At 41.2% G+C, this 518,234-nt stretch overlaps 37 protein-coding genes and 4 long non-coding RNA genes across 78 annotated transcripts; 23 read left to right on the top strand and 18 right to left on the bottom strand.

The window, feature by feature from the left end:
* Nucleotides 1-2,412: 2,412 nt before the first annotated feature.
* Nucleotides 2,413-6,210, bottom strand: uts2r3 (urotensin-2 receptor 3). The gene is made up of 2 exons (XM_080896361.1): nt 5,973-6,210; nt 2,413-4,516 (listed from the first exon to the last, which is right to left on the bottom strand). Exon 2 carries the CDS (start codon nt 4,416-4,418, stop codon nt 3,279-3,281), a length of 1,140 nt encoding a protein of 379 aa, XP_080752487.1. The 5' UTR covers nt 4,419-4,516; nt 5,973-6,210; the 3' UTR covers nt 2,413-3,278.
* Nucleotides 6,211-13,644: 7,434 nt separating this feature from the next.
* Nucleotides 13,645-30,018, top strand: kcnj14 (potassium inwardly rectifying channel subfamily J member 14). Its single transcript, XM_080897634.1, has 6 exons — nt 13,645-13,790; nt 21,950-22,058; nt 22,207-22,697; nt 22,981-25,423; nt 26,353-26,670; nt 27,720-30,018. Exons 4-6 carry the CDS (start codon nt 24,362-24,364, stop codon nt 27,948-27,950), a joined length of 1,611 nt encoding a protein of 536 aa, XP_080753760.1. The 5' UTR covers nt 13,645-13,790; nt 21,950-22,058; nt 22,207-22,697; nt 22,981-24,361; the 3' UTR covers nt 27,951-30,018.
* Nucleotides 30,019-31,812: 1,794 nt separating this feature from the next.
* On the top strand, nt 31,813-64,419 carry myh14 (myosin, heavy chain 14, non-muscle). 7 transcript variants are annotated; one of them, XM_080895907.1, is made up of 45 exons: nt 31,814-32,028; nt 35,756-35,936; nt 37,861-38,067; nt 39,045-39,201; nt 40,145-40,172; nt 41,053-41,167; nt 42,063-42,110; nt 43,515-43,607; nt 43,707-43,770; nt 43,974-44,072; nt 44,164-44,307; nt 44,403-44,617; nt 44,710-44,862; nt 45,164-45,337; nt 45,583-45,756; nt 45,878-45,992; nt 46,283-46,351; nt 47,452-47,657; nt 47,742-47,863; nt 48,016-48,085; nt 48,175-48,335; nt 51,771-51,879; nt 52,026-52,157; nt 52,273-52,479; nt 52,582-52,719; nt 52,979-53,102; nt 54,142-54,313; nt 54,399-54,611; nt 54,693-54,837; nt 54,923-55,129; nt 55,242-55,346; nt 55,551-55,703; nt 55,886-56,134; nt 56,222-56,335; nt 56,419-56,517; nt 56,605-56,817; nt 56,914-57,075; nt 57,158-57,286; nt 57,396-57,484; nt 57,575-57,698; nt 57,773-57,981; nt 59,199-59,307; nt 59,828-60,000; nt 60,180-60,203; nt 60,585-64,419. In XM_080895907.1, the coding sequence occupies exons 2-45, from the start codon at nt 35,769-35,771 to the stop codon at nt 60,772-60,774; spliced, it is 6,171 nt and encodes a 2,056-aa protein (XP_080752033.1). In that variant the 5' UTR covers nt 31,814-32,028; nt 35,756-35,768; the 3' UTR covers nt 60,775-64,419. The 7 variants fall into 7 exon arrangements, with proteins under 7 accessions (XP_080752034.1, XP_080752033.1, XP_080752035.1 ...); XM_080895909.1 differs by lacking the exon at nt 42,063-42,110 and adding an exon at nt 42,438-42,449; XM_080895908.1 differs by lacking the exon at nt 60,180-60,203 and having other exon boundaries at nt 31,813-32,028.
* An 18,337-nt stretch (nt 64,420-82,756) lies between these two features.
* LOC308405953 (mpv17-like protein) lies at nt 82,757-88,993 on the top strand. Of its 2 annotated transcripts, none has more exons than XM_080896767.1 (6): nt 82,757-82,829; nt 83,722-83,909; nt 84,061-84,404; nt 86,141-86,211; nt 86,309-86,338; nt 86,440-88,993. In XM_080896767.1, exons 3-6 carry the CDS (start codon nt 84,071-84,073, stop codon nt 86,563-86,565), a joined length of 561 nt encoding a protein of 186 aa, XP_080752893.1. In that variant the 5' UTR covers nt 82,757-82,829; nt 83,722-83,909; nt 84,061-84,070; the 3' UTR covers nt 86,566-88,993. The 2 variants fall into 2 exon arrangements, with proteins under 2 accessions (XP_080752893.1, XP_080752892.1); XM_080896766.1 differs by lacking the exon at nt 82,757-82,829 and adding an exon at nt 83,470-83,516.
* Nucleotides 88,994-92,860: 3,867 nt separating this feature from the next.
* Nucleotides 92,861-99,175, top strand: rpl18 (ribosomal protein L18). The gene is made up of 7 exons (XM_080895334.1): nt 92,861-92,925; nt 93,522-93,608; nt 93,720-93,827; nt 94,928-95,026; nt 95,176-95,299; nt 97,141-97,210; nt 99,051-99,175. The coding sequence occupies exons 1-7, from the start codon at nt 92,923-92,925 to the stop codon at nt 99,124-99,126; spliced, it is 567 nt and encodes a 188-aa protein (XP_080751460.1). The 5' UTR covers nt 92,861-92,922; the 3' UTR covers nt 99,127-99,175.
* A 137-nt stretch (nt 99,176-99,312) lies between these two features.
* sphk2 (sphingosine kinase 2) lies at nt 99,313-113,003 on the top strand. The gene is made up of 8 exons (XM_080895333.1): nt 99,313-99,557; nt 103,478-105,062; nt 106,894-107,043; nt 107,129-107,223; nt 107,334-107,449; nt 108,403-108,606; nt 108,739-110,353; nt 110,649-113,003. Exons 2-8 carry the CDS (start codon nt 104,606-104,608, stop codon nt 110,709-110,711), a joined length of 2,700 nt encoding a protein of 899 aa, XP_080751459.1. The 5' UTR covers nt 99,313-99,557; nt 103,478-104,605; the 3' UTR covers nt 110,712-113,003.
* A 571-nt stretch (nt 113,004-113,574) lies between these two features.
* On the top strand, nt 113,575-128,038 carry cyth2 (cytohesin 2). The gene is made up of 12 exons (XM_080897612.1): nt 113,575-113,758; nt 117,660-117,810; nt 118,919-118,985; nt 119,071-119,189; nt 119,272-119,352; nt 119,581-119,693; nt 121,493-121,641; nt 121,729-121,840; nt 122,852-122,928; nt 125,082-125,153; nt 125,245-125,399; nt 125,553-128,038. Exons 1-12 carry the CDS (start codon nt 113,692-113,694, stop codon nt 125,638-125,640), a joined length of 1,251 nt encoding a protein of 416 aa, XP_080753738.1. The 5' UTR covers nt 113,575-113,691; the 3' UTR covers nt 125,641-128,038.
* Nucleotides 128,039-130,437: 2,399 nt separating this feature from the next.
* Nucleotides 130,438-138,213, bottom strand: LOC308406125 (neuronal pentraxin-2). Its single transcript, XM_080896994.1, has 6 exons — nt 137,781-138,213; nt 134,905-135,819; nt 133,683-134,142; nt 133,340-133,593; nt 131,802-131,981; nt 130,438-131,492 (listed from the first exon to the last, which is right to left on the bottom strand). Exons 2-6 carry the CDS (start codon nt 135,583-135,585, stop codon nt 131,283-131,285), a joined length of 1,785 nt encoding a protein of 594 aa, XP_080753120.1. The 5' UTR covers nt 135,586-135,819; nt 137,781-138,213; the 3' UTR covers nt 130,438-131,282.
* LOC308406126 lies at nt 131,499-133,349 on the top strand. Of its 2 annotated transcripts, XR_013973448.1 has the most exons (5): nt 131,499-131,660; nt 131,817-131,891; nt 132,280-132,397; nt 132,662-132,736; nt 133,275-133,349. It is a non-coding gene; the product is annotated as an uncharacterized lncRNA (long non-coding RNA). The 2 variants fall into 2 exon arrangements; XR_013973447.1 differs by having other exon boundaries at nt 132,280-132,736.
* On the top strand, nt 134,043-135,047 carry LOC308406127. Its single transcript, XR_013973449.1, has 3 exons — nt 134,043-134,168; nt 134,365-134,667; nt 134,911-135,047. It is a non-coding gene; the product is annotated as an uncharacterized lncRNA (long non-coding RNA).
* Nucleotides 138,214-145,093: 6,880 nt separating the features above from the next.
* Nucleotides 145,094-158,924, top strand: LOC308405891 (BAR/IMD domain-containing adapter protein 2). Its single transcript, XM_080896675.1, has 15 exons — nt 145,094-145,592; nt 148,074-148,220; nt 148,331-148,406; nt 148,493-148,579; nt 149,149-149,210; nt 150,785-150,856; nt 151,137-151,274; nt 151,815-151,967; nt 152,375-152,551; nt 153,450-154,098; nt 154,189-154,396; nt 156,016-156,078; nt 156,454-156,622; nt 156,767-156,807; nt 157,241-158,924. The coding sequence occupies exons 2-15, from the start codon at nt 148,173-148,175 to the stop codon at nt 157,311-157,313; spliced, it is 2,016 nt and encodes a 671-aa protein (XP_080752801.1). The 5' UTR covers nt 145,094-145,592; nt 148,074-148,172; the 3' UTR covers nt 157,314-158,924.
* Nucleotides 158,925-160,668: 1,744 nt separating this feature from the next.
* ndufa3 (NADH:ubiquinone oxidoreductase subunit A3) lies at nt 160,669-163,775 on the bottom strand. The gene is made up of 4 exons (XM_080896677.1): nt 163,701-163,775; nt 163,372-163,446; nt 160,941-161,018; nt 160,669-160,843 (listed from the first exon to the last, which is right to left on the bottom strand). The coding sequence occupies exons 1-4, from the start codon at nt 163,741-163,743 to the stop codon at nt 160,752-160,754; spliced, it is 288 nt and encodes a 95-aa protein (XP_080752803.1). The 5' UTR covers nt 163,744-163,775; the 3' UTR covers nt 160,669-160,751.
* A 63-nt stretch (nt 163,776-163,838) lies between these two features.
* Nucleotides 163,839-169,925, top strand: tfpt (TCF3 (E2A) fusion partner). The gene is made up of 7 exons (XM_080896676.1): nt 163,839-163,992; nt 164,544-164,645; nt 165,386-165,508; nt 166,589-166,659; nt 166,755-166,824; nt 168,562-168,720; nt 168,820-169,925. The coding sequence occupies exons 2-7, from the start codon at nt 164,544-164,546 to the stop codon at nt 168,892-168,894; spliced, it is 600 nt and encodes a 199-aa protein (XP_080752802.1). The 5' UTR covers nt 163,839-163,992; the 3' UTR covers nt 168,895-169,925.
* A 1,645-nt stretch (nt 169,926-171,570) lies between these two features.
* On the top strand, nt 171,571-182,443 carry cnot3a (CCR4-NOT transcription complex, subunit 3a). 2 transcript variants are annotated; one of them, XM_080895679.1, is made up of 18 exons: nt 171,571-171,723; nt 172,337-172,407; nt 172,565-172,632; nt 172,725-172,799; nt 172,883-172,972; nt 173,098-173,226; nt 173,416-173,511; nt 173,642-173,861; nt 174,504-174,637; nt 174,863-174,919; nt 175,210-176,137; nt 176,228-176,333; nt 176,430-176,571; nt 178,263-178,371; nt 179,370-179,568; nt 180,840-180,972; nt 181,404-181,529; nt 181,615-182,443. In XM_080895679.1, exons 2-18 carry the CDS (start codon nt 172,383-172,385, stop codon nt 181,711-181,713), a joined length of 2,736 nt encoding a protein of 911 aa, XP_080751805.1. In that variant the 5' UTR covers nt 171,571-171,723; nt 172,337-172,382; the 3' UTR covers nt 181,714-182,443. The 2 variants fall into 2 exon arrangements, with proteins under 2 accessions (XP_080751805.1, XP_080751806.1); XM_080895680.1 differs by lacking the exon at nt 174,863-174,919.
* Nucleotides 182,444-183,179: 736 nt separating this feature from the next.
* Nucleotides 183,180-191,822, bottom strand: prpf31 (PRP31 pre-mRNA processing factor 31 homolog (yeast)). The gene is made up of 14 exons (XM_080895682.1): nt 191,667-191,822; nt 190,777-190,989; nt 190,622-190,682; nt 189,728-189,811; nt 189,526-189,623; nt 189,134-189,240; nt 187,646-187,815; nt 187,392-187,549; nt 187,223-187,312; nt 186,557-186,684; nt 186,171-186,243; nt 184,719-184,847; nt 184,549-184,647; nt 183,180-184,446 (listed from the first exon to the last, which is right to left on the bottom strand). Exons 2-14 carry the CDS (start codon nt 190,987-190,989, stop codon nt 184,333-184,335), a joined length of 1,524 nt encoding a protein of 507 aa, XP_080751808.1. The 5' UTR covers nt 191,667-191,822; the 3' UTR covers nt 183,180-184,332.
* Nucleotides 191,823-192,853: 1,031 nt separating this feature from the next.
* lmtk3 (lemur tyrosine kinase 3) lies at nt 192,854-214,043 on the bottom strand. Of its 2 annotated transcripts, none has more exons than XM_080896283.1 (16): nt 213,740-214,043; nt 211,367-211,500; nt 210,819-210,966; nt 209,381-209,454; nt 209,089-209,207; nt 207,433-207,520; nt 206,470-206,618; nt 206,298-206,382; nt 206,089-206,210; nt 205,017-205,166; nt 198,679-204,922; nt 198,425-198,588; nt 198,029-198,162; nt 197,283-197,617; nt 197,119-197,203; nt 192,854-194,252 (listed from the first exon to the last, which is right to left on the bottom strand). In XM_080896283.1, exons 1-16 carry the CDS (start codon nt 213,828-213,830, stop codon nt 194,125-194,127), a joined length of 8,250 nt encoding a protein of 2,749 aa, XP_080752409.1. In that variant the 5' UTR covers nt 213,831-214,043; the 3' UTR covers nt 192,854-194,124. The 2 variants fall into 2 exon arrangements, with proteins under 2 accessions (XP_080752409.1, XP_080752408.1); XM_080896282.1 differs by having other exon boundaries at nt 211,352-211,500.
* Nucleotides 214,044-214,988: 945 nt separating this feature from the next.
* On the bottom strand, nt 214,989-221,341 carry leng1 (leukocyte receptor cluster (LRC) member 1). 3 transcript variants are annotated; one of them, XM_080897501.1, is made up of 5 exons: nt 221,177-221,341; nt 220,787-220,959; nt 218,560-218,748; nt 216,181-216,470; nt 214,989-216,045 (listed from the first exon to the last, which is right to left on the bottom strand). In XM_080897501.1, the coding sequence occupies exons 2-5, from the start codon at nt 220,916-220,918 to the stop codon at nt 215,826-215,828; spliced, it is 831 nt and encodes a 276-aa protein (XP_080753627.1). In that variant the 5' UTR covers nt 220,919-220,959; nt 221,177-221,341; the 3' UTR covers nt 214,989-215,825. The 3 variants fall into 3 exon arrangements, with proteins under 3 accessions (XP_080753627.1, XP_080753626.1, XP_080753628.1); XM_080897500.1 differs by having other exon boundaries at nt 220,787-221,014; XM_080897502.1 differs by having other exon boundaries at nt 221,281-221,334.
* Nucleotides 221,342-221,401: 60 nt separating this feature from the next.
* tmc4 (transmembrane channel-like 4) lies at nt 221,402-232,007 on the bottom strand. Of its 2 annotated transcripts, none has more exons than XM_080896367.1 (16): nt 231,922-232,007; nt 231,613-231,799; nt 228,072-228,214; nt 227,768-227,968; nt 227,157-227,230; nt 226,490-226,635; nt 226,127-226,277; nt 225,826-225,984; nt 225,590-225,747; nt 224,597-224,723; nt 223,999-224,096; nt 223,723-223,906; nt 223,501-223,631; nt 223,180-223,335; nt 222,995-223,073; nt 221,402-221,786 (listed from the first exon to the last, which is right to left on the bottom strand). In XM_080896367.1, the coding sequence occupies exons 1-16, from the start codon at nt 231,926-231,928 to the stop codon at nt 221,694-221,696; spliced, it is 2,094 nt and encodes a 697-aa protein (XP_080752493.1). In that variant the 5' UTR covers nt 231,929-232,007; the 3' UTR covers nt 221,402-221,693. The 2 variants fall into 2 exon arrangements, with proteins under 2 accessions (XP_080752493.1, XP_080752492.1); XM_080896366.1 differs by having other exon boundaries at nt 231,877-231,997.
* A 299-nt stretch (nt 232,008-232,306) lies between these two features.
* mboat7 (membrane bound O-acyltransferase domain containing 7) lies at nt 232,307-242,661 on the bottom strand. 2 transcript variants are annotated; one of them, XM_080896029.1, is made up of 9 exons: nt 242,452-242,661; nt 241,192-241,274; nt 240,022-240,151; nt 239,650-239,776; nt 239,396-239,552; nt 238,784-238,979; nt 237,595-237,747; nt 237,291-237,467; nt 232,307-235,135 (listed from the first exon to the last, which is right to left on the bottom strand). In XM_080896029.1, the coding sequence occupies exons 2-9, from the start codon at nt 241,265-241,267 to the stop codon at nt 234,724-234,726; spliced, it is 1,428 nt and encodes a 475-aa protein (XP_080752155.1). In that variant the 5' UTR covers nt 241,268-241,274; nt 242,452-242,661; the 3' UTR covers nt 232,307-234,723. The 2 variants fall into 2 exon arrangements, with proteins under 2 accessions (XP_080752155.1, XP_080752156.1); XM_080896030.1 differs by having other exon boundaries at nt 241,192-241,271; nt 242,452-242,660.
* Nucleotides 242,662-246,852: 4,191 nt separating this feature from the next.
* LOC308405215 lies at nt 246,853-274,383 on the top strand. Of its 2 annotated transcripts, XR_013973292.1 has the most exons (4): nt 246,853-246,977; nt 248,097-248,169; nt 248,735-248,855; nt 272,759-274,383. It is a non-coding gene; the product is annotated as an uncharacterized lncRNA (long non-coding RNA). The 2 variants fall into 2 exon arrangements; XR_013973293.1 differs by lacking the exon at nt 248,735-248,855.
* LOC308405496 (uncharacterized protein) lies at nt 249,177-252,330 on the bottom strand (the record flags this gene model as incomplete). Its single annotated transcript, XM_080896171.1, has 6 exons — nt 249,177-250,678; nt 250,954-251,131; nt 251,295-251,467; nt 251,578-251,666; nt 251,982-252,144; nt 252,261-252,330. 6 exons carry the CDS (start codon nt 252,328-252,330, stop codon nt 250,542-250,544), a joined length of 810 nt encoding a protein of 269 aa, XP_080752297.1. The 3' UTR covers nt 249,177-250,541.
* LOC308405214 lies at nt 254,122-256,173 on the bottom strand. Of its 2 annotated transcripts, none has more exons than XR_013973290.1 (3): nt 255,620-256,173; nt 254,651-254,818; nt 254,122-254,342 (listed from the first exon to the last, which is right to left on the bottom strand). It is a non-coding gene; the product is annotated as an uncharacterized lncRNA (long non-coding RNA). The 2 variants fall into 2 exon arrangements; XR_013973291.1 differs by having other exon boundaries at nt 254,651-254,795; nt 255,620-256,169.
* On the bottom strand, nt 263,161-272,741 carry LOC308405213 (ubiquitin carboxyl-terminal hydrolase 17-like protein 6). 2 transcript variants are annotated; one of them, XM_080895686.1, is made up of 8 exons: nt 272,668-272,741; nt 264,719-265,620; nt 264,549-264,598; nt 264,375-264,457; nt 263,959-264,099; nt 263,620-263,720; nt 263,334-263,413; nt 263,161-263,172 (listed from the first exon to the last, which is right to left on the bottom strand). In XM_080895686.1, exons 4-7 carry the CDS (start codon nt 264,381-264,383, stop codon nt 263,386-263,388), a joined length of 279 nt encoding a protein of 92 aa, XP_080751812.1. In that variant the 5' UTR covers nt 264,384-264,457; nt 264,549-264,598; nt 264,719-265,620; nt 272,668-272,741; the 3' UTR covers nt 263,161-263,172; nt 263,334-263,385. The 2 variants fall into 2 exon arrangements, with proteins under 2 accessions (XP_080751812.1, XP_080751813.1); XM_080895687.1 differs by lacking the exon at nt 264,549-264,598 and having other exon boundaries at nt 264,375-264,435.
* Nucleotides 274,384-274,926: 543 nt separating the features above from the next.
* On the bottom strand, nt 274,927-277,217 carry rps9 (ribosomal protein S9). Of its 2 annotated transcripts, none has more exons than XM_080897401.1 (5): nt 277,174-277,215; nt 276,334-276,446; nt 276,110-276,232; nt 275,736-275,922; nt 274,927-275,189 (listed from the first exon to the last, which is right to left on the bottom strand). In XM_080897401.1, exons 2-5 carry the CDS (start codon nt 276,428-276,430, stop codon nt 275,012-275,014), a joined length of 585 nt encoding a protein of 194 aa, XP_080753527.1. In that variant the 5' UTR covers nt 276,431-276,446; nt 277,174-277,215; the 3' UTR covers nt 274,927-275,011. The 2 variants fall into 2 exon arrangements, with proteins under 2 accessions (XP_080753527.1, XP_080753528.1); XM_080897402.1 differs by having other exon boundaries at nt 275,130-275,630; nt 277,174-277,217.
* Nucleotides 277,218-277,639: 422 nt separating this feature from the next.
* rbfox1l (RNA binding fox-1 homolog 1, like) lies at nt 277,640-290,206 on the top strand. Of its 2 annotated transcripts, none has more exons than XM_080897400.1 (12): nt 277,640-278,052; nt 282,595-282,831; nt 287,128-287,307; nt 287,413-287,466; nt 287,552-287,644; nt 287,883-287,952; nt 288,030-288,089; nt 288,195-288,330; nt 288,408-288,447; nt 288,538-288,605; nt 289,513-289,585; nt 289,674-290,206. In XM_080897400.1, exons 1-12 carry the CDS (start codon nt 277,966-277,968, stop codon nt 289,716-289,718), a joined length of 1,143 nt encoding a protein of 380 aa, XP_080753526.1. In that variant the 5' UTR covers nt 277,640-277,965; the 3' UTR covers nt 289,719-290,206. The 2 variants fall into 2 exon arrangements, with proteins under 2 accessions (XP_080753526.1, XP_080753525.1); XM_080897399.1 differs by lacking the exon at nt 277,640-278,052 and adding an exon at nt 281,437-281,584.
* On the bottom strand, nt 290,117-302,656 carry leng8 (leukocyte receptor cluster (LRC) member 8). Its single transcript, XM_080897398.1, has 15 exons — nt 302,305-302,656; nt 301,525-301,657; nt 299,523-299,657; nt 299,326-299,403; nt 298,630-299,065; nt 298,135-298,300; nt 297,884-298,054; nt 297,526-297,774; nt 297,275-297,436; nt 296,877-297,165; nt 296,479-296,580; nt 296,309-296,377; nt 296,074-296,203; nt 295,720-295,927; nt 290,117-295,624 (listed from the first exon to the last, which is right to left on the bottom strand). Exons 1-15 carry the CDS (start codon nt 302,343-302,345, stop codon nt 295,462-295,464), a joined length of 2,532 nt encoding a protein of 843 aa, XP_080753524.1. The 5' UTR covers nt 302,346-302,656; the 3' UTR covers nt 290,117-295,461.
* A 3,784-nt stretch (nt 302,657-306,440) lies between these two features.
* cdc42ep5 (CDC42 effector protein (Rho GTPase binding) 5) lies at nt 306,441-308,991 on the top strand. Its single transcript, XM_080895358.1, has 2 exons — nt 306,441-306,700; nt 307,511-308,991. Exon 2 carries the CDS (start codon nt 307,513-307,515, stop codon nt 308,398-308,400), a length of 888 nt encoding a protein of 295 aa, XP_080751484.1. The 5' UTR covers nt 306,441-306,700; nt 307,511-307,512; the 3' UTR covers nt 308,401-308,991.
* Nucleotides 308,992-309,705: 714 nt separating this feature from the next.
* grwd1 (glutamate-rich WD repeat containing 1) lies at nt 309,706-316,326 on the bottom strand. The gene is made up of 7 exons (XM_080895357.1): nt 316,060-316,326; nt 315,852-315,969; nt 312,704-312,866; nt 312,396-312,606; nt 311,709-311,854; nt 310,867-311,058; nt 309,706-310,261 (listed from the first exon to the last, which is right to left on the bottom strand). The coding sequence occupies exons 1-7, from the start codon at nt 316,274-316,276 to the stop codon at nt 309,953-309,955; spliced, it is 1,356 nt and encodes a 451-aa protein (XP_080751483.1). The 5' UTR covers nt 316,277-316,326; the 3' UTR covers nt 309,706-309,952.
* A 1,120-nt stretch (nt 316,327-317,446) lies between these two features.
* Nucleotides 317,447-320,248, bottom strand: LOC308406145 (uncharacterized protein). Its single transcript, XM_080897014.1, has 5 exons — nt 319,719-320,248; nt 319,228-319,334; nt 319,040-319,111; nt 318,597-318,743; nt 317,447-318,466 (listed from the first exon to the last, which is right to left on the bottom strand). The coding sequence occupies exons 1-5, from the start codon at nt 319,729-319,731 to the stop codon at nt 318,131-318,133; spliced, it is 675 nt and encodes a 224-aa protein (XP_080753140.1). The 5' UTR covers nt 319,732-320,248; the 3' UTR covers nt 317,447-318,130.
* Nucleotides 320,249-321,715: 1,467 nt separating this feature from the next.
* flcn (folliculin) lies at nt 321,716-329,922 on the bottom strand. 2 transcript variants are annotated; one of them, XM_080895838.1, is made up of 12 exons: nt 329,783-329,922; nt 329,425-329,628; nt 329,162-329,308; nt 328,844-329,065; nt 328,598-328,764; nt 328,421-328,512; nt 325,470-325,633; nt 325,156-325,269; nt 324,616-324,739; nt 324,377-324,502; nt 322,762-322,864; nt 321,716-322,349 (listed from the first exon to the last, which is right to left on the bottom strand). In XM_080895838.1, exons 2-12 carry the CDS (start codon nt 329,626-329,628, stop codon nt 322,142-322,144), a joined length of 1,671 nt encoding a protein of 556 aa, XP_080751964.1. In that variant the 5' UTR covers nt 329,783-329,922; the 3' UTR covers nt 321,716-322,141. The 2 variants fall into 2 exon arrangements, with proteins under 2 accessions (XP_080751964.1, XP_080751963.1); XM_080895837.1 differs by having other exon boundaries at nt 328,844-329,308.
* Nucleotides 329,923-330,198: 276 nt separating this feature from the next.
* Nucleotides 330,199-337,008, top strand: leng9 (leukocyte receptor cluster (LRC) member 9). Of its 3 annotated transcripts, XM_080895839.1 has the most exons (8): nt 330,199-330,337; nt 330,560-330,682; nt 332,954-333,047; nt 333,398-333,525; nt 333,636-333,965; nt 334,052-334,235; nt 334,993-335,116; nt 335,197-337,004. In XM_080895839.1, the coding sequence occupies exons 2-8, from the start codon at nt 330,568-330,570 to the stop codon at nt 335,857-335,859; spliced, it is 1,638 nt and encodes a 545-aa protein (XP_080751965.1). In that variant the 5' UTR covers nt 330,199-330,337; nt 330,560-330,567; the 3' UTR covers nt 335,860-337,004. The 3 variants fall into 3 exon arrangements, with proteins under 3 accessions (XP_080751965.1, XP_080751967.1, XP_080751966.1); XM_080895841.1 differs by lacking the exon at nt 330,199-330,337 and having other exon boundaries at nt 330,359-330,682; nt 334,055-334,235; nt 335,197-337,008; XM_080895840.1 differs by lacking the exon at nt 330,199-330,337 and having other exon boundaries at nt 330,361-330,682; nt 333,639-333,965; nt 335,197-337,006.
* A 408-nt stretch (nt 337,009-337,416) lies between these two features.
* ttyh1 (tweety family member 1) lies at nt 337,417-359,623 on the top strand. Of its 2 annotated transcripts, none has more exons than XM_080895835.1 (15): nt 337,417-338,583; nt 342,574-342,738; nt 344,075-344,304; nt 347,004-347,115; nt 349,108-349,445; nt 351,050-351,145; nt 351,255-351,327; nt 352,669-352,744; nt 352,938-352,993; nt 353,286-353,378; nt 353,478-353,570; nt 353,658-353,797; nt 354,962-355,129; nt 356,952-357,030; nt 358,563-359,623. In XM_080895835.1, exons 2-15 carry the CDS (start codon nt 342,604-342,606, stop codon nt 358,644-358,646), a joined length of 1,773 nt encoding a protein of 590 aa, XP_080751961.1. In that variant the 5' UTR covers nt 337,417-338,583; nt 342,574-342,603; the 3' UTR covers nt 358,647-359,623. The 2 variants fall into 2 exon arrangements, with proteins under 2 accessions (XP_080751961.1, XP_080751962.1); XM_080895836.1 differs by having other exon boundaries at nt 354,962-355,022.
* Nucleotides 359,624-359,696: 73 nt separating this feature from the next.
* josd2 (Josephin domain containing 2) lies at nt 359,697-368,337 on the bottom strand. Its single transcript, XM_080896324.1, has 5 exons — nt 368,061-368,337; nt 367,723-367,851; nt 366,795-366,920; nt 365,608-365,802; nt 359,697-365,344 (listed from the first exon to the last, which is right to left on the bottom strand). Exons 2-5 carry the CDS (start codon nt 367,842-367,844, stop codon nt 365,236-365,238), a joined length of 552 nt encoding a protein of 183 aa, XP_080752450.1. The 5' UTR covers nt 367,845-367,851; nt 368,061-368,337; the 3' UTR covers nt 359,697-365,235.
* A 6,072-nt stretch (nt 368,338-374,409) lies between these two features.
* On the top strand, nt 374,410-380,186 carry ube2s (ubiquitin-conjugating enzyme E2S). Its single transcript, XM_080896117.1, has 4 exons — nt 374,410-374,604; nt 376,220-376,367; nt 378,308-378,498; nt 378,585-380,186. The coding sequence occupies exons 1-4, from the start codon at nt 374,602-374,604 to the stop codon at nt 378,942-378,944; spliced, it is 702 nt and encodes a 233-aa protein (XP_080752243.1). The 5' UTR covers nt 374,410-374,601; the 3' UTR covers nt 378,945-380,186.
* Nucleotides 380,187-382,546: 2,360 nt separating this feature from the next.
* Nucleotides 382,547-394,492, top strand: shisa7a (shisa family member 7a). The gene is made up of 7 exons (XM_080896514.1): nt 382,547-382,791; nt 384,884-386,884; nt 387,038-387,345; nt 388,915-389,069; nt 389,546-389,611; nt 389,900-390,085; nt 390,291-394,492. The coding sequence occupies exons 2-7, from the start codon at nt 386,594-386,596 to the stop codon at nt 391,241-391,243; spliced, it is 1,959 nt and encodes a 652-aa protein (XP_080752640.1). The 5' UTR covers nt 382,547-382,791; nt 384,884-386,593; the 3' UTR covers nt 391,244-394,492.
* Nucleotides 394,493-399,185: 4,693 nt separating this feature from the next.
* LOC308405300 (uncharacterized protein) lies at nt 399,186-409,958 on the top strand. Of its 9 annotated transcripts, XM_080895831.1 has the most exons (5): nt 399,186-399,568; nt 400,008-400,122; nt 400,412-400,490; nt 402,802-402,841; nt 403,280-409,958. In XM_080895831.1, exon 5 carries the CDS (start codon nt 403,728-403,730, stop codon nt 408,417-408,419), a length of 4,692 nt encoding a protein of 1,563 aa, XP_080751957.1. In that variant the 5' UTR covers nt 399,186-399,568; nt 400,008-400,122; nt 400,412-400,490; nt 402,802-402,841; nt 403,280-403,727; the 3' UTR covers nt 408,420-409,958. The 9 variants fall into 9 exon arrangements, with proteins under 9 accessions (XP_080751957.1, XP_080751956.1, XP_080751952.1 ...); XM_080895830.1 differs by having other exon boundaries at nt 400,008-400,490; XM_080895826.1 differs by having other exon boundaries at nt 402,802-409,958.
* Nucleotides 409,959-410,383: 425 nt separating this feature from the next.
* On the top strand, nt 410,384-420,531 carry dbpb (D site albumin promoter binding protein b). 2 transcript variants are annotated; one of them, XM_080896504.1, is made up of 5 exons: nt 410,384-412,127; nt 412,284-412,576; nt 413,279-413,734; nt 416,940-417,199; nt 418,175-420,531. In XM_080896504.1, exons 2-5 carry the CDS (start codon nt 412,387-412,389, stop codon nt 418,388-418,390), a joined length of 1,122 nt encoding a protein of 373 aa, XP_080752630.1. In that variant the 5' UTR covers nt 410,384-412,127; nt 412,284-412,386; the 3' UTR covers nt 418,391-420,531. The 2 variants fall into 2 exon arrangements, with proteins under 2 accessions (XP_080752630.1, XP_080752631.1); XM_080896505.1 differs by having other exon boundaries at nt 412,318-412,576.
* A 736-nt stretch (nt 420,532-421,267) lies between these two features.
* Nucleotides 421,268-431,724, top strand: ntd5 (ntl-dependent gene 5). The gene is made up of 8 exons (XM_080896538.1): nt 421,268-421,423; nt 422,418-422,552; nt 422,926-423,117; nt 429,180-429,297; nt 429,753-429,829; nt 430,438-430,620; nt 430,807-431,004; nt 431,109-431,724. The coding sequence occupies exons 1-8, from the start codon at nt 421,357-421,359 to the stop codon at nt 431,189-431,191; spliced, it is 1,053 nt and encodes a 350-aa protein (XP_080752664.1). The 5' UTR covers nt 421,268-421,356; the 3' UTR covers nt 431,192-431,724.
* A 225-nt stretch (nt 431,725-431,949) lies between these two features.
* On the top strand, nt 431,950-438,339 carry LOC308405607 (uncharacterized protein). Of its 4 annotated transcripts, XM_080896292.1 has the most exons (4): nt 432,013-432,253; nt 432,850-432,887; nt 432,983-435,409; nt 437,660-438,339. In XM_080896292.1, the coding sequence occupies exons 3-4, from the start codon at nt 433,007-433,009 to the stop codon at nt 438,011-438,013; spliced, it is 2,757 nt and encodes a 918-aa protein (XP_080752418.1). In that variant the 5' UTR covers nt 432,013-432,253; nt 432,850-432,887; nt 432,983-433,006; the 3' UTR covers nt 438,014-438,339. The 4 variants fall into 4 exon arrangements, with proteins under 4 accessions (XP_080752416.1, XP_080752418.1, XP_080752419.1 ...); XM_080896290.1 differs by lacking the exons at nt 432,013-432,253; nt 432,850-432,887 and adding an exon at nt 431,950-432,006; XM_080896293.1 differs by lacking the exon at nt 432,850-432,887 and having other exon boundaries at nt 432,013-432,257.
* Nucleotides 438,340-445,578: 7,239 nt separating this feature from the next.
* LOC308406359 (myocardin) lies at nt 445,579-459,775 on the top strand. 3 transcript variants are annotated; one of them, XM_080897326.1, is made up of 16 exons: nt 445,579-445,854; nt 446,809-446,980; nt 449,099-449,152; nt 451,072-451,127; nt 451,489-451,555; nt 452,316-452,441; nt 452,536-452,726; nt 452,906-453,046; nt 454,758-454,923; nt 455,031-455,190; nt 455,290-455,431; nt 455,576-456,181; nt 456,281-456,379; nt 456,539-456,676; nt 456,764-456,818; nt 456,908-459,775. In XM_080897326.1, exons 2-16 carry the CDS (start codon nt 446,926-446,928, stop codon nt 457,324-457,326), a joined length of 2,475 nt encoding a protein of 824 aa, XP_080753452.1. In that variant the 5' UTR covers nt 445,579-445,854; nt 446,809-446,925; the 3' UTR covers nt 457,327-459,775. The 3 variants fall into 3 exon arrangements, with proteins under 3 accessions (XP_080753452.1, XP_080753453.1, XP_080753454.1); XM_080897327.1 differs by having other exon boundaries at nt 456,281-456,364; XM_080897328.1 differs by having other exon boundaries at nt 456,281-456,420; nt 456,908-457,046.
* Nucleotides 459,776-479,543: 19,768 nt separating this feature from the next.
* pitpnc1b (phosphatidylinositol transfer protein cytoplasmic 1b) lies at nt 479,544-499,724 on the bottom strand. The gene is made up of 9 exons (XM_080895571.1): nt 499,038-499,724; nt 493,791-493,939; nt 490,407-490,515; nt 489,962-490,033; nt 486,418-486,510; nt 484,163-484,318; nt 482,547-482,610; nt 482,272-482,358; nt 479,544-480,914 (listed from the first exon to the last, which is right to left on the bottom strand). The coding sequence occupies exons 1-9, from the start codon at nt 499,083-499,085 to the stop codon at nt 480,763-480,765; spliced, it is 930 nt and encodes a 309-aa protein (XP_080751697.1). The 5' UTR covers nt 499,086-499,724; the 3' UTR covers nt 479,544-480,762.
* Between the last annotated feature and the right edge of the window lie 18,510 nt (nt 499,725-518,234).

A 518,234-nucleotide genomic window follows, 5' to 3' on the forward strand; every position in this document is an offset into this window, starting at 1 on the left:
ATTTTAGAGGAGGCGGAGTGCAAAGGGAATCTTTCTTGTGTATGTCTGGAGAGAAAGGGAGCCTCTTATACACTTCACAGTGTGAATTTGGCCCGGGGCTGTGGCCTCGTCTCGTCTACACAGCGGGTTGCTTTCCTGAGCGGGCTGCCCAGGGGAGGGGCACCTGCATCAGCCTCAGACAGTGGTCAAGAAGAGAGCCTGATGGGAGGGGGTGAGGGGTGCTGAAATGGAAAGATGCTCGATGGTTCCAGGAAAGTGACATGTGCTGGATTTATGAAATCTTCAGGTAGAACAGAGCGATGCCCTCTGACGAAAATATTTGTCCCCCTTTTTTTCCCCAGTGGTCTCGAGACAATGACACCCTCTGTGGTCTCAGGATGAAATCTAAAGCTTCTGTTGCACGACAGGATAAAAGTTATGATTGGCACAAATCCGCCTCTGCAGCTACCAACACAAAGTTTAAAGATTGGCCGGCCTGCCATCTGAGACAATATTTTCCATCTTATTTCATTGGGTTGACCAAACACAGTGTATTTGAAGTTTATCAAACACTCAGTCATCCCTGCAGATCTGTGGCAGGACTTAATCACCTGATATATGGAGGTTAGAATACATCGACACCTCAAACCTGCCCGCTATGCAGAGTCAGAAAATTGAACAACAAGCCCTGCGTGCTTTAATATCCACACTCCTGTTGAGTGTCTTTTTTGGATACCTTTCATCTTTACACAAGCTACACCCTCCATCTTCTGTCATTTTGGTATGACCCCGGGGGTCCCAAAATCACTGAGTCTCATATTAAGACGCCTTATTTTAAATGTATACTGAGCTGGCGCTTCCTCTGAAAGAAATTCCATTTCAGTGGATAAATGTGGTACTCGGGTCTCAGTTGTCTGTGAACGGTGGATGGATATTGCATTAGCTTTGCAACAGAAGCGCCCCCGTGGTGTGACTGCACAGGGCTCTGAATAATAACTGCAGTGGGAACGTTATGCTGAGAAGTAGCCGTGCCAGGTAAATAGAAACACATGGCAGGCGGCATGAATTACTGGAGAGCTCTACAGCCTGCAGAAATAATGGCATCGCAACGCAGAGACACACACAAGCTCCCTTTGACAAACGCTTTTGGTATGTGTCTCTTCAACCTGTTACTGCTCAAGCAGTAATGAGACACATGACTTCAGAGCTTCTTGTGCAGTCCGGAGGTATTTCTTGAATATATCTACTTCATGTGCAGATAAATAAACCTAAAATTTAAGTTTAGGTTTCATTTTAAACTGCATTATAGCATTAAATCAAATTATCCATTGCCTGCACGCTCCCATTATTAAATCTTCCTCCTTTTTCAGCGGATCGCTTTAGGGATCACTACTGTGAATCATCTGCTTATTAAATGGCAAGAAAAAAATGTTGAGTTGCTAGATATTATAATTTGTATATTATAATAATATTATAATTTGTGAGTTTTACTACTTTGGTCTCCTGAAGTATTTGGTTATTTTTCTAAAATGTTGTCTCAGATTCTCCATGAGCATTAAAATGAAAATGTTTATAACTTATTTCTTGAATTATTTTTATGAGGAGGTATGTCCTCTTAAAGGAAAAGTTAACCACCATCAGCACAGACGCAGACATACTGTAAACTTTAGAAAATAAGTGGAAACACAGTAAAAAAATAAGATTTTATGGCACGTTTTATTTTTGAACTTGTTGTATCAGTTACGCTGAGCCAGTGCTGTTCTGAGTTTCTGTGAGCTTTGATTGATTCGTTTTCAAAACACTCAAATCTACCCTGATATCTGATCTTGTGGCTCGTGTCTGTGTTTTGGCTTCCTCGAGCCTCCCGGTGTTTTCTGAACCCACTGCACAGGCAGAAAATAAGTGGAGAAAGATTGGAGATGGCATGTGTCAATAGCCTCAAGCCAGACTTGAATCAGGGACCATATAATCACATAGTAACTTAAACCCCTTGACCTCAAAGTTCACACCTAACCAGAAAGCTCTGTGTTTCTGACCAGTTACACTCTGCCCCTTTTGTCCTGTTATCCCTTCCCCAACGTTACTCCTGTCTGTCAAACGGCAATATTTGCTCATGTGCGTCAAAGAGCAGCAGGGTCTGCGACACAGTACAGAGCAGCCTTTGAGTCAGACAGACAGAGACAGACCTTTGCAAACGAGAAAGACCTTCAGGACTGGCTGTCATGCTGACACAGACACAAACAAAAGTACGAGTGGAACTCAAGGACTTCTTGACCGTATTGTGCCTTTTCCTTAGCGATCCACATATTTTATACCTGAACTTTCCTGTTGTCTTGACATTTGTTGTTGTTTTTTATATTTTTAGATTTCTGGTGGTGTTGATTACCATTAGTAAAAAGATCCAGTGACACAGTGAATTAAAGAAAGCGTACTCTTTATTCAAGACTATATATTATAACCTATATAAACATCAGTTATAGTCAACACCAGTAGAGAACATGCAAAGCATCACATGGTTCATAATAAGCCAACACATTTTCAAACCCAACATGCAGGTCAAGATATAATTTTAAAAACAAATTCTCAAAAAAAAAAAGAAGAAATGTCAGAGATTGGGGGGAAAAAACAAAAAGACTTCTGACCCACTAATACATAATTCATTATGTCCACAAACAATAACTCAGAAAAATGTCCCAGCGAGGTCCCGCGCAGACACAACCTATTGTTAAAAAACAAGCGTTTCCTTTGATTGTTCTGAAAATAAGGAGAAGAGCTTCAGGGCTTTACTGGAAATGCTTGTGCATATGCAGCATGTGGTATAAACCCAGGCTCCTAATGATTACTGCACTCTGTTTACTAAATAAAGCTGACGGTTTTGTTCTGGGGTTAAACAAGATGACGCGTGTACACATGTTGCTGTAGTATCATTAGTGACACTGCATACATTTCCCAAAGTTAAAAGAACATTTTAAAAACCAAATTAAATTATGATAATAATAATAATAATTCATTATCAAAGTGACAGTGGAATATTTTGCAGTTACAACTTTAGGTGACACATCTTAAAGACTCAAAGACTCAAAGAAAGAAAGTTAATCTCCTAATAGGAAACATTGTCCTTTTTACAAAGCATTTTTGCAAAGTGCTATCATTTGGGTAATGTTTTTCTACTTCCCTGGGTTGCAGGCTAAGATGAAGTGAATGATCTTTGGTGTCTATTATAAAGCATCCATATACAGTACTTGTATGTGCACATATACATGCACACACTCACATTATGGTCTAATATTATAGTGACACTACTCCAGAGAGCTGCTTTTGCGGCACAGCTGATTTGCTGATGTCAGCAGCTGTCGGTTGCATTTTCGTTTTCCAGTCAACAGTGTGTAAAAGAATGGATTCACACAAGAGTTTCCGTAAGTCAGACCTGTGAGGATACGATTCACTGTCACCTGTGTGCCCACTGGGACTGTCCGCAGCATGTCAGGCTTGTAGAGAGGCAGCAGCTGCCAGATCCAGAAGGGAAGAAAGCAGGCCCAAAAGGCCAGGACAATCCCCAGGATGAGGAGCAGGACTTTGGGTTTGGGAGCACGAGGAGGACAAGCATTGTTGTTGTCAGTGGCCCAGGCTGGTCGTGTCTGTGACACCCAGTAAAGGCGACCCAGTGTTGCATAAAGTGCTCCAATGGCCAGCCCGGGACCGAGAATGCTAGTGCAGAAAAGCACACTCAGATAGGCTTTGGAGCTCTCCTCATCCCATGCTGGGACGCACAGCTGGCCCTCCTGGTCATCCCCATCTTCCAGGTGCAGTGTGATCATCATGGGCAGGCTGAGAGCCACCGCTAGCCCCCAGGCGAGGCCTACACGCAGCAACTTGGAGGAGTTGGAGGATGAAGTGTGTAGTGGGTCAGCAACAGCCCTGTAACGGTCCAAACTCATGGCGGTGAGAGTAAAGATGGAGGCGTGCATGGTGAGGAGATCCAGGCTCAGCAGGAGGCGGCATCCAAGCTCGCCAAAGGCCCAGCCAGATGCCAGGCTGTCATACACGATGAAAGGTGCGGTGAAAAGGTACAACAGGTCAGCTAGAGCAAGACTCAGCACCTGGAGGTGAAGAGAGGAGGAGGAGGTAGAGGAGGTAGAGGAGGTAGGAGAGCTGGAGTTGGCAAGGCATGATGGTAAAAGGAGTCTTGTCAGGCAGCAGGCTGGTAATGCTCCACATCTTCTCCTGCTTCTTCTCCTGCGCCTCAGAAGGAGGACCAAAGTGTAGAGGTTTCCTGTGATGCCCAGCAAGGAGAGGAGAGAGAGGAAGGAGCAGAAGAGAACTGTGGATGCCAAACTGGGTGATGGAGAGATGGAAGGAGAGGAGGAAGGCACAGAGAAATTGGAGATAAAAGGGGAGGTGTAGGTAGAGGGTGGTGGCAAAGAGCCTGAAAGGTCCATAGTGTGATGTTTTTTGTTTTGTTTTGTTTTTTAAAAAGGAGAAAAAAGCTTTAGAAGGAATAAAGTCAGTGAAATATCAGCTGAGTAAAAACGCAGTTCTAGCAGAGGCAGAAGGGGAATGGATGGGGTCAGGGAAAAAGAAACAGGTGGAGAGGAGAGCAAAACAGTATCTGTTAGATTTTTCAGTATATTATATATATATCCTCTTATTTTTACTCTCTGGTCACTCTCTGGTTTTAGGAGATTTTATTTTCTCTATGTGTGTTAAGAAAAACATAGCTTGTATTTGGATTTTTGAGGGTGCCTCAGTTTGATTTATGCATATTTAAATCATAACAACCAATAAATAAAGTCATATAAACATGCAGAAATGAAAGTGTCAGCTAAAGCAGAACCCTCTCTGGTTGGCACTGATTTTATAGTTTTATACACTGTTAGAAAAAACATCTTAAAAAAAACAGTAATATTCCAGCAGCTGGGGCGCCAAAATAATACCGTAAAATAACAGAAAATAACTTACTCATAAAAATACGGTTATTTCCAGTAATGAAAATGCAGTTTTACAATTCCCCTCTGGCCATCAACAGTAGGTGAAGTGTCTTGCCCAAGGACACAATGACCAAGAGTGTCCGAGCCGGGGCTTGAACCGGCAACCTTCTGATTACAAGGCGAACTGCCAACTCTTGAGCCACAATCGCCCTAAGCTGAGTGATACTGTTGTGGTTTTAGTAAAATAATTGGATTTTCAGAGCAGGAGGTCTCCAAATGAAGACAATGAATCTAGACTGAAACCTCTCGTTCTTTCTCAAGGTCAGCAGTTGGTCAATAATTTAGAGACGGCTTAAATCAGCAGACTCAGCTCTAAATGATTGCATCTTTTCTTTAAATTGTGTGTTATGAATATGGAATACGTACTAGTTTTATTTTCAAGGACAGAAATACATTATCAGACAATTCAAAACTATGAGCTGGTTTGACTGGCGATTTTCTGGAGCAACGTAATCAGCAGTGACATCAAAGCAGACGTGGGGAGCCTGACAGAAACGGGCTGCGTGATTCGCGGTGACCCGGGCGGCACCGGGGTTAAGAGCTACTGTTGAACTCTGGAGGAGCGGCTGAACCCCTGCGGTGCTGCGTGGCTCCACAGGTTACTTGCTCCCTTTAAATAACAGCGATATTAATGACAGGGCCTCACAGATCAGGAAATTTTCCAAAATTTTAAATGCTTTAATTCTCAATTTACCCACAAATTTACCCACAAACAAAATAATTCAAACAATGTGGTTTCAGTGTGTTTAAAGACTGCACTGTCAGCATTTAATTTATGGCACTTAAAATATTTAATCAAGGCCTCAAAGAAAACTTTGAGGAGCCCCGAATTTGGGGAAAACATCATGTAGTAACTCTTTTTTAAAAATAAATAAATAAGGCTACTGTATGTCATTTCTCTAAAGAAAAAACTTTTTGGTTTCTGAAATGCTTTTGAAAGCAGAGAAGCTGCCATCAGTATAGTATTAATCAGAATAATTACTGAGATTTCTTTTAGAAACTTACTTTAGATCAGTTTAGTCCCAGACACTGTAAAATAATATTCCTTTACTTGGTGAAAAAACTCAGTTCCCATTTTGAAAGCTCCCTCTTCTCATGTGTTGTCTTGAAATCCCCTCTGACCTCTTCAGCCATAAATTGAGGTTTTCGGCTGATTAAATGCAGTTATGTGGTGATAATCTTCATCCAAAGCCTGTGAGCTGATCTCCGCTGCCTGTCTCGCTGTCTGTCCACAGCTCAGCCACTGATGTGTCTGACCCAACTGAGTGTGTGTGAGTGGAAAAAAGGGGTGGGATGGGACGCTAAGTGAAGGGAGGGGGTTACCCTACATACTGAATATTAATACAGAATTGTCCTGGTCCAGGGAGACCCCGCAGACTGAATTAGAAGTTTAATTTTTCCCTCATTAGAAGCATAACAATAAAAAAATAGAGCAGTGATTTATTTTAATCACTCAGTAGTTAACAGTAAATAGTAATGCTTTCAAAAGCTCTGAATCATGACTGACGGTATCCTGTATCCTGAGTGTGCCTCCACTCAGCAGTGCTGAGTAAGGATGTAAGAATTTAAAACAAAGGTATTATTAGTGTCTATATTTTATAGCTGGGTTTGGGGGGGGGGGGGGGGGGGGGGGGGGGGGGTTACCGTAAATTTCATGACTCTCTAATAGTTTCAATACCTTTGAACCAAGCAAATCTCACTGTGAACTCACTGAAAGGTCTTTCCATGAGAGTTAAGAGTCTGACCATAAATGGTGTCCTAACATCATATTTTGGGAAATAATCACATGGTCTGTAATTCACAGTTATAACAGCTGCTGCATAAAATTTAAAAACCTAACCTACCACTAAAGAGCCATGAAACCTGAATATTTAATATCATAAAGAAGCAGGTTTCTTTATGTTCAGGAAAACACTTTAGTAAGGACATTTATATAAAAAGGCAAAAAAAATGTAGGGAAAAAGCAAAACTGTAAAACGGATGCTAGTGTAAATGTTATTCCTGTTATTACTTCATTGGCCAACGTCTTTTCTGTATTTGTTTTATAAACCCTCGATAAAGAAAGTAATGTCAGGGGCACTCAAATCAAAATGCTTTCCTGTCCAGACATACACACAAAAAATGGACTCAACAAGCACCTAACACGACCTGCACTATTTTATAGGCCAAATGGTCTTCAACGTGGCTCGCTTTGTGAATAAATCTTGACTTCTGCTTCATACGTGGAAAATGTAATCATATATATAAAAAAGACCCTTAAAATTGAGTTAAAATTCTCTGTGGGAATTGCAGCGAGACAGACTGACACAGCAGTGGTATTTGTTGTCATTTTGTGACACACTGCAATAACTAATGCACTTCAACTTACACCCAAAGTCAATACCATACAGCTCGTGTTCCAACGTCTCACACCCCCACGAGGGATTTTTATGATGATTTGGTGTTTAAATTATAGAGGAAATTAATTACCCACTATACTTGCCCGTATCAACATTTTTCCATGTCAGAGCAAAGTTGAACTGGTGCAGACTCACTGAATAAACGGGTCTTTCAGAACTTATAGTTGCATGTTATCCACTGAGTTGTTTTTGGCTTGGCAGTTGTCGAGCCTACAGCTGTGGTTTGCCAGCTTCAAGAGGTTAAGCAGCTTGGTAGTGATTTAGTTGAGGCTGCCCAGTAAAATGTGTATGCTGTGTGGCTCGTGCTGGTGGAGGGGACTCCATGTTGGCTGCTTCATACATGTGAGGACATACATAAGATAGACAGAGACAGGCAGTAAAGACGAAAGGGGGAAGGGGGGGACATACCTATCCCCACGGGGTGTGAGGAATTTGAACAAATACCTGGCACAGACATGCCAAAATAGGGGATTGGGGGGAGAGGGCCATAGAGGCATGTGAAGACCAGGCTCCCTCATACAAGGAGATGGACAGGTATATAAGTTGAGTGGATAGAAATGAGTGCCAAAGTGGCAAGAAAGTTTTATTAAAGGGGCATCAGGTGGCCTGCTCGTATCAGATGTACAGCAGTGTAGAAAGTTGAGTTGAGTTGTCAGATGAGTATGAACAGTGAAACCAGGCGTTTGGGTGCAGATGTTACTCATATTTAACATGGAGCAGGGAGAAGCAGACTGAGAGAGTCTGAGTGCTGCGCTGTTTATTTGTCTTTGTCAGAACACATGTCTGCCCAGACACATTATATAATTTCTAATTAAATTTACCTGAGTGTGTTTTTTCCTATACTTTGACCTAAAGATCTTGTATTTAGTCTCTTTAATATCGAGTATGCAGATAAGATCTAAAGCCCAGAGCTAACCTAACCCCTTTTTTTGTAACTAAAGCTGTATACAATGGGCAGAGCTATGCTGGTTTTGTATTGTGTAATTGTAGAAACATTTTCTTTTATATGTTAAAGAGTTAAATAATGACTGTTATTTTTTAAATCTGACTCTATAACTATAGATTAATTTATAAAGTGACTTTTTTCATTTAAATAAATTATATTTATCTGTTTGACAAGATCACATACAGTCTTTTGTTTGTTTTTGTCAATTAATCACCATATATAACATTAGCTTGTTTGATTGACAGTATTTGGTAAACTGTGATGGGAATGTTTTGACTAAAATGCTAAATCACTTGTAAAAGCTTGATGAAAATTATTTCTCTGCTCATACATTAATGTATTAAATGATTTAGCTCAATGTGATAACACTATCTTAATAAATAAAGTAATTTAATAACTGTCTTATAGATGGATAAAAAAAACTTTAGGGCAGGTACAGATCATAGCTGACAGTGAATGGATTGCATATGGGAGTCTATCCGCTGCACTTGCCTGACATAGTTCATTAAACTAATTGTGTGGCTGTCAAAGAGAAACATTCGCCACCACCTATAACACTCCCAGGTTTCTGGAGGGCTGAGATATCATTAGAGCACACAGTCCCTGGGGTGTTGTTGACTGCAGGATTTTTAAAACAAAAGAAATCTTGATTTACTTTTTTATTAGTCAGTATTATTCTTTATCTTTACAGTACGCCCAATTGTAAGTGTTGCAACCCTATCCAATCAGGACCTAGTCACAAAATGACAAATACCCTCCACGTAAACACAAACAGCTCCCTAACCTTTTCCTGGCTGTCCTTGCTTTCCTCAGTCATTTCATTAATTAGCCAAACCATTTCTGAGCAAACTGACTAACAAATTGCCTGCCGGTGAGAGTCCTCACGTCGTAGCCTTGATTAAATGGGCGGACATTTGCGTTCATGACAAATGGTTGTTGGACTGGACTGATTCACAACTTGTGATGAGTTATTGATCCCCACTACGCCCCCCCCCCCCCCCCCCCCCCCTCCAAAGCCTGTCTGCTTTGCAGTTACACATCAAATTTCTCCTGTTCCCTCAATACAAACCTCTGTGAGAGCACAGAGCTCAGATAGATACGCTTTTTAACGTACAATTCCCTACTCATCTACTTTTATTAATTAAATACATAAATAAATACATCAGATTTTGTAGATTATGCAGGGCTACTCTTTGTATTAATGACTTCATTTTGTAAAATTACAGAATAACTTCAGCATTTGTCAAGTAGAATTTGAAGAGTTTAATTAACATGTCAGTTTCAAATTTATATTTTTACTTGACGTATACTTAATGTTTTAAATTTCCTAACCTCCTGAGACCCAAACTCTTTCATGGCATGCATTTGTAATTTCTCTTTGCTATTTGGGCTGATTGGGACCTGATGAATGTAAAAACAAAGAATTTGATTTTTTTTTACCGGATTTTTGTTTCTGAGAAAAATGAGATCCACATATGAGGACACTGGTTTTAAGTTTCGACAGAACAGTGGCAGTATAACGTCCTCGTAAGCGGATATCAGGCCCTTGTAGAGAAAAATTTAGTATTTTGGTCTAGACAACCCAAAATGTGATGTCCACATATGTGGACGGCAGGTCCTAGGAGGCTAAAATAGCATTCAATGCAAACATCATTAAGCTTCTTAATTAATTCCATTATTACATCTGTCTGTCATTGTTTTAATACTATTCTTAAAGCACTTATTCATGTTGGCACGTTCATGTCTTCATCCTATTGCACTCATGGTGTCGCAGCTTAAAAATAAAACACAAACACTTTTATTTACCCTTAAAGTGGAAAAATTACATTTGCAGATGTTTTATTTGTGGCCTTCAACAGTCCCAGTTTCTCCCCCGTCTTAATGAACTGATTGAACAAATTCAAAATAAATCTACTAGAGAATTTTCTAGACAGTCCTTTTTCAGAAGCAGTGCTTTTGTGCATTTGGTCCTATTGAGTATTATACCTGGAACACTATACCCTCACAATTAAGGAGCACAAAATCTCTTAACTCCTTCCCCAGACCTATACAGCAGCAAACTGGATACTCGTGATCTGAGGTGATGTCACCCTAACTCTATTTTTACTGTCTGTTCTTAGTTAAAAATTATGTTAATGTCTTTTTGTGTGAGTTTTCATAAATGTTCTTCAGTGTTTGATGTTTAATATTTAGTTTATATTTAGTGTTCTGGATCTCATATGTGCTTAGATGCCTGCAGATGAAATTATTTCCAAATCAGGCACATTTACATGCTGGATTTTGGTGCTCATAATTTAATGTGAATCATATATTTATTGTTAAAGAAAAAATAAAATTAAACAAACTAATTCAAACTAGATGTTTTTTAACCTTACATACAGGGTATGTAAGATTCCTACACTTACTTTCAGTCACATTTCTTTTGTTCTGTGCCCACAAGAAGATTTAACCTCTCCCGAACTCTTTCATGGCATGCATTTTTAATTTTTCTTTGCTATTTGGGTTGATTGGGACCTGATGAATGTAAAAACAAAGAATTACCAGATTTTTCTTTTTTTTTTTTTTACCTAAATTTCGTTTTTTTTAAAAAAGGAGATCCACATGTGAGGACATTCGTTTTAAATTTTGATAGAACAGTGGCAGCATAACGTCCTCGTAAGTAGATATCAGGCGCTTGTAGAACAAAATTAAGTATTTTGGTCTAGACAACCCAAAATGTGATGTCCACATATGTGGACGGCAGGTCCTAGGAGGTTAAGCAACACCGCACACTGAATAAGTATTCGCCTAACCCTGGAGTCACAGAGCATTAGATTTGGACATTTTGCAACCATAACAAAATCTGGAACTTGTTGTTACATGACACTGAGCCGGAGTTTGCTCCTCCATCTGCAGAAATCAGATCAGCCTTTCACAGGCACATGTGGAACGTTATCATAGCAGCCAGCCGGGAATTGGACTGTTGCTTTGCAAGCGGGATTGTTTAGTAATGCCATCATATGAGATGTTGTAGGTGTTACAGAGAAAACTCTCAATAACAATCCACATGTTACAGACAATAGCACGTAACTTTAAAAGCATTTCTGTGAAAACAAAAGTGTAAGTAGGGATATTTTCTGTCTGTCTAGCTTCTTTCAAGTCATAAAACACCTAAGGTGTGAAGCTTTTCTCTTTTAGTGTCTGCACAGCTGCTCATTTGAAATCTTCCCCTGTAATTACACTCTCAGAAACCAGGTGTGTGTTGCCCCTGGTCAATTAGCAGCCCTGTAGTCTGATTAGCTAAAAACCAGTTTAGGGTATAAAGCTTTTAAGTCATTTAAAGTGCAGGTTGGTTGATGGATGCAAAAATTGTTTTAATCTGCCCACTGGTGGCTTAGATTCAGTACTGCAACGCCATGCATCCATCCAATAATAATATAACAGGCTAATTATGCAACCCTTCAGTGGGAACAAACCAGCATGCTAAAGCAGTATTTGCCTGAGCCTCAGATATGTGGTCGCTCTCCTTCTCACACTGCAAGCCTGCTGCAGACATTTCCCTCCAAACTGTAAAAACCAAAGTCAAGCAAGCACCCCATCACCTTTCCAAATCACTGTTGTACAATAAATATCAGTGTCTGAAGCTAAGCCATATTTGAAGCTAAACAGTGGAAATGTTGGCTCACTGTTTAGCAGTCAGAAATGAGCACTGCTGGTGGTTTAATGCACCATTACTTGCCAAACAAGTAAAAGGCAAAGTTTTGTTCCAGATGTACATATTTCTCCTCGCTGTTTGCTTTAAGCCACAACAGCTGCAACAATTTACCAGCATCATAACACAACACAAAAAGATCCAGAAGACCGTTTGACATGTATTTATCTATTTTCAGGCTTTTAAAAATATTGTTTATATGGAAAGAGGACAGAGCAGAGAGAAGGGCGAGATGGTTATGATGTCATTTTAACACCCATAACCATCAAAGATTATTTGAATTAGCAGATGTCTGTGGCTTTTAAACACAAAGGCCAAAAGGGCAAGCCCAGGAACCACATTAAAAAGGCACCAAATTGCAAAGAAATGTCTTTAAATTAATTTTGAAACCAATGTTCTGTTGTCTTAATAAAAACCTGGAGTTTCTTTCTAAAACTCGTGTTTTTCTGATAGTTTGCAAAGCCTGACATCACCATGCCGTCCCACGTCACCCTCTTTCTGCGTGACTCTTCCCCCCTCCTCCCGGAGAGTTTTCCATGGGTCAATTACAGTTACAACAGTGTTTTTACACCAGCGCTTATCCTATTTTTAAAAAGACACACTCTGTAGACACACTTTGTACATACAACATGTATAATACATTGACTAAACATTTTCACTTGTCAGGACATTTTGATTTTCCACTGCATATACTTGTCGAGACAGCTTCAGCAGTGGCCGTGTGAGGCAGATAAATGAACACCATTAGGTTTAAAACATCCAAAGGTGTATGGGCTCACGTTGGTTGGATGCAGTTGATTGTTCTGGCTGTTGCCCCAAAATCTGATCCCCGTTTCCATAGAATGACTGAGCTTATGACATGGGTCACTTCTTGGCCTCCTTAACTGAGATTAAATCAGATTAGTAAAGGCAAACGCACAAACACACACTCACACACATGCACGGACGCACACAAACTAGTTAACTCAATACTCCGGTTACATAGTCACTGTCTGATGCTCTCTGTCTGTCCCTACAATTTACTTTCAGATATTTATTTTTGATTTTTTTTTGTAATGTTTAAAATTAAAGACAGAAGACACTTTTAATGCAAGCCAAAATGTAAAAAATATATATAACATAAAAATAATCAGTATAACCATAAAAAATAATACTTTGTTCTTTGTAATAATCTAATAATGATCACATTTTCTACTTAAATTATTGTAAATTTAACTTAAAATACAAGTCTCCTACACACAAAAAGCCAAAAAGAGGGATTACAAATAGATTGTTTTATTTTTAGTTTATTTTATCAGGATCCCATCGGCTACAGCAGAGCAGCAACTTATGGCATGGATCACTTCTTGGCCTCCTTATAAGGTTAAATGAGCTGAGTTTATTATTTAAAAAAAAAAAGAATAATAACTTCCTTGTTTAACTAGCTATTCGTGTAATAATAAAAACACTAAAAATAACTTGAATGTAAAAAATAATCGGTGTTTGGGTTCTATATGTTGGGATATTACCCATATAAACTGTAATTCTGAGGCTGGTGTGACAAGGTCACTCCGGCATTCCGGCGAGGCGCGTGCTCGTGTCTAGTTGGGAGCGCACAGCACGGCAGGGTGGACGCGCACAACAGCGACCCGAGGGCTCGCGGACAGAGCGCCAGCACGGGTCAGCTCGCGCAGCGGCTATTAATCATTAAAAAAAATAACCAAACAGCGGCTGGTTTAATAAGGAAACAACCCGAAGCACCAAACTGACGTGGCGCTGGTTTCATGGGAGGACGCTGTCAGCAGAGGGTAAGTGCTGATTGAATTTTGCTTTTCCTTAAATTTTGCTGATTGAAGGAAGTTCGCAGACACTAATTATGATTACAAACAGCCTGTAATTTTAGTTGTCGATATTTATATTATTTCGTACTGTAATACTCTGAAAACCCTCACATTTCTGCACCTTTAAATATCTGTGTCAGGTTTAAACCACTGTGTGATGTTTTATAGTCAAATCTCGAATTTAAATTTATTTTCACCTTAATTCACAATGTGCAGAACTGGAGGATTACTGGAGGAATAAATAAAGAAGCCAATGTTTTGTTTTGTTTTTTAAGAAAAACGAACAATGTCAGAGAGATAAGTTTGCCTTGAGCACCCAAACTTTAATCCTTTTCTGCCTTTGTGAGTCATAACCTGATAGGAAACACATCTGTATTTTTTTAAGGCTTTGAAATGAGGCAATACTTAACAACAAACGAGTACAAATGTGAAACACATGCAGCCTCCATCATTTCCAACCAGGTTTATTTTCTGGCAGCACTGGTAGGTACAGCAACGTTAAAGTGACATGGCATGGATCAGGATTTTTGAGGGTGGCACGTGGTCGGACCGCAGGTTGGACCAAAGTAAGGGATTATGAGATAACATTTTCTTCACCAGCCGATTAAATTTTTAAACAGCATTAAAGACCTTTAGGTGACTGTAAAGGAAACTAAGACAACTGATCAGTGCATAAATAGCACTGAAAGTTGGCATTTTGTTTCTTATAGTGAAAAGATATTGACGGATAGATACGTCAGCAACATCCATAAAGTTGGGAGAAATGAAAGTTACAGGGGAGAGAAAAAGGAAACAATCAGATGTTAATGTGGCTCAGTATTTCTCCCCATCATGGGTCAAGCTCCAACCCTGTGCTCACCTCACACAATGCAGCTTGACGGTATATTTAGGTAGAACCTCCTTGTTGGTAATTTCACACACACACACACACACACACACACACACACACACACACACACACACACACACACACACACACACACACACACACACCTGTTTACAGATGTTACGTTTTGATTCCTTTTGTAGATTACAGCATATCACCAGTTATCAAAAATAAGAATTAATTAATTAATGTCAGCAGGATGATTCACTAAAAATATTAAAATATGTATTTGATGCTATTTCTGACATTTTTGATAAAGCTTCTCTTCCTGTTTTCTGCATTTATGTCACAATATTATCGTTGTTTGTTGCCTTATCTAAAAGTATCCTGTAATTTTACTCTCCTGTTCTTAATCGTTGTATTAGTCTTAGAGGTTCTTGAAATTGAACTAGCACTGGCATGTTGCTGGGGTGCATGTTATGATTGTCGGTTGGAGGAGATGGAGGTAGGAGATGGTGTTGCACATTATCCGATAGCTGAAGAGGATTATTTTTAGTTTATAAGAATAAACAATAACGATTTTAAGCTGCAGTTTGACTCTTCATTCATATAATGTATGTATCCTACACGTTGACTGTAGTACAGGGAGTGTAGAATTATTAGGCAAATGAGTATTTTGTCCACATCATCCTCTTCATGCATGTTGTCTTACTCCAAGCTGTATAGGCTCGAAAGCCTACTACCAATTAAGCATATTAGGTGATGTGCATCTCTGTAATGAGAAGGGGTGTGGTCTAATGACATCAACACCCTATATCAGGTGTGCATAATTATTAGGCAACGTCCTTTCCTTTGGCAAAATGGGTCAAAAGAAGGACTTGACAGGCTCAGAAAAGTCAAAAATAGTGAGATATCTTGCAGAGGGATGCAGCAGTCTCAAAATTGCAAAGCTTCTGAAGCGTGATCATCGAACAATCAAGAGTTTCATTCAAAATAGTCAACAGGGTCGCAAGAAGCGTGTGGAAAAACCAAGGCGCAAAATAACTGCCCATGAACTGAGAAAAGTCAAGCGTGCAGCTGCCAAGATGCCACTTGCCACCAGTTTGGCCATATTTCAGAGCTGCAACATCACTGGAGTGCCCAAAAGCACAAGGTGTGCAATACTCAGAGACATGGCCAAGGTAAGAAAGGCTGAAAGACGACCACCACTGAACAAGACACACAAGCTGAAACGTCAAGACTGGGCCAAGAAATATCTCAAGACTGGTTTTTCTAAGGTTTTATGGACTGATGAAATGAGAGTGAGTCTTGATGGGCCAGATGGATGGGCCCGTGGCTGGATTGGTAAAGGGCAGAGAGCTCCAGTCCGACTCAGACGCCAGCAAGGTGGAGGTGGAGTACTGGTTTGGGCTGGTATCATCAAAGATGAGCTTGTGGGGCCTTTTCGGGTTGAGGATGGAGTCAAGCTCAACTCCCAGTCCTACTGCCAGTTTCTGGAAGACACCTTCTTCAAGCAGTGGTACAGGAAGAAGTCTGCATCCTTCAAGAAAAACATGATTTTCATGCAGGACAATGCTCCATCACACACTAAAACTAAAAACAAACTAAAAACTACTTCCAACAACATTCAGCTTTGATATTAATGAGTTTTTTGGGTTCATTGAGAACATGGTTGTTGTTCAATAATAAAATTATTCCTCAAAAATACAACTTGCCTGATAATTCTGCACTCCCTGTATAGTGTCGCCTTTACTGCATATGGCCTCACTGAATCGTTGTTTGTGCTTTGAACAGATCAGTTAAAGCTCTGCATATTCATTGGATGCCGGGGTATGTCTGCACGTGTGGGGTCATGTGTATTAGCGGTGGCAGGGTACAACACCATTTTTAGATTTCTCTCCAGTATGGGGCAGTCATTTTTTTGTTTTAATATAATATGTATAAGATAAAATGGGGGATTAGAAGCAGTGTGAACATACTGATGTTGGTTCTAACATTATCGGTCCTGTCTGCATGCTTTTCAGCCTTCTGAGTATTTTCTTAATTAGAAAAGTGCTGTGTTGCGTTTTAACCACCACATTGCTTTATGCGCTGTCTTAACTCCGAGATTAACATTTGGTTGTCATCACACAATGACCTCTGTCACAGCGAACAGCTGAGCGAGGACCGGAAGCAGTAAATTTTCAATTAGATGGAATAAGGCTGAATGCCAGGATGATCACATGCTTGTGCTTATGATCAGATGCTGCTGTAGCAGGGTGTGTGCACATTGGCTGGCAGAAAATTGGTAACTACTTCACCCTAGCTGTGCACAGTAAAACATCTCTTTTACTGGAAAACAATGTTCCAAATTTTAAGGGTCTTTTTCTCCTGACATACATTTAAAAATTCATTAGCTCCAGCTGAAATGTTAGCAGTCTGGCTGCACTGCAGGTAAGGTAGGATCCAGGAAAAAGTATGAACTCCTATGTCCCCTGTTAAAACTGTTTACTATGAGTCAAGCAGTGATCTTACTTAAAGGTTAATATGGGCTGGGGTCCCATAGTGTATATTCAGAGCACGGTTACTCTTGGGGATCATTAGGAAATGTTCAGCCTCACGTCTTTCTCCATCAGTGTAAACATGAATCAGACAACACAGTAACACCACCTGTCCAATGTTCTCTATGCTCCCCTTATTCTGCTGAAATGCATTTGATCCATTTGTTTTTAAGGAGATGTTTACTTGAAAAAGCTCAAGTTAAAACTGAACTGTGGAGCAAGCTTATTTAATTTCAGTTTAATATCATAATAAATTCATGGCTAGTTAATGCAAAGTTATAGCATCGTGTATTAAAGCCATGTTAACTATTTCATATATTTTGCTTCTCTCTTTCTCTTGCATCTTTGGCACAAATATATACTAACAGACTTGTCCTATGAGTAGCTGTTTGTTTTGCACGCACACATTCAAAGCAGACAGTTATATTTTATATACAGTCTGTCAAATCATTTTTACTAAAAATCTCCCCATAGATGACCTTTTTTATTCCAAAATAGCATTTCTGTAGGGGTTTTTTTTCTGCAGAGAAGGAATTTCCATTCTCTCAAAGAAGTTTTTGTCATAGAAATAACTGCATTTAAATAACACAAATAACAAGAAACTGCAAAGATATCTGTATGAATAATTCTTGTACATGCTGAATTTTCCCTTTCCTGTTGCTGATGACCACTTATGACCACAGGGCACCCCCTCATTATAAATCCAGGTTTAATCCCAGTTCTTTCTCAATTATAATATTACTTAATATTCTGATGTAACTGTTACTGTTTGGTAATGTGAACACCTGCCAGCTGTAGCTATTGTAACATAAATTATTGATTAGATCTGGAAAAAAGGTCACAGCAGTGTTGTGCATTTACGTACTTATATTTTCAGGCTTTGCTTATAGATTTTCTGGAGAAATTTCTTTGTGCATATAGAACATGATTAAAATCTGCCTTGCATTGTGAGGTTTCATATATAAATTAAGCCTAAATAAAAGACATGGAGAGAAAATGGCTTGACAATGAGCCAAGGGATGTTGCGAGAGAGGGACAAAGACCCAATCCGTGTCCTGGTTTCTGACCTCCATTGATCAATATGACTTATTGATGTCCCTCTATATTACTGTGGCTTCACAATGTAGAGGCTCACTAGGTTCTGTGTTGTATGCTGTATTCACAATGGTGATAAAACCTAAATACCTTAAAGACCAAAAATGGGATGCGAAAATTTCTGGCTCATTGTTTTCTTGAAGAAAAAAGGAAATAGGGCGGCTCAGCCGTGTACCAGAAGAGGCAAAAATACTTATGGTACTGCAACGTGAAGTTTATTCAATACATCTTTCAATGACAGTCGAATCATATCCTTTGCAAATCTAATCTGGCCACATAACACTTTAATATGCCAAGATAATCTGGATAGAACGGGGACAGGGGAGGTGCCAGAGACCGGCAAAATAAATCATGAGAGACCTGGTGTGAAAGAAAGCACAGAAAAGTAGGTGGTGAGAGTGGATTAGTGTGGTCCTGCACAGGAACGATAAATGCAATCATTAAAGCACCTGTTCTGTCAAGTCAGTGGGTTAATGTTGAGATCAAAGCTATTCCAAGCACTAACAACCTGTGGATATGCTCAAAATGTCATTATTAACAGTCTAACACTCCCTAGATTATAAAGGACATTATTACGAAAGTTGTTGGGTTATCATTTTGATGCTACAGTTACATATGCTGGTATTTCTGTAAGGTTTCTCTTTGTTTGCTTAATTAAAAAAGTTAATATCACAGGAGAATTTAAAAAAATATATCTATATTGTATTTATTGTTACAACAAATGGCTCAGCACAACACAACACCTGGTCTGTATGAATCAAACCAAGCAGTGACAGATGTGATCAGCAGTGACCTTGTTGTAAACAGGCACCAAAGGTTTGCAGTCGCTGATGAGATTTCAAACCACCGAAATGACTCAAGAGTTAGCAAAGCAAAAACTTTTCCCTTGAATGCAACAAGCAAGTCAAATATACCAGCGGAAAGACTTTCCAAGACATAAAAATGTTTTTCTTTACAGTATATGGAAGGACATCATAACACCCATTCGAGCAGGCTTTAACAATTTTTGATATCCTGGAAGTAGAGATGAAGGGTCCATTTTCAAAGACATTCCCAGTTTTCTTTCCATACTCCATGTCTATCCAATAGGATAACAGTTTTGTACAGTTACACAGTTTTTTATTTTTTATGTTCTTCTTCACTGATGTCTACTCCGAATGGCTTTTTGGATTTGTTTGGTCAAAGGACTGACAGAGATGATTAGTCTGATCACGTTGCCCAGCTGCAGGGCTGCAGATGAGATGCTTCTCTGGAAGCAACAACTTCACACATGTAATTTTCCCACATAGCCCTCCATGAATGCTCTTGTATGAGGAATCATTTGAGATATTTGGCACCTCAACACGATAAGGTTAGGCAACACAACGATACATACACTCTCATATCAGCCACATGCACGCCTCTCTCATCGCCTACTCCAGTGGCTGTTGCGAGTCATCAAATGACAAGTCAGCCCAGAGATAGCCGATGTGAGAACTTGTTCTTTGGTTGGCACGAGTTACAGTAGAAGTATGAAGGTCAGGACTGCCTACTGGGTTATTTCTTTATTAAGTAAACACTGGGCAGCATAAGCATGTAAATCGTAAATCACATTATCATAATGTTAGTGTGCAGTTTGGTGTAAAATTTGACCATAAAAGACTTTAGGGTTCATTTTGATTTCAGTCTGGCGTTCGAACAATTTCCACAGTGTTGCAGTCACATGTTATATATCAGTTTCTACATGAGGATGTGCCAGGAGCATAAAGACGCATTTGGATGCAGCTCTCAAAGCAGGATGATACTCATACTGACACATACTGTCATATTAGTATATTTGGTGTCCCTCTGTTGTTCCTTTGTACTTTCAGTGGAAGTTTTCTGTATTGCACCAGATTATTACCTTTTAACATAAATGCTAATGTGCATTTATAATTGTTGTTGTAGCTGGCATCGTGTTGGAAATGAGGTGAATATTTCTCAGTGGGGATGATTGTGCTGCAGGAGTGATTACTTCTCCTGCATTAATTCTGAAAGTGGACTACATGTAGCTTGTAGTGAGTTTTTCAAGGCTGCAGATAGATGTCTAACAATTGCAGTAAACTAGCTATGTGAACTTTGTCTTGTCTATTTGATCTGTATTTTCATCTTCAGGTGCTGTTACCAGTAGGTTACAAAAACAATAATATCATTGCTGAACATTGATGAATTAAGTGTTATTATGAACTTAATGACTTCTTTCTTTATTCCTGCTTTTTTAAATAAATGTCACATTCTGCAGTATAGCTCACCCTATTAAACTGGAGCCACTGCTCTTTATATTCAAGCATCACAAGAGTAAATCATGGTATCAGAGCTCCATCAATGGTACTGACTTATTTTTAATTGCTTATGCACAGCTTTTTGCATACTAATATAGACTCATCTGCCACTTCATTAGTTACACCTTGCTAATTCTGAGTTGGATCCCTTTTGCCTTCAGATCTGCTTTAATTCTTCGTGGCATAAATTCAACAAGATGCTAGAAACATTATTAGAGATTTAGCTTCATATGGACATGTCAGCATCACACAGTTGCTGCAGATTTGATGGCCGCTTATTAATGATGTGAATAAGAAGATGGTTACACTGTTTCAATAAAGTGATGCTTATGATCAGCAACCAGACTAATCTAGACTGTGGCAATTAAATGGTTCTCATTTGGTTCCAAGTGTGCCAGGAAAATATCCCTCACACCATTTACATCACCAAGCAACCTGAGTTGCTGACATAAGGCAAGATAGATGCATGGTTCATGTTGTTTATGCTAACTTGTGACCCTACCATCTGAATATCGCAGCAGAAATTAAGACTCACCAGAGCAGGCAGCATTTTTCCAATCTTGCAAATGGAAGTTGCCTGATTTTGGTGAGGGTATATGAACCGTAGCCTCAGTTTCCTGTTCTTTGCTGACAGCATCCAGTTTGGTCCTCTGCCACTATACCCAATCTGCTTCAAGATTTGACGTGCTGTGCATGCTCTTCTGCATACTGTGGTCATAACAAGTGGTTATTTAGTTATTTTAAGTCTGGCTATTCTTCTCTGACCTTGGGTATTAACAGTGAATTTTCACCCAGAGAAATGCTGCTCGCTGGTTAGTTTCTCTTTTTCTGGACATTTTCTGTAAATCTTTGAGATGACTGGAAAATTCCAGCAAATCAGCAGTTTCTGAAATGCTCACCAGCCGATCTGACACCAACAACCATGTCACATTCAAAGTCACTTAAATCACCTTTCTTCCCCATTCTGATACTCGGTTTGAACATCAGCAGCTCATCTCAATCCTGTCCACAAGCCTAAAAGCATTCAGTTACTACCATGTGATTGGCTAATTAGAAAACTCAAGTCATAGTTTAAAGTTAGGCTGAGAATTTCCAGTGGGTTGACATTTGTTAGATGCAATTACTTAGTATATTCTACCATTTCTTTCTATAACACAAGTAGCTATTTGCAAGACTTCAGATGATTAGCAGATAGGCCTCTCAGTTGCCTCTGTAAGTATAAATAAGTGAGCTACTTCTTGTGTTGTGTTTTTTACATTTTTTAATGGTGGATACATTTTAATGGTCGCTGCAAATATTGCTGCATAACATGCGGATATAAACATGCATTTTTCTCTTTGTTTCTCTTCTCTTTTTCTCTGATAGGTACATCTGGGTCAAGCTACAAGAAGGTCTGATTTTTCATCTTAACACTATCCACAAAAAAGCAACCAATGAACTGCATTTGATAAACCAGAGGGATACACTAACAAAGGTAAGTGTCTGATTGACAAACAAGATTTTAGCAGTTTAGCTTCTCATTGCCTTTTGACTTGGCAACATGATAATTTAAACTAGTGCTGATACTTCCTTCACATTTATATTCTCCTTTCTGTTTGTTTCTTAAAAATTTCTTTTTTAAGTCTGCAGTGGGTTAGGCGTGATGATCCAAACATAAAGGGATACAGAACAGTCACCGAAACCTCAATAAGGGAAACGGAATAAGAAGCAGACTCTTTCATTTCCTTCTTCTGTGACTCTTCCCTTCCCTCAGATCAACAAAGCTCAGTGCTCTCACTGAACATGTGTCAAAAAAGGAGGCCAACACTCAAGCAAAGATGAACCCCTATGTTACTTCTCACTTCAGGAGGGATCTCTTCCCCCATTTTCATTTGTTGTAGACTTTTTGTTTACCCTGCTTTTACTGGTTGGATGCAATGACTTGCTCTGTATTTGGAAAGTTATAGCAACAGCTCTTGCTTCTTGCTTTGCTGTTCTCTCTGTACCTTCAGCAGTGCACGGTTATGGTTGAGTAACTGATTTTGTTCACTGGTTACTAAATGATTATGGGTTGCATGATCTTTACACTCTGTCAGGATTCAGTTGTAAGGGTCTCTGGGAATGATTGGGCAAGGTAAATGATAATATTACAAGCACATCCTTTTCATTATCAGATGTATTTGCATGTTTTTCTTGCTTAACTTAAGCCTTTAGTAATCATTTCGATATATTGATGATTTTGTATACTTTTGCATGCTCATTAGTTGATAACTTGTGGTTCACTTTAAAGATTCTCTAGCATGCTGATGTTTTTTGTTTTTGTTTTTTTTTTTCCTTTTTTTTAATATCTGCAAATAACTTTTTATTTGAGGAACCTCTTTGATGCTCAAATAGCCTTCGTGATCTGGTTCAAACAGGGATGCCAAGTAAGAGTCTACAAGGCACAAAAACTGTTACAGCCTCCTGCTTAGACATACACCTGACCTGTGAACTCTGGAGCTTGACCTCTGCAGAAAACAGATCAAATCAGGTGATTGCTGTTCTCAACTTTTGACTCTTTATAAATCTTCCACGTAAAGCTAAGTAAGTTTAGAGATAGTCAAAATAATCATCCTCTGTTGTTTTCTTCATTTTTTCTAATCTGTTGTCAGGCGTAGGTGATTTCTCAGCCCTAACGCTGAGCTGTGTTGAGGTATATCTTTGTTGTGGCTGTAAATGTAGTTATTGGCCAATATTATCCAGGAGGCAGTGCACAAAATACTTCTTTGAGAATCTGACAATGGCCATTAAACAGTTTTGCAGACACTTAAAAAGAACATGTGAAATTGTAAAGGCAGTGACATGATTGGAAAAGAAATGGCAAACAAATCATGTTTTTTTTTTCAGTTGGGTCCCTGGTGTTGGGAACAAAAGTTGTATTTCCTTTATCTGTGAAAAAAAAGTGATGAGAATAGCTTAAGCCAGCCGAATCAAGATATCTTGGCAATGAATTATGAATGATAAATAATAACAGTAGAGATTTGATGGTTTTGTATTGTCTTTTTCCTCATGCCCTTCTCAAGTGGTTGTGAAAGTGGAGAGAAGTTTGATCGTAAGAATTGGCATGTTTCTTTCTTGTTTCAACTGCATGTTGGAAGTTATCATACTGTTTGACCTGAATTTGGCTTTGTGTTCTCTGCGTACGTTGTATATCATCACATTTCTATCCCATTGTCTTGCTCCATTGCATTATCAGCTTATATTTTTTGAAGTGTTTATCAAATGAGTCCTGCTCAAGCAAAAAACCTCAAGACTATCCTTTTAGTGTTTTCAACTATATAGAACCAATCCTGCATGTTTTTCTGATGTATGTCAAAGTTAGCCCAGCTCTACCACTCCTTGTCAAATGAAATTTTGCAGATCACAGAGTTGGACTCTTTGGGCTGCTATTGAAGTCATTCTTTTCAGCTCACCTCCTTTCACTAAAGTGACTGTGATTTAAGGTCATTGGTTGTTACTGAACTCACACTACAAGAAAGCCCATTAGCTTGCTGGGAATCCATTACTGAAAGGACTGACTGTACGGAGTAACAGAATAAAAAGTTGTGGAAGAGACACTGAAGAAAGTGATTGACCAATGGCCTTGGAGGGTGTTATCCTCTGGTTACCATTGGGCGCCATGGACCTACAATTATCTCTGTATTAAAAGAGACTGACTGTGACATTAACACCACACATAATTTCACTGACGGTATCGAGGTGCTTATTCATTACATCGATAAACAAGGCACACTTATAAATACAGAGAACTCATAGCAGATGATGGGGGCAGCACGTGTAAAACGACGCTTCAGTGCTGTGGTGGATGGGCCAGTGGAGGAGGAGGAGGTCATGAGGCTAGCACAGAGTGCTGCAGATACATCTGGCGGAGGGGGGAGCCCAGCGGGGTCAGGGACCCCAACCAGCCCCTCTCCGACCCATGCCCTCAATGGCAAAGCTCTGCCTCTTCAAAGCAACACCAACAATGCCCGGAGGCATGGTGCCATTGGAGAGTCAGCTGGAGGAGATGCAGAAGGAGAAGGTGGGTTGAGAGGAGGAAGAATGTGTTCAGGGCCCAAGAGTGGAAGAGGCAGTAGTGTAGGAGGGAGAGGGGAAGGCCGTTCTTCATCAGATCAGGATTCACTCTCTTCCCCCTCCACTACCAGCCGCCGGCGCAATAGGCGCTCAACCCGCCGGCCCCGACAACGCTTTGTGGGCAAGGACGGACGCTGCAACGTCACCTTTGTCAACATGAGCGAGAGGGGCCAGCGGTACCTCAGTGACCTCTTTACCACTTGCGTGGACATCCGCTGGCGATGGATGCTGGTCATCTTCACTCTCTCCTTCGTTCTCTCCTGGCTGCTCTTTGGATTTGCCTTCTGGCTCATTGCCTCCGCACATGGAGACCTCTCCATTCGGCTTACCTCCAGCTCAAGTTCATCTCCGGGATCAGGAGATGCTGGCTCTGGAGGAGAGTCTGATAGAGAGGCAGTGGTTGAGGAGCCATGCTTCTTCCAGGTGAACAGCTTCATGGCAGCCTTTCTGTTCTCCTTGGAGACGCAGACATCCATCGGTTATGGCTTCAGAAGTGTGACCGAAGAATGTCCCCTGGCGGTGGTGGCGGTCGTTTTGCAGTGCATTGTGGGCTGCATAATTGACGCCTTCATCATCGGGGCAGTCATGGCAAAGATTGCCAAGCCCAAGAAGCGCAACGAGACCCTGGTGTTCTCCAACACTGCTGTTGTGGCGTTGAGAGATGGAAAACTCTGTATGATGTGGAGGGTCGGAAACCTACGCAAAAGCCACCTGGTAGAAGCACACGTCAGAGCACAACTACTAAAGGTAAGTGGAAAAAATACAAATAATCATACTGATGAAAAAAGAGGCCAGAAAACAACCCTGACATGAAAAAGGTCAAAGAAGTTATCTGGTGATTGTAACGGAGTCAAAGTCAGGAATGCACCAAATAATAGAGGTTGCTACTGTGATAGAGCAGTGGAGGGAAAAAAAGAGAAAGATAGAGGGCTGAGACCATCTGGCCCGTATTCTGTGGACCGTAGTTAATGAGAGCTTGTTTTATTTTCCCTCAGGGGTTAGGAAGATTTACCATGGATTAACTTGCCCACAATTCTTTAACTAAGGACCATTGTCCTTCGTCATCTCATTTCCTCTTGTATACTGTATCACTGTGGGTTCTGTGATTGTTTTCTATGACTACTGAAGTTTACCCTAATGTTTGTCCTTATATCTGTAGTTTGCATGTGTGTTCCCTCAGGATTTTCTGTAGGATCAAAATCTGTAGCACATTTTGGCTGCAGTGTGGAGAATTTGATCTCTTTTAATAGCATGACCATATCAAAGTTTAGGCAGGGCAGATGGGATTAAGTTTGAGGATGAAGGGAATACAATTGTGAGTGCTAAAACTGGATATTGTTCAAAAGCAAGGTTGGGTGAGTGATAAGCCTATGGCTTGGCAAGGTGACTAGAGAAGTGCATAGTGAGATTCAGCTGAATATAATAACCAAATGCTAGACAATTCGGTCAGGGTAAGATTATTAATTTACAATGCTTTCATCAGATTACCTTTAGAAAATGTCAAGTGTTACCTTCAAGGTGATATCACGATGTAATTAATTAACCTTTGTTCCAATAATAAAAATCTTTCTGTTTTCTTTTTAATATTTCCTCAAAAGCCTTAATGAACTGAAATATCTAATGTGGGATGTGATATGGACCAAATAATGACTTTTACATTTCAAACCTGCTCCCAGTCAAGGGTGACACCAGAGGGAGAGTACCTCCCACTGGACAACGTGGACATCAACGTGGGGTTTGACACCGGCACTGACCGCATCTTCTTGGTCTCGCCTGTAACAATTGTCCATGAAATCAATGAAGAGTCGCCTTTCTTTGAGATGGACCAAAAAACGCTGGAGAACGACTCTGACCTGGAGGTGGTGGTCATACTTGAAGGCATGGTGGAGGCCACAGCCATGACCACGCAGTGCCGCAGCTCCTATCTGGCTACTGAAATCCTCTGGGGACACCGCTTTGAACCAGTGCTCTTTGAGAGGAAAGATGGCTACCAGGTGAAAACAGAAGTACAGACAGAAAACTCTTTTTTCCATTTAATCCTGACACAGCTTCCAGTCTTTAAATCTAAGACCATTTTACGTCATCACTGATGCATAGCCTTGACGTCATATATATTTTACCAGGTTTTTTGATAAAATAGGAGTGAAGCTGAGCAAACTAAATATAATTCAGTGTGTTTCTCCATTTATCATTTAGTAGCAAAGCCTCAGTGGTGCCAAAAAAAGAGTGGAGTTGATGTTTAAAACTTTGATAGTCTTTGATAATCAACTTAATCCTGTCTGAGCTGCTGATTGGGTAATAGTTAGTCAATCTGCAACATTTTGTGTTACCATTAATTGAAAAGACTATGAGTCATTCTCTTCCCTCAATTCTGCTGTTAAATCTCAGATTGCATACTTTCGTGTTTACACTTGCTACTTTCAGCATGTTTACATTAACAAGCATAGCTACATGCAGGGAAATACCACCACCATGGTAATGTGTTCATAACAGTCAAGAAGTTATGTTTTCACTCTCAATAGTTGGCATGTGTTGACGTGTTGTTTGGTGTTAACGTGTGTATCCTTGCTGTCTGCAAAGTAGAAGCTAGATATTTGGCCAAAGGCTTGACAACCTATGTGACAAAGCACGTGAAAATGCAGACCGAGAATCCCGACTGTGCACAGAAACAACCAAGAGATGATGCAATCCAGAACAGCCAGACTTCATCAGCCAGAAAGCATCAGAAATTTAGCATTACACAGATTTTAAAATTAAGCATCAGCAAAAGTAAAACTCTATCAGCCCTAATTGTACATTACATAACATATGTATTGTTTTGCTCCTGGGAGAGAACAAAAGTCACTTTAAGATTGGATCTTGAAAGGCATCAGCATACAAAAATATGCCAAATCAAACATGCAGGTGAATAAGGAAGCACTCAGAAGTAGCGTCTTCTATTCAGCAATAAACATTCTTCAACTAAACATCAGCAGGGTTGTATTGTCATTTTGAGCCTTTTGAGCATTTAATTAAAAGTCACTGCTCTATGCTTTTTTTCCAGGTGGATTACTCATTTTTCCATCGGACCTATGAAATCCCGAACACACCTTCCTGCAGTGCTAAAGATCTGGCCGAGCAGAAATACATTCAGAGTTCACGGTCATCATTCTGTTATGAGAACGAAGTAGCTCTGCAGCTTGCCTCCCCCGACGGTGAGCTGGGTCAAAACCTTGAGTTTGCCTCCCCACCGACCCGGAGGCAATCCATGGCAGAACATCTCCACTACAACTGAACGGAAGGCAAAAAGACAGGAAACCGACTTCAGAGGATGAACTGATATGATGATGGGAGACAGAATAGTAGAGAGAGCCTTGAATAAACCAGTGTACAATAAAGGATAGGAAGAAACGCTATTTACAGAAGAGGAAGAAATATTTAGTGCGAACATTAGCAAGTTTGGTGTTACTCTTTTGGTGAGTTGGGTTTAGTACACTGACCTAGTTGTCTAATTGGTCCTGGCAATCTTTCAAAATCATTGAAAACTGCTAAGTCTCACATCTGGCCCATCACTACCACAGCACACAGTCTGACTCTAATACCTGACTGACAAGGGTATGCAACAGCGCCCCATGGTGGCTACCACATGTAATTGACCCTCAATTTTTATGACGGGAAGATTTTGACCTCTGTTGGAGGTAATGTTTTAGCTTCTGAGGAATGTATTCCACTAAGATGCTCACTTATCACTTTTGTTCTTTTGTTCTTTTATTTTCTTATGGTAAGTATGGATTATGCACTTTTTGACATCACGGACTTAGAATGTATTTGAGATAAGCCAAAGCAGAGCAACAGTAACATGGAGAAACAGCTTTAAACTAGCAGCGGTTTTGAGATGTTTGTTCCATGTAGATGTATTTTCTCTGTGTTGTTTGTTTTTTGGCTTTTTTCCATGTGTGATGCAAAGAAAAAGATGTTCACTGATTGTAAACTTTTCTTGATTTTAACATTTTGTGTTGAGTGGAATAGCATGATTGTAGGGTCTCAGACCACACAGGTGATCCAGATGTGATGATCGCCATGCATTGTTTTATGGCGCTACTATCAAAGTATGCTGTTATCTCTTATGTCTGTAAAAGCAGCCTCGCTATTGTTTTGGTGTGCTATTTTTGCATTATTGTACACTTTAACTGAGCTATAATACTGTAATCTTTTAAGTGTTGGTGGTGCAGACTGAATAGTGAATATAAGGCAATAGCATTGGAGACCTACACTCACTTTCCATTTCTACAATTCTGCAAGAAGTGACTGAAGATCCAACTGGAAACTACATCAGACTCCCAAAAAATTAAATCTGGGTTGTTGGGAGTTTTTTGGCTCATAAAATCATGTAATTTCCTTAGGTGGTAGGTGGTGCCTTCATAACAGAGCAGACATTTTGCAAATGTCCCTTCATCTGCATGATGTTGAAAATGTCCTTGAATTGTATTTTTTTATCATGTGCATTTGCAAGATGACCACTTTTAGTGTGCAGTATGTGCTAAGATGAAAAAAACTGAGAAATCCCCATATAAACATGCCGTGATGAATGAATCTTTTACCCGTAATATAATGTAAGCTATGTAATAGTTGCACTTTCTAGATATATTACAAAGCACCTGAGATATTTCTGTTTATTTTAACATTAATAATTAAGAGTAAATAATGCCACCTCAGTATGTAAGTGTTTGATTGCAGCATGTGTTGGCAAAGTGTGGGGGCCGCAATGCCGTGTTGAGTGTTGACCAGTAATCAGCCTGTCCGACGCACAACCTGGAAACTTGTTGTTTGCACTTTGCACTAATTATGGAGACTAATATCACTGATGAAACTTTATAAAAGCACAGTAGTGTTGCAGGAACAGCACAGGCTAACTTCAGTGCATCGATCGCAGTGTTCTGACTGATAACATATTATCTCTTATAAATAGTGTTAATGCTGTTCCATGTCTGTCTTCCCTTTCACTTCTCTATTATGGCTACCATTTTCTATTTATAGGCTGCACAGGAGGTCATGTCATTTTCTCCCTGCATCCACTTCCATGAAATGTAACTTGAACTTACAGCACCATCACTTTACTATGATGGGACTTTTTAAACACAGCAGAAAGAAATAGATGGATTGATTTGGATTCACTTTTCACAGTACAGTACATTTTATACATAGTGTAAAGCACAGAGTAGTATAATGTAATACCTCTTTTTTAAATAAATTAAGTGATATGAAATCGACAAAAGCTACTGTTCTAGGATTTGGGGGGATTTTCTGAGGAGAAATTTTTCTTTTCTTTTTTTTTGCTCCAGCAGACACTAGATATATAATTTCAGAGCTGCCTCAGGCACAAAGCACTTCCAGAAAAAAGAGAACAGTGTTATAGAAGAAATAAAACATGGGGATTCAATTGTGATTATTGGGTGTGTCCTTATTTATACTCCTTGCACTCTCTGTACTTCACCCAGTTAGCCTATGTTTTAAAAGGACATTCCACTGCAGCAATTTTACATGAATATCTTCCTTGTGTTGTACTTTCAGTGATTATTTCAGCCAATTACAGAAAATGTGACTAAACAGTTACTGAGTTATTTATAAAGGGGGGAAAAAACTTTATGATGTAAGTGAAACTGTAGTAATCAAGTGTAATTTGATTAATATGTTTACCCCTTATTTTCTTATCAAAATTCAAATATTAAATGAAAATTATATCACTGCTGATGAATCAGACGTAGAAACACAGCCCGCGAAAAGAATTGTGTTCTGACTAAAAGGACACAGAGCAGGTGTGGCACGGGTGATAAATGTAACCAAGTCAACCAAATATGATTTTTTTTTAGGGAATATAAACAAGGGTTTGATGCAAATCATTAATTCACTGCTGTTCAGCTTGTTTCCTTTTTTTTTTTCTTTTATTGAGCAAGCAGCACGGTGGGACAGTGGTTAGCGCTTTTGCCTCACAGCAAGAAGGTCCTGAGTTTGACTTCAATATTTAGCTGCTGACTTTCCGTGTGTCTCTGGGTGCTTTGGCTTCCCCCCACAGTCCATAGACATACAATTAGTGGAACTGAATTAACCGGTGATTCTAAATCACCCATAGGTGTAAACCTACCCCACCCAATGAACAAATGGGTGGGGTAAAAAAACAACAAAAAAAAACATGCCAAGTTGAACAGAAAAAGAAAGTTTTCCTGCTTATGCTATGGTAATTCCTCGTGGGGCATTCTCTAAAGGTTCTCAGGAATTTTGTGACATGTAGGTCTGTATTAGAGAATAGAATAGAATAGAATAGAATAATCTTTTAATTATACCACACGGGGAAATTTGGTTGTATCAGCAGCCAAAACACACTTATACGAACAGAACAGGACACAGAATAGAAGCACAATTTTTACATATTTACATCATGGACAGTAGTTACCAAAGCAGAGTACTGTACAGTACAGTATTATTGTTACAGTCACAAATACAAGGACTAGACTCTCTATTATTTTAATTTATTTTATTTTATTGACAAATTTAATATTATTTAATATATGCGTTACGTTTTGCGTGCAAACAAATATATAATTTTAAAGCAGAAGTTGAGATTTCATAGTTTCTCGCTATTACTCTGATATGATTGGTGTAAATATTTACTTATTTACTAACCGTGCTACTCTTGGAAATTTGGGGTGATCTGAATCAGGCACCTTGAATCAGATCTTTCCAAGAAACCCTGTATTGAGCTTGAAGGTGAAGTCAAACGATTCCGATCCCAGATCAGCGTCTGCAGACACTCGCTGCCAGTCAGTGGTAAACAAAGAGCGCGCAAATCCCCCTACTGTAGCGCGAGAGCGCCGCACGGCACCTGCTCCAGCGCTCCGATTTGCTGTTTGCCATGTCATTCAGAAGAAGCCCCGCCTCACGGCAGTTAGCATTGGTTAAAGGCGGAGACGTCTGCGCCGCTGTTGTCTCGATTCGTCAGCGCGAGCGCTTTATGACCGTTTTAGGGCGGAAAGCTCCCGTCGTATTCAAGAGGCGGGTCTACGGCTCGGTTCTAGATTTTGATTGGACTCGTTTCTCTATAGACCTGTCTAAAACCCGTCTGCTCGTACTTGGTTGGTCCGCTAGCAGGAAGTCCTTCTCCGAGGCTGAAGCCGCCGAGTTGCCCTCAGTGCTCTCTGTCTATTTTATTCTCACCGAGGAGTGTGTGTTGCTCCACTGTGAGAGCAATGCAATGATAAAAGCCGCATATGCGGTACGCTACACACCTATCAGGCAGGAAAATAACCCAAGAAACAGCCTCATCCCGGTTCCCCTCACACCGCAGCCTTATCCACACCTCAAAGCGGAACCTGAAGGTAAGACATTTAATTGCCTTTACTCTAATCCAACTCGTAAATAGCCAGTGTAATATCCTCAACGTATCATTTTTTTAGTGGAGCTGGCTAACCTCGTATGGTTAGTCTAAATGCGGTGGCTTAACGCCTAAATGTGAAACAGCAGAGGGGCTGGGGGCATTTAATTTAGGATTGGTCTTTGTGCTAAAAAAGCCTTTCATCGAAATGACCTGAAGTCTGGCCAAGAAAAGCAATTATTCGACCTTATTTTTAACATTCCGACCCATATTACCAAAATCTGTTGGTCCATTGTGATTTTTGTGTGATAGTAATAATGGTAATGATGGTGGTATTAATATTATTATTGTTATAAATAATAATGATGATAGGAAAAAAGGCTGTTTTTGTGGCTGCCACATGCATGCCGTTCACAGTCATTTAAAGGCTGGGGCCCATATGGTTTTTCATGTCTTACGTTCAAGGTGTGGTTGTCTTCGTCAGGTTTTTTTTCCATTTGAGCTGAAGCTACGGTTTGAAAATGCAGGTTAGTTCACAGAGCTCCAGCTTCGCAGCTGGACTGCTCCTGCAGGCGCCGCACTGCAATTATTACAGCCTGTGGGTTTTTTTTTTTTTAAATAATAATGTCACCTTTTCCTCAACGTGTCCGCTTTAAGTGCGCAGATGCCACGGTATCGTCCCCGATGCTGTGTGCCACTTGGCATCAAAGCTGAAGAAAAGGCGTTTCCAGCTCCCCCACCCGTCACGCGCAAGCACCCACACAGTAATTACACGCGCACACACATACAGAGAAAAGAGGACCCCCGCAGTGAATGACCTCAGTTCAAACTCACAAGGTATTGTCTAAGGGCTGCTGCTCAGTGTTCAGGGTGTTGCTATGGAGGAGAGCAGTCAAGGTTTGGCAACTTCAGCTGCTGCAGGACGAGTTTGCTGCTTTAGTCCACGATGTACTGCGACATCCTGGGATACGACCGCCTGTGCAAGGAGTTTGCTCCAAGTTAATCGGTGGCATCGATGAGGCTCAGCAGCATCGTGCACTACAGTTACAGAGCTGACAATGCAAAGACCTGACTGATGATAGGGCTGATTGAAGAATAGCCTGTGGAAACAGGTTACATCTCATGCATTTTCTCTTCGTAGAGACATAATTCATATGTCAGATTGTTATTTCTAAGCCCAAAACGAACAATACACTCTGACTGCTAATAAGTTTTACCCCAACCCCGATAGAGCACATTTCTTTGTGGCCTTTAGAGGTATTAAATGCATATTAGTCAGCCACATGATTCACTCACATGACATGTTTGTACATTACTTCATCAATGCTGGCTGCAGTAAACCCATGTTTCTCTTCTCCTGGAAATAGTCTGTATATAGTCCCAGGCAAATAAAGTGTTTGTTGTTATATTTATTTAAAACTACATTACCCAGAAATATGAGAAAGTAGTAAGAAATAGACTTGGGGCTGAGTGGCACATGTGGGAAGTTTGAACTTAATAACAGTTGCACAGCTGTTTTATGTCACCCTGGGATCACATATTTTCCATACTGACTGTCTGGGTGGTGGCGACTCTTTTGTCAGCATGTTTACTCCACACCCACAGTTGTATTAAGGTTACAGGTATGGTAATCACAGGGCTGGGGACAGACGGGCCAAAAAAAGTGAGATGAATAGCAAGAATCAAGCTCGATGACATACCTGTTAAAGCATGGCGGATAGGCCTAAAGCTAACACACTCACCCTATACGACGGCACAAAAGCCTGTCTGGTCAGACTTGACTTGTTCAAAGGTAATCCCTTGTGCTTGTTTCAGAGGAACGTGTATTAGCTCATTCCTTCATAAAACTGAATTCTGTTAATTTCAATGACCTCACACAAAAAAAAAATCACCTGCATACTCACCATTTAGACCACCACAGATTTATATTAACATGACACTAATAGCTGAAGCTGGGATGCTAGAAAGATTAATCAAAAGGTTAATGTTATTTTAGGGAATCTAATTATCTGTTAACTAACAGATAATAAAACCATCTTGCTATCAGTGGTACAGTAAGTAGGTCCCAGGTTCAAACCCTGGCCCTTCTTGTCCAGTTAACAGGTTTTTCCCTTTGCTTACAATGATTTTCTCTGGGAAATCCAGTTTCTCCCATTATCAAAAAACCTGCTTAGTTAATGCTTCCTGTCTCAACCCAGATTAAGATTCTCTTTTGCAAGAAGGTCTTAATCTCAAGAGTTTCGCTTCCTGGTTCAATAGAAGATATGGAAAGTCTTAAAACACCTCTTGGCCTTTATTTGGGTAGATTAAAAAAAACATTATCTAAACCAACTTAAATATCAGTATCATGAGGACAAAAATGAAATGTGTGCATAGAATCACCAGGCAAATCTGCAAAAAAGTATAATTTTTTTTTAGCTGTTATAACAAATTTGCTTTACACATGAAACATCTGCAGTTTAAGACCAGGAGGAGACTGAAACCCAGTCCTGAGGGATACAAGCTCCTGCATTCCCAGTTCTATTCCCAGGCCTAGATAAATGGGAGGGTTGTATCAGGAAGGATATCCAGCATAACATCTGCGCTAAATCAAAAAGCCTGGATAACCATCTGCTGTGGTGACCCCTTGGCATTAGGGGAGCCACCTAAAGCACCTATACCTTACTCCACTCCGAGCATCTCTGCTGTTGACATAGATTTCAGTTCAGCATACTCTGAGCGCATTTTTGACATTTCAGTTTTTTTTCTAGATAAATTTTTTTTGTTCTGTTAAAAGTCAGAAAGTATCATAATGTAATAATTTATAATAATGTACATTATCACGTCAGCAGCTCACAATATCAACTCAAAATGTCCTCACTTTACTTTCAGAGATTCAAAGAGATTAAAATAGCATCAAATATTCATTTTTGTTTTACTGATTGTTTCTCATTAAGTGATGAATAAAATAAATAAAGCAGTGGTAACAGCTGCCACACCTGCAACCGGGCTTTTCTGGTTGGCTTTATTGCCCCTCCTAGTATATTTCTTAGTTGTCTGAGTAGCTGAATCATTATGTTGTAGTACTGCAGTGATCCTGGCTATAGTTTGCCTTCATGTGTTAGATTAGCTGCCACTTTTAGACTGTCACCTCGTCTTCCACAGGACCCCAGCCCCTAAGGCGAATCAGCATTTTGGCACCACTGTGTCCAAGTCCTCAGTGAGAGGGCCTCTACAGTTTTATCTCTGCTGAGTCCAGTGGGCTCTAGTGCCTTATCTATTTCAAGTTAACAATAGATCCAGTCCATTTTGATCTCCTCTTCTTACTGCTTTCCCACCCTTTTCCCTTCCCATCCTTCCCCCTCTTCACTGTCATGTCAGTTTACTCAGTGGATTGATGTATCTCGCTGTTCCTCCACCCCTCCAGCTCTCCACCCAGCCATCTCTCTGTCTTTCTTTCATTCCTGTTTTCTCCTTGATTTGCTGTGTCTTTCAATTAGGCCATCGCTGGCCAAAACTCGGCTGGATATGGCTTGCGTGCTACTATTGCTCTTCCTATATATGTGGGTGCGTGGTTGGTTGCACATCAAGTGTGAGATGTCTTGGCACAGAATCACATTAGTATCACAGTACGACAGTCCTTTATATCCTCTGCAGAGCTCCAGTTTGTAGGCCTGTGGCAAGAAGTGGCTCAACAGGGAATGACTTTTTGTTGCGCCCTTTTTTTCATGTCTAATTCTCTCCTTACCTAGTGCCAGAAGTACCATGTCCAGGCCAACGGGGGGCGGTGCCAACGATGTCACCCGCTTCCTGTCATCGGGCACAGCGCCAGGGTCTCCCAACTCCAACAACTCTATGTTCTCTGCTGCCAGCCAGGCTGACTGGGCAGCTAAGAGGCTGGTGTGGGTGCCCTCAGAGAAACAAGGCTTCGAGGTGAGCTGCCATGACATGCGGTGCACGAGCACAAACATTTCAAATGCAGGATGTTAACACAATAGACAAGTTTCACTTGTTTTCTCATTCCTTCCTTCCACTGTCTGAGTTTGTTAATCCCCTGGTGAATTATTGGCCCTGAGTGTGTGCCCTTAGTTAAAGGTGTGTCAGACAGGTCAGGCACAGACATGGGCTGTGTGTGTGTGTGTGTGTGTGTGTGTCACATTTTTTATGTTTGAGGAGGTTTTTGTTACTATAGCAGTGCTCTATTTTTTCATCTTGTTGGATTATTTACTTTTGATTTGTGATGGTTACTTACATATGTAACTATGTAAGGTCTAAGTCATCAGCAGCGATTACCTCTACCTCTATTACCTCTAAGCATGCACGTCAGCTTGATAAGACCTCAGAGGGTTAAGTGTAGTTAGTATCACAGGCACAGTCTTACAATTTAATATTTTTGATTACGTTATTTACTTTTGTCATTTAAATTGTTTTACTTCCACTTAGTTTCCAGTTGTGATTTGCTCATTTCAGTTTGGCCTTTAGTCTTTAAAAATATTTAGTTTCATTTTCTTTACAATTTAAATGTGGGTGTATCCATCATGGACAAGTTTTCACAAGCTCAGAAAAGATATTACAGTAAAAAGAAAAAAACTTGATGTCATTTAGACATTCCAGTAAAAAGAACAAACAAAAGCGTCACCATGCTTGTTGTGCTGAAACATTTAACCACATTGATCCGTACTAAAACTAAGCACATGTCTCAGTTCAGAATTTATCTTTATTTCATTTATCTAAAATGTTTTTCACACCTTATTTGGTTAACTGTAACAGCCTTGATCATGAGGCCCTCATGTTATTTGTCTCACTTCACCTTGCTACTTGTCTAATGCTCATGACAAGTTTGCAGTGTGCATGTTGAAGGAAGTGACATAAGAATTTGAAGATTTGTCTCACAGCCTCTCTCTGTCTCTGCTGGACTCGTTTCATAAAAAAGCTCTATGAATAGAACAATACGCTCCTTCAGCCTCCCAATGTTAAAGAGGCCTTTGCAGAGACACTGACTTCATTTTACAATCATGATCAAGCACACACACACACACACACACACACACACACACACACACACACACACACACACACACACACACACACACAGAAAGGCATGCACACTGTCATCTAGTTTCATATTCTTAGCTGGTAGTTCAGTGTGACTAACATTCACCCACATGAATGCAAACACGCACAAACACACACACATTTTGCGTGTTGTGCATATCAAGTAGTGGAGAGAATAAAATGCAGCAGAGCAGGGTCCTGCAACATGGTCAGAGCTTGAGATCAGTACTTCCTGTCCAACAAGCACGAGATCAGCAGCGTGACAAAGGAGGTCGTCTCTGTCCTCATCTGTCACCGTCTATTCTCGTCATGCTGTCAAATGTAATGACACTCATGCTCCAAACCACACTTGGTCCCATTCTGACAAACATTTCTTTTTAAATATAGTTACAATGTTTGCTGTATTTTAAATGTGGGTAGGAGTTTTTTCTTCTTCTGAGGTGTAGTAAATGTGTGCATTCATTTTGGCAGTTTTCTTTAGCAAACTTCAAGTTATGTGAATGAAGTTCGACCTGATGTGCAGGCTTTCTGTTCTCCTCTAAGCTGAATAGAACTATACAGCTTAATATGCTTGATACAGGAAACTGTTTAACAGTTCGTTTGTTTTTTAAGTCAAAGATACATTTATTATAAGTGTCATCTGTTTGGAAAGCTGTTCTGAGTGATTTTGAGTCTGCCAAGTAGCATCTTCATAGCATCGTTGTGATCCAACAGTCTGCCCAAAAATCCTTTTATTAAACAAGTTTCATTTTGTTCTCAGTTACGAGGTGAAAACTCCTCAATGTTTTTCTATTAAATCCAGTCTGCCAGCATCCGAGAGGAGCGCGGTGATGAGGTGGAGGTGGAGCTGACAGACAGCCAGCGGCGGGTGACCTTGTCCAGGGAGGAGGTGCAGCGTATGAACCCTCCGCGCTTCAGCAAAGTGGAGGACATGGCCGACCTCACCTGCCTCAATGAAGCGTCGGTGCTGCACAACCTGAGAGAGAGATACTACTCTGGCCTGATCTATGTGAGTGCACCAACCACAGCTCACACTGTACACACATGCATGAGCAAGAGGAAGCAGTCGCTGGACACGTGAAGTCCTGGATGTTGTGTACATGTGAAGTGCGGTGGGATCTCTTGTGTAAGCTGATATGCATCGGTAAGAGATGCATTTCAGCTTGTGTGGAGTCAGTTTACGAAGTTGTTGTGTGGGTGTGGGGCAGCTATGGGGGCATCTTCAGTTTCTGCTGGAAAAAAAAGGGGGGGGGGGGTGCAGATGTAAGATATCAGTGAAGTGGCATTTAAAGTGAAATAACATAAAGAAAATTGACTCGATTAAATGCAGAGCTTCCTGTTAATGATGTGTAAATAATGGAGGATGCTAAATAAGAGGTGGAAAGTCAGGAACGCAGAGAGATTGTTGGAATAGCTTTGAAGGGTGTATCATACTATTGGATAAGATAGGTGTGGGGGGCTTTCATGACTTTCATTTATGCAGCAATCATCATGGGAGCTTTATTGGTGTTGACACACTGTGTGTCATCACTGACTGTGTTTACAAGAGGTGCAATTTTTCTTTGAATTTTTAAAATCAATCCTTCTGTGCACAATCCTGTGCATTAATATGTAACCCGGGATGCTCTATACAATCTTGGCAGCACTGTTGCCTCCCTTCTGTGCTTTCTGCTAAAGCAACAGTTTAATGAGATCGTGATACTGCAGATTTTACACAGGCCGCCCACAGAACATGTAATTTTTGTCAGTCTACTGCAGTCTGGCCTAAATTACTTGTATTAAGTGTGTCAGAGGTCAGAAAAGTTGCAGATTTTGAAAAACAGTCATTAAACTCACTATCTTCTTCATAAAGTTGTATTTTTGAATTATAGAGTATAAAGAATAGGACTATGAGAGGTAAGACAGTTATATTCTGCTGGGATTGACATCCCCCACGCAAAATTAGGTCAGTGTGAATCTCTCTCTCCTGTGTGTGTTTTCTTCTAGACATATTCAGGGCTTTTCTGTGTGGTTGTGAACCCATACAAGAACCTGCCAATCTACACAGAATCCATTGTGGAAATGTACCGAGGCAAGAAACGCCACGAGATGCCCCCTCACATCTACGCCATATCAGAGGCTGCTTATCGCAGCATGCTGCAAGGTACTTAGTACTGTCTGTGACCTCTAACCCTTAGTTAACTCTGACCCTGTACATGTTCCGTGATCTTTGATCACTAAGCCACATTGTGAATACTGTTTCAAGGTGTGGTATATTCCTGGCTTTTATCAAAAGCCTGAAAAGTTAAAACAAATATACGGGATGGTATTTTTACAACTGAGATTTCCAAGAGTGGCACTCCTTTTAACGAACAGTCAATCCAGTGATATAACTGTGTATTCGTTGTGGTTAACCGCATAACTTTACATGTAATAGCAATTACTGACAGATACTTTTCATGCCCTCCCCGCCTTTCATGTAGAGTTTATTAAATGAGACAGAAAGGGTCGGTTGAGCAATGTCTCTGCCTTTGAGTGACTACCTGAGATAACAGAACAGGGCAGATGAGACTCTTTAGTCGAAATTACTACCTCACACCTCTTTAAGGGTAGGTGTGTTACCGAGGTGATTCAACCTGTATGACCAGTATGAATTCCTCCAGGCTGAGCGCGTGGGAATCTTAAAAGCAAATGCAAGCAATGTTGCAAACAGTGTCCACCCATTGACTACCAGTGTTGAGTGGTTTGGCAGCCTGGAGAGACCAGTTCAGCTGGTGACCAGCTTTGCTTTACAGCTCTTATTGAAAAGAAGTGACTGACATGCAGAGAAAAAGGGCTCAAATACACAGAATAGTTATTTATTTGGCTGCATGGATTTCCACAGCACTTCATGCCCAGTTTGTGAGGGTGGAGGTTTAATATAACATGAGCCAGCTAATGCCTTAGAAAGCCTCTTCACTCCCATGGAGCAATCTACAGTGTGTTATTTCAAGGAATCATATGTCATTTATGTAATTCATTTTTATTCATTTTAGCCAAACTTGTTGTTGAACGGTTGGCGTTTTATGTCGCCCCCATGACCTTGTGACGTGTTTTCTCTCCCACAGACAGAGAAGATCAGTCAATCCTCTGCACGTGAGTAGCCTGCAGCAAGCCATCAGTGTGTCTCTGTGTACATGCTTTGTCATTTGGGAGGAGAATTTTCTAGTGTTTGCTGGAGTCCTTCTGCATTTGTATATTCGGTGTGCATTTCCTTTAATTAGTATGCATTGAGGCCTGCATGCACTCATGTGTTTATATTTGTAACTAAATGTGGTGCAAATCAAAACACTCTGGTCCTTTTATATAGATCAGAAGAGGAAAATGTGATAATTTCAGATTTTATCTGGGATTTTATATTTTTTCCAAGAAAAAAACAAAAATCTCAGCTGAGTAAATTTACATCTTAGTAATTCTTCCATGTAGCTACGTACACAGTTTCTATAATTGAGCGAAAAATAACACAGAAAATCGACTAAGACTTCAGTACCATATTGTGAATATAGCCAGCCTCCTGTCTGTGTGCACCCTACCTGCTTGCTTGCCTCTGATCCTACCATCCTGCTCTTCTTCCTGCCAGACTCTTCCTGTCATTGTCAAGGCTCCCAAATCAGGCTCATCTCGAGTCAGTCTCAAAGTGTGTGTGTGGAACAATTCGGCTGATTCTTTCAGATCTTTTACAGCTGCTATTTTTGTTCCTTTCTCCTCCATTATTTTCCAAAAGCAACAACACTAGCATAGCCTATATCCTTCACACCTGCCTTCTGTTTAGACCTGTGGTCTTTGAATGCACTGCATGGGCTCTAATGTTTATTATTGTGACTAGTGTGCGTTTGGCCACTTGTTCATGTGGATTCTCTCTCTGTAAAAATTATATATACCAATTCATGATTGAGACCATATGTTGAAGACCAAACATTTAGGCCAACAGGGGAATTAGCTGTGTTCCTTACATAGTTTTGTGTTTGTATTTCAGAGGAGAGTCCGGAGCTGGGAAAACGGAGAACACTAAGAAAGTCATCCAGTATCTGGCTCATGTTGCCTCCTCCCATAAAGGTGGCACTCTGGGTAGAAAAAAGGAAGCTGTGCAGGTATGTTACAGCAGAGGTGCAACAGAACAGAAGAAGAGCAGCTTGGAGAACACATCACATACAGAAAGGCTTTATAGAAACTTGGGAATAAAACAGGAGGGGAATGACAGGAAGGATAGAATGGGTGAAGAAATAACTAAGGATTGATGTGAGAAACCAATAACTGCAGTCTGCACTCTAAATACTGTACAGTTTAAATAAACCCAGTTACAACTATTTCAGGTTGACATTGCTGTTTACGTATTAGGCAGTCTTCGACCACTAAATCACCAATCTAGGAAGAGTATTGCATGTTTTAAGCGTGAAATGCTGCCCAGCTGGTGTATATGTAAAGAAAGACTGACGCTACTCTTGATGTCTTACAGTTAACTTTGGGTCTAAAAACAGGGGCTGTTAGTGTAGAAAGACTAAAAACTAATTTGAAACAGCTTGAAAAGCTTGTCTTACTTTCTGTGACTCATGTACTGCAGTGTTTTTAAGTGATTATTAAAGGGAGGCTGTGGAGCTTAGCTGTAAATTAAACTGTTGTGTTTATATTGAGTGTTACTCTCCAAAATGCATTGTGTGTCTAACAATCATGTCGAGTCAGCTTCCTTCCTTATAAAACCATATGTTAGCTCCTGCATTGTTGACATCCAACTTCATGAGCTAGCACTCCTTTTCTTCTCCTTCTTCTTTTCTTTTTTTTCTTTCTTTATCTTCTTCTTCCCTGTTAATTGATATGATAAGACATACCAGGTTTTCTGTAGGTGCAGTTAAGTTTATTGTATCTTAGCTCGGAGTGGGCTTCCTCTTTGAATCATTCTGAGCATTATTTCTTACCTTCCTTCCTGCACTGGTTTTTCCTTCATTTTCTTTCGTCTGCACTGTCCTTCTCTCTTGCCTGCATGTTCAGATGGACGGCTCTAGGTCCTTAACAAGAGGCAGCACTATAGTGAACAGGGTGAGTTAACTCTGTCTTGCTGCCCTGCCCTTACTTTTGCTTTTCTCCTGCCCTGATTTCTGCCTAATGAACTCCAACTAACTCAAAGCAGAGTAACCTTAAACCATTGAACTGTCATGCTGATATTGTTGCTCATTAACAGTGAAGCCCTAGACAGTATATTCGATTTAGACTGTTTCTGTTCTTTTGTTTGTTGTTATGATTGTTGTCTTATTTGTCTTATTTGTCTTTTTATTGTTTGTTTGTTTATCCAATCCACATGTTTGTCCATCCACCCAATCTCCTCCCCCTTAAAACTTCATTTTTTTTCCACACACAATTCACCAGAGTATGCAATATGTGAGTATGAAATATTTAGAAAACTTGGGTTTTTATTTATGGGGAGTCCTTTTTTAAAAGTGAAACTCTTCCTGTAGAATATTTACAGGACCTGATATGATTGTCTTGCTTCATAGTGAGAATCATATCTTCCTTCTTTCTGACTTTCATCTGAATAACCCGTGGTCTTGTGGGTCTTTAGTTCTGGTAGTTAGTTCAGTCTCTACTGTTATACTCAGCGGGCAGGTGGTTGCAAAGTGTTTCTGCTGTAGATGTGGTTTTAATAACACAAACTGAACATGATGCAATTGAATGATGTGGGAGCGGGTGTGTTGTTGCAGCTGTTTGTGTGTACAGCGTTTGAAGTGTACATACTCAACTATATGGCTTTGTTAATGTGTGCAGTGCACACATTGTTTGCTCTGTGTTTTGTCGCTATCAAAGGGCTGGCCTCTTGCTCTCTCTGTGTGCGTCTGCCTTTTGTGTTGACTGACTGGCATTCTTTGATAGTTTTTGCCATAAAACCATCTCCTGTAACTACCTCCTTTGATGCTCATTGCTGGCTGCTGCTGCATCGTCAGCTGCTGCATCGGCAGTGCGACAACTGCAATAATGCATTGCAGCGAGCTTGAATCAGCCAATATGTAGCTTCACATCTCGCTGTGTAACAGTGCTTCTCAACCAAGTCGATAGTAGCCCTTTATTGATTTTAAAAATCAATAAAAAGGTTTCAAAAAGGAAGTTATTAAACATATGAAAAGCAAATGTGCAACATAATTGATCCCCTTATCACGGATTGCTAATGAGAGACAAGTATTTAAATTATGTTGAGAATCATTTGTTCTTGTGACGGGGAATGGGGAGTGTGTTGGATGCTATATTGGGCCCTAAAATGCATCAGTATGTGTCACTGCTCTTCAAGACTGAGTCATGTATTTTTTTGTATTTTACATAACAGATCGTTAGTTCCTCTCAGCAGAGCAGTGTTAACGTGTGCATTTTAGTCTAGAGGCCACCATAGAAGTCTTTCTGTGAAGCTGTCATGTCTGTAGTTTTGTCTGATCAGACGTCTCCTCTGTTTCACAGGGTGAGCTGGAGAGACAGCTGCTGCAGGCCAACCCTATACTGGAGGCCTTCGGCAACGCAAAGACTGTCAAGAACGATAACTCCTCTAGATTTGTAAGAGTTGACTAGATTCATTAATCGGATAGATAAAGTTCTGCCGTCAGTATAAAAAGAAATGAACTGAAACATGAGCCACCTCTCCTGCTTTTTCAGGGTAAATTCATTCGTATCAATTTTGACGTGGCGGGATACATTGTTGGTGCCAACATTGAAACCTGTATCTTTCTGCTTACTTTGTGAAACTGCACTTCCTCCTGCCTTTACAGCAAAGGGGAGTGAGAAGGCAGACGGTCTTTCTGAATTTTTACTTGAATGCTTGCTTGTCCGTGTTCATTTGGAAAGCATTTAAGGGTTTACCTGTGTACCATACTAGAAACAACTTTAAAATGGTTGCACATATCCATAACTATATAAATTCAGACCTCCTTGAAAAGTCTCGGGCCACCCGTCAGGCCAAGGATGAGAGGACTTTCCACATCTTTTACCAGTTGTTATGTGGAGCGTCAGAGGAAACTCGAGGTGAATACAAGTGTCATTATAAAACATATATGCTATTTTTGCAAAACCGACTAGTAAACTGTCTAAAACTTGCTGTATTTTATGTCTCTAGCGGACTTGCTCTTAGGAACTGCTGATCAGTATCGCTTTCTCAGTGGAGGCTCGATACCTGTTCCTGGTCAGAGCGATTCAGAGAATTTCACCCAGACTATGGACTCCATGGCTATTATGGGCTTCAACCCCGAGGAGTCGATGTGTAAGAGAACAGAGGCGGGGAAAAAAATTGGGTATTTTGTGTCTTCAATCCTTGCTATGAATCACCTTCCTCTTCCCTGTCTTACTTCTCTGCAGCCATGCTGAAGGTGATCTCTGCTGTGCTCCAGTTCGGGAATATATCCTTCATGAAGGAGAAGAACCATGACCAGGCGTCCATGCCTGATAACACAGCTGCTCAGAAACTCTGCCATCTGCTGGGCATCAATGTGCTGGAGTTCACTCGGGCCATCCTCACCCCAAGGATCAAAGTAGGCCGAGAGTATGTGCAGAAAGCCCAGACTAAAGAACAAGTAAGATCTTATATGCAAAAAAGGCACACATGCTCATACATAAACAAACATTTGTCCCTGTGGAGTGTGACTATACATACATTTTCTCCTAGGCTGACTTTGCTGTGGAGGCCCTGGCAAAGGCAACATACGAGCGTCTGTTCAGATGGCTGGTCCACAGGATCAACAGAGCTCTGGATCGCAGACAGAGACAGGGAGCCTCCTTCATAGGCATCCTTGATATCGCTGGATTTGAGATCTTCCAGGTGTGTTCATGTGATGATGCAGTATAGTGAGAAGTTTAACCCAATCTAGCACAGAGGATGACTTTGTTCTCAAAATATAATAAATTGTCTGTAATTAAGTGAAACATGTAACATTAAGGGATATTTCTAGCATTATATTTGTATTTTTTGTGGAGAATAAAACAGCATTACAGATGTGCAGTGGTGTGAATTATATACAGTTTTATGTCTTTACAAATCCAACAATGTACCTGTACTTTTTCAGTGTACATAACATGAATTTTTCTATCTTTGTTTGCTTTTCTAAACCGATCCTATGCAGCTCAACTCCTTTGAGCAGCTGTGCATCAACTACACCAACGAGAAGCTGCAGCAGCTCTTCAACCACACCATGTTCATCCTGGAGCAGGAGGAGTACCAGCGAGAGGGCATCGAGTGGAACTTTATTGACTTTGGCCTGGACTTACAGCCCTGCATTGACCTCATCGAGAGACCAGTACATGCATACTAAAACACATTTTTACTTTTCATGAGATGAGACTAGATGCTGATAACTGATATGTGTTTTCCATACAGATGGGACAACGGATTGTTTATTTATAGTTAAATAAAGTGCATATTGTGAACGAGCCCACTGATTAACTAATACAAGCAAACAGCATCAAATAATTCTTTAATATTTTGTCATTTTGAATGAGGAAATCCACATTTTGCTAATAATTTCCCCTCTATTCATGTCAGGCCAACGCACCTGGTGTTCTGGCTCTTCTTGATGAAGAGTGCTGGTTCCCTCGGGCCACAGATCGCTCATTTGTGGAGAAGCTGTCTGCTGAGCAAGGCAGCCATCCAAAATTCTTCAAATCAAAGCAGCCACGTGGGGAAGCTGACTTCTCCATTATTCACTACGCTGGAAAGGTATCCCTTGACTTTTGTTTTTCTTTAATCTATCCTTTCAAATTTAGGCAACCCACGTTTTGACTTTCAGTGATGATCTGTCTCAGCTTTGATTTCTACCATGTGACCTCTCCTTCCACAGGTGGACTACAAGGCAAATGATTGGTTAGTGAAGAACATGGATCCCCTGAACGACAATGTGGCGTCTCTTCTCCACCAGTCGTCTGATCATTTTGTCTCAGAGCTTTGGAAAGAGGGTGAGACTTTCTGTTTCACACACTTTCTAAATGCTGCCTTTACAGATTTTGTATTGAAAACTTCAGCATTTTTTGCAACTGTGCCAGTTATAAATATTTAAGCTATTCTGGTGCAAAAATGTATTAACGTTACTACATTTCTCTCCTCTCTTACATGCCGTTTCTTTCTCGCTTTCTTCTGTTCTGTCTCCTTCTTGTCTTCTCCTCTTTTGCCTGCTCTTTATCCCTTTTGGGCTCCTTTCCTTTCCTATGATCTTGCTCCCTGTGGTCTCCTGATGCTTCCCGATCAGACATTCAAACTCTTCCTCGTGTGTACTTCTTTGACTCCTATGCCACACTGCAGACTAATGGCGCAGACAGTAGGTTTTTGTACCTCCTTACAATCCTCCCTCCGGCCACTGTTGTTTGCTGGCTGCCCAGTTTTTGTTGTCTTTATTGCTTTTTCTGCCATTTCCCCTCTTTTTAGTTGATGTTTTTGTGGTAGTGTTGTGTTGTATCATGTTGTCTCTGTGCTGTTGTGTTGCTCTCTAATTTCTCTTTCACCACGTTTTTGGCCTTCAGTACAAGTGCCGTAACTCTGTGGTGACACATTTCTTCACTGATAGTAATTCTCGTAGTGATTCTTGTCTGTAGAAGTTTCACTTCATTTGTCACAAAAGCCACATTCAGGATCACCTTAGAGTGTCTGCCTGTAACTAGAAGAGCTCTATTGAATTCAATTCAATAATTTAAAATGAGTAATTGGTTGGCCCGGACACATTTATAGTCATGTTAATTAACGTGCATGGTCTCTAAACAAAAAAAATGAAAGCGTACTTGCGTGCAGAAATGTGATCCTGAATCAGCTTTAGAGACGCAACATGTTGCTTTAGAGTATTGACATGTAAATAGCGTAGCATGGTTTAACCAGTGTAGACCTTTAGCTTTAGTCATCAGTGATCAGTGTGTTTTTTTAGTTTAGATCACATCTGATGAACTGGAGCATATTGATCTGAGTGGTGATACTGGCCTCTCTGTTCTTTCTACTTTTTACTCCTGTGTATGAAATTAGCTTCATACACTTAACAAAATAAACCATCAGTCTTTTCAGGCAGATCTGCAGCTTTGCCTGTGCAGACATGTCCAAAGTTGACAGGTTGAGCTTGAAAAACATTACCTGTGAAACTCATGCACTGTATTAAGTGTGTGTGTGCGTGTGTGTGTGTGTACTGGCTGTGGAAATAGATGCTATGGTTCTAGTTTTAAAAACTAATGATGGCCGAAATCCATCTCATATATTATTTCTGTCCAGAGCTTGATGGGAGATATGAAACCAGGTGTTGTTGCTATTGTGTAATAGCATTAACCTGTTCACTCACTCATGAAATGCCAAATCATGCTTTTTTATTTATTTATTTTTAACTTCAGCTAATTGATCATTTCTGCCAAAAGTGAGACCCTGTGCTCTGTTTCCTTCTAGTGGACAGGATTGTGGGTCTGGACCAGGTGTCGTCAGGAGAGAGCAGCGCGCCGGTCACATTTGGAGCAGCAGGACTGAAGACGAAGAAAGGAATGTTTAGGACTGTTGGGCAGCTTTACAAGGAGTCTCTTACCAAGCTGATGGCCACACTGAGGAACACCAACCCTAACTTCCTCCGCTGCATTATCCCCAACCACGAGAAGAGGGTGAGGCAGGCGGTCAGGATGAACTAGTGAGAAGAGATAATAGCCTTCTTTCTGCTGACTCTTTACCCATTTACTTTTCTTCAGGCCGGTAAGCTTTCCCCTCACCTGGTTTTAGACCAGCTGAGATGTAATGGTGTTTTGGAGGGCATCCGTATATGCAGACAAGGATTCCCTAACCGCATCCCGTTCCAGGAGTTCAGACAGAGGTGCGTATTTGTGATGGTCTTTTTGATTCGTGAAGTGTGAACTACACGCACACACTTCATGCCACTTTAAGAATCTTTTATGGCACCTGCCAGTAGACCTTTCTGCTCATCGTATCATTCACTCAATCGCACATTTATCATTTGTCTTCCAGATATGAGATCCTAACCCCTAATGCCATTCCTCGCACCTTCATGGATGGCAAACAGGCATCAGAACTCATGGTATGTAACTTTCAAGCAGCTAAAACTTCACAGCATTACATACAGTTGTTCAGATAGAAGCTTGACCAACTCCCCTGCTGCTCTTCTAGATCAGTGCTTTAGAGCTGGATAAAAACCTGTTCAGGGTGGGTCAGAGTAAAGTCTTCTTCAGAGCTGGAGTCCTAGCTCACCTGGAAGAAGAAAGAGACCTAAAGATAACTGATACCATCATACGCTTCCAGAGCGCTGCCAGAGGCTTTCTCTCACGCAAGTAAGACTAATTACTAATAGAGAACTATTATAGGCATCTCATTAGTTTTTAATGTCTTTTATATATAAATTCAATATAAAATATAAATGGAAGGACGGCTACAAGGCACAATCCCGCCCCCCGTTTGGCAAATCTGATCACGCCGCCATCTTCCTCATGCCAAAATACAAACAAAGGCTGAAACAGGAAGTTCCGGTTCAGAGGAAGGTCGCGCGCTGGACGGATCAATCGGTGGCCGCGTTACAGGACGCACTCGATGACGCAGACTGGGGCATGTTCAGAAACAGCTCCGACGATGACGTCAACGTGTTTACGGAAGCGGTTGTGGGATTCATCGGGAAACTAGCGGATGATACCGTGGAGACAAAGACTATCACAACGTTTCCCAACCAGAAGCCGTGGGTGGATAAAACCATCCGCGACGCTCTGAGATCCCGCACCGCTGCCTACAACACGGGACTCATGACGGGGGACATGGACCCGTACAAAGCCGCGTCATATAACGTGCGGAGGGCGGTGAAAGAGGCGAAGCAGCGCTACGGGAGGAAACTAGAGTCACAACTCCAACAGAGTGACTCTAGGAGCCTGTGGCGGGGACTAAGGACAATAACGGACTATAAAACACCAACAACTGGTATGACGAACGCGGCCGTGACTTTGGCAGACGAGCTGAACACTTTCTATGCTCGCTTCGAGGCTGCAGCTAAGGTCTCCAACAATGCTAGTGTTAGCGGCGCTAACGGCTGCAGACAGGAAGATACTGCCAGTACCGGAAACGTGCTCGTCATCTCCGAGCATGAAGTAAGGAGAGCCTTCAAGAGAGTGAACACCAGGAAAGCAGCAGGACCAGACGGCATCCCAGGTCGTATCCTAAGAGACTGCGCATACCAGCTAGCTCCTGTGTTCACTGAGATATTAAACATCTCTTTATCTCAGTCGGTGATCCCCACATGCTTCAAAGAGTCCATCATTGTTCCTGTCCCGAAGAAACCCCACCCTGCTTCTCTCAATGACTATCGCCCTGTAGCCCTCACCTCAGTAGTGATGAAGTGCTTTGAACGCCTGGTCAGAGACTTCATCATTTCTTCACTACCAGACACACTGGACCCACTACAGTTCGCTTACCGTCCAAATCGTTCCACAGACGATGCCATCTCTCATCTCCTCCACACATCACTCACTCACTTGGACACTAGAAGGGGGAATTATGTTAAAATGCTCTTCATAGACTACAGCTCTGCATTTAACACCATAATTCCCTCCACACTCACCACCAAGCTGGAGCATCTGGGACTCAGCTCATCTATGTGTCAGTGGATCTCCAACTTCCTAACTGGCAGACCACAGGCAGTAAGGATGGGCGGACATGTCTCAGCCTCCACCACTCTCAGCACTGGAGCCCCCCAGGGGTGTGTTCTGAGCCCCCTGCTGTACTCTTTGTACACATATGACTGTGTGGCCACTACCAGCTCCACCACCATCATCAAGTTTGCTGACGACACCGTCGTGGTGGGCCTGATCTCTGATAACAACGAGACGGCCTACGTGAAGGAGATTAGGAATCTGGAGAACTGGTGCCAGAGGAACAACCTCCTTCTAAACGTCAGTAAGACAAAGGAGCTGATAGTGGACTTCAGCACTAAGCAGGAGAGGAACTACCAGACCCCCGTCATCAACGAGTGCCCAGTGGAGAGAGTGGACAGCTTCAAATACCTCGGAGTTCACATCACGCAGGACCTGTCATGGTCCTGTCACATCAACACCGTGGTGAAAAAGGCCCGACAGCGTCTCTACCACCTCAGACGCTTGAGAGACTTCCAACTGCCCTCCAAGGTGCTCAGGAACTTTTACTCGTGCACCATAGAGAGCATCCTGGCGGGAAACATCTTAACCTGGTTCGGGAACAGCACCATGCAGGACAGACGAGCTCTACAGAGGGTTGTGCGGTCAGCTGAGCGCACCATCCGCTCCGAGCTCCCTGACCTGCACTCAATCTACAGCAGGCGGTGCCGGACCAAGGCCAGGAAGATCGTGAAGGACCTCAGCCATCCCAACAACAGACTGTTCTCTCTGTTGAGGTCAGGAAAGCGATTCCGCTCCCTGAAGACCAACACAGAGAGACTGAGGAGGAGCTTCTTCCCGCAGGCGATACGGTCTCTCAATCACACCACCACACAGTACTGACCCACACATATGGTTCTTACACACACACTGGACTTTCTGGACTTTGTTTTTGCACAACACTGGTCACTATATTCTTCATTTCCAGTTAATACTTGTACAGCTGCTGTTATTGTGTATATATTTATTTAGATTTAGATTTCTTCATACATTCTTATATAGTTCTATATTGTGTATTGTGTATTTTGTTGTACAGTTATTTTATTTTCAACTTTAATTTATATATTTTACCTTATTCTTCCCAGTTAAATTTACCCTTCATTCTAATTTGTGTTGTACAGTTATTTCATTTTTAACCTTAATTTATATTTTATTCCTTCCTAGTTAAATTTACCCTTTTTAATTTTTCATATTTATTTCCTATCTTATTCATAGCCTTTCCTTTTTTGTTTTCTTTAGGTCACGAGCAGTTGTCCAAGCATTTCACTACATATCGTACTGTGTATGACTGTGTACGTGACAAATAAAATTTGAATTTGAATAAGATGAAATTCATGTTACTTTAGTTATTGGTCAGTTTAACAGCCTTTTTTGCTACCTGAGGTAAAAGAGATGGAGGACGATAAACATGTAGTACGGGTGAGGTTTCTCTGCAGCGCTAGTATCTGTGCAGTTGGCAGTTTTGTATTTCACTCTTAAAGGAGCATTAATATTTAACAATTTGTCAGCCCCTATCAGTGACTCAGGTGTTGCAACAGTTTTGAAAGGTATTTGGCAAAGCCTGAATTACATAATTCATTATGGTTATATGTTTACACTGGTGACTAAATGGAAAAAAGTCTATTCATTGTTATACGTCATTTGATTAATCTGGTGTCAGGTACATTTCTGTCATACATTTAAGACAAAAAATAAGTTTCAGTTGTTTTACATAATCTATTGTTTAAAGATTTATTAAAGAATAACAAGGCTTAATTTTTAGTCTAAAAGTTTCCATGTCCCGAAAAAGTCTCCCCAATAATGACGTTTATTAATAAACTTCACGATGTTAGTGATATCCTAAAACAGCAAAGTAAATATGTGGAAGGTGTGTTGGAGAACAGGGTAAAACATAGTTATATGGACCAAAACTCATTACCAATAATTTGAAAGTTGTTTGTTAACCCTGTCAAACACCTGCTGATATTACTCAATATTGCAGCACCTTTTCAGGTGAATACAGCACGTGTTAATACCTCTAATTCTAGACACTGTGCAATATTAAATAAAAATGTGATTCTCATTGATGCATTTTGTTTGTTTTATTGCTTTCAGAGCCTTTTTGAAGAAGCAACAGCAGCTTAGTGCTCTGAGGGTGATGCAGCGGAACTGTGCTGCTTACCTCAAACTCAGGAACTGGCAGTGGTGGCGACTATTTACTAAGGTGCTGTGCAAACTTCTCAACATAGACATGAAATGCAACCCACATTAAACATAATATACAACTAAAGGCAAGGCAGTGTGAGAGTAGAAAACCTTGTAACATTGGGAATATTCTTTATATTTACCCCTTTCATCTCACCCAAACAGGTGAAGCCCTTGCTGCAGGTGACACGACAGGATGAGGAGATCCAAACCCGGGAAGCAGCGCTACAAAAAGCCAAAGAACAACTCACCCGAGCGGAGCAGGACTACACAGAGCTGGACAGGAAGCACGTTCAGGTAAACAAACCTCATCCTCATTGTGCTTCCTATCCACCACAGTTTTGTCTTTGCCTGTCTTACTGTCAGTCGGGGCCTCACTCATCACCACTCCTCCGTTTCTGTCACATTGTAGCTGATAGAGGAAAAGGCAGTGCTGGCTGACCAGCTGCAAGCAGAGGCAGAGCTGTTTGCAGAGGCGGAGGAGATGAGGGCCAGGTTAGCCAGTCGGAAACAGGAGCTGGAGGAGGTTCTGGGCGAGCTGGAGACTCGACTGGAGGAAGAGGAGGAGAGGGGTGTGCAACTGGCCAATGAGAAGAAGAAAATGCAGCAGAATATACAGGTTATAAAGTTGCTGTCTTTTTATGTCAAAACTTTGTAAGAATGATTGTAAATTGACATTAAAACAAGCTTACCTTGACATTGCTTTCTCTGGTTTTGTCAGGACCTAGAAGAGCAGTTAGAGGAGGAGGAAAGCGCCAGACAACGCCTCCTGCTGGAGAAGGTTACCCTGGAGACCAAAGTAAAGAGTCTGGAGACGGACCTGGTCACTGCAGTAGAGCAAAGAGACCGACTCGGCAAGGTGAGCGTCACATTAAATTTTGTCAAGCAATGAAAAAAAGGTTGTTTCACAACCTTAATAGCAAACCCAAGCATTACAGCAATACAATTACAGTTGCACACTTACATTTTTCTTCATTATGTTGGCTTCATTCAACATGATGAGACTGGGATTGCAATGAGGTAAAATGGGTCAGGAAGGGTTGCTACTTGAAAGCAATTATTCCTGCACAGTTACTAATAAAAAAATGTTTCACGCATCATCGTTTCTCTCTGAGCAGGAAAAGAAACAGCTGGAGGAGCGTCTGAATGAGGTCACCGACCAGCTCACTGAAGAAGAGGAAAAGACAAAAAGTTTGAACAAGCTCAAGAACAAACAGGAAGCTGTCATTGCTGACTTGGAGGGTAACTATGCTAAACGAATTTTGACCTTCACACAAATTTGTTTCCACACAAGTAATCACACTAAGGTTGACATTTATGTATTCAAGAAGCAGGTGTCCCAGCAGGAATGGATGCTGGAGTCCCGTCACATGCCCATAGATAGACAGACAGACAGACAGACAGAGATCATATGTCGCTGCATGAAGCTTTAAAATCAAGAGCTCCATTTGTACTTAGATCGAAAACAACATGCGGAAGACTTATTTGAAAGTAAATATGTCCAGAGCTTTTACACCTGCAAGAATCTTTCAGGCAGGTAAAAAAAATTCCTGTTTGATCTCAAAGATTTGACGAATTAGTCTACTCGTCTGTCAAGAGCTGCAGTTACACGTGTCAGGTCTGCTGAAGGTGCAGCCTGCTTCCCAGTTACAGGAATGCAACACCATCCCAGATGGTAGTGCGGAGGGGTTTTTGTATTTATTAGTGCTGTACAGTGTAACTGATGTGCAACAATCAGAAAGTAATGATTTATTTCTGTCACTCACTGGTTTGTTTTGACAAACATACCTCCCTCTGTTCAGGCACCTTATAGATGCACTATCCTTTTCTCTCTTAAGCCCAAATTCAGCTACTTGACAGTAAAATAACTCCAACAGAATGGTTTAAATCACAGTCTGAAGTTTAACTGTCTAATCCAGAATTCTATAAAAATATCTGAACATTTAACAAAATAGTCAAAACTCTGATTTTTGTGCACCCTTACTGAATGGAGGAGTCTGTTTTTTGCAGTGTCAGGGTTTCTGCAGTCAAAGCAAGGAGCATGACTCAAACTTAGGGTGAACAAGGCAGCCAAGAACTGTTTTAAGGTAGTTTACTGTTGGAGAACAGATATAAGTACAGGTACTAATGAAGAAAGTGGAAACAAGTTGAGGTAGGTGTGGCATGACAGGAGTTTAGTGACATCTGGTGGGTGGATGGGGAAATGCAGGCTTATTTACAACTGTAATAACTTTACTGTTTAAATTCTGTGATTTGTAACTTACGCCATTGCTATTTGCAGAGCGCCTAAAGCGTGAAGAGCAGGGTCGCTTAGAACAGGAGAAGTTTAAAAGGAGGATGGAGAGTGAAGCTATGGAGGCCCAGGAGCAGCTGTCAGACCTGGGAATGCTGTCCTCTGAGCTGAGAGGCAGTCTGGCTCAAAAGGAAAAAGAAATCACCTCCCTGCAGGGCCGGTGAGACACAGAAAAGTATCAGAGACGCAGTAACTAAAATATAAGCCTGTAATGGATTTTTGAAGTTTTTTTGTGAATCTCTCAGGTTGGAGGAAGAAGGTGCACGCCGTGCTGAAGCTCAGAGGTCTCTAAGGGAGGCCTTGTCCCAAGTGTCAGAGCTGAAGGAGGAAGTAGAGAATGAACGAGGGATGCGGGAAAGAGCAGAGAAACAACGGCGAGACCTGAGTGAGGAGCTGGAGGCTTTGAGAACTGAGCTAGAGGACACTCTGGACAGCACAGCTGCACAACAGGAGCTCAGGTAGATGATGAGGACAAAACAAAGTTTACATTTAGTGATTTTGTTATCAGACCAGAACTCACACTTCTTATAACTCCACAGGTCTCGACGGGAAGCAGAGTTAAGTGAGCTCCAACGATGTGTTGAAGAGGAGACTCGCCGGCACGAGATCCAGCTTTCAGAAGTCAGAGTCAAACACAGTGCTGCCTTAGACAGCCTGCAGGAGCAGCTGGACAACAGCAAGAGAGTACGAGAAACACAGAAAAATTCAAATGCACATGCATGGAGACATGCGCAGTCTCTCACCGTGTCTCACCCATGCTCTGCTTCAGGCACGACAGTCCCTTGATAAAGCCAAGGCAGCGCTGGAGGAGGAGAGGCAGAATTTGACCTCTGAGCTCAAAAGCCTCCAAGCGAGTCGCTCAGAGAGCGAGAGGGGTCGTAAGAGGGCGGATAACCAGCTACAGGAACTGAGCGCCCGTCTGGCTCAGGCTGACAGAGAGAGGGAGGACAGGGAGGAGCGAATCCACAAGCTGCAGGTACAAATGAATAGGTACCAGTTTACTGGTTTGTGGTTTTAAGGTGTGTCAGTAAAGAAGTATTCTGTTTCTGTTCTGTTGAATGAATTTAACCTAAATGTGTCTCTTTTAGTGTGAGATTGAGTCCCTCTCCGGCAATCTGTCCTCCTCTGACTCCAAGTCTCTTCGGCTCGCTAAAGAAATGAGCAGCCTGGAGAGCCAGCTGCATGATGCAAGGGTAACAAATGCACACAGACACCAAGGCTGCATTTGATTTGGACATTAGCCTTTGACTGTTACAGACTCCTCATGTTTAAAAAAGAAAAAGTAACTATTTCTTTAAAGTCCAGAAGAAAATCCTCTGACTGTAGGAAATTAAAAGAACTTGATCCACTGATGACTCAAAAACAACCTCATATGCACCATTGCTCTTCTCTTTTAGGAACTGCTACAGGACGAAAGTCGCCAGAAGATGGCCCTTGCCTCAAGGGTGCGAGCACTGGAGGAGGAGAAGAATGGACTGATGGAACGACTGGAGGAGGAGGAGGAAAGAGGCAAAGAGCTGAGCCGACAGATCCAAACTCACAGCCAGCAGGTAAGTCTGAGGGCCGCAGTGACTTTATTTACCTCTTAAACTGCTGCTTTAGAAAGATATCAGTTAACATTTTTCATAAAATCACAGAAGTGCTTTCCTTCAGACAGTCAGTATTAAATGTAAAGTTTTCTGTCTATATCTATGACTTATGTATGCACCCTGTGTCTGTTTTACTTCTACAGCTGACAGAGCTACGTAAGCAGTCAGAGGAGGTGAACAGTGCCGTGGAAGCTGGCGATGAGATACGCAGGAAGCTCCAGAGAGAGCTGGACAGTGCCATTCAAAGAGAGCGACAGAAGGAGGAGGAGAAAGAAAGAGTGGAGAGGCAGAGGGAGCGACTGAGGGAGGAAATAGAGGACATGACCATTGCTCTGCAGAGAGAGAGGCAGAACTGCACGGCCCTCGAAAAAAGGCAAAAGAAATTTGACCAGGTTAGAAACATACCACTGCTTCTCACATACGCACAAAGGCTGCAAATGTCTTTATGCGCAGTAACATTACCTCCTTGACCCCCCCAGTGCCTGGCAGAGGAGAAGGCGGTGAGTGCTCGGCTTGCAGAAGAGAGGGACAGAGCAGAAGCAGACAGCAGAGAGAAGGAAACAAGATGTCTAGCACTGTCCCGAGCCCTGCAGGTAAATTATTTGATAGACGGCACATAAATGTTTTTCATACATCTGTGTTTGTGATGGTAAATCGTCTGTCTTTCTGTGTGTAGGAGGCTCAGGACCAAAAAGAAGAGCTAGAGAGAGCCAACAAGCAGCTCCGTCTAGAAATGGAGCAGCTGGTGAACCAGCAGGACGATGTGGGCAAAAATGTAAGACTGTACACCTTGGGACTCTTTTTTTATTATTTCTGTCTCAGTCCTCTGTGAGTCACCATTTCTTAAATGCTTGTGCGTCAGGTCCATGAGCTGGAGCGCACACGGAGGACCTTGGAAACAGAAGCACAGAACCTGCGCATTCAGACGCAGGAGCTGGAGGAGGAGCTGTCAGAGGCAGAGAACTCAAGACTGAGGCTGGAGGTCACCCTGCAGGCGCTTAAGGCTCAGTTTGAAAGGGAGATCAGCAGCAACGAGGAAAAGGGAGAGGAGAAGAGAAGGGCCCTGAGCAAACAGGTAGGATGGAGAATGAAAAAGGAAAGTGCTGGTGTTTCTGGTATGTACTTTTTGTCCAAGTTAATCAGATTGTTTATGTTCTTCTTTTGATCCCAGGCAAGGGAGTTAGAGATCCAGTTGGAGGAGGAGAGGAGTCAGCGGTCTCAGTCTGTGTCATCCAAGAAGCAGCTGGAAGCAGAACTGCAGGAAGCTGAGGCCCAGGTGGAGACAGCCAACCGTGGCAAAGAGGAGGCGATGAAGCAGCTTCGAAGGCTGCAGGTAAAACAGGGTACCCACACCTATTTAAAAAGTCAGTTTCCTGTAAATGTCAGTGTACTTAATTTAAAAATATCCTTATCAGGGTCAAATGAAGGAGGTTCTGCGCGAGCTAGATGAGGCAAAGGTGACTCGAGATGACGTCATCTCCCAATCAAAAGACAGTGAAAAGAAAATCCAAACACTGGAAGCAGAGGTCCTGCATCTTACAGAGGTATGTATGTCTATGTCTGTGCAAAAAAACCCCATCCAATATAAATATTAAGATATCTTGCATTTATTTTTAACCAATCTTTTCTGTCTGCATGAACGTCTCTGTGCAGGAGCTGGCTGTATCAGAGAGGCAGAAGCGACAGGCCCAGCAGGAGAGAGACGAGATAGCAGACGAGATGGTCAGCAGCAGTTCTGGAAAGTGAGTTTAACTTTACCTCTGATGCATTTTGTTGATTTGAGGGGGGGTTTGTGCACCAGTGGTGTTGTTACTGAGATTGCCTTTGTCCAGGAATGTGCTGAGCGAAGAGAAGCGGAGGTTGGACGCACGAGTCAATCAGCTGGAAGAAGAGCTGGAAGAAGAGCAGACTAACAGTGAACTGTTGACAGAGAGACTACGGAAGACAGCCCTACAGGTATGTTCACTCTACAAGTGTCTCGGTCACACACTTTGAAGCACACACTCATCACAGCTACATTTCAACTGCAGGTGGAGACTCTGACTGTGCAGCTGCAGGGAGAGAGGACTCTGGCCCAGAAAGCAGAGGCGGCTCGAGAGCAGCTGGAGAAGCAGAACAAGGAGCTGAAGGCCCGGCTTGGGGAGATGGAGGGGGCAGTAAGGGGCAAACATAGGATGAGTGTCGCTGCCCTGGAGGCAAAAATTGAGACGATGGAGGAGCAGCTGGAACAAGAGAGACAGTACGAGAAACAGACACATGCATCAGTACAAAAATCTTCCAGTTTACAAAGCTGTAACCTGCTAAAAAGAATTCAGGAATTAAATTGTTTTATAACACAAACTGTACATAAAAATAGACAAGGACTCTTTGGAATCACCCATTGGTTTGCAGCTACCATTTGAAGTCCACAATTTAGTATTTTGTCCTTTACTTTATTTTTTTAATTTTTGTTTGGACTAGAGGTAGTTGTCAGCTAATGCTAGCCCCCACTAGCTAACAAGGAGCGTCTATAATTTATAGTGAACTGGATTCTAACTTTGGTTGGTGAAAAATCTACTTACAAGAAAACAGACTTACTGGAGACACTGAACAGTCATCTCTTTATGGGCTCTTTTAGAAAAACCAAATGCTGAAAGAAGCTTTGTATTAAATCATGAATAGGTTCAGGCCTTAGTTTAATTTTTCAGTGGTGTAGGCCGCTTCTTGTTTCATACATAAAACTAAGAGTTTCTTTATCAGTTTAAAGTAAATTTGTTAGTTACATTGAATATTAATAATAATAATAATGTACACTTTATTGATCCCCATGGGGAAATTACTCTCTCTGCATTTGACCCATTCACTCAGTGAAGCAGTGGGCAGCCACTAAGCAGGCGCACCAGGGAGCAGTGTGCTGCTCCTTTGCTTAGGGGTAGCCGTTCAGTGGATTCAAATCCCCCGACCTTCCAATCATGGGGCGACCACTCTACCTACTGAGCTATGCCTGCCCCAATTGGGCCCTTTATAAATGTGTTAATTAGAGAATAATGATCTCAAAAAACCTATTTGAGATTACTTGAATCAAATTATGAATGTGAATGTGAAAGTATCCAGTTGTCGTGCTGGAAGCAGGCATCAAGAGATTGGTACACTTAAATCACCTTTCTTCCCCATTCTAAATTTCAGTTTGGTCTTTAGCAGTTGCTGCCATGTGATTGGCTGAGTAGGTGTATGTCTAAAGGAGCAGTTCAATAATTGTACCTAATAAAGTGGCCTATGATAATAGGTTACATTTACAACATTTATTAACAAAACGACACATGTGAACTGTGCCGTGATTGTAAATACATGGCATGGGGCGTATGAGGGTTTTCAGTGTTATAGGCCAAGCAATTACTGCCGGACAGATTTAGAATCACTAAACATCCGAGGGAAAAAAAGTCATCATTGATTGTAACAACCCTGTTTGTCCCTCAGGGAGCGAGCAATTGCCAACAAACTGATGCGGAAGACGGAAAAGAAACTGAAGGAGGTGATGATGCAGGCAGAAGATGAGAGGAGGCATGCAGACCAGTACAGAGAGCAGGTGAGAAAATTAAGATTACCCTGACTGCACCGTGCAGGTCAGTCACATTTATCTAAGTATGCTCAGAATAGCATTGTCAACAACAGGGCATTAAATAATCATTTAATGGGTATCAGGTCAGCTAAGCTTGCTGCTTTAATTGTGTCCGAGGGCAGTGTGTTGAAAAATCATCCTAAAATGAGTGATTTATCCAGCTCAGTCCAGACTAATCCTAATCCTGCATTGGCATCTGTGTGTTCATCGTGAAGTTAGAACATGTTCCACCACAAAATATAAATCCCTCAGTCACAGCAGAGACACTGACTCTCCTCCCAAAGCATCATCTGCAATAATCTGCCAGGTTTAATCTGACTCCTGATCCCCATTGGTCCTCCTGTCCTCACACTAATCTCTCCATTTAAATATCTGTCCCTGCTCCTTCTTCTTGGTCTCTCTTTTCCTGCAATCTCTTGTCAACTCGACCTCTCTGCTGCGCTCTGTCCTTTCCCTCCTCTTCCTCCTCCCTGCTCTTCTCCTGCAGCTGGATAAGTCGATGGTCCGACTGAAGCAGCTGAAGAGGCAGCTGGAGGAGGTGGAGGAGGAGAACTCTCGCTCCAGTGCCCAGAAGAGGAAGCTGCAGAGGGAGCTGGAGGAACTCACTGACAGCAGCCAGACCATGAACCGCGAGATATCCTCCCTCCGCAACCAGCTCAGGTAAGTGTGTGTGTGTGAGTGTGTTGGTTCATGTATTTATCTGTGGCTTCACTTACTGTTGATTTTGTTAACACCCCATTAATTTCTCATCGTTTTTTTTTTTTTTGCTTTGCTCTTTTGTTGCGTCCATTTTTGTCCACGTAACACTGACACATTACCCATCTGTCTGCGACACTCAGCTTCCCCGAATGGAGACCAGATATGTAGGTCATTGTTTTTTTTATTATTATTATTTCTTGTTCTCATTTGTTTGTCTGTTGTCTTGTATGTTTGTCTTTGTGTTTGTGTATGAAAAGCCTGCAGCTTTCCATACACAAACACAAAGTTGAGTAGTTTGCTTATATTTTTGTCTCTAGCATATTTACACAGTTCTCTGTTTAGGGGGGAAAATAGCTTTCTTGGTGAAATTTGGATGGAAAGTTTGAATATTCTTAGTCATTTTTTAGAAAGAGTGGAAACAGTTAACCTGAAAATGTTAAACGTTAATTCTGAGCCCTGTTTTTTGGAATCTCATAAACTAAACAGTTAAGTAACTGAATAATAATAAAAACACATTTTTTAACTCCCGCTTCCTTTTTGTCCAGACGTGCTGCGCTGCCTCTGTCGATGCGTGGACGCAGAGCATTGGTTGATGACCTTTCATTAGAGAACTCCGATTCAGAAGAGCCTCCTGCCTCACCCACCCCCTCCTCTGGGGTCCCAGGGACCCCGACTCCGTCCTCAGAACACAGCCTGGACCCTCCGCCGCCCTACAGTGTCAACAACGCAGAGTGACAGGCACACATCTGCTTAGCTACACAAACAACGCACACGCACACACAAGCATCAGCCTCAGAGCCTCGACTGCTCGCGGTGATGCAGAGGCAGGCACACAGCACATAGCTACACTAGTTTTAAATTAAATGCCATGTAGGATAAATATCAGGCAGTTAGTTGTAAAGCATCCTCCCTGATATAGCGATGCTCTTTAAGATTTTGCCTCATTTTTTTCTCAACAAGTACAGAAAATGTGTTTTAAAAAAAAAAGAAATTTTACAAAGCGTCAACTGGAATTGATTTTATTTTATAAAACAACAAAGACTTGAAGTTTCTACATTACCACCTCTGTAATGCACTTCTCATAAACTAAACTACATCTGCTCACTAAGCAGTAAAAAACTTTTACATTTGGATTTATTTACAAACATTTGATGTGGATTGAATACACAGATCAGGGCTGCTGGAAGATGACAATCTGTATTAATGTTACACGAGCAGTCAAGTACACACATGGAGCGGAGAATTCGCCTTCGATATGAGTGTGAGTTAACTTTTTAAACTTGGAAGAATTTGGCAAAAAGAAAGAAAATTGTCATCTAAACACAGTGCTGCACATTTTCTAAGTTGGCCTAACAGATAATAATAAGAAACCGGGATGCATTACATCGTTTTCATATCACCTGTCACAATTACAGTGACACAAAGAGCTGAAAGCAGCCGACATGCAGACAGACTCGCTGCTTTAGACGATAAACTCTTTTCTATAGATTAGAAACAGTACGTTGTTAGACCACGCAGTAGATAGTATTAGATAGTTTCTTTATCTTAAAGTCTTAACATATTGCATCAGAAATTTTGAATTTGTATAATTTATATCAAATACCAACTTAAGTTATTGATCACTGCTTGTTTTCTGTCTTGTGTGTGTGTGTGTGGGGGGGGGGGCATGTTAGTCTGAAAATTCCTCTTCATGCTGGCTCTGATGTCAGGCTGAACCGGGTTACTTTAAAGGACAGCTAAGACTTGTTTCTGTCAGCATCTCAGCATCGGGTTGCAGATGTGAATTTGCATGGAAGACCTCTCTGGTTAACATTATTGCTGGTTTTAAAAAGAAAAAGGAAAAGGGGAAAGAAGAAGAAGTACACGTTTATGGATTCTCTTCAATGGCAACATAACTGGAAATGACTTGTGGAGGACTGTATTCATTCATATTTTTATCCAAAGCAGAACAAATGGTCAGAATGGGTCTTATTTTCTTGTTTTAGAACGATAAAGGCGTTACATTTTATTTTGACAAGCATCTTGTACACTGTAAGGTTGATTTTACTGGTTTACTGTGTAAATTATTAATCAAACAAAGCTTTTCTGTTTAACCAAACGGTGGGCGTACGGATGAGAAAAGGGACTTAAATTTGTAGTTACCGTAGAGTAGCTGTAGAATAGAGTAGATGACGGGAGTAGAGGCTGGTTGGGTTTTCTAACATGTCTTGAGTAGAATAAACTCTGCCTCTGCTCGCGGGTCCTGTGTAGAAGATTAGAATATAACTGAGCGTTAGGCTCAAAGCATTTTCATGGACTAGTAGTGTTAGATTTTAAAAAAAAAGGGAAAAAAAAGACAGTGGAAACAATGAGGAGTGAACTTTTATGGAGTAAATGGCAAATGGCAAAAAGTTGCTTTTCTTTTTTTTACCCTGTCAACTCAAGATGACATTATCTTACACCTGCTCTGATAACCCTGCTGTGAAGCCCACTTTTAAAGTTTTTTCTTCAGACCGTCTCCATTGTCATATCTTCTATTTTTAAAAGATGGCCTTTTTTATAGCTTTTATATAGTTTAGTTTATGACCTTCTGCTGCACTGGGGGGGTCTTAACAAATTGGCAGATGCTGTCTAAAGAAGCAGTTCAACCTTTTGGGAAATTTTCTTTCTTGCTTAATGTTAGTATCAGTCTCTTTTTTACCTGCATTTTAAAGCTGCAGCCAGTTAACTTAGCAAATAGGAACTGGGGAACATATAGTCTGGCCTCACTGTGAAGCCTGACATTCATATCTGCAGAAGAAGCTAAGCTACAAAAAGAAAAAAGTGGCAATTTCACCTGCAGGTTATGTGTACAACTATTTTTTAATTATTAAATTACCAAATTTGGTTGAGTCTAATTTTAGAATTAAAATTAAAAGAGGGCTGTCTTTTTACCTGGCTAGGTTCGAGATCAGTTCTTTGGAAGGAGAGTTAAATGAGACATAAAACACCTCTGACTTGGGCTTTAGCTTTTGTCAAGTCAGCTAAAGCCTCAGTCACACATACTAGAAATCAGATGGCAACCTCCAGTTGCTAGGGAAAAATCTGTATAACCCCACTCAACTGGCAAGTGGTTGCTGGAGGTTGCTGGCTGTCATCAGGCGAGTGCTGCAGCAAAAACCTTGTTGTGATTTCTTTGGTGGCTAGCAGGTTGCACTTCCATGCCAGCTATGGTCATGGTCAGTTTGTATGGAAGACTCTTAGTGCTGCTTAGCAAGTAAATTGGGAATGTTGAAAACAAGTCTGCGCCTTCCATGTAAGCTACTGACGACTGCCGGTCACTATGCCTGTGTGACGGGGGCCTAACGTAAAGAAAGCCTGCCTATGTTGAACTCTCCTCCAGTAATCCAGTAATGTAGTAATATAATTCTTTAATTTTCCACCTAACAAACTGGATATTACTCAATAATCTACAAACCTTATGTGCTGATAGGATAGGTGAATTCAGTTGTTTTTAGGGTTTCTGCCTTTATGCTAAGCTAACTAGCTGCTGGGTGTAGTTTTGCATTAAATGTACAGACCTGTGAAAGCCACAGATCATCTAATGAAAGCCAATTTCCCAAATGGCACAAATACAACAAATGTCACTGATGCTTTAACTGGAAAATTTGAACTAATGAAAGCTTCGGATCATGTAGCTGAAACCATAAATGTTGCTCTGAATGTCAGAATCAGAATCTCGTTTGTTGGCCATGTATATGCACAGACACATACAAGGAATTTGGTTCTGGTAGATGATGGCTCTCAAGCACAGCCATGTAAATCACAACAACATGTAAAAAACACAATACACACACACACACACACACACACACGTGTATATATATACATGTACACATGCATACACATACATACACGAACATACACAAAGCTGTGTAAACCAACCATAAATAACCAATCTAAATGTTATATACATAAAATACAGGATGAGAGAAATGAAGTGAAGTGAAATGAATACCACAGAATGTACATAAGGTACAGGTAAGGTTCTGATTCTGAATGTGTTTATTATTCTAAATCAGCGGTCCCCAACCTTTTTTGAACCACGGACTGGTTAATGTCCGACAATATTTTCACGGACCGGCCATTAAGGTGTTGCGCAGATAAATACAACAAAATAAAATAATATGACCAAGTCAAAAAGTGTGGTATTTTTTAAATATACGTAATAATAAACACGAATTCACTGTGTAATTGTGTTTCCTCCTGAACAACATTGAGAGTAACATCCACCTCTCTGATGCTTAATGCCCTCTGGTCGCTATGGTAACACGTAAATATTTCTTTCAAAATAAGACACACAACTACAACACAGGAAAAGACCCAGGGAAACCGAGTTAACGACAAAAACCCTGAAAACCATACATGTCATACCCGGGCCTCAACTCGCGGCCTGGTATTAAACGACTCATGGACCAGTACCGGTCCGGGGATTGGGGACCACTGTTCTAAATAGTCCTATATTATCTACACTATACGGAAAAGAATCAATAATCCTGGTGGAGTTTATCATTGATTACACACGTGACCACTACAGTAGTTTTCGGTAATCAGGGTTGTCATCACTGTTTAAGTTAACATGCCTCTGATGAACTGATAAAAACAATTTTATTAATCTGCAGTCATCCTACATGCATCCATATTTTTTGCCATGCCATGATTCACAGTTAGTGACAGAAAAAATATGTGACTCAAGAAAGACTACTGACGACATATATTTAACACCCAACTAAAGGGTTTTAATTTTTATTTTCTGTATGTGTTACTCTTTTGTTTTAGTAATATCCAAAGGGTTTTGATTGAACTTTTATGTTTCTTTTAGTTTTTTTGTGTAAATGCTGCACTTTATAGTGTAAAACAACCAGACACTGTCAGTACGTTCTGTCTGCTTTGTCACGCGGTTTGTCACAAAAAAAGGCCGACATAGCATCAAGCCAAATGAGCTGACGTGGTGTTGTCTCTCTGAACTACTCAATAACTCTTATTAAACAATGTGTATCAAATAGACCAAAATCTGAAGACAAACGGATTGAACCGCTGGATCGAGGGCAAAAGAGCTCTGTTTACCTGTAGCAAGAGACAAGGCCGGTGCTTCTCAAAAGTGTTATTTTACTTTTCTCTGTCTGTGTTTGTTTATGGCGACTGTGGAACCATTTTGAAAATGTGTTTTATTGTTTTAGCCTCTTTTTTAAATTATGCTGTAATAATAAAACATCTGACCGGGGTTAACTTTAATATATGTCGTTGGTTATTATTATTACTTTGTGTCCATTTTATTTGGATAATGGGTAACATTTCATACTCCTCACTGTAATCAGTGCACAGACTGACACTCTTACATGTTAAACATAACCCATACTGTAAAAAAAAAGAATTCCATAGAAAAACGGAAAATGTCCTGGTAATTTTCTGCCAGTACATTTTCTGGGGTTTTTTTTTTTTTTTTTACAGAAGTTGAAGAACCTTTCCATAAATGATGGAAAATTCAGTAGATTTACAGTATACTCTCTGTAGTATTTATGGACATTTGCTTCAGTTATAAAATGGAAAATAATATTACCATTTACAGACACCTCTTTTCACTGTAACTCATGAAATGTAGTTCTTTATATCCTTAACCATACATTTCTATACAATTACAAACTAATATACCATTTGCTCAAAAATTCATAAATTAAAACTTTTTAAATTAATCTGTGCTTAGTACACAAAAACATTGGTAAAATTAATGTTAAACAATTGTTTATTCTCCTCAAAATATAATGACAGCATCCAATCTCATCATAAAACAACTAAACAGCTAATACATACACAAAATAATGCACAAACTTTCAAATTTGAGCATTTTTATTTCCTTGAAATCAGTTTGCTGTCATGTAAATTTGTATATACATTCAGTCAAGTGGCTCCAAGTGTTTTCTTTAAACAGGACACCTGACAAATAAAAAATGTAATGATTAACGATATGTTCACATTTAATAATATCCAGAGTACGTTTAAGTTAGAATCACAGCCTTGTGGATGTTTTTGCCTCAGCCAAACAGTTAAGGTGTGGTTTACATCCATGTCTGTCCTCTTATGATACAGTATACACATGTACTCCAGGAACAAAAAGACATTTTAAAAAGTTTCTTTTTTGTTGCTGTTGTTTATGTCTAAGTTTTAAAAAAAATGAATAAAAATACAAAGGATTAGGGCTGTGTAATATGACCAAAATATCATATCCGGAAATAAGACATTTCTCATTCTGATAATCATATATATCACAGAATAGTGCATTGTCTTTACACTCTGGGTGTTGTGTACCTGGAGTCGAGTGTTTTGACCGATGTATGAAACTATATATTTTTTAGACATAAGTTGTAGTTGCCTCATCTTCACTGGCCATGCTGGTATTTTCTGTGCCTGTATCCATATGGTGACCATCCAAACAATGAACAAATATTGCGGTGAACACTGTATTTTGTGACACCACGAAACAAATGATATATGATAAATGATAAGGATAAATTATGAAACGATGGTTGTTTTCATTTCATCATCCTATATCTATCGTCATATCGAGCAGCCCAACTAAGGATTATAATACATGTAGAGTTGCATACACATAACAGCATTCTGTTGCAACATAAGCAGTTTATAATGAAATTAACATACATACCTTGAAAAAACGAAATCAACCACTACATTAAACTCACCTTGACCAGGCTTTTTCTTCATTTTCTGACACCAGCTGCTCTGGATCATCACCACCTTGCGTCTTCATCTTTTTTTCACTCGGTGAAGTCTTTCCTTTTCTTGGCTCTGAACTGAAAAACCAAAGTGTGTGATCTAGGGCTGCCACGATTAGTCGACTAGTCACGATTATGTCGACTATCAAAATGGTCAACAACTAATTTAATAGTCGACGTGTCGTTTGAAGCTTTGTAAGATCTCAAAAGACGCAGGAATAAGTAGTAGGATTTAAGAGTGTAATAACGGACTGAAACAGAAGATGGTAGCACTGCATGTACAAGGATGCCAGCTGCCGTTAAACCCCGAAGAAGAAGAAGCGGTGTCCGGTAACGTAGCTGTGTCCAAATTCAGGAACGGCTTCCTCCTGTGCCCGCATTTGTATGCCAATTACGTTACAGCAACACGACGAAGACTGTCCAAATTCGAAGACTCCGACAAATGCGCCCTTCATTTCCCCAGATTTGAAGGATGGGTCGGGTGTATAATTCGTGGCCAAACCTATCCCAGAATTCATAGTGCGGCCCTGCTCAGTTTCCAACAATGGCAGCGCTAGTTAGTTTTAATATTACTCTTATTATTCTTTCTAGGTCACAAAATAAACGTTTAACATATTTTCAGGCGAGAATGTAGCTGTGTAAACCTCAAATATCTGCTCAGTTTATCAAGACACCACATATTTTCAAAAGCGCTCCGATGTTTTCGGAGACGTCAGTTACCCACCAGCTCGATAGCTAGCTGGGGTTCAAGGCTCACTAGAGCTGATGAGAACACCGTTTTCAAACCCACTGCCGTCGTTCGCTACTCAGGTTAAACATGATATATAAGTCACTTAGATAACTTAAAAATGTTATTGTTTGGCTTTTTTCAGTATTTTATTTGTTCCTGAGTAAATCAGTTTGGCTGAGATTAAAGTTATATTTTTTACACAGCTGAATAAACGTCAAGCAGACAACTGATTATCAGAAGTGTGAGATGCTCGAGAATATACTCCGGTGTCCTGTTATATTTTAAATAGACAGGAGGGTAGCAACTCCATCGAAACAATCTGCAAATGTCATTAAAATTTAATAAACTATCATCTCGTCTTTATTTTTAGTTAGCACCAGCGTTGGCCAAGTTACTTGAAAAAAGTAATCAGTAACTAATTACTGATTACTTCCCCAAAAAAGTAATCCCGTTACTTTACTGATTACTTATTTTCAAAAGTAATTAATTACTTAGTTACTTAGTTAATTTTTAAAAACACAATTTACAACCTGAATAGGTGATAAAGCGATAGATCTTTCAACCCAATTCTACTTTTTCAAGTTCAAGTTCAAATTTTATTCGCCACATGCAGTGACAGGTTGCCCTGCAGTGGAATGAACCCGCCCCCCGACCATGCACAACACAGACATCACATGGGAATACAAGTCAGAGAACGGTTGCATTACAGAAAAAACACTGAAATGTACACTACAATGGGAAAGTACAAGAGGAAAAAAAAAGACCTCTACTCATGCTGGGCTATAGAGGACAGCATGAGAACAGGAAACAAAAAAAACTCCTCTGCACAGAAAGCACATAAATGTCCACAATACAGCATTATAGAGCACGTGACCAGCAACAGGGTTGGGTAGGGGATAAGGAGTAAACCCAGGCAACACAGCAGCCATCCTGCCACTGCGCCGACTCTCCAGCGCGGGCCTAGACCCGCCTCGTGTTCCCAGGAGGCAACAAGCATCGAAGGCATTGGAAGGGGAGGGGGGATGTGTGAGTGCTTATCAGTGTAAATGTATGTGTGTGCGTGTCCATAGTTCAGCTGAGACAGTGTCCTTCGCCCTACCAGGCTAAGTAAACAGTCTACCAGCCAACCCAGGTGGCCTTGCATAGAGTGGGAAGAACAGTCAACACACAGTCGTTATCAGGGAGTTTTTGTTCGGCTCCAGCCTTGAGCCCACAGCTGGCACCGAGGGGGTATCCGCATTGATGTTGATGTTGTTGATTTTTCTTTTATGCGAGCAGCTCATGAGAATTTCAAAGCTGTTCTTTAACACTCCGACACTGGTCTCTCAATCTCCCGTTGGAGAACCGTGAGCTTCTCCACGATGTTATCAAACTTATGATTTGTGGTCTTCTCATTCTTGTATGATTCATAATCCATCATACAAAATGTAATCAAATGGAAAAGTCTCTTTTTTTTTTACTTGTTTTATCAGTTTTAATCTTTTAACTTTATGCATCAAGCAAAAATTAAATTATATGCAACATTCTCTGACTTGAAGAAATTAGTTTAACATTTAAACCTACTTTCTGCACATTCCAGCACATAAAATAAAATATTTTTTGTGTTTACACTCAGTCTTTCAAATAGATGCAAGTAAAACACAGCAGAAAATAAATAAAGTCAAAGACTAGCGGTCCTTTTGCTCTATTTTCACCTGTAAAGCAGGAGTGGGGTAGGCGGAGGTTTGCCCTGGTGCAGGTGTGCCGCAGCGGTCAGTTGAAGAATCTGCGAGTTTCTCTGTGATTTTCCCATTACGTCGTTGCGCACTCAGTGCTTGTTTAGGGTTTTGTTCGCTGTAAAAAGAAGTTTTCTTCCCACGCACGATGGACACTAATGTTTTTGTCACTTTTTATGGAATCAAACTCAAAGTAAGGTCAGTACTTCCACGCTTTAAACGCTGCATGCTCATACTCTCTTCCGTACTCGATATATTATCCATTGTTGATCTGCACACAGCTGTTGTCACGAACTTGCTTACGTCACTGTCATGAGACATTCCCGCAAAAAAAATCCCGGTTTTAGTAACGCAGCAACGCAGCGTTCCTACGGGAAAGTAACGGTGATCTAATTACCATTTTTGCGATAGTAATCCCTTACTTTACTCGTTACTTGAAAAAAGTAATCAGATTACAGTAACTGCCCATCTCTGATTAGCACATACCTTAAACACTTAAAGCTGTAAGCTAATGATAGTTATATAAGAGCAGATGCATGCTGGTGCAATAAGCTGCACTTTTACATCCACTGGATGCATGATCTGATTAGTTGACTAATCGCAAAAATAATCGGTGACTCGTCGACTATCAAAATAATGGTTTGTGGCAGCCCTAGTGTGATCACATTTGAAATAAGTTATATTTTTCCTCTGCAGTGTTGAAGAGTTGAAGAGCTATCATTGATTGAAGAGTGCTTCAATTAATGATAGCTGTTGATCTATTTCTCAAATAATCTCTAAGGATCTGAATTTTTTAAGAAAGAGACAAAATATCTGCTTATTAGGCTAAAAGCTTGATATAGATATTACGATTTATAATATGTCAGCATCCCCCACAAGGCATGTAAAACCCCTGCACACCAGCACTGCGCTTATACTTCAATCAAGATAAAGTTATTATTCATTCATTTATTTATTTATTTCTTTATTTCTTTATTTATTTATGTATTTATTATTTATTTAGTTATAAGTATTATTATTTAATCACATTAGAACAACAGGGTCACAAAAATATACTCTGCTGTGAAGAAAAAACCATCATGAATACTAATTGAACTGTGATTTCACCTACTTGTTGTGAATAGTAGTATACTACTGATCATTTTGATTTATTTAAGTGTACATACTAAAAATGCTGCTCAGCATTTCATAAATTATATTTTCAATAAATATTGAAGGAAAAACACAGTTACAGCGGGAATGTGTCTGTCTGCCAATATTTCACTAAACATTTCTATGTGCTATAAAATGGACATAATTATAAATGTGCTGAGATGAAACTAAACTTTCAATAGTATTACCACTATAGTCTGTTAACCACCAAGTTAATCTATGTTGGTCAGCTAGGGTAAAAGTCTTTACTTTAGCAGCCTAAATCAGAGGCTAACATTAGCATTTATTAGCATCAGCTATGAGGCTTAAACTCGTGTAAGTGTAACTTTGCCTGAAAACCTTCAGTTCTTTCTAAATAAAAAGTTAAAAAACATGATTACGAACAAGCATCAGTCAGTAAAGGTCACGGGAAAAAATTAAACAACACTACACATGTTGATTAAAAATAAATCATGCTGAGCGGTTTCTTGTTGCTGCCACTGATTGAGGTAAAAATAAAACAAGCAACACTTAAAACATTTCTAAAAAAAAAAAAAAAGTGAAAATATTTTTTTTTATGTGGAATTTGAAAATGTTTTTTCAAAAATGGGGGGGAAAAGGGGATTTAACAATACAGGAGAGGGGGTCAAGACCCTCACCCCAATCACCTTTCACACCCCATCTTGCCCCAACCGCACCCCACCTACCCCTTACTCACCCCCATGACACCCACCAAAATGTTTTGATCAAAGAGGGAGGGGGTCAAGCTGGAGGAAATGGGATTTAAGGACATGGAAATATGGAAAATTCCTTCACATTTATACAGTACATTATACTGTCTTGTTACTGGGAAAAATGTATTCACAAATGCAGACATTTCTAAGAAAAAAATGTGAAAAAAAATTTTTTAATGTGGAATTTGAAAATGTGTTTTTTATGCCAAAATGCCAAATTGATTTTAGCTAGTGTTAGCTGTGATTGTTAAACAGTTAACATGGTCAACCAAGAGCAGTTTGTCGGTTGACAGTGTTGGGGAGTAACGGAATACATGTACCGCCGTTACGTATTTAAAATACAAAATATGAGTAACTGTATTCCGTTACAGTTACCGTTTAAAAAGGTGGTATTCAGAATACAGTTACTTTGTTGAAATAAATGGATTACACTGCGGTACTTTCCTGTTTCATTCTGTCGCGGGTCAGGACTGTTTGGGTTTTGTTTGACAGCTACGTTCTGTTGTTCCAGGCGGCAGCGTTATGGTTGCCATGGTTACAGGGCGACGCTCTCTCTCTCTCTGCCACTGTGTGTTTCCTGGGTGAGAGAGCGCCTTTTCGTTGTTGTTGTTGTTGTGCTAAGCTAACAGGCAGAATGCTACAAGCATAGCTCTAAAGAATGTAGCATCATGGGCAGTGTAGTCCGTGTTGCAGGGAGAATGGACTGCCATACACGTTATGGGTCTGTGAGCGCGAGGAGGGAGAAAAAGGGGAGTGGAAAGGTACGAGTTGTCATCGAGGAAAAACGGGAGCTGGAAGCATGTAAATATAATAATAACCACTGCAGCCAAGAAGAGTGCCTGACGAGCCCAGTTGTAAGTAAGCTATTAAGACTCGACTGTACACCGTGTTCGTGTTTTCCTCCGAAAATAATAAGTTCCGTTGGAGCAGTCTTTCTTTTTTTATTTTTTATTTTTTTTTGTGTCCCGTTTGGATCTTTAGCCATCAGAATTGTTGTCTAAAGGCCAAGTAAGATGCCAAGCGGATTTATTTTACCAAGTGGATCATCATGGCCTTGCCATATTGGTCCATTTGATTGACCTTTATTATAATTATGAATTTATTTTATTTTCAGTTGCTACAAACGGGACAGACATGACTGGGGGATAGGACAGGGAGAAAGAATGAAAGAAAGAGAGGGAGAGAAAGAAGACCAAAGGGGAGAAGAGACGGTGAGAAGGGGGAGAAGAAAGAAAGAAAAACAAACAAAAAAAACAAAACACCTGGGTCACCTGTATGGAGAAAAAAAACAGAAGAGAAAGCAAACAACAAAGAGCAACATAATAAAAAAAACAGCACCATCACAATAAACTAGCTAGCAGTAGATATCAGTAGATACTAAATAATAAACGATGTTGTGCAGCACGCAAGATAGACAGCGCACAATGTGCTTTGAGGCAGCAGCCAAGAAAGCTGTAGTCCGCGTCTGTGAATACCCGTGTGTACACCTGTGTGCATACCTGTGTGGATCAGCATGCTTGCATTCCAAAGGTTTCTCCATGTAACGATCTGCTAGGGAGTGTGGGGAGCCACAGCCCCGTCCTCCAGGGTATGAAGCAGGTATGGAGGAGATCAAAACTCCAGACATCCAGAGGCCCACAGAACACAAGAGACCAAGGAAGACCAACAGAGGGGCAGCCGCGCCACTGTCCCAGTAAGAGCTGAGGAGAGTCCCAGATGAGGGTTCACTCAGCAGCCGCGGAGCAGAAGCCAGGGGGAGTTGCAGTGACGCGCCCGTGAGCTCCGCCGGCAGCCAGCTGTGCCTGAGTGACCGAGCCCCAGGCCGAGAGGCCGGGGGCACCCCACCTCCGAAGTGGCCCGAGCGAGCCCCAGGCTCCAGGCCCCGATAAGCGGCCGCCAAGGAGTGAGCCGGTGTGTACCCGGACGCCCACCCCCAGACACAAAGAACCACCGACGCACCAACACCTGAGGGAGTCCGCCACTGGCAGGGGAAGTGGTGGTGGGCGGAGATAGGCCTCCAAACCTTGGAGGGCCTGAGATGTCCCCAGAGAGGTGGCGTCTGATACCCAACCTGACATATAGACACAGACATACAGGCACACACAGACACAAACATCCATTCCCACCCTCATGCTCTCATATGTACTTCACACTCAACCGACGTGGAGACAGACATAAAGGGACGCTGTATACACGATCACACTCCCCAAGCGTACTCTAGGTCTAGGTACCCTTGTCCCTGGAGGGGGGAACTGCACCCAGACCCAGGTGGTGTTACCCTTTTCCCTGCGGTGGGGAGAGGCAGACCGCCCCGACTCCGCAGCAGTTGGAGCAGTCTTTCAACGCCTCTCTCTGTCTCTCGCAAGAAAAGTTGACCCACACAACAAAGTAAAGCTATTTTTCGGCTACAAGCCGACAGGGACCCCGCTGTATTAGTCAGAGGTCCCTTTACTACAGTTCGGAGTCGCGGACCTTCAGTAATAGTAATAAATCACACAGCAATAGTACATTCACGTTGTTGTAAAAAGCATGATAATATATTAAGTAATCCAAAGTATTCAGAATACGTTACTGTCATTGAGTAACGTAACGGAATACGTTACAGAATACATTTTGGGGCATGTGTTCTGTATTCTGTAATGGAATACATTTTAAAAGTAACCTTCCCAACACTGTCGGTTGACCCAATAAAGTATAAAGTTTACCTTACATAGTACTTACAGACTTATGTTTACTGTTTAATCTGTGTAATGTCACTTGGGTTTGCTGTTGCCATGCTCTGCGTTAGCTCTTTGTGTTAGCCTGCTGGAGCAGGCGCTGGGCTGTGTTTTGTCTGGCATGGATCTGCGGTTCACCCCTGCATTCAGGTCATTTTATGCTCTTGAATTTTTTTCATGATCTGTTTTTTCATTATCTGGTCCTGGTGGCCTCCTGGTCCAGCTGGACCCCTCCCTCCTTGATCAACACTTTAGTTCAACCTGCCCAGTCTTTTGATGCGCTGTGAGAGCCCAGGGTAGCTGTAGCTCAGGTGGCAGAGCAGGCCACTAATCAAAAGGTTGGTGGTTCGATCCCAGGCTGCCTCCTGGCTGCATGCCAAATATCCTTGGGCAAGACACTAACCCCATGTTTCCCTACTGGTGGTGGTCAGAGGGCCCGGTGGCGCCAGTGTCCGGCAGTGGCCTCGCTTCTGTCAGTGCACCCCAGGGCAGCTGTGGCTACAATGTAGCTTGCCATCACCAGTGTGTGAATGTGTGTGTGTGAATGGGTAGATGACTGAATGTAGTGTAAAGCGCTTTGGGGTCTTCAAATGCAGGCCATTTACCAGGCCATTTAGTCCCCATTAAGCAGCGATTTTTCAGATCAGCTTGTTGTCCTCTTTATCCTTCATATCTGGGAATTTGTAGATTTGTTTTTTATGAATGAAGTATAGACAGCAGTGTACTATTGTCTGACATGGATCTGCGCTTTGCTCTTGACTCAGGTGATAGATGATTTTATGTATTTTATGCTCTTGAATGTCTTTCATTATCTGGACCCACACATATATACACATATGTATATATACACACACACACACATATATATATAAATTACATATATATGTATATATATATGCATTCCCAAACAACCCGACTCTGAGAAGACCGAACCCCGGCGCGATAGGGGCCGCCTCCGGCCTCACACCTTCCGTGGGGTGGGGCCTCGATCAGAAGGACTTGGGCCCCCGATCGGCAATGGCCGAAGCGGTCTTCCATACACCACATTTCCCACGCCCACCTGTCAGACGGGGATTCGGCGATGTGGTTCCCAGGCAGGCACCACACGTCGCACCGGGCACCCCGGGCAGTCTGCGCTTGGGGCGACGAAGGCAGTGCCCGAAGGCCACCTGTGACTGCCCCAGCTGCGGAGACTCAGACGGATGCAGAAATAATAATAAATAAATAATGTGTGCAGTTATAACATAAAACACTAAGGTTGACAAAGCGATGTACATATTTTTTAATGTTAATCCAGCAGGTTATTTTTTTCAGTGTAGACAGTACAAATGCCTAATCTGTCAAAAAATGTGGCAACATTTTCTAAATAACTATATATTTTTTTTCATCCAGTGTGAAGTCCTGGCCTACAATCTTGATTATTCAAGAAAACGTTAAATCTGATCATGGTTGCTTGGTAATTAATAATTAATTAAGGTGGTATAAAAAAAATTGTAGATCATCTGTATGTCACATTATGGCAAATGCACAAACTCCTTTTCAAAAAGAACTTGTGATGCCAGCATGCTTTTTAACAAAACACCTCATAACGACTCATAAACATTTTGGACATAAAAATTCACAAAGCTAATCAAGCATGTTTAAACTTTGGTATACAAGGAAGAACCTAGACTAGTTATTTACAGTATCTATATAAATACTGCAAAACAGTTCTTGAACAGATTGATTTGGACTGACCTCTCAGGTAAGCACTGTTTAATTACAAAATAAAGAATAGAATAGAATAAATAGTTCAGATCTTTGTTGTAAGCTAATAAATGCTAAAAATAAATAAATAATGAGGTAATATGAACAGCACCTACAGATGTTTTTGATCTAAAAGCTGGTGCATTCACAAATTAGAAGTATCAAACTTAGAACTTGGTAAGGACACCGTCTGAAAGATGTTTTCAAAAGTTAAAAAAAAAACATCTTGAACGTATTTATAAATGTAAGATTTCTTAACAGTGTAATTGACAGAAGAATTGAAGTACACAGCTCTATATTAGTTTTTTACTCTAGCTGTCACAAATACTGTTTCTTCATTCCTCATAATTCCCAGTTTTTAAGGATAAATTTACATACATAATAATATAAATAAATTCTCAGATTTATATCAGACCAGCTTTGATTGGAGTTTGTCCGCTGTTATGCAATCCATCAGATTAGGTTTCCATGTCATGATGAATGAGATCTGAAGGTAAAAGTGATCCAACCCTATACCTGATAAAGTGGCCATTGACTGTACATTCACGGAGTGAATTTCTTTAGTTTTACTCTGGACCTGTTTGGTTTGATTGCATAATTCCCAGAACTTCTGTATTTGTAGTTAGCTGGCAATTGTTCTGTAAAGGCAAAACATCAAAAAACAAAAAGGACAGCATTATAAATGTGTTCCCCAAAAATTTGTAATGTCTTTAAACAAAAGTAAAAACAAGAAGTCATTGAGAATTTGTCTTCTCAAGTATGAGACCGGTTGAGTCTGATTCTCTTTAAGAACATGAGGCATGTGTTCCTAGTAACTAGGTGACTTTCTGTCCTTCAGGATATCAGTAAACAGCCAGTTGTCTTCCTGAGGTGGTGTTGGTATGGGGCGGAGCTCAGCGTTGTTAAGTGGAACAGTGAAGGACTGAGCAACTCCTTCAAATGGTGTAAACTGTAGGTTATTTTCCCAGTTAACTTGCATACAGGTGCTCTCCTCCTGAGAACACTGGTACGCCTGAAGCTGTGCGATGTTGTAGTGGTGGTAGCTGACTGAGGAGGGGATCTGCTTCTGGTTGATGTCTGTGCTTTGACAGAGTTTAAAGGTGTTAAATTGTTCCTCTTCTGTGTATGCACTTTGTCTCAGGGTCACTGAGCTCCTGTGGTTACCCTGGAAGTGGTCTGAGGTCACTCCCTGGTCTGCATATGCATATTCATACCTACACTCACCTTCACAGTGGAGATCATCCACTTCGGTAAAGTTATGTGACTGGTCTCCAAATATATCATCATCATCACCATGGCATGCACAAATGCTTTCAAAATATGCCTCTATGTCAGTGCAATCCCCTAAGTCATTATTGTCAATGGAAAATGGCTCCATTATGTCAGTCAGCTGACCCTCAGAGAAGTCGAAGTAGCTCTTCTGAGCCTGCGCGCAGCCCGCGAGGTCTGTGAACACTTGAACGGAGAAATCACAAGAGTCAAGAGACAATGGAGATAACTCTGGGGAGGAGGGGGAGATGTCCACATTTTGGCCAAGCTGAATGAAGTCATTTGTAGTTGACTCTGTGTCTTCTTGGTGGTTGTCGGCTGGCTTCGACTGACTCTCGTTGTTAAAATAAAATAGCTCCGCCCCGTGGAACAAGTCAGAACTTCTTGGGGAGCTAATAGGTTTAATTTCCACCGGTTTATGACCTCTGCTTCCCTTTTCCTGCCTCCTCTTGCTGTGTTTGTTCGCTGCAGCTCTGCAGGTGGAGGACTGCGATATGGAGTGATGTTTCCAAAGATGCCCTGATTCAGTCTGCTTCCTTTTTGTATTTACTTGACTTGAGGAAACACTGATAGACTTTGAGGCACCATCTACACCTGTTTGAAGGCTGTTTTTATCGGCATCCTGTGGACCACCACTTTGAGATGGATTACCTGACTGGTCAGGTGAATCTGGCTTGTGTGATGACAGAGAGGACATGCCTTTGTCCTCATCCTTAAAATAAAGAGCATATGCCAACCGCTGGTTTGCTGCTTCAATATCTGCAAATTTTCTGTTGATAAGAAAAAAAGTGAATGAAACAATGAATTGGGACAACAGTGGAAAACTATTTCATGCTATTTTGGCTCTGCTAAACAATTTGCCAGTGGATTTTTTTAAATTCTTCTTTAAAGGGTTAAAATCCAAAATACTGTCATTAATATTTCATATTTATAATTCAGGCTGAAGTAATTTTAAAAGACTGTGTCATGTAAAGTAGAAAGAAAATATTACTATATAATAGTTTTTGGGAAGGTGGCATATTTTGTTGTTAGGACCTCAAAAAAAAATCTGACACTGTAGAAAAAATAGAAATGCATGAAAATGAATGTCGCTGCTAATCGTTGGCCCATCTCAGGGCCTATTAAAAACAATGATGAAAGATACTAACCCCATGTTTGCCTACTGGTGGTGGTCAGAGGGCCCGGTGGCGCCAGTGTCTGGCAGCCTCGCCTCTGTCAGTGCAGCTGTGGCTACAATGTAGCTTGCCATCACCAGTGTGTGAATGTGTGTGTGAATGGGTGAATGACTGAATGTAGTGTAAAGCACTTTGGGGTCCTTAGGGACCAAGTAAAGCGCTATACAAATACAGGCCATTTGCCATTTTACTAAAAATCAATGGAGTTATGTAAACATACTGGCCTTCAAAAGCATAAAATCCCCAATCTATAATTAATATTCAATATTTACAGCTCAGGCTGAAGTATTTTTAAAAGAATAAGTGATTTAAAGTGGAAAAAAATATTATTACATAGTATTTTTACAGCAGTTTTGGGAAAGCTGCCATTTTTTGTTCTTAGGTTAAAAAGACTTTTTAAGTTAAGGATCCTCTAAGGCACAGGTGTCAAACTTAAAGGCCGGTGTCTTGAAATTTTTCTATGTATCCCTGCTGCAACACACCTGGACAAAATTGTAGATCATTATCAAAACTCTATGGAACGTAACTGCATGCTCAGGTGGCAATTCAGCTATTTTATTCATGTTACAGCTGTAAATGACCTCATTAATATTTTGTCAATATGGAGAGCAGACTTTATCACAGTAGATAATAATGTGTATGTGTTAGTCCCCATAGGGAAATTACTCCTCTGCATTTAACCCATTCACCCATTGAAGCAGTGGGCAGCCACCAATGCAGCGCCCGGGGAGCAGTGTGTAGGGATGGTACCTTGCTCAGGGGTACCTCAGGGTAGCTGTTCAGTGGAGTCGAACCCCCGACCCTCCGATCATGGGGCAACCACTCTACCTACTGAGCTATCCCTGCCCTTTTTTTTAAAAATAATAATGTAATTAATTAATTAATAATTAATAATGTAATGTAATGTAATGTAATAATGTAAATGTCTTTCTGAAAGCGCTGTAACTAAGTTTAAGAATATAATCCACCCACTGTTATCATCTTCAATGCCGTGTACCAACATAGAGCATTAACTGCTGTATAATGCCCTCCGCTATCTTACTTTAATTGGTCACATGACTAAAATGTGTCATCGTTTTCGAAAAGGCTCCAGGTTTGCTGTCCACACTGCGATGCAAAAACTGCATTTTCATATGTATCTGCCTTGGAGAGCGTTTTCAAAACGCTGCATTTTCCTTGACTGAAAACACCGTCACAGCGTGGATGGAAGGCCAAAACCGAGAGAAAAAGATGTGTTTTCAAACAAAAACATATTAGTATGGACATGGCCTTACATGGGCAGCATGTTGGTGCAGCAGTCAGGATTGTTGCCTACTGGTTCAAACCCACCGGCCAGGTGGGGCCTTTCTATGTTCTCCCTGTCCAGGTTTTCACCAAATTCCTCCCACAGTCCAAAGAAATGCAAGTTAGGTTAATTTGTGATCCTAAATTGAGTGTGAAGTGTTAGCTTCATGATAGACAGGCGACCTGTCCAGTTGTGTTTGCGCTGCGACAGCTGGAATAGGCTCTAGTCTCCCCACAATGCCTGAACTAAGGATGAAGTTGGATGGATGATACTCTTGAGTAACGCCATCAACAGCTCAGAATCATGCAGGCCAATCTTTCTACCGTTTCAAACAAATTATTCTCTAATCTCAGGCCTCAATAAAATCTATAAACATTTCTAGGATATTAAACTGAGAATGGTTTTTCACTGTTAGCATGTATGTGTAAGTTAAACTATGAATCTTATCCGGTTTGAAATGATAAAAATCCTTCAAATGTTTTCTTAAAAACATTTTTAGAAAGAAGTCAACTTTTGCCAGTGTTGTGAGAACCTTCCCTGCCAGCTTGTTTTTTGAAGTCACATATGTTAGATTTTTATCAAATTACTCTCCTAACCTTCAGTGTGTATTTTCAAAATACTATTCCTTTAAAAATGAAATGTTATCTACCCTCCATCCTTGTTTTTTTTTTATCATTTTAGGGGATTTAAGGAGTAATAAGTACACATTCATGTGAAAACCACGCAACACACTGAATGCTACATAGCAATGTTTTTTGTATTTTTCCCCCTCTCATCATCTGGGAGCTCGCATTTTCTTACGCTCAGTTTCACTGGCAGGAAAAGGCTGTTCTACATTTTACTGCAAGTGTTTCACTGATGGTCAAACACACCTCTGAATCACGTTGTGCAGGAAGCGACGGTGGTTGACCTGCCGCTTGGATGGTCGGTTCTTCTTGGGTTTCTGCAGGGTCCTCATCATGTGACCTGCTGCTGAAGTTACAAAGGTGTACAGGTCACGACCCCAGGGGACCCCTCGCTCCAACCCAGGCTCAAGACTCGCAGAGATAGACGGTCGCATGCCTGAGAAACATACATTTAGTGGAGATTTAGGAGAGTCAGGAGTCACTGACTTAAAGTGGAATAAACGTCCATTTATATAACATAAATGCTCCAGCAGAGTCTTCTTGAGTTTAAAGGATGGAGAGCAGAACAGATCCTGATCAGAGGAGCTCAGACAGGTGCTAACCATAAAGGTGCTGTATACCCGTAAGGCAGGCAGAGCTCTGAAAGTAATCAGAGTAATCTTGAACTGAATCCTGCATTTCCTGACAGACGAGAAACAATGACAGAAGGAGTAAATTTCTCTTGTACTTAAATAAAATATAATCTGCCTTCACTATATCTAAAAGTATTTATTCTGCACAGGAAAAAAATTATCTTATTATTTCTCAAAATTAATATTACTGTTCTGAGGAACTGTGACATGAGGAGTAAATGGTCTGGTACTTGCACCTTTCTACTCAATTTTAGGATTTTTTTATTAAGATTATATGACTTATCCATTATAGTCTTATTTACCCAACTAACACATACACACACATTCGTACAGCACTTTTATCTCTGCCTTTGTGTTTTCTAACATTTACACTCAGCGTCTTGCTCAAGGATACTTTGACATGTACACTGGAATAGCTGGGGATCGTTAAACCGACTTTCTGATTGGTAGACAACACACCCTACTGCCTGAGCCATGCCTTAAAAAGTCAAAAGTCTAAAAGCCTGGCTGCCACAAATTTTAACCCCAACTATAACGCAAAAAACAAAGAAATGTGCCGTCAGACTAATTGCAGTGCATCTGTAAAGCAATAGAAGGGGAGTTAAAAGTTCAACACTTCGCTGTGAATTTATGTTTAGTACAAGTAAAGTACCCAAAAGTGTACATAGTCAATTTCCACTAACTAGGAAATCACTATAAAGAAATCAAGCCCCAATTCTCATAAGATGAACATATAGGAAGTGATCAGGATGAATGATTATTAAAAAAATTAAATGATTAAATGATGAGAAAAGACAAACTGCAGGCAAAAATCACCGATTAAGCAATAAGTGTTTATATAAACCTGTTTGTAAAGGCTGTAACTCGTATTTATTATAACATAACAACAAAATGTCAAAAACGCTGTTACAGCTAATGTGTTGTACTGTGGAAACAGCAGATCTACATAACTTATAATTATATAAAAATATATAAAAATAACTGCAAAAGCCTGCTTACCGTTTTGTCTCCAGGTTTCTGTGTATCTCTCTACAAACTGCACTGAAGGCTGAGGAGGCGTGCTGCAGTAATTCAGCTGTTAATGCATGTGTGTGCATGTATTGTGGACCGATGTGTGCACAAATTAAGCTGAGTGACATCAGCGGTCAATGCAAATGCATTTTTCCCAGGCAGTCTTAAAGGAATCTGCTTTGACAAATTGATAACGGGAGAGGAAGTGAGACATGATGAGAGGGTCTGAAAAGAAAAGGGCAATTATCTGAGAAGTCAACCACTTGTAGAAGTGTGGGCACACGCCTCCATTGTGTGGCTTTCTGAAAGCAGCTTGTTAAATACTGCGAGACACTAACGCTTGAGTTCAGGGTTAACAAGCACTTAATTGACCAGTTTAAACTCTGGCCCTAATTATCACATTCTCAGTGGGAAGATCTAGGATGGTTGCTAGCTGCTTTTAATTGACCTTTACGATTCAAAAGGACACCTTCCAAGTTCAACATTTTGCATATCTATGGCAGCAGGTGTGTGGCTAGGCTTTATTTTATTTATTTATTTTACACAGATGTGAAAATACATTTAACTTTACAAAGTGATTTTAAGGTTACGATTATTAACTTTTCTCTTCTTTGCAGCTCACGTTATTGTTAATTTTCTAGATGTGAGCGCAACATGCAAATCCAACACAACACACAACAAAAATTCAAATAAGGAGTAGGAATTTGTCTGTCTACATTTGACATAGACAGTCAAGTTACTTTTTGGTATCTTTTACCTAAAAGTAACTTGGTAAAAAGTTGTCAACTTATTTCCCTTCCAGCCAAAAAACTGCCACATTCATTCTCAGAAATGAATTTCTTTTTTAGAGTCAGAATTGGTGTAAAGAACACGAAAGCATGGCTCCATCAAGCCTTTTATCAACAGTTTAGGATGGTCGTGATTGGGTTAAGGTGTGAGGAACTTCTTCAGCACACTATAGGCCTGTTAGTACCAATTAAGCATAATTTAAGCACCACATCTTACTTGAGCATTGTTGCTGGCGTGTCCATCTCTTTATAACCACAATGTGCCAATCTTCTGATAGACAACACACCATGTCACAAATTTCAAATCATCTCAAGCTGTTTTTTTTTTTCATAAATAGTTCACTGTACTCCAATGGCCTCCACAGTCACCAGAATTCAATCCAGTTGCAGTTCCTCACATTTGGAGTGAGGCAGAATGGGAGACCCTGCAGCAGCTGTGTGATGCTGTTGTGTCAATATGGACCAAAAGTTTTGAGTGTGAGGTTTGTTCCCAGCACCTTGTTGAATCTCTGACATAAAAAAATGAAGCAATTCTGATAGTAAAAGGCGTCCAACCTGCTTTTCCTGAGGTGTACCTAACAAATTACTTTTACTTTATATTACTCAAGTGAAATATCCACCCAGCTTCTTAATCTGTACTGACAAGTTTGCAGATCTTTTGGCTTTTCACTAAATAAACCAAGAAAATGTGTTTAAGCATGTTAAACAAAACACATTTTAACCAATGACCTTCAGAGCTAAACGAGCAAAAACATTCAATATATACTAATACAGCACAAGTAAAAGCAAAAATCACCCAATGCAGGTGAGATCCTGATATGCAGAGGCAAAATTTAGGAAAAATTAATGCAATGGAATCGTCTCATTTATGCTTTCATTTGGCTGTTGGGACACAGAGTAACTACTCGGAAGATGTCAGTGATTTTGTGAGAATGTTCACAGTAAAAACAAAACACATAAGTGAGAGGTGCAAATTCATTCACTTACTTCAAAAGAAGCCATAAAATCTTGAAAATTGCTTCTATCCGATTTCGGCGCCTTTTCAAAGCCAAGCGGTTAACTCAGAGAAGGGAATCGCTGCTGCAGGAGTGGCATCTATTTATAGTGACACTACATGTGCTTCGGGCCCAAGGGTGCACAGCTCTGGTGTGGTTACAAGGAATAGCGTGGTAAGTCATAGTGTGTTAGAGATTAGAGATTTTCTTACCAGGATTTGCTTACATAGTGACATTACACGATGAGTGCAATGAGTACATTCAACCGTCGTTATCAAATCTGCATGCACATACATTCAGCTGTTTAAGCTTTACAGCATGAGTTTGTTAGTGTGTGTTCAGTCAAGTCTCACGCTTCACATGTTGTGCTTTCTCACAGTCCTCTCCAGGGGGATGATAAGGCTTTATCACACATGCCCTGCAACAGGAGCAGAACTTTGACCCTGTGAGATCTCGTCACGTGTAGATTTGCCTCTGCTGATGATCGTCTTTGTCCAGAGAAATGTAGTTTGTGTCTTTTTGGCTTTGGGGAGACTCAGAAGAGTGTGAGAGGAGCAACTCTGAAAGGTAAGTCTGGATATTTTAGGGGATCACTAATCATAGCCTGGCCCTTATGCTGCTGAATTTCCTCACCCACTGTTTTTCAACCTTCAGTGAACGGCTTTCCTAACTAAGGCAAATGTCGAATGACTTCAGCTTTAATGCTCTCTCTTATCAGATTCCTCACTATGAAGTGGGTCTGGGCTGTGTTCAAAGCTCACCCGTACATCAGTAACATCCTGGGATACACAGCCCTGTTCGCCTCTGCTGACCTCGTACAGCAGAGCGTGCTGGGTGAGAAACCAGCAACAGGATCCACATCGGAGGATTTAGTAGGAGTCGACTGGCATCAGATGGCTCGAGTGGCGACCGTCGGTTTTTGTTTCCACGCCAACTTCAACTATCACTGGCTCAGAGGGCTGGAGAAGATGCTGCCAGGAGGCGGAGTAAAGGCAGTAACTGGGAAGGTGGTGGTGGACCAGCTGATTGCGGCTCCTCTCACCATCAGTGCCTTTTACATTGGTATGTGATTCTAGTTTTGACTTTTACAGCTATTTGTGAACCTCCAGCAGGAGCCTGTGATCAATACCTGATGGCTGTGCATCATACAAGTTTGACATCTAAAGATGGCAGAGCTTTTGGAAGACTGGTTCCTAGACTCTGAGTTTTTAAAAAGCAACTAAAAATGTATATTTTCTTTATGTCTTTATGTTTTTACCCCATTGGATGTGTCACAATTTGTAATATTTATCTTGAAAGGTACTATATATATATATATATATATATATATATATATATATATATATATATATATATATATATATATATATATATATATATATATATATATATTTTTTTTTTTATAAGTTTTTTGTGTAAAGAAAATCCCCATAATCTAAGACAGAGTTCAACCAGTCAGGCTTCAGATAGACATCTACATTGTTTTACTGTTTTATTGGATGTTTTTCACAGTCAGTATGAATCTGCTGACCATGCAACTGCACCATACCACTCTGAATTAATGGCAGCTATGTTCACTAGTCAACTTATTGGGTACAGGTCAGTAGTGAGTTGGGGTATCTATTGTCATAGTGTCAATTCAACAAGGTGCTGGAAACATTTCTCAGACATTTTGGTCCATATTGATACGATACCATCACACATGCTGCAAATTTTTCAGCTGCTCATCCATAATGAATCTCCCATTCCACTGCATCCCAAAGGTGTTTTATTGGAAGTCTGAGATCGCCATTTGAGTAATCTGTCATGGCCAAGAAATCAGTTTGAGATGATATGAGATTTGTGATATGTGTTATCCAGGAAGCAGCGATCAGAAGATGTGTACACTGTGGTTTTAAAAGAGTGGACAACACTCAGGCAGGCTGTGGTGTTTAAATGATGCTCAGTTGGTACTAACAGGCCCAAAATGTGCCAAGAAAGAATCCCATTGTTACATCACCACTACCCTGAACCGTTTACACAATCCTTTCCAAGATTTCATGTTGCTTATGCCAAATTCTGACCCAACTAACCAAATGTCTCAGCAGAACTCAAGACTCATTAGACCAGGCACTGATTTTCTAATCTTGTATTGTCTAATTTTAGTGGCCCATGTGAACTGTAGCCTCAGCTTTCTGTTGTTAGCTGGCAGGAATGACACCTAGTGTGCTCTTCTACTGCTGCTGCTTCAGAGATGCTTTAAGTCACTATGCCCTTCCTGCAGTTTGTCCATCCTTCCAAGACCACTGATATCAACAAGGCATTTTCACTCTGTGAACTGGATATTTTCCCTTTTCAAGACCATAGTCAGCAGGTGTTACTGTTAGCATGCTAATTGGACTCTTTGGTCTACTCGGGTTTTCATAACAGCCTTCACCTATGAAAAAAACACCTATTAGATCACTGTATATTGTATATAAACTTAATTCATCTAAAGAAGCCTCCTAATTCTAAGAATACTAATATAACCGTACTGATGGCATCAATTTTTTATTACTAAACATGACTACTTCTGCTCATTACTGTTGTATTATTACAAGCTTTGTCCTCAGTTATGGATTACATGTGGACAAATCTCAAATGTTCGCATACTCTACTGATCTGCACAAACATTTTAGGTTACATCAATACATCTGAATTAATCAAACGATTTACCTTATAGTTATTACCAAGTAACACAAATCTACCCATGAATAATTGGGTAAAGAAAAGTGAGTTTTTAATGACCGATTGAAAAACAAAATCTGTCTACATTGTAGGTTTGAGTTTACTTGAACACAAAGATGACCCACTTGAAGACTGGAGGCAGAAATTTTGGACATCTTACAAGGTACGTATAAAGTCATTGTCTGTCTTTATTAAACTTCATGATGGCGATATGTTCCCAGATCTCCTGTAATAATCTCTCTCTCTCTCCCACTCTGTAGACTGGGGTAGTATTTTGGTCAACAATGCAGGTTTGCTCAACTCTTCTCTGCACACACAGACTGAGAGAACTACACTGATGACAGGCTTTCACAATCATGATATCCATTTTTCTTCTTTCCCATCACCTCAGGCAGTGAACTTTGCATTCGTCCCCCCTGTGGCTCGGACGGTGTTTCTGGGTGGTGTCGCCCTGGTTTTCACAATCTTCCTGTGTCACCTCAGACAGCAGCGACACCATGAACAGGAAAGAACCTGAGACTCTCCTCGTCACATCGAAGGCTTTAGTAAACTAACTAAAAACACAATTCCAAAAAAGCTGGGACACTGTGAGTAAAATCTGAATGCAGTGATTTATATACATCAGAAACCCATAAACCCCAGCAGCTGGTCTGTTCCCAGATGTTTACAGGCTGCTGTTAAACAAAGACGCGATGCTACATTGTAGTAAATATGGACTTATCCCAACTTTTTTGAGATGTGTTTCTGCCATCAGATTCAAAATGAGCTAATATTTTTCTTTAAACGTCACATGATACATTGTTTCAGTTTTTGACATGTTTTGTTCTATTGTGAATCAGAATCAGAATACTTTATTCATCCCGAGGGAAATTAGGGGTTACAGCAGGCAGCACGCTAATGGCGCATGCGCACTCACAAAGGAACCTTCTGACCAACTTTACACAAACATCACATTGGGCAGACATGTCAGAAGGTAGGCTGATAGGAAAAAACAACGAAAATACACTACATGAGGTAAGAGGAGGAGAAAAAAAACTCCACTCAGACTGAGCTCCTAGTGGGAGAACAGTTTGATAAAAGAAAAAACACCTCAGCACAAAAGCACATGACTATCAATACACCATAGAAACACGAGACAAGCAACAGGGCGGGTAAAGGGTAAGAGAGAGCCGGCGTAGACAGCGCATCTGGTCCTGCAGCATCTGTGCTGGTCCAGTTGACTGCTATCATCCCCGGTAGGGCACAAGCATCGAAGGCGTTGGAAAGGGAGGGGGATGAGTGAGTGCTTATCAGTGTAAGTGTGTGTGTGTGCGTGTCCATAGTTTAGCTGAGACAGTGTCCTTCGGCCTATCAGGCTAAGTAAACAGTCCTCCAGCCAATCCAGGTGTCCTTCATGGGGCGGGAAGAATAGTCATCACACAGTCGTTATCAGGGAGTTGTTTTGGTGGGCTCCAGCCTTGGGCCTGCAGCTGGGGCCGTGGTGTCCAAATGTTGAATATTGTTGATTTCTCCTTTGTGAGCAGCTCGAATTCTAGCACTCCGAGGCTGGTCTCTCGATCTCCCGAATAAAAGGTTAAGAGGATCTGGTGAAATCATTTGATTTAAACAGACTAAGAGAATACTGCAACCAAATGCGAGGAAAAAAAATAAAATAATAGCTAAATAATAATAATAATAGCTAAAGCTACACTTTAGCTAGCAATGGCTCAGGGTCACTGTAGCCATTAATTTTACCTGAATCCTTTGCAAAAAATCTTTATAGATTTTGCATCATGGTACTGATCCAGAGTACTTCCCTTATTATTTATTCCTAGTGCTATAACAATAAAGTAATTAAAATAAAAAAAATAAAGCAAAAAATATAAAATAATGTACTTATGGGGATTCAATTTGTTTGACTATCCAGTCTATGCAGGCAGAAAGTTTGTTAAATGTTTAAACTCATTTTGCTGCTGTAAAATCAGCACTTTGTCATATTTGAAATATAAATCCATATTTTTTAAAGTGTTTTTTCAGAATATCATAATTATAATAATTCATAATTATGTAGATATGCATATATTTCACAAAAAAATATCTAATAAGTTCTCCAGAAAGGCAGGAAAAGCCCTTGAACTTACTTTAAAACTAAATATGTTCCCTAAACGGTGGACAGACTTAGATCCCTGACATCCTTACCCAGCCAGCTAGCAGCTGTGACCAGCATTACTTGTGCAGTTAATAAAAGGACAGCTAATATTAGTTGCGCTGGTGCACACACGGCACGCCCATTTGTTTCAATTCGACACCTCGCTCTGCAGTCAAGGGCGATCATTGGTTAATAGTAGTCATGTGACTGATGCAAGTCAGATCCTTTTATTTAGCAAAACTGTGATTAATAGTTAAATATTATTGTTGAGGGGCGCAGGCAAGACCCCACACGCACACACACATAAAATAAATAAACAAAGATTTAAAAATTGCCTCAAAAAAAAAAAGGGCAATTAGGGCACCAATCAGGAAAGGGGCAGGTGCTTTAAACTTCCTCCGTTTCATCCTCACTTCTCTCTTGGCTTTAGTTAGAAAAACCTGAGCAAACGCTCAGTCTTTAAAGAACTAGTTGTAGCAAAGCTGACAAGATGAAAAACAGGCACATTTCAGTCAATCGCATATTTTCCTTTCTCTCCCTCTCTGTCCTCCTCTCTCAGGTTCAAGGTTCTTTATTTGTCACATGCATAGCTATACAAGTATAACACACAGTGACATGTAGCCTGACACGCTCCTCGACATGTGCAAAAAAAATTGCACATATATATATATATATATATATATATATATATATATATATATATATATACATTGGGTGAATGTGCAGTAGTAGCAGCAAGCAGGTGAATTATGTACATTAATATGAATAGACATCTGACTATTTTACAGGATAGACAATATAAACATATTTAAAATTAAAGGAATTGAAATGTACATTGTGCCTTGGTTTAGTGTCTGGAAGAGTCCTGTCTCAGTCCTGTATCTTATACAAACCTTAAATGTTGTAGTGAATAAAAAAATAAATCAATTGAATACAGGCTGCTGTTGTGATTTGCTGTCATTGTAATCTGGAGCTTCACTGTTACAAACACTGAAGACAAATTCAAGCAGAAGATGAATAGAATTTTTAACAAACTAAAATAATTAAGTAGATCAGCTCCTTGGCCGCAACTCCCGATATACCAGCAGAGTGATTCAGAAAGTTAAAATGAACCGATTAAATCGTTAGATTTAAGCTACAATAACTAAGTTTTTTGTTTAAGATAATCGACTATGTGTACGTTAGCATATGCTACTTCCGGTGCGGAAACTCTTGTGAGAAGCTTTGTTTCCGGTCCAAAACAAGTTAAGCAAATGAATGAATCAAGCGGCGATTTACATTTCTACAGATGTCTTGGGCATTTACCCAATATATCTGTAAATGATGTTCATCGACTTGTCGATGTTTTTCCCCCGCCTCAGGGCAAAAGAGAAAAGGGATTCAAATGTTATATTTCTCAGCTGTCCCTCCTTTATCGCGGGTGTTAGGTTCTAAAAATAACCAGCGATAGGTGAAATCAAGTGGCCAATTTTATTTTTTGACAGTGCAAAACGTTTCGTGGACATCGTGGACATACAGTACTGCACTTCAGAGTCACACTGCTATCAATCGATGCAGCGATTCTGTACTGTACAGGAGAGACGTCCCGGAGGAGATCGTCTGCAGCGATCAGGACGCAGGACACAATGTGACGTAAAAAAAAAATAAGCATGCAAACTTGCACTAAAAAATCAGCGAAACAGCGAGGTGAAAGGTGAACCGCGTTATTAGCGAGGGACCACTGTAATTTTTAAGGTAAGTCACAACATACACTTCGTAAATACTAATGTATAGAAACCGTTACCAGCAATCATTCATTTTTTGTGTGGCTTTTTTTCAGGGTTTGTTAACGTGCTGTGTAGGTGTGTACTTGACTAACTGATCTCGACATTATGGGGGAAACATCTGGCTTGACTATTCTTCACCTGCAGTTTGAATGCTGAACATTTGTCTGGTTAAATCATAAGACCAGTCACTATACAGAGATGTGCTTCTGAATGTGGACGATGTGTCTTCTGCTGCAGTAATGCAGTTCTGCTTGTGTTGAGTGATGTAAACAACTGATCGATCTAAACTCTTTAATTTTTTATGACACAACAGTTGTGAGTGTTCCCACCTTCTCCTCTTTGTAACTTAACGCGAACTTTCCGTTTTCGAGTTTTGGACATGATTTTGGAGTATATCTTCGCAGTAGCGATTGACCGCAAGGTAAAGCTACCGGAAATGTACAACCCCACATCCGGTCTCAAACCAGGAAGTTAGCATTTTCTCGTGCACAGGGTCTATCGAATATATTTGGGGAAAGGGAAAGTGGAACGAAATTTTAAATACAAAACTGTGTGCTGTGTGTCGTTATTTATTTGTTTTTGAAGAGCAAAATAACTTGAGCCCTGTCAAAGGTCGTTGCCATGGACACGCGGTGGCAAACAGCTGAAAGCCTCGTTTAAACCTCCTTTGCTTGTCTCGTCAGTGTGTTTTCTTCCGTCAAAACCTAACAAGCTCTTCAACTGCAAACAGCAAGAGACTTTATTGAACGTTAAATTTCGTGTCTAGAAAGGATTTCTTTTGTTTAAGGTAAAGAAAAAAGTTAGTTTTTTTTTACAATGACCCAAAGGTTCAACTACCAAAGAAATCCACTAAACATTGGCGCTCCTCGCTGGGGTGGTCCGCTTTACAATGAGCTCAACGCCCTCCGAAGAGCAAACCAAGACCTCAGCGAGAGCGCATACATGCTGAGGAGACGTCTAAATGGTCTCTTGGAAGAAAGGCAACGCTACATCCACTGGGATCTTTTTGTAAAGTATAAAAACGAAACAGAGCAGAAATACAAGGAACTTGAAGAACGTTACAAAAAACTGGAAGCAGAAATGAAAACAGCGGAGGAGCAGAAGCAAGAAATGGAAAATCCAAAAGATGCAAGTGTAAAAGTGAAGCCAGACAAAGAGGCCCAGAGTCAGAAAGGTGTGGAGGAAATGCTGGAACACCAGCAGGAGTGTAAACACATGAAAGAGGAGCCTAAAGATGAGGAGGAACAATTGGAGCAACTTAAGAATAACTACAAAGTACTTCTGCAGAATTATACAAACTTGATGGAGTTGCATGGGCAGAGAAAATGTTGTGAGCAAGAGACAGACACTACAAAAGACCAGAAAAAGCAAGAGAAGCAAGAACAAATGGAAGTCGAAGAGAAAGAGAAGCAAGAAAAGAAGGAAAGAGGTAAATGGAGATTGTTTAGGAAGTTTTTTGCTGAAAGGGGCATTGAGGAGGCTGCTGAACTTCAAGATAGATACGAGACCTTCTGACCTCCTTTCACCACCTTCCTCTGTTACGACCCTCACCTGCAGACCCCATACATCCTTCTCCACACCCTCAACCTTCCTGCTTTCATCTCTTCACCTCCACTCACCCAGCCCCTCTCCTCCACCTGCAGGGAGGTATCCCGTGTTAATGTAATTAAAAGCATCATATAGAATTCTGCTCAGCATGTCTGTTTCTCTGTGTAAGTTACTTTGGTTGATTAACGTGAGTTTTTAGTTTGTCACATTAAAGAACAAAGTGGGAAAATACATTGTACAGATACACAAACAGTTTGGTTTAACTGTGTTTCTGTGTATAAAATGATCTCATCATGTTAATGTCTATTAATTTAATAACATTATATGTTCTACTTCACTTCCAACTTCACCAAAATATGAAATACTAAAGTTTATTTTCCGCTATTGAATCAAAACAAACGAAATTTTCACCATCAATAAATTTGGCTTATCTCAAATTTGCAGCTTACTAACTCAAACATCTGGGAATGTGTTTGAGATCATAACCTGTTGACTTCTGGGTGTTGTTGTTTTTTTTCTTTTTAAACATAGTATTTGAATGAATACTTAGTGTACACCACCACTTCCTTCGGTGCTCCCTGGGCATACACTGTGCGATTTTTTTTTTTTTTTTTGGCCCATTTTGAGCCGATTTTTCAGTCGTGCGACCGTTTTGGGCTGTTAATCCTCCAATATGCATAGATCAAACATCATTATCACAACAAGAACCACTTGAGAGATCAGCATAGAAAAGCGGGGTAGTAATAAAACGGCACTGTAAATGTCAAAACCCCCAGGCAGAGATCTGAGAGGAATAAAGAGGTCAGGGAGCAATAAAACATTAAAATTCAAATATGATGTCGCCTTTTTTACATTTTGGCGACACCCTGTGGCCTCAGCTTCATTTGCAGAATGCATGGTGTAGCGATGTAGCATGGAAAACGCAAGACACATTACCGGGTATGAATGCCTGGTAAAAACGAAGGCTATTATAATTTTAATAATGAGGTCACGTAAAATTTTCCACTTAACTAACCAAAACAATTTGTTCATATGCTAAATATAAATCATGCTCCTGTTGCTAAACCATTTCTGATACAAAATGTAATCTAAACAATTCATTTTTAAAGCTCTGTGATATAAAACTACTTTTTGGGTGAAATTCCGTGTTTATTTTCAAAATGCCTGATAAAAAAAATAATCCTTCTAGTATTTTACTCAATGTACTAATTTGCTTAAATACTTATAACTAAATTAAACCAAAAAGATGCGAAAAGGTGAACTCGAGAAATGCTCATTTTCTGTTTCTACCACTGGGGGCGCCATCCCATATCATCCGAGCTGTTGGGGCAGGAAACGCATGCTCTCTAACCAATCAGGCGCCTGAGATCTAAGCGCACAGCTTATCGCGAGACCTCGGGTCTTCCTTTTCCCTTTTCGCTCTGAGTCCAAGATGGTAGGTCCTGCTAACAGAATTTCTAAAACACGATAGTCAGACTATCCGCGGTCATCCTCTGAATTAAACCACCTGATGTTTTAGATGAAAACATTTACACGTTATAAACATACTTTATGTCCGAGTCGTGCTAAGATTTCGTGTGATTTGACTTTATAATTCACATTAGCCTATATTCTTGGGAGCCGACACCGGTGGTAGCTTTACGCCTTCAAGTTGAGAATAAGTCAGATTTACAATGGGTTAAAGATGCTATATATTATCACAGGTCACTGTTTATTTTTGTCCCAAATTTAACGTATGTGTCGTAAGATCAGAAGTTTCCTTATTTGACGCTATATGCATGTTTGCTATGCCGTTCAGAGTTAGCGGTTAGCTGCAGAGTGTCAACGTGTGTATCGGCCGCTGTTATGTGGATGAGTATGAGCTATGTAGTGTGTAATATCCCTCTTAAATGTATTCTATTTTGTTTTCGGTGTTATATATTTAATTTTAAAGATAAACAGTTGAGGGTTAGATGTATGAGGTGTTCTTGGTCAAGATTATGTTTTTCTTACCTGATTAATATATGAATCTGCTTCTAATCAATTTTCCAGGGAGTCGACATCAGGCACAACAAGGACCGTAAGGTGCACAGGAAGGAGCCAAAGAGCCAGGATATCTATCTGAGGCTCCTGGTCAAGGTAAGATTAATTTCTAGGTGTGTGAAGTTTGAAATGGTAGCTTGTGCATTTTAACTATTGAACAGTCTGAAACCCGTAATCCTGACATTCCTGGTGTTTTGCCTTTAACAGTTGTACAGGTTCTTGGCCCGCCGCTCCAATGCTCCCTTCAACAGGGTCGTCCTGAGGAGGCTGTTCATGAGCAGAACCAACAGGCCTCCCATTGCTGTCTCCCGCCTGGTAGGTCTTTCTTCCTCTCACTTTGATTTTCACACATGTATCCTCCTGTTTGCTTTTACTATGGTGTCCAGGTTAATTGGTTAGTCTTCAGCATCCCTGGCCTAATGTACCGAACTGTGCAGTGAACCTAAAATAAAGCTGGAAGAGGGCTATCAGGGCTTCTCTAAGGTTTCTTCTTATGAGAGATGCACTAATTGCAGTTTACTGATTCAGATTTCCAATTTTTTGAGTGTATTTCCTTTCTAAGGACTACAATTGACAGCATATACTAACAAAATGAATTCTTTAAGGAAGAAGTTACTCTTATAATAAAAGAGGCTCACTTTACAGTTTCGCCCAAGCTGCAGAAAGTTACAGGATCTCTCGTTTAAACAAATGAAACAATGGATGGAAAGAGGTAGAAAAATTTAATGGAAAATGAGTTGCTGTATGCCTACTGTTACCTGACAGATTTGATCACATCAATCAAAGCAGGTTCAGCAGATTTGTGTAAGAAGACAAATGCCGGATACTGGAATAATAATGTTGCTCATTGCCATAATTTTCCTCTTAACTGCTTTGACCCTTTTGCGCATACTGAAGCTGCTGACTGGTGGCTGTCTCTGAGCTTTGGATTGCTTTAGTTCTAGATGCTTTACGTTTGAGTTTCTTTAAAATGTCTGTGTTTAGGTTTTGATTAGATTTGGTTTTCCTGGTATGAACATTCCTGACATAAGTGGACAACTTGTTGTTTTCGCTCAGTGTGAAACCCACACTCGCAGTATGTCCGGTATAGCTGTGAGTGTGTGAGTGCAACTTCTTTTCTGCAGCACCGTGCATGTGTTGCGCATTCATGAAATGGTAAGCTTCGTGGTAATGGTAAATCGGTCATGTAGGAGGCTGGTTGTTGGAACCAGAATGTTGGAAAGTTGGCTGATTGTGCGCCCTGGATCGGTGCATCTCTGCTACTCTTTCAATTTAGTTTTTAATGCGTCTTTAGAGATTCTGTAAAACAAATGACTGGATTTTTATTTTAGTACTCCCTGTTATCAGTTCTATAATCACACATTGATTTGCCTCAATTTCTTCTTCTTTTTTGTTTGTTTATTTTTTTCCCCTAGATCCGTAAGATGAAGCTTCCCGGCCGTGAGAACAAAATCGCTGTCGTCGTGGGAACAGTCACTGATGATGTCAGGATTCAGGATATCCCCAAGCTCAAGGTAGGTCTTACATTTAAGAAAAAACAGTTCAACTTCACTCCCACCCCCACCAGAAAATACATTTACTAACTGCTTCTTCAACATTGTAAAGGTGGCTTAAAAAAAAAAAATCTCAAATCAGACCTCACCTCTTGCTTGCTGTCCCACAGATTTGTGCTCTGAGGGTGACTGATGGTGCCCGCCGTAGGATCCTGAAGGCAGGAGGTCAGGTGATGACCTTCGACCAGCTGGCTTTGGCTTCTCCCAAAGGACAAGGCACGGTGCTGCTGTCAGGTAACTGAACATATTGAGTTGGAGATCCTATTTTTGAAACGAGCTGTTTCCACCAGATGCCCTAGAAACTGGCCAATAAGGAAGATGTACCAGATAACAGCTTAAGTGTGCAGTTTGCTGAAGCTGTAGTGGTTGAGCTTCATTGGCTATTTGGAGGCTAAGAACACACTGCAATAGATGAGGATTGTACATCAAACAACTATGTATTTTTCTGCTTTCAATGGCAGTCAATATCTTACTTCTGCACAAGAGAACACTGTCTTAGCCTATCTGAAACCACATAAGATTTTTTCACCTGACTTTTTTTTGAGGGAATGTTCAGTCATTATTGTCATTAGAGATAACCAAGCATTAAAATATACTCATTTAAATATTGGTACAACCAAAAAATTGGCAAATAACACCAATAATCACATGCAATAAGAACTGATGACTGGGTTGAAGTTCAGTATTTTTCCAGAGCAGATTGCTTGTTTCTAATTTTTTATTTTTTTTTTAATTGTTTGAGAATGTTAAGTTTTTATTAGTTTCTGTGTTAGCTTTATACTTGATTATTAGGTGGATATTGTATGCTCAAGGTACAATATTTAGAATAATCATTAACAGGTTTTAAGTAGTAGAATTGAAACTGGTAGAATCACAGTCTTGAAGACATCCAAAGTCTCGTTAGGCAAGCTGTGATTACACAGTTCACCAAACCAACGAATACTAAAACTAAGGACGTGTCCTCTTGTTATTTTATTACAGTTTTCTAACTTCAAACAATCACGTTAGTTCAGTTCACATGTAAATATTTAGTTTAGCTTAGGTAATTACATACTATAATGTTGCAGCATTGTGTTAAACATTTGTCATCTGCTTTTTTTTCTTCCTCAAATAGCCTCGATAATTACATTAAATAAGTGCAAATATTAGATTTTAGGGTCTGTTACACTCTTAAGGCTTTCACGGTCTTCTTGTTCCTTCAGGTGTTTAGTATATTTGGTAAGGATCTATCAGTGTGATATTTGACTCCTGATTCAAACAGCTTTATCTCGTATTGGCGGATCGATTCATTTGTGATTAATTTGTCACACCTCAGCACTGTTTGGTGCAGGTGGAGATAGCATAGCATGTAGGAAGCAAACAGCAGTTAGGACATCATATTCAGCATCAGCAGACATCTGAGGTCGGAGCATTATAACTTCAAAAAACTTGCAGTGGTGCTTCCCTAATATTTACAAATCTGGTCCGTACTAAAATGTGATTCTTGCACTTAAATGGTAAATGGACTGCATTTGTATAGAAGCTTTACTAGTCCCTAAGGACCCCAAAACGCTTTACACATTCAGTCACCCACCCATTCACACACTGGTGATGGGGCGCATTGACAGAGGCGAGGCTGCCGGACACTGGCGCCACTGGGCCCTCTGACCACCACCAGTAGGCAACGGGTGAAGTGTCTTTCCCAAGGACACAACGACCGAGACTGTCGGATCCAGGGCTCGAACCGGCAACCTTCCAATTACAAGACGAACTGCCAATTCTTGAGCCATATCGCCCCTCAGCCACGATCGTGATTCTTGCACTTAATTTAATATCTGACATAAGGAAAAGGAAACAAATTATATACTTATTATTATTATTATTATTATACAAATTATATATATTTTTTAAAAGAATACTTGAACTAAATCCGAGTTGGAGTGATGTTTGATTGGAACTGGGTCCGGGTCTCCCATCAGTTATGACTTGTGTGTGTGTGTGTGTGTGTGTGTGTGTGTGTGTGTGTGTGTGTGTGTGTGTGTGTGTGTGTGTGTGTGTGTGTATATTTTAACCTTTAATATCGTCTTTTCCTCCAGGACCTCGTAAAGCCAGAGAGGTTTACAGGCACTTTGGAAAGGCTCCTGGAACCCCTCACAGCCACACCAAGTAAGTGTACATCTGATGTGAAGTTGCTGTTGTAAAAAAACTACTTAGCCTTAGGGCTGTTCGATATAACAATATATATCGGATGACGATATAAAAACATCTATCGTTTCATTTTACGCTGTCATTTGTTTCGTGGTATCGCAAAATAAACTGTTTACTGCAATATTTTTTTCATCGTTTTGATGGTCACTGTAGTGGCTATATTAATTTCTTAAAGTTCTCTCTTATATAACCACACTACAGACGGACGAGCGCCTCTTTTTAGTTGTCGTTAGCAACAACGACCATCGCGTATCCGCTTGTTTATTTTCCACATAAACCTTTCACAATAAAGCTCAAGATCCTGTTGAGACTCTTCAAAATAAACTGAATCACGTGAAAGAGTATGCAGTGTTTACGGATGAGAAGCAAAAAATAGCCGTCAGGTGCTAAAAAATAAACCTTAGACTCAAACGTTAGAACAGGCTTTTCCCTGCAGCACGCCGTGTAATAAATACTCACAAAGAAAACGGCGGCCGTTACAACTTATGACTGAAAATGTGTAGTTTCATGCATCGGTTAAAACAATGGACTCCAGGTACATGGCGCCCAGCTGGAAACACTTCACGAGTCGAGCTGCCAGAGATTCACAGAATTTACAGAAAATGTTAAAATTTTGTGATTTATATCGTTATCGGATGATAGATGTTTTATATCAGGATATGAGATTTTGGTCATATCGCACAGCCCTACTTAGCCTTTAACTAAAGCTGGTTATGTGCATGTACTCAGGACTGCGTTGAGAGAATCAGGGAGACCATTGTCCACACTTGCCTTAACTTGCCCTTTCTTGTCTGTAGCACACATAAGGAGATTATAAGCCTCATAGTTCTCTAAGCACTAATCAATGTTTAGTTTTAGCAGGAAGTGACATATTCAGAATGTCTGGACACAGTTTTGTGCTCTTGTGGTTAAGTTTTTGATGGTCATCATACTCACACAGCTGTGAGAAGCGCTTCCAATGCATGTTTGAAAACTGCTCAAGGGATTCTCAGTAGTCCACTGTTGCTTCATGCTTTAAATGCCCAGGAGTCCACAAAGGCCAGAATTAAATGATTTCCTTATTCTGGCATGCTTTTTTTTTTTTTTTTTTTTTTTTTTTTTTAAAGGGTTTACATTCAGACTTAGTAAATACACGTCCAGCTGTTTCTTGGGCTCGTCTCCTAGGACGAGATTACAAAAGTGAATTAGAAATCTCCACCCTATTAAAAGCATGATTGAAGTGGTAACCACTTCAGTCATAATTAGTAAATAAATCTTACAGGTGGTAGACATGGTACATATCTCTTGATTTAATCAGTGTTTGATGTTTTTAAATACAATAGTTTTAAGGTTTGAGGAGTTCAGAGGTGGTGTTGGTTGTCAGTGTAGAACAATGTCTTTCACACATGTTAATAATGATGTTATAAAAAGACTCTTGAGCTAAATCAGAAGACACTTCTAAAGTACTTTACATGTTGATGAAACCTACCTTTAACAAGTAAAGACATGTGAGGCTGATGTAAGGTAATGATGAATTGATGGAAATGTGTTCCCAAACAAAATAAATTCCAGCACTTTGTCCCAAACAAATGAAGCTCTTAGGATGATGTATGATCCATCAACATAGCTGGATTGTGACTCACAGGATGATGTAAAGGCCCAGCCATGAAAGGCTTCATTCAAATACCTGCTTCGGTCTTTTCCCACTGGAAAAATAAGAGATTGATTTTTACCACTGACATTGAGTTCAAGGGACAAATGGAACTTAATCTTATGTGTTAGATATGCTAAATTTAAACCCTTTTGTGTCTTTCTCCAGGCCCTACGTCCGCTCCAAGGGCAGGAAGTTCGAGAGAGCCCGTGGTCGCAGAGCCAGCTGCGGCTACAAGAACTAATGCGTTTTTGTTTTCACTCTGCTACCAATAAAAGGCTGGTTGTACAAAATGTCTTCTGTGTTTTTGTTTGCCTGCTTGCTCTTCGCAAAATACACCCTTCATTGTTAATATGGTGGAGCTCGTGTTAAAGCACCAGCCATGCTGGAAGACAAGAATGGCATGTGGCTAATAAACTGAGGTCCCCACGTAAATGTTACAGGACACGTCTTTTAATTGGCATTTATCAGCCGGCCTGATAACAAGTGAGTTGGCCAGGAAGTGCTGGTCTGTCAATGATTGGAGAATGTCGGTGGGTGGGTGTTCTGTTTTCCTTATCGTCATTGGATTTCCTCTCCGCCGCTCAGAGCTGCTGCTCCTGCGTCTCCACATACTTCCTGCACCGAGCCACAGCATTCAGAGGCTATCTGTCGAAAGAGGGGAGCCAAGATGAGGTAGTTGGGGCTTTTTCTTTTCTTCTTTAAAAAACCATGAAATGATATTAAACATGGGTTATACAGATATGCTTCTGGCGACATGCAAAGCTCGAAAACAACTTTTCCTGTTGCTCATTTTGATAGGGTCTTAATAACTGCTAGCTAAAACCATGTATCCTATGCGCTAATTTAAGTATTTAATTAAACAAAAGGGGCATTTTATTTCGATTTGTCCATAGTGTTCCTCACTAATCTTTAGTGGAGTTATATTTGAATATATTTGTCGGGTTGAACTGGGACTATATGTCAGTTAGAAAGCCCCTAGTTAGCCCCTGTGCAGCGTGTCAGCCGTTTACATTAGCTAATGTTAGTGACGCTCGATTCACAACTATTGCTTAGCAGCTCTGTTTACCGTACACAAAGACCCGCTTCCTGCAGTTCATATTTCACCTTCTCATTTCTGGCACTACAAGCTAGAATTATCGGCTCTAGCTCGCCTGTGCTGTAACTGTCAAAATACAGCTAAACATGAACAGGTTAGCAGGCTAACAGCCTGTCAAATCCATGTAGCATTAAAGTTTAACCACATAGACGTAGCTCTTACTACCAGACAAGCTGCTAATAAATGTTTAATAACGCCTTTACTACAAGAGCGACCTCGAATTCAAAAGTGTAACCTTATCGAAAATTGGCTTTGTACTTTGAAGTCACTCAAAGACAACCTCATTGTGTGGGAGACCAAAATTAGTCGGAGCATAGTATTATTATTATTATTATTATTATTGGGTGTCCCCGCCCTGCGATTCAAGGACAGGGTAAGGTGCAACAATGGGCATCGGTAGGGTCTTTTTCTGTGTGTGTGCTTTATCAGGACGGGACATCAGCCAAGTATTGATTTTGTCTACACCACAGCTTGCATAATGTTTCCTGACTGCTATAAAAGTTGAAAGATGTGAACAGTTTATTAATTTAGGGTAAACCGAAGTCCCAGGTGAGACTGCAGCAATTGTACATTATGAGCTAAAGTCTAATGATCTGTCTCCTGCTGACTTGGTAATTTATCATTGCTATAACCTCACGTGTAATGTAATTTGAAAATAATACATGTGTTTCGGTGTATTTTGATTATATATCCAGGGTTTTTCTAGGGTCAACATGAGTATTTTATGCAGAAGTCTGTGCGTTTTCCTATTATATGGGGACATGTTGTAAAACAAAGTTATGTTTAAGCTTGACTGAATGAAATCCCACTTTCAAAAATCATACCTCTGTTTGTTTTATTTTGGTAGAAGTTTAAAACCTTTTTGGAGGGAAATAAAAGATTTACCATACAGGGAAAATCCTGATATGGCTCTTTGATAAGAGGTGATACCAGACCACCTTGTTTGGTACAAATATGAGACTGTACTAATGCTTATTGCAAAGTCTGTAAAATATAATACAATTATTTAGGTTAGGTTATTTAAACCGTGAAAGAGACACTGTGTCCCTAAATCCTGTTATGCAGAAGTTACCCTGAATTAGAAAAAAAACACATGAATTGTCATGCAACCTTTCCTCTACAAAAAATAGTGTCTCAGCAAGCCAGTTGAGGATGTGTGACTCTTGAGTCATTACGTGGTTTATCACAGACGCACCTCAGGTCAAAGGGCATAACGAATCTTATATTGCTTCACCCTGTACCCATAATCAGTTTTCTTATCATCAATGTCCTCCTCTGTACTTGACTGAAGTATTGTTTTTGTGCAGTACAATCAATCTAAAGTTTTATTCATTTCATGTAATTTACTGTTGTGCTTCTTAAATTTTGATTTCTTAAATATTTGCAAAATCATGTCATGGTTATCACCACAGCGTTGTGGTGTGGTCATAGTGCTGAGGCTTGTACTGGCAAGCAAGATTCTGCTCTTACTGAGGTAACATCAGCTATAACACTGGATTATCAGTGTTACAAAGGGTGATTCGCTTTTTACCAGAGTAAATGATCTATTCTGACCCATGGACCTAATGGTACAGCTATTTTGAGGGGGTGAAGTTTTTGTCTGAGAAATTTTGAAAAATGAGAAACAATGGATTCTTAGTGCCATCCATCCATCTACCACTATCATGGTTTGAATGTGTACCAGTCTTACCAGAGTGACACCCCCCCCCCCCCCCCATTGCCTCCCCTAGTACTTCCAGGAAGACGCCAAGGTATTCACAGTCTTTCTGGGAGATATAATCTCTCCAGCACCTCTTTGGTGTACCCCAGAGCATCCTCACGATAGGACATGACCAAAACAGTTCACCTTGGAGGCACCCAGGGAGCATCCCACTCCTTTTGATGTGTAGGGGAATGACTCTACTTTGAGCCCTTCCAAAACGACCAAGCTTCTCACCCTATCTCTAATCTGCTGATTGTGTTGATGATGTCAGTATTTCAGTTCACTACCCAGAGCTTGGGTCCACAGGTGAGGGTAGGAATGTAGATCAACAGGTAAACCATCAAGTTTAGCTCTCTCTTCACCGCAATAAACCGGTTTATCGTCCACATCATTGCTGATGCTGTGCCAATCAGCCTTTCAAACTCGCATCACTCATGAATCAGACCCAGAAATAGTTAAACTCCTTCACTTCGGCCAGCAACTCCTCTCTAACCTTGAGTGGGCAATCACCCCTTTTCTGACTGAGAACCTTGTGTCTTAGGCTACGTTCACACTGCACACTGTCTTAATGCTCAATTCCGATTTTTTGATCAGATCCGATTTTTTTGTCTGCTTGTTCACACTACAAATAAAATGTGACAGCAAAAGCGCTCTAGTGTGAACCCTCAAAGTGGCCCGCATGCACAAAAGAAGACATCACACACAACGCGCTCTGTTTAGACCCAGAGCAAACAGTATTGTTTGACTGATAGCCCTTAATATAAAGACTTGTTTCAGTCTTTACGTTTCCCAATTTTTCTTTAAGTTATAAAGTTATTTTGTTATTTACATATGGCCTAATAATTATCCTTATTGCAGTTTTAGAGAGGAGCTGTGCTTCAAAGGATAGTTGCAGGTTTCTGTCAGAATCTGCAGATTATACAGTACAAATAAAATGTTCACGTTTCTCCAACGTTGTCTTCCCAACAGTTTAGGGTAGGGTCAAAAAAGTCGGATTTGATGCGCTTTTGCTTGCAGTGCGAACATAGCCTTAGATTCGCTAATTCTTATCCCACTTCACACTAAGCTACCAACCACCTCGGTGCTGGAGGCCACTTCCTGGTGAGGCAAAAAAAATAAATAAAAATTGCATGATTCCACAAAAAAGCAAAGAGATTATCCATGGCCTCCAAAACAGAAACCTTCCACAATCTTACTGCACTTAGAAATTCTGTCTACAAAAGCTGCAAATAGAACTGGTGACAAAGGGCAGCCCTGATAGAGTCCAACTTCCACCGGGAGCGGGTCTGACTCTTACTGCTGGCAATGTGAACTAAGCTTTCACTGGCTGTACAGGAACAGGCTTTTTTCTGTTTGCTGCTAGCAAGTTTAAAGTAGTTTTAGTGTTCTGTACGCCTTTAGTAGCATGATCTTAAAACAGGACACCTGTGCCTTGTTCTTACAAACTTTATACAAAGTTTGTGAATAGACAGGAAAACCATATTTTTCTTTATTTTTTACATGTTCTCACACAGTTTAACCTCACTGGCACTGAATTTAAAATGTTTTACATACACGTATGTCAGATCCTCCTGTGTCTTAATGACACATCAAGCGAACGCACTTGCAGGTAGTTTGGAAAACACTGGGTTAAGTTATTGAGCTGATCAGTGCATGTTAGAGTAACTGAAACCAGATAAGGAAAAAATATTCAGGGTATGCTGAACTTGCTTCTTAGTCAGGCCCCTGCTTTTGTTTCTTTTTCCTACTGTTGTTTTTTTCCACTAACTGCTGTTCTCCTTTGTCCTCAAACAGGAACAGAGATATTTGGGAGGGAACGTGAGGCTTGACTCAAGGACTTTAAGATGACATAAACTAAGGACCCAACTGGAACTGTCTCCTTGTTTGTCTTTTGTTTTGTTTCTGTTTTTGTTTTTGATTTCTGTTGTCATTTTTGTTTTTTCACCTGTCTTTGTGTTGCTCTTCCTATTGGGGGGTAGTACTTGATTGAGTGAATGTTATCACACTACTGTCTGGAGAACTGGCTTAGTCACTCCTTTTGTCTGCCTCCTTTATGTCACTTAGAACAAGATAGCAATAGAAGTGTCAAAGGTCTTGAAAAGTCTGCACTAATCTATCTTTGTGGCATTAATTACTTTTTGGGCAACACTTAAAATGCAACTTACTTTACAAAAATCTTGTGCTTTAATTTAATTGTTGTAGCCTCCTTGTCTAAACAAGGTGTGTTTGTGTTTTGTCTTGATCATACTTAATGATCATTTTTAATGCAACTAAGAGTTTCATTTTTGTCCATATGTGTAATTATTTAAGGCGAATTGTCATTGTTAAGTAGCTGCTGAGCTGCCCTGTATTGCTATCACAATAGGCAGCTTTTACATTGTAATGTAAACTTATTTTTATACTTTGTGAAGAACACTTTTTTTTTTTTTGCTTAAATGACTGATTCTACATTTTATAAAAATCCTGTTTGTTGTGACTATGTTGATGTATTTTCTGTCCACTTTCCAATTCGGAGCCAACTGTATGAGCTGACAGCTCCACAGATCACACCTTGATGGGAGGTTTCTAACTGTGACACAAAGACTGGTCTTAAGCAGTTCCCATCTTCACTGGATCAATAAAAAATACTCTAATTTGAAGAAGGATTAAACTGGGAAACGTTATTTGTATTCTTTTCAAATGAAGACATATATCTGAACTGGAACGACAGGAAGATCATTTTTTGTGACTTTTACCCCTTAAACTGAAGCACTGACAAAAAGAATGATTTCGAAGAGATTTTAAGGAGAAAGTTCTCGACAGACATAGTCTTTCAATTTGTGCTGCAAAACATGAACAGCTGGTAGATTGCCCAGCTCTTCAAGCATCTGAGTTCAGAAGCCCTTGTTTTTTTTTTAGACTGATTAACTTTGAGCAAAGAAAATGCGATCCCCAGAACCTTCCTCACCTTCTCCAGCAGAAGCTCTCCTTCATGGTCAGTTTGCCAGCTGGGGAACAAACAGCAACAATAACAGTAGTCCCAACAGCCCCGGTGGTTCAGGAGGGCTGTCCCCAGCTGCTCCTCCAACTCCAGCTCCGGCATCCAACTACGCCCTGACCCTCACCCACACCCACATACATATACAACGCCTGTCCCCCCGGCCTGGAAAAGAAGCTCGTCTCCTGCTACCCTTATTAGAGTTGGTGGGGTGCAGCTGCCCCCGGTCCCCTGCTCCCCCTCTGCTGGTGCTGTACTGGTACCCACCAGGAAAACGAAGGAAAGGAGTGTCCCGGCGCAGGCAGGTGAGGGCCTATCTGGCAGAAAGCAGAGCTGAAGCTGAGAGGTGGTCGGCTGCTGTACAGTGTCTACTTAGAGGTGTGATGGTCACTGCTAACACAGGTGAGTGTATGTTTTACCTGTGGTTTGTTTGTGCAGCTTGGATCTTGTTTCTAAATGAACATACAAAAGACTGTAGCAGTAGCTACACATTTTGCGTATTTATATACTGTAGAGTGTGATTTTTTTGTTTTTGTTTTATTGCATGAATTTTATTATGTTGTCTTAAATGTAAGTATGTCATAATGATAAACTTTTATTATAAATGACCATGGGCAGTAGAAGCAAAGCTTTTGAACATTTTCCAGGAGTAATTCAGACAGTTTTTATTTTATTTTATTTTATCACAATTTAATAATAATAATTTAATAATAAAAAAAGCAAATTAGTGAACAATAAGGCAAAAAATTCATTAAGGCAAAATTCAGTTTTCCGATGTCTTATATACAACTACATCTGCTCTATTATATTATATAAGACTAGGCTGAAATCGATTTGATAGTGGCAGCAACTGTAAACCACAGTTCGCCCTGATCGTTGGTACTGTACACTGAGCTGATGGCCTAATTAAAAGAGTAACACTAATAGCTTATCACAGTGTTTATGGAGCTTTAGCCTTTGTATTTGTCTCCTTGATAAAGTCTTGAATTTCAGATGCTTACAGTAGAAAACCTACACAATGTAGCATCAATCCACTTTGCTCCATGCCCTCTTTGTAAACTTCTACTAAGCCTAGCGTAATGTCACAGGGAACCAAGACTTTAATGTATTACATTTCCTCACTGAGGGCACAAATGGTAACAAGACTAGTTTAACATTTTGGGGCATTATATAAAAGACAAATGAGGATTAACACTAATGCACCCTAAGAGGCTGTGAGATTTAGCATCGAGAGCTTTTGGATTTTGTGTGTTTCACATAACAGGATCATTTTCTTTATTTTTTTTGTGGGGTTTTTTCCATCTAAACCTATACGTCCTTCCTCTTATCTTTCCTGCACATGTGGTCTGTATCTTTCAGTGTCTAATGCAGAGACAGAGGGCGGGGAGTCACCATCCTCAGTTATCTGACAGCTCAGCATGAACTTTGTGTTTGTGTTTACTTTTTTTGTCTCCATTGTCTGTGTGGCACAGAGTTAATCGGCATCTCCCATCTTCTGTTTTTCTTTTCCTCGTCTGTAGGCTCACTCTTTAATCCTTAAGTCTCTTAAATCTCCTCGTCTTCTGAGATCTTTAGTGCATACCCTTCACTCGCAGTGATGCAGCTGTCATTCTTTTTTAAATTTCTGCTTGTGTAACATTCATAATCACACTTCTGAATCACTCAGTGGCCCAATACTGAGAATGTTTATGCTGACGGGCATTATAGGTGTGGTCAGATGGGTTTTCCGCACAATAGCGTGAAGTGTGGTTTATTGCATAATCAAGGATTATGTGACAGCACAGCCACATAATATCCTCTCATGCACCAGTGGTTTCATCTATAACATACTACAGTTTATATTGAATTTTATCCTTAGATATTTACTTTCCCCACAGGTTTTATAGAACAGGACTAGAGTAATTTCATTGCCTTCGTATGCCACTGTTTAGTTTTGACCAACTATAATACCTATAATTTGAAGTCTAAATGTGCCCTTTATCATATATCTGACTTTAAATGATTGACAAACTCACTCTTGAAGGACAGTGTGATATGTATTCTGTCAGGAGAACTTTAGGAGGCTTCAAATGGATAAATGCATTCAAAGTCCAAGGTTGGGCAACACTGTAATACCAGCTTAGCTTATGTCCCAGTTGGCTGGTTTTGAAAATGTGCTGAACCACTTTCTTTGTCCTGGACCAGAGCTGTGCAGGTTTTAATTAATCCATCCTGTTCTGTCTTTCTTGTGAAGAATTTTCAAGAAGTCTGCTACCTCGTCCCAGGCGACTACTGTTATTGGTCAATCCCTTCAGTGGAAGAGGCCAGGCAATGCAGTGGTGTCAGACCCACATCCTGCCAATGATTAGAGAGTCCAACATCAGCTACAACCTTATACAGACAGGTAACACCCTGAGGTCTAAAACATCCCAATGAGTCAGAATGTATGCATTTATATGGCAGGCATTAACGTAATTACCCTCCCTCAGAACGCCAGAACCATGCCAGAGAGCTCATCAGAGAGATATCACTCCCAGAGTGGGATGGCATCATCATTGTTTCTGGGGATGGTCTACTGCATGAGGTAAGGTGTTTTTGGCCTGAGAGGACAACCAGGCTGAAATTGTGGCACGTAAATGTATGTCTATGTCTAACACTGTGATTATTTAAATCTTCTGTCTTGTTTTCCTGCAGGTAATTAATGGGCTGATGGAGCGCTCAGACTGGGAACAAGCAATAAAAACACCTGTCGGGATTCTACCCTGCGGCTCTGGGAATGCACTGGCTGGCTCCATCAATCACCACGCAGGGTGAGCACATCTGTTTAGGTTGAAGCTTTTCTTCCAGCTGCCTGTACAGTGTGGAATTAGGTGGAACATTAAGTCTTCATATCTCCCTCAGTGTTTGCATAGTGGATGATTTAAAGTAATGCTGACAGTCTAGATTGTGTTTGCTGATAACGGGTGCAGTCAAGTTAATTCTTTAAACTTTATGACCTCTGAATGAGCCAATCATATTACAGATTGCATATGCAGACTCTTTCACAGCAAAACTTAACCAGTTTAATATTTTTGACAGAGAGTAACAGAAACAAGCTGTGATACCCTGAAAGAATTATCTGTTTTCTGATACGTTTCTGGAGAAACTTAAAAAAGTGCACTTTCTGTAAACCCTCAGCCAGCTATCTCATCCTGTGAGATAGCTGGCTGGTCAAAACAACTTTTAGCCAATGAAATGGCTCATTTTTAATCTACATTTTGATACCAGGTTCATTTTCTAGCCATGAATCCTTCTGTCTAGAAATAATTTTCTATGATTTAAACCTCCTTGGATCTGCATCACAGAGGGTCTCAGAGTCAATGGATGCTCTCTTTGCTAGTGCTGAATTTTCTTATTATATTCATACATTCATATGATGGCATGTCTCTTTTGCTTTACTGAACTTCCGAGAAGAATATCCAGTTGTCGTGACATTTATGTTCAATGTAACGTCCTTATCTGCTGGCTTGTACAGGGAGGTTTAGATGATCCTGAGACCCTCTGATGTAGTCAGATGATTTTAGTTTATTTTTATGAAAACTGACCTTACAAAAAAGCCCATGGATACCCAGATTATTCTGTTAAAATAAACTACATAAAAAACAATGTTTTTTTCCTAAACAAAAGACCGTAGAATTATGTATATTTGTTTTGTTTAATCTAGTCTTTGAATAGCTGTTGTACAGATCTGTCTTTATTTTTACTTTTTTTTAAATTTCCTCAGGTATGACATGTGCCTTCGAGAGCCCCTCCTTTTGAACTGCTGCTTTTTGCTCTGTCGAGGCGGAGTCCGACCCATGGACCTGGTCTCTGTGACAACAAGCCCCGCCCCTTCCAACAGCAACCGTGCTGCAGGACCCAGGAGACTGTTTTCCTTTCTTTCTGTTGCCTGGGGCTTTGTGTCCGATGTGGACATTGAGAGTGAGAGGTGGGTGTTTCAAGTTTTCAGAATCTTAATCTAATGTTGTTTTCTTCATAAAAGCCTGGCTTTTAATTTATTCTGGATTATGTGACGTCAATTTCAAAATGTAGCTTCACTTGCAGTCTTGTCTTCTTCCAGGTATCGTGGTCTTGGCTCAGCTCGCTTCACCCTGGGCACATTAGTGCGCATAGCTTCTCTACGATCCTACAAGGGTCGTCTCTCCTTCCTACCACCCTCTGTTGTCACCACATCACCAGATGCCACACCTCCACCAAGGAGACCGCTCTCCCGCAGTATCACAGAAGGCCTGGAGGGCTTCTGCCGCACGCCTATCCATCGCACCTGCTCTGACATGGGCATCAGTGAACAGAGGAGCTTGCGCAGGGGTGAGGGAGAGAGGGAAAAAGAAGAGAGGCAAAAGGAAAGGGAGAGAAGAAGGGAGAGGGCCAGGGGAGGAGGAACTGGTGTGGTGAGGGCAAGCAGTCTGGCAGAAGACAGAGAGAGGGAGGGACAGATGGAGATGGAAGCAGAGGAGGAGAGGTCAGGGACTTGTTCAGAGAGATCAGGGACAAGTTCAGAATCAAATGAAAGGGATGAATGCAGTATGGGAAGGGAAGAAAGGCTGGAGAGGATCAAGGATGAAAGGGAAGATGATGGAACAGCAGAGCAATACTCAGAGGAGATTGAGGAAGACGATAGAGGTAAGGACGGGGAAGGGAGCAGTGGTTCTGTAGAAGGAGAGGGAGTGTTGCATGCGAGAGAGCTGGGTGAGAGCTATGGGGTTGTCATGGGGCGAGAGGCAGATGAAGAGCCAGAGGATGGCGTCACCCACCAGGATTGCCTTCATGAGACCAGGCAGGCAGTGAGAAAGAATTCAGCCCCTTCAAGCCAGATAGCCGAAGCTCTCTGCAACCAGCCTCTCAGTCAGGAGGCTGATGCAGATTCAGGCACTTCAAATGGCGTCGATGATATGGATCTGAATGGATCTTACTACCGGAAAGATTCATACACACTGGATGTCGCTCGTGAGCGAGCTTTGACGATCTCCTCTCCCTTTCGTCATTCTCCCTTCTCTTACAAGGCCAAAACCCTGGACAAAAACCAAAACGCCTCCCGGCCAAGGCCCCTCTCCCTCCTTCAGCACTCCCAGACAAATTCCCTCCCACCTAAACTCAACTCTCTCTCCCTGTCTCTTTCTCCCACACCCCCCTCGTCTCCTTCTTGTGCCTCCCCACACTCATCATCCTACCTCGCTCCTCGTCCTAACACCCCAAATTCCACATCACCCTCGCCCTCTTTACGCACGCCATCCTCTTCTTTTAACTTTGACATTGCTGAACCAGCAGGACCCTTCAAGAACCGTCCATCATTCTCGCTGCCTTTAAATCTAGCAAGGGATGACTTGTTACCCCCTCTTGACCAGCCCCTTCCCACTCGAGACTGGATCACCATTGAAGGGGACTTTGTCCTGGTCCTGGCCCTTTATCAGACCCACCTTGGGGCTGACCTTTTTGCTGCACCCCAGGCCAGGTTTGACGATGGGCTGATCCATCTGACTTTTGTGCAAGCAGGGATCTCTAGAGCAACTCTACTGAGACTTTTCTTTGCCATGGAAAGAGGAACCCACCACTCTGTCAGCTCTCCCTATGTGAGCCACGTTACCTGTAAAGCATTCAGGCTGCAGCCTCTGTCGGCACGAGGAACACTCACTGTGGACGGAGAGCTTGTGCCCTACGGGCCGCTTCAAGCACAGGTCAGAAAGAAAAACAAGATTTAGCATAAATAATACTTGTTGAGTAAAACCACAGTGCTAAATTCCTAGGTCTTTTCATTTGTCTCAGTCTGAATTTAGTTTGTAATAACTACATGTTCTGTACTTTTAAAGCTTTTAATTAATCATCTGATTATTCATTCACATTGCCAACAGCAACTTACGTACTGTATGTTTCTACTCTCAACACTTAAGTACTGTGTGTTCTGTGCTGCTTTTTTTTGCTAACACTTGTGATTAGTAATATTCATTTTCCTGATCTCTTAATGTTTTATAGATCCATCCTTCCATGGCCCGTCTCATTGTTGGAGACTCTGGAGAGAGGATTACCAGATTCTAATCAGGGATTGGTTGATTTGATTGACATATCAGCACTCTACTGAATTATATAATCTCTGTTGCCATCCATAGTCTGAGAGGACAGGAGTAGCTGAGAGACTTCAAATAGCCCGAATTGCAGAAACTGCTTTTCTACGGATTAATGAAAGGGATAACCAACCAAGCCACGCATCACTGAAGCATCTCTGCAGGGATTAATAGTGAATTTGAAAATGGATGAAAAATGCACCTCATTACACAGCTGTTGGATTACGCACAGTGTACCCTGAGAAGCATGAAAACAGCACGGCCTGGGATGATGAGAGGGAAAAACAATTGAATGTTTATGGGTTTTTGTGCAGATAGTGCATGTGTTGGATGTATACATAACAGTATGCATGCAAAGAAGCACTACCTGTTTTATTTTTGTTTTTGCCTTACGCTGAGATGAAGAGAAATCAGATTAAATTCAAAGAATATCATTTGTACACATGAAAAGCTATAAAAATGTATTGAGATTCTCTTAGGCCAAGAGCCAGTGAAATTATTGCCACGTCTCTATCATCAAACAGCCTCATCTTACATCAACATCCAGATGTTTGAGTATAAAAACTTTAGTCCCTGAAAGGAATGCCTTATCTGATACTGTACAGTACAGCTGTACTTTTATCCTTTCCTTCTTATGTATGAAACTTTAATCTTCTTGATTTCCGTTCACCTATCAAAGTCCTTTGACTACATTTAAAAAACATAAAGTCTGAGCGCATGTGACTCGGCCACTTTTGTGTATCAGTGGAGAAAAAAAGTGACTACAAGTAATCATTTTTCTCATGCAAGTAAATCCACATAGAGCAGCAGGATCAAGCTTTTCAGGGTCACCACATTAGTAGGAGCAGTGGATCCGTTAAAGGGTATCCATCACCAACGTTTGCATAATCTGCCTTTTTTTCTTAACCAGTGGAGGCAAAGTGATAGTGATGTTTAACAGACGTTGCATGCCTCAGTTAAGAAGTAAATTTCACATGTATTCTTCCCAAACACACTGAAGATCACAACACTAGAACAATTCAAACTATAGGGTAACACTATTCTGTCTGATGCAGTGTTTTGTTTCAGAAAGTAGATCCACTAGCATTAGCGTCACCTGACATGAATTAACTGTTGCACTTTGAAGACTCTTAGCTTTTGAGGATGTGACTGACCGTTAACAAAGTCATGTTGAAACTCTAAAATCCTGCTGTAGAGTCAGCACTAATCCCCAGCGTTGTCAGATCAGGTGGTAAATCAGATAGAAGAACAGCTTGCACTTTGAGAAATTTGCCAGCAGCAGAGGCAGTTTGTTCAAGTAGGCAACAGACTGATGTTTAAAACTGAAATATATATTTTGAGACTACAAGTATTTCCAAATGTTGATGAGTTGAATCAAACTACAGAGGTTGAAGCCCTTTGAGGATTTTTTTTTTTTTTATTCAAATCTGCTGATACTTGGACGAAGAATAAATCATTAGCATGTGCAGTTCATCAATCAGGAAGTTTGTGTGCCAACTGCTTGGTTCATCATCAACTTACTGTATGTCTCGGTCATACCTGGACAAATCAATGCCTTTGTATAATAAGCCTGTAAATTCTGGCTGTTGATCATGAACTGTTTAAACCTGACTGCAGAAAATGGAGTAAAACTCTTTTGCTTACCAGGATGTTATTTTTTTGCTTTTGTTTTTATTTTGTGTTCCTTTGAGCGCACAATGCAGCTATTCTACCACAGCTTCACTGTGCTTACACAGCTACAGAATGTGAGTACAACATTTTGGGTCTAGGCTTGTAATATTACCAAATAGATGAGTCTCTATACACTTTGAATGGAGTTTTTGCCAAAATGTTTACCCTTGATGTTTAAGAGACTAGTTATGACCATTTACCTTCCTAAACATTTTGTTGTCTATGGCCATAGCTGGGACAATGGTGTTAAAGACCAATTCCTATATGACCACGATGGGGTATTACCCTTCAGTTGCTAATGCCATAAAGATGTCTGTAGTGGGCTGCCTGTAATGAAATTGTAATTACTACTAAAACAATGAAAATATATACGTTGTACAGTTAATAGTTATATATGGTTTTCAATAAATGTAACTTCATATGTTTGTTTGGAGCAAATTAATGCCTTATTTTGTCTTTAGTCACTAAAATGCCACCACATTTTTATAATAGAATTAAACCGTTTGATGTGGAAAACAGGAAGCTTTTTTCACGTATCTAAATGACTTTTTTATCTTTTACCCTTCCAGCAACGCATTCATAATAAAATTGATCTGTAACTGTCGATCCTTTTTTCCCTCTGAAAAGTGTTATATATACACTCACCAGCCACTTATTAGGTATGCCATGCTTGTACTGAGTTGGACCCCCTTTTACTTTAGGATTGATTAAATTCTGCATGGCACAGATGGAGCAAGGTGCAGGGAACATTTCTGAACGATTTTGGTTCATATTGAGTTAGAGAAGCAAAGCTGAGATGGCTTGGATATTAGTAGAGGAGAGACAGTGGATATATTGGACAAAGGATTTTGAATTTGGAGCTGCCAGGCAGGAGGAAAAGAGGAAGACTAGAGAGATTCATTAATGTAGTGAAGAAGGATGCAGAGGGTTGGAGTGACAGAGGAGGATGCTAGAGGTAGGTGAAGAGAAAGAAAGCAGCTGAAAGAAGCAGAAGACTTATTCTAGAAATAAATCGGTGAAATTATTTGTAGGTCAGCTTCCAACCAGTAGGGTTTGTTGTGCTTTAATGCCAATTTAATCATTTAAAAATAGCTTTAAATGCGAGGCATCTTATTTTGAAAAACAGCTGACCGGAAGATTACCACTTTAAATGTCAGACACTACTTCCGGTGTCGCCACCTCCTTTGTCTCCGGCCCAAAATTTCGACACCAGTGGTTCTTTTTTTTTCTCCCGTTTAGTTTTGAGGATATATTTATATATATCCCTATTTTTTTGACATTGAATGACATTCGATTCTGAACTATTTATGCCTAAAAGTAAAGCGCCAAAAATGGATGACCTGGACTACAGTAAGTAGCTATTCGCACAGGGTATCTATCGCTAGCCAACTGTGGCTAACAGTCTAGCTTTAGTTTATTAGCGCAGGTGAGAACTCAAGAACTCATATAGCATTTAAATGGAAATAAAATACCACGGAAAAAGGGTGAGAATATTTTGTAGAGGTATGGGTGTACATCTTTACAATATTACAGTTTAAACTAGCTTAGGAAATGTATTATCTTTGCATGTGGCCATTTAAATTGGTCGTTTCGGTGAGTGATAAAAGCTAACTTTTTAGCTAACCACGGTGGATTGATTTATAAAACCCTAACTAGCTTTTAGGCTACACAAAGGCTCTAAATAATGATGTACTTCGTTGAAAACACCAACTTCTTTAGGTAGTTAGTGTAGTGGATGCTGTTGTGTGGATCACGGCTTTGATCCAGGCTGTGGGCGTGGTGGTGGTGCACAGCAGCTGCTTGCTTTGCAGAGTAAACACTGCTGCTTTGACCTCTAGGTCAACGTTTTCTGCAGTAAACCCTGCTCAGATAAATGCTGTTGTCCTAATAATATTATTTTTAATGGAGTTTACAGAGGTATTGATTTAGTCCGAGGCTGTAGATTGTGGTACTGCGTTTATGTTTATGTCATATAGCAGGTGATTAAATTGATGTTTTCACTTTAATATAATGTCTAGCACAGTGATAAAATACAGTTAAGAAAACCTCAGACATTATCCCTCTAAAAGTCATACATTTAAGTGACTTCATCTCTAAAATATGCATATATGCAACATACATGTACGTATGTTTAATAGCACTATCTGTTTCATTAGCACTGACTTTAATTTGAATATCTACAGTGTTGTGAAAAAGTCACAAGAACCCCTTAATTTTTTTTAAAGCCACTTAACCCTGATACATAAATCTTTCAAGCATAAAAGTCATCTAACATAAGGCATGAACTAGTGTTACCTACACATAACATAACAAATTACTAAGAAAATAGCCAATTTTAATTTAGCAAAAACACATTATTATTTAATTTCTTTAGTTCAATTAGTTGATCCATCTACTGTTCACTCAAGCCCGGTCTGAGTGGAAGGATGGCTGTCAAGAAGCCATTCATAAGCAAGGGAAATGGACAGAAAAGGCTGAGGCATAAGAATAGTTATTCTTCCAGTATAGGAAGAATATTTATAGCATACATATATACAAGAACTGGACTAAAAATAAATGACAACATGTCTTATGGAGTAATGAATCCAAATTAGAAATTTTTGAATTAAATCATTAATATGTACAGAGGTAGTCAGGAGAAACAGTGAGTGTCTACAGCTGTACATCTGTAAAACCAGATGGAGGCTTTGTTATGGTTTGTCGCTGCATTTCAGCAGGTAGTGTTGGGGATCTTGTCAAAACTGATGAAATTGTGATTGTGGAAAAGTATCAGATTTTGATCCATCGTACAATAATATCTGGAAAATTACCAGTACCATCTGGCAACAGCTTGATTGTTCGACATTACAATAATCCCGAACACGCTGTCAGTGTCCTTCAAGAAGGCTGGAGAATTACTCCCGAAGACCACTTAAAGAAATGAAAAGAAAGCTGCCTAACAGTTCAGGCTGGTTTGAAGAATAAAGGTGGTTGTAACAAATAACCACTTTCAAGCCCGTGAGAATTGTACAAACACCCTTTGACGTGCATACTTTATTTCAATTTATGTTTTTACATGTTTCAGTAAATCTATTTCTCAATCTACTGACAAAATGAAGGGTGACTCAAGGCTTTTTACACAGTACTTTATGTCTGAACTGGGTGCAAAAAGACTGCTTATCGGAAGGTTATCATGTTCAGTTTTATGTGAAACTGTTTTATCACTATCATGTCTTAACTTTATTTTCATTTTGGTGCCTGTAATTTGTTGTGCCGTTAAGTTGTAATCATTTTATGGAGGTTTATAAAATATTTAACACTGCCTATGAAAACAGCTTCAGCAAACACTGAAGATTATTGGCTTCATAACATTTAAATTTATTGCAGGAATGTTGTTATTTAGTTGGCCCTTATTGAAATGAGTTAGTTGTATAAACAGACTTATAGTTTAACGTAACCGTGGCATTCGGAAACTAGACCTGCATTATTAGTAAGTCACTTTTTGTCCATGTTTTTGTCCAGCCATTGAAAGATTATGGTTTTGGCAAATGGTTTTAAACCTTGAAGACAACAACTGGGCACTTGTGCTCACTATTGAGGTTTTCGGCTGTCACCAGGATTGGGAATTAAATATTTATACAAATATATATATATGTTATTTTTTAAATGCCAGACAGGCAGGACAGCAAAATGCACAGACTTCGGTTATGTCAAACAACACGGACTTATTGCCACGAGTATAAGCGAGCCAGTCATATTTCCTGGGAAGTTGTGCCTCAGTGGGAAATCTACACTGTAATCTATGGCGTAACCGTGAACCCCTCTGAACGCTGCATTATAACCCAACTTGCACCTCCCTAGAAATGTATCTACATGTCGGGTCAGCGCAGCCTGGAGTGCTCGCTATTGGCCTGGTTTGCGCTGTGGATTTGTCATGTGCATTTCCACATACTTTTTTGCGGCGGTTATTGATTTAATCAGTGAGAGAATAACCATCATCGCCTCAATATATGAAGAGTAATAATGGCATCAATATAAGGACTCACAAATGTCAGCAAATTTCTTAATGGGCAAGAGAAGAGGTGAGTTAAAATAGAGGGGTAGATATGATTGCCTCTGGGGAAAAAAACTGACCACAACAATAAGCAGAGACCCAAAAAACTCCCAGCATTTTAATTGTTTCTATCGGCTTACGTTGCATGTAAAACACTGGAACATGATCACATGGTAATTAATGCATAGGTACCACAGACAAGGATGCTGGCAATAATATCAACCGCTTACATAGGTCACTTTGTCGGCTTTGCAAAGATTCCCCGCAGAAGTCTAAGTCAGGCCGTATGTGCTAATGTAGTTTAAGTCCGTATATTATCCAGGTGTTAATATTTAACACATTTTATATGCATTGGAAATATATTATACTTCTTCATAATGCAGAAGTCAAGTCTTGATTCCTGGTCTAGCTTTAGAGGTTTGATTCTGGCCACATCCTGAATTTTTAAAGTGAGTATTAAAGCGAGATGATCATTCAGTGTGATGCTTACTTCTTGTGGATTTATACAGTTTTTATTTCACTCAAATAAAAAATGGCACTTCTCGCATAGGGTTTTGCTTTTTTTAAGTAGCCATTTTTAAAAACTGCAGAGAAACGTACTTCAGCTAAAAATAAATCTTTTTGTTTAAAAAATGGCCACAATAACAGGAAAATGCATGAACTTCTAAGTTTGTCTAAATTATAGGCAGTGCAGTGGTGCTTATGTTTGTAGTTGCCCCTAATGGAAAACCTTGTTTGTATATCACAGTGTATTGCTATGAACCGAGTATAGATAGGAGTACTACTGAAAATAATTTAAAGTGACCACACCAAATGTACAAAAGTACATTCACTTTTTAGTGGCAGCCAAAATCTCAGATGAGTCAGTTCATCACCCTGAAAATTGTGTAATTACATAGGTTGATGCTCCAATTAATATCCAAGACTATTTTTTTTTAATTTTTCTCTTTAATTAACCAAGCTTTTAACTAATCAGTGCTTTACCAGGGACAGGCTTGGAGCAGTTTCTCTGTCATAGTTGTAAGAAGCATTTAGAGATTTAATTCTAATTTAATCTGCTTTATTTTAGGAGTCAGTCAACGGAGCAGTGTTAATGCTGTCGTACATCATATTTATGCCACTGTTGGAGACAGCGTTTGATTGGGATTGTTCGGGCACAGTTACCACCTTCTATATATGGAGCAGTAGCTGACTCATTCTTCTTCTTTTCCCTTACAGTCCCAGTAGACCTGAGCCCAGAGGAGCGTTCTGAGCTGGAGGACATCCGTAGGAGGAAGGGCGTCCTGCTGCAGGAGATCCAGAGGCTCAGAGAGGAGTTACGAGAGGCAATTTTAGAGGTAGAGGGACTGGAGACAAGCACAGAGGGCAGGTAATAAGAAAACCCACATCAGTTACTCTAAAAAACAAAACAAAGAGGAAGTGATATAAAATAATAATACAATAGAAAATGCTTTTGGAGTAACAAATCACTTCTGTTGTATATATGCTTAAATGAGAAATTTCATTTTCTGTGATGCATACTGTTAAAACCGTGGAAGCTTATATTAAACATGGCCTAAATTTCTGACTATGAACAAAGCAGTTCCACTCACCTGCTGTCAAACCAGATGGTGGAGGAGCTAAAAGGTTGCACCATGTCCCAGTTTAACCCCTAACTCCAACCTTAAACTGAATATGTGTCTTTTGTCCTGTCTCCCTCCTCTCACCCACAACTGGTTGTAGCTGATGGCTGCTCCTTTCTAGTCCTGGTTCTGCCAGAGGAGTTTTCCTGTTAAAAGGGAGTTTTCCTTCCCCCTGTTGACAAGTGCTTGCTCACAGGGGTTGTTGTGACTGATGAGGTTTTCTCATTATAGAGTTTTTACCTTACCTTAAGTTAGCCTTAAACAGCTTAAGGATAATGTTGTTTTGGTTTGGACTCTATAAATGAAAATGATTTTAGCTTATTTATGCTGTTGGGATATGTGATTATTGCCCTTTGAAAACGATTCTACCAATTCTTGGCAAATGAAGAACAAAAAAGGCATTTTTACTTACACATGAAGAAGATGTTAGTCTTTTTATAAAACAAAATATCTCAGATTCACGGGGTTAAGATAATTATGCATTGTTTTGAACTGTGACTCCTGCAAAGCTACTCGTGTAGAATCTAAGAATAAAAACAGGGAGCTGAAAATGTGTATGTGTCCACTCTGCCTGGGGTAATATTCTTTAATAGTAATTCTGTTTTAGTGAATAAATGGAGTAATTGTTTGCCTTTTAATTTTCTACACATAGCTTTTCTAGGTGAATGTCAAGATTTTGCATTGATGTAAACCTCATGTTCTTGGTGTATTGAAGAAGAATGTTGGTGTTTATAAGTTGACAGTCTTGGTACTTGGTGATAGCTTTCATGGAGGTTTGTCAGGATTCATTTTTATCAGAACCTTTGATTTGATCACAGAAGTTAATTATTGCCAACACGTTTATCTTCTCTGCAGTAAAACTCTACAGAAAAGTAGGCATGTGGCAATGGGAAGGAAGAAATTCAACATGGATCCTAAAAAGGTAATACCTCAAATATTCAAACAGGTGCTGAATGTGTCTCCTCTAGATTCCTTGGATTGTGACTGACTCGTTCTTCTCTCTGCAGGGCATTGCATTTCTGGTGGAGAATGAGCTGCTCAGACACACTCCAGAGGACATTGCTCAGTTCTTATACAAAGGAGAGGGCCTCAACAAGACGGCTATAGGAGATTACCTCGGAGAAAGGTGCAAGGCGTTGACATTTCTTCTGTCCCTTATCTCTTGTTTTTTTAATCAGCCATGTATAACTGACCTCTATGATTTGCAGAGATGACTTCAACATCAAAGTCTTGCAGGCTTTCGTTGACCTCCATGAGTTTACTGATCTCAACCTCGTCCAGGCCCTCAGGTAATCTCTGTCTACTGTGGATTTTTTTGTGTGTTGTTGAAAAAATAGCTTCAATTGTATCAGGCATCCTCTGGTGAGCAGCCTAGTCAACAGTGGAAAATCCCACTCTCGCTCTTACCTGAGGATGCAGATGGAAAAAGGTTATGAAACAGAGCGGCAGCGACTATTTAGCACAGGGGGTTTTTTTTTCCCTCTGATTTGACCTAAACCTTGACCTGTTTTCTGCAGACAGTTCCTGTGGAGTTTCCGTTTGCCTGGTGAAGCTCAGAAGATCGACAGAATGATGGAAGCCTTTGCTCAGAGATACTGCCACTGCAACCCCGGTGTCTTCCAGAGCACTGGTAAAATAAACACACAGTCGCACTGCAGTTCAAGTAGAATAGGTGATACTGAAAGCTTGTCTTAAATCAATTGTTCAGTTACGGTGTGAGTGAACAATTGTTGTTTTTGAGTTCTTTGAATTCCTGTCAGTGCAGTCGAAACGGAAAGTAGTGGCCTTCCAGAATATGTGCACTCATGCAAACAGTTTCTGTCTTACGAGAAATGACCTGATATGCCAGCCCACAGTCTTCACTGCTCATTCAGGCCACTTCACGCCTGACAGTAGCGCTGAAGAGTTAGCAAAACATTTAAACCCAAATTAGCTGACGAGTTCAAACCTAAATACGCTATATGTATTTTTTGCAGTTACAAAGTGCTTTACATAAAATAATATAAGACTAGGGATGGGTATCGTTTAGGTTTTATCCGATACCGGTGCCAAATCGGTACTTTTGAAACGGTGCCGGTGCTCAAACGGTGCTCAAACCGGTGCTTAAAGAATGGAGAACACAAAATTGGTCCGAAAACCTCTCATGCTCAACTGTTTTTTTTTTTGTAAAAAGATATCAATGTTAGCCTTTTCTGCAGCTATGGGGCCTATATGGTATCACTCTTGGTTGGAAGCAGTGCTTAAACAATGGAAAAAACACAAACTTTGTCCAAAAACCTCTCATGTTAAAACTGTTTTCCACTTTTTCTTTGGTTATTTTAGCCTTTTTGGCCAGGGTGAAGGGAGTATCTGCCATCAAACAAGAAGACAGCCGCATGTAGCTATGATGATGTTTGCTAGTTCACCTTACATGCATTAATGTAATAACGTGGTTAGCCTACTCAACGTAAATTACACACGAACAACATTAAGCTACTCAGGCAGAGAAGAACGGCTGCTGCTGCCATCATCATCGTCATCATTTCTGCTACACTGACAGGACTAGGGGCCAGGACTCTCCTCTTCGGGTTCTTGGGGGATGTTGCTAACTCCGGGTCCGATAACAGGCACCACACCCGCAGTAGATGTGCTCGGTGTGAGGTCTCGCAGCAAGTTATCAAATACGGCGCATTTTTCGGCTTTTAAAAAAACCGCTATGCGTCGCCAGGTGTTTCATCGATTTGAGGTGTTACTTCCTTTGACAGTATCACAGTATCAGCTTGAAGCACTTGTTGCTGCTGAGTTTGCATCTTTTGCTGTGAAGTACAGCCAGACTTTTAAACGCTTCGCCTTGGGCATTTTTAATCTGTAGCTCTGCTCTAAAAGAACGTACGTAGCTGGACCCGCCTACTATCCTCGGAAATGTAAAATGATTGGCGAGAATTCAAAGTGTATGACATCTCAGGAAAAAAAAGCACCGAAATGTGCGCTGCTTTTCGGTCTGGTTATTACCGTTTATGTCAGAACCGGTGCCATCATGGCACCGGACACCGGTACCCATCCCTATATAAGACAATAAAAATACAGAAAAATGTAACTTATGAAAAACTGAATAATACGTAAAACATGCCAAACTATTTACCGATGGAAACCCTTGGAGCAACCCTTTATGCTTTTTCCTGAAATGAGTGCTTTCTGTCCTATTTCTGCCCCGCTTAAAGAACAGTGACTCGGTTTGCATCAGAAGTAAATGAGGCTGGTCGCCACCTATGCAATCACCCTTGGAAAAACCCAGGAACTATTTAAAATGTTGTCAAACCTCATCTTTACTGATATACACCGAGGTGTCAAAACTTGGTATTAAGGGGCTAATAGTTAAGAGCAATGGAGTAAGAAAAAACCTACTCTGTAGATACCTTGAATGTAAACATATGTCTCTCCTGTTCACAGACACATGTTACGTGCTTTCTTTTGCCATAATTATGCTGAACACGAGCCTCCACAATCCTAACGTGAGAGACAAACCTGGAGTGGACCGCTTCATCTCGATGAACCGAGGGATCAATGAGGGGGGAGACCTACCAGAGGAGCTGCTCAGAGTACGATCAACCCAGCACTGCTTTTCTTTGTAGATGCAGACAGATGTTTATTCTCTGTTCTTATGTTTCTCTTATTTGTTTCTTCAGAATCTCTATGAAAGCATTAAGAACGAGCCCTTCAAGATCCCGGAAGATGACGGCAATGACCTGACACACACCTTCTTCAACCCTGACAGAGAGGGCTGGCTTCTTAAGCTCGGTACGGTGTTTATGCTGTGATGGGGAGCACTGCTCTTCATCACTGTCTCTGTGTGTGTGTGTGTGTGCTTTTAAAATGTCAGGAGAAGGGTCATTATAGTTAACCAAAAACTAAAACTAGATGTAAATAAAATAAAAAATAAAACTGAGAAGAAGAAAAATGAAAACTATTTTGTGAACTTGCATATCTGAGTTATAGCTAACTCAGGAAATATCCTGAGTTATAGTATTTGCTAATTTTCCTGATGAGACCTTGATGGGCATGTTTATTAGATGTCTACAAGACTGTAAGTTAACTGCTTTTAAAAAGTTCTATTTTATTGTAATACCTGTACTTATGTTCCTAAATCTTACCTCTGGCATACAATATCCATCCTATAATACTTAAAAAGACTAAAACTAACACTGAAACTAATAAAGACTAAACTGGAAACTCAACAGAATTAAAAACAAAAACTAAACAAAATAAAATGAAAACTAATTACAAAAGAATAAACTACAGTGACTCTGGTCAGGAGTGTTATTAATACTGTACGCTACTGTACTCTCTGCTAAGGCTTTGTGCTGTGATAAACTTTTCTCTTTGCCTCCAATAATCAGTTCAGTGTTGTGGCATAAAAAAAATTGCCATAGCATGATGGTGAAAAAGAAGACTCACTTTCTTGTGTTATGGCAGCCTTAAAATCTGATTGTTTTCTTTTGCATGGCGGGGCTTGTCATCTGTGTGTCACTAATATGATCTCCTTTTCTTCCTCCTCCTCTGTCTCTGTTTTGTCTTATGTCTTCCTCCAAATCCTCCCTTTCCTTTTTTTCCCCTCTCCTTCTTCACTGCGATTTCCATCCTCTACTGCCGCTGCTTGTTTTCTCAGGAGGTATGTACTGACAGAGTTATTCAAAAAGTTGTAGACATCGATTAGCCACGTAGATTTCTGTAGATTGTAGAAGTAATACACACAGAGCTAGTTTTCCTCTCTTGCCATTCATCATCATCATCAATGTTTTTGTGTTTCAGGGGGAAGGGTGAAAACCTGGAAACGTCGATGGTTCATTCTCACAGATAACTGCCTTTATTACTTTGAATATACCACAGTAAGTCTCTCTGTCTTCATTCAGCGTCTCAGTGGAGGTAAACTCTGCAAACACGTCTGGGTTTCCGGTGTTTATTATAGTCTGGGTAGTATTGACCGGTCATGCTGGAACCATAGATAATATAAAAGATGGATCTATCCTCCATGACATCACTCAGTGGTTTTTAAATTCTGATTCAGTCTCCAGCTGGACTTTTTTGACCTTACCATCTTGGTCTGTTTGGATATAACTGTTCAATGGCTAACGAGCGATTACCCAGCAATCCTCGGAAAAATCCTCCTGCCTTTGGGTGTTTTCACCTTTACTGTTTAGTCCATTAAAATTGTTCACTGCTTTACTGTGTCTGAACCAAAACAGCTGCACCCTTTAGAGGAGCTAATCTTTGTCCAGTTCTAAACAAGCTCATGATTTGTGCTCGATCTGATCCAACTGTGAGGTGTATGCAAGCTTGAGCTAAACATATTCCTCTAGCCAGGTATGCTTTGCATTCTGGGCATTACAGACGTGCAGAGTAAATGAAACTGTGACGACTAGAACTCAACACCTACTACTTATGTTTACTTTTGTTGCTCCTACTCCAGTTACATTTGGTTTGTAGTGACACGTTTTGATTTGTTTTCTGTTTGAGGCTACGTCCACATCGTTTTCTCTCCATTTTGGCCTCCCGTCCACACTGAGACGGCGTTTTTGCTGATGGAAAACACAACATTTTGAAAACACTGTCGAAAACGCATACGTTTCAAAACGGTGCTTTCGCGTTGCAGTGTGGACAGCGAAAACGGAGACTTTCTAAAATGATGATACATGTTAGTCATATGATGCAGTCATGTGACCAATTAAACAGAGATAGCGGAGGGCATTCTCAATTTTGACAGCCCTATTAAAGATTAATATCAGTCTGTACATGCTCCAGATAGCTTTTCTTCAAATTCTTTAACTCTCACTCGCTTTTGCAACTTTGTACTTTTGTGTTACTCGCAGCAACAACTCCACCTCATTGTTAGTCCATTTAAAAAGCTCTGTGCTTTTCTTCGAATGTTTCAAAGAGCCGGAAGGTAAATAAGCGGCTGACAGAAATAAGGCAGGTCGAATCTTCTTGCGTTTCACGCATGCGCAGTACTGGAACATAAGCGTTTTCAGGCGTTTCAATGTGGATGCGCAACTCTGTGAAAACCACTGAAAACGCTAGCATGGACGCAGAGCGTTTTCAGACAAAAACACAGTTTTCAAATCTATCCGAGCTAGTGTGGACGTAGCCGGAGATGAAAGCAAACCCCTGGTAGATTAAAGTCAGAGGTTACAAATCAGCTGGTCAGTTGAGAGTAAACAAACTAAAAGTGTGAAAACATCCTTAGAATGAACAAAATTTACAAAATGTACTTGAGGTTTTATTCATTATGACCCTAAATAAGTGACTAAGCCCATAAAGTCACTTGGAAGGTTTTTGGTGAAGTCACAGAGCAATGAAGTTCTTTCCTAAGGTTTCTCATCATATGTCATGCACACATTGCTCATGTGCTGTCTCTGATATTAGACATGACAGTGGCTGGCAGTGATTCCCGGAGGTTGCTGGGTTTCGCTGGGTGAAATCCGTTGCGTTACTTGAACTCTTGCAATCAATTTTCCAGTGACTGCAATCGACTTCCAACAACCGATCGGAAAACAGTCAATTTTTTTCCTCACGACCGGTGAGGGCCATGGATCCTTTTCTAGGCCTGTGTGATTGTTTAAAATAAAATGAGAGGTAGATGTAACCGGTTGTCTTGACTTGGATTTCCATTCGCTACCCCAGAAACTCAAATAATAATAATCACTGTGAGAAGCTAACTTCTCAGACTAATGGCTTCGAGATTGCAGTGAATGTGACACACTTGTTTTAGTGAGGCAAAAAGGATTTTGTGATCAGTTGATTTTTGAAAACTGCAAAACTTAAAATGTATTTGTGAGTGAAGGAAGAGCGTGTTGCTTTGCTTGAAGCTTGCTGAGCCACAAAGTTAAAAAGTAGTACAGAAATAAAGATGTACGAAGGCTACTCTAAGAAAAAAAAGACACGAGTCATTTTAAAGGTTTTTTTTGTCATATTGATTCAAATCATCATAAAACACAAAATAATACCCACAAATATTTATTAACTCATGTTTTTTTATTTACAGGATAAAGAGCCACGAGGTATCATTCCCTTGGAAAACCTTAGCATTCGAGAAGTAGAAGACCCAAGGAAACCTGTAAGTGGCTGTTTTTGCTAAACAGTGTGATGAGCAGTATTTTGCTTGAAACTTTCAAAACATTTTTATCTCCTTTTTTTTTTTCTAACAGAACTGCTTTGAGCTGTACATCCCCAACAACCGTGGTCAGCTGATTAAGGCGTGTAAGACGGAGGCTGATGGGCGAGTAGTGGAAGGAAACCACATGGTGTACCGCATCTCTGCTCCCACACCTGAGGAGAAGGACGAGTGGATCCACAGCATCAAGTATGTAAATGAAAAATGTCAAAGAAAACACGGTTAGTGATGGAACAGCAGGAAATTCTGACCAAAAACTTCATATTCTCCTGTTTGGGAGAATTTATTTCCTTTTTAGTACTTTCTGTTGGGTAAAAGTTAAAGTATTTTTCATCTCCTCAGATCTGCCGTTAGTGTGGATCCCTTCTACGAGATGCTTGCTGCCAGGAAGAAACGTATATCACTTAAGAAGAAAGAGGAGCAGCCATAGATCACGCCCTTCGCTCTCTCCCTGTCTTCCTCAGCTCCTTCATCCCTGCTCCTTACAACTCGTTCATAAGTTTTGATAACCCCTCCTTCCTTATCCCTAATAGCCGTCTCTTCCTTTTCTGAGGACTCTTCCTTGCTGCCCTATCTGCCAGACTTTTGAAAAGCCACATTCAGAGTGAGAAACTCACCCTGTGTGGCTGCCTCTTATCTTGGTTCTTACACTACTGCTGTTACACACTACAGGCGTGTGTTAGACCATATTCACACCAGTGCTGATCATCTCTAAAACAACTTTTTTGGCCTTTAAGCCACACTCATTATACTTGGTAATGAGGGACCTGGAAAAGCTAAGATTAGATAAGTCTGCACCTCACAGGAACTAAAAGGTTCCTTTATGCTGCTGGTTGTCTGCGTTACTAAACATCTGCGAACATTTGGGACGTTTGATGTTTTCATTGGAACTACTCACACAAAGTCTTGGAATCCGGCACTTTTCTCATGTGAATTTGAGCTTTAGGGTTTAAATTCAGTAAGTAACAAATAATGACTCACTGCTTTGTGACTGGCTTGAACTTTCAGACAGTAAGGCCGAATTTAGACTTCTGCAGGGAATCTAGGTAGAGCCTACGGCATAACCCACGTAAGCAGCTGACATTGTTAGCGGCATTTACGCTTCCGTAACATGTGGCTGTGTCCCAGTGTTTTATATGCTGCTGGGTCCCCACTCTTTGCTGCCATCAGTCTTTTTGTTTTTATTAGGGGTAAACATATTTGTCCTTGTAGCTTTTCCACTTCAATGTACATTCCCTCATGCCCATGTCGATAGTTTCAGTAATTTCTTATTACTGCATCGACCCAATGTGTAGTTACATTTGTAGGGAGGTCCACGTCAGGTTACGCTGTAGGGTTACACATGGGTTTGCAGTAAGGGCGTAGCTACAGCGCAGATTTCCCACTGAAGCATAAGTCCCCAGTATCACCACCAGTATCATTAAGCAAAGATCTTTTTGGGGGAGGGGGGTATAATAATGCTCGCGCGACTTGATTTAGGCCTTCTCTCTCTGCTGATCTTGTCCATTTTTGTGAGTCTTGCAGTTGCATTTCATCACATAGACCCCCTACAAATAGCAGCGAGTTGTTCAGCATAAACACTCTAGGCTGACTTGAGCCCCTGCCTATGCCTGTTGGAAATTTTTCTTTTTTGGCACATGTAGTGGATTTTTGGGAGGTGATATGAAGACGCAGGTGTGGATCCAAAACCAATGAAACAAACATCTGTCAGAGATTCGTCTGCATTAGTGTGAATGTGGTCTTTTTCAGGTTAGAAGTCCTCTGAACCTAAACGAGACATTGCCTTTCTTGATTGTGCATACCCTACACCAGGTGTGGGCAACGCCAGGCCGCGAGGGCCGGTGTCCCTGCAGGTTTTAGATGTGTCCTTGAACCAACACAGCTGATTTAAATGGCTAAATTAGCTCCTCAACATGTCCTGAAGTTCTCCAGAGGCCTGGTAACGAACTAATCATGTGATTCAGGTGTGTTGACCCATAGTGAGATCTAAAACCTGCAGGACACCGGCCCTCAAGGCCTGGAATTGCCCACCCCTGCCCTAGACAAAATGTGAATTCATGACACAAACACTAATACGTCTAACGTTGAGTTAGTGGAGTGAGGATGGAAACGAGTGATTTCAGATGACTAACTTGTTCTCATTGCTTCCTGTAGTACTTGTAACAGTTTTACATTACTACTCGACCACATTTGGGTACTGTAGACACGTCATTACTGTACATTAGCACAATATTTATATTTCCAGGTTACTGTTGATCATGAAGTACGGTCGAGTTGAGACGAACATAAGCAGACAGCTGCGCGGTTAAGCTCACTTAGACAATATATAAATGTTCTTTAGCATGTTTCTCTAACATGTTTGAGCAATAGCAGAGTAGAAAATCATAGTACCAGTTTGGAGGCTTGTTAACAAATCCTTTATACCACTGACACTGAGCAATTAGCATCATGTTCTCGCAGATGTAACGTTAATAGCATGCCACACATCATTTTCAACACTACAAGACAAACATGTCTGACGTCAAACTGTTAGAGTCGGGTCTGTCCGCTATAGTGAGTTTTAAGGAATCACAAAGGCAGCTCATTACAATGTACACTTTTTGTAAATAGATGTTAGCATATTTGTTTACTATGCGCATAGAAATGATTTAATTTATTCTTTTGTTTTGTTTTTTTGTATGAGCTACTGTTTTACTGCATGTCGATAAACTGAGGCGTCGGTCGTAGGTCTGATGCGTCACTGATCATGCTAGTGCACTGGTTTGAGAAGTGTTAGTGTTTCCTGTTGACTTGGAGAAGATTTAAAATGGAAGATTGTTAATGCAAAAGTTTCTGACCCCATTCAGTTGTACCTTCTTTTGAGAGAATGAAGTTTTGTAGTCTGATTTAACTGTAACCACACACTACATTATTTTATTTATTGCTGAGTAAATCAGACCCAGTAAAGCACAAGCAGAGATTCGGTCTTAGGCTTTGGTTGTTACACGATCGAGTCCAGATGAAGTGTGAAGGAGCCGTTTGCAAACCGAAGCTACCGAAGACTACAGCGATTTAAAATGAAGAGAAACGAGACGAGAAACACTTCGAAATATCACATAGAAACATTTATATATAAAGAATAAGACTTTTAGATTTGTTTCCCGTCGTCGATCTTAATCTAGTAGTTTAAAGAATTGGCGCTTTAGATGGCAGAGAATATGTTTGTTAACTGCACTTTATCGATGTTAGCATTTTGGAAAACAGTACTCTAAAGCAGGGGTGTCAAACTCCAGTCCTCCAGATGTTTTGAAACTTTTACATGTATCCCTGTTGCAACACATCTGGAAAAAAATTAGTAGGTCATTAGCAAGACTATAACTTGACTGCATGCTGAGGTGGCAACCCCTAACCCTTCCTCAAGTAAATTTAAATAAATGTTAAGTGTTTGGGAAAAATGTACTTCTAGAAGTACTTTTATTGTACCATGTTCATTCACTCATGAGCTGCTGTAACATGAATCACAAGGCTGAACTGCCACCTTAGCATGCAGTCAACTTCTATAGTCTTGCTAATGACCTACTAATTTTATTCAGGTATGTTGCAGCAGGGATGCATGCAAACGTTTCAGGACACCGGCCCTCGAGGACTGGAGTTTGACACCCCTGCTCTAAAGGAGTGTCTGCACAGGAAGCAATTCAGAGATTATAGAAAGTGAACGACATTCAGCGATTTCAAGGGTGTTTAAAAACAAACAAACAACAAAAATAAAATAAAAACAGGTGAAGCAAAGCAGATCCAGAGGAAAAACCTTTCTTTCCTGAACTGAACTGAAGCTGCCAGTGAGAGCGCAGGATACCGGTGATTGACATAGAGGGTTACTCAGGATTGGGGCCACATTTCCAGTGATGTGAATGCTGTACCGGTCTGCTGTGGAGAGAGGGCTGATTGTAAAGTGAAGGTGTCTCAGGATACGCTGGGGAGTTATCTCTTTACGCTAGCTGAGGAACGCCTCGGTGTTCTCCTCGATCAGCTGAAGGTGGTGACTGGGGAGAGGGAGGGATGTTTGGGTGTCTCTGCTACAACGTCTGAAACTTGGACCTGAGATAAATGATGGATTGATCGGTGGTTGGGTTACTCAGGCAACCAAATCCCAGATGTTCACTGGTCGGCTTCAAAGAGGTGCGACAAGCATATCGTTCCCTGTTTTTACTGCGAGGTTGAATGTTAGTCACCGCTATCCTGCAGCGTGGAAAGACTCATCTGGGATCCGCCCACTTTGCATCATCAGCGTGTTTGCTTATTTTTTATTTTTCCCTGGCCATAGTCGGGTGAAGTCGTTGAATGTCACTAACTTTCTGTGGTTTATGATCGTCACATCGCTGCGAATCGCTTCCTGCATAGACGCAGCTTAATAGGCTGAAGTGTGTCAATACATCACCTCATCAGTTCCAGCTGTAGCAGCAAATGTTGATCATGTTGCTTTAAGCTGAACGGGGTCTTCCCTTTTATGATTCACCCTCCAGGGTGTCACTTTATCTTTCATGTTTGTGCTTCTTGTTCATCACAGAGACTCTCTGTAGGCCTTCACTTTCTGGGTATTCTTGAAATGCAAAGTTGCCAAAAAATAATATTTTCATTCATATTGCAAGAATGAACACTAAAGTGAACTGAATGAAGCTGGACCACTGTTTCTGATTCCTTTCACCCCGGAGCCGCCACCTTCAAAAAACGTGTTTATTTTGTATTTATTTATTTTTGTTTACTGTGAGGTGAAGATGGATAGATCATCTGTAAATGTAGCAAAAAGGAAAACCGTGATACATTGGTGCCAGTAAACTACTGTGTAACAATAAAAGGTAAATGGAGATGAGCGGTTGTTGTGCTTTTTGTTTTTCTGAGATATTGATTGAGATTTAAATTTGTTTTAAAAGATATCTGCGCTAAATTTCATTTGAATTTTATTCATTTTTCTCTGATTTAACCTGGAAAAAGGACTACGGAACAATTTAATCTGAAATGATCACACAACAAAGTAGCAAAACAAAAACATACATTTATACAAATATAAAATCATCACTGTTATTGCAAGTCAAACAGCGATAACGTGAGGTCTGCCAGACTTAGTGTTTCACATATCTTGGAAAAATGACAGTGATGGAGCGTGAACACTGATCAGGGCTATGCAAACTGCTGAGTACCATTTGTAGTCGCTGCATTAACAAATGAAAAATGAGACACTTAAACTGTCACACTTTTATTTAAACACTTTTTCAATGACAAACACAATGGGAAAATTCTAACATTGCTAAAAAAAAACAAATTACTGTACAAAGATAAATATACAATCAAGGCCAGATTCACAAATTCACAGTGCAGCCGACATCAAAAGTTACAAACTAATTCAGTGAGGAATGGGATTTGCAATGAGAAGATATAAAAGTTTGGGTGAAACGGTATAATCAGCATTTTCAAAGAAGCCCTTTTATGGTACAAAACTGAGGCAAGAGTCCATGTATTAACTGTAAAACACTTCCTGTCTCACAGGATCTTCAGCATTTCTCTCAAAATCAAACATGGACCTATCTATGATACACAGATTCATAAAATTAGAAAAGATCAACACAAAGTTTAACCTGAAGTCTACATTTCTTTGGTGAAGTAGCTGTATGTTTCATGGAAACCTTTAAAAAGAGAATCCAGAGCAGGAAAAAAATTCTATGACTTTCATTCAAACTAACAACTTACAATTTGTCACCACAGCAGACCCCGTGTAAGGCCTGCAAAGATTAGCACACACCAACTTTATTTTGTCTTATTAACAATATGGCAATATGTCACATACAGCACTTGTCCGTTTAAATAAAATACTAACTCGTGGGTACAACAAATAATGGCCTACAGCCACAGAGTCCCTACACGTTACCTGTGAATAAAGATTTATCACCATGTTTCCTTTCATTGTTCATTTATTTATAGAAAATTTACTGATTGAGTTCAAAGGGAAGGCATTGGCTCTGAGTGGTTATCTTAATCCTCCTTCAGTCCCCGTAGCTTCTCTTCATAAATGTTCTCAGACCATCAGGGTAACGACCTTCAGTGACAGGGGTCAAAGGGGTATCTGGCGACGCCTCCGTGAAGCTCCACCTCCGTGTCGGACCAGGCGATGATGTCACCTCTGAGGTGGCTGCCACATGAGGCCAGGCTGTAGATGTCGCTGGCGCTCAGGACGTGTGACCACATGTGCAGGTCCGACATCTCGCCCACAAATGACTGAGTGGCATCAAAGCGCCCTCCGAGAGTGTCCTGAAGAGGAGACGCACGACAACGATCAATACCTGATTATTATCATCTTCATCGATCAGAGACACGTGATGAACATCTGATGTTTCTCACTAACATATAGAAGATTATGTGAAATCTCCTGTGTATAATATAACAGAGTCACTGATGAGGTCAGATGTTTTTATGAAGGTAAGTCTGCAGTATATTGGAGCCTCAACATGAGCACACATACAGGCATTTAATACTGGGAAGAGTCCTAAATGGCTTGGATATTAACTCTGGACATAATATTTGCCTCTATCTCTGGAGTAAAGCTCGCGTTGACTTTACCTGCTCCTGTCCCAGGATGAAGACCCCTCCAGCTTTAATGGGGTGCCAAGCTGAGAGATTCGCCCCAGACCCCCGCTTCACCCCGTCCTGGTAGGCCTCCCACTGTCCGTCCCGTGTGGTCCAAGTCACACACACATGGTGCCACTTCCCATCACTCAGAGACAGGGGCAGAGTGGCTGCCTGTGGAGGGGATGTGGAAAACGAATGTAAACATGTTCTAAGGATATATGATTTCAATTCAGAAACACTTTGTTAACAGATAGTAACAATTACTTTTAACTTCCTCCACACCAGGGTAAAAAAAAAAAGAGCATGTCACTGCCCCCTTGTGGTTAGGTTTGGTCATAAGCGTGTTGTGTCAACAGGAGAGTTCAGCAGACTGGGTGTGCCATTTTTAATTTTCATTAACATTTTAAATTCAGTTAAAAAAGTTTTCAATCTCCTCTGGTTTCTTTGTTTGTTTTTCTCTAATGCCCAGTGCATGCAGAGCCACTGCTGAAGACCGAAGAGCAAAATCCAGGCCTGAAAAATGAAGCCAGCAGTGAAGTGCCAAAAACTGCAGTTCTTCTGGTGGCCACTAGAGGCTGTCTTCAAAAGCAAGTCGAACTAAAAACAATGTTCACAGCCTAAAACTATCTTTTTATTGTGTGTGTGAGCCAGCTGTGCAGTGGGTGATTGTATAAAACTCCTGGAGTTTTAGAGCTATGTATATATAGGTTCTTTGATTGACAGATTTGCAAACCAGGCAGCTTTAGCAGGTTCCTGCTTCGTGTTTGCTAAATGGAGTCACTGAACTGAAAAATACTGTTGACTTCTGTGTGGTACAATATGTCCAGCTTGTTTGTTTGTTGTTTTTTCAGTAAAACTCTGGTATTTCATTATCCCCGGATCCCCCAGTCTACATGTCAAGTTACCTCCAATGCATCCGTCCCAGTGTGAGTGAATGTTAGGTGAAGTGCTTAGGCTTAGAAAAAAGTACCAATGGCTGAATAGGGCTTGTATTAAGAAATTACTCAAATTAAGTAAAAAAAAACACTACACGAGTACCTTATATGTATAAAGAAGTATAAATCAAGCATTAGTAGTTAATAAAAGTACATTTTTACAAATAACTTGACTTTGATCACCAAAGTTAATCTGATGTATTTGGGTGACTTGTTCAGGTTTGATTGACAATGACTAAAAAACCCAGCAAAGATATCAGATCAGGCAGATTTTGATTCAAATGCTGATAAACTAACAATATTTCAGTTATGAATGCTTTCAATTCATTTTGATTAGTCTTTTTAAATATTACATTTGAAATATTTTAATTTTTAAGTATGTATTAGTATATTATTTTAAATTTTAGATTTTCATTATTTATAATAGAATTCATTTATTACATTTCATAATATTTTAGATTAACTGCTTTGATTTTTGGCATAGACTTTAACTATCCTAATAGCGGCCTTGTTTATTGTATTGTTCAAGTTGAAGTTCTCTTAAACTGACAACGATCCAGACACAGAGGGGAGCTCGTGGTTCTTCTCGCTCACCTTATCATCGATCAGCAGCTCTATGGGATTGTTCCCCCACTCGATGAGCACCAGCTCATTGGCCTGTCCAGGTGCAGAGTAAGAAAAAGGTGTCCCCAGTCCGGGTCCCACTCCTGCCTTTATCCAAAGACACAAAGTCAGAGCGAAGATCTCCTGCAGCAGTGTCCTCTTCACCCGCCCGTACATGTAGTTGGTCCTCATAGGGAAGCTGATCTGGAACGCATCAGGACTTTTTGATTTCTTCCTGCTGGAACCTGCTTAAAGAAACATAACAACATTCACCAGCTGACCAAACAATCAGACCTGAGCGTGGTTTAAAAAGCAGTTTTGCTGAACAGCGTACCGGAGAGGTGCAGCTGATTGAGCATCGTTTCCAGCTTATTTGAGTGGAAACCGGTCCGCGGCCCTGGTGCTCTGTATCCCGTGTGTGGAAGGTAACTGTGATTGTCTGCTTCATTGTCGTGGTGATCACCACCGTCATCATCATCATGGTCCCCGTCTGCATCATGATGGTCATCATTATGGCCGTCATCATGGTGTTCCGTGTGGCCGCCATCGCTGTCAATGTGACCGTTTCGATGTCCATCGTCATGGCGGTCGTCTTTGTGGTCACCGGGGTTTCCGTCATCGTGGTGGTCATCGGCGTGATGCTCTCTGTCGTCTCCGTGGCTGCTGTCATCATCGTGGTGGTCCGGGCCACCGTGGCCGTCAGTGTGATGGTGCAGTTGCTGCTCTAGTGCGTCGATCTTCCTCTGCAGCAACTCCTTCAGAGAGCTGGAGTATGTGATGGATGTGTTCCTCTTCTGCAGAGAGAGGTGGAAACACGCAGGTGAAGCGCATTATTAAGGCACAATGTAACACCTCTGCTTTTTGTGTCTCGCTCAATCTTTTTAAAAGACTGGTGTCTATTTATTTATTTCTTCTGCAGATATTTGTGTAATGTCAAACAAAGCAGCCAGTTGTGCTGCTGATCGGTCCCCCTCACATTCATTGTGCTACTCTGTGTCTGTTTCCCTTCCTCTCAGGTAATCTGGGCTTTAGTTGTGGTGCGTGCCCTGATCATGAGTCTGTCAAGAGAGATCACGATAATTACTGCCAATCTTAGACCCCCTCGCAAATGCGCCACAGCTCCTGACACCTGTCTGTGATCACAACAGATGGAAAACACAGCACATAAGGGCAGGTACCCAAACAGACTTCAAAACACTCAAATATCCTCGAGGTCTTTAAATGTGCCCGGTCAATCCACTGCCTCGCTGACGTCCACCCCTGAGCTTGTTGCTGGTCCTTGGAGCCCACTGAAGGACATTAGAGTGGCTCTCTTGAGTGTGAGTGGCTTTATGCGATTAAGTTGCTCCTTTATCTAAAGTACTTAGTGGGTGTACCGCTTTAAGGCTTCCAGTGATGCAACCAATGTCCAAACAAAGGAAAATCACATGTGGGAACGTCACAAGCTTCCCTCTACCTCATCAGCTGAGTTATATCTACTTAAACGGCTTAGATACAGGCTTTCTTCCTTTCAACAGTTTAAAAAGTTTTAAAAGTTCTGTCTCCCTCATGCTCACCTGCAGGTTGTCCAGCCTCTCCTTCAGCGCCTGTAGCATCCTCTCCATCTGCTCTGGCGACGATGCGACGTCCCCTGGTGTCACATGTTTATCCTTCCCGTGGTTGTTGCCACTGTGCCCTCCGTCAAATCGTTGCCCTCCCACCGAGGGGTAGTGTGGCGAGTCTGGTATGAGGTTGCTGTTTCCATGGTGACCCTGCTGGTTGCTATAGTGCCCATTGTCAGCATATGAGTGATGGCTGGCCGCCCCAGCGTGATGCAGGTGTGAAGAGTCGTGGGGTGAAGCATCCCGTCCGAAGCCTTCGCACAGAGTGAGCTTGGCCGTGAGCTCCCGAATCGTCTCTCTTTGGTCCAGGATGATCTCCTTCTGCTGGACAAGGCTCTCCCTAAGGTGGAGGATGGTGGCTTTGGCCTCTTCGCTCGCGCCCCACCAGCCAGCAGGAGGTGCACTTTGATGGCCTGGTCCGCTGGGCCCCGCTGCACCTACGCTTGGACCTGATGTAGGGAAGCAGGAAGGGTCTGCGTCCACGGGAACAGGGGTGCACACAAAGCGTGGGTGGGCTCCAAAGTCATAGTCAGACCCTGAGCTGGCACATGCCGGCCAGAGGAGGAATGAAAGTAAAGAAAAGACAAAGGGAGCAAGGAACAGCTGCACAGATGGCGAGTTCCTCATCATCTCCATTCAGAGTTTGTACAGACAAAGAAGCTTGGCTTTGCTTCAAAATGTGTGATGCCACCTGAAGTAAAGGTTGTGCTGACTTCTTTGCTGATGTGAAGGATGCATCAGGGAGCAAAACAACAAATCTCCATCCCCAAAATATCAACTCAGCTGTGAGGAACTCAGTCGCATGTGAGTGTGAGTTTGTTTTCTTGTGGATTGTGGTCTCTCTTCTCCTCACTGAAGAATAGAAGAAACCTGCAAAACAAAACAAAGGATTTTAGTTAACGCTCTTTTAATAGAATCCATTGATTCTTTTATTGTAAAATGAAGCTAAAAGGTCCAGAAGAATCCTTATATATTAGTAATTGAGTTTTAGGATATTGTCAGATTTAGATAAAAGTGTCTCTTTTTAGCTTTTTGTTCTTCTTGTGTCAGCTTCCTTTAACAAACAAAGGGACAGTGAGTTTACACAAAGGTTCTTCAGTTCTCACCAGGATGTGAAGGTTAAACACCTCAGCCTGACATTTGTGCCCCCACTTAGCTTTAGTGTGTCTGGGCAGCAACCTTCATGGCAGAGGCATGTGCCAAAACTACCAGAACCTGTCCAAACAAGGATTAGTTCAAGCCAGAGTTGCAGCATGACCACGCTGAGGCCTGACCCCTCCCACCAGTGCTAATACGGATGTTTTTAGATGAATTTGGATGGAGCTACAGAGGACCAGCGGTGAAGCAGGAGCACATTTTTAATATTAATCTAAATCTATGTGGCTGCATTTTTTCCCCTTCATGATCTGTATCATAAAGGGAAGCTGACCTCTCTGTAGCTCTAATGTGTCCTTCATTATACGGGGTCGGCATTTTGAAATGGCACACACGTGACGTGACAGCTAAACCTCTATGACCACCTGTTGCTCGCAGTGACCAGCCTCTCCAATGACTGTGCGCTGATGGTTCGCTGTATTTTATCAATAATGAAACAAAGTGAGTGTGTGTCTGATGGAGTCTGAGGTGATTAAATCTTCATTTTTAAATGGTTTTAACGTGGGTGTTTTCCAGCCTATAACCTTTCCACCTGACATCTTCTGCCTCTGTTTTTCCTGCTGCGATTTACATGGCTTAGAGGAGGGACAGATGGTCGAAGCGCAGAACCGTGTCACACCCAATCGCCGCCGTTTAGAGGTTATTACCACCCACAGGTCCCTCAATTAATCTAATTGAAAACAGTTGTTGTGCTAACTTAACCCGAGATAAGTGAGCTTGCACACCGGGGTCGTGCACCAACCAGCAACATATGGTTAAGTTGGATATTTAAGTCGTGTGATTAATCTCCAAAACTGACAACTGCTGTTTGACCTGTAATTAAAGAACAGCTCATTCTGCAAAATGAGCCGGTCTCAGTTTATACACACGTTTTTTGTAGAAGCACATTAAATTATAATTATCCCAGTGAATTAAAAGATCAATGTCAGCATCAACATCGCTGCCGTTGAGCTCTTATTTAATTTGTTAAGAGGTTTTAACCCTGATACATAGAGTGCACACTTTGGCCACAAAATATGCAAAATATCCCCATTAAAAAGCAAGATTAAGCAATAATTATCCAAACTATTTATTAAGTGCCAGTTACAGAGAAATTTAATGTCAATTTTGATGCTTAAATTAACTATTATATGCTGAACAACTCGGATTGTTGCCAAAAACCTCAATAATTTTAATTATTCTGGTTCTTTGTTTGTGAATTATTCAGTTAAATGCACAAAAAAATAAAGGAAATCTGTTTGGTTCACTTAACAGCGTGACATCACTGTTGTTTCTGAACAATTATTCTTTTTTTTTTCTCACAGCTCACGAAAAAGCATCTTAGACCTTCCCCAGCAGGTCCAACAATTGACTTATTACCCAGACAATACTGTGCAATACTCTAATAAACAAAAATATTCATATTGCTTCTGACGGTTAAGTTTAGCGAAGCAGAGGTATAAGAAACTGAAAACAATAACAAACTAAAGTTGTGTACCCATCGTAGTGTTTTATCTTTTTAATCCAGATGATTCAAAGCCAGCACTCATTTTCATCTCTCTTGTATTAAATATAAATGCAGCTGCATCTATCACACTGCACTGAAATGCCTGACACATAAACAGCAAACATATATAATTCAAATATGTCCAATGGCACATACATGGCATTAGTTAAATGAACACAGGCGTTCTTACCTTAAAGCTTGTGCGTCCACGCTGTGAGTTAGTTAGTTCCTTCCTCACACACTGATCAGATTGAGGGGATTTACTCCAGAGTAGTGCTCAAGTCTTTCTATCCCTCCTTTATTGTCTCTACCTCCCTTTCCTCTCCTCCTCTCCTCCCCTTCTTCCTCTTTGTTGTATTTTTCTTGGAAGGACACGCCTCTTTTCCTGTCAGTCTTTTTGGCATCTTTCTTTCTCCGCATTTCTTATCTTTAACCTCTGACTGATGCACATGATGAGACCGTAAAAAAGAAAGAAAGAAAATTACTGATCTCACATACACATCATACAAAGAATTAAAAAACAAAACAAAAAAAATCCAACCAGTGTATAAATTCTACCCGCCGGTACACAAACATTGGCCTCACCTCCTCCAGCACACGTCACGCAGCTCACCTAGATCTCAGCATGGGAGTAATTGGCTTGATTAATTCCTCGTCTGACTAAGAGGCAGAGAGGCAGAGGCAGGAGGACAGATGGCTGCTTTAAGGTCAAAGGCAGACAATGAAACCAGAGTGCTGATTACAGGACAGACACCTACAGTAAACTTACACAAACAGGTTCAGACACCGAAGCATGTGTCGAGTTTGTGTTTAGTATCAAACACAAACACAAGCAAAAATAAAACAACCATAAGAGCTTAGTTTTTATCTAAAATACTAGGGAGGGATAACAATATCTATCTATCTATCTATCTATCTATCTATCTATCTATCTATCTATCTATCTATCTATCTATCTATCTATCTATCTATCTATCTATCTATCTATCTATCTATCTATCTATCTATCTATCTATCGTTGATGATAGCTTCATGGAGAAGCATTAAACCAAAACAAACCATACCCACATGTTCATCCAGTTTAGAATCCCCAACAAACCTGTTATTACAGACTTTATATTACATACACACACTGGATATTTATTAGGTACACCCCATTCAAATGCTTCTGTTCATTTGAATGTTGCGTTGACGCTGGGAGAAACATTTTGTCACTGATTCAACTTCTTTGGTCTCAGCTGACTGCAGTTTCACCAACCTTATGAAAAGCTTGCTAATTTCAGTCATTATGCAGTCTGTTACTCAATTATGAGTCTTAGAGATGGAGTAAGGAACTTGATTATTTCAGGAGGGCCTAGGAGTGAAGTGGGCCTCCACATTGACAGAAGGCGGTTAAGGAGGTTCAAGCATGTGACCAGGATGCCTCCTGGATGCACTTTGGAATACCTATGCGAGGTGGAAGACACATTGAGAAGAGGTTGTCTAGCTGCTGGCTTGGGAGCACCCTGGTGTCTCCCCATATGAGCTGAAGGAGGTCACTGGGGCGAGGGAGGTCAGCACAGCTAAGCAGGGATGGATGGATGTTTTTGAAGTATGTAGACTGTCTGTTTGCATGGAGCGTTCCTCTGTTTCATGCTCACTCCCCCCTCTCGTTCCTCATGTCTGGGTTAAAAACATCAAGATGGTGACAGCCAAGATGCTCAACTGAAAAATAAAGGCATTGGACCATGTGTCCTTGGGGAGTAGAAAGCTGTAGACTCTCGCTCACGCTTGCCTGGGAAAAAGTAGATAAGAGTGGACCACCTCTAGTGGAAAGTTACTGAGACACTGTTGTTTAGACTAGAATGAGAGAGCTTCTGTAATAAAACTGTTAGGGGCACACCACCATTTTCAGATCCATGGCAAAGTGTCATGCAGGACGCATCTCCCTTCTAGAAGTAATGTGAAAGAGAAATAAAGTATTAAATGGTCTACTGAGCAGTGTTTTGTCTTCCATTGGATGCCTCTGAGGAATCAAAAGAACTCGGTGAAGTGTTGATATATATTAGAGATGGACCGATCCGATATTAATTAATTATTAATTGGTACCGGTCCGATACTGACGTAAATTACTGGATCAGATATCGGAGAGAAATAAAAAATGCAATCGATCCATTAAATATCAAGCACCTCACAACCGTAGCACGTTGGAGCAGTGTGTGTCACGTGATAGAGCAGCTGTGTGTATTTGTAGCCTCACTACCAAACCAGCATTTCATCTCTGAGGAAGTTATCCCAGAGAGAAGTAAAGCAAGTGTGCGAGAAGTAAAGCAAGTGTGCAAGTTCATCTCTGAATGTTAGTAAAGCATTCCCACGTTAAGCTTAACAACCGATATATGGAGCAAGTGCCTCTTCTCTCTCCCTCCCTCTCCTGCTGCTACTTCAATCGTGAAACTGATTAATGATCAGCTGATCGGCTTTTCTGTCGCGACTCCGTCTCTCTTCTTTATTTTTGGCCCACTTTGCACCAGAAAGAGGAAACCAGCAGCTGAACAACAGCAGCACGTTTAAGCTTGATAAGCTGTTGTTAGAATTTATTTAATATTACTTTCTACACCAGGATCTTTTTCTACGTAGCTGACGGCTGGTAACTGTGCAGGGGCGGATCTAGCAAAGTTTAGCCAGGGGGGCCGATAGGGCATGAACAGGGAAAAGGGGGCACAAAGGCATACTTTTCTTTCTTATTCTCATTTAAAATGTCGAGCTTTTATTAAATTATTATCTGAATCTTACACCCAAAGTTTTAATCTTATGTAAAATATATAGAAGTCCATTACTGTATATAGTAACTATTAAGTGTAATATACCCTAGTAAGCTAGTACTTTTTCCTTTAGGAAGATACCATCTGTGCAGTCTGCAAATCTGTAGAAGAAAGATGTTGAATATATTTAATTATTCTTGAAAAATAATTTATTTCTGTGCATTTTTTTTTTCCACACTGCATCAAATTAAAGTTGATTACATCGATTAAGCATCATGAGGTGGAGGGTGGGGGGGGGGGGGGGGTTCCCTTTTTTTTTTCTGGGAGTTTGCAACCCTATTAGTTAGGTTGCTTAATATTTCTGCTAAGTACTCTTTAAAATACCAGAACAGGAAGGATTGAGTAGGTTTACGTTTATTAGATTGATCAGTATTGCTGAACTATGAAATATTTTGGGTGCAGTGCATTTTTTACATAGAGGTACAACAGAATAGCTTTAGTGCTGCTGTTTATTTAAACTTGAGTATGAACTTATACAAAATGCAGCAAGATATTTAAAAAACAGTTTTATTGATTAAAAAACACTATATCGGATTCATATCGGTATCGGCCGATATCCAAATTTATGATATCGGTATCGGTATTGGACATAAAAAAGTGGTATCGTGCCATCTCTAATATATATATTTAAAAAGTTTAGACATTGAGTCTCAAGTTATTCTGTATCACATTATTTTATCCAGAGACATCATACTTTACCAAACTTGTTTTAATCCTTCCTTAAATCATCTCAAAATGCTAAAATCCTTCTTCATTTTGATTTTACCTTTATCCTCATTTTGAACTTTAATGATGTCTCTTTCAAATGGCTTCATGGCATCAGTTTCCTTGTGGAAAAGTTTGTGTCTCAAGTGTTATGTTTGTGAAAGAATTTAATTGCCCTGAAAGTACAGTTTTATCCCTGAATATGTGATTACAAGCCCAGAACAATGAACAGCTCGCCCGCCTGTCCTGACGATGTGTTTTAATGAAGCTCTGTGTGACGGCATGAATTTAAATGGGAGCGCTGTGTGTGACTCATCTTTATTGTTTAATAGGTCAGTACGAGTCTGTCAATCTCCTTAGCGTGTGTGAATTAGGCTCCGAGGAAGTGAGCAAACACAAACAGCTTTAAGGCTCAGGTCCAAGGACACAAGACCACAAACGCTCCAGTGTTTTCCCTCGACCTCAGCCATGTGACCCAGAACAGCACAGAGCATGCTCCTCTGCTGTGAGTAAAGAACTGAAGGTTCCTCTGATGAGGGCAAGAGGTGATGTCTGGTGTTCTGAGCAGAGATGCTCTGAGGCAGCGCGCTACAGAGTAAAGATGTAGAGTGCTGTGAAAAAGTATTTGCCCTTCCTGATTAGTTTGTTCATTGTTTCTGTTTTGTTTTGTCATATTAGACAAGGCTAACCTGAGTAAATTTAAAATACAGTTTTTGAATGATGATTTCATATATTTGGGCGGGATGGGGTTGTACATTACCAAAATGACTCTGAGAGGGCATCAACGACTCATCCAGGAGGTGACAAAATAACCCAGCATCCAAAGAACTGCCCTTTGCCTTTTTTCGCCTTAATAAATAACATCATCGTTTAAAAACTGGATGGAAAACTTGCTTTGATTCGGTTTATCTTTAGTATTTAAAATTAGTAAGTGTGACACATATGCAAGAATAAAACAAAAGATTTATTCTTTTTTTTAACTAGGAAGAGGACAGATACGGTGGTGCAACACACACACACACACACACACACACACACACACACACACACACACACACACACACACACACACACACACACACACACACACACAGCCGGGTTTGACTTTGATTGTATCTGTTTGATTGTGTGCCTGTTTCAGATGCAGCTAGAGCCGAGCTGTAGGTCTGGTCAGTGAAAACAGCAGAAAAGATTTGTTGACTATTGAACATGCCGAATTATGGCTTCATTCAACACTGACTGAATTATATTGCTAAAGAAAATCTTTAGAAATCTACTAAACTAAACAGATGTATAAACGGGTGTTTTTGACTTCCTACCTGCCTGCTAAAGTCTGTTTTTCCATCATAGTGAGTATACCTGTGTGCAGCGTGCACTGCCTGCATGCATGCAGAGGAGGCATCGCCACCTCCCGGGGAAATCCTGCAACTGCAACTCAAGATGCTTTACATTAGACACTCGAACTTCCTTTATATTTAATTTCTTTATATCAGTTAAAAACAAAACACCGTATGTGTTATGTTGAAGGGGTTTTAAGTGAACTTTAAAGAAAGTAAAGAAGTCTCACTGCTTCAGGTGACATAAACAGTGTTTTTCATACTAAACAGCCAAGAGCAGAATGTGTATTTTACCTACACTCATCAACATGGCTGGTTGCCAGCTGGAGATGTAAGTGCTGTACTTTGCTTAAATGTTAACTGTTTAGCTCATTGATAGCTACATGTCAGGAGCTCGTCTGCCCTCTTGTGGTCAACAGGAATTAAAGCAGCTTAGGCATGAACGTATGCATGAACTGCTTCTGAAACTTTTTGTGAACTGGGCCTGGAAACTGAAGCCAAGGTGAAACACCTGCATTCTTTCTAATGGCCAGCAGGGTTCGACTTTTCTGGTAATAAAGAAAAGTCAGAATATAAAGAAATTTTGGAAAGAAATGACCTCAGTAAACACTTTCCCGGTGAGAGTATGGTCTCAGTCGTTAATTTCAGGAATTACTAAATAAGATGTTTATTTTGTAAATTAGGGACCTGATTAGAATTAGAAGAACAATAAATAGATCACTCCTTTTTGATTGACAAGTGTCTGCTCCATGAGCATGAAGTGTTGCTCGTTTCTTGGGGCTTAATTATACTCATGAACATGAAAAGCTCCAGCTTTTCAAAAGACAAGCAGCTTATTGCATGAAGAAACATTTTCAGTGGTTTCAGAAAAATGTGTATAAAATTTAAAGCATAATCAAAAAGTGATTAAAACTGATGTGGATTAACATTCATTACACTCTGTCTGATACTTCCATATAAAAGGGAAATGGTTCAGTGCAAACTGATCTGGGGTAGGTATCATTTTCATCTTTACACCAGCACGACTTTATAAAACATTCACAGCTTAACTCAAGAAAAAACGTTCAAACAGTTAATAAAAGTTTATTTAATCAAAAGTGAGAGTACTTAAGTTAATTTCATACTTTTTTGTACATCATTTAATGGCTGGCAAAACCATTAATCTGGCAGTATGAGAGTAGAGAGGCGGATAGTTTGCAACCATAAATGGAAACAAAAAGAAAAATCACATGGAATTATCATATGTGTGTTTCTTTTTTAAACATCACAATTATCGTTGTGCTGACACTTGTCAGTAAGTATAATGTTATCTCAACACCTATCAGATAAACAGGAGTGCTACAATATTTTCATTTGATGTCAAAGTGTGGAACTAAAGCATGTTTTTCATGTCTTTGTTATTTAGGCAAATTTATCAGATGGTGAGTTTGGAGGTTTGGGAATCAAATTACACAGTTTGATTCAATTTGTTGTGTGTTTTAAAAGCTGTTCCAGTATTGGCCGCCTAAATTTTATATGCTGCTCAAAAAAAATTAAGGGAATATTTGATCATAGGTATATAACACAAAGTTTGTCAGACTTCAGGGAATCAATCTGCCCAGTTAGGTTAAGCCTAGAGTCCCTGTGCTATCTGTCGCATGTGCTCAGTATGAACCTGCTTTCTCTGTTTAGAGAGCACAGTGTGAGTTCCTGCCAGTTCTGGTGTTTTCTGGCAAATGCCAATCAAGCTTTGAGTGGGCTGTGAGCACAGGTCCCGTCATGGAGTCTGTTTTTAACAGAACCCTGTGAAAGTATGTAGCTGGAGGTCACTTTGTAGGGCTCTGTTCCTCCACTCACTCCTGCTGCTGGTTTAACGCCCTTCTACGGCCATGTCCAGCTCTACTCAAGCAACATCTTCTTGTATCTCATCCTTATTCTTGAGAGTGTGCAGAGGGACACGGGAAAACTTACGGATGCGCAATGCTGCAGGAGCTGGCTTACCTGTCCAACCTGAACAGTCTGCAGGTACTGACTCACCCTACCAGCAGTGACATGGACACCAGCGACAGTTTTTGTTGTCTTGTTGTCGCTTCTCCAGTTCGACTGTTATCAGTTGGATTTGAACCAAAGCAGGTGAAACGGATTCACCATAGTTTCTGATTTTGTGTTCCCTTTGTTTATTTGAACAGCGTATTAATTTATCACAATTATGTCAGAAAATAACATTTACACTAAGTAAATTAAATGAGAAGAATTTGTAAAAAATGCATGAAAAGCATTACATTACAAACACGTCAGATTTCTTTTAGCAGTGTCTGATGGGTTTTATTGGGGCCCATTATTTTTAAAGTCCTCTGTAAGTGCTGTACTGTAAGATTTTACTTCTCTGCAGAAGTCACTCACCTTAAACTCTCTTACACCATTTTTTAAATGCTATGCAGCACTTTCACTTCTTATATTAACCCTTAAGCTTTTGTTCAGTTTGTTGCAGTAAATGAAAGGCCTGCTGTGTCCATGCCGGGCCTCCTCCTCCTCTTCTCTTCCTCCCTCTGAGAATGGGGAGCAGGAATGTGTGATGGGCCGGGTGCATGCAGGCCGGTGATAGGGCCTGCCTGTGCTGCTCTGTCTTTGGCTCAAAAAGTTCAAGTCATTATTCTCCTCCTGCTGCTATTCAGCCGAGGTCCCGTTAGCTCATTGTTATTCTTCCCCAGTGAGAGAGTGAGACAGAGAGAGGCTGATACAGAATGGGAGGCTGACTCTGGTTTCCAACGGCAGGGAGCTGGGTGTACTGGCGGTGGGTTTCTGGACGGTTTTTGCGTGCGTGAAGGCATGTCTGTAATCGGCTCAGTAATGAGGAAAGGTACTGAACGGCACTGAATATCTGACCCTGATTCCTGGGAGTAAAGGGAGGCAGAGAGGGGAGAGTGGGAAACTGTGTGTGTGTGTGTGTGAGAGAGAGAGAGAGAGAGAGAGACAGGGAGGCAACAAGAGAGAGGGGCATGTGAAAAGGGGTGGAGGGGAGCTGAGATTTAGTGCTCTGCTGGATGAAACAACCCCCCACTAACTAACGGAGAGGGAAAGTAGCCTAATAGGAAGAAAAGAGGGGGTGTAAAACTGTTCATTAAACACTCAAAGACGCGGAGGAAGCCTTTATCGTTTCCAACAATGAGCCCAGAAAAGGTATGTAACTTTTTTTTAATTTAAGTAGCTGAATTATTTGTTACTGTTACACAGATGAAGCTGAGAGATCAACAGGTAGCTGTTACTGTTACTGGTACTGGCAACAAAGTGCTTTTGTTAAACTCTGGGAGGGGGGGGGGGGGGGGGGAACTCCACTGTGCAACCGATTTGTTCAAATTTGTAGTTTAAACACAGTTTGTATAAATTTCTCTTTGCAATTATGGGAATCTGCCTGTGCTTTACTGATTCAAAAGGCTCCTGCCTTTGATGTGGCTGTTGAAATGAGAGGAGATGGTGTGGAAGAAAAAGGTTAATGTGGCACTGGAGTATGGAGTGCCGCTTAAGCTGCGGCATTAACTGCTGTTAAGAGAAATCTCAGGGCATAAATGCATGACCGTCTTCCAGCGTTTCACCCTAAAAACAAACTAAACTGAGTTCATTCCTGAAGTTTTGGTGATGACATGAGGTTTGTAACTATAAAATGTTATAAAATACCAATCAAAACTTCTTAATGCTCAATTTTGTCCTAAACCCACCAAATTTTAAAATAAGTTGTTTTTTTCCTTTTATTAATGACTTCAGGGAAACTGATGGTGATTGACTACACCGCTTTATTTATTTATTTGCTGCTTTAAGTGTTTGCGTCCAAAGGAATTTAAAGAGGCTAAACCACATGAATGCACCTTCTGTATCAGTTCCCCAACCACCTGCAGACTTTTCCTGTTGCATCCTGAGACAAACAGCACTTTATTTGTTGGAACTAAAACTCACCATGCTACAACATGCACATGAAATGCTTCTGAAGAAGAATGTGCAAACTAAATTAGAAAAGGCAAAAGAAAGCAAGTTCCCATCTCTCTGTCTTTCTCCTGCACAACAACACACTATCACCACCACCCCCCAACTAGCCTGTGAAATTACAGACTACACCCGGGTGGCCCTAATGAGCAAGAGCCTGGATATGTTTTCTTTGTGTCATACACTATTAGTTGATCTGGGTCAACGTTTTCTCTGTAATCACATCGTGAAAACAAAGAGGGGCTGCATAGGAAAAAAGAAGTGGAGTGAGTCTTTTGCCACCAAATCCAGACTGGAAATCTTTTGAGCCCCCTGAGAAATCCCCCCTCCGTTAGTGCTCCTCTCTGCCAAGGAAACACTGTTGTCGCGTGTTTGTTCAGAGCTCTGACACCTGTGACTCAGACTGGAGGAGCCCATTGTTCTTATCTGAACTGCTGTAACTGGTCCTGAGTGCAAATCTAGGAGAAATATTTGGGCTGTAATGCTGTGAAGCGATAATGTAGAAACTGGCAGCTGGAGCACAGGCGGGACCCATGTGGAAATAACACCGCTTCCCTCAGACGAAACCCAAGATGATCCTCCACGCTTGTTGCCGTGGTACAGTGGCCTTAAAAGTCTGCTTGCTCACTTAAATCACACACTTTTAGTCCAAATAGCACCAAACGCTTAAATACAAGACTTCCCTTTACTGTGAAGTTTTGGGATTTTATGCTTCATGTTCTGGAGCTTCTCCAAATCTCGTATAATAACACTTATTGGCTTCAGTGAGTTCACCATTTAATTCGATGGGTATCGGCTTATATCAGCTTTTTAGAATACAATCAGCCTATCTGGAAATAAGTTGACCTTTACTGATGTCAGTGGCTGAAGTTTATCTTTTGTGTCACATCAATTTTGCACTGGCCAGATGCTCTAATTTAGTGTGATGAAGAACTTAAAGACTTAAAAAGTTACTGCTGTATTCTTTGTCTGTTAAATGTAGGTACAGGCCAAACATCGGTACAGGTCCATCTCTGAGTGGTTTGCCTATAAAGTCGGGCTGCTCAGTTATGAAAAAGCCTGAATATTCTAGTAAACATGGGGAACACAATGTGGATGTGTTGTTGTTCATTTTCAAGCCTTTTTAAAAGTAAAAGTTCTTTAACTTTATGTCTTTTAACTGAAAAATCAGAATGAAGAATGTGAGCTTAACTAAACATGACACAGGAATTCAAGATTTTATGGAGGCATTAAAATCTGTGTAAGGAAAACGAGCTGACCTGGATTTGCACTTCAGGCCTGAACTTTTATGGTCTTTAACCTGCCAGACTTTAACTGCAAAGAGGGTCTGAACAGCAGGAGTGCAGCGTCCTGCACCCTCACAGGCTGCTCATCCACCAAAAACCAGGCACTGTGTTTCCAGTAGTGTGAATGCATCTGAAGCTAACCACTGATTTCTATGTGAAAATAAGCTAGTGTGGAGTCTTTAAATTAACATTTTTCTCTAATTATCAGCCCCCAAACCCAAATATCTTAAGCTTAGTATCAATTAGGACAAAGAAAAGAAGTAAATACTGGTTTGGCATAATCAGACAAAAGTCTTTAACGTCTCCCCTTTGCAGGTAAAGGTAAAAGCTCCTGGTTTTGTTTGCGATTGTGATGAAATATAAGTGTATTTATCTTTATCTGCTTTTTTTTTTTTAGGATATCGGGATCTTGTGTGAAGCTTAGAGGCGTGAGCAGCGGGTCAAAATCACACCACGATCACACACGGCGAAAGCGGACACACAAGAGAAGAAAAAGATGTCTCGAACCGAAGAGGTCAACAAGATGACTGAAAATGTCTACAAGGTAAAAATCCCATGTCTGTCCAGCTCATCCTAATAGTGACTCCACACACACTGTGTGATAATCAGAAATGTGGAAGCACTTTATGAATTTACATGCACTGTTGCCAACAGGGGATTCTGGACCATTTCAACCCCAGTCTGAAGAACTTTGTGACCATGGGGAAACACTATGAGAAAGCTCTGACAGGTTGGTGAGGACACAGTGACTCAGGTCCTGCTGAACTTTGATTTATCCTCGCAGCTCCATATGTAATCATTTTTTCACTTCCTCAGGAGTGACCATAGCTGCCAAAGGATACTTCGATGCTCTTGTGAAACTCGGAGAGCTGGCGAGCGACAGCCAAGGCTCCAAGGAACTCGGTGAGTGGGCGTAGAGTGGCAGAGAGGCAAGGGTTTGAATTGAATTGGCTTTAGAGCTAATAGAATTCATAGAGTTAATGTGGCAGCTGGTGAGAAGTGGGAAATAGTCTGTGAGTCGACCACATGTGCTGGTCAGAGAGGAGATGAAGACAAGAGGGGATGAGGAAATGTAAAGAGAGAGAAAGGCAGAGAACAGAGGGACGGGGAGAGAGTAGAGCCATTGTTGGGAGATTAACAACACCACATGATCTCATTGTAATGCTGAAAGCAGCGGGGGAGGCAGGCAGGAGTGTCGGAGGGCGAGATGCCAGCCACCACATATTACAGCACTGTGTGACCGACGGAAGCACTCACAGCTGACCGCCACTGTGAATCAGAAGCAGCGACTTTCAGCACATTTCTCTGCTTTGTTGGGGTTGTTGTGCATATTTATACATGTTTATACTGTGAGGGGCTATTATAAGCGCATGGATACTGCTGCAGAGGGTAAAGGTGACACAAATAAATCCAGCAAAGTGTTTTTCTGTTTAAGTAACATGTTGCTTTCACTGCTGTGCTGCTCCTCACAGGAGACACCCTGTTTCAGATGGCCGAGGTCCACAGACAGATTCAGGTGCAGCTGGAAGATGTGGTAAGAGGCCATCAGCATGCTCAAATAATGATGCCTTGATAGGCAAGTGTTTCATTTATAACAAGCTTTTAAAAATTGTGTGTTTGAAGTGAATCAAACATAAATAAGGGTCCAGAAAGTGAAAAAAACAGCTTGTCTAAAATCTCATTCTTGGCAGGCTTTGCTTTAATAAATCTGCTGCCAGGTTTGTCCGTATGAACAGAATCATATCTGAGAAAGATCCTCTGAGAATCAGCTGATTTTTTAATGTAAAAGAACTTTATTATACTTAATGAAGCCATGCAAGAGCCATATGTGATCCAGGCCCTGGTGTGTGCAGTAAGCTTATAAACAGATAAAGCTAATATTAAGCTTGAGTTCAGCTAATTGGTGCAGCCCTCCACAACAGTCAAATTTCCTCATGTGGCCCCTGGGGAAAATTAATTGCCCACCCCTGGTCCAAGGTATCACGTGAACAACGGTTTTGTTTCTCCATGTCAAAGGTGTGAGCTATTGGAAAATATTAAATCATGACTATATTACTAAATATGTACACAGACAAAAAAAAGACGAGCCTGGTATTAAAATGTAGGTAAATAAATGTGTTTTTTGACCAGTCACCTCACTCATATTTTATATGACCCATGAAACCTTTCTATAGTAAAAGATCTAAAAAAAAAAGTATTTTTTTTTTAAAAAGCAGATGAAAACATCCAGGGCATGAGTGCTTGTTGCTGTACACAGGGGTGTCAAACATAAGGTCCGGGGAACAAAGTCAGCCCGGCAAAGACTCCAACGGCTTTGGACAGCTTTGAAAGATCAGAAGGATCAGACACAGATTTTAGACTTTTAATTGTATTTTGTTACAGCTTTTCGTACTGATAAAGACCTCCCTCATGGCCATTCATGCTACCCAGAAGAAAATAAGTAGTAAATAAACATTTAAGTAACAGAAAAGTCAGCAGTTTAAAAAAAAAAAGTGCACATTGTATTCTGCACATTTTGCTCTTAAAGAGTCATGCTGACCTTTTTTTGTTACTACAGCAGCATTTCTTTATCATATAGAAATGAATCTTAGACTCTCTGTTGAAATCGTACTTTTTTTCTTAGCTTAATGTATTTCAGGGATTAAGTGTGTAATCAAACTTCTTTTACACTGACAGAAAGGGGAGTTGCACTGGTCCGGCCCACAATATTAAAGGCGTTTGGGATACCTGCTCTACAGGAAACTAGGATAAGTTAGATATAAAAGATATAAAAACTCAATGTCTAAAACCAAGATTTTGGCTTTTGTCATGGGTGTTGGTGGTTTTTCAAAAGTGTCCCTTTCATGAACATATGGAGTTATAAGGGATGAAAAATGCAGGTAAAAATAACATGAATAAAAAAATTAGAAACCCATATACTTTGAGGGTCTGTAATTTAATGATGAAGATTAAACTTGTTCTGTGGCTTTATTAAATATATTAAAGTTGCTCTCTGATTCAGAGGGTATCAGTCGCGAGCTCTCCACTGCAGGGAAATGTGACAGACATTCTGATATATCAGTGAACTTTAAATGTTTGACAAGACTCATTTACTTATGTCACTAACAGTTAAAGCTGTTTCACTCCGAGCTGCTCGCCCAGTTGGAGCAGAAGCTGGAGCTGGACATCAAATACCTCACGGTAAGTCCACACGCCGACTACAGTATACATTATATTACTATTAAAAGTGACTAACTTAGGTAATTAACTAAAGTGCATTTATTCTACTTTTAAGATATGTGTGATTTTATTCTTTATTTGCCTTTGATTGACATAGAAAGTAAAGAAAGAAAACGTTACATGTTGCAACAAAGATGCCAGAAATCTTGATAAAATAAAGTAAAATGAATGAATGGGTTTTGTTAAATCTCTACTTAAATATAAAATGCAATTTTGATCAAATCCTTGACTTTCCTCTCAGGCCACCCTCAAAAAGTATCAGAGCGAGCGACGGTCGAAAACCGAGTCAATCGAGCGCTGTCAGTCCCAGCTGAAGAAACTCCGCAGGAAGAGCCAAGGCAGCCGTCACCCCAACAAATACGGTGACAGAGAGATGCAGGTAACAGAGGTTTAACATCTCATCATCTTCAGTAATGTTAAAAAAAGAGCACGAAAAACACTTTGGCCTCTTTCATTTCAGAAATCCTTCCTCTAAACATCTCAGTCAGCATTACAGCAGATTAAAAAGGAGAGCTGTGTGTGCATTTGTGTGACAACTAGGCCAGCGTGAATAAGATTAAAGAACAATCTGGTTCAGCTGATTTGTCAGAAAAACAAGCAGGAAGGAAAGAAAATATCAGTGATATAAGAGGGTCAGCAGATTTGGAGAATTACGAAAATGAAAGACCAAAAATACATGAGAAGGAAAGGTCACTGAGCCAAGGAGGCTGTTTTATCACTTGCATTTTGTTATCACTGGGCAACAGACAGGATGTGATGTAAGGTACTCCTTCGGGCTCTTTGTTATTCTCATCTTTACACAGTGTATTAAAGGTCACATTATCTTTGAGCGCCGTGTGAGCAACGATAAATGCAGGTGTGCGCGTGCATTAACGAATGTTCAGCTTTGCAGGTTTGAAATTTTGGGCTTTTCCTTCAGTTCGTGGAGCTGATGAGCCGTCGCCAAGGCGAGCTGGACACGCTGGTGGCCTCAGGTTACAAGTCCGCTCTCACCGAGGAGAGGAGACGCTACTGCTTCCTGGTGGACAGACAGTGCTGTGTCACCAAACTGCTCATTAACTACCACTCCAAGGTGATAAGCTCGCACGTGTTAAGTTTGTGAATGTTTCCTTTCATCGAATCCAGTGAAAACTAACAATTTACTCCTGACAGCCGTGTGTGTGTTTGATCAGTGTGATAGAGCTTCTTTCTCGCTGCTATACATCTTAAGTCAGCAGATAATTTCTGTCATTGAAATAAACAACAAATCATGCTGCAAATATTCACCAGATCCAAGAACATGTACTGGTGCTCAGTCTTGTTAACTGAGCAGGCGCGTTGTTCCAGAAATGATTTGATGATGAAACTGTATATCTCGTTTCTGAAGAAGCTGAAAGGCAAGAGTTGATAAAGAGATTAGTTTGCAGTAAAAATAAATGCAGTAAGATTAGTGTTATAAATGTCTTATCCTTTGTTTTTCTGCTGTTGAATGTAATCCAGGTGAGAGAGCTTTTATCCCAGAAACTGTCATCTTGGCAGCAGTCGTGCTCTCAGCCAACAAAGCTCCCGGAGCGTGCTCTGAACCTGCTGCGCCACACTGCGCCTCAAAGCCCAGCGGCTGCTGGGATAGCTGAGGTCCTTCGTCACACCAAGCTTGGCACCGCTCAGCCCGAGCAGGTCAGATCATGTTTTAGTACAAGTGTGTGTTAAATCCAAAGTCACGCCCAACAACCCAGTTTATGCAGACCTTACTGTGGCTAAAAATCATCCTCTGCCCTTATAATATTAGACATGTAAGGTTTTGTTGTGAGGATCTTCTTTGTTAGCTCATTACACTTAGGTCTGTAAGTTTCTGGACAATAGGAAAAAGCCTTTTACAACTTTAGCTAAGTCAATAACACTCTCAAGGAGATGGGCCCGTCATTGTCAGCAATCGAGCCTTCACAAATGGAAGTCCAGAGGGTTTATAACACGCTGCAAACCACTGGTTACACTGTTAAACTGTGTCACTGGTGTTTGTGATGATGTGACTACTGATGATGGGACGATGGACTCATTCTGCTTCTGAACACCCAGAAGGTTTTTAGAGTTGCCTCAGACATCATCAAACAGCAGCGGTATCAGCTACAGAGAAACTGTTATCAGCACCTCTGCGTATGTAGAGGCTTCTGTCCTCATCCTTTTTTTCTCTGAACATTACAAAGAGCAGATTTAACTCTTCCTTTTGGACCCAGAAGAATCCAGTTTTTCACTTGTAATGGAAAAAGTTTCTCTGTGAATCTGTGGGGGTCTGCACGACAATCATGTGATCATTCCTCTCAACTTAACTCAAGGGATTTTGGTGCTAACATTTTTTAAGCTAATTTTGAAAAAGACAAATTAAAAGAAGTCACTGTGAGGGATTGAAACATCCTGCATGGTGCTGCATCGGGTTTTGTTTGTCATCACTTACAAACTAAGTTGAAGAGCTTAGGATATTTGGCAGCTCACAGTTTAATAAGTCATTCAGGACATCAGAATTTTAACAATGGCCTGTATTGTCTGGTAGTTACTGTGATCTGTTCTTGATTTTCAGAGGCTCTCTGTTCAAGAAGTCCCTCCTCTGTTAAACGGAGACTCTAGTCGCTCCCAGCAACAGCGCTCGCTCCCCTCCTCCACCCAGAGTGACACCTGTCCTCCTAAGGGCTCTACCCAGACATTCCTCTCTGCTCCCTCCACCAGAGGAGCTGCTGGAGGTTCATCGCAGGGAGCATCTCCTCAGCACAGCAGCACACCTGTCAGTGCTTCAGCCAGCCCGCTCCCTGACAGCAGCACCAGTGGCAGCGCCAGCCCGGCTCCATCTACTCCCACCACCACATCCAGTAGCTCAGCCCAGCAGACCTCGCTTCTCCTCGCCGCAAACACATCTAACCTGTCCCCGAGCCTCATCCCCTCCACCGTGATGTCGCTCAGCCAGATCTCCCCGGCCAGTAGCTCCTCGCAGGGCATGACCCTCCCCATCCCCCACAGTGCACCTCACAGCCCTCCTCTGCCCCACAGCGCTCCACTCTCTAGGGCCATGACTCCAGTGCAGCTGCTGCACCAGCAGGTGGAACCAGGAGGGAGCAGCACTTTATCTACGTCACATAATCCGTGGCTGCTGAAGACCTCAGAGATGAGCGCCACTGCAACACTTCCACTGCCAAGGAGACCTGTCAGTGAAATGAGGCTGGGAGGCTTTCAGGGTGAGATATGATCTGGCTCACCTGCTGTTTTTTTGGATGTCTTCTTCCCCGACACTTACTCCTCATTTCTTATTTTATTCCTCCACCTAGGCTCGAGTCTTCCCAGGATGATGCCTTTATCTGGACCTACACGTGTGGAAGCCATGTTTTCTCACACACCTGGAACATCAGATGGCAGTGGAGGAACCACAGTGGGAGGAGCATGCTTACTGCACTTCCTGCCTGGTGACAATATCGCTCTGCTCATCTCTGAGCCCAGAGATGGGTGGCACTACGGTCAAAATGAACGAACGGGACGGTATGGTTTATCCATATTTTCATCCTGATTCATATTTTGAGGGGGCCTTAAAACATTTAATGTCACTATTGTGCTCAAAATAAAAAATAAGACTGCATTAAATAAGGTCAGACAAGGATTTATAAACTGTCTCCAGCTGGTAGCTTGTGTTTCTGTAAATAAAACAAAGCAAGCACACCATGTTTACTTTGTTCATTTAGTCTCCCAATCAGAATTAGAGCTGCTAAATTTGGAAATGACCAAACCTTTCGGTGGTTGAAAAAAACTAAATGGGTTAATTAAGCAACCAATGACCACACAGGCTCTGCCAGCCCTAGTGCCCATCGTTGCATGCAAGTGCTGGCACCATTGGATTCTTTGATGTTAAAAATGTATATTTAGCATTTAAAACAAAGAATCAATTTCATGTAGAACGAGAAATATAATGAACAGAGTTTTACGGTAGCAATAAAATCAAAGAGGAAAGTGTTATAGGTTAGCTGGCTTGACAAAACCTAATTTACCAGATGTAGATAACAGGTGGTTATCAGTCTTTTATCTTGAGTTAGGCCTTCTGCTTCAGGCTCTGAGTGTGCTCACATTCTCACAAAATGATCCCTATGAGCGCCCCCTACTCCAGTCGGTATCAGCTGATGATGATAAAATGGTGATATAATCTATAAAAAAACGAAAAAATATAAGAGTTTAATGCAACACTGTTGCAAATAGGACAAGAAATTAATGCTGCAAAAAAATGTTAATCCTGGGATTTATTGCACAGTCGGTAAAATAAACATTTTAATTCGAGTTAATTATTTTACTACACAGTGCGGTCTCATTGCTGTTGTTCATTTCTAACATGAGTTAACACCTTAAAATGGATACGTTTATACTAATTAAAAGTTGAAAAAGAGGTTTTTGATCTCTGACAAACTAAAGCGATTTACATGTCTCCTTTATGTAATGGTAACTTATGATATATATAAACCTTTACTTAGCCAGGAAGATCCCAATGAGATTAAAGTGCAAATAATTTAAATGGGTGTCCTTACTTTGGGTTCTGTGTTCTAGTAGGTGCAATTCTAGCAGTATAAAGGAGACTTGGCAGTAGATTAGAATAAAGTACAGCAACATTTCTGCATCACCAAATGAATGCATGCATGCTCCCATTTGCACTGCTATAACTTTACTGTAGAAATAAGTTACCATGGTGATTTCATCAGGTGAAATGAGAGCCCCTTTGAAGACACAGAAAACTCTCACTTTACGCTCAACATAGCTCACGAAAATGTTAATCTCGCTTTGTTGTTAACTTGAATAAAAAGGCAAATGAAAACAACGTTGCTTTTTTCTTATAGAATACTTATACAGTAATATTTTTACACATGCCTACATTGTAAATGTGACTAAAAGGACATTCAATAACGGAGCAAATGAACAGTCCTGTCTTCTGTGGCCTTTTCTACAACATCGCTCCCAGTAACGTCGTGCTCCTTTTTCGATACTACATTAAAGAAAACTTCTCTCTGGTACCAAATTATGCCCTTACTTTACTAAGTTTTCTTCACACAGTCTCTGACATTTCTTGCGTCTTTAAATGTCAACTTTATTGATTCAACCGGTGAAATGTTTTTTCACAGGAAAGGCTGGTTTCCTTTCTCTTACACTCAGCCACATCATACCAAGATGGATCTTCTCGAGAGGTAAGTGAACAAATAACAACTGCTGAAATCTGTTGGTCTGAAGGCTAACAGCTCTGACATTAGTGATGATGCTTCCATAGTTTTTTTTGGGTGATTCACACTTGATGGAGTCATTTTCAGGCTGAATCCTTTATGACTCTCTCCACTTTCCCATCCATGTATTCTCAGTCACTAAATACACATTTCATGCCATCATAATCATCCTGTCTGCCTTCAGTATCCCCACCACCCTCTCTCAACTTACTCTTTTTTCCAACAGCAACAAAGTTGTTGATAGATTCACACAAAAACCAACATTTGCCTACTCTCATTGTGTCTCCTTTATCTTTTTTCCACTGTGTATTCCTTCCTCTCTGTCTGTGACCTTCCCTGTAGCTCGCTCTTCTTATCTAGAGCTAACAGCACCAGTACCGGGCAACTTGACAAACTAGGGTCTCCAGGTCTCCCAGCCCTCACCCCTGAGTCGGAGGAGGAACGCTCCCTTCCTCCCCAGAGGGTCAGCACCTTCCGCCCGCGCCCCTACAGCATGGCCGACAGCAACAAGGTCAGAAACACGAAACCTGTGGGAGGAGCTCAAGGGTTAGAGTGAGGGCGTCCTCACAGTTGACCCTGACTATTAAAGTAGCAGATACTTCTGCTTTCTAATAATTCAGTACAAATACCGACGCGCATCTCTACTGACTTACAGATCACCTCAGAGTTGGCCTCCCCACCTCCCTCACCGACCAGGTAACTTACAGGTGCTAATCAAAGGAAATTGAGCATTTTTACTTGTCATCGCCCATTCACTGAAAATACTACACAGTCTATAAACTACCTCTGAATAAATTCCGACTTGTGCACCTAATTCTGGTTGTTTATGTTTGGTTGGCACATCAAATTTTTTTCATATTGTGTTTGTTTTTGCACTTGCATCAGTGCAAGACTGTGACGAGTCCAATCTGATGGTGGACACATAAAAAATAGTATCAGCTGCCCAAAACATAATAATAACCATAGCAGGCATGAACAAGTCAGAAGTGAGCACTGAGTCCTGCAGTGTCAATGTCTCTGTAGAGCTGCTATCACAGCATGTCTAACTTAGAAAAGTATAATCCTAAATTCTTCACATGCCCATGTAATCACCAGTTTAAGTTACGTATTTATCGCTTCCTTCTTTCAGGCCCAATCCATTTTCACATGTCCGACTCCGAAAGACCGTCACCAACGATCGCTCAGCTCCCATCATCGAGTGAGCTTTTTATTCCCACCGCAGCAGCAGCAGCAGCAGCAGCAGTGTATCTCTGTGGTTCATCAGTACATCGCACCTCAGGTTGATTCCTGGAAAGAAGCACACTGGCTAATGTTAATGTTCTACTTTTAAATGTAATATTCTGTGTGTTTCAAGTATAAAGGCTGTTATAAATATGAGTACAGCCGACTGGATTTGTAGGTTGCTGGGGGAGAAGAGACAATTGTAACATGTGAGAAACTGCTTTAGTGAAGTGTTGGCTTTAATATAAAAACTAGATGTTTAGATGTTTAGCTTCATGTTTGTCACACTGTGTCCGGCTTGTCCTGAATAACTAACATGCTTTAGTTTGAATTATGACAGATACAGTTGTTTCTTTTACTGTTTTAAAAAGGTTTTTTTCTTCCTTTTTGGTTATTTTTGTGCATATTCAGAGATGTTTTCTGTGTTCAGCTGATTTAGGGACTGGATCCTAATAGCAGGTTGTGCACATTGACTATGATGAAGTGTTATGGGAAGAGGACAGGCTCCTTCTCTATTACAGTATTATATTTTTTAGAAAAGCTGCCAGATCTGGTGCATTTTCTTGGTGCTGGTGAAGGTGAGCATTTAAAAGTATTAAAAGTGTGTGTGTGTGTGTTTTTTGTTTTTTTTTCATTTTATTTTAACACAGTGATTGTCTGGATAAGCTACTTGACATTAATGAAACTGGCACAATGACTTATGTTTATGTCATGTTTTAGTTTCTGAACATGAGCGATGTTGTTTGAAGGCACAAGTCTGTCAGATACATCCTGTTGTGCCACTTAACACCATTCATTCTGCTGCTGTAAAGTTACATGTTAGCAGTTGCGAGTAGATGACTTAAAAAATTGCTTTCTGCTTGAAATTTGATTATCTAGAGTTGATCCATCCACTCGCTGAGTGAAATCATCAAAATTGTCCTCTTTTTAAATACAGAGCATCGCTGACAACACAAAGAAAACTCGTAAACTTCACAGACACAAACTGTAAAAGTTGGTAGTTGAATGTTTGGATAGTGGTATCACCGAAAGAAGTGTTTTGTTTGAAAGTAGGATGTCGTGGAGGGTTCAAAGTCTTAAGAGTGAGAGATTTGCATGCTTAGTCTTTGGATTTGATGTCTTCTTGATTTCTTTTCAGTCCCAAAGCTATTCACGAGCTAGGCTGCTTAATTGTAGTTGTACGTCCATCAGTCAGACTAAGCAGAATCTTAAAGTGATGTATGGATGCTAAGACAGATGATGATTAGGTTTTTACTGAGAAACTGTATCCGTGAAAGTGATGAAGAAAGTATACAGGAAGTTGACCAACGTCTGAGCAAGTGTTCATGGTAATCTACAGACATCCAAAGTAATTTTTTTGTAGCTCTGTCCTCTTTGTTGCCTCTAACAAAGTGAAATCTGTGCAAACTGAAGCAGTTCATGTTCCTGGTTTAACTGCCTCAAGTTACTTTGATGTTTTAGCACCTTTTAGATTCATAATATCACCTGAAAAGCTTGTAGAAAAAAATATCTATCAGCATATATTGTACTCACTTTGTGTAGTGTTGCTTCATTAATAAAGATGACAGCAAAATGCTTTTAATGCATGTAAATAGTGCCAGAAATTGTGTGAATTTATGATTTCTTTGTAAAAATTTCACTTTGGTAGAACATTTGGGCTTTGTGGTAATACAGAGCAAACATCTGGAAAGTGCACAGCCGCTGGTAGAGAAATTCAGTCTTCAGCTCAGAGTGACTTACACAGAATGAGATACAATTGGTACAGAGTTTGGATACACAATGTCACTAATTCAAGTTGAATTTAACCTTTAAAAAGCAAATTATTTAGTCACAAATACATTTAAAGCAAGGAGGAGAGTTCTGAAATAATTGCATGTGAGATTAAACTCATTAAAAAATGTAAATAATGTAAAATGAACAGATAACGTTATTTAAGTTTCAAACCTACACTCATTGCCACTTATGGTACACCTGTTCAGGTGCTTGTTAGTGCAAATATCTCATCAGCCAATCACATGTCAGCAACTAAATACATTTAGGAACGCAGACATGATCAAAAGGACCTCCTGAAGTTCAAACCGAACATCCGAATGGGGAAAAAAGATGATTTAAGGGACTTTGAATGTGGCATGACTGTGAAAATGGCCAGACTCCTTTAAGCTGATAGTCAGGCAACAATAACTCAAATAACCACTACAACTGAGGTATGTAGAAGAGCATCTCTGTATCCACAAGACATCAAACCTAGAAGCTACGGCAGCAGAAGACCACACTGGGTGCCACTCCTGTGAGGAAAATAAGGTTACAGTATGCACAGGCCCACCACAAGTTAGACAATATGGTATTTGAAGAATATTATCTGGCCATGATAGAAACTGTGAGGTTTTCTGAGGAATATTTCCAGCAACTTGTTGAAACTGTGCCACAAAAGCTCTGAAAGAAAGCAAAAGGGGATCCAACCAAGCACAGTGTACCTAATGAAGTGGTTAGTAGTTCCCCTGCACTTTAAATCAAAGCTGAACAACGTAGGCGAGAGCTGTCCCGTCACAACTCAAACACAAGTTCAGAACACTTCTGTTAGAATTGAAATGTTGTTCGACATTAGACACATTTATTTATACACTTTATCTGCAGAAAACAATGCATCTATTCAGACACTACTGAATATAACACTACTATGAATATTTCAGAGGAACAGACTTTATCTGGACTACTAATGCTTACATGTGAAATAAAAGGTCGATGAAACAAGCTTTTGCATGATTTGAAAAACTGAGATTTCTGCAGAGAACACACAGTTATATTGTTATTTAGTATATTCAAACTTTGTACAGGTGAGAAGAAATAAGAGATATTGAAAGATATTTTACAACCTACTTCATGTTTTCACTAAAAAAAAAACAAAAAAACAAAAAACAGGGGGTATCCATCCATGAGGGGTGCGAGCAGAATTAAAGCTGGTATGAAAATAATTTTTTATACCAGCCTTAATCTGATTACAGCTTCTTATTTTTAAACTAAGCCACCTCTGAAGGATCAGAACTGTGTTGAAGCTTAGTTTCAAAACAAAAATCTTAACCCTGAGTAACTTTTAACTGAGAAAAAAACTGTTTCACATGTATGTATGTTTGAGAGGTAAAGGTGTAGATCAAACTTAAAGCAACTTAAACTGTGACTGATCAACTCTGCTTCGATTTCACAGCAAAATACTTATTAATGCTGTTACTGATTACAGGCTTTGTTATTAATTAATTCAACAGAACCAATTAGACACTGTTGCTATAGTTTGCACATCATTAACCTAAATGCACTGAAATAATACAGATGAAACAAAAGTAGAATTAAATAGAATCTTTATTGTTGGACACAGACATTGGAGGCAACTATTTAGACAGATATTAACATGAGAAAATCTGAAGTTATAGATTTTTGATCCAATCCAAGTTTCTTCCTTTTGGTTCACGTGGATGAGCTGGAATGTCGGGCATGTTTCCATCATCTCGCACGGGAACTGTGAAGAGAAAATAAGGTAGGAGTTTTAGGATGCTGAAACGTCAGCTTTCAATTACACTCGAACCTGCTGTGACATAAAGATCGCCAGTGTTTACCTGGGTAGTTGTACGGCACAGCTGCGTTCAACATTGCTGTATATTTTGTAAGTGGGCTGATGAACGGAAGAATGGCACCTGAGAAAAGACATTTGAACACATATGGCATTACACTCACAGTTCACTGTGCCTCTATAGGTCAATTGAGAATAATTGAATCATTGCACAAGGTGCACAGTCATACAGAAACATAATAAACACAGATAGCAACGACTCTGACTGGCATGGCTTTAAGTGTCAATATAAAGTTACTCATTTAAAATGCTGATTTATGAAAATTCAGACCAAAAGATTTTGGAGCCCTCTGACCAAAAACCGTTTGATGTTAACTTGTCCGGCATTTTGGACAAGTTTCATTAAGAAACTGTATACACACTCCTCCCTCATTGAATTGCTTTGTTTAGATTCTTTAGCTTACTAATTTTCTCCAGTTTGAAACGAAATAATAATGCAGAAGAAGTGATTTCATGTTAGTTTTCACAACAAATTCCTCCATGACTCAAACATCCACATATCTACTACTGTGGAATCAGCAAAGACGCCTCAAATCGCTGGTCGTTGAATAACACGAGTAACCAAAGCCAACTGTCTGCAGTACATGAAGCAGAGTAACATAACAGGCGGGCAGATGGTGATGCCAAGTTAGCCGAGATTTTAGAGTCAAGCTGCCAAATAATTTCTTAAATACACTGCTGGAAAGTTCATGGGCAATGACATTGTTATTTTCTGATTATAACCTAATTTGATATTGGCCACAAAAATTCAGTAAATTCTGTATTGTGTTGTTAAATAATGTATTTATATCGAACTTTTCTACACCTACTTACCACACAAAGCACTTCAATCTACAAGTTACATGTTATCCAAATAGCACTGTATTCCATAAACTTTAAGCATATAGCTGCTAGAGGTGGGAATCACCATACAACTCACGATACGATATTATCACAATACTTAACGCACGATACGATATTATTGCAATTTTTTAAAAATATTTTGCGATATTCATATTCTGTACATAAAGGTAAACTTTATCAATATTCATTTTATCTAATATCAAAGTCTCGCACTCAGTCTTTCTCTCATTTCAGTTTTATTGTTGACAAACTGAACGGTTTGTATTACAGTCTAGTCCAAATTAACTGAGTGCAACCATCTGGTACAATTATAGCTATTCTGAACTATGCAATTTATGAAAACTATGCAGCCCATTCAGCAACTGACAGATTTGAAAGTAAATGAAAACAAAATATAATTTTACATTAAATAAAAAAGTTTTAAACTTAATTAAAATAAAACATGTCTTAAATTAAAATAAGTAAACTGTCATGTTTATTGCTGCCAAAAAAAAGTTAAACACATTTGGACAGTGAAGGAATGTCAGGATTCTTGCTCAGAAAAAGGATCAACATGCTCTGAAGTCAGAGCACAAAAACCTTTTTATCGATTTCTGCTGTCCCTGTATCGATACATTATTAGCAAACAAAATATCACGATACTACACAGTATCGATTTTTCCCCCCACCCCTAATAGCTGCCCCACATCCACAGCCAGTTTCAAACCACCAACATGCATAAAAGTTTCAACTGTGAGAGGACGCTGGAACACAGCAAGGCTCGCTGGTGAAGTACACCATCGTGCCACCTCTATACAAGCAATGTAGGATCGCTCGATGCCACTCTCTCTCTCGTTTGCAGGTGGTTCAAAATGCAGCCGCTCGACTCTTAACTTGTACAAAGAAAAGGCAGAATATCAGTCCTGTTTTAATCCATAGATTACCTCCACAATATATTACAGATCTTTTAACTCCAGGTCACTGAGGTCATCATCACAACAACTTCTTTCATAAAAATTAAAAGTGATTGGGTTTTTGCTGTGTTTGCCCCCCCCTGGCTCTGGAATAGTCTGCTACCCCACATAAGAAGCTGTTCGACAATAAACTGTTTTAAATCAGCTCTAAAAGATCGAAGCTCTATCTACTTTAAATTGCCTTTTGTCAAGTGTGAGGTGACTCGTGGATTTTAATTGGGTTCTTGAGACCTGGATTACAAATGACTGTGCCTTTAAAGCACTTTGGTCAACTACTGTTGTTTTAACACGTGCAATATAAATAAAAGGACTTGACACACAAAGACTATAACGTGCTTATTTGTTTTCTTTATTCGGTCTTTCCATGCTGGACATATAAATCGTATACTCAGTTAAATTAAACTGAACACAAGACAGCTACGCTGATGTAAGTCTACGAAAGCGGATTATTGTGAGACGTATAGCTAGCAATCTTCTGATTAATATTTCATGTTGCCACACTGTCATTCATCGGCGTTGCAGAACTGCCATTGTATGTTATTTAAAGCTATGCTCTCTCTCTCTCTCTCTTTCTCTCTCGCTGCACCACTCTCACAGATTTCTAACAGGTTGGCGACTTACCAACCAGTCCAATTCCACAAGAAGCCATGATAACCGGCTCCTTGTTCCACGCATTCCTCAGGAAAGCTCCGATTCCTGCAGACAGAAACCCACGGGCAGGTTAAAAACCGCACCGAGTGACAGGCTACGTACGGTTAACCAATGCTAGTTAATGTTAGCAACACATCCAAGGTCACATTTTTCGAACGAATACATCAGAACTAAAGTATTTCTAAGATCCGGTTAGAGTAATTTTAAATATATAAGGTGTTTATCTGTACTATCCGAGGGTCCAAGTAAACCGAATTTCACTGATTAGAAGTCAAAAAGATGACAAAATATACACATACCCGCCATATTGTCTGGTGTAGTTTCCACCGAGCGAGTTCTCATGGGAAATGTAGTGACTGCTAAAAATGACGTATAATTCCTGCGCCCGCCGCACGAAAACAGAGAGGGAAACAGAGGATCCCTGGAAGCTTCGGGATTGATTTAAGTCAGCTATCATGCTATTAAACGGCCTTAGCTAAAGCTAAACAGAGAAAACGACACTGCACGCAGCTTGTGCTCAGGTTGATGATGACACTGGTCGAAGTGTCGCTTTAAACACACGTTAAAAACATCGTTTCGAGACTAACAAATGTAAGTACTATTAGACTAATGGATTGTTTTAGTACTAAACAATAATCAGGCGTGGTGACATCAGAAGTCTAAAACATGGGAAATTCTTGTTTTGAACTTTTCAGCCGTTTTTACTCCACTGGGAACCCCGACCACTATATCAGGCTTTTACTGACTCACAAACAGCTGTTGAGTTACTGTAATTACTATCCAGATCTCAGCATCGCGCAGTAAAATAGTAGATTTAAATTTTGTGTTATAAGTTTATATCGGCAAATAATGTGCAACTAAATCTTTAAGATAAGTGTAGCGGAGTAAATCCTGAGCACCTCCTTTGCTGCAGGTATTTCCGCTATAAAGTCAGAGGACAGCTGCTGTCCACGTGGGTCAATTTCAGTCACTTTGCTTCACATACAAACTGAGTGGTTGGTTAAAACACCATTGCTGGCGCTAGGCAGTGAGGCCGTTGAATCCTATTTGCCCAGTGTATTTGCTAGTATTTCTTCTTGATGAATGACTCATAACCGCTGCACAGGCTGTTTACATTAACAGAGAAACTTCTTTCCCTCCAGATGATGGAGGATTTTTCTGGCTTGGCTCTGCCTCCTTTATTTGGAGGTCACATCCTGGAAGCAGAACTGGAGCCTGGTGGTGTGGAGCTGGGACCGGGAGAGGTAATTTTATTGATCTTTATAAAGGTGCTTGTCATGTTAGCACACATGGTAACACTTAGTTAGTTTGCCAATTAATACAAATTCACAGCTCATTTAACCAAGTCTCCAATGTTGCCAGCAGATATGAATCAGTACACTGATGCAGAATTTATATAATATAATAGTAATGCTGGTCTTAAAAACCTTTAAATGAAGAAACACCAGTCATTATATTTGTTTAAACAAGACACTCATCCTTCACAGACATTTACTCCATTTTTTTCTGTCTTCTTTTTTGGTTCAGGAGTTTAGCTTTTTTAGTTTTCTCCATCTTTTCCCTTAGAAATGAGACTACATTAGTACTCAGAGAGCTGACCTTCTCCCTATGAACTTCGATCCTCTGTGACACAGATCTCATGCATGAAAATGTCACTGAATAGCTGCTACTTTACACATCATTGCCCCCTCTCCTTTCCCATTAGAATTTTTAGAATATGGGGAGTTTGGCTCAAAGCACATGGTTACACTCCCATGTGCTACCCACATTTACATGTATTGGAGATTAATCTTTCTAATTCATTATACACTGCATAGCAGTTTTTATTTCCTAGCTCTTGCTGAATAATGTGGCTATAATAAGATGACTTTCTGCTTGACTTGGGTTTTGCTTTGAAACATTGAACAGGTAAAAGTGTTTTCTTGTGAGAACAAACAATGTGATGCCAGACACAAAACAGAATCCTGCTTTTGTATTTGTTTAGGTGGAGCTGGGTCCAGGAGGCACCGAGCTGCTTGAGAGCACAACACAAGAAGATGAAGAAAAAAGAGCTCTTGACAAAAGGAAATATGTGGCTCTGAGCAGGAAATGTAAAGAAATTGAACAGGTGTGTGTTATGGTAAAAAAAAAAATGATACGTGAATAATAAAAATGACCAGATCAACACCACTGAAACAAAGCTTCACACAGCAGTGCTGCAAACACACGCAGGTACACAGCCCTCCCCTCACTAGCAGCTAAACAACACTTTGAGGTGTCAGTAGAACTCCAGTTTCAACAACACTGAAGTATTAAAATGTTATGATAAACATTAACCTGGCTGGTACATTACTGTTATATTATTATCTAATAGCCACATTATCTATCTATCTGTTAAGTTATTATTAAGGTAGTGACTATGGCTAATAATAAAACTTTGTTAGGGCTAGGCAGCAAACCGTACCAGTCCTGCCCATAACATGTGATGTTAATGGAGGGTGTTCATTTAAAAGTAACACATTACTTTTATCTAAAAAGTGTTACATTGTGTTGTTAAGTGCCAGATTGAGTCAGAGGGAAGTAAGATAAGATAAGATAAGATAGAACTTTATTAATCCCTCGGGTGGGTTCCTCTGGGAAATTCGACTTCCAAAAAAAGCACAGCAACGACCAAAGTTACAGTTACAGAACTGTTATATATATATATATATATATATATATATATATATATATATAACAGTGTATCGGCAGCTAGACCAAAACGGCTGACAGAAACATTAATGAATCTATTTGATCAGCAGTGAAAGTCATGAGAAGCACAGCAGTGACTCACACAACCTAAAATATTGTTTGTTTGGTTTTTTTATATAATATAAAAAAAACTGCTCTCATTGATGTTATTGTTTTTTTTATTGTTTTAATCTTCAGAAATAATGCCTTCTTTTTTTTTTTTTTAATTATTTCTTCTTTTTTTTACTAGTAATAGTAGTAGCTTCGAACATAGTATTGAGTATTCAGTGTTTTCCTGAGTATCTGTATCAAGTTTAAATTCTAGTATCTAGTAAATGGTTTGTGCGACCTTACATCGCACAGGCCTGACTTCTGATTCAACTACAATTATTTCAATAAGGTTTCTGAATATTCTCCTGCTGCTTTAATATTCTGATATATCAGTTCATCATTGATCCAACACATGCACTTTGTTCAGGTAAATCAGAAGATCCTGGGTCGACTTCACCAAGTGCAAAGAATTACTCGACGTCTGAAGAAAGAAAGGAGGTATAAACTGTCATTATAATAACTGAAGATTTTGTATGTTTTCTGAGAAGTTGCTCACTTTATGGCTCATCTGTGGGTTGTGTTAACTCTCACAGATTCCTCATGAAGACCTTAGATGCTCACGGGGATGACTACAGAAACGCTCAGCTCACTATACTGCTTGAGGTAAGGATTACCAAACATGGGTGGATATCAAAGACAATATAAAAGATGGAAGTAGCTTCTGCGTATGAAAAGTGAAGCCAACGCATTAGTGCAGGGTTAGGGAACTCCAGGCCTCGAGAGCCGGTGTCCTGCAAGTTTTAGATGTGTCCTTGATCCAACACAGCTGATTTAAATGGCTAAATTACCTCCTCAAAATATCCTGAAGGCTGTATCCCAATTCAGGGTCTGCAGTCTTAAAGTACGCAGCCTTAACGGTCCACAAGGGCCGCATACTCAAAGACCGCTAAGGCCGAAGTGACAGGCTTGTGAAATGGGACGGTCTAGCCTCCGTCGTGCTGCCCAGGTTGCCTAGCAACCATGACACTAACAGCTGTAAACATTTCATACAGCATTATTTGACAGAAATGAAGGAGAAAAGGTTTTGTTCATTTGTTTGTTTCTACATGAGCTTTGATTTGATAAGTATCTGAGGCTGACTGTGAAATCATGATTATTGGGCTTCACTTCTGTACTGAACAGTCATTTAAGATTAGCTAGTAAATAACAATTAGCTCATGTTGTTCATGAGACTAAAGTCATCTCACTTTGGTAATGTAAATATAATATGGCCAATATTAAAGTTATAATTTCAATCATTATTAGTTATTACAGCAGTGAATGAACTCTGTTTCAAATACTGAGCTTCAGTAAAGATTCAAGCTGCATTTATTTATATTATTTATATTTCCTGTCACCTTAAATCTTCACTCAAAGACAGGTTTCTTTGACACTGTATATATAACTGTGTTATATATATGAGAGACACATATTGTTCTTTTAATATGTTGGCATTACTAAATTTGTCTCAGTGCTTAATTTAAATATCCATAAAATCATCACATTCTCTATAAGATTAAGGTCAGCTATTGAACGGCATATATTAAGTAAAGGCTTTAAAACCAAGTTAGTACAAATGTCACTAATGTCACATAACTTTGCCGACATGTGGCCAACAGTAATGTTTTAATGTTCTTCGTTATTAAACATTTGCACATAAATAAGTGACATCATATTCAGTACTTACTTTTAAAAGTTTACTCTCCGGCCGCTCCTCTTCTGCCGTTTTTTTTTTTGTTTTTTTTTTCCAGCAAAATTATCCACACCCACCGCCGCGCTATGCATTCTGGGATATTTTGGGCCACGAAGTCTACACCACCACATCCTTAAAATTCAGTGAAATGAAGGACGCATTTGAGGGACGCATTTTGAGCAGCCTTTGAATTGGAACAGTCTTCGTCGCATCGCTGTGACGCAATTGGCCTTAAAATGCGGCCTTTAAGGCTGCAGACCCTGAATTGGGATACAACCGAAGTTCTCCACAGGCCTGGTACTAATCATTTGATTCAGGTGTGTTGACCCAGGGTGAGATCTAAAACCTGCAGGACACTGACTCCCGAGGCCTGGAGTTCCCTACCCCTGCGTTAGTGCCTTAAACCTTCTTTTTAATGGATACCAAAGCGCAACTTCTCTGGGTCCAAAAAGACTTACTGTATAGAAGTGTATGGGAAAATAACCTGTGGCTCCCTCATTCTGTGAAACCTTTCCTGATGTTGGTAGTTTCAGGCCAGGGCAGTAGGCAGGGTTTTCCTTCAGCTTTCTGTTTGTATTAGTTCTTCTGCTTTTGCTTGCTAAACTTTGAAAGGTCCTACAGAGATAGTTATGAATACTATTTTGTTTTTCCCCTTGCCTTTGTTTCAGGATGAATCTGGAGCCCATTTGGAGCCGGCTGCTGCAGCGGAGGATGAAAAGCTCAACGGTGTTTCCGGTTCCACTCCATCTGCAGCATCACATCATGTGGCTGGGACAAAGAAAAAGAGGCATCGAATTCCTCGTCAAGAAAAGGATAAAGAGCCACAGGTGAGTAAAGCTCTTTCCTGATCAGATGCTGCCTGTGGACGTTTAACTGTGGGTATGTTAAAATGCCGGTAGTCCAAATCACGGACCTTCTTTTCTCAGATCGACCCGGAGATGTCGGCGTTGGCAGAGTCACAGTTTGGAGAAATGTCCAGCCCGACCTCACTGTCTCATTGATCAAACCGCTGTCCTGGATATCACGATGATGGTGACTAGGATAAGAGCACCCAGTTTCCAGGACTGTTTAAAACACTGCCTTACTTGAGTCAATCTTTGTAATGTTGTGGTTTCACTTGAATATTGTGAACAGATTGAGTTCATGTAACACGAGATGTTATTCACCTTATATATGTGTATATTTGTTTTGTATATACGAGGTTATGTTTTTACAGTTGACAGTTGATGGCAACATATTTATGACAAGCACGTGATGCTGAAAACATGATTTGATAAATATTTGACGTATTAGATGAATATGACAGGGTATTACTATCATTACTTGAGTTAGGATTTTATCCGAGTAAGCAGATGGACTCGTCGTCATATTAAACTTTTACACTGTGCTGTTTGGGTTTACTTTTCTGTGATTTTGTTTTTTCCCTCTTTTGTATTCACTCATCTGCCTTCACATGCTCATGGACTTAATGTGGCATCTCATTCTTAATCGATAGGGTTTGACATGATTTCACCCCACCTTGTGAAGCTATAACTGCTTCCGCTATTCTGGGAAGGCTTTCCACAAGGTTTAGGAACGTGTTTATCCAAATTTTTGGCCGTTTTTCCTGAAGCACATTTGCGAAGTCGGACACTGATGTTGGACGAGAAGGCCTGGCTCGCAGTCTCTGCTCTGATTCATCCCAAAGATGAATGCCATGAGGTCAGTCAGGCCAGTCAAGTTCTTCCACACCAAGCTCGCTCATCCATGTCTTTATGGACCTCGCTTTGTGCACTGGTGCACAGTCATGTTGGAATAGCAAGGGACCATCCTTAAATTGTTCCCACAAAGTTTAGAGCATGAAACTGTCCAAAATGTCTTGGTATGCTGAAGTATTAAGAGTTCCCTTCACTGGAACTAAGGAGCCAAGGCCAGTTCCTGAAAATCAACCCCATCACCTATATGGAAAGCTTTTACACAAATATTATGCCTGAATAACAAGTTTCAGTTACAGTTTGTTTCTGTGTTAAAATAAAAAATAAAAAAAAATGCTAGAGCAGTCAATTTGACATTTATTCATCTTTTTAATACTGTTAACCCCCCCCCCCCCCCCCCCAAAAAAAAAAAAAAGATATAGGTATGAGAGTGAGAGAGATGTTAAATATGACATAAAAAAAACGTACATTTAAAATAAACATTACACAATACACTTACCTACCCCTTCATTTGGCACACAGTGCTTTCCTTTAGATCTGTCTTAATTCTTTGTGGCATAGATTCAGCAAGGCGCTAAGAACATTCTTCACAGATTCTGGTCTTTGTTGACAAGATGGCATCACACAGTTGCTGCAAATTTGTAGGCTGCGCATCCATGATGCAAATCTCTGCGGAGGACATTTGAATACAGTGAACATTGTCATGTTCAAGAAACTAGTTTCAGATGATCTGAGCTATGTGACATGGTGCACTATCCTGCTGGAAGCAGTCATCAGAAGATGGGTACACTGTGGGCATAAAGGGATGGACGTGGTCAGCAACAATCCTCAGGTAGGCTGTGGCGTTTAAATGATGGCCCAAAATGTGCCACGAAAACATCTTCCACACCTTTACACCAGCAGCAGCCTGAACCACTGATAAAAGCCTGGGTGGATTTGTGTTTTGATGTTGTTTATGCCAAATTCTGATTCTATGATCCAAATATTGAAACATCAAACCGGATAGTGTTTTTCCAATTGTCTGTAATCCATTTTTGGTTAACCTGGTGTTCTGTTGCTGTAGCCCATCTGCTTCAATGTTTGACATTCTTTGTATTTATATATGCTCTTCTGCATATATAAGGGTGGCCTGATGTCAGTCTTTAAAAGGAACTGCACAACATTGTTATTCCTTGTCCCCGTCCCCTATCCTGAGACTAAGTCCAACACTGTGACTTGCTCTGCAGGACATGCACTTTTCTAAAGTCTGGCTTTTGCCCAATGCATGTGAATTGTAGTCAAAGAAAGACTAGCCTGTCTAATTCTATACTAATTAGTAAAAGATACCCAGACATCACGAGCATATCAGATTTTGGAGAAAACTGCCACAAAGAAAATGAAGTGGCACTATATTTTCAGAGATAGAAATGTTGTCTTTATTGTTATTATTATTATTATTATTACTTTATACTAGTTATTTTTCTGTTTCATACAGGAGAAAATATGTTATGGAGTGACACAGTATATGTGTGTCATAATTGGCTAACATTTGTTAATATTTTTAGGTGTGGCTAAATAACGGCACGCCAATCTATGGATTTGATTTTGTGACAAATATCAACATGATATTTGTCACAAAACATTTAGCATATTTCTGTTTTATTTCAGCATATCTTTTAAGTTTTGGTTGTTTGTTTATATTAAATCCTTCACATTGCAACATTCTAACTAGTGTTAAGAAATTAAATTAAAAATACATTTTCAAATAACGAAACGAGGTATACAATTTCCACACAATGAAGTTATAAGTTCGTAAAAAAAAACAAAAAAACAATTTAAATGTAGAAATTTGCATTTTTGTGAACCTCGGGTGGTTTTGTGTCGATCATCGATCGTCACTTCGCTGAGCCAATGGCTGGTTCTCGTTCCAGCGGATGTTTCGCAATGACAGGCGTGAGATATATCCAATCAGAGTTTATAGATTGGATTTAGGGCGGGATCCCAGCAAGGAGGTGGGATTTTAGCTACCGTCCATCTTCAGCTACATTACAGTGAGCGAGCTTGTCGAAAAGAAAACACAATTTGGAAGTAAAGAAGACTTTCTGGAATTAGTTTTGGCTCTATTTGAAAAAAGACAAACGAAATCCCATACCCTAGGTAAATGTCGTGCACAAGTATAAATCTAGATTGTCGGCTTGACCCAGTATCCCTTTTTCCTAAATCTGACTAGCTGGCAAGCTAAGCTGCTAACTAGCATTTTATGCATTAGCTAGCATGTTAGAGATTGGAACGGATTCTGTTATTATTGTGCCTTTCACAACGCAAAACCACAATATAAAGACTGTGCTGGACCCCAAATTAATAATGCATGAATATGAAGTTGTTCTGTCAGCATGCACCGGGGCAGTTCCAGGAAACGGGTCGGTTAGGAACCGAGCGAGGTGGAGAGGCTAAGCTACTGGCTAGTATTAACGTTAGCTGAGTAGCGTTAGCGTGCTAGGTGGCTAAATTTAGCTGACAACCATGTCACTTGTGTTGGAAATATTAGCAAGGTGATATATGACAATACTAGGATGGAGAAGTGGCCATAGAAAACTTTATTTTCATTGAGCGTGCTTAAATTCTGAAGCTGTGGTGTTATTTAGCTGCTAACGTCAGCCGGGTAGCTAGATGGAGTTAATGTCAGGTTCACTGTGGAAAGCGATGTAACGATTCCTCTTTTGGAGGGATTTTTGTTTGTATTGACACACGCTTCGATTTCTTCACCCAGATAACTTCGTGACAGACGGAATGTGGACATTGTCGTAGTCAGAGCCATGGCTGACAAGAGAAAACTTCAAGGTAAAAGAAACTGTCTTCAGTTATGTTGCACAATATGAATCACGTTGTAGGGTCTGCTGGTGTACAGGAAACTTTATTTCCTCTTGCATGCTCTTACTGTTTTGAAAGAGTTTATAAGGTCTTTTGGTAATGCATCATATTTTTTGAATTTGTGCAGGTGAAATCGATAGATGTTTGAAAAAAGTAGCTGAAGGTGTAGAACAGTTTGAAGATATCTGGCAGAAGGTAAGAGATTCTTCCATTCTGTATTTATTTGTCTATTTAGTAACTAATGAGGAAAAGACACACAGTATCTAAATGATTTGTTTACATTTTAGCTCCACAATGCAGCCAATGCAAATCAGAAGGAAAAATATGAGGCTGACCTCAAGAAAGAGATTAAAAAACTTCAGGTAAGAAAGCTTAACAATGACCATGTAAGTATTCAAAATTAGCTATGTGATTTTTAAAATGCTCACCATCTGTGCTCTTTCAGCGATTGAGAGATCAAATAAAAACATGGGTGGCCTCAAACGAGATCAAGGACAAAAGGCAGCTAGTTGAGAACCGCAAACTTATAGAAACGGTATGGATCTTCACAAGTGTACTTTAAAAAAAAAAGTGTTGCATTTATATTATGTATAACTAAAGTGCATTGTTACATCAGACCTGAAGTAATTAACAGCTAATTGGATCTTTTTTTTTCTTTAGCAAATGGAGCGGTTCAAGGTGGTGGAACGTGAAACAAAAACAAAAGCCTACTCTAAAGAAGGCTTGGGGCTTGCTCAGAAAGTGGATCCAGCTCAGAGGGAAAAGGAGGAAACAGGACAGTGGCTAACAGTAAATACATTTATGTTTTACCTATGCTTCTGTGCGTGATTTTTTTTTTTAAACATTTCTTTGGAAAAGGCATAGACAAAAAACTTAACAACGTAACAATTGTATCAAATCAACCACAGATATTCCCAAAACATGGTTAAATTAATAAGATCTGAAAAAATTAACACTCTTTTTTTTTCTCATCTGCAGAATACAATAGACACTCTAAATATGCAGGTGGATCAGTTTGAAAGTGAAGTGGAATCTCTTTCAGTTCAAACAAGAAAGAAGAAGGGTGATAAAGAGGTGAGTCATCCCATGTCACTCTCTGAAAGGATGTCTGTTTCTAAACTGTCTGGTTAAATTTTAACTGTCTGTTAAATTTTTGGTTAATATATCCTAACATACATACACACTTGTTTTTTTTGTCTTGTAGAAGCAAGATCGTATTGATGAGCTCAAGCGGTTGATTGAGAGACATCGATTCCACATTCGAATGTTGGAGACCATTTTACGAATGCTGGACAATGACTCCGTGCCAGTGGATGCAATCCAAAAGATCAAGGATGATGTTGAATATTACATTGACTCCTCTCAAGATCCAGACTTTGAGGAAAATGAGTTCCTGTACGATGACTTAGATCTGGAAGACATCCGTAAGTAGAGCACTGTCTAGTGTGCGAGTGTTCGGTTAAGTTTTGCTGCTCTTGCTTTACGATACCAGAAATTCTCACTTCATTAATGTAAACCAGCAGTTACCTGTTGGTTCAAAGATGTTATGATGCCACCTGCCACTTACCTGGGGTGCAGCTCTGGTAGATTAGCCCCTCTCTCTCTGCACTGGGAAGTTTTGTACAAAGTAAGATAGATGAACCAGCACAGCTCCATTGTAATTGAATGTAGAAAGTGATTATATGTTAGCTGTGTCAGAGTAAACTGATACACTCTGACTCAAATGAAGTGATGAGAAAATGGACGTTAACCTGCTGGTAATACTTGGTTGGTCCCACTCAGCAAACTAATCTGCATGCGTGCATGTTGTACACAACACAAAGTGCCACACAGTTCAGTGGCATTTAAACCACGTTTTGATTAGTAAACAGTGTCACATAGCACAGCCATGGTTTCACCAAATCCATCAGTTCCTGCAGTGTTTTGAATGTTTTCATATTGTTTCCTTCCTTTTGGGCAACTAGTCTGTTCTTTCTTCTTGTTTCAATGACTTAGTAAAATAGTTGTCATGTTGATGTCATGACGATATCTGATGCTTATCTTTATGTCCTACTCTTCTGTTGTAGCTGCAGCATTAGTTGCAACTTCACCATCGGGCCAGGGCAACGTGGAAGATGAGGTGTATCTCCACTCTAGTAGCACTCCCACTTCCACCACCTCTTCTTCACCCATCCCTCCATCCCCAGCCACTTGCACTGCTGTGAGTTTGTGTCTTTTTTTTTATCATTAAAGTTTTGGTCCTGGTGTTAAAGGGATGTTGGATAGTTAAAGAACATTCTGACACAATTGTGCATATATGCCTGTCTCTTTAAGTTTGCACTTGGTTAACCCACCCACATTCCCCATTGTATTATAATCCACTGGCTAGTATGTTGAATCTACATTTCAAAAGTGGATTGTCATATCAAAGTATCTCCTCCTATAGGAGAATTCAGAGGACGATAAGAAAAGGGGACGGTCGACAGACAGTGAAGTTAGTCAGGTGAGAGGTTCGCATCTGTGCTGTGTCAGTAGATGAACAGTTTAGTGCAGTGCTCTTCATCCTTGGTCCTGGTGAGCCATGGTGGCTGAAGGGTTTTGGCCTCTCAGGCACTAAAATGGAGTTTCTCTGTGGGACCATGGTTGGAGACTTCTGATTTAGTTTTTTCCATTTCCTTCATATATGGGCCTCCATAGATCACAGTAAACTTTGCTCCTTATGCATTTTAGATCTCTGTTCATGCCCTCTGGTCAGTTTTACTTGAGATGCCTTCCTCTGATGTTTATTTCCAGTCACCTGTGAAGAACGGCACCCCATCCTTGTTATCCTCTTTCTCTTCTTCCACCACCTCTGGGTCCTCCTCATCCTCCTCCCTTGTGTCCATGGCGAGTGTTGTCGGAGGGATTCCTGCAGTGCCCACTAGCAGCAGTCTTATAGGAAGCTTCAGCAGTGCGGTGCAGCAACATCAGCATCAACCTGCACAACAGCAGCAGCAGAATTCTCAGCTGCCAAACCAGTCGCAGCAGCAGCAGCCACCTCAGACGAAACCCTCAGTCCCTTCAAACAACACCCCCAGCCCACCCAGCAACCCACTTCTCCCAACGTCTACTGCCCCCTCTCTTCCTACACCCAACACATCCACTTCATCAGCTCCCAATCCTCAGTCACAGTCCACATCTGGACCCACATCGGCATCCAGTTTGGGACTTGGGCTGGGCCTGGGATTGAGCAAAGTTGGCATGACTGGGACAAGCAGTGCCAATCAAATGCCAGGGCTAGGGATGGGTGGCCACCCCACTCCTTTAAACACAATGGCAGGGCTCATTTCGGGTTCAACACCTGCCCCCTATGCTCAGGCAGCAGCATCCGGAGGCTTGGGTTTGAGCAGCACCACTCAGTCAAGCATTTCAGCAGAGAGCAGCACTTCCATACCCACCTCTGGCTCCAGTGGAGTCACCACCAACGGGGCAGGAACAGGGCTTGGTTTGCTGGGTTCCAGTCCAGCCCACAACTCTCTGAGTGGGAATATTTTGGGTCTGGTTCCTGGGCAAAGTGTGGCCCCTGGTACCTCTCAGGTTCCCCCAAGTTCTGTCAGCTCTACTCCAGGAGTAGTTGGCATGATGGGAGGCAACGGAGGAAACGTTGGTGTGGTTGGAGGAGTAGGAGTGAATTCTGCTCCTGCTAGACCACCAAGTGGACTGAAGCAAAATGGAAGCACAAGTAGGTGGAAGTTTTGCGGTCCTTGAGTTCATTGTGAGATTTCTATAAAAGTTTTTTTTTTGCTCTAACGTGTCCTTCGCCTGCCTGCAGGTTACAGTGCTGTGGTGGCGGAGAGTTCCACAGAATCGGCTCTAAGCACACCGAACCAATCACAAAGCAGCCAACCCTCATCTCTCAGTTCCTCAACCAGTCAGCCGTAAGTTATTTCTCCTGAAACTTGACACGTTTCTTCTTGTTCTTGTCATGCTGGTTCTTAACTTTCTCGCCATTGTTCCCACCCCACCTTCTGCAGGATGGACAATGGTCCCAGTTTAATCAGCTCCATCACCCTGCCTCCCAGTTCTCCGTCCCCCTCGTTCTCAGACAGCACACCGGGTGGAGGGAGTCTTCTCAACGGGCCCCACTCCTTTTCACAGGCCTCTGAGGGGCTAAAGGTGAGCCATACCAACGAGGTTAAGTTTGAGCATGTAACATTGGCATCTTTAGCTTGGAGCATGGATGAACTTGCAGACTTGAATCAGCTAAAACAGGCTCCATTTGTGGAAGAAAAAACTTCAGAGGCTAAAATTAGTGACTGGGGTCATGCACACAATATATTTTATACAGGAATACCTTATTTAATGGCTCTGCTTTTGTTTACCATACATAAATGATTTCCTTTGTCTGTGAGATATTTTAAACTGTGTTAATGTAAATAGTTATCAGGTCTGATAAGTTGTCTTTTCTTTCTTTCTTTCTTTCTTTCTTTCTTTCTTTCTTTCTTTCTTTTTTTTTTTTTAAATGAACCCAACTTATCTGTTAGTTAAGTTGTTTTCATTGTCACTTTGAGCTTCAAGGGTTGTGCAGCAGTAAGCAGTATAATGGGTCAGTTATTGATGTTTACTCTGAAACATTTCAGTGATTATAAGTGAAAAGTTATAGTAAAATATTGAAAAACAAAAAAAATATATTTGTTTTTGGGAATAAAAATGACCCACACACTGTTGAATCAGCCGTATCACACCAAGAATAATAGGCCATAGTGTCAGCAGGAGCATTACTAGGAGCACTTCCATCAATATTTTCTGATCAGGTCTGTCAGTTCAGCTCAACAGTGACCGCCCACTTTTTAAAGGCTCTGTTTCTGGAAGTGAATTTCCAGAAAAATCTTATATGAAAAAACGTTTAATCTGTGAACCAATCCAATCAGCTACGAGGTGAATTGTTATCATGTTAACACACAGTTGATTTCAAACAGATTTGTTGTTTGTATAGGAGCACACAGCAAGTCTGCTTTGGACGATTACAACATAGTGGCTCATAATCAAAATCAGAAATGGAGAATATGAATGATATGATTGATGTAGGAGCTCCTGAGGTCAGAAGATAACCAGCTAACTGAATTGTTTTTGAATTGAGACATTCCTGTCTGTGCTGGAATCCATAGTTTTTGCTGCTGAGTATAAAATTATTAAATTATCCCTGAGTGCCCACAAACCTCTGCTGATCACATTTATAACAAACACACACTTACTGTGTACTTACTCATGTTACTGCCAGAAAACACGCAGATCCTGACTTTTGTCTGTTTGGAGCCTTTCTGCTACAGGTAATAACCCCTATAAGCCTGATATGTGAAATAATTGCCAGAAAATTAAATTCCAAGCATTTTTTAAAATGGAGAGTTTATTGAACAATCTGACAAATTTGTTTAAAAATGTATTCGATTTTACGTTTTTAAATTTGTTTCTTAAATTTTTAAAAAAAATTTATTCTCCAATTTAATCTTTTTTTCAGGTGTAAAAAAAAAAAAAACACACCGATGCTCTAAAGTCTCAAAAACTCACAAAAAACTGTGTGTATTAAATATGATAGACTAGGTGTTAAGGGGATGAATGCATACATTTAGACAGGCGCTCCTGTCTTTGAGCAGTGCAGCTGACAGAAAAACATCTTGTTCTTAAAAGTTTTATTAGTAGCTGATCTTTATTTAATATGTTGTTTGCTCTTCTAGTATTACTTTCTTCTAATGCTCCCATTCATCGTGCTTCTACTTTTAAGCTCCAGTAACTGTAGGCTGTTCCCAGTTTAATGTGACTTTTAGCCTCTGTGTGTTCACATTAATGGGGCCTTGTTCCCTCCTCAGGCACCTGAGCCTCTCAGCTCTCTGAAGGCGATGGCGGAGAGAGCAGCGCTGGGATCAGGCCTGGATGGCGAGATTTCCAACCTGCATATAACGGATAGAGGTCGAAACGGTCAGACCTTTTTTACCTTTTTTCAGCTCTTTATGATGAATAAGCAGATCACGCTTTTATGCTGCTTGCTGTTTTGTTTTTTTTAAATAATTGTACAGTAAAACATTCTTACACACTGCTCATGGTAACGTAAAGAGTTAAGCCTAAAGTGTAAAAAACTGATTTTTTATTTATTTATTTTTTTTACAAACTAAGTTATTATTTGTCTTTTATGAAGATAACAAACATTAGCTTGTTGCTGCCAGCTGTTTTTGTGAGGCAGGAGGTTTTTATGTGTGACATATTTAAGACATTTCCCTTTGTTCTGGTAACATTTAGTTTTCCTTTTAATGCCAGATTGTTACTGCTTCGTGAACATAATTATGAGTTTTGCTGCCAAAGTGTAGGAAGGAAAGTTCCTGTTTTGCTTCTTTCCAGCTTGGCATTTTTATGCTTCGATTCACAGAGGAGGCAGCCAGAAGTAGAAAAAAATCAGAGAGTTTAGAGCAGTCTGGAGCCTGAGTTATTGGCACATAGGGATTGCTTATCTTAAAACACACACACACATTTTCGTTCATTTGTTATCCTGTTTAGAGTGTCGGGGGTGGAGCCTATCCCCAGGGTCAACTGACCAACATTCATGCTCACACTCACAGTCATGGCCAATCAAAAATCACCCGCTAACATAACATGCAAGTCTGTGGACTGTGGGAAGAAGCCAGAGTACCTGGAAAGAGAGTGTAGAAAGGTCCAAACTTCAGGTCAAGGCCTTTTTTGATTCAAGCTACAACCATGAGGCTAGATTATGTCTGTAATTAGTTTACTGTTGGAATGTTCTTACTCTTATAAAAACAGAGTTGGTACAACTAAAGGAATAACCTTAAAACTTTACCTTCAGTTGCTCGCCCTGTCGTTAAGAGTCACATCTAACCATACCCCACACAGATGATGGGAAGTGAGGCATTGCTATGGCTTCTTGTGTAATTGAAGATAGCCGTTGCTTTTTCTGCATCCTGCAGATATCTTCTCTGGTTCATCTGCAGCACCTGGCACACCTGCCGCGCCTCAGCCGTCCGTGACAGAGGTCAACATCCCCCCATCGCTCGGTGTTTGTCCGCTGGGTCCAACCCCTCTCCCCAAAGACCAGCTCTACCAGCAGGCGATGCAGGAGTCGGCATGGACGCACATGCCCCACCCCTCTGACTCTGAGAGGATCAGGTGAGCCCATCACTTTTTTTTCCACAGTAATTTTGCAAATTTACTTTGATTAAATGAAAAATTTGCATTGTGTATGCATACTGCTCTGCTAAAAAAATATGTAGGATAGTTTAAAATTTGTCATAAAACCTGATTTTTTTTTTTCTTTTTTTAAAGCAAATTTGTTCTTAATCACTAGTTTTATTAAATTAAGAAATAATATAGTCCCCATTAGTCTCCAGAAGGGCAATAAATAAGTTTGTGCTTTAGGGCAAGCATACCTTATGTTTAAGTCAATATCATATAAATGTGCAGTGTTCTGCAGTTTCAAAAAATACTGTGCAAAGGTTTTAGGCAGGTGAGAAAACATGCTGTAAACAACGAATGCTTTCAAAAATGGAAGTGTTACTCATTTATTTTCATCAATTAACAAAATGCAGTGAATGAACAAAAGAGAAATCAAATCAATATTTGGTGTGACCACCCTTTGACTTCAAAACAGAATCGATTCTTGTAGGTTTTTTTGAAGGAACTTGGCTTGCACGTTGTTCCAAACATCTTGGAGAACTTGATATAGGCTTCCTCACATCCTTCTGTCTTTTCATGTAATCCCAGACGCATTCGATAATGTTGAGATCAGGGCTCTGTGGGGGCCATACCATCACTCCCAGTACTTCTTGTTCTTCTTTACACTGAAGATAGTTCTTAATGACTTTGGCTGTATGTTGGGGTCATCCTGCTGCAGAATACATTTGGGGCCAATAAACAATCATTTATATTTCTGAAAGCATTTTTTCACACCTGCCTAAAACTTTGGTACAGTACTGTATATCCGTGGTTGCACAAATTTTGGGGAAAAGAGCCCTTTGCGTTGCTCTGTGGCTTAAAAGTAAACGCTTTTCTGGTGACTTCATGGGCTCAGTTGCTAGTTTTCAGTTGTAATGAATAATTTATGAAGTTCATTTTTAAAATTTTTACTATTATTAGAGTCAGAAAGGAGAATTTATCCAGGGCATGCTCATTCGGTAATGAAGGGTCATACACCTGCTCGGCATGACCAGTTTCGGGGAGCAACTGGAGGCTTCGCAACGGAACCTCAATAAGCAAAAAGATGAACCTGTTGTACCTTAAAGTGTTTGTGACATCTGTTGACACTAATAGAAAGTTCTGAATATTCACGTGTGGTTTTGGGTAGTGTGGATGGAGTACTTTGTTAGAGCAGAAATGAGCACAGCTGAAGTATGCTTTGATCAGTGGCATTCATTAAAGAGTTTTCTGTTTCTGTCTTAAAGGCAATACCTGATGAGGAATCCATGTCCCACCTTGCCCTTCCATCATCAGGTCCCACCTCATCACTCTGACTCCATAGAGTTCTACCAGAGACTGTCCACAGAAACTCTCTTCTTCATCTTCTATTACCTGGAGGTAAACGCTCTCCATGTAAACTCACACGAATCGGTTTGATTGTTTGAGTTTGTAAACTTGGAGCTTTTTTCTATGATTTGGTTCCTTTTCACACAAAAAAACTCAAAGAAACCTCAGCGCGAACCAAAATGCATCGCGACAAACCATGTGAAAACTTTTAGTCAGCTTATTGGTTAGATGTGGGACGGGAGCAGAATGATTTGCTATATAAGGTGGAAAATTTACAATAATTTTACAGCTATAGTTTTGTTGCCCGTACTGACCGTTTTTGTGATCTGGACATCTATGGTGCACTGCCGCATCGCACAAAAAGTGCACGTGGATAATGAGAAGGACAGAGTTGAATTAAACGGACTAAACACCCTGAATGTCTTTTTTCTGTGATCTGTTAAAGTTTGTGAGCATAATGGTTTTATTGACTTCTCTCTCAGGGTACCAAGGCTCAGTATCTGTCTGCAAAGGCTCTGAAGAAACAGTCCTGGAGGTTTCACACCAAGTACATGATGTGGTTCCAGAGGCACGAGGAGCCCAAGACCATCACCGATGAGTTTGAACAGGTGTGGGTTCATCTCCGCACACCGATTTATGGTCATTGTGGTGTTGATTAAGGTTTTTATTCTTACCACTCTGCTGTTCCCTTAGGGCACTTACATTTACTTTGACTACGAGAAATGGGGCCAGAGAAAGAAGGAGGGGTTCACCTTCGAGTACAGGTACCTGGAAGACAGAGACCTGCAGTGACGGACGGACGGACGGACACAAAAGGACAGAAAAGACAAAATGTGCTGCTGTTGACATTCCGAGACTGAACTCCAAACTGTGGATAGAGATTGTGATGTGTAGTAGAAACCCTCTCCTGAGATTGGAGACTGGTGTCTGTATAGGCTGCATCTCAAATGTGAAGCCCTTGCTCCTCATGTAGTGCTTTGCTTTTGACCAAAGAAAATGCCCCGTGGGTCTGATCAAATGCATCGCGCTGCACAAGCTGGGAGGGTTCTCGTTGGAGATCTGCGTTTGTGCCTGTCTGTGTGCACACTCAGTATGTGGCATTAGGAAAGCCTACCCCATGCATGTTTCTCATGTTTAGTTGTCTTTTTTTTTTTTTCCCCCGTTTCAACACGATTCTCTGTACCACCTACCCGACATCAGCCTGGAAGCCTTTTGACTTGACACAAAACAGACTTTTGGATTTGATTAAGTAAACTGCCCATCTCGTATTTACTGTAATTTGGTGGTTTAGAATGGGGACGTACAGTGGACATTTAGTCATGGTGTGTAGGAATGGCTTCTTTTAAGATCCTACAATGCCTGTTAAATATGGTCACTATTGAAGATAGTGAGCGGTTATCAATAGTTTTATTGATATTGTCTTGGTCGATTTAAAACGCTGATTGAGAGTGACCACAGGGCCTCTCCCTGTGACAGGGAAAGAGTCCTTATTGGACATGGATTAAATTGCTATGCAATTGAACTGGTCTCTGACTCCCTCTCTTTACAAATAAAATGTTTTTAAGTTAACGTGTCAAGGAAAATGCATTATTATTGCGCCTTCATGTTTGTGACAAATTAATAAACTTGTAAACAACTCTTAAAGATAGGATTTGAGACATTAATCTACTTGATGTTTAATTTTCCCTCAGTGTGAAAAGGCCATGTTGAGCAGAGGGAAATGTACCTACACCCAGGTCACCTCTCATTTCCTCAAAAGTACACACAGCATTAGATAATAAATCTGGGTTTGGTTGGGTCAACTTCCCAGCTTTAGCCAAGGTTTTATTCTGTTGTTACTTTATCCCAGACTTCACTGAGTTCAGTTTACCACCTGATATTTCAGTGAAAGCCCTATACAGTGAATGTGCACTGACTAAACTGTTTACATGTAGAGTTGAAACAGAAATCCTAAAATTCAGGTGGTAAATTTAACTCGTGGGTTGAGTAGAAAGTGTCTCGTCTGCCGTGGTTGTTCCATTGTGTTAGCCCGAAGAACAGTAAGATTTAATCTGGGATGGGACGCATCCTACCTTTTCCTGGCAGTTTGAATGAGGGAGAGTGTTAAAACCGAATCAGTTTTCCATTTAAGCAACCATGAAGAGTTCTGTACCACAGGTTATGTTGTGTGTGATTCGTTTTCAGGCTTTTTTTTGTGGGAGGGAAAAGAGGGGGATGAGCATGTGGGAGGGGAAAAAAACAAGGAAAATGCAGCACCGTTCTGAGAGATTTGCCTTTTATAGATTCTATTTTTTGGGCTTTTAAGGTTTACAGAAAGGTCAGTGAAACTGCTAAAATGTGAATTTCAACACATATTTACAATTTTTCTCATCACAGTTCTGCATGGGAGATGTCATAAATGGGGTTATAACAGGATTGTAAAATTTCAATAAATACTTTTAAGAAATTATCCATCAGTGTGTGGCGTAAAGTCCTGTCATTCCTAGATGGAATATGGATCCACATATTTTCCATCACCTTTAATTTGTTTTGTTTTTTGGTGTCCCAAGAAATACCAGATGACATAAGGAAAATAATATTAAGATCTGCTGCGTTTAGCTTCACTTACAGTAAGCACACCTGACATGCACCTGCCCATCAAAGTAACTACACATTACCTGCAGATTTAAATAACTGTCATAGTGCTGTTTGGTAGCTACACAAAGAAAAAACCTAAATTAACCTGTAAAATGATGCAACCTTGTTGCATCTGCTTTCCTCACAAAGCAAAGTCTGTTCTGTTGCTGACCGTGTCCCTTTATGACACAGCGATGGGTACACTGTGGTCATGGCATGTTAACCTGCTTCCAGTAGGTTACGGACATTTGACAAAGCTCAGACGATCATCATAGTCACCTTTGAAATGTGGTGAAACATGAGATTTAGATCATTAGCTGATAACTACAGCACCTGTGTGATCGTTTCCATCACCTTGTTGAATCAGATCCATAAAAATGTAAACTAGTTCTGATGACAAAAGAGTCCAACCCAGTACTAGCAAGTTCCTAATAAAGTGACCGTGGGGATTTTATCTTATTCGTAGCAGCTTTACTTTCAGTAAAAATAAACTCTGTATTAACTCAAAATTCAACATAATTAGTTCAGTTTCACTCAAAATCGAAGATCAAAACAAGCAGGTATAAATTCAAATGTCACAGAGGAGGCTCCTGTTTCTTGTTTTTAGAAAGAACACATACCTACAAAGTGAACTCTATATTTTATTTAGATGGGGAAAAAAAACAAAAAAACCCCCTTAAGTCGAAACAAGTTTAAAAAAAAAAAAAATTAAAAAAAATAACACGAGGTGAGCCAAATTTTAAAATATACTTTCACAACTGTGCAACTGTCCATGTGCAGGGCGTCCGTATGTCTTCACATCTTAGCTTCCTTCTTGACTTTGAGGAACTCTGCCATGTTAGAGAAATATTTCTGGTTAGCTTCTGCCACCTTCTTCTCTGCAGCCTGCGGGTTCACGATCTCCAGCCCCTGCAGAAGGAAACAATAACAGATTTAAAAACAAACAAAAAAACAAAACAAAACCCCAAACTCTCTGGCAGGTCTTTAGTTAATGAGTCCGCTTCTTTTTACCTGGAGAGGTGTGAATGCTACGCTGGAGCTGGTTCCTGAAGAACGATCTCTGACTGTGGACTTTCCTCCATATGTCATGCTCTGCTTCTGCAACGTCCTCTGTGGACAAAAGCCAAAATGTTAGAGATGATGTAGATACAAACACCAGCAGGAGAGAAGAGCGCATTTACCTGCAGGGATTTGGAGATCCTGGCTTTGGTGGCCTCGTTGACCTGAGCCTGCCTGACTCTGCCGCTGCCGCTCTTCCCCAGCTGACCCAGACTGAAGCCCAGATCCTCCTGATACGCATCATCTTCAATCTGCAACACAACACAGGAGAAACTATTAACTGGAGCAGGATTACCTTGTAATATAATTAACCATCGAAATATCAATGAAGTCCATGCCTGGATTACAGAACACTCCCCAACAGGGGTTAATATAACAATGAACCAATTTAATTTGCTTTACTGTAAGAGTTCTCTCAAATTTATATCCATTATGAATCAAAGGACTTTACTTTCTTTATTAGCAAAATATTCAATACGTTTTAGACTTTTTCAAATGTGAAGTTCTTTTTAAAGGACTGGATTTCATACTTGTTAGGACCGTTTTTAAACAGTGGTTTAAGGTAACGAAGACACATTCATAACAGCCAAGTCTCCATCCACAGAGAGCAATAAGCAGCTCAGAAACTGCACATTTATTAACAGACCAGAGTAGAAACTGTTTGTACTGCAGTAAAATCATCTTGCTGAAGCTCCTTCAGAGTGTTGGGGGAAGTCTCGGTGAGTACAAAATAAAATAAAAATAGCTTGTCTTGTTGGGTGCTTGAAAAGAAAGGAACTGGACCTCCTTAAGTTTGTGAAGATGTTCTCAACCAAGAGACTTCTTCAGCTCTAAAACAGAACAGCTGTCTCAGGTTTTTATGGTGGCTTCTATTTGAGTTGGAATTTTCAACTAGAATAACCCCTTCTCGTCGGACTTCCAACTCAGAAATTCAGAGCAGCCCCATCAGTCACAACTGCACAATCCAAGATGGCAGCAGTGAATGTAAACAGTCATAAAACATGTAACCTGTACAGCCACTGTTGTGTACATCATGTCATCTGTTTGTTGTTTGGTTTCTCCTATGAAGTACAGCGACCTTCTTTTCAGGGACTACCATGACCTGGATAACTGAGAACCTACGCAAACCCATCATCCTGTTACATTGGCTCTGCTGCACAAAGCTGGTGCGAGCCAAAAGTGAGGCTGCTTTGAGTCGTCATTCATCCCAGGTCTGAAATTACTAAAAGCTTTCAGTTGCTTTCTTATTCATTAGGGATCGCCCATAGCAGCAGTCTCCTCTTTTGCTTATTAGGCAAATGTGTAAACCCCTACATTACTACTAACCAGAGGAATAGAAGAGATTCCTCCTGCATGTCTTCATATTTAGTAACATGTCTATATTACTATATTATTATTTTTTGTGTTAACTATTTGTACGGTTTTCCTTCTGTCTTCATTAAAAGCATCTTTGAATAAAAGAAAAGAATGCTAAATGAATTATGGATCATAGTCAGACATCAATAATGAAACATGAAATATCACTGGATTAAAAACAAATCTTAAAAACAGGAGCGGAGAAAATATGTACTGACCTCTGCAAAGGTCATCCTGTTGGCATGTTTTCTGATCTCAGTCAGCCCGAGACGCTCTTTCATCTTTCGGTACCTGCAGGAAAAGAGCAGCGGAGCTTGGTTATGCCATTCACTGGATATTTATAGTCGTTGGTGGTAGTCTAAACTTGGCTATGAAAGTTACGTAAGCTTCTTGCAGGTTTCCAGGATGCTGATCTGTGTCATGCCTTGTTCTGTTTCTGCTGAATTTTTAAACTTTTTTCAAATAAATGTTAGATCAGTTTAATCTCAGTAACCTTCTCCCTCTTAAAAGATTCCAATAATAATCAATTTCCATCTCCAGACTGCAATCCTCTTTAGCAGTCTATTCTGGCAGGCCCGTTTCAGGTAGCTGACAGATTGTTTACCTCCTTCCTCCTCTCTTCTTCCTCTGTCCATCCAGCGGGGCTGGCAGTGGTTTGACTTGCTTCACGGGTGGAGGCTCCTGCCATTTATCAAACTTCCTTTCTATTTCTTCTTTTAGATCATAGCCAACCTGCAAACAGTGACAAATATTTTTAAGCCAAATGAAACAAAAATCAACTTGATTATTTCCTCAGTTGCAAATAATTTTGCATGTAAATATGAAAAATCCAACCAAATATACATCAACAGACAAGAGAAATCATAATCTCTGTATCTGCTGGTACATTTATTCTTGCTCTAAATGGTAAATGGCCTGTATTTGTATAGCGCTTTACTAGTCCCTAAGGACCCCAAAGCGCTTTACATATCCAGTCATCCACCCATTCACACACAGGTGATGGCAAGCTACATTGTAGCCACAGCCACCCTGGGGCGCACTGACAGAGGCGAGGCTGCCGGACACTGGCGCCACCGGGCCCTCTGACCACCACCAGTAGGCAACGGGTGAAGTGTCTTGCCCAAGGACACAACGACCAAGACTGTCCAAGCCGGGGCTCGAACCGGCAACCTTCCGATTACAAGGCGAACTCCCAACTCTTGAGCCACGATCGCCCTGCTCTAATACACAAGGCATTTATAAAACTTAGGTGTTCCTTTAAGAGACTCACCTTGCCATCTGAACTCTCGTGGAAACTGTCCACTCTTGCGGCCAGAGTGCATTTTGAAGCCACCAGACGAGCTGCCTTCCTCCTGAGATCCTGAAGGAGGAAAGGACACTGTTAACCGTCACGCTGAACAGAATGCATTCATGCAGTTTATGCTCATATATTCACTGACAGGTGGCAATGACTGCACAACATCGCAGTGATAGATGAAGCCGGTGTGAGGGAGCAGAGAGGTGCTGCTGAAGCCAGAGAGGGTTCTCCTCTGCGCTCCCAGCAGCATCAGGTTACAGGCTGGCATCTTTGACAGGTTAGTGAGGCCTCCGGCGATACCTGCATCCACAGGAGAGACCGGACAGTCACCGAAACAATCCTCAGTGAAGATGATGTACATTTGTAAACACTGTGCAGTCAGTAGATTTCTCTCACCCATGATCTTTGCTGCTGTTGATGCTCCAACAATGATGGACAGGTTTGGAGCAATGAAGGACATTCTGGATTCTACATATTCATAAATCCTGTGTTTAGACTGGTTCAGCTCCAGGGCCATGTCGCACGCCTCCTCCAGCTGCTTCAGTTCATCCTCACTCAGCAACGACCTGAAGGCACAAGTGGCACAGTCGCCGTTCAGTTACAGTAATAACCAAAAATACATAACAACACAAACTCTTTCCTCCTTGAAGCTCTACTATCGATAACCCTTGTTTCTCTTGTCAACTTCGGCAAGACAAGGTGTGCATCAGAAATCAGTGAGGGTGATCTCTGCCTATACAGCTTACTCGGGCTACTCTTTGTATGAGCAATCACACAAATTCATTATTCTTATAGCTTGAAACACTGAAATTTACAGACCTAATGAAATTCAAAAGAGCAGAAATGTAGTTTTCAAAGGAAAGGTCACTTTGAAAACAGGAAGTATTCAAAGTAACTTTTTTAAGACTGAAGGAAGTTTTAATTTTGCAACTGTTCAAATATAAATCACTTCAAAATGAGGTATAAAAGTTATGGCATTTATGAGACTCAAAGAAGAAGACTGTGTTTAGTTTGTGTTTCAGACCTATTCAGATTTTACAATTAATATTCCAAAATTGGAAGTACATGGCTTTTATCCAATTGTAAAAATAAGATATGATGATAATAATTTTAATTTTATGTAGCATATATATTCTGTTTTTAGAAATGTGTATTCTTATTACTGAGGTTTATATCAATAGGGAAGCTGGATAAATATAAACTGATAACTTATGGAGAAGGGGTATGATTGTGCACTTCTTCTCGATATGTAATAGTAAGAATGATACTGAGTGCATTTAGTTATTATTTAAAAATAACCTGTTAATGATTTTTATTCTAATAGAAAAAAAATATGAACGTCTTATTGATGCTTTGTAACTTAACTTAGTTTCCCCATCCCTTTCCTATGAGCTAGTGTCACTGATTATTATAAAATAACTGCTTAACACTTCAGTTTTGAGATGCACTGATTACAATTTCCTTGACCTATTCCAGTTTTCTTTAAGTGAAGAAACCTGGAATAAAACTGCAATCAACACAGCAAGAAGGTTCTGGGTCTTTCATGCTGTCTTGGTCTGTGTGGGTTCTCTTTAGGCTTCCCCCCACAGTCCAAAAACATGCATTCATGGTTGTGATTTTAAATTGACCATAGGTAGGAATATGAGTGTGAACATGACCAGGAATGTGAACAGTTGCCCATCTGTGTGTTAGCCCTGTGACCTGTGCTCGGTGTACCCTGCCTCTCCCCATTAAGCTGGGATAGGCTCCAGCCCCCCAGCGTTAGCAACCCCCTAGTTTTTCATTTCCAGTAAGTGATTTAAGGTGATTCTAGCAGGAAGTGTTCACAGTGAACTACATGAAACTCTTCTGGTGAGACGGGGCCTTTAAATCTTATAAACTTACCCCTGTGTGGTTGAGGCTGTGACACTGACAACCATAATGGTGGCGTTGGTAAGGATTTGCTGCAGCGTCTCATTGTTTTTGCATTTCTCCAGATTGTTTCCCAGCTCCTAGACACAAACCACAAAAAAGAAGAAAAATTAGGGGAGAAAACATCATGGTCAAACAAACTACAAGAAACAATTTTTTTAACACGTTTGCTTGCAGTTAAACAGAGAAATTTGAAAACCGAAATTGGAAAATTTTAACTGCAACATAATTTTCAATCTGTGCAGTTTTAAACTCTTTAATCACGTCAGTTTTGTTAAAAATAGAAATCCTAAATCTAACTAAAAAACAGAAACAGTCAACTCGGAGCTTCTTCTTTTTTTGAATGAATACATAGTTTAGCTCACCTTGACAGTACGGATGTAATCCAAAGAATCCGGCACCAGAGACTCCAGCTCTGGAAACCTCTTGGAGTATTTGTCCCTGGTAAACTTGTGGATGATATCTGGAAACAGATCAGAAACACAGAGGACATCTCAGGTTATAAGGAAGAGAGCGAAATCTTAAAACATAGCATTATGGATCACCAGAGAGAAGAAGCCAACTCACTGAGCTCGTTGTCGATCTCCACTGTGAGGTTATTAGCTGCGACTATCAGTCTGTACTCTGGGTCGGCCTCGACTGGGCCTGAGACTGAAAGCAAACACACAAAAAATAATAACAACTCCATGACGACTGTGGGTTACCATAAAGTTCAAATGAAATGTGTTTACTAGGGGTGGGGGGGAAAATCGATACTGTGTAGTATCGTGATATTTTGTTTGCTAATAATGTATCGATACAGGGACAGCAGAAATCGATATTTTGTTACAAAAAAGGTTTTTGTGGACTGGAACATGCTCTGACTTCAGAGCATGTTGATCAGCTCCTTTTTCTGAGCAAGAATCCTGACATTCCTTCACTGTCCAAATGTATTTAGCTTTTTTAGCAATAAACATGACAGTTTACTTATTTTAATTTAAGACATGTTTTATTCTAATTAAGTTTAAAACCTTTTTATTTAATGTAAAATTATATTTTGTTTTAATTTACTTTCAAATTCTTCAGTTGCTGAAGGGGCTGCATAGTTTTCATAAATTGCATAGTTCAGAATAGCTATAATTGTACCAGATGGTTGCATTCAGTTAAGTTGGGCTAGACTGTAATACAAACCGTTCAGGTTTGTCAACAATAAAACTGACTGAAATGAGAGAAAGACTGAGTGCGAGACTTTGTTATTAGATAAAATGAATATTGATAAAGTTTACCTTTATGTACAGAATCTGAATATCGCAAAATATTTTTAAAAAATTGCAATAATATCGTATCGTGCGTTAAGTATTGTGATAATATCGTATCGTGGGATGTATGGTGATTCCCACCTCTAGTGTTTACAGAGTAAAACAGAGAAATGAATGGAAACTGATAGTGAGAAGAGCCTTAAATAATAATAACAACACTCACCCTCTGAGTTCTTACGCTGCTTCCCAATATATTCAGAAATTTTGTCCATTATCTCTGAAAACTATAAAACACACAAGAGTCACTCTGGGAAGAACAGAGCAGACATTTTACTGCTAATCTCAACATGTGTAAAGCTCTTGTATGTTACAACTCACCTGTTTGCTATTGCGAAGCTTTGCAATAGACGCAACGCTCTCAGCTTTACTGTAGTCCACCTCCATCTCCTCTGGGATGTCTTCCAGCCCTCCGTCTGCACTTCCCTGGTTCGGCTCTCCATCGCTGTCCCTCTCTTCTTCTGGGTACAGTCCATCCTCTCCCTCATCTCCGGCCTCCTCCAGATCAGCCAGGAGCTCATCTGCCAGAGACATCTGCAATCGATGGAAAAACTGTGAGGACAGGCAAAGCCAACTAGGATCAGTTTGCCACAGGGTACATGAGGTTGTCACTGAGTTTGGTGGGGTATATGTTCTTTATTTGCTGCTGTTGATGTAACTCTGAATTTATTTTTTATTAATGATCTGGTTACATAACTTGAGGATCCCATTTTGACTGTTTTCTAAGGGCTTATAAAGCAATCACTGCAGACGCACGACCAGCAACTAAAACAATATTCTTATTCTTAAATTCTTATAAAAAAAGCACGTCTCTAATATCCCCTTACTTAATAATATTATTTGAGCACTAGATACTTAACACTAGTTTTACTCATTTATCAAACAATACAAATACAAATCAAATACAAAAAGCGTGTCAACACAAAAACTTATGGACCTCACTGCGTTATCAAGCCTGAAAGAAATCCATCTGTAGACATATTTTTGTGTTTCTGACAAAGAAGCTCTTCTCAGACTCGTTTGAGATACAATCGTGGCCGTGTTCAGTTGCTCACACGCTATCACCGCCTCATAAAAACTGCGAAGTATTAAGTCTGCTTCCATCTTTGGGTTTTCGCTGGCTGTGTTTGGAGTTAACCAATGTTAGCTAGCTAGCATTATCGAACGTTGGTCCGACGTTACTGAGCGATTTCTCAGTAACTTTGACATACCTCAGAGTTTTAGAGTCCTACTGGTTTAAGAAAAAATTAAAGACGTCCAATGCAGGTTTCAGTCGCTTTGAATAGAAATACAAAATGATTTGTCCCTCTGTTTTCTTGAGTGTTTGCAATCCGGTTGTGCGGCGCAGATGTACCGCTGGTCGCAGATTAAATACGTACATTCGCAAAGCTTTCTGGGAAACTGTGTCAGTACACTTCACAATCACAGAGGGTGTTTTTTTGTTTTGCCTTTTGCCACAGGTTTGATTATCTATCTATCTATCTATCTATCTATCTATCTATCTATCTATCTATCTGTGAAATATATACAATACACACATAAACTCGGTGTACAGTACAGTGAAAATATGGATTAAGATCTGTTTGAATGCTAAATACGATGGTCTAAGTTGATCTGAATGTGTAATTAGCAAATATAGGTACTGGTGAATACTAATGATGAGTTTTATTTATTTATTACAATATGCTTTTGGGTGTAACTGCAAATGTAAAATTAACCACTTAAAGTAGTTTTTGTCATGTTTTTCATAAGTATAATTTTAATTAACGTATCCTCACACACACCTACCTCCGCTTTTACAACCTAGGGATAATTTAGTGGAAGCTAGGAAAAAAATGTTAGCATATTGAGTTAGTCTCACAACAACACTAACCTTAATGTGGAGTTACTAAGTCAAAATTTCAAGATACCTAACCCAAAATGCTGATTTAAGGACATCAAAAATATACATAAATAAAATAATAATAATAATGATAATAAGTAGCAGAAAAAAAACTTCCATGTTTCCCAGCTTCACCTTTGCTGAGAGGTGACATTTTTATATTGTATCTACCTAGATTATGGAGTTGGGGTCATGGCTGTGCTGGCTGACATGTTTTCCCAGCACAGACAGCTGGAGCAATCCATCTAATTTTCACTAACTGTATCTGTGATGTCAGTGCCTTCTGAAGCATTGTTAATTGATTTACAATATAGAACTTGCTCTTACGGCCCATACGTGTCTAAGAAAAATTTCTAGTATTTCAATAGTTTGTAACTTAGCCCTCATTGACAGGCATGTATCTGGATATGAGTGCAACTTTTTTTGGTCATGAATGAAATAAAAGCAACAATCGAGCTTATTTATACGACACAGTTCAAATGAGAGGTTCACATTTCATAGTTTTTATTTCCCCCTTGTTTATACATTGCCCCCTGAAAACCATTCTTTAAACAATACAAGTTTAAACCAACATTTAAACAGACTAAACAAATTGACTAGTTGGATCTCGACTGCATGATGGACTGTTATTAGTAGAAAATGGAATAAATTAACAGATACACAAACAAATGGGAGTTATTTACTAATGAAAGGCTTCAATTTTTCATGCTAAGCTACATTAACTGTCATTAATTAAGATAAAAGAATGACGAGACAGCTAAAAATTCATAGACATCGGAAAATAATGAAACATTACAGGACGTTGTTCCATACATATTGGCATATATTAACAAGTAAAATTATACAAAATACTTTTTTTTGTTTAGCAATTAAGACGTTTGGGAAAATATTTTGATTTATTTGTTATGAAGATCTTGGAGAAGTTATAGATCTAGATGCATTTCTGTCCCAAACAAATTATAGTTAAGTTCATATATGCAATTGCACCAACGCAAATAAATACATAACTTAATAGATTAAATAAATAATTAAGATATTGCATGGAAACTGACTTTACATAAATAAGTAAAATAACATAGAAATAAATATAGAAATTAAAGCTTTTCAGAAATAAAAGTAAAAATAAACTGCTTGTTTCATTTTTCGTGCAGTCTAAGAATACATCTAAAAGTAAACAGCTCTAAAATGATACTGTATACACTTGTATTATGATGTTTGTACAAATGCTGAGGAGTATTGTCAAATACAGGAGTCAAGCAATTTCTGTTTCAAACTGCTGCTTACAAGAACAACTGACTGACTGCAATGAAAAATGTCCTTAATAAAGAGAGGACCGGGATCCAAGCGTTTACATAGACAGACGAATGACTAAAGAAAGTGCATTCCCCGCACTCCCAGGGCAAAACAAAACAAAGCAGAAAAAGAGAAGGTAAGCTGGTACACAGCAAGACTCCCACTGCATAGCTGTCGAATCTGTTTCAGATTTTACAAAGCTCCCGGCTCCTCTTCGCCTAGCATATGCTGCCTTTTCCAAAGATTTCTGCAGCCAAAGGCTATGTATAATCTCTGTAAACAGTGGCAGGCCGGAGCTCAGCAACCCCCAGTCGTACAAAATCCCGTCACTAGTAAAACCTGGAATGTTTCCAGCTTTTAGAATCGAAGTCTCTTCTTTCAGTTGCCTCTTCAATAAAAAAATATCCTCTGGGCGAATGGCTGGTTGTTGGGTTAATTCACGGGCCAGTCCGAGAGGGTTGAGCTCTAAAGTGTTTCCAGGATGATGTGCAACATCACACCAGGTGTGGGTCGTCAGCCGGGCTGACAGTGAAGCGCGATGAAGTCACTGAATTTACCCCGACAGGCGACCTTGGTTTGACTGATAAATCCTCTTTCCTTTTCGATTCTTTGCTTTTTGGCCCTAAAAGAGACAAAAAACAACATTAGCATCACGACTGTGCTGGTATTAAAACCAGAACAAGTGCACCAGGCATATGTATGGAAGCCCAAAAGGGACAGGATGTTCCCAGACAATAAGCATGTGTTTGACTGTAAGGGAAAGTTAAAGGAAAGTCTTTTTATTGGAATTAAACCAAAACATTAACCCGGTTCACAATCACAACTGAAACAATTACTGATCGTTTGTTAGCTCCATTGCACAACAAATCAGAATCCACTAAGAAGTCAAAGAAGTTTGCAAACTGTCAAACTTGGAGGACTAGAACTACCTAATTCTGCCATAAAAAGCAATGAAAATATTGCTTTTTATGGCAGATTCGGAAGGACCACAGGACCACTCCCTCCATCATCACAACTAATAAGATCCTCATTATCATCATCATCTAACAGGATACAAGCGATATGAAGCATGTCTGACAAAGCGATGTTTCAAGCTACCACTTCGTTTATTCTCAAGAGGTGGTGCTGGTCGTCTACCAATCAAGGATCAATCCCTGGCTCCTCTTGTGCCATGTGTCAAAGCATCCTTGGACAAGACACTGAACCCTGAGTTCCCCCCAGTGCATTGATGTGAGTGTGTGAATGTATAAGGTATAAACAGGCTGTTTGAATGAGACTTGCTTTGAGTGCTCAAACGTGAGTAGAAGGTGCTCGAAGTACCAATCCATTTACCACCAAGTTCTGTCTTTGTCGTTTTGTGCATCAACTTTGAGAATCTGATATTATCAATATCATTCAGTACATCAGGGCGAGCTTTACCTGCTTGAAGGTTATGCTGAGAAAAAGTACCTGTAAAATTACCAGTGTGACCTTGAGGAGAAGAATGATGATCCATCTGTGACTGGGACACATGTTTACTCACTTATAAGATGCACAAGAAAAAAACAGTACCAAGCACAGGGGAGAAAATCAGCTGATAATCTATATCTTAATAGATATAGATTATCAATCAACAACCACACTGAGGCGACACAGTCTTAGCTTAAAATAACTCAAAAGTAACACGGACCTCTTTCAAAACTTTGAAGTCTTGAAAGGCCTGAAAGATCATTAAGGAATCTAATTTTGCCTTTTCTGTATGTGACACAACTCAAAAGGAAACTCTGAGCCCCAACTTTCATTAGTCTGTGAAAAAGGGCGTTGAGTGCATGAGATGGAGAGTGGAAAGTAGCGAGAGCAGCTGAAAATGTGCAGAGAAAAATGACTCGGGCTTGCATTGTTGAGCGCGGGATTAACATCCCTGCTCAGTTCAACATGTCACAGCATCCCGGGACATAATTATAGAAGATTAACTCTGGCTCCATATTTGCAGAGGAGAGGGCTGAACTGAGGTTTTCCATTTTAGCTGGGAATGTGCTAGTGGCTGTCACATTTTGTTACATCATTAGGCAGCTCAAGGAGGAGACTGAATCCCTGTGTAAGAAGCAGCAGACATTGATGCACGTAGAGTCCAACAAGCCAGCAGTTATGGTAACAGCTGTGTGGTGCGCTGCACTGACAGCTAACATCAGCATCGGTAATTATTAGTTTTGTATTTTCTCTTTAGCTTTCATTTTATGTCGTTTAGAGGTTGTTGTTTTTTTGCCAGAGTGAGCTTGCTTGTTTAAGTTTAGTTTTTATTAGTTCCAGCATTAGTTTTAGTCTTTCTTATTATTATTATTATTATTATTATTATTGTATTTATACCAAGTTCCAGAGGCAAGATTTAGGAAAGTCAGTACAGATAATACAATATAAATATTTTTTGAAAGCAGCTTAGAAAAAAGCCTCACCAGGCAGTGTGTAATAACAAACTTTGCCAAAGTGACAAATGGCAAAATTAAGACAATTTCCTCTATAATTTTTTTTAATTTAGTTAGTTTTCCAAGTTCACAAAATTGTTTGACTTAATTGTTTTTTTTTTTCATATCTAGTTCCAGTTTTTATCTTTAGGTTTAGTTAGCTATAATAAACTTGACCAGCATAAGCAACAAACACCCTACAGAACAGCTGAGGCTTTTTATAAATATTCAGTCATCGAATTAATTAATTAATTAATTTAAAGAAATAAACATTTTCTGGGAACACAAATGTGAGTATGAACAGAGGCTCACATTTAAACTAACATAGTATTACTTCTTCCAGTGTTCCAGTACACTTTCCTAGGATAAGTGGTCATAATAGACCTGGGTGTGTTTGGGAGGTGACTGATTCACCTCTGAAGAAACTGACAAGCTCATATTATAAGTTGGCTCTGTGTTGAACACATTTGATGTTTTTTACTGATTGGTTAGATGCTGCCAGCCAGCTAGATCAGAAAGCACTGCTGACACTAAGGACAACAGCAGTTGCAAACTGCAGTGCAACCAAAATTATTGTCAGTATGTGCAGTCCATTCAAAATCTGCTTTTATATCTTTGAGCAACAATAGCATACACGTTTTGTTAAATTATGTGGGAAAACTTAATGTAAGGAAAACTTTGTCATTTTAGCATTTGGGATCAGTGGCTGGTCAAAACAAGCTATAGCATAAAAAATGACTTATTTTTTGATACTTCATTTTAATACTAGGATCATCTTTTAGCCATGAATGTCCTATAACCCCTTTTACTGTCATGTAAATCCCCAATAAACTTCAGATTTATTTAAGTACCATTTGCTCTGAATAATATCTCTGGATGTACACATGAGCTCCGATTAGGCTTCAAGTGTTGCTCCTCTGCTCTAATCGTCTTCTCACAATTAGACCTGAGACATGTTGACCTACAGGACAACACTGCTACTGCAACTTAAAATTGACCTTCTTTATTCTGCATCTCGTCATGACTGAAAGAAAATGATTAACTTACCATGCAAATCCAACTTGGTGCTTTTGATAGACACCGCAGTTGGAGTTGTGGGAGTTGAATTGCTCAACTCATTAGTTGGAGTTTCCTGTTGGGATGAAAGAAATAGTCAGGTTTATTCCAAAAGAACCCGTCATAAAAAAAGTGAACGAATAAAGGAGACGTACCTGATCAAAAAGATAGATTGTGACATCATCAAAAAAGGACACATTTCTTCCTCTGTCCTTCTCTCTGTCCATTGGCTCCTTGGGTGATTTCAGCAGACTGCGGAGCCCAACACGTTTGTCCACGTCCGTTTCTGTGACTACAATCACCCTCCGGGAGCTTTCGTCCTCCTGCTCATCCTCCTCCTCCTCATCGGGGTCGCTCCCAGACGAAAGACCTCTTCGTCTTCCAATCCGGTTTCCGATGGCCCCGTCTCCAAATCCTCCTTTTCCAGTAGTGGTGAGGGGAAGACTCAGAGCAAGAGGTGGGAGGGTGAGCGAGAGGCGAGCTAGCTTTGCTATCAAAGCGAGAGCAGAAAAGAAATGTTAGAAGCAAACCTACTCACAAATTTGATTACAAAAGCAATGAAGTAAATATCTGCCAAAGTTAGCACAAATATTCTATTTGAAGTAGAGAAAATTAAATTCTGTAAAATAAGACTGACGTATCACATCTAGATTTATTTAATCTGTTAACCTATTAGTCTGAAAATGCCCACAATTTTTTATCTGGGAGAAGGTTTGGATCTGTGGGGTTAAAAGAAGTGGAAGCCCAAATCAAAGGAGAAGAAAACAAATAAAAAGGCTTAGAGAGGTGTACTTAGCTTAGACAGTCAAAAATTACTTGTATGCTAAATGTTTTTCAGCGATATCCCAGTATAATCAGGGATAATTGATAAGTACTTGTAAAACGTGGAAGACGCTGATACCTTTCATCGCTTGGTTTGCAGTAAGCTGAGGTAATGGGACCTCAGGTTGTTCGATCACAGTGAGCGGCTCAGCTTTAGGTTCATCAGACTCGATGGGGGGCTCAATGGCAGGGACAGCTTCCTGCTCCTCTTGACTGAAGGAAGGAAGGAAGAACGAAAGAAAGAGGAATATTTCACCAGAATATTAATAATAAAACAACAGTTCATCTTGTCACGTCCATCTAGTTGAATTAAATCTTGTCTTTGAGTTTACTTGAACTGAAAACAGTAAAAATACAAAACAAGTAATTTGAACTCTGTGTGAATATATTTTATTGGATCTATTTCCTCCAGAAATACAGGATGCATCAAACAGAATAATCTGAAGCCAGTGTTTTAATTCTGCAGCATCCATACCTCTCATCCTCTCTTTGTTCTTTCACAGTGACTAGATCACCGCTGCTCCCTGTGACTTCCTCCCCCCATGTCCGGAGCATGGCGGTGTCTTTAACAGTCGTCCCCCAAAGCACATTTGTCTTCACATTTTCACTGAGTGAGAACTGCAGCCTCTCCTCACACACCTGGAGCAACAAAGCAAAGCAGTAAAGAGCACGAGCAAACTCAAGGAGCACCGCTCACACGCACAGCAAACCACAAGAAATCATGCTGACCTGCATCATGAGGCCGTTCTTGGTTGTCATCTTGTTCAGAGACCGCTGGTCCTTGACATCAGAAATTTGACCCGGTGATCTCTGTCCGTTGCTCCTCTCGTCCTGAGGCGGCAGACTGTTCTGGGAATCCAGGATCGTCGGTTGTACAGATTCCAGTTTGTCAGAGTCATCAGACATCTCGTCCTCCTTTAAATCCACCCTGCTACCCTCGGGTATAGAGGAGTCGCATGTCTTGCTGACTGTATGACCGTCACCACTGCTAACTTTGTGATCAGGTGCTTTCTTTAAAGACTCCAGAAGCTCCAGGTTGCCCAAGAAAAGGTCCCCCAGAGTTTCCTCTTCATCGCCAGATATGTAGCACAGTTGTTCCAGTTTTTCAAAGTCCTCCAGAGGCTCCTCATCCAAGTCCTTCCACTCAGAAATCAACAGCTGTGGGAGGTTGTTCAGGGGACCATGAGGTGCAGAAGGCATTATGGGGGATGATTTCTGGGGCAGGTTATTATGACCATCCTTGCTTTCTATGCTGGATGTCAGGTTGCTCTCATCGCTCAGTGTTATATGCACAGAGGGGAGGGTGAGATTGGCAGAGATCCCTTTACTTTGAGTTGTAGCAGGTGGCAATTCTTGCAGAGGTGTCTCTGGAACATCTGTGTTGTATGCTGCGGAAATAAGCTGCTCTGTCTCAGTACTGGTAATAAAGTCTTCTAGATTAATGTGACTAATAAAGTCCTCTCCCTCTATGACGGATGGCGGTGGACTAGGAAAAGAGTCGTCTAAACTCTCCAGTTTATCATCTTGCATATCAAGGTCTATGCTCGGTGGAGGACTCGGAAAATCTACTGAGCTGAAATTGTCAATCTCTTGTGGATATGACTGATCTATCTCCTCCTTTGCATCAAGATCACTGGTATTAGCTGGCAGGGGCACATCTCTGTAATCCTCTTCCACTTTTATAGGGTTTATTCCTTCTTCTATGTATTGCCTGGCAAAACACGGTCTCGTTTCTGCTTCCGAATTGAAGCCCAATTTAAAATTTTCCAGTTCTGAAAACGTCACATGAGGAGCTTCGGCGATGCAGATGGTTATATCTGAGCTTTTGGTTTCCAAAGTGTGGCTGAAACAGTTTTCTAAATTGGAGCCTGCCTCTCTGTCAGCGTGCACAGCCGACATCGCCTCCTCCACTCTGTTACAGAGTTGATTCTGGGGCCATGTGTTAAAATCTTGATTTTGTGCCGTCTCTGTGGAGTCTAGCCGACCCTCCCTGTCCCTGGCTGCCTCTGTGCATGATGCATTCTGCCTCTGTCCTTCCTCCAAGGTCTCTTCCTCTGGTATTTCTATATTCTCTACTTCCACATGCAAAATGTCACTTTTTATGTCTTTCTTAATGCTGTCAATTTCCCCCAGGTTCTCAATGTTTTCCTCTTGCTGTATGTCTGCTATCGTCTGTTGGCTTTCTCTGTCTTTTGTGTCCCACATTTCCTTAATGCAAAGATTGCCGCTTAGCCCTTGGGTTTCATTGTTCCAAGTTTCCTCACAGCCCTCCAAGACAGCAGGGTGAGGTTCACTTCCTGCCAGTTCATCATTTTCTTCGGTCTCCCAATATTCCTGACCTACAACAAGCCTCTCACCCACCTCCCACGCCTTATTCCCGAACCCGGAGAAAAATTCAGATCTCAAGTCGACTCCCTGACACCTCTTCTCTGGGGAGGCCCACTGGTCATTCTCATCTGGCCACAAGCGCAAGTCCCTTAGTTGTGAAAAGCGGTAGCAGTCAAACTCGCCCCTAAGCGCCCCAGATCCTGGTCTGTCTTCATCCTCCTCCAGAGCACTCCATAACTCTTTAGCTGTCGCATTTAGACCCTCGCAGGAGTTGTTATCCACATCGTTAGCAGAGTTCATGCCACTTGCTGCTCCCCTGAGGGGTGGCCTCTCCTTCACAGCGATACTCAGCTCTGCAGCAGCCTTCTGTTCCTCTGTCTCTGCTGTGATCCCGCTCTCCTCCTCGCCATCTGAGTAGCGAAGGTTTCTCAAGCCCAGCTCATTGTGGTCCACACAGGGCCTCTCTCCACATTTCTCAGGCTCTTCAGCCCAAAGACACGTCGGACCGCTCGCTTTTGCATCAGCAGCCTTCCCATCGTCATTTGGCAGGTTTTCATCTCCAAGTATAACGCTGTTCGTTTGAATATCACAAAGTTTAGGTAATCTGGACTCGATGGTGCTGTCAACTTGGGATGGTGCTGCAGAGTCCACAGCTTCATTCCCAGACGTGGGAGAACTGAGCTGACTGAGATCGTTATCTGTCTCTGTAACATTTTTATAATCTTTGTTGTTTGGTCCAAACATGCAACTCTTTGAGTTGCTGCCAGATTTATACTCGATCAAGCTATTTGTCTCAGTGGGACTCTTGGAATATAGATTTAAGTCACTCTCTTCAAAGTCCTGGTATTTGCAGTCTGCTATCTGAGAAATTATGCCATCTGTGTAATGGCTGTCTATCATGTACCCACTGCTGTGTGAAAGCCCTTTAAGTGGCTCATCATCTAATTTTGAAAACAACTTATCAATTAAGTCCACACAGTCCTTGTTCTGTGGATCATCGCACAGCAGGGCTGACTTTTTGCTCTCGTTATGGAAAATGCCAGAATCGTCTCTCTGAGCAGATCCCAGCGCTTTGTTTAGAATATCTTTGTCATTTCCTAAATTAGGGATCGGGTAATTTTCAGGATACAGTACACCCTTCTCTTCACAACTCTCAATAGTCCTCCCTTCTCCAGTTTCCGTTGTCCTATCTGACATGTGGGTACTATTTCTTAATGGACTCTTTTCTCCAGTCTCACCCTCCTCTTCGGTTTTCTCCTCTATCCCTGTCAGTATTCCCCGATCACCTCCTCTCCCGCTGCCAGGCCTGGAGGCAACAAGTCCATCGCTGCTGCTCCTCCTGTTCATCCCGTCACCCTCCCAGTCGCTGTCTGAGAAATATGCAGAGTCTCGATGTGGTGTTTCATTTCCCAGAGCCCGCCATCCGCCGCTTCCCACTCCTCCTCCACCTCCTCCGCCACCTCCCGTCCATGAGTCACTAGGCGTGAGGCAGTCGGCCGAGCTGGAAGTCAAAGGTGATAGGACTGAGTCGGTGGGGGTGACGAGTGAAAAATCGGAGGAAGGGTCCCAGTCTGGCGTGGTAGGAGTGGCTGCGGGAGTGGGCACCTTCTGGGCAGTGTGACACTCGTCTTTGTGCTGAAGTGAATTTTCCATTTCCGCTTCTGCAAAACTTTCATTAACGAGAGAATCTAAGTTTTTAGAGTTCTCCAAATCAGCTGTTTTCTCAGGATCATGAGAAATCACGTCTGTTTGATCCCCCCTCAAAGGACTGTGCGTCTGTAGGTCATCTTCTGTTATCTCGCCATTGCTTATAACAGCTTCCTTTGTAGTGAGTGATTGGCTCTCACGCAGGTTCACAGTGTTGACTTCCTGAACGTTCTCTGTGGATCCAGGGGGAAAGTGCTCTGGCAGATCTGTTTGCTCTCCTCTGGCAGGTAAGGCAGGGCCGTCCGAACACTCCTCCTCTTCTCTCTGAGACACGGGTGTTTGGTTATGTAGTAAACCATTTTTAGGCATGATTTCAGAAAACACAAACTCACCGGACTGGCAGTGGTCAGCATTATTTACTTGGCTGTCCGGTTTGTTTGAACCAATGTGAAGAATAGGGATGTCAGGTTTCAAGGAAACTTTGATCTCACTCTTCTTAGCACGCTTGGTCACTTGGGCATAGATGGCTTCAGTCTGTGTATCATCTTTGCCCTTGTTGGCTGCTCGTATGGAGCTTTCTGACTGGAATCTGATGGTCTGAGCTGAGTTTGGGTCAATGCAGATGGACTCATATTCAGGGGACACTGGAGTAGGGGAGTAAGATGAATCTGCTTCCTTCCTATGTGCGGCTGCATTTTGTCTCGATATGATTTCGGTCAGAAAGGTTTCTGCTGATTGGATCTCTTTCAGGAACTCCTCTCTGGTGATTTCAGTTCTCCGCGGCTCCTTCTCGGTAAAATGTATTTCAGAATCGTGCTTTTCCGTTGTGATCTCAGACAGGAGAGAGCGGGATCTCCGTATGCCTTTGGAGTAGGCTTCCTCTGCCTCAGTGTATGAGGGGAGGCCTGGGGCGCAGACATAGGGCCTCAGTCTGGATCCTGCAGGATAGAGGTATTTTACTGGATCGATTCCTGGTAGGCCTTCTATGTCCGCCTCCATATTTCCTGTGTCAATCTCTGTGAGAAAAAGATCCCTCTGGAATGACTCTTTAGTGACAGCATCCTCCTCCTCAGCTTCTGCACTGCTGACATGTTTCTCTGGTCCCCATGACTGTCCTGCTGATCCCAGCTCTGTGATCAGCGACTGGGAGCGGCGCATGCCTCTGTTGGGCAGCAGAAAGTTCCCCCATCTCTCTCCTTCTCTTTTCTCCTCCTTCTCCGCTGCATATGAGCCCTCCGACCTGGACTCACTCAACTCTGTCACACTAGATATCTCCGTCAGAAACAGATGCATGGGGGATTTCTTGGCTGCAGCGACACGTTCTGCCTGCTGCTCAGCATCTTCCTTCCAAATTGCAGGCAGGATGGTGTCAAGGCGTGACTGAGTCCTCTTCATTCCCCTGGAGAAGAGCTCTGTAGTGGCGGGGTCTGCATCTTCAGATAGACTGGAATGAGTGACAGTCGTCCCACAGCCAGGTCTCTCGGGAGACATGAAAGGAGAGTCATCCTCATCTGAGTAAGTCGGACTCGATGAAGACTGTCTGTCAATTTGGGGTTTTGTGAGCTCAGGGCGGGGTAAATTTCGATAAATAGGGCGCAAAGGGTTTTCTCGACGTACGGGAGAGTCAAAGTCTTTTGCACGCAAGTGAGAAGTCTCCTTATAAGTGTGCAGCATGCTCTCTCTATCGGACAAATCACAGGTTAGCGGGTCTCTGTTGGATCTCTGCATCTGGGGCTTATTATATCTCAGGTGAATGTCCCCTGTGTTGTAGAGGGGGCAATTCCTTTGTGGTTTGGAGTGGGGAGGAAGAGGAGGAGGACACATTTGAGGAGGTTGAGGGTAAATTGGATGGCTCGATGGGGGAAGCGAGGGCGATAGGGACGGGGAGGGGGGAAGAGTCTGTCGGGCTCGGTGAAGCCCGAGGTGATCAAAGGTAGATGGTGGGCAAGTGCTTATGTGATGGGGGTCTGTCTCAATTTTTCCGCTGATAGTGTAGTGGGGCAGTCCTCTATATCTGAGTGGAGGGGCGGGAAGAGGGCGCGAGTGAAGAGGATTGACTGATGACATGGACATAGAACGAGGCTTGGGAGGGAGGATGGGAGCTTGAGAGCTTGTGGATTTTTTATCCGCCTTACTGCTCTTTTTCTTCTCCACTTCATCGTCATCGCCTAAATCAACTATGGAAAAGTCAGTCACTCTGCTCGAAGTGTCTCTGAATTCAGCCACGCCTGTGTTGGGCAGCTGGACTTGAACCTCGCTCGATCGGACGGTCTGGAGGCCCTTTCCGCACTTGTCAGATGAACAATAAGGGACTCGCTCTTTGCCCAGCATCCCGCTGCGGATCTCCATGAGCTCCATGTCTCCAGGGCAATCTGAGCGGAAAGAGGAATGTACCTTCCCTTTGAGAGACGGCGACTTGTCTTGGGGAGTGTGCTCCTCTAGTCTGATATAGTACTCGCTGGCGAGGGATGGGCTACGGGCGCTTATCACTGGGACGACAGTAGGAGTGTCCAAAGACTGTCTATGGTTATTGTTCACAGTAGGGATTGGCTGAGGAGGAGGAAGAGGTTTGTAGCCTCGTCTGGCATGAGCCTTCTCCCAGAAATACTCAAAGTTCAAGCCTTTGCTAGTTTCGGTGACTGTCAGGATGTCATCCAGTTCAGAGGTGGATGGGGTAATACAGTTCCCCACAGGGTCCAGTAGAGGGTAGGAGTTGTCTCTGTCTTCCCTGGCGTAATCCCTCTCCCTTTGGCGCTCGTTTGCTGCAGTCTGAAAGGCAGGTGGACGGAGTAAGTCCCAGCGTCTTTCAAATGACTCCTCGCTCTCCCCTCTCCTTCTTCTTCCCTCCTCATACTCCTCGTCCTCTTCATCCTCTTCCCCAACACTCCCCCTCGCTATTCCTCGCTCAGCAGCCAAGAGGGAGGAGAGAAGGAGGAATATCTCAGCTACTGAAGGGCGCTGCGACGGAGGTAGCCAGCAGGACTGCATGATCTCATACCTGCAGACAAGGGAGAAAAACAAGAGGATCTAAGTTTGGAGAGACACAGTTTGTGCTCGGATCGATGCAGTCTAATTAGTGGATAAGTACTGACCAGTAGTCTGCATGGGAGAGCTTCAGTCTAGGCTGGGCAAGCGTGATCTGTCGCTCCCTAATGACAAAGGTCAGCACCTCTTCATCACTCAGGTGTCTGTGGGGCTGAGAGCCAAACTCAAACAGCTCCCATATCACCACCCCCAAAGACCTGAGAGGAAAAAATGAGTTGGAGAAGTGAAAAGGGGTGAATCTTCAAAAGAAATCTCTGAGGTTTGTTGTTATATAACACTTTTACTCCAACACCACCATTGCTGTGGGTGTTGGAGTAAAAGCATTTACTCCAACACCCACAGAGGTTTGACTTTCTAACCGAGGAGAATAAAAACTGTTATGTGAATTGTTTTGTTCCATTTTTTAAGAAAAACTATGTTTTTTCAGAAAGAATAAAAAAGAATAAATACTCCTAGGTATTTTTGCTCCACTCGTGTGTTTTGTTAGGAGGTTGTTTTCTTGTTGGTTCGTTTAAAAAAGCACATGAAAGGGAAGGTTGTAATATTAGAGCTTAAAGGATTTGCTCTCATTTCTTCAGCACTCCTTCTGGCATCACCGGGCTTGGCTACAGCTTTAAGACTGCTGACAAACTGAGCTGGACTCCAGCAAATGTGAGATCATACTGCTCTTTAGTTTGGTGTTCCCACAAATCATAACACAAACAGCAGTTTTATGTAGGAACTATTTTCTTTTATGGATCCACAACAAGCTGCATTTGTATCATATTGTAATATAACTGAGACTGTAGAAAGAGCATTTCAGATTATGTTCACATAGCCGACTGTCCACGCACTCAATCCTCATTTAATCTCTGCACAGCTGTTAGGAGAAATTAGATTTTCTTTGTTGTCCATCCAGAGAGCATCATTTAAGTTGCTTTTAATCTGATTTAACCTGAGCCACGCTGATTAAAGGAATGAATGGTGGTAGGAAAAGATTTAAGAGTAGCTTCAAATTGGACCCCAGATTAAAAAAACCTTTGTGTTTTCATCAATATTTTATCACCAGCCTTATCGGCTTAACTCGTTAATTCAGATCTGTTCCCAGTGGTGTTAACACAGAGCAGCTTTAAAACATACCACACATTGCTGGTCTTGGTTTGGTCCGTAACAATGAGAGATCCTCTGTACTCCTCCAGCAGCTCAGGAGCAATCCAGCGCAAAGGGATCCATAGTTTGTCTGGAGTTAGGTAATAGTCCTCCTTCATAAAGACACGCCACAGAAATTATTATGGATTTGACTGAATTGACTTTGGATTTCATTTTTCAGAGGAAAAAAAAATCCTGACCTTATAATGGTTATGCGAGAGGCCATAGTCCCCTATCCTGACAGTGAGGTCTGAGGTCAGAAGACAGTTTCTTAAAGCCAGATCACTGCAGGGAGAAAACAAGCAGCTACCCTCAGCAGAGATCCTCACGTTTGGAGGCGTGGCAACAGTGGAAGTGAAAGCGACAACTGACCTGTGGATGTAGTTGTTTTCGTGAAGATGGAGCAGACCCGAGGTGATCTCAAAAGCCATTCTCTGAAGGGTTAAGAGGTCCCGGGTCAGCAGGTCTGGAGTCATCCCATCTGACTTACGCTGGGCTCGCAGATACCGCTTCAAGTCACCCTACGTTGTACATCACAACAAAATATAAACAGTGGATTGAAAAATATGGCTGAGTGAAGTGCATACAGAGTGTTCTTCCTTCTCCTGAAACAGAGATAAAACCTGCAGGACCATCATGTAGGCAAAGAAGATATATTTTACTTCTGCAGCAAATACCCCCCCCCCTTTTTTTTTTAGGTGTTTTACATCACAGCGCCTCAAAAGCAGCAGGGGAATTAGTAATGAGCTGGCAGCCTTTGTGTTAGTCATTTGTGCTCCTGGAAGAGCAAGGAAATAAAATGGGGACAACATAAAGGGATGAAAAATATCTGCAAGGAAAGGACAATAGGAGACTTTATCAAAGAGGGTAACTGCAGTCAGTGAGGACTCCAGTGCTGTGTGGCTCCTCTCACTGTGTTGCTGTAATTGATCTGCTTGTATCTTTGTTTGGCCTGGAAGTCTGCTCATATGGTTTTCTTAATCAGCTGGTGATTAAACCGCCCGAGAGAAGGAAAACAAATTGATTGTATCGACGCAAAACAGATTTTAGTGACAGCAGAGCATCGATAACTATAAAAAACAATTTTGCCTCAAATTATATGAAATTAAAATAAGATGTAAAGATCTTATCGATGCAGCTCGACTGTGATTTCTCATGTGTTTCTCACTGACATCACCGATATACCATAACCAATTTGTGCACAAATTATCTAAAAAACCCCAAGCATAGCACAACAAAAACACTGCACGCTATACTAAACTAAAAATATGCACCTTTCATTTGTGTGATTCCTATTATTAGTTCATCCGCCTCCTTTTATGTTCAGTTACTTACCAGCTGACAGAACTCCATAACCAGGAGGAAGGGGATGCTCTCACTGCACTGCCCCAAACACTGAAGGATGTTGGGATGTTTAAGGCTCCTGAATGGAAACATAAGAGGGACGCAGGAACAGACAGAAGATAGATAAATGTTTATACGCTGCCTTTAAATGCTTAACAGTGAGACTTAAAGTGAGCAAAACTTAGCTAGATGATCCTGAACACTGGAATTCAGTTCCATCTCAGACCACACAGGCTAATCAGGGCTGTCACCATTATCTACTTATATTTCTTTAAGTGACTAAAAATCTTCACATTAATTATACGAATAGTTCTATTAGTAAAATAAATCTTTTGTTCTTTTCATCACATGAATTATAAATGATTCACATCACAAATGCAAACCATGCTAGCTCTGCATGATGCAGAGCTAGCAGACAAGCCTTAGTGAATCTGAGTATATATGCTATAGCTGTAAGTGCACCCTTAAAAACTCAGTAGTAACACACCAATCACAGCACAAACCGATCCACAGGACCAGACACTCACATACAAACCAATGAATCCTCAATCATTCAAGCCAAAATATCACAAAACTGCACAAACACACTGAAACCGAACATAAAGTCACGTAACAAAAGACATGACTTTCACCTAAACACACCACATGATTCAGCAGGCTGTAGAACCACCTTTAGGAGCATCGACTTGAAGCAGTTTAACTTTCTGTATGACTTTATCCAGCTCTCACATTGTTGTTGAGGAATTATGACCCACGCTTCTTTGCAACACTGCTTCAGCTCACTGAGTTGCATTTCAGATTTGACTTTGATTGCAACACTGACTCTTTTCTTTCTCAGATTTGCTCCTGTGCTTGGCATCGATGCACAATTTGGACCAAGTTTTAGCTGACAGATGGCCTCACATTTGACTCTACAGTGCTTTAGTATACAGAGTTCATAGTTGACTCAATTTGTGCAAGGTGCCCAAATTATTACCAATCCACCACCGTGTTTGACAGTTGGTATGAAGTGTTTGTGCTGATATGCTGCGTTTAGTTTTCTTGAAATGTGGTATTGTACATTATTCCAAGCATCTTTACTTTGGTCTTGACTACCCAATGGACATCTTTCCAGAGATCTTGTGGTTTTTCAGATGCAATTTGCAACTTTTTAGAGAGAAGATGCTTTCTTCTGGCAATCCTTCCAAACAAGCCATAGTTTTTAAGCCTTTTTCTAATTGTACTGGCATGAAAATGCTAACTGAGGCTTATAGAGACTGAGATGTAACCTTGTCAGACCAAGGTCTAACCAAGGTCAGACCTTTCAGAATGTAGCATTGCGTTAATACACAACTGAATGCTCTAAACCAGTAAACCACCAAAACCTTTGATTTTATACAGTTCCTCACACTTGCTGATGATCAGTTAGTCAAGCAGTACCTGGCTGCTTCTTAAGTCGAATGGAAACAGTAGTGTTACGCTTAAGTTTTCACAGGAGTCTGTGCAGTCCTGGCAAGTATAAGAGAGTCACACCTGATTCAATATCCTACATTTATTATTTCTCCATACCTGCCTCTTGTGGCTCCAGTGGTTACTGTTATGCAAATTTTACAGAATCTCACTCAAAGGCTGCAATATGGCTACCAAAATTTAAGCAGTTTCTCCCACCTGTATGGCTCAGACTCAGCCAAGAACTTCCTCTGCTCCAGAGGGCTGGCACTGACACGCAGCTCCTTCACCACAGCCTGCGAGGAGCTGCAGTCACACAGCACTTCAGCCAGAATCACCTAGAAGAGATCGATGGACAATAACATGGAAAATTCCCACAGGAAGAGACGGGTACTAAAAGAACTACTTTGAGTTAGCATCTGTAATCTGTTTGTTAGACAGAATTAAAGCAGGGGATGCTGTTTTAAAGACAACCAATGATTTGGGATGGTTATATTTCAGATTTCCTTACCTTTCCAAACCAGCCATTTCCTATCTCCTGGAGATAGTTTAAAGCGTGCCTTTTGAAGCACTGAGATTTGGGATCTACAAAAAAAACAGAAATAAAAACAGATTAGGGTCACACAGACGTCAGCAGTTGATGTTCTTTCAGATGTACAATTTATTAACAGAACAAAAACACTCAGATTCTGCCCTGTAGCAACACATAAATATGACATATCCACCCCAACCATGTTTTAAACATATACGAAATCATATAAAAATGTATCTAGCTGGAAAATTCAGAGTCATGGACAAAATTTTAACTCACTGAGAAATCTACTCTCGCTGTATTTTTCCCTGGTTTTCCATGTTGTGTTTTCCTGCTGTGCATGTGCAATCTGAACTGCGATGATCAATGAACATAATCTTCCGCCACTTTGATAATCAGTTGACTGCTTAAGCTGTTATTCCAGGTCAAAACATCTCTCATTCCAGCTTCTCAAATGTAAGGATTTGTTCCTTCTCATTTTACAGCAAAAATGAATAATTTCATGTTTTGGAGTGTTGATAAAGCAAAATCACAAATTTCACAACATCACTTTAAGAAACTTTAACAGATTTTTGTTCCTTTTTTTTCTTGTGATTTTATAGAAACTTAATCAATAATGAAAACAATCATCAGCTCATGCCATCGTGCAGAGAGAGTTCAATGTTTCCACAATAAACTTGATTATTGTTCATGCTCATACATTCAGCTTTTTAACCTGAATTAAGCAGAGAGAAATATTTCTCTACTTTTTGAAAACTTTCATCATCAGAATCTGTACCATCAGAGTTCAAACATACAACTCAAGAAAGCTTGCTCAAAGGAAGTCAGAGTCTCTCATTATAATGTTGAGTTTGCATGGTCTCCCTGTGCCTGCGAGGGTTTTCTCCAGCTACTCTGGCATCCTTCCACAGTCTACAGTTAGGTTAATTGATGATTTTTTTAAAAGTCCAAAGGTGTGAGTGTAAGGTAGATAAAGCTCTTATGTGCATAGAATAGAACTGTGTGCACTATAAGTGTGGCCTGCAGTGTAAAGTGCTGTGAGCGGTCAGTGAGACCACTAAATAGCAAAACTCATGACACTTTACTGTATAGTTTGAATACGTTTGCAGGTTATATTGCAGTGCTACATAAATAAAACTGAATTGAACCAAATACATAAACTCCACACATCCCTGCCTGTGTCCTGATTACAGCCCTGATGCAAAATTGTCACAAATCATAGTTTCCACTTCACTGAGGTTCAGTAGGGAGTCCAATCCTTCTGGTTGTGCACTCAGTTTGAGACCTTTAGTGGATCCGCATCAGTGATTCAGGCAACAGATCCTGAGGGAGTTTAGTGCAGGATTTCATCTTTATTTTGAGCGGTAGGAAGCTCAATAAGAGTTTGAGCAAAGTGAGAGGCACTTTAGGTTTTTACCTGCTCCATCCTGCAGGGAGGGGCAGCTGGGGCGGTCTCTGACTGGCAAGGTGTAGACCTCAGGGAGGGAGGGACATGATGACAGGCTGTCCTCCTGGATGGGACTGGAGCCTCCAGAGCACTCCTCCCCATCTGCGTTATCGAACTCCTGGTTGAACCACAGCAGCACATAAAAAAATCACTAAGCTGTAATAGCTATGAATATAAAATAAAACGTATTATTCCACTTAATAATAAAGCTGAGTTTAGCAGTAACCACCAAGGACAGACAATGAAAAATCATTCATTCTGAACAAATGGTACTCTGTCTGCCAGCTGAACAAAAACACTAAGTTAAAATTAGACCGAGAGATGATTATTGACCCCTTCTGCTTCATTAAGTTGGAGTTACTGACTGTTCACACTTCGAAATCAAATACTTGTGCAGTTTACCAAGTCAGACACATATAAAAGCATGCAGACAAGCACAAAACGCATTAAAAAACAAAGAAAAGAAGCAAAAGAAAGCAGAGAGAGGTGAATAGATCTCTTACATGTTGAAGACTTACATTGAACCCCACTCCTCCCCTCTTACAGCACAGGCAGGTGAGGAGCAGCAGAACAAAAGAGACAAGCCCCGAGCAAGAGATGAGGATGACGACGTAGGGTGGAGGAGAGAGGGATGCAGCCCTGGACTGAGAAACTGAGAGGACGACAGGAAGAAAAATACAACGGAGGACAGATTTAATGTAGAAATTCAGGGGATTTGTGCTTCTACAAGGGGAGCAATGCTAGGTCTGAGTCAGTGAAAAAAGAAAAAAAAAGAGAGACTTCACTGAAGCAGAAAGGTGTGAAATCTTGTTACATAGGTGTTGTGTTTAGCAGAAAAACCATTGGAGCGTTTTCTTAGAAGCAGGCCTGAGACACAGTGGAGAACCCCAATGGACGGTTTGCATCAGGGAGTTGGGGAGAAATAAGCAGGAAAACAAACTAAGTTGAAGATTAAAGAACACATTGTCTGAGTCAGTAAAAAGAAAATAGAGACTGGAATTAAAATTTGGGAGAGTATACCATTCCAGTAAGGAGAAAAGCTTGGGGGGAAGGGGGGAAATATCAGAAATGGCATTCCACTCAGGAAACACAGTTAAGAAGCAGGGGAGGTGGGTGGCTGGAGTTGTCATTTAGGTAAAAAAAAGGAGCGCTAACTCGGGAAGGGATCAGAAATTGGAGAAGAATTACTCAAATCAGGAAGGTTTACTACTCAGGTGAGAGAGGGAGGGGTCGGGACATTTGATTTTTGTACCTCAATGTAGTCGAGTGTGGGAAGTGAACCATCTGCAGAAAAGAAAAGGGGCAGGGCAGCGTGGTTAAATACCCTTCAGGTATTGTTTATAGGTTTCATTTCACTTCTGCAGCCAAAACATTTTATTACCATTGACAGATGACCAAAAAAGAGGAACAATGACACCTTGAAACAGTCACGAGGTGTCAAACTCACGCTTAAACTGTACATGAAATGTAACCATTAATAATTAAATTACATCTTTTCTGTGTAAATAAGGCAGTCAAAAGCAGATATACAACTATGATCATAAGAAAAAATTAAGAGATATAATACAAAATATAATAGGGGAAAGGAGGCACATATAAACCTTGATACTGTAACTATAACTGGCAGATAAATTGCTGTTTATTTTTATATGTGCAGTCTGAAGATATCACAGTGTGATTGTCTGTGTCCCTCATAAAAATCCCAAAGTACATTCCTCAACATGGTCATGATATTGTAAACACTGCATGCATAAATGTTAAAGTATATTTAATAATTGAACAGCTTGATAAATATTGTAAGAACAGGATCAACACTCGACAAAAAAACTAAAACTTTTTTTTTAATCTAGGAAATGAAATAATATTTTGTTTCTGTGACTTCTGCACAGCACCTAATGTAGACTTTTATCAACTTTTATTTTATTTTATTTTTGTGCTCAACATAAAGTTGCAACATAGTGCAGAAGCAGCCAGAGAAAAGGTAAGTGAAGATGTGCCCAGCATATAAAACCAGCTCTGTACTGAAGTGAAAGCTGCTGTGGCCCAATCTGTGGCTAATAAAAGAAAACTGTCACTCTGGATTGCACCAAACTGATAATCCAAGAAAAGGGAAAGATAGCTAATTATTGGTCATATAAACCTCAAATCACATCTGCAGAGCAGTGGAGCATTGTAAAGTCTGAATGACCCTCTCGCCCCCCCCCCTCCTAAAAACATGCACCAGCAGCACAAGTAGTGGCACAAATCCTGATGCACAATTCCTGAGCAGTGCTATTCTTTCATCTTTCCCTAGACAGATGTCCAGACAGACACTGCATATAAATAGGAACCCAGCACAGGGCCTTTTCCACCAGCCTCTGTGCCAACAGCTTCTATCAAAACAATACACCACAATACAATGACTGCACACATTACACAAACACAACAGTCTGCCAGCTCTCAGCGAACAAGGCATATTCAAATTTACGGCAAAAAGTAAAGATGCCAGCAGTGGTTATTGGGCTAAATAGTCTCAAGAGCCAAGTGGAGGCTATTTTTAGACTAAATATCCAGCACTGATCGACGATTTTAGCCCTGCTGTGCATACAGTACATGTTGTTTTTAAAAAGGCATCGATGTGAGGCCCGAAATATTTTCATCATTGCATGCAAATACGGTACCCAACCCATCACCCAGTCGGCCTCGCTCCTGTTGTGATTAGGTCAGCCAGCACTAATAATTCGCATTATGTCTCAGCCTAACTGGCTGATAATGCAATATTCACCTCAGTGTGCAGAGGCCTTTTCATAAATGACTATACCACCCCCCCACCCACCCCCCAAAATCCTCTTCTCCTTTCTCCAGCATCCCTGACAGCTTTTCAAACCTCCTCCTTCTCCGACTCCGCTCACCTTCCCTCTGCGGTGCTCCGAGGGCTCTCTCCGGGCTGAAGTACGACATGATCCCCGCCAACGCTACCATCACCCAGCAGTGTGGCCGCATCGTCGCCGCGTCCGCAGCAACAACAACAACAGCATCCGAGCGCCGCTGCCGACTGTCAGCGTCGGTGTCCTCTCTCCCGTCCCCCCGCCACGGTCTGTGCCGTCTCCGGGCTCACGCTGTCTCCGTCTCCCCCTCCTCCTCTCCGCTTTCTCCTAATAATAAAGAGCGTCTCCTTGCCTTCCTTGTTGTGCTCTCCCCCTCCCCCTCCTCTTCCCCTCCGCTCTAATCCGCAATTAAACACAGTGTGTGAGATGCTCTATTGTGCATCCTCAGGCCGCCTCTCGCTGCGCATCCATTTCTGCTCTGCCTCGGTCACAAGCACCGCTGAAAACAACCATCCTCTATTTCTGACGTTATATTTATATATTTCCTACCCTCTACCTGCTCCTCCTCCCTCCATCTCACGGTGTTGGAGGGTGTCTGTGTTTTTCTCCTCCGCCAGCCTACGTCAGCCTCGCACGGCGCGCATTGTCATGGTCCGGCTTGATCATTCACCACAGCCTCATAGTATCAAAACACACCCGTGATAATGCGCCCACAGGGGAGCAAACGAGGCGGCTTATATTGATCTGGGATTGGATTTTTAAAATCCACATAATATCACTTAAGGATTCATATCATGACCTTTGGGTGTGATGTGATTTGTGCTCTGGCATCCTATAAAATAATCTCAGAAACAAAGCCATAAATTCACCTTTTAGAGGTTATTACAGCCAATCTAAGCCTAATAAACTTATCAAAAAGAGCCAGCACATATGCCACCACAAACTAGCTATATCACCTATAAAAGTAGTTTTGCATTGCAGGGTGGGTACATTTCCACAGCATATGCCTGTAAAATCTCAAATCCTTTGTTCTGGTCACCGTCACACACACAAAAGGTCATTTTTTCACAGCCGTGTTCTCCTATTAGGAAAAGCAGAGTGTTACTATGAACGTTAGCGATGGCTCTGCTCTATTCGAGCATCCTGTAAACTGTGAGTGTGAGTCAGCACAGCGGCATGACCCCGAAACTGAAGCAGTCGTCAGTAATTTCAACAGTTCTACCTGTGCTTTTTCTTTTTCTGTGAGTGATGCATGATATACATTAAACACATACACAAAATAGAGAAACGGTCAGTTCGCCTCAAAGATGAGTAGAGAGAGAGCTTTTTCCTGGAAATAATAATACTTTTATTGTTGCCATTGACATTTACAGTGTTTCTTTAAACCAGCAGTGTCACAGAATACTGAAAATATTAATTATGATTTTTGTTTATATTTGATAATCATACATTATAAGGGATTTGGATCGGTGAAGAGAAGAGTTGTCGAAGATACGAGCCGTGGAGATAATCTTCCTCTGAAGCGCTTCTTTAGAGTCAGGGTGAGGAGCTCTGTCATTCTGGAAGTACTCTGAGCACAGCCGCTACTCCTCCACATCTAAAGGAGCCTGCTGAGGTGGATCGGTCATCTGAATATGATGCCTCCTAGGTTAAATGTTTTGGACATGTCCTACCAAGAGCAAACCTTGGGTTTGACCCAGAGTATGCTGGAGAAATTAAATCATTATATCCCTCTTTCTCTGGTTTGGGAATGTCTCAGTCTCTCCCTCAGAAGACCTGCAGGAGGTGGATGCATGCATGTATGGAAATGGCCTAAAACTAGTAACTCAAACCATCGCAGAAGACGATTTAATGTAAATGTTTTTAGATTAACAGACTCTTTAGATTGTTACTGTATATGTCCTGCTAACAGCTGTTCACACAGCGCTGTCTTTGCTGGCGTGCTGAGCATCAAGCCCCCTGTGATGGGCCATCTGCCCTGCTGATGTGTTCATGGGTAAAACTCTGCAGATAAATTTGACCTCTGCCCCTCATGCGAGTAACAAATAATAAATAAAAATAAACGATCACAACGCTGAAGGCTCAGACTTTCTGTTTGTATCATAGTGAGTTCACAGTGACGCCGTCCTGTGAACGTCTTTATTTGGAGTCTGTAAACAGCAAAGAGAGCTCAGGATTTTAAAATCTCATCTCTCCAGCTCTCCCGGTCCCGCCTTTGTCGCTTTCGGGCTAGTTCTGGGAAGTATGCGCTGTTGTAAGGCCTCTCCCTCTCGCTCACTTCCCTCCCAGGCTCCTTTCCTTTGCCGCTCCTCTGCTCCAGAAGTGCCTGGGCTCTCCTCCTTTCCTCAGCCTCCCTCTGTAAACGCTCAGCACGTAACCTTTCTATCGAGCTGGAAGAGACCAGACAGACATTTTGTTACCAACCTGCTTTGATATTCACCACAAGATCGCTTTAATTTGACTTGAGCCCCAGTAAAATACTAAGGGGGATAAAACTTCCAGACAATCAATACTGGTATTCTTACCTCTCGCCGCTGCTCCTCTTTTCCCCTTTGTCTCTTTTTTCCTTTTTCTTGCTCTTGTGCTCCTTTCTGTCTTTCTCTCCGAGAGCTTTCTTCATATCTTTCAAAGGATCCAAACTATCCTTCAGTCTACGATCCTTCTTCTCTCTCTCCTCTTCACTTATCCCTTTTCTCTTTTCTTTTTCTTTGCTCTCCTCTTTGTCTTTGCTGCTTTTCAGATACCACGGCGTGACCTCAGACCCCAGCTGGGGTCCCAATGACACCAGTAAGCCAATGGCTCTTTCCTGCTTCTCCTAGAAACCCCCCCCACAAAAACAACAACAGAAAACAAATATTTTGTGTTATTTTTTTCATTACTGTAGCACACTTTTTGTTTATACATGTGTTTGTTTTGTTTATACAATGCCCAACAGATAGGAGAATGTAAATATCTGAGTAGCCAGACGGGACATTAACCTGTCTTTAACCTTCCACGAGCTCCATAGTACTTGTTCCTAAGTGCAAATAGCAGAGCTAACTGTCTGAGGCATCATGTGTGCCGCATGCTGTGTGCTATTTGAGCAGCTCCCTCACATAAAACCAGCAGTGGGAAGATGTCAAAAGCAAACTATTTCTTGTTGTGTGATAAAGGAAAACAGTGGGAAAAAATGCGACCTGATACTCTCGACCGTATTCCAAGCTAAAGTCGAAAAGGTCTAGAAGAGCAGATGAACTGCTTTTTGATTGGTCTCTATCTTAGCTTCATATTGTTAAAACAGGAAGTTGTTGATGGGGTAGGAAAGTTTGAAAGGTACGAAACTGGTAAAAGTTTTTGTATTTTGTAGGTTTGGCCTGTGGATGTGGGAAAAATAGTTTCTGGTGCTACATATAAAAAAAACAATAACAAGTTTCACTTACATGTATGAAATTCTGTAGCCTGACTTAAACCTGCAATATTTAGAAAAAAAGCCTCTTGGAGACATGCTCTAAACCCAACAGGAAGTCCAGTGTTTTAAATGTAAAATGCTTTTTTTCAGGCAGTACACTTTATCAAACTCCTCTTAGAGAACTTTAATCTAAAGACCTTGGCAATGCCAAACTAAGAAGTTTTTGAGTTTGTGTTGTCTGGTGCGTCCATGTCAGCTCAGCAAATTTTGATTAGTTGCCACAAAAAGCTCTTATAACTCAAATGTACACTGTCCACTCTGTCCTGAGCTTGACGTCCTGGAAGCGAGTCTGGAGACATCTACACAAAGTCAGCGCGACAGCTAGTGGCAACAGGAAATCAGCATTAGGTGATAAATCGTGGCTGACAATATCCCTTTTGAAATCCAAACACTCAATACAGCAACGTGACATACAATTAGTAGGTGTTCTTGAAAGAAAGAAAGTGCTTATACAAAGTGTTTGGAAGTAGTGCATATACACATATGTATATACATGAAAGGTTACCAAGGAAACCAGAAATGTTTTTGAGAGCGTTTTCAAAATGCTGCGTTTTCCATCAGCAAAAACGCTGTCTCAGTGTGGACAGGAGGCCGAAACAGAGAGAAAACAATGCGTTTTCAAACGACAACGCATTAGTGTGGACGTAGCCTGAGTGTAGCGTATCTCATTATGCACCAAGGTGTTTCCCACCACACCACTTCAAAAATTCAACTTCCTGTTGAGTTCTGAATTTACTGAAGCAAAAAATTTTAATTAACTAAAACACAACAACTGTTATGGATATTCTCTGCTATTAAAACAGGACACACAATAAACTAATATACTTCAGCAAATCATTAAATAAATGTAAATGGTACTAAAGTGCCTCTGCTTTGCCATCAGCAGCATTTTGGCATTTTCTGACCTGTGATTGGAAAGCCTTGATCACATCCACGGGCTTTAACTTGTATTTATATTGTCTGTCTGAATTAATTTCCCACCCGTCTCATGCTGCATCTATTTACGCTGCATGCATACATACTGGCACTGGGCTGCAGAATAGAATAGCAGGTATGATGACAACAAGACAAAAATTTGATTGCATTGCTTTTTAAAGTGTGGTGATAACAAACCACTCAAATGACATCTGAGAAAACTACACCCACTAATGATGAGATTAGATAAGAATCATCTTTTCTCTGGCAACATTTCAAAAACATACAAAGCATTTAGCATTTTTGTGACTGAGCTGAAAAGCAAGATTTTGCAGATCCACTCCTAACTACTAAAGGTTTTTAATGGAAAAAATGAAAATGTAAATGGTATTCAGCACTGGACCTGCAACCACAGACCATGCAGGACACTGAACCCAGATGTGGTACCAAACTTGCAAAAGCTTTGCTATCATTCAGCTGCTACGTCAGAGCAAAAGAAAAGCATGAAAGAGAAGACTGACAGAAGCAGCAGCACGGACACCTTTTCTTCTTTCTTTTCCCTGAGATACTCCTCATTCCCCTTCTTCTCCGAGGACTCCTCCAGGGGGAAAAGATTGAGATGCTCCAGAGCTCCACTTCCTCCACCCTGTTCCTCATCACCATCATCTCTGCTTCCTCCTGTTGGCTGAAGAGCAGCTCGGGCTTTCCTTCTCAGATACTCTGTACGTGCCTGTAAACAATGAACAACAATTAAAGGACATTCATGGGCACGGCAAAGCTTATTTAACCTTCATAATAAAAAACTAAACTCAAATCATAAATACTTAAGTTTTCTACTGGTGCCAATTTAGAGACGTACAGTACATTTACAGCAATCTGAATAGTAACACACAGGAAATGTTAGCATTGATTTCCAGGTGTTGTTGTTTTTTTTAAATATTAACAAAAGACAGCATACAACAGTAAATGTGTTGTTTTTTACAATTGTAGAGGATAGGCGTGCACTAGTGAGAGATCTATTAGGGATGCAGTGATTGCAAAACTCTGGACCAATACTGATGTTTAAAATAACAACTTGTTTGTTTTTTAATTAGTATATTACATATTTTTACCATTAACTATCCACCCTTTTTTGGCAGGGGAAATAAAGAAAAGATCACTACACCGTTTGAACATTTAGTCAGCACAAAAGTTAGCTGACACATCAGAGAAACAATGCTAATCAGCAGTCAACAAGGACAGTATCTGATGCTTACACTCTACCTATTATAATGCATACGTGGTTGCTAATATTTAGTCTGCTTTCACTCTGTTGTTTCATAAAAACAGGGTGTTTCCTGTCTCAGTGTGGGCCTTTTAAGGGGTTCTGGACATCTGGGTTACTTAACGTATCAAAGGTCTATATGTTTTCCAATACATTTTGTCTATTTGATCAACAAAAATTTATTTTAAGCTTTAATAAGTTAAATAAAATGGTTAAAAATATTTTTAGTGACAGTGGATGGCAAAAAAAACCCCTCACTGATGGGCTCAAAGCTTCTTTAAATACAGTAAAACCCTAATAATCTCTGCAATGCAACACATAAGTGTAGCAGAGAACAATCTGTTCTCGCATGATAACATTTTATTCCGGCTCTGCACGGCCCACTACATTTTACCCCCTGTGATACTGAGCTACTTCAATGTCATCTCACGTTTCCTGTCCTTTACTTTAATGTACAGTACTGACATTATTGTTTTTGGGTAACTTTTCTGTAATACATTTGATTTCAAAATAATTCTGCCTTTTTAATATATTTATTTTTTAGATTTCCATCCCATTATAAAAAGCTTTAATATTCTACATATTTATTTATTGTGCAAAATGTAGATTAAAAAGAGAATGCCTTAATTTGCATTTTGCAATTTTTATTCACAACTGTTATTGTTGTTTATAACCAATGTTTTAAATGATTTTGTTGGCAGCAACAGATCTCAAAAAGTTGGGACAGTGGTAACAAAAGGCTGGAAAAGTAAGCTTAACTAAAAGGAAACAGCTAGAGGAATATTTTGCAACTAAGTTAACTGCCAACCGCTCAGTAACATGACTGGATATGCAAAAACTGTGTCTACAAGTTGTGTACCAATTTCAGCATAAAGCTCCTAAATGTAAAGTTACAAAGACTTTGAATATCAATACTAGATGCCTGTGATTTTTGGCAACACAGGCAACAGTGCAGTAAATAGTAAATAGGCAGGATTCTGTCATGGAGTCACTGCATGGGTTCAGGAACACTTTCAGAAATTACTGTTACACTTCAAAGTAGCCATATGTGAACATGATACAAAAACGCTGCCTTCTCTGGGCCAAAGCCTATTCAAAATGGACTGAGGCACAGTAGAAACTGTTTCTCAAGGTACAACGTGTGCATTAGTGCCTATGGAACTGGCAGCTTGCAAATCTGGAAAGGTACCATCAGTGCTTCAAGGTATATTTAGGTTTACTTAATTTAAAAATCCTCACTGTTTTCAGCAACACTTTACACAGTATTCTAACTTTTTTGTAACTAGGGTTGGACTAAGAGCATCTCAGGTAGGCCCTACTGAAAAAGGACATTTACTGTATACTTTTATTATAAATGAGTACTTTTTTTTATGTTGTTCAAGTTAGTAACCTTGCTTCTGATCATATCCGGTTTGAATTTGAGGTATCCTGCTCAAACTACATGGGAAACAGAGCAAAAAGTATGTACAGTAACAGCACGCCACGGTCATCCACCCGGAGTCACCTCTTGCTCCGCGCGTTCCACGCGACGCTTGGCCTCGCGCTCCTCCTCTGCTGCCTGGGCCTCGTCCCTCCGCACTCGAGCGACGTTGTCTTTGTTGCGGACATGCCAGCTCTTCTTCGGAAGGATGTTCATTGTTCCCTTGGCGACTGTTACTACTATAGGTTAGCAGTCGGCTAGCAGCGGCAAAAGTGGAAGGAAAACGTGAATAAGTTCCCCCAAATAAAGCCGCTAGTTGTGGAAGGAAATGCGTCAATGCCCCAAAGCGGAAAATAGAATAAAAATATATAAATATACAAAAACAAACTTTATATTTGCAGCTTTGACCTCCCAAGAGGCAGAGCTAACGAGATAATGTTAGCCGATGTTTGCTACTTTCCACATCTACTTTACCTTAAGGACTCAGCACCACGCATAGATATCACATTTCCGCCAATTTAGCAATTTTTTTTTAAACATTTTACTCTCTAAAACAGGGCCCAGGCACTGTCACCAACTTGTTGAGTGAAGAATTGTTCTTGTTGGACAGGTAGCAGGACCTCACAGGAACAGGCAGACCCAAACAGGAAGTAAACAGTAGCTCCATGTTGAAGCAATAACACAATGGCGACAGCAGAGGGGGCTGTTATGTTTCTCATTTTATTTTATTATGTAAAGAAAAGAATATCTGCTTTGAAGGACAGACAGAAAAGGCACTAATCTATTTACATAGTGGAAATGTTATACTCTAATAACGATAAAGATTTAATTCTCCTTCTTTATGTATTCCTTTAAAAAAATCACAACTTTTAATACAGTTATCTTCGTGCAGACGTGTGTGGTAAAACCTAGCCTGCATTAAATTATAAACATAAAAACAAGTCTTATTATGTTGTTTTCAAGACGGTAGATCCTTGCCCATATGTCGTGTTCAATCTTGTACTCCTGCATGATGTGTCGGTATATGAGCTTGCCGACTCAGGCTCTCAATCTGCTTGATCAGGAACTGTTTGTCACGGCTCTCCTGTAAACCAAAAACTCATAAGTCCATGTGAGAATCAGGAAACCATTTAACTTACTGTTTCAAAGTGAAGCCTAATGACGTATATAAAAGATCACCATTTAATTTCGGGACTGTAGGGTCATTATAAACTGTAAGGTAATTAACGCAGATAGATTTGTATATTTGGACTGGACTGTGTGTAGTTGTTGTAAAGTGCCTGTGAATGCATCCTCTTTGAATTCCAAGATTTTACCTATCAACACATGATATTAATCCTCGGCAGGTTTTAAAATGAAGTTAATGTAAATACACACAAGCAGAAAGTTATTATATATTAGACTGTTTCATTTTGTAACAAATACTGAAACATGATGCAGAAGCAGTTGTAGAAAACTGACAGTACAGTTTAAAAAGACTGGCTCGTTTGGAAAGGTTGCCAGGAGAAAGCCTATTTACTGTAAATCATGGCAACACAGCTTAAGTCTAAACAAACCTTAAGACTTCTGAAACAATGTCCTTTGTTCAGTTTAGACCAAAGTGGCGATCCTTGACCATAATGTGTAGCATCATGTTTGGTGAAAACCAGGCACAGCATATCAGCACAAACATTTCAAACCAACTGTCCAGCACGGTGCTGGAGGGGTAATGATTTGTGCTTGTTATTTGCACCCACTGGACCTGAGCACTTTGCAGTGATTGAGTCAACCTTAAACTCCTCTGTATACCAAAGTATTCTAGAGTCAACTATGAGACCATCTGTCTGACAGCTAAAGCTTGGCTGAATTTGGGTCATGCAGCAGGACAGTGATCCCAAGAACAGCAGCAAATCTATAACTGAATGGTTGACAAAGAAAAGAGTCAAGGTGCTGCAATTGTCCAGTCAAATTCCTAACCTTAAACATATTGAAAAGCTGTGGTGGGCCAAAATTCCTTCATAACAATGTGAGAGACCAATAAAGTCATACAGTTCTAACAGCTACTGAATCAGGAAGTGTACCTAGTTGTACCTAGTTTGTCACACAGCGCTTCTGCATTTTGGCATAATTTTTGTTAAGTAATCACATGGTGTAATACATCATGTTAGAGTCTGATAAGGACCAGATGATTTTTTTTGTTACTATGTCCTGAACAATTGAAAGAGGGTGTATTTACTTTCCTTCTTTGGCTTTTTCCTTAAGTACATGACTTTATCTAATAATAATAATAGTAATAATAATAAAGCAGTTTACCAGTTTAAGCTGAGCTTTTAGCAGTGCAATGCTTCTCCCATAGACAGTTGCTAAAGCTACGACATAGCACATCACCACACTGCCAGGGAGAAGAGAGACATAATATTACTCCATGAAATGCACAGTAAGGACTATTTAATATGCAGGTCATCATTACACAAATAGCATACTGAGAGTTCACGCACATTGCTAATGCAAAAAGAGGGATGGAGAACGCCTGGGAGCCGACGAAGAAGAGAAACTCCTGTGTGACGTTAGAGAGATTGTTGAATGAGTCTGGAACAGTTGACCACATGGTACTGGATGAGTGGAAAGGACCACAACCGTAAGAGGGACGGATCCTGTTTGAGGAAGAGGGACACACTTGTCCTCAGCAATGTTAAATAACATGAAAAATGTTTTCATGCAAAGTTTATAGCAAGTATAGCAAGACAGCAAGTTTTCTTACAGTGATGCAGAAAAAGCAGTTGTGTTGCAACTGTTACAGGTAAGTATGAAACACTCACTCAGAAAGACTGTAAATCAAGACAACTGTTGCCAAACCCCATCCAAACAGGAGCACCACCAGAAAAAAGAAGGTGGAGGTGGTAGAACGAAATGTCCTCAGCGCTGGCCGACAGTTTTGGAAGAGTGTTATCTGCGGGGGGAAAGTGGCAATTTAATAGTGGATTAGGGACACAATCACCAAGCAATGTGACGTGTTGGCGGTGTTAAAGCTAGAGCCTCACCTTCTTGCAGTAAAACAGGATGACAAACTTTAAGGTGTTGATGGCGGGCAGCAGAGGGCAAAAAAGAGCTCCCACCCAGACCACAGTCTGACCATAAACCAGGCCAAGCACATTGGAGGGAACCACAAACTCCTGCCGCCCCACCCACTGAACAGGCTTACAGGAACAGTTATCCACCACAAGCCTACCACATACACAAAAAAACACTACATAGCTGAACACAAGACTGATTGACCAGTATTCAAATATACAGCATCTTTATGCTATAAAAAGTACCTGCGTGGAAATTCAACCAGCAGAAAAACAGCAACGGTGATGAGGAGGTCAAACATTGTGAGCTTGTACATTTCCTGCCCCACACGTGTTTCCCAGCACTACCAATAAGAAAAGATAAGATTGTCTTTCAGTGTGGACATGCTGAATATATTCAAAGCTGATGTTACTGTTGTGTTAACCTCTTTGTCTGCACACACAGGCTGTTATAGCAGCTGTTAAAGAGCGCGTTTTGTATTTTACTCAAGCCTCCGTCAGCGGAACGAGGCAGTCGCAGAGCTGCTACTGTTCTCCCCAAGAGATCAAAAAATATTTACTGAAAAACCTGACATGCTTTACCATTATTGTTTATGACTTTTTAAAATACAAACGGAGTGTAAATGAGTTTCCAGTTCAATTATTCTGTCAGTTTTTCTTTTGCACGTCGAAGCCTTCAAGGGATCCTGTTTAATTTACCCAGCAAAGTCTTGATCCAGCAACAAACTGAAAGCACTGCTTTTTCTCATGACAGACAACTTAAACACAAACAACAGAAGGTCTGTCATATAGGACCCCCTCCGCGCTGTTACACTCTGAAAATGAAGATCAGTAATATAATTACTTGGAATTCTTTGTAGTTGTACCCGCACAGTGTACAGTTTCCTTTGAGCTCGTTAGGGTAGCAGGTGATCTGACTCCACAGGGTGTAGAGGAGGACGCCCAGACTCACCAGACGCAGAAACACTGCCCTGGGTGTGGAAGAGAAATGGGTCATTTTCATTCATCTAATTTTAATTTCACACTAATCTTACTTGATAACTCAACACAGATAAGGATACACTACCATATTTACAAGTTTGTTACATAAAACTAATGACCAGGTTTAAAGCAGGGAAGGTTTTAAGCTGTTTTTTGTGTTTATTTTACCTTGAGGGCCCCATGAACAACGTTTTAGCTGATGTAAGTTGTGTGGGAGCCAGGGTGAGCTAGTATTTTTTTTAAAACTGAAGGACGTGCCACACGAAGTAACCTGAGCTGAAATTGAATTGTAGAACAGGTAAGGTGGTGATTGCAGCATAATTTCCTTCGTATTGCACACTATATTGGAGAATCATGGCAAAAGCATTATAGCAGCTTGTGTATAGCCATAGTGGCCAGATAATAAAACATGTGGGTTAGATCATATTTATCATCAGGCATTTAACATTTTGCTGTTTGTTTGATCCATGGCTTGTGACTAGACCCATTATTGTCTGCTCTGTTAGAGCCAGTCGTTAAGGATGAACCTGGCAAGCTAGGCAGTCTTGATAATTATGGGCCTAGTTATAGTACTATGATTAAAGTGAGTAAAATATTTATTGTGTTTAATATTCTGGTCAATTTTTAAAATAGGTGCAGCAGCATCATTATTATCAATAGTTGTTATAGTGTTATAATTCTGCATTTACTCTCTTATTTACAATAAAAATTTCCACATTTGCTGGAGTTTGTCATATCTCATTGTGTATTTGTGATAAGAAGATATGGGCTTGGAGCGACTGATCAGATTTTTTTTTTCAAGCATTACAAACACAAACAAATTAAATGCATGTGACATAATCTCTTTCTCACAAACCTTAAGAGAGCCAATATGATAGTAGTGCTGGGGGAGTATTGCTCTACTAAGGCGATCTTGTCACACAGCAGAGGCACCACAAAGTTTCCAGCAGTGATGACCATGGACGGGAGATACTGAATAATAAAGCCAAGGATCCCTTGCTCATCAGCCCTATTCTGTTTAGCAGAAATGGGAGATGGTCACCCAGAGCTTCAAGAAGATCATGTTGGCATCATTATTTTTACATCGTTTACCTGGCTGAACTGTGTGGTCACATAGATGCCGTAGAAAGCTCCTCCAATGAACCCAAGTGAAAGAAAAGTCATTAAAACACGCAGAGAGTATAAAATCACTTTTTTTGATGTTGACAGATCAGCCTTGTGTCTCTTTCGACTCTCCTCCTCCAGATCCACCTGGCCGAGGGAGAGAAGAGAAATGAGGGGTCACCTGAAGGCACATCGTGTATACGAAACTGTGGAGCAAAGCTGCCACGTGTGGGTCACGTTTCTCTTTTCCAGCACTTCATCCTGTTAAGTAGGATAGATCCCTTCTGACCTGTAGCTGGTAGAGGATGTTTTTCTGCTTCAGTTTGGTAGCTCTGTCTCCCAGGCAACTATAGTCCCATCCGGTGAACACGATCATGCTGTAACTGCTCACTCCAGTGCTGCTTCCCGTTGCCACAGCAACTCGAGCTGCAGTCCCCATCCTGTGTGTGAACAGCCAGTGAAAAGGATACAGACAGAAGTCAGGCTGACTGAACTCAGGACTCTAAGCTAAACATGCAAACACACAGCCTTTATTTACATAATGCATCCGTTTAACACGAACTATAGTGTCTCCAGACCCCAGGAATTCAGTAAAACAAACCCAATTTTGCTGTCTAAGCAAGAACCTGGCCGTTACAGTCGTGGGACTGACCGTGTTATCATGCAGATGAGACAAAAGGCAAAGTAGAAGACAGCAGTGAGGATGTAGGCAAGAGGGATGTTGTAGAAGAAGTCCCTGTTCGGCATCTCTGTGATGTTGTAGTAGCCATAAAACAGGTATGAATACTCCATAAAACCCTGTAAAGGAGAGAAGAATATCCAGCTCAAGATGCAATTACATTTTGCCGGCTGAGAATAAAAGCAGGAGAATTGTGCAATTTCTTCACTACAATATATCACTAGATTTATTATTTAGGCCTATATTGTAGGCTTCAGCTCCAACGTGAAGCCTAAAAGCATAAATGAACCAGTGTCATTCACATAAAACACTTTGACAAGGTGCAGCAGAAAAGCACAGGTGTAAAGCCTGAAATGAGTCACAGCTCATTCAAACTAGCTGCTTTAGTTTCAGTGTTGTGGTTCTGCGTGTGCTGCCTTACTTTCATACTCATGCCAACATAGTGTCAGTAACACCCGTGACTTTCTATTTTCAAACCACCACACACAAAAAGACATTATTACTCCAGCTGTACCTTATATGTGTTCTCGGTGTCACCTTTTTGCAGAATGAAAGTGGAATGACAATTCTATGAAAGTCTAAAGTGCCTCAAACTAAAGTGCAGGTCTATATACATTCTGCAAGTCTCTCAACGTCTCACCGTTCCCGAAAGGAAGTCGAGCAGGTACTGATAGATCTCCGTTGTGCTCTTAACTTCATACACCTTGCATTTAGCTGGATTTGAAAAAATAAAACACAGTAAACAAAAGGCTTCCTCTGAACATAAAGGTCATGCTGTTGCCTCAAGAATTTATGATATTTGTAAATAAATTAAATACACAGAAAGAGACCGGGAGATTCAATGCAGCTGCAGTGGAAACTATTTAACGTCTAAATAAGATCTGTTTCTTATGTGGCTTTAAAATAATCAAAGGATTTGGAAAAGTCATACATCATCCTGTAAAGCTATTTCAGGTCTGGAGATGATAAATGATATTAGGGATAAACTCATTTTTGTATATATTTGAATGTCACAGATGTGGAATTTTGTATAAATATTCTGCTCATCCACAGGTGAGCAGCCCACATTTTATTTCTGAAGGGAAAACAGAAGGGGTACCACTCTCTCTACTCTTACTCCTACAAATGCAGGGCTGTTGCCTGGAAACTGTTGCAGCAAAGTGCAAGAAGGCTTCCTGTTGTAATTACGAAGAAATGTGATAAAAGATGAGTAACAAGGAAAAAAGGAGGAAATGAAGAAACAGGACGCACCGGTGCAATTTGTTTCACTCAAGTTATTGCTAACAGTGAGGATATCTGTGCTGTTGGTGGTTGGTTGGTGGTGGTTGGTGGATCTGAAGACAACACTGGGAATGAGGACAAACCCAGCAATCAGAAAGAAGGACACAAAATTCAGAACCACCAAGAAGCGAAGGAACACGAAGTAAGACTGGACACCACCTCCAAAGTTCCCTGTGAGGGCAAAGAAACATGGTTTGTTTCAAATGTAAACTTAACGCGTGGGACTGAGCTGCTTCCTTTATTGTCCTTTTATATTAATTTACTGCATGTGTACCTCCAATCATTTGCACTGACTTCCTCCACAATGAGAAAAAGTAAAGAAATTCTTTGCATTTGTTTCTGAGTTTACGCAGCATCTGTCTCCCTCTCCAGGACACATCTCTGGAAAATGCGGGCGACCGCATTTGCTGCACTTCCCTGTGAAGGACAAATAATAAAGAAATTATATTACAACAACTCAAAATTCCCTCACAATTACCAAGTAATTTAAAATAAACTATATATAGGAGAATTATTAAATAAACATGAATTAGATAGCACTTACACAGTATATACATACATTAACAAGCAGTTTTTGTCATTCTGCCTCTGCACATCACCACAGAGGATTTTAAATCAATCAAGATGTGACTGAAGTGCAGGCTTTCAGCTTTAGGGGCTGTATCAAAAATGTTTTCATTGACAGTTTGTGAATTTAAAGCCATTTTGATAAATAGAGACGTATTTTCAGAGACGTATTGCATAATCATAATTTTAAATGTAAGTATCGCTTTTTAATTCTCCTTTAAATCCTTTACAGTCAACGACTGCGTGAAGTGTATTTGGACATCACCAAATGCTGTGTTTCTTCCCTTGAGGAGTCACATCAGGATCCCCTTCAATTTGCTTACCAGCCCCGTCTCGGAACTGATGACGCCATCATCTCTCTGCTCAATCATGTCTACACCCACCTGGACCAGCCGGCGAGCACTGTGAGGGTCATGTTTTTTGACTTTTCCAGTGCTTTCAACACCATCAAGCCGACCCTCCTGGGTGATAAGCTAACAGTGATGCAGGTGGATGCTTCTCTGGTGTCCTGGATTGTTGATTACCTAACAGGAAGACCACAAGGTAATCAGCAATACAGGGGCACCTCTTCCTCTTCACCCTCTACACCACAGACTTCAGCCACTGCACAGAGACCTGCCATCTTCAGAAGTTTTCTGATGACTCTGTGGTGGTTGGATGCATCGGCAGGGATGATAAGACAGAGTACCGGGCTGTGGTTAACTGATTTGTCACGTGGTATGAGCAGAATCATCTGAGGCTCAACCTGGCAAAGACCGAAGACTATAAATACCTCGGAGTATACATTGACAATAAACTGAACTGGGCTAAAAACACCACAGCACTTTACAGGAAAGGCCAGAGCCGACTCTATTTTCTGAGGCGGCTGAGGTCCTTCAACATCTGTCGGACAATGCTCCGAATTTTCTATGAGTCTGTTGTGGCCAGTGCAATCCTCTACGCGGTTGCATGCTGGGGCAGTAGGTTGAGGGTTGCTGATGCTATATAATAATAAAGTGATCCGCAAGGCCAGTAATGTTGTGGGGATGGAGCTGGGCTCTCTTAGGGTGGTGATGGAGAGGCGAATGTTGTCCAGGATAAAGACAATGTTGGATAACTCCTCCCACCCACTCCATGCTAGCTAGCCACAGGAGCACGTTCAGCGAAAGACTGAGATTACCAAAAAGCACCACTGAACGACACATGAAATCATTCCTGCCTGTTGCCATCTCCCTGTACAACTCATCCACCTGATACACTGTGTACTGCAATAGCTACACCCTTTTTGCTCTTCTGCTCTTCTTTCTTATTCAGATATTTATTAGTAAGTGACTTATATATATATATGTATATATTGTACATATTGTGCTATTTCTTACTTTTTGTATTGCCTGATTTTGTTATTGTTTGTACTGGAGCGCTGTAACCAACATAATTTCCCCAAGGGATCAATAAAGTATTTTGATTCTGATTGCCAGGCTTTTACTGCAGCCTCCTCCAGCTGCTGCTGGTTTGAGGGGTTTTTCTCAATCCACTTTGTCTTTAGTATCTGAAAAGCTGATCTGTTGGGTTGAGATCAGGTGACTGACTTGCCCATTGAAGGATATCCAATTTCTCTGCCTTGAGAAAACCTTTGGGTACTTTTACAGTTTGCTTTGGAGGATTATCCTTTTGTTCTGTGAAACACAGTCTGATCAGTTTTGCAGTACTTTGTTGAATTTGAGCAGAGAGTACAGTTTTGTACTTCACAGTTGGTCCTGCTACTTTCTATCTGAGGTCCCATCATAAATAAACACCAGTGAACTGGTTCCACTGGCAGCAATACCTGTGCATGCTACATTTCCTCCACCATGTGTGACAGATAATGTGGTTTGTCTCCAAACATGACCTGTTTTTCTCCTTCTCCAAACCTTTTTCTTCCCATCATTCTGATACGTCTCAGTTTCATCTGTCCAAACAGTTTTTTCCCATAGATGGCCACCGCCTTCTTCTTCCTTGTGACCAGTGGTGTGAACCCTGTAGTAAACCCTGTGCATTTACACTCATGAAGAAGTTTCACGATTGTGGACTTTGACAATGATACACCTCCTCAAAAGTTGTTTTTACTAGAGCTGATATTATAAAGGTGTTTTCTTCTTAACCACAATAATAAAAGCTGGCCTATATTTTCTTTCAGGCCTTTTTGGTTTTACTGAGCTGCTCAATGCAATCCTTCTTTTTAGGAATGAACCAGTTTACTGACTTCTAAAGTATATTTCATTTTTCTGAAAGGTTATTTTGAATTTTCAGCCTAATTATTGCCTCCTTCGCCTGTATCAACATCTCTTAGAACATTATATATATTCAATTAAAAGACTACTGAATACAAGGTGAACACTGGAAATCAACTCTAACTATCATTCATCTGCTTAATTTGTAATCAAACAGTGAGTGAACAGGCCTCACCTGGCCATGAAACTGCTCATCAATCAACTGTGCAATTACTGTGACTGTGTATACAAATGGCTGTAATTACTAAACAGTTAGTGCAACTCTTTTGTTAAGTCCACTTGATTAAAGCTGGAAGTCTGCACTTCAATCATGTCTTGATTGTTTGATTTGAAATCACTGTGAGGGTGTAGAAACCTATGAAACCTACACAAACTGTGTCCATGTCCTTAGGTTTCTAGATGTAACTGTAGGCAGACACGTACAGTTTAATATACATGAACAACCAGCTGTCTATAACAACTAGCTAATGAAATTGATTGGGTTTAAATGAAGCTATGCGTTGAATGATTTTTCTTCCAGAAATCTACTTGGAAATTATGTTGTGTGTGTTTTGCAGATCCACATTATCCCAGCTCCATTACAAGACTCATGTTATTTAGATGACTTAAGTTTTTATCATATACTGCTAAAAGTTAAAACCCAAGCACAAGTGAAGTTATAAAGTCCAATATATACTATTGTAACAGAACACAGTGATATAAGTCACAGTGTATGATGAAGGGTGATTATGTTTTTCATTTGTAAGAGGATGAATGTTCTGCTTCATATCGGCCACATACTCATTCTTTAAGACCGCGTTTAAATTTGGGAACATGCTATCATTTACGAGCAATACACTGCTGACTCCCTGACCTTTAAACTCTAGTCATTAATTTACTCGCATTAATTTAGTCCATGACCTCAAATCTGGGCTCTCCATTAACTTTCTCTTTATTTCTCCGTTTTTCCACTGAATTACTGAAACGTCACCACCAAACATTCAGTAGAAAGTTTCATACCTTATAGTTCTTCTCAGGTGCATGGGCAGGGGAATACACCTGATGTCCCGTTTGGGTCCACCATCGCTGTCTTCATCTTCATCCTCGGGGGTTGAGTCCCAGTTGAAGTGAGGATAACTCTGATCAGGAGCTGGAGACGAAACCTGCCGACGCCTGAGTGACTGCTGCTCACCGTCATAACCATTTCCTGTGAGCGAAAGGCATTCAGACATCGTCTAAGAGTTTAAAACAAAACAACAAATACGAGCAGGTAAATCTGATCACCTCCAATGTAATTGTAAATATGAGAGTTTTGTCTCTGTATTTCACCGGCCATCTCTCTGACGAATGTTAACAGTTTTCCTCTACGATCACATCTAATAGCTGACCGACAACAAATCCAGACTCAAACAAATAAGTGAAACACTTCCTTGTGAGGATAATCTGCGTATCCATGACCTGCTTCCTTGTCCCCTTTCACGGACTTTACTCCCTTTGTAAATGACTGCACATGCACTTCCTTATTGGCTTCAACCTAATGAGTTAGCTTTACCCAGCCAGAAGGGAAAAGCACACTGAAAACAAGGATGTCAGATATTTTGTCTTGAAGTGCTAAAATCATAAATGTCTTTGACTTTACAGGAGAGGGGAGGAAATTAATGCATTTTAACAGCGGACAGGGATGCCAGGAAATGAAATACAACACGCTGCTGTGTACAACAAAAGCAACAAAAGGTTTTTAATAACAGGATGTCGTTAACAAACATTTACCTAGAGAAAGCACTGCGTCCCAATGCTTTGCAGAGGCTTTAATATGACCTTTATAACAAACTAAATCTTCACAGAGGAAATGCTGAAATGTATTGCACTTTCAACACTGTTACAAATCAGGGAACGTTACAGCCGGCGCAAAAACAAAACCCCCCCACAAATAATAACCTCAAGACCATACAGTGCGAACTAACAGTGAGGGAATGGCAATAACTCAATAACATCATGTATTAACTTTCTGCTGAAGTGCACTGAGGAGATCAAACAGTTTTACATTAATGTTACAGAAATGTTTGTATCACAAAAAATGAAAATATGGCCTCTCTAAAACATCATCGCTGCCTTAAAGCGAATTAACAGTTGAGACATGCTCAGGGTGTTCCCCACCTCTTGCAGTCAGCTGAGATTGGCTCCTGAATTTATTTTAGGAGCTTTATTGACAATATCCCCCAATCCTAGCTGTGCTGTTTTCAATGACAAACACTGGCAGCTTATAGAAAATTGTAAGTCTTCACATTAAATGTTTGGTCCCTACCCAGAATGTTACACGATGGCAGTACAGACATTTTGGCAGTGAACGGACTATTGTTATCATTTACATGGCACACCTTTCCCTGGATACAACAGCATGCAGTGGAGATGCTCCTGATATGATCTAAACTGCTTACATCTATAAGCAGAACAGTGAGGGGAACTAATGCAAAAAAGATAAAAGAAAAAAAAGGAATTTAGAGGATTAAAATTTAGGACACAGTAATGTTTGGCATACAAAAATAACAGAACATACAGTGTGTGCATGTGTGTATATAACATATATATACACATATAACAGGAATACAAAAGGTCAATTCTTATCAAACAGACCAAAATAGCTGAACTAATGACACACTCATTAGGTTATCTCCATCATAAAACTAGTCATTCATCATTCTAATATAGGCTGTAGCCAGGATCTCAACATGACATGCACCTCGTTTGATTAGAAATACAATTCAAGACTGCTTATACCTCATGAAATACTATCAAGACCACCATACAGGTGACAGGAGTGGATTACTAGTGCAGCAGGTAATGGTAAGAATCTTTCAGATGTGAATACAAGCACTGAAATCTGGGTGTTTGCTCCTTTTAGTGCCCTTAACTTAAAAAAAAACCCCATGCACCACTGGTATTATCCATCACTTCCAGGTGAGGAAACGGCCGTCTTTTTTTCTTTTTCTTTTTAAAACCACACATTTTCAACATTTTACTTGAAAGATAATTGCAGTAACACACTTATAACAACAACATATGGATACTAAGGGGACTGAAACCACTCCCATGTCTTACAGACACAGTTAGTAAGTATGAATATTTACCTACGTTAGTTTTGCTACATACAGAAACAGATTTAGTCAATCATCTGTGTCCGAGGTACTCGTTGCTCTTATAGTAATAGGTTTAACTGCAAGAGGTAAAGGTAACCTTGTAAGCATTTCACGTTTAGATCTGGAATCGTAGATGGATGCATCTATGCTCAGTATCTTGTCAACGTGTGGACTGGAGGAGCTGGAGATCGAGTCTCCAGACATTTCTAATACTAGACGACCTACTTTACACCTGGCCCAGCCAGGGTCGTGGACTCATAGATGGTGGTTGTGTAAGTGAGGAGTGCAAGGAGTCCACCCAGAATCTACCTCTACTGCAATCCTATACACCTGTTGGTACAATATTTTGAAGAACAAGAAAAACAAAGGATGTATGGTACAAATTGTGGTTTGGTTGCATCAGAAAGGCAACCCGGTATAAAAAAAACAAAACACCAATCAGACACCTGCTGTGGTGACCTCTCACGAATAAGGGAGTAGCCAAAAGTAGCTTTCCTTATATGATACTACTACTGGGATCCTGCACTTTCAAAGTCGAGTTCTACGCCAGCAAAAAGGGTTTCTCAGATTGATTTCATGTCAAAAAATAATGTTGAAACTGCTAACAGGCTTTATCAAAAGAGAAACAGAAGGAGTTTGTGAAGTTTAGGCGTTTGTATCCACGTGTGAAAGATTCCTCAGTAATGTTAAGATATCTGCTGCACTGTAACCGTTTACAGACCAGCTGCCACTCACACTCTAAAAGCCTTCACGGCGCTCGAGGATTCCTCTTCCGCTGTTCACAGCATTTGTATGAATATGTTTATATGAAATGCACTTTTATTTTTGTTTTTTAACTAAACAAGATTTGAACTTTTCTCTTGGACCTGTGTGAGCTTTCTTGTTAGGAAGATAAGTGTTGGTGAAACCAGCGTTTGAAATTCTGCTCTTGCAGCAACCTCCTCCTCCTCTCCCAAAAATGATCTAACCAGTTTTTATTTCCTTGCACCTCCTTTCAGTCTGTTTTTTCTCCACTTTTGTTTTTATCATTATCTATCTTCTCGCCCTCTCTTTTCTCTTCTTTGTCCCCTCTCCTCCCTTCCTTCTTCCCTCCCTTTAAGACCCTGCCCACTAGTATACAGCAAACAGCAATGACATGCATGATGAAGTAGATCGACATCCAGTAGTTGATGGTGTCAGTGGCGTTCAGCAACACGAAGCCCATGCACATGTAGTCGTAGGCCCTCATTTTCAAGAACCAGTGAACCCAGTCGAAGATGTTCTGCCCACGTGGACCCAGTTTAGCTCGGACAGAAGCCTCCATGGCAGACTCTGCTGCGATGCAAAGGGGGATGGTGAGGAAAGAGAGGTAGTAGCCAGGGTGCAGTCCGTGCCAGTAAGCACTGATGAACATGGTCCAGCCAGCCCTGAGAGGTACAGACACAGGAGAGAGGCACACCAAACACGAGGTGAGTTTCTGTCCTCAGTTGTTAGAGGTGTTAAGATCGTGAGGCGGGATAAGGGTGGTTTAAGTGCAAAAAAGGAAGAATTGTAAAAGGTTTGACCCACACATTTACATAAATGGGATATTTAAAGTCTGCGGTAAGTGTATTTGTAAGAAAACAAAACACAAACCTGCTTTTTTTTTTTTTTTACCCACATTATTAATATGCATCAGAATATTCATGATTCTGTGTGCTATAAACTTCCACAAAAACATGTGAGCTGCGTCGTGGCACTGGCTGACATGTTCTTTTATCACAATGAACACTGTGTACTCTCTTTGTAGCAGGCAGTGTAGTTTATTTTTGACACACACACACACACACACACACACACACACACACACACACACACACACACACACACACACACACACACACACACACACACACACACACACACACACACACACACACACACACACACACACACACACACACACCTGGAGAACAGAACGCTTTGCTGAGAAGAGGCTATTTAAATAAATAAATAAATAAAAAGAATCCACTACTGAGTGAGTCATGTTTGCTACAAACTGAAGTGTCAAGCTTTTCTTTTCTGTTATGTCTCATCATTGTGCAAATGAGACACATTTTTTTAAAAATGTGCATGTGCGGCAGCGACAGAGACACTTGGAAACATAAGCCAGTTAAGAAAGAAGATAGTAAGAGAAAAGATGGGACATTTGTTATTAATAATAAAATGGGGGGGGGAGACACTCAATCATCTTTTGGACGACGTTTAGCTTTCATATTTTCATGCATGTACGTGATGTCATAACATTTATGATTTCCAGACAAAGTTGCATCAACTTTTCACCAACATCTTGTTTTGATGATAAGAGACTCAGACTCACTCCCATGAGTGGAAATGAAGCCTCATGCTCCCTTAAACACTCTTTCACATTTGAGCCTGATCGGGTCACCTGACCTCATTGTTTCTGGCCACCTAATGTTGCTGAGCCTAGATCTGGCTTACTGAAGCAACCCCAGATCATAACACTGCCCTCACGGGGTTGCACAGTACATAATAGGCATGATAGGTGCATCGCTTCATTCACCTCACCCCGATGCTTTCATCACTCTGGAGCAGGTTAAATCTGCACTTGGACCACATGATCTTTTTCCATCGCCCCAGAATCCAATCTTGGATGCTCCTTACTAAACATTTCCTTCCCAATTAGCCTCACTCATAAATGAAAAGAGGAAAAAAAAAGTGTTTTTTTTTTATTCTTTCCTCCATAAAGACAACATTTGACAGTCTCCCTAGCACACTTATTGACAGGTTTTGACACCTCAGTACATATAAATAAACATGTGTTTTGGCACCAGTTAAAACTGGTTCTGGGATTTTACTAATCTGTACACCCAGTTATTTTTTTATATAAGCATGTCTGAAATATGACCTATGACTCAGTTGAGCTTTGAGGGTTACCCCTAGTCAGTTTTCAGTGGGTAAAGCTTTTGGGTAAAAAGTTTAAGTGGTTTCTGACCACATTTCCTCTTTGAGGAAGATGAGACACCACTTTCCTTCCAGGTTTCACTAATGCGTTGGACAGTTTTTAATAGTTTCAGTAATCTCCTTAGTAGTTTTCTTTGCTTGATGCCGGCCAATAATTTGACACCTCTGTAAATGAATAATATCATTTACACAGCATGAGATATGTCTTCTGATGTGGTTGTTTAAAAAAAAAAAAAAAAAAAAAAAAGAGAGAGAGAGAGAAGCTACTCATGTCGTCAGTTAGGTTTCAATACCCTGAAGCAGTTATTCAGTGCATGGCTGTTACTTATTTGCTTATTTAAATCCAGGTAGTTACGTTTTTCCCCACGTACTGAGTTTGGAATTTTACTGTTGCCTTGTAATGTTTATTAGCCAACAACAGCACTGCATTTAGGACTTATTACTTCTGTATAAGATATGAAGCTTCACTGGCATCCCTGCTGAATATAAACAGAATATTAAAGAAGACTGCTGCCACCTCTCACATGTACCTCCTAACATTAGAACTTATTGCACAGGTCCCATATACACCACACAGGGATCTCTTACTGTAGAATAAGTAGAACCTGCTTCACATACCTGAGTGTGTAGGCTTTGAAGGGGGCGTTGGGGTAGATGTAGTGATGCAGCCACCACTGCACTGTCATATTCCAGTAACGCATGCCATGTCGGACCTTCACACAGAAGTCAGTGTTGTAACAGTCGATGTTCTGGATGGTTTTGAAGTCATATTTCTCCTCCGTGGTGGGATCAGGACTGGAGAGAAGGAAAAGAAACCAGCATTTAACACCAAAAATATGAAACCCCTACACTTTTAGAATATTCGTTTATGTACACAGATGCATCCTCTTTTTATATGCTTGCTATTCCTGTGATTATGTACCTGTAGTCGACAGTAGGTCCTCCTCCAGGTTTAGAAAGAGCCTTTTCTGGATAGCAGCCCAGGCCAGCACTGATACAGCCAGCCTCAGCGCCGCACCACGCTGAATAGAAACGCATTCTAAATACGAAGAATATTGCTACCATGTAGAACATCCTGAGGATGAAAGCAAAGACAAAGTGTATCATGCACCTTTGTCCTAAGAAACAAATAAGATGTGACAAATCTATTCAGTGCCCTTTACTGAAGAGTTAATTACATTTTGATATATATACAGTTACTTTATTAAGTACACCTGTTCAGCTGCTTGTTAATATCAAATCAGACAATCACACGGTGGCAACTCATTGCATTTAAACCCGTAGACATGATCAAGACGACCTGCTCAAGTTCAAACAGAGCATCAGAATGAGGAAGAACAGTGGTCCAAGTGACTCTTGGACAAACTTCACAAACTTCTGATCTGTTGGCATTTTCTCCACACACCCTTCTCCAGAGTTTACAGAGAATGGTCTGAAGAAGAGAAAATATCAAGCAAGCATCAGTTCTCTGTGTGAAAATGGCCAATTCAATTTGAGCTGATAGGAAGTCAACAGTAACTCAAATAACCATTGTTACAAGCAAGGTATGCACAAGGGCATCGCTAAACACACAACACATTTAACTTCGAAGCAGATGGGCTACAGCAGTGGAAGACCACACTGGGTGCCACTGGTTTCAGACTGGCAGGGGTGGTGTAATGGTGTGGCACACGTTGGGCCCTTTAGTACCAACAGAGCATCATTTAAAAATCACCGTCTACCAGAGTATTGTTCCTGACCATGTGTATCCCTTCATGACAACAGTGTACCCATTTTCTGATGGCTGCTTCCACCACGTCAAAAAGCTAAAATCAACTGAAACTGGTGTCTTGAACATGACGACTTCACGATACACTGTAGATGTACCTAATAAAGTGGCAACTGAGTATAAATGTTATTTTTGAGTAAAATCATTCTAATGAATTCTTCTAATAGAATTTTTTAAAAATTGCTTTGTTTACAGTTGTCTTACTTTAGTCTACTTTTAATCACTGATAAAAAAAAAAACTTAAACAACTCTCCAGTGATAATATGACAAAATATAATTAATCTATAACTCCTATTAATTTCCAAAAGCGTATTGCTGTTGTGCTGATTCTTTGTCACAATACCTATAGAAAACGTTTTGATCCAAGAAGTCCTCGGTACGAACGTAGGCCAGCGGAAAGACAGAGTTGACAGCCAGGAACAGAGCGCCATAGACAGGAACCGGCTTCAAGCGCTGCAGGCATGGCGTCAAACCGGGGAGGGCCAGCGGGCTCGGCTGCCTCACCCAGTCAATGTATGTTTGGAAGCGGAAGAAAGGGCCTTTAAGGATATGAAGAGATGAGACAGAGGGATAAATGCAGGATTGAGAAGACAGTGACAGACAAAAATTGGGCAATCAGGATGATGCAAGGTATAGAGAGGAACATTAGAGGGCAGTGTGGTTCAAAAAAAAAAAAAAAACAACAACACAGGGTGCAGTTGAGTAGGAAAAGGAAGTGAGAGAACAAAAATAGAGTAGAGATTTATGAAAACTGTTAGAAATAGAAATAATACTAAAAAAAAAGCATGGACTCACAATATTGGACAAGTAGCAGAAAGCGAGACAAAGAGAGACAACAGTTAAAATTCATGCAAAAGCAAATGAACACCAACACTTAATTACAATTTACAGCTAAAAACAGTTCATGTAAGATCAGAATTTCCTTTTTTCTGAACATTTAAGACAAGTTATTTACCTGTCATTATACCGACATAACAGTAACTATATGACAAAATGTCGTAGATGGAAGGCTCCTGCGACAGACCGCCAACGACGGGGGACTTTGCAAAGGAGCTCACGTCTTTCTTCTTCTCCACGTGGAAGCTGCGCACCTCATTGGCCAGACTCACCATCTACATAAACAGTAAGATAAGGATGCATGAATTTGAAATACACTGCAGTATAATTTTAAACTGATTTCTCCACTTGAGTGTTTTTAACTTTCCATACCTTGAGCGTGAGAAGTAGCTGGACGGCGTTGGCGAAAGGTGTTGGTGATGGCAGACCAAACTTAGTGACCAGGCGGAAGAAGAGGAGGTAGAGAAAGGTCCAGCTGAGGCTCAGCGCTGGGGCGTGCCTTGTAAACAGACATATATAGTTAGGAGTGAGACTACATGTACATGGAGTCCTGTTGCATGCTGTGATCTTCACTTTCTGGCTGAAATTAAAGCTTACAGGTTTTTATTTCTATTTATTTTTTTAACCATTTCTACACTCTAGATCAGCTGATATATTTGAGAAATTTACAGGTGAATTCACAGACAACAGTTTGTGTGATACAAAGTAAAATAAGTCTGAAATGCATGGATGTTCGTTCCTCACCTCCAACTGCTCTTGATAATAATCCATGTTCCGATCACGGTCACCAGGGAGTGGAGTGTGTGGATGTGGCAGGTGGCGATAGTGATGGACAGACCGAGAAGAAGAGCTGCACCCTGCTTCACAGGTGGACCTGAAGTGACAGAAAAATTGCAGAGTGGAAGCCACCTACAAGTGTCTACCGTGGGGCAGGAAAAGTGCCTGACACAGCAGGAAAAATATAATGTTATATAAGTCTGTTGATTCCCACCCACTGCTGTCAGCCCCCGTTGATAAAAGGTGGAGAAATGTAATTTTTTTTATGCAAATTGAAAATAAAAATAAAATCATCAGTTAATTAGTGAAAACCTTTAAAGAGAAAGCCATGCAAAATATAAACATGAGCATTTTTTGTGATTTCCATGTGTTTATCCTGAATATGTGGTCGTCCTTTCACATATTCAAGCTAAGGTAAAGATTGCCTTTGGGGCAAACATCATTTATTGATTCCAGGAGACGTGAAAGTCCCTTCACTTTATTATTCAACTTATACTGATTGATCAATATCCTTGCTGATAAACGGTCTACAAATTTAACTGATCACACACCAGCAGTGTAAAGCAGACTCTGCAGCAGAATACAACCAAAAATAAAATCATTAAAATGTTTTCTGCAGCACCAGCTGAATGCATACGATTTCCTGTTACAAAGTGTCACACACTTCTGTGCTGCTGTAACTTCAGTGCTGTTTGTTAACATGGACTTTTGGTGTGACTTTGAATCCAGTCTTCAAAGGACTGACTCCCCCCCCCCAATAACTGCTGTTATGTTGTTTTGTTTCCAATGAATTGCACAATGTGCATCACTGAAGATTTTTAGCTTCATGATTTTATTCATCAAGATCCGATGTGCCAGTATTTTTTCCCCGAGCACTTACAGAGCACTGAAAATCAACATAATTCGTCCCGTTTTAACCCTTTACTAACCAAGTATCGTGTATGCAATCTGGACTTATTTGAATAATCACAACTCTCAAAATAAGACTTTTTTTCCCCCCTTTTGCATTTAAATAGTAAATTATGGTTGTGTCAGTTTTTCATCTCATAGTATAACAATCACCAGCAAACAGCATTAGATAAAAATAAATATATAAATTATGTATGAATGTGTTCATAATTTGATCGAAATACTCACTGAGGTACCGGAAGAGGAATCCAACAGGGATGGAAGCAGCAAGGACTCCCAGGTACACCAGCTCATCAGGAGACATTGCTCTGCTGACACACACACACACACACACACACACTTTTATAATGCAACCCACATGCAAAGTAAAGCATGAGAGAAACACTCCATGCAAATACTCAGAAATAAAGTTTGTGTGCTGAGAGTGAGGGATATTTCTAAGGGCCGCCACAGTGCAGTGAATTACACAAACAGACCACTGAGGCCAGAGTGGCTAGCAACAGGAAGTCTAAACAAGTGTTGTTTAGCTGTAGATGCAGGTGTAGGAAAGGAGCCTAAAGTACACAAGAAATACTACAACCTCCTCTAAACACCATTTGAAGGACAGATTTATTTTCTGCATTTTAGTAACAACAAATCACTTGTGCTTGTGTAAAATTATCTCGCCAGCAATTATTAGGTTTGCTGAATTTGAACTTCAGCGGTTGTGGTGCCATATGCACTGGTATACTTTGCGTCAGCTCAAAATGTAATCCTAACAGCCCTTCTAGTCTCCCATAGTTTATATCGAAATTCAGCACAGTAATAGTTTATCCATTTGAATAAAAATGAATAGTTACAAACATTGAGCCCACACTTATCCAGCCTGAATGCCTGAATCTTTATATCCCAGCTTTTTCATTTTTTATATACTTTTTATATTCTCCACAAATGTGCTGCACAGGAACACACTAGGGTCTAAAATAATAATAACGATAAAAAGCCATTTTAACATCATCTGTACACATCCGCGAACCCTTGTGAGAACACAGAGTCGTCTGTAACACCCCTCACATGGTTAGAAAAAACCAAAGAAAATCTGCTCTACGTGAAGGAGAAATTATCCATGTTAAGGTAACTTCCGGTGACAAGACAAGAAGAGCCCCTTGTGCAAGAGCACACTTCTCTTTTTATTAGTGTGGAAACCACTGTCGATTATATTCCGGGGTTAAAACGTGGCTGCTGTCAGTTACCATCAGTATGCACACCTTCAACAAGATAGGTGCAGTGTTGTAGTGAGTAGTAACAGCACTGTGTGTGCGGTGCTGCTTGACTGAATAAACTGGGTTAAAAACACAAGATTACGCATAAAACCCACGTAACAGGAGTTTAAGCCACGGCTCCACAACCGTTAACAGGCAGGAAGGAGACAGAAAGCAAAACTATCAGTCCACATTAATGTTTCATATTGGATTGAACACCGTTAGAGCAGTAGACACTGTTACTTACATTTATACAGCGGGATACCTGTCCGTTTGAAGACTGGTAACACACCTAACTAGCCATTCACACTTTAACACCGGATCAGTTTTCACTTCCTGGTTGACGAGCGATGCGTCAGAGATAGATTATACCATTTTTTTAAATTATATTTTAAATTATATTATTTTATTAGCGACAGAAATGAAAATGGAAGAAGACGGGGAATAAACAGCCTCGACTGGGGACTCGAACCTGCACCTTTACAGTCAGCCTTTTCAACAACTGAGCTAAACAAGCGCTCGGATTGTACCATTATCACTTTAACGGCAGGGGTGCGGATTGGATGTCAGTCTAAAACGATTCATTTCCATATTATCTGCATTTAACGCTGTGGCTCACTGTATTTTACTGAAAACTGTCGAGCAATGGACGTGAACCTTGAAATGCATATTTTTATACCCCAGTTAATGGTTGTCATTTCCAAATTGTCCAAATAGACTTTGAAACATTAAAAGAAGCTTTAGAGTATTTTTTTTTTCAGAAATTAAAAGTACAGTAATTACAGTATGCAGTGTAGTACGGTGTGTGCGATATTGAAAATAAAAACAAACCCACAGCTTTGTGTCATTCAGTTACAATAACTCATACTGCGTACTAGCTAGCATGACGGAGTTTCTATACAGCTGGGTAGGTGCTATGAAGTTACTGATAGTGAACTTTTATTTTATTCACAAGGTTAGTTAGTAGAGAAAAACGGAATCGTCTCGTATTCAGAGAAAATATTACTCAATATTTGGTATTGAGCTGAATATGAATACAGTTTGTCCCGGACTTCAGCTACAATGAAAAAGACACAAAGCTGGAGTTTTTCTGTGTCTTTACGGTGCACAGCTGCCTCTTCTTCTCTCATTCTCTCTCCCTCCCTCTCCTGTTGCTACTTCAATCATGAAACTGATCAATGATCAGCTGATCGGCTTTTCTCTCTCGTTTGTTTATCGCCCACTTTGCGCCAGAAAGAAGAAACCAGCGGATGTCGCGTTAAACAACAGCATCACGTTTAAGCTTGATCAGCTGTTGTTAGAATGTATTTAATATTATTTTCTTACGGTGGCCCCTAGAGACAAAGCACGTACAAACTCCAAAACACATGCAAATTCCAAAACACATGCAAAATCCAAAACACTTGCAAACTAAAAAACACATGCAAATTCCAAAACACGTACAAATTCCAAAACACTTGCAAAATCCAAAACACGTACAAATTCCAAAACACTTGCAAAATCCAAAACACGTACAAATTCCAAAACACTTGCAAACTCAAAAACACATGCAAATTCCAAAACACAACGGAAGTGCTCCAGGACGCTAGGGGCAGTGTTGAGCTTTTGTTACCTAGTAACTACACAAGCCAGGAAGTACCAATGACCGGATTTGGGGTTTGCAGCCTTAAAGGCCGCATTTTAAGGCCGATTACGTCACAGCGACAAGAGAAGGCTTTCCCAATTCAAAGGCTGCTCGAAATGCGGCCCTCAAATGCGTCCATAATTTCCCTGAATTTTAAGGATGGGTCGGTGTAGCCTTCATGGCCCAACATATCCCAGACTTCATAGTGCGGTGGTGGTGTGGATAATTTTGCCGAAAAAAAAACGGTGGAAGCGGAGCGGAGGAAGTGTAAACTTTCAGAAGTAAGTACTGAATATTATGTCACTTATTTATGCGCAAATATTTTTTTAATGAAGAACATTAAACCATTATTGTTGGCCACATGTCGGGAAAGTTATGTGACATTAGTCATGTCTGTACTTTCAGAATTAACTTGGTTTTAAAGCCTTTACTTTAAAAAAATATATATAGTCGACCTTAATCTTACAGAGATTGTGATGATTTTGTGGATAATTAAAGTCAGTCATATATCCACAAACACAACAAGCTGAAAGTCAGTGATGCTGCTCGGTTTGCAGTCCTGAATATCACAGCACAAGCAGGATTCACTGCACTGTTAATGTTAGCTGTGTTATATTGCTGCCTCTGTTCGGTGGTGTTGAGCCAAACGGACTTTAACGTGTGTTTGAACGAGCTGACGGTTCACTCGTTAAGCTGAAAGAAAGATGCTTTAATCACAGGAGTCACACATGTGTGTCCACTGTACCATCTGGGAACTCCTCTTGTTTCGTAATAACACAAACACTAAATCCTCCTTCTTTTGTGCTGTTTTGTAGCAGTGAGACTGTCACCTGTCTGTCTGTCCTGCACTCTCTCTGTTTCTTTCTCTCTGATTGTGTAATAAAAATATGAACATGTGTTTATAAGTCACACTTGTGTTTGAATCCTGCAGCTTATCACACATTTGATTTCCATGTGTGACGACTGCAAGTGTCCAGAGTGAGGACAGACTGAGGGACCCACTGCTGAACATCATCTGTGAGGCTTTGCACCCCTGATGATCCACCAGGACAAACTCAACAGTGTGTGAGGAAGAGGAGGAGGAAGAGCCAGCAGCAGCTGACAGATGGAGAGAATAGACAGACTGTTCCCTGTTTGTGAAGGACTGCTAGAAAAGTTTAAAATAACTAATTGTCTGTCCTGAATCAGTCTTATTAGGTAATGTTCAAATAATTTTATCATTCCAGTGTTTTCAGTGTGGGAGAAAGTACTCAGGGCCTTCAAGTTACACACTATGAAAGGCAGCAACAAGTGTAATATTCAGAAACCTAAAGTATGTATCAGCAGCAGAATGGAGCTAAAAACAAATGTTTGTTTCAGTTCTATGAAGCTTTGAGTATTTTGGATTAGTAGTACTGCTGTGTTTGTTGCATCATATTGCTGTAATTGTTTATATGCTTTATATATTCTGAGCTAAGTTGATCTATAGTGTTACATCATATTCTGTAAGGATGTTATGTGTTTGTTTACTTTCTGCCCAGTTTGACCCATTTAGCAGAAGCCAGCCTGTTTAAGGCTCTGATATCTGTTCTGTATGACTTAAAGCAGTTATGACATGGTCTGATTTTCTCACCCAATAAAGGAATATTTCATATATCAGTCTACTCTTCATTTTATCAGAAACAGTTATCACAGCTTGTACATTTTCTTTTTATAAATATATGTAAGCAATGAGCCAAATTTAGTAATGCCAGCATGAAGGAACAACATTTGTCTCTTATATATGATACACCTATATATGCACTGTCAAAGATACTTGTCTTTGAGTGAAGATTTAAGGTGATAAGACATATAAATAACTGCAACTTGAATCTGTACTGAAGCTCAGTATTTGACACAGAGTTCATGTTCACTGCTGTAATAGCTAATAATGATTAATATAATAACTAGAATATTGGCCATATTATATTTACATTACCAAAGTGATATGACTTTAGTCTCATGAACAACATCAGCTAATTCTTATTTACTAATTAATCTTGAAATGACTGTTCAGTACAGAAATGAAGCCCAAAAATCATGTTTTACTGTCCTGTGGTCTCAGCCTCAGATACTTATCAAATCACACAAAGCTCATGTAGAAACAAACAAACAAATGAACAAAATATGTTCTCCCTCATTTCTGTCAAACCAAGTTGTATGACACGTTTCCAGCGGTTAGTATCACGGTTGCTAGGCAACCTGGGAAGCGCGACGGAGACTAGACCGTCCCATACAGACAAACTTGCCGTTTATTTTGCAAATCGAGCTCAACACTGCCCCTAGCGTCCTGGAGCACTTCCGTTGTGTTTTGGAATTTGCATGTGTTTTTGAGTTTGCAAGTGTTTTGGAATTTGTACGTGTTTTGGAATTTGTACGTGTTTTGGAATTTGTACGTGTTTTGGATTTTGCAAGTGTTTTGGAGTTTGTACGTGTTTTGAGTTTGCAAGTGTTTTGGAATTTGTACGTGTTTTGGAATTTGTACGTGTTTTGGAATTTGTACGTGTTTTGGATTTTGCAAGTGTTTTGGAGTTTGTACGTGTTTTGGGTTTTGCAAGTGTTTTGGAGTTTGTACGTGTTTTGGAGTTTGTACGTGTTTTGGAGTTTGTACGTGTTTTGGAATTTGCATGTGTTTTTTAGTTTGCAAGTGTTTTGGAGTTTGTACGTGTTTTGGAATTTGCATGTGTTTTTTAGTTTGCAAGTGTTTTGGATTTTGCAAGTGTTTTGGAATTTGTACGTGTTTTGGAATTTGCATGTGTTTTTTAGTTTGCAAGTGTTTTGGGTTTTGCAAGTGTTTTGGATTTTGCAAGTGTTTTGGAGTTTGTACGTGTTTTGGAGTTTGCGTGTGTTCTTTAGTTTGCATGTGTTTTTGAGTTTGCATGTGTTTTGGAATTTGCATGTGTTTTGGAGTTTGTACGTGCTTTGTCTCTAGGGGCCACCGTACATCAGTCACATGATCACATTTAACCAATGATCGCCCTTGACGGCAGAACGCGCTGGTTACGAGCCGGGAACGAGCTCACAAAGAGCACGCGCATTTTTTGCGGTCCGGAGCTGCAGGAGAAACACAAGTTAACTCAGAGACACAGACTTACTATATTTCTTCCATACAGACTGATGCCACAAAACCAGTAAGTAGGTGTACAGCGTACACTGTAGTGTGTAGCACCCAGGAGTATTATCTTATTACGTACACGTTGGTAAGCTGTCTTGTTGCAACTGACAAACGAGCGTGCTGTGTGTGCAACAGCGCGACAAACATTACCTGTCCTTTTATTAACTGCACAAGTAGTGCTGGTCATAGCTGCTGGCTACCTGTGTAAGGCTGTCATGGGTCTGTAGCTCTGTCACCGTTTTAGGGAACATATTTAGTTTTAAAGTATTTAGAACATATTTAGTTTTAAAGTAAGTTTCCGGGCTTTTCCTGCCTTTCTGGAGGGATTATATTTCACTAAAAAACGATCTAATATTCATGTCCACATAATAATTATTATAATTATAATATATTAAAAAACACACGCTGTATTTTAAAGAACATACATTAAGAAGCAGATTATATTAGATTTATATTTTAAATAAGACAAAAGTTGGATTTTACAGCAGTAAAATGATTGTATCTCTACAGTTTAAAAATGTAATAAGCTTTGCCCCTGCACAGAGTGGATAGTGAAACAAATGGAATCATCATAAATACATTATTTTATATTTATTACTCCCCCTCCTCTTTGCTTTATTATTGTAGCTCTAGTAATAAATAATAATGTAAGGATTCTGGATCAGCACCATGATGCCCATAGTATATACAGTATTCTGAAGAAGGTCTAAAATGTCACTTTGTGTGTGTGCATGTGTGTGTTTTATTTAGATGGATTTTTAAAAAAAATATTACTCATGATATAACATTGTCCAGACATGCCTGGTAAGGACATGAGGAGGAAACAGAGCTGTGTGAGGCTACTAAAGGCAGTGCTATAACATTTTTCTCTCATCATTTTATTGTAGATTAAGTGCTGGAGTTGTTAGGTGTGGATGATTAAATTATAGTTTATTGCAATAGCAAGTTGTGCCTTGTTCTCACATAGCAAGTGGAGAGTGATATATGAAAAGATGGGATGGAAGGAAGAAGAGAAGCAAAGAGTGATTCACAGGCAGAGCCTAAGCGCTGTCACCAATCTTTGCATTTAGTTATTATCTCATGACACTTGTTTAATCAGCTACCATCTCTCCTATGGACTTTTTAATGTCTACAGTCTCAGATCAACACAGCCCTGCCCTCCAGCACTATCCACAGCAACCCCTCAACAGCAACATTGTACCCATCAGGTAAAACATCGGCTACGTTTGCTTTGCCTTGTTGCCCATATTAGATTCTTGATGAATGTGTGTTGTTGTTATTCAGCCTGGCTCAATGTGCCCCTTTTTAGCTTTAAGCACCCGCCCCTTTAAACCTCTCTGCACGGCCCTGGCTCAGAGCACTGGGCTGTGCAGTTCGGGATCGCTGTCCCGATGTCTCTTCTTTTTCTTTTTCTTCTTCATTTCCGCAGCTCTGTCTGAATCTCCGTCAGAACTTCTACGGGATGACAGAGAACCAATCACATTGTTTAACAAAACCAAGATCTCAAGCTTTACGGCCAGCCTAAGACAGAAAAAGTGACCCATTATCAATAAAATGATGAAAATTCTTTCCGTTTTTAAGAAAATATTAATACTGATAGTGAGCTTTAACCCCATATTATTTTCAAAAAAAATCTAGCTTAAAACAAACAAACACATTTCCTTCTGTTTTCATTAAAGGATCGAGAGAAAGATGGCAATACTCACCCACTCTCACGGTGTCTGTCTTTATCCTTTGATTTCTTCTTTTTCTTACTCTTTTTGTGTTTTTTAGTGTGGCGGGCCTCAGAGCTGTCGTCCCTGTCTTTGCTGAGAGTCCTCTTGCGATTTTGAACCTCTTTGTCTGGAGAGGAAAGGCGAGCCCTTGAACTTGTTTGTTTCTGGTGCTGTAGAAGGTGAGAAATTTCCTTCCTTTGAGGAGTAATTTTCTCTCTCTTTGCCATTACTCTTATCCTTAATTGTCCAGGAGTCTTTACTATCCTGCAACCACCTCCGACTGCCACGAGACTCCTCTCGGTGGGAGTAACCATATCCCCTTTGCTCATGGTCAATGTCCTCTCTTGACCGGTAGCGGTAGTAATGGTTAGAGCACCTGTCGCGATCACGCTCCCGAGGGTGCTGGAAGGTTCGCTCCCGGTGACGATCGGCCTCCCATTCCCTGTAGTAACGTCCAGAAATGGGGAAACAATCCCTGTACTGGCGGTGGTGACTGTCTTTGTAGTCCCGTCTGTACCGGTGACGATCATCGTCGCTTTCCCGTTCGTGACTCCTATCCCTGTAGTGTTTTTCTCTATCTCTGCCAGAGCTAGAGTACAGTCTTTTCCTGTCTCGGGAAGATCGTTTTTCATTGCAACTAGAACTAGGCTTGGACTGATACTTGGACTGATACTGCTCCTTTAGTATTTAGTCCTTCAGTCCCTGTTGTTGCACATTTTGCGACAACACTGCCTTTTTGTCCAGCTTCTTTCTCTGTCTGGAATATGAGCATAGGCAACACAACCAAATACTTTCATATGGCTAATGTCTGGGTTTTTTTTCATACCATCTCTGATAGGGTGTTTCGTTCTTTAAAGCAGATGTTGGGAGCTTATTCTGTATGTAAGCTGCAGTAGCAACAGCTTCTGCCCAGAATGTGTTTGGCAACTTTGCATGTGACAGCATGCTTCTAGCTGATTCCACTAGAGTTCTGTTTTTTCTCTCTGCAACACCATTTTGCTGTGGTGTGTGTGGTACAGTCATTTCATGGTGGATGCCTTGAGCTTTCAAATATTCTTGAAACTCTTTAGATGTGTATTCCCCACCATTGTCAGTTCTGAGTCTTATTACTCCCTGTCCACATTCATTTGAGAAGGTTCTTTCAAGCTCTTTGAACTTGCTCAGGACTTCTGTTTTTTCTCTTATGAAATACACTTTACAACATCTGGAGTAGTCATCAATGAAAGTCACAAAGTACTTTTTTCCTCCTACCCAGATAGCAAGGAAACATTGAAACAATGTTGAGTCAATATCAGGTGATGTCATTGAATCAACGTTGAAGTGTGACGTTGACCTAACGTCACTCTTGCACCCTTTTTTAACGTTGAAACGTCAGGTTTTGATGTTGAATCAATGTTGAAACCTGACATTGATTCAACGTTATATTTTCTAATACTGTTGACATTGAAACAATGTCAGATTCTGATATTGAAACACTGTTGAGCTATGGTGTTGATTTTCCACCTCTTTCGCACAGTTGCTTTTTATTAAAACAACAGTTAAATCATGACTGGAAATCTACCTCTCTTTATAGGTATTTTAACCAATACTAAACTACTGCATGTTTCCATCAATACTTAAACCACCTAAACACATAATTGTACTTATTCCTCAAATTGGACACCCTTTTAAAAAAAACAAAAACCAAATGTCTCACAATGTATCATGTCAATATTAATATCCTAAAATAAGAAAGCATTGCATGTGATGTAACAGAGAAAAAACTAAACAAAAAAAGGTCAATAGGCATGTTTCGTTTGCTAAATACTTTATTAAAAGACAGTTTCCTATTTACATTTATATGTTTCACAGAAGTTTGTAATTTTTTACTCTGGGATGGGGATGCATGATGTGCGTCCTGCACCACCCAAACGATCTGGGGCGTATCGGAGCCATTTCTGCACTGCTTGTGCAAAGACAAACTCGGACATAGAGTTTGCCCCTAACTGCTGCGTCAGGCCATCTAGGACAAAAATACACACACACACACACACACACACACACACACACACACACACACACACACACACAAACAAAAAAAGTGAATTAGAGCACATGAATAAGCTCTTGTTAACTGTCTTTAAAACAAAATAAACATGGGGTCCTCGGGCTGTACAAACTACAACCCGAGGACTAAACAAGCCAAAGACCAAAGACTCCATCTCCAGATTAACCGGACATGAAAGTCTTGTTATTAAGAAGGACAAAGTAATATAGCAAAAAAACAGTAAAACTTACCAAATATGCATTTGCAGAGCGCTGTATCTTTAAATGCCCTTTTTTGCTTTGTCTGGTCCTTGGTTTTTTTCCCTGCCCAGTTTAGTACCGAGGCCAGCTCGTTTGTAATGGCATAAGCCATTACACGGCGGACTCGCACCTCCAGTGTGATCCCTCCAATCAAGGTAAAGCGTCTCACCTATAGACACATTTTAAGAGATGGAATTAGCGTGTCTCATGTCTTTAATGTGTATGCAAGTGCTTGTGTGTTTAATCAACAGGCCGTTGTTATGTATTTAAATCACATCTGACAGCTATTACACTTTATAGTTACAAAGTGTACATAACCTTTATATACTTACCATTGCCTTATTTGCCTCTTGTGATTGAAGAGGTGCCTCTGCATTGTTTAGCTCCTCAATGTTGTGCAAGGGCAAATCCAGAGGCAGTACCCCAGCATCTACCGATTCATTGCAGCCGGTATTGCGGATGGCTCTGACCTCCTCACAGAGTTCGTTAACAGCTCTTGTCAGGTCTGACAGAAAAAGAATTTTTTTTAAGTATTTAAGAATACAGACAACTTGTCAAAAGTTTCCTTGTGTCACACACAGATATGTACAAAGACACCAGACAGTATTTTATTACCTGGTATTGTCACTCGAGGCGCCTGGGGAAACCGTTTTTTTGTGGGCTGCTCATCCTCTGAGTCACTATATGTGTACAGGGGATTTGGTCTAAAGAAAAAAAGTTGAAAACGGTCATAAGTAATTACAAATGTGCTTTTGGAATATTAATTCCTAAAGTTACAGTTTGATTTATAACAACACACACAGGAAACGGAGATGTGCAAGAAGGTACAGTATACAAGGAATTTTTGAAGTGCACAAGTGTACACGGCTTTGCATCTATAAAAAGTTTACAAGCTTCCACTTTTTGGACTATATTATGTGGTGATATTGCAGTAAGGAAGCACCACAGATATGTATAAAAGACAAGATCATAAATTCTTAGCAATCAAAGATATGTTTGTGAAATAAAAAAAGTTTTACTTGTGCTTTCTTTTATGACTGGTCTGAGTTTCAGCTTCGGACTGAAGGTCAGACGTATCACAGTGTTCACTTAGATATTTCTGAAGACTGCGTTCTGCTTCGTGAAATGTGTTTGGAAGTACAAACACAATGTATGGCCAGACATAAATTAGGACACGAAAAACTTGTTATTGTTACATTTATACAACACCAATCCAGATGATACCCACCATGGCTTATTAGAAGTCGGACTGGTGCATAGGTGAGCCATGTTGCACCAGGATGAACTCTCCTCTTTACTGTGGCGTGGATCCTGAATGTGTCTCACGGAGGATATGGAGGCTATGACAATTTCTCCCCATTTATCCATGAACTAGGGACTATTTCTGTACCACCAGTGCTGAACTGCACAATGCACCAGTCTTTCATTTTTATCTTTTTTTAAAATTTGGAGTCCTTTTTTGCCCTGTCTAGGATAAACAGGAAACAGATAATTACAATATATTTCATAGTCACTACAAAACTTGATCTATTGATTGAACTAAATAATAAATAATAGCTTAAAATGTATATAGGCAACAATTACAAGCAAACCCGATAAAACAAACTCTTTTTTTTTTTTTTTTTAAACATACAACTGCGTGTGTATATGTAAGCATTTAAACACTGAAGATAATAAAATTAACAGTATTTTGTCTAAGTCTGCCATTGTAGGAATTCATGGCACCGAGACAAAAACTTGGCGCACAGTGTGGCATCAAAATAGGCGCACACCTTTGACGCTGCGTTTTCTCCGTCTTCCTTTGTCCACACGTAAATGCTAAAACGGAGTTTTCGAAAATATCCGCCCTGGCAGGCGTCTTTAAACACTTAGACCCCCGGAGAGCAGTCATTTTGGGTTTCTACCTTAGACCCCCGCGGAGTCATCATTTTGCGTTTCTACCTTTAAAAGCCGGAGAGCAGTCAGTCAAATGCTGGAAGTGGAAGCTAAATTGGCTAGTCATTCATATGTATATTAGGTTGTTACCTAGGAATTCTGGAGGGAGGGGAGTGGGGGTGAGTGATTGAGGGGGTGGGGGAGTGGAGTGTTTCAGTTTGCCATCTTAGGGAGAAATCAACACACATGGGTGTAGGTCCTTTGTTGCTGAGATTTATTGATGAAAACAGTACAAAAAACCAACCATTTGTACACATATGTACAAATAATAATAAAAAGTGAGTGAGTACATTTCAACATTTTCAGCAATCACTCACAATCCTGGCACTGCCATGGTATCTGTCGTCTGCATTTACCACATGTGTATCTGTAGCAGTGAACACATCGCACAGTGGCCTGATTTTTCTTGCATTTGTGTTTGACCTGACACGTGGCTCTTTTTCCAGGGCCAGGTGTGGAGGGTTGTGTCCGAAGCAACTGTTCTTTTCTTGCCCTCTTCGCAGCTACATGAGAGCGAGCCAACTCTGTTGCAAGCGCCACCAGGAAGTCCACCCGTCTTTCCTTCGTCCCGGTGCATGCTTGATACAGCACATGTGCATTCAGTGCTGCCATGTCAATCATGTTATAAAACACGGCAACTGGCCAGCGCCGTGTTCCTTTGCGGACAGTGTACTCCCGAACCATCTGGTCCATCACATCCACGCCACACTTTGTTTTGTTGTAAAGGGTGACAGTGTTTGGCTTCCTTTTGGTAGTGTTATCAGTCTGAACCACGCTGTGCATGCTGCTAAGAATATAGACTGTCCTCTTCCGTTTGGCCGCATACGCCGTCAGCGTGGCAGCAGAGGTTGAAAACACCTAAGAAATAAGATAAATTGTTATTTCCATAGCCCTTTTACACACAATGAAACACATAAACATAGAACCACAAAAGACCTGCAACATACCTGAGTGGTGAATTCATTGCGATCTGTCTGTCTAGTGGATTGAGGAATTTCCCTGCGAATCTTGTTGACTGTGCCGAGGATGGTGGTTTTCCATCCAAGAAGTTTTTGCGCAAGTGAAAGCGATGTGAAGAAATTGTCCGTGGTAACATTTCTGCCCTTGTCTAGGAATGGTTCCATCAGCCTCATCACTACATCTTCAGACAGTCTCTCCCCACTGGGACGATTGGGGTCCTTGCCAAGATATGGGAAGACATTGTTGAATAGTCCATTCTTGAATGCTACGAAGCATGTCAAGAGTGATGAAACACAGGAAGCTCTGAAGGCGACTCGAGATACTTCTCCTGGCCTTAGCCGTTGGCTCTCCATCTGCAGCGTACGCTTCTATTGGGGTGAAAGGGAGACAGGTCCCCACCTGTTCTTCGCGCCACACTGTGCCATCTTTCGCTGTCTCAGTCCCCAAACAAGCTCTCTTTTTAGGTGGAGAAGCAGTCTCCTCATCTGCAGTGTGAACAAATTCAAATTGTGAGCAATGGGAAGGTCAAACAAAATCACAAATGCATGCATAGATACTAATTATAATTCCAGTATCTCCTCATCTGTATCAGAATAATGTCTGAAATATCTTACTTACTACATCCATTTACTTGTTTGAAATGAAATAGGAAATGATATGAAATGTCTTCCTAAATAAAAAGAAACAACTAGAGTTAGGGTTACTAGCTAACCCTAATCCTGCTCTGCTTTTTTAGTATTTTTCACTTACTTGTTTGAAATGAAATAGGAAATAATATGAAATGAAACCTAACCTGAAGACTGATCAGACAGCTCCGAATCCGGCTGAAGTTGTAGGTCTTCTCCATCCGAGTCACAAGGGTTGACTTCACTCAGGATCATTTCCAAGGCCTGCTGCATTTTCTTTCCTTGGAGAGGAGGTTCGTACACCACAGGATTCTTCAGGGCAATGAAGGATTAGGCTAAATGCAGTGAGATTATATCCACCTCAACACAAAAGGAAGTCCCCCACCCCCCACCCCCCATACACACACACACACACACACACACACACACAAAGAGGCAGTTGGCAGTTAGACATCAGCAATCATTCACACACACCCACTCCCCTCCAGAATTCTCAGGTAACGACCTAATTTACATATGAATTGATGCTAAAAGACTAGCAAAGTTCGCTTCCACTTGGCTAACAGAGGGTTAGAAAAGTCTGGGACTTCTACTGTTAAAAATCTCAGTTTTCAGTTGATGAAAACGCAGTTTACGTGTGGACAAAAGGTGCAAACGCAAGGTAGGTGAGCGTGCAGCGTAGAGTTTGAATTGAGTGCGACTCGAAGTGGGTGCTCTCCAATCATTAAAAGTAACAAAGTCATTGAACACATTTATACAGTTACTTTTACGTTTATCAATCATATATCACAGATTTACAATTTTTTGTAGTACTATGCTAAAAAGCAACTACAGAGCGAAAGTCTGGGTCAAGCGCCGAGGCGACGGCAAGAACAAAGGAACCCTCGAAGCGTTAAAGCTAGCTTTGTAAGGGAATATAACGGAAAAGTATGAAACGAAAATGTTTTCTTTGTTGATAGACTTTGTTTGCAGTGCAATTTATTTGTTGCCGGATTGTAAGATGAAAGTAGACAAAATTTCGGGCTCCCACATTTTATCCGAAACTTTACATTAACAAGTTTGTTTGTTTGTTTTTTTACTGTTATTCAAATGCAACCATGGAAATAACGAATAGAACAAAAGTCATTCATTCTTACCTTATACTAATCGTGGTGCAGGCCAGTGCAGTGCATGAACTGATGCCTTCTCCGGTCAATTCCGCTGAGAGTAAATCTAATGTCCCGCTCTACTGTACAAGACAATGGTTACCTGGAGGGACGTACCAATGTGATAGGGGTGCTGCGGAATAGTCCAAGTGGTAGCAGCTTTAATTTCCCGCTCAACCATAAATTGATGATTTTTCAACGTGATTGTTGTCACCTTGTCAACTATAAATAGATCAACAATCAACGATAACAGAACAACAGTGAATCAATGTTATTTCAATGTCAGTGTCAGGTTTCATCAGTATTTCAAATCAAATCAAATCACTTTTATTGTCACATCACATGTGCAGGCACACTGGCACAGCACATGCGAGTGAAATTCTTGTGTGCGAGCCCCACAAGCAACAGAGATGTGCAAACACAACAACACAAACGAGCAAAATACAAGAATGGCTAATCTGAAACTAATAAATATATGTACAATATATAATAGTGTATGCATTTCTGGATGTGTATACTAAATATTTTCCTACGTGTGTGTGTGTGTGTGTGTGTGTATACACATTTTTACAAATTAAATAGTAAAAAAAAATAATAATAAAATATATAAAATATACAGAGGTTTGTAGTTGGATATTGTGCAAAACAAGTGGCATTTATATACAGTATGTAGTGCATAATGTTGAAGTTCCAGTAGTGAAGCTGAGGTGTCTATGAAGTGTTCAGCAGTCTGATGGCCTGGTGGAAAAAGCTGTCTCTCAGTCTGCTGGTACGGGACCGGATGCTGCAGAACCTCCTTCCTGATGGAAGCAGTCTGAACAGTTTATGGCTGGGGTGACTGGAGTCCTTGATGATCCTCCCCGCTTTCCTCAGGCAGCGCTTCCTGTAGATGTCTTGGAGGGAGGGAAGCTCACCTCCAATTATCCGTTCAGAGCACCGCACTACTCGCTGGAGAGCTTTGCAGTTGTAGGCGGTGCTGTTGCCATACCAGGTGGTGATGCATCCAGTGAGGATGCTCTCAATGGCACAGTGATAGAAGGTCCTGAGGATGCGGGGGCTCATGCCGAATCTTTTCAGTCTCCTGAGAAAGAAGAGGCGCTGCTGCGCCTTCTTCACTGTTTTGTTTATGTGTACTGACCACGTAAGATCCTCAGCCAGATGTACTCCAAGGAACCGGAAGCTGCTCACTCTCTCCACAGCAGCGCCGTTGATGGTGATGGGGGTGTGTACTTCTCTGCACCTCCGGAAGTCCACTATCAACTCCTTTGTCTTTGCGACGTTGAGGGTGAGATGGTTGTCTTGACACCAGTGGGTCAGGGCGCTGACCTCCTCCCTGTAAGCCGTCTCATCACCATTGGTGATAAGACCCACAACTGTAGTGTCGTCCGCAAACTTCACAATGATGTTGGAGTTGCTAGTGGCTGTGCAGTCGTAGGTGTAGAGTGAGTACAGGAGAGGGCTCAGTACACACCCCTGTGGAGCACCAGTGTTCAGTGTGATGGGGGATGAGGTGATGCTGCCCAGTCTGACCACCTGGCGTCTGTCAGACAGGAAGCTAAGGATCCAGCTGCAGAGGGAGCTGCTCAGTCCTAGATCCTGCAGTTTCCTGTCCAGCTTCGAGGGAACGATGGTGTTGAATGCTGAGCTGTAATCTACAAACAGCATTCTCACATACGTGTCTCTCTTCTCCAGGTGTGACAGGGCAGTATGTAGTGTCAGGGCTATGGCATCATCAGTGGACCTGTTGTGGCGGTATGCGAACTGTAGAGGGTCCAGTGAGTCTGGTAGTGCAGAGCAGATGAAGTCCCTGACCAGCTTCTCGAAGCATTTGCTCACGATGGGGGTCAGGGCTACAGGTCGCCAGTCGTTCAATGAGGAGATGGTGGAGGATTTGGGTACAGGGACGATGGTGGCCATTTTGAAGCAGGCTGGGACTACAGACAGAGAGAGGGAAAGGTTGAAGATGTGTGTGAACACTCCAGCCAGCTGAGCCGCGCATGACTTGAGGACGCGGCCGGGAATCCCGTCCGGACCAGTAGCTTTGCGCGCGTTCACCTTCCTGAAGCACTTCCGCACATCCTCCTCAGACACAGTGTGCACACTGACGTCATCCGCGGTGCGCACACTGTCCGGTCTCATGGTGTTCGCTGTGTCGAATCTAGCGTAGAATACGTTTTCAATGTTGTTTCAACATTGGTTTTGTGTTGATATTTCAATCCTGACGATTCTGATGGTTCAGATGGAAAATCAACATCTGTTCAATGTCTCCTTGCTATCTGGGTAGTGACTCAGTTTGAAAACGACCACAAACGTCACTATGCACTAATTGCAACTTGCGTTTTGTTCGTATTTCTCCCACTGATTTGTAAGGTTTTCTTGATAATTTGCCCTCAACACAAGCTTCACAAAAAATGTCCTCCTCTTCATTTGTAAGGCTAACTCCTTTTACCAAGTTTTTTACTCTTTTCAGATTTGTAGTGTGACCTAGGCGCTGATGCCACATACTTGCTGGAACTGAAGCAGTTGACGCTCCATGACAGGTTGTGCAGTTTCCCTCAATATCCAGCTGATACAAGCCGTCAGATCTTTGTGTTCCCATTCTATGGAGAGCTCCATTCTTTCCTCTTATGTAGCAATGAGTCCTTTTGAACTTCACTGTGTTTCCCTTCTTGGCAGCAGCTCCCACTGAGAAAAGGTTCATTGATAACTTGGGAACATACAGCACATCATACATTGTGGCATCTTTTCCATTACTAACTCTGAATGACATTTTCATTGTTATGTTGCCCAGACCTAAAGCCTCAACTACTCTGCCATCACTGAGTTTTACTGTTTGTGGTTCTGAAAACTCTTGGTAGTTCTGTAGAGCTTCTTTATTCCATGTCATGTGTTTTGACACTCCTGAATCAATTAACCATTCTTCTTGTTGTGCATCACTTTTACATGACTCATTTACAACAAAAGCTCCCTCAAATGCGTCCTCTTTGTCCTTATACACCACGCTTTTAGCCTTGTGGGCCTTGTATTTCTTTTTAATGCTTGGACAATCACGCTTGATATGTCCTTCCTTCCCATATTTGTAACATCTCCATGAGTCGGAGCTGTTTGCTCCCACTGTTTTTGATCCACTCTGTTCATTTCTATGCATCTGAGATGACATCGCTGATACACTACTGGACACAGTGGTGTTGTCAGTAAGCACTCGCTTTTGTTCCTCATTTATCAAGGCTTGTTGAACAAACTGTAGTGTCAGACTGTCCATCTTTGTCTCCAAAGCAGTAACAACAGTTGCATAGCTGGGTGGCAAACTACCTAGAAGGGTGTAGTGATGGGTCGTTCGCGAACGAAATGGCTCTTAGAGCCGGTTCTTTGACGTGAACGACGCGAGCCGGCTCCTTATCGCGAGCCGTCACGTGGGTTTTTTTTTTTTTTCTTTCTCTCAGCCTCTCTCTCGCACTTTTTTCCCGCTTCACTCTGCACGCGGGCCTTGTGCTTTACGCTGGGCAGAGGGGGGAGGGGCGGTAGTTACACTCAGTAGCACAGGAACAGAGCCAGAGAGAGAGAAAGAGAGGCAGGGACAACAACATTAGAAAGGTATAGTAATCATCCACAACTATTTTCGGTTGCAGATGATAAAGGATTGAGAAAGTTTATTCATGCAGGTCCATATGACAGAGAATATGCATGTTCTTTTAGTTTTCATATTATAATTTATATTTAATTGTGTTGTGGTTTGCAGTGTTTTGTGTTCTTTTCACTTTAAATTTGTGAAAGGAAAAAGCTGAAAATTTAAATAGTTAAAACTTGAAATGTGAATAGTTGATTTTTGTATTATATGATTTATTTATTACATTTTATGTGGAGTGAATAAATAAAAGTATATTTACGGTGGCCCCTAGAGACAAAGCACATACAAACTTCAAATCACGTACGAACTCTGAAGCATGTACAAACTCCAAAACACGTAAAAACTCCAAAACATGTAAAAACACGTACAAACTCAGAAGCACGTAAAAACTCAGAAGCATATAAAAACTCAGAAGCACATAAAAACTCAAAACACGTACAAAAGACAACAGAAGTGCTCCAGGATGCTGGGCGCAGTGTTGAGCCTTTGTTATCTTGTGGCTACACAAGCCAGCAAGTACCAACGACCGGATTTGGTGTGTGGTAATAACAGGTAAATGAACTTTTTTTTAAATTATTTGAATATATATATGAGTGCCTGTGTATAAATACACAAACAATACACACATGCTTTCAATTGTGTAATTTAAGTGATCTAGTAGCTCTGCTTTGGAAGTTCAGTTCATGCTAGAAATGTGTTTTGGAGTTTGTACGTGTTTTGTCTCTAGGGGCCACCGCATATATTTATATATAAACATATATAAATAAAACCACTTGTTTTTACGTTAGTAATTCCTTTTGTGCATAATTTTATATTATTGTTAATAATAAATTAATTAAAGCAACAAAACAACCTGAAGAGCCGGTTCGGAGCCGAAAGAGCCGGCTCTTTTTAGTGAGCCGAACCGAAAGAGCCGGATCTCTAAAAAGAGCCGGAAATCCCATCACTAGAAGGGTGACAATTAGGGCTGGGACAACGCGTCGACGTAATCGATTACGTCGACGCAAAAAATACGTCGACGTAAAAAAATCTGCGTCGATGCGTCGTCACTTTCAAAAAAAGACATGGCGGCAGCGAGTAGCGGAATCATGAGTGAGGCAGTTGCAGTCAACTTAAATCACTCCACCCGAACACGCAGTTCTACAGTATGGGGATATTTTAACAGAAAAGGAAGTGATTCAGTCGTTTGCCGGCTTTGTGAGGTGGAAATGGCCTATCATAAAAGCACGACGGCTATGCACCAGCCCCTCAAACGACGGCATCCAGGAGCAGCTTCTGCAAAGGACAAACCACCGTAAGTTTTCAACTTTTTTACTAACGCTAGTTTTTACCCGTTAATTCATCCAGACCGCCCCCCCCCCGTAGACGTACACTCACTCATAGACACAGATAAACACCCAACCTCCGTAAATGCAAAACTCATTTAAGCTGCTGAGCAGTAACATATAGCAGCTGCTGTTGTTATTGTTTTTTTTTTTGTGGCCCATGCTGGCAAAATGAGTCTGAGTGCACGCAGGCTGATTATCAGAATCGGCGAAAGACAAAAATGTGAGACAGCGAATTGGCCGCAGGAGAAATGTTAACAAGGATAATGCACCACCTGCTAAACGTAGCCGTCGTGGACACTGTTACAACATTGTTAAAGTGCTTGCAAAAGCAAAATGACAATGAACTCTTGATTTGTCAAATTTAATGTGTTTCATCCTATTTGAATGCTGTTTTTATACATTATGCTTCTCCAGCTTGATCTTATAAGTCAAAGTTATGCCATCTAATGACTAGAAAGCAGTGCACCAGTAAAGGTGCCATCAGCTATGGCTGTTTAAACATTATCTTTTCCAGCCATCATGATTACTGCATATCATATGTTCAACATTGGGGATTATTATTAACCTCTTACTGTTATGCTATGAAAGCACATGGCATAACAGTGTGTGTGTATCTATCTATCTAGCTCAACCAGATCCTTATCAAATTATTTTGATATTATGCTTTCCATATAATTATTTTGTAATTATTCGAATTCATCTGTGTGCTGTGTGTGATTTATGATTTCAGGAATAAACAGAAAAGTCTGGAGGACTACTGTCAGAGAAGAAGTACACCATGCACCCCCCAGGAGGTGGCTGTACTTACTGAGAGCGTCTTAGCTATGATTTTAAAAGACAAGAGACCACTTGCTGTGGGTGAGGGATTCAAAGAAATGCTGACCACTTTCCAACCAGGTTACACTCTGCCGTCTAGGCGTCATTTTACAAGCATGATGGAGAGAAAGTATGAAACTTCAGTGGAGAAACTAAGGAATGAACTAAAAAAAGCCACATCCAAAATCTCCCTTACCACTGATGCTTGGACAAGTCTGGTCACAGAGTCCTACTTAGGGGAAACTTGTCATTTCATTATTTGTTCAAAGACGCCATTGCTGCTGTTTGTATATTATTAATTTTTTGCTATGATTTCCTTTGTTATATTTGTTTTGCAAAACATTTAATTTTTTGTTAAAAACAGAAGATTGTAGTACAATGTTATTGTGGATTTTGTTTTGTGAAGGAAGAGCACTTTTTGGCAGAAAGCAAAGTGAATATTACATTTTGTTTGTTTAAAGACACCATTGTTGCTATTTATTTGAAATGTTTTGTTAACTTTTCCTTAATTTTATATATGTTTGCACATTTCATTTCTTGTTAAATGCTATCTCTATTGTATTGATTGTACGACCTCTACAACTTTATTTTGCAATTTTTTTATTTTTTATTAAAAGGTCTTCAAATGAATAGATTTGTGTTTTTCATTTATATACATAAATTAATAAATGTGAAATTGCTATACAAGTCAAATAATGGGGGAAAAAATCGTTAATCGAATCGAAATCGAATCGGATTGAAAAATGAATCGTTAGATTAATCGATGCATCGAAAAATTAATCGCTAGATTCATCGATTAGGAAAATGATCGTTTTGCCCAGCCCTAGTGACAATTTGATCTTCCTCTTCAATTACAGAACCTATTGCCCCTAGCTGATCAGTAAGTTCCTTCATCCTCTTTAAATGATCATTGAGATGTTCTCCTTCCTTCATTTCACACTGGAAGTACTTCTTCAGAAATAGCTTGTTAGCAACAGTATCTCTTTCAAACTGTGCTTTTAGCATCTCCCATGCTTCTTTGGGGGTCTTACAGTTTGTTATCAAGTACAATTGGGGTGTACTTACATTCAGTACCAGCACTGAAAATGCCTTTTCTTTCTTCCGTTCAAATTCAGCTCGTGCTTGGGCATTAGCATCCGCAGCTAACTGCTCCGTCTCCTGTACCATACCCCACAGTCCTTTTGCCTTCAACAGGTGCTCCAGTTGAAATTTCCACGTTGCCCAATTCTCCGGTCCGCTCAGCTTGTCAATAAACAGTCTATCTTCCATTGTGAATCCCACAATTCTGTTTATGACTCCCAAAAGAAATGTGTTAGCAGCTTCCCTTGGCGACCTCTGGGCCCATAACCTGATGTTTTTAACGAACACCTTTTGAGTGTAATGCACAGACACACCAACAGAGGGCAGTAATATCCCTTCAACATACATTGTAAAATTACTATTACAACACATTTATCTTGTGGTAGATCCTTGGCTTCATCCTTGCTTACGCTAACTTTCTGTCGAGCTGCAGAGGCCCCACTGGTGCTTTGAGAGCAGCCCGGCTGAGGGGGTAAGGCTGCAGGGTTGCCATCTTGCCCAGAAGAAGAATGAGCGGAAGCAGATTCTTTAGCTGCAACAGAAGGGGTAGTTGTAGCAGTAGCTGAGGGTGAAGCGCTAACGGCGGAGGATTCTGTACAGTGAGGCAGGGGTTCAGATGGAGTTTTACCCCTTGTGACAGGAGTGGAGAAATCCTGGCTTTCATTAGCAGCAGGATGAATGAGGCATCTTTGCTGGAAAAATAAAATACAAAAGCAATATGAGCAATGCTTTGTCACACTGGCAGAGAGGAAAGTCTGCACAGTTTTAAGATCACTCCTCTAAACTTAAAAATTTAAATGCATAAAATGGACAGCAGAGCAATAATTTTTTTTTAGTTCAGTGTTAGGCTTACTTTGGTTGGCTATGGTCATTGCCTATTCCATTAGCAACAGGAGCCGTAGACGTCAAACTGCCATGATTACTGCCAGAGATCTGATGTGGCCAAAATAAATAAAAGAAATATTAATATAATATAATATTAACCATGACAAAGCATCAACATTATAACATTAGGTTATAATAATACATTTTCTACAAGAAAAGTGGGAATAAACATGTCTACATTATTAAATAATGATGGGAAAAGTTCTACTGAAGGAATAAGCCTAGAATGTTTAAAAATACCGATGTTTACTCACTTGATGTAGAAGAGGACATATGCCTGCTGGTTGAGAACGGTCCTAATGTCACTGACTGACATGGACGAGTCATTCATCTGAAACCACTGCAAATTGCTGGCCTGTGAGACAGAATGAGAGAGATGTGACACAGCAGATTCAGTTTCTGAATTGAATTTGAGCTAAAAAGAAGAATCTTATGGTTATATAGGGGTCTTTTTTTTCTTTCTTTCTTTCAATGCATACAAAGTATTTTTCTCTGTTTGCATTCAGTTTTCTGCTTAAATGTGTTGTTTATGGTGTGTGTTTGTTTGTACTAAGCAACAGCAGCATTCAAACAGATTCGGGCACAGCTAGTACCTTAACATAGCAGAAATAGTGTCCAGCATGACAACTCAATCCAGAGTGAACCAGCACAGCATACAGCCTGTAGAGCTGGGGCTCCCCGTGGGACTGAGACATGAAGGGCCGCAGATCCAGATGCTCCAAATACTTCACATCCTGATGACCACCACACAAAGAATTTCAAACATTACATGCAAATATCCTGTTTTATAATAAAACAAAGCATCTGTCATGTATCTTTATGACTTAAGCAGACACTATTGGCCATTTGACTTTGTGATTTTGCCTCCACTGAAGTCTGCAAAGCGTTTGAGTGAGAGGGTGAGCACATTGGCGCTGCGATGGATTGTGAATCTTTTTGAGGCCGTTACCATTTTTTTGCACCTGAAGGAAACAAACATTCATCATGGTTTGGCATCTCTTTGACTTACTTGGTGCATTTGTAAGCATTTTCGCCATCCAGCTGTTGTGGCTTGACAAACTGCTTCAGAGCTTTGGAGACATTTGGAGCAGTCTATATGAACAGAGAGAGAGAGGAAAAACCTCACACTCCATAATGCAGAGAATACATAGTAGCAACGTCACTTTGAATGTTGTCCAATTACCTTAATTTCCAGAGTGATATCCAGAAAAGGGTCAAATGTATCTGAGACAGCTTTGCAGTTTAAACGTTTAACAGAAACAGAAAAAAGTGCTATGAGTATCACACAAGCTGTAAGACATAAAAAGACAAATAAAAGAAAAATAAATCAAACCTTAAAAAACAGTGACTTACCTCTGGATCTTAGGTACCCGCCAAACACTTGATGGATGAAAGAGGTTGCCTGCGTTTGCCTGTCCAATCTATAATAAAAAGATAAAGCACAAAAGTTAACTAATAAGGACAGTGCAACAATTAACTGATTGACCATTTATTTTTTAGCATTTTGGAACCAGACGATCACTTTACAGTATTCAAGTAGCAGAAAAGACAATAGGAGGAATTGGAGCACGATTAATTACTTAAGAGGCCATCTGCTGCTACACGGGAAGAATTGATTTGATGAGAATTGACACTTTAGGTTCTTAAAAAAATAAATTAATTAATAAATTATTTTTAGGAGTCTAACAAGAAGCACAACACTCAGCCCAGTGCATCTGTTAAACGTGTAGTTTTGGTTAAATGTGCACATAGACTTCGAAGCTCTATAGTAACACATAGAAAAACCTGGATTTTCTGAATTTTGCTGCTGCAATAATAGCACGAATGCCATTAGGGTGAATAAGAGATGACCTGAGGGGTTGAGTGCTCCTGCTCAAACTGCTTACCCTGTTGGCTCAGAAGAAATCTATCTGATTGTTAAGTGATGACGTGACGAATCCTACTTCCGGGCCTAAAGTAGTCTGCGTTTAATATGGCTTTTGTGTTGTTAACATGTTTAATGTTTTGTATTTTCTTCTATTTGATCTCAAAAAGCTCCTAAAACAGTCAGTGATCCCCGTTGACCTCCCTCGGCTTTTATTACCGCTAATCATTTATTTAAGCTCAGTTTTTAAAACCTTAGGATGTAACTACAGCCCAGCCCATGTAGCAGTATATGAATGACTAACCTCGTATTGTGGATGGATTATCTCAGTTGTTCTCCTGGCTGAAGTTTGGTCCTTTTACAGCATCCTGCCATGCGATTACATTTGTTCCTGACCACCGAGAACACTCACGTTAACTTTTATCGAGTGGAAAAAAAGTTAGCTTGTTTATATTATGCTAACATAGCTGTGTCACTAGTGGTCACGTAGCACATCATTATATACCAGCTAGCCCAACTTCAGTAACCCTACAAACGTCACTGCTGTTTAGTTTTCTGTCTTCATTTATGTTGGAAGTGATAGCAGAGCTGTACGTTTTAATTTGTTTCCAAAACCAAATTTGTGTTTTGGAATTTGCATGTGTTTTTTAGTTTGCAAGTGTTTTGGATTTTGCAAGTGTTTTGGAATTTGTACGTGTTTTGGATTTTGCAAGTGTTTTGGAATTTGTACGTGTTTTGGATTTTGCAAGTGTTTTGGAATTTGTACGTGTTTTGGAATTTGCATGTGTTTTTTAGTTTGCAAGTGTTTTGGATTTTGCAAGTGTTTTGGAGTTTGTACGTGTTTTGGAATTTGCAAGTGTTTTGGAATTTGTACGTGTTTTGGATTTTGCAAGTGTTTTGGAATTTGTACGTGTTTTGGAATTTGTACGTGTTTTGGAATTTGCATGTGTTTTTTAGTTTGCAAGTGTTTTGGATTTTGCAAGTGTTTTGGAATTTGTACGTGTTTTGGAGTTTGTACGTGTTTTTTAGTTTGCAAGTGTTTTGGATTTTGCAAGTGTTTTGGAATTTGTACGTGTTTTTTAGTTTGCAAGTGTTTTGGATTTTGCAAGTGTTTTGGAATTTGTACGTGTTTTGGAATTTGCATGTGTTTTTTAGTTTGCAAGTGTTTTGGATTTTGCAAGTGTTTTGGAGTCTGTACGTGTTTTGGAGTTTGCATGTGTTTTTTAGTTTGCAAGTGTTTTGGATTTTGCATGTGTTTTGGAGTTTGTACGTGTTTTGGAGTTTGCATGTGTTTTGGAATTTGCAAGTGTTTTGGAGTTTGCATGTGTTTTGGAATTTGCAAGTGTTTTGGAGTTTGCAAGTGTTTTGGAGTTTGCAAGTGTTTTGGAGTTTGTACGTGCTTTGTCTCTAGGGGCCACCGTACTTTCTAGTATCAGCTGATGTTTGAAACATGAAGATGAAACCAGGAGATGTCCTTACTGAATCATCAGAGCTGAACAGATGATGGAGAAACAGGTTTACCTTTTAGGTGACATGAATGAGTTGAAGGGAAGTTATGAACTGTTTCTGAGAGACAAATAACACCAGGATCCTTTTCTACAGCTGACAGCTGGCAACTGTGCAGGGGCGGGTCTAGCAAAACTTTGTCAGGGGGGCCAGGTAGGGCATTAACAGGGAATCTTACAACCAAAGTTTTCATCTGATGTAAAATGTATAGAAATCATACATATACTAACAAGACAGTGTACATCACTGTTACAACAGCGTTTGTTTTCATTCAAAGGCTTTATGGCTTTTCCTATAATACCTGGCCAATTTTATGTTTCTTTAAGCAAGTTCTTCATGACTGAGCCAAGTGTCCTCTTTTTTGGAAATCAAAATATGGTCACCCTACTTTAGATGCCACTAAAAGCGAAAACATTTAAAGCAGGGGTCCCCAATCCCAGTCCACAAGGGCCGGTGTCCCTGCAGGTTTTAGATCTCACCCTGGGTCAACACACCTGAATCACATTGATTAGTTCATTACCAGGCCTCTGGAGAACTTCAAGAGGTCATTTAGCCATTTACATCAGCTGTGATGGATCAAGCACACATCTAAAACCTGCAGGGACACCGGCCCTTGCGGACTGGGATTGGGGACCCCGATTTAAAGTGTCGGCTTTTTAAAAATGAAACCTTAATAAAATATATGAGAGACATGGTGCCCGAACATATAGTTTGAACCTCGATAAGCCAGTTTTCTTTATCACAATATCATTCTGTGACATTATTGTGGAGAAATTTTGATCCACTCTTCTACACTCCACAATATTGCTTCAGTTCACCAAGGACCTGTACAGTTTGAGATGTAGACATCAGGTGTTTTGCCGTTTTTTCTGAACATTGCACCATTTGGCGTTGGGATAAATTTGCTGGGAAATCCTCTCCTGAGAGGTGTAGCATTTTGTTAACACACACCTGAGTGCTCTATGCTGACGCTCAGTCATATATCAGGCCCGGGATAAAGACAACATATGTTCTGTTTTTAATTATTAGTCTCTTCTAAGTCTAAAAAGGGAAACCCTTCTTAAACAGGAAGAGTAGTGGAGGTACCAAGGAAATATAAAATATAGGGTTCTAAAATATAATTTATTTCACATAAAAACCGTCGAGCTGCTCAGTCCCTCCCGACATAGTCCTTAAGTCTGTGACGTACCGCCGCTGCCACCTGACGTCTCTCCCCAAAGCGTTTCTCCCCATCCACAAATCCACAAATCAGTGGAAGTGTGGAAGGTGTTCTAACAAAAGTTTTCTGAGACGTGACCAGAGGGAAGAAAACTATTTAGAAATTGTGGAAAAGTTTGAAGTCAGTATGTATGTATGTATGACCCATGGCTATTGAGTGCTGAAAATCAGAAGCCTTTGTCACATAAGCAAGAATGAAAAAGAAACACTGAAAGTAGTAAGGGTGAGGAACAAGTCCACTGTATGTGATCTGTTTCAGCGAGGGAGTTCATGTTAACATTTAACATGTGCCCCGTGTGCGGCAGCCTGTTACAGCAGCTCTGCTCAATCTGAGTTTCTTTCTTTCTTATCTTTTCTTCTCGTAATTTTTTATAACTAACGTATCAGTAATTAGACTCTGCAACCATGTTCTACCGTTTTGTGCTAGTTCTGGTCGTTTTTCTTAGTTTATTTCTACTTTTTTCACGCGTGTCTGGGGACCCAGAGCAGGGATCCTTTGTTTACAGTAAGGATCAGCTGTTAGCGCTGCGTCCCGCAGCGGTACTGCCGGCGGACAGACCCGACATTCCCAGCGAGCTGAGGAGGAAAAGACGGGGGTGTCGTGCTGGGAAGGAGCGCCGTCGCCCGAGAAGGAGACGTTATCGACCATCTCTTCCTTCTGTAATCATTGGAAACGTAAGATCTTTGCCCAATAAGATGGATGAGCTCACGTCGCTAACCTGGTCACAGAGGGAGTACCGGCAATGTAGCATCATGATGCTAACGGAGTCGTGGCTAACACCGCTAACTCCGGACACAAGCGTGACACTACCGGGATTTCAGATGCTGCGAGCGGACAGGACGAGAGAGAGCGGTAAGAGGAAAGGAGGGGGACTGGCAGTTTTTGTGAACGACAGATGGTGTAACCCTGGGCACATCACTGTGAAAGAACAACTCTGCAGCAGAAACATTGAGCTGTTAGCCGTTAGCATGCGTCCGTACTATCTGCCCCGGGAATTCTCGCATGTTATCGCAATAACAGTGTATGTCCCCCCCTCGGCCAACGCGGATGCAGCCTGTGACACTCTCCACTCAGTGGTCAGCAGACTGCAAACACAATCTCCGAGAGCCCTTCTCATAATATCAGGGGACTTCAATCATGCCTCTTTGGACTCCACACTGCCCACCTTCACCCAGTATGTGACCTGCTCAACCAGAGACAATAAAACACTGGACTTACTGTATGCCAATGCTGAAGAGGCATACAGTTCATCACCTCTCCCTCCACTGGGCAAATCTGACCACAACCTGGTGCACCTTGTCCCTGTGTATGAGCCCTTAGTGCGCAGGGTGCCACCAGCCACCCGCACAGTGCAGAGATGGTCAGAGGAGAGCGAGGAGGCTCTTAAGGACTGTTTTGAGTCGACTGTGTGGGAGGTGATCTGTGACGACCATGGAGAGGACATCGACAGCCTTACTACATGCATTACTGACTATATTAATTTCTGTGTGGATAACACCGTACCTACCAGGACTGTACGGTGTTTCTCCAACAACAAACCTTGGATTACCCCAGAAATTAAAGCTGTCCTCAAGCAGAAGAGGAGGGCCTTCAAATCCAAAGACAAAGAGGAGTTGAAAAGGGTGCAGAGAGAGTTGAGGGGACTGATAAGGAATGGGAAGGACAGCTACAGGCAGAAGATGGAGAACCAGCTTCAGCAAAACAACGTTGGTGAAGTCTGGAGAGGCCTCAGAACCATCTCAGGCCACAAACAGCAGAACTCTCTGCCTGGGAGGGATGTGAGGTGGGCAAATGAACTGAATCATTTCTTCAACAGATTTGATTCAACCATGAGACAGTCTACAACATCGGCTGCAGACTCACCCACCCCCACTGCTGCTGTTCCACCTCTGACACCTCAGACACTTCACACCTCCTCTATTCACCCTGCTCACTCCCCCCCACCCCCAACAACAGCATCCAATACACACTCAACACAAGGCTCCAGCCTGTCTCTCTCAACCACCCAGGTTAGGAGGGAACTGAGGAGGATTAATGGCAAGAAGGCAGCGGGCCCAGATGGCATCAGCTCGAGGGTCGTCAGGTCCTGCGCGGACCAACTGTGTGGGGTGATGGAGCACCTCTTCAACCTGAGCCTGAGGTTGGGAAGAGTCCCACAGCTCTGGAAAACCTCCTGTGTTGTACCAGTGCCAAAGACTTCACGCCCCAAGGACCTCAACAGCTACAGGCCGGTGGCTCTGACATCCCACCTGATGAAGACCCTGGAGCGGTTGGTCCTGGCTCAGCTTCGGCGCCTAACAAGCTCATCACTGGACCCACTTCAGTTTGCCTACCAGCCTGGCATTGGCGCGGATGATGCCGTCATTCACCTCCTACATCGTTCCCTCGCTCACCTGGAGACCGCTGGAAGCACTGTGAGAATCATGTTCTTTGATTTCTCCAGTGCCTTCAACACTATTCTTCCCTCGGTTCTGAAGGACAAGCTGGAGAACTCTGGAGTGGACCATCACCTCACTACCTGGATTTTGGACTACCTCACCGACCGACCACAGTATGTGAGGACTCAGGGCTGTGTGTCGGACAGGGTCGTCTGCAGTACGGGGGCCCCACAGGGAACGGTTCTGGCTCCGTTCCTCTTCACCATCTACACTGCAGACTTCTCCCACAATTCCACCCAGTGCTTCCTGCAGAAGTTCTCTGATGACTCTGCAATAGTCGGCCTCATCACTGATGGGGACGACAAGGAGTACAGAGGACTGACTCAAGACTTTGTGGACTGGTGCCAGCTGAACTACCTCCAGATCAACGCCAGTAAAACCAAGGAGCTGGTGGTAGACTTCCGCAGGCACAAGCATTCTCCACTGCAACCACTGAACATCCAGGGTATGGACATTGAGGCTGTGGACAGCTACAGGTACCTTGGTGTTCATCTGAACAACAGACTGGACTGGACTCATAACTCAGACGCCCTCTACAGGAAAGGGCAGAGCAGGCTGTACCTGCTGCGGAGACTCAGGTCGTTTGGGGTGGAGGGCCCACTCCTGAAGACCTTCTATGACTCTGTGGTGGCTTCTGCTATCTTTTATGGTGTGGTCTGCTGGGGCGGCAGCATCTCTGCTGGGGACAGGAAGAGACTGAACAGGGTGATCCGAAGGGCCAGCTCTGTTCTAGGATGCCCTCTGGACCCAGTGGAGGTGGTGAGTGACAGGAGAATGGCAGCTAAGCTGTCATCCCTGTTGGACAACGTCTCCCACCCCATGCAGCAGACTGTGACAGCACTGAGCAGCTCCTTCAGTGGGAGACTGCGGCACCCACGGTGTGGGACGGAGAGATTTCGCAGGTCTTTCCTCCCCACTGCTGTCAGACTCCACAACAAAGACTTTAACTGAACAAACACACACATCCACACATGTGCAATAACACTAAGTGCAATAATCTTTTCTGGCATCGTTGTATTTTTACTCAGTTGTATATAGCATTCGTATTCTATTTTTATCTTATTGTATATTTTTATTCTATTTTATTCTACTGTATATAGTATATTATTTTATTCTATTCTGTACAGCTGTGTACTGTATTTATTCTTATTGTATTCTAATTTTTGCGTCATAACTTTTGCACTGTCCACTTCCTGCTGTGACAAAACAAATTTCCCACGTGTGGGACTAATAAAGGTTATCTTATCTTATCTTATCTTATGCTAACTGAGCAAGAGGAACTGACCTGAAAGATAGGATCATCGCCAACCTGGAAACTTGGACCCTCGGTAGCCGGTTACCAAGATTATGTGAAGTAATCTTGTAGAAGTAACCACCACCCTCTGAGGGTCTACTAGAGGAGGTCAATACAGCACTACAGACAATCGAGGAATCCAGTATGGCGGCACTAATCATGGCAACACAGAAACAAGCTCTAAGGACAAGATCCACAGAGGCTGGGGTCTATCACACCAGGCAAGACCCCAGGTGCAGGCTGTGTTAAGATGCCTCTGAGACAATCCAGCACATAACAGGAGGGTGTAAGATGCTAGCAGGCAGGGCATACATGTAAAGCTATAACCAAGTGGTCAGCGTAGTACACAGGACCATCTGTGGAGTGTATGGCCTGGAAGTCCTGAGGTCAAAATGGGTGGTCAAGAATGACTGAGCTAAGATTCTGTGGGACTCCTAGATACAGACGGACAAAATGTTGGTGGCTAACCAATCGGACATAGTGGTGGTAGACAAGCGAAGAAGAGCCCAGGAACAACACCTGAGATCTCTGTCCAGAAGACTGCAGTCCTAGGAACAGCTAAGATTCTGTGCAGGACCCGTAAGCTCCTGAGTTTGAAGGATAGATCGAATATATATTTAAAACTTGCTATATAAGGCTTTGATAGATGTCTTATTGAGACGTTGGATGTCTACAAGACTGAGTCAACTGCTTTTAAAATAAAGTTGTGTTTTTACTGTATTACCTGTACTGTGTTTCTGAAATCTGGCCCCTGACATATTCCCTTCATGAAATAATAATTAATAAAAACTAAAACTAATAGAAACTGAACTAAAACGAAACATTTTCAAAAAAAAGAAAAAAGAAGCTAAACTGAAATGAGAAAACTCACTCTAAAAACTAACTGAAACTAAACTCAATAAAAGCGAGTCTAGAGAAAATAAAAACAAATTTATTACAAATACAGACGTCCTGTATAAGAAGGGCCAGAGTCGACCCCACCTGCTGAGGAGACTGAGGTCCTTCGGAGTCTGCTGGACTCTGTTAAGACCATTCTATGATACTCTGGTAGCATCTGCCTTTTTCTTTGCAGTGGCCTGCTGAGGGAGCGGATGCACGGACAGGGACAGGAGCAGGATTGACAAACTGGTGCAGAGGTCTAGCTCTGTGCTGGGATGTGCTCTGGAGTCTGTGGAGGTGGCGAGAGGAGGATGTTAGTAAAGCTGACATCCATCATGAACAACCCACATCACCCTCTGCATGAATCTGTGAGTGTGCTGAGCAGTTCCTTTAGTGAGAGACTGAAATACCCTTGCTGCAGGAAGGAGCGCTTTCACAGATCATTCATCCCAACAGCAACTCCTCAATCACAATGTCATGAGTCACTGGACATTGTTGACATCCACGGTCACACTTCATGCATGTGTATCATCCATATGTATATTTATTGTGTACATGTGTGTGTGCGTGTACATGTTTATACTTTTAGATATCTATTACTTACATAGTAATAGTAACAACTCTCTATCCATAATCACGTACAGTGTATGCTACTGTTGGATATAGTGTTTACTTATTTTGTATTTTTTGTACTTTTCTTCTGCCATCTGTACCTGAGCTGAGGTAACACAAATTTCCTCACCGTAGGATCATTAAAGTCTTATGTTAAGATTACAAAACTATAAGACCTAAGACCTTGAGCTTGTCATCCACAGGCCTAGTTTGAGTTTTCAATCCTATGGAGATGACACAAGCTTTACAGCTCTTTAACCTCAGTAACAATCTTAAACTCAACTTCCTGTGTTTCTATGTTGCTAAATATGAATAAGAGTGACGTAATAGTTGTCAGCTTAATCTGGCATCTAGCACACTCACAGCTACATACCTGAGCTCTATGTCTATAAAGCTGTATAGTTTTAAAAACCTCAGTATAAATAAGCATGTCAGTTCAGGTGTCAAGTTTTGTTTCACAGTTAAAGAGACTTAGTAAAATTAACTCAAACGAAAAGAAATCTAGAGTCAGTACATACTATTGAATCTCATACACCATCTTGATTGAAAAATCCAGCAGCCACACATAGTAACATTGTGTGGTTTTTCTAAAATGTTTTGTTATATTAATTATGTTTCTCTTTCTTTGAGTTACCTGGGTTTGGGCGGTGGCTGTTTCCTGTCTGGGCAAAAGGCGTGGCTGAGGACTCTGGGGACAAAATGCCTGCTCAGCAGGACCAACCATGGGCTTACCAGGAGCAGGGGTGTTTAGGGTTTAGTTAGGTTATTCTGTGCTTAGTGTGTGTTTTTGTTTTCCCCCCTATTGTGTTCAAATGGTTTGGCCAAATCATTATAAAAGCTACCCTCATTAGGTCAGTTTGTGAGTTAAGTTGTGTCTCACTTTGTTTTTTAAGTTTTTGGAAATTACTTTTTGTAGAGTTATATTTAGTTGACCTGTTTTATGGGCCTGCTAAGTATGGTTTTGAATTTTGTTAATTTTGGACTTTTTGAGGGTTAAAATAAAGAAAACCCTTTTTGAAGATATTTTTTTGCCTGTGTCCTCTTTGCTTTGGCAGGGTACAGGGTACACTATATCACTGCCTGTGGAAATGTGAAGAGATCCAAAAATTTTGGAGCTCTGTGTTAAAATATATCTCTCAGATCACAACTTCTCCTGTACCGCTTTGCCCTAAGTTATGCATTTTAGGCTTGTATCCAGATTACTGTACTCTGATCTTTGTTTGTTACAGGCCAAACGCTGTATCGCCTTATGCTGGAAGAATGTTGGTTGCCCCTCTTTTAACCACTGGTTAAATAACTTAACATCGAGTTTAGCTCTTGAGAAACTGACCTATATTGTTAGAAAGAAGGCTTCTGAATTTTACAACATCTGGAAGATATTTTTGGATCTACTGAGGAGTGGGGATGGGGGGGGGGGGCGGTGAGTGAATAAGACAACTAGATAATGGATAATGTCTGACTTGCTGTTGGGAATATACTATGTAACCTATATTATGATTATTATTTTTTTTTTTTTTTAAATTGTATTTATTTGTATGGTTTAATTTATTTAACTATGCATTTATTTGGAACCTTTTAGGATTAACACTTCAATTATCGTTATTACTATTACTATTATTATTAGTGTTATTATTATTTTAATGACTGCCATACGTTCATTTTATGTTGGTGTTGATACTGTTGAAAAAACAAATAAACATACGTTTAAAAAAAAACAAACAAACAAAAAAAAAACTGCATAGAGTCAGCTACTTTTTTTTTGGATAAACCAAACATTTTATTGAGAATTGTCACAACAGGAAGTATCAAGAAACACTCCTGTACAACATCCTTCTTAATCCTCCTCCTCATCGTCAGCTCCTCCAGCTCCACCCTGGCCCTTCTTGGCGTTCTTTCTCTTGACGCGGCCTGGGCGTCCACCGCCGTACGGAGACCTAAGGGAAAAGTCGATGTGCTTCTGGCTGTCCAGGCGAACCACAAAAGAGGGGATATTCACCACCTGCTTGCGCACACTGCCAAGACAGACAATAAAGGGAGGACTTTAGAAAATGTTGATGCATCTTCCAGCTGCACTTAAGAGTTGTCTTTGCAGTTTAAAAGCTGAAAAAGCTTTCAGGGTGGAAAAAGTGTGAATCTTTAATATTTTACATGTATAATTTACTGCAGGCTTCATTGACGAGGAATTCTTGACACCACAGGAAATCTGAACTTATGACTTAAATCATCAGCCTGAGTACTTCATATCCAATGCTGTAGTGAATACTACAATTGCCCGAGGTGCAATCCCCCATACCTTACCTGACGGCCACAACACCGTGGCACTGTCTGCGCCCTCGGCGGCAGGATTGGCTCTGGGCAATGTCTACTGACAAGGTATACGGTTTTGATACCGAATTGACCTTGATGAAAATCTTAACTGTTGTCAACAGGGTGTGTTACAGGTTGGTGGTCCTCTGATGGAAGAGGAAGCATCGACAGGTTCTCATGAGTCCATCAAAAAAACCAAAACAAAACAAAAAAAACCCCACTGAGCCCGTTATGTGTTGCTTTGAGCTTACCGAATGTGCCTCTGGCGGATAAGGACACGAGCGTGGTGGATGCTCTTGGCAAGTCCAAGCTTGAAGACCTGTGTCTGAAGCCTCCTCTCCAAGAAATCCTCGACCTTCAGGCCCAGGATATAATCGAGCTTCATCTTACCCTCATCGAGCACACCGATTCTCACCAGACGCCTGAGCAAAGCGTTACCTGGAAAACCACACGTATACACAAAACGTCATTTAAACATACAACCACAGAGACGTGCTCAAAAATCTTTGCAGAGCAGGAATATTGGCCTCATTGACGAGGAATTCGTGACACCATGGTGAAGTCTGACACTTTATATATTTAAATCATCGGCCAACACAAACCAGCTTTAACTCATCCTACCCACCTTCAAACAGACGCTTTGGGTCCTTCTCATCCAGAGTGAGCAGCTCTCTGGCAGCCTTGCGGATCTTGGCAAGGGTGAACTTGACCCTCCACACCTCACGCTTGTTCCTCAGCCCATACTCGCCTTAAAGGGAGATGAAACGCCGTAATCAGTTTAGTATACCTCATTAAAGGGTATGCCTTGAAATATATATATGGACGGAAGTTATGAAAATGAAAACATACCAATGAGTTTCAACTCCTGGTCGAGACGGGACTTCTCGAAGGGGCGGCGGGGGGTGACATATGTCTTACGACAAACCCAGCTTCTGGCAACGGGCATGATGGCTTATAAGTGCCTGCAAAACCAAGAAATTACAATGAGGGGGACGCTACATATAAGATTTATACCATTTTACACTTTTAATAGGTTATTCAAGGTTGACATGTTATTTGAATCTTGTGCACAGAAGACATTTTAAAGGCAAACATTATGCACGTTCAGCAATAACTCATGTTACAATTTACAACTAAGACAATCAAGTCAACCTCAAAAAGTAGAGTCAGTTTAATTAAGCCAAATAGGCTCTCCATCTGTCAGTCTAGTTCCGTTTTTCAAAGCGTTTACTGAATAATTAAAAAAAAGACATTAACTTTTTACCAGGCTAAAGGGACCTACAACCGTCACTATTACTTCCATGCTTCAACTGTATCGGTCAGATTTGCCACACGATCGTACGGTTTATGAAGACAAGGGTAATGTGTAAGGACCGAATTGACTAGAAACACTGATACATCGGATGCGCTTCATTAAATGTTTCTGAAACTACAATAAATCGCGTATAAACGTTTAACAGACCGGGCATCCGTAAGACTAGGCCGCAGCTACACCGCACCACGTTGTTTAATGTTAGCAGCTAGCATTAGCTTAAGCGCTTTTCGTTTAAAAACGCTTTAAAAAAAACATGCAGGTCTTCAATCGGCACAGGCATAAGTTTAGTTTCATGTCCTATGACTGTTTTTCAACGTGGAGGTCCAAATACACTCGGTTTGTATTGCTGGTAAGGATGAGGATGGTAACCGTACCTGTCTCGCTCAGGCTCGCGCAGTAAAGAGGAAGTTAAAGGAAGTCCATAATCATTTATAGGGCCTGCGAGCACACTACATATCCCATGATGCCTCTCACCGCCCAAACGGAAGTCGGGCCCGCTGGGTTTGTCGCTCTCTGTTGGTCAAAGCGAAGAGCACAACCTGAACACATGGAAGAAGTTAAGATGAAGTTTGTTTATGCGCTTGAATCACGAACAGGCCTCATGTTATTACATAGATGGTATAACACACAGCTTCAATGTGCACAGAGAGGCGGGAAAGGCCTGCTTCTTTCACTCTGCACAGAGGTTTGACTGAGTGGTCACAGATCTCCTCTTACAAAGTGAGAGTGAGGGAGGTAAGGTGGTAAACTCAGAGAGAAGGACATGGGTGACTATTTATATAACTCTGAAATGGGACCCTGACCATGTGTTTCTGTCTGTCAGGCTGCATGATCAACTGATGGACACACAGAAGCTCACTGGCTTTCTCTTTCACTGCTCTAAATCCCATCTTTTCCGGGTGTTTTGGGGGTTTCCCTTGTGTTTTCTTGCTTGACTTCATTTTCGAGGTGAAGCAAAAGTCTTAAGCGTGGTCTTTTTTTCCCACCTCCCTCACTTTCTTGGAGTTTCTGTTTCCTTCATTTGGGATTTTTCCTCCCTTTTTAAAAAAAAATTCCAGCCTGATCGCCTGCTCTTCTGTGTGTACATCAACCCTTCCTTTCCCCCTGCTCTCCTTTTCCTCCCATTTTCCTCCATTCCTCATCTCCTCGTGTGTCGTTTTTGGGCTATGCTCTCCTCACCCACTGTGATCCTCCAGCCTTATGGACTCCCCGTCTACCCACAGGCAACCACATGCTACCCCAGCATAGTTCAGGTAAACTTCTTGATTTACACTGTGGCCAGACATTATCACATAAATACTGAGATTTTCCCCCCTAGGGAACATCCCTGAAATCATCTACTGGGGAACTATAACTTTATGCAACAAAATAATATTATTTATTATTACAATTCTTAATCTCAATGTCAGTTATTTTGCATTTCTAGAGCTCTGGTTGTTATTTATTCTTTTATTCACCCAAATACTCACATTAAGAAATATAATCAAATAATTGGACATTTAAATCAGCACCTTTGTATGATTTTGCTTAATGATTAAACTAAAAAGATCTTATTCCTATTACCAGACAAAATCCCTGTATTTTGTAAAACTTAAAACATTTTCCAGTGAGCAGAAGAAGCCAAAAGGCCCTAAGTCACAGTTTAATCTAATTCAGTCTATCGATGCATTGCTTAATATGCAACAGGATCTGTGTGAAGTGTGCTAGTTGTGAAATGTCTTATTTATTCACTAGTAAGGACATATTAGTGGTTATCTTTAGTCCACCAGCAAGTGTCCCTGACATGCCACTAATGCCACAGCTCATTTAGTATCTCTCTACCTTGTCTCTGTGCTTCACACCAGCTGTATTTTTAGCCCTCCTCTCCTGAGCAGATAATCACAGGAAGAGGGTCTGTCACCTGTCTTGTGTCCTGTAGTGAGCTGTGCTTAAGATAAATGTGTGAAACCAGCCTGTTGTGCATTTAAATGTTGAATATTAGGCTCCTCCGGGATAACCTTGACTTATTTCATAAGATTCAGAGAGCTGTTTATGGAAAACAGATGCAGAGAGAATTGTTATTTGAAGGTGACTGGCACTGAAGTAAATAGTCTGAAGCCCCAGCTAGATCTTCCAAGATTCAAGAACTTTATTGTCAGTGCAACAATATACACAGTATACAGCGTACCGAAATGCTCGAATCCTTCACTTCAATCCAGCAATTGTTCCCTTTTTAAAAGTGTCATATTTCCAAGTGCTGGGGAAATTCCTTTATGACTGATGTGGAGCATCTGTTTTAACACAACATTTGGCAGCTTGTAAAACTCCTCTCTCCTCATTATCAGCAATCTTTTCTTCTTCTTTTTTTTTTTATCAGCAATATAAACAAAAAGGCTGTCGTGTCGCTCAATAGGAGGAACCGGGATGTGCAGAATGTGCAGATGGATGGATGAAAAAAAGGAATATTGTGTTACACTTTAATAAGCTACATGTTGCTAACATTTGTAACTCGGCCAGCACCAAAAGGCCACATCTGCAGTCAGCTTCGTCTTGTGTAAATCCCATGGCAACTGTCCCAGCAAGCACCTGGCTCCGAGCTGTCGACCTCTGACCGCAAGCCAGCAGCTGAGGAAGGAGACGAGCGAGAGAGGGGGAACAAATGGCAATGATAATAAAAAACAAGCCCGTGAGGAGTCTCGTGTTGAGACTGTGGTGCTGAATCAGACACAGTGGCTGGTTAGTTAGTTAGTCTGTAAGGTGGGGGGAGAGTTGACAGTGATATCTAACAGATGCATTTTCTTCGCTCAACATCGCTTTTATATCTCGGAGGAGGGTCGGAGCAGCTAGATCGTCGTTTCTTCTGATAAGTAGGACAGAGTGCAGGTGCAAGTTGTGTCAACATATTTGGAAACATGTTCCAGCTCCAGTGCGAGAGTTAAGAACGGCCTCAGAGTTGGACGGCGCCTCAATACCTATCTTTCAGCTCTGGTTCAAACTTAAATATTTCTCTTGAATAATGAGTAAGAGCTGCAGATGAATCATCTCCATCAACTTTTCCTCATTCAGTAATTATCAGGGTGAAGCCTGCTTGAATGTCAAATCTGGTTTGTTGAGAGTGCACACTTTATTAAAAATCCTCCTCCAAACCAACAGAGAGTGGTCAAATGAAATCCTCCAAGCCAACAAGAGTCTGCCTGACAACCATTTCCTTGCTTATACAACCAGTTTAACAGCCAGCAGAGCTATGCCAGCCATTATGAGCTGGCGTGGGATAGAGTTTTTTTTAATCGTGACTCCTTTAAATCCTGAAGGCAGCTGACACACTTGTGGCATTTTGCTTGTAAGGTAACTCAGGGTATCCTCTGATCCAGTGATTAAGTGAAAGTATCAGTGCTCTAATAGAAATATTCCCAGTTACTGTGGGGGAATCCTCACAAATGTGAGGATTTTCCAGGATTGTCTTCCAGAATAAATGTTCTTAGATTTGTGAAGTCGTATCCGGAAGCCAAGACAAAATAATTTCATCTGAACATTGTGCTGCAGCATTATTGTACATCTTTAAATGAGGACTGTCCACCATCAGAATGAACATACGGGCTCTATACATTATCTTCATGATCAGCACAAACCTTCATGTGGTTGAAACATATCATGTCACATGTGTCTGAAGTATTAAGATGGAAAAGTTTAGAGTACGAACAGCTCCAATAGTAAGAATCTGCCACTCAGTGTTACTGTTGCGATGAAGTCCTTGGAAAGTTTTCCCTCCTGTAAGAACTCCCTGTCTCCTGAAAGTCTGAGAAGGCCCGTCACAGATATCTCATCTGTTTATACAAGAACTGTTGTGTTAAATGCTTCAGCTGGAAGTCCTAACACAAGATATAAAGCAATAAATCAGAAAGTTTAAATACACATATAACAGTACAGAAGGCGGCATATATACAACATATATGTAGACAGTCAGTGTGAAGAGGTGAGGCTGCACAGACTGTGTTTCTTAGTCTCCTGGTGTGTGACACGTGGACTCATATCTCCTGCCAGACGTTGTCAGGGAGTGCAGACTGTCATGTTGATGTGGTGGGATCTTTAACACTATTGAATCACTGATGCATCTCGGCCTTCCTGAAGCATGGCTGGGTCCAAAACGAGGCGGCGGTAGGTTTATAGTATAAAGCAAGCTCAACATCAGAAATTCAAGTGTAAGCAGTATAAGTATGCTGTAGTCTGACAGCTGTGTTCACTTTGTTGTTTTTTCTGTTGTGTGGTCATGTTGTAGTAAGATCAGCGAAGCACTTCACTCGCACCCAACCCAAACATTGATGTCATTATTGTGCTTGTGAAGTCCTCTGTTTCTTAAAAGGCAACTGAGCCACTCCACACAACACAAAGAGAAGTAGATGTTCATGAAAATGTCTCTGAGGTAATAAAACCGTGTCTGTCAGGGCCGATATTCTCGGAGGCGACATTTAGCACGATGCACCCTCAGCAGGAGCACACACATTCATAAATACTTAATCCTGGGGGGGAAGCTCCGTACGCTTTCTGTGCTCATGAGTAGGTTAGAGGGGCCCTCTGGGCTCTTTGTGGGAGCAACAAGGTGACTGAAAGTTACAGATGTCCACAGCTGGTGTGGAACACCTCCCCCACCCACAGCCACCCCCCACCCCCGGTCACTTTTCCTCTAGCAATCATTTGATGATTGGTGGATGGGTAGAACTTATGGTGCGGTGGGCGGGTGGTCAGCTGGCATTAAAAATGCGGCAGTTGTTAGACAATGCATCAGAGATCGAGGAATGCAGTAAGGGGGTAAGACCGCTTTTATTTCTCTGCTTTTTACCTCACTTGAATGGAAACTGCGCAGGAGTTTCCTCCAAACCACTGCTTACACTTGGTTTGGAGGAGGTCCTGTTTTCCTGTTTAATCTTGTTTTTCTCATTAAAGGTAGTTTATTACGCATTTTTAAAAAAAAAAAAAGTTTTTAAGTAAACAGTTGTTTAATTAAAATGGATATTAGAGATTCTAAAGTCTATGAGACTTAAAACATACCTGTGGCTGTTGAATCTGATGAGATTCCAATAATTTTACATGACATTGTACTACATAAAGTCAACATTTTGGACATAAATATTGTTTTCAAGTGCCAAATCTGTCATTTGTAATGGGAAAAACAGAAAGAGTTAAATTTAACAATGAGCTCCACGTTTGGCATTAAGAATGAATCAGTTATTACAATTGTGAGAAATGTCTTAATATTAGAGATGTTTTTAATTATATCTATACTTGGATGTTGCTTTGGATAAGCAAAAAGAAATGTAGTGTTTAGGACTGGTCATCAGATGTATTTTTCAAGGATAATTTACTATTTCTTTATTACCACACACAAAAAACAAACTCACAAAAGGCAGTTATTTAAAAAAGAATAGGTAAATATATAAGGTAATTTATAGTGACCTCTTCCAAACACTGCAACCTACCAGTAAGCTTATTTAGCTTTGTATTTTGTCTTACTATTACTGTTAAAAACATCTTTTGCTATGGTTATTATTATCAGATTATTTAAGAGATTTCACAGCATTTTACTCCTTCTGACAGTTAAACTGATGTGTAAAATTGGGTGGAACAATCATTTATTGTGGTATTTGTGTATCTGTCATCTTCATTAAAGATCACAGTGTCACTGCAGCGTGTTTATGCAGTTTGTTTTATTGTAAAAACAGAAGATCAACAACAACATCTTGTGTTTCGTTTGTTTACATCTATGCTGTCATATTCTGGCATGAGTGGCTCATTCGTCTCCCTCTTCCTCTTTTCCTCAGGGGGCCCCCACTCAGGAGGCTGCCCCAGGCAGCGCAGACCCTGCCCTGCCTCAGGTCTATGCCCCGCCTCCCTCTTACCCCCCACCAGGTCAAGGTCCCCCAACATCCGCCAGCAGACTGGCAACTCTCGACTTTAGCTCTGCACATCCGAGCTCAGAGTACCAGGAACATCCCCAGCTCAGAGTCTATCAGGGCCCTCAGCACGATGGGGGCGACTCTCTGACATCTGGCAACACGGTAAGAGCGGTCTGTGACAAATGTTGATGTTCCAGGCCAATAAAACATGATCGTCAGTAAGTCGACAGGTAGCACTTTCACATGTTCTGCAGAGCAACAGGCCCAGATAGGGTTTCCTTCTATATTTAGAGCCCCATGTCCACCGCGGTGTCCTTGTATGGAAATGCCTGTCACCCTCTGTGGAGCAAAATGTCGAGGCAGCTGATAAGGGATTTATTGATGAAAATAAATGCCCACTTTTCCTTTCTCCCTCCCCCAGGTCTCATTTAAGTGTCAATAAAACTGATCACCTTTCCAGATCGCCGCTCGAACTTTGTGCTGATACTTACAGTTTACAGTTTAAGCTATCTGAAGGATGTTTATAAAGTCCATGTCAGGCTTTTGTGATTTGTCTGATGAAATCATTTCTGGTACAGGATAAACAATGATTACATCTTTAAAAATGTATCAACAAATGGTTTTTGAAACTAAAGAGATTTTTTAATAGATAATTTGTGTCTTCATTCTGCTACTGCGATAAGATTATTTCAACCTGTTTACCATCAAATTTGCTTTACATATTCTTTTAAAAACCAAATTAATCTTTTATTAAATCAACGGAAGAAACCTGCATTATAATTTTATCCTCAGTTGAATCTAAAGTCATTGCTCTGCAGCTGTTCCTGGCTGGTTGCGTAGATAACCCTCATGTTTATTACCTCAAATGTTTCAGTGTAATCTTGCCGGTGGTGTGGCAGCAGTGTCCTTTACTCATACTGGCAGTTACCACACTGATGAATTTCACTGACACCCTGTGGTCTCTGGTTGCTGCTGATCTCTTTCTGTGTGTGGCCTGCACCACTTCAGCATCGGTGCACTGTGGGAGCGTCTTTAATTTCCATTTATATTGTAAGATAAAGACCCTACAATAACAGAGAACACATTAATGCACAAACAGGTCACACTGGCCTCAGTCTTTATGAGCTGCCTGATGTTTCCTCTTGATTTTGAATGAAATAACTTGATAAAACGATGAGGAATTGTTGTTACAACAGGCTACTAATCTGCTGGAATCTTATGGAAATTGTAATAAACTATATTATACAATTACACAGTTCAGAACTTGAGGGACTCTCTAGAATTTCCATCTTGTGCTGCCATCAGGTTAAAATCAAAGTGATTTTTTTGTTAGCCTACTTGCAGAATAATGACCACCAGTAAGCTGTAGGCTACTTGCATTATTCCTAATTAGCAATTTGAATTCAATTTCAAGCTCATTTACAATAACAAATTTACAATAACAGTTGCCTCAAGGGCCTTAATACTGTAAGCTAAAAACCCTGCAATATGAGAGGGAAAAAACCTTTTTAGCAGGAAGAGACAGCCAGCAGAACCAGGCTTTACAGTTTAAAAGCAAAATTTACCATGCCATTCTCACTGAATTGATTAAAAAAACAGCAACACACACGAGAGAAAGTTTGTCTTTTTTAAATAATGTAATATTTTGACTCACACTGCCTGCAGAGACCTATTGTCACTTCCCAGGTCTGTAATTGAAAAAAACGTATTTATTATTTTATTTTGAAAAAACTTATCTTAACCATGTAAAGCCTGAAATAAATATTACCCTTAAAATTAGAAGCCATCTATGTCCACTGTAAGCGACCATCTTTGAACAGGGGCGATGGTTTACGACACCATCTATAATCCAGTTTTGAGTTCCCTCCCCAGACGCCTTAGCGCCCACTCACACCCTGGGCCATCTGACCTCAGGAAATCGCATGATAAGGTGGGGCCAGGTTTCACAATGAGCTCACCTGAAACTCTGGCTGATTGGGACCCACACCCGTTTTCACACCTTGGCTCATGTGATTAGAGGATCATCAGGGGGTCCTTTTGTCCCTCTGTGGGGGGAAACTCCCACTGGGTTTAAATCTGGGACTCTCCACCATTTGACCTTAGAACTGAAGAAGCTTCTCGGATGAGAGGTGAAACGTCTTCAAGCAACTTAAAGAAGTCCAGACGCTTTTCTTTGCAAGCTCCTTTGACTACCCTTAAAATTCTATTTTCTAAAAACTGGATTGTTTAGTAAACAAAATATTGTTTAGTAGACAAAATATAAAAAATATATTTTATTTTTTTAGTGCATCAGTGTTTGATTCATCGGGCTGTGATTGCAGCCATTCCCCAACTCTGTGAATGGTACTCATGACCATTGATCATTCGTCCTTGATCAGTGGTTGTTGATCAATGACAATTTGCATATTAATGCTCAAGGAACTGACATCACAGCCCACTGTTTATTCAGTGGTGCTAGTTTCAGTCATTATACAAATGTACTGTTTATAAGGTTGGGGAAACCTGCAGTCAGCTGAGACTGAAGAAGTCACCTGGATGAGTGACGAAACGTTTCTCCCACTGAAAACGGTTCATCCAGATGAACAGAACCAACCTTTTGGGACCTTGCAGAAGTGGTTACTTGAAGATGTGATTTCACCTTGGAACAGGTTTAAATATTCTTAACGGATTAGCAGATTTTTTTTTTCTTATTCATGAAGACATGAGTTATGTGGTCAGAGATGTGTGTGACTGTTTTGTTTTTGCAGTGCAGAAGTCTCCTTCAGACATGGAAACATCTACTCTGACACACGCAGAGCCGTCTGATCTGTGTGGCAGGTCAGCTCTGTGTCCTGCTTCTCCCTTCCTCCTCTCATAAATGGTGTTTTATGGCCCCGTTTATATATTTTATCACTAGAGTCCCAGACATACTCGGGTCCGTGATGATTTTCGGGGAAAGTTGAGACGTCGCCACGGAGGGAGGGGGTCAAAAAGGGGGGGGCGGGGTGAGGCTGACCGGATGATTCCCCCCCCTTTCCCCCGTCTGAAATATCGCTCAGGTCCAGAACTCAATCCTGCATCGTGACAATGACACCACCACCCAACTCAACCCTCTGTACCTCTGTCCCCCCCCCCTCCACTCTGGCCTGTATGTGCGTGTGTGTGTGCGTGTGTGTGGGTCTGCTGTCTACAGTTGAAGCCACATCGAGCCAGTGTAGTGTACACCAGTAGTAGCCTGTGTGCATTTATATGTCTGTATGAATGTGTTTCTGTACCTCTCTCTGTCTGTCTCCTTCTTATTAATGATGCCCCCTGACGAACGACTTTAACCTTTGGCAAAAAAGCAGCACCGTGACCCCCCACCCCACCCGTCCCCCACTGACCCTTCAGTTTTAAACTCTGTCCCCTTTCTGTGCACCTTCTTTGCCTTGTTTACTGAAGCCTTTTTCACTCCTTATCTGCCTCGTGGTACTAGACTGCTAATACTCAGGGCTTGGGAGTGTAATCTTATTTCCATTAGAGTAGCACATCTCCCAGTAATTTTTCTTTTTCGCGTTAATTTTTGTGCTCCCTGCTCCTCCTCTTCCTTTTGTTTCTTGCTGCTGAAGCTCACTGGTTTTAGTTTGTTGCCCTTTTTTGCAGATTTTCTTTCAAATCTATATATTTTTAACCACTTTTCTTGCAATGGTTGAACAATGCTGGTTGGCCAACACACCTGCACACACATATATATATATATATATGCACATACATGCACACACACTAGCATCGTGGTGCATTGTGGGATAGTGAATGTTTTGGTTTTGGCACATTAGTTCTTGAATTTTTCTGCATGGGGCAGTTTATATAAGTTAATCTAGCACAGGTATGTCTTTAATACTAAGGTAAAACAAGTAGTTGTTAGAGCCACTGTGGGAAACTTTGAGTTAGAGTCTGAAAACAGCTTAAAACAACTTCTCACTCTTCACGACGGCTGGAATGAGCAGTTTTAATACCAGACATTTGGCGTTTATTGTTAGCGTCATTGTCCTAATCTCCTACAGGCATGTATTCAACGACGCCTCACTAAACTGGAGCCCCTTCCACGCCTCCTTACATTTGCTTGAGAAGGTTCACTGGTTGCTGAATGCTGGTTGAACTTGGTTTGGTTCACTTGATCTCATGAAAGTGATCTTTGAGCTTTAATGCCATGTGATGCTTACGCAACTGGAGTTTTTACCTAAACATGAAATTCTCTGGAACATGTTGAATTTGTTGAATTTACTTTGTTGTTTGTTTGTTTTTCTCTTTTCCTTCTTTGCTTTTCTACTGATGCCCTCTCCTAATTTTTCTTCACATCTGTCCCACCTCATTCACACCCTCTCCATCTTTTGTTTTCCATCTTTTTTTGTTCTTCCCGTCCATTCTTCCTCTATCCACTTGCTTGCCTCCTCCTCTTCCTCTGCCTCCTTGTCCTGTTTCGTGCTTTCTCACTGTCAGGAGGACTCTTTGGTCCCCGTGACCTCTGACCCCCAGTCTCTCAGTGTGTCCGTGTCATCGGGGGGCGGGGCAGGAAGCGGTAGCGAGGAAGAGGGGTCAGGTAAAACCCAACCGAAACGCCTCCATGTCTCGAACATCCCCTTTCGCTTTAGAGACCCAGACCTCCGCCAGATGTTTGGGGTATGACAGTCACCTCGTTTCTGAGCTTCACACATACACAGAGCCCATGTTTTCATGTTGAATCCAACAATTTCCACTCTGTGAAAATTGCTCTGACACTTTCAGCAATTTGGCAAGATCCTCGATGTAGAGATTATCTTCAATGAGAGGGGGTCAAAGGTGAGCAGCTCAGAAATATGATCAGTGCTTTTAAACCAACGTGGGAATCATTCATCAGTAAACATATAACCGTGCAAACACACAGGGCTTTGGATTCGTCACTTTCGAGAATGCTACCGAGGCTGACAGAGCAAGAGAAAAGCTGAACGGGACAATTGTGGAAGGGAGGAAGATCGAGGTAAAGCGAGATTTCCCCATTTCTTTTTTAAAACTAGAAAACAAACATGCAGTTTTGTTTTACCCAGAGAGAGAAAAAAAATGGCCACCTCACTATAAATGTATTTATGACCCTGTAACTTCCCTTGGACATTATACCTAAGTGATATTTATTGATCACATGGCTGGAAATCACGCAGCTTTTGTGTTGTAGGTTTAACTTTCTGATTCCATGATTATCCTTATTATTTTATCCCCAGGTTAATAATGCCACTGCACGAGTAGTTACCAAGAAACCCCAAGCGCCTCTCGTGAACGGTGAAATCTCAAGTAAGAAACTTCTCATTAATATTTGGGTCCTGACTAATCTTTGGAGCTTGTTTTTAATAGAGGCCTTGTTTTTGCAGCTTCCGGTTGGAAGATCAACCCAGTCATGGGGGCCATGTACGCACCTGAGCTCTATACAGGTAACTAAAGGTTTCCCTCTTTCATGCTGACATATTGCTCTGAAGAGATGATCAGCACTGCCATTTCACTCCTCCTGCTACTTTTTTTCCTCTCCTCTATTTTAGTTGCCAGTTTTCCGTACCCTGTAGCGACTCCTACGCTGGCCTACCGCGGTTCAGCGCTGCGTGGTCGGGGTCGAGCTGTCTACAACACAATTCGCTCCACTGCAACCACACCTGCTGCTGTCCCCACCTACCCTGGGTAAGACTCTGAGCACCGGTGTCGGCTTTATATCCAATTACTTTCATTTTGATAATGTTTTATTCTTTTTTTTTCAGGGTTGTGTATCAGGATGGACTGTATGGAGCAGAAGTCTATGTACGCAGCTGAACTCTACTCATATCTTTACTTTTTTAATCAGTCAATCAGTTGCTGCTGCTTTATTGTTGCTTCATCTTTCCCATGCAGGGCGGATACCCTGCAGCATACAGAGTGGCTCAGTCAGCATCTGCTGCCACAGCGACCTACAGTGATGGGTAAACAGACAAACAATGTACACAAAGATGAATGTTCTTGCTCATTCTGATGCTGTGTTTGAGCTTCAGCAGTACCACTGAGCAGCTGTGTGCCTAATAGTATATACCGCTTTTACCTGAGCAGAAACACAAAACCTATTTGGAGCATTTCGGCTATTCCCATGAAAATGTCTTCCTACCTACACAGAGCTCACTCTTTGAACTCAAACTTGGCTTTTGTAACTTTTATCAAGATAAACACAGCTTTTGAAAATATTCTGCCTTGTGCCAGGAAGTAAAGATCTGGATTTTCTCAAACAGTCAGGAATTTATCTTGTAACATTTACTGTGAGTGGACACAGTATGTAAAATAAAAAACCTCATTTTTTTGTTCCTGTGTAGCTCAAAGATCCCACCTGAGATTACGTTCTTGTTTTTATCTCAAGGATTTTATGGGCCTTGTTAAGCAGCTTTAAATTAACCAATAGCACACAAACTGCTAGTAGAAGAAGAAGCTTTCAACTGCTCCCTTAGTCACAAGGGGTCGTCACAGTGGGCAGATCCACATGTTTGTTTTGGCAGATTTTTATGCCGGATGGCCTTCCAAACACAACCTCAAAGGGATGTGTGGCTCTTCCAAGGATAACAATATCATAATAACACCCAAAGTACTGTTTTTGTAAGATACTTCAGATATTATTCAGTACCAAATGTGCTTTTGATTGGTTTCCATCACATAACTTATTACAGTGCTGGATGCTCACATTAATCATGGCAGAATATTCACATAATGTAAAAAAATTCACATATATGCCTGACTTCAGTTGGCTTTCATTAATCATAAAGAATTTGCAGAATTTCATTTGCAGATAAATTAATAAGAAACAAAGTTTAATTGGAGTCGTGATATTATTATTTTTTTAAACAGATATGGACGGGTTTACGCTCCAGAGGCCTATCACCACTCAGTCGGACCAACAACGTATGGGGTCGGTACAATGGTGAGCAGCTATCAGAGTAAACAAAGCTTAATCTGAGAAATACATCACGGTGGTTAACTTGCACCTTTCACCCTACTACTGTCAACAGGCCAGTTTGTACAGAGGAGGATACAACCGCTTCACCCCCTACTGAGGCCCGGTGAAGGGCGGGGTCGTCGGGCATCTCTGTTGAACTTTGGGACACTGCAGGGCAGATTACAATAATCCTTAAAAACAACCTCGGAAATGTGGCACACGTGGTGTCACCTCCTGTCTCCATCACAACCTCTCTTCGGGAGACTAAACAGACTGAAGGTTAAAATACTGTAGGACCCACTTACCATCCGCTCTGCTGGAGAATACGTAGGAGACGCTGTCGCTTGAAACCTTTTAATGCTTTGCTTTTTTTTTTTTTTTTGGATAAGTGGTTAAAAAAATACTGTGAGATTCTTGTGTTTAATAATTTGGGATTTTTTTTCAGGGGTCAAACTGTGCAAAAAACATTTTGTACAATTTTAAATGATTTATTTTTGTTGGCATTTATCTACTGAGTGTGTGTGTGTGTGTGTGTGTGTGTGTGTGTGTGTGTGTGTGTGTGTGTGTGTGTGTGTGTGTGCGTGTGGGAATGTCTGTGAGTTTCAACATCAAGAGAGCGATTTGGCTGCGACACTGATATTGCAACTAAAAGCACAGAAATAATGTTTATCAGCTGGACTTATTTTTATTTCTAACAATCTACCTCTAAATCTACATGTTTAGCTTTTCATACAGCCGTTACATTTAATCCTTGTTTGCAGTTTCTTGAGTCCTTTCCTACCTTTCTGTTCATAAATACTAACACAGTGTAGTTTCTGTTTTCTGGCTTCACTCCTTGCTACCTTGCTTGAGCTTTGATGACCGGAGGGTCACTGTCCTGTATTTTCTCCCTCTTTTCTCCTTCATTACTGCTAAATGACTTCTTTTCTTGTATCAGTTAGTTCTTCTTGGCTTTGTTTTACTCTATTCTGCTTTGTTTGATGTTTACCTCTGAATAAATCAGACTTTTTTCTCCTCTATCTCTTCTGTTCTTTATTCTGCTTCTCCTCACTCCCTGGGTTTCTGGTTTTTCTTCTGTGGCAACGCAACATTACATCGACAAGGCTATAGAAAAAAAACCCCCAAACAAACCCTTCTTTTATTTTCTTTGTGTGATTTCACTGCTTACTGTTTAGTTGCATCATTCTCATATTTTTCCCTCCTCCTTCTAACACTCAGTGCCAGTATTCATGCTCTACATGTATGAAAACCATCCTGGGCCTTTTTCTATTTTCTGCACATTCTAAACTTCCAGATTATTGGCCTTTGTTTCATTTCCTTTGTAAGTTTCACCTCATGTGATAGATCAGCAATGCATTTTAATCTTTTCTTATTAAGTCTTATAAGTGTTTTATGCAACAACTTCTTTACTCCACGTTTGTTTCGTGTGAATTTCTTCTGTACCGTTTCGCTGCTCTGCTTCTGCCTTTTTTCTTCTTAGTAGTATTTCTTTTAGCGTTTAGTCTTTTTCGTTTGCCAGCTTTCTTGCCATTTTTAAACTGAACTGTCCTTTGCCATTATATGCCTTTTGCTGTTTGCATGACAAAATGATTTTTTTTCCTGCTGCACTTTCTACATCTTTAACCTTCCACACTAACTTTTTTCCAGCTGCTCTCAAGGATTTTTAATGTGTGTTGGTTAAAGTAAAAACTATCACCATATGAATGAACATTAAACCATCGTGCTTCGTCTGCTAGCTGATCTGCTTTATCACAGATGCCATCATTCAACATCTTCATAATAAACTGTTTGCAAGCAACTCTGTGCTCCACTGAACTGCTAGATTTCAATCAACTCCAGCAAAAACAAAAGACAGTATGTGCTCTCTGTACTTTTTTTTTTTTTTTTATTAGACGTCTTTCCAAAAGATATGTACACAATATTTACAAAATGGCAGTTTATCCTATCAGATCTATGTAGCCATGGGAATGAGGGATAGGGAGGGCGCATTACAGATAGACCTTCAGCTTCAGTTGTTAAAGTGCTGCAACACAAACTATTAAAAGCACTGCAGACAGGATACAATACTTACTAGTGAGAGTTGCACACGGCAGTCACAAACATACCCAACATAAGAGGAAAAAAAAGGGTAAGAATGACAAAAGAGAAATACTGGTTAGAGAGTCAGGGGAGAGGAGAGAGGTTGAAACATCATGCAGGGAGGAGTGAAGAAGAGAAAGTGAGAAGATTCTACAAAAAACTAGTTAAAAAAAGAAAAAAAAAGAAAAAGAAATGAACAAAGGTGGAGGGAAAGAGGGAGATGGGAGTTCTTCAAGGGTCAAAAAAGCAGTTACAAAGACTGATGGAGGTATACACCAACATAGGAGCAAAATACACAAAAATTGGGAGGGGTGGGGTATTAAATGAAAATGTGTACATTAGTTATCTGGATGATTTTTCTATGTAAAGACAAACATCCTGGGCTGTTTCAGTGCTGAAAATCTGAGACATCAGATGTATAGAATACAAGCCTGCATTAAATTTAAAAAAAAAAAAAAAAATTCTTACATCATTTCAGAAGAGTCACTGCTTAGCATGTGAACACAAACCTATAAACTTTATACTTGAAAAAAAAAAAAAAAGGTGTTGGTGAGTTTTAGGTCACTATGTTCTGCATGTCCAGACATATTTTATTCAATGCCAATTCAACTCTCAAGCAGCCTGCCAGTATAACAAACAAAAGCTAAAACATTTCTAATCAGTGGAGAGAAAAAAAATCCAACCTAACTAAATATGAAAAGTCTTATCAGCAAACAACTATGCAAATGCATCTGGACACGCAGAACCCCACAGCACAAGGAAAACACGACTCGAGAGCTTTGTTTTTAAAAACTAGAACAGGTACGATGTTGCACACAAAACCATTTTAAATAAGGGCTAGCAGCAAATCCCATTAGCAGCATTTCAACATTTTCAACTTTTCATTATGCGATGCTCCCCTGTGTTTTATGAGCTGTATGGCTTCAACTCAGGCGGGTCAAACCGAGACAGTGCTCACAATTCACTCTCTCCGGCAGGCATCTGGAGGAGTTTCGCCCACTTATCCCTCCGTGTGCTCCTGCAATGCAGCAGCCTTGCAAGCTGAAGGACGAGAAGTCTGGCGGCATGTGGGAGGAGGGTTTAAGGAGTGAGGGGAGGGGGGGCAGTAAGGAGGATAGGGGAGTAAGGTAAATGAAGGGAGGGGGGGGGGGGAAAAGAAAGGAAACATGTTGAGATCTTTGTCATTACAAAACATATGCTGAAATCAAAGGTCAACAACGAACACATCTAAAATATATATATGATCCAGGGTCACACGTGATTCATCGACATGATTGGTCAGGAGGCAAGGTTTTAGCCACATTGGTCTGATTTGTCACTGAATATATACGAAACCAGCAGGAACCAATCAGAGAGCACAAAACAGGAAAATGTGGCACAAAACCTAAAGGGAAAAATTTCAACAACTTATTTTTCCTTCTTTTTTGGACCAATGGAGTCTGAGCATCGAGCCAAAATTGGATTTGACAACCTGTGCAACTGTGTTCAGGCTGCACTCGGAAACAGTGCTAACTGACATTTCTCCGATATAGCCACACTGAGATCACTGCATACAATCAAATTCTACTTTTTTTTTTTTTTTAAACATATTCACAAATTTGTTCAATAGTTGTATGAACAAAGAAAAAACAAACAAAACATTCACACTTACCCATGTGTGAACAAAAAACAAAAACAAAAAACCTACACGGTGTACTAAAAAGAAATCACATCAATTATCATACAGTATTTACAAAGTATACTCTGTTAATAAGTAAACGTGGAGGTTTTACATTAAGCCTGAATCCATTCCTGTTCTTATCAATCAAAACAGGATTAAATACTCAATGTCAGACTCAATGTTCCTACAGCGGTTAATACTGATATTAATTTAGAAGAAAAAAAAAAAAAAAAAAAAAGGAGGAACAATGTTGACCACCTACACGTTTTCAGCACAACTCAATTAGGACCAGATGCTTTGCTGGTGAAAAGCAACACATGGATTATTTTCCTCACACTTAGGAGCTGATCAATCGCCATTTTCAGCGTAACTGAATTTCCCCACTCATTGTCTAAAGGGTTGTTAATATACCATCAATATTACTAAACTGGGTCCTAAAAAGCACAAAGTACAGAGAATCAACTCCACGGCCACTTAGAGAGCTTGTTTTTATCTTGTTTTGTTTTTTTAAATACTAAACTGAGGCTCCCATTTCAAACCTTTTGTTAAAAATTTCATATCTTCTGGGGAAAAAAATGGACATAAAAGCACTTGTCTGGACTCAAACTACTTCTTTATTTCACTGCTGTCTGTACCACTTTAAATTCATGTTTTGATTGCAATACTCAGACAGCAGCTTCCATCTGTGTAGTAAAAATTCTGGGATTTTAGGATATTGTTTAATTTTTTAATGACACGTGGACTGTCCAAAAATCATTACGAAGTATATAATTTAAAAAATAAAATTCTGATTCCACCGCCATAATTTTTTTTCCTTTTGCACAAGAGAATGCCAAATACTGATAAGTGATAAACCCACAAGATGTAAAACAAGTTGGGAAAAAACAAAAAAACAAACAAAAACTTGAGGCAACATCTCTGTTGTGCGGTCATCCACCTCCTTCCAGAAGAGTCCCTTTCTCTTACCAGCCTTGCGTGTAGTATACAAACCACTTTTTAAGCCTTCCTGAAGAAGCTGCAGGTCTTCCTTTGATGCTCCACCTCAAAAAAAAAAAAAAAAAAAAAAAAAAAAAAAAAAAAAAAAAAAACCCAACTAACTTTCAGCTACATCCAAGGTGTCAGCTGTGACGTCACCATTATTTTCTGAGGAACAGCTGGTGAGGATACAGAGGTGCACTGCTGCATTTGACAGGGTGAGCTGGACACCAGGTGCTGGTAGGAACTTCTACCTGAGGGTGATGGAAGCAGAACTGCACTCTGCCTGGGGCTACTCTGGAACATGAAGCTCAGCTTCCAGGTCATGGAACTTGATCTTGATGAGGAACACTTATCCGTTACAAAGTCAATGCGTATCCGAGACTTGTTTAAGTGCTGATCGACCAATTCATAAACATGAGCAGTGGATGAATAATACTAAATCAGGAACGGGACTTTAGACTTCAGTTTCTTTCACAGACCTTGTAGAGACAAATGGGAGGAACAGCCAGCTGTAGATTTGAGGAGGAAACTAGATGCGGGAAGGGCATACAAACCACCTCTTCTTTCAGGTAAATTGCTGGCATCTCTGAGTCTGTAAGAATAAAGCTAGACTTGACTTGATTTTGCAGGTCTGACTTCAGACAGTGAAGAGCTGGATGCATGACTTGAAAAGCCGTTTCCCTTTTGGTAAAAGTTGAATCTTCTGGTCTTTGAGCTGCTGACTTGGGAAGGAAAAGACATAACAACACTGTTAGCGTTGAAATCTGAAGGTGGTAACGGAACAGGAACCGTGATCTGGTTCTGTGACTTCTCAGTCACTAAGACTACTTGATCTCAGGTCTAATCTGTTCCCTCACTTATGTGGCATCATAAATGTAATGAGATGGGCTAAACTTAGAATATGTGAGTGACAGTATGTGCAGTTCTGTGCATTTTCAGAACAGTTCTTAGTGTCAGAAAAACAGATCTGCATTTTTTGGCCTGACAGAGTAATACACTAGCCAGCATCTTTCTATATGGGTGTTAGTCTGCCACTGCTCTTATCTGAACTCGCTGTGGTATCTGAAGTGCAGTGCATTGAATATGTAAGGATCCATGATGGTCCCTTAGCCACTCCTTTCACTGTGCTACCCTTCCACCCCTCTCAGGAGGCAGCCAAAGAGGCTGTGCTGGTTTTGCAGTCTATTTTTTGGGGATCAGAAGGCGTGAATGTGACTCCTAGCCCGGTTAAAAAGGCCATACAGGAGTCTAAACAAGAGAAGGCTAAGGTGGACTGCACATACTGCACTGGCAAGTCGGGTCTGAACCTGTGGACAGAGAAAATAGGCAAACGGGTCAGGAAACTGGTCAGCAATGAAGCAGCTAAAATTTACAATTAGCATGTTACTGGAGCATAACTTACGTTTTGACCATGGCCCTAAGTGCTGCCTTTCTTTCACGCTCTACAAACTTGTCAATGAGATATGAAGCCATACGCGGGGCTTCCAGGTAGAGCTTAAAGAACCGGTGATAGTTTCCTAATGCCCAAGCTGCACGAAGTGAGAGGGCATGAGCCACACAATCATCTGCCCGTAGTGCTGGGGTCAAATACACCAACTCAGTGGTTAGATCTGCAGGGGGAAGATGAATAAATGGCCAGTGTCAGAAACTGAGACAGAGAAACTTGTAAATATAGTTAAAACAAAACAACAACAAAAAAAAAAATCCCACAATGTTCAGTGCAGTGGTGAAGACTTCCAAAAAGATCTGAGCATACCTCCAGAGTTTTTAGTAAAGATGTAATACAGCAATCTATATGCTGTAAATTCTCCAATGTTCTCTGAGGGATTGTCCTTATACAGGGCCTTCAGCTGGGTCTGGCACTGGTTGAACTCTTCATGGTCTCCCTAAAATAAATAAATAAACAAACAGATAAGCATTCAACCAGTTTAAAACAAAAACACTTTATTACTTTTAAGTAGTCTGTAATTACTGAGGAACAACAGATTCACCTTTTCTAGAGCTATCCGTGCATGACACTCGTACACTTCCACTGTGAATTCAGTACGAATTCCTTGAACCTAGGTGCAGGTAAGAGGAATAAAATCAATGAATGAACGAATAAAATAACAAAGACATCAATTAACTTTGAAAAAATAAATAGCATTTCAGGACAACCAACCGTTAGGTCCTGTCGTATGGACTTCATCTGCTCACAGGCATATGTATAGTCCTGGTTTGTTTTCCAGTGGGCTTTCACAGCCTGCAAAGATTTTCTCAGCACCTAGAATGACAGTTAAACCATTTAAAGCCTGAATCTTGATGCCCTGTGATGCAGGGATTTAGGAGTATGTACATGTAGTGCACAGATTCAGTTCCCCTTCCTCTGTCCTTGGGAGATTTTCCTTCAATATTGTAAGAAAGAAAATCCTTATTCAAGAATATATTTCAAAAGAATTCCTTGTTCTCTTGACAAAATGATTTTATAATGCAAGTGGACATTGTATCTGAATTTAAAAGCAAAATGCACAAGTAGAATGAGATTTTAAAAAAAAAACAAAAAAAAACCTTGACACTTACATGCACTGGGCGCACAGTGGAGGGGTCAGGGGCACAGGTGAGCCTCAGGTAGTGCTTGGTGATGTCCTGACATGTTCCCACAATGGGGCAGTCCTCCCAACTAAGGCCCTCTTGTGTTCCATCAGGCAGGTCCAGGGCATTGATGGAGAGAACCAGAGGCTCTGAGCGAAGCTGTTTTTGGAAACGGGCTGCTCGGCTCTGCTTCTTAGCTTCTCTGTTGGGATCGTGGAAATCCAAACCAGCACTGCCACCTTTCCTCTTCTTTCCAACAGCTGAATCCTCCATGTTTCTGGGGAAAAGGTGGTATACTAACTATCAGCACCATAAAGCAACTTAAAAAGACAAAACAAAAATGTTTTCTTTCTGCTAAACAACGATACAAGACTTTATAAATTTACCGTCTTCCTCTTCCTTTTCCACCTCTTCCTCGTCCTCTCTCACCACCTCCACGCCCTCTATCCCGATCATTGCCACGACCACGCCCTCCTTTCTGACCTCGCCTTGAAAGCTGAGGTCGGAGGTCACTGCAGATGCTGCTATCTGACTGCGAGTCAGAATCACTGGCAGGAAACAAACAGGAGAACATTTGAGCTGGGAGCATGCAGGAAAACTACAATAACCAAAGAGAGGAGGAGAAATGGTTCCATACCTGCGTCTGTGCCTTTGGTTGCTGCGGTCCCTGTGCCGGCTGTGCGAAGGTGATGGTGAGCGGGAGGAGGAATTGGATGAACTAGAAGTTGGACTCCTTTGAGAAAAGATATTCCTGTAGTTGCCCAATCTGTGTCCAATACCTCTGCCTCTTGAAGCTCCAGCCACTGTGCTTCCACCACAGCCAACTGAGGTATCGGTTGTCCTCTGAGGTGCAATGCTTTCCCAACGAGACTGCTTAACCTTTAACCTAAAAAAGGAGAAGAGAAAGATGAATACAGTTTGAATGCAAAACAAAAAACAAAAGCAGAACTCCAATGCCTAAAGTAGTTACAACCACAACCTACTACTGAACTCACTCTGGCAGTGGCTCACGGGTCCAATCAATGGTGTAAGCAGAGCCATCTTTTAAGCGGTCCTGTAGAACTTCTTTCAGCACCTTCTCCGTACGATCTTTGTCTTCCTCTGTCTCACAAGCTGTGAAACAACGCTGCACATATTCCTTCATGGCTTGCGGCCAGTCCTGCGGTCTGGAGGAGAAGCATTTACATTTAAAGTCATCAAGTCATTCCCACATCAAGAATTACTGTAGACAGAGCAGTTTTCTCACCGTGCCTGAGGACCTCCAGGTGCAGCACTGGCAGTAGCAGGAGATGAAGGTGCTGGATTCAACCCCGGGGGCTGTTCGCCTGGAGGGAAAGCCTGATTGGAAACTGGGGATACCTGATAGGTCCTCTTGGGAATATTGAACTTCACAGAAGTTGTGCCAGGTGCCTCTACAAGATGTAAAAATCATAGAATTGTAACTGAAACTCACTCTCATAATAGCAATAGCAACTTATTCCTTTACATATTTTTGAATTTGGATGAACACTGCTAGACTGATCACCACAAACACTTAGTCTCCTACTCTATTTCTGCATTTAATGGCCTAACAAGTTTTTAACTTGTTTGAATATGGTGCATCTACACACTGCACTTGAATACAATGAAAAGAGGGGGATAGAATGAAAACAAAAGCAGCAACACATCCATTAAACTCTGTAATAAATCAATAAAGTTAACATTAGGAATGTAAGCTTCCCAGCAAGACAATAAACCTTACGTTTCATGCGGTGCCAGAGTTGCTGTCCTTGCTTCTGGTTTTTGTTCTTGTTGCCTTCTCCTCTGCCCAGTCCAGCTGCATACTGAGCAGGCTGTTGTTGCTGCTGGGAATTATTCTGAGATGCCTGATAGGCATTCTGAGCCTGGAAGTTTTGTCCATAGTTAGGCCTTCCCTGTGAATGATTGTAGACTTGCATCTGGTTGGGGTCTCCAGGTGGGTATGTCATACTGTTGTTGGTATTGTAAGAAGTTTGTGATGGGGGAGGGGGGTACTGGGAGTTGGGTGGTGGGGGAATGGGAGGGGGTGGTGGAGGAGGGGGGTTTTCTGAGGTGGTTGGGCTCTGGGGTGGTTGAGGAGTAGCAGGGGGAGGTGGTTGAGGTTGAGTTGGGGAGGTGTAGCTGGGGGACTGATCTTCCATTCCAGGCACTGGGGGAGGCTGTAAAAAGACAGAAAAACCTGTTTCAGCACTACAACAAAAATGAAACTTTGCAAGCATAAGCAAGCTACACATGTATCTGGAGAATAAACGCAATACTTCAAAAAAACCATATAACCTGTAACACTACTACAGCTTCAGTGGTGCCTGAATATGTGCTTATTTTTCAGGTTTCTTAATCCCAGATAAGTATCATGAATCATATTAATCATTTCTACATATAAATATTCTGCTTTACTAAGAAAATGTAGATTTTGTACCTGTCCATTAGACGTAGGAGTTCCTGGGTAAGGCCCTGGGGGTACACCATACTGATTTGGAGGATAGGCACCACCATACTGGAAATTCAGAAAAGGACATTTTATAATATTTCTCACTTTAAATTCAGTTTTTGTAAAAAGTGTAACTGTACAAAACTTCTCCAAATGAAAGCAGCAGTGCTCATATCTTTACTTACTGGCCCCATGGGGTAGTAGTAGTTATAAGAGTATGTATATCCAGGATAGTGTTGCTGAGTTTGCTGGTACCACGGATAGTACTGCTGCTGCTGCATAGCAGCAGAGTCAGTTGCTGCTGGTTGGAATTGGCCAGCCTGAAATAACAGACAAACGCAACATAGCTTCAGTGTTACCACCAGGAACTGAGAAAACATAGTCCAACACAGACAGCAATTATAGTGCAGTGTGAACATAAAACTTCACCTTTGTGAAACCAATAAAACAGTTGATAAGACACTTTAAAAAGGTTAATACCTGGGGTCTGTACTACAAGAAAGCTTCATCATACATAAGACATCTTTATGTTGTCTAGTTTTAATAAGACCATTATTCAAGTAGGATTGTGCTACTGGATGAATACTGTGGCCATTACTGTTTCTAGGGAGCAATATTTTTATTTAATTTTGGGAATTTAACAGCCTGCATCTTTGAGAATTCTTTCTGTAAATAATTAATCCGAAGAGCAATAAAAGAAGGTACTAAAAGGAACTGGCAGCAGGAGTTGAGCCAGCTATGATTTTGTTAGTTGGTGCAGTCAAGCCCCAAGGAAAGCTGTAAAACATCTGCAAATGCAGAAGCCAACAATATATTCTAATATATCATTAACAACACATAAGTCAGACTAGAACTACAATCTAGTATTGCTTATCTCATGTTTTTGCTATGTGTAGAAAGTATTTCTATATATACACACAACATAAACACAAACTCACAGTTAAATCTGATTAGGTCAGTAAGTAGGAGGTTTCAGTGCTTTAACTGCTGTGAACAATATAATTAGGTCATTATCAGTGATCACCACTGTAACCCTAAAAACCTAGGACATCCTTGCTAGTATTCAAGCTAATCCCCCATTCTTCTTCACAGAATCCCCCCCCCCCCCTTCAATTGGCACTCTAGACTTACTTTTCAATCATTTTATTTACACAAGGATTGTCCTGCATATGAAGAAAAAAAAAAAAAAAAAAAAAAAAAAAAAAACATGGAAGGTTTTGGCCTCCCCCCAATGGAGGATCAATAGGACTGACAAAAACTAAAATGCTAAAATGGATTTTACTTTACTCATCCTTACATACATTTCTGGTTTTTGAAACAGCCACAAATTACATGATAATAGTCTCAAGTGACAAACTCATGTTAAGTCTGAATGGTACTTGTGGCCATTGACCAATGATCATGAAACTGAACTCACAGCCTATTGTTAGGCACTAGATTTGGTCATTATGCAAATGTGCTGTTTATAAGGTGGGGGAAACCTGCATTCAGCCGAGACTGAGGAAGTCACTTGGATGAGTGACAAAACATTTGTCCTCATGAAAATGCGACAGAATCAACTTTCCGGATTTTCTTTACATGGATGACTGAGCATGCAACAAGATATAAAATAACTATTAAACACTTTGGTTTAACTAAAATAACAGCCTTGTAACTCTTCAAGAGCTGCACTACACTAAAACTGAAAAATAAAATTGTTTTATTAAGTGAAATCAAGTCACAACAACAGTTGCCTCAAGGCAATTTATATTGCAAGGTGAAGACCATAAAATAATGGGTGTATGGTCCAGCTGCTAGTACATCTTCCTTCGCAGCCTGGTTGTACTCGAACTTGTGATTTTTGTCTAAAGCAATAAAACAAGTTTGTAGCTTTCAAATTCACAAGAAAAAATATCCTTGCATATTTTGCAAATATTAAGCTTGTTGGAGGATGTTCAAGTGGCTCGCTTTGTAGGTGCTAGATCACTGGAGGCTGTCATGCAGCTCAGGCTCTCAAGACGTGCCTGGAGCTTGTCTCACTGATGTTCACTAGGGAATATAACTGCATGAGATTGCTAAGGCAATATCAGAATATGAATATTCTAATATTTTTGTATCATACAGAAATTTATATAGCTATAATGGAGACTATATGATATGGTACAGGTATATTCAGGTGTAACAAACAGACTGCACAAAAAGACAAACCTCTGCAGCAGTCCTGTTAGGTTGTGTAGTCTTAGCAGAGGTCTGACTCTTGCTGATGGATGCTAATGCTTGTCTTGCCTTCTCCCATTCAGGATTTTCATGGACTTGGCCGTCTGCAGCAGCACCATAGGACCTGCCATCAACAAAAGGTCAAGTATCAAGTCTATTCTAGTGATCAGAACACATGATCAAACCCATTTAATCAGCAGAAAAACAGAAGTAAGCCCAATTACCGTCTGCAATAAGATTTATATTCGTTTAGACAACTGCTCGCTTCAGAAAATAGATTGAAGGCCTACTTGACGATTACTATTGTGCTCAAAATGTTGACCATTTAATCATTACCCGTTTACACAACAAGTCTACCCTCCCTCTGTTAACACCGGATATCTATCAGCTAATTAGATCATCTCAAGCAGATGATTAAATCATTACGTTTAAAGCAACAGCTAACAGCCAAAACAGCTGATGAATTAAGGCCTACCCTAAAACTGCAACTGTCGCTTGCTAACATCAACGTACAACATTAGAGTGAGGTGCAACAAACCCTGGCGTTCAATCAAAAATATTACATGTTCACAAATAATGTATAAAAAAACAAGCATCTTAACAAATCACCTTTCTGCTAACTACTCCAACGGCCTGCTAGTACTTGCCAACACCCTGGCCTAAGCTAACATCCTTCCCACGAATTTAAGATTAGGGTATAAATACCTATTTCAGTCATACATTAAAGCAAGTTAACCTAAAATCACAATCTGTTCAAAGAGTGTTGCCTACCAGTTAGTTGTAGGGGCTGCTTGTGTCGTATTGGCCGCCATTTCGCTATGTTTAGCGTTAGAAAGCTAACGCAGGGAAAGTTGTCTGCCAGCTAAGCTAGCAGGTTGGCTAACGGCGTTAGCGTTAGCTTTTCCGCTGTAGAATGTAAACAAGATGAAGTCCGAGGCGAGGGCCAACGGTCCGGTTAGAAGAAGAACAGCCGGTCGACCTCGAACAACACTGCCTAACTAAATATATCACACTTAAATATACTTCTGCAAGATGTCCCAATTAATAAAATAGCATAAATTTCATCTTATTTCGTCCCTCGTTCGTTGACGACCAACTTCATCTGACCGCACAGTGGAGATACAAAATGGCAGCTAGGCGAAACCTGCCAAGTCACGTGACACCTTGCTGTTTTGTTATTGGTTGAATTTTCCAAGAGTAACGCCTTGCAGTGCTGAGCACACGGAACGTTTTTCTCTATCCTCTATCAACTACACCAATCAAACCTTAAACCGGATTATGGTTAGACTCTCATTTTAATTCTTTACGAAACTGTGAATTTTAGTATCGATCCGCCACCACGTAAATACCAATAACAGATACTTTTAGCCCATAAAGGTAGCTTATGTTGGGACGAGCAGTGTGTCAAATTCTGAATACGTTTTAATAATTCACGTAAGGTAGTTAATGCAGCAAAACATATATTTCAGCTTTTCATGTATTTTAAAACGGTTTGTTTGGGGGGGGCTGAAATATAAATGGGCCTATTTTAAAGCACTTTTTATTAACTTCTATTGATTAAATGTATTAGAGGCTATAAATACAATAGATGTAAGCGTCAACACAAGAAGTTGAGACATTTTTCACAGTATCTGTCCATCTCCACTCCACTCCATACACATCAGTCTGTCACCAGAGTCAGTAGGTCTCAGGGGTCCATTACAGTCACTGACTTCAACAATGAGTTATACTTATTCATATAGTTTGGTAATGAAAACATAAACATCCATTTTACCAACTGGATGTTAGTGTGAGCTCAGTATAATTATTCAGTTAACAGTAGTTTAGTCCTTCTGCAACCATCATGCTGAGGGGAAGTACCCCTCGTGTCGCTTTGAAACTATAAATAGGTCATTCATGAGCTTGCACGCAGGTTTTAAAGCATGAGCCTATCGAAAACTGCAAAACAAATGAAATGGAAACCTGTTGAGGACATTGTGGTGACTTCAGTGATCCCACTTTTGCAGAAAAGTCTCTCCTATTTGTCTCTGTAATCTAACAGATATTTCTGCACTACAACTGTGGCAACATTTTTCTGTGAGTGTACTACAGTCAAAGTCGGTTACCCGTCGAGTTCACATGGCCTGCTGCCACCCTGAGTGGGTGAAGTATGTGAGGGTGGTGCAGGGCATGTATGAGGACAGCAGATTACATTTGCTGATTACAACAGGGATCTGCTCCGAGTTATTGTTTGCAGTGGTGATGGTCAAACCTACTGTGATGTGTGGTTTGGAGGTGGTGTCATTAACACAAAGACAGCTGGAGTTGGCAGAGTTAAAGAACAAGCACATCAGAGGGACAGCTCAGGCAAAACTGGACTGGATGTACCGGACAAAGGATGCTGAATACAGAGCTGCCAGGCAGGAGGAAAAGAGGAAGGCCACAGTGAAGACACGTAATGAAGGAGGACATGCAGGGGGTACGTGTGACCGAGGAGGAGGCAGAGGTGGCGACCCCTAAAGGGAGCATCTGAAAGAAGAAGTCATCGCTAATATCAATCAACAATTACTTATACAGAGCCCCCAAATTAATCCTATTATCAGCACCAGTGTCAGTTTTTATTCACGACATTCAACAAGTTTCACCACAGTTGACCATGTCTGGCAATGAGTAATGAGGGCAGCTCTTATTTTAATCAATGATGGGCAACAGTAGCTATTTTTTTTTACAGTTCTCATGATCCATTTTTCCCCTTTGACTTCCCGTGAAGCACACACAGCTGCAGGATGTGTGTTTGTGCTAGTGTGAGTACTACTGAGGGGAGGCGAGTCATTTCCTGCCTTAGTCGTTTCCAGAAATCCCCCCACCACTACACACACACACACACACACACACACACACACACACACACACACACACACACACACACACACACACACACACACACACACACACACACACACATTTTTCAGAAATGTTCATTCAAGAGAGTCTTTAGAAGACTCTCTTGAATGAACATTTCTGAAAATCATCATACATGTCAGCATACAATGAAGTCGTGATGTGTGTTAAAGGAGAAATCATGGGGTTAATCTTGGGGGCATGATGCTATCAAACATTAAACTCTGATAAGGAAAGAAAGACATGCTGCTGCGTTGCTTTTATTGTTGACACATTAAGTAAAAAAAACAGAAGTGCTCCTTTTCATCTTAAATGTAAAGTAAAAAGTAGGCCTTCAACGAGTAATCTCATTTTAAGGGTGCAGCTTTTGAAAACAAATACCTCACTTCTCATTTCTCACGGTGAAGGAAAATGTGCCTAAGGCTGAGTGAGCAGCTCGTTGGCTACATCATCACCAAACTATGTTTGGCATTTGTGACGAGAAATCACTCACAATGACTCAGTAACTGGTCCTATTGTATGAATACCTTGCTGTGGTAATGTTTCTGTTTGCTTTTACCCAGGGGAGGAAGTCTGATACTATCCTAAAAAGCATCTCTGCTCTACTCCCGTTGTCGGCCCAAAGTCAGGGTTTGTCTGGCCTTTTTTTTTATTTTAAAAAGATGAATCCTGACTTAGTGCACATGTAAATGATGTGGTTAGCTATGTGAAGTAATTATAAGGTGGAAACCCTTCAAAAATATGAGTGTGTCAACCGGCCTGTGTGACTGCATTCCTTTGGAAACATAATTGCAGGTATTCTGTCCACCCTACATCATTCAGCATGACATCAAAATTGTTTGCTGCTTGTGTAGCTCAACTGAGTTAAAACAGTGTGCAAGATGTCAACACAGCACAGAGAAGGTAAAACTGAGGTGCTGTTTGTCTAGGAATTGAAGCATTTTAGCAATCTTGGACAAGTTTTTTTTGATAAAGTTGTACAATTTTTAATTGGTCAACAGAGCACTACAGCAGCATATGTCACACTTACATTGATAAATAAGAGCTTTTAATCTTAAATCAGGGAATATGAAGACAGCTCTGTCTATTAATTGGATTGTGTTGTGTTCATGAGTAATTTCTGATTTCTCTAGAAAGAACTGCCACATTTTTTATTAATCCTCATCTTAAAATGAAGCCAAACAAGTGCACTACTTAGATGATGCTTTGTTTCTCTGCTTATCAAACCCAATTAATCCCAAATAGCTAGGAGAAATGAAATATGGAAACAACAAATAAGAGCTGGAGTCTGGTGAGGTTGAGATGGTTGGGGTTGAGTGGTAAAGGTTGGAAAGTTGGACAGTAGAGAGTAAGATGAGAAAAGACTTAAGATGTGCCCAAAGTTGGGAAAATACTGTGCTATAACAGCCAAAAATAAAACACAATCCATAACCCAAGAACTGAAATCAGTAAATATAGAGCTAAATTAGAAAAAATTCAATATGACGAAAAGAATCTCAATAAGGGGAAAAAAATAATAAACTGTTAAAAAATAATAAAGAAATAAATAAAACAAATGACCTTAATCAAATAGAAAAAAGTGAAATAAAACAAAATAAACAAGCTAATAACTAAAGATCTTTTGTATACAGTGTATATAGTCTTATATAGCACAAAACACAATAAATGTAAAAAAAAAAAGATAAAACGATTATTTCGTTCATATTTTTTATATTATACATTTCTATTTTATTTTAATAGTAAATAAAGCTACAGAAGCAATTTGCTAGCTATTAAAAAGTTAGGTGGTCCTTCAAGTAAAATGAGAAGAAACGAACCCCAATGTGTGGTTAGTGAGCGGGACTCTGTTTTTTTTTTTTCTTTAGCAGTATTTACATTTTGGCAACATTCCCTTAAAAAGATCAAACACACGCACACCTCGTGACAGGAGCCATTCGTTACATTTGTAACTAAACTCACTCATTCACAGAAACTCTGAATCAGTTTAACTGTGAACACAAACCGGGCAGCAGACAGGTCACGTTCGTGGGTCTGGTTTATATTTAACACTGTGCGATAGAGTCGTCAGCACTTTGATCCAGCTCGCTCCAATAACTGGCGCGTCACTTCCTCAGCCCGTGCCCATCCCTTTGGAGGAAAAAAAAAGAAAAAGAAAACTCACACAGGCGGACGACGGCGAGAAAAAAGAGCGAGGGAAAAGTTGAGAGGGAAGCGAAAGCGAAAAGCCAGATGAAAAAGCTGGAGAGTGGAGAGGGAGCCAACCAAAGACCAGAGTTCACGCTTTAAAGTAAGTTTTTTTCTAAATACTTTACATGTTTTGGTGGCGCCCACACTCAGTTGATAAGCTGAGTTTTACATTGATCCACACGCTTCTCTGATTGGTTTATCAATAGCCGCATCTCCCATTACCAATACTTCTTAGAGCTGTATATTTATCTAAAGAACATTTACTTTGAATTGTTATTGGAAAACTTTGAGGGTTGGGCTTACAGGCCTGCAGCCCCCTCCCCTGCTAAACCCATAACTGCAGCCAAACGTGGAGACTGGCTTCAGTCAGAGTGTATAACATGTTATAAAGGTGACTCGAGAGATTAACAAATATAATGTGCAGTAATGGCTAGCGCTTATTCCATTAATTAGCCCTTCTTTTTAATTAAATAATGTTATAATGATCTCAGCAGGAGCAGGGTTTAATCTAATGTCCACCGGTTGTTTTTAACTTAGAGATCTACTTTTGTAGAAACTGTTTAACCGTGGTTTTGTCTACAAACACCCCTGAGGGCAGAGAAAAGTATGTGCTAACTTTGCATAGTGTTCTTCAAGTACAAGTCTCAGCATGGCCTTCACAGCTGCACCAGTGCCAAAACGCTCACTGGTTTCCCACAATATTGCACAACATGGTGGATTTTCAGACTGGCCTGTCCTATCACTGGAGCCCTCCATTGTACACGTGCTTTTTTAACTTTTTGTTCATTCACTAGTTGTTGTTCTTTTTGTGTCTTCATTCAGGAAGTGCTGTCATAACAAAACAATTGAATAATTCATCCTTCCTTTTAATTTTTGCCTTCTTCCTTCCTTTACCTGCCTTTCTTCACAGTCATGCCACTCCACAAATCATCCCGGGCCTCTCGCCTGGACCCTACCATGATCTCAGCCCCGCTGGGTGATTTTCGTCACACGATGCACATCGGCAGGGGAGGAGACGCCTTTGGCGATACCTCTTTCCTGTCCACTCTTGGCCCGAGTTCACCCAAACCTGACCCGGCGAGTCCTGGGATTGTTTCTTCTTCCTACCACAGTGATCTTAATGCAGATGCACCAGAAAGCCTGCAGAACAATGAGCTTCGGCACTCTGACTCAGTGTCTTCATTAAACCTGGACCTAGACCTGGACCTGGGTCCATCTATGCTTGGAGATGTACTAGGCGTAATGGATGGTTTGGGGCTCCACTCTAATCAGGAGGTAGTGGAAACAAAGCAGGGGAAAGGGGCTGCGGCGATGTCTGTGAACAGGCAGAGAGAGCTGAATGGGAAGAACTTGGCAGAGCATGACGGAATCCAGGTGGAAGACAGCAGGATACCAGATGTGAACGGGATGAAGCTAAAGGGGTTACGACCAAAGGTGAGATTCAGCGATAAACGGGAGGAGATCATTCGTCAGGCATCGGAAGAGGAAGAAAGTCAAGGGTTTGACTTCCAGGAAGAGGATCAGGATCTGGAAGCATGTAATAGCCCAGTGAGGAGTGAGAGCGAGAAAGGCAAAAGTCCAGCTGATGGAGGTGAAATTGAGTTCACCAATCACAATGCAGATTTGCCGCCCAGTCCTGCCTCGTCACAAAGCTCCGAGTATGAAGGGGTCACCCCATTGGACAGGAGGAGGGTTGGCAGCTGCCATTCAGAGACTGATTCAGAGGAGGAGGAGGAGGTGGATGAAGAAGGACGAGGCTACACATTTGAAGATGAGTTTGATGATGAAATCGGTTTATAGGGGATAAACTACACCAACAAATCTTTGCTGTCAAGTAAATCAAATATACTGTATTTTCCTTATTTCATCATTCCTCCACCAAGGACATACCATGTGTGACCAAAGATGATGATTGGGCCGTGAACCAGATTACGCAAAAAATACAAAGCTGAATGTTATTAAACTTTGCGGAGAGTTGGAACACGAGCAAAGGACATACCAAATGTGGATCCAGATGACCTCGTTTCAAATTACAGAACAGGATGCTGGCCTTGGTGGAGGACTGCGTTCTCAGAGTACCTTTCTTTTTCGGTAGCTTTTGAATGGGAGGTTTAAATACGATATATCTGACTTCAAACTGGATTTTTCAGAACTTAATGAGACGATGTTGCTCAACTGGAAAAGACATTGTTTTTATCTACCAGGGTAACAGATTTGCAGAAGACTTAATATTTGATCAGAAGAAAAAAAAAATCAGTGAGCCGTTTTGGTAATGAAAGTGAAAAGTTTGCGACACTTTGATTTCTTTTCATTCTTGGACGTTTTTGCTTTAGAAATCAAAGCTCAGCGGAAAGTTTGATTGAAGCTAAATTAAACTGCATCGTTAATTAATTTCTTTTGTCTTTGATGTCTTTAAAGGGAGCTATACACTTACATTATTGTACCCTGTGATATACGAGTGTCTTACTACATATTCATCATATTGCATGTTTATTAAAGTCTTTGAAAAGGTCTTCAAAGGGTTGCGAGAGACGGCGTCTATAAATAATTACTGTGAATGTGTCACATTCCAAATCTTACAACGGCTCAGACCAAATGCGACTTGATATCAAAGTGCAGTTATTAGCACAGCTGTTCCTTTAAGGCCGTGGGGCTGGGTTAACACTAAAATGCAAAGACAATCATGTGATTTTAAATCAGGAGCAGCAGTGGAATTGCTATTTTTTTGCTTTTTTGTTGTTGTTGTGTTACTTCATAATGCTGTAAAAGGGAAATACCATTCAACTCATGCTGAAAATGCTGGTTAACACATTCGTTAGCCTGTGGTTTCACAAAGATTACAGTGAAAAGAATAAAGCGACTTCAAAAAGATAGAAACCAGCCTCGGCTTTTGTTTCAAGGAAAGTTGCTGAAAAGCTAAATGCCTGAGATCCAACTATACCAGGTAGCTGCTGGTGAGAGTGAAATTTCACACACATTAATACTGAAATAAACCTGTTTCATTTTATCATTTTCATAATGATTCCATTTATATTAAAGGTTAGAGATGTTTGACAGGAAACTCATTTTTTCCTTTAGCAATTCAAAAAGTAAATGACAGAGCAGTCAAGTTATCAAAAATTTATTTTAAGCATGCAAGTGATGCCTTAAAAAGTTCAAAAGTCTGTAAACATACAGGCTGAAAGTTAAACGGGACCATAATGTGGTGCCTTTGTTGGAAAATAAATGTCAAAGAGCTGAATTATTACATACACAGCTTATTTATATACATTACAAGCTTCTTAGTGCTTGTTACACATGTATCAGTCATGTAAATGCAAAACTATCCATTTGTCTCTAAAACGCACAAACGCTACACGGATATCGTCCTGAACACGTTGAATCCCGACAGAGCCGTGGAGACCATCATGCCCGGCATCTGCGGGTGCCAGTGGATCTCCTTGATCTCAGACTGACCCTGGTGCAGGAACAGCAGCTGAGGGGGAAGGTCCCTGACCGCCTCCACCCTGGCGCCCACGTCGCACGACTCCACAGACAGATCCCACTGGCTGACGATGTCGTCGGCGCCCGAGGCGGCGAACACGCTCGAGTCCACGGGGTTCCACTCCACCGAGGTGATGGGAGCGCTGTGTTGCTTGAAGTTGGCCACGGGACGCCCGGTCTACAGGAACAGGAGAGCAGTGAGGTGTGACAGCTGTTCATACAGTTTCAGCTCAGTGGGGTTTCACTCTGAAAACATACTAGGAGCAACCACTGAACAGAGCAGTTACTGTCATGCTTCAGGCCTGCTTGAAGAACAAAAGGACTGGGTGTGCATCAGAAGGGTGATCTGTGCTCATGTTTTTACCGATGTACACAGAGGTGTCTAAACTCGTCATTATGGGGGAAAGGGTTAAATATGTCGCTCATACGGTGCAACTAGGACTTTGTGTACTGTGAAAGTCTCATTCAGCTCTCTGTAATAAATCATGTAAATGTTTTTTCACCAAATATATTAAAATAGTTTCCTGATTTAGAAGGGAGGCAACAGCTAAAGCTATTATTGTTACACAACTGTACAACTAATGTTAGGTGGGGCCGGAACACTAAGAGGTGAGACAATCTGACAGCACAAGCCTAAAGATTGTTTTCCATTTAACACTAATCGTGGGTCACAGTGACATGTTGGCACACTGATAATAGCTCTGTTATTGTGAGTGCAATGTGTGTTTAATTAGACTTACATAATTATCTTTAGATGTATTGCCTCCATTTATTCTTTTGTACCTTAAACTGTCGCAGATCCCACACTTTCAGGAGTCCATCGTCCCCTCCTGACAGGAGGAATGGTTCGCTCCTGTTCCAGCTGATTACATTGATGTCCGATGAGTGAGCTTCATTGGCTGAGAGCATTGAATTGGGCGGGGCACGGATGTCCCAGATCCGAATAGACTGATCCACTGAACAAGATGCAAAAACCTGGTGAAAGAGAGTCCAGTTACTTTAAAAGTTTACTTTACAATAACTATTAACACAATAAGATCCAACAGCCTTCACAAACAAGGAACTATTTCCTTTTAAGAATTTACTAGGGGAGGGCTCTGGTGGGCTTTGCATGCTTAATGATCCTTACTGCAGCAAGAAATTTTAGACAAGACTGTACAAGTTGAAAAGCCCTGAAAATCCAAAATAAATAAAGAATACTTTCATAAATGCAAACACCCAGTCTTATAGGACGAACATCGACATGTCACAAACTGGTTTGGTGACTAACTGCTGCGCTAAGACTCGCGTAATTTACATAGTTTGGGCTGTAATTTGTTATGTCACAACTCTGTGGTGCCACACAGCAAGTGTTACCATATTCTATTTTTACCACGTGCCATTTAACAGCAAGTTTCCATAATTCTGCTCCGTGACCGCACCCAATTATTTCAACGAATTACCCACACATCACCAGGGACTTAACCTTAGTGGAAGATACCTAGAAATGTATAGACATCACAATTCTTAAGATTCAGAACAGACACTCCTACTAATGTTACCGCTGCGGTTAAGGGTGCAACAAGCCAGCAAGCACAATCTGCCAAAGTTTGTGCCACTACGTCACCGTTGGTGTACAAACATACTGTAGCTTCTGTAGGCGACCACTGCAGATCTTCCACAGACTTTGTGTGGGAGCTGAAAGGTCGCTGGTCAATCTGCCAGGAAGTCCCCCCCTCCCGCGGCTCCCACACGTGGATGTTTTTCTTGCAGTCCCCGCTGACAAGCCGACCTGTCAACAAAACATAAAACAATTAACATTTTAATCTTTGACAGACATCTATTCAATTCTTTATCTCAGTCAATCGCAGCTTTCAAAGACATTCAAATACATGCAAATAAAAACAACCCGTTTACATGTTTAAGAGGAATTTGTGTTCTTCTTTGTCGGCACTTTAAGGTGGATTTCCTTCCAGCGTTATTCTTATAAAAGCCCACACTGGCATCTTTTCACTAAAACTACTGCACGTTTTTAATCGTAGCTGATCCCTCTCTGACGTATACACCGGTGTCAGCCCTGCAGTGGACAATACTTTTCTGATTCCCGATGACAGGTTTGCACGGGCAGACACAGTTAAGAACATGGGAACAAAAATATCTTGCACAAGGTGGAGACTGTTTTTATCATGTCAATCAGATAACGAAGTAGTCCAGGTGCAATCAGGGACATGGCTGCTTGCACAAAACAATGTTGCCACACAGGGTGAGCTGTTTTGCTTTTCTTTTGTTTTTTCACATCTGTATAGCAGTCTTACAGGATAAGCCTCACATACCAGGTACTTTAGGCGACCAGTCAATTGCAAAGCCTTCAGTCATGTGCCCTGAGAAACTGAAGAGCGCTGCTGCCTCCTTCTGCTGTTTGATGAATGCAGCCATAGCAGCAGAACTGTGGACGGCCTCCAGCTGGGATCGGAGATCAAAGATTTCCACCTGTTCCTTGTCTGACCACACAGCGGCTAATGACTGCTCTCCAACCTGAGTCACCTGGACGCCAAGAAGCAAAATTAGTCGAATCATCAGAGAATTAAGAAAAACTGATGCACAAGATACTGATTTTATTTACTTATAAACGTCTACATACCCTGACTCTGTTAATCCCCCCATAGTGGGGCATCATGGCCAGTTCCATCTGTGGTTTCTTTTCTTCATCCTCCTCCTCTTCATCACTTTCGTCATCGCTGCTCTCTTCCTCCTCTTTGTCCTTCTCTGTTCCATGAAGGTTATACATGCGCATGACCAAAAGTCTGCCAAAAAACAAAAAACAATTAATTAACAATTAATTTATTAGCATTGATTTCTGGGACATACCCCAGTCCAAAAAGAAAAATCAAACTATCCTGCATCAGTGTGCTTCATCTTTGAGTGCTTGAGATTTTCCAATAACCTTTAATTGACCACTGAAGTCTCCACCGAAAGGAGACCTTTCAGGGGAACAGTACGAGAGCTGACATCAGAACAAAACTGAAACTGTGCATCACAGGAAAATCCAAACAACAAACAAATAAAAACAACATTGTGGTGTGGTCTATAGTGAAGAGAGTCAATGCTTTAATGTTAGCATCCAAAAGAATCTTCCTTTAGACATTAAAGAGTTTGCTTTTCTCTGCTATAAACGACACATTTGGTAATGATAACAATAAACATGTACAACAGGAAAAATGGGAAAATAAGGGGAATTTAACATTACTACACATGGAAACGTGGCAATAATGCGATGATTTTGGATGAAAGGACACCTCCTGGGGACACCTGCACAAAGCAGCTTTTTAAATAAGGAATGAAGTTGTTGGAGGTCTTAAATTTAAAGAAATTAAAATCATTTTCAAGTTTTAGTCTTGCCCACTACTCCTGCAATACTGGTCTAATGTAAAAACATCCATCCTCTAATCTAATTAGAGGTCTTGAACCTGAACGAATGTGTTTCTCCTCCTGGCATCCAAGCAGGGATCTTTCACACGTATTACTTATTGTTACTTATTAAGGTTAATTATGGTTATTTTCGTCTTCTTTCAGCTGCTCCCTTTAGGGGTCGCCACAGCACATCTGCCTCCATCTCTGGCTTCCTCCTCTGTCTCATTAGCCGTCTGCATGTCCTCCTTCACTACATCCGTGAACCTTTTTCTGTGGTCTTCCTCTTTTCCTCCTGCCTGGCAGTTTAGCACCCTCGCTTGTACCTTTCCTTCTTTTTCATTGCCTTCAAGCAGACCTTCCTTACTCCTCCTCCTTTTTCTTTGCCCAGCAGTAGCACAATTTCCTCCAGCTGCCTGTCATTAACCCGGACCTTGACCGGGCCAGTACATAAAAAGCTCTCTTGATAATCTGCATATTTGATTTTCTGAATGCCGTTCCTGATGCAACCCTTAGCCTTTATTCGAGCTTGGGATCAGCACTTGCAGTAACCTGGCTTGTGGCCCACCGTGTCTGGCATTGGTATTCTTTTATTGTTGTATGAATGAGAAAGTGTGAGTGAACAGAGTTTCTACAACATCTACACGTTTGTTTTTATCCCACACTGTGATCAAACTATAGTCTGACTATAGATGACCAACTTAATCTGCTACATAAACTCATTGTCTTAGGACAACTTTGCCATGAATTAGGATAAAAATGCAACTACAAATACCTGTGTTCAGCTCTACTGCTCGGCACATGGCTGCAGCAGAGCTGAGCTGCTGTCGCTTCTAAATGTGGTGAAGCTTAATGCCTGCTTTCAGCTTTTTGAACTCTTTAACTCTCCCTACTCAATACTCCAGAGTAAACAGACCAAGTGCTCACTTTGTGCTACTGATTAGCTGCGTTACAGTGATGTGACTTTTAAAATTAGAGTAAGCCAGCCTTTATTCTGTGAACTGTCCTAGTAATAATAGGGAGAAAAATGGAATATTAATTGTGGCCTCACGGCTAGAAGGTTCAGGGATTTGAACTTCCAACAGACTGGGTGGCGCCGCTCTGTGTTTTCTTTTAGCTCACTTTCTCCTACAGTCGAGCGGCTTACAGTTAACTGGTGACTTAAAGCTGGGTGTGAATATGAGCATGAATAGGTGTCTGTCTCTGTAGCTTACACAGCTAAAAAAACAAAACCACGGAAGTGCCAAAAACTACAGGTGCTCAAACAGTCGCTTCAGGCTAGCCAAAGCATTAAAATGCCCAAATCCAGCCATGAAGCTACCGTGGTTACATCCTGGTCTCTGCAGCCAATCTCTCCCATTATAACAGCTGTACAGGAGTGTGTGTTAATTTAATAACTCACCGACTTGGATTTCATTTGGATGTTTTTCATAACTCTGACTCCCAGCTGTGCCAGGATCAAGCAGCTGCAGCCAGCTGCTGCGTGCCAAACTTGTTCGTGCCCTTTGGCATATTTTTAATAGAACAATCCGCTGTGTGGTATTGAGTGTCCAACAACTGTATGCTTCATTTTTAGGGAGAAAAATTCTAGTATTTGGAACAAATTAGTAGTAAACACATTTAAACCCGCAGGTCTCACAATTCCCCAGCTTGGATAAACTGGAAAGTTACCTCAGGACATCCGGGCTAAAAGCTATACCAAATCAGCATGCATACTCAGACCCCTTGGGAAAAAGGGAGCGGCTCAAAGTACCCAATTAGTAATAATATGGAATTATATTTGTCTGGGAGGGTTGCACACAAATGGATGCAGCTTCCTAACCAAGCTTTTTAGAATTAGTGGAAAACAGTCCAGTCCAACCTCTCACGCAAAAATGAATACGTCCCACTGCAAAAGTGCTTCCCTCTGCTTATGGTTTTTGTACTTGCTCTTGTTAAATTTCAAAAATATCCTTTTGTAATCACTTTACTTAATTAGTCTTGCTCTTAAATAATATTTGCAAGCCATTATTTTATCCTCTGGTGCTGTGTTTGCTCATTTTAACTTTGCCTAAATGTTGTTATGCAACTGCCATCTGAATGCGTCTGCTACGAATAAATATGTATTTAAAAACTGGGGGGATGGGGGGGGGTTTATGGGTTTAACTTGCCTCTTGCACAATGTCAGCTGGATAAAATTACTCCAGGCCAAACATGACAGATCACTCTAAAATATATTTGTGAAACTAACCACTGACACCAGTTTAAACGACCAAAATAAACACACGGAGGTGCAGGACATCCGGCGTTATTGAGCAGGACCTTTAAAAATGGTGCTTTCGGATTAAATGCTGAGTGCCGACAGTAATGAAGGTGTGGGTTAAAGGTCAGTGGTCCTGTACCTGTTCTTCAGAGCCGTGTCCGCCTGCGTGCCCGCACAGAGCAGCATGGACAGGGGAAACTGCTCCCTGCTGTCTCCATCTCCATCCCTTAAGATGTCGAAGCTCAGGCATGGAGCACCTGAACATAAACAACAAGGTAACTTAAGCCCAGAGATCCCACATGATGGAAGCGTGAACTTCATTGGGAGTAATGATGACTTTAACTTGCCTGTCTGGCACTCGTGATACATGCGGTACGCGGAGCGGTCCATCTCCAGCTCCTCCCCGGGCTCAAGCGGCTCGATCCCGGGCACGTACACTTTCTTCTCCTCCTCTCCCTCTGCCCCTTCCTCTTCCATTTCCACCCCTTCGTCCTCATCGCTGCCTGCTTCGTCCATCTCCTCCATCTCGTTTTCCTCCACGGCGTGCTCACCGGGCGCAGACATCTTGGCAGAGGCACGGTGTGGCGTACTTCCGGTGCAGGCAGCGGCCACGTGGTTTAAACGCCGCTCACCCTCCTCACCAGCGGCGCCCCTCTCTCCCTGTTTACGGGAATTCAGCTGACCTCTTTGGCAAAAGAGCCCCTGTTGCCAGGAAAGACCAGGCTTGCAATTGTTTGTCTCACACTGTAAGCCCTGAGGATCACGTGAACATTATTAGCGTGGACACTGTTAGCGTTAGCTACATGGCAAATGTTCTGTCTCCTCCCTGGAAGATAATTAGCCTTTTGCTTAAGAACATTTGGGATCGTGTCCATGCACCGATCAGTAAAGAGTCTTCACCTCTGAGTCATGATTGTGTGATTTAATGAGATTTATTTGAATGTGCTGTATTACATCTTACGCAGCACAGCCTGGTACTGGCAGGGGGCTCAGCAGCCCCTGCACCACTAATGGGAAGTCAGGCTTTGACTCACAGCTACTCACTGGCAATAATTTATAGATAGTTTTGCACTGACTGTATCAGGGTGTTGGGAAACTGCCATAAAAGCTGCTATGCTAAATTCATAAGAATACTTGGGCAATTTCTCTTATACACGTTTGTCTAAGCATGTGTTTCTTTCTTTTACATTTGTGTTTGAATTTCATTATTAAAATTGTGCCAGAGATTCTCTTGAAACCTTCTCTGCTCTTTTAACAAACACTCACATTTAAGAGATTGTGAAACTACTCGGGGGGTTCTGTCAGGACGAAGGTGTTTCTTTCACGTGTAGCTGAGTACAAGTAGAGACAAGTGCTCTTTTATCGTGGTCTTTGACAAGAGCCTTAACATCCCGGGCTGTTCTACCACACATTCCTCTGTCATCTGCAACTGATCTCTTAGACTTTTTAGTTATTTAATTTTTTTTTAAACTAAAGCTGCAGAATATATTTGAAGAGTTTCCAGACAAAGGCTGCCTCTTTACAAGAGAATCTACGGTTGAGTTCACACGAATGCAGACTCTTGCAGTTGGAATGCAAGATTAAACACAAAACGTAATCTCTTAAAAGCAGCAGGGAGAAAACTGTAAACATATAACTCCGACTGATTAAATACTTTGCTGCTGCAAATAGCAGGACCACACTGCAAAGTTACAAATGCAAATTGGGCAAGAATTGTACCTGTGATTGCTCTGCAACTGTAGTTTTATTAATGTCATAAATTAGTGCTGATCATAGGCTACAGTATCATTATGCAGGCATTACAGCTGTAATTGGCAGTGCACTGATTTTAACAACTTCATAAACTGTTGAGTTTTTCAGTGTGCCACAGTGCATAATCATTTTTTACAAATGTGGAGAGAAATGACAGTATTTACCTCTAAAATGTGGCGTAAAAGTGTATTTAAATGAAAAAAAAAAAGTAAATATGTATATCCCAACACTTAAGCACATTTACTTAAGTAGTCTAACTGTAAATGTACATTCAAAATACTGTAATAAATATAACACAGACTTTGGATACTGGCAAGTTACACCAAAAGCTAACGATGCATATATCTAAATGTCTTTAATTTATTTTTCTGTACAAAAGTAAATACATATACATCCATTTGTAAACAGTGGCAGGCAATGCCCATTAGCAAGAAGAACATAAACCATAGATAGCTTGCTCTAAATAGTGATGCTATTGGATTACATCTGCGATATCACCTCTTACAGAGCGCTGTTGGACGGCGAGACTGGTGGTTTGCTCTAATTTTGTGCATCAGATGTAACACTTGAGTTTCACAAAGCTTACCACACCGAAACACAGAGACAAAAACTTAAGAAAACAGTCATCAGTGCCTATAAAGATATATATAAGACCCTTTTTGACAACTATGGTAGCAAACACCAGTAGAGTCTTAATAATAAGGAGCTCCAAACAAATGCAGAATATGATGGGGGAACCCCACTGGACAGTGGCGGTGTGTCTATAATCCTGCCAGATTTCATATTGTCTACCGCTCTAGTGGTTAAAAGTCTGGCCCTTGATGGGCTGTAGTCCTTCCTTTCAACAGACGGTGGCAAGTTGGGCAGGGTGCATGTTTCAATTGAAGGTGGGCACCCAATTTGAATCCACCGGCTAAAAAGTTCTGATGTTAACTTTAGGAGTTCTTCTGGAGAGGAAGACACCAAGGAGAACTGGGATAAGTCTGTCTCCTCCCGAAACATCTGCAGCAAGGAAACAAGGAAGAGAGATCAGTATTATCAAGACAACAAATCTGACTAACAAAGTCATGTTTGAAACAGCTACTTGATACTGAAGCGAGCAATGTCACGACAAGAAAAAGAGAATACGTACTTCCATGTTTCTGTTCTTGCTAATAATTTTATCCAGTGTCCGTGTAAGTTCCACAACAAGAGAGTGATTTAAGTGTTCCTCCCAGAGGTTTGTCAGGAGCACTTGCCAAGAATCATGGAGGACATACGCAGCAGGGAACACGCAACACTGCGAGGAAAAACAGAGCAACACAATAACCCCAAAATTAGGACTAGCATGTAAAACACATGACAAATCACCGCAAGAACCACACAAGTAACCGTGTTACGAGAGAGGCTGGAGGCCACTTGGGACAACAGACTGTTATTAAACAGAGCATGTGACTTGTTATAGTGGAAGACGACCAAAGAAAAAAAGCAAGTAATTATTCTCTTTAAAAAAAAACCCAAGTGGGCTTCAGGAGAAGGTTAAAATGAACAGGATATATAAGATCTATATGAGCACTTCCTATATAAACAACTCACCGGATCGGTGTCACAGAGCATGTGTCTTGTATATCGATGTACCACATAGTAATCCTTAGGAAACACTGTGCGCTGAAGGAGGGAGAAAAGAGGCAAAGATGAGAAGCCAGATACCCAGAAGGACCACACAGGTCTATATGGACATAGAAGTAAATATTTAGAAACGAAGTAAAGAGAGTTTCACTTACAAAGCCTGCTGAACTCGAATCGATGGTCCCTTTGATATTTTTCACACCTTCCAGGTCAAACTCACATCCACCACATGGGGCAGTTAGTAATGACAGCAACAGTAGAACTGTTGGAGACATGATAAGAGCGAAAGCCACAGAAAACAAGTCACATAATTGCTGGAAACTTTCTGTGGTTTGTAGCTTGTTCAAAGTGCATAGCTACTAAAAAGAACATGACATCATTTCCTGTGTAAATTAGCCATTTCTTTCTTTTTTAAAAAAAAAAGAAAACAGCAGGAGACACTGGGCTACGATTGCAACATCTCTAATTTAATTAGGGCACCAGAAATGGCTGTGATGTTTCAAAGTGGCGCAAAAAAACCAACTTTGATTCACCATTTAAATCTCACTATGCATTAACCAGGACTGCTGTTTCACTATAATCCCACAGACATTTAAAAAGGGTGAAAAACAGACAAAAATTTAACATGAAAATAATAGTTTCTCACCTCGCAGTGTCATCGTTTTATCTTGACTGCATGTCCATTTCTCTTGTTGACAGCAGTGACTCTGCAGGCAAGCTTCACTGTCACTCTGTAAAAGGCGAAGCTTCCTCCTGTGGTTTTTTTACAGGTCTTTGAAAGAGCAGGCTTCTGTCTCTTCTTCTTCACTGCTTGATATTTAGTCTTCCTGTTCACATCCCTCAGATCATCCCCTTCTCTTTACTTAGGGTCCTTTGGTACTTTCCATGCACATGCCCCACTTGTCACCTCACATCGACATGCTCTCTCACTTTGGGTTTTCCCACTTGAAGCCAGGGTGGCTGCAGCCTTTCACTTTGAAAGCCTTGTTTTTCTATTTCCCTTTCTAAATCTTTTCTCCTTTCCCTTTCTCACTACTGACCTAGAATTTTCCTGGCCACTCTGTCTCTGTCCCTTAAAAGTGGTTAATGAATAAAGTGCCAGAGCTGACCTCTTCCCCTGAATTTCTCCCTATCCCTCTGTATCCTACTCAGACACAGGCACAGCTCAAAGTGAAAGTGCTCCGCTCAATTCTCCCTTTATGCGTCGGCCACTCCCACAGGCACACGTTTTACCTCACTATTGACTGACCCGTCTCCCTCCCTTCTGCTTCCCACATTCCCCAACACCCCCCCACCCCCATCCTCCCGCTCCCACCCCCATCCTCCCGCTCCCAACCAGGGCCGAAGAGGCTTAGTTATGCAGTCAGAGCATATGTTTTTCATTTGGATTCTTCCCCACACCTCTCTGCCTGTTGATTCTATCAGTCGCTGTCCCGTAAGTCAGTGCGCAGTATCATCCCATTAAGTCATTCATTAACAGTCAGTTTCTTTTAGAAATAAGGATCACATTCATTACATTCCTCGAAGAGCTAACGAGAAAGATTGCAACACTGAATTGCCAGAAGATGCAAGTCATCCCAACATGACTGCTTTCTTTAGTCATTAATGTTAAAATTGGCTTTACAGAGTTGTATGGTATGATTGTGATGATAGCTGTGCACAGCTGTCATCATCCTGTCTGTAAAGTGTTGTTTTGTGGCCTCAGGTTACGCAAAGCATCACGTTGGTTTGGGATATCAGTCAGATGTCAACAGGAGTTGATTAATGATGAAAGGAAGGAAGTCGTTATTCTTCATGTTTGTTGGATCATAAGCCAAACGACAGAGGAAAATTTCCCAGAGAGGTATCTCTACTGACAGGAAAAGGAAACCAGACAGCCGCAGCAAGCGAGGGCTCCATATTCCCCAAGGCATGACTAAATCAAAACCTCTTTACTTATGCTACGTTTATAATGATTGATATAAATATCTAGTCAGAGTGCCGTCTTCCTGGTTCATACTGCATTTAAAATTCAGAGGGAAGTAAATACGCAGAAAATTTGTGAAGCTGCTGCAGATGAAGTCCACACATGTCGGAGCCTAACTCAACAAATGAAATCCAGATTTAATAAAAACAAAAGAAGTGCATTCCTTTAAATAGGAAAAAAAACCTAGTCACTCCAATATATGCAAACTCACTTTTTCCTTCATAATTAGGACTAAAACACAAGTTTGAAACTTAAAATTTTGGGGTCATGAAATTTTTTTTCAAAAACATCCTCCAACTTAAATAAAGCCACATTTTACTGAGTAAAGTCTGCGAGCTTCAGCACATCAACAGGCTCATATAACTGGCATGGAAAAAACAAAAGCAGATCAGAGTGACTGGTTCATTAAAAACCCCAAATCCTGCCGATGTGGTCATCTGTCCCGGGTCCTTGTTAGGCAACACTTTTTGTATGTTTCAGGACTTGGGGGAAAATTTTTTCTTTAAAAGTGCTGTCTTACACCACTTAAAGCTTGCTCGCAGGAAGACCTTCAAACGAGTGGGAGGTGATGGAGAAACAAAAGGTCTCCACCTCCGCTTCACTTTCCCTCCCATTTTCTTTCTATTCACCACAAGGTGGAGCCAACCATGGGTCGAGAAAGGATGTCAGGCTCAAAGTTTACATTGGTTTTATTTTATTTTAAAACATCAGCAGGAGTAAACAAAGTGCAAAGTCTTTTTTTGTAATAAGCTAAGCTTTACATATCTGTATAAAAAAGGTCTCCTATAAGAGTTCCCTTTGACAAATAAAAGCCCTCATGCATTATCCAAACTGATTCTACTTGTTTAGTGAGCAAAATAATCATCATCGTTAGATACACAACAGTTACTGAAAACAACCATAATTGACGAGCGAAACCCTTTGTGTCATCCATTCACAGTCCTGTCATTAAATGACAAGAATGTGGGTAAGAAAACCCCCCAAAACTAAACAAATTAATAAAAGAAAACAAAACAAAACAAGGGGAACGTCAAAGAAATGGCATTCCCCCTCATTTCAGCTCCCCTTTCTTTATCCTAATCTCCTCCTCCTCCTCTTCTTTGTCACTGGCTGGGGCTCCTCTCCCCTCCTCGGACAGCTGTCATTAAATGGCTCTTGTATGTTTTGCTAAGTCCAGTCATCCAGTACTTGAGCAGCCTGACGTTGTCCTCTTCCCCGGGCCCCGTAGCACCGAGGAGTGCCAGAACCTTCTGCGTGTCCTCTCTTCCTCGACCGTCCACTTTGGAGAACTTGAACAGCACTTTGACTTTACTGAAAAAACAAATAGATCACACTTAAGACTAATTATGCCTTCCTGAAGAAGACAGAATTCGGAAACACCAAGTTTCCAGTGGGAATCTTTGTGTGGAACGCCCTCTCAATAAGACTTCCCACTTGGAAATATCCTAAGTTAGCAATCCAAGATGGCAGTACTGAATGTAAACAACAGTAAAATTATAAACTTTTAATCTGTACTGCAAGTGTTGTGTGTTTTTGACTCATTAAATAGTGAGCAGTGATCGAGCTCTATCCATTAATGTGTTTTTCCCTGTTTCTCCCTGAATGGCTCTACCTTAATGAGAACCTAAACAAATTCTGTTTTTGCTGGCTTTTTGTAAAATGCGCTGTTCCGACATCCGAGTTCTGAAGTATCTGGAACGTGGCATAAAGGAGCTTTACTCACTTCATCCACTCCTCCTTCAAACACAGCAGGCAGTGAGACACAACATCCACCGACAGGTTCTCATTGCACAGAGCGACCTCCAGCTTGTTCAGTAATGCTGGACCTGGAGAAAGAGGACAAAGATTTAGTCAGTGGAAGAACCATGAAAGTTGAGGAAAAAAAAAAAAAAAAAGAGTCAAGCAAAAAAAATTAAAAACTCTTAGTAGGTGATTGGTTGAACTATTTGTGTATAACCGTCTGCTGTGAGAAAACGTCAACAAATCAGACTGACGAACCACAGGATGCAGAGAGCGCGAAAAGGAAAAACAGGCCGTGGTCTGAGTAGCTTTATGAGCTTGCAAGCAGTCGCTGCAACCAGCTACGCAGCAAATGTTTTGCTGTTTACTCGAACGGTTACTCATTCTCATGTTTTAGGTTTCTGTAGCTTTGAAGTTTATAATTTGGATTTAGTTTTTGACCCTTTCTCAGGTATGCTGGTATGTTTGTTGCTTTTGTGTATTCTGCTGTGTGTGTGTGTGTTCCTATATAGTCAGAACCCTTTAAAGGAGGGGTGTCAAACTCGTTTCACAATGCGGGCGACATACAGCCTACTTTGATCTTAAACTCCCCTCTCTGTCAGCGCGAAGAAGTTTAACTTCACGTTTAATCCTGGTATATGTTGGTATAAGTTTTATGACATGATCAAGTAATGGGGCCCTATTTTTGTAAAGGAATCTAGTGTTAAGAAAAAAAGGCTAGAAATTTCTATAATAGATAGTGATTAATGGGAACTTTTTTCATTTACGTTTTACTGAATTAATAGGAATTTATTAGTAGGAATTGCTGTAAAAAACGATGTTCGGTGCACCTGTAAAACCTAAAACACACCTGTAGCCGTGACCTTCTGACTCCAAGTTCATCACAGAGCTCTGATTTGCCCAGAACCAGTTTGGTTTGTCTGCTGGCACAAAGTCTGAAGACGTGTGAGATGGATTCTCTGATATATATTCTGTGGGAAACAACTAGTTTCTGTTTTCGATGCAAATTCTTCATTTTTTTTAATGGATTCCTTAATGCTCTTGCTGTGCTTGAGCATTTTTCTACTTTCACTTTAACAGCTGCTCTGACTTAAACAAGGGTTAATGAATCAGGAGGGGAAAAAAATCTGTCCTTTTCACTGATACAGAGTCAGATGATGATAAATGTAAATTTGTAATCTCTATAAATAGATTCTACATATAAAGACGTCTATTTGTAATCTGCTTTTAGTCCATGTGGTATCGATCAATTAGGCTAGAGCAGGCTGGGGTTACATGGCTGTAAGCTTTCTGTGTGAAGAGCAAAGGAAGGATGGCATTTGTCAAGATGGAAACCTGAAAACATTGGCTGCCGTAGAAAATGAAGCTTTTTATTATCGGTCTTTTAATTTACCTGACTTTTTGTAAAGAATGAGCAAAAAGCACAGAAAGAAAGCAACGAACAGAAAAACGCCGACTACACAGGAAGCCGTGAAAAAAACCTTTGGCCTCAGAGGATTAATCAGCAGACAAGCCGATGGGTTCCCAGACTGTAAATTGTGTAACGCTAACAGAGGCAACAAACATGCAGCAAATTAAATCAAGACTGATGTACTCACCCCTGTCTATAGGTTGTGTGTTGGCACTGGTGATGGTGAACTGATAAAGCGAGCTGATGTCGTCTTCTCTTACAGCTGGGATGTGACAGCTTCTCTCTGAGGTGACGTCCACGAGCACTGTAAACTCTGAAGAGCAAATCGAAGCAAAATTATTACAGTTTAATCTGCAAATACACATCTACAGTTTTTGACAGAGAATCTCACACAGCGATCTACAAATCTCAAAGAGCTTCTTGCACCTGAGGAGCTGACGTGAGCTGGAATAGGCACATCGGGGCAGAGACCCAGAAAGTTGCACTTGTAGGCCTCCTCGTACTGAGAGCTGTATGGCACGGAGCGCACACAGCCTACCGGGAGCAAAGACTAATGGGAAAATAGAGAAGTGAGTTAATGGCCGTGATGATACACTGTTTGATCTGGCTAACATTCACACAGCCTCACTGTCTCTGCTTACTCATTAATGCTATAAGTGATGCTTTTCTGACAACTACTAAAGAACTGTGGTAAAGTAACACAAACATTACAGTATGAACTTGTCTTAAAATTATATACTGATAACATTAAAAATTTATCTTTCAAGTATTCAAATGAAAAATAACCACAAAGAAAACCCCAGGAGAGCATGTAGTCGCAAAAGAAAAGGTCAAAACTGTGCAATAACAACAGCATTACACCCTCACACAAATAGTAGGTGCGCTCCCCTGCCCCAAAAGTTCATGTTTACCCATATTATAATACAACGCTCTATCTACAAAGGCCACACCACTGGAGCAGAGTACCTTTAGCACTGTAAAAGCTGACTGGATGAGAACTGGATCTGCACCTCTCCATATGACCTGATTTCCCATGAGCACGTGCCAGGCTAGCTGTCGAAAGTCAGGAGCCCCGAGGACCTGCCGAACGAACCACAATGTTTACCAAGCAACAGCTCACAGACATAGTGTATGAGCTATTTTTTTAACCAATATGCATCACTTTACCATATAAATGATTGTAAAAACACGTATTTTTCTTTATTCAATCTCGGTTTTCTATCGCTGTTCATGATTAAGTTGGGTATACATTAGCAAACTACAAATGTGCTTAAGTTCACCTGTCTCAAATGCCTCAGTGACCTAAATTTTGGACCAGGTAATTCATCCAGTTTTGTATCATCGCTCAGGAAGTTGTGGGCCAGCTCGGTCTCTGACAGGTGTCTCTGCGTCTTTGAAGCACCTCCTTCTGCTCCCTCCCAGCAGCTCATTTCCTCCTCTTGCTCTTTAAAACACATGACATTAAAAAACAGAAAAAGCAAATGCTTTCAAGCAAAGGTTCATTACAAATGTGGGGAATTTCCGTAGGAAACTGATAAACGGCGGTTCATACACCACACGAGTCATACCTACACAACTATCATCATAGTGCACACATGAGGATAGCTACCCACTGTTTCCAAAACAAAAAAAACAGACTCTGTTAGTAACACCTATGACCTGCACTGCATAGCGACCACATTACTAAGTACAGTGTTTCAACTACTTGGTAACACAAATATCCGGCCAACTCACATGATAGCAACCCTGTTCATTTATTCATGTAGTCATGGTCAACATGACCTGCTGACGTTTAAAGTGATCATCATAATGGGGAAGAAAGGTGATTTATGAGACTTTCAATGTTGCATGGTGGGCTGTGGCCTGATCTTAGCAGTTCAGAAACTGCTGATGTTCCCACACAACCACACAGAGTTTACAGAGAATGGAAAAAAAAGAAGAAAATACCCAGTAAAGAAAAAAGAGAAAAGAAAATATACAGTAAGGAGCAGTTCTCTAGGTGAAAATGCCTTGTTGACATCAGAGGAGAATCACCAAAACTGGACAACTTCCAATTGGAAACTTGGAAAAATACTGCCTAGTGATGAGTCTCACTTTCCGCTGCAATATTCAGATAGTAGGGTCAGAATAAATAACATGAATCCATCCTGTCTTTCATCAACAGTTCAGGCAGCTGCTTGTGGTTTGGCCCACATTTTTTGGATTCTTAGTACCAATAAAGAACCATTTAATTGCCACAGCTAAGATCGGTATTGTTTACTTATTGTTATAAATGCATTGTCATAAATCTGAAGATACTGTGTGATGTTGTCATGTCATTATGAACCAAAATCTCTGAGGAATGATTCCAGCACCTTGATGAATCTTTGTCACAAATAATTAAAGCACTTCTAAAGGTAAAACAGGACTCAACCATCTCCTAGCAAAGTCTATGTAATGAGTGTCCATTTGGTGTATAAATGAACAGATTCTTGGTCAAATGACCCAGAATAGGATTTAAAATTACAGAGCTAATACTGTCAGAGAAAGTTTCACTGTAAATGTTGGGTTTCTTTTTTTGTACATGATATTACTGAATACTGACTGGAATTGTGTAAACTCTCTGGAAAGTTGGGATGCTTTAGTGAATCACTGTTTTTCTGGCGTCTCTCCACAGACTTGTCTGGTGATTCACACTTTCACCAGAGCTTTCTCAGTCAGATGATAACAACCATAAGCATGTTGTTCAAACTAATGACATGCTGTCATGAGTTTAGGTTAATTTAGGAACAAAATGAACCTTACCACATCTAAAAGAAGTGGTTTTTAAACTTTTTCACACACGTTCCACTTCAGAAGCTGAGTCAAGGTGACACTGCACATTTTTTTAAACCAATCATCAACAAGAAAAAAAGATGCACGTTGAATTTTGTTTAAAAGCTTCAGCAATTTACATCAGAAATCTCCTTTTCGCCTATTTTCCTTTTAAATGCATTTTTTTCAACTTCATATTTTTCAACTGGTTGTCTGAGCCCCACCTGTGGGACCTCAGAGAACCACAAGAATTTGCTGGTTAGATTATCCTTCTGCACTGGAACACAGTTCATGTTCCAGGGTAGAATAATTGCACAGCCAACATCTTTAATGACTTTAAAAAATAAGAATTGGGTGCACCAGTTTGGCTATAACTGGTGCACCCAATTCTTATTTGGCTATTCACTGTTGCGCTGAAGGTTCTACAAAGTCTTTACTTGCCAAGCCCTATTAATTTTCTCTCGTTGCCAGCATAAAGAGATTTGTTTGACAGCACTCATTGGATGAACCACTACTCAGAACAATGGGAAAGTCAAAGGAACTCAGGGAAGATCTAAGAAGAAGAACTGCAGATTTACACAAGCTGGGACGGTCTCTTGGATCCATTCTAACCAACAGATCAGAAAATACACAGATTCGAAGGTTATCAGTTAAAACCATTGTACGCAAGTACAAAGTATTCAGATATGTCACCACTTTACCAGGTTCTGTAAGAAGACCCATACTGTCACCGTCAGTTGATACTGGAAGACTTGAGCCAGGAAGCACCAAGGCTCAAGTCTGCCTTGAAATGTCAAGCATTGTGCTGTAAGACCTTTTGACTGACAGTCAAATAATAAGTTGTACAAAGTGGATAGGATAATGAAGAAGGATGACTAACTCCACACAGTTGGTATTCCCACAGGATAAACACATCAAACCTGGTTTTGGAAGGGATAAAGCAGGCTAACACTAAGCATCTGAAATGACCTTCCCAAAGCCCTGACCTCACTCAGAAAATCTGTGGACTATGCTTATAAGCTGAGCTGATTCAACAAACCAACAAATCTAAATGAACTCTGCCAAGAAGATGGGTCAACTACCCAGCCCCCAAAATATGCCAGATACTTATTGAGCAATTAAGGTGCAACTTCCTAAGGAACATTAAACCAAATTTTAGAGGGAGTGTATGTATATATTTGAGTCTGTATGTATACTTTTGACACTGTGTGGATTCGAGAAAATCCCAAATAAATTCAATCTTGTACATTCAGTTCTTGCTTTTTAAAGTCATTAAAGATGTCATTCCACTGTGGAAAAAATAACAGTTCAAACGAATCATTTAAAGCCCAAAATTACTATGAGATTCATGTTCATGATGAGTGTATGCAAACTTCTGATCACAACTGTATATGCATAAATAAATATCACGCCTCTTAATCGAGGTCAATGCATCTACCCGTTTGTCTCTCTATGAGCACCAGAGTGTCCTCGGTGGGGGCTCCTTCCAGGAGCTTCTCCGTCAGACGGCTACCACAAGCTTTAAGTAACCTGGAAGTGAGGTGAGACCACTCATTAGCCGGGTGAGAGACTGACTGGAAAAAGAAGAACAGTTTCTTTGAACCTAATGACTCACCAGCTAAAGGAGGAGTGCAGGCTGGCCCAGAGGTTAGGATGCTGGGTGAGCGAAGTCAGCGATCGGGCTGCATTGCCGCTCCTTTGGTGTGGAAAAACTGCAGGTGAAAATGCACTGTTCATCCTCACAGCTCGCTGGGGACAAACTCCCTGTTCATTGTCAAACACCTAATGGAAAGGACAGTCCAAAGACATCAGAAGCACTAATAAGTCTGCTGAGTTTATTATGTTTATATACGTGCTCTACCTTTAGAGCTGTGCTCTGCAGACTCTGTATAGTAAGCTTCAGGTGACGCAGCAGGAAAGGCCAGGAGTTTATAAGGTAGATTCTGTCCATGGCTACCATAACAATACTGTACCAACGCTGGAAGCCTCTAGCGAGACTGTCTTTGATAAAGAAGGTGTGTGAGAACACAAATCCATGTTGCTCGTCTCCAAAAAAAATGGGCCCTTCACGTCCGGGACACACCTGACACCAAAACAAACAGAAAACACAACGAAGTATATCAGTAATCAGCCGATTAAAGCCCACAGACAACACCCACATAAACATGTCACTAATTACCTCACAGCTGAGACTGCGTACGCAAGCCTGTCGGACCACGCTGAAAAGCTGGGGCTGTCTGGGGTGCTGGTGACTAAGGAAGCGGATGCCTGTTTCATCATCAATGCTAACAAAGCCCGGGTGAGATGCAGGCAAGGATCGGCAACCCTACGAGACAAAGAAAAAAGGAAATCAGTACTTTAAGGCTGAAAATTAATGAAGGAACAAATAAAGCGAGGGATCCAAGCATCTGATAAAGTCACAGTCAGGCCCCTTCTACTCACCTCACACATTTCTTTCTGTGTGGCTGAGCTGTTGGCCTTCATGGTTAGACCTTCACCATCACGGTCACCATCTCGGTCCCCTGGCATTTGGGCACCTACCTGGGATGAAGGGGATGGGGAAGGCGGGTGTAGTGCCTCAGTGCAGAACAGGGTTCGAGGGCCATGGAGCTCACAGAAGTGACAGAGAGCCACCAGAGCATTCATCTGAAAGAACAAGACAAGTTTTCATATGTTTACTGTGCTAAAGATGTCTGATTTAGATCAGGACACCTACATCTAGTTCTGGTTAATCACTGACGTTACCAGATTACACTGGGGTTAAAATGCGGGTACAAGTGGCAGTATGAGACGGTCTTACCTTCAGTGCAGAACCACGTTCAACAAATGACTGGTGACACTTCACAAAGAGGTATTCATTGGACGTAGTGTTCAAAAAGCCGTGCCGTTAAAAAAATAACAGCGCCGTGAAACAAAATTAAATCTTCATCGAGCCTGTATTTTAAAAAGCCATCGTTCCTAACATTTTAATTGAGGCTTTCTACACTTTTTTGTCCTTTGTGTAGCTGTCAGCAGGCAACAAAAACAGACCTCGTCACATGATGCAGAGTCACGCGCTCCGGCACAAGTGACGCGTGGCTGCCAACTGCTGCTCATTTTCTCAGTTTTATCCGTCGAATCAAAAACATCTTTAATGCTTTACCAGTGACGCGAAAGCACGCGAACATATTTAAGAGTTTTTCGACTTTTCTGTGTTCCAATATCAGGCTTTATGTACGACAAACGAGCCATTCCTCGGCAAACGAAAAAGTGGAACTACATTACCCATAACCCAATCTGGTATAACAAACATGGGGTTAAAGGGCAATAAAAAAAAAGTCGGAACTGTTTTCATTGAAGGTTTGTGTACTAAAAGGTATGTTCCGGTTGATTTATAAGCGTATATATGGTTTGATTATGCTATCTTAGCAGACTAGCTGGTTTATTAGCTTTTCTTTTAACACTGTACAACGTTAATCCGTCACTTCCGCATTAAAACATGAAATTTTTATAGGTGTGTCACTCTTAAGTAGTCAACAAAGAGATAACTTGCACACAGTGAGTGACACGGCAGATTTTTCTGACTTTTAAATCTCAGATCTTAGGATGGCTTCAGGTGGATCAGGAGTTCCCCCCACCGACCCGACTGACACACCGAGTCCACAGGCAGGGGTCCCCGCTGACTCTCAGAGTGGCAAAGACACCCCAAAAGCCAAAGGAGGTAAATCAGTTTCGCACATTTACTATATGTAATCTAAAGTGAGTCTGTGAAAGCTTCTAAGGTGGTTTGAAACACATCTTGTTATTAGACATGTACAGTAAAACCCTGCTGGTTGACTCATATGATTACACCAGCTTATTATTTTCCTAGTAATCCACTTATAAATCATATTGTTCAGCCTGTGGTGTGAGTTCTGGCCAGGTCTTAGTTTTGTAATCGCGTGGCCGGATCCTCTTATCATCAGAAGGGGGGCTGAAGGATGGAGTCCAGTACTGTATTGAACTGTTTCCTACATTTTTCACGTCCTGCTGGGCCACTCTGCTTAGCTGGAAATGTTTCAGGATTGACTGACTCTGATCTGCCCGCTTCTGCTCCCACTCGGAACTCAGCGGACTAATCTGTGGATTAACTTTATTTATACTAAAGAATTTCAAAGTTGTAATGTTTAATTTTATGCTTAGACATTTACTTATAGGCATTCAATTTAAGAGAGTTGAAAACTCTCCCAAAACTTGTGGCTGATCCAGACAACCATCTCCCTTTCTAATAAATAACTCAGAGCTAATAAGTAAAGTATTTGTGTCATGAGTCACGTCCATTTCTCCTGTCTCTAAATAGTATTGCAGGATGCGTGTTATTTGGGTGTAAAGGCAACTTCGTCATGTACAGCATACTTGGCTGACATTTGAGTCCTCTGAGTTGAGTCACTGCCACCTGTCATATGATAATACTCAGTGGAAGTGGACTGGAGATGGACTGTACACATCATTTTCTCCATGCCTCTTTCTCACTCATTTATTTATGACACAGCATGGTAACGGGAATGATAAGAGGGTTTTCTAATAAATGGACAGACGATAAGGAATCCTTTTTCCAGATGTCTGTGTGAGTGACACAGATTGATGCGGAAGCTCATATAAGGCATCAGCCAAAATGTAAACACACGCAGAAGCAAACGGTGAAAATCTACATGAACAAAAATCAGAAAGAAAAGTACTGCACAGCTCTCATGGCTGATCTGACAAGTGCTCATCAGTGGTAGCAGTAGAAAAAACAAAATCCAAGAGAACTTGCTCAGTATTATGTGGTGCAAGGATAATCATATACAGTAAAAGCCCTGTGGTACTTCATCAGGATCTCAGATTTCTTTCTTCCATTTTACTTTAAGAATGAACTTAAAACTTGTAATTTTACCAGAGGCCAAAGTGGCTCATTTGTTTTCTATGGTTACAATTACACCACATAATTTTACAAATTTTTCATGGATTTTGTTCTAAGTAGAAACATACTACATCTTCTGAAAGTATGGTATAAGTAGCACATGTGTGATCTGATATTGTTCATTTATCAATCATATCGCTTTGCTGAACACTTTAACTTAACAGCGACTACAGTCTAATAGATGAAGATAGTTTCACTGATAGTGAAAACTACTATAAACTAACAGGGTGTAAATTTCCTCTGTTTTACAGCTGGGATCAATGTGAAGAAATACAATCTTAGAACTCGCAGTTTTTGGAAGTTGGACTTTTTGTAGGATTCAGCGTAGCCCATGACCCAGTCACACAGGGTCAGCAAGGAAGTACATTTGGGTAGTGATGTTGTTTCTTATGAAACTCACTTGTTTTAACTTTAAAACACCATCACCTCTGTGGATCGGCTTGTTTTGCAAAGAGAAAGCACAACTGAATCAGGAAGAAGCTAAAATGAAAGGTGTCTGTCTAAATTTGGCAGAATTCTTGTGAACTTGCAGACTGACACCAGCCACACTCTTTTTTTTTTTAGAGATCTAAAGAGGGGCACAGCATTTTTACAGCTACAATTTAAAAATAAAATAAATAAATAAAATAGATTCATAATATAAATCTAAGTCAGTTATGCTAATAAATTATGCAGCAATCTTAGCAGAAGATTACAAGTTTCTCACATTGACTTTTTTGGCCTGTGAAAATGAACAAGGGGCCTGGGTAAAAGTCAGCTCTACGGTTCTAGTGGTCCAATGGCGAAAAACATTATTTTGAGTACTGCCTTATTGTAGCAAAGACGGGTACCTAAAATTACGAGTGACCATAAAAGATGTAACATGCCTTGGGACTGCTTTAAACAAAACCTGTTGATCTCTGCTGCCATTACATTGTTTTTTTCTGACATAGTTTGAATGCAGAAGAAAGGATGAAATGCTGCATGACTTCTGTTCAGTGTTATTAAACGTTGGCTCTTTTTATTTTTAACCTTTTGTTCTGTCTCTCCCTCTGGTGCCCTGTCTGTCAGAGTCAGCAGAATGTTGCAAGGATGGAGCCAAAGTGTGCCAGTTTTTCCGGATAGGAAAATGTCATTTTGGCCTCAGATGCCGTTTAGCTCACAGGTTTGCTCTCCTTACTTTATTCAGAAAAGTCATCAGAAGCATAAATGAGGATTTATAGTTTTTTCCAGATCATTTCTTGGCATCTTGTGGATTTATTTTCAAAATTAACACAAAAGACTTTGGAAATTATTGTAGAATAGCTGCTGTTTATCTTCAGATCACAGATGTTAGAAGCTTGGTTTGGAGACAGAGAGACATGGATGTAAATATCTTTGGAATGACCTTTTGTCTGCATTTTTTTTTTTTATCTGCAGGACAGTTGGCTAGATATGATGAATACTCTCACTGATGAAATTTCTGTCTCAATCTCCTTGTCTCTGCATTTTTTCCACTGCCGCTCTCTTTCTTAGTGACCCATTACAGGATGATTCAGGGGCTCTGTGTCCTGGTGTGGATGAAAAACAGGAAGAAGAAAAACACAAGAACAAGAAGGGCAGTGTGAATAAAGTGCCAAAGCCAAAACACAACGAGAGAAGAGGTGACTCCGCATTTATTTAACTTTCTGTGAGATCATACTTCCATGAGACCAATTACGCTTTATACTCTTGGAACTTGTCCGTTCACTTTTTTTTAACTGTTTCTCTTCAGCAGAGGTGAACAAAAAGCCTCGTATGCGCACAGCAGATGAAGTGATCTCCCGGATCCTGTGGGACCCATCGGTGGATGCATCAGAATTTGTAGTGGGCTATGTGGATCGATTCCTCGGCGTGCTGGAGCGCCCCTTCTGTGACTTCAACTGGGAGACCAACCCATGTGACTGTGATTACACTGTTGAGCTGGCCCTGCCCAGACACAGGATCCAGTACTTCACTTACAGAGGGCACCGTGTCTGGGACCGCCACACCAGGACTGACCGAGTTTTCGGTTCCACAGGTCAATCTCTGGCTCCCCCCTTTGGAGGGGAAGAGGAAGTAAGAGGTAGGAGAAGCAGCTTTGGTGCTGCCAGACCTTACATGTGACCACATGCATTCTGCAAGATGACTGAATGTTACGTTTTGTTTTAGAAGAAAATACAGCAGCGCTTGAAACAACTAACGAGCAGCCACCTGCAGAGGAAGAGAAGCCGAATGAGACAAATATTCACACCCCTGAGTCTGCACCACCACCACCACCAGAGTGTACAGGAAACACTTCTCAGGAACAACAGGAGTCACGAGGACCATGTGTTGTGGAGGAGGCTGCAGATAGGTCTGGTGTTCGTGTTGCTCGTTTAAATATAACTCAGAACAGATCTTAAGTAAAAGAACCCCCCCCCCCAAAATCATTGTTAGCATCTACACATTGTTTTCCCAAATCACTTTGTGCTAAATGTTAAAACACTTAAAATGAGAAAGATGCTTGAGGATCTTCAGCATCAGTGATTTGAGGCAGAATATAAGGGTGGGGGTATATTATAGTAAGAAATTTAAATCAGACCGTTTCTGATTGGAGCATTCAAATGGCATGTTACTATCTAGAGGTCTGAGGACCTCCACCCACATCTCTTTCACTCACACCTCTGCATCAGGAAGACGAGAATAAGAGAAAAGCTGTGTGTGTGTGTATGTGTTAGTCCCCATAGGGAAATAGTTCCTCTGCATTTAACCCATTTACCCAGTGAAGCAGTGGGCAGCCACCAATGCAGCGCCCGGGGAGCAGTGTGTAGGGACGGTACCTTGCTCAGGGGTACCTCAGGGTAGCCGTTCAGTGGAGTCGAACCCCCGACCTTCCGATCATGGGGCCACCACTCTACCTACTGAGCTATCCCTGCTGAGAAATGCACTCCAGTTATAGCTTGCCTTCCTCAAATAACAACCTCATTCAGGCTTTTGTGACACATGTTAGGTATGTAACAAGCTGTAAGAGAATGAAAAGAACTTGCAATTAGAAGTTAGAGAATGGATTTTTCAAAATGTGTGTTTACAGCTGGCTCTTTATTGATTTTGCTCACCTGCTTTGATTCCAGACATCAGGTTTCAGCAGATCAGAGTTCCTCAACCGAAGAGGAGGCACCGGGTGTAAAAGAGGAGGGTGAGGGGGAGATTCTGCCAGAATGGGAGGAAAGCTGGGAAGGCCATGAAGACTGTATAGTGAGTACAGCACATCTCACCGTGAAATCTTGCTTTTACACTGTATGTTATGTTATTTGAATGTTCCCTTTCTACTACAGAGTTATCCTGCAGCCCAACAAGTTAGCAAGAATCCATCTGTACCTCTGGAGCAGAGAGAAGAGAAGCGTGGTGGTCGCCCCCCTAAGAAGAGACCCACACACTTCATCACCTTCCGGGCCAACACTCCTGCCATCCTCTCCTGTTTCCAGCAGTTGCAGAAGGAGCTCACCTCCCTCATACCTTCCTCTGCTCCTCACTGGCAAACCGCCTCCAGCCTTCACGTCACCCTGTGCCTCCTGGTGCTGCACAGCCCCGCTGAGGTGGCGGCTGCTGGGGAGATCCTCCAACGGTTTGCACAACTGGACCGAAACCCGCCGGTAGCTGTGACCTTTCCTGTGAAGCTGAAACATTTCAATGGGAAGGTGCTGTACGTGAGTCCTCAGCCTCAGCTCCACCTACAGCAGCTCAACAGCGGTCTGCAGGAGGCCTACAGGAAAGAGGGTTTTCTTCACAGGGACTCCTACAACCCACGCTACCACCTCAGCCTGGCCAGGGTACTGGACAGGGAGGCCGAGAGGATATTTGAAGGTGTGGGGGACCTGAGGGTGGGGAAGGGCTTAAACTTTGGGCGTCTGCCAGTTAACACCTTACACCTTTGTGCCATGGGCGGCTCTAAAGTAGACGGTTTTTATGAGAGGGTGTGCACGGTAACACTTCGATGATAAAGAAGTCTGATTTGCAGACATTACTGGGTGCAATAAGCCACGCCTTTAAGGTGTCGCGGATAAATACAACAAAATAAAACTAGTACCGGTACCGAAAAAAAGAAGATTTATTCATAACACACGTGAAAAGACCCAGGAAAACCGAGTTAACGATAAAAACGATAACAAAATAACGCTGAAAACCGATTAAAAACCCTCAAAACCATACATTTCATACCTGAGCCTCAACTCTCGCGGCCCGGTACCAAACGACTCACGGACCGGTACCGGTCCGAGGCCCGGGGGTTGGGGACCGCTGTGTTAAGGTACTAAATCTCATGTTTCATATTTCTAGATGAGATATAGAGGAAAGAAAAGGGCGGGGATGGGCTGTAAACATCACTAAAGCTTAAAACAACATCCTGGCTACAATACAACATATAAATAATTAATCCACAATTTAAAAAAAAAACTGCTTAAGGTGCTGAAGTTTTTAGAGCAGCAGTCCATTTTAAAAATGTTAGCTCCGGTTCTTTTAGCCATGGATCTTTACTGCACAGTTTTCATGTTATAGTGTCCTCAGTGTCATCAGCCTGCTTAAATTCTGGTTCACTGGTGAATTCAGTGGTTGTGATGTTTTATTTGTTACAGCTAATCATATTTGGGGAAAATCCAGAAACGAATCCATAATTGTTTAATAATCAATAAGCCAAATAATGTTTTGCTTGGAGAGCCTTTTTTATGTAGAGACAGTAAAAACCATGAAGAACTGTTTGTGCAAACATGAGCTGGAGCTCAATAATATTTATGTCTAATTGACTCGGGACCATGAGTTTGATAATATCAATATTGTTTTTATTTCTATGAAGAACTTTAAGAATGTTTTAATTGGTCATCTGTTTTTCTTGGTGCAGAAATGCTTGTTATACTTTATATCTGATGGGCCTAATGATTGGGGTTAACTTTGACCTGTAAGCATGCTTAATTTACACTGTTTTACTACTGCACAGACAATAAATTTGAAGCTGATTATGGACACATAAAGTGTTCTTTTTATAGGCCTGAATAATTGCTGTTCATAATTCAGGGACTTGTACAATGGGTTTTATATGAATGTTGCATGGACTGCGCTCCAACAGAATGATCCCTTTGTACTCTTTTTACAAATGATTATGACCACTAGATTATCATGTGGATTAAATAATGAATTGGTTATTTTAAAGTCGTGTGAGTGGTGATGTGCCAGCGCCGTTATAAATGCCTTCATTGTGGTGCCGAGGATGTGGAAACGCTCCCTGAGCTGAAATCTTACATGCATCCCTTTCTGCTCCCCCTTCTACTTCCTCCCAGATACATAAACACTATACATAGACTATATGAGTCAGTGAGTATGCTCTCTGGCTCTCAATCGTGTCTGCACTCCCTCCCTTGCATTATCTCCCTTCCCCCACTCTTTTTCAGTGACACAGAAAAACTAACGCCGCCCCCTCCCTCTTTGCTCGCCTGCTTCTGCCCCCCTTACTCCAGTGGCAGACAACACCGTACTCTTTTTTTTTTTTTTTTTTTTTTAACTCGTTCTCGCTGCAACATTATGTCGTCAATTTGCATTTTCTCAGTCCAATCCCCCCCACCCGCGACCCAACTGAACATCTCCATCCGTGCACTCCCATCACTTGTGTCACGTTGTTGCACATTCTCCGCTGCCTCCCAGTCTCTGAATCACTGTTGATGTTGTCCTGCAGCCTCCGCTGAAAACTGGTTTTGCCTACAAATCCATTGCATGCTGCTTTGCCCCTCTCTGTTCATTGTTCACTCCATCTCTGGCTCCCTCCCTCTTTCTCTCAGCATCACTCCCTGGGAACCCACTTTTTTTTTTTCTTCTACTCAGTATTTCATGTTGCCTTTCTCTGCATCTCCCACTCCCCGTTTTCTTCTCAGTGTGCCTCTCTTCCCCCATTTTTCTGTGCATCTCTTCCTCTCATTAGCCCTCATCAGACTGAGAGAGGAGTTCACTATTGTGTATCCAGCGTGTGAGTGGATTTCTAAAAATCTCTTTTTCCTGATTTGTTTAGTGCACACAGTTGGCCGGCAGCTTTGCATTTTTACTCTTTCTCTTGTTAATCTGGTCAGGGTTCAGTCTGGTGCTCTGGAGAGAGATTGGTCAGGTTGATGTTGGTGGTGGTCGGCATTAGAAGTGCGCCCCAGCTATGAAGTCAGCGAGGGGTTAGACTCCGCTAATCCGCGTTAACAGATTAATTATCTTTGGGTAATATCGTGTCACTGCGGTGTTGTGAAGTCACTCGGGTGTTAGGCTATGAAGGGCTACAGTGCAACGATAAAGAGTCCCTTAGGGGTGTCTCCTCAATCTTAATCCCCCTTTCTCTCTCTCTCTCTCTCTCCCTCTCTCCATCTATCTCACTCTCTCCCACTCTCACTCACTCGCGCTCACTCAGAGATCCTCTCCCATCCATCAACACAAGCACCTCTCTACTGTCATCAGACGACCAGACACTTCTCGGCCATTTAATATTTAAATAACTACCAGAATTGCCGTCTTCATTTTTGTGCTTTTTGTCATATTTTTGGCATGTCTCCAAGCCATTTTTTCAGGATGATGTTTTCTCAAGAGCATCAGGCAGTGATGGCTGGCAGTATACCTCTCTGAGTGGTTAAATATTTCACGGACGCCGGCAGAGAGAAGAGACAGAAGGAGAGAGAAACCTCCCAACACAACCGACAGAGGTAAGAGACTGACCCCTCTCTTTGCCGATTACTGGCTTAATTGCTGATGTACATGCAGAGATTGGCCAATTAAAAATGTACATTACGCCAAATCACAGTGTTTTCCCAATTTGGGCTCACGCTTATCTTGGCAAATATGATTAATGGATGATCATGACACCATTAGACTGTGTTGCCAAAGGAGATCCATGCTTATCTTTTCCAACCATGACACTTAATATGGGTCTGCTGCCTATCAGAGTAATGTGAAAATGCTGTAATGAGTTTTATTGCAGTTTCTCAGGGAAATCCAATGTTTTTTCCACCTAATTGGAGTTTCATATGACTTGGAGCTTATCTTTTTTCATGATTTTCACCATCTGCAGGATGATTTACTGTCATCAGTGGGAACAAACTGTCTCACCCTCAACTTCATGCCATGCTGGACCCCTCGCACACATCACAGCTTTGATTTGCACTGACTTTCTGAGTACGAGCTGCACTCGCTTACCTTCGGTCAGCTGACTTTGAAGGTTCATTGTTGCAGCTGAACATTAATTTTGAACATAGATGTGAGGTAGAAATTTATTTTGAGGTTTGACTGTCCCTCGGCTTTTACATGGGCGAGAGATTCAACTATACAGAGATGTTACTGAATTTCTTCTGGCTGATGAAGTGTCAAGAGGTTTTTTTTTTTAATGTTGTCTCATAAATTCTGGTTATCAAGGTTGGTTTTAAGAAGCTCCACGCACAGGCTGTTATGTGAACGATAACAGGTTTTATGAGCCCAGACTGCAAACGAGCATAGTTCCAGCAGCAAGCCAACAGCATTATTTATATCTTGTGATTCAAAGAGATGTAGCCTCATAAAAAAAAAGAAAAGGTGCAGAATGATTTTCCTCGTGCTAAAGATGATCCTAAATTCAGCTGACAGAAGATGCTTCAGCCTTATTCCCATTAGCTGCCTCACAAAATGGCCCTTTTTTAAAAAAATTCAGACATCATGGAGTCTTGTATAAACCAACTGACTACATCATCTGTGTTTTCTGAGCTCTGCACAGACAGAAGACAACACATTTGTTCTCCTGCTTTGTTTTCTTTTTATTTATTTAGTTAGTTAGTTAGTTATCTCTCAGAGCTCAGAGCCATGGTGAGAATCTGTGGTTTTCCTCCATCTCTTTCATTGTCTTTCGTGTTCTTTCCTTCTCCTTTTTTCATCTTTTCTCTCCACCAACTGTGCCTAAAATCACATTTATTTGCCTTCAGTTACGCAATGGTAGCTGGCATAATAACAAGCTGGCAGGAAACATCATGTCAACTTGAGGGTTTTTATCTATGACAACTGCTGAGTAACTGGAGCTCCTCCTGGACTGTAACCACCCCCCACCCCTTCCCGTTAAACTTCCATCAGCGCCTCGTTAGGTGTTCCTCTACTTTTTGGGTTGCAGCAGAATCCTACCTGAACTTTGACCAGACATCTATCATAACTGTGCATTTCCTCTTTCTCTCACCCTGACCGGCTTAATTTTGTGCATGAATTGATCCAGATAGCTGCGCTCTCAGGCTATTGACTCATATCTCTTTACCATTAACTATTCAGCAATGGCATTTATGTGAGGTTTTCTGCTTCTGTTACCACTGATGGGCCTCACAGTGACATTCACTGCATTGTTGTTCGTCAAAGGAAGTGCTTTTCCACGCTGACCCACTTCTCATCAGGTTCTCCTTTGATGTTGAATTAGTCCTTTACTTGTTATGGATCTCAAAGAGCTTTTACCCTCACAGTCTGATAAATGCATCTCATAGACATGCTTCAATATAGATAACCTAATAAACACACTTAAGATAAATGGTACAGTAGGAAACGTAATACTGGATGACTTACTACAGAAGTCTGTTTACACTGCTGATTTGTGTTGGATGGATGTAGTTCTCACAGTGTGTGAACCATTATGTTCAGCACAGTTTTAATAAGGGAAATGGAGTGTTGGCTGTGATTTGATTTGTGACAGTTGGGCTGCTGGAACCATTAAGGTGAACAGGCTTATTGTAATGGGCTTAGAGAAGCCCTGTCTGCCCCGTGGGTGAGCCGTTAACTCGTTCTGGGCCGCAAAAATCTGAATGGCCAAACTGTTCGGGCTTTGAATGTGACATGTGGCAAAATCCAAACTTTTATCACGCACAGTATTTAGTACAGTTATGTGCAGTGGCTTGTAAGAACCAGAGCCACTGTGTGGGTGACTCAATAGGGAGAGTGAAAAAAGTCTCTCTTAAGTAGAACATTGTGCTAGCTGAAGCTACTGGACAAATCACAGTGGCTTTAAAACATAGAAATCCAACACAGGCCATCAGTTCAGGGTCTCTTTTGTTATTGAATAGTGATTAGAGGCAGAGTTGTATCGGTCTGTGATATCAGCATTGAGCTGCTCTGTATAGCCTCTATATTTAAGTGACAGTGCTGTTGTTGTGAATGGTTGTCTCTCCTGCCGCCTAAAAATGCTCCTTTGTCGAACAGTAAAGCTCTGACGGTCTCTTAATCTGGGCAGCCGGTATCAGAAGCCTACCAGACTCTGTCTTGCCCTCTGTTCCATCTCTGCTCCTTTATTGTAATGAGTATTCCAGTGTGTGTTTTAGCTAACCGGATTTGCCCTTTGTATTTACCCTACTTTCACCCCCTCCCCTTGACCAGCTTTAGTAAGATGCGCTGAACAGTGGGGGAGATGGTCAAGAATTGTGCAGCCTTTTCTCTTTCATAGCCTTCACTGTACCTTGTCTGCGGTTTTTCTTTACTTTGTACTCCAGAAAACACACTTTAGAGACCCCGAACTATACGTTCCCTGCATGCAGAGGCTTGTCACATACTACTATTCATTATATTAGAGAAAGGAATGGCATAAATAACAATGTTATCTATATTTCTTTAAGTCAGTGCATTTAAATCTAATTGTATTTGCTTTTTGATCGTATTTTATACTTTATTCAATATTACAAGTGGAGAGAGACAAAATAAATGTGAGGAAAGAGAGTCAGTATGCATGAAAGTCTAGTCTGCCAGATATTGAACCAGGGAGTCAGCGCTGACCGAATTTATGCCCATGTGGTCTGTGGCTAACCAAACAACTGCCAGTTGGCCCTATGAAAGATCTCTTTCTTTGCAACTAGGCAAAAAAATTAAGAAAATTTGATTTCATCTCTAAATATTTTTGTCACAAAACTCCACATATTTTAAGTTTTTTTTTTTCTTAATTTATTTCGATCATGTAAACAATATTCAAAGTTTATTTAGCAAAGAAAAGAAGAGAAAAAAATGCTATACATATTAAAGCTAATGCATTTCAATATTGCTTCAACTGTTACAGATCAAAAAAACTAGTGGGAGGAAGTACACATTTATTTAATCCCACCAGTTTAAGATGTTATAAAACACAGAAAGATCTCCTGATCATGTATTAATGGAATTATTTAACATTTAATTTGATCAATAGACCAGTGAAACTAACAAAACAATGTTTTAAACTTAAAGATAAAAGGTAAAAAAGGGAAAGTTGCCAACAAAATAGTAACATTTTAAAAATCTTTAGCAAAGCTTAAAAACTAATCAACAAAATTATAAAAGTGTAATAAAACTGCAACAATTAAAAACCAATAAGAGCAATGGTTAGGAGGTAATTAAGAGCAACACAAACGATGAGGCACCTTAAGCAAAAGCAACACCAGAAACATACGTTTCTTTAAAAAAAGTAGAATATCTCGGATGCTGAGACTGATTGTGTCACAGCTTGGAATCACAGCTGCTTTGGACTGATCGAGTTTTCTACTCATCTCAGGCAATTGTTTGTCATGAAGTCTAGTTATCACCTGCAAATGATGCTTGAAGACATTAATAGTAACCTCTCTTTCCTCTCAGCTTCACCTTGTGCTCAGGAAGACCTTCATCCCTCCTGAACCTCTTTCCTCTCTTCCATTCTTCACATCCTGGTTATTCTGACCCCTCTTTCTTGCCTCCTATAGGGTGGAGGAGGGGACTGGTGGCAGCAGAAAATGGCTACCATGACTACGGTACCCAGCTATAACCCTTCGCTGTGGGTGAGAATATGTCACGCCCTGCCCCGGCTGGACTTCTCCATGCAGATGAGGGACAACGTCTTTGTCCCTGTCAGCTGGGAGTACCAGCAGGTAACCGACACCTGCCACTCGTGCCACACTGTAACCACATGCTGTGCTGTGGCTGTCCAGCCTGAGGTGCCAGATCGCATAATAATTACAGCCCTGTTACTCAATTTGCAGTTGCAGATACAATTGATATTTTACTACAACTTGTGGCACATTGGGCTATAAATTGTTCCACAAATTTCTACATGTCAGAGCAACCTGTAGCAATATGATAATGGCATTTACAGGCCTTTAAAAGCATAATTATTGGTGCAGTATGTCAGATCTTGTCATTCCTCATTTCTATACCTTGATTTTTGATGCTTTAATCCTCCTTTTGAACCATACCGATTGGAGCTATTTTATGCAATTTGGTATCAGGTAGTGCAAGATATTCAACATGGCGGGAACCCGCTGGAAGGTTTCCACAGCTGCTATTGTGCTCATGGTCCTGTTTGTGCTGTAAAATGCAAGGTTCATCCCTCTCTTCCAGCAAGCGCTCATGCAAGCGCTCCAGCTAGCCATGTCTCACAGTGTTTGTGACTTCTCTGCGGTACAAAGAGGAGGTGGAGGGGGGGGACTCAAATTATCCTGCAGAACAGAAAGACAAAAGAAACTGAAAGTGCTCAGAGAGAGGGAATGAGTAATGCAAGGAGGTTTTCCGAATAGAAAGCCGGGCAGAGAGAGAGAGCGAGAGAGACAGAGAGAGGGAAGGCAAAGTGAGTGAGTGAGAGTGGGAACGAGAGAGACTGGCAGTGAATGTATTTAAGTAGGTCACAGATTATTAATAGAGATTCAGTGGTGTGGATAGAAAGAAAGAGAGGGGGGAGAGAAAGAGAGTGGGAACGAGTGAGAACGTGGGGAAAGAGGGATTGGGGGAGTGGAGCGAAGGGGACGGGCTTCAGAGGACATGAGGTGAGAATGGAGGGAAGGTGGAGGAATGGGGCAGATGGATGGAGGATAATACTGTAGATATGTGGCTGATATGTGGCTTCAGCTGTGTTGATTTCATGACGTGAAGCCTGATGAAAAGCAAAAGGCTGAAATGGCTCAGTGACATTAGAATCCAGCAGGGTGCACAGACTGATGGGCATTCAGGGGTAAAAATCTTTGAAACAAGTTGCATTAATCCTGTGGGGTATGCATTATATGTGTCTGTATCCTTGATTTATATCCTCACACCTTTTTTATAACCATCTCCTGCTGTTAGTGGAGGCAGGACAATCTGACAAGCACTGAAATTTAACAGGATTAGTCAGTATTCTTGTAAAAATGGAATCAAAGTGCCATTTTTCTTTTCTTTTTTTTATATTCACTGACTCATCCTCTGATATTTTCCCCCTCCTCTTCCTTTTTTCAGACTTTGCTGGTTTTGTCCAGTTTATCAGCCATCGCTCTTGTTATCTCCCTATTGGTGGTTCTCTCCTTCCTCATACACTACTGCTGCTGTCACCGTGGTGACCGGAACGAAGGATCAGAAGAAGAGGAGGAGGATGAGGATGGCAGCACGGGTCACGGTTACAGTGGGAAGAAGGGGCGGGGAATCTGCTGTGTCACGTGGGTGGCGGTGGCGGCTGTCACGCTCTGCTGGTGAGAAAGAGTTTTTAGACGTTACTGTACTTCCTGGCAAATGTACACACGACGCCTTTTGGCAGTAGTTGAAGAAGTATTCAGATGTTTTTCTCAAACAGAACCAATCACACTCATTTCTGGCTCATTATTTTTTATCTATAGACTCCTCTAGAGTCAGTTTGCATCAGTCACAGCTCAAACCAATATCTATCAAAAACTGGGCCTTGGTGCAGCCCTCCAGTTCATCCTCTCATTGAAAAAGTAATTTTATCTCAGGGCACCTTCCCTTTAGCTCTTTACCTCCTGAATGCTTCAGAGTAACCCTTGAAGCTCTTTTCGAACTAAACAGTTTCTGTCAGAGTGAGGGTGGTCTCTGCCTTTGCAGCTACCTTTGAAAAACCCAGAAACTATTTTAATGGATATCAAACCACATCTTTATTGATATGGGTTAGTCATCATCCATGCACCTGTCTGCCTATCCCTCTTCTTTCATCTATACCCATCCATCCATCCATCCATCCATCCATCCATCCATCCAATATTTAATTTACATCAAATAATTGCACAGAGCCAAGTTGCATACCTACATAGTCATTCATTCATTTTTGATGCATCATAATTTTTCATTAACTACATTTTAGAGAGAAATAATTCACAACAGTTAACTCTACTTTTTAATTATAATTGGAGATAAAAACACATAACTGCTTTGTACATTTCATCGATACGTTTATGGAGTCTAAAACATGTTTTTCAACCATCTAAAAATACAGCAGGATGGAAATTATACTTGAAGTTAAATCTGTGTTGATAGTATATAGATCAGCACACTTGGGTCAAACCAGAATTAATCTGTAATATTTCTTTTGGTTTTTAAACCATAATGTTTTAACCATCATGAACCCAAAGCTTTTTAAGACTAAAGAATGCAAAAAACAATTTCACAGCTATTTAATTATAAACACACGCTAGGATATCCTATCAGCCACTCCAACAGTAAACCACTCTCTGATTCATTGCCTATTTAACTGTGAATTTGACCATAATTTGTAATCATGCTCTATTAAAGAAGACTTGAAAATATCTATTGAGACCATAAAGTTGTCAGGAAAGTTCCTGAGGTGTTAAATTAATTTAGAATTAGGGTAATATTCTCACAGTCTTAAATAATATTGGGCTGCTGCCACGTAGATCGCCTCCTGCAGGCCATCAGAAACAATGCAGATTTATAGTGCTTGTGCATTGGCCTCAATTTGTAGGGAAAACATCCACTTCTATGCAGTATATCAAATTGCCTTAAATATGATAAAATAAACTAGAAAACTGCAATGAAGCTCCCCGTGGAATTAAACTTATTGTATTAAATGTACTTTGCTTTCCAACAGCAGTGAAGCTGTGAATCACAAGCTGTCACCTCCATCATCTCCATCGTCATGTGTTCTTTCCGTCTCTCACTCAGTCACTGATGTGTTTATAATAAAGACTGGCCCAGACAGCAGCTGACAGTCATGTGACGTTGCTGTTTCCCAACCACAGGGCAACAATTGCACTGTTAGCTGTGTGTGTTTTGGCATTAAAGTGTGTTTGTGGATGATCTCAGCTCTCCCACCTACGGTACAGCAGTCATTTACCCACCGGTGTTCCCTGCAGCTCCGGTGACCATGCAGTCATCAAGTCAGTACATTGTGTTCACTGTATATTGCACAAAATTGCTGCCTGACATCTGTCCAAAGCACTGCAGTTTAACGGAAGTGTGAGTCACTCAGAGTAAGCTCTGCTCCCCATCAGACATTTTAAGTCTGAAGCTCCATCCCAGCTGCATAAGAAAATTATAGTGCCATTTAAAGCTTCAGCAGCACTTGTTATTATATTCCAGTCCATTGCCTGCCTAGTTATATACACTGAGACTACATCACAGGAAATAATGTGCTGCCGATTTGATTTCGGCTGCTTTAATGATTTCAGCACATGCAGACTGTAGGTGTTTGAGTTGGTTCGTGTCTCCCCCTTATGGAGCATAATGTGATGTCATAGTCATCGTCTCCTCTGATGCTCAATAAGGCTCTCTGTGCTGGACTGAATGAAGAAATTGTGCTGCGGTTTACTGTTAACAAATATTTATTGTCCTCCTGTTTTCTCCAGATGGTAACCTTTAGCCTCCAGTATGAAACAAGCGTGTGTCATTTTTAAAATGCAGCTGCATTAGACAGCATTTAGGTTTGACAGTTTGAAATGCAAAGCACACACAGACACAGGCGCACATTCCTTCTTCCCCCCCCCCCCTCCGCTTTCTAATCTGGGTCACATACTTTGTGGGAGATTGGGTCATACCATTCCTCTTGGGTTTGAGGGGATTTGATGAACATCTGGCCTGGGCCTTAATCTGAATATTTGAATAACAGAGAAATGTGTAAACACGTCGCTATGTTTTACATTTTGAATATTTTCCTTGCCGATGCTGTGAGTCATCTTTTTTCTCCCATCAACTGTTTATTCCATCCCCTGCTCACCACTGATGGTATGCTCACCCAGAGCGCACATATGACATCCTCACCAGCTCTATCTCCTCCTGTCACATTCATTTAAAATGTACATCCACGCTGAATTAAACATTACATTTATGCCTCTGCTATCTGTTCTCCTGTCCCCCTCTTTCTCTCTCCCTGTCACCCTCCCACAATGTTTTCATGTTCCCCCCCCCCCCCCCTCTCACGCAGTGTTGCCATAGGCATCGGTTTCTATGGCAACAGTGAGGCTAATGATGGGATGTATCAGTTGACCTCGTCTCTTCTCACAGCCAATTATACGCTAGCTTCCATCGATTTGCTGGTGAGTGGTGCTCTCTGCAAGTAAAATGTCATGCAAAGTATCTACCCTGTATGACTGTGTGTGTGTGTGAGAGAGAGAGACAGAGTGTGAGAGAGAGGAAGACAGATGGGCTGAATTTGTTCATCAGGTCTGCAGAGAGGGAAAGAAAATCAGATACAAACTTCTGCTTCATTGATCTCTGTGGTCAGACAGTGGTTTATGTGTCAAACTACTAAATGGCACAGGCCAGCAAATCTGTGCATATTACACATGAATTAGAGAAGATATACTCTATTCATTGTAAATGTTGGCTCAATTGAAAGCCTATAACAAAATTACTTTAATAAGTACATTAAATTGCATTTTATAGTTCAATACAACACAGCATGGCTAACTGCATAAAAGAAAGAAACTCAACAAAGCTGAAAAAATAAGGTCAATTGAAACAAGGAGTTAAATACTTAAATAAACTATTACATTAAAAAAAAGCAATCCATTTAAATGAATAGTGTAGTGCACAGTGCAATAACGTGGTGTGAGAGTGCAGATTTATGTTTACATGAGAGAACAGATTACTCTCTGTAAAGCAGATTTGCTGCATTGCATGAGAAATACCACTGCATGATGCAAAGAATATACATGAAGAGTTACATCAGCTCTTAAACTAACACCTGAGAAACTGTAGGAAGATATGGAAAAAATATACATACAATATGTGGTACAAAAAATGAGACAATCGACCACACTTCTAATAATTACACACTTGAAATTGTTTAGAGAAGTAGTGAAAAAAGTTAAGAGAAAGATACTTTATTCAATCTACTCCTAACCTTCAACGAATTATTCTTTATAAGCAGTGTTTCTAGTGATGATTGATATGATCAGTGGAATAATATTTGGCCATATTTTACTACTGAAAAAAAGAAACCCTGAATTGAACCTCAAAATTAAAACGTTTTGCAAAAGTGAAGCGAAGTTTCAAGGCTTACAAAATCTGTTGATTTTGGTTAAAAAATAAAACTGAGTTTTCCTCAAATTGGAGAATTCAGGTTTGTTTATGAATTCAGGTTTGTTTCCCAAATTACCTCCAGGCTCAGAATCACTGCATGATCAGAGAAACTACAACACCCCCAAAGAGCTATATCTCAGACTCTACAGGCATCAGATAGCATGTTAAATGTTGAAGTTGGTGGTAGTACAATTAGAAAAAGACTGCACAGGTGTGGCTTGTTTGGAGGGTTGCAGTAGAAAGTCTTTTCATGAGGTTAGGTTTGCAAAGTTGAATCTCAACAAACCACAAGACTCGTGGAACAATGTCCTTTGGATGAGACCAAAGTGGGGATGTTAGAGAATACAAAGTAATTGATTCAATAATTAATAAAAAAAAAAAAATCAAATTTCTGCAGTAACTTTAAAAACTCTTTTTTGCGAATCACTAATCGTTTTACATGACAGCTTTCCTCCACCACTAGAAACATAATGCAAACTATTCCTACAGTTGCCTCAACCTTTGCACAAAGACTTTTAGGGATAAACTATGTTGATGTGATGTTTCATTCTTTATTAGGGCAGTACTGTACTGCAGGAAGTAGTGCTTTTGTAAAGTAAGGCTGGGGCATCAGTTCACCCTACAGCAAGATGACGTCCCAAAAACATTAGGTAAGGATAAGGATGATGAAAGAGCAGCACGGTCTCCAAATTAAACTCCAACTTCTGCAGCGTATCACTGCTAACGGGATGAAAACCACAACCGTCCCGAAAAGACCTTAAAATATGGAGACAGAGACATAAAGATAGCAAACACATATGAGAAGTAGTGAAGTATTCAGAAGTTTGATAAGTGTAAATTTGCATTATAGACTATGAGAGCCATTCTGAGGCGCCGAGGATGTCCAACATCTTTAGCTCTCTGTTTCCTACACCAGGATTTTATGACCCTATGAGCATCATCAAGCTCACTTTGTGGTTTCAGTCCTACTTTACTCCCCTCACATTCCTCCTTCCTCCCTCAAGATTTCAGACACAATTACTGGACTTCAGCTGTCTATCTCTGGACCACTGGCCTCGATGGAGGAGTTATTTACTGGCAGCAAACCCTTCCTGGTTTCGACGCGGAACTGCCGGAGGTTATCTGAGAACGTCATCAACCTCCTCTCCTCCATCTCCCTGGCTCGGTCCAGCATTGACACTGGGCTGGGGAATGACAGCGGTATCAGCGGGGCGTCCATCACGCCTCTGACCCCGGTACCGCCCTCTGTGGCGCCTACAGTGGTGCCTAACAGCGGCTTAATGGCCAGCCCCTTCTCACCTGGCTGGGCGGCCAACACACTGATGGTCAATGAGGACTACAGGTAAGGCTGGACAGTTCAGGATAATATAAATTAATAATACAGTTTATCAGTTTGAATGACTGATCTATTATTCATGCAGCATTTTCACGGGGTGAAAAGAAGCAGTTCTTACACCAGTTCAAATACCAAACTAGTGCTTTTACAGCCTGAGATAATGTGACAATGTGAGCTTTTGGTTGTTTTTTTTTACTTGTTTATGAGAGAATTATTTGTTACAGTTAGAAAAGCCCATGAGATTTATACCCAGTGCTTTAAAAATAGAAATTAACAGCTACCTTTCAGGTTACCTTGTCAGGGTCGGAAGGTGTTTATGTATTTCTGCAAAAACCTCTTTGCCTTACAAACTTCCACATGTACAAGCTGTCTGCAAACACAGCCACACTCTTATTCCTACGATGCTGTGAGAGGCTGCCAGACGTCCTGCCCCAGCCCCTCATAAATGTTGCATGTTTATTAAGATGTGCTTGTTGATGTAATGCCATTTCCCCCCCAGTTATGTTATGTTGACGGGCTGCTTTTATATTCCATATTGGAAACATTTCAGTTGATAAATAAAAGCTAACAAGTATATCCTAGCTTAGATAAATAACGTCAGTCAAGTAATAATAATGTCCTCATAAACAAAGCAGATTGTTCCCTTGTTGCAGGGAGAGGGGAAGGAAAGTTCAAGCTCCTCCTGACTCATTTTACACAGGCAGCAGTTTTGATTCTGGGAACAATTGCTGGTGACTGAATGTTTATCCAAGATCAGGCGGAAGAATCAAAATGTGATCAGATCTGCCCGTTGGTGATTTGGGGAAAAGACACATACATTGGTTAAATTATTATATTTTATTTTTCAAAGAGCATTTTTCTTTCGCCCTCAAAAATTGGTCAAATAAAAGTGAAAATCACTTTTATTTATTTCTTGATCAACTTATAATTCATGTCCCCAGTAAAACCAGGACTTTTAAATTAAAAACTAGATATTAAATGCAACTAGCTCCATCGCAAGTAAACAAGTTCATAAAGCATAATTACTTTACCAGGAAGATAAAAAAAACATTTCCACATGGTTTTTTCTAGTTGTAAACACTGCTGCCGCATTTATCCCCCCATTGTTGAGGCAAACTCATCATGGCCAGAGGATTCAAAATCCATAAAAACATTGCAATTGCTACTAAAAAAAAACCTAAGAAAACAGAAATTTGCTTTCAGAAACTGTGGGATTAATGGGCACAACATAGCAGTTGTGCTATGATAGTAAGATGTGATGTTTTCTATTAAGTAGCTTGTATGCAAGTATGGATTGATGATAAATGGTGATGGATATGTACAGACATGTAGAAAGGTATATAGATGGATAGAAAATAGATGGGTGGATCATGGGTAGATAGGTAGGGTGTGAATCTATGGATGGATGGATGGAAAGATGATAGATTGATATATAAATAGACAGATGTAGGTACATGAATGTATAAATGGGTAGATATGGGTGGATGGATAGATGGATATCCCATATTAGAAAAATGTTGATTGGACTTTAAGTAAAATTTTGGTCAAGTTGCTGTTAAGCAAGGATTGATATTGTAATTAACACACAGTAATATGTGTGTGTGTTGTAGGTGGCTGTCTTATGTGTTGCTGCTGCTCCTTGACCTCATAGTTTGTCTGTTCATCCTGCTGGGACTCGCCAAACAAGCCCGTTGGCTGCTCATCCTGTGAGTACACACACATTTGTATCTTTAGACACATACCACACAAAAACTGGATTGATGGCAATGGGTGTCCTCTTGGTTGAAGAGTTTCTGTCCCCCCCCCCATCCACAGGATGACAGTGCTGGCTTGGCTGGCCCTCTTCCTAAGCTGGGGCTCCCTGGGTTTGGAGACAGCCACTGTGGTGGTGAGTAGACTCAGTAAAACTGCGATACAGGCTGGCTATAGCGGAGAGAAGAGAGCTTTAGGAGGCCGACCCCTGATGGCAAGCCAAAGTAATGTGCATATATGTGCTTATGTGTGAATTCTGTGCCTATTGTGCTAAACTGTGAAAAGACCTGCCTCCTAGGGAACGCTGCAGTCATTGCAGAGGACCAAGGAGGCAGGAAAATGGGGCAGAGATTAAAGATTCAATGTGCGTGTGCACAAGTGCGTTTGCGAACAAAGTGTGTTTATGCAGCAAAGTGCGTGTTTTACATGCAAGTGTGTTTGCAAGTGTGTGGGTTGTTGGCTTCAAGAAGTAAAGATAGAGAAGTGCTTTCAACAAGAGTGAGGAGGGGAGAGGAGGAGCAGGAGAGTGCATCTTGAGATCACTTTTAGAGCGAGAGCAAGCCGAAGTAAGTGATAGAGAGAGACAGAGAGTGGGGAAACCGTCAACTTGCGAAGGCATTTGGCTCCACAAGTCTTTACAGTGAGCATACAAAAAAATTTGTACTGTAAAATAAAGTTTTAAATGGACAGTGTTTGCCTGAAGGTCTACTTTCCACTTGTATAGAAAATGCATCAATGTGCCATTTGTTATCATCAGCAGTCGAGCCACAGTTTTAGATGGTGACATTTACCAGCAACAAAGAGCATAAAGAGCATTTTTATGTCCAAAACAGAGGGCTGTCCATATGAACTATTTCTCTTTTAAAAGCGCCCATTCTCTTTGAAGAGGAGACTTTGTTGGTGTGCGTGTGAAAAAAGAGTAAAGGGTGGGTGTTTTTCTGCATGGCTGCTCAGTTTAAGAGTCTCAGTGTCATGTGGGGCTGCCGGGAGATGTCCCAAGGCCTGTGGGTCCACACAGGGCTGCTCTGTCCCTGGTCACTGACAGGGAAACAATAGGCCAGCTGTGGGCCTCTCAACCTTATTCTGGCCAACATCGTCGCTTTCTCATTCCGTCAGCAGACTCCCTGTGTGGCTCTTGCACCCTCTTCTGGTCGGGCGATCTCAGGCTGAGAGAGTTTGTGGGAGTACACTCTCTGAACCGAAGTGCGCCAACCTCAAAAACACAGATGATATTAAAAAAGAAGCTAAATGAAAGAGTGATCTAACAGCAGAAGAGGAGCGCGTGGGAGGAGGGGGGTGTCGATATTTGCTGCTGTGTTGTCCAATGCTGTCAGTTATCTGTAGAGACAAGTATGTCAGTTGGTCACTGTGTCTACAAATGTTTTCCTATCTGATCATTTCTCTTCCACCTCACCTCTTCCTCACTCTCGCTATCCTCCCTGTCATCCTCTCTCACTCTCCCCGTCACTCTCGCCAGGCTCTCAGTGACTTCTGCTCAGATCCAAACGCGTTTGTCCTTAACTCCACCCACTTCAACAGTGGGACCAGCTCAGGTACAGATTCCCTCTCTGAGCAACACTTTCTGGAAAATCTAGTTGTTTTCCATGCCTGCCATGCACTTGATTTACCCCCTGCCCCAAATGTGCTTTTGCTAGCAGAATCCAATATAATGACAGATGACTGTTTCCGCATTTTTTCCTATTGTGCATTGATCTTTTGTACACTGCTGTTTTGTTGGCCACCCAGACGTGTTGGATTATTACCTGACCTGCAACAGGCGCATGAACAGTCCATTCCAGCAGGTAATGCCACCTCTGCCAGTCAGCGTATTACATTTGCAGGCATTTGCTGATTCTCTTACCCAGAGTGATTCAAAGGGAGTGAGCAGATAGTATGTCAAAGTTTCTGAAGGGCAGTTGGAGGGGAAAAATAAAACTGAGGACAGGATGCACAGCTGTTGCTACGTGTCCTGTCCTTAAATTATTTAGTCCCTCGACAAGTAGCTACACTCTCAGCACATTAATGTTATGTTTGAGAAACAATGCCAAATAAAACCTCTGATTTCCACTGACTATATTGACTTGTTGGCTTTAGCTGCTGACCCAGTCACAGAGGGCACTCTCAAACATTCACACACATCTCTCCAGTCTGGACAGAAATGCTCTCACACAGTTCCCCAAAGCTGAGGTATGTGCACTACTTACTTTTATGAAATACTACATTTTCTGCATGTGGACCGCCTCCTCGGTGGTTTTCTCACATTCTGGAATTTCTATGTCGTTGCAGAAATCACTCAGGGATGTTCAACAGATACTCAACTCAACAGAGGGCAACTTTCATCAGCTGGTGGCACTACTGAACTGCCGGGGTCTGAATAAGGTGATCAGAAGAACTCGGCACTGCTCGCTACTGTGCTGCTCTGTTCTCATTTATTCATTTCTGTATTTTTCTGCCATTTTATTTTAGGACTACATTGACTCACTGAAAGGCCTGTGCTATGATGGGATGGAGGGATTGCTCTACCTCTCCCTTTACTCTTTTCTCTCTGCTCTGGCCTTCACTGCCATCCTCTGCTCTCTACCTGGTGCCTGGAGGAGCTTCCCCAGGTGAGAAAAAAAATCAGTAAAGTGCACGTCTCCAGTGTAACACAATAGAAATGTGGGGTATAAATACTGACACTGAAAGCACAAGTAAAAGTAGGACATTGTTGTTATGTCTTTAAGAACTGGTCTTTAGTAGAAGTTATTTACATTTGTCTGATTCACAGTGTTGTCATTCAGTTTTGCCTATTTTGCCTAGTAATGCATTTCCTCTAGAAGTGTTTCTCTGTAGCAGATATTGCTGTTTAATATTTGAAGCATGAAACATCTTGCAGTTTATTCTCCTGCTAAATAAAACCTGATTTTTATTTATTTACTTTTGTGCAGATAGGTTCAGTTTAGTATTTTTGTGCTTAGCAAGCCTACAGGAGCAGGGGTGGGTGGATGGTGGAAGTGGTAGCTGGTTTTCTCTGAATACATGAAATCCATTTGGAGCATTACCTATTACAATTCCATTCAGTTCAGTTTTATTTATATAGCACCGAATCACAGCATCAGTTGCCTCGAGGTGCTTTATAATGTAAGGTAAAGAACAATGATACAGAGAAAACCCCAGCAGTCACACAACCCCCTGCTAGAAAGGACTTGGCGACAGTGGGAAGGAAAAACTCCCTTTTAAGAACCATAAAAGTAGACAGGGTCTGTCTCCTGAATCCCAACTGAGAGCTGGTTCCACAGAACAGGGGTCTGAAAGCTGAAGGCTCTGCCTCCCATTGAACTTTTAAATACTCCAGGAACCACAAGTAAACCTGCATGCTGAGAGCGAAGTGCTCTAATAGAGTGACACGGTACTATGAAGTCTTTAAGATGAGATGGGGCCTGATTATTCAAGATCTTGTATGTGAGAGAAATATTTTAAATTCCTTTCTAGATTTAACAGAGAGTCAATGAGGAGAAGCCAATATGGGAGAAATATGCTCTCTCTTTCTAGTCCCTGTCAGTACTGTCGCTGCAGCATTTTTGGATCAACTAAAGGCTTTTCAGGGAGTTTGTAGGACATCCTGCTAATAACGAATCACAGTAGTCCAGCCTAGAAGACATAAATGCTTCTAAAGTTCTTCATGATCGCAAGATGAGAGAATTAGATGTCTTTTTAAATTCAAAACAGAATCCAGTAGCTTGGTATCGTCATATTTTTGCTCTTTTTCTCTCTTTCATGGTCGCCGACAGTGAATCAGAGGAGTACGAAGACTCAGACAGCGAGAGTGAGGACCCCTTCACTTCCCATCAGGCACGTAGACAGACGTCCTCGGGGTCTCAGCGAGGGGCCATGGCCCCCTTCTATAATTACCCAGGGGCAGGGTGGACACCCCCCTTTTCTAGCGCGCCGCCCCTCCCGTGAGTAACACAGACACACAGACACACAGACAGACAGACAGAGAGAACGCACACACACACACCCTAAAATTATTATTTTTTAAATACAAGAGGAGGAAGTTGCTGAAACAGATGTTTCTGTTTCAACATCTGGATCCATGAAAAGCTTTTTACACTGGTGTCTCCCCCCGAGCCCCAGACTGTAAAAGTCCAAGAAAATATAAAACAAAAGAGTAAATTCAGAGACTGGCGGAGCACTGTTTTTGTTTTTGTGCAGACACATAGTCTTTTTGCTGAAGTGTGAAATCCTTCAGAACATTATTACAGCACAGTTATAGCTATACTGATGAGTGCAGGACAGTCAGCCAGGTTCAAACTCTCCTGCCTTACACACATGCACACACAGGATTAGGCTGAATCCACAGAGCTGTCAGGTTAAGCACATGCATTGCAGACAGACACACAGACAGGTCATTATGGACTACAGCGTAGGCAGAGAAACAGACACAACTCCAGAGGTCTGTCTGTCTGTGTGTCTGTCTATTCGTCTGTCGAGTGTTTCGGGACAGACGACGTAGGCCACTCGGTCATTTCACAGATCTCGTCTCAAATGGCGTCCTGTCTCCTAAACAGCAGTGCGCTGCTGCTGTGTTGGGTGGGGGGCAGGGTGTCATTGACGAGGATGCGCTCGTAAAAACTCCGGCGGTGTGAGGCTCAGGTTGACTATAGGTAACCCCTCCCACACACACCCTCCTGCATCACTCTCATCTCTCACCTCATTGTGGTGTCCAAACCCCTCAGATTATTATCTCTCTCTCTCTGTCCTGCTCCTTTTTTTTTCTTCATAATTCCTCCTGCTTCCCGATTAGTTCTCTCTATATGGAGGACCAAAGCAGCCAAAATAAAATAAGCATAAAGAAGTAAATAAACTACTCGGAAAATCAATGATTATACAAAAGGAATATTTAAGAGAAATGTAGGCATGAACAAATGTATAAATGCAAGAGAAATTCATGTTTTTTTAAATTGGTTAAATAAATGAAAAGTACATAATAGAAATATGAACATCAATTTGTGTCGCATTTTGTAAATTAATCGGTGTCTACATTTCTTTTTCTTTTTTTTTTATTATTATACTCATATATTTACTTCCTTATTTATATTTGTTTTTGGCTGTTTTAGTCCTCTGCATATCTTCAATTTTCTCATCTTACTTTGTTTTGACCCCCCTCCCTTTACTCCTTTATGCAAAAATCAAAGTATAGTTAGTGCTACTAATTTTACTTACTATCCTAATGCAGTGGATCGTCTTGACTCCATATGTGATATTAACGCACAAATACAAAGATACATAGAAACTCAGAAACTCAGCTAAATACAGTCCACTCCTCTTAAATGGAAGCTCAGGACTGCTTTAAAAGCTTTCTGGGTTTTATCGTGCAGATAAACAAATTCATTAGCAAAGCAACATAACGGCTGAAATGCAGCTGGCGATTCATACCCAGTCCTAAATGCCTGTAATTGCAGATTATTGTGCAAATCCTGTTGTGCACCAGTCATCAGGAGTGGACTGTACAGCTGCTGCTGGTGCTCACAGTGTCCTGCCTGAGTGCCAGTAGTACTAATAGCTCTGCTGAGTGCTGTGTTGTCTGCACTATTTCTCTAATCGTTCTTTCTCCTTTTTTCCTTTTACCTGTCCGTGGGTCTCGTCATCCTGCGGTCCTCTCCCCACCCCCCTTCTGTCTGTCTCAATGTGTCTCACCCCTTCTTTCCCTCTCTTCTTTATCCTCTATTCGTCTTCTCCCGCTCTCTTCTGTCCTTGTCTCTTTCTATCTCTATACAGGACTCCAAACGTTTCCTCCAATGGCAACCCTGGCTATGAGAGCCTACCCTTGACTGACAGGCAGTCCCCACCCCCCTCTGTGAGTTCCTCTGTACCTGTGACACCATCGCACTCTGTGCCATTTTTTTCATTGCTGTTAGTGCTCACGCTCGCTTTGATAACGAGTAGCAAACGGACTAACGTGATTCACTTTTACTTCAACAGTTTAAAACCTTTAAAAAGTGCAAAGCATATCAGGAAGAACATTTGTCCATTTTGACAACAAAAACTATCAACACTGGGAAAGGAAATGAACTAAAACCAATTTACAAGTTTTTTCTGGTTATTTTAAAGCACATAGGAAAGTTTCAGGTTATGATACTGTCAGAGACACTGCATGACTTTAATAGCGTCTCCCCCTCATATGTGACCTCCTGAACACCTTTATCTGTCAAGGAAGACCAGGAGATGCAGATCAAGGTGCCACAAAAATCTACTAAGTGACCTTGATCACGACAAGTTAGTCATGCTCAGCAGTTTTACAATGTTTTAACAAGGTTTCAGCTTAAGTTATAGAGCGCACAGAGTACAGACTTGCAATCTCTACCATCATATAACCTTGCTCTAACAGGTGAACAGACTTTCAATTTTATGACAGCAAAAGTAATTCTTTGAAAATTCAAATCAGACTCCATCTTCCTGGCAAAAGCTGTAAGATAGGGTTGAAAGTCCAGGTGGCATGATACGGGCTTATTTTGCAGCTACAGGACCTGGACACCTTCCAAACACAGAGTCAACCATTGAACTCTGTGTAACAATGTACTCCAGAGTCAAATGTGAGGCCATCTGTCAGGCAGCTAAAGCTTGGCCCAAATTCTGTCATGCAACAGGACAATGATCCCAAGCACAGCAGCACATCTGAATGAACAGAAAAAAACGAAAGAATCTGGGTGGTGCATGGTCAAAATCCAGACCTAGGCCTGACTGAAATTATGTGGAGAAGAGTGGGGCAAAATGGCTCCATAATGATGTGAGGGAACAATAAAGTCATGCAGAAAGAGCTGTTAAAAGTGCTTCTACAAGCTGCTTTATTATTACTTGACTGACGTTTATCATGGTACTTGAACGCTTTCCTTTGTACATGACTGTATGACTCGATTTCAACAAGTGAGCAAGCTTTCACTTTCATAATGACAGCTTGAGCAATTCTTTGATGTTTCGGCAGACTTCAGCTTCTGAGAAATGCTGTAAAATGCACCGGGAACAATGCCAGTCAAGATTTTGCTAAATAAAAAAGAACATATTTGGATTTATAGTCTAGTTTGCTTCTGAGGAAAGAATGAAGTAAAACAGCAACATTTACTTTAGACCATCAGTTTGAGGGCCAGCCAATCTGCCACACGTATATATACCAGAGGACAAAATCAGCTGCCTAAAGGCTAAAAGAGCTGAAAATAAAACGGTGATGCTTTAAATGAGCGTAATAGGTGCCGTGTTCTGCTTTGGATGAGCCAATGTTCACATGAATGAATAACAAACTTTTTTTTTTTCTCTTTTACTTTCACTCCCTGAAACTTCGGACCATCTTGACCTCTCGTCTGTTGAACCCCGTCCTGTTCTCTGGAAGCGCAGTACTCTCCCAGCATGCTGACTGGTTACGGGGGAAGTCAATCACACCCCAACCCCGCCCATTCGAGGAACCTGTATTCACGTTGATTATTATTATTTTTTGTTAGGAAATGTATAGAAAAAAAATGTTTAGTTTTCTTATGAATGGACACTTTAATGAAATGAAAAAGAAACTAATCTAAATAAAATGAATGCTAGGTGTCAAAGTGCGTAACGTCAGTACCACTGAGTATTATCATTATTACTAGTATTATTATTATTAAAAGCAAAAGATACAACCGACAGTGATTCTGCTGCTTGGTTATGCTTTAAACCAAGTGTGCTTGGCCTAAATTCCTCCCTCCCTTTTGTCCAAACTGTGTAAACTGTGGTGAGCCAAGTCAGAATGGTATTGACGTTACTACGTTGTAGTTTTATATTCTTAAATGTGTCTGTACCACCACTTTATTTTCGAGTTTTTATATAAATATTGTTGTAGAAAAGCACTGGCACGTAGCAACAAGACACATTTTTTTCTGTGAATGGTTATGCAGTTCCTTCACTTGGTATGATTTTTTTTTTTTTTTTTTTTAATTACTTTTTATAGGTGGCGATTCTGTATTTTCCTCGTATTACCTTATGGTACTCTGTATATCTCTCACTGTCTGTAATATCTGAATAATCATGAATCTTTGCTCTTTAAAAAAAAACAAAAAAAATCAAAAAAACTTGAGGGCTGCCGTGACTCTGTTTTAATGATGGAACGGAGAACCGCCACTCAATCGCTGAGGGTGGAGAACTAGAAATCCCATGCCATGACAGCAGGTACATAGCAATATGATTCTTGCTACTGGTGCTGCAGTAGCCCTACCATAACTAGCAATAATAACTATGTATAGCGTTGGATTTCTGAGATCTCTCCAAGAAGTTTTTGTGTATATATGGTACCGGTGTGAGATTTCATCGAATCCCTCCCTCTCTGACCCCGTTAACCCTTGAATTGAGTTTGTATGGTTATCAATGCTCCTTTTGAATGGCATCCTTTTACACTCGAGAGTCTAATATAAATAAAAATAACTTCAATAACCCGACACTGGTCCTCATCTTCATGTCAACACAATGCCAAGAAAACACACACACACACACACACACACAGACTTGTACTTAAAACAAAAGGTCAATGTTTAATATAAATTTAAATATTATTCACCTCTGAGCTTAGGTTTATGTGTAAGTTATTCACTAGTGTGTATCAGAGACAGCGCTCCTATTCTTTCAGATATGCATAGATCACTAGGGGAGACAAAACACAAGTGTAGCGCCTACATACAGTCATGTGTCCAGTGTTTTTGCAGGTTTTCAAGATTAGTGAACTTAACACTGCTCTGTACCCCAAACCTGGATTCACTCACTAACTCTCCGTGATATCAGCTACTTTACTCTTCGCATCATCTCCCTGGGTCCTGTGGCTTCCTCACAAAGTCCAAAAACATGCATAGGGTTAAGTTATTTGACTCTAAATGTACTGTCAGTGTAAATGGTCGTGTTTCTCTGTCTTGGCCATGCAACATACTGGCAACATGACCAAGGTGTACCCTGCCTCTCACCCTGTGACAGTTGGGATTGGCTCCAGCCCCCCCCCCCGACCACCCTAACTACCCCAACCTTGAACTGGATAAACAGAAGAAAAATGGACTGATGGAGCTTCTTCAGCGTGTGGCTTGTACAACTTTACCACACAACTATAACACAGCTGTGGTCAGAGGTTTACATCCACTAATGGAAAGGCCTTCCCAAAACCTACTGAAAATTTATGGACTATGCTTAAACACTGTCTCTGTGCCTGATTTAAATTAACTCCATATCTGCCAGGATGAGTGGTCAACTATTCAGCCAGAAGCTTCCAAAAGAGTCTGGCTGAGGTGCAAAATGCCAGGAGAAATTTAACCAAATATAGTGTGGGTGTATGCAGATATTTAACCCTGTGTGGTTTAGAGAAAATCCAGTTTCAAACCTGCACAGCCAATTCTTGTTTTTAAAAAAAGTCATTAAAGACGTATGCTGTACAATCATTCCACCCTGGAAAAAAAATGTTCAAAGAAAGCATTAAAAGCCCCAAATTGTCATAACATTCGTGCCCACGAAGAGTGTGTGTAAACTTCTGATCACAACTGTGTAACTAGACTAAAAAGAACGCAAGAAGTCAAGTAAATGGATGAACACATGCAAAGACACTGGCGCAGTCTTCTGGTGCCTCTTTAAGGCGATGCATTCAAGGCTCCTGTGCCTGCATGAGTGCTAACAAAGACAAACAGTGCAAATAACTCAAACGCTGCAGTGCATAGAAGGTTAATAACAAGGGTGAAGGAAGAGATGGCGCTCCTTCACAATCAACGCATTCTGGCATAACCATAACGCATGAAGGACATAACAAACTGGATCTAAGACAACAGTATCCTAAGTGGCGAATTCATCCTGATAGCATTTTAAGTAATCAAATTTTTCCAGTTACCAAAAACACAGTAACATTTCACAATCAGGGCCGTTTCAGAAAGCCGGTTTAGTGCAAACTCTGAGTAAGTATACCCTGAGTTAACGAAAACTCTGGGTTTTCGGTTTCACAAAGCGAGTTTAGATTAATTCTGAGTGAGTTACTGTGACGACACACTCCGTGAAGCTAACCTGCCCCCTAGCAGGTTTACTTCAACTAACCCTGACTTTCTCCGCCTCTTTGTCGGAAACCTGACTGTAGGAAGTGTCAGACATGGCGTGCCCCTTCCTTGAAGAGCCAGTAGATGTTGAAGCCCAAATTCTCCGCAGAGCTCTCCACCGGGAGAGAGTGATTAGAGCGCATTCGGACATTTTATCATTTCCTGATGATTTTCTGTGTGAACGTTACCGTTTTTCAGCACAATCTATAATTTATTTGAATAACATCCTCAGGCCTAATATTGCTCATGTGACACATCACGGACATTCTCTCAGTTCTGTACATATTATTTGTATTGCACTTCGGTTTTTTGCAAACGGGAGCTTTCTGTATAATATTGGTGACGCTGAGCACGTTTCCAAGGCTACCGTCTGTCGGGCAGTCAGGAATGTTACAGTTGCACTGAAACGTCTCCTGTACTCGTCTGTGGTGTTCCCCGGTCATAGACCCACAAGATTTATCAAAGAGGGATGCCACAAAATTGCAGGTAGCAGGATGAACAAAACTTAATACATGATGTGGTGATACTTGAACTACTACTTAAATTTTACATTTATTTTCAGGGTTCCCAGGCGTGATTGGCTGTATAGATGGCACTCACATTCCAATCATTGCTCCTTCAGTAAATGAAGGAGACTATGTGAACAGGAAGTCTTTCCACAGCATTAATGTACAGGTACATAGTTCCCTGTAGCATTTCAAACTAACAAATTATTTCATTATAGTAGGGGAGACCGGGGATAGTTGTAACGTGGGTCAGTTGTAACACTTCCAATTTCTCCAATCAGGGCTAAGTTTCAAATGATGTGACTCATCCTGTGCATGCCCAACTCAGTTCTGCTATCACATGTGAAAAGTCAGCACATTTTGTCAAACACAGACAATTTAACATGAAAAAAAGTAATTTGTATGCCAAAAAGTAAGTTTTTCTACTTTATTTCAATGTTTAATAGCATTATCTGCTTTGCAGTTAAACTCATCAAATTTAAATTGTATGTCTATGGGGATATATTCTGTGTAGGTCTTTAGAGCTAGTGTTTTAGCCGTTGGCTGTAATGTTAGCTAGTTCATGGCTATAGGAGTCTGGGTCAGTTGTAACAATAATGCAGATGTTACAACTTACCACACTATTACTTTAACTTATATTAAACAAGTTGGGGCAGCGACATCAGCAGAGAGGTTCACTGGTCACATTTGTATATGCGGTTAATGCCATTGGCAACACAATTACTTCACTGTTTGTGTTCCCCACACATACTGTACATTATGCAGACTACTGTGTCAGAGATGGACAAGTAGGAAGTACTGGTAGTGGAAATAAGTCAGGATGGATGCACGAAACAGATTTCCTCATCTTTCTGAAGCACTTTGCAAACCACACCAAGGTAAGCCATGATAAAAAGTAATGGAATTGCGATGCTGGTGAACAACTACATTTTTTCAGCTTCATTGTTATGTTTAAAATTGGTGCAAGAGTTGTAGGTTATAATGCCCACTGAGCCAATGAGGCCAAACTCAAGGAAGACCAACCAAAATTAATGAAATATTCAGCTGCAGAAAATTCCATAATTTGTCTTTTTTGGGGGGGTTGGAATATGTTCAAAAGCTAGATTTCTGCATTCTGTCACACACACACACACACAGCTACATAAATGGATGTAAGTGCATTCATGTGTTGAATAAACAAAGATTACATGTTAATGTTTTGTTAGTACCCTTATTTCATTGTGTTACATTTTACCCCAGGATATGTTACAACTAACCCAGACTATGGGGTTAATTGTAACATTTCACTCCTTGTGTTTGAGGCCATACCATGCAATGGGTAATTGTGCTGCAGAGAAAATAGCTGCACTATTTAATAGCCGACACATGTAAATACTTTGCATTAAATTTTGAATCCACTACCTTAAAAGAGCTTCAATTTACAAACAGAAATGTCAAAAATGTTACAACTATCCCCGGTCTCCCCTAATGGATGCTAATTTGTGTTCTCTGCACTGTGAAGATCATATGTGATGCTTCCAACATTATCACAAATGTGGAAGCCAACTGCTCAGCCTCTGTGAGTGGTGGTGGTGGAGGACCCCCACCTGTTTTTCGGGCCTCTGCTTTTTTTTCTGTTGGCTATAACGGGTCACATTTGAGCATACAGAGTAAGCAAATATGTACTTGTAATGTGCTCAGATAATTTCAATAAGTGCTTACAGAGGGGAAATTAATGTAGCCTCTAACTGCAATTGATTTACATCGGACAAACAGACCAAGCACTATGGCTCATAATACAATTCCAAGCATGACATCCCAGTGTATTTCAGACCCAGCAACACGCTCAGACAGAAACTGGTTCACCCGAAAGACAAAACGCCAAAACACAAACTTAACAATGTGGTGTATGCTGTACAGTGCAGCGAGGAATGCTCAGACCTCTACATTGGAGAAACCAAACAGCCACTTCACAAGCGCATGGCACAACACAGAAGAGCCACCTCCACAGGACAAGACTCAGCAGTCCATCTGCATCTTAAGGATAAAGGACACTCTTTCAAGGATGCCAATGTTCACATTTTGGACAGAGAGGACAGATGGTTTGAAAGAGGAGTGAAAGAAGCCATCTTTGTCCACTGTGAGCGACCATCTTTGAACAGAGGCGGGGGTTTACGACACCAACTCTCTGCCATCTATAATCCAGTTTTGAGATCCCTTCCCAGACGCCTTAACGCCCACTCACATCCTGGGCCATCTGACCTCAGGAATTCGCATGATAAGGTGGGGCCAGGTTTCACAATGAACACACCCGAAACTCTGGCTGATTGGGACCCACGCCCAGTTTCCCACCTTGGCTCAGGCGATTAGAGGATCATCAGGGGGTCCTTTTGTCCCTCTGTGGGGGGTCACTCCCACTAGGTTTATATCTGGGACTCTCCACCATTTGACCTTAGAACTGAAGAAGCTTCTCGGATGAGAGGTGAAACGTCTTCAAGCAACTTAAAGAAGTCCAGACGCTTTTCTTTGCAAGCTCCTTTGAATACAATTACACCTTACCTGTTTGGACTATATTTTTATATTTCATTTTTACTTGCTGCCAGGAACGTTTGGGGCCTGTTGGGTTGCACCTGCGCTCAAATCACATCACAAAATAAAATGTATGAAATAAAAAATAAAATGAAATATAATAAAATAACGTGTTAAATGGGTGGAAATCCCTAGATCAATGTTTAAATTAACACTCACGCATTGACTCTGTCGGCTTTGTTTTGCCATGCATGCTCCCTTTGTTTTGCAGCTGAGGCTGTGTTACTTTTTTTCCGCGGAATTTGCATGTTATCGGCATATGCTGCCATCAGAATTTCGGCCTCAAGCGCTGTAAAATACATTGACCGCGCCTTCTTTCCTTCCGTCTCCATGGTGACTCGCTTAATCTGTGCTCCACTAATCAGGGCTTTATGTATCCTCGTGCGCGCGCTTAACTTGGGGTTAAAGCAACTCCGCGTTGACTGAACTACTTGTTATCAGCCTTTCTGAAACCGAATATTCCGAGTTGGACAGTTCGGGGTTACTCAACCCTGAGTATCGTTTTTCACTCTGAGTTTTCTAAACCGGCTTCCTGAAATAGGGCCCAGGTCACAACAAAAGTGTCATAAACTAGCACACGTTTGCCTCTAACCTGCAACTTTGTCAACTCAAAGAGTTAAAACAAAAAGTACAAGAGTATAGTTGATGTTGCAGATAGATGGGTCATACCAGAGCAATGGTTTTCTTTTTTAAGCCGTTACAATGAAGCAGTTCTTCATTTCAGGATTAAATGCCCACCTATACTTCTCTTTGGAATTTGTATGTTTGTGTAGATATTAAATGTATTTTAGTGCATTCCCTGAAGATATTTTTTAACGAGGTGTTTGCTTCTCTCTTTCAAAATGTCTTTCATTTCCCCAGAGGAGGGTTCCCCCCCCCACGCTTTGCAAAGTTATATTCTGTCCCAAGGCATCACTTCTTGCTGTCAGCGTTCAGCCACGAGCCGTCCTCCTCCACCTCCCGTCGGACAACGAGCAGCATCTCTGCCACGTCCTGAGAAAGCTGTTCAGTGAGAAATGTGCTGAAACAGAAGCGAAGAGAGAGAAGGTTAGAAGAACAGACAGTGGGGATTTTAATAGAGCACAGTGTCCTAACACAAAACAAACAATGAGCTAACCCCCACTCCCATGTGACCAGTCACATGGTATGACTCACTCAATGAGTTCAAACAGCACACCAAAGCCAAGTTTAGATCGAAGTCAGAGCAGAATCACTCACACAGAGATTACGTCTCTGCTCCTGAGAGTCCGGGAAACATTGGACGTATACGTGCGCAATTCTTACCGCAGCTCTGCTTCTCCGCCGATGCAGACCGGACTCTTCAGCTTAGAGTCCAGGTTGTAGTACTGTCCGCTAACTTGCCGAACTGCGAGCCAATGCCGCCGCCGGAGCGGGAGGGACACAATCCCCAAAGATACTCGTGATGGGACATTCAGAATAAAGCCTTGGACCTTTGACATACAGAGGTTCTCAACTTCCCTGCAGTTTGAAAGAGGGGAGAAAGAAATCACTAAATCAGCCACTTTGAGATAGTCTTACTTAACCAGTTATTACGCGCAGTGCATCTCAGGGCATTTTTCATTATGAATGACCTCGACCCGGATAGCCTACTTCTGCAGCACTTACTGAGTCTGTAAATCTATCAAAGCACAAAATTCATTTTCACATGTAGCTGCGGTTTGGTAAGACTGCCAATATGCTTTTTATGTGTAATCCAACAACGCCTCAGGGTTACATCACAAGTGGTTTAAAATTAAGATGTTGTTTTAAGGGAAAAAAAAAAAAACACCATCTGTGTCTGAAAATAGTCTCAAGAATTCCCTTTTATTACAACAGCCTGGCACTAAGAGCTGATCTCAATATTCTGGATCCCGTTGCAGTATACAGTCCCAGCCACTTTATTAGGTACACCTTGCTAAAACTAGGTTGGTTGGTTGTAATCTCAGTTCCCTTTGTGGCCCCCGGTCTAGTCTTCTGATACTGTATCCCATCTGCTTCAAGGTTTGACATGTTGCACATTCAGAAATGGTGTTCTGCCCTGGAGATGGTTTCTTGGGAAAATCCCAGAAGATCAGCAGTTTCGGAAATAAACAGACCCCGTCCATCTGGCACCAACAACCGTGCTACGTTCAAAATCACTTTAAATCATCTTTCTTCCCCATTCTGATGCCCAGTTTAAACTTTAGCAGGTCATCCTGACTGTGTTTTGATGGCTAAATTCCTAAACGAAATGAGTTGCTTCCATGTAATTGTCTAATTGGATATTTTTATTAACAACCAGCTGTATAGGTATGGCTTAAAAAAAGCGACTGTGAGATTAAGTAAAGGAGAAAGGTAGAACAAACAGCCTGGAGACATAGTGTAAATGAAAAAGTAAATTTCAAATTTAACACCAACATTATGAGCACAGAGGCGGGACCTCTACACAAAATGACTTTCTCATTTCACAGACTTCAGTGTGACTCACTTACCTGCGTTTGTCCCACCACACCGCAGCCAACTCCCGGCTCTGTAGTGCCGCCATGATGACGTTGACATCATAGTTTCCCGTCCCTAACACCGACCGATGTGGGTTCACAACACACTGTGGAGCCAGCCTGCCACAAGAGAAAAAAGGCAGAGTTTTAAAAAACCAAATGTTATACTGCATCTTCTTTACAAAACTGTTTAGATTTGTTTTACTTTCTTGCATATAAATATCATCACAATGCATAACTGTTGTCCCAAAACAACCACACCGATATGAAAAAGCTGTGTTTTTGTGGGGTTGGGGTTGAGCTGCTCTGCATTCAAATAAATGTTGTTTGTCAAAAGCCACAGAGATCATGACTCATCTGGCCTCATGTTCAATTAAGCTAATGGCTGCTGACATACATGCCAGCCTCACTGAAAAACAATGGTTTCTGCTACACGGACAGCACCCACTGCTCTTTCCCCACAAAAACTTAATGTTAAATTTTCCCAACAGTGAATGTAAAAACAACAACAAACACCCACACACTTCTGATCAAATTAAAGCTTTTGTTAAGAATAAATGTTTGGCATTTTTCACTTTTAGGTGGAAGACATGATGGCTGAATGAGGGAATTCAGTAATTTCTGCTTGAGTCTTGGAGTTCCCAGTAAAAGCCTTGCTCGGCACTGCCAAAACTGAAGCTAAACATGAAAACCTGTCATGTTCAGCATCTCACACACGCCTTAGAAGATAAAAGCAGCTGCTGCATTGCAGAAAAATGGTAGTCTGTTCACAGGGTAAACAAATGATGGAGTATTGTCTGGAATGTTGAGGTTATAAACTGGTCAGATCATTGGTGAGTTTAGCAGATGGATCGTTTGAATGCTGTCGCTGGTTTGTGTACAGATTTCCGTACACCGTCACGTCACCCAGAGGCTCCCCTACCTTTTGCATATATCGTCGGCTGTCTCTTTGGTAAACACCCGCTCCTGGAGCACGTTGTTGAGTGCGTGAATTGCGCACAGCTCCAATCGTTGCTTCTCATGAAACACCTCTCCTTCGCTCATACTAAAGCTTCACAGACAAACGAGAAGTCTCGTTAATTAACTGTCATGTTACATCTGCTAGCTAGCAGTTTGTAGCCCATTCAGGCTAGCGGCTGCTCGCTGTAAAAGAAGCTGAAAAATCTGAGTATACACTGTGTTTATGACTGCTGGCAGTTTGGAAAAACATCGCCCCGATAAACTATTATTAATCAACAATAGCTAAACGAAGCTACCAACCTGCTGATAAAGCGATGCCCCGTTTAAATGATGATGGAGCCTGACAGCTACATCCAGAAACCGGAAGCTGAGCCTTTGTTGTTGAGGTGGTGTTGGGGGTTTTTTGTCGTCCGTATGCGTCCCTCACAGCAGGGCTGGAAACCCCGCCAGTTTAACAGTCTAATTATGCTGAATAGAGGAAAGTAATAATAATGGCAGGATTAACTCATCTTTAACTCACCAATGGTGTCACACACACACACTTCTTCCCCGCGTCTAATCACTGAGCTGATGCTGCAGCGCCCCCTAGTGACGAGCCTGATTACTGCTGACTGCGGTGATACAGACTGAAGTTGATGAAGTGAGCTAAGCCTCGAATAAAAATAAAAAACTATATTCTAGGAAAAATATAACTAAACTAAATGAAATCAAGTTGTACAACCACCAAACTGAAATAAACGAAATAAATAAATAAATAAAAATATGTAGGAAATAAGATAAGATAAGATAAGATAAGAAAATTTTTTATTAATCCCTCGGGTGGGTTCCTCTGGGAAATTCGGTTTCCAAAAGCACAGCACCGACAGAAGTTACAGTTACAGAATATTATATATATATATATATATATATATATATATATATGTATATATATATATATATATATATATATACACACACACACACACACACATATATAAATACAGAGACATATATACGAAGGGGATAAATAGAATAAATAGGAATAAAAATAAAAATACAAGTGAATTGCACATTTCAAGTATTGAGGTCTATTGAACCATTGACTATTAACAAAAGTATTGCACAAAAGGTATTGCACAGTGAGGTGAAGAGGCACTACAGCTTAGTTGTTCCCCCCTCCTTTGTCCACCTGTTTCCCCTCCCTCTCCCCTCCAGAGAGGAGTTAAACATTTTGATGGCGTGTGGGACAAAGGAAATGTTGTTTTCAAAGCCTGCCCGACTAAGGCTTTGATGCATTGTTTGGTGAGACTTGAGATTTCTACATGACTGCCTTATTCTATTCTGAAATAGTGGACAATGATGTTTGCAGACGACATTGTGATTTGTAGTAAAAACCAGGAGTAGGGCGAAGAGCTGAAGAAAGTCAGTAGAAGCATGACTAAACTAGACTAGACTAGAAAGGTGAAAAGGTAAAGTTTCAAGGAGCAGAGGTTGCAACGTTGGATGAGTTTAAATACCTGGAGTCACATCCAAGACAACAAACAGTGCATAAGAGAGGTTAAGAACAGGCAGGGTTAAGTGGTTGGAAACAAGTGTGGGGGGTGATTTGTGACAGAAGGATAGCAGCAAGAGTGAAAAAAATGGCTTACAAGATGGTTGTGACACCTGCTGTGATGTCTAGTTTGGAGACGGTGCCACCGACAAAAAGACAGGAGCCTGAGCTGGAGAGAGAAGGCTCAAATGGTTTGGGGATGTGCTGTGGAAAGATGGTGGATGCATTGGACAAAGGATGTTGAATGTGCAGCTGCCAGGCAGAAGGAAAAGAGGAAGTCCACCAAGAAGATTCATGGATGTCGTGAAGGAGGGCATGCAGGGTTGGTGTGTCACAGGAGGATGTTAGGGGCAGGGTAAAATGGAGGCAGATGATCTGATGTGGCGACCCCTAAAGGAAGGAGTCGAAAAATGTATATATTCTGAAATTATTAGCAAATTATTATTAGCTCTTAATAAATATTCTCCATAGTATAATAATAAAGTTAGAACTTAAAACAATTAAAACAGAAGCAAGTAAATCCATAAACTGAAAACTGTAAATTTTCAAATTTACATTATTACAGAAAAATGTTAAATCTGTCTGTTTTTTTATTGAGATAAATGTAATTATTTGCATTCCTGAACAGGAAAAGATTTAATGGATAGATGTTGCACTTGAATAATTTCTTAAAGAAGTCCAGTGTGGGAAAACTAATTCTGTTTAATGTGTGTCTAATAGATAACAAAATATTTTTTAGTTTTAAACAGATTTTATGACAAGTAATCTAATAGATTTGTTAATTACTGTAACGGTTAGGGTGACAAAGCTTTGTCTTACTGTAGAGGCTAAGCCTACGCTTGAAGCCACTGAGGTATTTGTTGACAGGGATGACGCGCGATTTCACTGGTATGCATGAATATATTAAACTTGATACAGTCCAATAACTCCAGCCTTACTCATCTTGTCCTTTAGATTCTTTATTTCCACAATTTAACATAGCAGCACAGCGGTCACAAACTGTTTGCCTTCTTCCGATCAACAACACACCTGCTGCTAATTACGTGTGTCTACCTTAAATACATTCACCATACCAAAAAACTCAAAAAGTGACCTCTAGCGGCATACATAAGGTATCAACCCCAAAATTTCATAAATTATGGCAGTGTTTTGGAATCACTTAAAAGATCTCTCTAAACTTGATTATAAACAGTGGGACAATTTTGGCAAAAAGGTCAAGATTTGGTCACGATGACCTGTCTGATCGAGCATCAGTATGCGGAAAAATACGGTGGCCCCTAGAGACAAAGCACGTACAAACTCCAAAACACTTGCGAACTCCAAAACACTTGCAAATTCCAAACACTTTGGATTTTGCAAGTGTTTTGGAGTTTGTACGTGTTTTGGAGTTTGCAAGTGTTTTGGAGTTTGCAAGTGTTTTTTCGTTAGCAAGTGTTTTGGAGTTTGCATGTGTTTTGGAGTTTGTACGTGTTTTGGAGTTTGCAAGTGTTTTTTAGTTTGCAAGTGTTTTGGAGTTTGCATGTGTTTTGGAGTTTGCAAGTGTTTTGGAGTTTGCAAGTGTTTTTTAGTTTGGAAGTGTTTTGGAGTTTGCATGTGTTTTGGAGTTTGCAAGTGCTTTTTAGTTTGCAAGTGTTTTGGATTTTGCAAGTGTTTTGGAGTTTGCAAATGTTTTTTAGTTTGCAAGTGTTTTGGAGTTTGCATGTGTTTTGGAGTTTGCAAGTGTTTTGGAGTTTGCATGTGTTTTGGGGTTTGCATGTGTTTTGGAGTTTGCATGTGTTTTGGGGTTTGCATGTGTTTTGGGGTTTGCATGTGTTTTGGAGTTTGCATGTGTTTGGGGGTTTGTATGTGTTTTGGAGTTTGCAAGTGCTTTTTAGTTTGCAAGTGTTTTGGATTTTGCAAATGTTTTTTAGTTTGCAAGTGTTTTGGAGTTTGCAAGTGTTTTTTAGTTTGCAAGTGTTTTGGAGTTTGTACGTGCTTTGTCTCTAGGGGCCACCGTAGAAAAAGGGTGATTTAAGTGACTTTGAACATGGTATTGAACATTGATTGGTGGTGTGGTGTCAGACAGACTGGTCTGAGTATTTCAGAAACTGCTGATCTACTGGGATTTTCCCACACAACCATCTGTAGGGTTACAGAGGATCCTAAAAAAGAGAAAATATCTAGTGATTGACACTTCTCAAATGCTCAAATGTCAGGGGTCAGAGGAGAACGGCCAGACTTTTTCAAGCACATGGGAAAGCAATAGCAACTCAACAAAAGCATGCAGAAGAGCATTTCTGAAAGCACAACATGCTTAAAGCTACAGGGCTACAATCATACTGGGTGCCACTCCTGCCAGGTAAGAACGGGAAACCAAGGCTATGTCCACACGTACATGGGTATTTTTGAAAACGGAGATTTTCTGTTTTCGTTTTAAAAAATAATCCCGTCCACACGTAAACGCAGAAATGAAGGAAAATGCTGCTAGGAACATGCCAAAGCAACAGGTGGCGATATATTCCTAACCGTGTAGAAATGTTGGCCAATCAGAAGTCTAGAAGCCTCGGTGGGAAATAGTAAACAAGGATGGGGCATAGAAGCAGAACCCAGTCATATGTGTGGAGGGACAGTAACTGTGTGTGTATATGTAAGCATTTAAACACTGCAGAGAGTACAATTAACAGTAACAGTATGGTAGAAATTAATTTCACCGAAACAATAACGTGGCGCACAGTGTGACGTCAAAAAAGGCGCACACCTTTGACGCTGCGCTTTCTGTCCACACGTAAATGCAAAAACGGAGTTTTCAAAAATATCCACCCTGGCAGGAGTTTTTAAAAATCTCCGTTTTCAGTGACCAAAAACACCGTTTACGTGTGGAGGAAAGGTGCAAACGCAGAGAAAAATCTGCGTTTTCAAAAATACCCGTGTACGTACGTCCACATGTTCAGTGACTGAAAACGTTTCGGTCACTGAAAACGGAGATTTTTAAAAACTTCTGCCAGGGTGGATATTTTCAAAAACTCAGCTTTTGCATTTACGTGTGGACGGAGAAAACGCAGCGTCAAAGATGTGCGCATTTTTTGACGTCACACTGTGCGCCACGTTATTGTTTCGGTGTAATGAATTTCTATAATAGCGGATGTAGACAAAATACTGTTACTGTTAATTTTACTCTCTGCAGTGTTTAAATGCTTACATATACACATACAGTTACTGTCCCTCCACACATACGACTCAGTTCTGCTTCTATGCGCCATCTTTGTTTACTCTTTCCCACCCAGGCTTATTGACTTCTGATTGGCCAACATTTCTACACGGATAGGAATATAGCGCCACCTGCTGCTTTGGCATGTTCCTAGCAGCGTTTTCCTTCGTTTTTGGCTTTTATGTGTGGACGGAATTTTTTTTATAAACGAAAACGTTTTCAAAAGGAGAGGCTATGCGTTTTCGTTTGAAAACGCATGGTTTTCTCTCCCGTCCACACTGAGACGGCGTTTTCGCTCATGGAAAATGCAGCGTTTTGAAAACGCTCTCGAAAACACCTACATTTGAAAACGGTGTTTTGGTGTGGCAGTGCGGACAGCCAAAACTGAGACTTTCTAAAACGATGATGCATGTTAGTCATATGATGCAGTCGTGTGACCAATTAAACTAAGATAGCGGAGGGAATTCTACAGCAATTGTTTTGTTTGCTCTCAATTTTGACAGCCCTATTAAAGATTAATATGAGTCTGTATATGCTCCAGATAGCTTTTCTTCAAATTCTTTAACTCTCACTCGCGTTTTGCAACTTTGCACCTTTGTGTTACTTACAGCAACAACTCCACCTCATTGTTAGTCCATTTAAAAAACGCTGTGCTTTTCCTCAACATTTTGCAGCAATGTTTCAAAGAGCTGGAAAGTAAATAAGCAGCAGACAGAAATAAGGCAGGTCAATCTTCTTGCGCTTCACGTATGCGCAGTACTGGAACGTAAGCGTTTTCAGTCGTTTCAATGTGGACGTGCAACGCTGTGAAAACGACTGAAAAACGCATGGACGCAGAGCGTTTTCAGATCTATCCGGCCTAGTGTGGACGTAGCAGGCTCACAATGATTGGACAATCAAATACTGGAAAATGTTGCCCAGTTTGTGAGTCTTGATTTCTGCTATAACATTAAACATGAAAGTACACATCCATCCTGCCTTGTCCCAGTGGTTAGGGCTACTGCTGGTGTTGTAATAGTGTGAGGATATTTTCTTGGCCAATTTTGGGTAACAACTGAGCCTACCTGTGATTATGTCCATCCCCTCATGACCACGGTGTGCATATTTTTTGATGGCTGCTTCCAACAGGATAATACACCATGTCACAAACCTCAAATCATCTCAAACTGGTGTCTTGAACAAGAAAATTAGTTTACTGTCCTCAAATGTCCTCCACAGCCAGTTTACCTCCAGTTTACCTCAGTCTAATAGAGCACCTTTGGGCTGTGGTGGAAAGGCATATTCACATCATGGATGTGCAGCCAACAAATCTGTTTCTACTGTGTGATGCTATCGTGTCAATCTGAACCAAAATTTCTGAGGAATGTTTCCAGCACCTTGTTGAATGTCATAAAGAATTAAAATAGTTCTGAAACCAAAAACGGCTCCACAGCAGTACTAACAAGGCGTAGGTCACCTAAAAGAGGGTCTGATGAATAAATGTTGTGTTGTTATTTTTGGTGGTGTGTTGCTCAGGCACGTTTCTGTACTACACGAATACGAAAAAAAATGAGTGTAATTTAATCCAGTTATTGTTATTGCCAATTAGAGTGAACTTAATTAACCAACATTAAAATAAATCTATCATACAACGTAACAAAAGTGACCCCGCTTATCAAGTTAAGTATTTATCTATTGAATAAATTAGGCTGGCTGGTTTAAACAGTAGGCGTTTCTTAATTTTGGTGTTCAATGTAGCTGGTGCTGATCTTTCAGTATCGATTAGATTTGTGAGTTTTTCAAATGGACCTATCGCTGGCGTGTATCAGATGTACTTTTCACTCTATGTGGCTGATAGGGCTTTTTGATGTGACGCAGCTCTATCGATGCATTTCGATTGGTCTGTCTCTTCTGACGTTTCACACCACTGTGCCGGTCATTGGTCTGTGCTTTAAGGTTCAATTGAGGATCGTATTTTTGTTCCTGTGTCAACGTAGAGAAGAAAAGAAGAACGGCGATCATCAGCCAGTCGGCTAAGTTTTCATCGAATATAGTTTTTCACTCCTCTAAGCTCTATTAGAAACGGTTCTTTATATCTGACACCAGCCAGACACCCACCACCCAAGCAGAGCTCCTTTTTGAAGATGGTAAGATCAACCTCTTAGCTAACAGCTAATGGGAGACACTGCTAGCTCTAACCGATTTTAGCTGTCGATTTTTTTTCTTTCGATTTTTATGGGCGGTTGTGTCTATTTGTTGAAAGTTAATGCGTTTATTAAAGTCTTCAGATGTATATTGGTGTAATTAATAAGTACCTTTATACACAATAGAAACTATTACCACTAAACCAAAAGCTTCTTTAACACGAAATCTAATCGAGGCATTTGCTAGGCTAGGTATGCTAACGGTAACATAAAGTTAACATTGCCCGTCGACTGTTTAACTGGTATTAATTATCTACTGCTGTGCCTTTAAAGCATACTTCAAGTTGATCAAGTTATAACTCATCTGACTTCTCTGAGGATGCTTAACGTGGTGCGGGGACCGCTGGCTCGATGATGAAACCGTAGCTCCCCCAGAGGAGCTCCAGCTCATGTTCATTACGTAAATACGTGTTAAAATTAGGAAGATAATGACTGGCAAGCGCAGATTACAGAGAAAAGCTTGTGTAAAATGACAGCAGATCCGCAGCGGAAAATGTAGATGGTCTCAGGTGGTGCCGATGATAGATTTTTTTTTTTCTTCTGCCATATGGCCGATCGACACATTATTAAAATGTGTGGAACGAAATCATCAAAGCCATACAAAAAAATATGTTTTAGTGTGTAATGAGTCGATACCTACCTACATAATAAACATTTTGATAATATGTTAAATTTACTTCACTCACACTCGCTGTATATTAAAGAAAAGGTGTCCAGTGTGCTAACAGACCAACATGTTGAGGCAGTGTCATATTTATTTGTTAGTCAAAGTTTAGGAAAGTAAACACGTGGTTGTAAAATGTGTACATCTACAGAGACAAAGGTTTTTGCAGCAAGCCAAAAACGAAGTGTGAAATAAATATTTGAGTAGACTGAAATACAAAAAAAAAAGTGAAAATCAGAATGTAGAGGAAATAGCCTTAGGTTTAGCCACTTTGGTTGTCAACATAAACTGCCTAATGCTGAAACTAAATATTTTCAAAGATTAAAAATGAACTAAAATGAGCGAACCCATTCTGGAAATTAAATGAATGCTTAGAAATAAAAAGTCAAAAGATGTGAAAATTATAAACTAGTGGGCTTTTTTTTAAAGTCCCAAAGTCAGCTGAAATAACACTGAATAATATGGGACAGTTGTTGCTATAGAAAAGGAAAATAAATTTACATTGTACAAACTATCACATAACAAATGGGGAGGGGGGGGATGTAATGAAATGTGCTTCATTTTTTTTCTGGACTTCTTGATGTCAAAACTGCATAATTTGTTTAAGTCTAGTTCTCAGCATTAGTAACATGTCCCAGTGTCCTACACAAAGATATTCTTTTCTTTTTTTCTGAATCTGGTGATCCTATATTTGTTGATTTTTTTTCTTTTTTCTTTTTTTTTTCTTTCTCTTCTCTTTTTCAGCTGCTTTGGCTTACATGCTTTAAATGTAAAACTTTATCTTAACAGTACCCGAGGTGAAGTTACAGCCTTCATTTTTCCTCATTCTTAGTAAGAGTACAGCTTGGTCATTCCTGTTAGTGCTGTGGCTAAACTATTGTTATGTCTCTCCAGAACTCCAATGTGGAGAATTTGCCCCCTCATGTTCTTCGCTTGGTCTACAAAGAAGTTTCAGCTTTAGCAGCAGATCCACCCGAGGGCATTAAGATTTATCCCAGCGAAGAAGACATAACAGAGCTTCACACAGCAATAGAGGGACCAGGTAAGGATTATGATATAGTGTCATCACTTCACACTTAGAGCAGGACCGACACAACTCTTGGGAGTAAACTCACCAAGTGAGTATTTGCAGTATGGTCTTTTCATAATTTAGGGCTTTAGATTTGCAAAAGTTTCTTTAAGATCTCTAGTTTGAACCAGATTTGTTGAGTTTGTCCTGACTCAAAATATTTTATCATAGAAGATCAGTACAGAGCATTTCGTATTTCATTAAATAGACAAATTGTCAGAGACTGATGAGTAAAATAAACTTAATGAAATCCATACTAATTGTATTACTTCTGTCCTTGAATAACTAATGTGGAAATTTATTTTCAAAACCAGCGATAAAATATCCTAGTTTAGTCACCTTGCAGCTTGTATTTTCAAGGGTTTTTTGTGTATTCTTAAATATATTATCTCTCAGGGTTTTTCCTGTATGCAAACATTTCTAGGTTTCTAACAAAAATATTTTAGCCCATTTTCTTTTTAGGCTGTATTTTATTTCCTTCAACATTACATGCATTCTTGTTTTTGAAAATGTCCAGAAATAAATTCAGATTTCTGTTAAGTAAGGTGACAGACACTCGCCGCCTTCACTGTGTGCCAGTCAGTTGTGCCAGTGTGTTATAGTCATTAATCAAAGGGTCACCAGTGTCCAGGAAAAACCCCGAGTTCTGCGTCATGTTCGCAGCAAACTGTGCATTTACAGTGTGTTAGTTACTTCACCACTTCACATCCAGAAAAACAGCTTCAAACAATAATATTTAAAGGCTGAGAGTTTCTTATTGATAGCCAACTTTGTATTATCAGCTCAAGGTAATAACATGACTGGTGATGACTGAGCTGAGTCAGCCGTCTGCTCCATGATTTTTAGGTATTATTGAAGCTTAAATGGAAGCCATCAGCTTTGATGGAATCTTTTACTATCTGTACATAATTTAGTCTTTGTGCTGTTAATTTGTAGAATAATAAATCCTCAAGGCCTGTTTTACATTTCTATTCCCCCCTTCGTGGAGCTTTCAAAATTTATGCTGTTGTGTAATCACTTAAATTATGGGTTTTGTGGGTGTTGTTAATATCATGAGACACATAAGTCACTTTAAACTATCATGATATCTTGCCACTATGCACTCATTGCTTCAGACGTTATTTTTAAGTAGGTCTTGAAGAGCCAGACACTTGTCCACATTTTCTACTCCTCCACAGAGCTCCGTCGCGGCATCAGTTTCATTTATTGGGCACTGACATTTATATCTGATTTCAGATCAGGTAATTCATTATGTTAAAGCAGCAGTACAGTGTGTTTCATAATGTCAAATTTTTGTTGTTGCTACTTGGCATACCTGGTTAAAAGCTGAAGCGTACACAGACAGATGGTGATGATGGTCAAACAAGAAATATCAGATCAAATATCAGATTATTTCATTGGAAACTGATAGAAGTTAAATGCAGGAAATTGACTTAAGAGCAAGTGACAAGGATTTGAAATGGCCTCGTAAACTTCCTTACTCTTCTCTCGCGAAAGAATATTGTGTTTATTTCACTTTGTTACCACTGATGACAGGATAATATTAGATTATTTTTGTACACAAATCTCCTGTTCCCTAAAAAGTCTCCTCGCTTTAAGAAACCTGTCTAACAGATGGTAAGATTAAATCTTCGATGCTGGCACAGTTTTCATTCTGGAACCTTTTATTTTTTTTAAAACCAAGACTAGGTGTCAAGGAAAAGTGTCAGGTGGTATTTCTTCGGCTTTGAAATATTTGCTGTTATGTGACAGATTTGAAATGATAGTTAATGTGCTCTGTGACTGACTGACTTGTATGCGCTGAATGTGTTGTCAGAGGACTCGGTTGCAGCTCTGTGACCCTCTTTTTCTGGATGAAGTTTGGCAGAGTCAGGACATAATGTTCATGTGATGAATTCTTTATACTTCAACAGAGGGAACTCCATTTGCTGGTGGCATTTTCCGAATGCGTCTGGTCCTCGGGAAGGACTTCCCTGCGGTTCCACCCAAAGGGTATTTCCTGACCAAGATTTTTCACCCCAACGTGGGTCATAAGGGAGAGATCTGTGTCAACGTGCTGAAGAGGGACTGGAAGGCAGAACTCGGCCTCAAACATGTCTTACTGGTAAGAAGGATGATCTGTGTGTTTGTTTCAGTATCGCTTGTGTTGAGGCCACTAATTTCACATCTCTTTCCTTCACTTTCCTACAGACAATCAAGTGTCTTCTAATCCATCCGAACCCAGAATCGGCTCTGAACGAAGAGGCCGGCCGCTTGCTGTTAGAGGACTATGCTGAGTACGAGTCCCGGGCCCGCCTGCTCACAGAGATCCACGCCATGGGCGGCACTTCTGGGGCACCTCAGGATCCTAATGACGGCCCCCAGCCAAAGAAGCATGCAGGTGACCCGATGAAGAGAGCGGGACCCAGTGCGGCGTCTGTGCCAGCAGCTTTGGGTAATGGAGCCAATGGAGCCAGCACCACCACCAGCAATAGCAACAGTAGTAGTAGCACTAATAATGTAGCAGGGAAGAAGAAAGCAGATAAAAAGCGTGCGTTGAGGCGACTTTAATACCTCCATAGAAATTCTCAGTGGGTGTGTGTGTGTGTGCGCGTGTGTTTGTGTGAATGTGGGAGAGTAAATTTAAATATTGAAGTATACTGATGATGTTTTTGTTCCCTTTGACTCTTTATACCCTGAAAATCCAGACTTCTCACTTTGTACTTATACCTTATTCTTTGTCTTTCCATCACTCTGTCTTGTCCAGTTGGTGTCACGGGTTTAATTCTTCCCATACCTGAAGACGGTGACAAATTGTTGCTTTTCTGAAATGAAAGAATACACTTTCAGTCTAAAAAAAAAAAACAAAAAAAAACATCATGCCATCAGTTGTGATTTTCCTTTGGCCTACTGTGAATGAATGATACTTAATGCGATTCACTGTGCAAACCACGGCCTCTGATGTCTGTCCATTAATGAGATATAGCTCCTGTCGTCTCAGACTTAATAGCAGCCATTTTTTTTTTTTTTAAAGCATTTCTTGGTAAAAGCAACTGTGATGGTACTGTGTACTGCACAGCCTGACTCATTGTCGAGTCTGAACCACGATGCTACCTTAAAGTCAGGTTTTTAAATTCAGCTCAAAGGAAATGATGGAAGAAGGCGCTAAAATTATGCAACGTCCAAATTGTATTCTTCGTTTTGTGATCCAATTTAGGTAAAGGTGTAAAGGTATGGATTGTTTCAAGTAAAGGAAGTCTGCTGTTTTTTGTTTTGTTTTTCTGACTTTTTAAAACTGTTTCACTGACCAGTATTTTCAAAAGCTGTTTTTAATCGACACGTCCATATTCAGCTGTCTTGTGGTTGTGTGTGAAGATGTAGCTCAGTGGCTGTAAGGGAACAGGGTAGATGGCATGCGCATGCCACCTCAACTGTTCTCTGTATTTAGGCATACTGTGGTGTGACTCGCTTCAACTACCCCTGCCTCCTAACAAAAGCAGCATGTCCTCTCAGATGCACCGCACGCCGACCAGCCGCGTGGAGTACCAGAGATGACAAGTGCCTAGTTTGAACCAACTTGCCCCTCCATCCGTGGCAACTGCAGGGTTTCTCGGGCAAATTTTCTTTCCGTTCTTAAATGCATGCGGGGCCTACATTTCCCAAGGAAACACACTGAAGCGCTGTTTTAATTTGGATGGAAAAGGTGCCTCTGAAACTCCTGTTACTGTGCACACTGTCTGGCTGGATATCTTGTGTCCATTTTAAATTATTTAAATTAATAAAATGTTGAAATACCAGAAGTGAAATGGAAAATCAACTCCTGTTTGTGTTTTTTCTTTGGTCCTCTTCTGTCAAGCGATGTTGAAATTAATGCTAAGAACAAATGCAAATGAGGCTTTTCTAGTGACGCGTATTAGCACATTTTGTTTAGTGGTCTCCTGTTCTGCAGTGATGGAATAACCATTATGAGGAAAAACGAGTAATTGCATCCACCCCAGCAAACCAGTGAGTTGAAGTGCACCCGATAGAGCGTCTTTGGGCCATCTAATGAAGGGCTCCACTGGCCTCTGCTGCCAACATGCAGCAGCCCACCCACCTGTGTAGAAATAGCAGCCTGCCATGCAGGTAATTATCAGACCCTTCTTAGACACCTGGGGCTTCCTCAAGACCCGTTTTGGAAGTGCTTACCTCCTTCAACACCTGGTATAAACATCCATGCAGTGAAAACCCACACCGTGCTATTAATCATAAACACAGTTTCACTGAAGATTTTGACGTGTGTGAGATATAAGATAAGATAGAACTTTATTAATCCCTCGGGTGGGTTCCTCTGGGAAATTCGACTTCCAAAAAAAAGCACAGCAACGACCGAAGTTACAGTTACAGAATTGTTATATATACACACACACACACACACACACACACACATATAAATACAGAGACAAATATAAATAAAATATACAAAGGGGATAAATAGGAATAAAAATACAAGTGAATTGCACATTTCAAGTATTGAGGTCTATTGAACCATTGACTATTAACAAAAGTATTGCACAGTGAGGTGAAGAGGCACTACAGCTTAGTTGTTCCCCCCTCCTTTGTCCTCCTGTTTCCCCTCCCTCTCCCCTCCAGAGAGGAGTTAAACAGTCTGATGGCGTGTGGGACAAAGGAGTTTTTAAGTCTGTTAGTTCTTGTCTTGGGGAGAAGCAACCTGTCACTGAACAGACTCTTCTGATTGTTTATGGCCGTGTGCAGAGGATGCCTGGCATTGTCCATAATGTCCAGCAGTTTCTTTAATGTCCTTTTCTCTGCCACTGTCACCAGAGTGTCCAGCTTCATGCCGACCACAGAGCCAGCCTTCCTGATCAGTTTCTCCAGCCTGGATGAGTCCTCCTTTGCTGTGCTGCTCCCCCAGCACACCACAGCATAGAAAAGTACTCCAGTAACCACCATATGTAGTCTGGGTCAGATGTAATATGAATGCATGCTGGTGTTTCTGTCACATAAGTGCGTGACTCATCCTGTAGGCCTGATGTGCAGTCAGTGATTTCATTTATTTGGAGGATAATCGTCGGGGGATCAACCCTAAACCCGGTTTCATTCATGCGTGGTGGTGATCTCAGAGGATCGCGAGGTTTGTAAGACGGCGCAAACACTTGCAAACCTACCGTTACCTCTCATCCAACTATCCTCTTTTTCTTCTCTGGATTTCCACCTGCCCGGCTCGTCCTACACTCACAGAAATCAAGACTTGTCAGTGTAGGTTTGAGTCTAATTGACAGTTTCGTTCACGCTTCAGTGTTAAGGCTTTTGCGCCAATCCTCTCCCCTTCCCCGTTTTCATCGCTTTCATAATTGCCACCAACATAATGACACAGTTGCTGTGGCAACCATGTCTGTGTCTCTCTTCTCTCTCTCTCTCTTTCTCTCTCACACACACGTACACAAACACACTTTGGATCTTCCCCTCACTTTACCGGCTGCTTTAAATTTTGCAAGTTTTCTTCCGTTTTTTCGGAGAGGCTTTTATACATTCTTTTTTTCATTCGTTATATTTTTTTTTACTTCTTCGGGAAGAACATCAGTCAAATCCCTGGTCGACATTTTTTTCTCCGTTTATGTTTATTTATTATTTTTATCAGAGCCAGTAAAACGTATGCAGGCCTTCAGGGGCGCGCAACTAAAGATGGAAATTAAATGGAGGAGAGTAAAGATGAACGCCACCAGTTGAATGGGCCTATTGACCATCAGCGCCGAGCGGAGCGCGGAGTCTCATCAGCGCCTGTCTGACCGGCCAATCACAGCGTCCCCCCCCCCCCCCCCCACTGGTGGACCTCCGTGAGGCCAGTCGCAGTTTAGGCGGTGTAACCTATAGGCTATCGCGTGGAGACGATTAACTGAACCAGTCTTAGTCAGTTTCTAGATGGAGAAAGTGAGCCTGGCGGATATTTTGTTGGTGAAAAGCTTCACATTTTTGCGCACCTGACATGCGAATCCGGCTACTTTGCGTGCTGTCCGGGATAGTTACTCTGCAGGCTAACTTGTGCCGCACACCAGGCGGAAATTTCCGACGTAGTGTGTAGATGAAGTGCTTTGTCACATGTATCAGAAAATCTCAGAACATCTCGTTGTTCACCGACTCTCTCTCCCCTCCTCTCCCGCTCGCGTCCCCCCCCCCCCCCTCTCGTCTTTCCGCCGTCATGATGGATTATCAATAGCCTGATGGAGACACAACAAGCGCGATCGAGATTTGCTGCACTTCTAAAACACACGGGCAATTAAAATAAGTGGCGCATCCAGCAACAGTTCACCATCTTCTGCTACAATAACAGGCTGCCATCTGAGAAACCGCTGAGATACAGTGCGCAGGCTCTTCCAGCGCTCCTCTTCAGCATCAAACCCCCCAGAGCAGCGCACAGGTAAGGCACGACATTATGCACCTTTTATTAATGCAACGCCAATTACGGAATTGCAATCAAAGCTGATTGATAAGTGCTCTGTGTGTTTGTGCGTGCATGAAAATTGAGTTTGGCATCAGTTTAGACGCATCCGCTGACCTGGAGGCTGTCAAACAAAAACATTTGAATGAAATCTGCGCCACACAAAACATCTGCGGGCTTTATTCCGCGAACACCTCTTTTCCCCCACCTCTTAATCACTTTAATCGACAAGTGGCAGCAAACTGCGACATTATAACCATATTGGTATTAAGAACACTGATATCACACGCACACACCGACTCATCCAGCCGGACTACACACACACCGGCACGGATACACCCACGCACTCTTAGCCTACTGATAGATGCAAGTCATGTCCATAACCCGCATGCTTGTTTGTTGCAAGTTGCAACTTATTAACACAATGAAGGATGTAGTGTAGTCTGAGGAGTCTGTCCACATCCGTTCGTCTGATGCAAAGTAAATGCGCAGCATATATTCGCCGGTGAGACCAAAAGCAGCCGCTGCTCCGCGCGGCTTTCGCTGCAATTAGACGTCTTTTTGCGCACACGCAACACACGACTTGTTTGCGCGATTTCTCCCCCCTCCCCCTAAAGGATTCACACCACAGTGCGTTTTGCAACAGCACGTCTAGAGGAAAAAAAAGGGGCCATTTTGTTTGATTTTTTTCAACAAACACCTGTTGAAATGATTGCATGCCCAGCCGTTTGCACAGCTCCTGCAGTGAAAGAGGCCCCAAGGTTCGTTTGCTTTGACACACTGACAAATCTAGGAATTTGGAGTTGTAAGTGATTGAGTTGTCCTCCCTCCTGTGGCCATGCAAGTCAGGGCTGCTTCCTCACACATGTGAATGTGTGCCTTTCACCCCTTTGGTACAGTTCTTCCTCTCTCCCTCCCTCTCTGCTGCATTGCTTCAGCACCACACTATACAGACATCTAGAGGACCAGATTTATGAATAATAGCAGGGGGGGATTGTTTTTGTTTTTTTGCCATGGATCAGTCTTCTGTAGTTTAAATACATTCAGGGTGAAAATTTCAATGTTGGGCATCTGCATATGCACGTTTAGCAGGAGCGGTTTAAGGATTTGGTCAAAAAATCCTCATGAAGTGGAATGATTGAGAGCAGAGCACAGACATTACGGTGACGGGAGAGTTGGGCAGCGTTGGCGGATGACGGTGCGAGGCATCAGGTGTCATCGTGTTGAGAAGGAGACGTGCAGATGTGACTTTGAAATCTGGTTTGGCTAATGGGTGTAGATTGGATTCTACCTCCCTTCTCTTTCACTGCCTCTTTCACTCACACACAGACAGAGCTGCAGTGCTATTCTGAGAGAGTTAGCTGCCTCAACCCACGCACAGAATCTGAGAAAGAGAGAAAGGCAGAAAGAGGAAAAGGAGGGGAGCAAGAGGAATAAAGGAGAGAGGCAGAGACCGACTACGAGGGGGTTTACAGAATGCCAGCTTTATTCTCTCACATGCATGCATGTACACACTCGCACAGTAAAGGGTTTCTTTACTGTTTCACATTCTTTCCCTCTTACTCTTCCAACAGCGGTTGATTTGCAGTTCTGATTAGCACTTCTCTTCTCCTCTTGCGTGTGGCATGGACTGTGTTTGCAGATCTGTTTGGTGGTGCTGTTTGTGTGATGTGTTGTATTGGTAAGTGCTGGGAGAAATGTACTTGATTCTGTGCCACCCACACACCGCCCTCCCACTCATGGTCGTCTCTGCATCTATACCTCTGGCTCTTCCCGCTCGCCACAGTCTCTTTGCTCATTTAAATCCCTACCCAGCATTTATCCCTCTGCTCCCGTTCTCTATCACTGGCTTTTCAGGAGAGTGTTCCTCCTGCAACCAAACAGGCACACTAAAACACACGCACACACACTTGCAGCTTTCCACGATGCACATAGCGCATTTAATAAAAATAACTGTGGTGTGCGTGTGTGTACCCAAAATGATCACACACACTCACAAAGAGGGTCAGTAAGTGTGGAGAAGAGGTTGCAGAGCTGCTTTCTAATCTAATGTCTCTCATTTGTATTGCAGTGGACATTTGGCCAACGATTTTCCAGATTTGTCCGTACGTAAACCCGAAGACAGTTGTGGAAATCAAGCAGAACGCTTAGAAACGACAAGAAGGGGGGGGGAAAAAATCACCCGGAGAACTCCTTTGGAACATTAGTCAGTGGGAGAGCTGCTGTGCTTCGTGTTTCTCATTTTTCCTCCACTGAACTCTCCTCACAAGGTTAGAGGAGCATGTAACTGAAACAAGTGGAGCCCTCGGTGATTTCAGCATTCTGTCTCCCCCATCTGTGCCTACATTCTCTGCTACAGATAGGGACATTTTGATAATTACATATAATTATAATTTCTGTGGGAGACAGATCTGCCTCTGTCTATTATTGCCAACACCTCCAACACAATAACTTCACACATTTACATATTTCTCCACAAAAGTGATATTCTTTCAACATCGGAGACAAATCAGGAATAATTTTACTTAGAGAGACATGTCACATGGAGAAGCAATGTGCCATTCACTTCATATCTAATTAGCGACACAGTTGAGTGACACGGGCAACATTTTGTGCCTACAAGCTGAAGGCAGAGCACTTAAAATCATGACATTTGCCTCATTTGTGCAATGTATTTTACAGGCTGGGAGTCGTTTCTTTGCTTTATGATTACTCCCAATTTTCAGTGCTTGCGGTCTTCTAGCACTTAACCAGAGCCATTCTCATTATCACCCACAGCCCAGTCACAGTAACGGTCCGTGCCAGGCGAGTACTGAGCACAATAATCCAGCCATAGAAAAGACTGAGATAAAGTACACAGTGTATCTATAGATGTGATGGGTGCCGAGAACAGGCTAACGTGGAGATAATGCGGTACTCTATAGAAACTAGGCCACACTAATGGACAGTATTTATCAGTGGTGCAGTCATTTATTTCCATTTAATTGTTTACTATGGCAAAAAGTGCCGAATATATAAAAACAAAATAGATTTAATATCTTTTTCCTTTTTTTTCCCCCCCAGAAAGGATTTGCTTACAGGTTAAACAAGTGCCATTTCTGAATGTACGTAGTGCCAGGCTGTAAAAGGAATGAAGAGAACAGATAAACTTGTTTACATTTAACAAAAAACTGGCCATAGTCTATTCTTTAAGTGCCATCAGCGCAGGAATGTACAGGAATGCCATATTCTATTAAAAATACTTGCTCCTAACTTTGTGGTTGCAAAGCGTAATTTCACCCCTGGTAGTAAATGAGATGTTTGTTCTTTTGTTCAGTAGGGCATGTAGGATGAGGCATTAAGGACTAAAAGCATGAAGATTGTTTTCAATCTGTGCTTTTTACAAAACTGCATCCATTTGAGTGTTCTCGAATCGAGAGGGGTTTTTAGAGGGCAAGAGATGAAGTCATTACACTTTCAGAGCTCCCTTCTAACAGGAAATTAAAAACATTTTAATACCATTATCACCAATTATTGAAACTTACAAAAACATTTTGATACTGTTTGTACAGTTTTTTTATTTTTATTGTTCCCGACCTTTTCTATTATTATAACACCTTATAAATACGAACAACACAAAAAATTTCAGATTTCATCAGCCAGCATTAGTGAATGAAACTCCAGTACCCAGTACATGCTGAATGCATCACATGCCAATTTAGTGGGTTAAACTGCAGAAGCGGATACACCGTTGCAACTGCATTGACTCAATAAAAAAAATAGATGTCTTAGTCATGTAAAAATGCCGCCCACCACCAATCTCCGAGTCCTCGCTGTCTCCCTCCTCTCCCTCCTCACTGCCCCTCTTGCTACCGTCGTGGAGGCCTCTCCGTCCCCACCTCCTCAGCACCTAGACCGATCAGGGAGACCGTTCACAGAGGAGCCCGACACTGGTTCCAGCTCCTCGCTCATACTCCTCGCCATCCAGGCCAACCTCAGGCCAGCTGCTCTCCAAGGAAGGACAAAAACTCCAGAAACGCTCCCAGAAACCGCAGAGGAAGTTCTAGAGACTCCTCCGAGACCCCTGCCCCAGGTAATGTTCCCCAAGAATGTAACTTCAGCAGAGGCCCTCGCACCTCCTCTAGGTGCAGCCCAGGTGGCACCTGTAATGGATGTATGGGTGGATGGATGCAGAGGATATTACGATGTAATGGGACACTTTGACAGCGCTTTCAACTGTTCCAAGGACACATTCATCTATTGCTGCGGAACCTGCCACTACCGCTTCTGCTGTCCAGACCGAAGTCGCCAACTGGACCAGGACAACTGTAAAAACTACGACTCTCCGGACTGGGCCAAGCCACAGACGGAGCCCATGATTACACCAGATGACTTAGGTGACCCAGACTTTGATCCACTGAAGCAGCAGAGCCACAACACGGGCTTTGTCATCGGTGGCGTGGTTGTGTTTATGGTGGCTGTCGCAGTAGGCATCAAGGTGGTCTTCAACAAGGTGCAACAGGAAGCCAACCAAAGGGACCTGAACATGCCCAGGTGAGGCTTACACGTTTTTTTTTTTTTTTTAAATTTCATCACACCTCATTGCTGAATTCAGTACTTCATTTTGATGTATGAATATTGTAATGAAATTAGGTTTTCAGGACTCCATAAATGGCCTACATTCATCATTCTGGGCCCAGAAAAATGTTATTAGTCATCAGCTGAAACATATTTGATCTTCATCGAGTGACTGCTGCGGAAATCGTGGCTGTTTTGATTTCCTCTTGGCTTTCTTATCTCATATATGGGCCGTCGTCTTGGCAATAAAGATGGGTCTTTTGGTGTTTTTACTAGTTGCATCAGTCATGGAAGATGACAGTTGTAGACCAAAACGAAGTGTTGGTTGATCCCCTCAGGGAAGCCCTGCATGTTATTTTGGTTTCACATTTTCCATATTTATTCATCATTGTACTTAAATTAACCGCACAGTTAACTGGTGATTATAACCGGTGTAAACCCTAATGTCCGACCACAAGCTTAACATTCACATTTATGTATATTTAAGCATTCATCCTCACATAGATGGCTGATATGTTGCTTATTTGCAATCCAAAAACAGCATTCATGGGAGGAAGAATTTAGTGCTGTTAAGGTTCAAAATTGAGGAAGGAGAGTACAAACCACCCTTGGTCCAGAAGTTCTTGGTCAAACAATGATTTTAATGAACACACGTGTGGGAAGACAACTCTGTACGCAGACAGCAATTGATCTTCGACTTCCTCAAAGCATACACAGATTTTATACCGTCAGGGCTTGATTTACTGACGCCCCTTCATGCGTCACAGACAGGATATATACACATACGTCAAATCAAAACCACAACGACTTTTAACACAGTTTAAAAAGAACATCGTCTTCTATCTTCATGGCTGGCACTTCCTGTCTACCTTTCAGTTCTTGTCTTGTTCCTCTTTCTTGCCGAGACAACAAGGAACGGTTCCTCTTTTACCGAGACAATTTTGCAGTTACAGCCAGACATGACTAAACTCTTTCCTATAAATAAATCTAACTAATGTGTGTGTGTTGACCTCACTCAGCCTCTATGTCACCTCTCGCACTTCTGACCTTTTACCAGACCAGAGGCTCACTGAGACTATGTGTATGTCCTCTACTAAATAAATGTTTTAACCAAGAACCTCTACTAAAACCTTAATATAAAATGACCTGATATAAGTGTTTTGTAAGCATGTATTGCAATTCCTTCTATGTTCTAGTTTTCCCTCAGCATGTATCACCTGAACAGTCACGTCAGTGAAGCTTAAGACCTTTAAAGAACCTGAACATCAACTCAAATAAGCACAGATATGCAATATGTATAAAATAGTTATAACTGCACCTGGAATACAAAGTTAACATCATCATAAACATCTTAAGGCCATCTTAAAGCTATCTGTTACATTGCTAAAGCAATGATCATACTGCAGATTATATTATCAATGCAATGGTACTGATAATAATTATTTAACAATAACAGTAAAATAATTTCCCTGCTCCACAGTGCCTATACCCTGTTGCCATTTTTATCTCATGTTTCCTTTATTGCTTTTTTTATGGCATCTTTAGAGCTCTGGTGGACATGTTGCGGCACCAGTCGAGCCCAGTCCAGCAGGATGAGAGAAACAACAGCGTGGCTCTGGCTGTAGGAGATGGCCAGGGGACACTGGGGAGACCGCCGAAAAATCTCTACGCCCCCGGGCTGCCCAGCAAAGACAACAGATGTGAGAGTCTAGGGCTCGTAGCGCGTTAGTGAATAGCACGATCAGAGGTGCACTTTTGTAACAGCATCCTCTCTTTATGCAGAGGCACTTTGTGCTCGTCACGTCTGTAAATGGATGCAGCTTTTTTTTTCTGTGTTCCTCCATCAAGATGTCTTTATGAGAGAGAATAAATTAAGAATTTTCAGTAGTGATGTGCTAAAAAATGAATCTTTAACCTCGGTAATTTCTCTGCGAGGGCCATGGTCATTTATAAATGATTCTTTTGGGGTCCTCTGTGTCTCTAATTCTCCACTTCAATATTAAAGTAGTTAATTGCACAAGAATGTGGAGATGGGTGCTTATGTGATCATGTGAAAATGAATTGATTTAGGTAGATACGCACGTAAAGTTTCCTTATTCCTTTTAGTTGAAGACACCGCTCAACTGCCTGACATCCATTTTGTGAGCTGATTACTTCATGTTCTTTTCACTTACAGTGGGCAATTTGCAACACAATTTCATCCACTCATCAGGCTCCAGTCCCAAGCACACTGCAACTATCGGTAAGGCAGCTGATGAAAGCCGGGCTCCCATGTAAATTGCATGTAATCACTTGGATGCTTCATTTACTTCATTCAGCTTCGTTTGGAGCTCAAAAGTAGACTCATTCATTTCAACAATAATAATGATTATCATATTTTTGGTTGCTTGTGTTAGTGCTGAAAGCAAGTTCAAATCTGTCGCTTTCAGTGAATGTTAGAAGATTCACACTCTGCTATGTGCATCGCGCTATATCCAGAGGAGCAAATCTCATTTAACACACCGTCGTCTTCTCCCTTTGGTCTCTGCAGAACGTACACCTCGGATGAACAATGCTCAGCTGGCAGCTGGAGGCACCCTGCTCTCCAGTAAGCACAACAACACCAAATCGCAGCCTTCCTTCCACCACTCCCTGCACAACCTGGCCCAGCTGCCGCCCTCGTACGAGAGCGCCACCAAGCCTGAGCTCAACAGATACTCCTCACTCAAACGGCTCGGTGAGTATCGCGCTTTTCCAGGAATGAGACATGTTCCGTCTAAGCTGCGCTCCCCTTATGCTGCTTTTTCTGCAGCTGTTTCGTAAGTGCTGAAGCAGAGCGACACTCTTGACACGGGTGCTGTGAAATGCACGATGCATCATTATGTGCTCATGCTATTTACTGTGGTGATAAACAATTCAGAGAACTTTTGTTTGGCTTGCAGAGAAAGGTCTTGACGAGTACTCATCTGGGTACTGCACCACCAAGCGCCGGCCTCACACAGCCCAGCCGGCCCTGCAGTCGTCTCAGCACCACCTCCACTGGGGTGGAGACTACACCCTCAGCGGGCGAGGGACCCTCCCCAGACATGCGGCTCGGCCCTGGATCCCACCGCCACCTTCTGGCATGCCTGCTTCACCCACTCCCAATCCTTACCCTTTGGATCCCCCAGAGCCCCAGCACAACCCCAACTACGACACTCTCTCCAAGCCTCCGAGAAAAGTTAAGTCCACCGACCAGCTGCTCAACATGGGTGATGTCCCTGGAAACACCGGGACTCTGTCCCGGCTCTCCAAGAACCAGCAACACCAGTACTACAAAGCCATGGCTGCCTCCAATAAGAACTCCAACACGCAGACGCTCACCAGGAAGACCCAGGACAGACAGGACAGGCAGGACAGGCAGGAGAGACAGGAGAGACAGGAACGGCTGCTCATGTCCCCAGACCATTTGGAGGAGAGGATGGGCGTTGGTGGGATGGGTGTTGTAGATCCGTACGCCCACACGGGAAGCGGGATCGTCCCCACCCTGCCTCGCCAGCAGAAGGCCCAGTCCCAGCAGAACGTCTGTGCAACGCCTTCCCTCGACCGGCACCACATGATCAAGATGAACTCTCATCCCACGTCCGGACGGGAGCAGGAGAGGACCACGCCTATGACGGGGCACATGAGCGGGGGCATGGGCTGGGCTGGGGAGGGGCCCGGAACCGGAGTAGTCATGGGAACGGGAACACTAGGAGGCCACAGCGCCCGGAGGATGGCTTTCGCAGCAAAACGGCAGAACACAATTGAGCAGCTACATTTCATTCCCGGAGGGGGCGGTGGGGGGTCAGCAGGGAGCGGGGGAGGAGGCAGTCAGGGGATCAGGACGGGGAGTAAAAATGAGGTGACGGTGTGAGGTCAGTGCCTAATGTAGAGTTTAGATTAAAGGGACAGGAATATATCACCCTTCTGCATTTAACTATTAGACATTCAGCTACAAGAAATACAACTAGAAGTATAAAGTATTGTAACAGTATAATGTGTTTAGGCTATTCAAATTAGTGTTATCTTGTAATTAAATAGCTTAAATATGACTTACTTATAAAAACTAAAAATTAGGTAGGGGACATCTGTTCCAGTTATGTGATAGCCTACATCAGCCATATTTTGTATCTGAATTTGCCGCATTGCCATATACAGAGGTGCCATTACTTGTAGAAGGACTGACTGGGAGGGTGAAATAAAACCGACAGAAATGCCGTTCATACTTTAGTTTTTATATATTTTTTTCAAAAAGTACTCAGGAGCCATATTAGATAGGAAACCAGATGATATTAATGAAAAAACAGGGTAAAGGAAGCGGAGGCCTGTGTGGAATATCCTGTCACAGAATTTCAAAGAACTGAGCCAACTACCTGGACTGCCACTCCGCTCGGTCCTCACCGACGAAGATTTATTAAACTGACTCTCAGATGAGGAGCCCGGTGGACCGGACGAGGCTGAATGATGAACTGTGCGCCTGTTGAACTCTTCTGCACCGACCTCGTGCTGACTTAGTGAGACAGAACTGATTTTTTCTTTCTTGCTTCCTGTATAACCTAGAGGACAAGACGGGCTCTGTTTCTGAGCGACACGCAGCAGTCTGACACAACGCCACCACCCGACAGGAACTGAGGACGTATCCACATTACTGATCTGATTCCATGGGTTGCCTACTTTTCCATGTGACCTTAGATTAAACCTCCAGAGGAACTCACAATCTCATTACTGTTACACTACGGGAGCGTAAGCTGATATAAGATTATGGGTGAGTTTTTCTCAATGTTTTCATCTATAGATCAGGACCTACCTGTTTGAAAAAAATAAAAACAACGGGCTACCAAATATTATAGAGCCATCAGTCACGGCGTTCCAAAAATTCTTGACATACACATACAAAATCAAGAGATAAAAGAACAGACGTATGTGTTCAGTTTACCAATAAAGAGGCAACTCGCTCTAACGAAGAGCAGAGGCTTCTCCACAGAGCACAAACGATAGACCATGACGCAGAGGTTGCACTTACACAACTGTCCTTACAAGCCATTTATGGAGATACAAAGAAAATCCCACACAGGAAGCTGGTCTGACAATCACCATTTAATTATTATCACCAGGTGACAAGTTATTAAAAAGTCAGCAACATTTTGTACAGACAGAAGGATTGGCTTCAGAGCAAGCCGAAACCCTCAGAGTCAAGAGCGAGGGCGACCTGAGGTCCTCTCCTGAGCGGCTCCAGTGTGCCATACAAGAGACTCGGATGGTTAGGAAGCCCTTCCCATCTTCAAGACAAAGACCTTGCTGTATCATAACGCACTTCAGCCAGTATGAAAAAAAAAACAGAAACGGAAAAAAAAAAATCTTCATCAATAACAACGCTTTTCAATACTAAGGGCTATCCTATATACTGTAGTATGTGATATCTGTGGTCCATATAAAATGCTATCTCTTTCTATTGATTTTGTGTTGATATTGTCATGATGTATTAAGTATTAATGTGTACAAAAAAACAAGAGAAATTTAAGCACAGTTCAACGAGAATCAGAGACTAAACTTTGCACAAATCTAGCCCCTGATATTTGCACCAGATACAAGCACACTTTGTATCGTGTCCTCAAGGTTTACATTCTGTACAAGCACGGCTGAACGTGTGACCAATCAATGGAAGGTATTATACTGAGAGAGGATTTTCTTTTTTCTTTTGCTTTTTTTAAACAGAAATCGTCGGTAATAACGCCGATCAAAGAACGAACTTGCACCGGCTTTCTTTTCTTTTTTCTTTTTCTTTGTGTTCAGTCATGTGGAAAAGCTACAGAGATGAAATGCTGATAAACAGAAACACATTTGGACAATCTTCCTACACACAGTGCTAAATGTAGTTGTTATGAATATGATGGAGTGTTATTATTAATAATTATTATAACTGTTATGGTTATTATTAACAATTATCTTACGATGTGATGTTCTTTTACTTGGTGGGATTTAAGTGTTTATTGTTTTTAGATAACTAGCATTCTCGCGACTAGTTGGTTTTTCATACATCTGGTCATAAACTTGAGTTTTTAAGACATTCCAAATCTTGATGCATGCCAGCTCCATTTCATTGAGAGGCATTTTTACAGGATGCCTGGATTTTAGGGTCATTGATGCCTTTATGGCCATTTTTCCAGCTGTATGTACTGTGCCTAGACATCGGCCTTATGACTTCTTGATCTTAAGTGATTACTTAGGTTTCCACTCTGGTATTGAATAATCTGCAGCCTTCTAAACGTACGCGTAGATGACGGCGAGGGATAGATGAGTTTGGGATCGGCCAGAAGTGATTTTAACATCACACGCAGTCTGCTGTCTCCTCTGCGGCAGCCTGCCCCAGTAACTTAAAAATGGGTTGTACACGCTGAACCCATGATGCCATAATGTATGTATGTATCGAATGAATGTTTATTACACAGGTTGGAGACAAAACAGGCGTCTAATGGAAACCTGATTGCTTTGAGTGCAGTGTCTTTTTCAGGGAAATAGGACAGGTGACATACAGTAGTGTTAGACTTTTTTAATAGAGCCACAAAAGGTCTGTAGCAAAGTCTGTAATATCTCACAAGCCATATCCATCGAAGCTCATTATCACAATTTTATAAATGGTTAATCTAATTTGTGCAAGTATTGTATTTTGTATAGCTAGTACAATCAGAATATTTTAAGTGATCTCTTCGGCATTAATTTGAAGATTCAGAAAAATTCTGTGTTAGTATTTAATGATCTGTACAGTGCCAAACTCATAACATTTTGTTGTCTTTTTATCGTCACACCCTCCTAGATGGCCACAGGGGTTATTTACTTTTTTCACAGAGGAGAGCGAATAGACAGCCGAGTGAAGCTGAAAAGCTCCTTTTCAGAAGGAAATGAATGAATATGGTGTGTGTTTTTAGCCATTATGAATTCATTTAGAGTGCGGATTCTTTAATGGCCATCTGAAGCGGACAGGGACAGTGTCCAGTATTGGGGGAAAAAAAACAATTCATGGATTAATTTTGACGCCTATAAATTTCGAAACGACCCTTTTGTTATTGTTTAATGCATTGATCCCCTTGGATACGACAGTGACTTACAAAGAATTTGTATAATAAAGTTGGTGGGAAAAAAAACTGTGATTCTTTTCTTGCGTTAATGCTCGTCTTTTCAACTCTTCTGTCTGGGTGAATTCAGGACTTCACCTGCACCATACTTTAAAGTGCTTCCCAACTTTTTCTTTTGTCATTAAATCATAAGAAAAAAAAAAACTCCATTCCCAGTCATCTCAGCATGGGACATGTTAAAGATGAGCAGCATTCAGTTTCCTTGTAAATACATTAACACCGTAAACCGAGTTATCAGCATCGCACTTGGGTTTCAAATGATACTTTATTAATCCCCGAGGTAAACATTGTTCCTTTGCATTTCAAAGCACTTCATAATACCTACAAACACCCTCGAGTGCCTGTTTTCTCAAACCTATTTAAGACTTAGCAATATATCACATTGACGTGTGTGCTCACTGGGTGCACAATGAAATCATATCTAAGCCAAGGTGTGAATAATGAGCTCTGTAGTTTAGATAAACGAGCTACTTTTCAGTTGTTTTCAGAGCTCTTACCTGCACGAACGTCTTAATAGTGCAATATAAAAACAGTCTCCGATGATGAAAATGTCAAGTGTGTTATTATCATAAACAATATCTGCTCTGACATATTTACAGTATAATATTGCACTATATATTATATAACTGCGACAGATTATTGTTTCTCACGTAAAATCTGCATGTAACTAGTAACCTGATCAAATCTAGTGGAGTAGAAATAAAACACTGCTATGGAAGCTTGCTTCTGTCACTGAAGTGTATTTATTTATTGATTTGTAACAATCTGTGAGTCAAACTTTTAGGATAATAACCAGATCTGACACCAGTGGCTTGCTCAGCATCAGTATGTTAATAAATATGGGTTATCATAACAGTAATCATAAGGCAAACTGGTGTTTTATAAGGAGTCAAACTAAAAGCGCCTCCTATATTTGGAAAAAAAAGGCCCTTTTAGTGTTCAGTAGGTTAGTGAGCACACAGACTGGTTGTATAATAAAATCCCATATCATCTGCCTGTGAGATGTTATATAAGTTGCAGTATGGCTATGCAGTGCTACTGGGAGCGGACAACTGCACTTTTAAATAAAATGAAAAAGGTGGAATTGTTTTCGTATAATTTACAGCTCGAGATCGTCTGGGCTGCAAAGTTATATCACTGCTGGACGTGCTGGATTCCTATGGTGAAACAAGGGCTCCGCAGCTCATATTTAAAACCTCCTGTGAATACATTTATTGCACTGAGATGTATGAAGGGGCAGATAACAGCCACCGTGCTGACACAGAAATAATTCTTGCAGGGGCTACACAAGAGGGCACAAAAATGATTATGTTTGATTTAAGCACTATCTGCCTCTGATGCGTCAGAGTCGTAGTTTGCACATTTCACCACCAGGAGGTTCAGTGGCTCCAGGATGAGCTGTGCAAGAAGGCTTTGCTCAGACTGTAACTCACCCTTAAAGCTATTTCTGTTGCTTTACATGGGACTGACAAAAACAAAACACAGAACATAATATCATCTGACTGTTTGTAGATATCAGTAAATGCACTGCCCAAAATGTCCAACGCCTCTCAAAACTCATATTAACACACCATAAACAAGTACCTGTGAAAAGGTTTGAACACTGTGACTCACTCATTTTTCTTCCTTTATTTTTACTGTTTCCAAAAACAGTTACATGTGCATATTAGGTATGCAGGAATGAAAAGAAACAAAAATATGTTTCATATTTTGTTTACATCTTCAAAGTTTCAAAGTCACTACTGTTTGTCTTTATCAGTTTTTTCACATTTGGCTATGTCTGCTTCAGATCATCACCTGGAGGCTTTGCAGGTGTTGAAAGCATTCCCACTGGTGGCTTTTCAGGTGCCATTCAATTAATTCCAAAGCATCTCAGCTAGTTTTAGGTCACATGACTGTAGAGGTCATCTCATGGGCCACCCAATCACTGTTCATGGTCAAACAGACCTTGTAGAGCCTGCACGTGTGATCTGAATCACTCTATTTAAAAGATATTTAAATTATAGTTCCACTCCTTCAAAATTTAGTGAGAAAACTACTCATACAGATATTTTCTGTTTCCATTGTTCTTTATGTCCAGTCCTCTTGTTGCTTGTCCCAAGCAATTCTCTTAATTGCTCTCCTTCAGCAGTAGTTTCTGTGGAGCAATTTATCTCTAATTCACGCAAAGAGTTGATGCTGATGTGGTTTTCCTACTTCAGCACTGGGAACCATTGATGTGGGATCTAATCTGAGGTGGTGTTAATTGGTGACTTCTCAGGTTGGTAACTCTAATGAGCTTTGCTGCTCCAACAGACTCAACAGCTCTTGCTCTTCTTCCTCTTTGATGGGGAGATTCACATAAAAGACAGTTTCTTCACAGCGGTTGATGGTTTTTGCAACTGCGATCGAAACTTGCAGAGTTAAAAAATAGATTCTCTTTACTAAGCTGAGTCATAATACGGACTTCTACAGTACTCACATGACGACATTTGCTGTATATGAGCTCTATCTCAGCACAGCACACCTGATGATCTCGAATACACAAAGATGGCAAGAAAAAGATAACCTGAAAACACATCCAATAATGTCTGAAGCTAACTACAGTGCATTTTGTAGCACTATGTACTGTAGTGTATTCTGTGACATATGTCAACCTGAGTCATTTCAGTTTTAATCTGCACTGCAACAGCAAACATTGTAAAGACAGTAAAAAATATATATTGTTTCCTATAAATGATGAGAAGTTAACGAGGAGCTAGATAAATTTACATTAATATCTAAACTGCAAACACTGATCATAAGAGATTCTTTGCTCAGTTTTAACCACACTGGTTAAAACTGTTAAAACCCAGAGAGGCGTGAAATTACTCACCCCTCTTGTGACTTGGATAACTGAATCAATTGAAAAGAATAATAAAATGATTATTTAGTCTGAGGATGTGCTTCCTAAGTCACTGTTTTGCACAGATTTGGTAACTACTAAACATTATTAAATAGCTTAGTTACCCCCGACCTATTGTTGGCAATCAAACACTGAACTGTGTTGTGCAGATTTGTTGTTGAGATAGAGGGAAAAAATGCCTTTAAGACGTATTTACTCAGTATACAGTCAGTTATTTGACTCTGCCAAGCTTACAGCTGCAGATCTATTAAACTGCAAGCTGACTGTATTGAATTACATTACATTTTAATTATATAGTGCCAAATCACAACAACAATTAACTCAAAATGCTTTATATTTTTAAGGTAAAGATGGTACAATAATACAATAAAATACAGAGACAACCCCAACAATCACATAATTCCCTATGAGCAAGTGCTTTGGCGACAATGGGATGGAAAAACTCACTTTTAACAGGAAGAAACCTCCAGCAGAGGAGTGTGTAAACACATAGTGAGTGAAGAAAGTGACTGAAGGAGAAACACTCATGGTGCATCATGGAAATCCCCCAGCAGCCTAGACCTATTTCAGCGTAACTAATGGAGGATTCAGGATCCAGCCCTAAATATATGCTTCATTAAAGAGGAAAGCTTTAAGCCTGATCTTAATAGTAGCAATAGTGTGGGGCCTGAAAGCTGAAGCTGAGTTCTACTTTTAAACACCCTAAGAATCACAAATAAGCCTGGAATCTGAGAGCAAAGTATTTAAAGAACCACCTCTTGCAGGTATTAATCATCAGCAGCAGTACAGCTTTTATACACCTTAATACACATCCAGACAAATTAGGTAAAACACTGGACTGCTCCTGTTAGGGGTCGCCACTTCAGTTCACCTCCCTCCATCTTACCCTAACCCTAGCATCCCCTTCTGTCACCCTCTACATTTGTATAGAAATATAGAAAATTAAAAGCATTTCTAAATCCTGACAAATGATTTTAAATACAGCTTAGTCCAAAAAACTAAATGTGTGAATGTTTAGCGTTTCTGTAGAGTCACTCTAATCTGTAATCCACATGTTTTTGAGACTGCACTTAAGTTTTCTATATATTTGTGTGTTTTTTTTAATGGTTCATTAATGTGAATGTGCACTCGTTTTAAAAATTTTTTTCAAAAAAGATACATGCCAAGATTTATACCGTTAACAAAAAGTAAGCAGAAAAATAAAATGATGTGGGAACAAACGTTTTAGTTTCATCCATCCACCTGTGGCTGTAGATCTTGAGATGGAGTACATCATCTACCAATCAGAGGGCTGTTGGTTTGACAGCTCTCCCACTCTGCAGGTTAGTTGATGTTAAAAGTGCTTTGGTGTAGAAAAAGCCTGTGTGTGAATGAGGCTTGCAGTAAGATAATGCTTTGAGTGCTCAAATAGAGCAGAAAAGCATTACATAAGTACCGGCTCATTTACCATCTTCTTAACCGCTCATCCAATTTTAAGGTTGCAGGACAGCTGGAGAAAAATCCACAAAATCATAGCAGCTTAAATCACCAGTGGGAAAATATTTTTTTTAATTTCACTTAATTTTATATATTTTCAATGCCCTGTGTAGCATAACATAATAACTATTTCTAGGCCTCCAAGGCATGCATATTGGAGCTTGGGGGGGGGGTAAAGTGCTTCACGGATACTGATAACTTGTAATACAATGACACAGGGTCTGTACCCTGATGTAGCAGGCAATGTGAAAATGCTCATCTTTTAGCCTAGCATGCAACCAAAGGTGCTGAATCCGCTGTGAGCCCTAAACCGCCGTCTGTGAGCCCCGCTGCTGCTACCCGGAAATATTACAAGGGCCGGAAAGGACCAATGTTAAGGGAGCACACGTCACTCACTTTTACCCAAAAATATTATCACCGAGCATCCTAATTTTTCTCGGCCGCCGAAACATCAAGCAAAAGCTCACTGACAGCGCAACATGTCGTAATCAAATGGCGAGGAGGCGGCTGCGGTACCCGTCGGCGTCGATTTCTTGGGGGGAACTGTGCAAGCGTTCACCCAGCTCAGCATCAGTGAAAATGGCTCTGGCTAACGACTGGAAAACAGCACGCAGAAATGGAAGCGGACGATAGCTAGCTAGGCGGTTAGAAGAAGGCGTGACAGGCCTCATCCGTCTGCAACTGTGCCCTGCAACTGGATGCGTAGGTAAACATTTGCCGATTATAGGTTACGCAGATGTATATGCTAACGCTAGCATCACAGTGTTAACGGCAGTCGGCGTGCCTGTATTTTTGTGGTTTAAAATGACGGCTAACATTAGCGGTCGGTCGGTTATGTGGTTTTGTAGACTGCGTGTGTGTGGCAGCAAACAGCTAAACACGCCGAGCCAGTGTAAAATACGATGCTAAGGAGAACCGTGAAGTTTTGCATGCAAGCGCTTCCAATGTTTTCTCTGTGTGTGTGTGTGTGTGTGTGTGTGTTTTTTTTTCTTCTTCCCCGCACTTTCCTCCAAATGTTAGCCAATACTATTTCAGGATGCCACCTCAAGTGCATCCGTTATAACTGGCGCCTGTAACGGACTGCTAATGTTTACACTGTACAGCGTCACTGTGTTAATTTGAGCATTTTCTGCCCTTCTTTACAGGATTGCCGAGGTGCATTATAAAATGAGAGGCAGTCAAATGTGCGATAGATTATCTTCCTCATCTGCCCGGGGAGCTCACTCCCCTCTAGCTTCATCGCATCAATTAGAGGAAACGGTAAGATTTTTTTAAGAGGTGAGCAAAGTGAGTGAATCTGCCGTAGACAGTTCATGTTAAGCCATCCAAGTATTCGAATAAATTGGAACAACTTCATACTATTTTTTTTATTGCAACGTCCATTTATGCCTACTTGTTTTAATAAGCCATGCAGATTGTGCCCATGCTTGTTGGTAGTGGAGGTTAGATTGGTTTAAGTTTATTGCTGCCCGAGGCACAAGAAAATCACATAAAGCGTAAAGAAGTAAAAATAAAAGTGCTAATAAGAAATATATGTATGTATCTGCAGATCAGCCACCCTGTTGATCTGTATTAAGGTACTATACACCTACTGTTGCTGTGTAATTACATCCATCATACCTGCTCAGGTAATTGATCATTACTATTAATCTTTTTAAAAACATTCCTTATGTATATTATAACCTGCTCATGGACCTTTAAGATTAAAACTAACATTTGAATTGTGTGATAATTGACACAATAACATTAAAATATCTAAGTCAGCATTGTTGGTTTTGTACATTTTGGGGCTAAAACGTGCATGACTTATTGCCAAATTTGAATGAAAATTTTATTTTTTTGCAAGGCAGTTTTATTTGCATTTAAATGATGGAATAGTTTAATGTTGGAAAGTGAAGTCTTGATAATTGGCTAACAGGCTCCCATGTGTCTAATGATTCAAGTTATACAGAAACTTATCTTTAAAAGGATTCTTAAGAGTGAATAACCTCATTAAATTAATTTGTATCTAATTTGCATCTTTGAAGTTTCTCTTATCACAAGGATTGAGTTCTACTGAAAACCCTGAAACCTTCTGAAATGCAGCCATGAGAACAAGAGCGATTTAATGAGTCGTACTAGTCCTGTGAAAAACTAAGTACACCCTTACTGTATCCATAGGAATTAAGAGGGTAAGAAGCTGTAAAAGCAGACATTTTGGCAGTTTTCTGGTCTGTCATTCAGGTGTGTGTTTACACATTGCCTGGTGGAAAACAAACACAGAGTATCAGCACAGACACCTCATACCAGCTGTCACGCACAGTGGTGAAGGGTTGAAGATTTGGGTTTGTTTTTCATGTACAAAACTTGGAGACCTTGCAGCCATTCAGTTGATGAACTCCTCCTCTGTATACCAAAGTATTCTAGAGTCACACGTGAGGCCACCTGTCCTTGGCTGAAATTGGGTCTTGCAGCACGATGATGATCCCAAGCACACCAGCTTAAAAAGGAAGGAATCAAGGCGTTGCAATTAGGGCTGCCACAAACGATTATTTTGATAGTCGACTAGTCACCGATTATTTTTGCGATTAGTCGACTATTAAACATTTATTTTGTGACCCAGAAAGAATAATAAGAGTAATATTAAAACTAACTAGCTGCCGCCATTGATGGAAACTGAGCAAGGCCACGCTATGAATTCTGGGATAGGTTGGGCTACGAAGTATACACCGACCCATCCTTCAAATCTGGGGAAATGAAGGGCGCATTTGTCAGCCGCATTTGTTGGAGTCTTCGAATTTGTACAGTCTTCGTCGTGTCGCTGTAACGTAATTGGCCTACAAATGCGGGCACAGGAGGATGCAGTTCCTAAATTTGGACACAGCTACGTTACCGGACACTGCGTCTTCTTCTTCGGGGTTTAATGGCAGCTGGCATCCTAGTACATGCAGTGCTGCCATCTTCTGTTTCAGTCTGTTATTACACTCTTAAATCCTACTACTTATTCCTGCGTCTTTTGGAATCTTACAAAGCTTCAAACGACGCGTCAGTGATTTTGATAGCCGACATAATCGTGACTAGTCGACTAATCGTGGCAGCCCTAGTTGCAATTGCCCAAAGTCCAGAGCTCAACATGATTGAAATGCTGTGGCACAACTTCAAGAGAGCTGTGCTTAAATGAATGCCCACAAACCTTAAATAAACCGAAGCCATATTGTAATAAAGATTGTGCTGAAATTTCTCCACAATAATGTGAGAGACTGATGAGCGCATACTGATGATTACTTAAAGTTATTACTGTTAAAGGTGGCACCACAAGCTACTGAATCATGTTGTGTACTCAGTTTTACATTTGACTGTACGTTTACAATAAACGCCGTCTCGTGTTTTCTTGCACTATGTAAAAGAGATTGCAATGCGAAAACTGTTACTGAAGTTGTGAATTCTTACAGAACACATGGTAAAATATAGCAAGAAGTGGCTAGTGTCTAAGTAGTGTAGGTTAAAAGTAATGCAAAATGTCTTTCTTGTTTCACCACTGGTGGAGAGAAGTCACTTTACTCAAGTAGTCAGTAAAAATAACATATAATCCGTGTCATGTAAGGCTTTAAGAAGTCAAAACAACCAGTTTTTACACACAGACACACCTGCTCTTAACCAGAACCAAGAAATCTGCTGTGTGATGTGGTTTTTCGTGGAACACTGCCACATGTCTCTCTCTCTCTACATCTTCCTGAGTAACTGTTGTTATTAGAGAGACGCAAATGCTGCATTCATAATGTAAAACACACGAGATTCTTCACAAACTGCTGCAGCATGTTAGGGTTAAAGGGTTAGATAAAAATCTGCCTAGTTTCATACCGTGCACCTGTAAGCATAGACACTAAAAATGCTTAAAAAATAACTTTGTCTTCTGTAGCAATTATGAGTCTAATAATAAAGGAATTGGCCTTTATGCAGCAATTCTAGTTGTGCTGCAGTCCACAAGAACTACATACCGGTAAGTCATTACAAATTGTAAAATGTTTAATGTATTTAATAGTTTGCTCACTAGCTGTGAAATGCTAAGCTTGATTTGTTAATTGATTCTTTTCCTAATACCAGTAGAAACCTTCACTTTTCCAGCCTAACAGCAGTAGTTGTATATTGGTCACATCTCAACTAAATGTTTCCATTTATAAGAAGTATTCACTTTAGGTATAAATGCCATATTTATTAAAAGTAAAGGCTACTTAAAGTCAGGTTGGTGGGTTGTGTCATCCTCACTATAGTCTGTGTATTGCTGCAGTTTAATCTGAGGCTGAGATTTAAGCATGTACAAATTCACCTCAATAAATTAAAGGACTGTTATAGAAGGGGCATAAGTGAATTTTAAATACATTTATAGACTGTGTAGTAATGCTATGACTTTCACTCCTGTTTGATTTTGTGTTTTCAGCTGTAGGAACTTCTTGGCTGAACACCGATGAGGAATCTTGCTTAGGTGAAGGAGCGCAGTAAAGGAAACAAGAAGTCGTCATTTGAACTGCTTCTCAATAAAAACTATTCTAAGCAAGTTTTAAAATTAGGTGGATCTTATCTACCTGCCAAAAGACACGTTTTACCGTCTGATCATCAGATTGTCGTCTCGGCTACCCCTCTCAGTTTGGAAGTAGTGCGTGGGCAGTGGATGATCAACAGAGAGTAGCAGCACCAGACCTAAACAATCTGGAGAGACGAACTTTTAGTTTTAAGCTATCATTTAAGTATTTCTTGAAAAAGAAGTCGTAGGTTAGTTTCACCCTTAGGGTTAAGTTTGTCTTTCACCAGTCAGTGGTGGGATCATTTTCGCCGCCCCTAGTGCTGGAGGTTTGGCACCTGCATCCCCATGTGCCAGTGAGTGGGAAATGTTCCAATTTGGAAAATACAATCTGGACATTATAGAGATGTTAAGTGGGCACCAGGCCCACCAATTCAAAGGCCTTGGTTTAGATCGGCAACTACAGCATCAGCAGCAAGTGCAGCTTCACCAGCATCAACTCCAGCAGCAGCAGCAGCAGCAGGCTGAGTCCCCTGGAGCTCTTCTGTCTGGACTTGGCTTGGGCCCCCTGCAGGGGTCTAGAGGTAACGCCTTTTCTGATTCTGCCTCCATTTTTGCCAAGATGAGTGCCCCTCCTCCCCCACCTTTACAACAACAGCCTTCCTCATCTCAGAGCTCTCGTTCAAAGTCAAGCAAGATGAGCAGCAGCAGCTCAAGCCATTCTTCAGGCTATCCACAGTTCCTGCGCTCTTTCCACCCGTCTGAGGCAGCACTAGCACAGGAGCAGTTACACCCAGGTGTAGGCCGCTTTGAGCACTTTGCTGGGGGAAGTAGCAGTAGTGGGAGCGCTGGGGGATTAGGAGGATTAGTAACATCAGCACCTCCACCCCCCCCTCCTCTGCATCCCGGCCTCTCTGTCCCCCAGGCATCACCTGGCCCCTCCTCTTCTTCTCCTTCCCCTTCAACCTCTGTGGCAACCTCTAATAACCCTTCTAGCAGCAGTGCAGTCAGCTCATTGGGACACCAGTTGGTTGGGGCCCAGTCTGATGCACGGAGCCTTCATCAACAGTTTAGTTGCATGTTAGCCGCTAATCAGTATTTTCTTTCTGGGGTGCCTGCTAATGCTAGTTTAGAACAGTTTCTTGTTCAACAGGGAACTCATAACCATTTAGGCATTGGCTTAAGTCAGACAGGCGGGGAGCCTAGTACTAGCCTTGCTCCGCCTCCTGCTTTGCACTCTTCTCACACTCATGGCCACTCTACTCCCCAGCCACAGCAGACTCCACAGCAACCACCCCAGCAGCACCAGCTTCCACCGCACACCCTTTCTCATCCTCACTCTCATTCTCATCCTCATCACCCTCTCCACCCAGGCTCTCAGCCCTCATCGCTGGGCGGCTTTGACTTCCAGGGCATTCCTGTACTATCGTCAAATCAGATAGCTTCTCTGATGCAGCAGGAAGCAGGTTTGCCCCTACCTTTGCCGCTTCATTTATCTTTGTCTAAGGATGACGGTAAAGGGGAAAGCAGCGGAGGTGGAAGTAGTAATAGCAGCAGCAGTAGCAGTAGGAGGAAGAAAGCTATGGCCGGCTATTTGCCACAGAGAAAATCTGACAACAGTAGTAGCAGTAGCAACCATGGGCACAGTAGCCACAGTGGTAATCCCAGCACTAGTAGTAACGGGGGGCTAAATCATGGTCAGCCGCCAGCTTTAATTGGGAGCGGGGTGGGTATGTCAAACATGGGTGGAGAACCGTCATCCCTGCTTGCCTCATCATCTTCATCCTCATCAGTAGTTTCTTCTTCCTCCTCCTCTGCTCCGTCTTCCACTGCTGCCTCAGTACTGGTTACTAATGATTCTCACCTTTCTAAATCTGATAACCAGAGCTCAATGCAACCCAACACCACAGAGTCTGACACAGAGCCAGTTTATAGCTGTGGAGAGTGTGGCAAAAGCTTCCCTCAACTTTCAAGCCTTCGCAGGCATATGCGCATGCATGAGCCAACCGCAGCAGGTACTAGCAATACTGCCACTACTGGCCCAAACCCTGTTCACATAAAAACACAGTCTGATCCAAGCCTTCCCCATTCGACCCAAGAACCTCCCCAACCCTCTTCCAATTCTTGTTCTAGCCCAAACAAAATATTTCATTGCCCTGATTGTGGCAAAGGCTTTAAGAAAAAAGGGCATCTCCTGCAACATGGTGTTATACACTCGTCAGCCCGCCCATATGGCTGCTCCACCTGCTCTCGGGCTTTTAATCGTAGAGAGTCACTGACACGGCATGAGAAGATACATGAGGAAAAGCCATTCCGATGTCCCGCCTGTGGTCGTGCCTTCCGTGAGAGCACCTCTCTACTCAACCATGCTGCCTCAGGCACCTGCGGCAAGCCAGGTAGGGGACCCAAACAACGGGGCAGCAAGACAGGAACTGATGGTGAGGACAGAGTCGAGGGAGGGGGTGGAGGAGGTAATGGAGGAGGGGGAACTTATCAAAGCAATAGAGGGGTTATTTATGGGAAAACTGAGGAAGAGGATGGTGTAATCATTGTGAGGGAAGGAGAACCAAAATCAGGTTTAGGATGTGATGGTCTGTTTCATTCTGGAAGGGGAGGGAATTCAAATGACAGGGACAGAGCAGATGGTAAATACCCCACTGACTACTCTCGGAATCGTTACACAGGCTACCATGATGACCACCGTTCTCAAGGTAATCCATCTCCATGCTACTCTGGTGCCTCCCCATGTGGAAGTGGGATGGCGGGCCCAGCTCTGAGAAAGGCACCCCTGGCGCCAACACTGCATCCACATTCACAGACCCACAACCAGCACCACCATCCGCAGCAACAGCCCCACCTGCCCCTCTCTTCTCTACTGGATGACTCAGAAGATGATGTCACTAGCTCTGTGAATAATGCAATCTCTGCTATAACAGCAGCTAGTAACAGTGGAAATAGAGGGGATGACAGGGGAGACATCATAGGAGGTCTGCTAGGTGGTCTTGGTTTAGGACCTCTGGGCTCACCTTCATCCACATCTGGTATGGATAAGAATTTCAGAGGTGGTGGGAGTCAAGAGGCTATGACCAGCAACCCGCAGAATCCTACTGCCAAACCAAAACGTCCCCGCAAACCAAGAGCTAAGAAAGATCCTGCAGCTGGCGGACAGCCCCCCAAACGTAGGCAGTACACCCCCAGAATGGGCCCCAGTGGGCTCCCACGCACTCACCTCTGTAGTGTCTGTGGTAAGGGATTTGCACGCCGCGAGACCCTGCGCAGGCACGATCGCATCCACACAGGAGAGAAGCCCCATCACTGCACTGTTTGTGGGAAGTATTTCAGAGAAGCTTTCCACCTCAGCAAGCATCAAACAGTCCACTCCGGGGCAAAGAATTACAAATGCAGCATCTGTGGGAAAGAGTTTGGTTACTCCCAGAGCCTCAGGAGGCACAGTAAACTCCACCAGAAAGGGGAGATGGAAGAGGTGCCCACCACACCGGCTCCAGAGAACCTTAACAGCTTTAACCCAAATCCTCAATGTAGCGTGGCCCAAGACCGGAGCCAGAACCAAGCACCAAGCACCTCCTCCTATTATCCCTACTCCCAAGACGTCAAGCCTCAAGACACCAACCCCCAGCCGCAGCCTCCTCCCCCACCCCAACCACAGCCCCCGCCGCCACCTCGACTCTACACCTGCGCTATATGCTGGAAGTCGTTCCGTCACCACTTTCACTTGACTGCCCATCACCAGACGGTCCATGAAGGTGGGGGTGAAAAGCTCTTCTGCTGTGAGGTGTGTGGGAAGGCGTTTGCTTACTCTAACAGCCTCACTCGACACAAGCAGTCTCAGCATGGCATGACCCGCCCTGAACAGTCTAACCCACAAGAAAGCAACAGTGGGTCTGGAGACAACCGAGGTGGGAGTGATGTTAATCAGTCAACCTCTGAGAGTGAGGCTGCCACGAATGCACTGCTTCAGATGGCACCTTCCAACGAAGGCCACGGAGGGCAAAGTCTAAGTGTTGTCACTCATAGCCACCAACAAGCACCCCCACAGCCACCAGTTGGTTATTCTCCCCTCTTTTATGATGCTGCAGCTACTCAGTCTTCTGCCTCTGCGGCACCAGCTTACTCTCAGCCACTTCCTCCCAACTCTACAGTCATGCCCCCGCAACACCCGCATTCTCCAGCCGGAGTTAAAGGAGAACACATATATCCAGCTGGATCCCGTAGCCGAACTCTTCACACCACGGCCCCGTTCCAGCCCCTCACGGAACTGCCCTCCACTGAACATCATCATCTGCATCACCATCATCATCACTCCCACCATCATCCCCATCATCAGTCAGGCACCCAGCCCCACCAAACCCTCGACTGCGACGTCCAGTCGTCACACGATGACATGAGACGACACAAGAAGAAGAAAAAAAAGTCCAACAGGAGAGATTGGAAGGGAAATAAATGGGAATCTCAAGATTTAGTCAGATTTGATGAAATCAAACGAAAGAGAAAGATCAGTTGTACAATAAGAGGGCAGTTGAATAAAAAACAAGGCTCTCTTCGTTTGACAATTAGGCGAGGAGGAGGATCAGGTGGTGGTGGGTATAAGCTTGTCAACACTGGTGGAATGAAAGTGCAGATCCTGTCATCTCTCAAAGTTCCTGTGAAACGTTTTGGCTGTCCGATATGCCCCAATTCTGTGTTTTCCCGTAAAGCGGGGCTGCTTGTCCACATGGCAGTTAAACACCCACAAAAAGCCTTGAGCACTCAGGAGCGACTTAGGTGCAGTGTGTGTGGGAAGCAGTCTTACAGGCCTTTGGCAGTCTTCATTCATCGGGCTTCCCACCGTGCCAGAGGGACTTTCTCCTGCCGACGCTGCTCAGCTCGCTTTTGGAATGCTACCCTTCTTCACAGGCACAAAGTGTCCTGCCGCCGCAGGGCTAAAGGACTGCAGAGGGGAGATGCTAAGAGGCTGAAGCTTTCAAAAAGACCGGGAGAAAGACAGACCCGTGAGGGTCATGAGGAGATGCCATTCCTACAGGGACCATACAGATACTGAGCTTCCTGGTTTCTGAAGAGAGTGGCATACAAGAGGGATGTTTCAGTTCTAAAATAGGAAGTGAGAGAAAAAAAAGGGACTTGAAAAGGCATCTGCTGCCTTAAGGAAAATTTGCCTCGTGTCTCTGTTGCATCTACTCTGCTGACTATTAGAATGAGTGTGTTAACAACTACTGTAGAGTGTCCTATAAAATATCTCCAGAAATTCTTCCAGATTATGTTGGAAGGTGTTTTCAAAGACGTGACTGTTTCCATAGGATCATTAATTAACCCCTTAAGTGCATTGACACTATGCTTGGCTGACACTGTGCAGTTACTAGAGCAGTTTAGGTGAAATGACCTGCTAATGTATCTCTTACCCATAACTAGAAGCCCCGCTACACCTCTTGCTGTATGATAAACGTCTCTGCTGTGTATTTTGTCTTGTTGTTGTTCAATTAGAGGCTCTGAGGATTTTTTAAAAATGTAAAGTGCATTTATTAGGAGTAGGGACACGGGGACAAAGACCTTTGTTGATAGTTTGTCAGTGCATGTTTGTTCTCTGGTCAAGTTTTTTGCTGAGGTTGTGAAATCACTCCTACAGTATGTGATGGTTTATTCAGTATATCCCCAGAAGTTTGTAGTGTAAACCTGATTTGAAAGTTGCTCTATATTCCCTAGTGATTTAATCACACATAGATAAAATGTCAACGTTGCTGGTAATTAGCATTACAAGGACCCCTCTCCTGCCAAAATGACGAAAAACTTACAAGAAGCCTTGCTTATGATGTTCACTTTACTTCATTTATTTGAGATCTTCCTAGCTTTTATACCAAGAGATTGAAAACAGGTTAAACAAGTGGACTGTAACACATGTTTATCTCATGTTATTTGTATGCTCTTTTTAGCAGTGATTATTTCTACAGTACTTCACAGTGTGTTAAAACAAGGACCTATCATGATAGAAACAAATGTAATATTCCATGTATTTATGTGTGTAACCCAATCAGTCTTCATGCCAATCTTATACTTACCCCTTCTACCTTTTTACTTTTTGCTGAGCTGCAATCATATTCTTACTGTTAAGCCTTGTTTTTTTTTCTTTTAAAGAAAAATAAGTTCAAAATACATCTTGTCACTTTATTCACACATATGAAATGTTCATACCCCTGTCAAGCCTTGTTTTTTTTCTTCTTCTAAAGAAAAATAATAGTTTTAGTAGATTTCTATCACATTATTTACTGAGAAGTCAGTAGTTGATTATATTTCAGCAATGAATAAACCTTAAGTGTAATTATTTGTTTTCCTTTCATTTCTGATTCAGAGTTACTCACTGCAATATCCAGGAAATGGTAAAAACTGCTAGTTATCGAACATGAGCGAGTTGTTTCTGAAAGGGCATGTAAAGTGCATTTATGACTTGATGTGAAAGTCAAGGATGACGTTCACATGAATCTTTGGATTAAGTGGTTATCAGCATGTAGGTACACTAATAAAGCTCATTGAAGTGCTTAGACTTACTAATGTTATCAGCCAAGTTCCTCCAGGATGAAGAATGTTTTTTTACTGATCAAAGCTTGCACATATGACTGTTGTGGGGAGAAAAAAACAAAAAGAAAACTCACTTCTGGCTCCACAAGATGGCAGTAAGCAACTCATTTATGGTGTGCTCTTGGCCTGGTGGGGATGAGTGTGGCAGTCACATGGATTTTACAGCGATAGGGGGTGGACTGGAGACGCTGGTGCTGTGTGGCTGTCTGCTCCAGATTAATGAAACAAAAAAGATTGTTGTAGCGACCAGATTCAGTAACCCATAGTTAATTTAAAAGCACCTTTTCCCCTCTGGAAATTAATGTGGTTTATAAGCAGATTTCTGTGCATTCTGTGCATTTAATTTTGCATAAATTGTCCGCAGATATATATATATATATATATATATATATATATATATATATATATATATATATATATATATATATATTTAATTTAAGAACTCTTTAAGTGTTGTGAGGTTTAATTCATGCTGATGATCTGGCTTGCTTGCAGACACAAAAAATGATGATTCATCCACTCTGATATTTTTTATGTGGGGGTGACACGTGGTTATAATCTTGGGAGAACACAGCTGGACAAGACTGGAGTCTGATAGGTTAATTCGGAAAAATAATCATTAAAAAAAAGGGACTCTCGGGACAGGGCTGAACACAGGGCTGCCTCCTCCTCCTCCAGTGCTCCTGCCTCCAGTTGCATTCACTTATTTATTTTCAGGGCATATTGTTCAAATGCAATTACTCGATGCGTCTTTTGTATGCTGGTCTGTCTGTAATCTATTTACGTCAACTTCTGCATGTCTAACTCTGGAGGAAAAAAATCAAAGGGGATGAATTCCTGCTGCACGCATTGTTTTGCATGTGCTTTTCAACTTGTACAGTAGACAAGACAACCCTCGCGCTTTTTTTGTATTTCGAGCTGCTCGGTCTCACGCGGCAGTAGCATGCACCGGGAGGGAATCCGAGCGGGCGGGCTTGTCCGACCTATTTCTGCCCAATCGGCTCCGGCGCAAGGGCGGAGCAGCAGCTCTCCGCGGGCCTATCAGTGCCCGAGCTGTGAGCAGACGGGCCTCGTCTCCGCGTGCCTCATACACGTGAGCCTGAGCTGCTATTGTACGCCGGCAGGCAACGTGCAGAAGCGTTCCTCTCGCCTGAAAAAACGGCGCACTCACGTTTTCCGTGGATTACAAGGAAGCTGGAAAAGTCATGCAGCAGTGCCTGAATATTAGAGAAAGCCAAATTATGCTCCAACGGAGAGCGCGAGCCTAAGCGCCATTAACCCCCAGCTTACAGCACAGTTAGCTGTTTCTCATGGTTTCTTTCCCATCACCATGGTGACGCTGAGACTAATTTACATATTTCCTGCTTCTTGTTTGATTTTTATTTTTTTTACAAAAATAATTGTGGTTGTACCTGTCGGGAAAAACAACACAACCTGCTGCTCCCCTCGAGGTGTGGCACGAGGGGTAGGTGTGTCCTCATAAATAATTTAGGCGAAAATTGAGAGATCGGTTAAAGCCGGGCCCCGCCCCTCTCTCGAGGTGTGACGTCACGTGAACTGCCCGTGTCCATTCCAGCTGAGAGAAAGAGAAACGGGAGGAGGAGGAGTACGTCGCGCGGCCCAAACACAGATCCGAGCCCGTGCGCCCGTGACTGGATCCACCGGATGGAAAAAAAAAAGTACAGACAGAAAGAGGAAACGACCCCCTCCAGCCTCTCCAACCACCCCCTCCCCACCGAGGGACAGCAGAGCGCGACAGCAGAGAAGCAGCAATACAACTTGTCATCTGACCACGTACAGCTCGCGTCGCTGGCTGTTTGTTTTTTAATGCTCCTCTTTCTCCACGACAGTTTTGTTTTGACGGAGGAAGTCTCTCTCTGCGATCTTCTTTCATTATTATAAGCATTTCTTTTTAAATTACCGCACCACTAACTCGGGATATCGCTCTTCAAGTTTTTACTGTAATATTTTTTCTTGTGCGTGCAAAGTGTGTGTGCGGAATTTTCACGCCTTTGCAGTTTTATTATGGACAGTATTCCTAATCAGATGGTCTGACTGTCCCTCCCACACTGTTCTCCGAGAATAACAGCTTCATCTACAACATCCAAAGGCAATGGAGTACTTCGAGGAAAATATTTTTGCAGGGAAATAAAGAACTCTTTATATCTACAAGTGAAAGGTAAGAGTTTGCGTGTGTAATTTAAACTTTCTGACATAATGCCATGCCAATGTCATGACTGTAATTACAATATAACAGATGCTCTATTCTGCATAGATAAGTCTCAAAACTACCTTTTTGTATTTGCCCACCACCCCACCCCTCCTGTGCTCACAGCCACAGTCATCCAGCCTGCTTGTCCCATTGGTAGGTACTCCTGTCAGCTCGCCTAGCCCTTTCAAGTGCCCCAGGTGTGTTTCTGCGACCCGTCTGGTCCAGGATGTCCAGGCAACTCTCCCAGCTTCCGACCCCAGACCTCCCAGCTGGGGCAAGCCCACAGTTTGGAAGCTGTACTCAACCTGGAGGCTCCCTGACAGGGGGGCACCTCAACTCTATGGCAGGTCTGAAATCCCTCCTGCAGCACCCCATGAAAGGAGACCAGCGTTTAAAGAACTCATGCGATTCGAAAGGTGAGACCCTTCTGTGAATTTAATTAATAAAAGGTCAAAGTGTTGCTTTATCAGCATAATCTGCCTTCTTCTCTACGCAGTGGAAAAGCATGGATAAATCTTTTCCATCCACTATTACTGTTGTATAAAAATATGTACCACTATTAGTAATTTTTCATATGTAAAGGCCACAAAGGTTTCATGCCCCAGGACATGTGCTCAGGATGACTCCTCAGTGACCATGGCCAGATGAGCTGAATTATAATCCCTGATGCAACTTCAAATTAGGATCTAGATTACACTGGGTGATAACATGCTTTGGTTTAGCTGTAAATCTAAACCCATACAAGCATGCGTTCTGGGTGCGTTTTCTCTGCCAAATGTATCCCTGGCTATTGTGAGATTTGTTCTGGAGTTTGTGTATACGTTATGACAGCAAATCGGTTTTGGCTGTTGGTTAATGCTGCAATTCAGCTACCATCTGGGCCCATCTGTGTTTCTGTGTGTGATTGTATGAGAGATAGGCGGAGAAGGGGATTTTGTAGAAGTGCCATTTAGTTCTGTGCAAATATGAAGAGCTGATTTTTAGCATAAAGCAGCCGAAGCGTGAACTATCCCAAGGCCACCTTCTTGTCCACTGAAACCTGTTAAAGTGACACCAAAAGTAAGCATCGTCATTTTTATATTCCACTAATAAGTCTGCTTTTTATTCCCATCTGGCAGACAAAGACAGACTGGACCTCGATGAGGACTCCTTGGGAGTGTGCCCAATGAGGAATGGAAGTGGAATAGTCAACAGTAATAGCAGTAATGGCTGTGGAGGAGGTGGAAATGGAGGAGGAAACTTCAACCAGTTCCTGGGGCCTCTTTTGTGGGATCGCACTGTGCCTGCGGATGGGGGCCTCTTCCAGCTTCAGTATATGGACTTGGAGGAGTTTCTAACTGAAAATGGAATGGGCAGCATGCACAACAACAATAACAACAACAGCTCCTGTTCAGCCCAGATTCCCTCACAGAGCCCGCAGTCAGCTGTGCCCAACCAGAGCTCCCAGTGCCTACCACCCTCATCCCCACCTGGATCTTCATCCTCACCACCTTCTACCTCTTCTTCTCCATCTCTCATCGGTCTGGAGGTGGCTCAGCCACAGAATCTTCCAGGAGGAACTGACTGCCTGCATGGTGAGTTGACTAATATCGACTAGTTTGTTATGGCCAGTGCAGAGACTGGTTATTATCTAGGGATTGTCAAGATCACCTCACAGCAACAGTCGTGGAAAATGGTTTCCAAGCTTTTCAGAGTTGACAAAGTTTCACCTGCTGCTGGTCGACTAGCAGACCTTTCGGTTTAATAACAATAGTTGTGATGTAAACAGGGTTATGTGGAGTGTGGGCTAATGATTCAGGACTTCAACTGTTCTTGCTTCACAGTGACTATCATGGCAATCAAACATTTCGCTGTCCTGTGGGGTCAAGCTGAGGCCGTGAGATCACATGGTTATGTAAACAAAGTAAGCTTTAAAAAGAAAACAGAGTTTAAAATTTGCACCTTAACCATGAAACCATGACCATTTGGTTGCATGGCTGCAAGGTAAAAACTGATTGGGAGAAAAACAAAAAGCTGAAGAGCAGTGAAGAACTTGAAAAAAAAATAGGTAAAGCAAAATAAGGAGTCCTGAGCTATTTGATGAATCAACTTCATAGCTATGACAAGAGAGTTTGGTGTAGTTTGGCATGTGATCTGTGCACTGCAGTGTACAACACAATCAGCATTCACTCCCGGCCAATAATGATTGTGAAGCAGGGTCAAAACAGTACACAGAGAGAGAGAGAGAGAGAGAGAGAGAGACAGCAGTGTGTGTGGAGTGTTTGCGGTTGCGTGTCTTTAAATCTCTCCCCACTTCACACGCCACAGCCATGTGCACGCGTCATTACACGTGCAGAGGCTGGGAGTACTGGAGTGAGAGAACTAGAGGCAGGGCCAGCAGACGTGTAGGAGGAGTCCACAGAGGAGAAGGAGGGGGGGGGGGGGGGGGGACAACAGGAAGAGTTTCCCTGTGCCTGCTGGACTTCACACCGAACATATGATCACCAGTGAATGACAATAAGTGCACTGATATCAAGAGGGGAGCTTTATACTTTATGGGATCTTGACTGAAGACCTTTAATTCACTCCTTCAGTTACAAAGCACTCGTTCATAAACTCCGATAAGACATTTATACTGCATGATAAAGGCTTGTGCATTTTGATCAATGTCCCTTTGTTTAAAGTCTTATAATTACGTCTAGATGCTATTTGCCTCCTTTTAATGCTAAACTGCAACATCACAAATGTACTCACAAAATATCAGACGGCCTAACGATGAACAATTATTAGGTAACCAAGGAGAATGACCCCTGTTTACCTTCGCAACGGTTTTGGGCTTTCTTGGAATGCTGTTGTACAAGTTCTGGAAAGTGTGAGGGCACATGTCGGGCCATGTAATCAAAAATGAAATCCTGCTGTTATTTAACGGTGGAAACATGTGAACGAAAAATGCACCAAATCTCCTTGGCAAATCTGCGTTCCAGAGCTGCCCGAAAGTCAGAGGTGAGAGGTAGCAGTAAACTGCAGGGTCTTTAGGTTTTCACTCCAACAAAGCACCACAACAGGTGGTGGCACTACCTAGTTCCTGCTGTTGGGTTTAAGCAGCACGACACTCGGTTAACCATATCCACAAGAGCTTTCAGCAATACGTAGATCTGACTGCTGATTGTGCCCCGGTGCATCTACCACTTTAAATAGTTTTATTATAGTACGGAGGCATTGCCAAGGGAGTGTGAGTGAACAGTGTTCACCTGGTGTCAAAATATGGCCTCACATTACCTGTCTATTATATAGCCATTACTCATGCTGTAGGTTCTGTTATACTACAGATCCACAGGTAATATAGTTAGCAGCTGGCAGCACATACAGACCAACAACCTGCTGGCTTGTTTTTTTTATTAAACTACATTAAATATTCATTATATTCACCCTGGGTTTGATATTTGTCCATATTTGGGAGGCTGCAGTGCTGTGTTAAGTAGATACCTTGTTAGGTATCCAGCTAACACATAGAGGAGCTTTGAGTCAAGTTGACATCTCTGTTAAATTGCCTCACTTGCATGTGGACAGGCTTATACATTCACAACAAGGATGATGACTGAGCTGTCTGGATTCACATAGAAGTTTAATGGAGGCTTGTGCTCTTTGAAAGAAAAGCCAGTCGAGTAAGGTGCATTGGCCCTACAGGGGGGTGGGCTGGCACATCACCCTATACCGGCCCCACTTAAAGAAACTGGATTGGAGAGGAGGGAGAACACATTATATAACATTTCCGCTTATAGATTTTTCTATCTGCATTTGTTCTGGTTGTGAGCTTTGGTCCACAAGTACATTTTCAGCAGTTCATGTGATAAAATTTGTCAAGGTTATGCTTTGGGCCAAGAGGTTTTGTGTAGTGGTGATTGTGTGTTATATATTCTTAAAGCCTGTGGACCAGAGGATTCACATCAAGACTGTGGTTATGTTTTTATTTTATCAGTAGCACACTCAGTGGGACATATAAAGAACTAATTTGATGTTAGTTTCCCATTATCGACAGATGCATAATAAATTATACAGATGGGTAAGAAATGAAGAGGAAATCTGCACCCATTTCTGACATGGCACAGCTTTTCTGAGAGGTTACCTTTATCTCATGATGAAGTCTTTCCACCCTGATAAAAAGATAGATAGTACCTCCATCCATAGAGGTTAAAAGATCAGTAATCAGATCTCAACAAAGTGAACACTTGTTTAAAAATAATGAAATGCTTTCCTCCATTACTGACAAAACAAATAAGGGTAAATATTGAAGAAAAAAAAGTTTCCACTCCCCCATTAGTGTATTAAAGATGTGGGTAATCTGTGCCAAGGTGCATTGAAGCTATGTTTTTGGCACAAGATGGCTAAAATCTTACTGAGACAGCTAGCATTGGCTTTCAATTAATTAATTTAGGTATTGCTTTAAACAGCTTGTTGCTTAGTTACATCCACAAATCTGTGCACTAAATATTTGTAGATTACATGATTGAATTATATTGCATTTGCTATTGTAGTATACTTTAAACATTACCTTGACTATGAAATCTTTTATCTGCCAGTGAAAGCTCACTGAATACCAGCCAACTCTTGGTTAAGGCCAAAGCAATGTTTGTTTTTATTAACAATGTAGCTCTCTGCTGCCATCTGGTGGTTATCATGGAGTGCTGCATATTGTTTTTTTTATTTTTGTGGCTGATCTGTCAAAAAGTGTCAAAACGTCTTCCACTAAAACTGTCAAAGTGTTTAGTGTACTTAGGTTTATCTTCTTTTTAATTCTAGGGAGTCAAAGGAGAATGAATGACTCCTGTGAGTCACCCTCTTCTTCCTCTTCATCCTCCTGTCCGCCTCTGCTCACACCCACTGGGAATGGGCCAGATGTGATTGGAATGTTTGACATGGATTCTTCAGACATGGCTATGTCCAACACGTCGGAAGAGCAGAACTTTGATCCGCGAAGGCACTCCTTCAGCGAGGATGAGCTCAAGCCCCAGCCAATGATCAAGAAGGCACGCAAGATCCTGGTACCCGATAACATGAAGGTGAGGCTGCTGAGGTATTCACAGCATTGATGCAAGTGGCTTACATGCAGTTTATGCCCTGAGACTGAAGTAGTTTGAAAGCAGATAAATAGTAATTAAATCGGTTATTTTAAAAATTTGTATCGAATGATTTTAATGTCATAAAATAGTGAAAATGCCATCTAGATTTACCAGAGATAAAGCCTTGAGAGGCTCAAATGGTTAATACACTGTCCACATTGTTTGAGATTCATTTATCCGATGACTAATGGGGCAATTATCCAGCTATGATCATGGAAAATGATCAGTTGAGGAAAATACTGGCGAGAGCTAAGCTGTTTACCTGATATATTTATTTTTATCAGAAATGAGCACACGCCTGGGTCTGCATTTATATTTTACATTGTTAGCGCTTCAGTTTAATGAAAACAGTGTAAAAGGCAGAACAGTTTCACAATGAGGGCATCCGATAATGGACAAGCAACAAACACAGGAGCTGCAAAATAAAAACAGAGATTACATAAACAAAAAGCCCAGTATAAGTTATAAGATTGATGACTTGTAACTGAGTATAAAGAATCATAAACTGTGCAAATCCTCACTCTGTAGTTTATGGAAGTCCATAAAATATTCTACAGCCAGAAAAAAGACAGCAATTCAGTTTTTAGCAGCTGTGTGTGGCACATGCAGGTTGTTTGCTTACTTTATTTGCTGTCAGACAGTAACCAGTAACCAAATTCTGAGGATGTGGTATGCAAATAAACAACAACGACAAAGAAGTGTCTTTTCATTGCCAAACACCCACATAGCTGTAGAAGTTAAGCTAGAAAAAACACTACACACTTCTTAAGAAACAAATCAGAACACTCACTGATTCTTTTCTTTATACATTTTATACCTAATAATCGTGAAATTCCCCAATAAAAATAAGTGGATTGCATTGGTGGATGCTGAATAATCCATATGTGCTGTTTTTTTTCTTCGGTCCTTTTGTAGGATGAGAAGTACTGGAGCAGGAGGCACAAAAACAATGAAGCGGCAAAGCGCTCCCGGGACGCCCGCCGTCTCAAGGAGAACCAGATATCAGTGCGCGCCGCCTACCTGGAGCGAGAGAACGCCGCCCTCCGACAGGAAGTGGCCGAGATGAGGAAGGAACTGGGCCGGTGTCGTAACATACTTAGTAAATACGAAAACCGTCTCGCTGACCAGTGATGGCAGCGCGGAGAAGAATTAGGACGAGGAGAAATATAAGCTGGATTCAATCTAAGACTCTGAATTTCTGGGGTAACCTGATGGACATAAAGGGGGTCAAGCTGATTATGATTATAATGATGATGATGATGATGTTGATGATGAATGTATAAGACGAGGAGAAGGTTTGTGCATTGAAGCTCAGGTGTCTTGTTTCGTTGAGGTGTCGGCTCTTAAAAGTGGCGGACAGAGAGAATAATTTAACAGATGAAAGATGTGACTTTTAAGAGTTTTGTTATTGGAGAATTGTATATTTTTATAATACTTCAGAAAAATTAGAGGGAGAGCAAATTACAGAATAATTTTGTATATTTTCTACATGATGGGGACACAGAGATGGGGGAAAGCTGCGGTAAATATCTTTTTATCATAGTTGAGTCAGGAGATGCTTAACAGGTTGTCAGCCATCGATGGTTTTGTTTTTGTTTTTTTGTGTTTATAATTATAGCCAGGATGCAGCAGCAGGGTTGAGAAGGCATGTAACAATTGTAATATAGAGAGCAAAATTATCTTAAAGACGTGTAGTTCGACATTTTGTGGATTTTATTCAAGCACTTAATTTGTTTCCTTTTATGTTTCTGTCACTGGGGATGCTTGAGGGAGACAGAATGAGAGACACTATGTATACAGCCCAGCTCTATCCTCTTGGCCAGTCTCGTATATTATTTTCTATTAGAACAACGTCACCCCCCCTTCCCCCTTCTAACAATATTAGCTCTTTTTACCTTGGTTTTAACTTTATGAGACTGGTACATCTTCCTCTAGCCCATATTTCTGTGTATTGCTCTTTTACTTTTTCACTATCCCAGTGGAAGTGCTTTCAATCTGCTCTGGTGTTTTTAGATATTTCCCGAGCCTGTGGAAGCCTGTTGTGATGCCCTGGGTAACTCTGCTCCTCTTCATCCTCTCTTTGAATTGCTCCCCTGTTTCTATATCCGATGTCTCTATTTCTGTCTGCTCCCACTTGCAGGCAGTCCTTTGACAGTTATGTGCAAACTCTTCCCAATGCATTTTGTCTTTGTGACTCTCTTGCACCTGAAAGGTGCACAGAGCAGTTCAATCTCAGTGTTGTAACATATTCTGCAGTAGTAATCAATCGTCCCTGTAAAAACACACGTTGTTACTTTACTGAACACACTTTAATTAGCATTATTACAGGGGTGTGGTGGGGGGAAGGGAGGGGAATTGTTGTGTATATTGGATAGGCCTCTACTATTTTGTGTATTTGATGTATTCCAGGAGATGGGTTGAGTACCCCCATTGAGTGGAATGTGTTAATTTCTCAGATTTCTGGGAGAAATAAAAGCCAAAATGTTGATCCTATGTCGATCCACGAAACTTGTTGCTATTTAGTGCTTTTTCAATCCTGTTATTGCTCCTTCCTTTTTACTGTATCTATGAACTTCTCTGTGTACCCAACAACACCTACACAGGGGCATGGTACACTATGTTATGTTCCCTGGGGGAGGGACGACTAGTAATAGTGTGATTTTAATCCTCCAATGACCATGATGAGTAGTTACCATTACAACTATTATTATTGTTATGATTATTATGATTATCCCTCTTATTGTTGTTGTTCTGTATTATTGAATGTTTTTTTTTCTTTCTTTGGATGATCTGTTGCACCTTGAAACATCTTTGATCTTCAGTGTTCCTCAGAAAGACTTTTCAAATGGAAAAACAAAACAAAACAACCCCAGTCTCGGCTATTTGCACCTGTCTTCGGACCCACATCTATCCACTTCTTCTACAGAGACTTCTGTTTTCTTTGACCGGGGATTTCACAAACGTGGCTCAGTAACTTGAACATGATGTTCACTCAGACCAACTTGACCTTTCATCATGACCGTTTTCTCACCTGTGCATGGACTGTGCACACTACTGATACGCTCCTTGTTGGTTTATCTGCCTTTATCACCTCATTCAGTGATTGTTTGCTCTCCTAACAGGATTTTAGTCTCCTGTATCTTCACCGATGTGGTTGATAACTCTTATAGTGACTCTTAACTGATCAACTGCCCTGCTGCATCAGTAGTGTCGATGATGCCCAGCCCACCAGTCAGTGCTGGTTGTTTGGATGTAGTATGAGATTTCCTCCCCCCCCCCCCCAAAAAAAAAAAAAACACAAATAAAAGATTGTTCTCATTAATCACTGCGCTGTTTGTGGTTGCTTCCAAGTAATCCAGAATTGAATCAAAGCCCAGTTTTGAAGGCAAGACGACAAAGGTTAAAAATTCAGGGTTTTTTTTACTTAAGCTGATAACCAGACTGTGATACGTGGTGAAATGCACCATGTTGTTTTGATATCCTCCCTGTTTGTTCACATTGTGTACATTCCTTAATTGGCAAAACAGTTCAAATACCAAGTCTTGCCCAACTGAGGCAGTTCTGGTTCCTGTAAATAAATTTAAAGAGTGTTTTATGCATTTTATAATTAAATGCACACTACGTTTAAGAGACTGAGTTAGAGTATATAAGGTAAGATAATGTAAAAAAGTTTATATGATGGGCTATGCGTAAGATAAAGCATTAAAAAAGCCACACTGACCTACTTTGGTGCTCACACACACACACACATATATATTGCATTCAATATATAAAGTCAAATCTATCAGTTTCTTCCTTTTATAGCATTTCCTGTTTGTTAATTCTCTGTGTGGACAGTAGTTATGCATATGTCACCCCCTTTATCTGTTGTCTCAACAGAAATGGGTGAAAGGTCCTTCAGAGTGGAATTTTCCTCACTTTTCTCCTCCTCAACACGAACCAGATGTGTGCTCCTGGGCTGTACCCTCTCTCTCTCCACTTCTCCCTCTCTTTCTCTTTGGACCTCTCCCTCTTTCTCCCCCTCTCCCACCCTTTGTTCCCCCCTTCCTTAAAAATGCTGCATCTGCGTGTCCCTTGCTCATATCCTCGCTCCAAAGATGGACCGTGCACTGCTGCTGCTGTCCATGTGGGCTCTGACTGGAACCGTATCCCTGCAGGATTCAGGTAAGCCCTCCATCACTTTCACCTGGAAGAGCACTGATCCCTGCATACACAGTTAACGCAGCTGGACTGAATGCTCTTTAGTGATGCCATTAGGATTTTCCCTGAAATGCTTCATCTTTCTCTAAGTTGTAGTTTGAAATTTAGGTGAGCACATAGCTCGGATACAGACGTACGCAATTAGTCAGTTGGAAAGTGGCAAATGTTGGTCATAGTGTACTAATTAAGAAACTAAGATTTTATTTTAATGTTTATTTTGTATGTATATTTTGCACGTAGCCTACATCATAAATGTATGGCTTTCTAGTCAGTAGTTAATGATTGCAAAGCTGTTTTGGATCATTGTTTACCTTCACATGAACAGTTCCAAGTCTTCCATAATACTGGCCTGCATTTCATAGTGACTAATTAGTTATATAATATCATAGGTGCTAAATATGTATGCCATGTCTGGAACGATCATGTGCTGCGCATTCATGTTTTTTGTGTGCACATGTGCTTTTGAGCAGAGTGAATACAGCAGCGCACACATTTTCATTCTGAGAATCGAAAAATGGGGCACCGAGTTTGTTTCCCCCACATCCCCTCCCCTTTCCGTCTCAAATGACAAGGTCATGTTGATGTTTATGTACAGTAATTCACTGTGGTTTTTATGATGTATGACTCAGAATTGCATGAATTGCATTTTAGATAAAGTTTCTCACACAAACACACTCACTTTTCAGTGAAGAACAAGATTGATAGCTGAAAGGCACAGAGCAGCAAAGCCCGCCATCGAAAAACCTCTTCGTTCTGCAACCTGGGTGGCAAGTGTTTGCCCGGCCACCCACACTGAATTTGCTTTCCTTCACAGAGAAAACAGAGCAGAATTGGCAAACAAAATCTCTTTACGACACAGAGTTTGTCTTTTTTTCCCTTTTTTTATGGGGGGCCATGAATGAAATAGGAGTAAACAAAGGGGCAATTACTGTGTAACAGTGTGTGGGTATCACAACAGGGTCATGTCCGGAGAGGCTTGTGGGAGAGGAGGGAAGGAGGATGTGTCCACGACCCTGCAAAGCTGACAGTGACTGTGGCAGCAAACGCCAGTGTCTGTGTGACGGCCAGTGTGGTCTCAGCTGTGTGGCTCCAGGTAACTATTTGTATGCATGTGTGCTGTCAGTTCTCACTTTGAAAAGCATTGTGGGCTCAGCTATTAAAAGGGTGTGTGTGTGTGTGTGTGTGTGTGTGTGCGTGCAAATGCGTACGCATACGCAGCTGTGCCAACATACATCAGTGTGTGTGTGTTTCTTGATGGAAAATAAAATAAAAGCCTTATGCCAGTGCTGAACAGAAGCTTTTTATTATGCTTCTGTGCTGTAAAAGGGAGCACTGTGCGTGTATCCAGACTCATTATACAGCCTCATTTGTGCTCTTTTCATTTGTCTCCTGCACATTCTCTGAATTGTTTTGTTCCCTGCCTCTTGTTTTCTCTCCTCTCTCTGGACCATCTCTTTCATCCTCAGGTCGTACTTGTCCCTGGCCTCTACCCCACAGCGAAAACGCAGAAGCTCGCCTCCTCTCTCCCACTCACTCCTTTTCTGCCCTGCTTGAAGTGCGCTGCAAGCCAGGATTCACATTGCCCAGCGGCATGGATGCCACTATTCGCCGTTGTCAGGGTGACCGACAGTGGAGTGGCGATGAGCCCATCTGCACAGGTAGGTTTGAGGTCACGGGAAAATGTTCTTTGGTTCGGGTTTCTTCCTGACAGGTAGTGGTCAGCTGGAGGTCTATGCAGTGAACACACACAGCTGTTTGTGGGTGTATATGTGAGACAAGAAATCCAGAAACCCCTCTGTGATTTGTGTCAACGTAGACATTACACAACTGGGACCTATTCTCCCCATCACCATAGCAACCAGAGCCTCGGTTATTCAGAGTGGGTCTGAAGATTTTACCATTGAACTGTCGAGAACTTTAAAAAGGAGACAAAAGCTGAATACACAGCTGTGTCTGTGCATGCATACAGTATGTCTTACATGTTTCTTATCTTAAATACAAAGAATATGCATTTCAAAAAACATGTGTGCAAGAACATATACGTGTGCAACATTTAGAGGTAAACAAGTTCAACACAAAGATACACAAGCATGTTTTATTTGTTTTTTAGAAAACAAAAATGTAGAACGTCCCAGAGCATCGCAAGCTGCCTTTTTTACTTCATGGGTCATGTTGAATAATCCCAACATTTGGATTCTTTCGTAAGATTCATAAATGCCACGTTACATGTAAGGGCAAATAATCTGGAATTTATGGACCAACTCAGAAAGTGGAAGAATTACAACTGTTTACTTACTGACATTTGAATTAGTGGCAAAACATAGTGTTACAGAAAAACAGTGTGAGCGAGTCATTAAAGCAGATGAGAAAACACCAGAGAAAGAATTCAAGCTAGATAGAGATAATATTGCTAATCAGCTAGTGAGCCTTCTAGATGGATCATACATTTCTTATCACTCATTAGTTATTGTGTTACTGTGTTAGATGATGGTACAAAACACACCCGCATGTTCTGCAGGGTTCTCTGGCTTCCTCCCACAGTCCAAAGACACACAGTTCGTGGGGTTAGGTTAATGGAAAAACTCTAAATTGCCCAACGTGAGTGCAAATGGTTGTCTGTGTCTATGTGTTAGCCCTGCAACAGACTGGCAACCTGTCTAGGTTGTACCCTGCCTTTTGCCCTAAGACAGCTGGGATAGGCTCCAGCCCCCCACGACCCTGAAAAGGATAAGTGGAAGATAATGGATGGATAAATAAAACTAATGGCAGCCTCTGTAGGAATCTTGCATTTATATAGCCTTCTAAACTAAATCAGAAACACTTAATGTCAAAATATTACATCAGCAATGTTGAACTGCCATGACAGAAATGGAGAAGCACACAACTGCCAACAAAGAAACATTTTATTTTTAATAAAAGAAACATAAAGAAAGAATAAAAACTAGCTATGGTGTATGAAGTCAGTCCTGTTGGGGGTGGAGGCAACATTATTTAGTGCAAGAAAACAAACTAAGGAGCAATTACAACCAAAAACAGCCTCTTACAAAGGAGAGACACAGTAATTGAGCTCTGAGGGCTTTTACAGATCATTGGCACACTGGGCTCAGGTGTTTCCAGTGATGCTAATTGGGAACAAACCACACCTCCTCTCCAGTACCTGCTGGAAGGATCTGCCACACAGAAAGCAGAAAGGTAGGCAGTGTATTTGGTGCTATAAACAGATGATTCCCTGTTTCCTCCGCTGAGATTTATCTTTTATTTATTTATTTTTTTGCCACGCAGAGCTGAGTCAAAATTTAAAGTTATTATCTCAAAAATGTCTATTTCCTCAGTGGTGAGTCAATACGTCACAAATTTGAGATAATAACCTGAAATTTTAACTTATAGATGACAATTTATTTATTACAGTGGCTTCCATAGCAACAGGACTACCATACACAAGAGCTGAGATGAAAATGTGCTCACTATAGCAGACTTGCTTCTTGTCTGCAGCTCATGTGTGTGTTTTTGGAAACTGTGTTTGTAACATTATTTGCTTGTTTCAGTTGTATTTATGCTGCTGCTGAACTAGAGGGCAAGATGCAGTCTACATATGGTCAAAATGATAATGTAAGGCTAGACAAAATAAACCTACCACAAAAACCAACAAGGCAAAAAAGACTAATTACGGCCTGAAAGTGTAATCACGCATAAACACAGGTTCAACTAAAACTTTGCTCATGCTGTGTTTAAAGATATAGGTTGGTACTAGATCTATAATAAACATGTGACCAGCGTATTGGAAACAGAAAGGCATTTATATAGTACTCTTCTGGTCTTACTGACCACTTAAAGCGTTTTAGACTGCAAGCCACATTTAACCATACATTTGAAACCTAACATGCCTGTCTTTGCTCTGTGGGAGGAAGACAGCGTCCTTGGAGGGAACCCACGCAGACACACAGAGAACATGCAAACTCTGCACAGAAAAGCCTCGGGAAGGTTTGAACCCAGAACCTTCTTGTGCTAAGGCGAGCGTGCTAACAACAGAGAAAGAGCGAGAGGGAAGAACAAATGTCAATTCAAAGAGAGCAAGTTCAAAGGCCTTCGATTTGTGTTAATTTACAACCAAAGTGCTTCTCTGCCCCAAGGTAACCGTGTTGTTCGAATCAGGCTTGTGAGCGGCAATGTAAACTGACAACAGACTCCAGAGTTTATAAAAAATACATTGCTTATTTAAATTATTACATATCCAAAGTTAAAACCCAGAAGACAGGGTGTTAAAAAGCAAACCCACTTGAAGACTACTGCACTGCCACTGCAAGCACTGTGGGCTGCAGATATTTTATGTTTCTGTCTCATGAAATATAGAAAAATAAGCGTTGATTCTGAATTGAATTCAAACAAAAGGCATCCTCACTACTTCACCTCTATAAAGTTGCAGCGTGCAACATAAGGTTCTTCTTAGTATCTCCCCAGACCTGATCAGTACTATTGCTTAGGTCAACCTGTCAACGCTCATGATAACAATGTAATTCAGCTTTAAAGGTCTGAGGCCTGTTACATTCATCGCCCACCTGCAGCTACATGCTTTCCTAGAAATCCTCAACCCTGCTGCGTTTCAGTCTCACCCTCAGGATTTTTTCACCAATTCAGAGATGAAATAAGGATACAATTCTCAGCTCGCTCGTAGAGTATCCTCCTTCTGAGAGACAGGCAGAAGGTAGGTGGGTTTAGAGCGTGTGAGAGTGTTTGTATTGTGTGTCCTTTGCATGTGTGTTAGAGTGTGAGCCGAGCTCCTTCGTGCCTGCTGAGAGGCAGTGGGCGGCAGATCACTGTCAAAGTGGCACGGAGCTGCGTGCACGCTGCGCCAGCGAGAGCGAGTGTGAATGCGGGTCTGATGTGAGTGAGGGTGTGCGTTTAACAACACGTAGAGAGGTAGATGTGTGTGTGTGTGTCCAAGCATTACTCATGCTGGGGACATGCCTTCCTTATGGGGACAAAAATCAAATCAATGCATTTGAAATCAATCTAGTTTAACATATAAATGTGAGGGGTAGAGTAAGGTTGGGTTTAGGTCAGGATTAGGCAAATAGTAGTCATAGTTGAGGTTGAAATAAGTCTCCAGGAAATTAATGTGTCAATGCGCTGTGAAGTCAGATACACGACTGTGTTTGTGTGTGCTTGTGTGTGTGGGCGACAGATTACAGTCTGAAAGCTCTCTTGCTCACGCTGCTCGAGGCCTTTCTGTTCCCAGTTCTCTTCTCCTCTGCTCTTTCTTCTCATCCTCTTTTCCTCTCATCTCTTTCTCCTCTCATCCGCTTCCATCCGAGGCCTCTGATAAGGTCTCTCTCTACAATAGGAGCCAAGGAAAGTGTGCAGCTCTAGGCTTTTCAGCTTGTGTTGTGTGGATATGTCTCTGTGTATATTTTTATTGGAAAAAAACCCCATAGTATAAAGAGGTCTAAAGTATATGGGAACCGTGGTGTACCGTTACATCTTTCATCTCGGTCTAATTGGTGCATATTTAGCGCTGTTTCGTTGAATAAAAAAAAACCAAAACATCACAGTTTTACAGTTTTTAGAAGATGAATTTGGTATACCTGCTTTATAGCACTTTGGTGCTGCAGCCTGTGTGGGTGGCAGCGGTACAAGGTAGGAGCAGGGCGGTATGTGAAAACAGAACTCTGCTTCGGGCTCTCAACTGCAGCCAAACAGAGTCGTAACTCTCCCTCTCCCATAGGTCCCTTTACATTCTCACATTAACGTTTCTCGGTTTCAGATACCAAGATAGCCCTCGGGTGAGCGCTGTCTCTACCTTTCAAAGCCGTGTTCAGTTTTGAAACCCCGCGCTTGATGCAGCTCAGGTCACTCCAGCCTCTCTCCAAGCACCACTCTTGATATTTATATTTCCACAAGCGTGAGGCACTCAAACATCTAGGAATGAACAATGCCAGGTGTTATACAATCACAGTTAGAGCTGTGAGCTCGGGGACGTGCGGGGCGGCGTTTCACCTGCTCGTCGAACTTTGATTTATTATCTAAGAAGGCCTGTTTCAACTTGAATAAAACAAGACACTGTGTCAAACGCCTCTGTGGGTCACAAACTATATGGAAACCTTGGTTAACACAAGTCAAATGAGATGACATGATGGCTGGTCCTGCTCTCTGTTTTTCTTCCTGTTTCATTTCCTTCAGGTTTTTTCTTGATTTTCTTCACACATGGGACGAGTTTGCATTCAGGGCTTTTTGTCACAGCGGCTCCTTAAGACGCAGATATTTTAACCCAAACTACCATCTTTTCCTAAAACTAGCTATTAGGTCGTCATTGCCCAAAACTAACCAAACTATACTCTGATAGCAAACTCTGATAGTAGATTTTACCTTTCTTATCACATCTATGTCACTCAATCGAGGGCTTTTTTGGGGTCATTGTGAGTCATTATTATCATTCACTTAATATACTTAATGTCTTGGAAACAAATGCATGAGGACATGTATGCTATTGAATGCTTTACTCTTGCAATGACTGCAGTTTTGTGCACTTTTGTGCAGTCTGATCTTTAGATGTTTATATGTACTCCTGCAGTCTGTAATGCCTGTGATTATAGTTAGTTAGCAGATGAATGGAGTAGAGTAGACTGGGTCTTTTCTGCCACTGAAAAATCCTGCAACAACAACACAATAATAATATTAATGTTTTTCCTAAAAAGTGCAATATTTGCCAATGAAGTGTAGTTCAGAGTCAGCGTACCAGTAGATACAGAAAAGAAACTGCATTTGGAGAATGACAAAGGTGACTGTGTGTATTTTGACTTTGTACACTGACTTACCATTTTGTGGTTACATCTTGCTAGTACTGAGCTGGACCCCCTTTAACCTTCAAAGCTGCCTTAATCCTTCGTGGCATAGATTTATCAAGGTGCTGGAAAGATTCCTCAGAGATTTTGGTCCATATTGACGTGACAGCATCCCACTGTTGCTGCAGCAATAAAGGGATGGACATGGTTAGCAACAATACTTTGGTATACTTTGGCATTTAAAGGATATCCCTCTGGAACATCATACCCCCACCACCAGCCCGAACTGCTGATACAAGGCAAGAAATGTTGCGGCAAGAATCGAGACTCATCAGATCAGGCAACATTTTTTTTCCAGTCTTCTACAGTCCAGCGTTGGTGAGCCTGAGTGAACTGAAGGCACAGTTTCCTCTTCTTAGGTAACAGGAGCAGTATATGTTATGGCTGCTGTAGCTCAACGCTGTGCGTTGAGAGAGGCTCTTCTGCATATCTTAGTTGTAACACGTGGTTATTTGAGTTACTGTTGTTCTACTATCAGCTTGAACTATTCTCCTCTGACCGTTGGCATCAACAAGACATTTTCACCCAGAGAACTGGCTACGAGTGGATATTTTCTCTTTTTCAGATCATTCTCTGTAAACTCTAGAGATGGTTATGGTGGAAAATCACAGTAGATCAGCAGTTTCTGAAATAAACAGACCAGATACAGAGTCACTTGAGACACCTTTCATATTCTGATGCTCCATTTCAACTTCAGGAGGTCGACACGATCATGTCTATATGATCAAATGCACTGGCTTACTGCCATGTGATTGGCTGATTACATATTTGCATTATCAAACCGGTGAACTGATGTACCTAATGAAGTGGCCAGTGAGTGTATTTTATAGATAGCATGTTTAACCTGCCATTCACTGCCTCTTGTCTTCTTTGACTATCAGAGTCACCTGAACTTGCTGCTGTCCAGACTTGCCCTCTGCCCGAGGAAGTGACCAACACCTTCAGCATTCAGGGAGACGCTGCTGTAGGAACATCCATCCGCTACAGCTGCCTGTCTGGGTGAGGGCAGGGTTAACGTTGAGTGTGAATGTGCGGGGGTCTCAAAACTTGAAATGCCACAGAGATGGAAATGGAGGAAGTGAGAGAACGGAGACGGAGTGTGAAGAAGAGGGAGGGAGTGAAGGGAAGGCTTGAATACAGCAGAGGTGTGATGAGCAATGAATGGCAGGGAATTCATTTTGATCTCCCAGCTGACGATCTCTCCATTGAGCTAACTAGGTCATTACAGTCTAATCTTGTATTGACTCCCCTTTACGCACTGACTCATCTCACAGGATAAGATGAGCCTGAGTGGATGTGTCAGCCAGAGAACTGTGCACACAAAATTTAGTCACTCTCACAGAGAGACGGTGGAAAAAGGAAACATTTACACCTTTTTCTCCATCACATTTAGTCAGTACTGTACATGTCGCACCACCGTCTGTCTCCATCACTCTTTCCTTTTTCTCCTGCAGGGCGGATATAGTGGGGAGCAGGGAAAATTTCTGCCAGGAGAATCAGACCTGGCAGTATCCTCACCCGATCTGTAAAAGTAAGTGTACAGGGCGTCCTGTGCTGACTAACCATCATGTGTGAACATGCATGTGTGCTACGTTTTCTTCACTCTTAGTGTAACTTCATCCATTTTTTTAGCAGGTTAGCAGAAAATGCTTGGGTAGCGAATGATCAAACTGAGTCTAAATATAACATCAGCTCAGAAATGGTTTGTTTTTCCATCATTTGTAGCATGCATGCATTTCTGAGAGCTGATATTTAAGAAATACTGAATCAGAGAAGCCAGACAGAAACACACAGACACTCTCAGGCATGCATCTTTCAGGAGCTACTGCTCCGTTTTGCAGTGCTTCTCTGCCATCGTGTGGTCAAACCTGGGATTTCATGGCCTGTTTAACAGAAATGGAAAATTCTTTGAGGATAGTTCTCGAATCAGGCCAACGGGAGTACGGCTGGGCCTGTCATTTATTAAAACATGTTAAAGATAAGAGCGAGGTTACTTCAGTGGAGTTTCAAGGTTTTAAACAATGATGGAAAATTGAGCAACTGTGCATTTGTCCTGTGAAATAGTAACTCTGCTCCTGTGTTTTAAATGTCAGCAAACCTTCTGATTAAGTTTACTGATAAACCTGCTTTCTTCAATAGAAGTGTACTGCCAGCCTCCTACAGAGGTGGAGCAGGGCTATGTAGTGGCTGTCCAAAAGACTGAGTATGAAGTGGGCTTTGACATCCACTACCTGTGCAAAAAGAACTTCCTCCTGGATGGACCCCAGATGATCACCTGTCTGTCCAATGGCAGCTGGAGTGCGCCGCCCCCGCACTGTAGAGGTGAGGAACGATCCAATCTAATATCTGGACTATTTAACAAAGCTGAAGTAAAATGTAGAGAGACACCTTTGCATAAAGTCCTAGAAACTCAAATAAATGTGCACCTACACACGGCAATTAATAAACACAGCATTATGTGTCTGATGTTTATATGATACTTTCATACCTTGTTGGTCACCCTCACAGCTCGTTGTCTCATTCCTGCCGAGCGAAGCCGCGTGATGATTGGTGGCGTGAAACGCTGGCCGTTTGATGTTACAGATGCCATGGTTCCCCACGGGGAAAACGTGACGTTCTTCTGCAAACATTCTCGTAAGCAATGCAGCTTCACCGCAACCCAGACCTGCTTTAATGGAAAGCTGCAGACACCAGCCTGCTACCTTGGTAAACCTGCACCAGCCGCCGTGCCCGGTTCTTTGTCACGTGTAACTAACATCTGTAACGCCATGAAGTGTTTCTAATAGTTGTGCAATCTTATCGTTCTTCAGAGCCAACGTGGCTGCAGTATAAACTCTTTCCTCATCGGCTGGTCTCGGAAATTGAAGCATGCGAGCCCGGCGACGTGGAGTAATGACCTGCACGTCTGATCTCGACCCACCCAGCGCTCATGACAGACACTGTGCCACAATTCGAGCACTTCCAAAACACACGCCCTCCGTACACCTCCTTCCTGACCGCTCTGCAGCTTCTCTGTAACCATCAGAGCTACAGTTAGTTAGATGCAGGGACTATTTTTTTGATTTCACAGCTTTTGTGGATCAGCAGCCTAAGATGTCTTTCTTTTGGCCTCACGGGGTTTCACCACTGCTCTCAACTTTCCTCTCTTTGCCCTGAATACTATTCAACTGCAGGCATAACTGTGAAGTAATTCAACCAAATTGTGCCATAGATGCAATCTATATGTAATCATGACTGTGTGTGTGTATAATACAGTAGTACCAGCTATACCCCTGACGATACCTTCATGTAGCCTAATTCATAATGACTCGACTCTGTGATGTTTCACTGTGTGATCTTTTTTCTTCTGTTGAGCCCGACGCATCAAGTCTCAAAGCTTGTAAGTTTTTAACATGAGAGATTTGAAATAAAATATTGTCAAAATGCTTTGCTCTCCAGCTCTTTGATGGCAAATAAAACCCTCCTGTGTGATTCCACTTTACCTCTCCTGCTTTGCCCCCTTCTCTTTGATTCTTGGGAGCACAGAGAGCCTTTCTTTGCAGGCTGCAGGTTCAACAGTACTCATAGGCTGAACATGGCTACTGGTCGGACCCGGTAGGCTGCGACACCATAGCAACTCCCCTTGACCCCTCCCTCCCACAGCATTCGCAGCATCACCCTTTACACTGCACAGTCATATTTGGTCCTCCGGAAATATCCACAGCTTGGGTAAGCCAGTCCCTATGCAGCGAGAGTATGGGTGGAGTATAGTTTAAAATCCAGTTTTTAAATGTATCGAAAGCGTGTCCGGCACAACACCGGCTCTGACAGCACGGCTGGAATAAATGACAGCTCACCGGGAAAGTTTGTCCTAAAGCTGCGCTCGCGGTATCTCGGACCCTCGGCTCTAAAATGGCTGGCTGTGGGTCCGAGGAAGCTCCGGTGCAAGGGGAAGGATCCGCTCCACGCCACGACTGTGTGTAAATATACATGGGGGGGTTTTTCTACTCCGACGCGCGCGTTTGCGACAGCGTTGTCCCAGGTCCGAGAGCCGTCAGGGCGCACACGCGGAATAATAATAACGTTGGCATTTCGGACCTAGGACTGTGCGTAATGGCGTCCTCCGCGGATAGTTCTTCTCGGTTTATAAGCAGAAAGGGGGTAGAACAGGCTGGTTCTTGCGAGCTTAACCGGGTATGAATAATATTCTGATGCGAATTTTATAATGGAAGGTTTCATCATGTATGATGAATGTGGACGGAAGAAGTGTAAGCCAGGAAATGAAATTTCACTCGCATCATTCGGACCCTTCTGTACTCCGGTGCGTTTTTTTTCATTATCGGTGATCCGTCGTTAGGAATTGTGAGCTAAGATTTGGGATCATGTAAAGTGACAGCACGTTTGCTGTTGAGGAAGAGGGTCATACGAGTCGTTCATCGTTTCGGCCCGAGGATTTAGGTTGAATAGTCTGCACGCTGCTTATAATATCACAGCACTAGTGGGTTTGGGCATTTCGCACTAAAGTTGACCCCAATAATCCCCAGACTTTCTTCTTCTTCTTCTCCCATCCAGCCAACTAAGGATATTTATTTAATAATCTTCCTCTTCTGGTATAAGCAAAAGGCTATAATTAAAATGCACATTTTCTTTATTATAATTGTCCTTATTTTAGTGTCTAATCTATTATTTTACTTTTATTTAAAAGAAATATAACTAGGTATGCCCCAAAATGGATTCTCAGTTGGCTTCAGTCCTGACCAGTGGCAACCTGGATGTCCAAAATGGCAGCCAGTGTGGAGAGGGATCAGGGCCAGTGACAGAGACTTTATTGGACCCAAAGGACGAAACTGCATGCAGTACTGTACCAGGTAACCTCCAGCCATGCCCTGTCACGGCAGCAGTGACCATCAGGCAAGATGCTCTATCAATCAATGGGAAAAAGCCAGAGGTGGGCGGGACTTATGAGCCAGCCTCTCAGGAAACAACTAAGATTGGTGGGCTCAGACAGCCAATTACAGTAAAGTCTGGAGTGCCTGTTTTGCACAGCCAGCCAATAAGAATCAAAATTGTTGTCCCTCCACGGTGCAAGAAGCCAATCACAAACTCTGCTATCAGCCTGACCAAAGACTTTGCTCTCTCAGAATTTCAGGGACCCGTGTTGGTCTCTGCTGAATCACAGAAGAAACGTGAAATCTGTGTGCCAGCTGTTAAAAATGAAGGTGAAATCATGGAAGTTACTTACCAGAAGACTGAAGAAGAAGCCGAAGCATTTCCTGAGACAGAAGCAGAGAAACGGGATAAATTGTGTAAAGACCGAGACATTTTGGATGTTAAAATTGTCCACATTGATGGGTCGGAAACTCCTTTTACTGCTAATACAGTTAAGTTTTTAAGTCAGCCGAGGATTAAAGAGGAAACTACAGAGAAGGAAATTCAGAAAAATGTTCCTTTAATTTTGCGAGAAATGGACTTGAAGTGTTGCAAAACATTCAATGAGGTTGAAACGGAGGAGCAGACAGAACCTCTGGACCTGAGTTTGCCCAAGAAAAGGGAGAGCCGAGAGAGGCGATATGGGCGTTTCTTGGATGACTCGGGCTGTGAGAGCTCTCTGATCATGGAGGTGGATGAATATGAGGGAGAAGGAGACAGAGACATAGTAGAAGAGGACGATGAGGGATGCGGCACAGATACTCTTGAAGATGCTCTTCTGTCTCCCTCTTTCTTTTCTACCTCTGTTTTGACCTCTCTCTCTTCGATAGACTGTGACACTGAAAATCTTCTTCTCATCGATGACCAGGGAATTCCGTATATGCTCAATCCGGATGGACTCAAAGTGCCACAAGTCAATGCTTCCAGGGTGGAGGATTCTCAGTCTGATCATGCTAATTCAGAAGAAGCAGAAGGAAAGGAGTCGTCGCTTTTGGCACCGTTAGCAGGTCCCAGCCAAAGTACAGATAATGCCCTAAATGCACCTTCTGGTGATTTTTACCCCTCGCCACCCCCTATCAGTGATTCTTCATCACTAGGTGATGATCAGGATAAAGCTCCAGAAGTCTTCACAAGTTTGATTACAAACGCAAACCCTTCAGTGGCTGCAGAGCCGAGCGTTAAAGCTGTTCAGGATGCCAGCTCTGTTTTGTCCCCTTCCTCTGGGATATCAGTCCCCACCCAACCCATTCAACTTGTCGCAAATCCTGCAGGCAATGCTCCTGTTCTCCTCCTGTCCTCCTCTTCTCACCTCTCCTCGGCTTCACTCGGTCTCTCTCTTCCCCTTTCAGTTACTCAGACTTCACATGGTGCTTCCACTCCCGTGTTTCTTCTCCTTTCCTCTGTACCTTCTTCCTCTGGTGAGTCCACCGCTACCTCCACCCCTATTGCTGTCCTCGACTCCTCGACCGGCCAGCTGTCCCAGATTACGGCCGCAGCTCCGGTCTCCCTTCCTCTGTCCTCTGGTCAGGTTAGCACATTGGGATCGCCTCTTCCTACACTGTCTCACCCTGTCATCAGACTCCGCCCCAATAACCCCCCTGTCATCCTGTCTGGCGTGAATAACATAAATTCTGGCTCCGTTCTTACGTCTCTCACTGTCCCTTCATCCACTATTGCTCTTCAGGATGACCACAGCTCAGTTCCTCTTATTCAAACTCAGATCACTTACTCTGAATCAAACCCTGGAAATGAAGCCATATCTGCTCAAGAGGTCTCCAATGAAAACAACAAGCCATCAAATTTTACAGCATCGTCTCCGAGACCGCCGTCTGCTAGTTTGACCTATGACTCTTTATCTCAGCCCGCCTCAGAATTAGACGCCCAATCACCTGACTCCAAATCAGACCTTCACTCTGAACATTTACCTCTGGATGACCATCTTTATTTCTCTAACACGGCTGCTCCTACCTCCCCTTCTATCGGACCTATCCTACCCCCTGGTAAACTTGACCCGCTAGATCCACTCTCTCCAGAGCAGTCACCCAACACCGCGGGCTCCCGAAGGGTGCTGTACTGCCAGCTGTGCCCGAGGGTCTTCTTTTACCTCTCCGACCTTGAGCGCCATGCCATTACCCATTCGCAGAAGAAGCCTCATGTTTGCCAGCAATGCGGCAAAGCCTTCAAACGCTCCAGCCATCTGCAGGTCAGCACAAGCTAATCATAACCATCATTTCATCCTAAAGACAAGTAATAACAAATGAATATGTTGGCCACTTGGGAGCAGCAAAAACAAACTTTAATATGTGTGTAAATGTGCAAATATTGTTCATGAACAATTAGCTGATTTATTCGAAAAGTACCAGCCACACTCCTGGAGACAAACCTGACATTGGTGCATTGACCTGCTTGGTACTAAACCACAGATGAAAGCTAGTCAGTTTAATAATATCAATACAGTACACCACAAAACTCTGGAGCCACTCCTCATTTCTTTATGTTATGCTAGGAAAATGGGTACAGAGATTTACTGAAACATGTGCAAACATGCAGCATATAAGGAAAAACAAAAAATTATTATTTGGTATCACTACCTTTATTCTTCAAAGTTTTCCAGGCTTCTTTAAGGACATTCAAAGCTTTTTGGGGGGATGTTGGCTGCCCTTGTTCTGTTCTCTGTAACAACAACAACAATAACTTTATTTGTATAGAACCTTTTAAAACACACAGTTCCAAAGTGCTTCATAGTTTGAATAAAACCAAGTATACATGTTCCAGCATATGGACACACAGTCAAACACACTCATTCTTACAAAAACACATCAAATGTGAACTATGGCCAAAAATAATGGGACGATAATTAAGGGGAAACTAACTATAATAATGACTTCTCCTGATTGGCTGATGAAGGGCGTTCCAACAACCTTAAAAGCTTGATCTTCTCCGGATTTAACATAAGTGTACGGAACAGGTAAGAAAGCCTGATCATGTGATCTGAGAGGCCAACTGCTGTTAAAAGGTCTCAGTAGTTCTGCTGCAGGAGCGCAGCCACGCAGGGCGTTATATGTTACTGATAAACGTTTAGAATTCATTTGATTTTCCGTGAAGGGAAGCAAGAGTAGGGGTGATGTGTGAGTGGCAGCACACTTTTGAAAGCAGAATGCACTCCTTTCATTATGTTTAGTCCCCAGCACCTTCATTACTGTGGGCTGCCCACACTAAGCCAAGGGGGGCCCACAGTGGGGCTTATTGTAGGTCTGCAGCCTACCCACAGTATGCACACACTCCAGATGTGAGATGCCCCACTGGGACATTGCTGCCACCAACTTGTATGGCGTGTCGACCTGAATGCATCTCTCTCACACACATGCACAAAAGCTACAAGCCCACTGTCCGGCTCTTTGAGGTAACATCAGTAAAATCTGCAAACAAAATATCTGACATTCTCACTTAAAAAATAATTAGAAGTTATAGTTAAGTCTCAAAATAGCTGGCAGTCAGTTTTATTGTCCAAGCAGTTGTTTTAGCTCCTCTGTCATCAAACACCTGACATCTTACCCTCTTTCTAGGTGAAATATCAAACTTAGTCAAGCTGCTGCTCATCTACACACTTATGTAGAAGTTAAGCAGTAGCTATGGAGTTGATATTTAGAGATTTCTGCTTCAAATACCAGCGCCTGCTGAGGCAGACATTATCAGATATACTAAAAACTCACACAGTGAGCTAAAAGAGCCAACGAAGCACTACGAAGATGAGAGCAAACTCCGAAGGAACAGCTCACCTCTAAATCAAATACACATACGTTCCTCTGGACCTGTACTGCTTTTTATTTATCTAGATCGTTTTGGTGTGACTTACCGAGTTGTATTCCACTGAATATAATGGAACTACAGTAAATAGACTTTGCCTTGTGGGGCTCAAAGCACCAAAGATGTATAAAAACCTCAGCAGTCATGCTTCTTTTTCAAAATTATGGGCTGATTATTCCAAAATGCTTGTTATGAGCATTTTCATGAAGGAACTGTTATAATTCCTGCTCGTGTCAGCATGACAGACTGTAAACATTAATGGCTTCACCCCCCACCAGCTGAGATATAATTTTAGTCAGCTGTTTGCTTCTTTTGGTTGGCAGATGTAGACAGCAGAAAGAAAATAGTTTTACATGAAATTTCTCATGTATTTTTTTTTTCAGTTTGATGGTTTGAGAACCACAAGGCCCTTTAGTTCGTTATTGGTAAAAAGAAAGCAGACATCTCTACAGAGGATAGCTCCAGAATACAGCAAAATAAAAATAAACAACATTACAGACCAGAGGAAAAGATTCTTGGGCTATGATAGTTCATTTTTGCTTCACCGCCTCCCACAAGCCCTTTTACTTGCATATAAATGTCACTTAAAATGTTGTTTATATGCCTTTGAGTAATCATTTGGATGTTCGTCTCTCGTTTTAAACAGAGACACAAGCACATCCACACAGGCCAGAGGAACTTTGTGTGCCCCATCTGTGCCAAGCGCTTCAGGGAGGCAGGTGAGCTCCAGCGCCATCAAAGGGTGCACACCGGAGAGAAGCCCTACCAATGCCAGCTTTGCCACACGCGCTTTGCCGAGCGCAACACCCTCCGGCGGCACACCAAACGCAAGCACCCCTACCACCAAGTAGCCATGGAAATGCTTAACGAGAGAAGAGACAGAGGAGGAGACGGAGGAGGCGGTGGTGTGTCAGGAGTCCAGGAGGAAGAGGAGAGTGCTGAATGGTACAGCTCCACTGTGTCTAATTTGGATAACTCAGAGTCTGAGGTGGAAACGTAACACTTTAAAGTAAAGGGAGTTAGGGGAGAAGTGCTGTTGATGATATCTAACTACAGTTAGACGCTGATCTTTTCTTTTTATTGACTAAGAATCAAAGAAGGGAGCACTTTCATATTTATTGTTTTTAATGTTAATTTATTTATATGAATGTATATTATTCCCATTCCATTTTAAGGGCCAAAACACAGCCTTCAAAGTCAGATGTGACTTTGAATTAAGGGAAAACTCATTCTTGAAGTCATGTTTTCTTTGTGTGTGTGTGTGTGTGTGTGTGTGTGTGTGTGTGTGTGTGTGTGTGTGTGTGTGTGTGTGTGTGTGTGTGTGTGTGGGAATTCATAACATTAATTAAAACGCTAACAAGTCCTCATGAAGTTGCGTTCCCATGCAATCCACGATGAAACCCTAAAGTGCTCGAAAAAGAAAGATAGCTTATGAACTAAACAATCCTCTGCTCTAGTCGTGTATATAAAGAGTACTACTTGTAAGAGCTGCACTTCTGCACTATCTCATATGAAAGATATAATCTTTCCTACCGTCAGACACACTGTGAGGAATTTGCACTCGTTTTCTTTGAACTCAAAAGTTATTTTTTTTACATTGTGTATGAAAACGCTTACTTTTAATTTCGTTGCCGCTGTTGATCTTCTGTATTTAATCCACATCCTGTAAGAGTTTGACCAAATGTTTTTTGAGTTATTCTAATATAAACTCTATATTCAATTTTGTTTTTGTTTAAATTTTGAATATTGTTAATTTATTGGTATTAAATTTTCACAAAGCTAACTCTCTATTTCTGCTCTTTCTTTTCCTCCACTTTAAATAGTATAAACAGACTGTATTTACATATCGCTCCCACTGTTTTGAGCTGCTGTATAGAGTGTGTTTCTGTGTAAGGACACTGTGACCTGCAGGCTGGAGGAGCTGGAGATCAAACCACTGACCTTCCAGTTAATGAACACATAGTTCTGCTTGCTGAGCTCCAGCTGCCCCGTTTTTCAAAAACAAAAAAAAGCAACAACAAAAAAAAAATCCTTTTTATGTGTGAAGCTACAACACAAAACCAAAATACACCCATTAAATTATAATCTGCTAACACAATTTTAATATATAAACTATTACAATTGAGCGTTACATGCAGACTTTTGCCAAAAACGAAACAAAAAAACTCTACATTGTATTAATTTCTCTAATATTTTACTAATTATAATACATTATAGCAGAAAGACATAACCCCATCCTCTCTCTGTGCTTGTTGCGATTTAGATACAAGTTTCAAGCGTCACAGTTTTCATCACAGTGATAATAAAACTGTCGCTTCCAGTTAAACTAAGTCTGGTTGAAGTCGGGTGATAAATGCAATCCATTTTGATCACAGTTCCATGAACTTATCCTGCTGCGCTTTTAGGGAAAAGGAGAATATTCCCATTAAGTTTGAACTAATCCTCAGTTCGTGTCTGATCACTTTTTTGTCAGAGAAGAACGGCTTTTACCCTCCTACAGGTAGTACTCTCATTCAGTATTTGCCTTCTTTAGTTTGGATCTTTGTGCCGAGGCGCTTAAATTCACTGTCAGAGCATCAAATGGATTTCACTCTAAAATAGCCTGAGTTTTGAACACTCCCAGAATAAATGGCAATGATTACCCACTGATGAGCCACATATCCTCCAACAATTCCTTCCTACACCTTGGTGCTTTCTCGGGGCAGCGCTAATAAAAAAAATCTTAGAATGTTTTTCCACTCAAATGGCCTCCAGGGATATGAAAAGCATAATTCCCCAATAGTTTCCCATTCTTCTGCAGATACAACTATTTCCACTTCACTTTTCCATTCGTCTGTATGACTTTGGATGCTTACTTCTAAGAATTGCAAAGCCTCGATATTATTTTATATCTGCTTTCTTGTTTGTTTGTTGATAGGAAGACATTCAATATATCGGTTTCTGCTTGTTTCTCAGCCCCTCCTTATGATTTAATTTAACCTCTCCAAACCATAATTTCTCTGTGTATAAAGCAACAGTAGGCTGTTAGGTCTTTACTAGTCCATACTTTAACTGGCATCTTTTGGGGGGTAAAATCTGAGTCATTATGTTTTATTTCTCTCTCTAAGTCACATTTTTGATTACTTTCTGGCAAAATCTAAAGGCCAACTTTATTCTGGTGGTTTTTAAAAAAAAAAAAAAAAGTTCACTTTTTAGTTTCCTTTCTGCTAGCATAGCTCGTACTAGAGGTCCTAAAGTTTTACTGTTCTCTATCTCCTTCCACCTTGCTTTGTAGGGAGTTATTTTAGCTCAAGAGGTAAAGCTGGTGGTATGAAGGTTGATAGTTCGGTCCTTGGCTGCTTCAGTCTGCATGCTAAATCCAAGTCGCTCTCCGATGCATCCACTGGGGTATGAATGTTAGACAGAAAGCTCTTAAGCATAGAAAAAAGTGCTTGTATGAATGGATGAATGAGGCATGGTGTATAAAATGCTTTGAGTGCTCAGATAGAGTAGAAAAGCACCATATAAGAACCAGACCATTTATCACATTGTGGATTGCACAACACAGCCTCACCTTTCAAGTCTTTACACAGCATGAAGTTATTCTTCTTCTTAATTTGATCCATTTTTGCCAGCTTAATCGCCACAGAGGAGATTTACATGATTTCCTATGATTAAGGAAAAAACAAAACATTAAGATTCGTGGATCTGCTTGGGTGTGCAGGCTGACCACTTGGACAGCCTCCAGGGAGTAATTGAGTTTGGAAGCCGGGCCTCTGTTTTTTGCACTCTCTCAATTTTCTGCTCCATTTAAGCCATGGAATCAATCAGAATCAGAATCAGAATACTTTATTGATCCCTGGGGGAAATTATTTTTTGTTACAGTGCTCCATTTTAAACCAACATTAAGACAAGACAGACAATACGCTAACTAAGAATAGTACAATATATACATATATATACATACATACATACATAAGTCACTTATAAATAAATATTTGGAAAAGAAACATGTGTAGTTGTAGCAGCAAACAGTGTGTTAAGTGGATGCGTTGTACAGGGAGATGGCCACAGGCAGGAATGATTTCCTGTGTCGTTCAGTGGTGCTTTTCGGTAATCTCAGTCTCTCACTGAACGAGCTCCTGTGACTGACCAACATGTCATGGAGTGGGTGGGAGGTGTTATCCAACATTGTCTTTATCTTGGACAGCATCCGCCTCTCCGACACCACCTTGAGGGAGTCCAGCTCCATCCCCACAACATTGCTGGCCTTACGGATCAGTTTATTAAGTCTGTTGGCATCTGCGACCCTCAGCCTGCTCCCCCAGCATGCAACAGCATAGAGGATCGCACTGGCCACCACAGACTCATAGAAAATCCTCAGCATTTTCTGGCAGATGTTGAAGGACCTCAGTCGCCTCAAAAAATAGAGACGACTCTGGCCCTTCCTGTAAAGTGCTGTGGTGTTTTTAGCCCAGTCCAGTTTATTGTCAATAAACCTAAGCCTAAGAGAGGTAAGCTGGAGATAAGTTATTAAATACTGTATCGCTCAAATGACCTGACTGGGTCGTCATGGGCGTCCCATTCTTCATTTCTACGCCGGCCATTGTGCTGTTTGAGCAGCGTTGGCCTCCTGAAAGGCTTGTGCTGAGCACCATTGTGTTTTAGTTTAGGAAATTCACTTTCACAGAGGGTCAGTGGAAGGAGAAAGGTGTGCAGAGTGTGAGGATCAAAGGTTAACTGAGGAGTTTATTAAGAGTGGTTAATTTACTCCTGTGAAATGCCCTGTGCTCGCAGATAGCCGAGCATTAAAAAGCAGATATTTTAGCTTTACCTCTTTGAATTTTTTTAATTACAAGGAGACTTTAGGGATGTGTAAAAACTGAATATGGTATTAATTGCTTTGAAAAAAATAATACCACTTTATTACCATATTTTCAGCAGGAATTGCACTGCTATCAGTGCAGCTTCAGTTTACAATTTTCAAGTTTGTCTTAAAACAATGCTAACAAACCCCATTCGCACTGTGGGTTAGGACTGTAAGTAACTGTAATTGCTCCCCTTGTTCATGCCTGTGAGAGGATCCCTCTTAATGGCACTTCAGTGTAGAGATGGGGAACAAAATCCACAATCAGAGCTCGCTGTAAGAGCTCTGACATTAGGCTGAATTTAATACGACTCAGAAATCTAAATTTTAATGAAAGAGGTGGCTTACAGTATCTTCAGGAACCAAATTCTCTCTTTGTATTACTACTTTTCTGCCAAAGGCCAACAAGGACACACTGCCTATGGAAGCTAAAGTGTTAAAACCTTTTAACTAGAGCAAACATCATCTGGATTTGTACAAATTCATGCTGAGGAAGCCTCATATTTTAGAGTTTTAGAGGTCAGTTTTGCACAAAAGAGGACCGTGCTTTGTACTCCATCTCTTCTGCTTGCCTAATATCGAGAAGCAATGACTTCAGTGCCAGTATGGACAGGAAGAATGATTACAGGCAGACAGACAGACTGGAAAAATACGAACCTGTCAAAAAAATTAAGGGAACACTTAAATCACACATCAAATCTTGATGAATGAAGTACTCAAGTTGAAAATTTTTACTTACATACATTTCTCAATAATCAAATAATGATTGTCCTTGGAAACCAAAATTAAAAAACTTTTTTAACACTGGTAAAATTTTTCATGTGTTCATTTATTAGTCATTTCATTAGGCACACCTTGATATTCCCGTTTGCCTGTCGAAATGTCTTCATGACACAGATTCAACAAGGTGCTGGAAACATTCCTCAGATATTTTGCTCCATGTTGACATGACCGCATCACACAGCTGCTTTCCATCACATCTCAAATGTGCTCTGTTGGACTGAGATCCGGTGACTGTAGAGGCCATCTGAATATCTGGACATGGTCAGGAACAATACTCAGGTGTTTAAATAGAAAATATCCTCCACACTATTGCACCAGCAGCAGCAGCACTCTGAACTACAAGGCTACAACGCTCTATTCATATCTTTGTGTTGTTTAGATCAAATTCTAATAAATATAACCCCCCCTGTCACCTAACAGCTCCTCACTTTTTTGTTGAAGAAGCCAATTGAAGTACTGCTTACCTACTGTGAAGGTCACTTCGAGCGTTCACTTAAATCGGTGGCCTCCTATCAGAACGAGAAAGAACAACACAAAACAGATTCGAGCCCTTTAATTGACACCACTGGGCTGTTGCGCTGCTGAGCTCACAAGGTCCTCAGCGCGCGATGGAGATGATGAATATTCAACCAGTTGAATGTGTGAGCTCAGCAGTCCAGCTGGAGATGTGTGTGCACTGTACAGTATGCGCGCTTCTCTGTGTGTGCTGGCTGCTAACTATCCAGATTGCACCGAGCTTCAAAGTGCAGTGACTGACAGACAGATGGATGATAGACAGACGGAGGACAGGAATCTGTAGAGTCCGTGTTTGAAATTTCCTTGTGTGTGTGTGGCTGTGTTTGTGCTGCGTGAAGTGGAACGGGCAGCAGGCCTTCTGAGTGGCACAAGGCACATCGCCAAGTGATTGAAGTGATAAAGGTAGAGGAGGAGTGGAGAGACGGACTAGAATAGATCCAATGATGAACGACCAGGGAGAGGCAGCAGATGTAATGAAGTGAGCTCGGCGTGTGTGTCTCAGCTTTTTATTCCCTTTGATACATTTGGCACTTTGATATGTTTGTTGTATATCTGCTCTGTTGCATCACAGACAGCCCATTATTGTCACTGAGAGCCAAAATGATGTAGAGCTAAACAAACCATGAAAGCTTTTTTTCTTTTTAGTCCAATGTATATGACTGTCATTGCACAGTTCAGCCACGCGGGGGCACACTTACACTTAGGATGTGCTGCACGTCTGGCTCGTTCTCTATGTCAAGCCTCTCAAATGGTGGAGAGATACTTACACCAGGGTGAAAGGCAGAAGACAGCGACTCTCTTGAGAGCTGCATCACTCAAGCTCTGCAAATATAACAGACTGAGGAGGCGGTTACGACTAAAGTATGAAATCAGTGAATGAATTTTACAAGCCAAATGATAGACAAAGTGAGTTTTTAGCTCATTAGCCACATAAAAAAGATGGGTAAGCCCAGAATAGCACAGAGAAATATGATATCAAGAGGGAAGGGTTAACAGCGTGCAAGCTAATTCGCTCACCAGACACAGTGTAGGATTAACACTGTGGAGTCTGTCTGTGCATATGTGTGTGTGTGTGACAGAGAAGGAGGGTAACAGGTGTTAATCAGAGAGGGAGTCCCTGCTGCAGAGCAGAGGGTGAAGCTGCGATGGGGGGGAACCAGAGGAAAAAGCAATTACATCACCTTTCCTACAATAACATGGCACGCTGTCAGTGTTTATATATATGTGTATGTGTGTGTCGGAGCAGTGTGTAAAATGCTTTTTGCAGGGCATGAGAGGAAAAGCTGCCAAAGGTGAGATTTTATAATGATGACAAACACAGACGTACTGTGCAAATGGCACCTGAAAGAGCGCTCTGTCTATAACCATCTATTAAATTAAGGTTCCCATTCATTTTGTCTTCCATTAGTTGTTCCATTTTGTTCCATGGCAACCGTAATTGGCCCATGCAGTGCTATCTCTGCTCCGTGTTCTCTGATTAGTGGATCTCCGTGCTGGTGTCTTTCTCTCCTTATCAGATAAAAAGAGCTTTAACCCACTGTCTCCCTGTCACCACACTTCCTGTCCTCACCAGTAAGACTTCCGTCATGTGTGTCGGCCTCCTTTCCTCACCAACTTTTACCCGTCGCCTCCGCCTCTCTACCTCCCCTCTCTGCCTCCCTTCCTCTCCATGACCTGCTGAACCAGCACACACCCGTCTGTCTGTCAAAAGGACTGAACAGGTGTCTCTGCTTCTCCCCCCCTCCCCTCTGCAGCATTAGCCACACATATACATGCATACACACACACGTATGTATACATGTGTAGACATCATGCACGCACTGGCAAACACTGCTTGTTTTTGAGGTAAAACTTGACTGGTTTTGCTGGAACCACACTGTATAGTGTATGCTGACGGTCACTAACTTACTGACCTGTGACTCTCTGTGCTGTGTTTCATACACACACACTCACACACTTGCACACTTGCACATACACAGAACAGTAAATCACTTTAGGGGGGGGTGACCTAAAGGTGTCTTGACAGGAGCATATGAGCCTGCAGCCGTGCACGACTTGAAGAGAGTCCAAAACACTCTTCTTCTAGCTGCTTTATAATAAACTGTCCCCCCTTTCTTAAAGAAATCCTGCTTACACTTTTCTATCATCACATCATGCGACAGTCCAGCTCCTAACATTAAATCGACTGCTCTATCCTCTTCTATGTTAAAGTCAAGTGCAACAAACACAGAAGTACTTATTGTCCTGTAATCTGTTCCTCACTCTTTCAGTCTGCAGATGTCAAGGGGGTAAATTGCTCCAAGCAAAAAGAGAGGGGTGGGGGGGTTGGTGGGGGTGAGGTCACTGCAGGGGAGGGGTGAAGTTTGACAGTCGCTCACAGTTGGCACTGATGATCCAGGATGCTTTGGGGCAGACGGGGGGGGAGAGGGGCAGAGAGAGCGAGGCAGAGGTAGAGACGGTGAACTTCTATCGGAAGGAGGACGAAGGAACCGCAGATCCTTTCCCTCCTTGCGTTTCACCTTCAGGAAAAAAACCCCCAAAAACTAAGGATATGAAAAGAACATGAAAGAAAGAAATCGTCATTAAACGCACTACGAAGTTCTCTCTTTCCCTCTCTTCCTCCATCTCGCACCTCTCTCAATTTAATCTTAAATCCACTCCAATTTCCCCCGAGGGACTCAATTCTCTCTTTTCCTGTAAGTATTCTCTTTCATTCTCTTGCTTTTATTCTCTCTGTGTTTTTTAGTTCCTTCTTGTGACTCAGCACCCTGCTGTGAAACAATGCCTGTGCCAGACGTGAAATCTCAATCAATTGCTTGTTATTTGATTGCATTAATGAACGAGAGGCCTTCTTTTGGACTCTTTAGGCTGTAAATAAGTGAAGTGTGTGCATTTATCGGATTGGGAATAGGAAGAGCTCTGCGGTGATTTAGAATGCATAACCTCAGCTATTCCAGAGTGTGTGTGTGTGTGTGTGTGTGGTTTTGTTTGTGTGTGTGTTTGTAGAGTCCCTTCAAACAGGCTTCCTTTGGGTGTTTTGTGGCTGGCCAGTTCAAATCAATATTGTTAATAGGTTGTGTGTGTATGTGCACTAATGCAGCTCATGTAGATTCCCAGCTCTCTCTCTATTTCAGAGTCAGCTCATCTTCCTTTTAGTGGAAGGCACATTTTTGGCCTGCCGTCCCCGGCGCCATGCTGTAGGTGTTGCGAGTTCGTGTTTGTCCGTCGCAATCAGTGTCCTCCAGCCCTGACGTCCAAGTATCTGCTGGGGTTTCTGTCTCCCTCACTCACGTGAACTCGACTTTTTCTCCTAGTCTTCCTCGTCTGGCTCCTTGCCCTGTCTCTCTCTAAAAGCCTCCCATCTGTTTAATTCTCTGTGTCGTTAGTTCTGTCTCTGTGGGTGGGCCTTGTGACTCTCTGTGTGATTATGACAGGCTGTCTATAGGGAGGCCTGCTGTTGCCAGAGCGGCTAACCATAAAGTTCAGTCTGCCTGAGAAGCTGAGAAGCTTTTCGTCTCTATTTCCTCCTCAATGTATCTTCGCTATGCTTTGTGTGCCTCTATCAATATTGGTTTGTGTCTATCAGTGGATTAACAAGCATCTGTCTGCCTCTCTCCTCTGCTTCCTCCACTCTTCTGCATTCCCAACAGTGAGAGACAGAAGGAGAGGAGTCCATTCCTCCTGGTAGGGTGACGCCAGGAATTTCCTCTTTCTCTCTGCTCCACTTCCTCTCTCGTGCCCCCATCGTCTCCCCCCCCCCTTCCACCATGACACTGCTGGCCTCCGAGAGGTCGCTTCTCATCCGGAACAAGTTCCGCTCAGGTGAGGATTTGAGCTCATGCCAATTAAAGGAGAGAAGGACTCGTTTTCCCACAACAATGGCTTTTCATCTCAGGCGCACATGCATGATCATCAATATTTTGAGTTGAAATGTCTGCGAAGATTATTGGCAAGTCAGTCACACTGTTGATCATGTGATCAATCCAGTGAAGGTTATTGATCATGGCGAATGGATTTAGTGATCGCTCCCTACAGACAGACATATGGAGATGTCTTGAACAGAAGTAAATCCGCTGACCCCGAGGATAAAGATCTCTGAACGTTACTGTCTGACACTTCAATCAGGAAACGGGCTGGTTTGTTGTGCTTATGGAAAAAAAACTGACTGTGGGTCTTTACCAGAAAAGTCCTCATTATTTGAAGGTTCTGCAAACCAGATTTAAAATCTATGTCTTATTAATAATTCATGTCCAAATGACAAACAATCAGACCTCACCTATAACCCCCCCCCCCCCCCCCCCCCCGAGTTACAATTATTATTATAATTATTATTATGTTAAAAATGTAACAGTGAAAAGCTCAGCTAAGCTGCTTCACCTTGATGGTGAGTGTGGTTTGATCAGATCTGAATGACAACTGTAAAGCAGCAAAAGCAAACGACCCCACAATTATCCTCAGATGTTGGTTCTAATATTGCTAAAGTAGGAAGAGGTGTACCAAACCTTTTGTCTGACTCTCGTCCACATCAAATCAGCCATTAAGGGTTTGCACAAAAGCAGAAATCCCAAACATAAAATAGGCACAAATGGCGCGAGTTTAAAGGAGAATGATGTCTTCATGCATTCCTACCAAAATGTAAATATCATTGTCAGTGATAGGTGTGATAATAACCTAACAGTGAACCGTTCAGGAGGCAGCCAGCAGTCTGTGACAAACAGCATTAGGCAACCCTTCCCAAGCTACACGATGCTAGTTTCCCCAACAAGTTGCAGCGGCTGCTGCTGAGTTCCCACGCAGCTGTCATAAACGGCTGGCAAAATAGAACGGCGAGAAAATGACACAGACAGTCCCCTAGGTGTGCAAACACCTGCTGGAAAACGTGATTCTATAAGCAGCTGCTCTGTCAGAAAGCGTATATGCACATAGCTGAGCTGGAGGAATATATTTTATCTACCACTATATCCAACTTGTTGATCCCTTTGTCAGCTAGCATTATGATTGCACTTAATTTGAACTTGGACGTGCACGTATTAGATGATGACATCCAACTGAATAGAATAACAGCGATTATTTATAGCTTGTAGCCACTTGAAACAAAGCATCTGATAACTCTTTGTCTTTGTTTTTCACAGCTTTAAAGCTGTCGGCTCTTCATCTGGAGCGTCCCTGCAGAAATTTTTAAAGATTTTAAGACAATTACTGACTTTTTGGTGCAAAAAGGGAAAATGTATTATATTATATTTATTTGGCCCTTCAGGAACAGTTAAACTACCTTAACACTGCTTCCCTATCCTGTTTTAAACCCAGGGGACTGATACGTAAGGCTGCTTTAAATACAGATCTTGAAACCTTTTAAATTTTAGAGTTAGAAAGGTAGGAAAGAGCAGGAAGAGTATAGTTAGCAGCACATATGAGAGTGATGTGAGGGGGAGGGCATGCATGAGAGGCTTGTGGAGAGAACGGGACAGCTGAAGGGGGGGATGGGACCAACAGAAATAGACATACTGAGAGATAAATAGTTATTGCCCTCCACCCCCCCCTCGAGCAGTCCTCTCCTACCCTCCCCTTGTCAGGTCTCTCAGGTCTCAATGCTTGCTGAAATGTATCATGCGAGGTGGGGGGTGGGGACTTTGTGTCACGGGCACAGCCCTTCCGTGCTTCACCTGTTTGTGTGTGTATGTTAATATGTGCGTGCCAGCATTCAAGGAGATATATAATCTACAAGCACTGCAAAGTCATGGGGTAACATGAGTTTGAAGGCCATATCATTTAACAGTGAGCGTGCTGTCTAGCATTGCTTAACTCCGAGCTTCCTACGTCAGTCTGATTTCTTATTCCAGATATGTAATTTTGCCTTCAATGAAATGAAACTAATGTACTGTTCCATCAGTGTAATACTTAATCATTTTCTTGGTAACACAGCTCAATCTTGTCTTTCAGTCCTGCAGCTGAGGATTCAGAACCGAAGGCTGAGTGAAATCAATGCAGACTCAGGTTAGTCTACGTGTATCATTAACATTGTGATTGATCCATTACACTATGACTGCAGGGTGCATTTCATATTAATGATCTTCAAGTCACTTCTTTTCAGTGGAAGGCGATTGCTCATTGATTTGCCCAGTTTTTTAAATTTTTTTCTTTTTAGATTTTACTATACTGACCTTTTCGTTTTTTGTAACAGCAAAATGGTTGGATTAATGCTGAATTTATTTATTTATATATTAAAAAAAAACTTTTTTTGTACATGAATCTACAAAACTCAATAAGGCTCTAGGTTTGATCTGCAGTAATCAGAAATCTAGAAACGTGAATAAGTAAATAAGTAAACAAGTAAACATTGACTTCACATAGGATATGAAACCCACCCTCTTAGGTTAAAGTCCTCAGTTTAACCGTTTGTTTTACCAGATCTTGGTTTCACAGATTTTCTTTATACTACTCGCCTGATTTGTCTAAAAAACAACAACAAAACAAAATAAATAAATCAACACACACACATATATATATATTTTAGGTATTTCTTAGCCTTTAGACAAACTGGTGACCTGACCTGGCTGTAACCTGCCTTTCACCTCATTATGGTTAGGCTAGGCTCGAGCCCTCCCCTTGGATAAGCAATTAATCAGATGAATGGGTTTGGTTTTCTAAAGCCTGAAAACACAGTTAAAAGGACGTGTGAGCATTTAGTTCCCACTCAGACCTTTTAAATTACAATATATTGAAAGGGTAGTTTTTTGCTACCTTACTTTTAATATTGTTGTATTTTAGATGAATAATCCCAGCATTACCCAAAAAATGGATAAAATAAGAAAAAAAGTATTTTTTATACCATAAACAAAATAAAAATAAAATATACTAGCTACTTTACTAAATACACCTTGCTAGTAGTGGGTTGAAATGGTCAGCAACAATACTCAGGTAGTCTGTGGGATTTAAACAATGCTCTGTTGCTATTTAGCTCAAAAGTGGGCCAAGAAAACATCCTCCACACCATTACACGACCACCAGCAGTCTGAACCACTGAGACGTGTCAGGATGGATCCATACTTTCATGTTGTTTATGTCTGATCCTATCATCTGAATGTGGCAGCAGAAATTGAGACCCAGAGAACTGCCACTCACAGGATAGTTTCTGCTTTTCAGACCAGTATCTGTAAACTATAGAGATGGTTGTGCAGTAAAATCCCAGCAGATCAGCAGTTTCTGAAAGACTCACACCAGCTCATCACAGACTTCCTCATTCTGATGGTCAGTTTGAACTTACAAAGGAAGCTCATACGCATTTAGTTGCTGCCATGCCATTAGATCATTAAATATTTGCATTAGCATGCAGCTGAGTATGTGTACCTAAAAAGTAGCTGGTGAATGTAGATATTACTCCATATGTAAAAGCACATTTTTATTTTTACTTTAAAAAGTCTATTGCTGTCAGTAGATATGCACTTTATTAGAAAGGGGAAAAGTTCACACGCTGAAGACATGAGGATAAATATATAAAGCTGGAACAATCAACAATCATTATCTGAAGATGTGAGCATAAATAAATTGTGTCATGCACAGAATTCAAAGTGCCGAGTGCAGAAATGTATTAAAAAGCAGACAAAAACAATCCCCATCCGACAGGCAGGCACCTTGCTTCACTTCCCTCCTGGCTGCAGGTTACTCCGTTTTTGATGCCTGCCAACACAAAAGAGTGTCTGAGATGCTTCATGCTGTAACTTGGAAGGATCATTTGAAAGCTGACGCTGCTTTGTTGATGCACCCCATCACCTGAGTTTCTATTCTTCTAGGCTACTGTTCTCTGAAATAGTCTAATATGAGAGTTTGGATTAAGAAAAACAAATTATCTTTTTTTTTTAAACTCTGCTTTTCCACATTTCATCTTTAACTGCATGTCTGTCTGATTGGAACAGGGCTGAAATCCACGTGCCCGCCTCAAAAAGCTGAGAAAGACCAGAGTGAAGCTCTGGTGAGTTGAATACTGTCTCTTTTTATAAAAAATTAATTTCTCACACTTCACACCAAACTGATTTTGAAGCATCCAACACATTTGAACCCTCTAAATATCTTTATGAATCTTGGTTGGTGATTATATTAGTAAGAGTCCAAATGTCAGGTTACTGCTGTGAGTTCATAAGAAATATAATTCATGATTAAGTCTCTTCTCAACTAAAGAAAACTAATTTGCACTAGTTTCAATAGAAAGTCTCCCAAAACCTTGCAATAATCCTGGTGTAATAATATGTCATTAGGCTGCACTGACAATAAAGTTTTATTCAACTTTCCTCTGGGCCTTGGCTGTTGGTTTGACCCTCTGTTTCCTGATGCAGCGTCTAACTGATGACGGTGCCACTCAGAAGTTGCCTCCTGGTGGTCTGAATGCTGAAACTGCACAAGGTGATACCATGCCCACAGTAACGTTGCTGTCTCCTCCTTGCTTTGCTCTGTATGCTCCCAGCGTAGCTCACTGTAACACACTTCCCCTCCTGTCCATTTCTCTCGGTCTGCGTTATATCATATCTGTGCTGTTCTCCGCTCCCCGTCGTACAGTAGTAGTAGTAGTGCAAAGATGTGAAGTGTGTAAATCTCACAAAGGGCTTTGTGTTTCATCAGCTGTCAGCGAGACTGAAATGTGACCTTGTAGCACACTTTAACGCTGCTCCACATGCAGCCGGCAGGACATATCAGGGATTGACAGCACGTGATAAACCTGTCAATCCAGGAATCAGAGTCATCATTTTCGGCTATTACTGAGATCTCCCTCTCTCATCATGCCACTCACCTCCTTCTCCTCTAATCTGCCTTTTAATTTTAAAACACTATGATTATAGCATCTGGCTTTTCAAAATGTATAATTTCCTTAATAGTCCTTCTGTGACATTTTAAAAATGTGTGATTGCGTGCGTGTGTGTGTTGCCTTCATTTCCAAGGGAATACATTTCCCCATGGGCAGGCGTGTTTACTTGTTTTTGATGCCTCTGCTGCTTTGAATCGGGACTGATCGCCTGTGGCAAAGCTGTTGCGCACGCTCACGTTGCATATGTTCTGAAATCCTGTTGCTTCTCTTTCTCCTATCTTGCCTCTTTCCACTGATCTCCCATCTGTCCCGTTCTCCTCATTTATCTGCACCATCCCTCCCACTTTCTCCCACCCGTAGAGCGGACTGCGTGTGGGGCCCACAGGCAGAAGAAAGCTCGCCAGGCGCAGGACCTCACTGAGAGGATCCAGCGCCCGCCTGGACCTGTGGAGCAGCAGCTCGAACGCACGCCGCCTCCGGAGAACGGTGAGTCAACGCGCATCTGCATGAACCACCACACACTTCCCCCCCCCCAGCCTTGTCTTTTGACCTTACTTCCATTTGCTTTTCATTTCCTCAGGTCCTGCCTCCTTCCCTCTGACTGCTGATGTCTTCGAAGATGACATCTCCTCCTCATCCTCACCCACGGAGCAGCACAGCACTCACCAATCACCAGCTTTTTCTTCATTGCCGAGGCTCTCAGGTGACCAATTACTGAGCGACTGCTCGGCTCTGGTCCCGACCCTTAACCACGGTCCCTGTCATGCTCAGGTGAAGGAATGGCACTAAGTATATAGTTTTAATAAAAACACACATATTTTGGAAAAAATGTCTAATATGAGCTCTCAGTTATAACCACGGACAAACATATTAAAGCATATATTCAGTAGCTGTTGAGTTTATAAATAGCTTCATATGTCAGCTCTAATAATCTGATACTCTGCCTTCAGTCTGGTTTGGCAGTGCTCCCGGGAACCGAGGGCATCAGACAACCTATGAGCGTAAAGCTGAGTGACTCAAACTCCATGGCAACGACTGGGAGGCCGACTGGGATGTATCTGACCTCTCAGACCACACCCCTGCTGCCAAAGGTAAGCTGGGGTTAATGCATGCTCCTCCACATACAAACCCCGCTGCTTTAAGCTACATGAAAACAAAAGAAGAAAAGCCGTGCATATCTTGGCGCTGAAAAAGGACGGTTTGTGGAAAAGTCACATTTCTGAACTTCCGAGTTGCTGTCTTAAATTCTTAAATTATCACAAGCCACAAAACAAAATGCATGACATAGCATGAGAAAAAAGCTCATTTTAAAAATACTCTAAACCTTATGCAATTCATGCATCTCCAACAGTTTGTACTCCATAAAGGACACATGCTGAGCAGCTGTCATGGACGCTTTCCTTTTTTCTTCTATGTTCTGTTTTCGGTTGCTCTCATTCACAGCAGATCATCTGTTTCCATTTCTTCCAATCTTCTGCATCTTTGTCTGCATCTCCTTCTGTCACGCCAACCACCTGCGTGTCCTCTCTCATCCATAAACCTCTCTGCCTCCGCCTTTCTCCTACTAACCCAGCTCCTCCAGCTTTCCCAATATTCCTCCGACGGTGTACCCAGTATCTCCCCTCTGAAAGTGTCCAGACCAACTTAATCTCACCTCTCTTGCTTTGTCCTTGAACCATTCAAACTAAGCTGTCCCTCTGATGTACTCACTTTTTAAAATCCTGTCCATCTTTGTCACTCCAAATGCAAATCTCAGCACTTTTAATTCACCCGCCTCTGGCTACGCCTCACATGTAACAGCTGGTCTCACGAGCATCTTGTAAACTTTCACCCTTGCTGGTACACTTCTAGCTGTCATATATACCACAGATCTTTACTGTATGTGGGAATGGATGTAATAAAACATCCACAGAGAGGGGGAGACATAAACTGCATCATTGTTAAAACATTAACCCTTCTCTACGCTTTGACCCTAAAAGTCTAAATCATGGACTTTGACCTCAGACCAATTTCATAATTGAATAACCTGGATCATGTCGCTAATATTGCTACTTTTCATGTAATACTCTCTGGTTATATTGTTTCTCTTTTGTGTTCTTTAGTTTTTACCACTTTCAAAATTTCTAACAATGATACATAAGTGTAAAAAACACTTACCTTCTGCATGCTCTGAAAAGATAAGTGTAAAAATGTGCATTTTGCTACATAGAGCTAACAAAAATCCTACGTGGGTGCTATTTGGTGAGTTGATTATTTTCTGTGTATGTAAAATTTTCATCCAGGAAACAGTGTTTACGTCTTACGCCTGTGTGTATGTGCTTGCTGTAGTTGTACTCACAGCAGGTGTACAACGTGAGAGATAAAAGACAAATGTAGAGGTCTTTCACCTAACAGGATGGTCACTCCTGTGAAACAATGCTCTGCTGTAAACTGCTCTGCATTCATTAATGTCAATTTGCACTTCTGGAGGACCTCAGTGTTTGCCCCAGAGGTTAACGCATTCACACATGAGCAGCTTGGTTATATGTCGGAGCCTGCGCATGCTGTCATCTGGGGGATTTGTGAGGCATTTATGCATTTCATGTAGCTTTTCTTAACTGCTATCTCTGTTTTATTATTGGAAAGCACTTTGGTTAACTTTGTTGTTTTTAAAAGTGCTATATAAATAAAGTTGGATTGGATTGTAGCGTGCAGCTAATGATGTCATATGTCAAATGACTCATTTGTTTTTGTTTTTTTACTCTTATATGGTTTAAAGTGTTCTTGAAATAACTCACAAGTTTTCTAAATGCGTCTTTATAGACAGCTCGGCCTCCCAACAACCCCTGCACCTCAACTCTGCCTCACTCCCTTAACTTCACCCATCTCCCCCGTCCACGGAAACCGCGGGACACCAAGCCCAAAATGAGGAAACTCAAATATCATCAGTACATTCCTCCAGACCAGAGAGGAGGGGCTGGGACCGGAGGTACCAATATAATTGGTTTACTTAAACAGCAACACTCATTCATCAGATCAAGGTTTGCTCAGGTGATAAAGTGATTGAGTTTAGCCAGAATATTTACGTATTTTCAGGGGTGGGAGCCAAACAGAAGAGCCCTAACCCTACCCAGTCTTTAGACCCAGCCTATTCTGATCTTCTGAAACAGCAGCAGGTCTTCCTTCAGCTTCAAATCCTCCAGAACCAGCAGCAGCAGCAGCAACAACCACAAGAACAGATCACTGTTGTACCCAGGTACACAAACAGATTAGTGGGTGACACAGTGTTGGGTATTTTATTATGATCCTACTTAGCTGATCTTTACTTGAGTTCATGCTCCTGTCGTTCTTTTAGTGGGGAATCTGGTGATCTGAAGTCTTCGGGAGCCATACCACAGAATCCCCAACCTGTTCCTGCTACAACCAATCACACCCCTACGGACACAAACCCTCCATCAAAGCCTGAGCTTCTCCCTGCTAATCTGGTTGATTTAACAGTAAGAAAATCATGTTTATCAGAGAACAGAGACGCTAAAATGGCTTAAAATGTTTGAGAAATGATCCACAATTAAAGGAAACCAAGTACCTACACTAGTATCTTTCCAATAGTCCAATAATTGCCTCCATTTCTTCTTCCTCAGGTGTCAGAGTTACGGCAGCAGCTGCGTAAGCGCGGCCTTCCTGTCTCCGGCACAAAGCCTGCCCTATTGCAGCGACTTCGTCCTTTCCAGCTTCCCAGTGCTTGCCTCACCCCGGCTCCCCTCTGTCAGCTGGGTACCAGCCCGGAGCCACTCACCCCCTGCCCCTCATTGCCATCCAGCCAGAGCCCTGGCTCCAGCTCCAGCTCTGGGCTAGACTCGCCCAGCAGCAGCCCGAACCAGCAGCTTTACATCCAGGATAGGGCAATTCCTAATGGGATTCTCAGCAGCGCTCCAAATAGAGTTCCAAATGGAATTCTAAACACTGTCCCAAACGGTTTCACAAATGCTGCATCAGTCAGTTTGGCGGGGGAACCGTGCAGTCTCACCAACACGGTCTTCTTAGCTCCTGCCAGCACTGCCTCGGGAACTCCAAGTCCCAGTCTTCCCATGTCATCCTCCTCACCCCTACAGTGTGGGACTCCCTGGAGAACTGAGAAGGAGCAGCAGCGGCAGCAGCAACAGCAGCAGGAGCTGAGTGTGGAGCTGGAGATGAGGGAGAGAATGAGGAGCAGGCCAAGAGACTGCTCCACATGTTCCGGCAATGAGGTGAGGACAGACAGACTCAGATTTCTGGTGTGACAGATGTTGATACGAGAAATGATCATTTAATGATGTGACTGCTTTATAAAAATCTTTTTCCACTAGTCTTGTGGAGGATCCCTCCATCCGTTCCTGCAACAGGACCTGGGATGCTCTAGAGGGAAGCAAGAAACAGATGCACACGCAGAGGTGTTGTTTACACGGGTAAACATACAAAACAGAGCACACATGTCCTGGATAAATGGGTATAAATTATTCTGCACAGTGGCACACTAAACAGCCTTCCATCTAGGAGCATTTCTCAAACATGCAAACATGCGCATACGCCACCTGTCAAACAATTTATCTCTTCTTTCTAATCAGGTGTTTTGCTGCCAGCCCTGTGATGCAATTGGCAATGACTTTGAACTGCCAGTGCAGATTACAGCAAGTCCTATTCAGACCTTACCCTCTGTTCGCAGCTTGGAGGAAGAGCTACAGGAGGCTATCCAGAAAGCACAGGTCAGGAGTCTTTGGATGAACAGGAGATCACAAGGAGTATCTTTTGTTCTGTAAAATGAAGTATTTCTCCTTTTCTTTGGCTAACAGATGGACCCTCGGCAGTCCATTGATGACATTCTAGATGAGCCTATTGCTTCTGTCGGTCAGTCTCACACAATTAATAAAGAATTCCTTTTCACTAACACTCGGATTGCTTTCATTGTCTAATTCCTTGTACTGGCTCTCTTTCAGACTCCGTCAATGTGTCTGACCATAAATCTCCTGCCCACTCAGCCCGTTCTCCTTCTCCTCTTCAAAATGATCAGTCCCAGGCTTCCCAGCAGCACCACAAGGACGACAACTCCCTGCTTTCACCTCTTTGCTCCTCTCTCTTGTTGGAGCTTCCTCCATCCCCTGCTGTAATAAACCCGAGCCAGGTAGTCCCACTTCCTCCTCCACCGCCCATCTGTACCTCCCCATTGCCATCCACCAGGAGGTCCCGGAAACGACGGGCTCCAACACCGTTCGACGCTGCTGACTGGCTTGAAACGCTGTCGTCCGGCCTCCGCCCTCTGACCCCCCCAGCAGCCCCCTTTGTCGAGCCAGACTTGAGCCTGGATTCAGATCTAAATGTCAATCGAGTGCTGGACCTGATGATAGAGCAGTGGTGAGGACTTGCGAGGGGTGATCGCTCGTTATTTGTCAGTTCAGCTGTAAAAGTCACCAGCTCCACGCAATGTCGAGAGCAGCGATCGGATCCAGCAGCTTTGACGGGACAATGAGAACACAAACACATGCGCACACTTTCACCCTATGCACACTCGTAGTGTTTTTTAAAAGCACTTGGGCTCAGCCAGAAATGGCAAACAAGCCACACATCTGTGGATTGACACACTCCACAGCACAATGTTTGCAGTGCAAAACAAAAGAAAACCTGGTGGCATATTAATTTAAACATGCTTCCTGGCTGTGCTGGGAGAATGTCATTTCTGACTTATCTCCAAAACCTGTTGTCGGATTGGGTTGAGTATGGCCCCTGGTGTTGACTCAGTCATTGAGTCCTAGCCATTCATAAAGCCCATTCAGAGTGTGTAAAAGCCAGGCAGAGCGCACAGCTTGTGTGTGGCTCCAGACCTTGACCCCGATGCCAGACACACAGTCGGCATGCAGAGGGAGAAAGCTGGCAGAAGCCACACACAGGAAGTGTGAGTACATGCTTGTGTGAAAGTGTGATCTGTGTGTGTGTGTATATGTGCGCTTTCCATATGACTGACTGTGCGAGTGCACACATGGCTGCTCTTGGCTGTATGTGTCCACATACAATGCTTCCAGGTGTATTTATCAGCATCCGAGCCAAAGCACTTGTAGTTATTTGTTTGTTGTGTGCCTGCTTGTGTGTGGCATGACAGATCTGTGAGAGGATACACGTGAAGAACACAGAAGAGAGGCCGCGGATTTACAGTAAGTGTCCACTTCCTAAAGCAGACATTTAATTGTGGTCCCTCTGCCAGCGGGCAGTAACTCCAGTGTAGTTATCCTGTGTAATCATCAGAACAACCACATTACCTTGTTTAAGCCGCCATCCTCCAGGAGAGCAATCAGGAAGCCACCCCAAAAATAGTCCCCGTACAAATGCACCAATCAGCCGAGTGAGACTTTCCTCATCACTTTGCAAAAACAGGTGGTCATTTTGTTCCCTGATTAACCCCCAACAGTGTCTGGCCTGCTCCTCGGTGATTATCCTGCTACTAGCAAAAGCCAGATTTAGCACAATTTATAACCCAACACCAAGGCCACACCTGTTCACTTACTGCAAATGAATTCCTCCAATTTATTGCTAAGAATATTAAATGTTTGGTGCATATTTCAATATACAAATGGACCATTAATATTAAAAGAAAATGTATTGTAGCGTTAGCACAAAATACTGTGTTTTAGGGATGAAACATATCACGCGACCAGGTGAGCCTGTCAGTCGGAGCCAATACGCACATTTTCTTACGGGTGACAGTAATCTTAGCTCAAACTTCTACACGATTTACTGGTCGTGCAGTAGTGGGTACATTATTTGTTTGCATAATACACTTTCAGTGAGTTACGTCCATTCTCAACCCCACTTACCATAATGATATTAATGAAAAAAAAATCTGACAGAGGTTATCTGCCATTAACCTCTGCTGTACCAGATGAATGTAATTCAGATACACGATCCCATCTACATAAATTTATTCTAGGCCCTTAATTGGCTGCATGTCCCATCAATCACTTTGGAGAGCTCTGATTGTCTAATTCCTGTCTAGAGCATTTCGATTATTTGATAAATGACGCAGAGTTCTTCTTTTATGTTATCATTATATCTAAAAAACGCATTTGTTCCCTTCAATGAAAGTGAAGCAGTGAGTGCAATTTGATTCATGTAGAGGGCACAGAAACTCGAAGTCTAACTTCATACTACTGTACGTTCTTGTCTTGTTGTTTCTATGTAGGCAATGTGTTGTTGTGGCTTGTCTTCCTCTTATTGTAGTGATAAAGCCAGCCACAGTGAGTTATTGGGATAAGATAATCTGTGCATTGGCAAACCTTCAGCTCAGTGCAACAGCTTTATGCTGAAGCAGTTCTTGTACAGCTTTCAGCAAAGAGACTATGAAAATGCAGCTAAATGTGGATGGATGGCTATGATAATCATAGCGATCAATAAGCATTGCCTGCTGCAAAGAAAAAAAAAGAAAAAAGAAACGAAAAAATAGATTGGCAGGAGAGTAAGATGCTACCTCCTGTGACTTCCTCCGCTTTAGGGCTGACAACAGTCTTTTCCCTGTTTCTTATTTACTTCCGATCGTTGGTGCAGACTTTCCTGAAACACCCCAGAGACTGTTGACTAATTTAATTAAGCCAAAGTTTAATAATTCTGTTTTAAACTGAGTTAAAAACGTTGACTGAAAGCACTGGAGTGTTTCAGGTAACTGTGGTTTAGTTGCTGCTATAAATACCTTATTCTGAAAATGTGAGACAAAACAAAATGTTTTTGCTTGTACGTCTATTTGTAACTTATTTGTGCAAATGTTTCTCTCCACAATGTATTTAAAAGCATTACAAAAATTAAAGTCTTAATAGATTTACTATGTGCCTCCTCTTTCTTTCATCCCTGGGCAGGAAGTTAAGTGATGTAGCACACTGAGAGAATTAACAAATGGATGAAGAAAGAACTACTGATCACTGTCCCAAATTACGTCTTATCAAATATTGATGACCACAAAGTAAATTAAATATTCATTTGTGCCAATATGCATCTTAAATATCCATGAAACCTCACTAACACCCACATAGTTCCATAGTTAATCTTCAAAATGGCACAGTATTATAATCCTGAAGAACAATAATATGCTTTCAAATGAAAAGCTGCAGAAGTGATAACGTATGATCTCCGATTACTGATCAGCACGACAGCGATATTATATCGAAAGTATTAAAATGAGGATCAGTCTCTTCATTCATAGACAGACAGGAATACAACACACAATTTCTTTGGCCCAGCTCTTTAAAGCTGCATATGTTGATAAGTTTAACCCTACCGCAGACATGCCACAAAGAGAAGAAAGAAGACGAGACAATCTACTCTCTGTTTGACTTATCCACCCAGGGGTGAGAGTGTGTTTTCACAGGGGTAATACTCCAAAGCTGTGACCAGGGTGTAATGAGGGATTCGCTGTAATGGCCCCTCTAGCCGTTCCACATCACTTCCTCCTCGTTCCTCCCTTGCAATAACTGCTTCCTGCATGATTTCATGGAAATTAAAGGGAGAAAGGTGTGTTTCATATGTAAAGCAGGTAGCTCTTGCCGAGACGTGTGGATTCTCTCGCTCCCACCATCTCTCCCTCTCACTTCCTTACCCCCTTATTTCTCGTCTCCTGGGTCGGGGCTGGGTAGGCTTTGATCACTGGCAGAGGGTCGCTATGGTTTGATTTCTGTTGTGCTCCTCTGAGAGTTTTGCTCTGCTATTATAAACCATGTGAGAGAAGACAGGGGGCAGCTACTTTAGCCTGTGTATCACTGAGCGAATCATAATCATGCATACAATATAAGGCAGAACGAGGGCATGCTACCAGATAAAGCAATACATGAGATGTAAAATCAATCAAATCTTTTTACTGAGTGAGCTGTGTGGTTACAAGAGACTTATTAAAGCTGTGCAACAACATAAAGTCCTTCTTCCAATCCCTGGCATCATGTAGATGCCATAAACAAATCCCCTTAACCTACAGTAACTGCCACAAGGTAGCAGAAATAAAATAACACTGATATGTTATCACCTTTATAGGCTATCTAAACTTGCCAATTTATACATCCAATAAATTTCTGGTGAATGTAAGCCTAATATTTACATGCATATTAGCTGATAAAGGATGCACAGTGCTCTGTACAATGGTCACAGCGTATGTTTGCAGCAGGTAGTGTGCATGGTATATACCTCAATAAAAACCACTACATGAACTCAAGTAATTTTAGAACGTCTCAGAAGGTTACTGGGTTTAAATCTGATGGCTGGTCAGGATGTATTTGGACTTTACATGATCTCTCAGGGTTCTCCAAATAGATGCATGTAGGGAAACTGGTGATTGTAAACTGGACGTAGGTATGAGTGTGCCTGTCTCTCTGTGACCCCACCCTGTTCTCACCATGACCCTGAACTGGTTGAGAAAATGGATTAGATGTCTGACACAACCAAAAGCACGACAGCAAGATCTCGCATTAGATCAGCGCACGCAACAGACGGGATGCATATTTTATTGGTGCAGTCCTTTCAACAAATTAAAGACATGGTACAACAGTATGATTACATTAAATCTCTAAACATTGTGGCTTTGAAACACATGATTTACAACAATTAAAACAGGCTGACCCAACTAAAGGAACAGAAACAGATTCCTGGTTTTAGGCTTTGATGTACAGCTTCATCTAAGCCGCCTGGTGTAAAGCATGTTTTCTTTTTCTCTCTCAGACTGCTTCTACAAGTGCATGAACAAAAATAAAAACATCTGAATGTATAATTTCCTCATGGGATGAAAAAAAAAACACGGGAATTTGGTGAAACCACTACAGAAATCTTGTTTTCTGTTGCAAAAACCAGTGAATTATTACTGCTGCTCTGCCCTGAGGAGGAAATATTTGAAAAATTCAGATGTTGTGCTCTTGTGCTGTTCTCTCTGTCATTAGAAGGTACACATAATGGTTGAGGGAGGGGATGACCAGATATCACTATCTTGCCACATAATTACAATATTTGTCTAAATTGCAATTGTATAATTAGTATTATTCATAAAAGAGGAAGGACCGAGAGAAGATGTGGGTCGATTCGTGACGATAAACTGCCTCTACGAACAGGCTGCTGTTGAGGAATGATTGTTCTTCTTGTGTTCAGAATAACTAATTTCCTTGTAGTTCTCTGTTGAACTGTATCTAACTGGTTCATTTACACCTCCTCATGAAATTTGTTATCTCACAGTACAGCCGACCAATATGGAACATGCCCTTCAGCATTGCTAATCATAAAATTACGGCTGTGGGAATTTTACTTTCACACTGCTGCCTGACTGCTAATGCATACGACCGTGTTTCTGTGCTAAAATACTGCTAAAGGGACATGCATATGATATTTCAAAAGACATGGCAGGATGCGGCGTTATCCTCTGAAGGAAGGATGCCCCGAAACTGTTTAAAGTAGCCTGCATCTGTGTCTGTAACCAGGGGCTTCTGCAGCTTTCCAGCACTACCACACATCAAACTGCAGGGCTGGTTAAGCCGAGCAGAGCTACCGCTCGTCTTTGTTTAAAACTGTGTGAGATGGGGAAGGCTAATTGGACTAATTAGCACCAAAACAAGGCTTGACGGAACAGTCTTTCTGTACCACAGATGTTGTGCCTCTTTTTAGTTTAAAAAAAGATGCAGGAAGAAAAGAGGCTCACTTTCAAGGCTAAGCCGGTGTGCCATTTTTAAGCCCTGTGCCGTTACAACAACGCTGGGAAGGCAGTTTTTGATGTACCGATGCTTAAAACTGACCCTTGCCACGATAGCGGGAGCCTTGGGAACTCCAGCCGAGTTTCTTGACAGACCGGGTTGAGCCTCTCTAACCCCTGTGGAATGCAAGCTTTGCCAAATTTACACCTTTCTTGTGTGAACTGTCTGGTTTTACGGTTACCCTAAAAATGTTTGAAGTTCCCAACTGCAGTCCCAACACCCCGAGGCTTCATGAAGACTCAGAAAACTGCAGCGCTCTGCCTCAACATAGAGACAAAAACAGTGAAGTCTTGCAACACCTTGAATTCCATAAACAGTCAGTGTGTTTTGCAGAACTGTGCTCAGGATCAGATGAAGAACATGAGAAACATCTGAAGACTTTGTGCCTCATTTGCATCATTCGACACTGCAGAGTTTCACATTATCCTCATGAAGTGACTCCACGGTGCAGCTTATGTCGTCTTTACCAACACAAAAGTAACCCAGAGGCTTTTTTTTTTTTTTTTGCCTGTCCCGTTTGGCTCTTTTGCCATCAGAATTATTGTCTAAAGGCGAAGAAAGATGCCCAACGGATTTACTTTACCAGAGGCTTTTTTGCTAAATCTCCCTATCTTGAAAGTCTTACGAGATTGCTGGAAGGTTTATGGGATAGTCTATTTTTAATTATAGTAGTTTGTACTAGTATTAAGACTTAGAAGCTTTTGTAGATTTAAATATGTTCATCTGTTTAAAAAAAAGAAAAAGAAAAAAGAGGCTCATTTCAGTGTTTACAGGGTCATAAAATACTACATTTACAGAATAACCAGTTCAATCTGATAAAAATGCATAAAAAGTTTGCTCCAAAATAAGCTTTTCAAAAGCTTCTTCTCCTTGAAAGTCCAACCAAATTGCTTTTGCAGAGTTCTCCCAGAGATTTCAAGGTTTTAAAAGTCTTTGAGTGCCACAACTTTCTTGTATAATGTGCAGTATCTGGTATAACAACCTACAGTAGGAGTACTTTGTTAAATAGAGTTTAATGCATCAGTTTACAGGTTTAACACAACATGTCAATATCTGTGCCTTTTTATTTCACCAAAATATCTTTATCTTTGTGCCACTGATTCAACAATATGGGAAACATTTACCAGATTTTGGTCCACACTGACATTACACCATCACACAGTTGCTGCAGAATTCCCTCACACTGGGTGTTTAGTTCTTAACAGATGTTATTTTAATGATTCACTATATTAGGGACAAGTCCTTCCAAAGTAAGGCCTTCTGTAAAGCAGCAATGCAGTGCTAAATTCACTAATCACACTACAGTAACTAATCTAACTCTCCAATCATTTGCACTGTGCGGGAGAACAATAAATAAAGGCAAAAAATTAAATAATCAAACTTGCTCTTTTTCTGTGCTTGTTGAAAAATACGAATATTATGCCTGCTTGCTGTTTTCCTGCACCAAAGGACGAGAAGGTGACGGTAAAGGGCAAACTGCACCTTACCCACATACAACTGCTGCTAACACATCGGCTCTCTGCAATCAACCGCAAAGATAACGTGCTAACACAAGGCTAGCAGCTAGCAAACCTGAACCCAGTGTAAATGAGTTTGAATATTGACCACAGCCGAGGCAAGCATCCAGAACTTGAGCTTCAACAGGTAAGAAAGAAAAAGCACTGAGGCGTGGGAGCGTTGTGGCCTCCATTTCTACCTGTTTGTCCAGCAGAATCATCGCTGTGACCTTTTTTTGTGCAGTGTTTATTAGGATAGAGATATGCTTACACTGTTAGCTGGTTATTATGTAACAAAGCATCTCAGGTCATGTGGCCAAGTAGCACAAGTAGTCTAATATAGTGTAATTAATTACTTTCTCCAGGGAGTAATTAAATGACGTAATTCATTGCGGCAACAATGAGTAATACATCACTTTTCTGAGTAATGATCCCAACACTATTTATAATACGCAGTATTTAGTTAATGGCATGTTTCTTTTGCCTGAAAGCAATGCCTGACTATAGATGGTGTAACATTTGAGGCAGCATTCAAGCACAGTTGGTTAATCAAGTCTTCTTATTTTCTGTGTTTTTGGTTTTTAAAAAGGTCATTAAAGAACTTTTTTTGGATACATAGACTAATTACTGTAGCAAAAACCAAAGCCTGATAGACATTCTCATTTGAAAGCACTCACATGCACCACCTTTTTAAATGCTGTGAAGGTAATTGTTACTTAAAATTACTTACACCGGTCACTTAAACTACAAGTATAACTTTTAACCACCAATTGTTACACCTGTTTTACTGTACCTAAATATTAAATATCATTAGGAACTGAAAATTATATCCTAAATTCTGAAAATCTACACGGTGAATGTGATAAATGGCACACCACCGGTGCAGTAATGCCTTTTAAATCTTGCCAAGAGGCCCACATCTCTTCAGTGAAGACTGAATACCATACTGTATTGTGGTTCTGGGACAGTGTTAAGCTCAGGAGAAGAAAGGCTTCACAGCTCGGCTGTGTTTGTGTCAATGGCCATCTTTAGCATCCAGGTATGAAGCAAGTTCTGTAAAACAAGAAGAAACTACAGGTGATTTTGTTTCCTAAGCAAAAGCTAAAGCATGCAAACAGGTTCTGACATTTTAAAAAAATCTTATTTTAGCAGCTTTGACATGAAAAAAAAAATTATCATCTCTGCACAAATTACCTTAGTACTGCATCTCATCACAAGTGATTTCCAGCTTCACTTCAGTGTTAAGGTCCTTCCTGTCAAGTTGCTCTGCATAACAATTATGCTAATTTTAGAAACCTGGTCATGAGTGTCAGTTTTGTCCAAATTAAAATCCAAATTTAATCGTGCACTTTTTTAAAAACCTTCATAATGAAGAGCAAAGAAATATCTGTAAAGTCAGATAAAAAGAAATCACATCAAGGAGCATTCAGAACCAATTTTTCCTTGTCAGTGTGTATGTGACTGAGTTTAACTGTGTGTGATGAGCTAGATCTCAGTGAATCTGAGAAGGTGTGACACTTGCCAAGTAATGCAGTCATTAAAATCTCTTCCAGCTGTTCATGAAAATGTGCACTGACTGGACACTTTATTACAACTTGATAGTCTTGGACCCCGTTTTGCCTTTAGAGCTGCCTTAACTCTTCGTGGCACAGATTCAACAATGAGCTGGAAACATTCCTCCGAGATTTTGGTCCATGTTGACATGATAGGATCATGCATGCTGCAGATTTGTAAGCTGCACATCCATGATTGTGATTTTTCCATTTCACCATACTAAGGGAGGCTGTGGAGTTTGAACAATGTTTAGTTGAATCTGTGTGGATGTTAGCCTCAGTTTCCTGTTCTTAGCTGAAATGAGTGGCATCAAGTTTTTATGTATCTGCATACCTTGGTTGTAATGAGTAGTTATTTGAGTTACTTCCTATCAGCTCACAACAATCTGGAAATTCTCCTGACCTCTGACATCAAGAAGGCATTTTCACCCAGAACTGCTGCTCACTGGATATTTTCTCTTTTTCGGACCATTCTCTGTAACCCTACAGATGGTTGTGTGGGAAAATCCCAGTAGATGAGCAGTTTCTGAAATACTCAGACTACCCCGCCTGACACAAACAATCATGCCCTGTTCGGTTTGAACTTCAGCGAGCTGCTTTGGCCATGCCTAAATGCCAGTCATTGCATAGAGTTGCCATGTGGCTGATTATATATTTGTGTTAACGGTTGAACTAGTATACCTAATAAAGTGGCTGGTGAGTGTGTGTAATAATCCTTCTGCTTTTTGCTTTGTGGGTTTGCAAGAACTCGGCTTTCTGCATTCTATCAGAGGATTAGATCATTTTTTTTGTCCTGTCCGCTCTAATTTATTGTGTTGTCCAGCGTGCTAATGAATGTCTAGCACCATTGGGGGCTGTAACTATTGTTTTGACAGTCTTGACATGTCACATCTGTGTGTAAATTTATAGCACAACCAGGCTTTTCTCAGCCATTTATCCCGTGAAATCAGATCACTTTCAAGGCATCTGTTTTCCCGGAGGAATCATTCCAGTAGTGCAAATATGTATAGATACAGAGTAGCACCACAAAACTGTCTGTGTAAATCAGACGTATAGTTGGGCTACATGACAGGACATAAAGGACACATTGCACCACGGTGTCGAATAATATACAAACCTCTTTTTGCAGGACATGGGGTGAAATTACAAAAGGCAGGACTGACACAAAATGATCCAAACCCTTCTGTGCACTTTGTTAAACTGCCTGCACCTGAACTGTAGATTCATCCTCTTGAGAGTTATTGCCTTGTTGAAGCAAGATTACAGCCAAATCAGATAAAACAAAGCCTGTGCCACGAGCGGCCCTGTGTGTTGAGCGAGTGTGTATTTATCTGTGAGTATTTGTACCTGCAAAGGACACAGCTGAGTTCCAGAGCAGGATGTGTACTACACCTCACCGATTCGTGTTTGAGGCCGAGTGTCAATGACAAGCTCACCTCACACACTCAGCCTCTGTGCAGCTGCAGAGTAACGCAGCCCAACCTTGCCTTATTTGCCAGCATTGTTATAATGAAAAATACATGCCGTGGTGGGGGGTCGTGCATGTTTGTGCGCTCGTTTGAGTGCGAGTGCATGTATGCGTGCGTCTGTTTGCGTGCTGGTAGGTGTGTTATACCTGTGGCCACGCGTCGTCCATGTTAATGAGGATATAAGGGCTCCTGTTCCTCAAGGTTACCCACACCACAGGGATTTCATACCTCCTGCTTCCTCATTCCATATGCTATGAATACATCAGTGGACACCCACAGATTAAATTGATCTAAATACATATGGGTTTCTATTTGTGCGAATTGATACATGTATACCCACATGTGTGTTTGACACACTCTAATTTTATTATATCTATAAAAAAATTTCAGACATTCGGACTCTCGGATGAAGTGGTTAAAGTTTGGTGGTCAAATGTCAAAGGTTATGATCACAGTAAGCTCAAAAAATATTTTTATGGATATACATTTATTAGTGCTGGGGGAATAAATCCATACAGTGTAGTATCGTAATACTTTGCACTGTTACACCCACCGGAAATATTGATATTTTATTAGATATTAGATACAGAGAAAACTTACATTAAATCGTCTCAAATGAAAAAGCGTCCAACACTGGAAACACTTAGCTTGCTAATTAGCAAGCTAATGCTAATTAGCAAGCTAATGGCTCAACAATTAGGACTGCAACATCCTTCCATCTAAAAAAACTAAAATAAAATCATTGACTGCCTGGTGATTGTAATAGATGATTTTACGTTATGCAGCCGATTTCAGCTTGTGGTGACTAAATGGTTGCCCAGAACTTGAGGGTGTTGCACACTCACTGCCACATTTGAGCTCGCCGGGTAGAAAGCTGCAATCACTCTCAGAGAGACGGTTGAAGCTTTGCAATAATTGCTGCTAATTTATAAATGCAGGAGTTTGAATGAGTCTTTGTAATTGGACGAAACATGAGAGGACTCGACCAAACTGGCTGTCTGCTGGTTGTCTGTCAAGAGTGTATATCCCCAAATATGAAACTATTCTTTAGCACCAGGTTACATAGCATGCAGAAACAATTATGTGACAGTGTTGCTATGAAGTGTTCAGTTGCCAACTGGGACTTAGAAAACATCCTGGCATTGCTTCGTCCATTCCACAGTCGCTGCTCTATGGCTGCCTCTTTAAGCCCTGCAGAACGCTTCCAAGGAGAGATTGCCATGCTTGAGCTAATCTCAGAACCCAGAACCAAATCTTTTGCTGTGGCAAGCTACTGGTTGTCTGTCAGGAGAGATTCTGCTCCCTCTACCTTCACATCCGAACTGACCAGGCATGACCTCCTCCCCTTCAACCGAAGACCCATCTAAAGCCAAGAGTCTCTCCTGCCTTTGTCACTGTGTCTCTTCAAAACGCTGTAATCCAAATTGATAGGAGGGATGAGGAAGGCCTTAAATGGATGCCGAAAAAACCTTTTCCAACTTTTGAATTGTTTTTCCACTCAGCTCTCTCAGTTTCTTGTGGACATAACTGGAGCAGAGGGTGCTCAACAAGACAGTTTCCAGTGGTGCTGCTGTCAAAGTTGTATAATGTACAGAGCAGCAGCAAGTGAGTGTGTTACATTGTGCTCTCTGTTTGATTGCCCTCTTTCTACAGGTATGGTAGACTGCAGGTTCAGTTCGGGAACTGTCTGTTTTGGGGATTCGTTTTATTGGTCAAGCACACTTGAGCTGAACAGGCTGTGTCTCGCAGCTCATGTATCTGTGGTGTGTATTTGAAGGGAGTTTTTCCCTCGTGACTGTGACAGTCTCATTAGGAAGTACTGGATACATTTGTTCAGGAGCTGTTCTGCGTTGGTTTATCATGTTAAGAGGATGCGAGCGGGATTGATAGCGGCGAGGTAACCAGTGGACACCAGGTTACTCTCCCGCATATGGAGCTATTTTCTCAGCTTAGGAATTTTGTTGTGTGAAGATTGAACAAGAAATTTGGTCCAAGAATGAGGCTGATGTGTCCATATTGCTGATGCACAAGAAATGCTGGAGCAAAGAAATATTGAGTTTTTAGCTTCCAGCTGCATTCATTCAAATGTATCCATCATTCAGTCAGCGGGAGGGGGAGGACTGCATGCAGAGACATTATATGGGAGGCATTATTTCTCACTACTGGATAACAGAGTCTGTTTCACAAAAGCAGATCTTAGGTGGTGAGTAACCGGCCCTACAGAGACATGGATTATGTGAACTGCGGACTTTGACGCATCTCTACCCCCTAGTCTCTTCACATACTAACATGATGCACACGCTGCCCGCTGTCCTTAAACTTTGCAGCATTTATTTTTCTGTCCGTCCCACACGACTCAAGCAGGGCTCACTTTTTCACACCTCTCTCCAATCGCCCGTTCATCAGTGTAAAATACCTCACCCCTGCAGACAGAGACAGATGGAGGGAGCAGCACCAGCCCCCTGCTCAGCTCCAGTGATTTATGCCACAGTAGCAAAGACACACATGCACGCACACACACACCTATGCATCCACACATACTGTATGCATGTGATCATACATCAGCAGATGAGGTCGAATGCATGAATATACACACACACACACACACACACACACACTCAGAGCTGAATGCATGACGGCACCTGTCTTGTGTTAATGCTAAATGCCACAACTCGAGGGCTTTTTAAAAGGACATGTGCATCTTTGAAGCAGTGGCAACAGAGTCTGACATCATTTGTCCCTTTCTATGACAGTTAAAGAGGAACAGGCTGCAAGCACATTCTTCCTCCTTATTCCTCCTGACTGAGGTGTCAGACCATAAAAAGCTATGTTATACTCGGCGGCAACACTTCACTGCTAGATGGAATATCGGGCTCTCTTTCTATTAAATGCCAAGCGAGCAAACAGAGTGAATTTTTAAGGGCAGATAATGAGCATATAACGCTGCAGCAGAAAAAGAGTGAGAGGAAGCAGTCAGCTGTTTGTGTGTTTGTTTATGCTGTGTTGTGGTCTGGGGCTCGGAGCTGTTATGCTGTTGCAACAAGGACATGGTTGCTGTACATGAGGCAACGATTTGCGAGTAAGGTCATTGCAGTCCTCTTCTCATCACCCCTCCCTCCAACCATGCACACGCACATATGCAGACGCGCACACAGGCACCTTTATATTATTAATTCTGTTTTGTCGAGGGGTGGAGAGGTAAGAGGGAGCGTGGAGTGCAGAGATGGGCTTGGGATGATGAGGAGAAGGGTTGTGGAGGATGTGCAGGGAAGGGGACAGAGGTTGGAAAGTAGCAGTCGGCAGACAAGTAGAATAGAGGAGATGTGAGCTGATGGTGGAGTGAAGTGAGGTAAAATGGCAAGAAGCGAGGTCGAGCAGTGGTAGAGGGGAAATCGTTTATACTGCAGCCCAGGTAAGGGTGACCTGTTTGTCTCTGTCGACCTCCGCTACTCCCCTGATGTCTCTATAATAGACCCGTGAAGCACGCAAGCACGACAACACAATGCAACCGCCCATAGTAACAGAGGCCCAGAGGCACACTTAAGCGCCGTTCCACCATGATAACTTTGGGGAATTCAGAGAAATTTCAGCTAATGAATTTAAAATCACCATTTGCAAAATACCAAACTCTCTGGGGTTGCTTTGACTGATACAGCATGCATTTCAAAGTAGCTAATGGCATGGCTTTACTGGTTATAATATCAGCCTGTTAGTTGGTTATTTACTTTGTTTGGTTAGTTGGTCGACCACTTTGGTTTGGAAATAACTAAAAATAGATACCATGCTTAGACTACCGTGACATTTGCTGTCTCCAGATGATGTGTGTATTTTTCTCCAACTCAGTGTGACAACAAGCTATTGGCTGGACCAGGCTGAACTTTGACTTTGTTGATTCTGTGACCTTTAATCTGGCACCAACGTGAGGTTGACATTTAGAGTATTTAGTTAAATGTCTTATGCACTAACAACCAAAGACATGCATGTTAGGTTGATTGGTTATTCTAAATTGGTAGTAAGGTGTGGATGTTGACGTGGTTTGCTGTCTCTCTGTGTTAGTCCTGTGATGGGCTAGTAATGATAAAGTCACACTAAGGAAAATAGTGGTTGGCGACTACTGCACAATGAACATGAATTCTTGTTGCCTTTGAAATGGTTGCTTCAATGACAGGAGCATGACTTGTCTTAACTTCCTGTTAGTTGCCATCTTCAAAGTGTCTTTGGAGTGTCAAAATGGCAACAAAACAGAGTCAGTTTGCAGTTTGCATAGGGTTAAGTTGGGAGTTATACACAATATGTTTGTGATAACTTTTAAAATGCACATCAGTTGCAAATCTGTTACAACACAAATATTAACCAGAAATACGAAAATTCCTCCACAGATGGCGACATAGTTGCTGCAGGATGGTGATTTAACTACAAAATGACATAGACGGTCAACAACCGTGTTTGCATTTAGCAATACAACCCGAAAAGCTTTATGTCCCCCCGTTGCTCTCAGTCCCTAAATCACGACTCACATCATGCAATCTACTTCATTGGTGGTCTTTAAATCCAGGTTAAAAACTCATTTTTATTCGCTGGCTTTTGACTGAGTGGGTAACTGGCACTGTTGTTTTATTGTTATGTATTTATTGTATTTATTGTTCTTATTCTACTGTTTATAGTTCTACCGTACGGCACTTTGGACAGCCTTGTGTTGTTTTTAAGGTGCTGTATAAATAAATTATGGTACTTTATGGTATGGAATACCATAAACCAGTTTGCAACAAATTGCAATGTTTCCCATTTCACAAAGTGACACGTTGCAGAAAAGTTGCACCCACTGGTGCAGCTGCCTGCGATTGGTCTCAGTTGACAGTAAATTGAAGGAAATCCCCAGACAGCCCCAGATTTTTTTTTGTTGTTGTCGCAAGGAGGTTTCCATTTAACTCTAATATGACTGAGCCATAACCAGGTTCCACTAATAATTTGATGCAGGTTAAGTGGAGTTAGTTTTTGGACTAGATTAGATCAATGGTAATATGTGACTCTTCACCAGATTAACACTTGAACTGGATTAATACTTTTTTATTTATGACCACAAAAGCTGCCAACAGTCCCCTCAGCTGTATTTTGTTTAGAACCTACAAGTAACAGCTAGCATGCTGACAAGCTAAGCAGAAATGGTGAACATGTCAGAACTGTCACATTATTTGCGCTAAACAACAGCATGTCAGCGTGAATACAGTGTAAATACAGCATCACGGAGTTGCTAGTAGAGCTGCACACTCGAAGTCTTGTTTCCCATTAATGGCTGTCCAAACACAGATGTTGCTACATCCTGTCAAAAATATGTCTATTTAGCCAAACAGCAGAATTTTTTTTTTTTGCAAAAAACATCACTGACATGTTTGTCAACCATCAAAGAGCAGAAGCTTTTGCACCATTGTTCAGTGACTGCAAAGAGGGGAATGCACCGTAGAGTAAAAATGCCGACACTCTATGACAAACAAACGCCACAGACTGTTGACTTATAACTATCTAAGAGTATCCAGCAGTGGGTTTTTCCTTAAGGCAGTAGCTATAGATCTAGCTGGAACTTGAAATCAAAGTAAGCCAGGCAGCCAGGTGTTTTTGATTTGTTTCTCTGCCCACTTCCTCCTCCCGTTTCTCATTTTTATCATTGTCCTCTCCACATGATACCCACCCCACACCCCCCCGCAATGAAATCATCTCAGTGAAGATCCATTTTATTACTTTGATTCTGAAATAACACAGAGCGCAGTGGCAAAGTTGAAAATGAGCACAGATGACAAGTAGAAAAAGACAGAGGGTGAGAAGCAAGAAAGGCGAGGAGGAAAGCTTGGCCTGGAGCTATGGAAAGTTGTAATAGATGTTATGTGAGCAGCAGGAGAATAAAAAGCATGTGGGCGTTTATATGGAATTAAGATTTGGGTAGTCATTACCATATTGTCTAAGACTTTGGTGCTTTTTATAAGCCTGCATTAGTTTTTCTCGAATTACATCTACAAATAACACACCCAGGTATACAGTTACACACTTCAAAGAACAATAGGCAATAGGGGGAAGTAATCATAAGAAATATATATCTATATATAAAATGTAGTGTGGCTAAAATACGGTGTGTGAGAGAAGAACTCTGCCAGCCTTTTACAGAGAAATGAAAAAAGTTAGTCCACCCTTTAGCTCCAGACAAAACCAGGTCAAAAGCTTAACCCTGCAGATCCACAACAAAAGAAAGAAGGTCTCTGTTTATCAGCCGGCGAGTTCAGCTAGAAACAGCAAGTAAAGACACTGACCCTACAAAAGTGCCAGCTGCAGTGTTATACTAATCCTGGTGGTAATCGAGACTGAAGTGACAGCTGGCCTGGAAAAATGAAAGGTTTCTTCTACACTGGTGTTCAGGTCGAGTAGCGCCTCACTGTCACCCGGAGCTGTCACCTGAAAACTAATGAGCTGCCGCCACGAATCTGCCCATGTCCCACTTTACTGTCAGTTACGAGCAACATGTCACCCTGATGTGTAAGTCAGACACACAAGACAAAGAACACAAATACAAAAAAGATAAACGCAGTATAATTCAGTATATTGTTGATAGATGTTTGCTTTCACATGCAAATCTTTTTGGAAATGTGCTTGTTTTTGTTTTTTTGGGTGACAGAAACAGATATGGTTCCTCCGGTTTTCCCTCTTTGTGCTCAGCTAAGCCGGTGCTGGTCGTAGTTTCATATTTATTGCAGAAAGTCAACTGTAAATCTCTCAGAAAGAAAAATAAAAGTTTAACAAAACTTTTAAGTGAGGGGACATGAAAGGTTGGATTGGACTGAAATTTATTTACTGCTGTTTTGTGCTTGTTGCTCTTAGTGATAAATTACCTTTGTAAGGTCACCGAGTAGCAAACTGCGTGCTACCTACAATCATAGACTGTATTTAAAAGATGGATGTTTCCACTCTGACATCACTCTTTGATTTGTCAAGCTCTGAACTGTTGACTTTAATGTCACGGCCCTCTCTGTCATGTTTTTTTATACCAGACACAAGAGAGTGGAGGATTTAACTGAGACACAATTCCAGCGATGTGTTCATGTTGCAGCCCTCAAATTATTTAGTGTCTGTTTTACAAAATAGACATTAGTTCATTTTAATAAGACTTCAAAATGAGCAAAAAATGCAGGTTGAAAGCATTACTGTGTTGGCTCTAGTTTCATTTATTTATTTAAACCTGAGTCCTGTGCCAGTCAGTGGGATTTGAGGTTTAGCACGGTAACTTTTCAGTTGTTAGTTTTACTTCCTTTTATAATGTCTTAATTAGTTTCAGCTGTGTCTTGGTTCACCCTCCTTGTGTACTGTGCTCTTCTCTGCATGCAAGGAATTTTTTTTTGTTTTGTTTTTTTAAAGAGCATCCAACGTCTTTGTCTTTCCCAGTAGAGCATTAGTAAGAAAAGTAGATTCTTAACAAGTTTATTCCTGATTCATCTATTTATACCTGTTGACCTTGTGTCGAATTTTTTTTGCCTGAACATGTGTTTACATTTTGATTTGTATATTTTTTTCTTGTTGTCAGACAGTTAAACCCTAATGTAACCTGTCAGATTTTCCTGTGTTAATGACAGAGCTGTGAATACTGATCGGTCTGTTAACGTCCAGAGTCAGCTTCTTTGTCAGCTTCCTGGCTTCGGATAGGCTCGACTTCATGAATATAGGAGGTCTCTTCTAGTCTTACTGACTAAAGCGTACACATATTCAAACAGAGCCTTTAATACTTTTCCTTTGACACAAATTAGTCTCCAGCACCTTTTGCTCCTTTCAGTGTGGATTATGTGTTTAACCCCTTCATATTTTTGTATCAAAATCTGTCTTTCTGCTGCCAGCAGACCAGGCCATGCTTGTTATTGGTCAGATGTTGCCAACACGACCACTCTCATGAAAGCACTCATAGCTGGATTGGGAAACCCTGGATTGACTTATTGAGTTGATAACCACCTCTGTGTGACCACTTACCCTGATTGCGGTCGTTAGCGTAAGTAGAGCCAGATAACGAGAAGACTTCCTGCATATGTTTAACTTGCTTTATCGTACAGGCCACTAGATGAACAAGGCGTCCAATATTATGTGATTCAAACAAGTCGTGTTACTACAAAATGTGTTTGTAATCAACTGCACAGTGACTCTCGGCAGCAATTTCTGATCGATACTGTCACAGCTAAGGTTTCCTTTGATTTAGATACCAAATTAGTTATTTATATGTAGTTAGAACATATTGATGCTGTAAATGGAAAGCAAACCTGTGTTAGACAACAGTATACAATGCAAATGCTTCATTGTGAGTACAGGTAATTATTTAAGACTTTCATGGTACCTGCTAGGGCTGGGCCATATCATACCGTGCGTATCACGGTAATACCGGTATAATGTTAGGCAATGATAAGAAAATGAAATATCGCGATGGAATATGAGTAAAACGTGCATGCACAGTACCTTTGTTTACATACGCACATGGCGGAAAAAGCATGGCGGCGACGCAGAATGAGAAGGGCGAAAGTGGATCGTTGAATGAAACAGATGAACCAGAATTGGTTTGTAAAAATGCTGCAACTTCAGTGGTGTGGGACTGGTTTAGCTTTCATCCATCTGATACACAACAAAGCACTATTTTTGGTAGAGCATGCTAGCGGGCCGTCATTATTACCGTGTTTTTCGGAAAATACGGCACACTTAAAATCAATCCTTTGATTTTTCTGAAAAATCGACAGTGCCCCTTATAACCCTGTGTGCCTTATGTATGAATTCTGGTTGTGTTTACTGACCTCGAACAGTTTTTATGTTGTACACGGCGCTCGAAAATCTGTCAGAAATGTTTTAGTACGACTTTCGTAAGCTATGAAGCCGCACCGCTTGATGGATTGTTGGAACATTACAGCTACCGGAGGCAGGAGCCTCGCAGAGTAATACGTACTGTGCTTCAACATAATATTACCGTATTGTGTGTGTATAACCTCTTTTTAAGTTTTGTGGATATTTTACATGGTTATGTTGAGGATATGTCGGCCAATTTCCACTGGAAATGTCTTTTGGTTAAACTGTCAGCAAGGAATTTGCATTTGCACTGTTAAATTTTTATATAACTTTAATGCACATAAAAAAACAGCTGCTTGTTTAAGTGAAAATACATTGATGGGTTTTTTTGCACTAATAAAGTTGTGGAGTTGTAAAGTATTTTGTCTAGTGTCAATTATATCGTCAGTTTATATCGTTATCGCAAATTTTCAAATGTATATGGTGATAAATATTTTTTGGCCATATTGCCCTGCCCTATACAAAAATATAGCTTGGTGCTAATGAGAAATAGCTGCAGATCAAATTTAGTCCATTTCTAAGCCAGATGTTTCGTCTCTATGACAGAAAGCTTCTCAGTTTTAAAACAAAAACGTGTTTTTCCTTGAGCCCACTGTTTGAAGCATCTTTTGTTTCACAGGAGTACAGCACTTTTTCTGTAGTGTCTCTGAAGCATCTCTTGCTTTACATTAATCTTGTCTTCTGGAGTTTCTTTACAGTAATGCTGGTTTATTGTTCTTTCAGCTTATGAAGTGTCTCCTGCCATTTGTTTACAACGTTGTTCTTTGAAAAACCCAAAGAAAAAAAACGTTATTGTTTGTATGTACATGCTGCAGGAAAAATGTAATTCTACCTTTGTAGATCAATAAAAACCATTGTATTCTAATGTATTCCACTCACTATTCTAATCTATCCTTTCCCATTAGCAAACATATGGGCATGCTGACTGCAATGGCTGTTATGTAATTAATAGTCATGGCGGTGCAATTAAAATTGGGAGACTTTATGCGCTTGCTGATTAAGATATTTAAAGCATGAAGTACCCAAGGCTCTTATTTTTGTGCAAGTTTCTGCTGCGTATCTTCTTGTTTATACTCGTTCGTCTTTTGTTTCCTCGAGCAAATGTGTGTTTGTGTGAGAAATGAGTGCTGCCTCTGTGTTTATGAGTGAGGCAAGCGTATGTATGCGGCGGGGAACAGTTTTTAACACTTATCCTTGACTTTTCCTTTACCCGCATGCAATTAATTACTGCCCGGAATAACGGCCCTGGGATCAGCTGCTGCTGCACTAATGAAAACACATCAGTGTAAATGCAAGGCCAGCCGGAGTGTTGTCGTGCGGCGCTTTGAGACCCTGCACCGCCATCCATTTGCAATGACAATCATTATCGCGTGAAAGCAGTGGTCTCCAACTCTATTGCAGAGGGATTGTGTGTGTTCACAGTCCCACAGTAATCCATATTCACTTTCTTAATTGGCTCAATTAGTTCACTCAGATACTGTATGAATTTTACACTCTGCCTATCCCCAGATAAAGTCCAGTTAACGTATTACTGGGCAGAGGTTACAAATTGGGTTCCCAGTGGTAAGGCTTAATACGCGGAGGATTTAAAGTCTTTTAGGTGGTTGAGTGAGCTAAAAACTGTATTGCTTACACTGTAATGAGGGAACGCAAGCATTTTGGCCTCACCGTTTAATCTCATGGGAGTCGCATACCCATGGGAATTCACACACAGAAGCACACTCACATGACATATCAAACAATGATAGCAACACAATGGGAGGTAAATATGCTTATGATAACATTGATGGAGACCCTTTGATTCACTTAACATCCATTCTGTGGAGAATATATATCTTTTCAAACCTCGTGCTCACACACACACAACCACAATAAGACTTTATCAAGTCAGTGTTGGTGTGTGGATGAAGTTAGTCATGTTAAACGGTAAAGCTTAATGTTTATTCTCGTTTAATGTCTGAGTAAGTTACTGCACGGTCGGGAAATGGGAAACAAATGAGGTCGTTTATCGATAACTTCAAATCATGGTGATATGCACTCATCTAACCGTAACTGTCGTCCGCCTACCCGAACGTTACCCCAACCTTAAAACATGACATCACAGGGGCTTGCTTTTTGCCCTTCGTGTTGAGTACGCACATTATGTCCCCACAACATGAGTAAAATGTCACGGGGGCTCGTGCACACACCATGACGTCAGACAAATGAGGCAGTTGCATTACTGTCTGTGTAGCGTATGGAGGGCGTGTATCGATCTGGAGCAGAAGCTCGTTCATCAGTGTGGTTAAGCAAAATACCATTAAGGCTCAGGAGAAATTGTGTACACACATGGCCTGCAACCCCACACAAGCTTTTTATGCTTTTCTTTGTCAGAAACAAACCGCTGCTCAAACTGCTTTCCCATTTCCCGTTCCTTTAGCCCTGTTTCAAGGCTCCACAAAACCGAATCTGCGGGACGGCGGTGGTGCGGCTCTGGAGAACGTCGCGTATTTCTTCGACCGTGCTGCTTGTGGGGTCTGACAGGTGAACTGGGAACGGCTGGGTGATTCAGCACTACAGGGTCAGGATCTATGATAATGCACCACAGGGAACATTTCCATAAAATGAGCCCAGTACATCTTCTTTAGAGGCCCTCTTGAGGAATGAAGATGAGGACACACAGATAAAGAGAGGTGAAAGAAATAAGATCAAGGGAGATTTCGAGAATGGGGAAGCAAGCATAAAGGAGTAGGATGGAGGAGAGCTCTGACGATGGTAATAATGAGAGAGAAAATTTAATGGGAAACACAAAGAAGTGAGAGAGACAGAGGTGATGTTAGTGCAGTGCACCCAGAAGTTTGTGCTCCCTCTGCAGTGCTTGTGAACCCTCCTAGCTGTGGTGAGCACTTGTGCTTTCATATCAGCCCCCTGCTGCAACTGTAAAAAGAGACAATAGGGAGCAAGATTTTTTTTTTTTTGTGCGTATGTACTTACGTGTTTGTGTGTATATGTGACAGCACGTCTGCAGCACTTTGTTGGGAATCTAATAACAAATTGTCATGCTGGCTCTTGATTTGTATGGGTAAAAAGAAGCCATAATGAGCCCCATAATGCGAGCTATTTGGCGTGCCATTCAAAGCAAGCTGCCATGTCTGTCAATCAGGGGAACTTTCAAGTCTCTCCATGACAAGCCTGGCTTTTGTCCTGAAGTCTTGAATAATAAAGTGACAATGAAATGACAAGACGTGCGCACACACCCACCTCATCTGTGAAACAATCAGGATTCTGTGGCGTCTTGCAGCGGGGAAAACGTCTGGACTGAGCGCGTGATTATTTTCACGTCTGCTGCTGCTCGAGCTGGTTCCACATGGCACACGCGTGTGAAATTGGTGAGTAGATTACATGCGCGGCCTGTGATATACCAGCGGCTGATCAATACTGATCAAACATGGCTGATAATGTGCGGATTGAGTCCATTATTTTTGTTTAAACATGACACAGCTGAGTCATCACATTAGAGAGAATTTGTATTTATTAATCAGAGCTGTTATAAAAGACTATACAGTGTAACATCTATATGATTTTCCATCTGATTCTATTTAAACATCCAGTAATTTTACAAAAAAAAAGGCAACAGCAGTACGTAACACTTTATCATACAACTTACATCTATTCAGTTTTCATAATTACACCCAGTGACAAGAACCCATTCTCCCTTTAAATGCACATGAGCTAATAATGTTATAAATGCTCACCCCGTTGATACATAATTGAAGTTTAGCTCGCGTTTGGCCCAACACTCAGCTAAGCGATCAAGGAACCAATACAATGCCTCACTACCTTCTGTCAATACACTTGGTCTGACCTATTGGCTGAGGTGGGGAGGGGGAGCTGATCCATTGCATTGACAGCCCACCCTCCTTCTCTCATGCTCTCTCATTAGATCCACTCTATTAAACTCCTTATGCATCTGTCTGTACGCTCCTGGTTGGGGGCTCGGAAACAATCGGAGAGCCCTGCTGGGGGTCCTGCACTCCACTCTAACCGAGGAACTGAGAGAAAGTGCTGAAATGCACCGTGTTTACAATCTGTCGAGGACACTTGAAGGTTATTTGTGGAAAATGTCTGAGTAGACACAAGGCGCTTGTGTGTTCTTGTGCATCTGAGCGGCATTCTGTAACATACTTCATATCAACAAAGTAAAAAGTAATGAATAATTCTTAGGTGGTGCTGGAGGATTAGTTTAGTATTTTGGGAACTGCTCTGTGCTCCTTTTTGGCAGAGAGTTAGATGAAGAGATCGATACTAGAAACTGTAGCCAGCAGCCAGTTAGTTTAGCTTAACACAAAGACAGAAAACAGAAAGAACATCAAGCTCGGCTCTCTCCAAAAGTAACAAAATCTCCCTACCAACATTTCTACAGCTCACAATTTTTTTTCTTAAAGTCATACAAAAACAACAGTGAAGTACTTTTTCCCTGAGCTAGAACCGGTAACTTAAGGCAAAAAAGAAGAAGAAGGTATTGATATCATACTCTGCTCCAGAAAGCAACAAAGCATTTTCCCAAAAAACGGTGTCTGTTGGATCATGTTGCTGTTTGCATATGGGTGTGTTCATATTTGAGAGATGACATCACATGACTCTGGTGAATGTTGACACTGTATTTGAGTTGTGTTTGCACTGTGCAAGGTGTGTGTGTGTGTGTGTGTGAGAGCGAGAGAGAGAAAGAGAGAGAGGCGTCATTCGGGGGTTGAGTTCAGGCGAATGGGACTGTGTGTCACGTGGGAGGGGTCAGGTACGGCTGCAGTGGTCACTCCCATCTTCTTAAGGCTGTGCTCATCTGTCACAGAGATGGAGCGAGAAAACGCAGGACGAGGGACGAGCCCTGAATCTGAGACACACAGATACATCCACTTTTACATGTGGCAAGAAAGAAGTTAAAGAGAGGAAAAAAATCAGAAGGAAAAAGGGAAAACTGTGAGCGTATTTAGGATCTTAAATTTCTGCTACTTGATTCTCCCCTGCTGTCATTCAGCTCACAGACTTGCCTTTTCATTCAATTGACTTGAGTAAATGACATCAGTTTACTTTTATTACATCAGATGAATGAAATGAAAACAATTCCTCAGTCTGTGCAGATCTGCATGCAGTGGCAGCTTTCAGCCTGTAGGGGGGCCACGGCAGTGGAGCAGGCTGCAGCAGGTTGAGCAATGACTGCAGATTTGTTGCAGCTTGATGTGTCTCATCATAACGCACAGAGGGAGAGAAGGAGAGAGAGCGCAGGCAGCAAGATGCTACAGGCCATATTGGGAATTTTACCTTTGATATCTCCCACAGCCAACCGAGGTTCACCAGACTAACCAGCAGGTGGCAGGTTGACACCCCCCCCCCCCCCCCCCCCCCCACACACACACACACACATACACAATACCCACACATTCGCGCGCACACACACGTACCCACACCATATGCCCAGGCACATACCCCCACCAGGTCTGACATTTGCAGCTAAGTGCTGCAATGGTCGGTTATTTATGTTGAGAGGGCTCGTGATGGTGAGAGTTCAGCAGGTGGCTGCATTACACTGTTTATCAGACAGACGCAGTGGCATTATCACTTCATGAGCCTTCTTACCCAACCCCCCCCCCCCACCCCAAACCTCACACACACACACACACACACACACACACACACACACACACACACACACACACACACACACACACACACACACACAGGCACGCACTACATCTGTCTTTCTGTCGTCCTTTTCTGGGCATACACCCTCTGTCTCTCCCTCCTCACTGCTCCTTGTGTTGTGAAATGCCTCCTGACTGCTCTTCCTTTCCCATTTTTCTCCCACAGATGTACTCCAGCCATCTGGGTACTTGTAGGGCACAGCGAAGGCACTAGTGGTGCAACCAATATCTGTTCAAGCATGCCAGTATTACATGGTTATTTATTCATAGTGTTTGCAGTTTGTTGACAGCATCTAATACCATACCAGGCTAAAAAAAAATACCTGAAAACAGCCAATGTACATCTCTTGCCTATTACGGTGTGAAATTAATAATTGTAGAGCACAAATATACATTTCAAACTTCCTGTTCCCTTTTTTTTCACTTACATCTATTCCTCCATCTCCACTCCTCTCATATCTACCTCTATTATCCCCCCCCTCCCCGCCTTCTCGTCTCTCCTCCTCTGTGGTATTTCAGTACAGTGCAGGTCAGATGCTGAGAACTCACCTGTGCTGTTCTGGCTGCATTTGACTTTGCTGTTGGTCTTCTCTTGCATCGTCCGCTCGTACTCTCTCACCTCCTCCAAACAGAGCCCTGTGGGGAAAACAGTGCATAAACACAGGCGTGCATTGAAACAGAGTGGAAGATACATATTTAATTTAACAGGCTGTAGATCGAGGGTAAAACAACAGCAAAGTACAAGTACAAGTGCGCTGCTCAGAATAGATTATCTCGTATCTGTAAAATATAAAATTTAGCAGTTTACTGTAATTTTGACCCACCGTGCCATTCGTCTATCCATGCCACTGCCTGCCGGTGGCCAACCAGGAGAATGTCTCGTATGTTCTGCAATTACACAGAAAACAAAAACCTGTTATGGGAAGGAAATGTAATTAAAAAGCTACAGCTGTTGTGTGTAGTCGTGTGTGAAATGCTGCTTTTAGAGTGATTTTACAGCAGATCAGTGTCAAAATCACGACAGTGCCTTTGTGTAATTAATTCAAACATATGAGATTACGGCTGAGATAGATGAGGATTTATTTAATAAGGAGGCTGGGGCGGGTGGATTTGGCTCTGGTTGTAGAGGTTGTTGCTCAATCGTGGTTGGTGGCTCAGTCGCTGGACCTTTTATGTGCCAAAGTGTCCTTGGGCACGACACTGAACCTTAAGTTGCTTCCAGTGGCTGACCATCTTCCACAGCAGATCCCCTGGCATTGTTGTGTGTGAATAAAAGTGGTCCATCATGCCTAGCTAAGGACTCATTTAAATATTAGTTGCTCATTGATTGTATTGAATTTATTTGCATTCATCAACAGTTTGCAAGTAGTTGCAGCGACCAACTTCTGCAACCTTTGGGTGACCAAATGCTAGAAGTAGCTGCTTGCAACCACTTTTAGTCACTCAGGTGATTGCTCAGGATCTTGTTTCCAAACAATCGCAGTCCGAATCAGAGCAACTGCGACCTCTCTAATCGTGAAGGTTTGCAAAGGAATGAACACAGATGGATTGCCAACCTCGTTGCAATCAACCTAACTTAGTCCTCTGCAATAAGTGCACCTAGTTTGTGATGCATTTCTTTGCGCCAGGGGACTCAGTTCTGGTTACATTGCTACATAAAAGCGAGGTTTCAGAGCACCTATGTCATTTTGATCTTAAATCACTGTCATCGCAGCAAGTATGCGACCGTTTTTGGAGGAGTTTTTTGCTTTTTCTGTCCCTAAATCTATGAGGCTTTTGCTCTTGATGTAAGTAGTTAATGTTAATGTATGTTATTGGGAATTTCTGTTTATGTAGACAATTAATTTTTGTTTGGTAATGCTGTTCTGCATAGTGTGACTGTAGCATAAGGTTAAAAGACTATGAGTGCAGCGCATTTACTATTAGTTTCATCTGTTTTGCTCGGCTTTGTAAAAAAAATAGAGCCACAATCCAAACACTCTTGCTCCTCACTGACAGCGTTGGGGTGGGTTAAAAGGCATTATTGCTAGTTTAGCTGCTGGTGCTTCTGCTTTCTTTTCACGCTTCATTGCTTTGCCTCATTGCAGAGGATAAATGTTGTGAAAGTGTTTTTTTTTCTTCCCACCAGCTGTACAACTTCCCCTAACTTGCAACTATGCTTTGTTAAAAGTGGAAAAACAGATGTTTTCTTACCGTTTTGTATAATATAATACAGATCAGAGGTCATTTGACGCCAGCAGCCTTCTTGCCGTTAATGCTGGTAATTATGCTAATGTCTTAAAATGAATGTGGTAGTGATTTATTTGTGTCACAATGCAACACATGGCACATTCATATAATAAATGACCGAATGGCATTGAAGAAGATTGTGATGTCTCCTTGACGCAGTCACGTTACAATAGCAATGGAATGAACATAAAGGGAAAGAGTTCGATCTTACTCGATGTATGAACTCCTCCGTCCTGGTCTGGAAGCCGTAGACCTCAAAGCTGCACTCCACCCTCTTATAGGAGCACATGACAGGTTTGTGGCTGTCCCTCCAGCCCTTCTCCAGAGGTCCTCGGCCAGTTTTACTTGACTGCCACAGACTCAGGTCCTTTACAGAGTAAACAGTGTGTTATAAAAGCTGTGTCTGCAGAAACTGTGACAATATCTGTGTGTGGAGGAGCCAGCAGCATGTTGCACAACACATTGCACAAGAGGAGTGTGATAACACACGTTATGAATCTGATGAAAGTATGATGGGCAAGTGTTTGTGTTTGTGATCTTTTATTTCACCTTGTCACTTAATATAATTGATTGGTGTGCTTGTGTAACATGCACATGTAAAGACGTGTTAAACCTTGGAGGAGAGACAATGAAAATAAGCAGTGATGCAGAGGTGTTTGTGTGGGGTGTGTGTAACTGATTTATTTAGAAGCAGAAACAAAAGGCAGTAAAGTAAAAAAAAAAAAAAATAGGTATGTGTTTTTGTCTTAGTGGATCATTGTTTGTATATTAAGCACTATGCATTATGAGCCATTATCACTTAAAAGACAATATTTTGAGTTGGATGTGACTTAAATGTCTGTTTGAGTAGTCTTAGCTTAATATAAAGTCAGGAAGTGGGAAAATCAGCACAGGAAAAACAAAACAACAACAAAGCCCCACTAGTTTAAGTAATCAACAATCTGATCAATGCAAAATGCAGATAATAAAATGACACATCAAGTTAGAGAAAATTTTAGACTGTTCCACAGCAGGAAACAAGCATATAGATCATTTGCATGAGCTGTTGTTCTGACCTATAGCTGTGGGTTTAAGTGGATCTAGCGGTCATATGAAGAAATGCATGCAGAATGCATTTTTTAGATATGGCATGTCTTGGCACATAGAAACAACGTTTCATATCACCTCTTTAGTGCTGCTTCAAAGGATTTATCTTTTCCATCACTGTTATCAAGTTTCTTTGTTGCAACATGTGAAAAATTCTCCCCGCCTGAGACTCAAACTTCAGTCACTAAAGTGTTTTATTTGCCTTTTTGCGTAAAGTTTCTTGGCTTTGAGAGTAGAAATGCCCATATATGTTGATTCCCCCAGACAAACTAATATGATTTTTGGGTGGAGTTTTTCAGTTGGTTGCATGCTTGCCATTAATTAAAAATGATGTAATTCATATTTATTGAAAAGGGCATACATAAATGGAAATACAGGATCGACCTGCTTCTTGTTCTGTTTTCTTCAGTAATGTTGAGGTCCGGGCAGGAGGCCAATCGATGAACACTAGTGTTTAATTGTTGTTTTTAATTCAGGTAAGCTTCAACTGCATTGGAGCATGTGTGTTTGAGTTCACTGAAGCTGTTGCCAGTCAGACACATTATGGATGGTACTACACAGTGGATTAAGATCTGATAGGACTTATCATCGTTCACAGTTCCATCAGTTTTGATAAGATGCCCAACACCACTGACTGAAATGCAGCCTAAACCATGACAGCGCCTTCACCGTGTTTTACAGATGGCTGACACCAACCTCTCTCCTAATCTGCTTCATACATATCAACGACAGCTTCATCCAAATTTGGATTCATCACTCCACCAGACCTGTTGCCACTGATTTTGGAATACCTCAGCCTTTTCTCTCTGTTTTCACTTCACGCAAAATATTATTTCATGCCTTTCAAACTGTGATGTCTTTGGTATTTTTCATGGATTCAACTAAAGAAATGTGACCAAATTGACAGACTGCTAGTAACAAAGTGCCTAAAGATGCAATTTAAAACCGGTTCTTTGCTAAATTGTCTATTATGTGTAGACACAACACTGATTCATTCCTCGAGGTTGGTGCCTTTTTATGCTTGAATGATTCATAGTTCAGTGTTAAATGGTTGAAGAGAAAAAAAATACCTCTGAAAATGGTCCTGTGCAAGGACTGGACTGAGAATTAGTGAAAAAGCAGCCAAAATCCAAAGCAAAGTTAGTGGGTATATGTTTGAATTAAGTAAGCTTACAGTTTTGGCTACTTGTCATTAAACCAAGTCTCCTATTTATTTTTTCACTAAATGCTGAACTATTCTTGGAAAGCAATCACATAGTTTTCCATTTGGAAGAGAAAGAAAATCAGAAAAAACAACTTTTTTTTGTTCACAGTCATTTGTTTGCACCACTGTGAAGCATATGTCCATGTTTGTGGGTTTTTTGCCAGTGCAGTGAGTACCTCTGATTCTTTGTAGTGCTTTTCAGGGATGGGGTCACTCAGGATATCCAGGAAACACACATTCTCTGCTGGGGTTGGCTTGTCCCCAAACACCTACATCCAAACAGATGGGGGAGGTCACACAGTTAAATGACAGCAGACGCACATACACCCACCCGTAGTGTCACACACGTACAGTCACTCACTCGGCATAGAGCGGGACTAAGAGAAGATGAGTAACAGTGTAGAAAACGGAGGTCACACACCATAACACCCCTCACTATATCCCACCCGGAGGCCCTTGGAGCAAATCACACTGGTGCAAACAGAGGAGCGAACAGATAGAGAGCAGAGGCGGGGGATGAGGGGAAAAAAACAAGGACATATGAGGGGTATTAAAAGAGAGGGGGGGAAAAAGTTATGAGAGCCACGTACACTTTTCCTTGAGAGAATGGAAGAAACCTGGAGAGAGAGGGAGAAAGAGACGAGACTGCACTTTTATCTGACCTTGTTTAAAATTTGCTCTAATGCCGCACTGGAGTTGTTCATTTCACAGCTGAAAACTAACAAATAAGAAAAACCTGGGGTAAAATAATAGCCTGCTACGCTCCTGCGGTGTTGTTGTTAGTCTGTGTCTTCACAAGGTCTTGCTCCCTTTTATGGAATGTGTTGTGTTAGCTGCGTGTTTGTGTTGCCTTCTACAAGTTGCTTGGGGTTTTCTCACGGTGTCGTAACGATTGTCAATTGAATTGTATAAACACCATAACTGTTATAAGGACATGCAAGAAAAAATCTATTCATATATATGAGGCCCTGAAAGCTTAAAATTTGGGGGATTTTTTTAAAAAAAGAGGGGAAAAAAAAAAAAAAGTGTTCAGCATTGATAGTTCAGAGCAAAAAGGTTCTTGCTCCAAAACTCCTGATTGGAGGTCCTTCTGTGTACTACTTGTGCCTCTGTGTATTTTCTTTAGGTGGTCTTTAGGTGGCATGTTAGGCTAAATCAGGTGTGGCTGTTAGCCAAGGTGTTGTCTCCTTTCCTTGTGATTGATTGGCAGCCTGTCCAGGGTGGACCCCGCCTCTTGCTCACTGTCATCTGGAATAGGCTCCAAACTCCAGAAAATGAGCGGATGCGGTCCAAATTGGTATTTTGTTAGCTCAAATTGTATGCACTGCTTTGTAGAAGGATCGTATTTTATAATCTCTCCGCATGCTTTGTATGTAAAGCCTGATTTGTAAAGCATACACTTAGGTGGGTGAATAAGTGCAGCTGAGTAAAAAGTATGATATTTCCCTTGGAAATGTGGAAGTACACTAACAGCAGGGGTTAAAGTGAGCGGGAACGATCTGGAGTAAATAAGTAAATAAGTCTGATTGGCAGTTTCATACATAATAAAGTCCAGCAAGCTCATTTTCCGGGTGCTGCAGCCTGGCGTTCCTTCCAGCTGCGGCCATGGAGCTACTCAGTCAAGAAATAAGAAAGTAATGTCACCCCACGATCCCGCCTCCTCACTCAGCATCCTTTCTTTCCATTCTCATTCCTGCCCTCCCTGCATGCGTGCACATGTTGATAGTGTTAGGTTCACTTAAATCTAAGTGTCTTCAACACCTTGGTAACGCTAGACAAGTGTAGCGTTACCAAGCTAGACAAGTGTAGCAGGCGTAAAAGGAGTTGCTTTTTCCCCCCAAAGCAGCAGATCATTTCAAATGCAGCCTTTCAAATGGGGCTCAACAAATATGACCAAACACACAAGCTGTTTTCAATATGCAGCCTGGCCATCTGTCTTACTCGCTACTGGGAGAGTATCTGTACTTTGCAGTTAGAAAGAGTGGCAGAAAGAGAAAGTGTCAAATTATTTCTAGGATAAAATCTGCTCAGTAAATGAATTTGAACTGGAATAAATTTAATGCTCGCATAAATAGTTCCTTTCATTCAGTTCTTTTAATCAGGCTGTGGGTATTTAGACTACGTGATGTGTAGTTAAAATTATCTGACTAATGATATTTAGAAATGATACTAAATGAAATGGTAATTGTTTTTGTGTTATTCAGAGGCTGTGTGAGAATACAAACGAGTTCAAGCTCGTGCACTGAGAGCTGTACTGAGTTGGTATGTTTACTGTTACAACAGTTAGGTCAGGTCAGTAGTTCTCAAACTCGAGTTTGCAATAGTGGCGTAGAGGACGAGGAAAAATATGGAGAGAAGCTGACTTAAATAAATAAAATTTAAAATAAATAAACATATTTTTGTTTCTGAAGCTGGGCATGCTAGACAAACTTTCAGAATCAGTGGTTTACGGTGGCATTCGTCTGTTCACATTTCCTTCTAGACAACATATCTAAGAGTTGCTCCACATGTAATGGATTAATCCCAGAGTAACTAGATGAAGCACTATGAAAGGAAGATGCTAAAGTAATGTAAATACTTAAACTTATACTACCATAAACAGCATAAAACGTGGACGTAGCTTCAAGGTCGGAAAAATTAAGCCAACACTTTAAGTGCCTCAACCGTGCGTCCTATCTGAAGGCCACTAGATGATGATAGCTGTGGTTTTAAAAGAGGACTTCCAGTCCTTTTAGAAGTCAATACAAAGACAACTTCTCTAAACACTTTTCTGCTGAATTCAAGGGTTCGGCCTCTCATTCTGGGTCATATTATATTAAAAAAAGGATCAGGTGGTTTAACAGGCAGACCCTGCCCCTCCACGTCACATCTGTCTGTTGCAAGATGGCAACAGTGGAAACGCTCATGTTGAGGCTTCAAAGCGAGACACCAGAAAACGGTGGGTGATGTCAGGGTAGCTACATCCGTCTCTTATGCTGTCTGTAGTGGTTTATAAAGGGGAAATATTTCAGTGAGAAGGTGGTAGAGACCAAAAACTGAGCAAAACTGAGTGATTAATTGATCACATACACCAGTTAGCCATGCAGCGACACGACTAATTGGCTGATAGCGTTGCTCTGTAATCTTTGATGTGTAAATAAACAGCTGTTTGCTAACAAATTACCAACTTAAAAGATTAAGGCATCTCAATTTGTTCCCCCTAGTGTATAAAACACATGTCAGTGTGCATGTATGTGGTTGCCACTCAAACAGCAATGGGACTGTTTGGAGTAAACTCGTGTAACCTGAAACTACATGACATAAAACTAGATTCACTGGATGCACAGCCCAAGAAACAACTCTTGGATCTATGCATTTTTTGTTTTGTTTTTTTTGGTTCTCCTGTCTTGACTTTTCTCAATTACACCAGGCAAACACAAGTGCCAGACAGAGCTGCAATTGCTGGTGACTTTCTGTCTGTGTGTGTCTTTGCGTGCCTTGGACAAAATGCATCGTGGCAGCCATGATCAGCACACTGCATGTCTGGTTAATAGATCTGCCAATACTGCATTTCGTGGCTTGCTTGTTTTCCTTGTAATGGGCGCATCAATTTGATGAACATTTTTGTAGTGCTGCAGAGAAAATTGCAATTTCTCTCCAGACCCTTGTCGTTCTCCTCCCCCTCGTCTCTAATCACTCTATTTTTCTCACCTCTCACAACCCCCCTCTTACAATACTCACGTTATCGTTATCACCATTGTTGTTCTCGAATCTTGTCTCAATACGGATGCTGAACTTGGGGAGGAATGATACCTACAGGGTGACAAAGAGGAAAAATGGGGGGTGGAGGGTTGAGGGGCAGAGATAGTGTGAAAGCAGGCTGCAGATTAGATCCTCTGATACTGGAAAGAGATGAGCTCTGTTGCATTCATGTACAGTAAATGATGTGTGAGAATACTTACTGAGTACTCTGCAGCACCGGGGACATTCAATATAGATGGGAAGAAAACAGCATAAGTAACTCGTATGCTTGAACATGAAATTGCGCCCACACACATGCAATTTACCACAAGGGAATACATGCATACATAGTTATGAACATTTGATGTCACTTGAAAAAGCATCTGTTTTCAGTAAACAAGCTTTGTATAATGTATTGAGGTTAAAATAACTCTGTGTTTAACACAAAGAAAGGCAAACACGCACCTGTGATGGTGTATGGGTAGAAGTTCCAGGCCTTCTCCGTAACGTAGAAAAATCGAGGGACAAATGCTTTTACCCAAGATGGCAGTTTACTGAAAGCAAAGAAAGAAGGATCACCGTTGCAGAGTGTAAGAGCAGGAGAGATTATGAAGGGAGAGACGGAGAGATCCTGAGTGGGTCTTGTGCCGTTTATAGCCAGATTACCTGTAGGCTACTCTCACCACAGCATTCATTTGTATGACTCATTCTCAATTACACCTGTGGTGATGAACTGTTACTGTAGCTCCTAGGTCCCATGTCAGAACATGATTGAAGTAGAATACAGTGTGTGCGTGTGTGTGTGTGTGTGTGTGTGTGTGTGTGTGTGTGTGTGTGTGCGTGCGTGCGTGTGTGTGTGTGTGAAGAGAGAAAGAGCATGCGTGTGTTCTTACATATCTTTACTAATGAAGACCAAATGTCCCACAAGCACATAAAGATTAGAAAAATCCTCCACAGTGTGAACACGTCTTTACTTCTTTGAGAGTTTATTTTAGGATTAGGCCTTGGGTTTGTAGTGGTGATTGGAATAAGAGCTGAGGTTACATGAGGGTAATGAGTGAGGTTATTTCAGGGTTAGGAAGTGAATTTAGAGTTAGGAGATTTATGTTATATTTGAGACTGGGCTTTCATTATGAGCACAATTAACTGATGGGCTGTCAGCCTGAGCACAGAGAAAAGTACATGGACACAATACTCTCTCGCAGAGCAGCATTATTAAACCTTTTTACTTGTAGCAGTGCAAACACACTTAATCATGTAGGAAAAATCAACTCCTATTTAAGGTTTATAATCAGTGTGCAGCCTGTGGCTGGTTTATAACTCTTATCACTCACAGGGTGTGAAATACTCCGTTTTGTAAACAGAGCAACAATTTCACCTCTGACTCATCATTTATGGGACCGCTTGGTTTCACAATGAAGCACACTGATTAACTGTATTTTCAGAATATAGTGTTAATATTAATGTGCTATTATACTGGGTATATTGCAACTGAAATTGCAGTCTCATGGCTCAGACACTCCAAGAGTAAAAGGACAAAACCTCAGTGTGACTAGAAACAAATCGGTTGCCCTTTGATTTGGTGACCAATTGCAAATAGCTGCAGTGAACACTTTGATTGGAGGCAGCTTGTCTCCAACCAACTGCAGTCCAACTCAGATTGCCTGCAGTCCTAGACAAATTGGATTAAGTTTGCAAATAGTTGGAGTTGAGTTTATAGTTGAGCTCTAAATGCAGACATGTTACCGACATGTAGCAATCAGTTTGAGTAAGTCTGCGCTGATGAGTGATCTGTGACAAATTTAGTTGCCGTAAGGGACTTGACTCAAGTGACTGCCGACTGAATGTCCTGCAGCAACGTCACTTTTAGGGAGGAATTTCTGAATCTCTGTTTCACATCCCCAGAGTTGTGCAATATTAAGTACTTAGATGAACTATTTAATCTTAGATTAACTATTTAATCTACGTACTTAATATTAGTTTCTGTTCGACTGGATTTTCTGCGTATGTAGATAGCAGCAGATGCCAACAACTTTGTTTTTTTGGTAATTTATTAGTTATTTGCCGTATTGTAATGAGCAGATTCATTAAAATTAAAATTAATCTAAAATTAAAATGCCAAATAAAATGAGCAGATTCTCTTGGCTGATAAACTTACTAACCGACCTTCTTATTTTTCAAACATGACCATGAATTACATCCCAGTACTTGAAAGCACCGATGCCAGTGGGCACTGCAATGCTAGTAGCTTTGGATAAAATGGCAGCATGTGACACCCTGGGATGTCTGTATAGTTTTAAGTGGAGGAAAAAAACAGGGCAATACCATGCTAATAAATTATGGTATGAAAGTTGTCACAAATACATTGTAGCACTAACTTGACATTTTGGGAAATGTCAGTTCTGCTTACCAAAAATGGGATGCTGGCAGCGTACATGCCCAGATCCAAGCCAATAGGCCGGGCATTTTACCCATTTAAAGTTTGAGAATATGTTTATATAATTTAACGACCCCTTATCATTCGCTTTACCAGATAAAAATGCAAAGCTTGAATGCCAACTATTCTGGGGGAATCATCATTGGGAGCCAAGTACTTGGTGGTTCAATTAGTTTTTTCCCCATATATCCTGTTAGATGACAGATTTGCATGTGAAGACCACTGCAGGCCTCCGGTGGAGTTTCCTCTGGCTTTAGCCTGACCAATCATCAGTTCTTTTGTGGTGAAGAGTTGTATGATAAGAAAAACACTCTCAGTATGTGTATAAAACATGAAGTGACACCCACCTAAAAAGATCAGAGAGGAATAAAAGACTGGATATGGTGGAAACAGTAAGTCTCATTCCATCCACAGGCAATAAATTTCACCTACCAGCACTAATTAACTCACTGTCTGGCTTGCTGAATCAACACTGTTGTATAAAAACAGTAGATTTAGTTTTTATTGGAGGTTTTGCAGTCCAAAGTTTAAAAAAAAACAAAGAACTTGCATAACAGTCAACTGACGTGACTTTATGTTTGAGCTAAACACTGTATCATATAATAATTAAGAGTTTATTTCCCAAAATGTTACATAAATACTTCAAAAAAAAGGTTTACAATGTTCTGTTATGTACTCAAGACTACACTCTATAAACATTCACATCTATGTCCTGTAAAAATATGCATATAGACAAGTTACATATTAACACCTGCAGTCACAATAGCTATCGATGGCTTTCGCTTTATTCTGTAATTTTCTTTCCTGTTTTTGTCTTTTTTCCCCTACGTGTAAATAATATTTGTCTTATGTAAATATTGTCACTTCTTTCTTACAATAACAGAGTTCTGATAGACCACTTAGAAAAGCTTACCAGGGGTTAAACACATCCATTATTTGAGTGTAAGAACTTGGAGGTAATTATCTGTAGTTTTTCTACGTGTGGTTATACTGTGACTAGACTCTGACTGCCAACAAACTTTGTCAACTCTACAAAGAAAATTTAATGAGAGGCTAAATCTTCCCACATACCCTGCAATTACCAGCACCGGGATGATGTGCACGAGTTATGCCCAGCTAGAGAACTTTACTTACGTAATCCAGTGTTTACTGACCTCACGGTACAGTAATATTTCCACTTATACCTCAGCATGTCTAGACAAAGGGTGTTTGGACTTTGTAAACAGGCAGGTCGCAATGCACGCTGGGTGTTACTGTGTGTTTCGTGTAACTTGGATCGCTGAGATGTGAAGCTTTGCAGCGCAGCGATCAGAACACGGCAATCAGTTATTCTAATGGCCCGTCATGTGTACATCATTAGTGCAACAACACAATCAAAGAGTTTAATTGTACCTGCTGAGGTAGATTCGTTTCTCGGTCAGCTGCCCCGCTCCGTACTTGGGGTGATTATCTGGCTCATTCCTCACCACCTCCACCCCCTCTCCCCCACCACTCTGCTCACAGCTGTGCTTACTGATCATGTACAACTGCCCAATCCTGTACTGGAGCCCGAGGAGAGGTTTAGGATGAGGTTTATGGCGGAGAGGACGGGGATGGCGTGAAGAGAAAAGAGAGAGAGAGAGAGAAATGTGGTGAGAAAATGGTAAGCACAAAGCAAAAATCTCCCTCGTCCTCCTCCTGCTAATCCTCAAGATGCCATCCAAAGGGACACATTTAGAGTGCGGCCTTAGTTGAACTAACCAAGTGTTTGTTGACTGTGGTCATCCTTCGTTTAAACACACAGGTCCTCACGTTCATCTACCATAAACATGTAGCCTTTGAAATAACTCACACATTTATGCTTCATTTTTTTGCAAACAAACAAAATAAATATGAATTTGCCGTGAACTCAAAGCCATATCCAAATAACAGGCACTGCTGCTTGAGTCAGTTCTCAGAGGTTTTGCAGCTGTAGCCTCTCTCGTCTCTCGGTCTGGTACTGGAGTAAATTTTAATCCCATTTTTAGTCGCTTTTTTACATTTAAATTACTTCAACATTTATTCTACACATACATTTGAACCATAATAAGGAACTGCATCTTTACTGCTGCATTTAACTAAATCGCAAAGTGCACATTCGATTTTACTCTTCACTCCTCTCTGTGTATCATTATCCAACTGTTGCTCGAGCAGCTGTAGTTGCTCTTCAGAAAAGTTGTATTCTTAATCTGAACTTTTTGGGAATATTTTAAAGACTGGAATTGGCATTTAAGCTGAAGGAGGGCAGACCAAATTTCTCATGGAGCATAATAATGGATATGAGGACTTAAATAAGAAAAAAATTCATCCATAACAAATCAATACAATGCAGGTCCCATTGAAGAAAATGTAATACCCATCTGCCACTAAGAGGAAGTAATGAGAATGATGGCAGAAAATCCTCCTGGCAGCAGGTTCACCCTGGTTGCTGAGTCCGGTTTTGTCTCGACAGGCACTTACTCAGGGCTGCTTAGGCACAGGCTTTGTATTTGCTCTTCATTTTTCAAATCTTAGCCACTTGCTGTGTATAAAGATTTCCCTAAAGTTCCATTTCAGATATCAAAAAATTAATTTGGCTAGTGAGAGTGATTGCCTAGTGTCTAAATTAGGGGAAGGGACTTTGTTCTCTGCTGCAGCCCCAGTTTGTGCACGCTGATGAGGGAGTATTTTGTGTTAGTTAGTCTAAAGAGGACAAGGGCTTTGGGCATCTGGAGTATCTCCTCGTTTAGCTAAGCCTGATACAATCAGTGTATTTAAAAAAAATCTCTCACAATAATTCTTTTCATTTCTTGCAGTGCTGCTGCTGCTGCTGTTGGTCGTTCTCATCTTCTCTCCCTAATCTTGTTTCTATTTGCATTTTTCTGTTTGCTGCAGTTGTAAATCACTTGGTAAACTTTTGTTTATAAAGTTATGAAAAAGCTGAGAAATTGTGCCATAAAGCGCTTCGCTGTTCTGCTGTGACCACCATAATGCAATTCATTTTGTTGCCCTATATTGCTGTGGCACTAAAGCATTATTCTAATTAAAAGCAGAAACAGAAAGATTGGGAGGAAGAGAGAAAGAGGACGGCAGACATCAGATTGCCATCCTTCACTGTGCTTTGCTGACATCATGTGACACTCCTCCTTCTTGTTCCAATTACTGTGGAACGTCAACATTCAATATTTACTTCTTGGATATTCATGGGACTTAATTAATCATAGTGATGGGTGCTTTAACACCATCTTAAAGCCAGCAGACCGCAGGACAGAGAGCTCCTCCCACACAAGTTATGAATCTTTTCCCCCCGTTTTAGGAAAAACAAGGAAGTGGAAAGTATCTTTCTTTCCTTAAATCACTACATACAGGTCAGGAGGGATCGTTGTCAGCTCTGGGAATGTGTTTCCTCTTACTGTTTCGTTTTTACAGCCCAGGATTTGCTTTACAAGAAATGTCGTCAGACTACAAATACAACGCATTATCAGGACAATGCCATGATTCATGATTAAAATATTTACCAGCTTTTGTCTTTGATCGTCAACTAGCAAAACACAACGACAACAATGACAATTAAGGGTGGAAAATTTGTGTTCAACGTTTCCCAGTGGCGATTTACACTTTATGCACTTTATTAGATACACCTGTTTAACTGGTCCTTAAAACAAATATTGAATCAGCCAATCACATAAGAGCAACTCAGTGCATTTAGAAATGTAGAAATTGTCAAGACGAACATCAGAATGAGGAAAATAGTTGAAGCAAGTGACTTTGAATCTTGCACGGTTGTTGGTGCCAGTTTTTCCTGAACTGATGATCTACTGGGACTTTCCCCCATAGTGATCTGTAGGGTTTACAAGAAATGGCCCAGTGAAGAGCATCTCTCCTGCATATGAACGCACAACATGAACCCTCAAGCTGACGGCCTAGTTTCAGAATACCACGATATTGGCATACTATAGGCCCCTTTGTACCAACTGAGCATTGTTTTAATGTGGCAGCATGCCCGACCTTGCTGATCCCTTTATGAGCACAGTTTATCTATCTTCTAATGCCTGCTTCCAGCAGGACAATGCACTATATTATTGTATTAGCCCTTTATTTATCCAGGTAAAAATCTCATTGAGATTAAAAATCTCATTTCCAAGAGAGACCTGGCACCACGGCAGCAAAAATCCAAAACACATGCGGCACATAATAACATAACAACATATCACAGAACTGAGATCATCTCTCAGTGGTTTCTTGAACATGACACTCTACACAAATGACCTTCACAGTCATTGTCATGTGTTGGATGGGGAGATTCTCATCATGAACGTGAGCCGACAAATCTGCAGGAACTGTGTGACGCTGTCATGTCGATATGGACCCAAATCTGTTTTTCTGAGGCTTTTCTGAATCTACGCTATGAAGAATTAAGGTCATAATTCTTGGAGTTAAGGCAAAAATTACCTGAGAAACATCTTGACATATTTTTTTTTTCTTAAAAAAACCCCCAAACATATTACCTCAACATGCACTTTGGTTTATACTGCATATGTGTCTGTATTTATTTGACCCTGACTCTCAGCTCTGCACACAATTTGCTATGTACCCAGACCCAGTGTATGTGTACAAATGTCACATAAAAGATTTTTATCTTATCTTTATCTTCAAAGTTAAAAATGTCACATTGATTCATTGCTGTAAAGCAATAAACATACAATCTTCTGAGAAGTCTGAATATTTTTTATGGGGCGCTGCATGTTCCTGTGACACTGCCTTTTTCATACACACCTCTGTGAGAGGTGTCTCTCAAATAAGGATACTATTTGTATTATAAGTGCATTAATACCGTACTTCAGTGGAGTATTTGAGTAAACGTGCAAAAAAAGTTACTTTCCACCATGAAGCCTTATTTAGTCTGCACTCTCATACAGTGGTGCTAGGCAGCATAAGATTAACAGTACCCTAGTGTAAGGGCTTTGGTGAGGGAGAGCCAGTGGGGGGGGGGGGGGGGGGGGGCAATCAGTTTTCATACACCCCTAAATGGTTGTAAAACCTCACAGACCCAAATAGCAACAAACAAAATTATGATCGCTGTGAGTGTGAATCCTGTTTCCAACATTTCATGAAACAAGATTTGTGGTTGAAAGCAGCAATGCTGAAAACACAGACAAAGGGCACGCTTGAGTGAGGCCTTCTTTTCTGTAGCGACTGAGAGTCGTTAACAAGTTTGAACACTGCAGTTTCCTCCCTGCCAAGAGAATAACCAAGACCACAGAGACACAAAAGCCCGTGTTCCTCACTTTCAGATGAAGTTTTTTTTTCAGATACAAGTTTGTAATTTATTTAACCACAAACGTGAGTGACAGTTTGCACACTGCAGAACTCCAATTTTCTTATTCATTACATCTCGTAGCGTGTGACGTTTCGTGAACCATCTGCTTTTCATCAGACAGTAGAAACACAGGTCAGCAGGCAGTAATGTAATAATCAGACAGTGTCTTACATAGGACAAGCCTTCATACGTATCGCTTTGGCGTGAATCAGAAAAAAATTGGAAACAATCCCAGCAACAAATAGAAGAAAAAGATATACATCGTGTCTCAAGCAATATCTAACAATAAAATGACTGAAACAAATGGTTAGATTACAATTTGATTTCTTTAATTAACTAAATATAGATGGTGCAGTGCTCTGTGTATCCCTTCTGTTCTACAGCAAGTGTCTGGGTTAATTTGGCTGAATACTTTAATGGGGACATATAATTAAGAAGAGTTTGAGAACCATTGCTCCAAGTTATTTTTAGCATGTGCCTGTGGAAGAAATAGAAAGTGAATCAAAAACAGAACCGACACACCTACCTACCACCTGAGCCACTATCACCTGCCGCCTGTTTCTTTTCTTTGGCAAAAGCAACACGGAACATTCTTTGCCACGGTGCGGGTGTGCTGTGCATGTCACACTTGAAAATCTGCTCACTTTAATAGTGGAGCAAAGGTTGCGGTCTGTTGCGTGGTTCCTATTATGATTTGATACCTCCTCAAATAAACTGCAGTTAAACTCACATTACACTTAAGCGAAAGAGGATTTGCTGCAAGCTCGAGTTCTGTGTGCCCTGTCCTGATACTGTAAATCCTATTTTGGACTGCTATTTGTCATTGTCATTGTTGTGGTAACAGGTAGAAGTAAGCCGGTTGGGGGTAGTGGAGACGACAAGGACATTTCTTTTTGAAGGGCACTTTAGCGCATAACAACCTCGTCCGCTCACCTTTTCCCTCTCCAGCAGGATCTCTTTGTTTTTCCACCCGCAGGCCAAATGCCTTTAAGTTGGGATCTTAACCAGTCTGACTAGTTTGAGCTTGGAGCGCTCAAGCAAATGTAGAACGTGTAGTGCTGTCCAGGTGTTGTACGCTTGACTCATTGCTCTATCCCAATGTGGAAAAAGCTCCCACAGGGCAGCTGCGGGGGGGTCTCAGTGCTGTGTTGGCATTTTGTCTTATCAGTACGTTCACACCTTCACGATTACAAGTAAACAATAAGAAAAAAAAGACCAAACAAAACATTGCCGCAGTTAAAATAACCCCCAAATTTTTGCTTTTCACTTTTAAGTGGTGGGAATTGTGTGTGTAAAAGCGTGGGAAAGACAAACACACTTACCTCATCCACGGTCAGTGGCATGCATATGCGGTACTCTTTCATCAACATGGTGCTGATACCGGGAGAAGTTTTTTTGGGGGGAAGTAAACAGTGGGATCGTGCTTGAGTTTGTCTATCTCAGCTGACTCGGTTGCATAGTAGACAAACTCAGGCAGGCAACACACCACCACAGTGACCTCTTTTTTTTTTTTTTTTTTTGGTGACGCTCTTCTTCTTTTGTTTTTGCTGATGTCAGTAAACCGTGGAGTTAAGTCCAGTGTTCTCTGTCAATGAGTGTCTGCAGTTTTCTTACTTTCCCTCCCTCGCTCACTCCTCAGAGCCTCGTCTCTCCCTTCTTGTTTCGCTTCCTCAATTTAATCTCCTGGACTTTTTTTTTTTTAAACTGCTGTCTCTCACTTTTTTCTCGCTACTCCCTCCTTTTCTTCCTCTTCTCGGCTGCACCTTCGCTTTGCTGTTTCTCTCTCGCTCTCTCTTTCTTAATTTCTGTTTCTTTTCTTTCTGCTGCAGTGAAAAAGTAGTAATTAGTGCTGAGGTAAGATGTAAACCTACTATCAACAGCTCTGCCTGTCCTTTCCCCTCCGTCCCTGTCTGTGCTTTGTTTAATTCCTCCTCGTGTGTAACCTTGCTGTCTGCTCGGTGCTCCTCCCTTTCCACTCAGCCACACTCCGCTGCTTTCAGTTTCTCACAAATTCCTTTGCGGCTCCCCTCCTTATCTTTTCTTTTTCCCTCTCCCTCCCCCTTCTCTCCCTCTCCCATAGTATCCACTCCCCGCCCACTATACTTTACCACCTCTTCACCTGCATCACCCCCATCCTCCCCTCCCTGCCTCAGATCCTTATCTGTTCTTTCTTCTCTGTGGCCAAAACTGCTGTAAGCAATAACACTCGCATCTTTCCATATCTGGCACCTGTGCTAGTCCAAATTTGAAGCACATTTCTTAAACTCTTACCCCCAGCTTCCTCCACTCAGGTTATGACAGCACTCAGGTTATATGAATGGCCAACACTGAGGGGTAGCTAGACAGGGCCATTGGTTTAAGTATTCCCAAAGCCATGAGAGCTTCCATTAAGCTCAGTGGCAGACCCGCTTACATTGTATTACCTCATGACCTTCAGCTGGGTTTAATTGAATCCGTGTTTGGTCACTGAATAGTGAAATCGAAGCAGTCATAATTTTTCGTCCGTGCCCATCCGTGACCCACAGCCTGCTCTCTTTTTAAATGAGCGAGAACTGACGGTGGTTGCCAAGTCCAACCCCAAAAAGAAATAAGAAAAGCAGGTGTTTTGTTTCTCGGGGTCAATCTGACAGGGGGCAAAACCAATAACCGGCTTCTAGATTCCTCCTCTCAGGTGGAATTCGCCTGCTTTTCTTAGTGTGCCCCGAGACAGGGCCGGAGTGGCTCTGTTCTCCACATGTCTTCGCTATCATCCGCTTTGCAGTGAAAGAGCAGTGAAAACAAATTCCTAGTGGGGTTCACTCCTATCTTATCAGATCAGTGTTTAGAGAAGGGAAGCCACTTCAGAGAGCTAAGGTGTGCTTTGCTCATCTCTGCCTTGATTTTTTTTATTTTTTTCCCCCCACATTCCACACAGAGCTCTGACAGCACATGCGTTGCTACAGTTTAAAAGGATGATCGCTGGTGACAGATGTGTGCATTCAGCAGTTGATCCAGTTACTTTACTTTGATTATTTAACCGTTGTTTGGGGGTTGTTGGGGAACTGTGGTGAAGAATGGCGGCGCTTTGAGACGATGGATGACACATGTGTTTACTGTAGTCTAGGCTTCTTTGAAAAATTTGAATCAGAGTTGGATGTGTTTACTGCACAGTTCAGTAAACATCATTTCCTGCCATCTCTCTTAAGAGAGACGACAGGAAATGATGGAAAGACATGCAAAAAAATGCCCAATTTAGACTGTATAAATGATAGATATCGCTCCTGGAGTCTGAAAAGTGAAGCCAGCATGAGTGTTTTAAAACATGTCTTCTTGGCAATGGCCAGCAGGGGGCGACTCCTTTTGTTGCAAAAAGACCTCTCATTTACAGGCTTAATCAATAGCTTCAGGCTATGGTAAATGCATTTTAAGTTCTTCTTGTTAAAGTTGGAAAGGGAGGCAAATTTATTGGCAAAGGACTTCAACCACAAGCCAACGAGTATCCGATTTAATGACAGGACTTATTTAGAGGAGACAGCGTGGTTCTGTGGTGGTCCTATTCAGAGCGTAGCTGTTTACTGTCACCAGGGGTGGAGTGGCAGAAACAAGCAGTCTGTGGGCTCCTCTTGCTTGTGCTTTTGTTGGTTAGGCAACACACAGTCCCATGAAAAAGTTGTATTCCCTTCTTTATTTTTTTTGCATGTGTGTCACACAAAGCTATCTAAACCTACCTGGCCCTCTGTGAAAAGTAACTGCCCTCCTCACCCCCAATTGCACCCACCTCTGAATGGCCAAGAGAAAATATAATGAAGGCTTTGGAGTGGCCAAGGCAAAGTCCAGACTTAACTCAGATTGAGATGCTTTGGCGTGACCTTAAACAGGCTGTTCATGCTGGAAAACCCCCCAATGTGGCCGAATTAAAACAATTCTGCAAAGAAGAGTGGGCCAACATTTCCCCACAGTGATGCAAAAGACTCATTGTCAGTTAGGCTTGATTGCAGTTCTTGTTGTCAAGGGTGGCACAACCAGTTATTACTTTTCACGTACAGCCAGGCTGGTTTGGACAGCTTTTCCCTTTAACAAATTAAATCATCATTTAAAAACTTTATTTTTTACTCAGGTTATCTTTGTCTAATATTAAAGTTTGTTTGATATGAAACGTGAAAATGTGGCAAATATATTTTAAAAAATCAATTCAGGGCAAATATTTTTCTTGTACTGCACTGTTCACTGGAGCTGACATCTGTGCTTCTCATACTGTATTTTCAAAGTTTTACACACTTTTAACATTCATGGTTTCCAACCAATCGCCATTGTTATCCACATCAAGCTTTGCGCTAGTGGTTTCCACTAGCATGTCCATGTAAGGTTGCATGTGTATGCTTTATGTAGGTAAATACCCAGGCACAGGCACAACTGCGAAACCATAAATTCACCATAATCAGTGGTTTGCTAGTCTTTATTTTATCTCATGTGTGATCATGAAGGATACTTTGACCAGAGAAAACCATCTAATCCATAACAATGTGCATTTATACTTGATATTAATAAACCTGGAATCTGCTTCAACTGTGATAACATCTCTATAAGCAAATTATTTGGACAAGGCTGGTGGAGTCAAAACACAGTAGCTGCTGCCTGAAGTACGATTCATAGTACTGCATTTTTGGCCATTTGCGTAGGTATTTGTCTATGCAGAGTTAAGGATGCAACCTACACAGACTTGCTTTTATACTTTCCTCCCTCCAAAAAACCAAATGTGTTAGCTAGCAGTGATGGTCAAATGATGATTATTTAAAATGTTGGCTGGAACAGGAAGTGAGTAACTACACTTCACTATGAAAAGCACTACGAGAAGTGTAACCAGTCACCTCATTTGACACTTTTTAAAACTCTGCTTCACTGCACTACAAAAAGGTTTCTTGTCTTTTATGACCCTCTGTGTGTTTTTGTTGAAAGCGACCAACAACAGCACAAATATGAACAAGAATAACCCACAGACCAGTATTTTCTGACCTTGCCCCCTTGTGACGGTAAACAACATATAAATGATGTTCTGCAAAGAAGTGTGTAGGACCAGTGCACGAGTGTGCCCCTTGAGTGCATGCAAGAAGCAGCAAATTCAAGAACTGTTGCCACTCATGTAAAAAAAAAAAAAAAAAATCACGGCGGTTTACTTACTCCTGGAAACGTTTACTGGAAATCTTAAGCAAACAGGGAGGGGTGAAAGTTAAATAACAGCTCAACCTGGGAGCATGTGGTCCCAGTTTACAGAGGTGTGGACTCGAGTCACATGACTTGGACTCGAGTCAGACTCGAGTCATTAATTTTATGACTTTAGACTTGAGTTGAAAAAATGTTCTAAGACTTGTGACTTGACTTGGACTTTTACACCAATGACTTGGGACTTGAATTGGACTTGAACCGGTTTACTTGAAAAGACTTGATATTTTACCCCAAATATAAAATTTAACATGCATATTATATAGAGATTGAAAATGTGACGTCATTCACGGGTAGAACCGCAAAGGATTCTGGGAACTCGTGGCAAGCGGTACTAGCGCACGCAGGCTTTCAATTGAAATCAGTTATACAGCGATAAAAAGAAACACAAAAATGTCAAGAAGCCGTTGTATTATTAACTGCAATAGCCGGTCGCATGACAGCCACGAGAAGCTGACGGGTAAAGAGATCGGTTGTTATCGGATTACGTCGTTGAAGAGAAATTGTTCAAGCCATGTTTCCGAAGTAACAAAGACGCGACGGATGGCCTGGATCGCAGCCATTCAAAGATCAAATATAACGTCCCAGAACCCTCCAGCTCACAGGTTAGTCTGCTCCAAGCATTTACACGAAGGTCAGTGTTTTTTAGTAGTTAATACGTCATTTTCATAACATAATTAGTGATATAGGTTACAAGCAAGTCTGGCGCTGAACAGAAATTGTCACGCTATGCTCCTTTATTTATTGTGCATAAATAGTGAAATGTCCTGACACAATATTGCGTTTCGCTTCTGTTATTATGGTACATTGACAAAAACATATACTTTTATTCACAGGATAAAACAGTTGTTTTGTATCACTAATTGCCCAGTACGATTACAGCATACAGTATTATTGTCACTGCTACATTTCTGTGATGGGTACCAGAAATTATTTCCACTACTAATTAATTACCGTTGAGCTCAAAGGTCCTATTAATAAACGGTTAATGAATGTGTATTTATGACGACAATTTGTGAGACTGGTAAACTTATGATACGTACGATGGTCTTTCGTTCTACACGGTGCATTTCAAGGTCCTGCACCCATCCGTCGGTAAACTGTACCTGGGCTTGTTGCAGTGACCTGAAGTTACTAAACTTCATGAGTGTATGCACTCACTCCAAGAACCGTATGATTATAAATATGCATATAAATATGCTAAGATGAGATAGCTGACTTCATCTAACTAGCAAATGTTGTCCAGGCTACGTTGGTGATACAGTTTTTTTTAATGTGTATATTTTTGTCATGCGATTTTAAAGCCGGTCCTACAACCGCATCCAAGAATGACATGCAGCTTATCTCAGAACTGTCGGTGAAAATTATTCTTGGAGCTAGGTTTAATTGAGCTGCATTTTAAAGAGGTGCAATTTCACAATTTGTGTATATTTTCTAAGTTCACTATTTTGTCATGTGTTGAGAAAAACACAGATTTTAAAATTACATGGTCTAATATTTACATTTAGCATAACTGCAACATTATTTTTTCTTTTTTTTTTTTTAAAGACTCGAAAGGACTTGAAATTCAAAGTTTCAGACTTGTGACTTGACTCGGACTTTTACACCAGTGACTTGAGACTCGACTCTGACTTGCCTGACATTACTTGAGACTTGACTTGAGACTTGAGGATAAAGACTTGAGACTTACTTGAGACTTGCAAAACAATGACTTGGTCCCACCTCTGCCAGTTTATTACAATCACACCAGATTACAATTTAATTCATTCAACCTCCACCTCTGTGGTTTGACTGAGTCAGTACTGGTTAAATCACAGTGCACTGTGTGTGGATTTATAACTGTTTAAAAGGTTGTTTTTGTGCGAGGTCCATTAAATAAGATGCTTCCAACCCCAAGATAACCTTTATCTAATGTATAACCCTTGAATGTGTTCAGAGAAATTTCCCTACACACTTCCAGCTCCCCTGAGCACATTCACATATTTTTACTTGTTTCCATTTTCACTGCCAGTAGCAATGCTAATGTGACATAACAGTAACTGACAGTTGATATAACAACAAGTGGAAACGTAGGATTTAGGATCTTGTGGTCAGACCTGTGTGTTTGCATGTCTCATGGGTTTCATGATGACTGTGGTATTGGAAAAGCAGAGTTTCCACCAGGAAAGTTGAATATTAAATGTGTATACCATTACACTAATATTTAATAGCAGAGCTGTGTTGGTGCACTTCTCCAATTGTGGTCTTCATTGTTTGCCATTCTGTTTCTTCATTTTCTCTCTGTGATGCTTGACTGTGTGTGGATGCTCAGGGATGCAAGTAGAGAGGAAATGTCAGCGAAAATATCACTTCGATGGGTGACCATCTCGCTATATTTCCCCTCATTGCATATGTGCTGAACACAGGCCAAGCGACCCCTGACAACCTTGGTTGCTAGGGGGAAATAAGTAAAATCCCCAATCGGCTAGTCTGTGAAATCAATTGCTAAAGCCCCAGTCACGCCGGTCAGTGACTCTCTGGCAACCTCTGGTTGCTAGGGAAAAATTTGTACACCCCAACTGGTTGGCGAGTGATTGCTGTTTGCTGGCAGTGAAATTGTTCCAAAGAGGAAGACGGTGCTGCTCCAACATTCTCCGCTCATTTGCCATGGTCGCCACTAGTTTACATGGAAGACGTCACTCGTCTGATTTGTCAGTAGCTTTCTGAGTGGTAGTGAAACTGGCAAGTGTGGCACAAATGTTCACCCATTCGAAGTAAAACTTGTGCTTTTTTGAAATATTGGTTGCGCCAGTGAGGCACCACGTTTATGTTACAGGTAAACATTTGGCTTTGTGTCACTTTTTTTTTTCAGGTTTCAGCATCATCTTTGCGAACTATTTCACCAGCTTCTACTTCATCAACCAATCAGGGATGCAGATTTTTTCCTAGTGACCGGAAGTTGCCGCAGGGTTGTCGATTGATCTCTGGCTTGGTGACTGAGGCTTTACACAGTGTTTTTGAATTTTTAAATATATTTTTGAATGTGGTAGTTGGTCATGCTGCGATTATGTCTACACCATACACTTTAAAGGTTCCTCTTCAGGGTTTCTTCTTCTCTGGATTCTGCAGTGTGGACACCCAAAACAGGAAATAACTTCCAAGGGTTAGGAACTGTGGAAATAACTTGTTTTTTTATTTGATTTAATTTAAATGAATTTGTTTTATATTACAGTATTATGCTTGGAAATAGAATAAACAAAATAAAGTATTGTTTGTTGTATGTATGTTAGAGCACAAGGCTAACTCACTTACATCTGTGATAAACTCTAATTTGTCTTTTAGCACTGATTAATGAAGTTCTTTTGAAGCGTCACAGTACTTGACCTGAGTTTCACCTGACTGAAACATTTTAAAAGATTTCTTCTGGTCAGAGCTGCCCGTCTTTATTTCCTGTCCTGCAGCATGAAGGAGCAGGTGCCAATGAAATTGGAAGGGACTTCATCATCGTGCTCTCGCCTATCAAGTCCCCTCACGTCATTTCATGAAAAATAAATGGGTGCATTTAAAAACTGGTGAGCCGTTCTTTGACCTCCATGTTTCCTGTTCTAATTGTCTTTGTGTGTGTGTGTGTGTGTGCGTGCGCTAGGGAGACAATGTGTGTGTGTGTGTGTGGCTATGTGAGGACACAATGGTGAGCAGTATGGATCAGTATTAAGCTGAAAAACTGGTGGGCCAGCTGCCATCGCTGCATTACGGGCTCTTCAATCTCTCGGTGTGGTCACAAGACAAGGTCAGAGGTTCTCTGGTGTGTCCCCCACCCCCAGAGCGTGTGAATGATGGACCCCTCGTGCCCAGCCAGTTTTAGCAGTGGATTACTGTTTCAAAGAGCTGATACACTGCAGCTTTTTCATCTCAATGTGGGGTGGAAGGTGAGGCTTTAAAATGAAGTTTGACTGGTTTATGAGCTCCGTGTTGTACAGTTACGAAGTGCGGTAAGTACCAGAATCTCTGCATGAGTGTGTCCAGATCCTCTGCCTGCCTTCCTTCTCTCCATTATCACGACAAGCCCGCTGGACGCCTCTGATCTCTGTTTTGGTCCAATCATCAAAAACCTGAAGTATTTAGGTCAGACTTTAGCCTAGCAAAGAGACAAGAGGAGAAAAATAACTGTGAGAAAAATAGAAAGTACACATACCATTAATGCCCTCTGTTCAGAGAGTCTCTCAAAGCAAAAACACTGCCAGATGCAGCCACACAGCAGACAAAAAGCAGGCTAGTTATTTGTCCTAAAATCTTTGTGCTGTGATGTTATAATGTGTGTTTTTTTTGTGTAGTGCATGTGGGGCCTTTGTATGTTTTTTTTGGTGTCTTGCTCACTCCGCTGTGTTAAGATGTAAGTCTAGTCTTAATCTCCTTGTAGCTGAGTATCAGGCTGGTGCTAAGACATTGATTGGGCTTCCTCCTTAATTGATACCACTGGAGGACCGCCCCCCAGGGAAATGTGGTTTCTGTGTGTGTGTGTGTGTGTGTGTGTGTGTGTGTGTGTATGTGGAGTTTCTGGTGTTTTAGAAGCTAGAAGCGAATTCCCCGGTGACCTCGATGAAACAGAGCGCTCACCTATCCTTATCGAATCCTAATCTTGAAATACATGTGCACACCAGTGAGTAAGATGGCTTCTTATCCAACATCGTTAGGGCTCCAGATAGGGTTTCAGGACAAGCCAATGAGTACAGCAGCCCAGCATGATAACTTGGCACAAGAAATTGTATGAGTGTCATCATTAATTCCTCCAAACACTCACACACTTACACATATTGCACCCTTATAACAAGTGGTAAATAAATAGAAAAAACAAGTTTCACAGTAAGGTGTAATGTCCACACATGCCACCAGAATACCTTAACTGGCAGTTAGCACTGATTCTACAAGTACACTATATCCTTGTAATAATAACTTTATTAGTTATTATTACAATGTGATAATAACTGACAATAGAGTTACAAAATGCTTTGCAGTTCAGATTAAAGCTTCACGTTGAAGATAAATGAACATGTAAAAAAAATACTAACTATTCTAACTATGTGTTTTCTTTTTATTGTTCTTTGTTTTTAATTGCAGTGCTTTTCTTGTAACGTGTATGCTTTTTTGTTTCCAGTTTGGAATGTGGTGCTTTTTGGCTATTGTAAAGACTTTTGAGACTCTAGTGGGTTAAAAGTGTTGTATAAGTAAACAATGCATGCTTGCTTTCTATGGATGGGTACATTCCTATCCCGGAAGACTTCACTCCCATCAGGATAGGAATGTTTCATCAAAGGACGAAGGTGAAACTGTTCCTTCTAAAGGCACGAACACACCACCAAAATGTCCACACAACACGACAAAGATGACCAATCCCCTCCCTGCAGGGGTGAAGTGACTGTTAGCATTCACCTTTAATTTGTAACCCATTTGCATTTATGTTATCACACACAGGCTTCTCCTTTAAAATCAAGTATTGAGTAATTAGATTTATGTGTATAAAAAAAGAATAATTAATTTGCAGCTTTACTCCTTGTCCATGAACTCAGCAGTATAGATTGAATTGCACACATTCAGTCTATACATTGCTGAAAGTATTTTCCTCAATGAATTATGGATGTTATTTGAAAATGTTCAGTGTTCTTAAATGTCATCATTAAGCAGAACAAGGAGCAGCATCGCCAGCTCATATCCACAGAGGAGAGCGAAAATGTGTTTTTGTCTCTGCAGAGTTTGTGTGCGTGTGAAGAAAAAGATAAAAGATCCAGATCTATTATATAGCTTGCATTATTCCTTTGTGTATTTGTGAGTCAGAGGGAGGAGGGTGGGGGGAGGAGAGACAATTCTTATGTGCATTGGAGGCAGCCAGAAGCTAGTGTGTATCTAAAGGCGTTCAGAGCAGGGATGATCAGAGGTTGCGAGCCCAACACATTCATCAGGGCTCTCCACAGGGACAGAAGTTAAGGCATGCCACTGAGACGAATAAAAATGCTGCGGACCAAAAAGAAATGAAATAATTTATTCCAGGAATGGAGTGGAGGGGATTTGGAGACAAGTGTGTGTGGAAGGGGAAGGGCAAGGGAATGGATTAAGGCTGCGTTCAGTGTCTGCATGAGATAGAGGCTAGCGCTGTGGCCCTGCACTTTTTCCTATTCCACACACTGCTCTGAAAGGAAATTCAATTGCCACTTTCCCTCACTTTCTGCTGGGTTTGTGGGACAGAGAGAAAGGGAGAGAGGGATGGACTCAATGACTGAATGCAAAGTAAAAGCACGCATATAGAGTAATTTGCAAGGTGGGGGAATTTACAGAAAGATGAAAAGGCATCTCGAGCTTTATTAAAGACATGACAATGCTCTATGGCCCTTGCACATTACTCTACCAAACCCCTTCTCCAGTGTTTGTTTATCGCATGTAACCAGCCCCCCATCATGCAATTTTACGCTCAATTTTATAGCATATACTCTCACCAGTACTATACAATTTAGTGGTTTCTTAACAACTGTTGAATGCAGCACTGTGTGGAAATTTCAGCTTATTCCCTGTGGCTCAAGATCTGTTTGTTTAATGACATCTATGCCAGATGGAGGAACTTACCAGTCACACTGAGAGAAAACAACAGAACTGGATATTTAAGAAGAAAGAAAAATAAAGCAACAAAAACAATAAAACTGAATGTGAATTGGTGAACAAGGCAAAGAAAATATTTTACCAGAGGATCAGCCCTCAAATACTGCAAGGTGTTTGAGGGCTGATCCTCTGTCATGTGGCCTGCATGAACATGCCAAATTCAATTTCAGGTAGAGTATACTGCCAGTCTAAACCACTCCTCTGAGACACTAAGCCTTCTCACTACTCCTCAATCTCTCACTGCTTGTGGTATTCCCCCATCTTGGATATACATTATGGCATGCCTATGTTTCAGTAGAAATAACTGTCTTGCTGCAGAACATATCAAAGATATCCAAACCTGTAGTCTATGTAATAAACTGCAGTTTGAATTAGCTGAGGTTAGATTCCAGTCATTTATTTTCCTGTGTGTCTGCAAGTGCTGAAAGGAGGTTGGGTTGTTAACGTCCTCCTTCTGGCATTGATTAAACCCCCAAAAACTCATTACATATTCTTTTCCATAAAATTATCCTTTCACGGGGGTGGTTGTGGCTCAGGTGGTCAAGCACGTTGTCCACTAATACTAGGGTTAGCGTTTTGGTCCCTGACCATTGGGAGGCACTGGCTTGTGTTAGTGTGTGGGGGGGAGTGTGAATGGGTAAATGAGAAATATATTTTAAAGAGCTATAAAAGCATGGCTTATTCACAATTTAAAAAGCTTTAATTGCAACAATAATCTTTTGCTTCATGAAGTATAGTGTGTCTATATTATGGCAGCCTCTGTTTCTGCATTGTAAAGCTCCACGGTTGTGTGGTGTGCAGTTTTAAAGTGCTTTGTAAAACCTAGTTAAGGTTATAAAGAGCTACAGCAGAGCTGAAATTGAAAAAAAAAAATACATAGACGTTATGAGCTCTGGAGCTGACTAATGGCCACTAATAATACATTGCTTGTGCTGAAAAGTTCATTCTGCAGGTTAATACTGATTCACTAGCTTTGTTACAAGTGAAACCTGAGGCGGACTGAATTGGATGCAAACCCCTGAGACTGAAAAAGGATGCAGTGTGAAAAATTTGCAGTTCCCAGAGTAACCGCTCGAGGCTGGCTCCAAAAGCAGGTGCAGATCTGATATCTCCTCTTCGTGTTGTTCCCACATCATTTTAATAATGTTGGTCCAGGATTAATATTGCAACTGAAAAGTCACATTGTTGTGATGTCATAGCTTTGAAATGTGGAGGACAAAGAAAAAAATGCCTTTGCTTATATAAAACTCAGTTCTGGAACAAATGGTAAGTATTTAGGTGTTTTCTTCATTCTTTTATAAAATATAATAAATATATTATACTAACTTAGGTTTGCTGTTATTATTAGCTAAATTTTGGTTACCCGTGTTGGTTGTCTAGTGATTGTTTTTTATAGCAATAGCTAATTGGCTAATGCTAACTCAATGGTCAGACAATATCACTGGTCAGTAGCAATGCTGATCTTGGACGAGCTTTATTAAGATGATGGGTATATTAGATCAGATTTGTCATTTTGTCCTGCAGTTTTTGGGTTATCCTTGGGGGAAATTTTAGACGCAGTTCTATTTTTTGGTTTTCCTTTAAAATAGTTTTTCACGGGCCAAAATGAGCATTCCACCTAATGTCAACAATATTGCTAGCATTAGCTGATAACGTACCAGCTCTAACCTCTTACTCCTGCTTTCACAAAGAACACAATGGCTGTGGAGAAATACGTCAGCCAATTGTCAGCTTAATATAATGCAATTTCATTAGTGAGAGTTTGGTGATGGCATGTTCACTAAAGCTTTTACTTTTACTTTTGGCTGCTGCCTTCTCACAACAGGTCGCCATAGCAGGTAGTTTCAGCTTACTCAGACATCCTACCCGATGCAACCCATAAGGTGATTTGTGTCACCGGCTGGTATTGAACCAGCAACCTTTTGCTTGCTAAGTAGATGTACATGACTACATGAGTTTACATAATTCTCTAACTGTTCTAAAATTCACGGTTGTGTATCCTAGCTGTCACAGGGTGAAAGAAAGGGTGCTCCCTGGGCAGGTTACAGAACAGGGAGCGAGTCATTCAAACTCACATTTACACCTGCAGACATTTCATCACAACCCCCTGTTAACCTAACGTGCACATCTTTGGACAAGGGGAGGAAGCCGGAGTACCCAAAGAGGACCCAAACAGGCAAACTCCACACAAACGCCAGCCGGATTCCAGATTTGAACCAGGAACGCTCTTGCTGGGAGGCAACAGTACTAACCGTTGCACAACTGGGCTTCCCCGTAACATAACTCACCCCTAATGTTTTTTTATTAAAAATACTAATTGGTAAAAATTATGTTATAATATTCAAACAATTCACCACCTGGCACACACGTGAATTATTTTCTCCAATCCATGTTTCTCCCTGCTTTCACTTGGAACTAGGAAATCAAATTCATTTCCTAGAAATCTTGTAATCCCTAAATGACAAATCTTACAGAACTGGCTTGGCGACAAATTTCTTGCCAGTGGAAAGTAAAAACAACTCTTGTATGAACACGCTCCTTGTGGGTAGGAAGAATCTTAAGTAGAGTTTGTTAGGCTTATTGTGTTGGCTGTTAAGCTGCAGGCCAGCCATGTTTGTTTATCACTTGTCTTCTGGGTTGGATTTTCAATAAAACAGCCACAGATGTTGGATCTTCCTAACAGCACATAAATGCAAAACAGTGGTATTCAGATGCAGTGCTTACTTATCTAGTATAATTACCATACTCAAATACTACATTAACAAGTCCTCGATTGAAAATGTTTTAAAAAAGCATCATGACAGTGGCATGTGTGAAATATTAAATGTAAAAGTACTCAGTGAAGGAAATATACAAAAAACAAACAAGCATATTAATGCATAAAAAAATAAAGTGTCAAATGCTGACAGCTGGAGTCATGCACGCGTTCTGGCATGAAAAATGGTGATATGATGACAACATTTCCAATTAATATTTTGCCATTCATTTAAGGAATTAATACCCGAATCTTTTTTTTAACATATGCTATTAGTTTATTAAAAACAGAAGCAAATGTGAGAACATCTTTGGAGAAAATAATCTTAAATGATAACTCTTATTCACCTTTACAATATTTCATCGGGCATTCAGTCACCATTTCTGATGTTACCACTAAATAAACAGTGCAATGCAAAAGTCTTGCAAAAATTGATCCAACCCTCATTTATTTATATCTTGCTAGGAAAATGGAAAACGGATGTTGCAATCTACTGAAATGTGCAAACATCTATGGAAATACAGAATTTAAGGCAAAAACAAATTTTGTACAATACTAACGAGTTGAAAGTCAATATTTGGTGTGACCGTCTTTATTCTCCAACACAGCCTGAACTCCTTCAGGCAGCTTTCTTATAATTTCTTTAATTAGTCTTCAGGAATAGTTTTTCAGGCTTCCTGAAGGACATTCAAAGCTCATTTTTGGATGTTTGCTGCCTTTTCTTCCATTATAGGTCAACATGATGCCTCAATAAGGTTGAGGTCTGGGCTTTGGGGAGACAAGTCCATGACTGATAGTGCTCCACTGTTTGTGTTTGGCATTATTTTCACGTCATTTTCATTACCAATTAGACACTTTCCAGATGGTATTGCCTGATGGGTCAGCATCTGATGCTACTTTTCTGTGTTCATAATTCAATCAGTTTTAACAAGATCTCCAACACCAGTGGCTGAAAAGCAGCTCCAAACCATGACTGAGCCTCCACCGTGTTTCACAGATGGCTGTAGACACTCACTGCTGCACCTCTGTCATGACCTTTGTACATATTGATGACAGTTTGAACCATCACTTTTTGATTTTCAACTCAGTTCTTGTGTAGTTTGGCATACCTCAGTGTTTTCTCCCTGTTTGCCTTCCTTAAAAACGGCTCCTTTACAGCCACCTTTCCCTTCCACTGAGACCATTTGTCATGAGGCTTCAGTGAACAGTAGCTGGATCAACTGAAGGATCAGATGCTTCTCTCAGCTCCTGTGTCAGGTCTTTGCTGGATTTTTTTTACACTATTTCTTAAGGACGTTACTTTGCAGTACTACTACTATAGATACAGGCCTGCTAATTCTTTTGTTCTCTACTCGTCTAATTTCCTGATATTTTCCTAATATTTTAAGGGCATGATATGCCAAGTTCAGCAAATAGCTCTCTTGAAACCACTTTGTTGGTACAAAGTATTATTTTATGCCTGTCAAACAGTCTTATCTTCAGCATTTTCTATAGATTTGACCATTATTAAGTCTAATCTAATCTATGACTGAATGATTCATAGGTTAGTGTTAAGTGGTTTAAAAAACAGGATTGGACTGAAAAGTGACCAAGGTTTGAAAGACCTTCATAAAGCCTGGAGAACTACTCAAGACCACTTTAACTATGTACAGGAAAGTCTGGCTCCTTAGAAGCAAGATAAAAAGAGATAAAGGGGAGCTCGAGACTTTTGCACAGCACTACATTTAGTAAATCTCTAGCTTAGAAGAAAAATTTTTCTAAAAATTTAAAGACTTTTGTGTCATGGTGGAAATATACATTTCAAATAATGTGTTTATGCACATCTATGCACAGCTTGACGTTTGTAGTTATTTCTATCCCATAACAGTTCTGTATATTATTCCGTACTTCGACTTTTTGCAAATGAAAACAGACAGCATACTGATGACTTAATAAAATGCACTGTGTTAAATTAATTACCCAACAGAATATAAAGAAATATATATTAGCTTCTCATTAGCAAACAACAGGAAAATGCTGCTCACACTTTAATTACATAAGTGATGATGTAATGTGTAATACATAGTAAGGCACTTTAAATGCGTTTTTAGCACTGGATCTTTGATATTTTACATCTGTTTTGTCACAATATGTTTTATTTATGCAATAAATACATAAACTAGTATTTTTTATGTTGTATCAGGAAAACTTTGCCTAATTAAGGACCCAAATACTTCCTTCACCACAGATGTTTTTAAACTGATAAACTGTAGACATGGACAGAAACAGAAAGAACACAATACATATAAGGTGGGACAACAAGTAAGAACTGGCTTACTGGGTTGTGTCTGATGTGTGCACGTGAGCATTTCTGTGTGCATGCTTGCGCCCCACAGTATTTGACAAGGAGTCTCATCTGAGGGAGGAGGAAGAAGGGACAAGAAAATAAGTAAGCTGGTACTATTACTGCCATCTTTGTCATCTCCATCATAATTACAAATGACCTTGTCACGTCAGTCGGGGAGGAAGTACGTCAGCCACCAGCAGAAACGGTTAACCATGCCTGGTGAACAATAGCTCTTGAGTTGTCTTTATCTCTTAAGATAATCACCATTGGTATGTTTCCTGTTCTTTTACTGACATATTTTACATGTATATAGCCTCGCAACTGCTAGATGACCGACAAAAGATATTCTGTTTTTGTGGCTCAGGTGGTAGTTTGATCCCTGGCTCCTTCAGCCTTTGTGTTGTTTTATCCTTGAACAAGATACACTAAATCTAATGAATCTTGAAGGTTTAAAAGTGCTTAGGCAAAGAAAAAAAACACGTTTTTGTTAAGGAGTGAATGAGCCTTGTAGTAAGAAAGCACGTTAAAAGCTTAAATTGAGTAGAAAAGCACTGTGTAAGAGTCCATTTTCTTTATTTTTTACATCAAAGCAGCTGACCCATGGATTCACAATAGTTTGGGTTTCCTAATCGGACAGATTGATAATCAATTGTTGTGGGAAGAGCCTGACCTAGTGGGTTTGATCCATTTCAAACCTCTAAAGAGGTTTGTAAAATGTTTTTACCATTATGAAAGTAAGAAATGTCCATTTTTAAATAGTTTTTGAAGAAAACAAATAGAATTTAAGGAGGAATCTTGTCATGGAGTCCACCATACTGAAGGCAATTTCATCCTTGCGCTTCTCTGCATCTGTACACAAACTATATGTGTATTTGTTTGTGTTTTTGCAAGAGAGAGAGACTGTAAGAGAACGAGGGAGAGAAAACCTTACTGTTTGATTGTTAGCTCAGAGCTAAACAGATGCGTAAATAGAGATAGGAGAACCTAGTCACATCAGATTACAGCAAACAGCAAAAATCAAACTGTCTCTCACACTCTCACTCTCCAGCACACAAACACACATATGCAGTCACAGACAGTAGTCGTACCCTGGAAAACAAACAGACATCAGCAAAGCAATGTGCCTCGATTGTGCATCCAGCCTTTATTCGTCACAAGCGGAGAACGTGTTCCTATACTGTAACTATCCAGTGAACACATTCAGAAAGCGTGGGTCTTTGTTTGCTACAGAAGCATGCCGACGCGCATTGAGGAATAAATACAGTGATGATGCATACCATCACATGCCTCATAAACCCTAATGTTACCACTCGAACATCTCCGTAGACCCCAGGCAAAACGGAGAGCCCACCACAGGGACAGGGGGAAAGAGCGAGAGAGAGAGGAGCGCACGAGCGAGCTGTGATGATGAATTGATTGATGAATGCAAATGAAGATGAATGCATGTGGCAAATACAGATAACAAGAGGAATATGAAGAGCACAGCAGCTGGTTCACCTTCTCCCCCCCCCGTAGCAGAAAATAGGAATAGCTGATATGTATCTAGCCTATTAATACCATGACAGCGACAGTGAACGCACCACTAAACCAGATATGGCTCTCTTATCGCAAATCGTATGGCCTAGGAACAGTGGCCACCAGTCTTTCTATACCATCTGGAGCCTAATCACTGGGATGGGACAAACAGATCAGCTTCATCGCCTAACATCCTAACCTTTATTGCCATATGGAACGTGCCCTTAAACTGACTACACATCAGTGTGCATGTAGATTAACGAGCAGTGGTTTATGTTCCTAATTGTTTGTCCCCAGCGCAGCATCGCTCCATCACAAAACATACCGAGTGGAAACAACGTGGTGGGCACTGGTGTGCGTGGAGGTGGACTGCGCATGCTTGTGTTTGTGGACTTAGCTTTATGATATCAGCAGATGTCTCACAGAAGTATCTGTCAGTATTTGCAGATTAATCAGTTAGTAATCACCATAAGTGGGAAGATAATAAATAAAACTAACTTAATTGCCATCCAGGTAATTTGGATGAACATGTGTCTCTTTTCCTAATTTTACGTGTAGAAAATCAGCTTCTTCACCACCAAAATAAAAATCGAATTTTTCTTTTATTTCAACAGCAGCGAAATTAGTTTTGTGTTTATTTCCCAAATTTTTATCTCTGAGTTTTCTGTCTCGGTGTCAAGAGGTAATGTTTTTCCTAATGAAGTTTAGTCTGTGTGAAAACATTTTGCAGCTCCTAATGACGACACAGCTTCTGGAAATAGATTCTGTCTCAACATTTTTCTTTCGCTCTCTTTTTTAAAATGTTGTGATTAACAAAAAATAGATTTTTCTGTTTGGAATATTTTTGGATTTTTTTTTTTTTTTGGAACTTACATCTTGAGATAATAAAAAAACACTTTACCAACAAAATCTTTTTTTCATGCACATTTGTGATGATGACTGTGTGATGCAGTATCTTTAAGACTGATTGCTCAAAGTCTGATAAAGGACTTTGAGCCTCTAGACATTTGTCTGAGTCTGCATCTGCACAACTGCAGTTTGTGTGCACACAGATAATTTTCAAATTGATGATGACTCAATTGGAAGCGAGGAGTACCTTCATTTACTAAGCTGCAATACTCGAATACATCAATACAAAGAGACTCTTTCTCTCTTTCTGTGGTTTCTTTTACATGCATGTCTACTTTTTTCCCCACAATCTCAAAGTCTGCTGGAAAGGTTAAACTCCTATCACAGCACCATTTCCAGAGCGATCTGAGACTAACTATTGATTAATGCTGATTTGACATTACACACAGATGAGGACAACACCACCTTCTACATTTAACAAATTAATTTTTGGGAGAGAGAGGACTGTAAATAAAAGAGGGAGTAATTTAGTTTATTATTTACCCCACTGTTTCATTTGCATTTCTCTTTGCAAACGGTTGTGAAAAGTTACTTTAATATAAATGTGTAATTTCAGCTCTCAGGCCTAACTCGGCTGCAGCGTTATGATCCTACTGCATGCGTCTTGATCCTCCGCAAGCCGCTCACACATGGTCGCTGACATGCTACTGTAGTAAATTTCTCATTCACATGCACGCTTGCGCACGCGCGCACACACATTTAAACACACACTCCATGCAATGCAAAGACGCACCAGGCAGGATGACACTCACATGTGGATCCACAAACGCTGGTGTGGCGCCTCCGTTTTGCTTGGAGAAGCAGAAAGAGGCGATAGGAGGCAGGAGGGAGGGGGAAAAAAAGGCAGGACGGCGAGGGAGGGATGCAGGGAGGCAGCCGGTGATGGATGGATGGAGGGAGGGAGAGAGGGAGGGGAAATGCGGAGGGACGCAAGGGAGGTGGCGATGGTGGTGGTGGGGCAATGAGAGGGCTGAGTGGTTCTAGTAAATATTTATATTGCATTATGATACGCGCGACAGTGAAAGAGGGAGACGGGGAAGGCAGAGAAAGGGGGGATATATAGAGCGTCCATCCCTTTATTAATTTTATTCCGGACCGCTAAGTTTAGCATTCAACACGTGTCGCCAGTGATGGAGAGAGGGAGGGAGGGGGGGAGAAATCGAGAGAGAAAGGGGGGAGAGAGAGAGG

This window comes from Rhamphochromis sp. 'chilingali' (assembly GCF_963969265.1).
Source record: "Rhamphochromis sp. 'chilingali' genome assembly, chromosome: 11".
Classification (NCBI taxonomy): domain Eukaryota; kingdom Metazoa; phylum Chordata; class Actinopteri; order Cichliformes; family Cichlidae; genus Rhamphochromis; species Rhamphochromis sp. 'chilingali'.

Coding starts and splice junctions, on each gene's coding strand:
- uts2r3 (XM_080896361.1), bottom strand. CDS start 4,418: ATGGACCTTTCAGGCTCTTTGCCACCACCCTCTACCTACACCTCCCCT.
- kcnj14 (XM_080897634.1), top strand. CDS start 24,362: ATGATGGGGGCAGCACGTGTAAAACGACGCTTCAGTGCTGTGGTGGAT. Junction 25,424..26,352: donor TCAGAGCACAACTACTAAAG/GTAAGTGGAAAA, acceptor ACCTGCTCCCAG/TCAAGGGTGACACCAGAGGG. Junction 26,671..27,719: donor AGAGGAAAGATGGCTACCAG/GTGAAAACAGAA, acceptor CTTTTTTTCCAG/GTGGATTACTCATTTTTCCA.
- myh14 (XM_080895907.1), top strand. CDS start 35,769: ATGTCCAGGCCAACGGGGGGCGGTGCCAACGATGTCACCCGCTTCCTG. Junction 55,704..55,885: donor TCCAAACTCACAGCCAGCAG/GTAAGTCTGAGG, acceptor TTACTTCTACAG/CTGACAGAGCTACGTAAGCA. Junction 56,518..56,604: donor AGGACGATGTGGGCAAAAAT/GTAAGACTGTAC, acceptor CTTGTGCGTCAG/GTCCATGAGCTGGAGCGCAC.
- LOC308405953 (XM_080896767.1), top strand. CDS start 84,071: ATGAAGTGGGTCTGGGCTGTGTTCAAAGCTCACCCGTACATCAGTAAC. Junction 86,212..86,308: donor AATTTTGGACATCTTACAAG/GTACGTATAAAG, acceptor CCCACTCTGTAG/ACTGGGGTAGTATTTTGGTC. Junction 86,339..86,439: donor TATTTTGGTCAACAATGCAG/GTTTGCTCAACT, acceptor CCATCACCTCAG/GCAGTGAACTTTGCATTCGT.
- rpl18 (XM_080895334.1), top strand. Junction 93,828..94,927: donor CCATTGCTGTCTCCCGCCTG/GTAGGTCTTTCT, acceptor TTTTTCCCCTAG/ATCCGTAAGATGAAGCTTCC. Junction 95,300..97,140: donor AGGCACGGTGCTGCTGTCAG/GTAACTGAACAT, acceptor CTTTTCCTCCAG/GACCTCGTAAAGCCAGAGAG.
- sphk2 (XM_080895333.1), top strand. CDS start 104,606: ATGCGATCCCCAGAACCTTCCTCACCTTCTCCAGCAGAAGCTCTCCTT. Junction 108,607..108,738: donor GTGGACATTGAGAGTGAGAG/GTGGGTGTTTCA, acceptor GTCTTCTTCCAG/GTATCGTGGTCTTGGCTCAG. Junction 110,354..110,648: donor ACGGGCCGCTTCAAGCACAG/GTCAGAAAGAAA, acceptor AATGTTTTATAG/ATCCATCCTTCCATGGCCCG.
- cyth2 (XM_080897612.1), top strand. CDS start 113,692: ATGACATTCGATTCTGAACTATTTATGCCTAAAAGTAAAGCGCCAAAA. Junction 119,353..119,580: donor AACCTCGTCCAGGCCCTCAG/GTAATCTCTGTC, acceptor TGTTTTCTGCAG/ACAGTTCCTGTGGAGTTTCC. Junction 119,694..121,492: donor CGGTGTCTTCCAGAGCACTG/GTAAAATAAACA, acceptor TCCTGTTCACAG/ACACATGTTACGTGCTTTCT.
- LOC308406125 (XM_080896994.1), bottom strand. CDS start 135,585: ATGGAGATGATGAGGAACTCGCCATCTGTGCAGCTGTTCCTTGCTCCC. Junction 134,143..134,904: donor AGAGGCTGGACAACCTGCAG/GTGAGCATGAGG, acceptor CTCTCTCTGCAG/AAGAGGAACACATCCATCAC. Junction 133,594..133,682: donor CAATCAGCTGCACCTCTCCG/GTACGCTGTTCA, acceptor TTCTTTAAGCAG/GTTCCAGCAGGAAGAAATCA.
- LOC308405891 (XM_080896675.1), top strand. CDS start 148,173: ATGTCTCGAACCGAAGAGGTCAACAAGATGACTGAAAATGTCTACAAG. Junction 148,407..148,492: donor CTATGAGAAAGCTCTGACAG/GTTGGTGAGGAC, acceptor TCACTTCCTCAG/GAGTGACCATAGCTGCCAAA. Junction 149,211..150,784: donor AGGTGCAGCTGGAAGATGTG/GTAAGAGGCCAT, acceptor TGTCACTAACAG/TTAAAGCTGTTTCACTCCGA.
- ndufa3 (XM_080896677.1), bottom strand. CDS start 163,743: ATGAGAACTCGCTCGGTGGAAACTACACCAGACAATATGGCGG. Junction 163,447..163,700: donor TACACCAGACAATATGGCGG/GTATGTGTATAT, acceptor TTCTGTCTGCAG/GAATCGGAGCTTTCCTGAGG. Junction 160,844..160,940: donor TGTGCCGTACAACTACCCAG/GTAAACACTGGC, acceptor TTCTCTTCACAG/TTCCCGTGCGAGATGATGGA.
- tfpt (XM_080896676.1), top strand. CDS start 164,544: ATGATGGAGGATTTTTCTGGCTTGGCTCTGCCTCCTTTATTTGGAGGT. Junction 164,646..165,385: donor TGGAGCTGGGACCGGGAGAG/GTAATTTTATTG, acceptor GTATTTGTTTAG/GTGGAGCTGGGTCCAGGAGG. Junction 166,825..168,561: donor AGCTCACTATACTGCTTGAG/GTAAGGATTACC, acceptor CCTTTGTTTCAG/GATGAATCTGGAGCCCATTT.
- cnot3a (XM_080895679.1), top strand. CDS start 172,383: ATGGCTGACAAGAGAAAACTTCAAG. Junction 173,227..173,415: donor AAACAGGACAGTGGCTAACA/GTAAATACATTT, acceptor TCTCATCTGCAG/AATACAATAGACACTCTAAA. Junction 176,334..176,429: donor AGTTCCTCAACCAGTCAGCC/GTAAGTTATTTC, acceptor CACCTTCTGCAG/GATGGACAATGGTCCCAGTT.
- prpf31 (XM_080895682.1), bottom strand. CDS start 190,989: ATGTCTCTGGCAGATGAGCTCCTGGCTGATCTGGAGGAGGCCGGAGAT. Junction 189,812..190,621: donor GCAGCGTAAGAACTCAGAGG/GTGAGTGTTGTT, acceptor GTTTGCTTTCAG/TCTCAGGCCCAGTCGAGGCC. Junction 187,313..187,391: donor TTGTGCAGTCATTGCCACCT/GTCAGTGAATAT, acceptor TTCCTCCTTCAG/GATCTCAGGAGGAAGGCAGC.
- lmtk3 (XM_080896282.1), bottom strand. CDS start 213,830: ATGCGGCCACACTGCTGGGTGATGGTAGCGTTGGCGGGGATCATGTCG. Junction 209,455..210,818: donor CTCCCTGCAGGATGGAGCAG/GTAAAAACCTAA, acceptor TTTTTTTTGTAG/ATCCCAAATCTCAGTGCTTC. Junction 198,589..198,678: donor AGAACGGCCTCATGATGCAG/GTCAGCATGATT, acceptor TTGTTGCTCCAG/GTGTGTGAGGAGAGGCTGCA.
- leng1 (XM_080897501.1), bottom strand. CDS start 220,918: ATGAACATCCTTCCGAAGAAGAGCTGGCATGTCCGCAACAAAGACAAC. Junction 216,471..218,559: donor GGGAAAAGAAAGAAGAAAAG/GTGTCCGTGCTG, acceptor GGGGGTTTCTAG/GAGAAGCAGGAAAGAGCCAT. Junction 216,046..216,180: donor AAGAGGAGCAGCGGCGAGAG/GTAAGAATACCA, acceptor GGTCTCTTCCAG/CTCGATAGAAAGGTTACGTG.
- tmc4 (XM_080896366.1), bottom strand. CDS start 231,928: ATGGCCGGTGAAATACAGAGACAAAACTCTCATATTTACAATTACATT. Junction 224,097..224,596: donor ACAACTACAAAGAATTCCAA/GTAATTATATTA, acceptor TCTTATTGGTAG/TGCTGGGAAACACGTGTGGG. Junction 223,336..223,500: donor TTGATTTACAGTCTTTCTGA/GTGAGTGTTTCA, acceptor TTCCTCAAACAG/GATCCGTCCCTCTTACGGTT.
- mboat7 (XM_080896029.1), bottom strand. CDS start 241,267: ATGTCTCCTGATGAGCTGGTGTACCTGGGAGTCCTTGCTGCTTCCATC. Junction 240,152..241,191: donor ATTCCTCTTCCGGTACCTCA/GTGAGTATTTCG, acceptor CTGTCACTTCAG/GTCCACCTGTGAAGCAGGGT. Junction 237,748..238,783: donor GATCAAAACGTTTTCTATAG/GTATTGTGACAA, acceptor TTTCATCCTCAG/GATGTTCTACATGGTAGCAA.
- LOC308405213 (XM_080895687.1), bottom strand. Junction 263,721..263,958: donor ACTATTTCTGCTATGTTAAG/GTACTAGCTGTG, acceptor TCTGTCTCACAG/GCCAGCAATTTGCAGTGGTT. Junction 263,414..263,619: donor TATGTCCTCTTCTACATCAA/GTGAGTAAACAT, acceptor TGGCCACATCAG/ATCTCTGGCAGTAATCATGG.
- rps9 (XM_080897401.1), bottom strand. CDS start 276,430: ATGCCCGTTGCCAGAAGCTGGGTTTGTCGTAAGACATATGTCACCCCC. Junction 276,233..276,333: donor CCAGGAGTTGAAACTCATTG/GTATGTTTTCAT, acceptor TCTCCCTTTAAG/GCGAGTATGGGCTGAGGAAC. Junction 275,190..275,735: donor ATCCGCCAGAGGCACATTCG/GTAAGCTCAAAG, acceptor CTGTCTTGGCAG/TGTGCGCAAGCAGGTGGTGA.
- rbfox1l (XM_080897399.1), top strand. CDS start 281,474: ATGATTGGTGGATGGGTAGAACTTATGGTGCGGTGGGCGGGTGGTCAG. Junction 288,331..288,407: donor GCTGTCCCCACCTACCCTGG/GTAAGACTCTGA, acceptor TTTTTTTTTCAG/GGTTGTGTATCAGGATGGAC. Junction 288,606..289,512: donor ACAGCGACCTACAGTGATGG/GTAAACAGACAA, acceptor TTTTTTAAACAG/ATATGGACGGGTTTACGCTC.
- leng8 (XM_080897398.1), bottom strand. CDS start 302,345: ATGGCGGCCAATACGACACAAGCAGCCCCTACAACTAACTG. Junction 298,301..298,629: donor ACTCTGGCACCGCATGAAAC/GTAAGGTTTATT, acceptor TACATCTTGTAG/AGGCACCTGGCACAACTTCT. Junction 296,378..296,478: donor CCATACGACAGGACCTAACG/GTTGGTTGTCCT, acceptor ACCTGCACCTAG/GTTCAAGGAATTCGTACTGA.
- cdc42ep5 (XM_080895358.1), top strand. CDS start 307,513: ATGCCACTCCACAAATCATCCCGGGCCTCTCGCCTGGACCCTACCATG.
- grwd1 (XM_080895357.1), bottom strand. CDS start 316,276: ATGTCTGCGCCCGGTGAGCACGCCGTGGAGGAAAACGAGATGGAGGAG. Junction 312,867..315,851: donor GACACGGCTCTGAAGAACAG/GTACAGGACCAC, acceptor GTTTTTTGGCAG/ACTTTTGGTCATGCGCATGT. Junction 310,262..310,866: donor GGGATCTGCGACAGTTTAAG/GTACAAAAGAAT, acceptor CTGTTCCTGTAG/ACCGGGCGTCCCGTGGCCAA.
- LOC308406145 (XM_080897014.1), bottom strand. Junction 319,112..319,227: donor ATTCGAGTTCAGCAGGCTTT/GTAAGTGAAACT, acceptor TCCCTCCTTCAG/CGCACAGTGTTTCCTAAGGA. Junction 318,467..318,596: donor GCAAGAACAGAAACATGGAA/GTACGTATTCTC, acceptor TCCTTGCTGCAG/ATGTTTCGGGAGGAGACAGA.
- flcn (XM_080895837.1), bottom strand. CDS start 329,628: ATGAATGCTCTGGTGGCTCTCTGTCACTTCTGTGAGCTCCATGGCCCT. Junction 322,865..324,376: donor CACACAACCTATAGACAGGG/GTGAGTACATCA, acceptor CTCTTTCTCCAG/GTCCAGCATTACTGAACAAG. Junction 322,350..322,761: donor TTGAAGGAGGAGTGGATGAA/GTGAGTAAAGCT, acceptor TTGTTTTTTCAG/TAAAGTCAAAGTGCTGTTCA.
- leng9 (XM_080895839.1), top strand. CDS start 330,568: ATGGCTTCAGGTGGATCAGGAGTTCCCCCCACCGACCCGACTGACACA. Junction 330,683..332,953: donor CACCCCAAAAGCCAAAGGAG/GTAAATCAGTTT, acceptor CCTGTCTGTCAG/AGTCAGCAGAATGTTGCAAG. Junction 333,048..333,397: donor AGATGCCGTTTAGCTCACAG/GTTTGCTCTCCT, acceptor TCTCTTTCTTAG/TGACCCATTACAGGATGATT.
- ttyh1 (XM_080895835.1), top strand. CDS start 342,604: ATGGCTACCATGACTACGGTACCCAGCTATAACCCTTCGCTGTGGGTG. Junction 349,446..351,049: donor ATGGTCAATGAGGACTACAG/GTAAGGCTGGAC, acceptor TGTGTGTTGTAG/GTGGCTGTCTTATGTGTTGC. Junction 352,745..352,937: donor CAACAGTGGGACCAGCTCAG/GTACAGATTCCC, acceptor TTGGCCACCCAG/ACGTGTTGGATTATTACCTG.
- josd2 (XM_080896324.1), bottom strand. CDS start 367,844: ATGAGCGAAGGAGAGGTGTTTCATGAGAAGCAACGATTGGAGCTGTGC. Junction 366,921..367,722: donor GCCGACGATATATGCAAAAG/GTAGGGGAGCCT, acceptor CTCTTGTGGCAG/GCTGGCTCCACAGTGTGTTG. Junction 365,803..366,794: donor GTGTGGTGGGACAAACGCAG/GTAAGTGAGTCA, acceptor TTCAAACTGCAG/GGAAGTTGAGAACCTCTGTA.
- ube2s (XM_080896117.1), top strand. Junction 376,368..378,307: donor CACAGCAATAGAGGGACCAG/GTAAGGATTATG, acceptor ATACTTCAACAG/AGGGAACTCCATTTGCTGGT. Junction 378,499..378,584: donor GCCTCAAACATGTCTTACTG/GTAAGAAGGATG, acceptor ACTTTCCTACAG/ACAATCAAGTGTCTTCTAAT.
- shisa7a (XM_080896514.1), top strand. CDS start 386,594: ATGCCGCCCACCACCAATCTCCGAGTCCTCGCTGTCTCCCTCCTCTCC. Junction 387,346..388,914: donor AGGGACCTGAACATGCCCAG/GTGAGGCTTACA, acceptor TGGCATCTTTAG/AGCTCTGGTGGACATGTTGC. Junction 389,070..389,545: donor GCCCAGCAAAGACAACAGAT/GTGAGAGTCTAG, acceptor TTTCACTTACAG/TGGGCAATTTGCAACACAAT.
- LOC308405300 (XM_080895830.1), top strand. CDS start 403,728: ATGTTCCAATTTGGAAAATACAATCTGGACATTATAGAGATGTTAAGT.
- dbpb (XM_080896504.1), top strand. CDS start 412,387: ATGTCCAGGCAACTCTCCCAGCTTCCGACCCCAGACCTCCCAGCTGGG. Junction 412,577..413,278: donor GAACTCATGCGATTCGAAAG/GTGAGACCCTTC, acceptor CCCATCTGGCAG/ACAAAGACAGACTGGACCTC. Junction 413,735..416,939: donor AGGAACTGACTGCCTGCATG/GTGAGTTGACTA, acceptor TTTTAATTCTAG/GGAGTCAAAGGAGAATGAAT.
- ntd5 (XM_080896538.1), top strand. CDS start 421,357: ATGGACCGTGCACTGCTGCTGCTGTCCATGTGGGCTCTGACTGGAACC. Junction 429,830..430,437: donor TCCTCACCCGATCTGTAAAA/GTAAGTGTACAG, acceptor TTTCTTCAATAG/AAGTGTACTGCCAGCCTCCT. Junction 430,621..430,806: donor GCCGCCCCCGCACTGTAGAG/GTGAGGAACGAT, acceptor TCACCCTCACAG/CTCGTTGTCTCATTCCTGCC.
- LOC308405607 (XM_080896290.1), top strand. CDS start 433,007: ATGGATTCTCAGTTGGCTTCAGTCCTGACCAGTGGCAACCTGGATGTC. Junction 435,410..437,659: donor AACGCTCCAGCCATCTGCAG/GTCAGCACAAGC, acceptor CGTTTTAAACAG/AGACACAAGCACATCCACAC.
- LOC308406359 (XM_080897326.1), top strand. CDS start 446,926: ATGACACTGCTGGCCTCCGAGAGGTCGCTTCTCATCCGGAACAAGTTC. Junction 456,182..456,280: donor CCACATGTTCCGGCAATGAG/GTGAGGACAGAC, acceptor TTTTTCCACTAG/TCTTGTGGAGGATCCCTCCA. Junction 456,380..456,538: donor CAGAGGTGTTGTTTACACGG/GTAAACATACAA, acceptor CTTTCTAATCAG/GTGTTTTGCTGCCAGCCCTG.
- pitpnc1b (XM_080895571.1), bottom strand. CDS start 499,085: ATGTTGATGAAAGAGTACCGCATATGCATGCCACTGACCGTGGATGAG. Junction 493,940..499,037: donor TGCCACTGACCGTGGATGAG/GTAAGTGTGTTT, acceptor CTCGGGCTCCAG/TACAGGATTGGGCAGTTGTA. Junction 490,516..493,790: donor AAACGAATCTACCTCAGCAG/GTACAATTAAAC, acceptor CTTTGCTTTCAG/TAAACTGCCATCTTGGGTAA.